Below are 486,136 nucleotides of genomic sequence, written 5' to 3'. Positions count from 1 at the left end.
ATCAGGTTCTGCTTATTAAACTATTCACTTGAAGTGATGGATTAGCACTAATATAATTACTGTGTTTGAAGGCTTTCTTGTAAATACTGAGGCATTGCCTTAAGATGATAGAAGACACCATCTCTGCGGACAAGTTGAGAGAAGGCTGCTCTACACTGTGCATTAAAGTAGTGCAAGTTGGGCAACGTACAGATTCCATGCAGGGGCCATTTATTGGTTTGAAGATGATTTTGAAATTCAAATGTAGTTACACTGGAAATTTGAGGTCCGCTTCCTAAGGAGGAAAACTCAAAAGGAAGCAAATGAATTCTCTTAATGATAATATGCAGTCCAAGTGACATTCCAAGCTTAGTCTGTCAGTGGTTTGCTTTAAAAAAGCAATGCTTCTCACAGTAACAGAAGCAGCAGCAGCAGGATTCTGTGGCCTTTTTTTTATAGAATGGGATATTTGAGGTCAAGAGACAATGAGAAACAAGAAATAGCCTGAAGAAAGGACAATACAGTTGCAACTCTCCCTCCTCCCTCTCTCCCCACTTTGAATAAATTGGTAGGAACGAGTATTTCATCACAAGGAAAATCCCAGTCAAACGACCTATTTTCATCTAATGACATGACCTATCCTCCTCCTCCCCCCACCAGAGGGTTTTTTTACCATTTTGTCACACGTACCTTAGTATGTGCTGAAAATCAGTATCTCAGTAAGATCTGCTGAGATAAGTACCTCAGTTCATGGAGACCTAACAATTAATGTTAATAGGGGCTGATAGGATTATTCATCTAATATCCATTTGTGGTTTTCCTATATGACATACGGTAGGTTGCATTAAACGGCAGCTTCTCTGCTTTTAGTACTCCCAACATCAACCACGAAGATTAGGACATGCATTTATCTGAAAAATAGATGCACAAAAATGTAATGGTAGCACCAAAAAGTGGGTGCTACCTGCAGTGACTGTATTCATTCTCTGTTTTGGTAAGAGGTGATGATGGCATCACTCTTCTCTGCCACCACTCGGGTACGTAATGGAAGGAAATAGGCAAAAGCTGTAATCTCTCCCTTCAACACAAAACCCCACAAGGAAGTCACTTATAGAAAAGGGGAAAAAACAGAGAACCAGCAGGATTGCCCAAATCTTTCTGTTGTTAAGGGCAGTTTCCATATGTAATATCTATGACAGAAGGGTCCTTCTGGAGGCGGCTGCACTAGAGAATTGGTTGTGTTTGTAACAGAAGCCATACCTTAATCTGGCTGGTTTTTTTTTTTAATTTCCTTTATGTCAGCCTCCCCACATTGTTTTCAAGATTTCCAGTGAATAGTTTATGGTGGGCAATTTCACAGTGGACCTGAGAGTTTAAATCGCTAAATCCCCACTAATCCTGTCACTACACTGTGTGACACAGTAGAAAAATGCTTAATTGCTGTAAATACTAATCTTGCAGGAGACAGAATTTCAGATTCTCTCTCAAAGCTTCTGCTATGAACACCTTAAAAAGCGACCTCTTCATGCTTCCCACATTCTGTTCCTGTCACCTTCTGCCACCCCCGCAAAGGTAACCACTGATAATATTAAGATCATTAAAAGCTCTGTTTCACTGTAGATAGCATAAAGGGGAAAGGACTAACAAGCCTGCATACCAGATACCAAAATCCATCAAGCAACTGGTTTTACCTCTCACTAGCACAGGGAAATGCTGAGATGCAACAGCAGTTTATAGTTCCACAGGTAGCTTAAAATAGCTCTGAAGTCTCACAGTATAGTCATTACGATGCTAAAAAACCTCACAAAAAAATAAAAACAGATGCAATTTCTTCACCCGATGGCACAGCACAAAATCTGCCAGGAACACTGAAGTGTATCTTCTTAATTTTCAATATTTCTTTCTACAGCCTGTCTGAAAGAGCCATCGTATTCATAGAAAACTCAAAAAAAAGAAAATGAAAAACAAGAAGGGATTTCTTACATTGAGTTCATTGCAATTACTTGTCACAGTGCAGGGTAACCATTTCAGACAAACTGTGACTAGCAAGTTGCTGATATTGCTAGAAGTGTTTTACTTCTGAGATTACTGTGACTCCAGTCATTCTAAGGAACATTAGAAAATGTGTTGTTGTCTCACAACAGGAGCACTGAAGAATCATCCCCATTAATAGGTGGGGTACTGAGACACAGGGTAATTAAGACTTAAGACCACGTAGGAAATTTGTGGTAGAGCAGGCAATTAAATCAAACCCTTCCAAAGTCCAGTTTTTTGTTATCACTTAATCAACTCTCTCTCCCAGCTACTTCAAAATATGTCACGGTACTGCCTTTTCAACCACAGCCAATTTTTTTTTAATGGGTATATCAAAACAATACTGAGCCAATTGGTTAGAAGGGATGCCACTCAGAGGCAGGAATAAAGGTTTGTGGAAAATAAAATAGAAAAGAATATAAGGACAGAACTGAAAAGCAAGTGGTCTGCCATTTAACAGCACAGTAGCCAAAAAAAGTTAAAAAAATCAGTTTTAAACTTATCTTGTCTCTGTCCTAGTGTAACCTGTTAAACCGTATTTGAATTCATGTTTGTGATGCTAAGTGCTCTGTGATGGTGTTACAGAGTGTAGACTTTTTTCATTTAGAAACCATTTGAAGTTTGCCCTTCTTGTTCATATTTGAATTAGCTTGAAATCCTGAGGTGGCACTACTTCCATTGAAAACTCCCTGCAAATATTTTATGGTTTCTGTGATGCCTTTGCTGTGGGATCCTAAAGATTTCAGTCCCTCATACTACATATTTCTGCTTTAGGAAGACCAGCATGTTTTGATTCCTAAAACATTTTTGGGAGTGCTTAGGATAGCCATTACTTTGAAATACTTTTGAAAGGAGCATGTGACATTCTGTAGTGGTTTTGACTTGCAGTCAGGGCTGCTGCTGTTCCACAAAGGGAATTATGTGGCAAAGAACATCTCCTCCAGGCTTGCACGGATGTGGACTCATCACAGGCACTGACCTGCTACCTCATCTCTGGCTGTGGGGAGTGTGTGAAAAGACAGGCAGCTCTGGAATTTCACAACTGAAACTCTAAAGGTTTTCATAGACTACTCATGGCTGTTCTATTTGGTTTTGAGAGATCTGCAGCTGCTGGTCGTCTCAGTGGTCAGAGGAGCAAAGGGAAGAGCACTTGTCTCCCTGGACAGTCTGTACTGGGAAATCTTAGTTATGAAAGGTCCCAGTACAAAAGCGAATGAAGTGCCAGACTGAGCTGTCAGTGTGGGTGGGCTGCAGAAGGCTTGTTCTGCATTGCAAAATTCAGCTAGTTCCCTGAAAATACTGCTTCATCATCCTGCTGCAGGAGGCTGTAGAGATGGTTCTTTTTAATGGGGCTGTTTTATAATACATGAGTCAGTTATTGCTAATGGGCATCTATTTTGCCTTTGTAGGTAAACCACGGGCTATTACCCAGCAGTGAATTGGCTCAGAAAAGCAATGCCCTGTTTATAGAAAAATATAAGAAACAGTGCATGCCAAATTAAAAAAAAAAAATAAAAAATCTACCATTGCTTAATTTTCCTCTTTGCCTTCAGCTAATGGAAAGGTTTCAACACTACAAAAATTGAAAGGAAAAAAGGATTGTTAAAGGCATTTTGAGGGATGCCAAGAACATTTGGATTTTCATCTTTCACATTTGCAGACAGTGACGACAGCACCCATTTCATGGTCCAAACACTTCAGTTCCTCACAAGGGCTTCAGTTCTGCTGGGAGGCAGAATCAGGTGACCCCTACTTCTTTCCACGTTGCTTTGTTTCCTCACTCTTGGCACGGTGGTAGGTATTGTGTGAAGCATAGCAGAGCTGCAAGATTGTGGCTTCACTTTTTAAATGGGATTCTCAATAGGGTCTGCTTTGTGGAACGTTGTTATTTTCCTGGTGGTTCGCAGAGCACAAGTAGTAAGGGTTAGACGGCAAAACACAAAGTGACTACAGACAGCTTGAGCCTCATTATCAGATGACAGAAGTTGCTATTATACTATGCGTTCCCATGGGGTCTGTTGATACAATTTGCTTTTATACATGGAAATAGCAACCAGCTGCCATGGATATGATGATATCAAGTCCTAAAAATATGCTACCATGGCATTTGAACTTAGTACTGCATACAAGAAAGGAAATTCATTTCTTCAATAGATTTTTATTAGGATCACCACAAAATTCATGAGAATATATCTTTAAATAAAGTCTTCAAAGTTGTGTGAAGTCAAAGGTAATGAGAACAGGGTACTCATTTATATCTCCCCCAATCTGTGTCGTCTTTGTAGAAACTGGGAGCAGACAAAATATCAGAAGAGAGGATTTATAAGCTCTGGTTCTGCTTTGCTTCTCCCTGCTACCTGACCTTGTAAAAACCACTTAAGTTCCTCATAATGAGTCCTACAAAGCTTTCAGCAATATTTTAACCATTAGCCCCTCTCCTTCTTGATGTTATTAAACTACTGCACATTTTTTTTTCTGTTTCTATAAAATCTGATTGGAAAAAACCCCACCATCACTGGTAGATATCATTATCAGAAATATTTTTCATCCTTTACCAATATAAATTTTTCATCACCTTTGATCGAAGATCTTTATTACATTCTTTCTGCAGCGCTTTTGCCCATAATGTATTCAGTCTTCACTTTTGTGCAACCTTGAGAAGCCTTATTTCATTTACGAATTTGTACAGCTCTTTGAATAGTCACTGAGAAACATCAGTATACAGGTTTTTTCTTTGTAGCTATTTTCAGATATACTGATATATTAATTTTAGGGGACCTTTTTGGTGCAACATTGCTAGTTTCTATGATGGTAGATACTGACATTTTCTCTTGCTGAAATTGACTGTACAGATTCTTAGTGATTCAAACCTTTGGCTCTTTTCTTTTCTGCGAGTCCTTTCTGCCAGCTCAGGGGAAGTAATGTGAAAATACTCTTGCTACTCTAACAGCCATTTGAAATTCTGGCAGAAAAGCCATATATATTAAGCTGTACAAGCATGAGGATTCTCAGCATCACACACGAGTGGCAAGATTCACGTTAGCTCCAGCACAAAATCATTAATTCCTGTTCCTGAAGAAGAAGCAGAGGAATTGGCTTAATGCTGTCTCTCTCTAATAAAAAGATGTCAAGTAAAACCGATGAATGGTTCCTAAATGAAAGGGGAAAAAAAAAAGTACATTCTTAGGTATAACCATTATGTGGAAGGAAAAATATCCTCAGGTTGCTCAGCCTCTAGTACATCATACACGCTTTCAGCTCCAATTCTGATGGAAACATTACCTTCTCGTTGAAGGCTGCCAGTTCAGAAGATCAGGGTGAATACAGAGAGGGTGCACTATAGGAAACATTGCACTGGCACAGCTTCCATGCATTACAAACAGCAATTGTGGGATCTGGTGATCATGCAAAACTGTAAAAACCAGTAAAGTTTTTTCATTGCAGTATCTGGCACATGACACTTCGTGAAAAGAAGAAACAAACCTATCACTCTTGCTCTGAAAGTAGTTTTGATGGGTTTATTTTTTTTTTTTTTACAGTTGATCAGTCTATGAAAGCAGAGTACTGAAGCTTAAACTCATTTTCAATGCCAGGCAATGAAATGGGACACAATCATTAACTGCCATTTGACAGAAGTGTCACTGGAAAGTTCCCCAACAGCCTAACAAATGAGTCCTACATCAGAGGCCCATCTTGGCTAAAAGATGACACTTTGCCAGACAGTTTCTTGGCAAAAAGCAAAAGGAGAGAGCTGACTGATTTATTGTTATGTGAAGCTGGATTCAAATTTGTTTTCAAGAAAGGGCAGCTCAACATTTTTACATTAATGGAGGACTTTGGTCTGGTATTAGACATGCCTTTGAAGTTTTGGATGTACTTCAGTGCTGCCTCTATTTTTTTTTTCTTCAATTTCAGTCTTTTTGCCATTAAAAAACAATCTCAGGATGAACCCAGGTGCAGAATCAGACTTTTGGCTGAAATTCAGTGATAGCAGTTCTGCAACTTCTTAGCTGTCACAGAGCAACTCGGTAAAACAGCACACACCTACTCTTCTTCATTATTTGCTTGAAGAGATGACCACAAGTTTTGGACATTACAGAACACATTAAACTCTAGGTTCATTTTATGCCAAAGAATTACCATGGCATTTAATTCAAAGTAATACAAATCACAAATTATATAAAGGAGCCTCACCTCAAAGAAGCAATGTCTAAAACCTCATTTTTTAAAAAGGACTTTATAGTTAAATACTTCAGACTTCCTTGGGTAGTTATTTTAGAGATATATATTTAGATTATTTCATTAAGGTACACGGAAGCCAGCATGCGATCCTTCAAACACCAGCTGCTTAGAGCAGCACAAGAATCAGTGTAAGTTTTCAAATCACTGCTACACACTAATGAATCAGTAAGTCAATGATAGTCTTTAATGTAACTGTAGTCGTCATTGTGGTTTCTCTTTTGCCTGTGGCCTCGTTACTGATTTTAAAATCTTGATATAGAATTTGAGAGTGCAAGGTGGAGGAGAATCAGGATCCCTATCAAGAAGGGAGATGCTGTGGACAAGGAAGTGAGAAGGATCAGAAGGACACTGCTCAAAGCCACCGTGTTCAGCCTGGAGGAGAGGTGACTTTGGGGGACCTAGTAGCAGCCTTCCAGTAACTACAAGGATGTTACTAAGAAGCTCTTCAAAGCGGTGCATGCCAGGAGGATGAGAGAACAAACTGAAGCACAGGTTCAGACTGGGTATAAAGAACTTTTTCACCCCAAGGATAGCCAAGCAGTGCAATACACCCAGGGAGACTGTGCAATCTCCATCCTCGGAGGGTCTAAAGATAGGACTAGATAAAGCCCCAAGCAATTGGGTCTGATCTCAATTGACCCTGCCTTGGGTAAAAAGTTGGATTAGAGGCCTTCCAGAATCCCTTCCTTATTAATTACCTTATGATCCTATGAATGATAAAACACATCCTATTTCATACTGGGAAAGAAATGGTAGAGGTTGAGGGAAACAGAAGGAACAAAAGGGGACTCACTGGGATGAAGACATGGATAATCCAAGACAGCAGCAGCTTTGCATAATGGCAGGGGTAGAAGACTATTCATAAGGAGGTTGCTGAGGAGAACTGAGGAATGAAAATAGTGCCTGACAGATTCAGTGAACTCAGTCTTGTAGTAGCACTGAACCAGCACAGCTGTGTCTACAAAGCCAAAGCCTAAGGCAAAGTGTCTTTTGCGCGGAAAAGTTTACTGACCAGTTCTGGAAGCCCATTCAGGTTCCTCAAGGTTACCAACGCTTCTGGTCAGGAGTCAGATCCAGACTCAGAAGTGGAACATCAGCTGCTTGTCTTCCTGAAACCAGATGTCAGTCTTTACAGGTCTGTTTACAACAGCAATTTACTTCTGCACACAAAGACAATTCTTAGGCCCAACCTCCAGGTTGCTAGATATGTTATGATTTAGTTTGGTGCTGTGAGATATCATCTCACAAGTTTCAATGAAATTATATGAAAATCTAATTTTTTCCCCTTTTTCACTATAATTCTCTCTTTTACTGACTGTGAAGAACAACTTGAAAACAACACAAAGATAGCAACACCAACCCAAAATGTATAAAACTGCTTTGTTTTCTCTTAGGATTTCACTATGTTTTTAGCACTCCAAAATTCTGCTTGGCCTCATTCTGTGGCTTTTGGAGGAACAGCCAAGGAAGGGGTGGGGAGTGAATGTTGCACAATGGAGTGTTGGCATGCTCATAGTCAAATAGAGGCTGCTGCGTTGGGCTGAGTTGGAATTGGGTTTTTAATTATTTATTTAATTGAACTAAAAAAGTAGACACTGGCTTGTGACCACTATCCAGGTCACTCACTCAGTTACTAGGAAGTTTGAAACTTACCACCTGTCAATTTGTTTTCAGAATGATGCAGTAAGGCAACATTTTATTACTTTAAACTCACCTGTCTAGAGGAACCAGGCTCTGTGATGAAGCTGTTTTCCTCTAGCTATTAAAACAAAGACAAACCAACCCACCAAGGAAAATTACATTATACCAAAAACCAGACAAAACCTCAAGCATTTTATCCTCATTTTCCCTTCTGGATTGGGTTTGACCATGCAATTCTTACTGGAGGTACTGCTCATTTACTTGAATTGCTCAGAGACTCTTCTCAGTTTTTTTTATACATTTAGAAATCACAGTACCCAAAAAAGGTTCATATATTTTCTTTGGGACAGTTTTTATTTTTTTTTCTTTTTTTTTTTTTGCTACAGTATTTAAATTACAAGCTTGGGTGATGGTTTCAAACACAATTATTTATTCCTTTTGCTAAAGGAAGTTTAAGTTAAATTTGTTACAAATAGTTATCAGTCCTCTCAGATGGTCTTGGGTTACATTACAGTACAAAGGAGGCAAACATGTTTTCTTAGGAGATACAATATGTATCCTCGGTATCAAGGAGGGTAACATTCCTTCAGGTTATTGAGTGGAATAGTACCTAGTCACACAAGAATCGGGACTTCCAATATATTCTGCTTATTTGACAGTTCAAGCTTGCACTTTATGCCCAAAACCCGTAAACAAATGTTTCCTTTTTCATTAGTCTTCTTCCTACTGTTTGTTACCAGGGCTATGCATTTTCCAAGTATGAAAGCAAAGATATCAGAAAAACATTAAAACATGGGCTGTGTCTAGATTAGAAACTTCTGCTGGCGTATCTGGGCTGTGGAGTATCTGCTTCCTTACTGATGCTGTTTCAAAAACAAGCCTGTAGTATAGTGTGGTGATGCTATAGCACAGTGCTTTTCTTGGTGTAGTCTATGATATTTGCAGTGAGAGTGCTAATTATGTCACCAGAAAGCTCTTTTTGGCAGTGTATCCTGAATCTGCATCAAAAGCCTTGTTAGTTTTGCTTTATCGTGAGAATCTCTTAAAAATAATTATGCTGAAAGAATAAACTGGGAGGTGGGGGTTTCTAGTAGAGTGCTGTGGGTGATTAAGTGCCCACAACTTCTTTGAAGGTACACCATCAGCCTGATCCAGTCATATTTTAAGAAATTGCTTTTAACTACTGTCAATGCTAAACCATTCCTTGAATTTTCCTATGATCTACAAATGGTTGTATGCTGGAGCAGTACGTTTCCCCTACTGTCAAGCAGAACAGCCATAAAGAAAGCGGCAGGGAAGGAAACAGAAGAAATAAAAACATATACACAAGGGGCTTTAAAATGCACAAAGAGAGAAAAAATTAAAAAGTATGTTTCCTCTTCCTCCTCCTTGTAACAATCTGAGCTCTTGCTCTGTATTATTTTACCTCAAAATACTCAGACAAGAGGAATAACTGTTCAAATCAACTATTTATTTTTAGCTTGGATTTACCTGACTGTAAGATCCTAACTCCTCAGGCAGAAGCAATGTCACCAGCAATCTAAGGAGAATGGAGCATATAGAAAGGCCAACTTCAGGCTTCCTGCAGACTCTTTGAACTTCAATGCAAAGCAAATTCTGTTGGTATCTGCAAGTCTGATAACTGACTACAGATCATGCAAACTATTTGCACTAACAGAATTGTCACTTGAAGCAAGAATTAGTACCATCAGCTTTTTACAAAGGAATGCCAACAGAAATTAGATCCAAATTTAACCACTTTGTTGCAACTGAGGAGTTAACTGCTCAGATAAGGAGCCAGGCAGCCTGTGTGTATGTGCTCCTTCCCCTCCCTCAGATCCTGAAAGATCTAGCAGGTGCGGTACCTCTTGGCATAGGTTTGGTACCTTGGCATAGGTCTGGAAGGCTGGCAAGACACTCCAAGTTACAACAGAACTGTAAGGTAGTTGAGTTACACAGAATGCCTGGCCACTCATTTTTCATTGGGTACATTCTGGTAAAGCGGTGCCCAACCTCTCCGATCGCCCTGCAGGCAGTTTTGCTGATATTAGTGAGTCTTTGCACTGGGAATATAGTGCAAACTGAACATACCACGATTTGGACCACTGGTTTTAAACTGAACTGCTTATTAAAAATTGCTTTGACTTTAAATAGCTTCACAGTTTTAAATAAAATAATTATTTTTAAATAGGTTTAATTAAATGAACCTAGAAGATCTTTGATCTCCACATCTGATATACTTTTGAATAAATAGTTCTATATATACCTCTTGATCTTTTTGGTGATGAAGTGCACAAAAACTTAAAAAGACTTTTTAAAGCTGAAATCAACAGTTTTCTGTTTAGGAATAAACTTAATATCCTGAAACACTCAATGCAAAGTCATAGATATCCAAAATATATTCTAACTACATAGTTCCTATAAATACATATTTTAACCAAATGCATGCTTTTTAATTACTCTGTAAATTACCAAAAAAGGAAAATTAAGATTCTCTTTAAAAGAAAAACTAAATAAATAAACAATCCCAGACTTCAAATAATAAACTGAACCAGCCAGTAACACTTTAAAATACAAAAGTGTCTTTCCTTTTCTCCTTTAGTTCAACGCAGCATTATAATACTCTGAGGACAACAAACAAAAAATATACCAAACTGCCATTCTCAAGTTTCATTCTGAAAGCAAAAGTTTTCATTAATTTGAGCATTTTTGATTTGCTATTTTAATATAAAGTTGCACATGAGGCTACCTAAGGTACAAATAAACTAAGCCTCTGCGGTGAAAACAAAAAGAAAAATCATACATGCATTTATTCTAAAAAAAATGTGATTTTAACTTTCATTTAAAAACCTGTTAAGTATAACAGTATGCTAGGAACAATCAAGCTCACTAGAGGGACAATTTACTTGCAAATGCCAGAAAGCATGATAATTTAATATTATAATTCTGAGCAATATGTTGAAGATTTCATTTCATACTCTTTACAAAATAATATTCTAAACCTGAACACATTGTATTATACAACATGAGGAAGCAGGGAATCACAGAGTGGAGTGAAGTGGATCCCTCAAAATTGCCATTTCCTGAGGTGTAAAGGAATTGTTCCACACTAACACCTTCAGCAGGGCTGGGACATTATGCTCTGTGCCAGAACAGTGCCACATTTTGACCAGAGTGTGGGCAAAAGGCCCGTGTATCTAATTCTCACCTTAACAGTCATGTAAGTGATTCTCACATAACACACAGGGAGGGCTGAGCACCAAGTGAAATACCCATTTAAAATAACTCATTGTTTTGATTTCAATTTGTATAGCTGTTAGAAGAAGAAAAGACTACAATACAGGTCTCAGAACCACAGGACAAATAGATGCAAATGTGCTTTATCTGCAGGAAGGAGTGTCCTTGGACTACCAACATGTCATGGAACTGCACTGAGCTTCCGAATCTCTTCTGTTGGATCAGTCACTCTTTACACAAGCATTCACTCATTGAGAGAGGCTGCAGCCATGCAGTTCAGTGATCCAGTGCACTCCTCTGGCATTAATCAGACATGAGCCCTAATTGCAAGAAATATTCAGAGATAAAGGCAAGGATCATTATTCTCCATTTACAGAGGAGAAACCGAGGCACAAAGTGATTACTGCAAGTCAGTGATGTAGCTAACAGAAGACCCAGTTAGCCCCACACCTGCTACCAGATGCTTTAAAATTGGCCAAAGCTGCTTTACTATCTAAGATGAATAATTTACTAAACATTTTACTTATGGTTCTGTGTTTAGTGAGACCAATGATTTCTTTTTGAACCTTCCATTTCTAAACAGACCCCACAATGCGGGGAGTAAAGTTCCAGGAAATTTAGTGAAATCTGCCAGCAGATTTATCCCACTCATGAATATTCACCGTAAGCTGTAAGACACAGGGTCAGCCTGCTAATCACCAAATGAGGGCTCCGTGAATGCCACTGCATTCATTCTCACTCCACTCAAACATGAACATGGCTCAGCAGGAGAATTAAAATGGAGAAAAATAGTATGACTTCGAAGAAAAATAATGTTTCCATAAAACACAGACTTATTGCATGATAGCTGGAGGCAACACCTTTGCACAAACAGCTGTAAATTAAAGCTGTCCATTTACTAAGCTTCCAGAGATTGCTTACACAATGTGTGGCAATGGGAGAGCTTATAGAAGACAGTTAATTCTCTTCTTTCTTCTTCACTCACTCAAGTTGTTGAAAAGCTACTTGCCCGCTCTCGGGAGAAGAGAATAACTTCTTATTCTCCCATACCACACTGCTACAGCTTAAAATGTGAACATTTTGCCACCGGATCGCTAAACCAGAATTTTCTTGATTTCTAAGTAGAGTTCTCAGTACATCATCAAATACACATCACCTGCAGGTAGCAAGTGTTAGAGAACTTGAAATAACCATTTTTTTCTAGCCTTTCCAGTAATCATTGGTGAGCTCTAAATATGCTGTCTCTGTTCATTCCAACTATGAGAAGGCTATCCAGTGCTTAATTTCTTCCATACGCTGCAATATCTGGGTATAATAGAAGTCCATGTTGTCTGCAAAATCAGTACACATAGGGGATTCCATGTCACCAAAGGTGCAGTACAATGCAGTTCCTCCAATGCTAAGGAAAACAGTTGCTATGCACAGCAGGATCAGCAAAATGCAGGAGCCACCAGCTACTTCATCTGTAAATATAAGAGCAGAAAAGCTTAAAAAGGATGATATACAAAGCAATATGAATGCATATGATAAAAACTGTGGCAGGTTTCTACAATGACTGGGTCAGGAGGTAAAAAGACTCAATAATGCTTACCATGCTTACTGTGTCAAAGTGACCATAATACATATCACAAACTTTATGTTTCTCTACCTAGTCTTTTCAGAAGCCTAAATAATCGTAACAACTTCATTTCTGCAAGCTGTGTGCCTGTCCTGGCTGATACCACTTATGGACTTACCCCACAGTGAAGCAAAATACACTTGACTATGAGAATTTTGCCTTCCTTCTGGAAATAGTTGAAATGACACATCAGCTTTGAAACCAGAACAAATTAAAACATTCTTGCTTCATTTGTACTGACACTGTCAGAGCTACCATGAACTGCTTATGTTTACCGTAACATTCCAACTGTAAGGATAGAGACAAAATATTCAGGGTAGGCTAATATGAAGGATTATTTTACATCTCAGTTATTCTGTGGTAACTTTTTGCATGATTGTTTATTTCAGAGTAAGACCAATAAAGAGGTCGCAGAGGTGCCGCTACAGCCTCACAACTTCAGTTGTTCTTGACAACTTGTATGCAAGAACATCTGTGTCTTCTGTCTGTCAGACTGAAAAGGCTCTAAGAAAATTTCTGAACTCCCTTCACTCTACATCAGTGAGAAGAAATAAGAAAAGAAGAAATAAAAGAAGAAACATCCAAGCGCTTTTTTGTGTGTCAGAAATCAGATTAAAAATAATAAAAGTAAATTTTCCTTTTGAATCACTAAATCCCTGGGGAAAAAAATCACAGAAGAAATTCTGACTGAAACTTTATTTAAAAGATATATTGTTTTAAAATAATTTCAAGAAAAAGATGGGATAAGCTCCCCTTCTGGCAGTGAATGGATTTTCTTTACAGTGTATAAGACACAATATGTTTTTAAGCACCAATGACCTCCATTAATACCATTTATTAGCTGGCACACATAGTAGATAAAGTACTATCATTAATAACCAAAAGTATTTTTCTTAACATCTCTCTAGTTTGAGTACTAGACATCTTAGACATCAAGAAAAACTTAACAAATTAATACACTGTATTTCCTATAAGGCTATTTAGACTATCAAAAAGAAAAGAACGTGTTCAGCCAAAAAAATAATGACACCTTGCAAATATATATGGGTATTTAAAGAGTTGGAAAGCTACCTGTGGACAAAGCATAACAGACTTCTTTCTTTTGCATCCCTCTTCACCTACACTGATTAGATTTAGGGAGAAAGTCTATGTCTCCCACCTCTAAGCTCTAAACAATGAAAGGACATCTATTAGGTGTCACTCACAAACCATTCAGCCAGAGAAATACATCAGTGAATTCAGTCTCAATCAAGCTTTAAGACAAAATTGTACTTATTGCATCCTTTTGTAGCCTTGCTCCCCAAATCTGGTATACAATAATCTTCAATCAATCAACTTCACTTATTACTTGAGTAAGTTTAAAAAGCAAAAAGATCAACATAATTTGCACCTCATGAGTACCACACATGAATTCACATCTTTAAATTACCTTGATCCAATGTGTCTTCCATTTCTTGAAATCTCACTCTTCTCTTTGTTTGCCTTTGTTGGACTTGAGCAATTGTTTTTCCTTCTCTGTCATCTCTCTTCTTTAATATTGACACCAGTCCTTCTGCTGGGGCAATCTATCAGGCAAGACAGTGAGTGGCAGAAGAGATGAGAGAAATCTATTTAAAAATGATCTTAATGAGGAAATGAGCTGCACAGCTAGAAAATGTTTTCTACTATTTTTCTTAAACATTGCAGCACTTGTGAAACCTCCGTTTTGAATACATCAACTCCTGAACATGCAGGACAGCCACAGTATCATTTTGCTGCCTGCTGACACTACTTGCCCTTTGCTGTCAAAGTTAAATGCACATATATTTACTGTCTGGATCATACTTTGTATTTACTGCAACAGTCCCTTTATAAGCTCAGATTATTAAATCACACGGGTGAGGCAGTGGTGAGGAAGGTTCCTGTCAAAAAACACTCTCATCACAGGGCAATAAGAAGTCAATGACACCCTGCTGCTGCCTTTGCCTTTCCAAATATATAATCCTGCAGAGAGTATCAAATGCTTATTGCGAGATTAATTTTCCAGCATTGCAATTGGTTTCCCAAGGTGGACAACAAGCTGCTGTGGGGGCACAAAATCAAACAGAGATAACACCAGGGAAAATGAAAGCTTCAATGCTCTGGACAGATTCCAGTTCCATACTGTAAAAAGGTCTCTGGACACAGCAGCAGTTCCAAAATCCTTTCCTGCATGCTGGTCACCCAAAGGGCTTGCAAAAACAGTGATACAGTTAAGTCGACAAACTTCTCTCTCCTTCGCTACCTCAGCTGGCTTAGCTGCAAGAGTATATACTAAGCCATACTAGCATGTTACTCCAGCCTGAGCAGTCTGTAATTTCCTGATCATTAGAGAAATGAGAGTAGGAGGAGCATCGGGAAAAAAATGGTTTCCTAAGCAAACAGTTCCTGGTGTGCTAAAAATAAACATAAATTAAAATATGAAGCCTATTTAGACATGTCCTTTTTTATCTTAAGATCATCTTTACCTGAAAAAGTCTTAAGTCATCATTTTACAAATCTGAGTAGCACTTTTTATAACTTATTCTGTAGATCAGCAATAACATTTGCTAGATGGAAAAACAGCCTGTATACATTTGTGCTACAGATAAGAAAATACATCACATTTGCAACTGAGTTTACAACTTACTGTTGTAGGAGATGACCCAAAATATCTATAATTTTCACAAAAACTTGAAGTGAAAAAAGCAGCTTTCCAGGTAACTCTGTGAGTGCAGACAACTGACTGCATAACTCCCCCCATACTCTAATCAAGTTAGGAGACCATGCATAAAAAATTGTTTGCATTGCAATTATAAAAGCTGTAGAAAAACAGAAAACAAATGACTTGATAACTCATGCCCCTAAACTTGCTTCATGCTACAAGCTCATATAACACATCGGCGCATAATGTAACCGGAGATTGAACACTGTGAAACGAAGAGCACAATCCAATAGGCACTGTACCAACGATGGCATTTGGCATTTACAACATTTTAACTGGCAAATGTGCCAATTACATTTGCAGGTCTCAAGTCTGGCAGTAATTTATAGCTCTCACCTGGACAAATAATGTTTCCCTGAACAACTCACAGAATTGGTCACTGTGGGTATAGGCCTTCAGTCTTAACATATTTTCCCTAAGTCACACTTGACAGGGTGAAGTTGGTCTCTGTCACATTCCCCCTTCTGATATTCACTGTCCCTTTTGACTACCTGCTCAAGAGCTTGAATGGATTATTTAATGAGACAAAGTAATGAAGTACTTATGAAATAGCGTAAGTGTAGAGGTGGTGGAAAGAAATTGGTTAAGTCAACATATGGAGGACAACTATTTAGCACAAATTTACAAGAAATAATAGCCTGCAAGTGTCTCACCACAACAGACAAGTGCACTGGGGTGAAGCTTCTACTGGTAATGTTAAATTAGCCTTGAAGAACTGCCATGAAAATTTATCACATCAGCCAGAAAATCAATACTGATGCTTCCTTGTTGTGACAAGTAAGGGGGATTGTGTAGGAGTGCATTAATTTGACTTATTTATTTGTGAGGGAGGAGATGAAACTATGCTCTTCTAAAGAGCAGATTATTTTAAGCTTCAGTGTTCTTCAGTGTTCTTTCATAAAGAGGATCAATGGCTCCACCTGCACCATCCACGCAGCAGTCCAGCTGTTACCTGACATGCGTGTCCACAAGTTGTTCAGATTGCACTGGGCAGGAATGTCACCCAGGGACAGCAGAGTGTTTGTACCAGTGCACCCTATGATTAGTATCCAGTGATTCATTATGCAAGTAGTCACTTCAAACTGCAACACTTCATTTTGACTGTTGGATCTTAGCAGTTCTTGAATGACTGCGTCACAAGTTCTGTCTTCTCCAAGCTTAAAACCAGAAGGCTATCTTTGACAGGATTATGTGGAAATGTGTGCTTCTGTGATTACAGTTACATAAAAAGCTTGCAAAGGAGTCTTGCTACAATGAGGTTCACTTACTCTTCCTGTCAGTCTGTATGGCTGTGTTTCAGGTTTTACTTCTAAGCATATAAAGAACTAATCAACACAGCACAGGTTTCTCTACTCTGAACATCATCTTTTGCTTAAAAAGGGCTTTTGATTTTGCAATAAAATTAGTGTGACTAGTGTCAAAAGTCAAATATCATACTTTTAAGAATTTCCCTTTACCTGGTATGTAACTCATATCTAGAATATTCAATCTACCTTTTTTTTTGTTCTGCAAAGGACCTGCAAAGCTATGCCTTTTAATCAGGACACAGTTTATTGTTAAAATGCAAATACAAACATATATAATTCTGCATAAAGAAATACTTACATCTTGTCTTCTACCATATTCTCAACTGTAGCTCAAAAATATGTAATGCAAGGATCCCCACATTTTATTATTTTCAGCCATAAAAATGTCATTACTATAAATTTGTCATGTAAGAATAGGGTCCATCAATCTTCCTACAAATAAAATCTCATTCAATTAAAACAATCCTAAATGCATTTTTCCGTCATACCTTTAATTTAGAAAATTTTCAAAGCAATATTCAAACTGATGGCATTAGATCCATCTCCCATTAATTAAACATCCAAGGAGAAGGACTTAGCTTACATACTTAAAGGTTTCCATCCTAGTCTTTAGGAGGCAGGAGGAATTTAAAAAGGAAGAATACATTATTTAAATTGGAAGTTAACAAGGGAACTGTGGTTAACACAGTTGACCACAAGCCAAGCTTCTAGTCGACTTGAACCACAAGAGGGAAAAATGTAGGCTTGCATCAGGCTGCACTGCAGACAGCTCTGTTACATGAAAGAGCTACAATAAAGGACCTTATTGAAATATTGAACATTTTCTTAGTTCCAAGTTAGATAATTAACAAAAGATGCTCTTGGAGCATCTATGTAAGTGAGCTTACTCAGTCAACTCTGTTGGCCTTCACAAAATCTTTTCTAATTACTGCACAGGACCTAAAAATGGCATACAGTTATGTGGTGGCCTTTTGACAAACAGTCAAAAAGGAAAGCAGCAATGACTGTTGTTTAATTGAAACTCTGTCAAATATTTTAGCCCTTCTCTTTTTACCGCTGTTAATACAAAGTGATTCTGCTTCACAGAAAAGTTTTAAACCTGTTTGGATAAAGTTTAATATCCTGGGTGCAAAATAAGAAAAATAAGCTCTAATTAAACTACCTGTCTCTTCTGTGTTTAAAATAGCATTTGCTAATAAAATATTAAAAAAATCCTTCTTACATTATGCATATTTTTGTGAAATACGATGCGTGTATATATATATTTATAAACATAATAGACAAAACTATGAAAATAAGGTCCTGTACTTCAAGCTCTTAGAGAAAACAGATTAAACTTGACTATGGGAATAATTCATAGCATACAAAAGTAACTAAAAAGCCCCAAAACAGAGGTACTGCAAACTGGGATGTAGGAAGAACATTGTATGAAGGATTTTGTTCTGAATACAGAGAAGTACTCAAGGAGGACTTGTATATTCTTCTGTAAGCTGTATTCCTTCTTCAGTTACCTAGCAAAGGCCTACAGATAAACTAAGAAGACACCTTTTTAGAAGTCTTTCCCCTCCAGAATCTGGTGGAGACTTCATTTCCAATCAAATCAGCTCTGCTGACCACTTCAAAGCTCTATGATAGCTGTATGAATCTAGTTTCTATAAAATGACAGTGATTTTCTATCATTTGCACATTGTTGTGCATGGTGTATACTACTGAAGAAACACCCACTATAAGGGACTGTATAATATGCAAAGCACTATTTTAATCTTGCAGTTATTTAAAGCTAGAGTCAAAATTTAGTGTATTTTCAGTCCTGTGGTTTGTTCTTGTAAATGGTAAACTAAAAGCAAGCAACATAAAGGATCTTAATTAGAGAACTACATGAGATGATTCTTTGCTCTCACTAGTCAAACAGAACTTTCTCACTGTAAATAGATACACAATTATTTACCCTTTCCCATTTTCAATAAATTTACACCACAGTTGAAGAAGATTAATGAAATTTTGACCTTCCATGTGATTTTTGTACCTATGTTATTTCAAAACAATCTTTAATTCTGCCTTTCATTCTAACTACTATCACGGTCAAATTGATTTATGGTGTTCCTGGTTTTGTTTTGTCTTTTTTTTTAAATTGTCACACCAGTACATTTATTGTAATCAAATTAATTTTATTTTGTGTGGTTACCAAGGCCTTTCCTAGGCCTTTCACATATACTGTATGAAAACATTACGACAAGAAAGGAAGAAATGTTACGGCTGAGTGCAAAGATCTGTGTGCTTGTCAAAACATCAGTGGCATCTTATTCTAGCACTAAAACAAACTCAGTGAAAGGAAGTTAAAAGTGCTGCTTTCTCAGGGGTGCTAAACTCTCTCAATTTCTGGTATCTTCCAGGGAAGCTGTAGGTGCTCACCACTTCTGAAAAGCAACCCCTGGGGTAATCATAGGTGGTAAGATTTACTGGAAAAACAAAATATAAGTGTATAATGAAAATACAAGCTGCTTTGCTGTCCTTAACTCACTCTGCTGCATCTAGAAATGTCAGGTATTGCAAAACAGCACCAGATGCTGCATATTACAAATTTTAATCAGTATTGAGATTAACTCCTTTTCTCTTCTCCCTGATTTAAATCCCCTGCCTCTCACACAATTCCAATCTCTTGCTAAGGACGATTCAAAAAGATTCCCATCGATGCCAGCCAACATTACGCCTTATATGGCTAGAAAAAGTACTATGGAAAGACTCAAGGTACTTTTTCCTCTCCAGAGACTCAACTCTGCCATCGAAGTACTGGCAGTCCTAGAACTGGGATAGCAAACTAGAAATAAAACTAGATTCTCTGTAAAGCAACATCATCGGTCACTGAGGCAACCCATACGAGCATAATTTTTCTGTTTGCTATCACAATTTCTGAAATGCAAATGGCACAACCATAGCCACTTCAATGTTATAGGATTAATTTAGGATTTTTCTACTTGAAAAAGAATAGTTCTCTCCTGTAGCTTAACTTGATGAACTTTCAAGTGAACTCAAAAGAAATCTAATCCTGAGGGATGATATTTAAACTACTCTTCTGTTACACGTGTATATGGAATTAGCACAGACTGTCAACAAAATGCTCTTTTTCAAAACCATCCTCATCCATAATAACATCACTAGTATTCAGTTCCCTGCTTGGCTGCTGTCCCTGAGTGACAGTAGGTTCTTGGCCTCTGTGCATTAGCTTCTGATCTAGAGAAGTACTCTTATTTTATTGTCAAAGGACGTTGTTTTGTTCAGTGCATTTAAAAACAGAGATGAACTAAGACGACACCCTTTTAAAGTCTTCCCCCTCCAGAATTTGGACTCACATAATTTCACAGTAATCTCATATTTTCATTCAAATAAAAAGCTTTTAAGGTCCCATGGTTGCAAATGCACCAAAATCCAGAAGACAAACAAAGTGAAGATGATGTCGTATGCTCTCAAAAAAAGTCCCAACGCAATTAGTTTTCTATATTTTCAAAAGAGCAATCTAACTTATGAAGCACTCATCCTTGTTGTGGCTTATCAGTAGTGCTTCAGAAACATGGGTTCAGGCTTAGAAGTTATTTCTTAGTTTTGGTTGAGCAACAAAACTGTCTAAACTTGGCAAAACTAGGTGGTCACACATTCATACGCAGAGTTTATTACATATGTAGTTCTCACCTATATGGAACAGGCACAGAAAAGCAAATTTTAATCTATGAATACAAACAAATGTCACATCATAGGCATTATGTAAATCTCTGACATGACACTGTGACTTAACAAGTCACAGTCCATCTCTTAACAATCTCTGTCAGAATAAAAAAGAAAATGGTGTTCGCACTCATATGTAAAAGTCAATCTAATTTTTAGAAACATAGAACACTGCTGGTCAAGAAGGAGGCAAACAGGTAAACTTTTTTCTGAATTGACTCAACAGTTAAAGAAGTGTAGATTTCTTTTCAAATTAAATAAGTGATAAACAAAGCAATATTTAACACATTTTGAAGTTGGCAGTATCTAAAATATTTTAATTGAGATAAACATGGAAGATTTCATAGGATTTGCAGTATTTACCTCAGCAATCTCTATCCTTCTTGCAAGTTCATCAAGAGAAGAAAAGCTGTCATCTAGTGATAAAGCTTCCAGTGAATTGCAAGATGCTCGTTCAGGTGAAATATCTGGAACAGTGTCAAAGTCCTCTTGGTTTGCTAAGTTTGCAAATGATTCTTCAGTGTCTATTATGTTACCATTTAAAAATCTGATAAATAAATCTTCTTGCTCTTCATTATTTACCTTCACCTCCTGTCCTGCTGTTCTCTGTATTTCCTTGCACACTCCTGAATGGGCAGTACTCTCCTGCTCAGATACCTTATTACACCCAGAGCATACACTTGATGCAGTTCTGTCCCATGAAGATTTTTCATTGTCATCATTGAGCTGTTTCTGCTGCTGCTCTAAATCACTGTTTCCAAGCTGGCCAGTAGCAATTTCTGAAGAACCAGCAGCACGCTTTGATCTGAGCAGATTTCTATCACCTTGCACGTCTTTATCAGCAGAAACCACATCAGTAGGCATACAATCAGCATCTGTTAAAACCAAAGCATCTACCATTGGCTTAAGAGACAGTTTCACTCCAGGCTCCCCAGTTGTGCCTTCTATTTTTTCCACATCCTTAGAGAGCCCTCTTTCTCGCAGCTGCAAACTGTTATCTTTACTGGCATCCCCAGATGATAAACAGCCTGAAGAAGGCCTGCCCACTGTCCCTGTGGACTGGGTGTGTGGCTCCAGTGTTGATTCAGCACTGCAGTGCTGCTCCTCCATGTGGTCCTTTCCTGCAGCTATCCAAAGGCTTCCTGCCCCTGTCTGTGTTTCAGTTTTATTTTCACCTGGAGAACTAGTGCTCAGCTGTTTATCTTCTTTCTTTGGTGCAATGCCAGGAAAAGTTTCAGTACCTGAGTGCAACAGGAAAAACAGTTTCAGTGTTTTTAAATGATTCAAAGCATCAGCCAAGGGAGGAAAGAGTATACTGTGATTTGATAATGTTGTAACCTAATGCTTTAAAATGCACTGCCATGAAGGGCAGCTATTTTATGTTCCAGTCAGAATAAAAGTTTTGTTAGTAGTCTGCAAAGCTGACTCCTTATTCAGCAAACTATCTGCACATATTCTTGCAGGCAAAGCATATGCTTTTGTGCCCTTCTGAAAAGAGTTACTCCCATACTTCAAGGACAATAGGTATGCAAGTATCTTTCTGAACAGCTACATTTCTTCTAAAGCATATTTTATGTGAGTGCATCTACTGGAGGCCTGGAGCTCAGACAAATGCACTTAATTACAGAAAACTCCATTTTGATGCTAATGTACCTATCACACAGGGAGATTTCTATATTTCCTTTACAGAAGCTGAAATCAAGCTAATTTAAAAAAAAAATTAAATGCAATTCTTTAAGTGGGTAACTAGATCCTTTGGTTAACACTAAATTAGATAACCAATTACAATATCTTACGTAGCGGACTACACAAAAAGAAGTTGCTCTTTGGATATGTAAGTCAGTTTACATATTTAAAACTAGATTATTTCTGCATTCACATTTATAATACAAATGAAAATTTATTTTTCTTATCTGAAATTTCAGAGAAACAAGGGGAATTCTACACAGCTTATGAATTCAACCACTATTGTCATGATCTGCTGATGAAGGGGTAGGTAGTTGGCCCAAGTTGTCAATAAAATTATTAAACATTAGCCACTATGAGAAGTTCAAAGCCAAATATTCCCTTTTAGACTTCAGAAGAGAGAAAGGGGTATTTAAAATCAGAACAGCAAAGCAAGCTAGCTGTAGCAGAAAATGCATTTTATTCCACACTTTCATAAAAACTAAGTTGAGGCTCTGTTATAGTAGGACTACCATTACAGTAAAAGTAATAACCTCAAACAATAGATTAATACCTCTAGAAAACAGCCATTTGCACATTTGGTCACAGAAAAATGTATTCATAAGACTTTTCTGCTTTAATGCAGAGATTAAATAACGCCCTTAGGAACTGCAGATGTTCTCACAAGAATAACTGCAGCTCTCTATGCCAATCTTATCCTTCCTCACCTGTTAAAATCTCACTTAAAATATGAGCAATTTCCTGAACTTGTAACATGAAACACGGTCATATTTGTTAGGTTTTAAAGAAATGCTGGCATTAATTCACTGTATTCAGGAATAATTTTATTAAATTCCAAAGCATCTTCATTTTAAAGGATAATGAAATACAAGGTAGCACAGAAAAGACAGGCTCGGAAATTGAACAAGAAAATATCTCACCATACAAAAGCACAGAAAAAAAAATCACAACATTAACAGATAGGTACAGGAAACATAACTTCTTTAAAACACTGAAAAGAAGGAATGGGTATGAGATAGGGACTTTTTGAAAATTAGACACAGATGAGTAGATAGCTCAAGAGATTTGTAACAGGATACTGAGCCCTTCAGAAATAGGTCATGAGTTCAAACACAGCCTGGATTATAAGTACCAGATTTTGTTACCATCTGTCAATTTTTCCTAGTGGATAAATTGATATTACAACAGGCATCTTTATTGCCACCTCCAACTGCAACAAAGATTAAATGGAATCAAAAATTAAATCAAATTCTTTACCATGAAAGGTGTCCCTTGAGCTCAGGGCTCTATTCCTAAGAAAGTAATAAAAGATCTTAGCGTTGTTGATCTAAATACAGACGTATTGGAAATGAGAAGTAATGATCATTTGCGCATTCCACATCAAATTTTCACCAGCTTTCAATATTTTCTTTACACCTACTTCAACACACCTGCTTCGGACAACTCATGCCCACTATATACTCAAGGCGAGTAAAGACTAGAGTTGAACGTTTAATTATAAAAGAAACTTTTCCCTACTAAGTTAAATGAAGATGAGCTCACCAACTAAGCAGTAACTTTTATCTAACTGTCAGAGATATAACGAAGCATCTACTGAAATTTTTCTAACAATGAAAGCACTTATGGTAATTTAAGAAATGTTTTTTTCCCCCCAAATAAAGTTACTTTAAAATTGATGTTTGCTTTGTTCAACCCAGAAGCCTGTAGCCACCAATTTTTTATCCTGTTATGACAGCCTACCAGAGAGAGTTCTGACCCACAGTATTTCACCAGTGGAGAATTCACACTTCTCCTCTTTTTTCCCATTTAAAAACAAATACCATATGACCTAACAGGGAAAAGAGTATAAGCAGTTTCTTGTCACCTTGGAAACACATCTATATGTACATGCTGCAAACTTATGCTAAAGTATTTATTAAATTAATTATTTCATTAGAAAAGTTTCATGAAATACATTACTTTGATAATCTTTAGTTAACATAAAGGCTATTAAGGCTTTCAGTCAGAAACTGAAGAAGTTAATGGATATAGAATGGATCAAATCTCCTCTTTTAACGTACACACATACAGCTTAAGGGCCCAGTTCTTTCTGTTGGTAGACTCAAAAAGGGTGAGAAAGGAACATGTAATAGAACAGACCACTCGCAATCCTTTGCTCAGAAGGACAGAAAACCAATTCAGTTACTCTCCCAGGAATCTTGACTAGTCATCTTCTTATAAAGCTGATTCTTGGTCACTATATCCTCAGTAGAGAGGAATCGTAAATCCTTTGGATCAATTGATTACAGAAGCTCAAACTATGCTCCCAAATGGCTGCAACTGGATGAGGGGACTGAGCGGTCCCTCAGTAAGTTTGCAGGTGATACCAAGGTAGGCAGGAGTGATGATCTGCTTGAAGGTAGGAAGGCAGTACAGAGGCATTTGGGACAGGCTGGACCAATGGGCCGAGGCCAGCCATTAAGGGTTTAACAAGGCTCAATGTTGGGTCCCGCACTTGGGCCACAACAACTCCAGGCAATGCTACAGGCTTGGGGAAGAGTGGCTGGAAAGCTATCCAGCAGAAAAGGACTGGAGAGTGTTCATCAAGAGCTGGCTGATAAATTTCTAAGAGAAGAAGAAAAAGTTTGCACATACAATTCTCATCTTTCATAATGTAAAGAAAAAAACCCAAACAACCAAAAAGCAGAACACAAGGATTCTAAATTTTCAATTAGAAGGCCTATGCATTTAGGCTAAGGCTGAACAGGTTAGTATTAGGAACTACATGGTTATAGCATACGGCTCTGCTGTGGTTCAGGCAAAAATCAAGAATGAGCTCCAAATGGCCATAGTGCTTGTAGTCCTGAGCTGGGTCACTCAGCCACAGCTTGAATAATTTTGAGTGCAGCACTGAGCGTTGTACACAAATTCAGAGTTATGGATCATCTTTGTCCATTCTCTGTAATACTTCATACTGATGCCTTCCCTACTCAAAACCTTTTAATTGCAACAAAAACATTCAGTCCCATGCTGCTGATGCATTGACTCAGTGATGGGCAGCCAAAGCTAACTGACCACAGTAGCCTTAACAGATCAGGGTGCTTCCTCAAGAATGTGCTAATCTTCTGAAAAGCATCTTTTGAAAATCATAAGCATTTCAACTTGAGTTAGGCTTGAAATATCCATATCTTTGTACTGAAAAACTATTTAGCACTGCTGGAAAAATTTCAGCAGAACTGCTTCCTATTAGATGACATAGCTTTATTAATTTACAAACATTTCACCGGTACTCAAAGATTTTGATGACCTCTTAATAAGAGTTATGTTAAGAGAAAGGCATGAAAAAAGTATCATTAACACCATTAATTACTTCCACATTAAGTTTAGTATGTCTAGATGTTGTACTACAGTATTTTAACATTGACACAAAATGTTCATTAATTCACAAGCTTCAAACGTTCAGAAATTCTGCTTTCCAGAAAGCTTTTGTTCCCACTTAGAATAAAAACAATGGAAAAATTGTAAGTACCTAGTTTTTTCCCAGCCATTTAAACTCAAAAAGCACGGGGTTCTTCTGATCTGCCTTCTGATCTGTAGAACGTTTGTGTCATGTTTTCAATGTTTTGTGTTCAGTTAGATTACAAGAACAAAGACAGAGAAAAGGCAGAATAGTGGTCATGTTAAAAAGAGATAAAGATGAGGATGATTCATATACAGAGAACTGTGACTGCACCTTCATTAATTCCTGATTCTCCTGAAAATCCTGGCTGATACGCACTTGTAGCATAGTTTAGGTTGAAAAGGACTTTCTGAGGTCACTCAGGCCAACACTCATCTTGTGAGAAATTCTAGCTCGTTTTGAGGAAAGGTACTCAGTTTAAGCCAATTCTGGCAACCTGGACGTGGCAAAAAAAGTAACTTTTTGCTTGAAGAGGGAAGAGGTAAATCACAGCCTGGCAGTCTACCAATGCTCTTTCCCTCTATGTCTTGTTTTTAACAATTAATTAATTTGCAAATGTTTCATAAGAACCCAATGATTCCAACAAATTACTCAAACAAAACAGCCACTGCCCCAAAGCAGGGGGAGGAAAATTAAGCTGACATAAAAGTGTGTACTGAAAAAAAAAAAAAAAATTAAGTATCTCTCTCTCTTCAAGACCCCCCAAAAGCTTCCTAATTTTCTGTGCAGTTATAGAAAAATGTGTATCAAAATCTGCCTATCACATGTAATTTAAAATATTTACTAATATTGTTAACTATACTGAATTGCCACAACTTGAAAATATTTGTCACCAGAATGTTTATCTTATGTTTTATTCAGACAAATTACGTATCTTATCTCTAGTTTTATATAACTTTGTAGATTTTGTAGGCTGCCGTAAATGCATGCATATTTAAAAGACATTTTTTGATGGAGGCTAGAATTACCTGAATTACAATCCTGCATATCAATACTAACTGAAATTCCATACATGTCCATTGTGCAGTTGTGGAAAAAAAAGTAAAATTTGCACAAATGGATGAATCTGTGGGAATCCAACAAATGCTGTAGCTTCAAATGCAATAGCTTCATAGTATTTATAGGAATATGTCATTACAGGATACTATTCTAAACATATACACATGTACACACACATACACACCTACCTGATTTAAAAGCAGTCGCTTCTCTTTCCTTTAAATGTTTTGATTCCATTAACTGAAGCAAAAACCAGCTTTCCCGTGTATTTTCTGCAGTTACTAGCTGTAAAATATGATAGTATTTCCTGTAATTTTTTTAATTAAACACGAACACTGTGACTTTTTGAGACAACCAAACTTCAAACAGTTTCTATACTAAACTGGAAAGATTATACCTAATACTATAAAAATATATTCGCAATCTTTACAAAGCAGTATTCAATCGAACAGCCACTTACCTTATTTTTCGATGCCTGTGGCCTGTGGCAATAAAGAAAAAAAGAATAAATTAAACAACTTAGTAGCAACACTCTTCATAGCTAATTTCACTGAAATCTTACAGGCCTTTGCTCTGCTCTAATATTAGCACTGAACTTTTCTTACATTGAAAGCATCAGCATGCTAGCATACTTTCAAGCACAGATCTGTACCATATGTGAATATTATGAGAAGACCTATTAGCCCAAACAATGCTCCACCTAATTGAGGAAGCAGTCAAAAGAAAATTTACTGCAATGTGTCACGCAATCTAAATTCCTGTAAAATTTTATGTTCAGAAGGAACTCTACCAACTTTAAATATGATGTAAGGACTCAGTACCTACTAGTATTAAAAATACTTATCACTATAACAGAGACTGAGGAACGGCGAAAAAAAAACCCCACAAAATATCTTTCCCTCTCCACAGACATTGGGACATGTTTTCTAGGTACTGTGAGATACAGCAGCTCCAGCTGATTACATTGGGATTCACAGGTGAGTCAGCACTGCTAACAGACAGCATGGACTTTACAAACTGTTTAGAGATTCATGCACAATGTCTTTTATCATGCACAATCTGTCTTGCAGCCTTTCATACCACAATGAAGACAAAATGTTGAGCATTTTGTTTAAAGCTACTAAAAAAAAAAAAGAGAAGTAGGAGAGATAAGAGGGAAAAGCACTGATGTTCACGGTATCTAATAAAAACTTTTATAACTTGCACTGACTTTTAAATTTTACCATCTAAACTTCAAGTAAAGGACATTCAAAACTATCTTTAAACAACAAACACGTCCAGATGTAGCTGTAGACCTTGAGTATCAGAAAAAGTTACATTACTTTCAGTAAGAAAAGCAAAATGCTCTTATTTTCCAAGGCCTGCATGTTATTAATTAAAAAATAAAGTATAATTTTAATTAGAAAATAAATTGAAATTAAAGCCTAGGAAAAAGTATATGAAACAATAAAAGCGAATAGGCTTTCACCTAGAGAGTCTGGAAGAGTAATCATATTAATTGCAGAGAACTGATCATACCAAATGAACACAAGCCTTAATTTTAATCAAATTTCTCAGAACCAGGAATGATGTTCCATAACTGCAATTTAGTATTTTAAAGTGTAAAAAAGTGCATGGAAAAATTAGTAGGAGAAGGCAGAGTTATTCTCAACAAGGTGACAATTGAAGTGACAACAGCAAGGTGTTACTAGTTGCAGCTTATATAAATTGCAATAGAAGTGTATCTTGATCTTCCTCTGGGCTTGCAAGGTTACGTGCAAGGAAATGTAGGCTGAGGAACTCTGCAGGCACTCAGAATGCGGCCTCTCAGTAGCACCAGGCTGTGGGTGTAAACATGCAGCATGTAAACACGCAGCCACAGCGCTAGAGCTGCCTCCTCCTCGTTTGGAAACACAGGAGTATACTTCCCTGGGGCTCCTTCCCAAACATATTCAGACAACAAATAAACAATCTCTGCCAGGGTACTGGCAGTCAGCCTGGGTATTTTCAAATTTCTGTATGGCCACCCAGAAGGAAAAAGTGTGGAAGCAAAATCATATTCTCTAGGAGCAACAGGAATATTTTGGTTTTGCTACATCCACACTAAACCAACACAAATGTATTAGAACAAGTTCTTTCTCACTCATCTGACTGAGAGCATACCAAAATATCGTGTTGGTATTTTCATGGTCTTTGAATGTGGTTTGTTCCCCTGTTGTCAATGGCTGATAATTTTTCAGTGGCAGCTAGTATGATTTTTAACATTGCCCCTTAAATTCAATGCCTAGTAGGTAGGATATTCACCCATGAAGTAAGACCTTCTCCTTCCTGATGGTTACAGTCCCATACGTATTACTGCCCAGAAAAGCAGCCTAGGCAACGTCCAAAATTTTGTGATACTGTGATACACTGATTCAGGAGGCTGCTGAATCAGGCAAAACAGGTGGAAACTAAAATCGCACAGCTTTTCAGAATACTGCCACACTAGAAAACTACAGAATCACTGCCTCATAATGTTCATGCAACCTACATGAAATCAACAGAAGATAACGAGAATGACTTAAAGCTTTAGAGAATTATCCAAAAATGTGAAAAATTTGGGAATAAAATCCTATAGGGTAGATGTGAGTGCTGAGGTCCAAGACGCTGGGCAACTGCATTTAAAAAACAATGATTAAAACAACAAGTATAGACACAATCACCACCATCAGTTCTACAGCCCCTCTCTTCCTAAATTAACACTATTCAGTTTTCACTTTTGCTGAAAATACTTACAAATTAACTCAAAACTCCATTTCTATCAAATTAATGATTAGCTTAAAAAAACCCAGGTCTAGTCTGTATACATTCTTCAAACTACATTAAAAGACTGAAAATTGATGGTAACAGAAACACTTCAGTCAGTTACATTTCAAAAACAACCACCACATTATAAGCAAAATCATTAAAGTCAAGAGGATACAACTCTAAACTGACTACTTTAAAATACCTATACTGGCAAGTAGGCAATAGCTGTGCTAACATATTAGTACTGGAAAATTAATAACACATTCTTATACTTACTGTTGATGTGAAGAGCAAACTCGAGTAAGTTTTTCCAACTCCTCACCACTCAGTTCTTTAGCTGAGTTCCTCAGTGTTGTAACTGGACTAGGAACCGCTGTTTTCCATTTTCTTTCTAAATTATATCAAAATAATTTTCACTCAAAGTATCATAAAAGCAGTATTTGCTTAACATAAAAAATATATGTGAAACTCATTAATGCAGAAATTTTGACAGCTCTTCCATGTATGCTCTACAATCTTGCTTCCGACTATCAAAAAAAACCATTGTATTTTCCCACAACACACTATTTTCATTACATCAGATTCACCAATCTTAAACAAAATAATATGCTCAACACAACTGTGGATCAATCAAAGTCTCAATTAACAGAATAAAGAAGGACAAACTATTTGCACCTGTTCTGTGCAACATATAAGGAGAGATACAAAGCAGGAACACTTTTCTTGTAGCAAGTTCAAAGAAATTCTGATATAAATGCTGCTTTTGCTATGTAACATTTTTAAGCTGGAAAAATGTATACGCTTTCCTTTAGAAACACAAATCAAACCTACTCTTTCTTCGACCATATTAGTTTAGCCTGTACTCACCCCACTGGTCCTGTATGGAAGAAAGATTTGCAAGTAGCTGCTCATGATACAGTCGTTCAAGCTGAATGAACTTCATTGCCTTCTCATCTGAATGGAAGGTTAAAGAAGAACGCACTCATATATAGACACATTATGATTTATTTATATTTGGCACCATACTTAAAGGGCAATCATAATGTACCTGAAATTTTACATAATTGAATCAGGATGAACAACGGCTAGCACTCAGGATTCTGTATGAGGAAGAAAATAATAGCATACATGAAAAGAACAATTAGGAAGTAAGATGAGAAAAGTTCTCTTCAGCAGTTACCTCTTCCCACACACTTTTAAGTCCAACAAAAGTTTTTCTAGAAAAGAAATGAGCAATATGTTATTATGCTGACAACTCTTATCAGAAAATAAATATCTTGGAAATGAAAAGCAAGTCAATTATACAAATACCAGTATGTGTCTCTCAAGAAATACAACTTTATGTCAATAATCATAACCAAATGAAAAAATGGTTCCTTTCTACTGACCAGCTGGAGAGAATATTTAAAAAAATCTCCCTAACTCAAACTTTCAAAAACTACCCTCCCTCTTTTCAGTCATTGCATATAATGCTGTGGGACAGCTCAATTTGCCTTTTGTCTTCTTTCTGAAGATTGTGCTTACATTTCTTCTATATTAAGAACTCTTTTGCCTTAGGGTTATCAATACATTCACAAAGGTATACTGATACATTTTGGAACAGTCAGGATATTTCTAGTTCCATCGAGGCCGAATTGTTTTCTCAGCTATTTAAAATTTAATTCTACAGTACAATGAGGACAGAAGTACAGTGGCTGAGGTATAGTAATACAGAAAAAATATTTTCCATTATTCATGCTAGTTGAAATACTGGAGTAATTATTCCAAAACCACAACCTGTACTTGTTATTCTTATTAGCCACATGCAACACATACGTAGCATGGCTTCTGAACAACAATATTAATGGAAAGAATATTCCTTGCCTTCAAGAAAACTGTTATTAGAAACAGAATTACAGATCAGAGAGATAGCCTTAGAGGATCACAGCAAGAAACCCTGAATTATTGTTAATATGAAGTTCTACACTGGATGAATTAAAATGCCTGTTGTGGATAATTAATACAGTGTGATATGATCAAGTAAGTTTGTTATTAACCTCAGGAAACTGATGGTTGCAAGTACAGAGGAGATATGCTTCATAAATATGTATTGTGGCGTTGAATTCCACACATCAGGTGAACACTACATTAAAATATTTCCTTCGATCAGCTTTAAATACAGTGTCCTTCAATTAAAGCAGCTTCTGTGAAAGAGAAACTGTCTTTCAATCACACTGTTGAATGACTTTTAAATTTATTGTATTTCTCCCTCCAGGGTCATAATTTACTACAGAATTTTTCCATGCCTTTAATTTGTGCTGTATATTTAGATTTTCTGACTAAAGTTTTTGAATCAGGATGACCAAGGCAGAAGTACAGTCTTCTAAGACAGTGATGGTTATTTGATTTTATACGTTACTTTCATAATATAATGACAATTATTTCTCTGGTTCTGTACTACAGGCTAGTATAATTTGGTTACAAAGATTCCTTTCCAGGTTTCTCATGTGTTATTATTTAATCATTATAATTGTATACTTGCTGTATTTCATTTGTAACAAATTACATAATAAAGAAATAATCTGTATGCATGGATTTTGTAATTTATGACACACCTTGTTGAATCACATATACCTTAGAGGGCTTACCGCTCTTGCCTTTTCTTTTTAGTCTGATCATTTTCCTCCAAAAAGCAAACAGAGGAAAACCCAGTCCACCTTTTCTGAAAATATAATTTCACTTTAAGTTTTAATATGATTATCACCTCCCACAATTTCTGATATTTACCAGACTAATTAGCAGTTCAACTATTATAACTTTTTGGCAAAACTTACTCGTATTATCTAGGAACAAATCAAAATAACCTGGATCATTGAACTAACTGTTCCCAGAAGCAATTACACATTGTTTCCTATGACAGTATCTCAAACTACCTTGATATGATTTTGACTAATTAGCATTTGCAAAAGAACATGTTGCTATTGTTTGTAGGTTACTGATCTCCCTTAGCTCAGTGTGTTTTGTATTTTTATTCTAATCTAGACACTTGTAGTACATATTCTAATCAACTGTTGTGGTAATTTTGTTCTTACTATAGCAGTTCCCTATTTGATATAACAGAATACATACGCTATCTAGATGGGACTTACTCCCAGTTACCAATACTCAGAACAAAACTTATCCTACAAAACCGGAAGTCCTTTGAAAATATTTTCTTACTTCCTTGCTTGGGTACTGATGATTGCATCGGTACAACTTTTGGAAGAGGTTTTAATACTATACTCATATTCCAGCTTTCTCATTAAGGACTTGCTAACATATTATATAATTCACTAATGGGTAAATTATGACAGCTTGCTTTTTTCTAACCCTGACCCACAACCTGTGAGTCATTGGTAAAGCATTTGTCTGTTTGACCATGACAGATTATTTTAAGATAGTGTAATGATATCTACAAATAAAAGGATACATTCCCCCTCTTGAAAATAGGTCTCGGCTATCTGCAAATATAAAAAATAAGAGAGTCTTAAGGATACAATATAATTTTTAATCATACCTTTTAACACCTTTTTTGCAGGTTCCTGTTTAATTTGGGTAAAATACGCATGTTCAGACTAAATGCATGTATTCTTTTTCTAGCAAAGACATTTAAGAAGAATATGAAAAAACAAAGAAATATGATGTCCTCTCACACAAATGAAATTGCCCAAATGCTAGTTGGGTTTTATCTTGTTACAACAAACTTCTTTAATGATAATATTAGAAAGTTTTAAAATTACCTAGAACAGAAGTACCGTGATACTGAGATGAGTTGAAGAGTTTAAATTCTGTTACTGACCATTGCATCCTTATTTTTGACCAAATAAAGATGACTGCTGAGCTCTTCGGAGCATTACAGTGCAATGTGATAAAACAAAAAAAATGGAGGTTTACTGACTAATGTAAAAAGAACAATATTTGGAAAAAAGTCATGACAAATATTGCCCGTCACAGCACCAGAGGCATACCAATGACCTTCCTGATTATATCCTATTTAAAATAATGTGAACAATAAATAATTACCATAAATATTTCAAATGCACAGAATTTGAAATATTTACAATATGAATATTTGAAATGCATGAGATAAACATAAAAGGACTCCAGTTCTTCATTGTTTTCTGCATTACTCCTAATTCACCTGCAGAAGCCAGATAATACCACTGCAGCAGCCTTCTGCCACTTCCATTCTTGAAGCTGCTCTTCTGTGTTAAAAAGATTTAAAGATCCTCTGTCTCACGTGTCAGTTCACTAAGCCTAACATCTTGGTATTTGAAGCTCTTCAACAACAGAGCAAGCCATGGAGTTTAGGCATTGAACAAATCAGAGGCTTTTCCACATTAGGTTGATGTTTCTATAACAGAACAATTAAAATCAGATTTGTAACAGGAAAGCTCTGCTGAAGACAACCACTGGAAAAACCTCCCCAAAATCATAGTTCTTCAAGACTCGTTCTCTTGGATGGATGTTGTGTTAATACAGATAGGTCAAATAAAAGAAATACCATGGAGGTGACACAAGAAATATGCAAATGTTTGCAAATGTTCCCTGTTGCATTTAGAGCTCAAAGTGCTATGGAAGTTTAATACAGAAAACAAAAATCATATCAAAGCAGCTAATGAAACTAGGAAAATCAAACATTAGACAGACCACACATAAAATACTTGAACACGTAAGTATGTCTCTAGCACTTCTAGCTTAACAAACTGTGTAAGCTGCCATTAAATGCTGCTGTAAGAGCTGCTGTCTCAGCCAACGGTGGGGAACTGTACAAGGGATCTCTATGCCTAAGCATTCAAGTTCTCTAGCTGCAACATCTTGAAAAACTTTCCCCTGGCTGGGTTATTTTTTAACACCTGTTTTTAACAAATCACGGCAAAAAGGAACAGTAAATACATGCTCATCAAGGGTCTATACACTGAGAAGCTATGTATAAACCAAGAATATGGGCATGCAAATAGAACAGAAAATTATCTTCCAGTGTATCAACTTATTGCTATATCAAGACAACATATTTTAATTACAGACTTACTGAAACCAATTGGCTATCCTCTTCTAGTGATGCTTTTACTTTAAACCGGCTATTTCAAAGCCAAAATTGCAAGCATGGAAGTGGCAGAACTTCCAGAAGAAAAGTCGAGATGGCAGTTAGAAAACCCACTTTTTCTGTTAGTTGAGTAGAGGTATCAGCTTTGTGTTTGGTCATTGTGTCCCATCCCCCTCAGTAAGCATAAAGGATTATTTCTTGGACTAAAAGAGCAAATACACCATTGTACTAGACTCCACACAACCAGCTCAGAGAAAGCAAGTATCCAAAGACAGTCAGAAAATAAGCAGGTTTCTAATCAGAATCAGAATTTCACTTTGACTTTGAGTTAGTGGTGAGAAGTAGTATAGAAAAAAACAGAGCTAATACCTGGAAAGGAAAAGGTGTAACACTGAATAGAAAAGAGACCATGGTAACCAAACATTTTTCATTTAATTCCTCCCAACTGATAAATAATCATTGAGATTTGAAATAACTAAAAATTTTTTAACTTGCTAGAAAATTGAGCAGGCTTTCCTAGAAAGCTGAGATTCAAATACTGATGGCTTTGCTTGCAAATGGAATAAAATACAGAAAATGCAAACATTAGAAGTAAAAATATTTTGTTCCAGAGAACTCAATAGTATCACTGACCTTTGCAAGCACTAACTAATTAATCTTCAGGGACAGTGTATGTTGGCAGTCTTACTATTTGCCATGCATAGTGTGGCAAGGACTACGATTGCAAAATGTGTCCAGTAACTGCAAATACACCGACACCTGAACATCCAAGTTGAGACACCTCATAACTGATACTTCAATGCCTTCTCTGGGAGGACACAAACATTCAGTCTCAAAACCTGAGGCATATCAATTTAAGCACTCATAATTTGAAGGGTTTAACAAGTGGACACAAGTGCTCAAAAAAGACAGCAACTTGATAGAGGAGTCTAGATTACAGGCTGTGTATTCCTGGCTCTCAGTCTTATTACTAATCACTAAGCCATTCTAAGCCCAGTACCTCCAAAAAAGAACTGGTAAATGACTTCTAAGGTTCTTGATTTGCACATTTTGTCTTCTATCCACAGTAGTCTCCTAAGGATTTCTGGAGCTCTGTATCTTTGTTTTATATAGAAATACTTTTAGATTCTGTGACAAGTAATAAACAAATCACATGAATCCCATTCAAGATAGGAAAAAAATTACACCCTATTTGAATTAAAAGTTAACCCTTAAACAGTTGCTAATATCCCCCATCTTTTGAATATTTGATACAGGCTTTCCACTAACAACTTTGTTAATATCCCAAAATACCTTACATAGCTTTTTATTTTACATTGAATATTGTCATATGGAATAAAAAGAGAATCTGATATAAGAGTATTTGCTAGACTTGGCATAAAAGAAAGTTACCGGCAGGCTGTATTAACAATCTGAAAAGAAGACTGAAGATGACAGGTTAATTAACTGGAAAAGGAAAAAAATCGTTAATAGACTCACTTTACCTGAAAATATGCATGCTATCGTCAAAAACTTTTATTTTTTTCCCCACATTAAGAAGTATGTTATGATCCTTGTAAATTCTCTTATCTTTCTTTCAAATGCTCCATTACAAATTGCTTGATATTTCTTAGGAAAAAAGAGTTGGGGTTTGATTACACGACTGAACCTGCAAATGCAGATTCTGTTCTCAGTTCTGTCACAGTACCTGTATGACTGTGAACAGGTTGTTACCCTTAGGGTTTGGCTTCCTCATATAAAAAGCAGCAAACAGATTTCACCTCCATCATATTCAATGACATCCCTTAATGTTTGTAAAGCGTTTTCAAGTTTTTGCTCTAACTGTTGTTTTCCAAAACAGACCTTGTACTAACACGTAAATGACTACCAATTTCAGCATAGCTAGAAGTACAAATGGTTAACCCTAATGGTTAATGCTAAATTTCAAATAAACTTAGGAATGATATGAAGTATCTTCACTCAGATATAGATTAAAATTAAAATTCTATGTCAAAGGTAAATTATCTATAATTTGCAATACTAAAGAGAAACTTCTTTCTCAAATATAATCACTGATTTATATCAAAGAGAATAAGAGTGCAGGAGTGTCATCACTCTGGAAGTTTAAAATATCACACCCATCCAATTTTTTACCTATATATGTATATACCCTACATTAGACACTATAACCAGACAAATTCTTCTATTGTACTGTTAGTCTGACACAGCTAAACTATAAATCAATACTGCATCAAGTCCTATCAACAGACTCATTTTGCATCATAATCTCCAGAAAGAAAAACATACTGACCAGTTAGTAAAAAAGATTGCTTTCCAAATGACACAGTATTTCCTGTGGTCCTGCAGATATGACAGCTGTGCTATGAAAGAGTATACACTAAGAAACCTTAAATCTTAGCATTCATGCATTAAATGCATACTTGAAAGAAGTCCCCAACTGTAAAAATAGATTTTAAACGTTATTTAGGTATCAGTTGTCTTATATCTATATCAGCGTCTTATAGACCATATTTAAGGAATGTTGAAGAGTGATTCTCCTAAATCTTCCTGCAAAACAGAATTTTACCATTTGGAAAATTAGAAAATCTGTCCTTAAGAGTTCCTCTTAACTGCAGAATATACTTCCAAGGCAGTTTATAATTTCATATATGTTAGAATGCCTTAGAGGAGACATTTGCCTTGACTACCTGTTATACATCAAAATACCCTCTCCAAATATAAATATTGGTATATGCTGAATTAATGCATTTTAAAGTAATTACGAAAGGTCCCAAATAAAAAAAAAACAATTGTGTGCAACACCCCAGAATCACAGAAAGTACCTGATGGAGACACAATGGAAGTATCTTAGAATCTATCTGCTCAACCTCTTCACGGAGCAAAGAGAAAAGGGACTGCAACGTTTGTTTTTGCTCTTTTTGGTGGAAGTTTTCATTTGCTTCAAAAGCACCTTCAGCATGCACAGAATCAGTTTCTGTAATAAGAGTATTCTCCTCCTTGATTGCAGAGGTTCCCACTGTATGAACTCCTTTAAAAAGAAGAAGTACTTAAGTTAGGATTAAAAAAATGTCAAATTGCTTTTTTAGGAAATTTCAATACAAAAGCTATGAATAAAACCCTAGTATCTTAAATAGCATCCCTACAGCTAATTAAACACCGGTCTTGTCAAAATGAGTTGTGAAAGGCCTGTCTCAGTGTCAGCTCACCAACCTGAAAAAGCACAGTAAAATACATCATGCATTTTTGTAAACTTCTAACTGGGATCTGATTCTAACTTAGGGCAACCTTCCTCTCCCTAAACTGCTCTACAGAGTTATTAATAAGAGACCAGGATGACCTAAAAGAAAAGCTGTTGTGACCAATGTTACAGTTTCAGCTAAAAAAATCAATACTTGGATGCAAGTGGACAAACTTCTACACTGAATTGTAACACAGCAGAGGTAGAAAGTAGGGTTCTTTGCAACACAGTTTTGCCCAGAAAGAGCAAAAAGAAGGTAGGCAAGGAGAATCTGAAGGTAGAAAACTACTCTCTGTGTCCAAACCCCCATATTTTATTGTTAGAAATGCAGCATTTGTAGAATACTGCTGATCATGAATATGACAGTTATCAGGAGACGTTAAATTAGATGAGGGAAGAAGTTTACAGCATGCAGTATAGTAGTGGGAGAAATCAACTACCCATCTACAGACTGGACCAGTTTCTCACAAAGATCAGGAAATAAACCAATAAATGATGGCTTCCTGTAACACACAGTCTAAGGAGTAACAAGAAAACTACAGTTTATTCCACCAGTTCAGGAACAATTTTTTTTTTAATCATAAAACATTGAATTTGATACATTTACATAGGTGAACTTTTAAAAATATAATCCTGTATTTAAAAAAAAAAATTTAGAGAAATTGGCCACTGAAATGTGTACCGCAAACTTTTATAAAACTCAGTCATGATGAGAATATTATTCTTCCTCAGCTACACCCGTTTTCCAAAAATCATTTAAGAGCAATAGAGATGGGGGCTCAGTTTCAAGTAACAATCACACTCTGACTGTTTCTACAGCTGGGGCATATTTCAGACCCCCCTTGTGTTCATTGCAACTGAAACCCTATAGTGACGATTCAGGTTTAAGATCTAGAGCTTAGGACAGACATTAGTTTGTCCACTGAAGGCTCGACTATTCTATTTTTCGTTATTTTAAACGTTTTATGAAGCAAACTATCCACATGAGGAGTACTAATAATCTCTGTGGGTGGCTGTTTTCACAGGGCTTATTGCCAGGCCAAATACAGGCGTAACAACATTGGTTTTTCAATACTAATGCATGTTTCTGCATTTCTAGTATTTATTAGGGCTTGGTGTGGGCCAAAAGCAACAAGAGACATAACTGGATGCAAGATTCAATCCAGGAAGTACTCTTAGAGATGGAATTAAGGCTGTGTTTAGAAATATAGCTTTCTGCTCAACACTTGATAATAAAACCAGAAAAAGAGGGTTCACATGTTCTGGCAAACCTTTTCTCTCAGGAAAAAACCCATCATTTCCAACTGCACTTTATTAAAGTAGTTCATATTAAAACATGAACATCAACTGAAACATTCTCAATAGCAACTATCATGAAGAGCTTTAATTTTAACATTATTGTGGTACCCCTGTCAACACAGTTTATAAACTGAATATTATTCCTACATATAGTTGAGCTGTCACTCACTTGGAATCAAATTCTGACCTCAAATTACTCCCCTGATTCTGAAGCAGGCCCTTATAGCCATTCAGGTTATTTCTACCCTGTTCCATTTTAAACACAAGACAGCATTTCTGCCTTACTAGTAACTATAACCAGTAACTTTTCTTGAGGTAGTAACATTTAGTAATGTTAGATGATAACACCTATATGATGAAATAAGATCCCTATTTATTAATTTTTTTCTCTGTGCTCTTTAGAAGGGCACACACCACCACTTTCTCCTGGAATCAACATTACGGTCCAAAGTAGACTTTTTTTTTCACTAAAAACTGGCATCATATATATTTCTGATATTTTAAGAAGCAAGGATGAAGGTTTTTTGCTTTGTAAGGCATTGATATTTAGAAATCATCTTGTTCCATAGTAGAATGGAACCAAAGCCTTTATGAAAATAAATGTGAAAAAACACAGAAAACATCAACTCTCCAATGGCCAGAGTGCTCACTGGGAACACAGCAGAGCGCCAAGTTCAAGTTTCAGCTCTGCCAGACTCACAGAGGTTTCAGGCAAAATCTACGCCCAGCTGGGTGTGCCAATGTTTCCTATAACATAGGGAGAGGCAAACTTCCTCAAAACTACCCTAAGAGTTCACAGAAGGTGCCTCATATTTGCAAAAAGTTCCAATTTTGTCAGACCTTGTGAACAAAAATGACAAATGCATTTTTCAACATCTAAGCATTTTTTTGTTCCGTCAGTATTGGAAGTATGTGAATTTAACACGCTATTGCCAACTGTCTCAGAATGAGTCAAAGGTGCACGTATGAGGCATTTGCTATCAAATAAAGCTATCATATTAAAAGAAGGGATATTAGCCTCTGGCTTTAACTGAATTTTAATTTTCACATTCATTAACATTAGCTTAAGTCACCAGTAACAGAGGCTTCTAGAGCAGAAAACACATGATAATGTCTTCTTCTAAGCATTCTTTGGTATTCAATACCAGAAAGCTGTTTCAGACTGATTCATTCAACAACTATCGAAAAAAGACCAACAAGTATTTAAAAAAATACATTTTTAAGAGAAGATATTTTAAGACAGGAGTGTTGACCATAAAGATATAACTCTAACTAGACAAGCTCAAAATCTTGTTTACTGTAGCACAGAAACCTAAATAAAATAATATTGCTTGAATTTTAATACAATTTGACCAGTTAATATTCATATACTTAATTTGCTGCAACACCAAATCCATTCCAACTTTTCCACTTTCTTCCCACACCTTCAAGATACCTCAAGAAATAACTTAAATGATTTACAGGAAAAATAGTATGTTGCAGAGTTTAACTTGGGGAAAAAACAATGATGTGTGTGTTATCATGCTCTACTATGTCACAGAACTACACAGTGTGATTTTACAATACAAAGTTAATAGTTATGCCAGAACTAATCTTCTGAAAAAAGACGAGATCATTTTCAGAGAGCAGAGATAATTTGAAGTCCACATTTACAAAAATACATTGAAGCAGATGACGCTTCATGAATCACTATCTCTACTGCACTGAAGTTAGCACAATTCATTACAAGGAATTCAAGCATGAATGATCACTGAAGCCTAAATTTGTCAATTTAAATTGACATCATTTTTTCGATCACCAGTGTCCACACAGTCTATTCAAAGCTATTATTAGTATACCAAAACAATGTGAGAGATATTTGGGATCTGGAAGCTATAGACTTGTCAATTCTCTGTAACATGTCTACTGCAGCAATGAGAAAACTAAATGGAAGTGCTTTTTCAAACGATGCACAGGTGAAATCCTGTGCTTACTACAGGACACTGAAACAGATATAAAGATTCTTAATCTTTTATCTCAGTCACCTAAGTGTGGGAGCTAGGATAATACCAGCTCCAAAGCATTGCAAGCATATAAAGAAACATAATAACCAAATACTTATAACTGCTTATGCTTTATAACCACATATTTAGAGGGTTTCAAATGCATTACAAGTGTGAATACTTGCTCTTTCTTCTAAACAAAAACATATGTCGAGAGTAGAAGATTGGTTTCTCTAGTGATCACAAATCTTTGGCTAAGCAACTCCTCAACAAATAATAATAAGTAAATATAGTTTTCAATACTCTAGGTTTACTACTTCAGTCACAAGCAAGAGAAGGAATATGAACGACGTGCTTTTTCAGTCATCTTTTCCAGAATGGCAATAATTAACAGCAACCCTAACAGGTCTGCTTAGAGGGAAAGAGAATAAGATTCATAAATCTCTTCTTTAGCTACAAGTCAAAGCTACTCCTGATTTCTCAACAGTTAAGAATTAAAATAATATCACCATAACACATGCCATGCAAGTATTTAGTTGTGATGCCAACTTGCTTGCGTGACGCTCTGCTGTCACCCATTCAGGGATTTTCTGGTTTGATTATTCTCTCCTTTATCTCTGAGTTGGTATAAAGACAAGAACGCTAGTTTGGTTCTCTCACGCAGAGGGATTCTTAGGAATTATTTAAAATAGCTGGTGTTAAAAACTGAAAGGAGGATTCTCACTATAATAAAGACACCTGCAATATCAAGAATTGTGACAGCCACTGCATTGTATGTAAAAACAGGAGAATCATCATGTGAGAATACTTAAAGTGCTAAATGTAAATTAGCCCCTAAGCAGCAGGAGATATAGTGTACGTTTATGTTTTGATCTTCTTTCTATAACAGTCAAGGTTCTTTATTAATTAGTAAGAGATTGTTCACAGAGATTCCAGAAAATACTTAAAAGTTTTGCAGGCATCCTTTGCATTTTTGCATCTTCTGCTGTGTTTTTTTACATGTCTACATTTTTCCATGGAATTTTCCATATTTCAGCTTTCCGCTTTTTGCCTTAAAATTACCATCTGCTGTGCACAGCTCGTTTTTCTTGGTGCTTCTGCACCAGGTGATTGTGTTTATCAACAAGAATACAAACTAACAGAGAGAAAATACAGACAAAGTTTAACTTTCAGTGTTTGGCTGAATGCCTCCTTTTCTTCCTCTCATTATGCTTCAGATATTTCTGTCCATACATCTGTAACACATTAAATCAACTTGTTTTTTGTTATTCCCATCATACAGATGACCGGTTCTCAGATAATTCTGCCAATCCCTTGTTTTAATTATTCTCTTCTGTTTTTAAACATTAAAAATACAGTTGAAATATAGACGGAATGACTTTCTGTATCATTTAATAACTTACACTTCCTATAAAAACAGATTTCAGAATCTTCTTATCTTTACTAGAAAATATAATTTTTCTCTTCTAGATTTTGCCTGTAAGTACAAGTATTTGCCTGTAAGACATGGAATGCAAGGTCTTCTTCCTTTCCTTTCTTTACCTATTTTATAATCCTTTAATATCATTATGAGTTTTAAGATTAGGCCATAAAAGATATGTCATTTACTGGAAAACTGTATTTTAAAACTATTTTAAGTAGCCAAATACTCTGTCTTCTCAGACTTTAGATGAAAAAAAAAATACACAGGGGGGTGTGGGGGGAAGGAACCCCAAAAGCATCCAAGCAACTTTCAAAGATACCTATGCAATGAAGCACACTGATTTTAATCGATATATTTGCAGCACTACAACACATAAGCTTTACAATTTATTGCAAGAAAATAATATAACACATGAAACTGATGCAGACAAATCCTACTCATTCAAAAAGGGAAGAACATGTAACAATCATTCACATTTTCCCTATCCAATTCATATCCAAAAAATCTAAAGGAGAAGTAATACAAAAAATTGGTAGAAACACATTTGCGAACAGCCCATTACCCAGATGCATACCCTAGGACTATCTATTAAGCTTTGAAAACTGTAAAATCTGACAGCAGCAGGCCAAGATTAAGCTCATAACAAGATTTCAAATCTTCGCACTGGATTAAGGCACCAAAATCTTGCACTCAACAACAATATTCAGATTAACTAAACCATACTGCCTGAATTCCTGCCTATTCCAATTTCAAAGTCAGCCCAATTTCTATACTGAAACTCTGTACCTCCCTCTACTCATGTTTCCTTGATATGGCCCATCTGCTACACAGCCAACGTTGGAATACAGAAGGTGAAAACATCCAGAATTGAATCTGATTTAGAACTATTAACAGTTTGCCACTCCCACTTCCCCCTCCCCTTAAAAAAAAAAATAAATCCCCAAACCCCCCAACTTCAGTGAAATTTTAAAAATAATTAGTATGACATCTAAAATACATCTTTCTTTTTATTTTACAGATTAGAACTACAGTGTTATTATTTTGAGCAAACAGAACAAAAATATTTTTCATAAAGTACCTTTAGATTTTTTACTGGAGCTTCTTTTACTTCTTGGACTTCTTTTTCCTCCTAGCTGTTTTTCAGTAATGGGCTTTTCCTCCAGCTGGGGGTCCATATGGACATTTACAGATCTCGTCTCAGCCTCACCTTCCTTACAGCTTGGGGCACAGTCTCTGCTGTCCATATTCTCATTATTATTGATGCTGTCCTGCTCACCGTCATCCTGTCGTCCCATAGCAATGCTACTGCAGGTCAGAACCTCATTCCCATCACTGTCAAGTTGATTTTCATTTTCATCAGCTGAAGAAACCAAGCGAGTTGCCAAACTTTCCACCCTATAGTCAGCAGGACGACTGTCCTTTGAGTCTACTTGTAGATCATTTGGTGGAAATTCTCTGTCATCCATTAGAGCGTTACTTGTTGAACCACTTAATCTCCCTCCAAATGTTTTTAAACCTAAAATATAAAACCAGAAGAAGCATTTGTAACAATGGATATATAACCTTGTACTTAATGCCAGTCAATAAAGAATCATGTTAGCCAAGTGATACAGTTTAAAAGTATGGGGAAATTCTTTCAAACGGTAACCCACTGCCTCATCCTAAGTCTTTAAAGCATATCTACATTCAAAAAAACTATCTATAAACTTGTATTTTTATCCAACTATAATTGGTTCCAGTTTTCTGACCAACAGCATAGCTAATCTCTACAGCAGTGCTCACAGTGTTATACAGCTGAGGAAACGAGAAAAACAGAAAGATAAACAGACACTACCTCCACCCTGCCCCTTTAAATCCACGGCTAAACCAAAAGCATTCTTGTCACATAAGGTCACAGATTTCCTGAAACAAAAATGAACTAGGGAGCAATAAAAGGAGAACAACTTTTAATTGTCACTCATGATACAACATCAAATATACAGAGATATTAACTGTGTTACAAGAATTAGATGCAAGTAGAACCTGTTTATTGACTCAGATCGTCACTTTAGTTTCAAGAAAACAGCCAACATGTCTTCAGCGTACCTAGAGGCAGATGGTTTGTTAACAAAATCCCCTAATCCTCCACCTACTCTCAGCAGGGGTCAATTTTGCCTTTTTGTGAACATGCAATTCTAATGAATACTGCAGGAAAAATAAGGGTAACTCAGCAGAGTTACACAGTACTTACACTGGACTAATGTTGTATCAGTTCCTATCCTTAGCTTTTAGAAACATGGCAATATTGCTGGTTTAACTTAGTGTATAGATAAAATCCAGCTTCACCAAGTGCATTTCATTAGATTTAGTTTACATATTTTAAACAGCAAAGCCAAAAAATTCAGCAAACAGCCTTGTATTCTAGAAGACCTTAGACAAGCCTCCTACATCAGCTTCCTCTCCTTTCCTTTAAATGAAAAGGCATTTTTGGAAACCTGTCTTCACTAGGGTAAATGTGACAGGAGCAAATAAAGATGACTGAGTCAGACTCTTCTCAGTAATATCCAGTAAAAGGATAAGAGGCTATGGACACAAACTGAATACAAGAAACTCATTTTAAACATAATGTGAAAATTAATTGATAAGTTTTGCTGCAGCTGGTTTGTATGTTTAATTATCTTGTCATATAAATCTGTCTTGTATCAAGACATAATATACAGACAATCTCCAGACATGGATAAATAACCTGACAGGATAAACACTCGCTTACAGTTGCAAGCGTTTATTGATATACTTAGTTGTCTTGTAAGATATAACTGTTTTAGGTCAGGAGACGACCTGAAGGAAGTCTCCAGACATGGTTGGATAGCCTAAAAAATAAACATTCTTTGAGGACTTTCATGGTCCTTTGTCTAAAACTAGTATATATACCTACTGCTTTTGTAAGATAGTACGACTTTTTTAGAAGGGCATCCAATTCAGTGCTGAATTGTAAAATAAAAATATTACTGCCTTTGCTTCGAGACTTTCTCCTTTTCAATATTTTACCAGTATTTAAGCTTTTCTCACAATAAAAAGAAGCTTTACTTTTAAGGGTGATAGAACACTGGGACAGGTTGCCTGGACGGAACACTAGAACAGGGCTGCCCAGAACAGGTTTTGGAGCTGCCATCTTCAGAGGTATTCAAAACCCAGCTGGTCATGGTCCTGAGCAACACACTCTAGCTGAGCTTGCTTTGGGTAGGGGGTTGGACTAGACAGTCTCCAGAGCTCCCTTCCAACCTTAACCATCCTACAGTTTTAGAACTGTGACTGGTGGGATCCTTGATTAGACACCGGCTACATCATGAAGAGAAAATTCCTCCTGTATCTGCCTTTTGTACAAGATTTTAAATAATCTTTGTTAAAATGCTCATATTAAAAATCATATTTGCTAGTTCTGAGTGGGGGAAAACCGATGTAAATCATACATCTATTTTACCAAGAACTCATTCAGACACCAAGTTCCGAAGTCAAATGTGCATGCAGCGTCAACCCAAGTAAACTCTAAAATTTTCAATTTCTTTTTCCATTTGTAGGATTAGGAAGGAATGAAAAGGAAGGATGCCAGACTGCAGAACTGAAGATGACTTCACAGAAACTATCCTGTGCTCATGCACATACCAGCTACTGCAATTACTGCTGACCATCTACGCCGACCGTTAGGGTGCACAGCCAGCAGAAACTTCACAGCTTTAAATCTTAATTGTCCACTCCTCTTCCTTCACTACTTTCAGTTGTTCTGGCGCTCAGTGACTGCCCTTTACACCTGTGCCTGAATATTTTGTTAGCATTCCTGAAGAACTTATTTTTAAAGACTTAATTCTTAACATAGATTTTGCTAAGCCAACAGTTGCCAGGAAGCATATAAAAATCATCTTTAGTAGCTTACCCCTTCTTAGCAAAAGTTTACTTCTTCACCACTGAGGTACTCCTGGATCCCTCCATCAAATACTGCATTACTGGTTTTACAGGAGCAGCAAGACCTGGGCAGCTACACTGGCCCTTAGAAAATGCTTCAGTTTGCACATGCTCTGTAAAGATTAGCACATGCCAGAGTAGGTTACAAGGACTGTGTGCCAGTATTATCAAGAAAAATGTTCTAGGAGTTCCAGGGAAGCATGCAAAGAGTGACAAGCCACGACCAGCTGGGCAACACAAAAGCAAGAGTCAGCACCAAACAGAACAACTCCATCTTCACTTCCAGCCTGAAGAAGTCATTAACCATTTCCAGCCATATCAGTCGAACAAAAAATATTGCCTATCCTGTAACATATAAGCTGCACCAGGGAAATTAAGACTGGGCATTAAGAAGCGTTTCTTTACCAAGAAAGTGGTCAAATACTGGAACACTGCCTAGAGAGCTGGTTGATGCCCCAAGCCTGTCAGTGTTTCAGGGACATTTGACCAATGTCTTTAATAACATGCTTTAAATTTTGGTCAGCCCTGAACTGGTCAGGCAGTTGAACTAGATGATCATTGTAGGTTCCTATATATATCCTATCCCAGAAGAATAATGAATTGTACACTAAAGATACAAGTTGTACTTTCCTCTGTCAACCAAATAAGAGAATTGGCTTACTTTGAGCACTACAGAGACAAAGAACACAGAGATACATAACTGGAGAATGCATCTGTTCATTAGAAGGATACCCTTTAATCGAGCATTTTTCTCTCAAAGAGAGTTAAACACGAAATGAAAAGTTAAGAGGAGGATAAAACTTAATCAGACCAGCAAGAATCAGAACTAGAAGATACTTTTTACAGACACTGCACTAGTGCTATGCTATTTCTTGATAATTGTTTTAAATCATTAAAAAAAAAAAAAATTCCAAACAGCACAATAAACTTCAAAGGTTCACATCTCACTCTTCCTGGCATATGAAATAACTACTACTGCTGCCTTCCCTAGTTCATAGATTAAATGATATATCAAACAAAAGATGTTGAAGTAAATTGCCCAAAGCCAACAAGGAATTAGATTTAACAGCAGTAATTAAAAATCAGGATGTGCTACCACCACTCTCTTGCTTCTATCAGTAGACAACATTTTATCCTTTCAACAGCTATCACAGGGAAACAGAAACGTGCATGCACTTGAACAAGGTGCTTCCTATTAGATTGCGCATATTGATGAAAAGACGCTTTTGACAAGTGACATTTTCTACAGAGGAAGCTAACATTCTGATAGAAAATATTAACTCATTTCCTTGTAACATGTGGCTAAAATGATAGTCCCCTATAACTGAGAGGCTGGAGAGCACTTGCAGCTAGCATAGATCAATCTTTCTTAGTTTGTTGTTTGAAACTCAGTATTTTTCCAAAATAAATGTAGCCCTGAAAAGCTATTCCTTTCTACAATGCTTACAAAAATCCAGAAAATGCTCGTTCAAAGGATGACCCCACCCTGATGAAACTTTTTTTTCTTCCTGTTTTTCAGTGTTGCTATCTACTATTTGTTTTGTCTTTACAAAGGCAACAGGCAGGTACCAAAGTGAAGCTGAATTCTGCAACAATGTACTCTACCTCTGTCTAAGAGCAGAAGCAGAAACATTTATTTATAAATAAAAATGGAATTAAAAACATTAGTGGTTTGAACTATAATTATCAGATCATTAACATGCAGTTACTGTATTTGCTGTTTTGCCATTGAAATTAATTGTACACACAACCGATACACCAAGAGAAAATCTTTGCTCCTTCCTAGGCACATCTTTCTTCCCTTCACTGGTTGCCCAAAATTGAAATAAAAGATCAACACCGAGTACAACCGTGCTGACCTCTTCTAAAGGGTGCCGATAAATTAAAGTGGTTCAGTTCCAGTTGCCAAACAGATTCATGCAATTGGCATATATAATCATGGTGATTATACCACAAATGAAAAATAAGATGGAAAATACTTTCCAAGTGGCTAACAGACAAAGTTGACATTGAAGAAATTAGTTATATGTTTATTTTCATTAGGACAAACAGTATGTACATCACAGAAATGATGTACACTCACTTCTATTTTAAATCAATCTCAGTCTTAAAAAGCTTGAGCTCTTCAGTGTTCTCTTTTATGTACTTCACATAACTTCATATAATTCCAACAAGTTCTTTAGGGGCTCATTTTTGTGTGTGTACAGAGCCTTTCTCCCATCTATCCTTACTAAGAAAGCATAAACTTAAATACAGTTGTTTGGATTGTATTCTGGGAAAAAAGGGAAGAACTGGGACCCTTCTGACCTGGCACAGCTGAAATTTGAAGAGAGCATTAGGAGGGCCCAAACCCTCAAACACACACACCACAACCTCAAACTCTCATATTAACACAGCTTCTGTGTCCTGGAAAGTTGGTGGTTTTTGTGAATGTTTACTGAATATATAGCATAGTATTTAATTTAATGATCTCAGAAGTATCTTACAGAACAAATCAAGAATGTAATGTCCTATCTGCTGGCAAAAGGCTAAAAAGGTTCTAACATTCAAGGAAGTTACGGCAAATATTTTTTTATTCCATTTGACTGCCTTCATATAACTCCTGTGCCAAAGACACTATTTCCCCTCTCTCATTTTCATGCTACTTAATTATGCTATCTTAATTAGAGAGACTTAAGTCTTTTAATTCTTTGGAAGTCAGTTTCCCCACTGTATCACCTTTATTGCTCTACTCATGCCTCAGATTGGTTCTTGGTGTTGCTTCTACTCAATCTTTTCATTAACTTTGATGATAAAACACAATAGATATATAAAATCTCCAGCTAGAAGTAGTCATAAGGACTCTCAAGGATTTCATTCAAAATTAATTGTAGCAGTAAGTGCTCCAAAAGGAGTAACATGAAATTCACTACAACAAACAGAAGATACCATATCTTTTAGAATAAAACATAGAACCATATAATCATAGAACAGTTTGGGTTGGAAGGGGCCTTAGAGATCACCCAGTTCCAACACCCCTGCATGGGCAGAGACACCCTCCACTAGATCAGGTTGCTCAAAGCCCCAAACAACCTGGCCTCGAACACCTCCAGGGATGGGGCATCCATGACTCGACTGGCCAACATCTGCCAGCACCTCATCACTCTCACGTAAAAAATTTCTTCATAATGTCTAATCTCATCTCTCCTCTTTCAGCTTAAACCAGTTACACCTTGTCCTATCACTGCACCCCTGAGGAAGAGCCCCTCCCCAGCTTTCCTGTAGGTCCCCTTTAAAAACTGGAAGGGTGCTATAAGGTCTCCCCAGCACCTTCTCTTCTCCAGGCTGAACAAGCACACCTCTCAGCCTTTCCTCATATGGGAGGTGCTCCAGACCTCTGACTATCTTTGTGTCTCTCCTCTGGACTTGGGTCTAACAAACTCATGTCCTTCCTGTGCTGAGGACTTCTGAATTGAATGCATTACTCCAGGTGTGGTCTCACAAGAGTAAAGTAGAGGGGCAGAATCACCTCCCTCAACCTGCTGGTCGTGCTTCTTTTGATGCAGCCCAGGATAGAGTTGGCTTTTATGGGTTGCAAAGGCACATTGATGGCTCATGTTGAGCTTTTCATCCACCAGCACTCCCAAGTCCTTCTCTTCAAGGCTACTCTCAACCCATTCTCCACCCAGCCTGTATCTGTGCTTGGGATTGTCCCAACCCAGGTGCAGGGACCTTGCACTTGGCCTTACTGAACTTCATGAGGTTTGCACAGGCCTGCCTCTCAAGACTGTCAAAGTCCCTCTGCATGGCATCCCTTCCCTCCAGTGTGTCACCCGCACCACAGAGCTTGGTGTCATTAGAAAACTTGCTGAGGGTGCACTCAATCCTACTGCCCATGTCTCTAATAAAGATGATAATCAACACTGGTCCTAATACTGACCACTGAGGAACACCATTCATTACTGGTCTCCACTTGGACATTGAGCCGTTGGCCATGACTCTGACTGTGACCATCCAGCCAATTCCTTATTCAGAGTGGTCCATCCATGAAACCAGTGTCTCTCCAATTTAGAGACAAGAATGTTGTGTAGGACTGTGTAGAAAGCTTTGCACAAGTCCAGGCAGAGGATGTCAGTTACTCTTCCCGTATCCACTGACACTGCAGTCCCATTGTAGAAGGCCACCAAGTTTGTGAGGCATGATTTGCCCTTAGTAAAGCCATGTTGGCTGTCACCAATCACCTCCTTATTTTCCATGTGCCACTGCAGAGTTTCCAGGAGGATCTGCTCCATGATTTTACTAGGCACAGAGGTGGGACTGACCATCCTGTATTTCCTTGGGTCTGTCTTTCTTTGATTTTTAAAAACAGGAGTTGTGTTTCCCCTTTCCCAGTCAGTGGGAACTTCACTGGACTGTCATGACTCCCAGATATGATGGACAGTGGGTTAGCAACTTCACCTGCCAGTTTCCTTAGGACCCGTGAATGCATCTCATCAGCTTCTATGGACTTCTGCACCTTCAGGTTCACAATGAAGTACATCTACGTGAAACAGACCCAGTCATTCTGTTCTCATGAAAAACGTTTCATAGAGATACCAAACAGAAAACTGACTGTGAGTCCAAATGCTCTTTTCTCCTGAGATATAATACAGTCAGTGTTACAGGCACAAGTGACTTGTCTACCAGGTGAATTGCAGCCATGCATTTTTGTTTTGTGCACAATATATACAAAACAAGATGTACACAAATAGCAGAACCTAGATTACAGTGAGGTAAGAGTTACAGAAAGGATGGCACAGCACTACACATGGTAATAGTTACTCAGCCTAGAAAAGGTTGCCATACAACCAACCAAACAGGCTGTCCAGAGATGCTGTGGAATCCCCATCCTTTTTAAGGAAGAAATTAAGCAAGTCTCAGGTTTAAGGACAGGTTAATAGAGATAGTACCTAGGCTAAAGGGAATTTTATTTTCTGTGCAGGAGTTTTGTCCTTTTTTTTTTTTTGGCCTTACAGAATGGACTCATTAGTAGTTTATTATTTCACAAGACAGTCCTATGTACAATCCCGTTACTGGAGAGCCTTGCTATGAGAGAATCTCATTAGCACCCTCCTGACTGCTCAGTCTGCCCTATGTTTGGCTCTGAAATTATATACTAGGGGTAAAAATAACTTTACACATGTTTTCTTCTTCTGTGTCAGATGTATGGTTTAGGAAGTCTGTCTCTTCAAACGTGTGGAGTCTGCTATCCTCCAAGCAGTATTCAGATCCAGAAGTGGTTTATCTAATTTCACTGAATTTACAAAAACATATAAGCACGAACACAAGTGGTTTGGCAATTTCTAACACTGAAGTGACACTTCTCAAGTGGCAGTAGCATTTAAGGGCATGATGATCTTAATATCTATAAACTGCATGAATAGTGAGGTTTTGAGAGGAAGTTCCACTTCCTCTCATGATTCTGCTATTTTCAACTACTAGGCCTCCTCTTATTCACAGCTTTAATAAACAGTGATAAACACATACTGCCAGGCATTATCTACTCTTACACATTTAACATTACGATAAAAATTTGTTTCAGTCAGCAGCCAAATACAAGAAGTTTGTCTGGGAACAAAAAGTATCTTTTATTAGAACATACAACAGGGTTCAGACAAAAATTTCTCACAAACAAGCTCTTTTTCAGCACTCAAAATACCCAATGATCAGCCTTCTAAGTGTCTGAAAAGTTCTGGTTTTAAAGCTTCACTACAACTAATTTCACTGAATAGTATAAGAATAAAAGAGGACCCCACCATCTGATGCGATTTCTTTTTGTTCTTGTCTACAGCAAAACACCAGAACATCTCTCAGACAGGGCAGAAAGGAAGTGGAATAGACCATGATAGATTCACAGAATCATAGAATGGTTTAGGTTAGAAGGGACCTTAAAGATCATCCTGTTCCAACCCCCCTGCCATGGGCAGGGACAACTCCCATTAGGCCAGGTTGCTCAAGGCCAATCCAACCTGGCCTTGAACATTTCCAGGGATGGTGAATCCACAACTTCCCTGGGCAACCTCTTCCAGGGTCTCACCACCCTCATTGAGAAGAATTGCTTCCTAAAATCCAGTCCAAATCTTGCCCCCTCCAATGTATAGCCATTCCCCTCATCCTATTACTGCATGCCTTTCTAAGAAGTCCCTCCCCAGCTTTCTTGTAGGCCCCCTTCAGGTACTGGAAGGTCGCTATGAGATCTCCTTGGAGCCTTCTCTTTTCCAAGCTGAACAAGCCCATCTCTCTCAGCCTGTCCTCACAGCAGATGTACTCCAGCCCTCTGATCATCTTTGTAGCCCTCCTCTTGGACCAATTCCAACAGTTCCACATCCTTCTTATACTGGAGATTTTGGAACTGGACACAGTACTCTAGATGAGGGTCTCACAAGTGAGGAGTAGACGGAGAGAATCACCTCCCTCGATGTACTGGCCATGCTTCTTCTGATGCAGCCCAGGATATGGTTGGCCTTCTGGGCTGCGAGCGCACATTGCCGGCTCATGTCAAGTTTCTCATCAATGAGCACCCCCAAGTCCTTCTCTGCAGAGCTGCTCTCAATCATGTCATCCCCCATTCTGTACTGAAACAGTGGATTGCCCTGACCCAGGTGTAGGACCTTGCACTTTGCCTTGTTGAACCTCACGAGGTTCTCACAGCCCCACTTCTCCAGCCTGTGTCCAGGTCCCTCTGGATGACATCCCATACATCCAGCATGGCAACTACACCACTCAGCTTGGTGCCATCTGCAAACTTGCTGAGAGTGCACTCGATCTCACTGTCTATATGATTGATGAAGATATTAAACAGCACTGGTCCCAGTACGGACCCCTAAGGGACACCAGTTGTCATAGATCTCTATCTGGACATTGAGCTGTTTACTACTCTCTGAATGCGACCATCTAACCAATTCCTTATCCACCAAACAGTCCACCCATCAAATCCATATCTCTCCAATTTAGAGAGAAGGATGTTGTGGGGGACTGTGTCAAAGGCTTTACAGAAGTCCAGATAGATCACATTCATTGGTTTTCCCATGTCCACTGATGTGGTTACCCCATCACAGAGAGCCATTGGGTTGGTCAGGCAGGACTCGCCCTTAGTGAAGTCATGCTGGCTGCCTCTAATATCCTCCCCATCCTCCATGTGCTTTAGCATAGCTTCTAGATGTTTAGGAAGATGGAGAACTTCTATCACTGCAGCATTTTTATAAACAACCTAGACAAACATTGGTCAAGAATAATCTACGAGTAACTGGTCCTGTCATGGGATGCATGAATCTCCTTTTAAGTCTTACAAGGAGTAGCAATTTGCCTTTCTTGATTTTTGTACTTTCCTTCTAATTGAACAACTCCCAGATTGTTGTTACACTTAAGAACACGTACACAATTACAAAGTATAACAAAGATAAAAACTTCCTACCAGACAAATATAAGTGTTTCTAGGATGGGTACTTTTTTCTTAGAGTAAAAAAAAAAAAAAGTCCTTCAAATCAGTACAAATTATTTTTAGAACTAATCAGCTCTGTTCACTCTTTCACTTTGAGCCAAATCTTTAATTTATCAGGACCTGAGAAAGCTGGTACTTCCTACCACATCATAAGAGGTAGCAAAAAAATGCAGAATGATCTAAAATCTCTCACGCTCTCAGGTTACAACTTTAAATAAATATAAAAAGGCAGAAATGACAGAACACAGTACCTTAAATCGGAGATGCAAGATGAGGCAATTATCTAAAAACTGCCCATTGGAAGAAACAAGTGTTCAAGACTTTCTAACAGTGGAATTTCATAGAAAGATTGAATTCCATACTTTATAATAATCCCATTTGAGGGATAAGCAAATTCTACAACTTTCATCAATACAAAGAAAATTAGCGTGGTCAAAATATTCAGTTAGGTTGTAAATCATACTGAGGCCAGAAAAAAATGACAAATAGAACGGAAATTCATTCCATAAAATTTATGAAGCTATTCTTGTCTGCCAGTATTACAAACCTGCAGTCCCCCTGTTATCAAACCTGCAAGTCCAGCCAGAGTGTTAATTAAGAAAAGAGCCAATTGTTAGACCTTCAATAATTGTCATCATTAGAAAATTAGAATATCTAACAGCTCTACCAAAATGTTGCATCAGTTGGTTTTAGATTTCAGAAAGGAAAGATGGTCTGGTTTCTGTATTATTCAATGTCAGGTAAAAATGACTGAGATCAAATCTTTTCTTTGCTCTGAACCTCCTCCATGAAGTTGGTAAAACTGTTACATAACCCTTAATGCATTTAACAACTACAAAATACTGCTTTATTTCACAGGAGTACAACAAAGATGAGTATATTAAAAAGACTGTGAAATAGATATTTTGGTAAAGAGGATTACACAAGGACCATGAATAGGTACAAAACAGACACTTAAATTTGGTCAAGTCTTTTGGCCTTAAATGCACAAGCGAACACATAAACCAGGAGAGGCTCATGTTAAATGCATCCTAATGCCCCCCAAATGAATCACTCCTCTAACTTGATTGAAGTTAACAAAGTTGTGACCACTTTAACCCAGAGCCGACTTTAGCCTTGAGCATCCTTTCAACTCTCCCCCTTCCAACACAAGCCTTATTAAGGTAATTCATTTCAGCTCTAGTAGTGTGAATAGATACTGGCTGTATGAGCTGTCTCTAATAATTTACACATACTTTTGATTAACAAATCTTGGAGTGCACAGTTATAATTTTTTCTTTTAGAATTTGAATGTATCTTTGTAATACCTGAGCCTGTAAAGAGAGATACAATTTGTTTTAAATCAGGTTTTTAGAAAACTCTTTCATCAAGGCCATTTTAAGTAGTCGTTTCCATTTAAAAAAAAATATCTTTCAATTAGAAAGCCCCAAACATCACAAATGTTAGTAAAACCTAACATCAGTACTCTAAGAGGGTGAAAACTGAATTGAGATAACTTAAATATAGCAAGACAGGAGATTTACAGCCTATAGAAACACTGAATGCTTACTATTTCTCCTTGTATTAATGATGTCATATTTCAGTGCTGTAACACTAGGCTTTAATAATCTTCCATGAGAAGGAGAAATCCAGATAAGAAACCAAGCAGTCATCAAACTAACATTGCATAAGGGGTAATATTCCAGCTGTCATAAAATATTCCTGTGATCAAATGTGTAAGCTTTGGACTGTGAATGTCACTTTATTTTAGAAAGACATGAATAAAGGAACATGCCAAAACACTACTGAACTACTCACAAACTTGTAAGTTTCAGGACAGATGGCTCCAAACTGTTATTTTGCTATCAGTCAACTGTAGTACTAACAACAGAACAAAAAAACATCTGAACTGTGATGTGGGTCCAGCTGAAATGTTAGTCTAAAGTGGTAAGATGATCATGCCCCCACTTTGAGGCTAAAAGCACACAAAAATCCAAGTTGTAACCATTAGGAAAGAACTTCCAAAATGTACACTATAAATTTCCATGTTATTTAAGTGACATATCCCTCGTGTGAGCCTAAAAATCCTCCTATCATACTCATATTATAAAGATAAAACAAATACCCCGATTCGTTTACTTATTTTTTTTAAAAAAACCCACTTATTTTGAATAAATCTCAATTTGCCCTGTAGTGCCATATTACTTTTCCAAACAAAATAAAACAAGAACATTAAAAGTTAACTCATAGACGGAGGAAAGCAGTGTTAAAGCTCACACATTAGTAATTCAGTCTGGACATAAAAGCAGTGTATTAGAACAACAGTAGAAAAAACTTCACACTCCTTGGCAACTCTGTTCCTAAAAAGCAAGCATGCAACACACCAAAATTTCTCTATAGAAATATTTGACATGAACATGATTTCTCCTCTACGCTTTCCTTATAAGTTAGCAACACATTTTCAGACAGAGTTTAACAGTAAGTAGATAAATAAAAAGAATAAAAAAATCTTTAGCATGACAAGCTCTTGAGCAAGATAACATTGCCAAAGTGTTCAAATACTTATGACAAGATACACATACAAACAAGGTCTGAGTAAATTTGAGAGTCAGCACAATGTGCTCACCAGAACTCATTTAAGAGGAACTCTGAGAGAAGTAGAAGATGCACCTATTAGCATTTTTTTAAATACGCACAGAAAATATTTGCAGTAAATTTAGTGCTGATGAAAGATGGCAGATTGATAGCCCTAGGGACTGAGCTGCTCTGTATACACAGAACAGTTATAGCACACAGTGAGAAAGTTTGTAACCTTGCCAAAATGCCTTATAATACACAGCTTATGCAACAGCCTTCACACTACAGAACCTTTTGCCTCTGCACTGAAAGTGTCAAAAATATTGTTGCTTAGTACTCATTAAAAGGGAAAATAAGACATGGACACTGTTATTAGCATCAGTAGGGACAGAATTGAAAGCATCAGCTTATTTAAAAATGTTTACTTCTGTGCTCAATGGCTCTTTTGTCAGCTGCGAACTTTGCTGCAGTTTATAAGTCTGCAAAATCAATCTGCATCTGGTGTGAAAATGCCTTCCTATTAGAAAGCACGTTTTAACAACACAACAATAGCAAAGGAGGAGCAGTTTAACATTTTTTTTCCAAATATGGCTGGACTCGATGATCCGGTGGGTCTCTTCCAACCTGGTTATTCTATGATTCTATGATTTTATGACCATACAGCAGGTGCTCAGAAAGGGTCTCAAAGGAGAACTAACCTGGTAACTTTCACATAATTGGCACCTGAGCACTCACTCTCCTGTGATCTCCACAATTGATCTAGCCCACTTCTAATGGACAGTAATTCCCTGTTAACCAGGTTTTCAGTGCTAGGCTGGAAGGTACACTGTGACATGGAGCAGGCAGGTTTCCAAGGAACCTTGAACTTATATTTCCCTTACTACTAATATCTTGGCCAAACAGCAAATATACACTCCCCTGCCAAACCGCTCCCTCCCTTCCTGACCCAATCCAAGTGTCCAACCATTTGACAACAGATTATACATAGAAAAGCAGTAAGTTAACATTTATAAAGCATGCTGGCTCTAAATACAAAATTGCTAACTTCATTGTAAAGACAGATTTTCACTTAGAAGGAAGATGTCTGATATAACTCACAGGCTGCAAACTTACTGGATCTAAAACTAGATTGTGGCATAGGACTAAATGCTGCCTTTTTAGTTCTTGTGACATTTCCTTTGTGCATGCATGGGCTTGGAGAGGACGGAGGACAAGGGAAAAGGACAAAAGAATGAGGGTACTCGCTGGGTGACTTTTAAAAAATAATTTTTCCTAGAGACTATTTTTCTGAGTGCATAGCACTTACAGCACTTCTGAAGAAATCACTTATCACTCCTTCTACTATTCTCCTTGGTCGCCATCCAAAGTATTACAGCAAGATTACTAAAGTATGGTGAATAAAATAAGTGAAAACAACACTTGTACAACAGGTAAGCCTTGCAATAGATGCATAATTAAAAAAACCCCAATCAATATTAAAGTGAGTTATTATTATTGATCAATTAAGATCAATCAATATTATTGGTCTTGAGATCAAATTTTACAATGAGTTAATGATAAAATGGAATACGGTGAATAAAATAGAAAGATAAAGAGTTTTTGAAACAATTATATGCTAACAAACTTAATCTGCATTCTCAGACAAATAGGAGACTCTAATTATAAGTATCACTACCAGATGAAAATTTATCAACTTGCAAATTTCCATCCACATATCCCCTGGGGTTTTTCCTTGCAAGATGGGAATTCTACTGAATCTGTGCTTAAAATGCAGTATGGGCATAAGAGTTTGAGAAACTGCGGTCCAGGAAGTATTAACACAACGTTACAAAATACCTGTCAGTATTTACTACAGGTAAGTGGTTAGTATGTAGCAAAATCACACTGAAAGACTAATGCTTCAATACTAACTTAAAAAACAAAAAAACCCAAACCACCACACTTTAAACGAAGCCAAATAAAAGTAAATGCAAAAGACATCTAGAACCATTAGGAAGAAATATATCTCTTTACTGGTCTTTTTGACCCATACAATTAATGAGCATAGGCTGGAATCCAATCAAACAGGTAATCCCTCTTGATTCCTTCTCTGACTTATTTCAAAAAACATTAGTTAATTAGGAAGAAACAATAATTTCAAAGCACCCAACAATGCACTTAAATTACAAATACATAAGATTCCATGAGGCAAGACTGTAAATTCAAGCATTTGCATGCGACAATAGCTGGATTAAACTAGAAGATATATTGGACATTAACTTAAAATTAAGTGTTCAAATGTTCTTGGGAAAAACTTTAATGTATTAAGCAACTTTCTGCACTATAATTTCTAAACAAAAAACGTACCAAACATATGAGCAATGTCAAGACATTTTGGCTTAGCAAACGTTTCTCTGAATAACTTCAATTTCTCTGAACAGCTCATTCAAAGATGACCCTAGCAGAGTACAACACAGTAATATACTAACTGTACCTAATCTTTCTGTGCCTATAGCTACCAATAAACTTTGATAAGGACAGCTGAATTAGGACATTACTAAACACTTGCTCTAAGAAAAATAAGTTCTGCTTTATGTTCTAAAAGTCCTATGTATTACTGAATTATCTGACTAATTAGTAAGAGAGGAAAAAAGCTATTAAAAACATTACGTCCAGTTTAAAAATGGATTGAGGTCTATCCCATCATCCAGCTGAACAGTCTGTCCATTTCCCTTAAGGCATATGCAAGACTACTAAAGCGCTTAGTGTAAAAGAGCAGAGTATTTAAAAATAAACTGCAGATATGAAGAACTGCTGCATTTGACAAGGCATTTGCAGTCTTTCCTAAATTCAGCCCAGACCCTCTTCATGCCACATGCAGATCCACTGGATAATAGCAAAGCCACAACTTTCCGTCCCAGGTTCTGTCTAACAGAGATACCTCAAACAAAATGACTTTGTTTAGTAAGTAGGCACGTGTGAATTTCTCACTTTACAAACAGAGAAACGAGATATAAGAAATGAAGCAATCTGCACAAAATCATACAGAAAGTCTATTTTTGAGCCGTTTGAAGATGAGTTTACACTGCGATTGCCTGATCACTTCTTCCCTTCTGCACAAACTAGGGAGGAAGCAGGGAAACACATTTGGGAGGACTCTCTCTCCCCTTCCCCAGAACTCCACCACACTGCTGCCACTTGCCATTGACAGGCTTGAGCACTATATCCCCGAAAGATGAATTTTGCAGAACTTGGATACATTCTGAAACTGGTCATAGAATCACAGAATGAGATGGAAGGGACGTTAAAAATCACCCAGTTCCAAAGCCCCTGCCATGGACAAGGACACTTTTCACATTGCAGAGATACGATAAGGACAGAAAATAGGAAGAAAGAGACTAGAAAAAGGAAGATGAGGATTTAACTGTTATTTCTCGTTAAGGCAGTAGAGAAACTCTCGAAAGACAACGTCGCTGCTATCGAATTACCGGTTTTAACTAAAACGTAATTGCAAGATGGTATCAGGCAAACAGAAACCGACAAGGACCGACGCGGGAGATGCGCCGGGGCAGGACCCCGCACCTGCTGAGGGCGCCAGGGCCACGCCAAGAACCGAGTCCCCAAGTGCCTGTTGAGCTGCCGCCGCGGAGATCAAAGCCTCCCAATAAAACAACCCGGGCAAACCTCAAGCTAAATACGTAGCTCCTGGGATTTTTTCCAAGCCCGGCAAGGCACACAGTAGTCCCGAGACGCCACGCGCTTTCTCCCCTCCCAGGTTCCCTCCTTACAGGGGCAGCCCCGGCTCCCCGGCTCAGCCCCGACCGGCACCGGCTCCGCGCTGTTTACCCCCCGCCGCGCGCGCCGCCTTCACCAACCACCGCCAGAGGGCCGGGAGCGGGCACCAGGCGCCTTCCCGCCGCCCGGCGGCCATCACCTTCTCCACAGCCTCCCCTTCCTCCCCTGCACCGACCAACTCCGACCGCGGAAGGCGGCGGCGGCGGCGGCAAACGCTTCACCGTCCCGCCTCCGCTGGCGGCAGCTCACCTCAGCCCCGCCGCGGCCCGGGCGCCATGGCGGGGAGGCGCGGCGCGCGGGCGGCGCTGCCGCAAGGCTCGCGGCGGCGCGGGGCCGGCACCATAGAGATCGCGGCGGCGGCGGCGGCGGGACGGAGAGACCTCCCGACGATAGAGAGCGGAAGCCGCGCTAGAGAGGCCCGCGGCGAGAGGCGGAAGTGACGCCGCCCGTGGCCGCGGCGGTCGCGCCTCCCGCCCGCCCGCGTGGTCGCCCCGGCGGAACGCGGCGATGCTGGCGGGGCGGGCGCCGCCCGGGTGCTGCCGCCGCCTCCGCCTCCTCCTCCCGCCGTGCTGGGCGAGGCGGGCGGCGGGGCACTGGGCGAGCCCGGGGCTGCGGGTGCCGGAGGCGGCGGAGGCGGAGCGGCTGGTGCAGGAGGGAGGGCTGCGGCGGGGCTCGCCGCTCCGCCGCTTCATCGGCTGCCCGCGCCTGGCGCGCACTGTGGAGCGCTGCCTGCGGGGCGGGGCCGGGCCCCGGCCTGTCCTGCTCGAGTGTGCGCCCGGTAAGACGCCTCAAGGGCTCCCGCTGCCCCTCCGCCCGCCTGCCCGGCGGGAGCCTCCGGGGCTGCCGGAACGCGGCGCCGCTCGGCGTGACCTTGCGGGGTCAGCGGGAGCCGCTGGCGGTCACGGGGGTCGCTCCTCCGGGGAGAGGTGATGGTGCCGAGGGAAGGGCCTGGCAGCCCTGCCTCTCCCGGGGCTGCGGGCAGGGGCGGCTCCGTTATGTGATGGGGACGCGGCCCTGGTGCCCTCCCGGGGCGGGCGTTGGCGGCCGGCACGGTGGTTTCGCGGCGCTGTGGCGGGCCTGGGGCGGCGGGACGGTTTCTGCAGAGCTTTAGGGGGAAGGAGTGAGTGCTCAGTCTGGAGACTTGAGTCTCGAGTGTTGAAACTTTGCTAGAGAGTAAGCAGAGATGTAGGTTTCTGTCCAGGTGATGTGTTTTGGCTTGGAGGCAGATCTTACCTTGTCAGCAAAAGAATGCCTAAGACTGCGGGCCATTACACAGCTAACAGCAGTGACTTAATGGGTTCTTTTAAGTTCCTTCGGAGGGTATTTTACCTGTAGAGATAACAAGTATATTTCAGCTGTTAGTAGAAAAAGTACCACACGAAGTACAAGAAAGCAGCAGAGGGACTGTTCACAAAGGCTTGTAGGACTAGGAACTGGGTGTAATGGGTATAAAGTGGAGAGAGGCAGGTTTAGGCTAGACATAAGGAAGAATCTCCTTATGATGGGAGTGGTGAGGCACTGGCACAGGTTGCCCAGGGAAGCTGTGGCTGCCCCATCCCTGGGGGTGTTCAAGACCAGGTTGGATGGGGCCTTGGGCAGCCTGGTCTAGTGGGAGGTGTCCCTGCCCATGGCAGGGGGGTTGGGACCAGATGATCGTTAAGGTCCCTTCCAACCCACGTTATTCTGTCATTCTAAGCATCCTATTGTAATGCTGTGCTCTGCGTAATTCACTGAGTGATCTCAGGCAGGCTGTGTGTAAATCTTTTTTCTCTTGTTTTGAAGTGTGTTTAAACAAACACAACTTGCGTCCTGTTGAAGATGATGTGTCCCAAGTGTTGTATTGGGAAAATAACTATTTTGTATTATTATTTTCTTCGTTCAGGTCCTGGAATCTTGACCCGAACTCTCCTCAATGCAGGCGTTAGAGTGGTAGCTGTAGAAAGTAACTCGGCTTTTCTTCCAAGTTTACAGGTACACTTTTGATTTGGTAGTACATTTCTAAAGCTTAATTAAAGAAATTAACTTACAATTGTGTAATAACTGTTGGATTGAAAAGGAATTTGTTCGCAATTTTTACTTGTAACTCTTAACAATAGTAAATATTGTTTGGTTTTACATTGCACGTTCAGCAACAGGCCATTTTATAATCAGCTGATTTGACATTTTGTGTGTACAAGAATTCAAGTTCATAGCCTTCCTATGAATAATTTCATGCATAAATTTGAGGCTAATACTAATCAGAGGCATTGTAGTTGTGTATGTTTAAGTAATATGTCTGTAGGTAGGTTTCAGAAATCTGTAAAAGTAGTCTTGGTTATTCTGACTGTCATTTAATTTGTGGCACTACGATTGACTGGTAGTATTAAGACACTTGCATGTGTTCTTTTCTGTTGACCTTGGCTTTGCATGGATTAAGAGTTGATCAGACACAGAGCTGCAGAAGTTGCACTAGTAGGATTGTTTTACAGTGTTGTAAAGTGGAAGTTTAGAACCAAAGACTCTTGCCTGACTTAAAATGTGCATAAGAGGTGTTCTCTCTACATGAGTGAAGAATTCCAGTTGTAAATAATTAAATGCAGTGGTTTGCGTAGTTGAGTTTAGCTTTTTTTTTTTTTTTTTGCAAAACATTGCAGAACACCTTACTAATTTGAGAATGAATGTGTTCTAAAGCTCCAGTTGAGCAGCATAAAAATGACAAAATACCCTGCACAATCAAGGAAGCTGGTTTTTTTATCAGTTGTAAGAAGCAGCTCTGAGATTTGACTCTTGTTGACTGGGTAACAATTTTGGATGGCGCTTGAACTTTTTTGTTTGGGTTGGGTGTTTTGCAAGAAAGATTTGCATTCAGATTTCTTCAACTGAAACTGATTTTATTCAGTCCCTAGAGAATAGCCTGGATGGACAATTAAAGGTAATTTATGGTGACTTCTTCAGACTGGATCCCTTGGTGACTGGAAAGGTGAAACCACCTGCTCTGTGTTCTGACGAGCTTTTTGAAACCATGGGTGTAGCAGCAGTTCCTTGGAGGGAAGGTATTTGTATATGATCATATGTTACAAATACATTTGATGTGTGCATAGACAGTTTGGCAAAATCTTTGCGCTCTGCTTGATGTTTTATTTAGTAAATATAGTGGATTAATGGATACTTTTTTCCTGAATTATAGCTTTATTTAGGTTCTTGATAGCTTCGAAAAAACCCTTGTAGCAGTATGGAATCTCAGCTATTTACTTGTCTTAAAGGTGTGGCCTAATTCAAACTGGACATAGCTTTGGCTAAAGCTTGTATTGTATGCGTTCAAGAACAACATGAGCTGACAGACCTTCTTTTCTTAATTGTTTGTAGTTTAGCCATTAGCATTAATGAAAGTGTCTGGTACAGATTGCAAAATTTTAAAGATACTTTTACACACTGTTGAAACAGATGTACCTGTGAAAGTTTTTGGGATCTTGCCACAGAGAAAGGAAAGGAACGCACTTTGGAGGCTTCTTTTTGCCCTGTATGAATGCAGTTCCATATACAAATATGGAAGAGTAGAACTCAACGTTTTTATAAGTGAAAAAGAGTACAAGGTATGTGTAAGAGATTTTACAGGTAGTAAAGAATAAGCAGTACTTTATAGAACACAGAAATATTTATATTGTGCGGTTGATATTTTTGCTAGTGAATTTCTTTTTCTGCTGGGATTTTTAAGTCTTGTCTATTTCCTACTTGTTAACTTTATGCAGTAATAGCACTGTCAAGAATCATTCTGTTGTCATATAACCACAAACCTTGTCATTGTGAAAGCTGGTCCTTGAGAAAGGTATGCAGCAGCAGACTAGCTGCTTTCTGTTGGAGCTTGTGAAGTCCTTAAATTCTGTAACATGCTTTTGCAACGAAATCGTAATAGTTGACGAGGACTTAATTCAAAATGCCTCATGAACAGGGTAACATACTTGGAGAGATGCGTTTGTTCTCTTGAGAAATTTTGTATGCAATACTGAAAAAACCTGAGGCAAAATATGAAGGATTTGCAAACCTTTTTATTAAGGTTCTGTACACTAAGATGCAGAACAGTTTTCTGAGTATGTGTTCCTAATTTACGCTGTCCCAGACCTCTAGAACTGTACTTATAGTTCCAGGGTACTTTTTATTTGTATGAAACTGAGGTTCACACAGAGGCACAAACCTCATTACTTGAAGCAAGCAGACTTCCATGTGTGCTTACATAACCAGGGTTGTATCTGGCACCCTGATGAAGAAAAAAAAAATAGGTATATTCTGCAAAATGACAGGCTGGACACCACTGAAATGTCCACTTTTAAATGGTATGTTTCTAGAGGCCAGATTTTTGAGCAAATGGGAAGCAGCAGTAGTCATTGTGTTTTTTTATAAAGTTTTCTGCTTTTATTGTGAACCCTGTTAAATGAGAGTTGTGCAGTTAAAAGAAATCGGAACCTTCTTTTGGGGTTGGTTTGGTTGTTTTTCTGGTTAATTATATGATGTTCTTTTAAATACATTACGAAGTTAAATCTCCCTGCTACAATTTACTACTTTCTTTGCCCTGTTTGAGAACAACCACCAGTTTTTCTTTTTTTCTTGCCCTAAGAATTGTCTCATCGCTAATATTGATCAGGATGATAACTGCGCAAGCTGCTTAATGTTCTGCAGGGTCACCTGATATTTGGCTATGCTGCTTGTGTGTCTTATTTGGAATACTATCTTATCAGTGTGAGCTGATAACTCTGCCCATGTTGTGGTTTTTATACAAAATGTGATCACTGTTTACCTTCTGTGTGAAAATTCGCTGCCTTAAAAGGGACCAGAAAGCATAACCTGGAAATTCCTACAAGTTCAGTTATCCAAATAACTGCTGTGAAGTAACACTTAGAATGCCATAATGTCATCTATTTGAGTGTTCTGACAAGATGTACATAAATAGCACAAAGTATGTATTTGAGGCCTAATGTACATTGGATTTTGAGACTTCACTATGAATTTCTTACCTCTTGTTATATATGTAAGGGTTTTACTTTGATAAAGAAGCAGTCTTAGGTTTGTAACAAAAATGCTCTTTCTTTGCTATTTTGTTAGGTATTAACAGCAAAGCCTGGGGAAGTGAGGGCTTACCAAGCGCTTAGTGTACTTTGGCAAGTAGGATGTGAAATTCAACTACTGCATATGGTGAGTTTTTTTGTACCAGCTGACATGGTCTAATGTCATGGACGTGTTTTTAGAAAACAGTTTAGTATTTTACTGTCATAAAGTAATTGGAAGCTAATTTGATGTTTAAATTAGTTGGAAAACTACTGAAAACTTCGATGTGAAAACCTGAAGCAGTCATATTTTTTGTCAAACTCTTTCACTTAAGTGGCATCACTATTAACTATCATGGCAGTATTTTCATTACAATCCACTGTACTCAAAAACATTTTTTCTTAGAAGCTGGTAGATAAGGAGATGTTTGCACAACAGATAAGTCCTTCCCATCTTGGTAGGGGTTGCATGAGACCAGAAGGCTGCTCTTCCAATTTGTCACAGTCTGGTCTTTGTTATGTCCTCTGCATTTTGCCATCATGTATGCTTTCAACTTCCTGAGCTGTGTTCAGCAGAAGTATGTTTTTCAGTATTGGTCCCTTTATGTTCTAAGTAGACCTTTTACTCCTGCTGGTGAATAACTATCTTACCTTGTCAAAGATGCTATGGTTTAGTGTTTTTAGAACTTTTCTATGTTGTCCTCCCACCTCCATATGAGCATATGGCCGTCAACTTTCACTTACTTCATACGTTTTAGATTTATCTTTGTTTGTGCTCTGTTTCTGTAGGAACCTACCTTCGTAGTTTGAGTGTTTTGCTAATCTAAAATTAAAAGTTCCCGTATCTACTGTCTTCCAAATATCTTTATACCACGAGGTACATATTAAGATAAATATTAAGGAGTTGAAGAATAAGATGATACTCAAGGAAGCTATTATATATGCATGCCCTGGTTGTGCAGTGTTTGCTATCCATCTGCTTAGCTGCTCAGGCAACAGGTTATTGAGCTGGTGGGACTTCCGTTTGGACTCAGTACAGCAGCCCTAATGGTCAGTTGTCATTTTTTACCTTTGGTTCAAATTTTGAATTTGAAACCGATAGGTAGTCCCACTGATGTGTGGTAACTTGTGTTACAAGTTACAAGATTATAATTAATTTACCAGTGCTGCACAGATACTTTTGTAGGACTGCGATTATATAACATTTTTTGTCTGGCCTTTGTATGCTTATTACTTGACTTCTAATTTTTCTCTAGTTCTAGTATATTTACATAATTTTGAAGTAAATTTTTAGAATGGGATAGACTTCTAATTTGACAAGACTAATGGTAAATATTTTTCCAAATTCTAACAAACCATTTTAATTCTGGGATATATTTGTCTTCGTTTCCTAGGAACCTTGGTCATCATTTATAACTAATTTGAAAAATGGGGCACTGGCGATACCAAAAAGCACGGTAAGATCATTGTGTGCACTTTACACCTTTTGGAGATGCAGCTAAACCACTTCTAATTAAAGGTTAAAATAACTTCATTTACACTTTTTCTTTTTTTGGCTGTGAACAGTGTATTTTTTTTTAAGTAGTGTTCTAAAACTTACGGGCAGCATGTAGATGCATCAGAAGTGGGGTGAAGAATTGCTCTTACCTTAGAAATTGAAATAAATTACTATCTTTATTCTCTATAATGGGAAAAAAATAAAGTGAATGAACACCATAAAAGGATGTGAATGGGTAAAGTCTGTTTCAAAAGACGTTACTGACAGGATCACATCTTCCTGCTTGGACAAAACAAATTGTTACCACAATTAATAGCACATCAGTATGCTGCTGGTTTTGATTAAAATGGTTATTCACATGTCCAGTGTAGATTCCTTGTGCTAGTTAATCACTGATAAGCATGAGTCAAAGCCTAAATTTGACAAATGGGAAAATACCCTATGTAAAGTTCTTTACTTTTCTCTTTTAGAGAAGTAACGATGTTCCTTTGTATAATATAAGAACATTTCTATTTAATACAACTAATATAAATCCGTGCTTAGTATTTGGTTTTACTGAAAATTGCTACAGTAATATATTAAGTGTTGTTTGAAATGTTACCGTACAGTATACGTGACTAAGTAAATATAAGTGATAGGGCGTGCCTTACACAGTTGATCATGTTGATGTAAAGCCATGTGGAAAAGCATATCAGGTGGATTACATAAGATGCATTGTGACAGCCTTAGGAGAAGTACAAATGTGAGGTCTTTAGGCCAATATTTCCATTGCTGCCAATATAGATGTACATTTATTTCAGTTAAAGTTATTGCTTCTAATTTCATAAAATCCTCAAGTTACAATATTGTCACTGTTACACTCAAATAATTCAGTTTTTATATACAAGAGGCAGGTAGATCTGATCCATCACATAGTATAGGAATACAATAGGCCATATATTCTCTTGAAAACTCATGTCAAGGTTGTATTGTCTACTTCATGTAAGAAAGTTCTGTCTTATAAAAATAAAAGTGTCAGTGTGTCTGTTTTGTTTTGTTTCCTTTCCTGTTTGAAGGGTGGAGCAAGGTAAAGTGTCCTTATTGTAGAATAAACTTTTAAAACCTCAGCTTCCAAAGAAGTAATCTCATTAAGTCTTCTAAAACTCTTGAAGAAATGTTACTGGTGCCACAGATGTAATGCTTACTCTTATCTGAAGACAGATGCTGTCTCAAAAATGACTTTTCAGTGTTTATTTTTTATTTTTCTTGCAGTGCCTGCCAAATGACCATTTATGTTTGGTACGACTAACTCCTCGGAAAAATCTTTTCACAGGAGGCTTGAAGCCCACAAATTCATCTACCTTTGTTTTCATGGTGAAACAGTGTTTTGCTAAACCCACGTCCAGACTTACAGATAGATTAAAGTAAGAAAGAAAGCACCGAATTTTTTATACTTCCTTTCTTCAGAGGAATATGGAAAAATATTAAAACATGTTCTCAAAGCATTTATGTATTTGCAGCTGAAATACAGCTTTCAAAAAAATTGAATTTATTATCTACATGTAGAATAGATGATTTCATTTTTGCAGTCCACAATAAAATGTTTTGGGTGATGTTCCTGGCCTGTATTTGCAGATGGTAAAAACTTGGTTTAACAGGAATGTTGAGAGGTATTTAGAATGTAGATGTTCTGTAAGTATCTGCACTTCCAGTGGAAGTGAGGTCATGCATTTGCAAGAAGTTTTCACTCACTTCATAATTATAAAAAGACATAATTATAAAGACGTAATTATAAAGTCACCAAGGGTTTTGCAGGTATTGAAATTAAAAGCTGAAGAGAAGTTTCGGTTTAAAACTGACATCAAGGTAACACTAATGAAAACAGCTGAAGGTTATTGAGGGCAGAGTGAGGATGTCCTCAAATGGCTTTCTGTTATCTAATTAAAAAAAAATAGGGCTTTCGGCTTATTGACGATTTATTCTTTTTGGTATTACATTGGAGCTATTCACTTTGCTGTATGATCAGTAGATTTAATGGATGGAAACCTACTTAATGGATTTCTTTTGTAAAAGCTCAGTGGTATACCTAATTGCCACTCAATCCTTTGGCCAGGAAATGCAGTTAGCCTTGAAGGCATCCAATGTGCATCTTTTGTGTATTTATGCACCCTTTTCTCGTCTGGGAAATAGTTAACGTATACACAATTATAGAAGTTCTAGTTTTCATAGCAGTGGTGAAGATGAGGAGACAGTGGATACATCTGTTTATATATAGAAGAAAATACCTGGGAGGTCTAAGTCACACTTCATTCATGTGCTATACTGAATCAGCATCTTGAAGATGACCTTAGCATTGATTTCCAGGGCATTGAAGAGTAGCCCCATTTTATGCTGTAATGCCTGCTGCTGACTTATGCAGCTGGGAGAGAGGAGAAAGGGAGGCACTCACCCTCTAATGAGGAGGCTTATGTGGTTTGGAATTGTCTATGTCTGCTAGAGGCTTTATTTGGTATTTATGTATCTTAGTAGCAGAAGCTTCTGCCTGTTTTCAGTATGGATTTAAAATAACTTGTGTTGTAGGAAGATGTTAACTTCTAGAAGCTACCTTCAGATACTGTTTCTTGGTCTTTCATTTTTCACAGAAAGAAATGGCTCTGTTATGATTTGTTTGTTTTTCAGTTCATGGAGCTTGGACAATGGTGGCAAATTACTGAGGGAGCAGGAAATTCCAGAAAGTGCTGAAACGCGTAACTTATACCCAGAAGACTACAGACGTCTTTTTGAGGCTTTACAAAACTCTAATATGTTTACTGACACTTGGTTCCATGATGAAGTCTTGGAAAGTATAAGGAACATAAACTTATAAATGTGAAGCTCCTATCTTTTGGAAGATCACCTTTGCTTCTGGAAGATTACTTTGATAAGAAATGATTTAAATAAAATCGGGAATACTGTTGGCTAGATGATTTCCTATCCAAACAGGAAAACAAACATAGCAAGTATCAAGAGCCCTTGTATACAGGATTAAAGTAATGGATTCACATTTATTTGATCACAATCCTATCTAAAATGGACAAATCGTGTCTTTTCCAGGAGCATATTAGTGACCTGCTGCTTTTGGATGAGCCACTTAATCAGAACTTTTTGTCACAGTGCTGTTTATTTGCAACATTTGAAAAATAACAGACCAAATATGTTTGTGTGGTTTGTACTTTAGTTCTCAGTGATTTGAATGCCCTTCACAGATTCCCAAAATACATAGGCTTTTACAAACACTGAATCTGTTATATTGTCTCCTGATTTGAAAACCTTGCAGTCTAAAGTCACCATAGTATTAATAAATCAATAGTGGTGGATTAATAGAAGACCGGGTAATGACAACATGGTAAAACATCAACTGAGAGGTGGTGTTTTGTTTTGGCTTTGTTTATTGTTTTTTTAACTGAAGACTGTAATATCTCTGGGGAAAAGAAGTTGTAACAATTCTTTCTTTTGAAAATAACACTGGGCAGCCTATTCTAGTTTCCAGTATAAGAACACCTGTATATGTATAGGCTTTATCGTATTTTTTATGTCTGAAAACAAAGTCACCAGAACATTCAGTGCTGCATGAACAATCTGGGGGGGAGGAAATCATCTTACTTGCAACATTTATTGATATGTATTTGTTTAATGTGTATTATATGTACAAATGTAACTTAATTCAAAACCATATGCTATTAAAACTCTTTTTTTAGCCGTAGTATGCCGTAATGCAACCTGTTCCTAGTTTCTCTTCCTGTCATAGCATGTAACTGTTATGTTGTTTGCTTGACAGTGCTGTCAGGCTGCAGTGGTTCTGTGTTCTATGCTGTCTTCTCTGGGAATAGCTGGGGCCAAAAATACACTTTTTTAGCAGAGCCACCAGTTAAAAGAAAACCTTTTTGGTAAAGGCTGGGCTATTTTCAGACTTTAGAAAACAACAGTGACAAAAACAATGCAAACACAGAATTGCATATCTTAAGCATAGTGTGAGATACAGATGAGACAAGCATTCTTCTCTGTCTTCCTCCTGCAGTTCCTGCTGCAGAAGAAGAAATGACTTAAAGCAGCCTCGGTTCACTGTGCTAGGTCGGCTGTGAAAGCTTTATAATGTTGTGATGAAACTACTGGAAAGGCTGAGGTTTAATTTGCAGTCTGTCTCAGAGCATTACTGGTGTTATGTAGGTTATGAAGATTTGAGGCTTGCTTTCTGTTTGCTTCTCTTACAACGCAGGTTACCCTAGAGTAAACTGACCATGAATGGTAAACTTGCATTAAGAAGCAATTCCACTTTTTTTTTTTTCAATCTCAGTTGATGTTAGATGTATTATCTACGATTCTGCAAGAATGCAGTGTCTCCTGGGCTAACACCCCACCCCTGCCTCAACCCCCTGAATCAAACACCTTGCTCTCGTAGCAACAAAATGTCTTATATCAGCATACAAGGAGAAGTATTCAATGCATAAAATAGAAGACCACCGCTGTCTATATAAACTTTTAACAGTGTTGCTGATAACTTTTAAAACGTGAAGTGAAAAATAAAAAAAAAAGAACATTATAATGCTGTTAGAAAATAGCATTTACTGAGCCAGTGCAGGGACTCCCTTGGGAACAGCAGGAGTCTTAGTGGAAGTAATGTGTAAGTGGGGACTCAAAACGGGGAGATTTAATGCTAACCAGAATGCTGCCGTATGTCTAAGTGTAAGCAATATATTTAACCCTGACCACAAATATGAAATGAAGAGAACAATGTCTGTGATTGCAAAAATAGTTTTGGTGTTGATGGAAGAGACGGAAAAAAAGTGAAAACAGTACATGGGAATAAATACAGGAGAGTGAAAGTGGAGTAGGTCTGTGCATTTGATTGATACTGTCTACCTCGTACTTCCTACTGTTGCAGGTTTATAACTTAGGTAGGATAATGTTTAATGCAAACTTTCACTGAAATTTTAAATTGTATATAAAGGTTTCTCATACATTTTTGTTACAATTTTTAACCAATTCTGCGCTACTTGTGTTCCTTTACTTTGCATATTTGCCTTAGACGTATCCCTCAATATGCTGATGGAAAATTGAGCCAATTTATCTTCATTTTTTTTTTTCATGTAAATGCAAAGAAAGAACTTGCAGCTATGAAAACAGGATATAATTTTAGGTTAATATTTACAGTTTAGTAACCCTCAAAAATGCTATTTGAAGAGAAAACAAACCTGTAAATTCACTCAGAATTTAAAATGCTAGACCTTCCCAGAAAAGATTTTCATACTAACTTTGAGACCAAAAGGTTCACAGGAACTACTTTTCTGCCATATTGGGATAGTGAAGTTCCCCATTTCTGAAAGCAAAATAATTTGCAAGTAGGTTAGTGTGCCAGATACAATAAGTAACAAAAAGTATTTTGAAATCAGCACTGACTTTTGAAAATATTGCACAATTCAGTTGTTTTTTACATAGTGTTACGACACTACTTGTATATAAGATACAAAGTAATAGATTTTTAAAGTGCATTAATTAGCTGCAAGCTTTTGGGCAGATTTATTTCTTCCTATGTTTTCCTGTCTTTAAGTCTGTGATCTTGAATGAGATGAAGGCTACAATGTGCATACAATATACTTAAGAGAAGGTCCACACTATAGCATATTATTTTCAGTAATTTTTCAGTTGTTGCCAGATCGTGGGGTTGTGGAATTCTCCCACCCCCAAGACTGATGTAATTCATGAGCCTCTAAAACGACCACACATGATGCATCTATCGACTAGAACTGTTAAGTATTGTTTCCACTCTTCAAATACTGTTTCTTAGAGGAGTTGCCAAGCAAATGGCTTTTGGCATGCCATATTAAAGCATCGGTGTATCACAATTTGTATATTGATTGTAACTTCAGGGGCGCCAAATCTTTTCTGATGGCCCCCATCATTTGTGCCATCCATCTGCCTGTAGAAGAAAATTACATGACTGTGATGGCAATTGCCTAAAGTTTTACTACTTTATATTAAAATCATAGCAAATACAATCAGAATCTTGGTACTTGTGACACCCAGTTAATAAGAAATTTTGCTACTTGGAATTGAGTGATCAGTCAAGCTGGATTCTATAATCAGTAGGTTGCTTTTGACCCAGAAGAAGGGTTTGGGACCTTGTACCAATAAAAACAGCAGATGATGTGATAAAGGGTTATTAAGGTGGAATGTGTATGTACTGATTACTAGGTTTGTTCAGCATAGGACATTTTAATAATTACAGCCTAGCCTTGCAGGTAATAATTATAATGTTGATAGAAATATCAACATAAAACTTGATAAACAGATAGTGTGGTGTAGCTTAAGATGTGTAAGTGTGATAGGGAGAACCTGAGGTTTCCTGAGAAATACATTGACTTAATTATTCTGGCATGCTAAACAATCTAGGGGGCTGTAGATTCAAAACTCTGGAGTAAGCTTTGCAAGCCTTTAATTAGCAAAGCTGCCCCTTTCTTCCGTAAACATTGAGTAAGTGGAAATACCAAGTGACTTTCCCAGAAAGGACAAGGAATCGGTGATGTTTATTTGCTTACATTATATCCTTGTTCAGTAGCTCTTGGGCCTTTCCTTGTGTCTGTTGTTTAATGTGTCACTGCTAACAACAGATACACTGGCTGTCCCCAGCTGATATAAAACAACACACAGCAAGCATATGAAGCCCAAGGGGACTTGGAGGTAGTTATGACACACCAAATGGAACAGACGATTACTCAGATGTAAGCAAGGCTTTAACGCTTGATGTAATTGATCCTATTGATAAGACACCAAATAGAAAAACAGCTAAGAAATTATGCTGACAAACTTCAGAAGCTTGCTTCTGCCATGTGAAGGAAATAAATGTGTTTGAGACAGGGAAGACTCATTATCCAAGTACAAAGTTTTGCTAAAGGTTGTTACAAGAAAGGTATGATTTATGTAACTGTGAGTAAAATTTACTATGGATTTGTGCTTAAAATGCTTCTGCAGTGGTTTTTTTTTTCAATTTTACATTCTAGAATAAATTTTTAACTAGCACAACCACATTAAAAGTGAAGAGACCTCATTAAGAGATTCCTATGTTTTCCTAAAATATCTGTCTGTACTTACAAGCTTTCAACTGGTTATTTGGTAGCTATTCTGTGTTGTTAGTGACACAGAATTTTTTACTAATCCAAAATCTAATGTTTTGAGCCATATTTTTCTCCCAGAAAAATTCAGTTTTGTGCCATGTTGGTTGGAATGGGTATTACAAGTTCGTAACTAAAGAGTAGAATTTGGCTTATTTCATTACTGCAATTCTTTCTGTAATTTCATGTTGTAAAACATGCTGTCTTGAGACAGGAGAGCTAAACTTCCACTTCTGTGTCTCACCTACTGGCAGTAAGGAAGTATGATTAATTCAGCAGCATCAACCACAATTATGTGATAATTCCCACAGAAGTGCCTCCATTACATACCTTGACAGCTGCTTCTGCCCAGAATGAGTCATGCATTTCAAATAGCTGTTGGGAAGTCTGTCTAGGTCACTGAATGACTTGGTCATATAAAAACCTCAAACTAATAACAGGGATTAATTCAACTAAATAGGACTAAGTGAGCACTTATTGGAATATATATCCATAATATCATTATGGATGTATCATTATACTTTTCAGAAAAATCAGACTGACATTTCCAGAAACATCTGAGTTGGGCCTTCATTTGATCATCATTGCTCAAAGACTGTGTTCAATGGACCTCCTAGGCAGACCAGTCTATAAACTGTAGATGTAGATATTCAGAACTGGCTTTCCAGGCTCCTCTTACAGATGTTGAAATATCCAAGATTGCATTAATGAAAATGTTTATTCTATATTTAAAAACATCTACACAGCTACGTTGTCCTGTCAATTGAAGTGCAACGTCAGCCAACTGTTGCTCTTGGGCCTTATTTCACTGTACAACTTATGCCAAGCTGATGAAAGCCCCTTTCTGCAGGCATTCATACTTGGGGTTTTGCTAGAGTAGCTGGGCTCTCTAAGGTTGTGATTTTATTTCTCTGTGCATGTGCATGAAAGGCAACTGTCATTCCCTTAGACGTATTTTTGTATTTTGTGAGATTGTGTTGCATTATGGGACACGTGAGTCAGAAAACTTGACTTGGAAAACTGAGAAAACAATGAAAGCTACATCTGGTTTTGTATATTAGTATTAGCTCTTCCCTTAGTGGACTTCTGCAGTTCACAGGTAGGACTTTAAGTTCTTGGGTTTTGTATATTATTTGACCATTCATAGCTAAAGTTTCTCTCCACCCAAGAGTTAAGACACTAAATTCTGTTATTACTGGGCTTGTGTTATAGGTTTTGGCCAATGCCTGCTTAGAAACTCAATAAAACAGCATAGACAGGGAGATGCAGAAGACTAAATAGGTGAAAGAGTAAAACATACAAACCAAATACAGAGGTAGTAGTTTAATGTTTTAATGACTGTTAAGGACAATTCTGGAGTATCTCACAGTATCTCTGTAATTGAACACTTTTAAAATTTGCTAGGAGGACTAAAGATAAGCATAGTAATGTGCACAACTATGTGGCACCCAGATTGCTGTCAGTTCTAATAAATTTACATCACTGCAGCACCTAAGTGAATGTCAAAATGTATTTTTTCCATGGGAATCCTGTGGCTTGATGTACCTTGGTTCTTCCCAATAGTATTTTGGATACTGTTATTTCTGACTACCCTGTTGCAGCTTGGATGAAAGCAGCTGCAGACTGAAACAATCATTACTGAGAATAAGACTGAGTATGTTTTAGAAATGTGAAGCTGTTTCGCAGAACTGTTAAGTCTGTCTCGCTGTCCTCTGACAGGACAGCTCAATACTCCCTCTGTAGGCATAAAACAGAAAAGTCTTTGCAGTTTAGCACATTTAGCCTGCATCATGCGTGTAATCTCATAAATGAATGAAAGCAATGCAAGACCCAGACGGGAAGCATTTGTTATTTTGTGGGCTTTGAGAATCACTATTCTAGAGTGGGTTTTTTAGTTAATTGTGCAAGCTTTTTGCTTTTCCCCTGCCACTTATTTGGTGCTGCTAACTGATGGCTCTGACTAACAAAATGCAGCTGGTGTACAGGATGCATTCCCAAAGATACACACTGCTGGATCTTGGGAGCTGAGCATGTCCTGGCCCAGCAATGCTTCTTTCTATCCAGATCATTATGAGATCCATCAGTATGTCCAGATGTTAGCTCATAAGTACAATGTCCCATTTTGCGATGTTTTTTGACAGAGTCATTACAGTTTCTCTTCCTTTGTGAACTAAACTGTTTAATATTTGACCAAGATAATGAAATGAAAGGTATATCGTCTTCTGCAATGAATGGATTTATATACAATGTGATCCGATTTCTCTATGCTGGTTTCAGTGTTACACCCATGATGAAAAGTCACTGAAAAACCTTTGGGCAGCAGTAAAAAAGGGGTATGATTTTTCCTGTGTGGTATATTGAAGGACGCAGCCAACTTGCTGCTTCCAATCACATCAGAGCAGGGTAACAAAGTGCAGTACATTGAATGATGTAGTTCCATAGCATTCCCTAGCACACTGAAGGATGAAGCACACTCGCAGCATTCAAGCGTGTCTGGAGGAGGTCAATGATGCTGATGAAAGGTCTGGAGAACAAGTCTTACGAGTGGCTGAGGGAACTAGGATTGTTTAGCCTGGAGAAAAGGAGGCTGAGTGGAGACCTTATCACTCTCCACAACTACCTGAAAGGAAGTTGTAGCAAGGTGTGTGTGTGTACATCTCTCTAGTAACAATGGATAGGACAAGGACAAATGACTTCAAGTTTAGCTTGGATATTAGAAAAAATTTCTTTACCAAAAGAACAGTCAAGCATTGGAACAAGCTGCCCAGGTAAGTTTCATAAAGTGTTCCTGGTCAGACTCGCATCTAACCTCAGCATATAAAAAAAATACCATACACCATCTCTGGAGGTGTTCAAAAAGCAGGTAGATGTGACACTTGGCGGCATGGTTTGATTAGCATGGTGGTGTTGGGGTGGCAGTTGGACTGGATGACCCTAGAGGTCTTTTCCAGTCTTAATGATTGGAATATCATCAGCTGCCAGGTCAGAGGGGCTCTCTGGTTTCCTGCAGCCCCTTGGAGGACACTGTCCGGGGATGGGGCTAAGGAGGGTTCCCCAACCTGGAGGAGAGGGTGCCTCCTGCTTCCCTACAGTGGAGGGCCCTGGGGAAGTTTGCTTCAGTACAAAGGGTATGCTGCCTCCATCTGTCCTTCTGACATTTTTGTTTCCATATGACATTTTCCCAGTTCCATGTCAGGGTTGAGGGTGGGTCAGTGTGGAAATGAAACAGGAATGGTGCTGGAGAGAGCTACTGTGTCAGTTTAAAGTTCATAGCACTTTGGGTTTCTCCTGTGGATGGGCTGTGGGAGGTGTGTGTCCTGGTGTTACCTGAAATTAACAAAAAAAACCTCCTGAAAAAAAAAATTGTTTAGAGACAAGACATTGCTTTTATTCTGTGCAGGGTGCTAAATGGAAGATATTCCCCAAAACTAGCACACCTACTGAAGACCCCAAAGACCTATTAATACAAAACTGATGCTCAAAATCCCACCTAGCTGATACAGTTAATTACACCTATCTAACACATATTTTTATTACATTACACAATTCTACTTTAACACAAAATTTCTTATTTCCTTTTCGTATTAAGAAAGGAAATCCTAACAGCTGCCCTGCTGTTAGACATGTATCATGCTCTGGGACAGCAGGATTTACCACTGACTGTACAGAACAGTAATCAGCAGCATATAAATGGGCTAAATGATCCCATTTTTCCAGGATGGGTTGAAATCCACTACAGGAGCACAGTATTGATGTCAATGTTGAAATCTACCACCTTCCACATTAGTTAGGATAAAAAAATTCATCAAGTAATACACTAAAACAATCAAAAATTCTCTTTGCCTGCTATCCCTTTCCCTGTTTCATAACACATTTTCATCCCCGAGATGATTCACTACTGAGTCAATGTCTTCATCAATGATCTGGATGAAGGCATTGAGTGCACCCTTAGCAAGATTGCAGACGACACTAAGCTGGGTGGAAGTGTCGATCTGCTGGAGGTAGGGAGGCTCTGCAAAGGGATCTGAACAGGCTGGACCGCTGGGCAGAGTCCAATGGCATGAGGTTTAACAAGGCCAAATGCCGGGTCCTGCACTTGGGGCACAACAACCCTGTGCAGTGCTACAGACTAGGAGAAGTCTGTCTAGAAAGCTGCCTGGAGGAGAGGGACCTGGGTATGTTGGTTGACAACCGACTGAATATGAGCCAGCAGTGTGCCCAGGTGGCCAAGAAGGCCAATGGCATCTTGGCTTGGATCAGAAACGGCGTGACCAGCAGGTCCAGGGAGGTTATTCTCCCTCTGTACTCGGCACTGGTGAGACCGCTCCTCGAATCCTGTGTTCAGTTCTGGGCCCCTCACCATAAGAAGGATGTTGAGGCTCTGGAGTGAGTCCAGAGAAGAGCAACAAAGCTGGTGAAGGGGCTGGAGAACAGGCCTTATGAGGAGCGGCTGAGAGAGCTGGGGTTGTTTAGCCTGGAGAAGAGGAGGCTGAGGGGTGACCTCATTGCTCTCTACAACTACCTGAAAGGACGTTGTAGAGAGGAGGCTGCTGGCCTCTTCTTCCAAGTGACAGGGGACAGGACAAGAGGGAATGGCCTCAAGCTCCTCCAGGGGAGGTTTAGGCTAGACGTGAGGAAAAAATTCTTTACAGAAAGGGTCATTGGGCACTGGAAAAGGCTGCCCAGGGAGGTGGTTGATTCACCTTCCCTGGAGGTGTTTAAGGCACGGGTGGATGAGGTGCTGAGGGATATGGTTTAGTGTTTGATGGGAACGGTTGGACTCGATGATCCGGTGGGTCTCTTCCAACCTGGTTGTTCTGTGATTCTGTGAGTTTGTCATTTTCTTAAGACTAAGTGTCTATATCCCTGAGCAGAGGCCAGGATGTTTGTAGGAGATATAGTTTGCACATCTGGGGAGACGTTAGGGTGTTTGTAGTTGATACACTAAGTGTCTGTGTCTCTGTAAAACACACTCTCCTTATCCCCTTGGGTAACACTGGGCAGGGGGGCTTCAGAATTTCTCACCTCACTGTTAATTGGATTTGTGATTATACATCTCTCTGCCTCATTCCCTTAAAAAATAGCAAAGCTATGAAGCCAAACACCCAACAGGCTCCCTGCTTATGATCAGCAGCATGTGCTGTCTTTAACAGAAATGCTGATCACCACTTTATTCTGTTCAGCACGCATGGGGATGGATTACTGTTTTATTAAGCATCTTTCAGTGATATAAGATAGTAGTCACTGTTACAAAAAGTGGAGTATTTTTAAGTTCAAGTAGTTTCTTCTAAGTAACTGTATTGTTTGAAAGAATGTCCCTCTGATAGCGTGGTTTTTTTCAGCGTTTTCCCAGATACTGGGAGGTATCTGGTGAGGGGGCTGGAGAACAGGGCTTATGAGGAGCAGCTGAGAGAGCTTGGGTTGTTTAGCCTGGAGAAGAGGAGGCTGAGGGGAGACCTCACTGCTCTCTACAACTACCTGAAAGGAGGTTGCGGAGAGGAGGGTGCTGGCCTCTTCTCCCAAGGGACAGGGGACAGGACAAGAGGGAATGGCTTCAAGCTCCGCCAGGGGAGATTTAGGCTGGACATTAGGAAAAAATTTTTCACAGAAAGGGTCATTGGGCACTGGCAGAGGCTGCCCAGGGAGGTGGTTGAGTCACCTTCCCTGGAGGTGTTTAAGGCACGGGTGGACGAGGTGCTAAGGGGCATGGTTTAGTGATTGATAGGAATGGTTGGACTCGATGATCCGGTGGGTCTCTTCCAACCTGGTTATTCTATGATTCTATACTGTTAATTCTTTGGAGATGATAATGTCTTGTGTGAAGACTGCTGAACAGATGTGTTTTCTTCTGTGATCCCCCCTTCCCCATCTCAGATGCAAGGTCAGGCAGAGATGGCTCCAAAGCACCAAGTCATTTGACTGCTGCGGAGTTCCTAATAACATTAAACCCAGACCTTGGAAAGTAACAGACTATGCATAAGTTTTCTGGGGTAGTTTATACATGTAGGTGGGAAAACCATTCTGTCCCAGCCCTTGTCTGGCTGGACGCGACAGATGGAGATCGCTCCTCGCGTTGCCCACCCTGACGAAGGGCGCTCGCTTTCTAGAAACCCCAGAACAAGCCTCAGATCTTTATTTGCCGGCATTTTCAGTACCACCTGCCCGGAGTTAAGATGGCGGCAGCGGCGCCAAGTCACGCGGCGCCGGGCGGGGCAACCCCGCGCTCCCTCTCGGTGTCTGCGCGCGGGCGAATGGAGCCGGCGGCGCTGGAGCGCTTCCCCAGCCCGGGGAAAGGCAGCGGCCTCCGCTCCTGCCGGCGGCTGCGGCCCGGCGAGCTGCTCTACCGCGCCCAGCCCTTCGCCTACGTCGCCACCAAGGAGCAGCTGGGCGGCGTGTGCGGGCGCTGCCTGCGCAGGTACCGGCGGGAGCGAGGGGGAGAGAGGGAAGGAGGACGCCGCGGCCGCGACTCCCGCCAGTCGCGCCAGTGAAGCTCCGCCCCTTCCGCCGGGGCGGGGCCGAGGGGGAATAGGGGGGGAAGGGGGGCGGAACAGAGGGAGGGTCGGGGGCAGGAGGCAGGGTTGGGGGCAGAATGATTGAATCACCGGGTTGGAAAAAAACTTCTAGGATCATCGAGTCCAGCCATTCCTATCTGACACTAAACCACGTTCCTGAGCACCTCGTCTCCCCGTCTTTTAAACACCTCCGTGGACGGGGACTCAACCACCTCCCTGGGCAGCCTCTGCCAGGGCCCGATGACCCTTTCAGTGAATTTTTTTTTCCTGATGTCCAGCCTGAACCTCCCCTGGTGCAGCTTGAGGCCATTCCCTCTTGTCCTGCCCCTTGACACTTGGGAGAAGAGGCCAGCACCGTCTTTATAACTTCCTTTCATTCAGGTGGTTGTAGAGAGCAGTAAGGTCTCCCTTCAGCCTCCTCTTCCCAAGGCTAAACAACCCCAGTTCCCTCACCACTCCTTCTAAGACTTGGTCTCCAGCCCCTTCAGCAGCTTCGTTGCTGATGGAGGCAACCAGAGGAGGGCAGAGAGGCACGGGGGCAGAGCTGGGGAGAGGGGGCAGGATGATAGAATGGTTTGGGTTGGAAGGGACTTTAGACTTCATCTAGTTTCAGCCCCCCGTGCTGTGGCCTGGGACAGCTCCCACTGGATCTGGTTGCTCAAAGCCCCATCCAGCCTGGCCTGCAACACCTCCAGGGATGGGGCAGACACGACTTTCCTGGGCAACCTGTTCCAGTGCCCCACCATCCTCACATAAACAATTGTCTCCTAACGCCTAATTTAAATTTCCCCTCTCTCAGGTTAAAACCATTACCCCATGTCCTGTCTCTGCACTTCCTGATAAAAAGCTCCTCCAGTCATTCCTGTATTTGTATTTTTCCCGTATTCCTGAAATTTACCATTTCATCCCAAATCAATCCACAAACATTTATGCCCTTTTCCAAGAAAGTGTTCAGCCTTTAGAGCTAGAACTGCAGTGGTCAAATCGGATTTCTTGGATTTGCTATGTGGAACACTCAAAGGATCTTAGCAAACAAGATGTCCAGGACCTCAAAAAGTCACCATGAAAAATCACTCCGATGCTGGATGGTTATACCCAAACTATATCTAACCTCCTCTTCCAGCTTTTAGGACCTGTGATACAACAAGTCCTGATGGACTCATCTCCCCATGTGATGAACACATCTCCCCCAAGTTGCTAGTTCTGTCCTTAGTCTCTCTGCCCTTAACAGCAAAAAGCTTTCCTTATTTCCATCTGATTCTTCTTTGCTTCAGTTTTAATCCTTACATTTTTAAGTAGTGGCTGGGGCAAATGGGCCATGGTGGGAATGAAGTTCTTATCTTGCCCTAGCCCTGCAAGGAAACCACCTGTATGAGCATATAGCTGTTCCCTGTATGTACAACTCTGGGCGTTTGCAGAGATGATGAGCTGTTGGGCACTGGACTTCATGGAATGGACAACGTGAGGTGGCTGAGGTTCCTGCCACCCGCGCATGCTTATCCTGTGAAAGGAGCACATGGTTTTGGGACATACCTTCAATAAATGCCCTCCGAATCTTACAAATGAAAATTGACAAACCCACCATAGCTTTTTGTGTTTGGTTAAAAAACCTCTGGCTCTTCGCTCAAAGGGTGTCTGGCTTCTATTGCAAAAGGTAGTTGAGCTAGACACATTTTATAGATCAAGACTGTGCAAACTGACTTTCTTCTTATTCATCTAATTAAAGGCAGTGGCGCTTCATTCAACAGGCTTTGTTAAATTACTTGAGTGATAGGTTTAGCCATACATAGGTAGCTTTTTTTTTTAATGTATGGAAATGGTAAAGTGCTGCTGAAGTGGTATGTGGAATCAAGCTGTTTCGTGAATCTGGTTTTAATTTAATATGCAGTGTGATCTTTGCTTTGAAGCCAGGTGTGAGAAAAAATATTGCCGCCCATTTCCAGGGCTACAGATAACAGTCGCGTTGTCTGCTCCTGTTCTTATTTTTCATTCTGATCTTTAGGTGGCAGTACAGGAACACAAATTTAAAAAAAAAAATGGAACTGGTCTTAAAATTGATTTAGCAATCTTATTACATATAAAATTAATGTTTGAGGCTTTATACTGTGAAATGTAATTGTGTACTTAGTTTTGTCTCCTGTCTTGTAGTAGTAAGTGTTGTTGGATGCAGCTCTTCGCTGTGTGAGAAGTGCTGGCTGAGCCAGAAGATGGGGAATGATGTACAGAACATTTTATTTCTGGATTTTGTGTGGCCAGCATCTTCTAACAACTAAGTGGGGAAACCCAGTGGGAAAGATTCTTCTTCTCTTATTAGCTAAAGATTTTCTGTATCGCTTCTTCCATGTTTTAATATCTCTTTAAGGTGAGGTCAGTGGCAGTACTGCTCAGTACATGTTTATGTAGCAAGATTGAAGGGGTAAAGAGAGCTCTTTTGTTTACAAACTTAGGGGATTTTGCTGCATTTTCCATTCTGCTGGACATTGATAAAGATGGTGAATAAAACTAATTGTCATTGATCCTCAGAGGCTTCCATCACTTCTATCTGTTCTGAAAATCAACTATTACACCTTTTTTTTTTCTGTTTCTCCTTCTATTCTTTACCTGGCTATCAATCTATAAAATGACCTTTCTTCCAGACCCTGGCAATTTAGCTTAATTTAACCTTTCCACCATTATGTTTTGTTCAGTGGTCCCCTTTTTTCATACGTATAGTGGCACCCTCACAGAACTCGGACAAGTTAAAAAAGGAGGCTGACCTCTCATGGGAGCCATGCTTGCTCTTTCCTTGTAGATTTTATTTACACAGGTGATTAAGAATGATCTTATTCTTGATTACAGTCTCTTTTGTCTAGCCATGATCAGAAGCCACACTTGCAGTTAGAATAGTCAATTGGGTATGACGATTAAATCTTTCTTTCCTTAAGAAAGCAAAGAGCTGCAAAATCTAGAATACTTTAGTTGCTAACATGTTTATAGAGTTCTGCTGTTAATGTTACATGAGATTATAGGTGATACCAGAATATGTCAGCAAATACTGATATTTTTGACTTCCTATGCAAAATTTTAAGTTTGCCATTAATTTGTGTTATTTCTAATATTATTTTTTGTTTAATTTTGTGGTTTATTAGAATTTGTTTTTATGTAGATGATCAGATTAGAAATTCTGTTAAAATCTGGATATAGCCAGTTACTTCTCAATTTAACAGAATAATCCTAAATCAGTACTGACTTTTAATGTATGACAATTTAACATTACAAAATTTGCTTGCACATGCTGATTTATCAGGCTGTCTGTTTTAGCTGGTGGTGTTACTCAGTTTACTCAGCTTGTTAAATTTTTACAGGGGTTATAAAGATGTTCTTTGTCTGATAAGTGAATGCAGAAGTGGCATGTTGGTGCTTGGCAGTTCTCTTCTCTGTGTATTTGACGATCTATCGTCTATTAATTGCTGCTGATTGAGTTTCCTACAAGGTCTGGCTTTCACATTTTGAATTGAAAATATACCCAGTTTGTTATAGAACGGGAATCATAATGAAGGTGAAAGTCAATTATGCCTTTGATGTTTGCTTGCTTTTTACAGAAGGTTTCTGTGATGGGTTGTATTTATAAGAATCCATTGCAAGAAAACATAAATGCTGGTTGACACTTGGGAACAAGCAAACACTTTCTGTGTCTCGGGGAAAGTAAGAAAAAGAGCGAACACTAGCCTTTTTCCAAATGCTGTACCACTTATGCCTTTAAAGGAAAGAGACACCTAATAAAAGTGAATATTTGAGAATAGGTAATGTACATCATTATATAGAGACTATGAAATAAAAGACATAAGTGTTTCTTGTTTGGTAAGATCAGAAGTTCAGACTCTGGTAGTGGAATAAGTGGAAGCATGCATGTGGTTTTGTATGACTGCAGCTTTTTTAAGCATATCAAGAAAGAGGAAAAATGTCCAGGTTAGGACTGTTGGTAAACTAACTATGGCAGCAGACGCTACTGCAGTATGGGAAATAAAACCAAGAATTTGGTAAATAGTTGAGTGATTATGATGTGCTGAACACTGGCCAGCTAGTGTATCCCCCTTGCTCTACTTCATCTGGCTTAAAAATAGCCAAACGGACACAAATTTACATTCAGGACTGTGCATTCAGTACTGTTTCTTCAGCTTAGACACACCCTTAAATTCTTTATTGTTGCTACATTATATCATATTATTAAAGATGGCTTACCATTGTTGAAGTATGGAATGTCTATGTCAATAGCATCCTGAAGGAACAAAATTACCGTTGTGTTATGACCACAATGTGGAATATTTTAAGTACATAGAATGGTTTGTTCACAGAGAGAGTGTAAGGAGGATGGTTGTGATCCTTGGGCTGGCACAGTTCTGCCTGAGGGCAGCTAGCCCTTAACCCTCCAAGTGTACCTCTTTAACCAGCGGCAATGGGGATGAGAGAAGCTGGTTATTTTGGCTCTGTAGCAATGGGAATTTCCCCATGAAGATACTGTCATTCATCAACAAACGTAAGGTGCTTCCTTAAGTGCTAAAGGGTGTGTCAGCACCCGTGTTCTGCTGCTTCTAGCTCTGCTGGGTAATGTGTGAGCTATGGAATGCAGGTTCAAGTTTAGCATATATGAAACTTGCTGTGATGCATGAAGCTATAAAATCCACACTGTCTCCTCATTTATCTCTGAAAAATACTTCTGTTGCTGGTTCATATAGAGTTAGCTATAGAACTATGGTAGCTTCTTGAAAGTGTACTGTTTTGTTGCTCTAGGTGTTCCTGGTATATAGCTGGTATATTTTTTTTCTACAGGAATTCTGAAATGTGGACAACTGCTATTTGATGATTCATTCTTTGATTTTTAACTTTCCAGGAGTTCTCATCAAATAAAGATTATTATTTATTACATTTTTGAGATATAAAGCAATACCTACATTTTATAGTTTGCTTGTATAAAAAACTTATTTTTTTACTTTTGTAGACCATTGTATTTCCATGATTGTTAATAGATTATAATAACAAGGTTTTTAAAATTCCTTAAACATATAACTCTTAGACTTACCATATAAGTGAATTAAAGTTGGTTTGCATGACTCAGTACCATGAGTTTTTTGGCAATAACATTTTTAAGATGTGAGAAGTATGGTGTGTTTTGTGTCCCTTCAGTCAATGTTCCAGACAGATTTCCAGTAGTTTTCAAGTGCATAACATCATATTAAGTGGAGGAACATAAACAAATTATATCTGATTAGTGGTAATCATAGCGTGGAAACAGTATGACTGTTATGAGCAGGTATGTTTTACTGCTTCTAGAGTAGGATAATCCTGGGAATTATATGCTACAGCTTGATGTAGCATTTCTGACTAATCAGTTAGGAGTGCAATTGCAGTGCTTTTGTCTCTTGATATATCTGCTTTTGTGTGAAGTAAGGGCAAAGGGTGTGAAACAAAACTGAATGCGAGACAATTTCAGGTTCCATGTAGATGCATGAGAATGTTTCCCAAGACCTGAGAAATTGTGCTCTGCCACCAACAGAAAAGCTTCTATCTGTAGCTGAATGACCTATCACCTCAAAAAAGTAATATTCTCCTAAGAAGATGCTCTCTCTCCCCTGTGTAATTTTACCCCAATAATGATGACTGAAGCAACCTTACAAGGAGCAGGATAGAAATGCATTTTTCTGTCCTCGTGCCAGCTGGAGCTGTAGGAGAAGTGGCTTCCAGGCTGCTGTTCTATGCTGCCAGGGAAATCTTCTGCCAGAGAAAGTGGACAGAATAGACTATTGAACTGCTTGCCTGCAGTGTTACCTTCAGAGAAGTCCCTGAGCTTTCTTGTTTAGAGGAAGAAAGCCTGTAGAAGAAATTACATACTTAGGAATTCCATCTCTCTTTCCTTCTGCTCAGTCAGGTTGAAGGTATGGGAGGAGGAACCTCTGGCACTCAAGATAGGATTCATACTAAGTTGTCCTGGTCTGCCTGTTGATTTGGTTTGCCTCCTCCTTTACAGCACCCTTTAGGGTGGTCAGGAGTTTTCTGTATTCCTGTTAGGAATATCCATTGGTGGACATTTTCCTCAACTGACTGTTTCTTCCTCTTGGAGATTTCTTTCAGTAATGTGATTCAGGTTCTGTTTGCTGTAAACCCTATCCTTTCCATTGTGCAGTGTTTTGATCTCACTCTATTTTCATACTTCTTTGCATGTTCTGGGCTTGCTTCAGGCAGGGTGTGGATCCTTGCCCATCTTTTTCTTCCCTTCTTCCACTGCCTTGCAGCCTGGAGGCTGCTGTTAATGCCTTTTGCAGCCGACCTGGTTTTACCCTTGTTAATGAGAGAAGAAATAGAAAAGGGAGAAGCATTGTTAAAAATAAGTTATCCCAGGTCAAGTGTTTATTCCTGTGTCTGTCATTTATGGAAAATGAAAATTTAAGTTTAGCCATGCTTTAAAATTCCCTAAAGGTCTTATGGTGTTGTGATTTTGTGTTTACAGTTTCCATGCTTGTACTGCTCTGTAATTTGAAAGTTATTATATGAAAATTGTTGTTTTGTCAAGCTGAGACTGACAATTTAAGTTGTGGTCATCTTGTAAGTTCTTCTGAATTTAGGCTTTAATATGTATCTGCAATCCACACCTGATATTGTATTACCTTTCTGCATAGTGCAGTCCATAATATTAATGTTTTGAAATATTAATGTGCATGAATATTCTTTGATTGTGGAAAATGATAAAGCCATGAAAATAAGTTTGTGAATCAGATTATCTTTCGCCTTTTCTTAGGGCCAATTGTAATTGCGCAAGTAAAAAATTAAAATTAGCACTACAAGGAAAAACATTGATTAAAATACGAGTAACTTCTAGCTAATGTAATACGTAATGACACAATTATTTTCAGATATGTCTTGAGAAAAGTTTTAATTTTGTGTAAGTTGCTGAAAGCTTTACACTGCATTCCGGAATTTATTCTTTAAATTCTTTAAGAATTAGTATTGTTATACTGGCCATAGATATTGGAATTCATTAATTTTTAGTGGTTGCTTCCATTGTGGCTATACTCAAAAGCCACTACATGCTTCTGGCTGTAGGGTGCATGGAATGGTGCTCTTTTCCCTTGAAGAATTCACCATTTGTCTTCAGAACCAGTTACAACAGCTGTTCTGAATTATTCAAAACTCTGCAGGTGAAGCTTATAGAATTTTTGGCGTGCCTCTCCACTTCATCTATTAATGTTTTGAAGTAGATATGGATCTGTGTGACAACCTACCTGATGTGCTGTCTAGGCACTGCTGAGAAGGCAGGTATTCTTACGGCTCCCCTGAGTCCTTGCTGTCCTTCTTGCATGCTTCTTCTGCTTTCCATTTGCCAGCTTTGCTGCTTGTCTTACCTGTGATAGACTGTAGCGAAGAGATAAACTGGTAGAAAATGTATTTTACTGAAATATAAAAATCTTTTAGTATCCTTGAATCAAATTATTGCTGGAGGGGAAAGAGGAGCTGAAGTGGCCATTGAAGAAAAAGGTCAAGGTTGGACAGTAAGGGCTGTGCCTTCTGTTTGTAGCTAGCCTTTAGTCTGCTGTAGCTAAAAATGAAACCTTAAAAAGGGCAGTTAGAGAAATATCTGAGTTCTTACAGGTGTCCCGAGGAGAAGCAGGACATTCAGGAGTGCAGGACCAACTGACGTGTTAGTGTGGAGGAGGATTTTTTATTACCTTGTAGCCTGGATCAGTCCTGGGCAATTAGGCTCGACCTTCATTCCTTTTCTCAGTTGTGTTTCTGCCATATTTTGCTTCCCCAGAAGTATTTCCTACCATTGGCTTCAGTTTAGTAGAAGAAACACTGCAGACACTTTCAGTTGTTTCTTACCACAAAGAAAACATTGGATGATGCCTTGGCTACATAGGAGTGCCTTGACTTTTCTGACTTTATATTTGTTACTGATTTTACATATTTCAGCATTTTTAACTGTGCACCTCTGTGGCTAAATGGGAGATTTTATTTAGAGGCCAAGCTAAAGTTTTGAATAATTTCCAAGGGCTGCCTGATGACCATAGGGTTGATGCCAAGTGGCACAATTGGTTGAACACCAGTGAGTAATTCCTATACTAACTCTAGCTGTAATCCCCTGATCATGTAATATTGAGCTTTCCTATTTATCATCTTAGCTACTAGCTGCCTTCAGCTCAGGGATAGTTCTGCTATTACCTTGATTGCTCGAGCTTAAGTGAAATTAAAGTCTAAATATTTTTTTTTAAACTAAACTGCCTTTTGGCCTCTGAGTATCAGAGCACTAGCTCCTGCAGTCGATAGGCAGGTAATACAGTTTTGGTTTCTCTGAGGAGGGCTTGCCTGGGCATTCATGTAGGGTTTGTGCGCTGCCTGTGTAATCGGGTTTTAGCATTCAAAGGGGAAAAGCCATTCAAAGAACAGTGTGTTGAGATGGACTTCTTAGGAGAGAGTGTTTAGGAGGAGTTGTGATGTAGAAGTGCAGAAAAAGAACAAAAGATCATAATTGAGAAAGAAGAAGGAGTAAAAACATCAAATCTAAGCCCTTTCTTACAAATCATAATGGCTCATTCATACAATTTAATTAAAATTGCTCATTCTGTTGCTAAGATTGTGTGCTAGTGAAGGATCATGGTAGAGCAGGAGGAGAGAAATTAAGACAAGGTGTTTGGTGAAGCATTCCCTGCAAAGAGGAAAGATTTGTCTCAGGAAATTCTGAGCATGGAATAATCCATGTATATTTCCTATGTAAAATCTTTGCTCATTGTCTTGTGCTTCTCAAAGGCCAGATACTTCTTATTTGTTTGTCAAGAAAAGTTTAAAAGCAGCTTATTTTTACATAAAGGTTTATACTGGTGTCCCATCTTGTTTTGTTGTTGTGCTGTTTCATGTTTTGTCTTTTAAGTGCTATTTCTCAATGATAAGACAAACCATAGAATCTCTTCTTGCTGTGGCCTGGCTGCTGTTTTTCATCACAGAAATGGAGTTTGCAGCTCCTTCTGAGATAAATAGTGTTCTGAGGAATACTTGCTATGTATGAAAGTATATCTCTCAAATTTTACTTCATTTCTATGTAACTTGTCCTTGTATAAGGAGTGAATTCAAGTACTTCTTTGCAGGTCATTTTGCTAGGAATCTTTATTGTTTATAGAATGAGAAAGGTTTGTTCCTGGCTACTACACTGCAGTTAATTTCCTCTGAAAAAAAAATGGAAATTTTTTTGATCAAACTCTGGATCCAGACGTTCTAAACATTGGGTTAGTATTGATGTCAATCTGTAGTTTGTGTAGCTCACATTGATTTCTGGGGTGTATTGCCTTTAAGTCCTCTACCTGTTGAAAATATCTTAGCCCAGATTTCTGAAGAAGCAAAACCAGACTGAAAGGTGAAAAAAGAAAAATTGAAGTGGCACAGAGAAAGTCTTCAGAGATTTAGGTTTGCAAATGTCTATCTTGTTTAGCAAATGAGACTGGCTACTCAGCTATTTACAAATTTTATCAACTTACTATATTAAAAATGTCTTATTAGTTGATATTGCTGTCCGATAGAGGAAATGGCTGTGGAAACAGTTTCTTGAAATACTGTATGAAACTCAACATGTGATGATAGATTTATCTGAAGCTTTTGCCTTAGGAAAAAGAGGCAGTGCAGTAATCCACACAAGATATATATGACTTAAGGTGTGAAACAGATACAGTAATGAAATGTATTTTATCTTTAATAAAATCTATTACTGAGTTATATATATATTTTTTTTTTTTTGTAAAGACCGCAGTTTTGTTTTTATTCCCCCAGAATAAGCACAGAATAGTATCTCTTGCTCTAAGAATATCCCTTTCTCTAGCTGAGATAGTAAATGAATTGTTCTGATGAACACTAAGAAGAATGACAGGTCAGGGATAGTAACAGCAAGAGAGTTGTAAGGGCTTTGAGTTAGCAGCCCATATACTGAAACAAGTTAATCTTGCCACTTCTAATAGATATCTAGTATTTTATTAGACATGCAGTCGCTGTGTATATTGCTCATGTGTGGGTTTTGCTGCCACTTTATAGCCTTTGCTGCTTTGGCAGTCATTTCGATTCAATTACACTAACTATTTTGTGTGGTTAGTGCTGTATGTATGTTCTGGTAAGCCAGAACTACTAAATTAGATTTTTAATGAAACTCCATACGGAGCACAGACATGCTGAGCATGGTATGCAGAACAATTAGACCCCTCTAAAGACTTTTTGGAAATTTGAGGTGGGGTTGTTTTACTGGACTCCCCTTTCTGTTGAAAAGGGTGCTGACTGGAGAATCCAGTTGCATATATATATAAAATGCAGCACAGGCTGGATTCACTTGTACTGAGTTAATGGCTCTTATAGGATTTTGGATTAAAAAAATACATTTTTGGGAGGACGTATGTGGGTGTTTTTTTGGTGCTGAAATATGTATTCAACTAACTTCTAATTGATTAGGAAGTTACTGGATTTATCAAGACTTAAGTAGTTTTATTTTATGGTGTTAGTTTTATTCAATGTTTCAGGAAACGTTTACCCTCCTGTTCCTTTTTGCTACCTATGCAGAAATTCCCTTTGCAATAAGACATGTCTCTTTACTTATATTTTTACCTGAAGAGGCTGTAAGATTTCTCACTTTTAAAGGTTGGCGGTCATTTTCCTCGCTTTCTGCTACCAGGTGAAGCCTTCATAAACAGTCTCTGAACACAACTTGATATAAGGGATCAATGATAGTGCTCACTTCCTTTTTAATTTGTCTTACTCCTGTATAAAACTGAAGATATTCTCAGCTGATGGGTATATTTTAATGCATGTATGAGGAACACAGCATATGAAGGATGACTTTGTTGTTTAGATATGTAATTGGAAGATTAGAGCCCTGTTTTTTTAGCTGGCTTTATCAATGAAATTGAAAATAGTCTTTCATTGCTCACCTATTTGAAAGAGATTTGAAGTTTATTGCATTCATTCCCATACTTTGAAGTTGTTTATAGAATGTAAAATAGTAAATATTTTATTTAAATGTTTGTATGTTGCCTTAATGACAATATTTGACCTTAGCCCACTTGGACATCTCAAAAACTGATTATAGTCAGGAGAAGGCATATCTGCTATAAATTTAGTAGTACCTCTAGGAAGAAGTCCAATGCAACAGGTTTATGTATATTTAGAATTAAAATGGCTTTTAAAAATTGCTAAAATATGTCCTAATTCTGCCAGAGCTGAAAGTTTTGCTATGTGAAACTTTATGGCTTGCGCAGTTTGCCAGGTCATAATATTATGGTGCTAGATCATACGATGGTTCCTTCCAGCTTCAAAAGCTGTGAAATTTGCCTGTCCTTGGGCAAAGAAAAAAAATATATATATATGGAAGAAAAGCAGCTTAACTGATACCATAGACAAACAGAAAATGGGCCAGTAGAATCTGAATTTCAACAGACTAAAGGAAATGTCAGTGTGAAAAATTGTTTATCTGAGATAGGCACAGGAGACATAACCTAGAAAGCTACTCTAAGCAGAAGGGATATATATTTCTGGGGAAAACTGGTCATAAAGGAAGAACATGTCCATTTTTAAAGTCTGCCATGGGTGAGATTGTGGTATAAATCACTTAGCAAATCAAAGAGAATTTAGCAGATGGAAGCTAAAGTAACGTATGTATGGTATTGAAGGGCTATGAAAGATGCTGTCAGATTTTTTACATGTAGGTGTAAAAAATCTCAGATTTTGAAATGTGAGACCTACATTCCTTATTTTCACTGGAAAGTTTCAAGGCTGAGGCCCCTCTGTGGGACTCATGGGAACATTTAAAAGAATGAAGGGGAAGTGGAAAATACAGATCTGTAATATTAATTTACTAATAGTTAATATATACCAATATAACATAATATAATTCACATTATAATACATAAAATAATGTATGACAATAATATCAGAAATAATATAAAAATAATTTATGTACAGAATTGGAGTTTCATGAAATTGAGAAGCATCAGAAGGATGGGATAAAAGCATTTTAAATTAACAAGATTTCTTAATGGAAAAGATCTGGTACTTGTATGCAAACTGTTTTGCATGGAACTGGATTTTGGCTTGGGCAATAGGTAGCTGTGTCTTTGTATTTGGCCAGGAGAGATGTGGGCTGGAAGCATCAATGCTAGAAATGTAGCTGGAAAGCCTGAGGCTGTTTGCATGGTGGCATTGGGGTGGTTATGCTGCCGAGTGCTGGAAGAGCACATAGGTATCATGGTCCATGTCTATGAATGTGGATGTTACTGGCGATTCAGAATATCCTGTTTCAAAGTTGTTTTTAGCCTCTCATCTTGTTCCTGAGTCTCAGGAATTATTAAAAGAATTATTAAAAGACACATTCTGCCTTTGAACAGGTAGCTCTCAGAAAATGTCAGTGTTTCATGTGCACAGAATACGGTGATGTTTGGCTTTCTGTTGGGGGGAGCTGGTGTAGGGTCACTTCTGCTGCAGTGTTTCTTCCCTTGTTAATCTGCTCTCAGGCAGATGAAATGATTTACAGAATTCCCAAGTGCTTCAGAAATAATTATGGAGCCAAATTCTTTGTTCTTAGAGATAGCCTTGGGAGCTGTGACTTTGGGAATATGCCTGTTCAGACCAACTGCACTGCAGACTTATTAATTTTTAATTTTCTTATCTTGTTTTTAACCTCCCCCCATGGAGTCTTATAAGCTGTGACTGTCTGTACACATACTATTTTATGACCCTTGTTGTTAGGGCTGCTTGTCAAGCACTCATTCTTGTATATTCATATAAGCTTTAATTATAAAATTAATTTCTACTAAAAAGTACTTTACTAATAGCTGTAATTATGCCTGCTTTTCTGTTTGAGAGCCTATAATAATTTAGTATCAATTTTATAAACTGCTTTTGTTGGGACATCTCAGTGTGGATCCATTTTACAGCCAGAAGATAATGGCATTTTTAAATGTCCATTTTATTCTCCAGATACAAAGTCACCTGCACTATGTTTACCTCTCTCCCATTTGCTGTAAGTTCTTTGAGGCATGAAATAGCTTGCCAGTTGTCTCTTATGCTCAGAAGTTAATGAATGGTTATCAGTTTATTGCAGATAATAACTTAGCTACAAACTGTAATGCATGCATAAGCTCATTGTGTAGAAGTTTTGCCTTAAGACAATGTTTAATTGGTGGTTGTAGGCCTAGTAATATCATCCCAGGCTATGCTTTCCCCCAGGTCTCTGCTACAGAAACCTCCTCCTTACCTTCTATCCTGTTCCATTTCGTGAGCGGATGAGGTTAGAATCTTCTCTCAGATTTGAAATGCTTCAAATTTTGCCACAACCATCTAGTAGCTTTTAGTAGAGCAGATGTTTTGGCCTTATCTAGCAATGAGTTCTTGGTATTAGTTTCGACTGGTAGAAGTAAGTGACCTCTAGTTTTTCCCAGACTTGTACGTGTGGAGTAAAATGTGTCCTTGACGTGTCTATGTCTTGTTCACTGCTACTGGGGTTGCAAATTCACAATCGGGAACAACAAAATCTCTGTGAACCCAATCCTGTGATTATCTCCTATCACAATTTTCTAGCAAAGAGAGAAAAAGGTTTTAAGGTATCCTAGAATTAGTAATTTCCAAAAGTGCATTTTGTTGTTGATGCGTTTTGGTTTTATGCATATGTATACTTCTTCTGCAATAAGAAAAGCTAGATTAATTGGAAGAACAGTATGTTCTCTTAAACTTGCCTTGTGGCTGAAATAAACAGAAAAATTATGTTTTAACAGCTTCTAAACAATTTTGTTCTTAGATTTGAGAAGTTATTTCCCAACCAACTTTAGATTCAATTAATTTAAAAAAATATTTTTTCCTTCTTCTTGGTTTTTATTTTAGAGTCACTAAGGATATATTTAACAATTAAATAAGTTGTACACTTGGGGAAAAAAGTTTTATTATAGTACTGTGTACTGTAAGGTGATATAGTAGAGCTAGGCCATCAAGTCACCTTGTTACTTAATGACATTTACCACAAAGCTTTGTACATTAGTATCTTCAGTATCAGGCTTTGGGAGGAATCCTTTATATAAAAATTCTATTTAAAAAATGCTGTAGCAGTTACTGGTAAAAAAAATTACAACATTTAGACTCTTCTTGCATCACTTTAGGCTTTTCAGTGGCATTACATAACTGTGTTAACAAAGCCTTATCAACAGAAAGTTGACTCTCATGTTATGTCTCCAGTAAACATAAACATAGTATGTTGATGTGATATTAAGTCCTACAGCACTGTTCACGAGAAGTGATGTTTTACACAGTTTAATTACACAGTTTAATTCCAGAGCCGATTTCAGCAGTAGACTAACTTTCAAGCAGAGCTTGGCCATGACCATCTTCATGCTTCCATTTCAAGATTGACTTTTTTTAGATTGTTTTCCAACACTTAAATATGAGGAGATCTTTGTTGTTGTTGTTTTTTTAAGCCAGGGAAATAGTCAACAAAAATGTCACATGACTAAAATAAGAAAAATAAAACACATGGGAAAAATATTTTTATAACTGGAAATGAAGCTGAAATGTTAATAATATTAATAATAATAATAGCCTTAATAAAAAGTGTCATAGCTTGTAGAAGTAAGAAAATGCATAGTTGGTGGGTTTTGATTTTTTGGCTTTTTGTTTTGTCAGTATGTCTGAAGAAAGCCTGAGTTATAATAACTTTGGTTTGTTTCTAGAATTAGCCTAACACAAGAATTATCCAGGAAAAAAATTACTTTCCTATGTCAGACAAAACCATTATTCTGTTTGGTTTCTTTTTTTCCTAAGCAATGATTTTTAGTGGCATTTGTCTTGCTTTTCCCCTACACTTGCTTTAAACACTCAACAGTGAAGAAGTTAATGGATCTGAAAAGGTGTATTAGTGTGCTCAGCTTTTTGAATTGCATGCTCTGTTTCACTGAAAAGATACTCACAGAAAAGATCAGTGCCAAATACAGAAACAGCATTTAGGTAGAGTGTAATAATTTGTTGTAAACATGCACAACGAGTGAGAATCTGTCAAAGACGGGAATGACAAATTGACCAAATCGCTCTTCTGTGTAGTTCTCAATTCTTTGCTGATCTCGCACAGAAGCATCCAGGTTTAATTTTGCTTAACTGGTGATTTAGAAGTGTTCATGAGTCTAATCTGTGGGAGTTAGTGATACGGAAGTCACCCTCTTCCCTTCGTGTGGGGAAGACTGAATATTTTCATATGGTACTTACATTTGTAGTTTTGCACTATTTGAGTGTTTCTAATCACATCAGAAATGCAGATTCCAAATGGACTGTGTTTGGGAAGAGAAAAGCATTCCACAAGTATCAGTACATTGTTACTGCATATTGGATACGTTTGCTACATTTGCGTAGAGTAAAGTGACCTGACCTATTAGCAGACAGATCCTTAGGCGCTCTAAGGGTTTAAGGAAAAGCTGTTACAGTTATGGCAGCTCTTGATTTAAAGCCTAATGTTTTCCTAACTGAAGTATATTCATCTTTTATCTCAATTACAGTTTCTTTAGATAAGAAGTGAGCTTATTTATTTCAATAATTTTGTGAGGTTTTTTTTTCCTTGGTTGCACTGTCGATGGATTTGTTACTCAGGGCTGTAGGACCTAGGACTTGGACAACTCCATCTTCCTTGAAGAATGCCGATTTTCTTTGTGTGTGTATAGATAGATAAATAAATTAAAAAAACCCAACAAAATAACAAATTAAGTCTGTCTACCCACTTGCAAAATGACCAGCAGCAGGAAAAGGAAGTGAAAACTACCAAATTAAATTAACTAGGGCTTGAAGATACTTCAGTTTTGTTTTTTTAGGCAGCTGGAGTGCAGTTGTGTATCTCTTTGCAAGAGAATAGGAGCTGGTGCTCTGCAATAGTAATTTTGATTGATGCCTTCCACATATACCTCAGCTAATCTGAAATTTGAATTTATACTCTGTTTTGAGATGTTTTTGCAGTTGCAAATCGATTTTTCAGTGAGTGTTAAGTTTGTAGCTGTTTTTTCCCTTGTGATTAGTAGGTCTGAGCTTAGGAAGCATGTAAGTGTATGCACTCCTGTTGAAGTGAATAGACATTGGACATAAGGATTGTAGGGTTGAGGTGTTTCACTTGTTTTGGTGACCTAATCAGTATCTGAACTCAAGTTTCAGGAAATGAATGCTTACTCTTGCTGTTTAATTTCCATAAGGTGCTGTGGTGAATTAGAAGATTAAACTTAAAGAGTATGTGAGAACTCAAGAATCTGTTACAGCACTGGTGGAACATGCATATCACATGGCTAATACAAGCAAACTAAGTCCTTTAGATATCCATATATTTCGATATTGCATTTTGATTTAACCTTTTTAACTTTTTGCTTTTCTGTCCTTAATTTTCCTTCTGTTATTTGCAGAAGAGCTGAAACAATAAACCTGCAGCATTTTTCAGGACTGTAGGATTATTAAACAATTTATTTGCTACAGTTATTTCTGGTTAAAATGTGGACTCAAGATTAGGAGTTTGATGCTTAGAAAATCAAGGTTTAATTTTAAAGCCTGATTTTTGTACAGTGTATATACAAGGCAGCTCTACTTTGGTTTTCTTCCTGCTCTTGTGAACTATTCTATATAATGTTTTTTGATACAAGATGTTGATCACTATTGGTACCTAGAAATACTAGACTGTTTCTCTGAATATTTGTATATTAAATAGCCAGATGCTGAGATTTTTTCCAGTAATGGAAGAGATTATGTATTTATATCTTCAGATGTGTTCCCTCACCTTTTTTTTTCCTTGAAGATTTTGTTGTTTTCTTTGTTACTGTTGATACAGTTGTATTTAAATCTCCTTGTGCCTTCCTCATGACTGATCCCATCGTATGTCAGTGGATGGCTGAGGTTTTTCTGGAGGTTATCTCTGGAGTGTTACTCAAAAATCCCAAGTGAACTGGAGAAGGAAAGGAACAGAAATTTCAAAACAGACAGATGAGGAGGGAGTCTGATCATACTGATTGTGTAAGATGGGGTTGGTTCCTTGTCTTCAGACACTCACTAGCTTTAATCTGTAGGTTCTCCCAAGATGTAAACATGTCCTCGGTGCTTGTGGTTATCTTTCTGGCAGATGAGAAAATTTATTCAACATTGAAATGCAAAATTACCTTCAAATGGCAGATCTGTTTTATTGGGAATTGTCTAGCAGAATATGGGCAACTGTGGCTAGGAGATGCTCAATTTTTGATGTCTTAAATCAGGAACCAGTCTCTTATTTATAGTGCTGAGGTTTTTAAAACTACTTCTGTAGACACCAGCTATAATCTAAAACTCTGTACGTGTCTAAGAAGTAATTATTTGCTTGATCTGGCTATTGATGCTTGATGCATTTGATGATTACTCTGCCAGCCAAGAAATGAAATTGCTAATGAGAAACAAAATTACTATGAAGAACTGAAAACATGAAGGTTGAGTCAGGCTCCGAAAAAGCTGTGCAGATTTTGCTTTAAAAATCCCCATCAATTTTGAATGAGTGATTTGGCCTGTAAAATTTACATATGATGCTATATGGAATAATAAATGTACCTGTGACCTGAAAAAAAAGTTAAGTATGGATTTTATTAAGAAAATATTAGGCAGTATTGCAGTCTTCTACATTCAGTTGTAATAGGCTGGGCACAAAATCCATATAGATCAGCGGCAGTTGCTATGAATAACTATGTATGTTTTATGTGATATGTCTCTATGTGATCTCTTCTGCAATCACAGAATTTTCTGTGAAAAGGTTTTGGTGGCTCAAAATTTATTTAAAGCATACAGAGTATAGTGGAGCAGTTATCTGATCATGTGACACACACTTGAAGTAGGAAAGATTTATTTGGTTAAAAAAAGACTTTTCTAGCTGTTTTTTTTTTCTGCTGTCTTAACTTCTGCCAGAGTCAATTCAGTATCATTTCTAGTTAAAAGATGTTCTTTTTTCATGGGTTTCATGCATACCAGATGGAAAAAAAAGGTTAGTATGCCATAGAGAATGACAGAGCTTTTAGTTTAGTAATTCACAACTATATTTAATCCTGCAGTGTCATTTTCCTTAGACTAGTTTGCGTCATAAAGCAAGACATGACTTGACATCATGTATTCTTCAGCTATTCCATGGTAACAAGAAACAAATCCTATTCTGCCGAAAAAACACATGACATAAACCCAGGAACAATTCTGGTGAGAGACATGTATAGCTAACTAGTAAGTTATAAGAGGGGAAAGCATTGTTCAGCTGTGATTAGTTGCATTCTGTAAGTGTAGGAGAAATTAAGTTAAAACACTGCAAAAGCAGTCTTGCTTATTGACAAAATGAAATAAGTTTTTAAAAGGGGATGGGCCTGGCCTCTTAAGGGCATGATTTTTCTGGGGCAGAGGTCTGCAGAATGGGTGAGCTCAAAAACTGAAAGCTAAGAGCACCACGCAGTGGGTGCTGCTGTCACTGTTTGCCTCTGCAGAGGGCAGGTGAACTTCTGATTACTGAGAGAATGAACTGATTTCAGTAAGCAACAGGATGCTACTTGTGTGGGGCTGTCAGAATGTCCCCTCTAACATCCTTCCTTGTAGCATCCCAGATCATACCGGAAGGATGGGATGTCATCCAGAGGGACCTGGACAGACTGGAGAAGTGGGCCTGTGAGAACCTTGTGAGGTTTAACAAGGCTAGGTGCAAGGTCCTACTCCTGGGTCGCGGTAATCCGTGGTTTTGGTACAGGATTGGGGGGGTGATGTGATTGAGAGCAGCCCTGTGGAGAAGGACTTGGGGGCGCTGATTGATGAGGAGCTCAACATGAGCCAGCAATGTGCACTCGCAGCCCACGAGGCCAACCATATCCTGGGCTGCATCATAAGAATCGTGGCCAGCAGGTCAAGGGAGGTGATTCTGCCCCTCTGTTCCTCTCTTGTGAGACCTCATCTGGAGTACTGTGTCCAGTCCTGGAATCCTCAACATAAGAAGGATATGGAACTGTTGGAACAGGTCCAGAGGAGGGCTATGAAGATGATCAGAGGGCTGGAGGACCTCTGCTATGAGGAGAGGCTGAGAGAGTTGAGGCTGTTCAGCCTGGAGAAGGCTCTGGGGAGACTTTGTAGCGACCTTCCAGTACCTGCGGGGAGCCTACAAGAGAGCGGTGGAGGGACTTTTTACAAGGGCATGTAGTGATAGGATGAGGGGGAATGGCTATAAACTGGAGGGGGGAAGATTTAGATTGAACATTAGGAAGAAATTCTTCACAATGAAGGTGGTGATGGGCCACTGGCACAGGTTGCCTGGGGAGGCTGTGGATGCCCCTTCCCTGGAGGTGTTCAAGGCCAGGTTGGATGGGACCTTGAACTGCCTGACCTAGTGGAAGCTGTCCCTGCCCATGTCAGAGGAGTTGGAACTGAATGATCTTTAAGGTCCCTTCCAATTCAAACCATTCTATGATTCAATGAGTCTATGATCGTATTCTGTTTAAAACAAAACAAAACTAAAACTATAAGAAAATGGCAGAATACATATCTGATTTCTTGCTCTACTATGCATCCTTCTGTTTCCTGTGTCCTTTAAAAGCGTGCCTTAAAGATGCACAAACCTCCTCTTCACACCTCACTAATATCTTAATCAGAAGCTGCAGGACTGCAGCATACAATTCAGCCACGTGCCATTCCACTGTGCTGTTATTTAAGGATTAGGTGACAGGGAAAAGGCTGATCCTGCCGCTTGTCTTTCAGAACATCAGTGTGAACATTGCATCTGATTTGGCTCACTGCACTGATTTCCAGTTGTCTGTGATTGCATCCAGAAATGTTTGGGAACCAAGGCAGTTGATGAAGTGAAGGTGGTACCAACCCATTCCCTCAGCAGCCTGGCTGCAGTGTCCTGAATATAACAGGAAGTTTCAGCTGGCCTTCAATAATAACATTGTGAAAAAATACATTGCAGTAGGTGAATGGAGAAGTGACACAAAGGAAATGGTTGCAGGGAGGCCTAAGGAGACCTTTTTGTTGATTGGGCTGTAACTAACTAGAGCTAAAGAACCAAGATATGCATTATGGCTGGGGCTTTGCAGCCCAGCAGCAGCTGGTGGCCCAAAGGCAGGGTAAGATTGATGTCTTTGTTCTCCTCATTCTACGGCCTGTTCCCATCAGGCATAGTGTGGTTAAAAGCCCAAAGCTTTCCCCTTTCATCCAGAAACTCTGTGTGCAGCTAATACTAAGCAAGAAATGGAGCAAACCCTGCTTTGTTTCTTCAAAATTATGGTATAAACCTTGGAGTTTACTTCAGATAGGTGTTTGACCTGGGCTTCATGATATGCAAGTTGTCCTGGGTCTGTCTGTTAATTTGTGTTTATTTTACAACCTCTTTGCTGTATCTGATGTTGCATGGATCTTTTTCTCCCTGAAGAGTCAGTTATGAATTTTTATGGTGTTTTTTAATATGAATTTTTGTGGTAGTTCGTATGTGTCTTATTTTAAACCTAGCAGGATTATTATCCAAGATAATGCTGTGCTTGCTTTCTTCTATAGAACAGTCCAAATTAGTGAGAATATATGCAAATTTATTCAAAGACTATGGGGAGCCCTCCCAGACATGTTTATAGCTGCAAGCCATCTGTATTCATAGTTCATCACGTGCAGGGTTTTACTGGTCTGAACTATGGGCACTGTCCCACTAAAGGAGACAATTTTGATTTCTTCAAAACCACATAAGGAGGGAGCTATTTTCTACCTGTGTTCCTGTTATGAATAAGTGGGCTTCCTCATGAGAAACTAGCAGGGTATTGTTTTGGTAATGGCTCAGCGGTGGGGCTATGCTGTTTACTGGGTGCCTGCAGTACAGCATTTAACAGGGATCTTGGGTTCTTCTGCAGGGTGCAGAATGGTGACAAATAACTGACTGACAATTGCTCTTTCCAATTGTTTTTATGTGGCAAACCAACAAAAAATAAATACTAGGTTTCAAACTTTGTTAGCTTATGAATTTGATTTAGGTATTTATGTTATCTGCTTCTGAGCATAAGCGATAACTTTTAAATGCATGCGAGTATAGATGTGTATTTTCCCGTTTGCTCATTATTCAAGACGTATTGGAAACTGAAGATAAGAATAACTGGTAGAAGTAAACTTAAGACCTACTAATATTACATTACTGCTGAAGGTATGGATCTTGAACTCAAAAACTGGATTGGTTTGGTTCCGGGAGGGGCAAAAGGCAATGGGTGAAGTAGTTTTGGTAGAATTAGGCTTGAATTTCAAATAGTGTAGACTGACCAAAGTAGCGTACTATGCTAAGAAAAAATTTCTTTTAAAGTCACAATCAATTTTTTGATGCTGTTAGTAGATACGCTTCTAATTGTTAACCTGTGGGATTTACGTTACTTTAGGTACCAAGCTGTTTGTCAAATATTCATACAAGGTTCACCCTCTGTGATATTAGCACATGGTGCAAATCAACTGTGTTGAATGTCTGTAGCCCTGATATCACTGAGTGATGGCTGCTGAGATTTGGAGTCCCATGAGTATTTTTTGGGTTAGAAAGGGTGGCTTCAGTTTGCAAGAGCAAACTTTGCCATCCAAAGATTAGAATTTTTTTTTACTATGGAACTGCTATGTAAAATATAGTGGCATGTTAAAAAGCAGACTTGAGACTGACTGTGGTTTCTGATGAAAAACCAGCTGTTATTACAAATGTAGAATTTTTCAAGGGTGTACTCATAACAGTAGAAAAAAATACAATTCTGTTTCAAGTTAAGCACATTAATCCTGGGTAGAATATTTAGTTCTGGGTAAGAAATTTATTCAGATCAAGTATTCCTGTAATTTCTTTCATTAAGAAAACTGTCTTTGTGAGAACATAATGATTGACTTTTCTAATTGATATGAAATATGTAGAGTTCTTCCACTGAAGCAGGATTTTCTCCTTAAAAGGCAGGTTTAAACTTTTAATCACTCTAGCATATTTAAAATACAGTAGTGATTTTAAGTAAGAATTTTTGACAGACTCTTTCTAGGCATCCCACAACCACTACCTTCGTTGTGTAAGCTTTTCCTAGTAAATGGATAAGAGTCTAAGATTCATAGGCAGTCTAAAATATTTCTATATTCTATTAAAGATTGTAATGATGGTCATATGTAGACATCGGGTAGTTTTTTCTGCCATATGGTCTTAGCTTATTTTGGGGAGATGTATTTTATTTTTATTTCAATTAAAGTAGAAAGTTTTGCATATATATTAAATATTTTGTGTGCCACAGGCTTGGTAGCAGTGTATTTTATAAATGCAATTAATAGGCCCGCATAAATATTTTCTGTGAGGCAGATTTAATATAAAAATCCAAGTTGATTTTTCTTTTTGTTTATTTTCCGTGTATGGCAGATGGCTGTTGTGGGTACTTAAGAATAGTCTACCCATGATACTTAAAGCAATTTGAAGACTTCCAAATATGCAAGTTTTTTCTTGCTTTCCTGTTCTAATTTTATTCTCAATTGATCTCAGTAACTGTACCTTACATAGATTAAAATTCATGCCAGTGTAGGGGCTTTCATAAAACCTCTCTTACTTTAGGGCCCTTTTACTTTTATTTATGTTTTGAAACATACTTTTTTGTCTAGGTATTTTTTTTCCTAAGAATATTGCTTTCATTTTGGAACACAAATGTCTGCCTTATTGATTCAGTTTACAGAAGGAAATACAATGATAGTATGTGAAAGCATATTCTGCCACGTTCAGGGTGTGCTCAGCCCCTCTGTGGCCTGAGGAACTGTTAAGGATGCACAATTTGAAACTGCTGAAGCATTAGGTGGAGAAATTTGCCTGGAGGCATGCGTGTGCTTTACTTTGAGTGGGGTGGCACAGTGGTCAACAGTCTAATTGACCATATGTGCTGCAGTTTTGCTGGATGGATGGAGCATGTGGCTTGGATCGGTGAGATATGAGTGCTTGTATAGACTGCTTGTTGTGAGAGAGAGGAACGGAAGAGAAGTTTGTTGTCCAAGAAAGTCTTTCAAGGAGAGCAGTAACTAGCTGATCTGGCCAGATCTTCCAAGATCTTTCTTTGAAGTTAAGCACTTGTGCATCACTGAGATAAGGTTAAATGTCAAAATCTTTGGATAGTTGTGCTTACGTTCACGTAGGTACTGCAAATTTTGACTACAAATCTGTACAATTTCTTGTTAAAGAACAACTTGCCTTGAGTATGTGGCTTTCTGACAGCTGGTGTATGTTTAGCTGAATCTGACTTTTGCTGTCTTTAATCCAAGCTTAAGATCTATTTGAATTAGAGAGGCAGGTTTTGGATTCATAGAGCTACAATGAAGTAAGCCTGGTTGTGGGATGCATCTTGACTTTTAGTGTTTGGGATGATGGCATTGAAAACAATTATGTGGTTAATGAACTGTGGGGTTTTTTCTATAATCCTGGGGAGATCGATTGCTCTCTGGATAAAATTATGAGGTAGCTAACACATTTACTTGAAGGATTTATCCATTTAAAACAAACTGGCAGAAGTGATCTTCTGTAAGGATTGTGGAGCCAGCCTATACAAGGCTCTGCTTTCAATGTTCTCTTATATTTGCAAGTTTTCTTGTGGGTTCAGCATTGCTGTGATTGGGATTCTTTGGAGCATTCCCTTCAGGTTCTACATCTTCTCTTTGAAATCTGAATAACTTTGCATGGCTTCAAATAGTTTCCAAAGTGCATTTAAACTGGGAAACATTAAATGTTTTTGATGTAGTCTGCTTATCTCTTGGACTTTCTATTATATTGCCCTTCTAGAGTCTTTGTTGTAACCTCCTGAGCTTTTAGTATGGTAATAGCTTATTTCCCATCACTCTTATTTCCATGAAAACATCGATAGCTGATATGTTTCTTGCTTTCATCATCCTATGTATCACGAGTATGGTATTTGGCTAATTTAATTTATCTTCTGAAAGTGTGTGCTGCCTATCATTTGATAATTATTTCCAGCAGATTTTATTCAAACTTCCATAATTATGAAAGTAGTTTCTATATATAAAGCTATTTGGATCCTTCTTGGTAGGAGGATCTAAACTGTAGAAATTCAAGAGTAATAGGATAATAAAGGAAAAAAATACATAAAGTTCAATTAGTGCCTTTGTTGTACGAGTGTTCTGAGGTGTCTTATGTTATGTAGTTTTTAGGTTATTGGTCAGTTTTAATGTCTTAAAATTATGAACTGAGCGGAATAGTTAGTTGAACAGTGCCAAACATTTATAGTTGAGGAATGTCAATGCCTTAAATAAAATGAAGGAAGAATTATGGGCTCCCCAGTCTCTGAGAAAGGGTTAACCCAGATCTTTAAACTCGCTAATAAACAGCATATGCTTTCTAAATATATATTTATCAGCTTTGCTTCTGTTTGGAACTTTAAAATGCTGTAAAGCTAATGCTTCTCGCTCTAGGTAAACTTCAGAACATTTGGATGATCACACGTGCACACTATATTTCTTGTTTATGATGGGATATTTTTTTGTGGGTCTTGGTACTTCTCAAAAGACCAGTATTTAGAAAAAAGCTCTTTTTCCTTTCCCCTTCCCCCTTCCTCTTGTTCCTGAAACATGTCCAGTTTTAATTTAGAGATTTAAAACTTCCTTTCTAATTTGTGGCATCAAAAGGGATGCAGTAGACTTTTTTTTTTTAAGCAGACATCTCTTAACCTTATCTATTTTATATTCTGTTGAGTTAGACAAAAATGAAATGCGTATACATAAATCAGGCTCTCTGTTCTTGGTTATTGTGGGTAGTGATGCAGGGACCAATTCTAATAGAAGTTGCAGGAAAGAAGTCAATTGAGTTTCGACAGAGGTCATGTAAGATCCATAAACTCCCACGGGGCAGTTATCAAAGGTGTGACTATGTGCAGTGGAGCATAACAGAGCTAATGCCTTTTACTTACTGTTTCTTGATTGAACAATTAATTTGACAGTGGTCACCATGCACTCTTCCCCTATTAGATAGGTTTGATAGTACAAACAACCTTACAAGACATTTATAAGCTTAAAGATGATTTTAAGTTCACAAGTAATTCTTCCCCAGAAAACAGGCATTGATTATCAGAAACTTTACTTTGCTTTTTAGAGTATACTTCATAGTTAATGTGTTTGTTCTTAATATTATCACTGTTTTTTTTTATAAAACCCCAAAAGTTATGTGTTTGCCACATGCCAGTTTAAATCTTTGCTTTAATTGGTTGGCTGGGTTGCTGCCACGTGGCACCTAGAAAAAGGATGAAAAACCTCTGAGAAGAAAAAGAACATGTGTATTCATGTCTGTGTATGTGTGTTTCTCATCAAAAATTACTGTATTACCCTATGACTGACCCATCTTTGTTAAAGAGCAAAAAAAAAAAAATAAATTAGATCATCATCAACAGATCAACAGGCACTGTATTAAGTAGTCCTTCATTGAATTTTGAAAGGGTTAAAAAATAATTGCAAATATGTGTATTTGCCTCAGCTATTTGTACCTGCAATTAATATTTACAAATGATAATCCTTTCATGACCACAACATTACTGTAGTGACAAGCCTTATAGCAAAAAGGAAATATAACATATGGCTTTTATTCTGTACAGTATAACTCATGCTGAACCCATTAACTCTAAATACACAAGTGTGATGATAATATGTTACCTCACTCAGTCTTTGTGTTTTGAACCAAGTTTATCTTGTCTGTTTAGATAATTAAACACGCAGGTGATCTAGAAATTGTGTATGGTTTTCAATGGAAATTTTAGCAGATTGTCTTTTAAATTGTTTTTATAGCTTTAAAATATATAAGGTATTTCTCGCCAAAAATGATTGGATGATAAGTATTTGAGAGATTCTGGTACACGTATATGTTAAAATATTGAATATTGACAAATATTCAGTGACACAAAATAATGTCAGTTGATTCCGCATCTGGGTATACGTTCAATAATAATTTTCTCTTCTTTTTGGAGTGGGAATGCAATTACCCTGAGACAGTTTTTGTATAGCAGCTGAGTACTTAATTAAGTTGCATTCAAAGCTCAGTTTAGTTGCAAACCATTCCTATCCTCTACGAGACAGTCATGTTATCAACATTTTTTTTTTTTCTGACAGAAAGCTGGGCTTTATCACCTGCAGTTGTTGATGACTCATTAGGTTTTGTGAAATCCAAATCTGCCTGTACATTTGAAGGAAACTGTACAGGAAAGAAAAAAAAAATCAGAGATGGTCAAGTGAACCCAAATTCTGCAGAATAAAAATAGCCTGTTGGGAGAAAGTGTTTCATAGTTAAAGCAGCTGAAGCCTCCCTCTCCCACCTGGGAGCAGCGCTTCTGAATCCTGCCCCTGAGGAGGACCTTGCTGGCAAACACGGAATCTGTGTGAGTGCATAGACAGACAGACAGATGGGAAGGTTGTTAGAATTATGGGCACATTAAAAAGCCAGTCACCCTTTCATAGCTGCGCTGGTGGAGTTCATTGCTTCTGCCTGAGATCAGTTTCTGCTTGTTCTTTGAGTGGACACAGCAAGGCTGGTGGTGTTTTACCGCAACAGGATGGTGTTGCTCTCCTCCCTTTCTCTTTCCTTTAGCGTGCCTGTCCCCTTGGTTATAGAGATACCTGTAACTTTGAGCTGTGACCTCTGTGCAAGGGACCGCCCCTTCGCGTCCGTCTCTTTTACATTGACTTGCTGTGGGACTTCTCTGAGCCTGCCCGGTTCATGCTACCTTCCTTTTTGATACCCAAGGCTACTTAATTGTTTTTCCCAGACATGGTAACAAACACAGCATTAAAATGAACAGTGTAGGAAGCAGTAAAGTCACATTTGTATCTACCAGGGGTGTTTGAAGAGACTTTTTATTTCTCCCTTCTTTTCATTTTTTTTTCCCCAATTTTAAGGTAAGAGTGGCAGAGCATCTGAAAAATGAAATGACAAAGTATAGTGTAACAATGCCTGAAACCCATGGCATAAGCTCTCTTGGTTTTCTTTGAAACAAGTTTGTCTAGCTTAAAGAGGCTTAAAAATCTGATCCTGGCCTTGGGTTAAGGTTTGTGGCTCTTGAAGCTCAAAGAGGGATGAGATCCAGGCTTCCAGATCTGAGGGCACAGGACAAGGGTTTATTGCTATTGGTAACCCCCAAGAGTTGCCACCTTTCAAGTGTGGTGACAGGGAACACAGAGCAGTGGAAGAGACTGAACCCGTAGAGCTCTGTCTCTCCGAGGCAAAGCCAATGCCTCTGGGTGTGCTGGTGCTGGAGCATGCCTGGCAAGTCAGTGTCGCTGTGGTGGCCAAGCTGCTGACAAAGTACATCAGCCTGGGCTGTAGTGCTGGTTGTTGAGCTATGCTTTTCCCTTACTTGGGCAAATCCAGTTAAAGCACGTGCCAGTATTCCTGCTTCCCTGCAATGTTCAGCAAATGGGATTAGACACTTTTGACTTTCAGTAGGACTACTTGTGTCATAAATTGCCCAGCCGCTGTAATGTGGGATAGGCATTTGGCATTTGCAGTCAATATTACAGCTTAGTGGGCATACAGTGGGGACAGTTTCAAAATGAGAAGAAGCAATTGTAATGTTTTATGCTTTGTACCATTCCTCCTTTGCAGTGATTATACTCATGAAAATGAACTTTTCCAACTTGAGTGTAACAATAAATATTAAAGCATCAACAATTTTTCCCCCTATTCGTCACTAATTAAATTATTTAATTCTCTGAAAGAGGTTCATTGTGGATGGATTTTTGGTTTTGGACATTCCTGAGTATATGAAGCTGTGAGGGGTAAAATGAACCTTTTAAAAAAAGCAGAGAAGCAAGTCAGGAAAGAGTATTCAAAAATGTGAGTGCAGTCTTAAGACTGAATTCTGCCACCCTAAATACTATTTCGCATCTACACAATATACCATGGAACACCTGGTGTTTTCCAGAAGAACTGTATTTTAAAACCTTTTTTTACAATCATTATTTTAATATTTCTTCCAGCAAAACTGTATCAAGTTTTTCTCTGCTGCTTACAGCACCTGGTGTATTTTAACAGCTTTTATGATTTTTGAGACTAAGCAAGAAGATGCTTTAAAAACCAAAGTATTGAATACTTGCATGGACAAGGTTGGTACTATGGTTTGCTATAATGTTCTTCTGTGTTGTTGCAGTTTTATGTGATTGGGGATGTTTTTGGCTCCTGGGTTATGGTAAATGATATGCAAACGGAATAATGTGGAAACAGCAGTGATATGTGTTATAGCTCTCTGTTCCTGTGATATTAAACAATTTAAAGACAATTTAAAATTTATGGCTATTGGTCATCTGGCTGCTAGACCAAGGTTATCTTTGACAACTCTTTCATTCAACCCAGTATGCATAAGCAGTAAAGGCCCAGTTCACTCTTCTGTCCAACTAGAGAGAGCACAGAGAAGTTTTACTGCATATTAATTCTTGCTCTCAGCAAATGGTTGAACACAGACCCAGAATCTATGATAATGATGTCATCTGATTTCATTTGCATTACACTTTTATTATTCATTTTTTTGTAAACCATTTAGCAAGGAGTGTGGGCTAACATTGATTACTCCATAATTAGTGCTCACAGGCAGTATGGCTGGAGCCATGTTGGAGTGGAAAATTTATCAGCTGTTAAAAGCCACATGACTTGCTTGGAGAACTGAAGTGCAAGCTCTAAAGGGTGTTAAATTGCTGTGTTTATCATCTACCTAAATGCTACTGTCAGTTCTCCAACTGCTTTATGTGCAACTGTTCCTCAAAGTGAGGCAGGAGTTTCATGCATTTTATTCATAACAGATTGAACATGAGGCAATTATCAGTAAGCCATTTGATGGTGAAGCTTATTCCCCAAGTCAGGGAACTAGAAACAGGTATTCTGTAACAGATTGGGAAAGGGCTTTTTAAAATGACCACATCATCAGTGCAGCTGTACAGTGGAGCATCTGTGCAACCTTCAGGCAGTCATTTATATACATTAGTGAGAGCATCAGTCTTTGTGTGACTCCTGCGGGGCATGCAAACACAGCTCAGCTGTTGTTTTGCTGAAAGATTTTCTTGCCAAATTTTATCAAAATACATCATGAGATAACATACAAATGAGGTGAGATAAAATGCTTGAAAAGGCTCTCTGTGACTCTACTTTGCTACCGTGACTTCGTGGCCTGTTAAGCTTTAAATCTTCACAGGAAAGTTACATTTATCTTCCTTTAAAGTGATCCCCTTTGTAGCACTGCCTCTTGTGTAATGCCAGTGCCATGGGCAGGGCTTGGTGATGCTGTTGGTGTTAGAACTCATTGAAGCCTCTGGCAGCAGTGATTACAAGAGAAGTTTGTGTGGCTCGCGTGGAAATGGGAGAGGCGGCATGGCCTTGGCAAGGAGGGTGCATGTGTCCACATGTGCTGCTGTGTGCAGTTCTGGTATTTGCACACTGAACAGTGATGGAAAGGCAGAGGCTGCAGGTGCCACTGCTCTGAGGCTGGCCAAATCTCCTTACTTTGTGGATGCTGGTCTGCTGCCAGGGTGGACAACTAACTGCTGTGGATCTTCCCCTTAATCACTGTCCTTGGGGTCTTTTGAGTTTGGCTTTTCAAAATTTGCATGGTTTTCCTATCTGCTTTGCTTCATTCCTTGCAGTATGCCAAGCATTTTTACCTTATTTCTTATTCTTTTCTCTGTTTTACTGCTGTCCAAATAAATAAAAGTTAAACTCCTGAGGTTAATGTGACTTCAGAATCAACACCTATGCCACAGTGCTTAAAAAATTTTCAAGCATTCATGATCCATCCAGTGCCTCGACGATGTTTGTGGAAAATAAGCAGTTGCACAGAACTCAAAACAATGAAATCAGTGAAATTAATTTATACCTGTTTGTGTAGAGGTTCATTTTGCTCAGTCGGTAGAAAACTTGGCTTCTAGAAGATTGGAATCTACAAGTGATTAACTGCAGGAGAGAAAATAAAGAATTCAGAATGAGGAGGGTAGGAGGATTTGGGCAGAAAGCTGTCTTGCGTAGTTGCAAATATAGTATCAGAATAATATATATTAATGTGAGAGTATAGGTTTTGGGATTGCATCTTGTATTTGAGCCGACACTGACATCTGAGCCTCTATAGCTGAGGATATACTTGTCCTCTGCTTGTTATTGTAAACAGATCCTGTCTTAGCATTATGTACTGTAGTGAGGATTTGTATAATTTGTCTTCATATCTTGGACATGAAGAAAGAAGTGATTCATGCAAGTTTTCCAACAGCTCAGTGATCACTGGAAGGTATTGTGCGTGTAGTGAAATACAGAAGTCAATCATGGATATTCTGGATGTATTAACCTGTATAACCTTTCCTTTCCTTTTGGTATGATGGATAGACAAATCTCTGCCACAAACTCACAAGGACATCATATATGGATGTTCTATCCTCTTTCAGATGGACTTGCTGCATTGCTTCAACAGATGAAAAGCTACTTTATTTTATAACATTATTTGTGTAGTTATTTAATGCTAGGTAATGGATCTGTTGTTAATGCTTATTAAATTTTGTACCCAGCGGGTTGTTGCAAGCATTTTGGGCTTGTGTTCTAAATGTAGTAAGCTTTCTGGCTATATAACAAAAAACTACATAATCTCTGCTATATATAGATACTGAATTATTTTTTAGTAAATGTTTATTGAACCTTTTTTTGATGAGGCCTATGTATGCTGTTAATTACCACTTTTTTCAATCTATTCCTCCTTAACAATATGATTATGTGGATATATAAAGGGCTCTGTTTTTTTCTTCTGCTGCTTCCTTTGATGTTGTGTTTTTTTGTTGTGTGTATTTTGTTTCTGTTTTTTTAGCAAAAGCTGTCTTTCTTTTATTGTGTGAAAGGAGGTAATAAAAATGTATGGTGCATACTTGACACTGTGTTCCTTTATTTAGTCTTCAGACAGTTTGAAAGAGCTAGATTTTCAGGAGATGTATGTGACCTGTGCTTATGGATGCTAAATAATGACCTCTTCCAGTAGCTCTCACAGGTGTGGTCTGCTTTGTTTCTCTATGCTCACCCTTGATTCTCTGTACTCACTGCTGGATCCCAGTGATGGCAATTTGAGTGTTGGTGTCTCCTGGATGTTACTGAAAGGAACTGGTAACCCAACTCATGCTGGTAGCTGCTATAACAGTACAAATAAATGGTTTGCACTCATTACAGAGGGATGGATATATAGATGTATAGCAAACCAAGCAGAGTTGATTGTGGGATTTTCAGAGGTGCTTACATTCAAACAGAACATCTGGTTGTGTTACACCTGATCAGCCTGTGAAGTCAGCCCCGCTTTGGGCCGGAGGTAGGACAAGGTTACTTCTGGAGATTTTGCACAACTGGTTTTGTGGTTCTGTGATCTCCTATGTTGAGTTGCAGTGCAAGCATCTTCCCACAGCTGCATGCTGCTTTCTTCTGGGAGTTATGAGGAGTCCTGAAAACAGAACCTGGTGTTCATTTGAATTGAAAATCTTCAGAAAGCTCCACTTCTTAGGCTGGTCTAATCTATACCTGCTTTTTCTCTTTTTCTTTGTTTTCCCAGTCCCTGAATCACACATACTCATTAGTATTTATTGACAACCCCGTAAGTAAGTCTTTAACTTGGAGGATGGACTGCTTTCTGGTTGTCAGTGTGTAGGTGCCTTATTTATGCCTATTGATCCCTAAAACAGCTTTCCATCATAGCTGAAGTTTTTGTAGAAGACTTTTTTTTCTAAATTAAGGGTTTGGGTTGTTTTTGTTACAAAATGTAGATCTGAATTTCTATGCTGTAGAATGACTGACTGAAGGGTTACCACAGCTGCCTGAAGCTTTAGATTTGCTGGGTTGACCACTGAATTCAGTTGGGTCATAGCACAAGGGGCTGTAGGTCATAAATGTCTCCCCAGCTAACATCATCAGCCAGTGGTTTTTTTGCAGTGCATTGGTGCACAATTGAGCTACTCCGGTCTGAGCTGAAAACTACAGATGGTTTTGGTGTTGATGCTAATATACTTTTTCAGTGGTCAAAGGAGAACAATCCTTGCTGGAAAAAACTGGCTCAGTTGTGTTATTTGTTTTTTTGCTATTGCCTTCATGCTACACTAGTGTAGTTGGTGAAAACGTTCTCAAAAACTTCAGTGGTACAAGAGAAATCCATCACTGAGCAATGTGATGATACTCTACTATGTAAGTGTTGTCTTCTGGAGTCAGAATTCAGCATTGGAGAAAATGATAATTCTCATTCTCAGAAATCTGTGGTTTTCCTCCTTTACATAGTTGCCTGTAATCCAGTATTTTTAGCCGCAGCTGACCCCTCATCCAACAAACATGTTTTCCACTAGAAAATGTTAATGTGTAAATGTTTGAAATGTATACATCCTAAGAATGTTTTCATAAACAGAATTTTTGTTGTCTTGGAAAATGTGGGTGAATGGTTTTAACGCTAAATCAAATAAGCATTTGGGAACTTAATTAGTTTCTTTAAGTCATAGCTACAGGGATTGTGATATTTCTTAATATTTGTTCAGAATGAGCAGATGCAAGAGTAGAAGAGATCCAAGAATGAGTAACTCCTCTCTAAAAACACACGAATCCACTAAAAAAATGGACTTCAGCTTTTTGGTTTATGTCTTTACAAGAATTCCTGTTAAATATTATAAGTGTTATAGGATGGTAGGATGATTTATCCTGCCAAATTGTCTGTATGCAATTAGTTTAGGGTACACTTATTATGTTATTTTAATACTTCACAAATTAAATTATATACTGCATTTAGGATTGATATTTTTGTTGCCAGCATTCTGAAAGACTTGCACTTTCTCTTATTTAATTTTTTTTTTAAATCTAATTCTCTTTTCAAAGTCCGTGTCCTTGTGAAAATAAAAACACCTTCTAAGGCCATGTGAAAGCATTAATAAACTGGTAATCTGTTATCTGTTTTTATCCTTAGCTAAGGCTCTGATTTTGAGAGTTATTAAATTCCTAATTATTTTACAGAGTCCAAGTCTTAGTGATTCTTTTTTCCCACATGTATTTTTTCTAATTTGTGATGGTACTAGTAAGTATATAATGTTTTCACTCTGAAAGAGAGTTGTAGTATATTCTTTTAGTACCCTAAAACAACTGTCTTGGCACTGCCTAGCTTACATACCCTATGAAAATACCAAACAGATTAACTTACTTTGTTTTGGGATTATGAGCTTTTATATATATATATATATATATATTTAGTTTTAGCAGATGTCTGTGTATTTATTTATTTTGGCAATATCGTTAATTGTCCAGAAGACTTTTATCCTTAAATCCCTTAGTTTTTCTGTCAGACCGAGAATATCTGTTTGTAATTGTGTCCGTAACATTGCCAACTCAAATTAGTCTTGGAAGCTCAGTCCATATTTTAGCTTAAAACGTTCAAAGACATATTCAGAGTTCATGAGTTTTACAAGAATAATTAATACCAAACATGCAGTAGTGTGGATTTCCACCCAAGGATTTTAATACTCCTTACTCTTGAAGTTTCCTGGTCAGGTAGGTTAAAGAATTTCTGCTTGCTCTTATTAGACGATACACTGCTGGTGTCCAACTAACCCATAGTTTAGGATGAGGAATGCAGGAAAATAATTTTAAAAGATTGTGTGTGTGTGTGTGTATAGGATTCATCCATCAGTCCTTGGTCTGTCATGTTGGAGGGGTTGGGTTTTTTCTCCCCCTCCCCACACTTGAACTTGTAGTTCCTTTGGTATTTTTGTTTGTTTGTTTTTTAAAATGAATGCAGTGGTTAGAGCCTTGGTTTTCTATCTCTGGCAGAGGGTCTGATCTTCAGCAGTTTAAAGACCTAATATCACACTGGGAAATTTTATCAGACTGGATGAAAAAGTAATGTTATAGGAAGTGCAAATATGGTCCTGAATCAGCAAATTATTCTGTTTCAGTGTCTTCTGTATACTCTCCCAATTTAAAGTGGCTTAGTTTGGAAACATCTGGCATATCTATATCTATCTCTGTATATCATAAACACAAGCTTTGTGGGTTTTATGGAAGTTTCTCTCTTTTGTGAATAATTTCTTCAAAATACTGGTGTTATTAATGTGAAATTTACCAAATTTTGGTTAACTGTCATGTAACCAGCGTCTAGCTAGCCTGACTTTGGTAACACTGGTGCACAGCACAGGGAATGCCGCTACTCATCCCCCCTCAGGTCAGGTTATTTTAGAATAAATGAAACACCTGTGTAATAGCAGATTATAAATCCAGTCTGCTTTCAAGAAGGAAACAAGGCTTATTTCTAAGTAAGAACACGGCTTAACTGAGATACATAATTTTTCTAATTGGTAGCCCTAAACAAACATGATGTTCTTTAAACATAACCTGTTATGTTTAAACATACCAAGCTGCCATACCAATAGAAAATGCACTACATGTCATTTTGAAAAATGTAATTTACTTCTAACTTAAATAAATAACCCAAAATGATATGGATTGTATAGAGGTTTGGTTTCAGATTTGAAATCAGTATTGTTCCTTGGCTGATGGGAGTTTTGTTCCATGGTTTGAAGCCACCAGCTGTCAAAAGATATCGTCTTCTCCAAAGCTGACTTTTGCCATGATAATAGGTAGCTGTGTTGTGGTGAATTAAAGAAATTCTTCACCTTTTTGTTATTATTTTTGGCCTTCCTGTGTTGGAATTTTTAAATTATTTTTATTTCATGCTAGCAGAAGTGATTTCCAAAAGCAGCACTTATAAATTCAGAAGAGTTTTGTTTTCTTCAGACAAATATTTTGGTAGTAGAACTTACTTTTGTAGATGACAGAGCTATCTATATTCCTTTACCTGCCTTCACTGAGAAGCAGCAAATCTCTTTTTCAGATGATGTATTTGGGTTTTGAAGAGTCCACCAAAAGGAGATGTGGAGTCTTTTCAAGTTCAGTTCTTCTGTTAAGCTTAAATTGCAGGTGTGATTTGGGTTCTTTTAGCTGTCTTAATGAACTATGTGAAATTAATTTACTAGCTGAGAAGAATGCCAATTTAGATAAACAGGGGAGCCAGCCTCTTGATTAAAACAAAAGAAAACAAAAATCCCCCAAAACAAAACTAAACCTCCTACAAACAATGCAACCTTGCATTTTCTGCTCACATCTTAGGAAAATGCCTGTTTCAGCGAGTATTTCCTGCATAGCCTAAGCAACCAGAATGACAGAGATCAGTCAGGTCTTTGCTTTGTGCTCTGCAAGATACTTGTTCTTGCAGCTGGCCTGCAGAGGAGTACTTTCTCTGCACCTCTCATTTACAACTAATGCGTGAAGACGCTTTAAGAAGAAATACTCAAATCAGCTTTAACTTAAGTACCTATTGCAGTTATATAACAATAATGGGAATACAACAAGAGCTACTTAAATTGTTGGCACACTGGAACATTTTTGAGTGGAAGTTCATCTGGAAACCAGCATTCAAGCAGTAAAATAAGCGAAATATATATAGGGTTTCTCTAGGTCATTCTGACACTGTAGCAGTCTTTCTAATATGCATGAGCCACTTGTGTGTGTGCCAGCAGAGCTGTTGAAGGGAGCAGCTTTCTAAGCTGGTGAGGGACCTCTTCTGAATTTCATTGTGTTACTGCAGGGGTGGTGGTTAATATTCAGAAAAAGGTAAGGAATTAGAGTGTGATGTTTCCATGAGACATAGGATGAATTAGAAAAATATGAGATGAAAGATTCAGAATAAGAGAACCAAGAGAGGTTGCATATATCGACAAAATTTATACGTGTATATGCACACACTTGAAAAAAAAATATTTTGCAACCTTAATGAAAGTGAAGCTTTTACAAAACAGTGTGATTGTGGTGGATCATTCTTTCCCACATACTTCTGTTCATTGATTTGGGGCAAGGCTAACTTCAGAAATTAGCAGAGGCCAAATGCCGGGTCCTGCACTTGGGGCATGACAACCCTGTGCAGCTACAGACTAGGAGAAGTCTGGCTGGAAAGCTGCCTGGAGGACAAAGACCTGGGGCTGCTGAACACGAGCTAGCAGTGTGCCCAGGCAGCCAAGAAGGCCAATGGCATCTTGACTTTTATCAAAAACGATGTGACCAGCAGGTCCAGGGAGGTTATTCTGCCCTTGTACTCTGCAGTGGTGAGACCGCTCCTTGAATCCTCTGTTCAGTTCTGGACCCCTCACCACAAGAAGGTTGTTGAGGCTCTCGAGCGAGTCCAGAGAAGAGCAACGAAGCTGGTGAAGGGACTGGAGAACAAGTCTTATGAGAAGCAACTGAGGTAACTGGGGTTGTTTAGCTTTGAGAAGAGGAGGCTTGAGGGGAGATCTACAACTACCTGAAAGGAGGTTGTAGAGAGGAGGGTGCTGGCCTCTTCTCCCAATTGACAGGGAACAGGACAAGAGGGGAGGTTCCCCGCCAGGGCAGGTTCAGGCTGGATATCAGGAAAAAAATTTTCACGGAAAGGGTCATCAGGCCCTGGCAGAGGCTGCTCAGGGAGGTGGTTGAGTCACCATCCTTGGAGGTATTTAGAAGATGGGTAGCCGAGGTGCTCATAGACATGGTTTAGTGATTTATAGGAATGGTTGGACTTGATGATCCAAGAGTTCTTTTCCAACTTGGTGATTCTATGATTCTATGATTTCATTCATGATCCATCACTGATACTTAAAGGCCCAAGTTTCTTAGCTATGGAAAAAATGAGATTTAACTGAAGACTTGTAGTGATGTAGAAGTAGTATTTTCTGGAACATAAAAAACAATTTAACAGTATAATTGTGCAAAATCTGTACCAATCCATATAAATATGTGATTCTCCATAGTAGTTCAAACCCCCTTGCAGTGTCTATGCCTCTTTGAAGCTTTTTCAATACCAGAGGCAATTTTTGGAATGGAAGTTTGTGCACTGATATGTTGGGATTGAGACAAGTCAGCAGGAAGGTAGATGACAATTTCTCATCTTATGACAGATATTATGGCTTGTCAGCTCCTCCTTTCAACATTTGCTGTAGAACATTGTTGTAAGAAAGAAAATGAGAATGAGTAGCTAAGCATGAGGAAGCATGTTATATACTGAAATTTCCAATTTGATTCTATTAATGAAAATAATAGTTTCAGACTTTTAAAAAGCACTTGGTTATTTCTCATGTTATTGTAACATTACTATGTTGTATAGTATGCTGAGCTAGAAATGGAGAGGGCTTCATTTAAAAATACATCACTTATAAAAAATTGAGATTTAAAAAAATTAGTTATTTGAGTTCTGAAAGCTACCCACATTTTATGTCCATTTTTACATCTCCAACACAATTTATTCAAAATTGTTTTGCAAGTGTTTTCTGTGCTTACTCTCTAAAATAAGGAATAGTTTCTGGGAGACACTAAATTATTCAGACGCTGCCTCAGTTGGAATAAGTATCTTTTATGACAGTACTGGCTACAGTTAGAAATAGAGCAGTACTTATAACAGAACTAGTTAATGAGAGGGGGCTGCCATTTGCGGGCATGCCTAAGCATGTGCCAATCTTCAAGCATGTTGGTTAGTGCTACTGAAATTCCCAGAGTTAGATGCCTTCCTGGTCAAACTGTTACTTCTTCAGTAGGAAAGCTTGTTCTGAAGCTGATGATGACATTTCATTCTAAAATACACTTCTGAATTGGGCCAATTTCTTTTAAAAGACCTTTCTGTTGGAAATGGACACATTTGGAAACCATGAAGGGTTTATAGGTTTTGCTTACTTACTAATTCATATGTCAAATAGGTGGAAAGTGGTCTGCGACAAATTAACTTAAGTGCTCTCAGCTCTTAATTAGAATTTAGTTTTTTTTTCCTGAAAATATATAGGTATCACTATAGTTATAGAGCTATTTCTTCTGACTGTTTTGGGTTTTTTTGCTTGTCCACTAAATGGAAAAGCGAAACTCAGATGACTAATCTTTGGAACTGAAGAAACATCTATTTCGCTTTTAGCCATTGGATGTCACCAGAGTACACAGAGTAAGTATTGGATGTGGAACTGATTAATGGTTTTCCTTGGAGTGGCAAGTTTCCAGTCCTGCAGAAGCTTTCTCAGATCAGTAGTCATAGCATTTTGGCGAGCTCCATAATAGCTGAGACTCTCTTAGAGTATTGAGCAAGAAACAAGTTTGGGACCTCATCCTGCTTCTGTAGAAGCATTGGCGCCAAATGAAGTGGGGACAGAAGCAAGCAAGACATGAGTAAATATCACCATACAGTTCAGCCTTGATATTTTTGTGTTTGTTGCAGTGGAATATTTAGCAGAAACCTTGAAAGCAACTTGTGTATTAACTGCACACAGTTACTGCAGTGTTTATTAGCTCCTGTACCCTCACTTTCTTTCCACTGTTTGGGTGGTATTCTGCTAGCCCTGCGGCAGCGGGGACCTCTGCTCTGTTAGATGGCCAAATGCTTGCTGCTTTCTTTTGGCAGCACTGTGCACTACCCGTGCTTTCCCACAGGCACTCTACCTGCAATGGCTGAGGCTGACTTTGGGGATGTTTGCAGGGTTAACTGAAATGTGGAAGATCATCATCTTCTAGAATAAGATGGAGGCTCTGATGAGTCTTTAAGCTCTATGAGTCTATGAGATGTAAAAAGGTTAGTGACTACAGTTTTTTATAGTAAGATTTTTTTAGTCAGTCTGGCATTATAAATGACCTTTAGGGCAGTTTTAAGGTTTAACTTTTACTTTTAGCTATTTTATATATAGTCCTGCTTGAAGCTCTTGCTTTCCATCACTAGTGGTACAACACAACTGCAGTGAACGTAACAATTTGACTTTAACTGCCTTATAGATGTCAGCAGTAAATATTTGAAAAAAAATATTCTGCATTTTCTGAATAATTTCTATATAGCATTGCTGTCCCAGTGCTAATATGAAATACCTTCATTTTTCTTGGTGAACATCTCCATAATTAAACTTTAGAGTGGGACCCATGAAATTCGTCTTGCAGTGACATGTAAAGGAGGAAAGCAGAAAGGAAAGTATCCCTTCTGTATTGACAGTCAGAATCTGTTGAGAGAGAAGTGACATAACCAAGTTTATTTAAGCACTTGATAGGAGGAAACTTTGTAAAATGTTCTTATATGAAGTTGCTTGAATGTGATCACCCTGCGGAGAAATGAAGACTGTTATAAGGAGTGTAAAATGAAAAATTATCATTCAGTAAGGCTATTTGGCACTATGCGTAATAAATGTAAATCCACTCCTTTCAGGTGTTTCCAAGCCACGTTTTCATTCATTCTTGGACAGAAATTATTGGGAGATATAAACTTTTTGGAGCTGATGGGGAACAAAGTGACAGTGCTCTCACCAAAAAGCCAAGGCCTTTGTAATCTAGAAAAGGGGAAGGAGATTCCCAAACAGGAAAGTTGTTGTAACACAAGTAAAATTAGGGGAAAAAATACAAACAGTGGCAGGAAAACTAAAATACCTGCAAGGCTGGAGATAACAAAATGACATAAAATGATAAAAAATTGCAGATTTGAAGAAAAATATATTTTTAAAAATGTTGGAAGATGTGTGTCAATGGTCATTTAAAAGACTCTCTATGCAGCTGGACTGAGTTAGGCCTTGTTAGGCAGCTACCTGTAAATTCATTACAGGTGTTTGTATACAGATTTGCTAAGGGTGATCTTTCTTCAGGTTTCTCCAATGTCTTGCAATTATGTAGGATAGTTTGGGAGAGTAAACAGAGGTTCTGATGGGAATAGTCTGCATTTCTGAGGTGGAGTTCAGAGTTGGTATCAGAAATGCATTTGTATGAGAGAAACATATATGCATTTAAAGTGTACCCCAAGAGGAACAAGTACAGCAGAAAGCCATCCTGCTCTGGAGGGCTGGCTGGAGTTGAGAAATAGTTACTGGTATCCAGAACGTTTTCACATTTTTCTGATGCAAAAGTCTTCAGCAGGATTTTGTGAGTATACAGTTCTGGAAGAGGATGCTTTGGATATCTTGCAAGACTTCATGATATCAGATTACACACGAGATAAGGGGAAACAAGCTGTTTCTCTAGGCTCTGTGCCAGCATATGCATGAACTTGTTTCTCTGTGTCCTAAGCCCTCTCTGCTACCTGATAGAAATATTTCTTTTTTTCCAGCATTTCCTTCATTTTTTCTAGCTTTGTGGGCTCTTCAGCTTCTAAGTAAGCACAACTGACTATCCTATTCCAGTCACCTGCATTTGTATGTTAACTTGGGTGTGATCTGGACGTAAGGGCTAAGCAGGTGAAAATAAGGGATTAATTTGATGTACCTTCTTACCTGATTCTAAATCTACAAGACAAAATGCACCATGATTTATTTTGAGCCCAGCTGTATTGCAGCGTTCTTCCTAACTCGTTGCCTGAAATATTTTATTTTTTATTCAGTACTTTCCAAATGTGTTCCATAGGGAATGAAAGGCCTGTCGGGCGTAACTTTTTGTATTTGGAAACAGAAAAACAAGTACGTAAACATTGCAGGACCTCTAAAAAATAGTTATCCTAAAAAAAATAAATGCAGTCAAGAAGGGAAAGGAACTAAGAAAGAAAACAGCTGATGAGGATATTTCTCTTTGTGAGGGTCAGAAGGATTTATGTTTCACTGAAAATCAGAGATCTGTGTGATCCAGGAGGTAATACTAGCAGGGTGTAAATATTTACAGCAGTATATTTTTGAGTAACAACTTTCTTTTTGTGGAATGTTGACTCATGGATCAGAAAAAAAAGATACTTGGAGAAAGGGCAGATTAATGACCAATGCATTTATCAGTTTTATAGGGAAAGGTGAAAGATGGGATATTTTGTTATACTTGGCTTCATTGGATTGTAACCACATGTTCCAGAAATAAGGTTTTACAAATATTGCATGTTGCTTTTAAATTTTTTTTACATGTTTCTAAGTTATAGATGTGTCCTTTTCATATTGTGAAATATAATCCTAGTATGTTTCTGTATTTAGCTTTCTTCTTTGATTACAATCCCAAGGTAGAATGACTGTACTATGTGACTGAAATTAATCTGTTTAAGCCTGAAATTGCTGGAGGCACGTTGGTGTGCCAGCTGCAGGAAAGCATTGGAGATGGCCTTGGTTTGAAGGGAATTGTGTCAAAGTAGCTTTGCAGGGCAAGTAGATGTAGGAGACAATTTGTAGTAGTTAACTTGCGCTCTCTGAGCCAAATATTGTTTATTTTCTGCTTCAGTGCTTTTAGTAGGGGATAGGCGTGAGTTTTGCTGGGAGGATAATTGCAGTATTTTCATTCAACTATTGATTTCTGTTGTGATGACGTTTGTTTTAATGTTAATAAAATGTGCGTATGAATGTGTTTATGTATAGTTATATACTAAGTGTGTGTGAATACATACATACATAAATGTTAATGATATTTTACTCTGAAGCTAATCTGAAGCTAATCTCTGAAGCTAACCAAAAAGTACTGTTTTGGAAGATGCTAAGTGCTTCCGCTGAACAGCATTTTCAGTTAAAAGGCCTTGTACTATAGAAATAGCTTCTGAAGTCTTTTCTGTTTTCATTAGAGAGATTTTCTTGTACTTCCTTGCATAGATTAGGATTAGAGGGAAATATTGAATGAAGGAACAGAATTCAAAGATATGATTAAATTTTTTCCCTGCTTCAGGGCCAAATTTTTAGGTATTTCTTCTTATAAATTCCTTCACTAATTTGCTTAAAAAGCACTGCATGTGAAGCTTTTTATCAATTACCAGCTAGTGAAGAGGTGAATAATTCTGTTCTTGGTCATATCAGTATAAATACGGAGGTTTTTTCCAGAAAATTAACATAGGGCTTTTTTTCAATTTAATCAAAGGAGAATTATCTCTCTTGTGGCTCTAGATAACTTTTCGGTCTCAGTGTTGAATGTTTTTAAAAATCCAATCTTTTTAAAAATAGTACAGAGTAGTTTTGAAAGAGGAGCCTTTTCTTATCAGAATTTAACAATGCTGCTATGACTGCATGAGCACAAAGACTAGCTTCTGCATAGGGGTAAATGAAAATCTACCCTCTGGATGTCTTTTTATTGGTTTTCCAGCCTTAATTTTAGCTCCTGCAATCCCCAAAAGAAGAAAAAGCTAAAAATCCAACATATAATGTCAGAAAATATGATTTCGGAGTGAATAAATAACTGTAGACCACAACAAGGTTTACTTAGAAAATGTTTTTTTCCCAATTTTAGACCAGGTGTTCTTCAGAAGAAAAATCAAGATGCAGAAAAATGCTATGGGAGATAATACCTAACATACAAACTTACACAAAAAATACCATCCAGAACCTCCTGTCAGCTGAAGTCATATGACCCAGCATGTTCATTACTTATTTGGTTTATATTTAAAATCAAATAAAGATAATACATATGTAATAAACAATATTTGAGAACCGATGCCCTTTCTAAGCAGAAGGATCCTCTATCTCTCCATCTATTTGAATTTTTTAATTCTGGTTTTTTTTCCTTATAGAATGTATCCAGAAATGTTTCAGGGTGTTAAATATATGACTGGGTGCAAAAAAAGTACAGCAAACAGCAGCAAATGTGGGCATTTGGGGTGGCACATGAGTCTTCAGAAACCAAGACTTAAGTTACGGAAGTCATCCTGAATAATCTGTATTTTTGTTTGCGTTAGTAGGTGGTGTGTGTGGAAGTGCAAAAGCCTTAACTAAACTTTCAACACAGGACAGGTGCTTTGGTTATTCATGGAGTCATAGAATCACTAGGTTGGAAAAGATCTTTGAGATCATCAAGTCCAGCTGTGCCTGTCCACTACTAAACCATATCCCTAAACACTTCAATAACCTGTAATACTTCAATAACCTGTAACTACTTTCATGAATGGGGATTCAACCACCTCCCTGGGCAATCTGTTCATGTTTTCTCCTTTTTCTTTTTTTCTAGGACATTGCAGTACCAGTTCTATAGTATGTTCAGGTATAAAGTAGATGATTCTTATATTTGGAAATAAAATAGGTATGTTTTTCTTGTAGAAAAGGTCTTAGTTCTTGCTTCAATAATTGATGGTTAGCTCTAGTTACTATCTTTTTACTCCAAATATTTGTTATTCTTGCTGCCTCTTAGAAAATTACTTCTCCCTAGTTCTGTTGTTAGGTTAAAAAAGATTAATTCATATACTTACCCAACACAACAAAGTGTGCTAGCGGAGACTATGGCAGATTTTTACGTGACTTTTAGGGGCATAGATTGCAAAGAATTCTTACCTGTTGTACTCTTGTTTGCTCAGACCCAACAGGTTATATGGGACCTGAGAGCAGTGTACAGAATAACCTTAGGGAAGAAAAACCTTGCAGCCCTATTTTAGAGTCCAGGGAGCACGTGGAGGATGGCTTCTACCCTCACCCCAGCTGATCCACAATTGCAGAGCAGGTCCAGGGCACTGCCATGGTGGAAGAGAGGAAGCCCCGAGCCTGCTGAGAATGGCCCGAGTCAGCACTAGGGCACTGAAGGGCTGAGAACCCCTGCCGTAGGCATGGCTCTCTGGCTGTGGAAGGTTGTTGCTTGCCAAGGGCTTGGATTTGGGATGTTGCAGAGGCATACACCTGGGGGTTATTGCCACCTGCTTCCCAGCATCTTTTGTCCTTGTCCCCAGAGCCATGCTGTGTTTTTTGGTATGAGAGATGCCCCTCCACCAGCAGTGCTGGGTACCCATGTGGGTTAGCAGTAGGGTAACAGCTGTGGACCAGCTGTGCCACTACATTGAGTTATTCTTCTGCTGGAAGAGAGGAGAAAAGAAAGTAGTAGTTGCACTTAAGGTAACCTCTCTACTCTCGGATCCACTGAATTTAAAATGGCTGCTTGTTATTTGCATCTTTATTTTTGTTATTGGAAGACAGGAGTATATTAGTGAAATGATGAATGACATATTTGCTTATCAAGGGTATTGATTGCTTTCATTTTGTGACAGGTCTGAAATGCACACACTTGAGAAAATCCAAGTAGACTTTATCCACTTGACATGTTTGACTGGATCGCAAAGGTCTAAGAATTTGTTCAGGGAATTAGTTCAACATGACATGCCTCTGAAAGAGCCTCTGTTTTGTTACATGCTTTATAGGGCTGGATTATTAACTGAAAAACAGTATCAACAACAAAAATGCAGTAGGGGATTTGTGTGTGATTGCCCTTTCGTCTTGCAAGCTGTGGCAGAAGCAGAAGTGTGAATAAACTGCATAGGAAGAAGTATTGAGCTCAGTCTGGTAATCAAATGTGCTGTTATGTCAGACACTTATCTTGTGAGTAGGGCTGAAAGTCAAGTATCTGCAATCAGCACAGAAGTGTAGATGCATTTTCATTATAAATTAAGTAGAGTAGTCTAATTGTATTTGGTTGGATTTTGTTGTGGTTTTTAAAATTATATTAGGTTGTTTCCTGGCAAACAGAAGTATTTTGTGATGTTTTTAGAAGGGCAAATTTTGTATGTTGTGAGAGTGCAGGTGTGGCTCTGATAGGAGTTGACAGTCCAGGCAAACCCTTGTCAACTTCTTCAATCTGTCATTCAGACTTGGCATGTTCTTCTTAGGATTTTAGCCATGTGTTTTCAGGCTGTCTCCTGTGCTGCCACTCATACTTGGGAGTAGCTTTCCATAGACCTGTCTGCCTCACTGCTCATCATCAGCTCCTCCTTACAGTGCTCTGGTCTTCTTGTACCTTTAGTAAAAAGGCAATTGAAAAAAGCTAGAAGGAAAAAAAGTTATTTTGCTGGTCAGGGTGTGTATGCCACTTCCAGTTGTACTACTTTACTAATTTTTCTGTTGTCTTGTAGATTTTCATTTGGCTTTTGTCCATATCAATCCTTTGTGATTTCCCCTACACAGCTATATATTCATGTTTATTTTTTTGCCTTCTCAGTACACATTGGTAGTTCTTATTCTGTGAGTAGTGTTGCTTGCTCTTCCGTAAGGGTTTGTGGTTGTTTGGAAAATCTCACTGAAACTGTATAGGAAAACTAATAATTTATTTTAAATTGTAATATCTTTTTTTTTTCTTTTTTATTGCGGCAGAAACTTTTTCAAGTATTACTCAGTGCATTAGATCAAATTCTCTACATTTTCTCATCTATTAAATTAGCCATGTTAGGTGAGATGCAGTAGATACTATCTCTGGATGATGTTTACAGGTAATAAAAAATACATGTGAGTATTTGACAGTGACTTGAGAATTGTTTCAATAAAGCCTGTAACATTAATATAATATTCAGAGGGACTGGAAAAAAACTAGGCACATTGTAGCAGTTTTAAAGATGTTCTTAAATACATGGGTCCTGTGCATATGAATACATAAACCTTGTTCTTGAGTTCTTTATATTCAGATTAAGTGGTTTAGATCATGCTGTTTTATGTTTAAAATGTCATGTAGCAAGATTCCTAGGTGCTTTAAATCTAAAGGAATTTTTTTAGTCCAAGAGAGAGAGAACTGGAAGAAAAAGCAATGATTTCTTCTGTAGCTTTACCAATCAGCTCTGCAACAGGCATTCTACATCTGCTTGTCATTCAAAGAAACCCCAGAAGATGAATGGATAGGTCATTCATTATCCAGTGCCAGCAGGGAGTCACCTTATTCAAATAATCTGACTGGTAGTGTCAGTTTGGCAAAAACCCAAGTTTTGAGTGATGGTCCTCAGATTTTTTTGTATGTTTGTATTTGTTACTGCAGCATCATTAACCCTTGGGGACAAAGGATACAAAGGAAATGAAACTTATGTGGGTGCTAAAGGAGTTTGCTGCTTTGTCTCAACTGGTCCACTAATTGTTTTACAAAAGAAAGAATGAATAAGTGTTGGTGAATTGACACCAATTATTCCAGTAAATCCTGGCATGTCTTGGAAAAATACAAAGAGGTATATACCAAGGCAAGCTATGCTTGCAGTATATTAAGGTTGCCTGAACTAGCATGCTGAGGAAAGAATTAAATCTTTAGGAGACTTCTCTGATAGTTACAGGCATGCATTCTTCTAAATTGTGGCTCCAGAAAGTTATATTTCCTCTGCTTTAGGAATCTGCTTTATTTGTTGCTGCTGAAACTTTGTTACTATGGAACTAAAGCTACAAATGCTTTGTTATCCAAGTCCTAAGTTGTTACTGTGTTTTGAAGACTAGCATTTAGGAAAAAACCCTCTAAATCTACTTTCAAAATTGTTTTGCTCAGTCATTCTGCAGTAGGGTGAATTCTTAGTCATTAGGATAATACTATGTAATAATGAAGAGATGACAGAGACTGCTAGCATGGATATAGAATACTGAATGCAAAGGACATATCTAGAAAAAGAGAGTCTGCAAGCTCTCTCATGACCTCTCTGTGATCCTGTTTGGCAATGTATGAAAGGCTTATAAAGAGCAACAAGGGCACACTGCAGAGTGATGGTCTCGAGGGCTGTCACTGTGCATGTGGGCAGCTGAACAGCAAATCAATGTTCTAGGTGCCTGTCTTTTTTTCTTTTTTTTCTTTTTTTTCTTTTTTTTTTCTTTTTTTGTTTTAGGTCAGTAGGCAGATATTTAGTGGTAATGGTGCCTGTGAGGTTGTGAATGGTTCACTGACAGATTTGAAAGCTAATAAAGCAATAGCTAAACAAATTGTGGCTCTTGTAGTGTCTTCTTTCAGTAATTTGAAATGTCTAGCTTCAGGAAAGTTTTTATCTATCCTGTTAATTGTGAAATGTCTAGAAAGAAGGTGTGGATTTCTTATAAATGATTCTTTTGTGTCCGTGATACTGCATGCTGCTTAGTATTAAAAGATGTGCCAGAACTTGTCTTGCTGGAGAAGAATTTGTACGCATAGTTTCTGAGCATGTTTTGAGCAACAAAGCTGGTGAAAGGGCTGGAGAACAGGCCTTATGAGGAGCGGCTGAGAGAGCTGGGGTTGTTTAGCCTGGAGAAGAGGAGGCTGAGGGGTGACCTCATTGCTCTCTACAACTACCTGAAAGGACGTTGTAGAGAGGAGGGTGCTGGCCTCTTCTCCCAAGTGACAGGGGACAGGACAAGAGGGAATGGCCTCAAGCTCCGACAGGGGAGGTTTAGGCTAGACGTTAGGAAAAAATTCTTTACAGAAAGGGTCATTGGGCACTGGCAGAGGCTGCCCAGGGAGGTGGTTGAGTCACCTTCCCTGGAGGTGTTTAAGGCACGGGTGGACGAGGTGCTGAGGGATATGGTTTAGTGTTTGGTAGGAACGGTTGGACTCGGTGATCCGGTGGGTCTCTTCCAACCTGGTTATTCTGTGATTCTGTCATTTATACTTGGACTGCTTCTGATATCCAAATCAATAAGCAGATGCAAGCAGCATTTCTGTTTCTTTTTTGTTGTCTACAGTAATTATTCCACTGAAGTGTGTGTCTTCCCCAAATTACTCTGACATGAGCTTCTAATCTAGAATGAAAAATACGTGCTCCTCTATCATAGGCTTGTTATAGTTATGCTATTGTTCAACCCTGAAAATTAATCAGGTCTCCCTGGCTGGCAAATGAAGATTTCACACTTGCTTCTAACTCTAAGTCATCTGCAGACATTGCACCTTAAAATTTAAAATCAAAAACCTATTGTGCATGTACAAAATCTTACATTGTGTTTATAGGAATCTGACAGCTGCTAGTTTGGGGTTTTTTTCAGTGTCCAGGGTTGGTTTTGCAGGCAGGAAGATAAAGAAGGCACTAGCAAAGTACGTGCTTATACCTGAAATATTTCTAATTTATTTTTCTGCTGATAGTAGGAATGCCTACAAAATATTGTGCAACAAAATAGTGATTTTTATGCAATGGAAATGGAAAATTCTTACTTGATTGTATATATACACAATCCTCCTCTTAATCTTTGACCAGCACAGCTATTTAAACTCCCGAAATGCTTACGAGATCCCTAAGATAATGCATAAGCTGCTATTTTCGAACTGTAATACTGTGATATATTAGCAAAATGCCTTTTCAGTTTGTGGGACTTGAGGATAAAGAGAGATTGTTTTGTACTAGAGCATGTTGCATGGTATTTCTGGTGTTCTGCCTCTACTCTGGTGTCATGGCTGAAATCAGTGGGCAAAATTCATCCTCCATAAGCTCTAGATTGAGATTTGTGAGGATGTTGGTTCTGGTTTTTCAGATGTGGCCTTTGGAGAATTTTCTATGGTTTTGAAGTCACCCATAGTAATTAAAATGGGGGAACAACTGAGTTGTGTAAGTAAAAGAAAAGGTCATGTTATGAGGCAGTTGAGCTGGGATTCCTGAGCGTGCAGCCTCTAGATTACTGATAACAGTGGAGGAGTTTTCTTTAGGCATCAGCAGAGACAGAGGATTACGTCTTGGTTTAGTTGCAGTTGGGCACACGAGTGTGAAGAGCACACCTAGTAGCAATGTACAGACACTGGGAATCTTGTAGAGAAAGGTCCTTCATCTGATCGTTTGAACTTGCCCTTTCAATTCAAAATGTTGCGTTAGATGCTTGGTTATCTGCCACATAAATTGGAAGGGTGAATTAATCTATGTAATAACATGCGAGGCAGCTAAATGTAAAACACTGTAGCAACACAAAGACTTCATTACTAAAATTACCTCTGGAGGCGGGGAGCGGTATGACTGACACCTCCTTCCTTGCTTTGCAGAAGGGTGGAGAAGGAGGTACTGAGGAGTAGCTCGTGGTGACAGTTCCTTGGCTGTTACTGAGCTGTGTGCAGCTCACAAAGTAACTGTGGTGCCCAGTAAGGTGCTGTGCTTGGTTAAGGTCAGAGGGATATCTGTGAGTAACACTGAGGGGAATTAATACAAATAATGCAGTCCATGCAGTACAAGTAACTGTACCTGTAATGAAACTCTCCTGCCTACAGTTTTAAGAACAGCAAAACCATATGTACTGTTTTCCCAGCCTTTTGAGCGTCCATTGAAGCATGTGAGTAACTTTGCATGTTAAGGGGTCAAAGTGAAAACCACCCAATGTTACCAGAATAATGCAACATGTTCAGTGTTTCCTACAGACAAATAAGAGGGAGAATCACGTTCTGTCTTATTTCTAGTCATCTGAAGTAAGCCTCTTTACTTTACCTGATGTATTTAAGGTATAAAATTTGCTCTATTGTGTGCTTTCCCATTGAACATTTCCATAGTGTCTAAAAATTTACAGAACTTCAGTGATGTTTTCTTAACTCATATAATTGTAAACTAAGACAACATCAGGAAATGATATTAGAGTCAGGAGGTGCTTTTAACCTGAGACTGTGATGCACAGCTCTAGTAGTTATCCTTCTGGTTTTCCCTAGATTTGTTTCCCCCTGCCCCCCAATTAATTTTTATTTTGGTCTCAATGTCCACCAGTCAGAAGTGTTTTCTAATGACCAAAAATTCTGCTGACATGACAGCCTCAGACTCTGTTAAAAAATTATAGCTGGATGGCACAACTGCAGGTTCACAACAAGGTCTTGCTTAACACAGATAATGATGCTTGCTCAAGACAAGACGTATAATAAATGGATTAACTAGCTGTATTGCATAATTATGTCATAATTATGACATTATCTACAAAATCAAACTCCTCAGGGTTATAGTAATATGGTAAAAAAAACCCAAAACAACTATTTGCTATCTTTACTGTTGATCCAATGTGGCCCTAGAGGTGCTGAGTCACCTGAGTAAAGGATGGTGAATATACTTTTGAATGTAACCATGCACCATTTCTTCTTGTGTAACAGTGCGCTTAAGACTCTTCTTGGTTTTCAGATATTCTTCTTGCCTTGGAATATCTGAAAATTGCTTCTTATGTAGGAAGGATAAATACAAAGCTCTAGTTGCATTTATAACTGATTTTTTATTTTTTTAAAATTTTTTTTCTAAACAGGAATGAAAATCTGCACAGATGCTCTCAGTGCAAGGTTGCCAAATACTGTGGTAAATCCTGTCAGGTAAGATGAAAACAGCAATAAAGGGTTGAAGAAAACTGGCACTTGAATACTTTATTTACAGGGTCTCCATGCATTTTGCATATTTTCATTCCCCCGCATTCAATTTCTTGTGTGTAAATATGCTTCCTTGTATTATTTGAGTATTTTTATAGTTACAAATATAAGTTGTGTCTATTGCACTGATTAGAAGCTGAAACATGTGGTGTTTGGCCATGCTTGGTTAAAGAGGGAGGAAGAATTTTTCAGTTTTTTTCGGTGTAGTCAATTTTGCAGCAAACCAATTTGTATTTCAAGACTAATTTTAATCACAGCAAAGTATATTATCCATTTTTTTGAAGAGGAAATAAGAGTCAAGCATACGCAGAGAAGGGAAGGCCTTGAGCAAAACTCCATCTCTCAGCATATCAAGAAGATTCAGTCAGGCTCTTCACAGTGGTGCATGACAGGAGGACAAGGGACAGCAGACTGAAGCTGAAAGAAAGGAAGTTCACATAGGTTCTAAGGAAAAGTTGTTTCACCTTGAGGACAGCCACGAGACGGAACGGGCTGGACAGAGTTTTGGTGTCATCTACATGTTTGGAGGATTTCAAGACCCCACTGGATAAACTTCTGAGCTGGCCTCAGAGCTGACCCTGCTCTACAACTAGAGATCTCTGTAGATCCCTTCCAACCTGAATTATCTTGTGATTTTATTCCTAAGAAACAGTTCTTAAGTGTGTTCAAACCTAAGATTTTAGTGTTTATATTTGGCTTGTATGGTCACTTAAGAATGTGTGCAGAAGTTGGCAGGATGTGGTACCCAGTGGACATGCAAGGGTAAATAACTGTGTAAAGTCGAACACAGCAGAGAACCAGTGGACTAGTACTCATACTGTATTACATGGATATGAATTTAACTTTTAAATTTAAATCATAGAATCATGGAATCACAGAAGGGTTTTGGTTGGAAGGTCATCTTGATCCAAGTCCTCTGTCATGGGCAGGGACACCTCCCACTAGACCAGGCTGCTCAAGGCCTCATCAAACCTGGCCTTGAACAGTTCCAGGAAGGGGGCATCCACAACTTCCCTGTGCAGCCCATGCCAGTGTCTTATCACCCTCATCGTGAAGAATTTCTTCCTAATGTCTAACCTAAATCTTTCCCCCATCAATTTAAAGCCATTCTTAAAGACCTTGATATTCAAACATGCTAACTATAAATAATTCTGTTTTAATATAACCTGCAGTCTTCTTGACATGCCAGGAACCCCTCCTTCTCGGGATTAAAACATATGGACAGGGAAAGGAGGAAGATATGTCACTTTAATTCATTGTATGGCAAATGTGTGCAATGTACATTAGGTGCTTACTGTAGCATCAGTAATAATGCCACAGGTAGATAAATTGTGGGAGACTATGAGGAAAATAGGACTGAATACGACTTGTATAACTGGAGTGCAGCTATGGTGGGGTATAAACTCTTCAGGCAGGACAGGAAGGGTAGGAGAGGTGGCGGAGTAGCCCTCTGTGTTAGTGCTTTGATGCCCTTGAGCTCAATCATGGTGATGATGGGATCGAGTGTCTGTGGGTTAAAATCAGAGGAGCCCACAAGAAGGCAGATATCGTGATGGGCGTCTGTTATCGAATACCCAGCCAAGAAGAAGCAGCTGATGAGCTCTTCTATAAACATCTGGGAGTAGTCTAAAGATCACTACCTCTTGTCCTTGTGCGAGACTTCAGTCTTCTGAATGTCTGCTGGAAGTACAATACAGCAGAAAGGAAGCAGTCTAGGAGGGTCCTGGAGTGTGTGGAAGACAACTTCTTCACACAGCTGGTGAGTGAACTGACAAGGGAAGGCACCCTCCTGGACCTGCTGTTTGTCAACAGAGAAGGCCTTGTGGGGGGTGTGACTCTTGGAGGATGCCTAGGACAAAGCAATCATGAGACGGTAGGTTTTACAGTTCTAGGTGAGGTGAAGAGTGGGATTAGCAGAACAGTCATGTTAAACTTCCAGAGGGCAGACTTTGGACTGTTCAGAAGGCAAAGTCCCGTGGGAGACAGGCCTTAAGGGCACGGGAGGCCATGAGGGCTGGGAGCTCTTCAAAAAGGAAAACCTAGCAGCTCAGGAGCAAGCCCTCCCCATGTTCCGGAAAACGAGCCGTCGGGGGAAAAAACCAGCTTGGTTGAGTATGGAGATCTTGAAAGACATCAAAAAGAAAAGCAATGTCTATGAGCTTTGGAAGAAGGGAGAGGTGTCTTGGGTGGACTACAGGGAGGAAGTGAGATCATGCAGAATAAAAATCAGGAGGGCTAAGGCCCAACTAGAAATCAGATTGGCAAAGTCTGTGAAAGATAACAAAAATCTTTCTATAAATACATTAACAATAAAAGGAGGACTAGGGAGAACATTCAGTCCCTGTTGGTTGCAAATGGAACAGCTGTGACAGGGGATGAGGACAAGGCTGAGGTACTTAATGCCTTCTTTGCCTCAGTCTTTAATTGTAAAGAAAGTTGTTCCCTGTGTGTACACACCCAGGAGCTAGAGGAGCAGAACAAGGCTCCCATGATCCATGAAGAGGCGGTTAGAGACTTGCTTGCCTAGCTAGACACCCACAAGTCTATGAGGCCGGATGGGATCCACCCAAGTGTATTGAGGGAGCTGGCGGATATGCTTGCGAAACCCCTTTCCATCATCTTCCAGTGGTCCTGGCTGACTGGGGAAGTTCCACCAAACTGGAGGCTGGCTGATGTGCCCATCTACAAGAAGAGTTGGAGGATCCAGGGAACTACAGACCTGTCAGTCTGACCTCAGTGCCAGGGAAGGTCATGGAACAGGTGATCTTGAGTGTTATCATACAGCACATGCAAGAGAACCGGGTGATCAGGCCCAGTCAACATGGGTTCACAAAAGGCAGGTCTTGCCAAACTAACCTGATCGCCTTCTATGACAAAGTGACTCGGCTGCTGGATGAGGGAAAGGCTGTGGATGTGGTCTTCCTGGACTTCAGTAAAGCCTTTGACACAATTTCTCACAGCATTCTGCTTGAGAAACTGTCAGCCTCTGGGCTGGACAGGCGCACACTCTCCTGGGTGGAAAACTGGTTGGATGGCCGGGCCCAGAGAGTGGTGGTAAATGGTGTGAAATCCAGCTGGAGGCCAGTTACAAGTGGTGTCCCCAGGGCTCAGCATGGGGTCCAGCCCTGTTCAATGTCTTTATCAATGACCTGGATGAAGGCATCGAGTGCACCCTTAGCAAGTTTGCGGATGATACTAAGCTGGGTGGAAGTGTTGATCTGCTGGAGGGTCGGGAGGCTCTGCAAAGGGATCTGAACAGGCTGGACCACTGGGCTGAGATTGATGGCATGAAGTTTAACAAGGGGGTGTTGGTTGACAACGACTGAACATGAGCCAGCAGTGTGCCCAGGTGGCCAAGAAGGCCAATGGCATCTTGACTTGTATCAAAAACAGTGTCACCAGCAGGTCCAGGGAGGTTATTCTGCCCTTGTACTCTGCACTGGTGAGACCACACCTCAAATACGGTGTTCAGTTCTGGGTCCCTCACCACAAGAAGGATGTTGAGGCTCTGGAGCGAGTCCAGAGAAGAGCAACGAAGCTGGTGAGGGGCTTGGAGAACAAGTCTTAGGAGGAGTGGCTGAGGTAACTGGGGTTGTTTAGCCTGGAGAAGTGGAGGCTGAGGGGAGACCTCATTGCTCTCTACAACTACCTGAAAGGAGGTTGTAGAGAGGAGGGAGCTAGCCTCTTCTCCCAGGTGACAGGGGACAGAACAAGAGGGAATGGCCTCAAGCTCCACCAGGGGAGGTTCAGGCTAGATATCAGGAAAAGATTTTCATGGAAGGGGTCATCAGGCCCTGGCACAGGCTCCCCAGGGAGGTGGTTGAGTCGCCTTCCCTGGAGGTGTTTAAGGGGCGGGTGGATGAGGTGCTGAGGGGTATGGTTTAGAGCTTGATAGGAATGGTTGGACTCGATGATCTGATGGGTCTTTTCCAGCCTAGTGATTCTGTGAAGAACATAAAAGACCAGAGTATTTGCAAGTTAAGTTTAAAACAAATATCTATCGGGAAGAGTCATCAGTAAAGCTTCTGTTGGTGAGTCTCTATTGTGAAACGAGACTATGATGGCTAATCTGCAAGGTTTAATGCTATGTTCCAGCTTAGATGTAGCAGAAATGAAGGTATTAAATGGGACTTCCTCCTTGGGGAAGACAATTATGTGAACGTACTTCAAGGATTCACACTGGAGCGCTTGAAGCCATTCTGGGTTTCTTTGCTTTCTGCTTCCAGGTCTAGGGTTCATGTGCTTAAAGCCATCCACAGTGGTAGGTATTGGTTTCAGTGAGATGGGCTACTGCTGCTAAAAGTAGCACTTAAAATGCTGGGTGTTTACTGTCACATAATATCTTGAACTGTTAATAGATTAATATTGAAATAATATTATATCATATCCTTGGATAGAAGGTAGCAATTGAGAATCACTGAAAAAAATGCTGTTTTCTAATCAAAACTGTTGGAATGGGTCCAGGTGAGGGCTACCAAGATGGTCAGATGGCTGGAGCACCTCTGCTATGAGGACAGGCTGAGAGAGTTGAGGCTGTTCTGCCTGGAGAAGAGAAGGGTCTGAGGAGACCTTATATCAACCTTCGAGTACCTGAAGGGGGCTAGAAGAAATCTGGGAAGGGACTGTTTACAATGGTGTGAGTGATAGGATGAGGGGAATGACTTTGAATTGCAGAAGGGAAGATTTAGATTGGACATTATGAAGAAATTCGTCACAATGATGATGGTGAGGTACTGGCACGGGTTGCCTGGGGTAGCTGAACACTTCCCCTTCATGGAAGTGTTCAAGGCCAGACTGGATGGGGCCTTGAGCAGCTTGGTCTGGTGGCAGGTGTCCCTGCCCACGTCAGGGGTGTTGGAACTCAATGATTTTTACGGTCCTTTCCAACCCAACCCAAACTCCTTTTTTTGCCCTCTCCCCAACCAGCTGGGAGGAAGTGAATGGCAATCCCCTTTCCAGCAGTCCTTCTGCTGAGATGTTAGACTAATTCCTTTTGCATCATTTTGGCTGACATGTAGTTTTGCTAAGAGCACATGTTTAGAACCATTCTCATGTGGGAATGCGTTTCAGAGAAACTTGGCATATGATGCTATGCGGTACCGTGTGTTTTATCTCATTAGGACTTTATTACTTGGGTAAGTTATTAATCATTTTGATGTCACCTCTAGCATGTTTAAAATTCTGTGCAACATTTCTGTAGAGAAAAAAAATTGACAGATAAAGGCTTACTTCAAAGAACAATTTTAGTTTAAGTGGGATAAAAATGCGAATATGATTATATTACACAGAATGATGTCTTGACATTTACAAGCTTGACCTTGCTTCTTCTAGACAAGAATAATTCTATTCAGCTCTAGATACTTAACTTTTATTTGTCAGACAGCATGTGGCACTAACTGTATTTGGATTAATGTTTTCTTGGTGTCATTTTTTCCCCTTGTAGAATTATGGGTAAAGGAAATGAAATCACAAATCTCCCATGTATCTGAAAGAAATAAGAAGTCCAGTTTGTTTATTATGTGTAAGCCAAAGTAGGGAATAAAAACCTGAATGAAATAGAATAGATGCTACTGGTGCTGAAACCTAGTTGCCTGAGACAATTCCTCCACTTAAATGCATTTTAAGAAAAAATTGTGTGGTAGCCTTGTAGTCGTTATAAGTAGCATGTCAGCATCTACACATGCACTTGTACATATTACTGCCATTCCGTTTTTTTTTATTGCTGAACATGTAATTTCTTTTCATTAGACATTTTATAATTTTCTGTGTGGCAGTTACCTAAGAGAAGCTGATTTTCTGATATATTTTTTTTTCTCACTGCATATCTGTGAGAAAATGTCACCTTCTGAAGCCCTTGGTTACTGTGTTCTTGTCTAGCAATTTTGTTGTGCTGTTTTCTCTTTTTTTTTTTAAAGTATTTGAAACAGTTGAGTGGCTTCAAACATATACTACGAATATGTAAATAGGTATAACATGGCTTCACTAAGGGCAGATCGTGCCTGATGAACTTGGTGACCTTCTATAATGGGACTAGAGTGTTGGAGGATAAGGGAAGAGTAACTGACATAATCTTCCTGGACTTGTGCAAAGCATTCAACGCTATCCCACATGATGTTTTTGTCTCTAAATTGGAGAGGCATGAATTTGATAGATGGACCACTCAGTGGATAAGGAATTGGCTGGGTGATAACACTCAGAGACTTGTGGCCAATGGCACAATGTCCAAGTGGAGACCAGTGATGAATGGTGTTCCTTAGGGGTTGATATTTGGACCAGTCCTTAACACCTCTGTTGGAGACATGAACAATGAGATTGAGCGCACCCTCAGCAATTATGCAGATGACATCAAGCTATGTGGCATAGTCAACACACTGGAGGGAAGGGATGCCATCCAGAGGGGCCTTGATGGTCTTGAGAGGCAAGCCTGTGCAAATCTCATGAAGTTCAACAAGGCCAAGAGCAAGATTCTGGTTTGAGGCAATCCCAAGCACAGATACAGACTGAGTGGAGAATGGATTGAGAGTAGCCTTAAAGAGAAGGACTTGGGGGTGCTGGTGGATGAAAAGGTCAACATGAGCCATCAATGTGTCCTTGCAGCCCAGAAAGCCAACTGTATCCTGGGCTGCATCAAAAGAAGCGTGACCAGCAGGTTGAGGGAGGTGATTCTGCCCCTCTACTCTGCTCTCATGATCTCGCCTGGAGTAATGTGTTCAGTTATGGAGTCCTCAGTACAGGAAAGGCATGGAAATTTTAGAGCAAGTCCAGAGGAGGGTCATAAAGATGATGAGAGGGCTTAAGCACCTTCCATATGAGGAAAGGCTGGCAGATTTGGGCTTGTTTAGCCTAGAGAAGAGAAGGCTCTGGGGAGACCTTATATTTCCATGGGACTTCAGTGTATGAGGTCCACTCTGTTAGGCAATGGAACACCCAGAACCACACTCAAAGTGTGTGTGTTTATCTGCCATGTCACTCTGATTCTGCTACTTTCAATCATAATTGCAGTCAACCAACTGCCAAAAAGCACCTGGAGTTTAATTTTAGATATTTTTTTAAATAGGTATTTAAAGCATAATTGTGATACTCTTGCATCCTGAATCTGCACTGATGTAGCTCCAATGTCAATAGTATTAGTTACACAATTAATTACATTAGAGGAAGGGATGGTGTAATGGCACTGGTTTGAGTGGATAACCGAGCCTGTCCCTTTCCACAACACTCACGTTATAGCTGCAGTCTTAGAATATGCTGGGAAAGCCTATGTGCTGCTGTTTCTTTGACAGTCAGCATCCGAGGTTACCTGTGTTGAAGGCAGCCAGGGTCAGTGGACATCAGTACCCAAGGAGGGTCCACTTTCTGGTCTTTTGGAGCTGACTTTCAGCTCTGCAGCTGTTGCTTCCAGCCTGACTCAAAGGCTGGAATGCTGCTGTGGTTCTGGATCCCCAGGTCCTGCCCAGGGCAAGGCTGAGTGTATTTGTTTGTGTGCATATATAAGTAACTATATACCTAAATATGTTTTAATATATAATAAATATGTTTTAATATACCTAAATATGTTAAATATATACCTAAATATATATGTTTGTATATATATAAAAAATAGCATATGTGTTATGTAAAACAACATGCAGTTTTTTTCTTTCTCTTCCTTTTAAAAAAATCCTAATAGAAAGAAGATTGGCTGGACCACAAGCAGGAATGCAGATGTCTTAAGAACATCAAGCCGAATTTTCCTCCAGACTCTGTCAGACTTGCCGGCAGGATTGTTTTTAAACTCGTAAGTAACATTATTTTAGATTTATTCAGTGTAGCAGATTCAGATAACACTTTTTTACTCTACATTTTTAATGTAATTAAGAGCTAGAAAGCTGAAGTGACTGGGACTGCTGAACAAAATTGGTTTTGCATTACAAGTTTACTTATTAATATGCAGAAATGCTGAAAGGATCAAGAGATACTTAAATGGACATAATTAAGCTCAAGGGACCTATTTATCGACTTTCTGTTCCTGGGACTATGTGGTAGCAGTCTAAACTTATTTCTACCTAGAAGGATAGCATAGAGGGCCATGTGTTTTTCTTCGATACTACCAAAGTTATTGGTGCTTTTCCATTAACTTCACTGGGAACCTCATTCAGGTGAATCTCCAGTGATGAGGCACTGGCACAGGTTGCCCAGGGAAGCTGTGGCTGCCCTATCACTGGAAGTGTTCAAGGCCAGGTTGGATGGGGCCTTGGGCAACCTGGGCTGGTGGGAGGTGTCCCTGTCCATGTCAGGGAGGTTGGAACTGGATGAGATCCCTTTCAACTCAAACCATTCTATGATTCAGCCTTATGTGGATGACTGGTGAGGACAGAATCACTGTTACCTAGCCCTTCCTTTAGAGGATGCAATGCCATGATTTCACTGTTGGGTTCTCTTAATATCAATTTTTTTCTAAATTCTCTTGTAAGTCCTGGGTGTTTGACATTCCCACGATTTGATTAATTTATATGGATTAAATTTTCTGTTATGTTAAGCAGCTTATGACTGCGTGGGATTGTAAATCAAAAAGGATTTGCCCATTTTTTTGCTACCTTGCCATGATGCTGTTTGTCTTGGATGAAAACGTGCATTTGTAGTGGTCTAATATGATTTAATACCTTAACTTATACATTGTTGAGAAGAATGTGTGCATGACTTTTTAAGGGACGAATAAGTACCTAGCTGTAGTGTACATTAACTATAGTCACATGAAATTGGACACTGCTGACCTCATAAATTTCTTTCAATTATAGTGTGAAGGGCCAAAGTAAATTACTAAGGATATGCTGCCCAAGTGAAAAAGAACATATTACTAGGAAGTGTTACAACACCAAGAAAAATTACATTTTTTTTTATGGTAGTTTACAGAAAGTATGGACTGACCAGATTTATATTGATGCTCTAAGCTTTACCTGATTGTCTTACAGGCATATCACATTGAATAATCAATCTTGCAGAGTGTTTTCAAGATAGTGTGCTATGTAAGTGTTAATTATTTATTTTTCTCCACAGCTTAGACAATCAGCATGCCTTTCTGAGAGACTTTACTCTTTTTCTGATCTTCAGTCAAGTAAGTAATTGCCAACCATAGTGCAAGAGATGCTTCCAAGTTTAATTTTACAGAATGGCCATCTGATTGTCATGCAGTTTGCCTTCTGAAGGTCTGTTCTGTAGAATAATAGAATCAAAGGCAAACTTGCTAAAACGTCTTGGGGAAGAATAGCTTTTTCAAAGATCAAGGAAAAATGCATGTATATCTTGTTCAAGCAAAACTTCCACCTGATTTTTTGGCTTGGATACGTTTTCTCATTTTACAATGTACGTCTTGCCTGTTCAGTTTTTAATTACCTGATGTCTGCCTTGTTACAGTATCAATATTTTTACATACCTATACAAAAATACATATATTTTTACATCAAGGTTTTACTTTTTTTAATATTTATGTGCTATTCCATAAACCTTTGAAATAACTTCCAGAAAAGGAAGGATAAAATTTACGAAGGATATGTGAATATCGTTCTTCGACATGACTTTTCAGTGGAGAAAAGAAGATAAAATTCTGCAGATACTATTCTTGTGGTTTCACAAGTTTCAACTGCTTGAGTAGGAAAAGATGCTCATTATAAACTCTCAGAAGAGCTAATATTGAAATAGAAAACATTTTTTTTCCAGATTTTGTGGTAGCTGAAGGCTTAAAAACTTATAAAGGAAGGAATACATCCTTAGTTCATTCTTACATCCTGCTTAAATGATAGAATGAACTTAAAATGAAGACAAGTATGGACTTCCATGCTTCATGGCACTGCTGGAATCCCTGGAAAAAAAATTCTTTATGGTGCTGTATTATACCAAGGGTTGCACAGTGGCATAGGAGGAACTGGAGGAAAGGGAAGAGCTTCCCTCTAAAAATTAAGTACTCTTTGCTTGTACAGGAACATTTTCTACTGTAGGCAAAAGGTTTCGTATAGCTCATAGTTCCACACAAACTAGAGTTTCTCACGACCCTTCAGGAGATGATCTCAGCTTCTCTTAACTTGACTGGAGACAAGGGGAATGGTGTGTTAAGTTTTCTGGAGAGCAGCTTGGTACTGAACAGGTGCAAGCTGCAATGGACAAATGGTACAAAACCCTATAAAATGGCTGGAAGCTTCTACTAAAATTCTCATTCTGATGGAAATGCTGATATGGCCTGTGATACAAGTGGGATGGATGTCCTCTCATTGATATAGAAACAACTATTCTGTAGCAGTTTAGCTTAGGAGGAGGCAAATGAGAGCTACATGTCTAGTGTTTCTTCTGTATTTATTCTTAAGATCTTTAATAACAATTCCTATGTAATCTTCTTAACTCCAAAGCACAAGGTGTTCAGGACTCCTAGGCATTAATTGAAGTTGATCCTTTACAGAATACAGTACAAGTGGCTTATTACACTTACGTAATCTACGTAAAGGTTTTGGCTACCTCTTTCCTTTTGCTGTTTTCACAACTTCCTTACTAGAGTGAACAGATGATCTTGTGGCTTTGCAGTTAGAATGGGCCAAAAAAGTGTTTTGGGATGGTGTGACAACTTATAGTAGCTGCGATGCTTTTTGCTGCCTCTGTATCCTCAAAAAGCTACTGTTTATTTGATAATATATTTCCCATTTACTGCACGGTTTATAGATGGTGTTGAAAGATTTACTTTTCTTCAGTATTTGGTAGAATCCATAGGAAAGTAAAAAATACCTTTTCGTTAGAAATGCAGGTATACAGGGGAAAAGATAATTTCACTGAAGGGAGTTACATGAACTAGAAATACAGGTTGTCATCTTCTGAAGCAAACAAACTTCCCAGGAAGAATCTGTTTAATAGATGATAGTGTGTTATGTGACCCACCCCACCATCCCCCCTGCCCTAGATATCCAAAATATTTGAAAATTGTTATTGTCATTATGGTGTCTTAGTTTCCTTTACATGGCTACTTTTCAATGTTACTTTGAGTGATTTTCAGTGTGGGTGGCTTATATAAACTGAAAAAAAGCATATGAAGTTTTAAAAACTTATTGAAAATTACCTGATAAATGCGTAATGCGTATATTCAAAAAACACCAATCAAACCTGGAATCATGTAACCTTTTATAAAGTTCTGTTCCCAGCTCTGTAGTTCCCTCAGATTCATTGTGTATCCTGAAAATCAAGTTAAGTAGGAGGAATACCTGTGTGCATTGTTACTTTTGCTAGTTCTCATTTATTATAAGACAATTTCTTACTTACACGGTTCTACAGGCTCTCTGTCTGTTACAATCATTCACAAATCAACTTTGCTTTCACTTACTAAGATTCAGTTTGCAGAAAACAGTTTGGGTGCTGTACTGTAGGCAGACTTTTTCCTACTTTGCTTGTGTCAGTACTGGAACTGCAAAATTAAATCCCCATGCCTTATTTAGAAAACTTCTCACAGGCTTTTGGTAGCATTTTCTCTCCATACCAGGGTTCTTAAACAATTGAAAAAAGTTTCTTAAAGACACAAGATGAAAGCATTCACAAATTTCTTTCACTTTGCTTTTGCCCTTGGGTTCTTGATATACTATGAAAACCAGGTCTGGATCCATTAAAGATCCCATGCGACTTTTTGCTGGGATCATTAGCTCTGATATCCTGGACAGATTCCAACTTGGATAATTTCATTCTGCTCCCATCTCTGTCAGTTCTTTCTGAAGTTCCAACTGGATTTCATATTACTGTTCACATCTGTCCTACACCGCAGCGTCCATTTATGCTGTGCTGTTTGTGTGATTCCTCCTCTTCATTCTAGAGGTGTTTTTTTCTGCTAACACTGAAGCAAATCATGGCTTCCTGTCTTTGTCTTAATGTATTTTGCAATGTACTTCAGGTAGTTTAAGATGAATGACATACTGTATTGAAAACTTACGTATGAAGGAAAAAGCATCTTTAACTTCAAAGGAGTATTTTGTAAGGAGCGCAAGTCTGTGTTTATGATTTAATTTTTTTTTTAAACTTGAGTTTTCTAGTAATTTAAGTTTGTGTTTCTTGAAAACATTGTCCTCATAGATGTGATACTTTTATACCAGACTTCTATATGCTGTGAAGACACCATGTCTAGATTTCCTATATGTACATTCATTCAGGCTTGCAAAATTACTCTCAAATATCCACACTGTTGAGATGTCCATGAGATGTCCTGCAGGTGCCTATAAAAAGGCAAGTACTTTGGTTAAATAAGCTTTGTGCCAGGTATGGAGGAGAAAATCTTAGCATTCTTAGTAATAACAGATTTGAACTTTCCGAGGAACTGAATTGGTCTGGGAGAGCATGTCTCTCCTACCGTTGTAGGGACAGAACACCCTTTAAGATTCTTCTGGAGTAGTAGCTTGCTCAGCACATTGTGGAATCACCTTAAGCATGGCTTGTAGATAGCATTTCAGCAGCAACAACTGACCGTTGGAATGGGAGCAGATCTTGGAAAGTATTACTTTATGCTGAAATGGAAACAATGGAACCTCTCTGTGTAGTATGAAGTGGGATACGTTGGCCATAGTACAGTGTATTGATAGGGTCATATCATTGAGCTAAGCAGGGTGGCTTTCAGTGGCTCCAGAGAAAGTCTAAACAGAACCAAAGTGTTTGTGAATAAGGAAACCTATACCAGAATAGAAGCAAATTGTAGCTGGTTCCCCTGGAAGATTTCTGGTTAATAGCTGTCCATGGATATTGGCCATTTTAGTAAGCCAGTGTTTATTGCTCTGCCAGAACTGGTTTTTAGGAGATTACAAAGCAGCTCACTTATGTAGTGTGCGTGAAATGGAAACTCTGTGATAGCCAATTTACAACCTACCAAACAGTCAGTATCTTCAAGCAAGAGGGATGCTGGGTGGGATGGAGCACAAAAGCCCAAGTATTGTACACACTACGCAGCTGTTTAACCAAGTCCAGTGACATCTGCTTTAATTGCACCCTCTTTTTAAGAGAGTGACTAGGAGTTAGCTTTGAAGAGGAACACATCTTGAGTTACTCTTCCTGGAGGCCAACAAACTTGGATCTAAAGTATGGGCAAGAACCTTTCTTGGTAAAAGGTTATTTCCATTCCCACTAAGGGTAGTTGTTTAAAATAAAATAACAGTTCACCATTATGCAGAAATGAAACTGATTCATAGTGCATGATAATCCTCTTCACCTTTTGTTATGGGCTGATGGTTAAATCTGTTTACCTTCACATTCTTGATCTAGGCCTTATTAATTTTGTGCTAACTAGCAGGAAAAAGAAAATGTGAAGCAGGTAATCAGGCGCTGAACTTGTCATGGCAGCTGAATTTCACTTTCCATGTTATCAGTGACCTGGTGCATGCATGATCACTTCATTAGAAAATAAGGCACTATGCCTCTACTTTGGGATTCCTATCCATAAAGCAGGAATAATGGTGCTTTAGTATTGAATAGTGCTATTTGCTTAATATTCTTCCATGTTCATTCTATTTACCAGCAGCGCTGAATGAAATGATCTTTGTCGCAAATAATTTCCCTTTTGATCTACCAGTTGCAAGGAGGAAGGTACTGCTGCATAAACTTCCAAGCACATTTTTAATGTTACAAACCCAGAAACCTAATTTTCATTTTTAATGTCTTACATCTGCTTACATATCTGCTTTATCTGTTGGCTTTTGATCTTTAACTCACCATTGTATTCAAGTGATTTGGCAGTAGCAACCTGATAAACTGTTCTGTGTGTTGATAGGTAGCTGTCATAAAAAAAAGACAAATTTCCCCTTACTGTCAAAACTGCCCTCTGTCAAGATTAATTCTAGGATAGTAAATGTCTAGACTGGATGGCTACCATTGGACATTTTCAAAATGTTGGTGAAAGGTTCTGTTTACAACTTGATATACTTTTTTTTTCTCCCTTCTCCTTAAGATATTGAACTGTTAAGTGAAGAAATGAAAGATGGCCTGAGGCACCTCGCAAAGGCATTGCAACTGTATTTGAAAACAGAGATCCAGGATGCGTCTCACTTGCCACCTGCAATTGACTTTTTTCAGATCTTCACAAAAGTAAGAGTTAAAATATGATTGCTTGGCAACTCGTAAGTTATCCTTTCGTGGTGTTCTTGATTTGGTTTTGAATGAGAGTTTGATACATACATCCAGAATGTGATATCTGATGAAGTGAAATCAAACTATTTTTTCTATTTAGTCACTATTTAAGCAGAAGTATGGCTTTTATGTAATTGTAACACTTCAAAATTTAAGGAGTATCTTGACGGTATTTTTTATATCTTTATTTTAAATATTCATGTTAAGTCTGTTGGGGGAGGAAGTGGAAAGTTGTGCTATAAACCAAACAAGTTCAAAAACTATTGAGTCAGAGAACCTAAGTAATTTTTACACAGTGATAAACAGCATATAACATCACCCTTCAGCCTAGGATTTTTCTGCATATATCTTACATTTGCAGATATATTCCCATTCCATTGTTTCATTTAGTACTATGTGCTAATAGGTGTTCCTGACAGTACTGTATCTCACAAACTGCTTTCTCAGGGGACATGTAGATCACCTATTCTTTAAGCTTACTTGTAAAATACCTGAAATTACTTTCCCCAACATGTAATATGTTTGTCATGTTACTAACTAAATATTGTATGCTTTTGCTACATATATTTTATTGCTTTCAATTCAGAAAGCTTAATTTGAACAGTGCTAGTAGAAGTACTTCATATGGAAAATATTCATAGTTTTAACGTAATTTAATTTTTTTGGTTTATTGGTAATTGACTGATAAATTCTAATGTAGGTTATTTTACCTCAGGCATATTTTAGTTGTTTTTATAAGGATATTGCTATATAGTAAGTCAAACTCTTAGATGTTTTTCTTCTGATATAAACAGAAGAGAAACCTCTTTCAAAGAAATTAAATGAAAATGCACTTTGTGATTTTTTTTTTCTTTTTTTTTTAAATCTGTTTGCACAACTGTGGTATCTCTTTTGCTATGGATAGGCGGAGTAGGAGTAATAAAATCAACTCTGTATTTTTTTCTGGATTTTTTTCATTGGTGATTAGACCATTGTGATGTAAAGTTACAATTTTCCCTGACAAACCGCACAGGCTGAAATACATCCAATCAAAAGGGCTGATAAACGAAAACCTTATGCACTACCTAGCCTTTGCTCAAACTTTTTCTGTCTTGCATTGGCACACTGGCTTGGCCTGAACTTTGTCAGATACATGTCACATGAAATATGTATTCAGTGTTATCTGGTTTAGAGAATTTGTACAGCTGAAGATAAGGCTAAGTAGCAGAAAATGATCACTGCCTGACTGGTTTGAACTCAGTCGCAGCTTGTAAGAAATTCTTTACAGACGTTGTTGCCCTCTGTATAATAAGCTTAAGATGGACGCTGGCTGTGATGGCTTTTCAGGAGCAGTCTGATAGTTGCCCAATATATTGGAGAACTAGTGAAGAAAATACAGAAGCTTTTATAATTCTTACGTAAGCATGTGCACAAGCATCTGCACATATGTGTACCTCATCTTCCTTCCCATGTATTTTACCAGGGTAACGCAAGTGGGTGTCAAGGGCAGAATGGAAATCAAGACTTCCCAGCCCCATATTCGGATAACTGGAGAACTAGGAATGCTCCTGTTAATGACAATATTTGTCCCACTATAGCTTTGCTGTCACAAAGATACTTTTAATTCAGTGTATTCCTTACATTGACTGTGAATTTGCCCCTAGCCTATTAAATGTATTGCAAAGTACTGAGTTTTTAAGCTGCTGTTTCCTTTCCCCCTTCCTTTCTTCTGGAAATTCAAACAATTAAACCAGGTTTCATTTCCTTCTTTTGCTCATTTTGCTGAGTCTCTGTGATAGTCTGCCTAGGAAAAATGGAGAGCAAATGACATGGACCTATGATGGGCAGAGGTACTTCATATCATTGATAACAGAAAGAATTGACAGAAGGGACAGAATAATCTGACTGAATGGGTGAGTTGGTTGGGAGAAAGGAGCTGCTTTACATATGAGTAAAATTAGTGTCTCATTTGGAGTTCTATCAAGCACGGTGCTTTTTTGGAAAGCTTTATCGTCACTCTCTCATTTTCCATGTGGCAGTTTATAGCCTTCCCAATGTGGTTGTCAGATGAGTGTGTTATTAAATATGGCATTATATTAAAACATGGTTTTAATATAACTTCATCCCTAGTGAGGTAGCAGCAGTCGTATTCTCCCACTCACATAGGATTTTTTTGGAAGATAAGCTGAATGTCAATGCAAAAAATAGTCGTTTTTTCTCCTTAAGCTGAATGGGGATGCTTATTCCCAGCAGGTAAAATTTAAGCCTTTGGAACTGTAGAGGCTCTGATAAAAGACTTATGCTGTCTCTTTTCTGTAGTGTAACTCTTATAAAGACCAGCTGTGGTTACTTTTCTGTGTGGTCATAGAATAAAAAAATACTACAGATACATGACTTCAAGATGTAATCTTGTTTTCCCAATCTCATCTAACATTCCTTTCAAGTTCAGTAGGTGCTTATTCTAACATTGAACTTTTTTGGATCAGTCCTTTCATTGCATGCCACAAAAAGATCCAGTCAAAGGTCATTTTTTTTATTCTGTTTGATGCTGGATCCTCAGGAAGGAAAATAAGCAGAGAGCCAGACAAAAGAGAAAAATGGTCCTGCAGAGAGATGACTAAATTCCAGATAGTTTTTGGAAAATCTCCAAACTGATTTAGGTCAAAAGAGCTTCTTGGAAACTCTTTTAAACAGTCCTCCTTCTTTACTGGCCACTGGTCTTATCTTTGTGAAAACTGATTGTAGTTTTATTTACTTGCTTGTGATCCTCAGTGGGAAGAGAGTCCACTTGAGTACAAAAGTGTGGAAACTTGCCATCAAAAAATCTAAGAAAGCTTTGCAATTTCTTTCCATGGGAACAGAATTTCACTCCACTGTATTTTTAGTTCGTGTAAGACCTGTGGAAAATACCAGCTGTACTTGATTGGGATAATGTACCTTCTTTTTTGACAGTGTTACGCTGTCCTTATTAGACAATTTGCTTTTGTATCAACTGTTTTTTGTGCTGGAGTTGGATTTTTTTCATTCTTGCTATCTGATCGCTCTTTGGAAGCTTCAGTTTATTTAACATGCCATTTATCAAGGTTGTGACTGTTTTTAAATTCTGATCCTTCAGTATTAAACAGAATTATCTGCAGTTAATTACATGATAAGGCTTTAACTCCACTGAGACATTTTCGGATGTCAAGATAAATTTTTGACACCATGGTTTTATGGTTTAATGATGTTTCTGTAACCTTGAGATAAAATCAGTCCTTGCCTTTTATTCTTTAGCTTTTACTTACATGTGTGAGGAGGTGTCCTGGAGTCCTGTGAGACATTTAATGGATGTGGGATAAAGAATTAAAATTTTCTGTATACATTTATAGTTCTTTTCATAATAGTAGACAGAACTATGTAAACTACTGAAGACATCGAATGAGATCTGTGCCTACCATGTTGACTGTAAAGCTGAGAGTGACTCCACTGACTGGCATCAGGCCTAGGATGACACTTTTTTTTAGACCGTTACAGAATCTCTAGGTTGGAAAAGACCTTTGCGACCACCAAGCCAAACTGAACCTGTCCACTACTATATCATATCCCTAAGCACTTAATCTACCTGTCTTTTAAATACCTCCAGGGATGGTGACGCAACCACCTACCTGGGCAGCCTCTGCCAGTGCCTAGTGACCCTTTTGGTGAAGAGGTGTTTCCTAATGTCCAATCTGAACCTCCCCTGGTGCAGCCTGAGGCCAAATATAGACTGGCTGTCTTAAACAGAATTGCAACTACTCATACTATGTCAGAATTGATTTTTTTGAGCTTTCAGAAATTGTCTGAAAATTTGTTTTCTAATTAATAAGAAAAAGAGATACTGATGTTAGATAAAATAGGAGATCTTTAAAATGGCTACCAATGTCAGATCTTCACATTTATAAAAATAGTTAGATATTTGCAACCTCTGTCATTAAATAACAATAATGTAAAATCCAGTGATAGTTAATGAACTGCAACTTTACAGGATTCTAGAGCAGTTTAGTAAACTAAAACAGGGGAAAGAGTTACTAAAGGATATTTTGATGAAACAGTTGATAACAAACTTCTAGGAAAAGGGTGCTGGACTGAAGATTCTTGGGAACTCTGTACAGCAGAGATGATACTTTACTCCTGAAATAGCAATCTCTCTATTTTTTCTGTTGTATAAAATTTCACTTTCCTGACAGTATCTTAACTGCACATGGAGTGACAGGTATTTGAGAGAGAATTTTTAGCTTTCTGAAAGTTTTAATCTTTCCCATAGTTTGAGTCTTGCTACTTTGTTCTAATTATCAGATTCATAGAATCATAGAATAACCAGGTTGGAAAAGACCCACCGGATCATCGAGTCCAACCATTCCTATCAAACACTAAACCATGCCCCTCAGCACCTCGTCCACCTGTCCCTTAAACACCTCCAGGGAAGGTGACTCAACCACCTCCCTGGGGAGCCTGTGCCAGTGCCCAATGTCCCTTTCTGTGAAAATCTTTTCCTGATATCCAGCCTGAACCTTCCCTGGTGGAGCTTGAGGCCATTTCCTCTTGTCCTGTCCCCTGTCACTTGGGAGAAGAGGCCAGCTCCCTCCTCTCCACAACCTCCTTTCAGGTAGTTGTAGAGAGCAATGAGGTCAACCCCTCAGCCTCCTCTTCTCCAGGCTAAACAACCCCAGCTCTCTCAGCCATTCCTCATAAGGCCTGTTCTCCAGCCCCTTCACCAGCTTGGTTGCTCTTCTCTGGACTCGCTCCAGAGCCTCAACATCCTTCTTGTGGTGAGGGGCCCAGAACTGAACACAGTATTCGAGCAGCGGTCTCACCAGTGCCGAGTACAGAGGGAGAATAACCTCCCTGGACCTGCTGGTCACACCGTTTCTGATCCAAGCCAAGATGCCATTGGCCTTCTTGGCCACCTGGGCACACTGCTGGCTCATATTCAGTTGGCTGTCAACCAACACCCCCAGGTCCCTCTCCTCCAGGCAGCTTTCTAGCCAGACTTCTAGTCTGTAGCACTGCATAGGGTTGTTGTGCCCCAAGTGCAGGATCCGGCATTTGGCCTTGTTAAACCTCATGCCATTGGACTCAGCCCAGCGGTCCAGCCTGTTCAGATCCCTGAATCTACTTTGAATGTTGATGTGCTGCTTTCATTCAGTATACTGGAGGGGTCACACACCTGTATATGTGTGAGCTGAATATGTCCCATTATGCAGGCAGTGTGCTCCCCACCACCATGTTCTCAGGTGCTGTTGGACTCTTTCCTTTTCGGTTTAGTTTAGGATTGACACAGCTCTGTATACCCGCAGATGGCTTTATATAGGAAGACTGTCTGTTTAGGCTGTCGGTATAATTGATTTTAAGAAGTAAGGAGGCTACTATAAAGTGCAGAGGTACATCCCTCAAGAAACAAATGTACCCTGGTCTCTTTAAAGTCCTTTGTTTATTCCTTCTATCAAAGTTTAAATATATTTTACTTGCTCTTCTAAGTTTTCAGTACTTTACTTTTTTTTCCACTCAATATTTTGGAAGAGTTTCTTTTCAACGTAAAAAGGTATTTGTACAAATTTTAAAAAGTCTTGTAAAAGGGGCTTTGGTATATTTCTGTATAGGCAGAAGAGGACTAGTGGTTGAGCCATGTCACTTGGCCTTTGTAGAGTCTGAACACTAAATTATTGTAATCTATTTCGGTATCTTTTTAAGTGCAAGTTGAAAGAAATTGTCATACTTAACGATATGATTGGAAAAAGTATGTTTGATCTTCGCATTTCGCCCTCGAGATCTTAGGCATCAGTTAACATAGGTTTTCTGGGCAGGCCTTTGAAGACAAGATACGTTTGCCTTGGCAAGATATGCTTTAGCAGCACTTTCAATAGATTACTTATGATTCACTTGTTGACTCAGTAATCCATGTTAACAGGGAAATGAAAGTGATTTGTATCAAGAAAGTCAAAAGAAATATTAGGATAAGTTTAAGAGTTAAGAGCAAAAGTTGTTAAAAACAAACAGGTGAATGTTGCTTTCTGATGCCAGGTTTGCTGATCTAGTTAACTCTGATGGACTTATTCAGTATCTGTAGGATTAGGAGGCCATGAAGTTCTTTCTCTGGGGATAAAAAAAGCAAGCTGACTTTTGTTTAATTCAAACCTAATGTACATTGCTACCCTGTCTCATGGAAACTTGTGTTTTTATGGTAAACTGAAGACCAAGCCAGGCCCAAAAATTTATTTTTAGTCATGGGCCAGGAAACTATTTTGCAAAATCTTTTTCATTCCAATAGTTCTTCTTATAATTTTCAAAGTGTAGTAATTTCTTGAAATCATTATACGTAAAACAGTGGTTAAACCTAGGTGCTCAACTTACAATTATATTTGTCAGTTTTGACTATTTAATTTATTTTTTTCAGAGTTGGAGGGGTGTGTTCCTGCTCATCAAACTACATCAGAACCTTTTTCTCTGGCTATTGCAATCTTTAAATCTATTATGTGAGATTTGTGATTATCTTTTTATCTAAGTGCTATTGATTTAGTATTTCTGTTGTTCAGGTTTTATTTGGTGGGAATATGGACATGGTGTAGCCTCTCTCCTTTTCTCTCTGGGTGTAGTTTTAAGCCATTATGGCTATTAAGAACTGACTTGTGATCTTCAGGGATATCATGCTCAGTTACTGCCTAAATAATTCCAGGATAATTTTTTCCAGTGTATTCCACAGGACCATAACAAAACTTATTCTGGTAGACCTTCATATTTGTTATGTCTTATCTAAGGTCAGCCTCTGCTTTATAGTATGTAAAACCCAAAAGAAAAGCTAAATGTATTAGGAGAAAATGAAGTACTGGTTCTTGCAGCATAAGCAAAAAGCCAAGATCTATGTGAGTATTGGTTTTATCTTTTGTGTACTTTAATATCAGCATTTTCAACTCACTTTTTATGATGATCCAGTAACTGAGACATTAGATGGATTCAGGTGCCTGCACATACTTCCTGCAAGAATGGCTCCGTGTGGTTTGTTAAACAGCCTTGCAGAAGCCTCGATTAGCCAGTATCAGCTAACAGGCAGATATGTTTGAACCCTGGAGTTGAGTACAGCACCAAGAAAAGTCCATGATGCACACTAAGTTTTGGAATAACTTTCATTCTGCATCTCAGCCCTTTTGAGGAAGGGTGATATTTCATAAGTACAGGGAGGGGGTAAAATAGTCAGGTGATTGTTTTGTAGCAAGGAAAGGTAGGGAGGTCTTGGGGCTATGTAACAATTAATTTACTTGGTCTGGGATTACAGGGTTGTCTGCCTAGTATCCGTTGTTGTCCTTTCAGTGCTGCTGCTTTTGAAGGAGTAGGACTAAGTAGAAAAGCTCAAGTTGACCTTGTTTTTAATTTGTCTCTGCCTATGATTTTGGCATGTTTACTGAATGGCAATAATGCTTTTCATTTGCATAGTGCAAATGAAAAAAAACAAAATTGCAGAAGATTTGGCAATGATTATAGTATTATGGTGTAGCAGGCTAATATTATTTCTAAGGAAGAAAATTAAGGCGAATAAAGAACAGTCATACAGCTGTATTTTCATAAGAAGTCTATAGGGCAATTGGAACTAAATCAGATCTCTGCTACTGCACAGTGTAGAAGTCAGGCTCTGCTGCTTGTTTGCATAATGTAGTTATGAGTAAGTGTAAAGACAATTGCAATAGGAACAGTTGTGAATAAGAACCAATGTCGTAGGTTGTATCTTTTTAAGTTTGTAGAAGTAGTTCTATACTGCTGCTAAGATTCTCACTGTTTGGTTAACTAGGTGTTCTTTCTTAAAGTCAAGATTGCAGATGAAGTGGCAACCACTGTGCATCAACTTTGGAAGCAATGATACAAGTAGAAATTAAAAAAAAAATAGTAAAAACTTCAATAAAATGGAAAGACATGTAGCAGCAGTACTTTAGAATCAGGGTGATGAACAGTCCGAGGAGAATCCCCTCTCTATACTTTACCAAATTGCATCTTGTAAAGTTGCATCTTTACAAGAAGTTATTTTTGTTTAAAGTGATTTTTCAGGTTTAGTTATTTCCCCATTGAATTATAATTTGGTGAGATAATTTTCCATATCAATTATCTTAATTTTTAGTCACAATAGTTACCTTCAAGAATGATAGGATATTGCTCCAGACCATGAAACAAGGCATTAACCATCCTATCTGATTTTAAATTAGAGCAATGTGGTTACAATTAAAATATAATCTTCTGCTAACTAAGCTTGGTGCGGTGAAACTAAGACTGTAAGGCTACAATACTTAAAACTAATCTTATGGTATAATTTAGGTTCCCTCGTTTATTTGTTGTGTGCACCATCTGTTTTACAAACCACCTGTAGTAACAAGCACCAGGTGTAAAATGTGGGGTAGAAGAGCTCCAAAACAAGGAATAGTTGGGTGAAATTTGTAATAATTTGGTTGTGTCATGCTAAGGTGATAATAATAAGACAGGAAAGAGTCTGAAGAAATATATGGCAGAGTACTGTAAGCTATTCTGCAACTCTCATTGTTTAAAAAAAATTTTTTTGTTCCCCTTCCTCTGGTTTAGGTCTAGAGCGGTGACAGTGCTGTGCAGAACTGAAAAGGATCCAGGTGGCCAGGGGCTTAATTAGCATTACTTTGCCTAATGCTGCTCAGAGCATATCCTCAAACCGCAATGCTTAAAAAGCTAATGGTCTCTGACATGTGATATACATCAGTCTCTTTTCTGGCAGCCTTATGGAAGTGAGCTGGAAATACTAATGATAAAAAGCTTTAGTGGTTATGGCAATTGGAGTACATGCACAAAAATATGTGGGGTGAGGCACCTTCTATGTTTAGGAAAAGCCAGCATGAAACAAGGTCATGGAGACATTTAGTAAAGATCTGAGTGGTAAATGAAAAACACATCCTCTATCAGCAGTTTTAAAAGCCTCTAATTGAGGAGGATAAGCCTGATAACTGCTTGTAATGCTGTTGGCAGCAAACTGTTCATCCTTGTCTTTAGGATGACCTCCATGGGGTTGCTTTAAGCATTTTTGCATGTTTTTTTTTGCCAGTGAGCAGATCTAGAACTCTGTGTGGCAGGATTATTAATCAGATCTGAGACTTGTTTAACATGTTTAATAGACAAAAAGGCTAAAAATTGTTCTCCTTCCACAGTGGAGTTGAAGTAGGTTGATAATCTATTGAAAAATACCATAGTCTTTAAATATAGGATGGGGAACCATGTATTTGTGCTGTTACTGTTGACTTGCTGTTATCTCAGCTGTTTCAGAGCCTTTCTGAAAATAAGGATAACTTTGTCTGCCTAGGGTATCCTATAGAGCTAAATAGCTGTTCCAGTCTAATATCAGCGCAAGCTGAGACAACTTCTGTCACATGTAGGTATTTCAGTGGGTGTCAATGAAATGATACCTATATACATGAGATTTAGTCCTCACAAGCGTGTTCTCTCTGTATTCACCAGTACAGGAGTATATATATTTTTATTTTGTTAACATAGTAGTTGTGTTGTTAAATATTTTTTGTTGTGCCCTTTTTCATTAAAACTACCACTAAGTTTGTTGTGGAAATAAGATGGAGAAAGAAACAATATAGTGGGTCGGGATCGCAGTCTAATTGCTTCACCATCCTATATTTTAATATGGGTTAGCAGCAGTCACAAAGTTGTAGCACTGATATACTGTGAGATGGCTTGAGATCACTTAGCTCATACCATGGCAACATGAATCTGATCAAGTCTAATTTAGACCATTTTGTGGTACAGCCGTGTAACTACTCTGTAATAGCTGCTGGCAGCAGATGCTAAGGAGCAAGGTGCAAGAACTCTGTGATCAACAGGTGTGATTATTTGTTGTAGCTTTCTTGTTTGCTTTTCCCTAACACACCTGCTCTGGAAGTTACATGCTGTCCTCAGATAGTTAGATGTTGATTGAATGACAGAGTCAGATCCAGGAATATTTATTTCCTGTAGGAGCTCATCTAATTTACATTATTTTTTTTCTCTCCATACTCATACTTTCCCCTTGATTGTGTAAATATTGATTACATTTCTTATACCTGTAACTATCAATTGATTGCATTTCTTCTTAAAGATCCTTTGAAACTTCCTGTGCTGGCTGTAGGCTTTTTGAAATTTTAAATGTATGCACTCAGCTGTGTCCCTGATGTCATAGCTGCCGCAGATGATGGATTTAACATACCTCCCTTCTGAATTTTAAGTAATCATGGACTGTTACTAAGGCTTTTATAATCACTTTTGGAAATCTGGGGGTATTTTTCTAGTTTAAAATAGAAAACCTGCTGGATTGAAGCTCCCTTCCATCTCTCATTCCACAAGAACATCTTTCAATCTGTCTATGAAACTTGTGATGTGCCTGTACTCACAAGCATAAAATTAATCTTGTTTCATCTTCCATTACCATCAAGACCAAGGTTTCACTCGGCTTTTAAAGGAAACTGGATTAGACACCCACTCGCTGATGGATATTTCTGTGTATCACAAGAAGGCAGAGGTGTCTACACTCGTTATGTAAATAGGCAGGATGTGGTCAAGTGTTGCTGCTAGTGTAGGTGGAAATAGTGAAGCGTCATCCTACTGGTTTGTCAGTGTTCATTCATTGTTCTGGGTAAAATACTTTAACCTGTTTGGGCTGCTAGCGTGGGAAGATAGTAAAGAAAGGAGGGGGTTGCACAAATTGTTTGCTGTGTGTAACATCAGTTTCCTTTGCTATGCAGAAATTGTGTAGACTAAGTCATGCTGACATGTTTCTTATTCTGTAGTAGTGTCAGTCTTACTGCATAAGCTTGTACTCAAATTAGAAATTCTATATTTAAAACAGCAACTTGCACTGTATAAATTTGTGCTATCTAGTCTTTTGAAAAGTCATTTTTGCTTTTAAACTTTATAGAGTACAAGGTAAAGTTCTGTAAACGGGCTGATAGTGAGAAACACTTGTAACAGCATAGAATTGCTTACTTTGCTTTTACACTTCCAACTTTAATTTTTTTTTTTTATTTGTTTGGGTTTTTTTAACTTGAGACAGTATCCATCATCCTGGTCATACTTTAAATGGCATGAATCCAAAGGGAGCATCTCTCTAAGTGAGAGATTTCACTTCCCTAGATATTATAATTATTTATAGCTATTATTATTATGGTTCCATAGCATTTTTTTCATTAAAACAACTTTTTAGACATCTCAGAAAATCAGCTAGTAATTTACAATGGAAGTTCCAGATCATTTGCCTGAAAAGCCACAATTTTGAAAACAAGCTTTAGTGGTTACTTTATTAACAATGATAATAAGAACTAAGATTTGTACCATTACCTGGATGATGTAATTAGGCTGATTCCATAGGAACAACTCTTGACTCTTGGCAGAAATGACCAAGATAAGAATTCAGCTTGTTGCCATAATATCTTTGTACCTGTCAGTTAAAATGGAAAGAAGTGTATTTAGCCATATCCTGTGGAAAGATTGTACTTAGGATGAATTAGTAGCGGCTGTTGAGAATTACAGCACTAATTGTACCATCATCTTTGGCATGCATGAACCACAAGGTGTAAAAACAGAAGAAATTTTGGGTAATTATATTAACTGTAATTTTGAAGTGTTTCTTTCCTGGTTAACAGTAAGTTTGCACAGTTCTCTGAAAGACTTCTTGACTTGATGAAGACATTAGTGGCTATGCTTCATATGTTTAATTTATTTAACTGTGCTAGTAACATCTTGTCATGACATGAAATTAGAGAATATAAGAACCTGGAAAAAAAAGTACTCTGTCATTGCAGGGTCTTGGGCAACAGTAATGATTCTTATGTGCAATACTTAGGTCTTCTTGGAAGCAGCTGGATTTAGGTAGATTTGCTGATGTCTCACAATCGCCTCTGCTGCTGCAGGTGGTATCATCAGGTAATGAATCATATTGCATGTTCTTGTGTCAGAAAGACTAAAGTAAATTTGTATGATACGAGATCAGAGAGATAATGTATTTCTGTAATCACACAAATATAAAATCTGACAGATAGAGATGCGTCTAGTAGCTTGTGTGTTCTGGAAGAAGCTGTGATCCATTGATGCATCTCTACTGGGAAAGTGAATCAAAAGAGCTGAGGGTCCAGAGCTGTGAACAGTATGTTTTCAGCAAGGGATCTTTGACCATGAAGCTGCCTGCTGTTTGAGAGAAGAATAAGCATATACACATCTGCTTTCCAAGCATGTTTATGCCAGGTATTTTGCTTTTAAAGTCTTTAACTACTAATCAAGGAATTGCACTACATACAACAAAATAGGTATAAATTATGCTGGCAAATCTACCCATAGAAAAAGCTCCAACCAATCCAGTTTAGTAGATCTACAGTTTTATGATTTCTAGCAACTCTTTTTACTAGTGTCTAAGTGTTGAAGATTCATAGGAAATTAAATTTGCAAATTCTGTTTTTCTTATCATACCATTTCTAGATAAGAGAGATGAGGGAAATGTGGGATCTCGTGAGAAGGGCACAGAAAGAGAAAACCAGGCCCAGTTATTGGGGGAGAAGATGATGTTTTCCATTGAACTTTGAGACTTTTGAGCACCATTGTTTGCTGCCTGAGCATCTCTTAATTGTTTGGGGTGAGAATACAGATATTTGTAGAAACTTAGGTGAATGTACCTAAGTGTGAGAAATGGAGTGTAAAGTGGGTAGAACTAAACTTTTTATTTGCACTTAGCCAATATTTACTGCACCATATTGTTACCCAGTAGATCACATCCTCAGTTTACCCAAACCACATATTCTTACTGTAACAGAAATTGCTTGTGGGTTTAAAGTGACAAACTCACAGGGATTTTTATAGACTAAGGACTGAGATCTTTATTATTCTGTTTCTGTGGTGAAAGAGAGACAGAAGATGATATATTTTCATTTATTTCAAGGTTTCTATTTCCTTAGTTTCTTGTAAATAAAAAACCGAAGGAAGCAAAAAACTTCTGTAACAAAAGGAATTATTTAAACAAGTCAGTACAGAGAAAACCTTGTCTTCTGTTTTAAAAGCTAGTATGGCAGAGAATATTTCCTCCCCTCAGTAACAAATTACCACAGCACTGTACCTCATTACAGTTGAGTGCTTTCATAATGCTTGGAAGACCTTTCATGCTACTGTCTTTATTTGAGTTTGACAATGTTATTGTTACTTTTCTTTATAACAAAGACATGGAGGTCAGAAGCTGTATGTTACTCACACTGAAGTTAAAGTTTTAACTAAATAGCTTCTCAGGAAAGAATGGGAATGTTACTCTTTTTCAGCAGTTCTTTACTTATTTCTTTAAATAAGTGTATGGAAGTCCTAAAATTTCTAAAGCTTCCATTCAGCAGAAAGTCAGTTTCTGTTCACTGTACTTCTAGAGCCACGTAGACTAAGGAGGAAAAGAAAATAAATTAATTTCTGTGTTTAAATTTATACTGTCTTTTGAGGTCATTGTCTTGTAGTCTGCATTTGAAATGCATGGTCATGGTAGTACTGATTTTTTTTTATAATAGATAGTTCAGAATTGACAGTAGATTACCATGGGAAACAGGTTAGACACAGCATTAAATCTCTCTTATGAAACTGAGGTAATGATAGAGTTACAGCTAATTTCAAGGTAAATTGCAGACTGCAGAATTAAATAATTTTTTATTCCTGTAGCTGGTCTGAGGTATCCTAGTATTCACTGTCCATTTGAAATTACCCAGAAAACATTTTGGGTTACTTTCTTTTGGGTCACGTTTGCTATAGCAGAAGTAGCTGGGACACTTTCTTTCCTAAGGTGTTCTCTAGGATTTAAAGATTTCTTTTCTTGTACTGGTAAGAGGACCCATGGTGGACATTGATGAAGAGTAGAAGTATTTTATATGTATGTGTGTGTGTCCTTGTGTCCAGCTTTTTTGACGTGATGTTATGTACACTTGGGAGCAGAGCATGGAGATAGTGATATCTTACGGTGGAGAATTGCAAACTAACATTTCTGTAGGGATTACAGTCCTAGAAATAATGAGTGGCCTTGGTCTAGACTTTGTTTTTAAAGTTAAATTAACATTTTAATACTAATATTTTTCCTAGTAAACAATTTCTTTGTAATTCTTCAGACAAGACTAGCTGCTATTTACTTGCATAACTTGATGAAGACCTTGTCTACAATGTTTTATTTGGAATGAAGTCAAATATTCACTTCCAGTAAATGAAAAGAGTTAAGAATCTCTCAAATGTTTAAGTAACTTCTTTTGCAGTTATTATGACAGCAAATCATGGAGTTGTCCAAATGTGTTCCACGCATTTTGTGGTGATGTATTACACGCTTTTGGCTTTTAGTTCTTAAACTACAAAGGGGAAAACCTTCCCTGTCAGATTTGTTTTTCTCTGTTTTGGTGAAAAATGCTCCAATATATTATGTTTTCAAAAGTAGGGTGTGAAGAGTAGTAGATGCTAAAAATGTGGTCACAAATCACAAAAAATTTAAAAGAGCAGGGAGAACAAAAAGACTTAATATGCCAGTTTGTACTTGCTATGCGATTTGGCCAAGTATTTCAGGTTTTGAGTTATGACAATGTTGCACTGTGCTGATCACATGCCTACTAATGTTTTTTTCATGCCCTGCTTGATTATAGAGTGATAATTGATGCCTGAAAGTGGAAAATACTGAATTAGCCTTACTGCTTAGTGGTACTGTTCCTTTAGGCAAGTGCAGAACAGAGCGCTGGAAGACATTTGGTGTCATCCCAGGTATCTCGGAAAATTTATGGAATAACAATTCCAGCTATTTTCTACCTTATACTACCACATTAAAAACTGATTTGTAGTAAGTGAGGAAGTAAAAGGTTTGCAATTTATAGTCACGTAAAGTGATCTTTTGAACTTCTATAAAGAAATATTGAAGATATTTCATCATAAAAAAAAAATCTAACCAAATGTTAATATTGTAACTATTGAAAGCACAGTCCTTACAGTTATAGGTTTACAGCTTGTCTAAACCATGACATTTCTGCCTAGATGAACTTGGCCAAACACAAATACTAAGGTTCGATATTTTTTTTCATTATATTTAATTTAAATGTTTAAGAAAATCCAAGGGTAAAATCAAATAATTTGTAAAATTGCATTTATTAACTTTTCTAGAAAAGATAATTTACTTTTGGAAACTTTTACCATAGTAGAAACGATTTCCTCCCTACTCCCTAGAAAATCTGAAAATTATACATATGTCACCATGAAAAAGATAAAACCCCCACAAACATAAACACAAAAATAAAAAAAAGCCTCTCCCCTAATAATGTTATATTTCTTATTAAATATTGCCTGATTAAATACTTTCAGCTTGATTCCTTTAACCTTCTGTGTATACTGTCTATGAAAGAAAGCGATATGTATTTAACCACAGAACAGGTCTTTATCAAATACTTTATCTGATATTTTTGTCATAAATCAAAAGGCAAGACAGTCTTCTAGTACTGCTGTGTGCTATCATTCAACATCACTTAGAAATATTTAAATTATTTTTTTTAATGTATGATTCAGTGTAAATGCATTTTATGAGAAGGCATGTAGGAAAAATGTTATATAGTTAAGCAGCAGTATGTGATTTCTGTAAACCAAACAGAATTAGAATGATATAATAGTTTGAATTTTACACTACCTAATGGTTTGAGTCCTCAGCAACATAAGTTTTATTATTTTATTTCCAATTATTTATCTTCCCATCATCTCATTCATTTTCTTGTTGTTGCTTCAGAAAATATGTTGTTCCCAAACTTGGATATTCTGAAGCATGCAGTGTAGCCTGTCATAGTGAGATTTGTAGGAGAAAAATAGACTATTGAATCAACCCTCAGTAGGCAATAGTATGCCTATGTTCACCCAGCTATTAACATTCTTTCTATTAAAAAAATCAACAACAGAAAAGGTAATCATTGAGCTACTTGAATTAGCTTTATTTCCTGTTATAGATAAAGAGTATACTTTGACATTTATAGTCTATTACAATCTATATGTGCTGTATGGATTTGTGTGTCCCAGCAAATGCAATCAATGATTTTGATATGCAGAGACGGTGAATTATACTTTGCACTCACAATCTTATTTCTGAATCTCAAACAACGAAGTGGAACTGTGTTGAAAAGCAGATTTTTCAATTATATTTCTAATGCATTCACTGTAACAGAAGAATCTCAAGAGTTTTCAGGTGAAGGCAGATATTATAAAAAGTGCCAGTCAGCTACCAAATGAATATTATTTTTGGATACTGATCTAATGTTGTTTAATTATATCAGAGTGGAATTGACAGTTTTCAATTATCTTGTTATAGGACTAAAACAACTTTTGCTCACAAGGGATTAATTATCAGTGAATGTTTCCAGATGAGCCTGTACTCACATCACCATTGCAGTGTCACTTCAAAACTTTTAAGTCTGATTTTTTTCATAGGTGACTGTAAAATCATGAAACACTTGAAAGATTGATGAAGACTGTCGTGGAAGAGCAACTTAATCTTTATTCTGTTGTTAGTCTTGGCTCGTAAGGACCCCCCCACATACTGGATTATTGCCTTGTGTTAGGTTGGTGCTTTGGCAAGCACCTGGCCTGGCTCTTGAAGTTGCGTGGCTGGCCCTAAATTAGCTGTGTGGTATCTTTGTATCTGAATTCTTACCACAATATGAATTTTTGAGTAATAGTTTTAGTATGGCCAGACTGAAGAGAAAGAAAGTGTGATTTGGTGAATTTTATGTACTGGACCCCAGGTACCTAAGCCAGAAATGGAAATGAGCAGAAGTGTGGTGGTCCTTAATGTTGAACCGATCTAGCTGTGAAATGTTGCTATAAGGAAAACTAATTCTCCTAATGGTGGTGATGGTGGGTGTTGCTATTGTCAGCCAAGACTGGGCTGGAGGACTGAGCTGGGTGTTCACCTCTTCTGGTGGTAAAACTTATCTGTTGGGGCAATCTATGCCTGAAAGCATGACTTCATGACTGTGTAAGCCAAGCTGAAGTGAGGATACCTGTGCTTTCCCTTTATTGCCATCCTTCATCTTATAGTTGCATCTACTTCGCCCTAGCATTGGCACCTAACTGGCCAAAAAGAGAAGGATGGTTCTGGGTCTGAACCTGCTAACACAAATCCAGAGAAAGAAAGCCTCATTTATCTGAGATGGAAAAGCAGGTCATAGAATTTAGTAGCCTGTGAAAGTAATAAATGAAAAAGTAAGCATGAAGCTGGCATCATAATGATAAGTTCAGGAATGGTTGTATCTTGATGGTCAAAATTACTGTTGCAGGTTTTTTTTTTTTAGTGTGTTTGTTTTTCTGGTGTTTTCTGCTATAGTTAATTTGTGGGTGACCTTTCAGTAAGTTAACTGATCTCATATGTTTTCTTTGTGCTCATATACTAGGGCTTTCTTTGTGGTTTTAAAATTATTCATTAGCAATCCTACAGTATGAAAAAAGTAATTTCAAGATCTGATTATAAATGTCTCTTGATAAAAGTCCCACTGACCATACTGATGTTTCTGAGTGAGGTGTAGCAACCCAGATACTGAGAATTCATTCTTGTTAAATTGGATTCTATGAAATTGTGTGAAACAAAACATCTAATCAGTAATTGTGAAGTGGCGGGGAAAAAAAATGATACTTGCTATAGAGGAACTAGAATTTGAGGTGGTTTTTGACTGGAGAAAGCCAAGGGAGTTTTTGAAAGTAAGGTAAAAAATGTTAAGCTTTTTGGGGTTGTAATGAGGGCAATATTTATGAAGCTAAGTAAGGTGGGACTGGTGAAGTAAAAGGCTGGTTTAGCAGGACTTCTATCCTGAACTTGCTTTAAAGAGAATGTGAACTGCAGATACTTCCACTTACAAAGAGAAATTAAATCTAGATTTAGTCCTATTAAAATTAGTGGTAAATATTCTTTAGAAAGAAAGATACTTACATGTTCTTCTCATGAAATGGCAACAATTGTGGTTAAATTTCTGTTCCCTGTCCTCCCTCTTTGACAGTACCTCAAAATTGTAAGGAAACAAAGGAGTCTTGTTAAGCAGTCATGTGTGGGAGTGATTGTAAACAGTAATACATGTAGAGACCCTATAGTTTAATTTGTATGTTTGCCTATGGCCTTTGTTGCTAGAGTGCCATCATACGCCTGCTATAATAATCAGTGCTGGCAAAAATTCGTAGTGATTGTTTAGTCTGATTTATTTTTTTTTAAAAAATTTAGTATTATGTAGACAAAAGAAAATGGAAATGCTATCTTTGCCTTCCTTCTTGTGTAGAGTAGTTTGTCAGCTGAATACTTCTGACCTTTGTCAAGACATACTTGTGTTTGATTACTTACTGAAGATGTAGTGCCGGTGTGTACAAGTTTGCTAAACATGCTGAGTGGGCAGTTTCCTTACCTTCCATGAAGTGTATGCTTCTTAACAAATTGTTTTGCTTAGAATTAAACTCGTGCAGTTTCTCTCAGCGAGGAACTTTTACCAAGTCATTAATGATTCATGTGAATTTACATGCTGTACTTTTGCTGAAGAATGATTTTATGGTTTAATATAATTTGCTTATGAATATATACAATAAAGCAGTGTTTTTAAAGGTGCTGGATCTTAAAAGAAATGGGAGGATTATAAATTTTGTGTGTGTCCTACCTGCAGATGATGCAATTACTCTGTGTAGGTCTACATAGGGAAGCAAACTAGAGAGCATGAAGTGAAATATTCGTTGACCTTGATCTCCATACTGCTTACATGAACAATATTTGCGATGGGACACAAGAAAGGCTTTCTCAACAGATACAGTTCAGCAAAACATATCTGTAATGTTTTTCTTGAGCATTTCTCATTATGACAGTCATAAGGTCTTTATATTGCTGCATCAGCTAGTTTCCTCATTCTTTTTATTTCCTGTGATGTGATTTTATTTTTCTAAAAGGGAAAGAAGATGCATAACTAAAATGTTATGGTTTACCTGATTAATATTTTTAATGTAACAAATTTAAATAAGACTTGACAATTTGAGTTATGATGTATGGCACAGAGAAAGGAAAAATGCTTTAAGGGGACGTTACTGCTGAAAGACATTCAGAAAGCTCTGTAAATCAATGCTGAGAGTGACAGACTCATATATCAACCATGACTGTACCAGCTTGAATGTAATGAGAACTTCAGTAATTTGGCTGTGCTGTGGCTGAATGCTGCTTCTGGGTGAAATTTCATGAGCATGTTAAAAGTGAGACCAGGCTTCTTCAGCTGCTTCTGTCTTAGCAGAGAGAGGTAATTTGAAAAACAGGTAATACTAGAACTAAAACTTGGGTGAACAGCGAGCTAGCTGTATGAATTTATGAGAATAAGTCTCTGCATTACACTTCAGCCACTTGTTTCCTTCTTTTTTTTGTAGTGTTTATGAGCTGGTATTTCCTTATCAGATAGATTTGAGGAAAAATCTGTGAACGAAGAGGTTAAGAAAATTTTTCACAGGGAAATTATGAGAGAATGATAAGGTTTGTATTGAAGGTTATTGGAATAGTTCACTGTGTGGGAGATGTTAAAAAAGAAGAAAGAAAAACGACCCCTTAATATGTTTACTTTTTCTGGCGCTGCTGTCTTTATGCCTTCCTTATGTTTAGAAGTGACTTGTTTGCTTACTCTTCTTGTAGCTATAATGTGAAACTTTATTATAGCCTGAGATACTGCAAAATAAAAAAGGTCTATTCTTTTGATTCCAAAGCAAAAAAACCCTCAGATTTGGGCTGGAAATTCTTCTTTTTGACAACAGTCAAACCGTCCCTTTGCTTTAAGAGATTCCCCCAGTAGTACATGAACAGTGCATTCTGATAAGGTTAGAATGACTTCCAAGAAATTATTTTTGTTGGACCAAAGTAGATCAGAATCAAATGACTTTTGCATGGCAATGACAGTCCAGCACTCTGGAAGCCTTACGGAAGAGGAGGCTTGACTATTTTTAATATACAGTGTTTAACTTTTTGTTTCATAGCTTTTATATTGCTTTTCAAATTATGCCATTGTTTTCAGAAATCAGAGGATTGTCCAGAGATAAACTGTATTTTTGTAAATTGGCAGGAAGTGCCATTGGGATGGGAAATCACTAGTATCAATAATAGGAGGTGTGATTGATTGGGTTTTTGGTTTTTTTTTCCCTATACTGAAAGACGCTTTTTCTGGTTGCCGAGCTATATCTTGTGCTCTGTGGGTTTCAGTTACTGCTATCAGATATACGAATGGCTCCAAGAAATCACACAGGACTTTTTTTCCTGGGCTAAAAAGTAGTATGTTTCTTTCCATCCCTCAATATATGTATTAATTTAAAATTTTACTGGAGTAATCCATGTCTGTCCTTTCCTCTGAATACTACTGCAGTCTGAGATTAATTCATTGGGCAAAACGGGGAGCTAACCTTTGTCTCTCTAGTTTAGAAATGGTAAAATTTCTGAATTTTCAGAAACTGAAATAAAAAAAATTCAATCCAGTTTAAAAAAAGTTTACATTTTTCTGTAAAGCATATCTTTAAAATTATTTTTGAAAATTTACCTCAGCATTCTAAAATAATATTTTCAACTGTTTGTCCTGTATTTGTTGTTTTCCCCATAATGACATTGATTTTAAAATATGCAATGATAAAAAAATGGTTTCATTACAGCATGACCAGATGGCACTTCAGCAGTGAAATGACCTTTGTATTGAAAAATAAATTTTTATATGAGAACTTTTTGACTTCCTCTTAGCTTTGAAAATGGGTCTAATAAGAGGATCTGTAAGAGTTTGCAGTGACTGCTGGTCCATGAAAATATCTGACTTTAGGCAGTGATCCTGAACTGAAAACATGTAGCAGGGTGAAATTGTATTTCCCGAAGTCTCATTTTCCTTTTTACCTACCTGTGTGATACTTATGGTAGTTACAGGCAAGATCTAGTGTGAACAATTCCAGTGTGAGGAGGATAAGTAGGGGAGTCCTTGGACATTGAGCTCAAGAATGACTCAAGTCCCAGTGCTTCTAGGACCCATCACAGTCATATTTCTAACTCATAAGTTTTTCCAGTAAAAGAATTGCAGAATAGTTAGTGTCACCCTCCTGGAAGGCACCTGATTGAATGTTTGCTCCTGCAGAGTAGAAAAATCAATTAGGAGGAGGGAGGAGATGTTTGGCCTTTTGATGCTCAGTCAAGTTGATTTTTAATAATGCAGGTGGCATCTGCATGCTGGAGTGATAGACAGAAAAAACACAAATGGGATTTTGCTCTGTTTCAGTCAAACTGCAAAGGTAATTAATGGCATAAGGAGCAAATGCCACTCCATTTGGCAACTGTTCAGCACATCAGATTAAAAGATGAGTCTGTTGGTAGAACAAGAATAGCCATTGCAGAGGCTTGGGTGAAGAAGGTTTCTAGAAGTCCTAAATCAGAGTTTAGGATGAGGAATATTGAATGTGTGGCCAAAAAACCTTCTTTCCAGGAAGAAGTACTTTATGTCTCATCTTAAAATTAATTTAAAAATGAAGAAATCTTAGGTACAACAAATTAAGTTTATCTTTTGCTTTTCAGAATGAATCATCTTAATGTCATTAGTTTGCCATACATTATTCCTTTGTCTGTAGAGCATCATTTTGTGACAACTCTCTATTCCATTTATACAATCTGTTAGATGATCTTAACATGGACATGAATTTGTCAGCACCAGAGACAGTACCTGCAGTTACCTGAACGGTGGAGCTAATCTGGAGAGGGTTGGATTTCATGTGTTTATCAGTCCAGTTGTTTGAAGTGCTAGGCCCTAGATGAGACCAAGGCCAAGGCTGACTTATAAGATGAACCCTGACCCAATTAGCCAGTGCATTGGGATATCATAAGCCAGTAATACTTTAAGGACTAAATATATTTTTTTGCAAACACTTTAGGGACTAACACAATAGGGCTCAATCCCTCGCATGTTAGAGATGTTTTTACTGATAGTGTCTAGCTTTTGTAACACCCTGCTGACAGAATTTCCAGGAGAAGAATTTTAGGAAACCCAATCAACCTCATCTTGGGCTCTGGCCAAGCCCCAAGCTGGCTGGGTTGGAGGGTGTACCACCAGATATTTCTGCACAAATTAAAACTGCAAGTCATCCTGACTTGCCAATTGGTAATGAATATAAGCCAGACCCCAGGGTTGGTGGTCTTTGGATACTTCACCTGTCAGAGGATGCTCTGGGCAGGATTTTTCCCACCGGGAAAAGTGTCTCCAAATTCTTGCCATACCTCAAAGCCCGCTGGTGAATGTGAATCTGGATGATGGTAATGTATTGATTAAGGCAAGCGGTGATGTGTTTTCTTTCTTAATTGTTATTTTCTTTATTGTGTAGTAATTTTTAGATATATTGCCTTGTAGTGTTATCTTTCTTAAGAGTATTATTCCGAATGTCATTACCTTATAGTTTTGCTTGCCTTATGCACGTTATCCCATACTTTTTATTGCTCATTTCCTGTGTTGTGCAATCATATTTTTTTGAGTATTAACAGTAAAATAAGTTTAGCCCTTTATTCTGGTGTCTAAATTTAACTGGCATCCTCAATCAGCGTAAGCATGAAGTATTAGGACCCTTTTGTGGCAAAACGTTCTTCTACGAAGAGACTTCATTAATAATAACTTGCTTGACCTTAGTGCTGCTCTGACATTCCTGTTACAAACTGAAATTGTCTGGATAAGTTAAAAACTGCTGAGAGATTCCATCCATCCATCCCCCTGTCTTGTACCAGCCTTATTTTTAACCATTAGGCGCTCAAACTTGAGAACTAAATTTGAAGGTCTTATTGCTTGCCTCTTCACTGCTGTCCATGGAAGGAAGTGCACCATCCAACTCTCGATCATCCCTCATGGAAATCTGCATTAATGCTGCTGGTGGTGCTGGACCCACAGATTTCCCATAGATCTGGGTGCCCTTCCAGGATGGATACTACTTCCAACCTTCCTGTTTAGCCACCTATGATAATGCTAAGTGTACCAAGCCACAACTAAATGTGAATCAAGCTCTGTTAAGAAAATGTGGTGTGTGTGGGAGAAAGTTGACCTGTTCCTATTTGTTTTTTTTAAGAAACACTGCTAGGTTCTGAAAGATTGCTACTTGTCAGGAATCTGTCTTCTGTTTCATGAGCGTGCAGTTGTTTGATTTCCTGTCCCTCATGTTTTGTGACAGGCTTATAAGAGAATAATGCTGCTATGACTGCTCAGAAAGAAAAAGGGAAGGGGATGTTATCTAGAATTGTATTGCAAACATGCTTTTGTGTAAGGACCATGTTATGTTGTTTACAGCTTTTATCTTCCACCAGGTACTTTCTGTTTTAATCAGACCATTAAATGTTTTAATCAGACCACTAATTCAGTTTAATCTTTCCAGTGGAGAAGATTAATGAAGATTAATTTGTGGGTTGGGGTGTGTGTGCTTGTGTATTTGTTTTTTATTTTGTTGGGGTATTTATTTGTTTTACTTGCTCTGCATGCAGTACTGCATACTACTGCAGTTTGTCTCTTTGTATCCACTGGATAACTGCTATTTTTTAATTCCCTCCCCCAGTAGATATCTATGTAGGCTTGCTGATATCTTCTAGGAATAATTAGCCTCTCAAAAAGTTTGTGTGTGCATATTTCGATACATACATAAAATACATATTCAAATGTTTCCATCTGTTTGTGTATGTTTTAAATTAGATCTGTAGGGTGTTTAGTATTCAGATACAATAGTTGGTTTTGGACATGTAAAAATTAATTACAAGGCAGATTGTATGTGTCTTTAAAAACAGAGTACAAAACAAAAACCTACTGTGTTTCTTTTCTTTTCCTACAATAACCATTGCAATAAAAATTCAAATTCATAGAATATTTTTGACACAATCAACTGTTCCTGCAGTTATAATTCATAAATAAGGACAGCAATTAAATTCCAAACAGCCTCTTGGCAGATGCAACAAAAGGGAAAATGGTCTAGTTCTCTAATGGGGAGTCTGTTGTCCTCTGAGACAATCCTGAGAAAAGATAACGTGCATATGGGACTGATATGGAGGTCACGTAGGGAGGAATCTTTTAATTTAATTAAAAGCATAATTAATCCTAGAGAGATTTTGTAACCCTCTACAGTTGGAATTTATGAGACTGCACAGTTTGCAAGCCAAAAAGTAAATGAAATTTTGACATTTAAACATGGGAAAATATCACGTTTTTGCCAAGAAACTTATCTGATAGAGAAAAAAATTAGTAAAATATTAAATGTCAATTTGCTGGCAAATATAAAGTAGGCAATGCAAACCTTCGCCTTTTACAATGAAATGTTAATTATAAAGTAAGGTTTTTTTTCACACTGACTTGTTCTGATAATCTCTGCCTCAAGGATTTTCTGTAGTAGAGTGTGATGTGCTACAATATTTGTAAATGGCAGTATGTTCCAATGTTCATAAAAACTAAGGCATTAAATACACGTATTCTAAAAGCTTAGGCATTAAGTGTACATTTTAAAACAAAATGATATTTCAAGAATGGAACAAAGTAATGTTTGCTTTATTATTCTTCCTTGCTTTTACTGAAAGCGAGTTGAACAATATAAAGTAGTTAGCTGTTTTAACAGAAACGATTACTGTGATGAAGTGAGAATTTTTTTGCTTGATGAATCTTCATTTTATCAACTATTAATGAGCCTTGCCTGCTGAGAAAAGAGACAAGCTTTGTTGTTTCACATGGTTCAACACCTCAGCTACTTCCTGCTACTGTTTCAGCATTTCTTGTAATTTGTTTGATAGCACAGGGTCATCCTTTATGAAGCTGCTATTGATCACCTCTGTCTTGCTAGAATGACATCAATTTAGGTATCTATCATAAAGTTACTGGACCAGCAGTCTGTGACACTGATGGCTTATTTCAATATATAGACATCCTGAGATGTAATGAACTTCTCGAATTTCTCAGATGCAGGAAAACTGAAATCGTGATTAGCAAAGTTGGGGTTGTGCTCATTTGTTTTGTAGTCTGCAACATTTTAGGGATGGCATTTACTTAATTTACTCTGCTGTAATGAAGGATAAAAAGTTATTTTTTCGAATTCTGATGTGGCACTCTGGTTGCTCAGAAAAGCATCAGTTATCTTGAAACTAGCAATAGACATTGATGGCTATCAAGAGTGGTTTGAACAAGTTATCAAAACTATATGAAAGGCCAGATTCCTGAGTGATTTCTGGCTCAGCATCTTTTAACTTGTTAGGGTGATTCTGTAGTAATGTCAGCTCTTGTCAGGTCTTGAGGATTAAGCATGAATTCCCAGCTCTGAGAGAGTGAATGTCTGTACTAAATGAAAGTTTCTTGGGGACCATGAACTGGTAGAACTGGATAGTGCCTTCTCTTCCCCCATGTTGTGATATGTGCCTTTCCAACTCAAACGAATTATTCTAAGCTTCTCAGGACAAGAAAAAATATCATGTTTCTCTTCAACATCACCCCTTTTCAGGATTTTCTGGCTGATGGTTCTTTTTTTGCATTTATATCTTTTTATTCTGTGCCCAAGCATAATTTGATATTGAAAATCTCGGACACATTCTGTGGATTGTATTAGCTTAAACTTTTGTGGGTTCCTCGCGTGCTTTTTACAGCATACAACCATCTACAAGAAATGAAGCTATATTATGGTAAAGCCAAGTAGTTAATTGTTCTTGGGTTTTGTGCAGTGTCAAAAGCTATCCAACCTCTGCAAGGCTGCAAACCCTGGATAGTTAAAGTAGACTATAGTAGCTATTTAGCCTAATGATTTCCTTCCAAGTACCAAAAGATAGGAAGCTAAAAATAAGGGCTGTGTATGTTTGTGCATTCACTGGTGTGCCAGCTGTGTGTGAATCAACAAGTGGGAATGCTTTTATGCTCCCAAGCTTTGGGGAATGGAGCACACTTCCATGTGTATCCTTCATTTCTGACCCATTTGTTTAGATACATTTGAAACCGTCAGGGCTGCTGATGCCAGTGCTGCTTCCATGTCCTCTGTCACCGTAGGTTCAGTTAGCATTTGCTCCTGTATGCCCTGTTGTGATATTCCAGCTCCTCAAGCGTAGAAAAGAGAAAGCAGTCAGGAGCTCTGCTTCTAAGGAAAGTAGGAGCATGGCCTCCTTTGCCAGCTGCCGGTTTCCCAGCTTTCGTCTGGTAAAACAAATGCAGATTATTTATATCAATAATTTCTTAGCATCCAAAGGAGTCCACAGTGGCATAAAACTAGATGGTTCTTGTGTATTTTGCAAACCCCCAAATATAAAATATTATAGTGTAAGCTCAAAAGTGAACTAATTTAAATTTGGTAAAAAAATACAGCAATAAGTTGGGTTTTTATTTAACTTGCATTTTGCTTTTCAGGTTTGTGGTTTGTTTTTTTTTTTTTTTTTTTAGGAATCTGCTCACAGTGATTTTTAGCTGACCTTCCTCAGTCCTTCTTCCAATCTTTTCTCTTTTCCCTTCCCAGCCCATATCTTGGGGCTTGAAAATGAGTGGTGTGCCACAAGGCTTGTGTCACGTGAAGGTTTGGAAGAAAATAAGGGAAAGCTACTTTGTTATAAGTGGAAACTGGAATTTTGCACAACAAAACTATTTCAGTATGAAGGAAGATCTCAGATGTCACCTTTGTTGTGGCACTGCAGCCTGGATTTGTCTTTGAACAGTCTGTATGAGGAGCAGTAGTATTTGTAGTACACTTTGTATTTAGCTGCAATAAATTTTTTTGAGGGTCAAGCAGCGAAGAAAGAGGAGATCACACTGAAGTGGAGTGCCAGCAAAAGTGAGGAGTTTGAGCAAATATTTAAGGGGGTTGTTTCTTGGGAAAAAAAAGAGGCCATTTGAAATATAGGTGGCTGCTGCAGGGGAAACATAAACTTGTAAGTGGGCCAAGGAGAGGAAAGAAAAAGCAGAGCATGGGGTGCAAGAAATGGGTTACAAGAAGAGGTGATATATAGGTTACAGGTTATGGCTGAGGGTAATACACAAAAAGTCAGAAAACAAGAAGAGATACTAGTTGAAGTGACCAGACTGGGAAGGTGGTAAGACCAAAGGAGAAATATGATGTAGCTCTAGCAATAGTGGTGGTAAAAATAGGAGAGGTGCTCCTTGCTGATTTCACATGGAAGTGGTAGGATTGTTTAATAGGCTTCTGTGTCAAGCCATCTTTTTGCAAACCTCTTGCTTGATTTACATGCTGTATAGTGTCTATTCTGTAAACGTGGTTTGAGTTATAAAATCTCAAGTGCCTTGATGCATTTAGAAATGACATTACAGATCTTGAAAAAAATATGTTTGAAAGCTGGGAAAAGCTTAAAGCTAAAAAGAACATCTTCGAGTGCAAAAATGAACTTGCTTGTAAAATTTGTGAGGAGAGCAGTTTTTAAAATGTCTGTGCTTCCTTTGAGCCTTGTCTTTGTTCTGACTTTATGAATTCAGATCCCTCATGTCCTTTCCTCCTCCCCCTCTTTGGCACGTCTCTCAATTGTTTCACAATTTATCTTTGCTGCCTAGGGAATCCAACTGTCTGAGGCTGGTGGCTCCATCCTGCCTTAGTGTCAAGGTCAAAATCTTTTAATTTTGCAGGTAGGATGGATATCATGACCCCAAGGTCTGCTGCTGTATATTTAAATCCTGTCAGTGTTCTCAGAATGATGACAATGTCTCGGGTTTGTGCCTGTCAGCTGCTTTATTGAGATCTTTGGAGATCTTTTGTCTGATCTCTGTTAGCAAAAATATAACAGTATTTTCTTGTTAATACTAAAAGCCTGTGGCATTAAAAACTTTCAGATAAGTGAAAAGAGCTTAATAGCATTCTTATTACAGTTGTTATACTGAAGAGTATATTTACAGAATGTAAACCCAACAGGTTTGGCAATGTAATAGAGCTTAGTTTGCTTTTTACAGTTTCTGCATCATATCTTTAACCAGCATTGGAAACATTAGTTATTGTAAGGATGTCTTGTATATCTTTCCATTCTTGGAAAAGTAATTGCAAAAGGGGAGAATTCTGAATACCTTTTGTGTGTATGGGTTTTGGCCTTTTAACAAGAGACTGAGTTTTCCTTTGGTCTGTTTTTACCAGTACAGAGCCTAAGTACCTAGTCTTTGTGGTTGGATTTGCTCATCTCTAAGCAATGAGGCGTAGTAGGAGTATAAACTGAAAAGCATGATATTTTGAGCATTTTTAGTGTTGCTTAAATGTTAATAATGACCATGACCAATATGAATTCATTGAAAGAAATGCAATAACTCTCCTACATTAATTTGAGCAACATACTGATATGTTCTCAGAAACTACAAGGCAAGTAAATTAAGGAAGGTCACATGAAAAGCTAGTTACTCCAAAAGTGGCAAATACATCTTCAGTCACACATAGGAGCTGAGAGAGCAATGCATATCTGGAGCAAAACCAGAAGACAGATCAGCTCTAACAAGTTGATACTGAAAATTTTTATGCTGGCATTTTTTTCGAGGTCTTATAAATTTGGTTTCTGGTGAAATATTTTTAGACACCTCTGAGAGATATTATCATTACTTTAAGGTGTAGAAGTGTTACAGAAAACCAACCAAAAAAAGAAAGGATTTTTCTCTTTTATGTGCAAAAGAAGTTCTATTGACCTCAAAAACGTTTGCGGTATTATTGCCTAAAGTTTTCAGTTCTCCTCCCACTCCCCCAGTCATTTCATTCTTTTTCTGCAAAAGAATGTCTGAACCAGACAGTCTGCTTTTGGAAACTACCGGCCAAAACAGATGACTGATATGGAAGAATTATGAGCCTCTGAGAACAGTTCATAACTTCGGTAGCCTCAGATCTGTAATTGCTGCAAACTCATTCCTTTATCCATTACCAAATCTATTCTTTTCCTATTAAGTAAAAGAAAAGCAAACCTATAGGTTTCTTAAAATTGTTTTGAGAGTCTTCTTGTTGATATGCTGTTTGAACTACAAGCAAGCAGTTATTTATCCATTACATGCAGTTTAAAAATCTACATTAGCCATTTATACGTGCCAGTTGACTGAATATTTTTGGAAGGTTGTCCTCAAATTTGCATATATTAATGTCTCTTTTGTATTCTTTCTGCTGATAGTCTTCTGAATAACAAATTGACACACTTGTAAAAGCTAAACAAACCTCCATGGGCAGTAACTGTGAATTCACAGATCAGCCTTTTGCATTAGAAAGAGAACAAAAGGAACCTCACTAAAACCTGATCCCCTTATTGGCTTTGGTCTCTTTAGGAATCAGTCTTTGGTACTGGAAGAAGTTGTGACAGTGTCATGCCAGATCAACATGGAAACTATAGTTCTGAGAAAGCTGAAAAAGACTTTAAAACAGTATCTGCAGGCATCCGTAAAAACCCCAAATCCTGCTGCTTTATTCAGCTGGGTAGTTGTGTTGAGTTTTAAAGTGTATAGGTAAGATGAATTATTTCTGATAAAAAATGCTTTTGTGTCTGCTCAGTTTGGAATAAGATAATTTGCTCATGCTGTATGTGCAAATTGTGGTTGTACTCGGTGGTCTAGACATATGGGCGTTTGTGTTGACTAAGCTATCTTATCCAATCTTATCAACTCTGTCAGCAAAAAGTTTACATATTTTTAATGTGGAAACATTCCATGTTTCTCAACATTCATCCACTTTTCTTGCCATCTGTAAAGAAGGTTGCTGCATTTTTTGAAGAATCATTATTCATCTTAATTTAGGAGATTTAGGAAACTGAGCTGAAGTTGATACGTAAATAAGTAGCAAGATCTGGATCGTAACAAGAACCAGATGCAGTGGGCCTCTTGCACTCTTAAATGGCCTCCAAACATGTGGTCTAGTGCTTCTGACTGAACTCAATTCACAAATTAGGCTTCAAAACATTGAATTTCAGTTACCAATTCTGTATGATAACTGTATTTTATATGGCTAAAAAGTAGGGAAAAAGAGACATAGTTTATTAAGAAACTTCATTCAAGCTATAAAGTTTGCAATAGACCTATTGCAAATGTGTATTGAAGACTGCTCTACTTGCTTAGGGCACAAGGATGTTAGGAAGCACTGGGAGTATAGTTTTACTACTTAGTTTTTTTTCTGAGAAATATCTGACCCAGTTTTCAAATGCTTCTAATTAAATGTGTCTTTTTTAGAAATGTTTCAAAATTATTTGACCAGGTACTTGTCAGATTTGATCTGTGTGCCTTTTGATCTGTGTGCGTTTTTTTTTTTTTTAAATAACATTAGTTGACTCAGGTTTGGTCGATACTTTGAGTGGAAATTAGACTTTCTGAAAGGATGACTTTGAGTACTTTGGTACAGTGCTTTGGAGGCAACTTTTAATGTACTCCTGTAAAAGCTCTCAACTGGCCAAATAGAAGACTTCGTGACCAGCACCATCAGCATGGAAGCGAACCTGAGCTGTTCCCTGAGTAGGGTTGATTAGTTGAGACCAGTGCCAAGGCAATTCTGGCGTCCAAGTTGGAGTGCAGGCAACCTATGCTTGCATTTGCTTTCAAAACGTGGTGTATCTTTTCGAGGAGTAAGGTTTATCTATTTCAGAAAGATACTTAAGCTGTAATGCAACTGAATGAATAGGCAAAAGGACTTGCTTTCTCAACTAAGTAGCTGAAATAATGTTTCATGTCATAAGCAGATTTATTCTGTTTCTATAATTTAGAAGTTCAGCACCCTATTTTATGAGCCTGTGCTCTTACGAATGTGTTTAGTCTTTAACTTTTTTAAATTAGTCTCTGATTGTAAGAAGGTGCAAGTTGATAAAGCAGAGACAAAGGATATTAAATTTCTGTTTTTACCATGAAATGTTTTAAAATGTTCTTAGTATCTTTACAAGAAGAATGTTCCTGTTTCATTTGTTATTTATTATTGAATTCTTCAGTATTTTACTCATATTGTTCAGATGAAGAAACTGAGGCATAAATGTATTTGCCGAGTATATTGAGAAATCAATAATGCAAGCTAGAATTCTGCTGACCCATGTTTTACTTGTTGCGTGACTCTAATTCTTTACTTGTTCAAGATTTTAGCATGGAGTTAAGTTTTTTGTTTGTTTGTTTTATATAGGGTTTTTTGTACTATGCATTCCCTCTGCTTTGGCTTTTTCCTCCTGCTACAGCAGTTTACTTTAGAGTGTTCTTAACGCATTTCTTTGTAGCACATATATATAGTTCCACTTGAATGCTTGGAAATATAAAATATTTACCTTGTAGAAATGGGGTTGACACAGGGCTGGAAGAAATTTACAGTTCGTAAGTGACAGCAGTAATCTTATATTATACAATTTAAGGAGGTTCATAGGTTTTGTTACTATCTTCTATTTCTTTGGATTGTGGTACTGCAAAAAAAAACCAACCCAGCATATGCGTGAAATGCATTTATTTCTTTATATAATCTCTGGAAGAATTTTTTAAGACAAGCCGGTCTAGTGAAGGGGCAGTTCACAGGTAGTGTCACTTCATCAAAACAGGATGTAACTCTGAGCTTCTCTGACCTTTTCAATACTTCTGCACACTTTGCAAACTGATAACAAGTTTGTTTTTTGTTTTTTTGTTTTTTTGTTTTTTTGTGCTGAATGACTTCAGCATTTGCCCAGGAAAAATGGAATCTTGCAGGGCATTCTGAATTTCTGAAGCATGTGTTCATTCTAATTGTATATGAGACTGGATATAAGTATGTCCAGTGGTACTGATTTCAAAATATGGAGTAGAAAATGCATCTTTTGAATGAGTCAGCATGTATAATTTAACATTGGCTGGCTCATAACCTCAGTGAATAACACTGAGTTAATCTATTAAGTATTGAACTGTGGATGTAAAACTGAACACTGTATCTTTAAAATAAACGAATGCTTGAAATCATGCTTTCCCAAAGAAGTATGATACAATAAATCAATAAACTATCTCTCTTTTTCTGTTAAATAATTTTTGATCTGCAGAAGTAAATTTCAGTCTTCAAGAACCAGCAAATAATTGTTATCAATTGGAGAAGATATTTTTTTCCCCCTTGAAGTAGTTACATTTGAATCTTTTTTTGATTTCTGTACTGTAGGAAGAAAGGGAATGGATGTACATAATCTGTACCAATTGTGGGGGGATAAATGGCCGCGAGTACAGGCAACATCTCAATCCCATACTTGAAGTAATGTTTTCTTACTTTTTAAGATGTTTCTCTTCTGATTAAAAACCATGGATTGTTTTTCCTGTGTATGCAGTGCACAGCCTTGATAGCATTTGTATCCATCTTAAAATTAAAAAAAAAAAAATGTGTTTTAAGGTAAGATTGAACATATGACAGTGCTTCCTCAACTTTATATGACCTTTCTCCTATTGAACAGTTTTATTTGCATGAGATGCTGAAGCTTGGGCCAGACCTACAAATTCAACTTTCCCTTTGAGTTAAAATTTCTGAGAAAATTTTGTGATAGGATGTGGGCATATTTTATTACTCCACTCATATAATGATGCTGTATTCTCTGGGAAAAGCTAACCTAACCTTGGAAGATAAAACCTCCAAGGAAAAACATCAGTTTCAACACTTATTGTTAAAGTTATACTACCCCCCAAAAGTTGAGTGTCTCAGCCCTCAAATAATGCAACTTCAAAAATGTGTGAGTATAATAGTATTTTTAATTTTTTTTAAAAGTGACATTGTTTTGTTATGAAGAATTTATCTGGTTTTAAGGCTGGGGGAAAAATGTTCTCTCTTATGCAAACATTTGCTGAGTATCCACAGAATTGCTGAATATCCATGTAGTCTTACATGTCTGCCTTCATTTTTCCTCCCTATGCTCTGATTGCTCCTTTCTGGGTAATGTCAGAAACTAATTTTGTGAGTTCCCTGGGTTACAAAGATTTGTACAAGAAGGAAGATTAGTACACTTCTGGGTACCATTAAAAAATTTGTTTCCATGATTTTTACAAATTCGGATGTTTCCAACAACTACAAATCAAGCCAGCAGGGGTCAGTTTAGTACCAATTGAAATTGAAACTGTACACTTGAGCCTGAACAAATGTGAAGCTTGTATAACCAGACTACAGACGCTGCGTATGTAACTTGGTAGACAGCCACTGAAGCCATCTCTGCTATTCCTTCTGGAGTTTGGATTTGAATCCTTTTCTTAAAAAATAAATGAAAAAAATTACCTTTTCTGGAGTTTCGCTTATTTCCCATAATAATTTCAGTATTTTGCCCTTGAGGACTATGTGAAAGGAGCATATGACACTTTGCAAAAAAAGTGCATATTCATTTCATAAAGTAGAGGAACGGTAAGATGGGAAAAACCCTAATTTCTGTGATGACTGACATTTAAACTGAAAAATTTGAACCTGATGTAGGTACATGAAAGTTTTCAAGTCAAGTTCTTCAAAGGTAGAATTACTGAATGAACTACATACCAACTAGAGTTTGGTATCCCACCCAACTTCCTTCTTCCCATGAAGAAATCCGCCTTGACTTTGTTAGGACTACTGATGTGCTTTTGAGTTTCTAGTGTTTACTCTAGGTCATGAGTGGCCATAGTCATTCATTAAGGTAAGCATGCCTATCATAAAAAATCAGAAAGAAAGAGGAGGATGAACTCAGGAAAAACAATAAATAGATGTCTGATGGATAAGGAGGGTCCCTGTTAACTTTATATTTTTCATGCAGTTGCTTTTCCTGCAGGTATCTAGCTTTGTCTCCTGTTTGCAATCCTTGTCACTTTAATACATGCTCCACGTATGTAATAGCTGGCTCAATGCGTCCATTTTTAGATTCTTGCGTTCCCAGGGAAAGTAAATGACAGCATATATCTTTTACTAAGTTTTAACTTTCTTGTTAGTTCAGTAGTGACATCTGTAGAGATTCTTGGTTTGTTTGATCTCCCTTTCACAAGAAGGATGTAGATGACTTTCCCCTGTGTATCTGAAAAATCTTGAGTGGATATCAAGAGTCACATGGAACATTTAAATCAGCAGAGTTGCTAAACTTAACTTGTTCTACGTGAATTGATACTGTTAACTAATATTAACATTAAGAATACTAAAATGATGATATTTACAGAAATATTTTGTAAAGGAGTAATCACTTTTTATTATTTTTCTGTTTTGTTTTTCTGGTTTGTTTTTTCTGTTCCGATTCCTAGTCACCATAGTTCAAATTAGGTCCACTACTAGTTTAGATAATATCATTGATGCAATGCAATGATGTAACTGAGGCCAGGGTTGCAATGACTGTGTTTTAGTGAAAATATAGGAAGAAATATAGTAGTGATATCATTGAAAAAAAGCGTGTTTTCCTTAAAATTTGTTGCCTAGTCAAGACTGAAATAACATCATATGTTTTAAGGTTAAAAGATTAGGATAACATCATGCTACTGGAAAGCTTTACTGCAGCAGCAAATATAACAGCTTTGAATTTGTTTTGATATATTTTCTTCTTAAAATTCTCCTTTTCTTTGGAAGCTGTATCCTCCTCCTGCTTTTCTCTGAACTTCTGTTTCCACTCTATCACACTCTGCAGATTAAGCAGCTGAAGAGGATATGACTTTATGCATTACTAAAACATACCTGATTAGGTTATACATAAATTTAGGGTGAAGACCCAACTTCTGTTTGCTATCGTTTCTCAGAGATATTGTGATGATTTTTACCTTGTCTAGTATTAAAACCCAGTGCAAGAATCTGCAGACTTTGCGACAATAGGTACAAATCTCGGATACCTCTATCCCTGCATATATATTGAATATGTACATGTATTTATATACATCCCTGCATATATATTAAAAGATATAATAAGACTTAGGGATTTGGCCATGTTTCTCTAGAATGGTAATGAGTTACAATACAGTTTTATTCAGAGCTTCCTTTTAAATACTTTGAAGGGAAGTGTTTAGTGTTCCTGAAAATGATTTTGCCTGAAGTTTTGTTTGATACAAAATGAAATAAATTAATTTTGACCATTTTGAGATAAACTGCATGGCTTTTTAAAAACTACATCATCAATTCTACACCTCTTTACTGACTTACCATTATAAAGTTAGCTTTGGCAAGCTTATGAAAAATTGCTGGTTGAAGAATTGCTAATGCTTGCAGTATGTTACAAGTGTTGAGTCCCATTTTCCTTCCTGAATTTAGAGAGAAGGTGTGTTGATAAATCTTAGTTCAAAAAGCAGCTGGGAGCTGCTGCCTCTCTCACTTGTCCCTATTGAGCTGCTGTGATTCAAAGCCCTTTACATCCTTCTTGTAATTTCATGTGTTTATGTGTCTGCATTGGCACCGGTGTTTTTTTTCCTGGAAAAACAATAGAAGAATGCTTTTCTTGCCAACCTAGTTGCCCTGGGATGGATCTACAAGCCTTGGACACAGGTCCTAAATCATTATCCTTTCTAGTCAGTATTCCCTTTGAACAAAAAATTAGAGCTGTCTTCAACTCTCCCCCAGTATTTTAGCACTTCCTTCCTCTATTATGCTCTTGCACTGTATTGAGCATACCGGGATCCAGACTTTCATGGTCTGTCCTCACATGCTGCATCTGTGTCTTTGCTCAAGTCTTAGCAATAGAGTTGCTTGCTTGAAACTGTGGCTCTCCGTTTTATCTTCCCCAAAGGACAAAACCTTTCTTTTCTTGATGGCTAGTCTCTCTTTGAATGGGTTTTTAGATTTTAGCTCCTGAGCTGAGATCTTTGTGAGTGTCTTGAACTTGTGAATATGGCTTTTATTTCTGTAATTCCAAAAGCAAGACTTCTGGAGAAATATCTCTTCTTCTCACAGACCCAGAGTAGGCCAAGGTATGATAGTGTTATGTGCTTGGGTGCTAGAAGAAGGCTGATATATTTTCTTCAGAGGGGAAGCGGTAATGAGTGCCAAAACTGTTCCTGTTCCAATTCCTGCTATTATCTTCAGTGTCTCATCGAGTGGTACATAACCTAACATGTCCCAAGCAGATCTCTGTTGCAGAGTTTGTTGCTTTGCAGAACCTATGTCGAGCATAAAGTGTGGGGCCTGCAATACGTGGGAAATTTTTCAAGAGGAAAATACATTGCAAAATTGGCAAAACATTCAATGATATGGAAGTAATTTGCTATAATCAGCAGGTTTTTCTGATGCAATCACTTGATAATTGCATACTTAGAGGCTAATAATGCATGGTAACAAAGAACAGGAAACCACTACGTCTGTAAGTGGAAATGCTGCTTTAAAACATATATAAGCCCCCAGTGCATAAAATGCCCCATAGGATAGGAGGTGGTATGTGGGAACTCATTTTCTACTTGTTTTGAAATCGGCTCTAATAAGGTAGGTGGCCTGAGAAACAATTTGTAAAGGACTCTGAAGGTCAAAAAATTCTCAGGACTTCAGCATTTTGGTGCAAACCTTGAGAAGGAAACATTTCTATATGAAAGTACCTAAGATAATGATAGTGTTCCCAGATTTATACTGCTGGATAAAAGGAGTGTTGCACAAGACAACAGAAGATAATACTGTGCACATTAAAACCACAAAAGTCCCATGTTCCCAACAACCAGTACAGACCCTTACACTTGCATCTGAAGAATGGCTTATTTCAAGTGCCTGATTCCAATGGCTTCCAGTGACAGGGACAGGACCTGATCTGTGCTTGTGTAAATTAGAGAACCTACACAGCAGCAGTAACAATGTGTGACTTTTGTGGCTATTCAAACCTCATTTCTCAGTCTTCATCGGGTCTATTTGGGCCAATAGCCAGAGAATTCATCTTAACTGGGAGCCAGAAAGCAAGCAAGCAATAATCTGTAGTGGGCAAGAAGATTCTTAGTACTTGGAGAATGCTTGTCTTGGTTTTTATGCTGAACACATGCAATGTGAGCTCCCCTTAGAAAAACAAGAAAGGTGTATGATACTGAAAATATGAAATAAAATGGGCTGTAAGGAGAACTAGCAGACCAGAATGCTGAAGATATTTGCCATTGCATTGATCAATATTGCCAAATGGTCCTCCTTGGAGTGCGATAGTACACCTGAGAAATGACTCCCCATGTGGTGGGAGAGCAATGGTGCTGGATATTAGCATTCAATTATGTCTGTAGCTCTTGACATCAAGTAGACTTCAAAGACACCTACTCAAGGAGAGGATAACAGAAAGAGAATACAGAGACACATTGGGTAGGAGAGTGCCTAGAAGCAATGAAGTTGGTTGCTGGCAAACGGCAGGTTTTGGGTAGGGTTTTCAGCAGTTGTTCTCTCTCTAACTGACAGGTTTTGTTAAAAAAGAATCTTGACTTTTGAATTCTTCTTATCTAGAACACAGTAACATATACTGATCTTCAACATTGAGAAGTCATCTTGGTTAACTGTATTGGCGCTTGACACAGCTTCCAGTGAGCAGTTTATTCTTCTTGTCAGAGAAGGTATGGTCTCTGGAGTAGCCATGATTTAAGTGAGGTTCTTGGTTTTTTAGCTGTGTTCTCAGTTGGAGAATCTCATATTTTTATTACGGCCAAGCCACAGGTGTGCAAAAATTATTACTCAGGAAGATTGTATAATGGCTGGTTAACCTTAGCATGCATTTTGGACGCTATGTTTGAGACATTTAAATCAAATGGTTTAAGCAGCTATATGTTTTGGCCTCTGCTGTGCAGAATAAGATCTATCTGTGTCATCTGTACTACACTCCTTTATTATGACTTCTGATGCTCTTTAGCAATCTTAGTAAAATACGTGAAAGGCAAATTATTAGACTTGTTTTTCCTCTCAGCTTTAAGATGAGGGCTGAACTAATGATTTAAAATTAGCCTTTTAAAAATTAAATAAGTTACTATTCAGTCTTCCTTCATGCCAGCCCACATCCTTCAGAAGTGTGATTTGAAGTGAGATAGAAGTGATAGTATCCAAAACTAACTTGTGTAGCAGCTACAACAGAGATGCTGACAGGCTCTACAACCTTTAGGGTAAATTCCTTTTTAATAAGAAAAAGCAGTTATAGAAATCTGTACTTTGAATTGCTTTTGTCCTCTGAAAAGTAGATTTTTTTTTTCCTATAAACTGTTAAGAAGAAAGACTTCATATTAAGGAAGTTGCATGGTTTTGTTTTCTCATTTTGCTCTTAATGTTGTTAAACAGTTAATGTGATTCTAAGGCAAGAACAAACAGTTCTCAGTTTTTCTGTGAATATAAAAGATGTGTTGTGTGATGGTGAGAAAGTTGCTGGCTTTATTGAAAAAGATGAAATATCTGGTACATGAAGGAATATTCTGAATTGCATTAGAGAAGGTCTTCAGAAAAAAATCAATCGAACATTGCTTTGTTACTAGAAGTAATTTGGATGATCTTGTGTTTTTCAGCATTTGCCCATATTTCCCATCAAACTAAACAAAGCAAAGCCATATCTGTCTTAGGGCAGTGTCACTAAGCTGATTATATAAATCAGTTATTTCCAGTATTGGATTAAATTCATAGGAGAAACTCACTGGTTTTCCAAGCTATACAAACAAATAAGTAAAGAGAGAAGTGAAAGAAACTGACAGTGAATGTAAACCTAATCTAGCATTGTCTACACAGCAACCTTTGCAGACCAGAGAATATCAAAGATTGCTAGAAAGAAAAGCCCTGTATGCTGGTTAATAAGAGAACACACTAAAGCATTATTGATCCAGTAATCTGAAGGCTTTTTAGTTTATTCTTATCTGTCTCTGCTTTATGCCTGTTCATAGGTTTTCCAGGTGTAAACACTAGAAAATTTTGAGATTTTTTTCCTTTTGAATTCTTTCAGGGCAGAAATGAGTTATTAGATGAAGATGGTCGTTATTGTTCTGAGAAATACGAAAGTGCCAACTTCTCCCCATCTAGTTGTTTTATTAGAAAAAGAAAAGCACAGAAATTGTTCAATTTAGCTAAAACTTGTTTAGTTAACCTAGGGAAAAATGTTACTTCAACACATTTAGATTTTTTTATGGTTGATGGTTTGTTTATGGTTGATATGAGTGAAATCATTATGAACTACGTTGTACTGCTTTTATTCGGACCAAATTATTTTTCTTCAGCTTAACAAATAATTTAAAAACTAATTTCAAACTGGTGCATTTGGCTAATGATGATGTACAGTAGCCTGTGTTCAACTCTTCTATTGCAGTTTAATGGGAGGTATGTCAAATGAAACTATCTTCATTTTCTGATAATGTTTTTGAAGTTGAAATATCAAATTGAATTTTATCTTGAAAGGAAAAGAAAACCAACTAACACAAAGCTCAGACTTCACTGAGCCATTTCAAGCTGTGAGAGCATAAGGATTCAGAAAAATGAGCAAAGTACATGTTAACTGCTCCGTGGTAGCTGTCCATAAACATACTCTCTGACACTTCAAGGTAAAGCACTGTTAATGAGCTCCTAGTTCTAGGCTGTATAGTGAAGGTGTGCAGACTGGTTTCTCCAGTATGAACTGATGGCCTTTCAGCTTCATCTGTGATCACTTATCTTTGTTATCCTATCTCTAATTAGCAGTTTTAAAAGTATTTGTGCTTTGAAAGTGTGAAACAGATAAAATACCTAGCTGTTCTGAAATTTGTGAAGGCAGTCTGAAGATACATTTCCTGCTACTCCTGCTGAAGGTAAGAAATTGGATTTTTGGTACGTCTTCCTTCCCTTTCTACCTCTGAGCCGTTGGAGATCCTGCAGGGAGCATGGAAATAGATGTCTATTTGAATAATATCAAAAGCCAATTAATTTAGATCTGGTGGCCATCTACAGCAGTCATCAAATTCCAGAAGTAATCAAATCTACCTACGTTGTTAGAAGAATCAACGTGCTAGTTTTGGCTGAGATAGAGTTAATTTTCTTCATAGTGAATGGATGGGACTGTGTTTTGGATTGGTGCTGAAAACTGTTGATAACAGAGGGATGTTCCAGTTACTGCTGAGCAGTGCTTACACAGGGTCAAGGTCTTTTCTGCTTCTCACCCCACCCCATCAGCGAGTGGGCTGGGGATGCCAAGATGTCAGGAGAGGACACACCTGGACAGCTGACCCCAGCTGACCAAAGGGATATTCCACACAATGTGACGTCACGCTCAGCAGTAAAAGCTAGAGTGAGAAGAAGGAAGGGGGACAGGTTTGAAATTTGTTTTCCCAAGCAAGCATTATACTTGATGGAGCCCTGTTTTCCTGGAGATGACTGAATACCTGCCTGTGGTGGGAAGCGGTGAATTAATTCCTTGTTTTGCTATGCTTTCATGCATAGCTTTTCCTTTACCAATTAAACTGTCTTTTTCTCAACACGCAAATTTTCTCACTTTTACGCTTCTGATTTTCTACCCCATCCCACTGGGGAGAAGTGGCTGTGTGGGGCTGGAGTTCCTTGCTGGGGTTAAACCATGATAGTGGATGAGGTTTTAATAGATATTTGGACTTATTTTCGCTAGCAATTGATTTAAGGAAAAATAACATCCCTCCTATTAATGAATCTTAAGTCCTATGGATATTACTGACAAATGCCTGAATACCTTGAAATCTCTTATGTTCTTTTCATTTACTTTTTAGTGGAAGTGAGGTTTAATCACGTAATTTGGGGAGAGTGTTTTTTTCATCCATATTGAATTTTCTCTCTTTTGAGTGTTCCCTTCAATTGAGAAATCATTTGTTCTTACATTATGAGAAGCTCATTACTGGTTTCTAGACCATTCACAATGTCATGTACTTTTAGGTTTTCCTTCCAAAGGTAACACATTTTTTTTTCCATGAATTTGACAAAGGCCAGTGGCATCTTGACTTGTATCAAAAACGGTGTGACCAGCAGGTCCAGGGAGGTTATTCTCCCTCTGTACTCGGCACTGGTGAGACCGCTCCTTGAATACTGTGTTCAGTTCTGGGCCCCTCACCACAAGAAAGATGTTGAGGCTCTGGAGCATGTACAGAGAAGAGCGACGAAGCTGGTGAAGGGGCTGGGGTTGTTTAACCTGGAGAAGAGGAGGCTGAGGGATGACCTTATTGCTCTCTACAGCTACCTGAAAGGAGGTTGCGGAGAGGACGGTGCTGGCCTCTTCTCCCAAGGGACAGGACAAGGGGGAATGGCCTCAAGCTCTGCTAGGGAAGGTTCAGGCTTGACATCAGGAAAAAATTTTTCACAGAAAGGGTCATCAGGCCCTGGCGGAGGCTTCCCAGAGAGGCGTTTGAGTCCTCTTACCTGGAGGTCTTTAAAAGACAGGTGGATGAGGTGCTAAGGGACATGGTTTAGTGGCAGATAGGCATGGTTGGACTCAAGGATCTAAGAAGGCTTTTCCGACTTAGTGATTCTATGATTCTAAGTTATTTTCATTACTCTTCACTTTCATCCACTAATTCAGTTATATCCTTCAAATTATAGTGCACATACTCTGCCATAATATTCTTTACACATCATTGTTGTTTTTTAACCAGAACTGCTTACAAGCAGAGATTTATTTTTTCCTCTGCCATTGCACTCTCTCCCTCTCTCCCTCTCTCTCTCTCCCCTTCTCCCGCTCTCTCTCTCTCCGTGATGCCAGTTTTCTCAAGTTGATAATTTGGATGGTCATTTTTGTAACCTTATTTTGCATTGACCAACGTGAAGTATATTTAGCTGTTGCTTTATAAGGTCATTTAGTGTGCTCTGAAGTGTGTCATTGTATTCTCTGCTCCTGCACACTGTAATAACACTCTCATCTGCAACTATTACTACCATTTTTACTTTATCCATTTCCACTTTCTCTCCTGTTCTAGATCATTGATAAGTGTGTTAACAATGGGAGATCTAAAGTGTATGTCATCTGAGCTGAAAAGGTACTGCTTTGTCTCTTCCTAAACCTAGTGTTTCTTTCATGTTAGCATAGTAATACCTGTCGTAAGTAAAAATTTAAAAAAAGACAATTCACTGTGCACTAAATCTACTGGCTTGTTTCATTGGTGAAATGTATGAGAGGGCTAAAAAAATATGAAAGAGGATAAAGCTGCCAGCTTTTTCTTTCCTGCTTCCAAAGCATTATTTAGGTAACTGAAATAGAAAATTTTAGCCTAGGTTATAATTCTCTATGTGTAATTACTTTATTACATAATAATTTTTTATAGCTTAGAAAACAGGAGCATGAGAATTGCTTTAAACAATGTCAGTTAATGAATTTGGAGTTGAGGAATTGCTCTCTTTCCCATGCTTAATTTCCTACACCAATTAAACACCACCTACTTTTTGACATTTCATGGTCTCTGAAGCAATTAACGGTTATATCCCAAACTACAGTTGTGAATTTAGATGAAGAATATGCTGCAGGGACAGAACATTTGTGAAGCAGCCGTTAAGATTCTGCTTTGCTGTTGATATTACCAATAGCTAAAAAAAAAAAGAAAAAAGAAGAAAAAGATCTTTCAGCACAGGTTGGAAAGTGGGATGTTTTTCTGAATTTTCTGAGTGGAGTCAGTGGCTGGTGTATTGTTTTATTTGAGTGTTTCGTCTCCTTTTCCTACCATTTGGTGTACCTAAAAAATATTGTTTCCAAATCATAGATCAGCTTGCATTCAAGGACAAAGCAGATAAGCACAAATGCACAAGTATGTTTGTACTGATTCAAAGCACGTCTATATGCTATATGTGTGCATTGCTCTGTTAACTTTCTAGATTGAAGGCAGGTGTCCACATCCAATAACTTTCCTTTTAAGTGACAGCTGCAAAAAATATTGCTGCTGCTTGTATCATTAATTGGGTTATTTTATAGATTTAATTTCTGCTGCAGAGAAGAAAACTGGTATAAAACCTGTGAAGAGGAGAAGGGATCACTTATTTATATTTCCTAAGGTCAACTCGTATGTTACTAACTCTTTTTTTTTAATCTATTCACTTCAGCATTGTTAATCTTTCCTGATACATTTTTCTGGTTTTCATTGCTTCCAAGATTGTTTTATACACACTTATTAAAACTGGCAGATTTATGATCTTCCTCAGTTTAGAGAATGTCTGTCTTTGAAGATCATATAGCTTTGATGGGAGAAAATAGAAAGTCTATTTCTGTAAGTAGCTTTATTTGCCGTATCAAGATCCAATGATGGATTACTAACAGAATGTGATTTAAAACATTTATTGTATTAGCGCTACTGCTTTAGTCCGTACATTTTGGAATCAGTTATAAATTGAAATGTTAGTGCTATGATATGCAGAAGGTGAAAATGTTATCAATTTGCTCCAAAGATCACAATGATATTTAATATTAACAAAATAAATGATTTAATACCACCTGTGTCAAATCAATCTAATATGTTGAAATTATATTGGTTATGAATTTTGCTTATTTTTAATGTGTAGTTATCAAATAATTGCTTTTTCACGTGGCTGCATTAAGTTGGTGAGTCGCTTAAGACCCTTTTTCTAATGATCTTCAGGTACAGAAATTCTCCAGCTCCAGTTGTATTCACTGATATGATTTCTACTGGACTCTTTACCAATGATGTTAAAAGAACTTTATTATAAACTTTGTCCCACTGCTTTCCCTGTTGCCTGATGTTACAGTCCTGATTTTTTGCTGCCATCCTGGCAACTACACTGAATCACACTGTGGTATGGAATGACAGCCACCTTCTAGAGGATGATGCAAATGCATGGCTTCCCCTAATATCACCATACCCTGTGTAGTTCTTATAAGTTATTATGTAAATCTTGCACGAATGTTATGAGGGTACAAAATGACTTAAGCATTTTTCATGTCTAGTCTTTACGTGAGACTTAAGTCTTTGAAATGTTATGTCAGTATAAGTGATAATTTGGATATGTGATCTGAAAGATGTCTTAATAGGAGGTTATACTTGGATTGCAAATTTCAATTATCAGGAGAATGACAGCCATTGTCCAGAGTAGCACAGAAAGAAACTTGGTTAGAAACAAAAGACTAAGAGCTTGGTCATACATGCTAGACACAGTGCATGCCGCAAGATATCAAAAATAGCTTTTTGACTCTCTTGTCTGCTTTTGTCACTTTGCCAATTGCTTGCACATAGGTAGATATTGTTGTAAGGTACCTACTTTCTGTGGCAATGAAGGAGACGCAGATCTCACAGTTTTCTAAGTATATTCTTTTAATCAGCACCACATATAGAAGTCGAATTAAGAAAACACACTGGCTTCTCTCTTTCAAGCAGATTGATGCAGCTCTTCATTCCCCAAACTAAGAAGATGAGCAGGCTGTTTTGCTTTGTCTATTTCACATCCACACTCTCATGACTGTCTTCAGTCATGTCTCCAGTCCATTTATTCCCAGGCGGGTTTTCCCAGCCTTTCTCACACACTCAAGATTCATAATCCTATGTGTCCTGTTTGGATCACCTGGTCTTTTAATCATGTTTATTCTGATATGCTTGGTACCAGCTTCATGCTTTATCTTAGTCCAAATTAATCTTCCATATACTTGGCGTCACTCCTGCACTTTCTTCACACATTATGACAAGATCTAGAAAATGAAGGTGAATAGGAATGGAGTTTCTCCTTATTTGTATTTTGTAGCCTTTCTTTTACATTTTTTACTTTGTGATTGTGCACCAGTTCTGCAATGGAAGTGCTATCTATGTAAAGCTATTTATAATGGCAGGGCTGGCATATTTATCGAATGTCCTGTCATTTACAGCTACTTTCAGTTTTTCTGAACAGGATTTGTTGTCCAATTATTTGACTGAAATTGCTTACTTCACTCTGAATCATGAAAATGAGATGAGGAGATTTGCTTCCATTGGGTGAATCAATCCTCCAACATTTCAAGTTGCCAAGATGTGTCTCTCTTAATGTATATAAAGAGATGAGCACAGTTTTCTGAACTTGTTCATGGGAATTACCCTTTGTGGTTATGGATTGTGAGGCCTGTCTACAAGCGTCAGCAAAGGGGGTAGTTAATGCCAGTAGGGATAGCAGTTGTATTACAAAGAAAACTGAGAACAGCAGCTTACTGATCTATGGAACATGTCAGAGGATAGTGCAGGGATTTACTCTTCTTCCTTAGGGTTCACCGCTGTGTTTTACACAGGGATTTCCCCTTGCCCTTTTGGAAACCCCTGGTGAGATGAGGGTGTACAAGTGAGGACAAGTAAGCTGATGAGTTTTCTCTTTCTCTTCCCTAAAGAAGGTTGTCAGCAGGGTGGGAATTCACTGGGGTGAGGATGGGGCAACTGGAACACAAGAATGGCTGTGCTAGGTCAAGCTAAAATCCATCTAGCCCATAGGGGTGGGAAAGTAATACTTCAAGACAAATACAAAATTATCTTCCCTTTGATGTAACTTTCCAAGGTGCAGTATGCCGTTGAATCTGGATTGTTTTGTTCAATATACCAAAAATTACTTTCCCTTCCCACCTTCATTTAGATGCTTTTTGTTTCTGTCTTCGTTTTCTACAGCATCCTACAACAATGCAGTCTGTCGTGTAGTTATACTTTATATGAAAGCTAATTTATTTGGAACATTCTGCATGATATTCCTGTTCTGCCTCATATTTTATGTGTGTGAAAAAATGAGTATTTGTTATCTCTCTTTTATGAGTAGTTTTGCCTCATATCTAGGATGTATTTTTCCAAGTTTTTTTTTTATCAAGTTTCTCTTGATATAGACGTAACTTCATAACTTCCATCCGTGGTGTTTCTCTCCTCTGTAACACTTCCAGTTCTGCTACGCTCCTTTTCAAATAGGGTGACCACAGATACACGCTGTGCTAGAGAGCTGGATCATTTATGGAGTCAGATGTTGTCATGTTGTCCTTTTCCTGTTTTGTTCTCTGTTCCATTCCTGATAGCCCCAACCATTTAATTTGCTATTTTCACTGCTAGTGGCTTTCAATTCATACTGTCAAAGAACTTGAAGTAAAGACACAAAAATCTCTTTTCTGGTTAGTGTCAGGATTTGGACTCCAAAGCCTTGTCACAGTTATTTTTTATAAATGTGTTAATCTGGGTTTATCAATATTGAATTTCTTCTGCTAGTTCATTTTTCAGTCACACATTATAGAAATTCCACAGGTTTTTCATGGTCAGTTTGGGGCTTTATTTTCCTGAAAAATGTTGTATTGTCAGCAGACATTACCCGCTCACTTCTTTTTGCGCAGATACAGATCTGACACAGATACCTGTGACTCCACAGACCCTTTCCCCACTATGGACACTGATCATTTCTATAGTAATTCATAATTTGTGAGAAAGATTTTCTTCCTGCTTGATGAAGTCTCAGTTTCTGGGACGGAGAGATTTTGGTGAAGAATTCCATAAAAACTTTTCTTGGAAATCCCAGTAGGCTGTCCGTAAATTAGATAATTTCTTTGAAGATGTTTTCAGGTGAAATGAGGTCTTGTTTCTTCCCAAGAGAGTTATATGACTCATTATATTAATATCTATGACTAGTAATTCTGTTCTCATTTTTTTGTTATTTCTACCATTTTGCATAGTGCAGAAGTTGAACATGGAGATGTTAATTTCATGGGTGCCCTCTAAAACTGTTTTTAAAAACAGATTTCATGCTTTTCACCATTCATTTCATTTGTCAGTTTTCTGTTGTTAAAACAAAAATTGAATTTGTTGCTTTGCAGTTGCTATTTTGCAGGCATATGAGATTTCAGTAAGCAGAAGTGACTTGCTGGGTGTTTCCTGAGCAGCATCGGTTCCCATGAGGAACACCTTGGCCAGAGATCACTCTTCTTTCAGGATACCGTGGTGGCTGTAGCTCAGTGAGACAATGGTTTTGCCAACATAAAGCTTTCTGCTCCTCTGTCTGTAGCTGCTGTACCGGGGCAGACTTTGTCATGCTGCTTATATCAACTGTGCTATAAATTGAAGTGTTCCAGTTCAAACTTCCTCCTCTAAATTATTTTTAGCCTTAGTCTGTTTCTTCTCTGGTTAATAATGATTAACATCCTGTGCTGTATGACCGAAGATTACAGCTGGGAACAGGAGAAAAAGGTAGAGAGTCCATAAAATGCTATTACCGTCAAAGTCCTTGTATTGTCAAGTGACAGTCTGCATGAGCTGTGATCACCAGGAGTGCTTGGTTCAAAAAGTAGCTGGTTTATGATAGAAATAGTGATAAACAATGCTTTTTACACATAACCAAAATACACTACTAAAACCAACAGTGACTAATAAATGACAGCTACCAATAAATTATATAGTGTACTACTTCTTATTTGTTTCCTTGTAACAATAGCCTGAATATTCAGTGTCAGGGTTATAAAAAGTTATGTGTCTCTAAGAAAGTCATAAAATACTCTGTTGAGCTCAAGTGTCTGGCAAACCACAGAAAATCTTGTTGCTATCAGATCTCTAGGTCAGATTCTAAGGTGGTTGTGGGTGGGGTGATTTAGTGTCAAGAAAACCTTCTTGATGGATTTTGCTCATTCAAGAGTTGACCACTAAGTTGGCTTAGGATCAATATTGCTTACTTTCAGATTCCCTGGGTGGTGATAGATTTCCCATAGCTACAGTGTAGTATTTATGCAGAGCTTGATGCTGTAAAGCTAGTTGTTATTATACTGTAAGGGGCCTGAAGTTCAGGCTACGTAACAACAACCTGCACAACATGCAGCCTGCTATAAAACGCAGAGTTTTTAGGAGAGTTACCAAATGTGATTGACAACTAAATGTAAACGCTCCCTGGATACATCATCTCCCCCTACAGTGGTAATTGATTAGACTTACAAGAGAAGAGCTGTTACAAGAAACCACAGTAGCTGACTTAAAAGTCATCAGGTTTTGTGGTGAGCAGCACGCTCCCAAAAACATGTGGTCTGTTCTGCCTGCAGAGGTAGGTGTTGCTTTGGTATGTCTGCAGTGGTTGTAGTAATTCTTAATCACCATGAAAAAGTTTCTAAGTGTACATTGGGTTTTAAACTGCATGTGTGTTTTCTTATGCATGGAACCCTTTCTGGCTTTTGCTACTTATTCAGAGTAGAAAATTGGTTGAAAGAACACAGATTTGGGGTTTAGCTTCAAGTCTGGTTACAGTTTGGCTTTGAAATGAAGGGAAGTATTTGCTTTTAGGTATGAAACAAGCACTTAGAATGAGGCATGATGTGTCACGTCACCATCTCTTTTCATTTATTTATTTATTAATTATGTCACTGTACTGTGTAGCTCTTGGGGAAGGAGGTCCCACCAAGAATGGCTTTGGGAACCATAACTGCTGCTGAGATCTTCAGAGCACTGTATGGTTGGGTGGCATGGGAAGCCATGGCAGGGGGCTCACAGGTGCCTTGGAGGGAAATTGCACCTGCTATCAGGAGGTAGGATCTGGGAAAGGATGTGATTTAGAGAGAAGCAATGGCTTCATCCAAGTTTTGAATGCAGTTGCTTTTCCTTAGTGGGGTGCTTGCTTCTGATTTGCTGTGCTCACTACATTCAAGAGCTCTTGTGCGTGGTAATTCCTCTGCTTTCAGGTGCATATTCAGAATAGAAAATAGGTAGGGGAGACATGGGAAAGTGGGGGGAAGGGTCACATTTGGCTTCAGAAAGTACTAAGAAGACATAAAAACTGCCTTAAATCTGATAAGAAATTCTGCCTATTGAGAAGCTTAGGCTCCCAGCACTCCAGCTCAGTGGGGTTCTTGCTCTGCAAGAGAAGCACAAATCCATTGATCACCTAGTCAATGGTATTGTGACTCTGCATAAAATACAAGTAGTTAAGTTAGAAACAGTATTTCCTTTCCTTCTTTCATGTCAATACCCAACTTTGAGGGCACTTGTACCATAGCATCATGATCTTATATTGCACACCTAGAAGTTTGGGCTTAGACTACAGGGTTTGGAGGAGATGAGCTGTTCTCACAAAACCCCTAGTTTCTCTAGAACAAGCACCAGAACAGTGGGTGAGAGTGAGATGATCAAAAGGAGAGTTTTCATGCTTTCTACCAGACTGCACTCATTAATCCCTTGTCCTGGTATGTTGTTGAGAGTCCTATTTATTTTTTGCTGTGTTGTAGCAAGGTCTCAATCGTTGACTATTTCTTCAAGGCTGGTGATAACATGGCATTGGTAATGTGTAAGGATGGCAGTTAAAATATTTGTCATCTACTCCTGCTTGGTAGCATTTGTGATTACTGAGATTTGATTGCTACTTCAGTATCTATACCAGTAGACTCCAACTATGCTATGTAGATAATTTTATTTTTATTTTTTACTCCCTTTTATTGATTTTTTTTGAGGGGAAGGCTTTTTCCTTCTAGACTGCTGTGCAATTACTAGAGGTCCAGGGGTTGTTGTTCAGAAAAAAAAAAAAAGTCTTTTATGCCAAAGTCTTTTGGTTTTGTAGTTGAAGACTTGGCTTAAAAAATATTCTGCTTGTATAATAGAATAAATCTCATTTATTCACTAACAACTAATGTCATGCAGAAGAGCTTTGAAAGTTTTTGTGGTGCTGTGTTGTTGGTAAGGCTGGTGGTTTTCTTGGGGTTTTATATTGGTTTCATTTGGTATTTTGGTTTTTTGGGGTTTTTTTTTGGTTTTTTTTGAGACCAGTGGAAGAGAAACATGAGAATTAGTTGAACTGTTTCCTAGATAAATTAGAAAAGCAAAAATAGCATGGTAGGATAACTTATGCCCAGCTCAGTGCTGAAAGCAGGGTCTGCTCTGAGGTCAGACCAGGTTGCTCAGGAATTAACCCCGTTGTTGCCCTTAGGAAAGTGAGAATAGGCAGCCTTGCTGGGCAACCTTTTTCTGCAATCTGCAATCCTAAGTGAGGCTGCCATTGCAAATGCTTTAGCAATACTTTTATTTTCTTTTTTATTATACACTGCTGATTAAATTTAGTTAGTGTTATGCTGCACCAACTGCTGTGCATTTGTGAGGTCCCATATGCTCTAATAAAGCACTTTTGACACCCTTCTTAATTATGGGTGGGCAACACAAGTCAGAAGTAAGGAAAGCTTAAAATTATTAATGACGTCAAAAGACATTTATCAGCCTTTATGAGCCGTGCATTGCATTTCTAGCCCTTACTGTAATTGTGGCAAAAAGATACTACTTTGTATAGTTGTATTGTGAGCCTGAATTCCTCTTTTTTACAAAGTTAAATTGAAATGAGGTGTGAAGATTGATCCTCTGTAGAGCAGCTAAACAAGGAAGTTTACTGATGGTTTCAAATAAACACGAGTGCTAAATAATACAGCTAAATTAAATTTTTAATATTATTTACTTACAGATGGATCAAAAAAAATGGAACCTGTGTACTTCTTTGCCTGTATGAAGCACCTAGGATTTCTTAATTTGTAAATTTAAAAGAATGTGCTTTATTTTTTTTGATTGTTTATTTAAAGAAAACAAATTTTTTTAAGTCCTTAAGAAAAAATTACTTCATAATGTCATTGGAGCTAAGGGTAAAAACCAAGAACAAAAAAAAGGTACTAGGCACTAGTTCTGTAAATGAGAATTATGACTGGAAATCAGGAATTTTGGAGTCAGTTACAGAAATTATTAAATTAGAAAAACTAGGTTGGGATAAAGAGTTGTAATATCTTCAGTTTAATTTCCAGTGGATTTTATGCAATAAAGAAATGAGTATGGTATAGGGTATAGTAAATTTTAGTGTTTGTTGAAGGTATGTTAGATTACAATGATATTTTAATGATGCTGTATTTTTTTCTATTCCATTTTTCTCCTTAGAGGCTCACTTCCAGGCAGAATTAGGTCTGTGTTTCTTAAATTGCATTTGTATATTTAAAATATAATAATTTATGGAGAAGTCTGAATTACCAGCAGTTACAATTCCCTGGGCTTTTAATAATTATTACCCCTTATATTTATTATTACCACTAATATTTCATTTATAAGTTTTGCTTTTACATGTAGCGTTGTTTATTATTGGAATGCACATGGTGACACCAAGTTGGAAACTTTAAAGCATGCTGCTTTATGGTCTATTTAGTGAGTAGGGGTTATTCCAGAAGTATATTTCTCAAAATGGCAGAAATCATGTGTTGTGTTGCATTGCCCTAGTATGGTGTTATCCTCTTGGCCCCATCAGAGGTAGGATGGATCTGCCTAGCAACATTAAGAACATTCACTCTTTGCACACGTGTGTGCTGTCTGCCACGTGTGAGATGCCCGAGTAAAAAATTGCAGCCTGCCCTGGGTTCCCCTTGCCTAATTTATACTTGGTCAGTCCTACAGACTCCATTTTCCTCATTCAAACATTGAGTACCTTCATTCCTACTTAACTGTCAGAATCTTGAAATGGAAAGATTGATTGATATTTTCCATATTAACCTAATATAGCTTTCTATGAGAAAAAGCAGAGCAGAAGATACAAAAAAAAAAAAAAAAAGAGATTTATTCCAAGTCAGTTACAGAGGATTACTTTTCTACAACTCTGAACATAAATATTCTCAGTATCAAGGTTTTACGGTGCTATGTGTGTATTTTCTTTTTATTTAAGAGTGACAACTTTCCGCACATCACATATGCATTGTGCCCAAGGTGATGGAGCACAAACATCAACTGCTGCTGCTTGCTGGTGCCGTAGTGTGTTTGCCACATTGCCACCCCTGCCAGTTCTTCAGCTTGTAGAATTCAGCTCCTGGATGGTTTCTCTAGTTTTTCTAATTGGCTTGTCGCTTGTGGAGGTACTAGGTCTGTGCTTACTGAAACCTGTATTTCCTGGCTTCCAGCTGCCGGCTGGAGCTCTGTGGAACCAGGGAGCTGCTGCAGGGTTTTAGAAAACGTGGGACAGAAAGATTTCCTCTGCTGGCTTCAGGAAGGAAGTTGCTGCATCTGCTTCTCCTTGCATTTTTAATGCTACCAGGCATACTGCAAACGTTTGTGAGTCTTATCCAAGCCTGCTGTTATTAACACATCTATCATTAAGAATCAAAGTAAAGGGAGGAAAACTACCTGTGTGATGCTTTGGTATATTTTGTGAGTTGATAGTTTTAAATAACGCTGGTAGTAGTTTGGCACCAACACACAAAACAAAGAGGTTTTGATGTCTGTTTTATTTAAATGAGGAAAATTGTAAACCTTGCTACCTGTGACCATCATAAGCTGATTGTTTCCTCACTGCTGCAGTGCTTTTCAATCTCCTTCTTTGCCCTTGTCTCTCTGCATCTTTGTCTCTTATCTTTTGTGCTCTCCCATTTCCCTTTTAACATGTAAACACAATATTAAAATATTGAATGCTATGTATTCTTTCCCTTCTCATTCTCTGTTTGCAAGCCTTAGTAATTTTTTGATCCCCTAATTCTGTCCTTGAGTTCTTATTAATCTATTTTCTGCTTGTGCAGTTCTTTTTCTTTCCTCTTTTGCGTCATTCATGTCATGTCAAAGCTTGTTCCATACTGCTGACTGTCCTTGTTATCCCAGCCTTTCCTTCCCTCCCTACTCTCATCGTACACAACTGCACTGTGCTTGTGTTCTCAGCAGGCCACTCCTGCGCTGAGCTGCATTGGTGCTGTGCTCCTTCAGCCATGTGGCTGCACCCTTAGGTGGTGGGCGAGAGGGGCAAAGCCCCCAGCAGTGGCTGTCTTGTGAATTTGGACAAATTTAGCATGTGATAACTTACTCATGGGATGTGTCAAGTGTGCAAGAGAAAAAGATAGCCGTCTGCCCCTTGTCTTAAGTGAGCAGGTGGTGCAGGAGTTTGAGTATAGCAACACTGAGAGGAGGATGTACTTACCATAGAATCACTGAGGTTGGAAAAGACCTGTAAGCTCATCCAGTCCAACTGTCAGCCCAACACCGCTGTGCCTACTTAACCAAAGTGCCATGTCTACATGGTTTTTGAGCACTTCCAGGGTTGGAGATTCCACCACTTCCCTGGGCAGCCTGTTCTAATGATTCAACACTCTTTCAGTAAAGAATTTTTTTCTATTGCTTGATCTAAACATCCCCCGAATAGTTTAGAGTACTTACTGGAGTAACAAAACCATTTTGGGTTGGAGGAGGTCAGGTTTTTTTGTTTGTGTGTTTTGTTTTTTTGTCTGTTTTGTGTTGTTTCAAGCACTTAATAACTGGGAGTTGGTTTGACAAAACAAAAAGTGAATTTAGGATTAATCTCTGACTATGCAAATGCTTGTCTCTTGGTAATGGGAAGACTAAACCATTAACTTATGCATACATACAAGCTTTGTATTTTTATTTCATTTCTCAAGTTTTCTTAGAGCCATCACAATCAAATTGTAAATGAGAATGAAGAGTAAGTAATTGTCATGTGCTCAAGTGGCCAAATGCTTTTTCTGTGACAGAATCAAAATGAAAAACAAATGGCTGGGAACTTTTTTTTTTCCTGACAAGGAAGAATTTTGAAAATATATTTGATTCCTGATTTTATAGTGTCTTGGACACAAAATACTTCCAGGCTGCTATGTATTGTGAGACAGGTGAGAACTGAATGTTAAACTGCCTGAATTCATATTAATAAACGGAGACATTGATAAAGCAAGGAGGATTAATGTTAATTTTGTTCTTCTCTGTGTAACCAGGACCTAGTACTTACAGGCATAGGTATAAATTATTTAAGAGTTGTGCTCCCTATTTGGCCTTCTCTTGAAGGGGGTTTCAAACTCAAGTAGTCTGAAGCAAAGTGGCAGAAGAATGCAGTTAACAGCAGTCATTTGAAAAGTGATAGATTACAAACAATGATTAGTTATGAGGGAAGAGTTAAGGGGATTAAAATTATTTAGCCTTTGGTGACAGACACAGGTTGCTCTTAGGACAGCAGCTCTGCTGCTCCATAGGACAGAGGCAGACCATGGAAGACCTTGGACCTGGGTCTGTCTCAGGAAGGCACAGACTCTTGTGCGGCTCTTCTTGAAAGCCACTTACAGCAGGCAGCAACCTGCTCCGTTGTCCCCTTTCGCTCCCATAGATCCCCTGAGGGAAGTCTGCCCTAGCTGCTGTGCTGTCCTGAGCCTCTTTGATGCTCATGGTAAAATATGTGGTAAATAGAATTTTAAAGTCAAGCTGCTTATTAGATCTTAAGTAGTTTTATTATTTTTACAAAGTAAGAGAGCAAATCTGAATTATTTACAAATACTTTCATGGAATTTAGACAAAGAGCATTTTTGTGAGGCTTGCTAGCTAGGCACCTCTTTTTTTTTTTTTTTCCTTCCCTCCCCTCCTATTCTGTAAGTGCACCTTGAAATGCCATTACCTGCTCTAGATGAGAACAAGGTAATTTGTAATGTGGAACAGTTAATTTTTCATTGTGGTTTCACTGGGGCATAATGCAAAACAATCCAGTAGAGCTATGTTGGTAGTGTAATAACCTGCATTCAGAGCAGGTACCGTGCCAGTTGCCGTATCCTGTCACCTTTAGCCAATAATGAAGCTATTTACGGAATTGCTGTAGGCTTTTGAATATATTTGAGTTAATCTACTTTTTGCAAAGTAAAGAAGCCTATGGAAGAGGAAACAATTGAGTTTGGACCATTATAAAAAATAAATAAAATGCAAATTATAGTTAGCTGATGTCTTCCCCAAATCTAGGAGCCTTAATTATGTTCAGGAGTGAATTGGGTGAACCAGATGTAACGATAAATATTTTCAGAGCCAGATTCAGCAATATTCTGAGTTCTTTTTCTTTCCTTAATTGTAGTACATGTGAAAGAGCTGGGAAATGCCAGCTCTTTTAGACTGACAGCATCCTGTGATGTATTTGCTTTGAGAAGAATCCATCTTAGAACAACTTTCAGTAGGACAGTGAGTATTTCAGAAGTGTCAGTGCACAGTTGCAGAATTAAGCTGCCCGATTAATTTTGTTCTGTTGGCTGAAAGCTGAGCTTCCAGACTCAATAAAGCTTAACAATTTTGGGTTTTTTTTAAAAATAAATATGTATTTAAAATGAAGTCCTAAACTGCTTTGTGTTTCATCTATTGCATTTTGTGTCTCTTACAGGTCACCTAAGTAAGAGATCCAGCCAGAGTGCTGATATGGTAATTCTGCTGACAGTCCCTCAGAGGGACTTTTTTAAATGTTTCTCTTGTTTTACCCAGCCTCTAATTTGCTGAAATGTGAGGTCTTCCAGACCACTGTTCCATTGTCAAATTAAGCTGAAATTGGCCAGAAAATGTGGGAATTACTCAGAGGATGTCTGATAGGCTCTGTGACTGTATAAGCCTGCTTTTGCATACCCTGTGACTAAAAATCTACCCCAAGCCCCAAGAGAAAGAACTCCTTAATTTTGCTACAAAGGTGGTATTCAAACATCCCTGTGTGTTTCATCTGCATGTCTGCATTCAGCAATCAAAGTATGAGTGTGCATAGCAGTATCTGTATCGTTAATACGCAGGCAGTGGATTTTTTTCTCGGCAGAGCACATTTTGCTGTCTTATATTCAGTTCCTAGAGCATCCCTGAAAGGCAACTTAAATTTTAAATCTTGAATTGCTTCATAATTCCTTCCTTGTGAGACAGTCAGAAAACCCATTCTGCAAAGCCAGATTCTATCTCCTTTCTGTAGATAACAGGAAAACATAATTTTTACCATGTAATCACAATCCTCTTACAAGGCTGCCTGAATTAGCAATTCTGATAATCTCAAGTAGTATGCTTCCTCAGCCACTGTATTTACAATATGATTTAGTTGTTAAAGGGTTGCCTACCTGAGACAAAACCAACTCATCTGTCCTCATAGAGAAAAGGATTACAGGCCCTGAAATCTCCTTTTAATATCAATTCTGTTATTGTGTGGAACTGATTACTATTTTCCTGGCTTCAGTCAAGGCTGAATTAATTTCTGATATCATTTGGTATGAGAAAGAAACTGAAAGCTCTAAAAAATAATAGTAATAAACATAAATTCTCATAATAAGTTGCACTTAAAAATTTACATTAAAGTCATGTAAGTAAGCATAAATCGAGTGAGAATCTGTCTCATTAATATTAATCTGGACTCTAATGAGAACACTAAACTACTATGTAATGCTAAAAGGGCACAGGTGTGACATAGTCTCAGAGAAGGTGGAAGCCCGAAATCCCACAAGCTATTAAATTATAAATTGCACTAACTAATTATTAGGCAATTTCTTGCCTGATTATTGAAAGGGCTGAGGTTTAATGTTTATCTGTGAAAAAAAATGCCTACAGTAGACAATTTATCATACATGGAATGACATATCACTGAATTTCCCTGTAACAGAAAAATATGATGGAGAGGAATCTGTGACCTGACTGCTTTATTGATGTACTAATTCATACCCTAGGCATAATAGTTCCATGGAAAGTCATTTTTTCTTCTTTTTTCTTCAATGGATTCATGATCTCTTGGGCTGCTTTGTTTGTGTCACAGTGATGCTGGGATGGCAATGTCAAAACTGCACTGCTCCGAGTTGCAAGCCGTTAAAATAAAATGCATCAGTTGCAAGAGCTTTGGTAGAGGACACCCGTGCCAAGGAAATTACAGGAGAATATAGATGATTACATTTGGAAAAAAAAGGCTGTATTTGCAGTTTGCAAACAGTAAATTGTCTTTAGCTAAAATTTTCTTTTCCAAGTGGCTTTTTTTGGTATTTCTGTTTTCCTGTCACCATGTGTCAAGGTGTTAAGAAAATTAAAGCTTTTAAGCTTAGGTGTGTTCACCACTGCTCATGCATCCATGGGTTGGTCTGTGATTGACACTCAGTAAATAGCGTTATTTAGTCTCAGAAAGGAAAACTCAGTTCATAGTTTCCCAGCTGTGCTCAGATTTGAAGGTACAAAAGAGAAAAAAGAATGTTCAGTTGCTTTCTTGAGCAATGTCAGTGGCAGCAGCCTGGGTGCACGCAGGGAGCGTATTTAATCTGCTTGTGCTCCTAGATTTTGCAGTGATGGATTCTGTATAAATAAATAATAACTCAAGTGATTTAGTAAGGTGCCATAGGAAGGTGATCACAATTTGTCTTTACTAGGAGTCTTGTGGAAGAAACACCCGCGAACTGTATATTAATACCTTGTCCACTGGCCCCTGAAATGAAATAAAAATTAAAATTCAAGAAGGGGAAAAAAAACTTTTTAGGTGTAAATGTCCTTTCATAATTCTGCCTGCTAGTGTTGCTGTTGTGTTAATTGATAGTTCTCTGGTGGTAGAATGGAACCGAGGTGGGAATATGCTGTGTATGTTAAACTCACAAGTAAAATATGATTCTGTTGTCTTAAACAGAGAATTGTTTACGTGGTGAATTGTACAGATGGCTTGTAAAGGAAAATTACTCTTCCTTCCTGAAAAAACACTTGATAAATCACAGGCTTCTGTTTATGCTTGCTTCTCTCTTAATATCCAGAAAATCCAAAAGTTATGCAAATTTGGAGTACTCCAATCACACTAAACACCTGGAAAAACATAAGTACTCTTAACAGACTAACTTAATACGCACTTTTTTTTTTATTCCTAACATTTGTTAAAAAAAATCTGAAGTCCTAGGCAATGTTTTTTAATTGGAGACGAGAAGTTTGACCTTTTTGAGTGGTTCAATAAACGCAACATATTAATCTATTGCTTATTACTTTTTATCAGTAATAGGCAATGGTAACAAAAACGTCAGTCCATAGCTTTTTTTGCTACTTAAGACTGGGCTCAATTTTGATTTACAAGTGGTAAACTGATTGACTTCCAGGTGGGACAAAGATCCAGATCCTAGCTCCTGATTGTTAGTGTTCACTAGTAATTCTGTGAATCTCCTTGGAGCCTGGAGGTGTTGTCATGTTGCTGTTGGGGACATAGTATACGACTGGTACCCACATTAAAACTTCCTGCTGTGATTCTCTATAGGAATGCAGTGTGTTTGAGTGCTTGTCCTGAAAAATTTGAGGTAGCTCCGCCCTTTTGCAGTGCCTCGCTCCAGGGCAGTCAAACTTTTAAACATGCATTTGAAACATAGCACTTACGACACTGTTTGGCTTCTGCCCTGCAGTCCTCGAGTGTTTCAAGGAAAAAGTGATCCTCGCTTGGCCCCCTGTGCTGGTGTTCAGTGATACCGTGACGCTGCCCTACTTCCATGAAAAGAATTGTAAAATAGGGTCTCAAAATTGTTTTTCTGAGTTGTGGAGAGCAACTGAAGTATAGTGGATCATTAGTTCATTGGGATTGCTTTTTTATATATACTGTATTTCTGTAACCTCAAAGAGAATCTGTTATTAGCGTATCAGCTATGGCTACCTCCTCTGTCCTTATTTTGCCATAGCTGTTTGACTGATTTTAGCCAGAGTTTTTAGGAAGACAACACTTTTTTAAATCTCTCCATGCTTCCACTGCCTCCTCCAGGGTTGTTTTAAACCTGTCACTGAGTTCCAAATTACTTTGGCAGGAGGATGGAGGTCTTGCATCTCTCGTATTTGCATGAGCTTCTCAATATAGTGATAGCTTGGTTGGGAAGTGCCCAGCAAAGGAAAAGGCTGTGGTGCAGACTGCATATAATGCCAGAGGTGCCAGTGAATCCATGTGAGCAAAGGTCTTGGAACAAGGCTTTGTGCTGTCAGCAGACCAAGGAGTGCCTTGGGCTTTCCAGCGTCTGAGAGGTGGGACAAACTTCACGAATGTCCTTGTACAGGACAGCCAGTCTGCATAGGAACAATAGGTTCATTCACTTGGGTCTTCCTCATGAAATAAAGATCTGCTGCAGTAAACCCAATGGTTTATATGCTGCAGATCTTTATTTCATGATGCAGTGAATCTTTATTGATGAGGTGATAATCTTTATTTCATGATCTGAAACCACTAGTGATTTAACTGGTTGTCTTGTTCGGAAATGGGAGTAAACTGTAGCAGGTCTAGACATGATAAATTGTACAGTGTCTTGTTCCCAGCCTCACTAATCCCAGCTTGGCCCTTGCTTAGAGGGGCTGTGTGGCCTTGGTGACTCCTGTGAAAACAGGAAATGTAGGCATGTCCTACACCTTGCATTCTTCTCCTTTCATAGCCACTGAAGTTCAAGAAAGTTTTGGTATTAAAGATGCTCTAATATGAAACCAGCACCAAAGCTGATTATTACACATTGAAATTTATTTATTTTTCTTCAGTAAATATTTCATCTTAATAGCTTTGTAAACAGCTAGCTGTTCACATTTAGAGGGAAAAAATGAAGCCAGAATCCTCAAGAGAACAATATTGGATCATTTGTTGTGGAAAAAGCTTTAATGCTTGTTAATTGTGTGTTTTGGAGTCTTCTGTTATTAGCATAGCTGGTTAAGGATGAGTCTTTCCTTTTCTAAGCATTGTGGGAAAAATATCATATGATTTTACTTCCTTTTCTTATAAATAAAAAAACCAACCAACCACCCCCCCCCACTTTTCCTAAGAATGAAGTAGTGCCGCATCAAAAGACAGTGGATAATGAGGGAGTGTTGGAGGGAATGTTAAAATTTGAAAATAATAATCCAAAGAATGTTGTGCCCCTACTTATCCTAGAGTACAGTGGACTAGAGAGTGTATGAACAGTGAGGCAAAATGTTAATAAAATGTCAATAGTTTACATCTCATGTTGCAGTACAAGATGCTGTGCATGCGTGCCTGTGATGCAGTGAGCTGTGCGGTTTCATGCAGGGTTATTAGTTCAGGGCCCAGGAGCCGAACAGCTGGTTGGTGAGGACTATGTCTGAGCAGGGAGGCCATGGTGCTGCTCATGTAGAGATCCCTACTACTTGTTTTAGTGTGAATGATGGAAGCAAAAGGTGGAGAGAACAAGTTTGCCGATGATACAGAATGGGGGTGAGTAGCTGACATAGTAGTTAGTTGTGTTGCCATTCAGAAGGACCTTGACAGGCTGGAGAAATGGGCTAACAGGAACTGCATAAAGTTCTATGAAGGCAAATGCACTGCCTGGGCCTTGGGGATGAACAACCTCAAGCACCAATATATGCTGGGGACTGATTGGCTGGAAAGCAGTCGTGCAGAAATTGACTGTGAGATCTTGGTGGACAACAACCTGGCCATGAACCACCAATGCACCCTCATGGCAAAGGTGGCCAAATCCTAGGATTCACAAGGAACAGTGTTGCCAACAAGTTAAGGGAGCTAATCCTTCTTCCCTGTGCAGCACTGATGAGGCCATATCTGCAGTACTTTTTCCCAGTCTGGGCTTCCCTGACAATGAAGGATATGGACTTACTGGAGTGGGTCCAGTGTAGGGTTGCAAAGATAATTAAAGGACTTGAGCATCAGTTAGAGGAGGAGAGGCTGATAGAGCTAGTATTGTTGAACCTGGAAGAGAGAAGTTTCATGGGGGATCTTATCAATGTGTATCAATACCTGATGAGAAGGAATGAAAAAGACAGAGCCATATTCTTCTCAACCGTTCTCCCAGTACAAGAAACAATGGGCATAAAAAAAGCCCATAGAATTATCTCTGAACACAAGAAAACTTTTTCACTGTGGGTCTTGGGCAACCTGCTGTAGGAAACCCAGTCTGAGTGCAGGGAGGTGGACCAGAAGATCTCTAGCGGTCTTTTCCAAGCTCAAGGTTTCTGTGAATTATATTGAAGTTCACTATACGTGGAAGACATTGAAGCATCCATATAGTGTGGTATAGGTAATTACTTAGGAGGCAAGCAGCTGGCTTTCAGCAGTTTTTCAGGCTTTCTGAGACTTTGGGGCTTGAATCAAGTTAGGCTTTGAGAAAGGATACTTGCTACAAACTATGAAACTGTTCTGCATGTGACACACATCACTGAATTCATACCAAATCCTCCCAATGGCATATTGCAGGTTCTATACAATTTTGTCTGGGCTGATGGGGTTTCTGACGAATGAGAGGCTCAGGCTCAGGTTTTCCACCTGCTGTGCAGGTTGGTCTGAGCTTCATCTTCTAGATGTCAGACAGCTGAAAATAAAGGTCATGCACTGTAAATGGTCAGAGAACACAACTCCTTTGTGGTTTTTTTTTGTACCCATATCTACTGAGTCCCCAGTTGAGCCTTAGGGAAGCTAAGGCTGAGACCTGGATCAACTCAAATCGTCCATCTTAAAGACCCTTATAAGTAGTAGTTTCAGAGTAGTAGTTCTGTACACATAAACTTGTTTGTCTTTTTTCCAAGTTATTCGGTGGTGTTGTGATACTGTACTGGTTTGGGCTGGGCTTGGATTATACCGCAACAGATACATGCTTTACTTGCTCAAATCTGCTATTTATCAGGAATAAAAAAAAGACCCTGAAATAAACTACCACCAGAACAACATTGTGTATTAGAAGCTTATATCAACATGAATTTTTGTCCTGTTTTGGTTTTTAGTCATCTTAATGTTATCTTCTGCAGTTGTTCTAATAAAAACACAGTACCTCCTGTCCAGACTTAAAAAAAACTTCCTCCCAGTGAAAGATCTGGTGCAGAACGCTCTTTCTATAGATTTATATCACTGCACATTCTTCTAAATAAATATTTACCTTGCGATGAGTTTCATTTTGAGAGCCGCTAAGCACATATTGTTTTGCAGGCTATATGCAGCATTTGGTAATGGAGAGAAATATAATTTCTAAGTGCTAAAATGCATACCAGTATATACAAACCAATAACCAGCACAGTATGATTTGAAGAAATGACTTCCCCCTATACAGTGCATGTTCTTTAAAGAGAGCAACCACTGCTTTCTTGCTCATTGTAATTCACACTGCGTTCAGCACTACTGGAAAACTAATGAAAATGCTGGGAGTACAAGGCTTTATTTTACTGTTGAGAATTCTCAGTGGTTACAATATTATGTTGTGCCTAATTCTCCTGGTATCACATTTTTTAACAGTGATTTTTGTTTTCAGCCCAGTGATCCATTTCATGCATTAACCCCCTAACCACTGAATGTACCGTGTTGCACAAAGGAACTTTCAAAGCAAAATGGTTTTACTAGATTAATTGTAAATAGGAAAAATCTTCTTGATCAGGTAGAAATCTTATATATGTAGGCTCACTGGCACGGAAATCTGGGAAGCAGAGGCTTTTAAGTCCACCTGCAAAAAGACCAAAGTACAGAGATAGGAGGAGGTGGTGCTGGATTTATTTTTTCATCCAAGACTGCATGATACAAAATGATGCAACTGCTGCCATAGTAAAATTATATTGAATTGACTAACAGCCAGTGAATACCACTGTGCAAATTCCACATCTTCTCTCCCTCCCCGAACCAAACCAGGAGGGTAAACCTTTCTCAATTGGTTTTCTTTTCTCTCCTATTAATAGAGAATTATAGGAAATTATTTTAGAACTCTCTTTAAAAGACAACATAATTGCCAACAGTGAAAAGTCAGTGAATATTTTGGGGATTTGAAGTATATGGTGTTTCAGATGTATTTTTTTTCTAAAAATTGTCATTCATGAAGCACCTTCAGTTGTCAGATGTGTGATAAAAGAATTATCTCCTCAGTGAACTGGGGGAGTATTAAAATGTGGAAGAGATTGCCACTAGAATATTATAAATGATAACTTTACACATCTGTTTAAGTTTTGGAGGAATTTACTTTCATCCTTGCATGCTTTGTTACTCTGGAGTAATTTATAATGCATCTGAAGAACTGCCTTATCTCCCTCACTACTGCACCCAACATATGCATACTTGCAGGGACTCAGAGAACAGGAAACATCACATGTCCCTGTCTCTGCTCCTCTGTGTCTGATTTTAGGGAGATATCTAGGAGGGTGTGGCAATGCAATAAAAGAAAAAAAAAAGCTTTTGGTTGTATTAATATTTGCCTTTGCATGATTAGGAGTTCTGTTAAAGGTATGCAGTGGAAGCAGTATCTGACACATTATTACACTATTAAAAAATGCCATTATCCAAAAGATGCCATTATGCCAATCCCCAAAAACTGAATTCTTGTGACCAGAGCAGCCAGATACAAAGTGCAGAGGCCCATCCATGTTATGATCTCTTTCAAACATTGCTCTTCTCCTGCACTGGAGATGAGGGCTGACAGCCTTATTACTGGGCCTGTCAGATGTTCTTAATTTTCTTTTGTTGCAGCACTTGAAAACTCTGACTAACATGTTAGGGGCTGGATGCTGCAGGTTGAGCCTAAGCATCCATTGCCACTTGAGATGGTCTTGAGTATCCCACCTGGCCTTAAGTTGATGGTTTCTGTCAGGTCCTGTGTCTGCCAGCCTCTGAGCTTGTTTTAGATGCACAAAGCATCTCATGTGGCTCTCAATTTAGTCAACTAATCTTGCTCCAGGCAACTAATACCCTCACTAATGTGATTTGCTCTTTCAACTCTTCCAGAGAGGGAGGTGTACTTTGAGGGGCTTTATATTATTTGAAGGGTCTTCATGTGTTTATTTTGTGCTGTGGCTTTAGGGGAGAAGTCAAATTGGATAAGTGTTTCTTGCCCATTAAAGGCAGGGATGCTGATATTGCTCATAAATTTGTTAAGGAACCATTTCCCTCATAGCTGTATTGCACAGACAGGCTTCTCCCGTAGTGCTGAAGGCTTGGCTGTGTCAGGAGGGTTGACTATGGCCTTCATTTCAGAGAGCAGGTGATAACTTACGTGCCTAAAACCTGTGCTCTTAATTGTCCCAAATGTCCAGATTGAAAGTAGGTGACTAATTAACTTTAAAAAAATGAGTACTTCAGCAAACCCCTTCTTAACTTAATAGCAGTCTAAGAAATCACAGTTACTCTCTGTTTTGGCAGTGAAGTTACGCAGGTATTAAAACCATCTGCTTTTTGACAGAACTAAGTATCTTAAGCTAGCAGCAACAAGTGAAAATCCCTGCCTGCAATTGGCCCCAAGACCTTGAATTTGATTTGATGCTTTAAAGAGAGCAGACTTTAAAACCAGATTTCATGTGTTAGATGCTAAAAGACGAAAAACAAGAAATCAGAATATTAATTGAAGTGGGCCTAAGAGAAGCAAAACAGCGGAAGATACTTGTGGTCCTTCCTGTTCTTCAGAGAGTGCAGTGAGATGGAGCACTAGTCAGCTTGTTACACAGTGATAGCAAAGCCCTAGAAAGCAAACTGCTGCTCCTCGAGGTACATATGAAAGTGTAGATTTGAAAAGTTAACAGATAGACAGAGGTCCTCAAATGTAACCTCAGTGGACCTTGTTATGATCTCTGATCACACTGGCAAACTGAGAAACAAAACTTCAGGGAATTTAGAAAGAAATGAGAATGGGCCAGAGGTTGCCTTGGTGTTTAAGGAGGCTGTATCTGAGTGAAGGGGAAAGTGGAAACTGAGGTGACCTTAAAGAGGAGGATGGTGTGGCTGTGGTGGTGGGTCTAGATTCCTCCACAGCACCATGTAGGAATGGATAGGAATAAGGAACAACTCCATTCATCAACAGTAAAGAAGGCAGCTTGTTCTTGCAGCCTGAGTTTATACCTAACAAAGAAGTTTTTTGTTGCTGAATTACACAGATAAGGTTTCTGCTGTGAAGGTATTTGAATATGCTTAAAAAGATGAATGACCTAACTATGTTTCCATTTCAGTTCGATTTATTGGAAACAAATGTCCGATAACTTTTCCTTTCTTATTTGTTTTCTTTTCCTCTTTGTTAGAAAAACCAAAGCTCTGGTAACTTTGATGTCTCATTTCTCCAGGAGCCTGTGTTCTTCTGCACTCTCTGAAAGCATCAGCATGCTGCAGTGTTTAGCTGCTTTTGACAAGGAGTGCCAGTTCTCCACATGTCCTCCCCCCCCATATAAAAATAAGACTTTGGTAGTCAGGACTGTCCCTGGGGAGGTCTTATCCAGGTAAAGTGCTCATTATCTGCCATATACATTGAATAAATCTTGAAGACTTCGTGTAATGTTTAAATGTGAGCAGTAATATACACATAGGATATACCGTTAGTTTTCCAGGCACTCCAGATGACTGCCTATAATTAATCTTTTTTGTACGGTATAGCAGTCTCATGAGTGTATACATTTCATGTTTCATCTTTACTAACCTTGATTTTCAATTTTATGCATTCTTTTTCCCCTACCACTTGTTTTCCAGCTAGGGAAAGCTTATTTTTAGAGAGCAGGTACAATTCTTTTAAAATAAGTAGATTTTTCTAAATGTAGTATTTTTGTCCCTTTTAAAAATAATTGTATGCTTCAGCATCGCAGCAGATTTTTCTTCTGCAAAACATAGAACAGATTTTGACATGAGCGGTAAGGGGTAGTGCAGTCCCATTTCTTCATCCTGCTTCCTTATAATCCACTAAGCAGCTTTATTATTTGCAGCATTGCCCTGATACATTTATACCAGTGAGTTAGGTATTACAAAACCAGTGATTGAAGAAACATCTGTTAGCTAAATCATACTGACTCATCACTATTGATTAGCAAGTGCTTAGCATGATGTCTATTGACTGCTTTTGTGGACTGGCATTTTTAAGGGATTACTTTATTTTATGGCATCTTCTGGCTATAACCTGTAAGACAAAGCCCCCTGTATTTAAAATAAGGCCATCCATTATTTTTCATTGTCTTTTCTATTATAGCCATTACCTTAGATCATTTAGATGTAGTAGAAACAGTACTTATAGGAGATGATATTGCATTAAAAGGAAACCTTTCCAGTATCTACCCCATGAGGAAAGACTGTTGTTGTTCTAAGGAGATAAAAACGAGAAATGAGACATGCCCCCAAACAAACCATATGTATTACAGAAACAATATCTTATCTAATACTTATTTAAGGCAAAATTTGCACCCTTAACTTCCCCAAGACAAATGTGATCTGAGTAGCATCATTAACTTCAGTGTATTGTTGGGCTGATACTGGATTAGAGCTATATGCAAAATTTTAGCCTTCATGTGAGTAAGTGGTGATGGCAGCATCATATATATGATCAAAGAGCTGTGTTTATCTTCATGGTTCAGATCATATTTTAAAGATCATGGAGTGTCTCTCTATAAAGAGTCAATTCCCACCACCCCCCAAGCATTTTCTTGGCACTTTTTTCCTAGTACTTCACTAAATTTTACCAAGAGGAATTGCATGGTGTTGTCTTCTTCACCGTTAGATCTTACTGGATTCAGTCCTCATGCTCTTTCCTGTGGTTACAGATGAGAACTGTATTTTGGGTGATAAAAAGTAGAGGAGATGCAGAAGGTTCCTTCATCAGAAAAGAACAGCAGAAACAAATCTCTTGAAGATTACCCCCATCTGTAGCTGTTGCAGAGAAAGGTGACCTTGCTAAACACTGTGCATAGGTCAGAGGTTTCTCCCTGCCTAAGAATTGTTAATGAGAATCCATTTTCCCCTCTAGAGATAGCCAAAGCAGGACTGGCCATTAAATGAACATAGCTGTAAACGTAGACAGGCATTTAAAGCCTTCTGCTATAGAAATTAGAATTGCTGCTTATGGAATCACATTTCCATAGAATATTTTTCTTATTAAAAGCGCAAGGAGCCTAAAAGTCACTCTTACATACAGTATTTAGAAAGAAGTGTTATGTTCTTAAAAAGGAAAAGAAATGCTATTTCTTTCAAATGTGCGCTTTAGCTTTGCAGTGTCTTTGTGTATTCTCTGTTTCATTCATTGCAGGAGAATGTAATTTGTAGCAACTTTCTCTTCTAATGAGATTTAAAAAAAAAAAAAGAAAAAGAAAAGAAATGAAAGAATCAGGGCTCTTTTTTAAAAATCCAATCTGGAGGAGGAGTAAGAATTGGTAGGAACTTCAGACAATAATAGTAAAAAGTGAGACATCTGTGTCAGTGATCTGTCTGCACTTATGTGAAACTTAGCTAATGACAATGTAGTTCCTGATCATTGAATGAAGGGTTCAATTAGAAAAGACAACTTTTGCCAGGTAACATGGAAGATGAAACTGGTTTTGTCTTCTTTATAAAATGATGTTGTATCATTAACTCGCAACTTGTATGTTATAGATAAACCCACATATGTTATACAGGAAAAATCTTGCTAAAGCTTACCAGGAGCTCCCTCAAAACCTCTCCATGTGGAGAAATGCTACAATAGTAGCTTTCTCAGACCAAAGAGCTTAGAAATAAGTATATGTTATCTGTTTCTAAGACCATTGGCTATCAGTACAGCAGTAGATTCTGCAATTTTGTCTTTGATTTTGAAAATGTTGGGATTTAGCAGAAAAGTTTATCATTCAGATCTTGGCTATTCAGGGAGATAAAATAGGGGACAGGAAAATGTTGTTAGGCCAGCAGGTTTTCCCCTTATTATTCAGTTTTCATTGCCCTGTGATTCTTCCAGAAACGTCAAGCAGCTTGCCAATGTAATACTGGCATTTATCTGAACAAATTGAGATATTTTTCTTATTATTTTGCTTTTTATGTGAATTTTTATTTTTTTCTCTCTGTCATTTTTTTTCCTTTTTTTTCTTCAGTACATGTAAGCATATCAACTCCTGGAATATATTTTTGGGATTATGAAATGAAGTCTTAGAAGATCTCTCAGGTTTGAAAAAACACTGAAATGTTCAATAGACCACAGATGCTTATAAAAAATCGGCTTTAAAATACGATAGCACCTGTTTATCCCAAACTTGATTCTTATTTTTACCTCTCCAGCATTCTTCAAAAGGACTTTCAAGGTTGAGTGGCATTATACATTTAAAGTATACAGTGAAATATTTTTGCTGTTGTGCTGGAGAAGCCCAAGAAGTGAGGACTTAAGTCATTTCCACATTTGCCTGTGTCTGTGTACATTGATGCGGAGAATAATTCTTTTATGTAGGCCTGTGTCTTTAGAGAGAACAGTTGCTGTTGAGCTGGTGCCATTTTTTTTTTTTTTCTATAGGGATTGACAAGTGTATGTCAGATGGGATAAGCTGTTGGTGTAGTCATGGAGGTTTCTGCTCTGGTTAATGACAGAAGCTGAAGCAGCATAATGAGAGGAGAAGGAGAAGGCACTTTGCAGTGATTTCATGTTTGCAAAACTGAAATATTTCTAAAGCCCACTGCAAATTTGAGATAAAATAATGTGTAAGATTTAACTTAAAAAAACCCCAAGCTTTTACTTCAACACCAAATTAATTTTGAATTTTTTAAAAAATTTTTAGATTATTGGTGTCATGAAAGTAGTAGCAGTTCATGAGGTGCTTGATGCCATCATACAGTTTAAATATTCAATTAGAATACTCAAGTGATTATGGCATCTTGTCATTCTAGACTATAAGTGGAAGTCTACTATCAGTGATGGTACAAATGAATATAGGGAATGCTTATGAGTGAGCAAAGTAAAATATGTTTTACAACAGACGTTGATGTGAAACACAATATTTTAATTTAAGAAAAAACACTTTGAATGTAATTTTAAATTAGTCAACAGTATTTAACAAAAGCACAGTGCCTTTAAAGCCATACTTAAGTAGAAAATGATTTTAATAGAAATTTTTTGGTCAGCTGTAGGAGCAGTTTTCTTTTGCAGGAAAGCTGTCATATCAATTTATATATATATTTTATATATATAGTGAGTCTTTCTGACAGAATTGTGGAAAACAAGAAGATACAGTAGTTTAACATAAGAAAAGCAATGCTAATATTTAATAACATGTATTATGCTATTAATATGATTTCTTCCTTACAGCATAGGAAAATAAGAGGGAGGTCACCAAAGAGAAAAGAGAACAAACAAATGAACAACAACAAGAAAAAACAGTTAGCCCTCCTTTCTCCCTCCTCCTCAGGCATCCTATGACTGAAATCCTTTCTCTTGTTAGGAAACTAATTATGCGGAGGTTGCTAACCCAGTTCTCTTTCAAGTACTAAAATAATGGATAATCTTTCTCAGCACAGGTAGCAATTAGCAGTCGCCTAGTTGTAAGGCCAGCAATATCCTGTTGGCAATCTGCTCAGGGAGCCCTTCTGCATTGGTTTGAATAGGAGCGGTAGAAATGGAGTTTCCATTAATTCCCGATGAAATTTTTTTAGTTCTTTGTCATACACACCTAATTTCCCCTGTAGTACACTGCTTTTTCTCATGCCACCTATCTCTATGCTGCCTACTGTTCATTTAGCTATCTGTTGTTTAAACTAATTCACAGAGCTCTTGGTTCAGTGAGATGTGTAGTCCTCACTCCCTTTGTGGGCTGACTGACACCACCATTAATACCTCCAACTCAAGTCTAGAAACTATGTTTGGATGAAGTATCCATGAGTGAGAGGAACAATTTGTCCTTTGTCTGTGAAGTGTTGAATGTGCTTGTGATGCATCATGTGATGGTAGATAGATAAGCTGCTTTGATAAATCAGTATTAGCATGTAGCTAAATCACCACAGTCTAGAAGGCTGTTTGTCCTGTTGGCATTGGCTGGGATAGAGTTGATTTTCTTTCTGGTAGCTGGTGTGGTTCTATGTTCTAGATTTGTGTTGAAAATAGTGTTGGTAACACACTGATGTTTTCAGTTGCTGCTAAGCAGTCGCAGACTTTTTGGCTTCTTATGCTGGTCTGCCAGCAAGAAGGTGGGGTTGCATGGGAATCTGGCAGGGGGCACAGCTGGAACAGCTGACCCAAACTGGCAAAAGGGATATTTCCTACTGTGCAATGTCATGCTCAGTATATAAATTGGGGGAGTTTTCTGGGAGCCAGGGTTTACTGCTAGGGCCAGGCTGGGCTTTGGTCATTGGATGGTGAGCAGTTGTTTCTCATTCTTAATGTTGTTGGAAAGTCAGAGGTTAATTAACACCTCTCCTATTGGAAATAAGGAATCTCTGCAGCAGCTACTGAACCTATCCTGAATTATTGCATGCTCCAAACTCAGAAATATGTGGTTTATGAAGTCAGTGATTCTGCATCAACAGCTATTTTCATTAGATTGTTGAAATGAAATTTTGAAACTTAGCACTGGAGTGTATTGTTCTGGTTGGCCTTGTTAATCACAAATGATTAACTGACATGTTCCAGTGTGCCCTTCACTTTCTCATTCCTTTCTTCTTTACTCATGGACCATAATTTGTTAGTAGGACACTCATGCCAAGAGGGTTCTTAACAAGTTGCCAGGGCGTGTCATGTGTTCATGTATGAACACACAATTTCACCTGCCTGAAATCAATGTCAGAATTTCCTCAAAATTTTGTAGAAGATATTCTGGAAACAATGACCTGCTTGATAATGAAGTTGAAAATTAGATTACGTCTTACAGTCTTTTTTTTTTTTTCCCTAAATGACAGAATAAACTTTTCAATGAATGAAAATTAAGGTTTTCATAGGATTTTTTTCTTTGTTCTGAACAGCCCATTTTGAACACTCATGTATTGCTGAGAAGTTTGCAACTGAATTTGGGATTTGTAGGGAAGCATGTAACAGAGACAGAGTGTAGATAAGGCCATGCATTCTCTAAGTTTGTAAAGAAGTGGAGAATAGTAAAGAGAACCATATGGGGAAAACATAAACATAAAATGATTTTAAAATCAGGATAATTATTTATTTCAAATATTCAAAGAGTAGCAGGAGTTGTTCTGTTGAGAAGTATTTTCAGTTTGCCTGAACTCCTTTTGCCTTTTATTCTACTGGTCTGTATTTCATGGAGAAGATACTTGGTGGTATTGACTTCTAGAGCATGTGTGAAAGTCCTGGTAACATGTACAGTCCCCCAGAAATTTGTGGCTCAGCGCCGAGCCTTTTCTGAATCACATGCTCCAGGTTTCACTGTTCAGCATCTTTCTGTTTGGAGAAGGAATACGAAATGGGGAAGAAAGACTGCCCTGTGCTTAAGAAAGTCAATGTCATTGAAGAAGTGCTTGCAACAGTTTCTAAATTTTCTTTTCAGGCAAGAATGGCTCATGTATTAAATTATTAACTTCTTTAATAATTTATGGATTTGGAACCAAATGTTTGTGTCTCTCTGTAAATGATTCTTCAGGAAATCAAAGACTTCCTCCCTAAGGACCTCGAAGCATGGACTATTTTATGGCAGCGCTTTCTTTTGAAAGCCTGATTTATATTGGTGTCTTGATTTATCCCTATTATCTCTGTTGTGTTTCATCCTGTGCAAACCAATAAGTCATAATTCTTGATGTACATTTTTATAAGGCCACTGATGGTTTGCTTAAGAATTTTGGAAAATTAATAAAAAACTTTGTGAGACTTTTAGAAGGAGAGAGGAGAAGACAACAGGTGATTTTATGAGTGCCAGGCTTGGCTGGGTGCCTTTTGACTTCATATACTTAGGTAAGATCTTGTATGTGTATTGTTGCATTTGTCCATGGTGGATGTGGTATTTTTTGATCTTGGTTCTGCCTCAGGCTATTTTGTAAGCGGCACAATGATTTACCCTTGCAGCAGCAGTAACAGTGGCAGGATGCAGAATCAATGTGTGCTGCTAACAGGAGGCAGCCACAGTGCATGGATGGTTTTCCGGTAGCTTATGTGAAATGATCCATATTTCTTGTCTCAGTTTCAGTGTATGGGTAACAGACAGCTAACAGTGGAATTATTAGTCACTGGCCCTTGCACTGTCAACCTAGTGGACATGGAAAGCGAGCCACTTCCCAGTTCTCTAGGTGACATGTCTTTTTTCAAGAGTACCTGTTATATTTTATTTATTTTTATAGACAATAGATTATTCTTTAAGTTGGTTTGATTCTCTATAGTTATTCTTTGGGGATTTGAAATGTACAATTTTGCATGTTCGTGTATACAGGAGGATATAGTGATTGAAGGCTTTTTTAATAGTGTGAAAAATGTTCATTTTTACCCTACCATCTACAAAAACTGGTATAGTTTACATGCAGTGTTGTGTTCTGATTTTGGTGTTCTCTGTGGCTGTTTGAGCTATGGGGATCAGTTTTATTCCACTGCAATTGTTGGCAAGTATTCAAGCCTTAAAATAACTGCCCATCTGTGTAACTTTTAGTGAAAAATTAACTATTCAGAAAGAGTATTTGTGACATAATGTAAAGTCTGATTTGACAACAAGTAAGATAACAGAGGAAAGTGAGCGATGAAATAATACACAGTCTATCAAGTAAGGGTGTTCATGTATCTCTGAATTCATGATTCATGGATATAGCAAATTCAAGAATCGAGAGCCCAAAAAATCCAGGCAGAATTTAAGGAAAATTCTGAACATCTAAGGAAGATGTAATCAAATGCTTCCTAGCAGAAAGAGCTGTATAGGGAGGAATGCAAAATCTGATGGGATGGGGAAGTAGTTTTTGAGAGAAATACTTTTCTTCTGCAGCTGTACATCTGAATGTTACCTGTGTTTTCTCTACTCCATTTAGGGAAAACTGAAAAAAATAACTTGCCTCTGGTGGGGTGGTCAGTGCTGTGGGTAGCATCCACCTGCACTTGAAGTGGGTAGGCTAAACAGGAATTTCTATTTTACAGAAACTAAAACTGTTTTACTATTAATGCTTCCCTCCCATCCCTACCCCTATATTATAACAGAGTGTTTCTTCAAGGGCTGAGGTTAAGACCATCAGTGGAGAAATTGGCATGGTTAAAGATAGAGCAGCAGGGTGAAATTCTTCATAATAAGGGTAGTGAGGCACTGGCACAGGTTGCCCAGGAAAGTTGTGGATGCCCAATCCCTGGAAGTGTCCAAGGCCAGGCTGGATGGGGCCTTGAGCAGCCTGGTATAGTGGGGGTTGGAATGCCCATGGTAGGGGGTTAGGAATTAGATCATTTTTAAGGTCCCTTCCAACCCAAACTATGATTCTACAGTCCTAGGGTGAGGCGTGACTGGCTGCACATCCTTGACTATCTGCCTGCCACTCTCACCCCACCACCGCTGGCCGAACCCAGGGTGTGGGTTCTCTGTATTTGCTTCACACTGTGGTGACTTAGCCCAAACACATCACCGCAGTTGTGCTCAATCCTGGCTGACTTTGCGCAGAAGTGAATGACAAAGTGCTTGTATGAACTGTGTTTTGGCAAGGCTCTTTCCAACTGCTCTGCCTGCAACTTTGTTCGTACTAAATCTGTGCACATGCAGTTTTCTTGACCCATAAGACTTGGGTAGCTTTTGGAGGGAAAAGCCAGATAAAATGAGAAAGAGATGAGGAGAGAGACAGACCTCTCCCTGTTTCAGAGTAGCTAATAACCACTTGGGGCTTGAAGTGCTGGGGTAAAGCCATGTTGCTGTCTGAGATTTCTGTATAGTCACAGCCTGAATGCTCACCAATCTCGCCTCTATGTCTTGATGGGAAATTCACTAGAAGCATTAGCGATATACTTTTTGTCTGTTCAGCAAATAACACAGGATAATTTGGGAAGGTATCTTAGGAAAGGCATCTTCTAGTCTGTTAAATTGCCTCTCCAATTAACTTTCCTGTAGTATTAGCATTTTGGATTCAGACCTGTTCTTCATGGGCGAACCATTGCTAATCAAATCTGAAACTCATGAGGAAAAACAAAAATCCCAAATAACTCCATTTACTAACTGAAAAGAAGCTTTATCTGTTTATTGATTCATATATTTGCATATTTTTTACTAAACACCAAATCTCTGAATTTCAAATGGCTTTTAATATTTTTCTTCATTAGACTTTTAAAGACGGCTAACCTACTGCATTAAGTAAACAGAGCAAAATGTTGAAAACAGTAAATAATGGAGAAATGCATGAATGCATCACCAGATGAGTCACCAGAGCTCTGGTAAGGTGGAAAGACAGAGAAAAAGCACAGCTCCTCTTCAAAACACCATTGCATTCCAGGTGATTTGATCAGTGTGTCAATTCCAATGACAGCTTAAATAGCTCAACTGTCTGCAGGATTTTGCAAGAGCAGCAGATAGTGAATATCTATATAATATATTAATTTAAATATTGCTACCTTATTTTCTCATTTTCATGTCCAGGAAGATACATTGTGGGCAACAGAGATTACAGTGGAACAGTAATTATTGGTACTGTTTCACTTTTGTTAAGAATGTAGATTCTTAATTTTTTTTTCTTATCCTTTACCATGTAGTGCATACTAAACCATCTGAGGTGTTGCCCAAGTTTGACTGTATAAGCCAAGCAAACTTGTAAGCATCAATCATTCTGTCATTAACCAGTAATGATGTCTGACTGAGAAACTTAGACATGTCCTGTGTGGCTAGAAGGGGTAGGCATCCTCACAGTAATTATAACCATGAGAGGCTTAACCTGATATCAAATTTGCTTGCATTCACTTAGCAGATTTACTTTGGGAGTGTATGGCTGCATTGCTTCATTTCTTATCTCTTGTGAACAAGAGTGATGCTTCTCAGAAATTCTGGTTTGTTTCACCATCTATGCAAATTACAAAAATGGGTTATTTAAGAGGTCTACAGTAGCGAAGGTGTCACTGCAACACTGTTAATTGTGTTAATTGGATCAGTTATTTGAGATATGTCAAACATAGCAGTAAACAATGCCATTTTTAAACTTCTTAAATGTGCAAAAATAATCACGTTTTAATGAAATGAGCCACATTCCAGTTTACCAGATGATGACCTAATTAGAGCTGTAGTGTCCCACCACTGAATAGTACCACACTTCCTTCCTTTTATACAAACAAAATCAATAGATCAGTGAAAAGCCTTCATTTTAGAACAAAGGGATGATAATGTAAGCCCTTGGATGTTGGATTATATAATGCCAGTGACAAGTCCTAAAGCCCTCTTGTAACACTACGGTATGCTCCAAGCGATGTAACCTGCTAATTTAGCTATAAAACTAGGTATTTTTTCTGATATGTTTATCTTGAGTCCATGTAAGGCGAGGAAACAAATGTTCCACTTCATCTTTAAAATAAGCATATTTCTGTCTCATAAGCTTCAGATGGAGACTTCTGTGGTGATCCCTCTGAGGAGAAATTTCTGTTCAGAAAGGTTAATGGAGTGCCCCACTCACCCATATTTCACATATCCGGCTTGTGCCAGGTTTTTCATTTGACTGGGGGTAAACGTGAACTGCCTCTGGCCTTTCACTCTACTGCCTTCCAGAAATGTTGCAGGTAGTGCTGCCGGAGTCAGATGCTTGGGCGCAGTGTGATTTCATTGTAGGGTGCTGCCCCAGGGTAGCTGTGTGCCCAGCCCTCTGCTGGTGGGACTTCCCTGTGCCCCAGGAGGCTGCAACACCATTTCTCCCTTGGCTTCCTCTGGAATACTGCTGGAACCAGGCCTCTCCTCCACCTTCCGTGTCCAATTTCTATGTGTCCTCAGCCTGGGGTGCTGCAGTTGCCTCTGTGCACTTCTGAGCCTCTGCAGAGGAGTGCAGCTGGCAATCGTGTGGATTCCCAAACACCTCTCTGGTGCAGTTAAAAGATAAACACAAGGTGGTATAGAATGGCTAAGGGTAAAAAAGAAAACATTTCTAAGCACTGTGCCATTCCTCTAACTTGACAGTGTCATGGGACATCATCTGTGCCCAGGAAGGCAGATTACCTTCCTCCATCTAAGTGCTGAGGAGTACCTTGGATAGGGAGGCGCCTGCCTTGCTGCTGCATTCCAGTCACTGCTGTTGCTCAGTGTAACCTAGAGGTGCTGGTCACAGGTGCCAGACTGGTGAGTGGGCTACCGAGTGACAAACTTCTGTAATGCCCCATTTTTCTCCAAATGAGTCAGTGCAAGCTGTGAGTATATGCTGCAGGGACAGATGGTTGCCCAAACTTCCTCCTCACACCTCAGCTGCTGACACACTAAGTGGTCATGGGCAGCAAGTACTGCGGTGAAAGCAAAGTGAGTCTGCCTGCATCTCATGTCTCTGCACCATGAGAGGCGGCTGCTTGGGGCTGGCAGTCAGTGACAAAATCCAGCAGGTCCAGGGTCAGCTCCTGATCCCGTGCTGGGGTCACCGAGTTGCTCTGTCCTTACAGCAAAGATGCAGTTATCTTTTTAGGCTTTTTGCAGCTCTCCTGTAGGGCACAGGTTTTGTCCCCTTCGTGGCTGGTGTATTTACAAGTGTGGAATAACCTGTGACATAATATTTTGCTAATATTGATTAAATCTTGAATTACCTACGTGTAAACATAAAACATTGTCCCTCAGAAAGAACCAGGAAAAAACATTACAGGTTATAGTTTGGTTATTAAAGATATCAGGAACAGGGAAAATGAATTTTGCATTAAAGAAAAATACTTGTAAAGAGCTCAATATAAATATAATAATGACATAATAAAAACTAAAAATCCTGTAGAAGTACCTTAGTAGCATAATGTACTACATGTACCTGTAATTATTCCATGATGGCAAAATAAAATAATACTGTATGGAAAAGAGATGGGAGACTCCTCAGGAAGTAGGAACAGAGACTGTAGAAGTATTCAGATGACTTTTCAGAGGAAATTGCAAGAGAAACTGTTGAGAGAGAGTAAACTCATTTTGTGGAATTATAATCCAATACACCATCTGGGAATGTGCACAGTTCCAGCTGAGCAAGAAGTCTTAGTGGTTTAGCGTGATAAATACTAACTCATTGCAAAATTCCATTTTCCTGATGCTGTTAATTTATTTCTTCTGTTGAGGGAAAAAAATAGATATAAATGTATGTAGCTTTTCTGAAATAGAGAGTATCACGGGGAGAGAATAAATGAAAATATTTTCAGTACCTTAAATTGCTGAAAATTCACCGTTTGCCAGGAACACTAATTAGTGTCTTAACTACATTATGCTACATGCACTACATTAGTTTATATGTTGGACACAAAATGCGTATTTTCATTTATGTATTTTAAGTGAAGTCGATGAAATTTGCTCGGCTGTGGGATGCCTATAAAATGTCCATTGCAAAATCTGCTATTTTCAATATGTTTATAATCCAGCATCTATAAGAGTGGCTGGATCAAGTCTTTAAAAATAAATACATTAAGTTTAAATCAACATAAAGGGAGAAATAAGATGTTTTGCAGATCCTGGCTTTTGGATGCATTTCAATCCCAATTTAGCTGCCTTTGTCAAGGCAATTAGTTTTTTGTCATGTGTTAACAAAATCGGAAAACCTCTGACTTGTTGGATAAAAACCCACAAATGTATGTTAATGTGCATGAATCTATAGAGTATAGAATTTATTTTTCATTAGTACACTGGGTACATAAGGTCAAATCATATTGTCTGTAATAAGGCAAAACCAACCATATCCTGGGCTGCTTCAAAAGGACAGTGGTCAGCAGGTTGAGGGAGGTGATTCTGCTCCTCTACTGTGCTCTTGTGAGACCCCACATGGAGTACTGTGTTGAGTTATGGAATCCTCAATATAAGAAGGATGTGGAACTGTTGGAACAGGTCCAGAGGAGGGCTACAAAGATGATCAGGGGGCTGGAGCACATCTGCTATGAGGACAGGCTGAGAGAGTTGGGGTTGTTCAGCCTGGAGAAGAGGAGGCTCCGAGGAGATCTTATAGTGACCTTCCAGTACCTGAAGGTGGCTACAAGAAAGCTGGAGAGGGACTTTTTACAAGTAGTAATAGGATGAGGGGTAATGGCTATAAATTGGAGGGGGAAGATTTAGACTAGACATTAGGAAGAAATTCTTCACAATGAAGGTGGTAAGGCACTGGCACAGGTTGCAGAGAAGTGGTGGCTGCCCCATCCCTGGAGGTGTTCAAGGCCAGGTTGGATGGGGGCTTGAGCAGCCTGATGTGGTGGGAGGTGTCACTGCCCATGGCAGAGGGGTTGGAACTAGATCTTTAGGGTCCCTTCCAACTGAAACCATGCTATGATTTGATGATTGAAAAACACTGATTGACAATTACAGGCTATTTGCTCTTGGACACTCTAAAGACTTTGTTGTTGATCTATATAACAACATCTCTTTAAATTGGTGTATTACATTAGAAAATGATTTTTGGAAGGAATAGCTGCTGGCTTGTTCCCCTGTGCATACCTGAAGACATTTCAAAGTTTTGTGTGTGCCTTGGTGTGTTGCTGCTGAGATATACGGGGATGGGACACTCCTCCTGCCCTCCCCTGCCTCCCCAGCGCTGTGAGCACCTATGCAGCACGGCGTGGTTATGGGGTGCCATCACATTCATCTTCTCTGTAAAAGAAAGTCCCAGGTGCACCCAAATCCCTTTTAGCGGATGCTTTTACTCATCAATGTTATTTAAGCAAAACACTGAACAGAATGGGTCCCCTCTTGGTTCTGCTTGTTTTTCCTGTTCCTGTGCCCATTGGGGACTGCTCCTCACCCATTTCCTCCACATTTGTCACACCCTGCTGAGCAGTCCCTGGGGCTCTGAGCTGTAGGGCCCTTCCTGGCTGAGAAATACTAGATGACTGCCTGATCCTTGGCTTCTGAGCTCATGAAGGAACAGGCATCCCCCCTCACTGCCATTGTTGTTTGGGGAAGCAGAGGAGTGACATGAGGGTGCTAAATGTGGCCCATATCATGCAGGAGATCATATGGAATACAGAACAAGATGCAAAATGGCAAGCTGTCTGTCATAAATTTGTCAAGAGTGTAAGTGTGACAAGTTAGGATTGCAAAAAAAAGTTTTTACTGAGCAGCTCTGAAGCACACTGAGTTGAGTGTGAGTGAATACCTTTTTTATCTCCTTGACCAAATTGTCAGTTGGTATCAACATGCAGTTGATTTATAGGGGCTGAACTGAGTTAAGCTGTGGTAGAATCAGGATACAGGATGTATAGACAAGGTGGGTATGAAAAAGTACTTGAGATTTTGAAAGAACCAAACAGACAATTAGATTTGAATGTCTGAGTTACGGAGTTCCTGTTTTGTTTGATCTTGGCTTTCCTACTGATGCAACAGGTCCTACTTATTTTTAAAGTTGGTTTGGGTGGAAAACTGTAGCTAATTTTGATTCTTTTTGTCCTTAAGAACAAAACATTAGTAAACATATAGAAAAACAAAATTATACATATTCTCTTTTTAATCTTTGTTTCACTCTTTGGAAGTTTGAAAGTGGTCAAATGACGTTAGTGATAAATCTGGCTCATCATTCTTTTTTTTTCATATTTCCTCCTGAACTGCTTAAGAGCCTTGATTGTGGACAAAATTGCAAAGTGCTAGATGAAGTATAGATGAAAAAATAAAATAGTGTAAAAATAAAAAAGTAATAAAAAAAATCTGTTCCTTGCAGTCAAGTAGTTCAGTCCTATGTTTCACTCACATCAAACAAGCTCTTAGGATACTATTATTGTTAGTAACAGTTTCTTAATTGCCTACTAGTATTTGGAGTTGTATAAATGCCAGGAGAGCTGCAGGTGAGAAAGAATAAATAATATGCTATCAGAAAATGTTTAATTACAGTACAAAATTGAGATAGCAAGCCTTTTTCTTCTGTATGCAGGGAGGAGTGGAAGTGGTAGCAGCAGTGATAATTCATGATAGGTCAAGTCATATATGAAGAAAAAGCTTTGATTTGTAAACATTGCCAAGCCCAGGGGGAAGTAATTACTGATGAGAAACGACTTTCTTTCATGTCAATCTCATCAAGAATTGTTTTTTTATTTTTATATAAGGGTTGCTCATTTTTCCTGTTTTCCCCAGGAAGCAACAAAAGGGGCATGCAATATAATGCAGATTGAAGAGGAAATTCAGCTGTCAACATCATGTACAAATTAGGAGTCATTAAACAGACTTAAGTCTCCAAATGTGTTTCTTGCAAATGGAAGGGCTAGATTTTGTTTCTGAGTGCAAGTCTGAGTCAGTACAGCTACTAAGTGTTACTAGACTGGTAAAAGCCTTTGGAAGCCATGTTGCCGCCAAGGCATCCTCCAAGGTAGGACTTTGTCCCATTTTCTCTTGCTCTGCACACGTATAGTAGTTTGCCCTTCGTGTATACCGGTCTCACATTCTGATCTCTCTCTGACCATAATCAGCTGTGGTGGCTGACTATTTTGGAGAAGCAAAACCCAGCATCTATTTGTTCTTACCGATCTGCTCACAGGGTGAGGTCTCAATGCCTGAACTCTAAGTTGCAGTCCTGACTCAGGGGTGGAGACAGAGTCTGGTAGAGCTGGCTACAAAGACAAGTAAATACTTGCTGACTTTTTTGGGCATGTAGAGTTCTATTTCAGCTGGTTTGCGTGCCATGGAAGCATTTCTTCTAGTCCTTTACATTAGTTCAAAGAAAAAAATGCATCTTTCCAAGACATTGGTGCTACGCTGTGTTTTTACTAGAATTAATTTATTAGTTTTATCTCAGTTGAATGCTTTCCACCAGTTCTGACTTTCATGCTTATGCATATGTGTTTGTAAAAGAACTACAGAATTAAGACAAATGTAGCTGCTGTGGGGCTGTTCTGTGCAAAATTTTATTGATCATTTTGAAAAACACGCTAGAAAGCATTAGCTCCAATTCATTCTCATTTACAGGAGGGACCTGCTTCAATTTTAAGATCTTTTACATAAAAGTGTGACTCTGATAAGCAAAATTAGGAGGACCTCATTACTAGGAATGTGAAGAAATAGCCAAACCATTTAGTGTGCAACCACTTGTTTAAAACCACTTTATTACCTTGCTAGTTAAAAAAACATATTTTTTTTTAAAAAAAAAAATCCATGGTAAATCACTGACCAGTACTTGAGAGGAGGTGGATAGGAACTTTGGTAAAGAGTGGAATTTATGGGCATGTGGCTCATAATTCATGGGAATTTATAGGCTGCATGGAAGAAGAGCCAACACAGTAAGGAAAGTTGAGTTTCAGAAATGAATGGAAATCCCTGATGGTCTCAGCAAGTATTTGGACAAGGGAAGTCTCTCATTAAAGACTCTCAGAGAGATTAAATTCCCATAACACAAGAGAATAATCCATTGGCTGAAAGATAAAAAGCAAAGGAGAACTAGTTAGTGTTGTTGAAGGAGAGAGGATGTTAGTGAAGTCCAATGTGTGTGCATGCAGCACAACATATTCATAAATGAGGAAAAAGCTCACATACTGTGGTGAAAGAGCTCGCATACTGTGGTGATTAATGGTGGATTAAATTCAGTGTAGAGAAATCTTAAATTATGCACAAGGGAAGGGAAAAAATAAAAACCTCTAAATGAGAAGTTAAAATTGTTGAAAAAAAAGTGGAAATCGGATCAGGGAAAATCAGTGCCAGTTTGTAGGTCAGTGATGCTCATACATTTGGACTCTTTTTCTCTCTCCATCCATAAAGGTGTAGTAGATCTGAATTAGGTACCTACAAAAAGGACTGAAACTATGGAACAGTTTTCGTTGTAGAGAATCACCAGCTAAGGACTTCAGGCTGGAAATGTTAACTGTGAAGAAATGTATCTTCAAGATGGATTTTGTCAGCAATTACCGCAGATGCTTTCCCCAGACTGAAAATACTCCCTAAACAAACAAGCAAACAAGCCCACAGCTCTAAAGAATTTAGATTTGATTTCAAAGTAAATTTTCAAGAGAGTTGTGCAATTACTACACAAGCTTACATCAGACTTCTAGACTTCTGTGATCTTTAGTTCTTAATTATGGCCATATCTACTAGCTGTTGTTCTCATAGAATATGCCCCAGTTGTTCTGCTGAGGGAGCTGCACAGTTATAGTGCATATTTTAAGAGGATGAAAACTGGCATAAGCACAGTCAGTGCTAAAACAAAGTCACTGCGTGGCTCAAAACTCCAGTAGTTTCAGGAACAATCAAAAGTTCATCTTGCATCCTACAGTTTTGCTGGTTTTGTCGGAATTTCTGACCTTGGGCAATATGTTCTTTACGTTAAAGTTCACCCTTTAAGCTGAGAGAAGCACAGCAGAAAAATCCATGAGCTGCTTTTGCTAGAGTTGCATTTAATCTTAGACTGTATGAAGCACAGAGCACTGAGATGTGGAGAGTAGGGGAGATGTGGAGGGTCCTGCTAAGCAAAGCAGTTTGACTTCCTCCCCTTTTGATAGTTATGGGCAAAAAGTAATCTCCCATAATGGACCAGGCAGAGTCAGGAAACAACCAAATGTGTAAGCTTGTGTTTAAATCCAAGTATATTCTTCTATCTGTTGCTTCTTCATGCTTAGTTTTGTTCTTCCATCACCCTTTGTTTAGTATCCTGCTCTGCTAGCTGCTGTCTGATGAAATGCCCTGGTCTAGCTGATGGAAAAGCCATTTTCCCTTTAAGAATTAATATTTGTAAGGCTGGGGTGTGTGTTAAGTTTTGGATGGAGGAACTTATGTAAATACACATGGCAGTGTGTGTGGTGTGGAAGATGGGAGAGCTAAGGGCAAATACATCACATGGAAGAAACACTTTTCTGGGGGCTGGCTGTAGACCAATACATTTTCAGGCTTAAATACAGACTTGGTAAAAGTATGTGTGTACATAGTGGAAGAAAGGAATTTTATAAGCACATCTGGATTTTACCAACCTGTTTGATCCTTCCTCTACAACAGGTAATTGTTTTTGTGATGAGGAGAGTATGGCAAGTTTAATGTTCACTGATAAGTTTCAGCATGTTTGATTAGGGATCTTCAGTAAAAGCCCTTTAAATCAAAATTCTGTGACAGTTTCAATACAGTTAGAAGTGGAACTTGCTAAAACCTAATGAATATATTCTACCAGCTCTTTACTCCATGTTTGATTGATTTGTTCCCTCGTTTATGTAGCCTGTTCCGTATCTCAGATACTAATTTCTTTTTTGTGTGTTGACATGCACTCTGCAGCACATCATCTCGTATTCAGTTATTAGACGTGATAAATTAACATTGTAATGTCAGGCATACTGAAAATCATTGCTGTTAATATGCAAACAAATAACAGACCTGTAACCTCTCTTAAGGAAAAGCATCTTAGTAACTACACAAATCGAAACCTTCACAATTTGGTATTACCTTGTGATATTTGCATTCAGAATGATAATTCAGGCTAATGGCTTCAGGTTCCCACGGGGCAGCTGAAATAGATTCTGAAAAGGAGAAGAAAAGGGTATGGTAAATAAATGCAATGAGCTGTCAAAGAATATTTCTACATCAAACAAGTCTCTGAACCTTTTTGTGCTTCATAACCTGACCTTTTCTGGCTGCTCCATTTTTTTGACTGAAGCAGATCACGAAATGAAAAAGCATTACCTATGAAATAATAGTAATGTAGCATTTATATGGCCACTAAAATATAAGGTGTTAGAATATTGTAGAGGGATTTCTATTAATTTACAGTGGATCGGTGAGGGTAAAACACCCTTTGATTGCAGTTGCTAGGCAACCCTTCTCCAAGCAGATGTAGGTATCATTCCTGTTTGTTTAACACCAGCCGTACTGGAGTCTGTCAACAAAATATGCTACAGCAGCAGCAGGGAACAGCAAAGAAGAATAGTTTTAGCATTGCAGTGCTAAAGTATTTTCTCTTGCATCCTTCAGGCATGAATAATACAAATGAAGTAGCATGGAGAAAGCTTGACATATTAGAGAAAATAACCTTGTGTTAGCTGTATGCATGTTTTCACCTGTTGATGATAAAGTGCTTTGTGTAGAAAAATACCATTATTCCTATTCTGCAGATGTGGAAATGGGGCACAAAAAGGTTAGAATTTCCTATGAAAAGCTGCTGGAGTTGCTTGTTAGGCAGTGACAGGGCTGAAAGCAGAGCCCAGGTCTTTTCAGTCCCATGCTCAGTGGAGTATGTACCATTTGTAAGACATATTGGTCCTCTGGGTGTTACAGTCCAACGAGCTATGCAGGATGATTTTGTGGCATTTCTTTTACAGGAAGCATCATTCCCATTCACAGGACTGTATCATTGCTTAGAAAGCAAATAACCATAGTGTATAGAGAAATGATCTATGCCTCTGTATAAACAGTGGTTTAACATATGTTTTTGTCATTTGTACTTCCAGAATGTTATTACTTATGTTATTTGCTTTTGCAATTAAAAATTAAGTACATTTCATTGCAGACAAAGACTGAGAGAGCAGTTTGTTCAGATAATTCCATTGAAAATTCATGTCCTTTGTATTAAAGTGTGGTGATTTCCTTCCAGAAGACCTCAGACTTAGAAGGCCAAATGTATGAAAAAGTACTTGTTTCAGAAGGTTTTTGCCATTGAGAGTGATGAATACAGCACATTTTTTGCTACTTTGTGGTGTAGCATATGGTTTGATGGCTTCTGGCTTGAGGAATTAAAAGCACCAAAGAAACAGAAGATGAAAGGGGTTAATCTTCCTACCCAATTTTTAGATTAAAAATAATTATATATGTGATTTAGAGAACACAACGCCAGAAATAGGGAAACATTGCACCCATTTTAAAAAGGGGTAGAAAGAAGGACCCTTGGAACTACCAACACATCAGCCTCACCTCGGTGCCAGGGAAGATCATGGAACAGAACCTCTTGGAAGCTATGCTAAGGCACTTGGAGGACAGAGAGGTGATTTGAGACAGCCAGCATGGCTTCATCAAGGACAAGTCCTGCCTGACCAGCCTAGAGGCCTTCTATGGTGTAGTGACTACCTCAGTGGACAAGGGAAGAGCTATGGATATTATCTATCTAGAGTTCTGTAAGTCCTTTGATATGGTCCTCCATGACATCCTTTTCTCTCTGTAATAAATTGGAGAGATACGAATTTGGTGGGTGAACTGTTGAGTGAATGAGGAATTGGTTGGATGTTTGCATCCAGAGGGTAGTAATCAATAGCTTGATGTCCAGATGGAGACTAGTGTCCCTCAGGGGTCCGTATTAGGACCAGCACTGTTTAATATCTTCATCAGAGACACAGACCGCAGGACTGAGTGTATCTTTAATGTCTTCATTGTCATAGACAGTGGGACTTTGTACACCCTCAGCAAGTTTGCAGATGACACCAAGCTAAGTGATGTAGTTGAGACACCTGCAGGGTGGGATGTCATCCAGAGGGACCTGCACAAGCTCGAGAATTGGGCCTGTGTGAACCTCATGAGGTTCAACAAGGCAAAGTGCAAAGTTCTGCACCTGTGTTGGGACAACTGCCAGTATGAATACAGGCTAGGGGATGGAAGGATTTGAGAGCAGCTCTGCAGAGAAGGACTTGGGGGTACTGGTGGATGAAAACCTGGACATGAGCCAACAATGTGTGGTCACAGCCTAGAAGGCTGACTGTATCCTGGGTTGCACCAAAAGAAACGTGTCCAGCCGGTTGAGGAAGATGATTCTGCCCCTCTACTCTGCTCTGGTAAGACCTCACCTGGAGTACAGAGTCCAGCTCTGGAGCTTTCAACTCAGGAAAGACATGAACCTGTTGAAGCGGTCCAGAGTAGGGCCACCAAAATGATCAGAATGGTAGAAAAAGGCTGAAAGAAGGCTCTAGATATGCCTTATTGTGGTCTTTCATTACATAAAGGGGGCCTATAAGAATGATGGAGGCAGACTTTGTAGCAGGGCCTGTTGCAGTAGGACAAGGGGTAATGGTTTTAAAATAAAAGAAGGTCAGTTAGACTAGATATAAAGACATGACAATGAAGGTGGTGAGACACTAGAACAGGTGACCTAGAGATGTGGTAGATGTCCCATCTTTGGGAACATTCAGGGTCAAGCTGTATGGGGCTCTGAGCAATCTAACCTACCTGAAGGTGTCCCTGCTTATTGCAGGGGGGTTGGAACTAAATTACCTTTAAAGGTCCTTTCCAACCTGAACCATTCTATGATTAAATAAATGTAGTTGGTGCTGAGTAATAAGATCTGTGATATTCATCAATTTGTCCTTTTTTTGTTTCACAGTTGTAAGCAGGGCTTTTTTAAAAAATCTGTGGATAGAGGAGAGAGAATCTGCCTTTTCCTCTGGGGAGAGAGTTGGGAGACAGGAAGTTCCCCTCTGCTGTTCTTCCTGAAGATTAAAAGGAATAATGATCTCTTCAGAAGAAATTAATCTGGAGCTGCTGGTTTGGGTTAACAGTCTGCACCACAGCATGCATGCAGCTGTGGCTGCTGGCAGGAAAGCTGAGGTGTCCCAGGAGTGACATTTCCAGGGCATCCTTAGCTGCTCTGAGAAGTGTGTATTTCTGCAGCTGGAGAGGGATCAGGAGGAGTGAGAGCTGAGGGCAAAAGTCCCCAAACAGTCATAGATATTCTGGTTTTGTTTTCCTAATTAATCAGTGTATGGCAAACTTTCTTCCCAACTTTGCAAATAATTCCATAATTCTATGTAATACAGCTGGGGGTCTACTGGGTGATTGATGTTCTCAGTCAGATGTAGGCAAGGTTTATAGTTAGAGCCCTCAGGCTGTGGACAACCCTATAAATAGGTCTGAGCTCCTGCTTTGGTGAAAGTAGTGGGAAGTTTTAAGACTAAAGAACAGCAGAAAGAGAAAACACACGTGCCAAGATTTATTATACAAAATTACTGGCTTAGGGTTTCACGATCTTTATTCTGATGGTAGCAGTTGCAGGTTTGGGTTTTTTAGGTTAGTAATAATGCAAGTTATAAACAAAACAGCTTTGCCTGCAAATTCAGATATTTCAAAGTGGAACTTTCATCTGGTAATAGGTATTTTAAAAGCTTATTCAACTCCAGATGAATAGATTGGACCTCTTAAGTAAGTTTACACAATAATACCAGCTATATACTCAGAGGAGAAATGCACGTGCTAAAAAGGGATGAGGTTTCAGTACAGCTGCAGCTTTGCAACTAGAAAATGCAGCTTTCTAAGGACTCACATAAGGGCCAATGCATGCTGATTATTAACTTGCACATCAAGTCATTATTTTGCTTTCATCAGAACTAGCAATGCAAATGTTTTACAAACATAAATATTAAAGTATTTGTTCAGTTGGCCTTGCAATGTATTTTTGTTAAGAACAATCTTGACCTCATTGTTTATCTCTTAAAAGAGTTCTTTTAGTTTCTGTTGTGTAGCATATTATCTGCCTTTTCTTTGTTCCCAGTTAAGCACATGAGGTGGGATTTAAATGTAGTGCTACTCAGCAATAAGAATTAGTTAACATTCTTTATAAAGAAATTGACTTACATTACTTTTATATGTTTTATAGTTATTTCTTTTTCCACCCAGGATGAACTGCTTCTGAGGTAGGACGGAGAAATTACTGCGTATTTAAAAAAATAAAATTAAAAATACGCATTTATATTTATGAACTATGTTTTCTTTAAATTTGCATTGAATATATTTCAGTCATGAAGCTTAAGAGAATAACTTTGTTACACCTGAGAGAACATTTCAGAACTTATTTTAGTCATCCCATCTATTAAAACCTCATGAAATGCACAGGCATAGGGCTCTCAAGAAAAGCAGCTCCTCTGAAGCATGCTTTAGTGTAGTGTTGGTATGATATAAAAGAAAAGCTCGCACTTCAATTGCTTGGTATGAGTGGCAATAACTTCCTTTTTGTTTTCACAGTGCAGTGCAATACTTGGTCTCAAGGTGTATAGTCACCTTTCCTTCGTACTTGTACTGTACATTAATAATAATGAGAATTACACATGTGGGTTACAGTCAGGATATTTTGAAAAGATATTACTACTTCAAGTGTGTTGAAAGGTACAGATTACTTCAACCATGAGAAAAGAAAGGAATTATGGTGAAACTGGCTGTTTTCGATACCTTATTTCAATTGGGAATCTGATAATTAATATTACAAAGACAAAAGCTAATCTTTCCCAGTCCATAGAAGTCATTACCATTTGAAAGCTGTTGGAGGGCTTGCATGACATATATTAGAGGCCTCAGTTCATTTTCTAGTGCAGTTTCTAGTTTAAAACACCTCAAGTGTCACAAAAATAATGGTGTTACAGCTCTTCTTGGGTTTGGAGCAGAAGATCTACTTGATTATGGGTATGGAGAGTTAAGCTGCATAATTTTACTATAGCAGGTGTGTTTCTAGTCTAGTAAGCAACATACATCATATTCTGAGGTTTGAAGAAGTGAAAAAGTGCTGAGGCAGAAATGGGTAAGCATCGAGTTCAAAACAAAGCATAGGGAGAGGGAACCATGGTTTATCCATAATAATAGGAGGAGATGGTACTTAAGTTTTGGACATCAATTTCTGTGCTAATGTGCTGTTTCAAGTGACAGGATTGGGTGCATCCATTTCTATTCCTGAAATGCTGCTGCTCATTTTTTGCTTCACTGAATGAACATTATTCAAATCATACCTTTTATCACTGTTAGGTTTATTTCATTACACTTATTTTTAATGCAAAATTTCTAACTTGTCTGTGATATTTTATATTAAAATATTCTGTAGTCATCTCCAGATTGCTTTTATTTAGTTCCATAACTACTCCTTGCCGTGGCCTTCATGCATTTTGTTTAAACTTCAGAAATACTGGCCACATCCTTGCCCATAGGTTCAATCTCATTGGGTAATGAGGCAGACTTACAGTTGCCTCCAACTACAAGTAAATTAAGTATCCCAGATCTGATAAGGCACAGGAATAATGCATCCAGCTAGAGCTGGGTGTCAGTCCATAGCAGCTTCAACCAACCTTTTGTTGCCTCAGGTCCTGAAGCCTAAATACTGTTTTCTGCAAAGTGCCCTAAGACAAAGGACATGGACAACATTGTTTTTGAGGTCTGTGCATCTCCCAAATGCTATACTAAATGCCTTGTCTCCTCTGTTTTCCTGGGTCCTGAATTTCTGACTGTAAAGCACCTCCTATATAACTTCCTTGTGGTTTACTTTTCTCTGATTCTGAAGCATAGTCCTCTTTTGTTGTATCTTCTCTTTTTAGTTTCTATGTATGAAAATATTCTAGGCAGATGCTGCAGTATACCTGCTCCCCTCCCCAGCCCCCTCTCTATTCAAGGCAAAAATGACTTTCTAGTCATGTGTTTCAACTTGCTATTTATTTTCAGGACAAGCCAATTTGTGTACCTGCCCTTGCTGTTCAATGGGGATTCCTTCTTCTGGAGCTGTAACTCATTTTCTTTACATTGTGCTGCAATTCATGCGATTGTGCAGCCCAGTCTGCTCCCCATACAACTACCAGCACAACTATGAAGAGGCAAAAAGAAATAGCAGTAGGCAACTCTCTTCTGAGAGGTACAGAGTCACCTGAGGCACTCTCTAGAGAGGTGTGCTGTGTGCTAGGGGCTCATATCAGGGATGTCACTAAGAGACAGTCCACTGACTATTATCTACTGTTGTTGTTTCGCATGGGCATCAGTGATACAGCCAGAAACAGGAGTATCGAAAAGGATTATAGAGCCCTGGGAGAGGCAGTAATAGACTCTGCAGCACAGGTATTTTTTTCATCAATGGTCTTGTCAGAGGGAAGGGGTTTGAAAGGGCAAGTTGAATCTGGCGAATCAACAGATAACTGCAGGACTGGTGCTGCTGACAGGAGTTTGGCTACTTAGATTATGGGACTCGCCTTGAGACACTTGATCTGCTGGGTGGTTATGGGATCCATCTGTTAGTGAGGAGGAAGAGCGTCTTCAGTCATAGGCCTGCCAAGCTGGTTAAAACTAAAGTTGCAAGGGAAGGGGAACTTAAACCCATCCCACCCCTACAAGTTTGACGCCAGGGCTAGGAATAGATGCCCGTAGCCTGGAGAAGGATCACAGGTCAGCAACAAAGCACCTTAAGAGCAGCACTCTGGCCAGTAAGGGAGCTTCTTTGGGGGCCCAATTTAAATGCCGCTATGCAAATGCATGTAGCATGGGAAATAAAAGGAGTTATTAAAGATGTGCATGCATCTGCAGGACTATGATCCTATTGGCATTAAATAAATGTGTTGCAATGGCTTCTGTGAGTGGAATATTGGGATGGAGGGATACAGGTTCTTTAGGAAGGACAGGCGGGGATGATGACAATGGGGTGTCAGGTTAAAATGAAGGGCAGGGACAGGTAACATTATAGCGAGGCTCAGCTACAGACCACAAGACCAGGAAGACCAAGCGGATGAGGCTCTCTGTAGAGAAATAGGCGCAGCCTCATGTTCACAGTCCTTGGTCCTCATGGGGGACTTCAACCACCCTGATACCTGATGGAGGGACAACACAGCAGCTCATAAGCAATCCAAGAAAACCAGACAGTAATACATGAATTCTATACACATCCTACTGGCTACTGAAAACAGAGGAGGACAGGAACACATTCATGCAGGACAAGGGTGAAAAAGCAGTCTGAGATACAGGCAAAAGATGAGTGTTTGATTATTTGACTATAACGTGCACAATCTTGTGGTTGACACCATTCAAAAGCTAGAAGGGAAACAATTTGAAAGGAACAGAATTTAAAAAATCTGTTTTAGGAAAAAATTCTCTTAGTTGGGCTAAGGCCTGGTCAGATAATCTTCCTTGCAGTGACATGCCTGGATGAGAGAGGATGCCATTCCCATGCTAAGCAGGTGCTGTTACTGGAGAAGACATGAAAATTATAAGAGCAGCTAGAGAAAATTAGATCTGAACCTGGACCTGCTGCTGACAGAGTGTATTTGCTGGCCACAGCCAAAGGGTGAAAGCTGAGTATTTTATGTTGAAGCTTGATGTTACAATGATCTTTCATCAGACTGTTGTATGCTCTGGTCTTGCTGTGAACTGCTCTTAGACTCCACCTGAAAGTGCAGAAGTCCAGAGAGCTGGAAACTGAAGCTTGCTTTTATGATTTTGGGAGAGAAAAAGTGTTATGTTGTGTTTAGGAATTTAAGTAGAAATACAGGTGAGGTGACATAGTAGATGCAGATAGTCTCGGTGTTAGCACTGTATATCTGTATGTTAGCTCCTGAAAGTATAACTTTGAATTTTAAAAAAAAATATTACATGGTATACTGGACTGCATCCAAAATTTACTACCAAAGTGTTTAACCCTGTGAGGTGACCAGAATCGTGTGATGAACTTTATGCTAAAACTAATTTTAATTTCTCTGTAGACTGGCATAAAACTCAGTATCTTGTTTCTGTAGCCTTTAGTTTACAAACCAGTCAACATCACTGGCAGAGGAGCAATGACATTCTCCATATGGAGCAATCTAGAACATGCAGTGGTTATTCAAGGTTACAAAACAGGCAGCTAATCATATTGCCAACCTTTCTTTCTCATTTTCTAGTGACAAGGTTTTAGAAAGCCCATGGACTCCTGTAGTACAGGTGGTTTGGTCAGGGCTGATAATGGCTGATGCTTTTTCTGACTCTTGGTTTTTTTAGCATCAGAGACTAAATATATTTTGTCGAGAAAAGACCTGTTAACTTTGTGCTTTGCTTACGTGTTAAAAACGTATTAAATACAAAACAATCTTGATTTGCTGCCTGCTATATATTGTTTGTCAGAGGGAATAACAAATATACTCATCTAAGGAATGTTAAAGTAAGGATTTGATGCAGCTAGGACAAATTGCATTTGTGTATTTCAGAGGACAAAAATCCAGTAAAAAAATCTGAGTATTGATTTTTCCTAATCTGTTTTGTGTTTGTATCAACAGACAATGCACACACATTCAATATCTGTATCAAAAAAGCTTATTTTCCTTATAAACTTTCTTACATATTTATACATATATTAACAGAATGTATAAAGATCTCACTTCTCTCACTTCAAAATATTTTGCGTTAAATCATCATTTAATTTTACATAGAAAACCATGAAATGCTCCCTTAAGATCATTATAATTTTTTTTAGCATCATCAGACTCTAAAATCACATCTTTGGTTTTGCTTAGTCTATTAATTCAGTAATATTATTTTGGCTTAAAGACTGGATCTCAACTTCTGCTTTTATTTATGTTTCATTTGCTTTCTTCATACTGAGTCTGGAGTGGTATATCCCTCTGCAAATGATCTGGGTTTGCTAATGCAGAGGTTTATAGACATCTTACTTTCTCTCAACTAAATAAGAGAAATAAATATAAAATTGCTGTTTTACCTGCACTTCGAAGTATTTAAAAGATACCTGTGAAGCAGCTAAACAGAAAGCATCTGTTTAGGTCATCAGTTAATATATTTTTGTATTTCTGTATTTCTGTAATATATAGACTTGCTATAACCCAAACTGTAGTCATGAATAGCCCTGGCTTTTGGGGAAACTAATTTAAAAAAACTTTAGTTTGATTTTTTATTATGATGGACTCTATCAGCTGTAGTCAGGTTGTACTTGGTGGCTGATGGGGACAATTTAGGCTTTAAACAATTTTAAAACCACTTGTGTTTGATCTGTAGCTTAACAAAAACTGGTGGGAGGTCTGCAAGATTAAGCCAGTGTATTGAGAACAGTAAATCAGCAGGTCTTTGCAGAGGTAGATGGGTAGTGGGTTGGCGTGGGGAAAGCTAAAGAGAAAGACTCCAGGAACCGCTCTTCCTGAAACCCTCCAGATAAAGATCCCAAGCTGAGGACAAGCTTCAAGTTTGAGGAAGTTTGGGTTTGCCTTTAAATTTTGCAGCACAAGTTTATCTTTAATATTTTATGACACCTCCTTATTGTACAAAAACAGATGAGAAGAAGGGAGATACTTGCAGCTGGATATGATTAACATACATTTATGGCACTAATTTAACACTATGCAAATCAAATTCTTCCCCAGTTAGCTTACTGAGCACTGGATGTGAGGTATCTCTCAGCAGAGTGTGAGTCCTCTTTCTGTAATTGTTTCAGGCTTTTCACTTACAGAAATTAAATTTACTCTGTCCTGTCACACTTTTTACTATGTTTCCTTTAATCTTGTAGTTGCTTGGAAGGAAAGCTTCTGAATGAGAAATGCAAACCCAACTGCTAATTGTTTGAAGAAGATTCTGTGAACAGTTCAGATTTATTGCCTCCCCCCAAAAGGCTTGGTGACTTTGATTTTGGGCCAGGCTTTCAAGAGTTCTTTTGTTTACAATGAGCCAAAGGTAGTGGGGGTAATTTTGATCCCTTATGGGTTCAAATAAAGAAAAAACTTTGAAGTTTGGTTGAGGATAAAACTAGTGCAACTCTGATGAGCCTCGAACTCCTGTCGTTTCTGTAAGTGGTGTGTGATGAGCATATGCTCACGCTGGTGGACTTGTGGCCCGAGTGGCTGTGACCAGGGCCAGAGCCACCTCCCGCGTATCACTGCATCTCCCTTGCCACCTAAGTGCTATTTCTTTTTTGGCATGTAACTATGTACACACTGACTTACCAAATGTCTAAAAGGAGCTGAAGCAGCTGCTGAAGCACTGCTGACATTTTTCCGTTCATTCTATTTGAGATGGACAAATCATTGCAGTGATTTCAGTGAAGTGGCTTGTTATGAATTACCACCTTCAGGGCTACCATTATAGACCTGTTCACAACCTGAGCAGCACAATGGGCAAATCACGGGTTTCTCTGATGGATTGCACCACTCCACACTCACAGAAAGGCTCAGGGGCTAACAGATAGCAGTGCTTTGCAGGAGGGAACAAAAACACTTTGCAGTTGTTAACACAAAACAAAATAACAATCTCTTCAGTTTAATAGCCAAAAGTCCAGGAAAAAATGACCCCACACTGAACCCAGAAATGATTTGTGTGCTGTTGGGATGCCAGGGGAATGCAGGGGGGGTGGACATTGTCTTTCTGCCAAGACCTTGACTGTGGGAGTCGCTCCATCTTCCTGGCATTTGCTGATCAGAAATGAAGACCTGCAGGTGATTGTGTAAGATCTGTGTGGTTATGCCACAGGGCTTTCTTGGCTAAAGGTGTGTTTGTTGGGAGTGTTTTTACTTCAGTTCATGTAGTTGAGCTTGTTTGCTACTGCTGTTGTGTACAAGCTGTACCCTGATGTAGGCTATCCATGGTTTTCTTGGCTGTGAGGGTGGGTTTTTACACTTAAATGACAACATGGTGATAGCGGTATGCTTCTTAGTGTGATCAACTTGTGGAGGGAGGAAAGACCCTACAGTCAGAAGGAGAACTGGCTTGAAATCTTTGCTTTTAAGTATAACCTTCATGGTTAAATGTAGCCATAATAAACGATGCAAGTATCTTCACCTGTGGTGGGATTTTTAGTGCTGTAACAGTAAACATGGGCAACATCACTGCTCAAAAGCAGTTTTGAGGGGTTTTTTTTGCTATACACCAGCTTAAGCAACTTTTGGACACCTGTGAAAATGCTTTTTAGGAGCTACCCATGCAATTTAAACGTTAGCATGACACTGTATTTATGCTCATCCTGCTTTCAAGAGGGTATTAGATGTATGTCAGCTGCTACTATTGCTTTTAAGGGTCCACGTGTTTGCCTAATGGAAAGATTTTCATGTTTTCAACCAGTTTTCATTAGTTCAGACCAGTTTCCCTGACCGGAATTAATTACTCCTATGCTTTCTATGTTAATGAAATTAATTCAGTATATTGTCAAAGGTTGCATTTTTGCTTGTGTGTGTGTGAGACAAATACCTGTGAAGTCAGTTGGACTTTGCAAGTCGTGTAAGCAAGTATGACATGACTAGGAGGCAGCAATTGTGGACACAGCCCTCTGTTTAGTGAAGCAGTCTGGGGCCCAGGGACGTGAAAGTCAGTGTAAAAATGTAAAATATAATTTCTCAAGCAGGATCATCACCAAAAGACTCTTCTTGTTCTTGTATGCAGGAACATGTTCTGCTCTCTTAAATTAGGAAGTAATATAGGTAGCTTAATGATGGCTTATAGGCTCATTGAGGGAGAGCCTGAGATAAGGGGGGTGGTATAAGGACTTCTTGTTGGTTCTTGTGAAAAAAGTGCAAACCCGGGAATAAGAGACTTCTTGAAGTATGGGGGAAATGTTGCATGGTAAAGGTTGTGTGGCTTCGCAACGTTTTTTCCTATATTTACTGAGATCACATTGCTAAATCTGGCCTTGTGGTGCAGTGTGTGCTCACTGCAAAGGGCCTCCTGACCTAACTCGAAAATCTCAAATATTCTCTAAGAACATTGTTTTTGTGAGAATTTCTGAAACCATGAAACTAGAGTCTGCGCAGCTAGCTGTCAGTCTAAAATGCAAGTAGATCAACTTCAACCCATGCAGAGAAGCAAGAGTGAGCTGTGAATGCTGATATCAACCTGAAGTATTAAAAAGTCATAAGGCTTGCTTAAGAAATGTAGGTTGAAATAACTTTCCCTCGAATTTGGGTTTAATTTTGGTTTTAGCTTTGGCTTATTTTGTAATTTTTTACTGTTCTTCTCATCCATTAATGCTTATTGGCCTGAGAACTGTGCTCCTGGCCTTTCTTCTTTATCCAGTGAGGGATGCTTACATGTGGCAAAGCCTGTATCTTATCAATCTTTATTCAAGGGCTATGGTTCTTTGTCTGGCTTTAAGGGTGGTATGAAGGAAGGTGAGATGGGTATCCCTATTCTACTACCAGTCCATCACCCATAGTTCAACTGAGGAAGAGCACTTGTGATAACTTATTGGTAGCTCCAGCTTATATAATTATCTGTAGCCAATTTCTGGTCAGAATTATACCAAGATTTGGCTGTAGACCCAGAAAGAATAATAATGCTGTGGAGGCAGCATCCCTACAGCCTGCATTATTTTGCTATCATTATTTACTAAATCATGTGTTGGTGAGGTAAAATGCGTGGAATGCTTCTTACGTTTACAGCATGTTAGTCTAATTCTCTAGCTCTCCTGAGAGGACTCAGGAGGGAAAAAAGAGAGTAAAATGACATGAATCCTGCTTTCAATGCTATCTAAATTCCACCAAGGTCAGCAGGCCAGAACAGCTGGTACTACTGTACCTTGACTAGCATGATTAAATGTTCTGCTTACTGTTTCATGTGCCATCTGTTTAGTTGTTCAGTGATACAATGGCCAAGATGAAAAGCAAAGACGTTTCCACCGCCATTGTGTACAACAGACCACAGGAAATCAAGAGCACTTCCTAACTGCCTTCTTTGAGTTAGATACCATCCTTATTCTGATAAAATATTGTCCTGGATGGTTACTGACAGCCTTTTGGAAGATTGCATGCCCAAGGTTTTAGGTGATGAACTTTCAGCAGACAGTACACAAACACGTTGTGTATTTAGGACTGGTGTGCACTAGAGCCACGTTTTCAGAATTCCTTGGCTTTCCCACAAATGCTACACCAAGGCCAAATTTCCAGAAAGCTGAGTATCAGCAAGAACTCATATTTTTAAAAACCTGGTTTCTTGGAATGAATTGTTTTGCTGCCTAAAATGAAAGGAAGGAAGAATTTCCTTCTTGACAGTGTCTGCAAGGTATGGGAAAAGTCTGGCTAGGGTGGATAGTGACAGATAACTGCCTTGATCTTTGATGGCTCATTTAAAGTGGGAGCACTCAGACAGAGCCTAAAACTTTTCAGGAGTGATGACCTTCTAGCATGAGCTCTAATACTGACAGTGAAGGGATCTAGCATGTATAAAAAACTGTGAAAACCCTATGTTTTTAAGGCTGTGGGAGGCAGTATGTATTCTTTGTATTGTTTAGACAAATCCAGAGATTGCCTTTCTAGAAATCTATTCAGCAAAAATCACTCCTCCTTTGAAAAACTGGAGATTTTATGCAAAACACTGTGTTAGGAGAAAGGTGTCATTCAGATGTCTACTAAAGTGTCAGCAAATGCTAAAGTTTATGTGTCGGATCTTAGTTCTACCGTCTACTGCTTAAAAGCAGTGCTTTTAAGAGGACCTGCACCCAGGAATGAAGGATTTGGCAGTCACAACTGTGACATTATCTCAACTTTGTCTGAGTTAAGTCAAAGCCAGTTGGCGTTTGACAGTGGGTTATTTGTTCTACTCTTCCAGTTCAGACAGCTACAACACAGAGTCATCAGAGGTCATCAGCACTAATGAAGGCATCTCCCATCCCTTCACAAACCTTCCCAGAAGCTTTCTGCATATGCTGAGCTAAAGGATTGTAGCAGAAGGTCCTGGAACCATGAATAAAACATTGTTTTAGCGGAAGGAAGAACAGCTCAGGAGTTAGGAGGAAGCACCCTCTGCACTTCCAGATCCTTACCCTTGCCCAGGTGTCTGCATATGACTGCTCTTTAAGACCAGTTCTGTAAGTTATCAGATTGACTTAGGACAGCTGTTCTGCACTTTCTGGTAAGATTGTGCTAATAATGTGCTATTGTGAGAGGGACACTGAGCAGTTTGAGGGCTCCATGGACATTTGTGCCACTTCCATCCTCCCTACTGCTTGCAGGCCCTGGAGCAGAGCAGTGTCATGGCTGAAAGGGTTACCTGGTCTCCAGGTGTATAGAGATGGCTACAGTGCATTCATAGGCTTTGGTAATAGACAGAGGCTTTTATCCTCCAGATTTCTCCACTTTATTACAGATTATTATAAATAGTATAAAAAGTCATCACTAGCAACTAATCTACTACAAAGATCACTGCTGGAAAGTATAGCTAAGATGAATAAAGTGCTAAGATTGATAAAGCAAATATATATCTCAAACTAATGCAGATTACTATCAGCAATCAGTGATATAGCATCAATCAGGAATATAGCAATAATCAATGTTATAGTACCAACGAATTAGTTATATACTATTACAGGTTGCTACAAATGACTTCATCTTAGTCAAGTGAGGTTATCAACAATGTCACAGCAGATATATTTATGATTAATTACATGATTACATGATACCAGTGTCAAGTGAATTAGACAGATTTTGGAAGGGGCCAAACCATCCCAGAGGGGAAGGCAAACCAAACTGACCCCAAAAGCAAGCCCACAGTGGTACTAATAAAGTCACAGAATCTCACTTCAAAATGACCTTTGTCACAGTGTCTGCAGTCAGTAAGTCAGATGTCCCCAGTAAGAGTCCCAGAGCTTGTAGAAAGCTTGGGCAAAATTCAACCTGTTTAGGAAAAAGAGAAATATGAGATGTTCTTGGAGACAACTTCTTTCTCCCTTTGCTAGACTATTTTTCATCTTTTCAGAGAAGTAGCCATTGCAGTTCCTTGGTGTTATGCTTATTGATGTTATCTGAGGATGTCTCCAGTTTCTAGATACCCAGCTGTACACCAAGGAGGCCAGGTGAACTTTTCAAGGATGTTTTCAGGGCTCACAGCTCCCAGGCTGGTAGGCATTTTATCTGTTAGTATTTTTCAGCAGATATTTTCTTTTGTTCAGTAATTTTTCCCTTTTAACCAGCCTGCCTTTATGGCTGCTCACATCAGGCAGGCAAAACAGCATCTCTCCATCCATCTGTCACCCTCCACAGCTCCCCTGACACCCCAAATGCAGTGGGCATGGAGTGGCAGTAACTTTTTATCCTACACAATCTCAAGGCATGCTACCCTGTATTCTAATCATGTTAAGAACTCCCTGTGGGAGACTGCTCTGTATCGAGAAACCTTTAATTAGCCATTGATTCACTTTTCCCACACACAGACTTGTGTTTGCTCAGCCTTTGCACTGGGGGATTTCCACAGAAGGGAAAGCAGCTGAGCTTTTATTTCACACAAGTTGTTCTGCAGCATCTTGCGTGATTTAAGACAATAAAAGTTAATATTTCTCGAATTGGTGAGAATATCTGCTGGCTGATAATGGCAATTTCATTAAATCTGCAAACAGATACTTTGTTTAAAGTGCTTTTTTGTTTGTTTGGATTGGTCATGGGTAACTTCTTAGTGACTTCTAGTAAAGTTAAGTGCGTGGTGGAGGTTCTATGGAAATACCAATTTGCTCATAAAAATGACAAACTTTGATAATTGATGTCAGTAATTTATTTTTCTGGTTTATGCCAAGATTAGCACTAGTAGACAGAGAGTTAAAGTTCATAATTTACAAGTGCCAGAGGCACTGGTGGGCTATGATGAGAAGCCTTTTAATGCTTCTGGTAGGTTTGATATTAAGCAAAGCCACTGGAAGTGCCACATGAATATTCATTTTAATGACATATATTGGTAGGCAAGGAATTGCAACTTGCATGATATAGATGTCTCTTAAAAATTAAATGAACATATGGTGAATGATAGACATTTTAAAAAAGCTCCAAATAGTTTTGTTACAGTTAGCTGATAGTGATGGAATTAAATAATAATAAAGATAAAAAGAAAACCTTTCCTTATAAGTGCAGACTGAAATGATAATTACGTTGGTATCACATGTATAGGATAAATCAGAAGGGTCTGCCCATACCATCTGAAATTGCTGACAGCTGTTAAAGTCAGTCTTGTACCATGCGCAAAAGCATTAATCATGTTGCTGACTACATCTGCTCTTGGGAAAGGGGACACATCTTGCCTTTGAGGACAGTTACCTGGCTAGGAAAGGCTTGTTCCCAATTGTTATGCAGATCCATGTGTCATACCATTACCACAGACTGCAAGCTCGTGATAAGAAGTAATTGACTAGCAATTCCTTATTTGCATTATATTTTTGATTCCCAGAAATCAATGAGTATCCTGAAAGTCATGACATTGTAGAGGTCAGTGTGCATGTATACAAACCGGCAAGCCGCAGAATTTGATTAGCTGAAATAGTAACAAGGTTTTCGTACTTTTTTTTTACATTTAATGTTCAACACAGCGAGATGAGGTAGTTCTGACTGGGAAGTGTTTGCCTACAGTCTTTTTTTCTGTCTCATAAAACCAGAGGGCATCAGTAAAGCTTGTACTGCTGACATCAGATGGTGATCCTGGAGTTTCTGGTGAAGTGTCATGATGCTGAAGAAGCAAATTTAATTATTTCTGACATTGTTTCTGTACTGGCTAAAGATTACAAGATTTTCAGGGTAAGCCTAGGAAAAGAAAGTATTCCACTGACAAAGATGCTCTGCTACCAAAAGCATGTATGCCAAAAGCCTGAGGAATAGATTTTTGTTCCTCCAGAACAGAAACCCTTGTTTCATACTAAGTAGAATTTTTAAGATGGCAATTAATCTAGATTTTCAGGCTCTGCGATGCAGTGTGCAGTATTCTGTATGAATAATGAATGCTTTGAAAAAAAACAACCATTCTGTAGCAAACTTAAAATCTAGGAGTGTCAATTAAACATAATGGTTGTACATGTATCATCATAAATGGTCTTCATACCCCAAAACCAGTTTCTCCACGCAGCTCGTTTTCATTAACAAGTTGCTGAGAAAAAGGTCAGTGCTTATTGTTCACACGGTGTCTCTAAATTGTCCATTAAAGCACATGTAAACGTGCCATGTTTTCCAAGATGAAAGGCTGTTTGTTTATCACTATTGAGTGAAATAGGATAGTGATGAGAGGCAATGGTGAGAAAGAAAGAGAACTGACAGAGGACAAAGGGAAACAATATAAAGAAAATCGAAGTAAGATTTTTGTAACCCTTCATGGGTGGTATCATGCTGCTTGTTTATCAAAATGGAGCAGGATTTTACGAAAGGAAAGGAAAAGAAGCTTCCAGAAGAATTTGATTTTAAAAAGCCCAACAAAACAACCCAAACCTATTTGATATGGAGCAATACTTAACATTTAGCAATATGCATTAAAAGGGGAGGGAAGCATGAAATGCTTACAGCCTTCAAACAAATGCCTAATGTGCAGGCTAGGACAAATCTTCTTGCATCTTAGGGATTTTCATTTATTACATTAAAATCACTAGAAGTTATACATTTACTTACTACTTAAGATTTTCTTTAGGGAATGAAAGATTTCCATATTAGTACAGTTGAAATTTCCTCAGAAGTTTTATAATTCTACTTACTAATTAGGAAAATCTTTTTAATCCTGTGGACTGAAAGGAGACCAGAATGTTTTTCATCTAATCAGCTAGCTGTTATGCAACTTGCATGTTAACAGAAATAAGTAGCCTTTATTTTTCTCTAGTCATTCATGGATTTGATGCACAAATATGAGTGTTCTCACCTAGTGCTATGTAAGCGTATATGAACGTAGCAAAGGATGTTATATGTTTTTTGATTTCTACATGTCCATCAAGTATGGCCATCTATTTAATAGAGCTACCAATTTTCCTCATCCCAGGTAACACTGTGTCGATTCTGGTGGTAGTTTTTTTAAAAAATGGAATACTGATTTTTCATTTCGGTGTTTCTTAAAAATTAATTTTGAACAAGCATGATTTCCCCATTTTGAACAATAAAAAAATAAAGTCTGAAAATTCATTTGATAGAAGGCATTCTTACACTGCTAATAATACTTTATAAAATGATGTGCTAAGGGCATTAGTAAGGAAATGTAAACTGATATTTGTATCTGCCAATATCATGGCAGCTAAAGTAATTGTTTATTTCATAGTTTCTACTGTGCTGAGACAGTGGCATGCATTATTTTTGTTCATTGCAGAATGGAAAGCCTGCTCCAAAGACAGAAATTCTTTAGAAGTTGCTACATGTGTTAGAGAAAATGTTGTGGTACTGAACCTTTGCAGAGCTGAGGCTGTTGGTGCCACATGGCTGAGCTCTCCTGGGGGGATGCCACCTAGTTCCAGCATGGAAACAGAGCTCCTGTATCTGCATGCCATTTAGCTGAAGAGCTTCATCATTAAGAAAAGGTCTTCAGAGCCTTCTGGTTGCTTTCAAGGCACGCTGAAAATCCTTTAGTCTGTGTTGTTACCTGGACTTAGGGAGGAAGAAAAGGAGGACACTATCTTTGTGCTGCTTCCTTGCACTGTGCTTTTTCCGAGACTCTGCTGCCCAGTACTGTCCCGTGGTACTTCAGAGGTTCTGCTCACTGGTGAAGATGGTCAGCAGTGTGTTTTTTGGTATAAGAAAGGAGAGTAAATGTTTCGGTGTTAGCTTTTCAAATATTATTGATTTGTGTTGGTCTCCTTTTGAAAAAGCTTCATTTGGGGAAATTTGGAGGAGGAATTGCAACTGCTCATATGGGCAGTGTTCTTCCTCCTCCAAGCGCTCACCACTCAGTGGGCTGAGTGTTTCAAAGGGAGCATCCAGCAGCAGAGGTAAGAAGACACCTTGGCTGCCTCACAAAGCCACATGGGAGAAGCATTAACCTGACCTTTGATATTTCCTTCTTGGCTTTCTTGGTTTGTTTCTCTGTTTTTCCTGGTGTGCTTCTAGGAAGAATTGCCATAGTACTTTGCATTGTCTTCATAATAGAAACCAAGCAACCCTCTCCCTCTTCAGTAATATTGGGGTACCTCATATAGAGCAGTTAAATAAAACAAAGGTTTTGCCTCAACCTCTGGGGTGCTAAGGATCCGTTCTGCTGGGTGACTTCTCTAAGAGACAGAGTTGCTCAAACATTTTGAGGGAACAAAGCAACACACTTCTAGAGCAACAACATGGTAAATTACATTGTGTGTGTGGATCCTGTATTTGCCTCTTGCCCACTGGAGATTTCACATGGGTTTTAGAGTGCTCCCTCAGAAGCCAATGTGACTGGTCCAAATGTTTTAAATAGGTGATGGTCTTTTTCAGAAGATATTTTTCATTCTGTGTAATTTTTTGTTACGTATTTCGATAACAAGGTTTTAGAAACAAAAAGATTTGATTCTTCAAGCTCTTACTCTTTTATTCAATCCTGTTAATTTAAAGGGATTTTTCCCCTATTCCAGCTATATTAAAGATAAAATTGAAGAGATGTTTTTGACTACTGTTCATAAATGTACTGCAATCTACAGTGTTTCTTACTGAATAGAATTTGAATTCAAAATGTCCTAGAAGATTAGTATTGGAGTCATGTAATAACTTATCTCAAATATCCTTTTCTTTAATATGGGAGCAGGTTTCAAATTTTGTAATACTTAAAACTTCTGCCTTGTAAATAATGTATATGTGCTATGCCCCTATTCAGTATTCAGTCTATTGTTTTGTACTATCTTTCTTATTTATACAGTCTTCCTGCTGTAAAATGAAGATGATTTTGGACATATTCCCCCAGGACAGTAAAACTGTTAGTAAAATTCAATCGTCTCCTCTACAAAAGTTTGAATATAATTTGAATGCATTAGAATTAATCTTAGAAGATAGCATTTTCTGCAGAAAGATGCCAATTGGCATTTTGCAACAAGTTAAGGTATTTTGTCTGTCCTAGTAGTTTGCTATTATCTTTCAACAGTCATGAAGAAAACTTTAAAAAGGGCTTTCAAAAGTAATTTTGCACTGTACTAGAATATTGGTGTAACTGAAGTTTTTCTTGTTGCAAATATGATTCTTGATTTCATTTTGCAAGTAAGTGTACTGTCTTCAGTGCTACAGCATGCAGTGAGAAATTAATTCCTGGGGACTGCAAGGAGGCAGCTTCAATTTATGCTGGTTTCCAACATACTATGGGGTCTGAAAACCCAACGTATTACCTTTGCCAGCTTCTCTGTTTTCAAAGGGATGAACTGAAGGGTACTGTACATCCCATGGCTGTGTATTGTAGTCTATAGGCAGTTTTCTCGAAACTGTAAAATGTTTGAAGATATCCTCCCCTGAGGCTCAGGCTGGCATACTGTGTATGTCCAAGTAGATTGTGTGCAACCTTTTCAAAGACAGGCAACACAAAATTGTGAGTAAAAATTACCTATCTGCATGAAGATTGATATAGTAGGCATCTAACTTCGCGCTGTAAAAATGGCAATAAGGATAGAAGCTGATTTATACAGAAAAAATAAAAATAAAAGAGAGAGAAAACAGAATGCATCCCTTTTCATTGGACTCTACTGCCCCAGATGCAGGAATACAATATAGTAAAAGCATAGAAGTAGAGCAACATGACAGAAACAAGGCTGTGTATAACAGTATTTTCCTGAATAAAATAACAATAATGCCAGGTTCTTGTAGTCCATTATTCACAATTCAGATGACAGCTTTCTAAATATTTTTAGTTTACAGCATGCAAATAAACCGTAGAGTAAAATAATTATGTCAGGCCATATGCTATCAAAGTATTACACTGTGTAAGAGTCCTTAAAGATCCTGTATCACTTAATCATACAAAATGTATGCATAGTACCAAGGAGATACATATTGCAACAGTAAATTATCCAGATAGTTGAATTTATCTACTCAGGGATACTTAACTGTCATCTTTCAAGCTGTATCAAACAGTTACAGCTATGGCAGTATGATATATCTCTTATTAGAGGTGGATTTTGACCAAGTTTCCACCAGTTACAATTTATTATGTAAAAGAGTGACTACTTTTAAACTCAGCTAATTAATTACTGGCTTAATATTTGGTAATCTTGTTACTTTATGGCAGGGTCTGAATCCAAGTTATTTATGATGGTAGTTCAGGCACTGTAAGTGATTAGTTTCCATGAGCTCTGAGCTATTCATCTTTGTGGATCAGCACACACATACATGTAAGAAGAAGAAAGGAAAGCAAAGCCATGACAGAGAAATAGCTTCACAAAGAAGTCCACCTCTCACCTGAAGCAACAGCAGCAGCAGTTGCATCGGACACACACAAAAAAATCGACATCTTGTTTTTTAGAATCATAGAATCACTAGGTTGGAAATGACCCACTGGATCATCAAGTCCAACCATTCCTATCAAACACTAAACCATGCCCCTCAGCACCTCATCCATCCGTCTTTTAAACACCTCCAGGGAATGTGACTCAACCACCTCCCTGGGCAGCCTGTTCCAGTGCCCAATGATGCTTTCTGTGAAAATTTTTTTCCTAATGTCCAGCCTGAACCTCCCCTGGCAGAGCTTGAGGCCATTCCCTCTTGTCCTGTCCCCTGTCACTTGGGAGAAGAGGCCAGCACCCTCCTCTCCACAACCTCCTTTCAAGTAGTTGTAGAGCGCAATAAGGTCTCTCCTCAGCCTCCTCTTCTCCAGGCTAAGCAACCCCAACTCTCTCAGCCACTCCTCGTAAGACTTGTTCTCCAGCCCCTTCACCAGCTTTGTCACTCTTCTCCGGACTCGCTCCCTGGACCTGCTGGTCACGCCGTTTCTGATCCAAGCCAAGATGCCATTGGCCTTCTTGGCCACCTGGGCACACTGCTGGCTCATGTTCAGTTGGCTGTCAACAAACACCCCCAGGTCCTTCTCCTCCAGGCATATTTTTTTTACAGATAATCTCCTGGTTTACAACCACAGTTACTTTCAGTAGGAGTATGCATGTGCATGCACACCTTCCTATATATACAGCTAAACCCCTAAACAGGTTGACAATCTACACATATGGTGGCATGACCTGATTGTGCCTTAATTCAATGAAATGAGCATGTAAAGACTGACTTCTTTACTCTCATTTGTGTCTTAAACATTGTCTGAATGTGGGACTATGTGCACCTGAGGGGATTTTTTGTGGCTCCTGGCTAACAATGAGAGGCAGAGGCGTAGGAGCGGGCACTGCTCCCCTCACCTTCCAATGGGGTGGCTGCCACAGAGGTTGGAGGAAGCCTGAACAATTGTGGTGTCTGGAGTGGGCCTGACAGAGTGTAATCAGAATTAAGTGATGGCAGAGTCTAGCCCATCATTTATACAGTATTGTTATGAGTAATGTAAGGTGGAGACTAAAGCCTGTCCTTCAGGGGAGTGTTGAGTTTCACGTGAAAGATGAAGGGGATGTGGGAAAAGGCAGCTGGAGGGCTGTAAGCGGGCATGCAGGCGGCCTCTAGCTGGCATGAGAGGGTGATCTGGTGTGCGCTGCTCCTTAGTTTTGTCACAAGCAATGTCTTCTTCAAATAAGTTTTCAAAGATTAGAAATTGGATCTATGTTTCTAACCTTTGAACCTCTCCTTTCTTTTTCATCACCTTCATTTAAAGGGAAGTCATAATTAAGCTAAAATAAAGCTACTGCTGGTTTTATCTTCTGCCATGTCTCAGGCGTTAAATCATCACTTTTATGAAAGAAACCCAGATACAGAAAATGTTTGTTTTCTCTTGACCTCCTGTTTACTGAAGACTATCAATGAACATATTTCATGAGTATTGTAAATTGCAGTCTGTGTCCAACCATACTTGATTGGGAGATTTCCCTGAGTTGCATGAATATTTAATAGATTTTGATTGACATAATGGAAAATTTGAGGGAAATTGTACATATAGATTGAAAGCTAGAATTTTGTAAAAAATGTAAATGCATTATAAAGATATAAAATCTAATAATGTCTACAAAAATCTATTAAAATGTTATGTTGTAGTTAGTGTTAATTAGTGTCAGATTCAAACAATCAGTAATTCTGGGGTTTTTTTGTCTTACTGAAGCTGACTTTGGGTAGACTGAATTACTCTTGGGACGTGAGGGTCTGTCAAAGGAGAGTGCTGGGTGACATTTCTATATTAAATGCCTCAGCTGTACTCCAGAATTCAAGTGAAGACAAATCTGTCCTCTGTCTCATCTTTCAGAACCATATCCTGGGCTACTGTGGCCAGCAAGTCAAGGGAGGTGATTGTCCCCTCTACTCCACTCTTGTGAGACCTCACCTGGAGTGCTGTATTCAATTCTGGAGTCCTCAGCCCAGGAAGGGCACAGATCTGTTACAAAGAGTCCAGAAGAGGGCCCTGAAAATGATCAGAGGACCGGAGCACCCCTGCTGTGAGGATATGTTGAGATAGTTGGGCTTGTTTATGCTAGAGAAGATTCTACTGAGATCTTACAGCAGCCTTCCAGCACTCAAATGGGGCCTAGAGGAGAGCTGATGAGAGGCTCATTATCATAGAGTGTAGTGATAGGATGAGGGGTAATAGTTTTAAGGTGAAAGAGGGTAGATTTAGATTAGATATTAGGAAGAAATTTTTTACTGTGGGGGTGGTGAGGCACTGGAACAGGTTGCCTAGAGAAGTCATGGGTGCCCCGTCCCTGGAGGTATTCAAGGCTAGGTTAGATGAGGCTTTGAGCAACCTGATCTAGAGAGAGGTGTCCCTGCCCATGGCACGGGGATTGGAACTGGATGATCTTTAAGATCCCTTCCAACCCAAACCGTTCTATGATTCTATGATTTCCTTTTGATCTTGTTGCAAGTCTTGCTGCAAGTAAATGCGTTAAAATACAGTGAGAAAGGAAGAATGAAACTGATTTTTATGCACAGACTGTAGTCACATATCATAGATCGAGGTTATAAAAGCCTGCAATTTAGCAGTGAGCATATGCTGCTGACTGTCATGGCTCTTGTAGGTGCTGTTTCTGTTAGGGAAACTATCAACCTTGGTCCTTCGATCTAAAAGATGTCTTCTGCATGTCACTGTGCTCCCACATTATACAGTGCCCCTTCCTTAGATTAAGCACACAATCCTCACTTAGATACTTAGATTTCTTAAATAAAACACAAGATCAGGAGTGATGGGATCTGTATTTACATAATATAGTTGTTATAGTAAATACAAGATGAATGTAGCCAAAGAGACAGCTTTGTCTGGTCTTAGCAGCTAAGTACTCCTCAGCCCTACTCTTGTTCAGCTGCCGAGCAAATGGCACGGAGTGCTGTAATTTCTAGAGGGCCCATGCCATGTACACTTGCTGCCACTTCACTCCCCCAGTGCTGGGGAATGGAAATGAAAAAGATTTCCATTTGGGCCAGGCTCAGTCTGGTCTTTGCACCCGAACTAGTTTGTACCAGACACAGACCATTCCTGGCATGTAACCTGTTCCTTCTATCTACCTCCAGGTATCCATTCCCAAGACTAAAGATTAGAATAGAAAATATACTGATTTCTTATTCCTACCCTGTAAAAGAAGTAAGGCTTAGCATACCAGTGTTTAGTGGTGCTTAACAGGACACAACTGTCTGAAGGTACTGCATGCATCTTTAACATCAGCACAGTTTACTGTTACAGATAAAACCGAAGTCTGAAAATAAAATCCCATGTTATTTTGAAACATTAACAAAGCTCTTTTCTTTCCTCTTTTTAAATAAAGCATAAAATAAAATAGAAAGAAATTCCAAACCAGAATGCCCTATTGCTATTGGAGAATTCATAGCAAGAGCTCTGTGCACCTGATGAGTTAATAGAACATGGGGTTTTGAATGATTCTATTTGAAAGTTTCAAGGTGTAGATATAGATGCCTTAAATCAAAGAAGCTAAAGACAGAGCAGACTTTACATTATTTAAACTTCTGCATGTAAAATGATGCTATTGTTGCTTGTAAATATGCTAAAAGCCTCCTGTAGTGTCTTGTAAATATGCTAAGCACCCCCTGTAGTTAGTTCCCCCACTATCATTATAAATGAGAGCAAAGAAAATGGTTTTGTTTTTTTTTTTACATTATAGATTCTTTTCCCAGGTTTTGTTTTGTTTGGCATTAGCAGGTCTGTTCCTTGATTGACAGGTTTCAGAGTTTGCTGTAATTGTGAGCCATGTGCACAGTCACTGTGCTTTAGAGTCAGCGGGGAATGGTACTGCACGCTATTTTTTCAAAGAAGGGTCATTACAGTGCTAACAACTAATAAATCCTGAAAGCTTTTCTCTTTCCTCCCTGCTTCTGTCCTCTCTTGGTATCTTTCAAATTACTGTAAAGGCACAGTTACCTCTGCATTAAAACATCACAGTCTGATCTGCTGTAGTTGTAAGTGTCTTACAACTCCCATTATAGACCTGAATTTCTAAGTATTATACAAAGAAGTGGTGTAGGTCTACCTGACAGACTGTCTATCAAACACTGTTCTCTGCTAGTTTCCTAATATTCATTCCAGGAGCAAAACAGTGTAGGATTCCAGGAAATCTGAGTTTAAAATAGTTAAAAAGACACTGACATTCAAATGCTGTGCTGGTGAAAAGATACCAGAGCGCTCCACAGCCAGACAAAGCATCAATCATAGGCAAAAGTCATGTAAAGCATTTGCATGGTCTGGAGTCCCAGCGGTGCTGTGAGGGGCTGCCTGCAGGATGGGGTGCCTTTGTGCAGGGGCTGCCGTATGGTATGTTGAGCCTTCTGCCTGCTGCTTGGCTGTGCCTGCATCCACTCTGCCTTGTGGTCTGGCCAAGAAAGTCCTCTCCTGGGTACAGCCTTGGGGACGTGGGCAGGCTTTTCTGAGGATACTCTGATTTTACGTAGACTCTTTTGGTTGAGAGTCAGGACAAATATCACGAGTTCTGATGCAGCTCCTCAGTTTGCGAAGCGAGGTCGTGATCCAGCAACACAGAACAAAGACCTCATTCTGGTCTCTTTCCCAGAAGGAAGCGTTTCGTAAAGGCTCAGGCCCACAGTGATGGAGCTGGTTTTGTTCTTCATATTTCAGCAGCATCTGGGAAGGGGCAGCCTAAGAAGTCTTTAGGGGCAGTTTGGGGATCAGGAAGAAGATATGTATCCATTCTTCAAGTCTGATTTTCCCTTTAGTTGCAGAGGCCAGCTGTAAGTTACGTGTTTAAAATACTTATTCAGAAATCATTTATGATGTACTAAAACTGGAATATCCGTATTGAGTAATGTACTGTGATCAGTAGAGTTTATCTGAAATGATGCCAGCTTGATGAAAGACATTGGTTATTGTTCTGTGTTTAGTCTTTGATCTAAATTTTCTTCTACAAAGAACTGCAGAGGTTGTTGACATGTCATTTCTGATATTATCTTGACTGCCATCTCTGTGTTGAAACTGTTGAGGATTTATTGTTTATACCAAAAATCTATTATTTTTTTCTCTTGTTTGACAAATGTAAGGTTCTATGTCTCTGGGCAGGCTACACTACTACAGTCCTACTGTCCTGTATGTTCTGCTAAAATGGGATCATATTTCTCTTATTACATTCTTTAATTTGTATAGCATAATTTGCATGCATGTTTTAGGACCATCTTTCTGCTAGTTATTGTTTGAGGTGCTGTTTTTCTGCTTTCAGCACAAGCCAATATAATTGCCTTTAGGTACTTTGAGATGAAGAATGATTTGCATACCAGACAAAAAGAAGGTTTTTATAGAATCATAGAATGGTTTGGTTTGGAAGGAACCATCCAGTTCCAACCCCCCTGCCATGGGCAGGGACACCTCCCACCAGACCAGGGTGCTCAAGCCCCCATCCAACCTGTCCTTGAACACCTCCAGGGATGGGGCAGCCACAACTTCCCTGGGCAACCTGTTCCAGTGCCTCACCGCCTTCCTTGCAAATAATTTCTTCCTAATGTCTAATCTAAATCTTCTCCTCTCCAATTTATAGCTATTTCCCCTCATCCTATCACTCCATGACCTTGTAAAAAGTCCCTCCCCAGCTTTCCTGTAGCCCTGTTTGAATACTGGAAGGCCACTGTAAAGTCTCCTTGGAGCCTTCTCTACTCTAGGCTCAACAACCCCGACTCTCTCAGCCTGTCCTCATAGCAGAAGGGCAGCAGCTCTCTGATTATCTTTGTAGCCCTCCTCTGGGCCTGTTCCAACAGTTCCATATCCTTCTTATGTTGGGGATTCCAGAACTGGACACAGTGCTCCAAGTGGAGTCTCACAAGAGTGGAGTAGAGGGGAGAATAACCTCCCTGAACCTGCTGGCCACGCTTCTTTTGATGCAGCCCAGGATATGGTATTGAGTATAAATAACTTCTAAGTGTGTCCTGTTGTTCTCATATTTGTTATGTGGCTGAGAGAGATTGGTAACTAGTTTGAGAATAACTCTTTGTAGAAAATAGATTGCAAAAAGTGTAACCTGTGCCTAAAGAGTTTTAAAAAGCACAGTTCTATATTGTGCAAGGTACAAAAAACTGTGAAATATGTGGTAAAACATAAATGCAGAGTGATTTTTAAATACCAAAGGTTCTGTCACATACTCAAAACCATATGTTCTAATAAAGACCATTTATTTAACCATTTATTTAAATATAAATACAATTCTGAATAGACTATAAATATACAGAAATATATTTTAAGGGTTTAAGAGACTTGAAGTATTATGTCTTTCAGCATCTTTTTTGTGTGTCAGTTGGGACTTTATTTTTGTATATGGTATTGTGTATCATCAGTTTTCTAGAAAGCCATGCTATAATGAGGTGTCAGCAGAAATGAGCTAGATTTATTACACTTCTGTAACTAAATAATAATAATTTGTTGAAGTACTTTATTTCACCATGGGTTAAGCTGGTTATTGTCTAAAGCTGTCTATGCATACTTCTTCCTGCTTCTATTTAATGTTTCTATTAAATATTCCATATAGTGCAGTGTGTTGGGTGAGTTTTATAAGGTCAGATACTGTTTTCACTGTGGACCCTTAAATTTAGCACTAGACAAATGTCAGTGTTGCAAAACTGAAGTTTTGGGTAGTTCATTTGGTTTGTATTTTTGTTACAAATTTAATTCAGTTTGCCTTCTGAACTCAGTCTGGTGTTCATGAGAAGTCCCAACTAACTTTATTGGATTTCTTTCATTTATTAATACAGAAACCAAGAAGAAGGTAAAATTTGGAGAAATTATGATTTTTTTTTTTAAGCTGAAGAATGGCTGCTTTTTGGGTTTTCTTCAGGACTAGTTAGGGCAAGTCCTTTGACTCCCCAAACTTTATTCAAGTATCACTTTACTAATTTCCCAACAGATTCCTCTACAGCTCTTGTTGTTTTCATGTTCCACTGGAAGTCTTGAATAATAAAAACATATGAGGTCTGACACAAAACCCCCAAGACTATGCCTGTAACTCTTTTTATTTGACAAATTAAGAAAATTAACTACAATCACCTTCAAAATAGTTCCCCTCTGAGTTGACACACAGCTGCATATGGTGCTGCCAGGGTCCACAGCAATTCCACAGATAATTTTCTGAAAGGCTGTTGAGTATCTCTGTCATTTTTGCTTTCACATCTTCTACTGACAAACAGTGGGTTCCTTTGAGCACTGACTTGTTCTTTGGAAAGAGGGAACCAGGTCTGGTGAATAGGGTGGGTACTCAAGCACAGTGATGTTACTAGCTAGAAACTGCTTCACAGAGAAAGTGTTGTGGGCTAGTGTGTTGTCTTGATGTTAACTCGCTGTTCTCTCTTGCACACTGACAGTCTTGGTCTTTTTGAGTCAGACCTCTTTTTCAAATTAGTCTTGCTTCCCAAAAGAGGTGGAATGTTGCAATTGAACACTACTAATCTGCTAAAGTAATGTTAGGTTTAGAATCCAAGCTTTTTGAAATCTGAGAAATTTCAGTTTATGTGCTTTTCCATACGTGAGTATGAATACTGATTCTTAGTACGTGCTTAAGCAATATTTCTTGGAAAAACAAAGATGAAGTATAAGAAAATGAACAAAGGATGTTCCTTCCTTATAGTGGATAATTTCTGTTTGCCTTATTGTGGCTTTCAAGATTATCACTGGTACTTCCTGAAAACTTTGTAATTGCATGACTGTCTAAAAGACGTGAATTGTAAGATAAAAATTAGAAAGACTTCAGATTTTCTTGGGCTGTCCAGTGTCTACAGACAGTTTTCGGTATCCTCAAAGACTAACTTTGCTACTGTTTACAATGTTTGTTAAGCTTCAGTGAATCTCCTTCCTTCCTTCCTTCCTTCCTTCCTTCCTTCCTTCCTTCCTTCCTTCCTTCCTTCCTTCCTTCCTTCCTTCCTTCCTTCCTTCCTTCCTTCCTTCCTTCCTTCCTTCCTTCCTTCCTTCCATCCATCCAATACCGTCCATTACTGTTCTGAAGTACATCAACATGCTAATTTTTACTAATAGTTTTTCCTGGTGTTTTGGCATAGATCAGTTCAACTTACAGTGCTGGTGAAAAGCAATTTAAAACAATTTGTCAGCCCTACCTGGAGAGTACTGGCAGCCATTCTGCCATTTCTTTCCTCCAGTTATTAAATGAAAAATTTCAACCATGTTCATTTTCTAGCTTCGGAAAGCTTATAACTTCTGTGACCCTGCGATATTGCTGTGTATACCTTGGGGGATAAGGAGCCAGGAGAGTTTTTTGGCAATGATTTTCTTTTTTCCACTTCCATTCTTCTCTCTTTCCTTCCTTGCAAGGATCATACCAGTGTTTATAACCTTCATGAGTCCTATGAGGACAAAGTGTCTTGTTCACCTCAGCCTTAATTATTAAAAGTTGCTTTTGAAAGTTCCCTGTCTTCCCTGGGAGGATGCAGCCGTTTCCTGCTGCATTTGCTTGTTTGGGGTCAGTCCTGCCCAAATAAACAGCAACCAGGAGTCAGGGCTTCTTTGGCTTTGGGAGGTTTGTCTGTGCTTGCCGAGCCTGATCTTGCTGATATTGCTGCATTTGGAAGACACCCTCTTCGGGGTAGTCTCACTGCTCAGGAACTTTCCCCACTGGGCCTTGAGGACATCACTTGTTCTCCTCTGCCCAGGGAACTTGGCAGCAGGCTTTGAGATCTGAGGGGGATGATGAGTATAGAGCTTAGCATCTCATGGCCCCTCTGGTATCTGAAGATACTTGCTGTAGTAGAAAGAGAAATATTACTCAAAGAGAAGTATTGCTACTGATTATTTATATTAAATAGTTCCCGAAGTGTAGCATCTGCATACAAGAATAGCTCACTGAAATATTTTCATATAATTATATTATATGGTATGTATTTCCAAACCCCAAAAAAGATAGTGAACAAGTTGAACAGCTCCTTTTGCCTTCCTTCTCCCCCCTACAATTTTCTGTTTAAAGTCTTTTAATAAATCTTTTCTAAACGATACTTCTCAGTTAATTCAGAATAATTAAAACCATTTTTTTTTTTGGTCTTAACTGCTGGATATCAGTTCTGGCCTGCTGATATGATGACAGAAAATGTGATATAAAGATTTAAATTGACAACGTGTGCTGAATCACTATGCCTGCTAGCTGGCAGAGATAACCTGTCCTGGCAATATTCCTGCTGGTTTGCCAGGTCCCTCAGGAGTCCTGAAGAAACCTTGGTAGCTCTGCCTGCCAAGCTTTTTCTGTGCATATCAATGTATAAACTGGCAAGGTACTGAAGTCTGACTCTTTTCTTTTTTTTTTTGTCTCCTCTCACAGATCTCTTAGCCTCTTTTTTTAGATTTCTTTACTTCATATGTCTCAACATCCACATAGGAAAAAAACGGGTAGATAATTTCTTCTTCACAACTTATATTTGATTTTCCAGTCTGTGGTAGTATGCTGAGGCCCTGAACCTTTTAAAAATTTTTACATGCACTGCTTCAGGTCTTGCTTGCTTTGAGACTTTGGAGCCCGGGATTTAACATTTCTCCATCATTTCTCTGTGGTTTCTCCCTCCCCTGAGAGATCCACCCTAAGAAGATTTAGATGTGAAATGGATCATTTCCTTACCTTCCGTTTATTCACGCTGGCTACCTTCTTGTGCAGTGTTTCTATTGATGAAACAGATGCTTCTTTTAACTGAGATATTCATAGGTGTGCATGTGGTTGCAGAATTCACGTGAGTCAGCCTTCCCCTTACCATTTGGGCAAAGCTGCTGTTGTCCCACGGTCCCTGAACAGGCCAAGCACAGGCAGAGCCTGGAGATGGGAGTGGTCATGGATGTGCACCCTGGGCTGTAGGCAGAGCTTGCATGACAGGCAAATATGTCAAAGTTCTCTTGAGAAATAGGATCACTTGTAATAGTACTTTCTCAGAAGGTGAAAACTTCTATAGGAGTTGTTCGTATCCCACAAAAAATCAATGGAGACTAATTAAAAGGTAGGTGTTGTGCTGCATGCTTTTCATTTTGTAAGCAAAGCTAGTACGGGCAGACTATTAGAATGAGTAATTGTGTCTTGCTTGAAGCCTTCTTTTATTTCTTTGGTTTTGTAAATATCTTGTCAATTTTTCTAGGCAAGCCCATCTTTAAATTTCTGTCTCATCTGCCAAATGAAAATATTGCTCCTAGTCCCCAGAGCTCTGAACTGGTATGATGTCTTAGTAACCCCGTTCTTGTTTACAAAGTGATAGGCAGAACCTGTAGTGTCTGGCTATTATGGTAAAATTTTGGAATCTATTCCTGCTAGTAGATTTACAGGAGCAGGTTACACTGCTGTGTTATAATCGAGCATAGAGACTGGGGCTGTAAGAATTTTGCTGAGCTAACATCCTAGAAAAATCAGCCCAGATTTTTGGGTGATGGATTCAAGCATGCTTTTATTAAAATCAATTGTTTTTCCCTATTACATCAGCAGCAATAAATTCTTTAATATCACTGTAAGATAATTAATAATGTGGGATTATGATCTCTCTGCGACAAAGTAGAAAAAGAAAGGATCCAGAGGTAGAAAATGAAAATTTGATGATAACATTAAAGATAAAACAATAAATGGATGAAGGAATGATTAGATTTTAAGAGTTATCATAGAAATGTGATAAAAGTGTATAAAAAACTGGTAATGCAGGATGAGAAAATGCAGCAGATACGCTGCAACAAATAGTTCTGGAAATCAAAAGAAAATGTTAACAAAACAATCTATAAAAGTCAGAGGTGCTATGTTACAGAACACAATTTTCTCATTATATGCACTGGAGTTTATTTAAGTTCGAATAAACTGAGTATGTGTTTATTTCTAAACCTGTATTATAGAACATATACCCTTGTGCTCTTTGCACATCAAACTTTGTATAAACACATTGTGATATCAGCAAGATTCAGTGGGAGGATGGAGGACAAATACTGTCAGCGCCCATAAAAATAGCAAAAAGGAGGTGCCTTTATAGCATATAATAAAGAAAATTTTGAGTTAAGGAATAAATTCTGTCCTTTGGACTTTGTAGGTTTTGGACCTTTGTACCATGCATCTGATTCTGGCCTGCAAGTCAGGAGAGTTCTGTGTGTGTGAAGGAGATTTGATGGCTTTTGATGGGCTGGGCTCATGCCAGGCCTCCATGCATTGCCTGATCATTTGTTGTGAAATGCATTAAAGCATTCTCTTTTTTAACTTGGTGGAAATATTTTGTTTGCAAAACACGTAGCTGCGTATTCGCTTACACTTCCCAAGCATGTGAATGCATGGGGTGAGATGGATGACAGTAATTTTCACAGCTTAAGTTGCCACTTTATCATGAGGAAGCAAATAGGATCCATACAATGTATGTGTTATTGCAGAGTATGTTCCTCATGTAGCAGTCAGCTGCAGTTAAAGCCCATCAAATCTCCTTTATGACTCCTTATATCTCAAGACTCTATTTGTGTCAGATTTAGGGTGTGTAATTCACTAGTGGCTGCATTCAAAGCAGCATACTCTAGACAGGAGACCAGCTGCTGGCTGCTGCCGTGCTAGGATGGAAATTCAAGCAGAGAACATCTGCTTAAGCAGGAAAAACTTGAATTCCTGGTGGTAAAGGAGATGTCTGATTCAAGAAAGATTTTTTTCTTTAATAATTCTTAGTAAGTATTACGGCAATTTGCTGTTCATTACCGTTACGAGGTCAGACTAAATACTTTGTTTCAGTGTGATTCATACTAGGAAAAAACCCATGTTTAGACATAAAAGGGTAAGCAAAATATATACACTGATCAAAGAATATAGTTCTTTATCAGCTGAAGGACCTATTGCATCCTAATATCCTTTATGCCCTATTTCTTGTAATAAAAAAAATAGGGACACTACTGCAATGTTTTGAATGCACCAAAAATTATTAAATGTTGCCTGAAATACTAATATGAAATTTCAATGCTGAAAACATTTAGAAGCAGCTACCATTTCCATGCTTTGAGAAAGCAGGGATATTAATTCTTGGGAAAATACATTACCGCATCTGTAGATTCTCTGAGTTTTGGAAGTCTGTTTTTCATTTCATGGCCTGTGTTGTTCATGTGAGGGTTCTGCTAGGAAGATCTGTCTTTTAAAGAAATGATCATTTTGATAATGAGCTTTCTTAGGTCTCTATAGTTCTGCTTTGGTTCTTGTACTCCGTGCTTCTGTGCCACAGTTTGAATGATGAAGCTGTTGAATGCCCAGGTAAGTGTAGGCTGTTTGGTGTGTCATGCATCACCTCTGGGCATGATGGTTTGAGTGCCATGCAGCTGCCTTCCTGGAACCTGTGCCCAAAGTTCTGTAAGAAATTAGATGGCATTATTGTATGACACAATATGCTGATACATTTGAAAAGAGGCTTTTATAACAATGGGATTTTTGGAAATGAAAGCTGTCACCTGCGTTTCAGGTCTGCCATGGCCAAAAAGTAGCCTCGTATGATACAAAGCCAGCAATGATGGGCTTTTTTTTGAGGGTTTAGTTACCTGAATTTCTGCTACAAAGGGATTTTACAGCTGTCATACGTCTTAACGAGGATAATCTACAGACAATTCATCTTTGTAATCTAATTTGGTAAACCATTTACTGAGCATTTTTTTTTAATCTATTTTATCCTTAGATGCATAGTATGTACCTAGTCCCAGTTTACAATTAATTTTTTTTACCAATACAGAAATTAAACCTGTGCTTTTGAAAGCCATGCTAGCCACTGGTTTCGGTGAAAAAATGGTATAGTCCCGCTTTCGTTCTGTAGTGCCTGAGAAGAGCAGCCTCAGTTTTGCAATCAAGGTACCAGCATGGTCCCAGAATTGCAGTTTGGGAAACATTGCTTGTGTGGCACTGTAACATGGTCTACTCACTACTTTGGACTGTTGTTGACCTATATAGTTATGTAGGAATGTGTAACAATAGCATTTGTTGGAGGCAGAGTTGCAGCTTACATTATTTTCTCCTTAGCATAGGTCTTCTCTTCTGCTACCAATGGAGAACAATTTAAGTGGTTAATAGAAAATTCAGTCTCTTTTCTGTAAGCTTGTGATATACGACTGTCATTTGCTCACATTATCACATCAGTTTTTAGAATATTGTCATTAATTTTCAAAGTATCAGAAAAAGCCAATAAGCTACCTTAATTCCTCTCCCTCCCCCTCCACACACTCATACACCATGAAGCTTTGCAGCTGCACGGCACTGGCATTGTGTGGTTTTGGGCTGCGTGTGCAGTGCAGACAGGTCAGGAATGTGAGACAGAGCACTGGCACCAGTTTCTGAGAAATTGTGAAATAGCTAGTGATTTTTAGCTGAAAAGAAAGCAGAGGCGAGGTGTTGTGATAGTCTCTGTTTGAAAGAGGAATGGTCAGGAAATGCAAGGGGAGGAAAATGAAAGGGGTCGGAGAAGGGTGAGGGGAACCTTTGGGTATACTTAGACTATCAAACTACAGACAGCTTTGTGAAAAACAAGCTATGAACTACTCTAGCAAGCAGTAATAAAACAGAGAGAAAAGATGTAGTAAAGCGTTTCTGCTTTCAAAGAAACTGTCATTGCCCACCTGAAATTGAGTTTAATTTTGGTTTGAATATTGAAGAAAATAATTCATTATGTGGCAACAGGGCTTTTCAGATGCCTCTGGCAGTTTACATTATAAATCACACCTTAATCAGTCATTATTCATTCAGATAAACTTGTAGGCATGGAACTCCTGTAATGACATCACACGTTTTCTGGAAGGACATACTCCTACTATAGAAAAAGATGGCATCAAGCTAATTTTGAATGGTTCTGATTTGGCATTTCAGTGCAAGTTGTGAGGTAGCTCTGAATGGCAGGTAGGTAAAGGTGTCTGCCAAAACGCCTGGGTCAAAGTGTGGGATAGCTTTCAAGCTATTCTGCGCTGGAGAAGTTATAGCTTCTACTGTTGAAATTGTAATTCTTTCAGAAAACAAGCTGTATCTGGGAACTTGTTCCCACATCCAAATGAAGAAAATGTGGATTTAGAGTTCAGGTTGGACTCCTCTCTAATTACTGTTCTTATAATATGGAAACAACTAAGGTGGGTGCTCTTGGAGATTGTCACGATCTGAGAGTAGAGATGAATCATTAAATTTATGGGAGCTTTCAGTGCTGCCTTTCATGTATGTATATTCTTGGCAGGTGAAAAAGTGCTACCCTCTTAAATTAGTGTATTCTTAACAGGCAATGTTTAATCATAAGATAGGCAACTGCAGTATATTTCATTGTCAGTCTTTGTATTTAATTGCTTTTTCACTTTTTTTTTTAAAAGGGCTATGACAGCAAGTTTAATTTGAACTAAGTTTATTTTTTTTAATGCACACTGTTGAATGTACTGAAAATCTGTGGGTAATTAAGGAATTTTTAATTTTATAGAGTATGAACAGTGCTACAGATCAATTAATTTTGACACACCTACAATTTGTAATTTTTAGGAATAATTAAAACCAGCAGATAGCCCTCTGCCTTTTTTAGGTTATCTTTTAAGCTAATATTTGAAATGCCTCAGAACAAAAGTTTTCTGTAACAATTTTTTGAAATGCTGTTGCTTTAAAGGCCAGCCAGAATTTCAATGCGGAGTCTTGATATCCATGCTTGACAGAGAGGTGACTTACCCGGAACAAAATTGGGCATGTAAATGGGGTTGCTTGTAACTGCTAAAATCCTGCTCAACTTAAAGCACATCACTCAACAACACACATAGCAAGCTCAGCCAGATGTGTGTCCCACAGGAGAAGGTGGTGGTGGCTATTTTATGTGGACATCACTGTGCCATGTCCATCCCATGCTGCCAGGACATAACACGCAAAAATATTGCAGTATGTGGCCTCAGCCAGCACAGTTAAAAGTCTATGGTTACAAAAAGTGGCAGAAAAGCTGCAGTCATGGGTTAGGAGAGCTGGTTCAGGTTTGCTGATGGAAGTAAAAAGCTTTGGTACGCTCCTCAGTCAGCATATCTGACTGTGTACAGGCAGGAAGCAGATTTGCTGCAAGATTTGTTTTAACATTTTATTCCATTTAATTTTAATTTTTTTTTCAGTTGGCATTTGCTCTAGTACTATCTAAGGGGTTCTTTAGGAAAGCTGGGGAGGGGCTTTTTATCAAGGAGTGCAGTTTTAAGCTGAAAGAAGGGAGATTTAGATTACGCATTAGGATGAAATTCTTTACTGTGAGGGTGGAGAGGCATCAGAACAGGTTGCCCAGAGAAGTTGTGGATGCCCTATCCCTGGAGGTGTTCAAGGCCAGGCTGGATGGGGCTTTGAGCAACCTGATCCAGTGGGAGGTGTCCCTGCCCATGGCATGGAGGTGGGAAGTGGATGGTCTTTAAGATCTCTTCCAACCCAAACCATTCTATGATTATATAATTAAATAAAGTTTACAGCATTGTTTTTAGCATACATGGAGTGTACGTAACCCAGGCAGAACCTCCCTACCCTCCAACAGGGTACAGAAGTCTAGATAGATCACATCCATCAGTTCACCCATGTCCACTGCTGCAATCACCCCATCATAGAAAGCCACTAAGTTGGTCATACAGGATTTGCCCCTGGTGAAGCCGTGCTGGCTGCCATTAATCACCTCCATGTCCTCCATGTGATTTACCATAGCTTCTAGGAGGATCTGTTCCATGATCTTCCCAGGCACAGAGGTGAGGCTGACAGGTCAGTAGTTCCCAGGGTTGTCTGTTCTACCCTTTTTAAAAATGAGCACAATGTTACCCTTCTGCTTTGTCACTCATAGAAATAATTGCAAATTATAATAGCTTTCTTAACTTGTTTCCTTTTCAGGAAAATGGCAAAAATCTGTGATTTTTTTGATTGCTTAAGCATAATGTTACTGCAACTGCTGTTTCTCCACAACCTTTTGGGAAGCAAGCAAATTAGATCCTCGTCTGTCATCAAAAGTGCAGACTCAGACATACAACGGCTGAGAATTCCTGCACTGGGGCAGTCTTGCTCTGTTCTGTCTGGTCTTTGAAACAAATCCAGAATGTTTCCTGGAGGCTTTCTGGGAATTTGTCAAAAAATTCCAGTGGCAAGATTGCTCCCAGTACAGCTTCCAGCCAGGTCAGTTTAAGGTGAAGCTGTGTAATGGCCCAATCCTCTTGGGTTTTGAAGCAAGAAATATGTTGAATGCTGGGGAGTTAGGCAGCTAATAAACATTAAGCGGTTTAGATAGAAATGAGTACAGAAGATTTTGAGACTCTGTTCTGCACCTTGACTATTTTGCCGTGTTAGGAATTAACGAGTCTATTGCCATTCTTCAGTGAGCCCCAGGCTAGTAACTCTGTGAACTTAAATACCTTCAAGGTCTTTTTTTTTCTTTTCATCTTAAATCAGGCCAATTTTGTAAATGTCAAGCAGTCTGGGACTAAGGAACGAACTCATTTTGTGTAGTTTTTTTATCTCGTGGTAACTATGATTATATCTTTCCAGACTGTGATCAGTGAGAGAATTTGAAAAACAGTTCTCTCTTCAATTTGGGCAAGATAATACCACAGCAGCATTTAGTAATCCTATAAGATTTCTATGTCCGGAATGGTGTTAGGACCCATAAAATTTAAAGGTGCACAGTGTAGTGAAAACAATGCAAAAGCTCAAAATTCAACAGGTTACTTCAGTTGCATCTTGGAAGTGAGAGATGCAGCTGGCTTTTTTCACATGCTATGCAGGAGTGCTGTGATGCAGGATTTTTTTGGGGCATCCTGTACACACTGCCTGCAATTGCCTTTGTGTGGTTCATATGCAGTATTTGGCTGAAACCGTAAAGCCACTTGTAAAGTACCACAGGGGCATTATGTTCTGAAAAAAAGTACGACTAGGTAACAACTACAGCAGCTAAAACATTCCCTATGGTAGAGGGAATGCAATTTAAACATTGGTTGTAATTCATGTTACTGAATCCCAAAACCAACAATCCTTCTTAGACTCCGGTATATAGCTTCGATGAAGAAGTGGAAGAAATTTATTCCAGAGAAATTTTGTGAGGCACACTGAGTGGTCTAGTCTTCTGGTTAGAAGAAATGCTCCCTGCCCCATGATCTCCAAAAATGACCATCAACATAGGGAGGATTTCAAGAATTACGTTGGAAATGGGCTGGCTAAAACGATGGTCAAGGAAAGATTAAATTTACTATTACTACCTTTAGCAAAGGAATTAATGTCCATAGTCTAAAGCTGATGGTGTGATACCTGCAATACCTATAAAAGCAAACTGAGGTGGACTTCCACACTAATTCTGCCACCCTGACTTGCAGCTGGTACTTTCAGGATCCATAAACATTCATTCTGCAGCATCCCCAAGGTGGGGACAGAGCAGTGTCCCATACAATTTATGTCCCTATCTCACCCTAATCTTACAGCCGAAGAGAAGGAGTCAGTAAAATGACATAAGTGGAACCCAACCAAAACCAGCTATCAAACCATGTCAACTAACATTTTAACATTAGAGCAGTTATTAGGTAACAAAGCCATGATCTAGTTTTGAGATTCCACCTCCTGTTCAAAGCATTTTCTCAAATGTGTGTTGATATCTTTGTCATGTCACTGCCGTGCACTCTCACTCTTATACCAAGTCCAAGTTTGGGGATTTTAGGCTGATGCCTGACATTGCTGACGAGCTTTACAGTCAGTAAGTGATTCTTCACTACCTTCAGAGCATGTGATACCTGCTGACATTCTCTAAGCAATAAGCGAAACAGATATTTATTACAGATGCTTTAGAAGGCATTTTCATAATGTTCTATTTTATGTTTCCTTTTACTCTCTCTATTAAATCAAAGTTTTAAGCTGTTTTCTTTTCAGACAGATGACAAGTGAATCAGTAAGTAAAGGTACAGATGCAGACAATTTGACAGCCCATGAAAACAACAATCCAGGTACCAATGGCAAATCTGATTTGTAATTCTGACTAATATGTTGCAAAAAAGTTAAAGTTCCTAGGAACAGTTGCATAGTCTCAGAAGTTTCCTATTGAAAAATAACCTTTGCCTGTGTTACAAGTGAGTGTCAGCAGCTGCTGTTGGAAACATGGCCAAATACAAGGACTGGAATATGAATATGGTTTTCACTTTGAGTTCTCCCTTCATTATCCATCAGCACTGCAGTTCTTGTGGCTCTCTCCCCCTGCTTTCTGAATGACTCCTCTCCCTTTAATGGCTGCATAATACCTGCTCCTGCTTTGATAAGAACATTTTGGTGAAGGCCTGCTTGAAATGTTTGTGGCTTTGCCACTAATACATGCAATGGTTATTAAATCCATGAAGCTCTAGTACGGGCTTTCTGCCCTGTTCCTACTCAATATTTCTGTGCACATATTCAGGCAGTGCTGAAGACCCTCTATAAATGGCTGTCCAGGGAGGTAGTTGAGTCACCTTCCCGGGAGGTATTTGAAAGACGGGTGGATGAGGTGCTGAGAGGTTTAGTGATTGATAGGAATGGTTGGACTCGATGATCCTATGGGTCTTTTCCAGCCTAGTGATTCTGTGTGATTCTGTGTGTGAATTTCTCTGCAGTTCCTGTGAAAAGTCTTGGTGGTTTGGCTTGGTAGTGGTAAGGTGGGTGCTGCTGGTGTGCTCGAGTTCTCCCTTGGTGGCATGGTGCTGCCAGGGCTCCCCTTGAGCTTACTGCTGGGGTGCAGAACTTATCTTTTCATTAAATTGTTTTAATCTCCTCAACTGTTGCCAAATAGACTGACTAATCAATATGCCTATAGTAATTTCTCAATCTCTTTACTGTGTGTTAACACAGAAAAAGCTAATTAGGAGTTCAGCAGAGTGTAAGATTAATTGAAATTGTTCCCTCAAAAGTCCATTATTTCAAAATTTTTACTATTTCAAAGTCCTGTGCAGTTTTTAGTGTCCTAGAGAAGTTATTATTTAAAAGTCATGTCTAGAATCAGGTAACAGCTCAAGGACCTGCCATAAATTCTCTTAATATAATCAGGAGGATGGGATTAGGCAGCTTTCCCAGCTGCAGGCTGGTAATGCTTGCACTGAAAGGACAGATGATCCCAAACCAGATGATATTCTGAAATCCAGAGGTAAAGAAAGAACTTCTTAAAGATGTTTTCATTCTGAGTTCTTTAAATTTTTTTTTTACGCTTCACAATTCAGTTTCATCTTTTTTTTCTTTTTCAATTTTTTAAAATTTTGTCTTTTCCCCCCTTTCTTTCTGTCAAAACCTGTTGCTTCTTCAGAGTCTCTTATAGTTTGCCATGGTGGCTGTGGCTTAATGCCAGCTGGGTACAGAACCTGTCTTGATGGGAGACAAGACTGGGGACTGTTCCAAATAGCTGGCAACTACAAATATCTTCAAAACAGAAACAGGCAACCTTGCTGCCAGCTGTCTCTGTCTGACAGAATGCCATCTTGTGTTATATGTATAGGAGAGAAGGAATAAAAAAAATAGTTATTTCATTTGTTTGTTTGTTTAAGCCAACTAATGTAAAGAATTAGAGTTTTGACAGCTTATATAACATCTAAGTGGGATACACACTATGGCTCCTGTTTCACTTTTCAAGAGATTCAAGTTCTGTCACTCACTTTGTAGTGATCTTTACAAAAACAAGGTTGTTATTTATGTTTTGAGAGCAAAATAATCTATGTGTATATGCTCCATAATATAGAAGTTTTTCACATAATTACAAAGAAAATTTACTCATTGGAAGGCAAGGAGGAGTATAAGATAAATATAAATATATAAATAATATATAAATATAAACAAACACTAATAAATAATACACTAATGCATTTATTACTGTATGATGGCAGTATTAAGACAAATATTTTCTAAGTGCTGGAAGAAACAGGGAATCTAGTGGCACTTAAATAGATTTTTTTATAAACTGAAACCCAAGTTTCTTTATACTTAAGCTATTTTTAAAAAACAGTTAAAAAATTTCAAATAGTCTGCGCAGAGTGGAAGATGCTGTCTCATCATCCAGTTGTCTATTTCCTACTATACTGAAATCTAATTAAAGGGGCATCTCCTGTCATCTGGGAGAAGTGAGTCTATCCTATTGCCTAAGCTGTTTGTATTGACAGAAAATATCTTTACTTCTGCTTTTGTCTCTCTTGTTTGTTTTGCTTTGTTTTACCTGCAAGGATTATTTACAGGAAAGTGCAGGAAGGTTCATACATTTACAATAGCAGCCAAGAGATATATAAAGGCAAGTATATAGCCACATAATGTAATATGGAAATTCTCAGGAGATTCGAGGTAATAATAAGGAAAATCTATGGGCAGAAATCTTCAGTGCTGTTTAATGTACAAGGCAGATGCGGTTCTGAAGCAGTAGCCTCACTTCGTATGTGTGTATAAAGATGTTAAAGAAATAAGATGATAAGCATGAGCAGATGAGAAAAGCTTCAGTTGCTGTAGGATTGTCTCATGAAGAGACCACAATTTCCAATGATTATGTGTCTGTCAGTGCCAGTACCACAACCAGGATGTTTTAGAATGTTTTGAACGCTAAACTCCAAGGACCTCTGAGGTTTTTTACTACCTTTACTCTGGTCTTGGACTTGGTCCAGAGTTTGGATTAAGGTCTGTTTCTTGAACTGGCCAGCCCAAACACTTCTGAAGTCTGAAATGCAGAACCAACATGGAATTAGGAGTGTTTAACTTCAGCCATTCTCTGATTGTCACTGCAAGTGACTCTCAAAGTACTGGAAGAATTGTTTTTCCCTGTAGATACAAGTAGAGAATAGACCACGTAAGGCAGTACTATCTGTCTCAAAGCAGTAAGGTGAAGCTACTTTCTGTTTAAAAATCTCTTTCACCTTTAAGTATTACAGTTCTGCTTACCCAGAAACTTGCCATTATTGCTTGAACTACCAGAATAATAATCCTCTGAGGTGCTGGTGTCTGACAGGCCAGGAGAGCAATGAAAACTCCAATAAGTGTGGTATGAAAGGTCTCAGGTAGAGCTGCCTTGTGACTTAGCAGCAGTGTGAGCAGCACTGATTTTTATTGCTCCACAGAGCCCTGCTGAGGTGAATAAGGGGCATGAGTGTCCAAGAGGACAGTGATATTTGCCAGAGTGGCTTGCATATTCTGTGCCCTCTATGAAATCTTCATCAGAAGATTTAACTTTCAAGGTTAGTTTGAGGTCTGTAATTTAAATGTAATCCTGTGAAATAATAATACTGAAAGGAAGGGTGTGGTGGTTGGAGGTATGCTGAGCTGCAGAGAGCCACCCTGCACAGTGGCACTGATGCACACACAGGCCCAAGAGGCAGCTGTCTTCCCTGGTACTGGGCGGATCAAAGCTGTATCCTGGTGGTTGTTTCCCTGCCTTGCTTGCTTGACAATCTTCAAATGATGCTATGAGAGCAAGTGCCATTTCTCCTAGACTTCTTTGCTGTTGTCTGAGCAGGTGATGTATGGTAGAGCAGGATGTCTTCTCTGGTGAAATGCAGCCTGTTGTTAATGAAAGTCCAGATCTGACTCTTACTCCTCAGCCAAGGCCTTCCTGTCAGTCCTGTGAAGCACACCAGAAGTGGGCTTCAGAAATATGGAGTCTATTGTTTGATGTCTGAATTTGCATTTGGTTATTGACTTCGGGATTCACTATGAATGTAGAGAAGGCCATTTTCTGACATTTTAAGGAGAGGAAAAACAACTGAGTAAAGCTGAAGATCCTTGTTGTTTACGCTGCAGGAAGGTGAACTAAAAACTGTGTGTTTCCTCTTGGTGCTAAAAGTGGTGAATGATTCCTTCTCAGAAGCAGAGCCACTCCCCTCCCAGCACAGCCTGCTCAGTGCAGTAGTGGATCCACATGTTTTGGTTTGGTTTATTTTAAAAGCCCACTTTATTTTACACTAGGTGTGAATAAGATGTAAAGGGATAATCTCTCTCAACACCCCTTTCATCTCAAAAAGTAGCATCATTTAGGATGACATTCTCCACCTAGGAATCCTTCTTATGCAGAATTGCTTATGGAATTTGGATTTTCCAATTCATCCAAGCATTATACACACTTTGTCAGTTTTCACTGAGCTCTTTTTGCTATTGGTATAAACATGCAATTCCCATGCATGAGGTAAGAAACAGCTTTAAGTGTGTCTTAATTTTATTATGTGAAATAATTTAACCTGTCCTTTTATCAGAGGGAGCTGCTTTAGTTAAGCTAAATCCGAAAAGTGTGTGTCTTCCATTCTGCTTAGGAGGCACAAGATTTTGAAAATACTTTACATTGCTTGCAAGATAAGAGACAGCTAACAGCCTATGGTTCTTGCTGAAAGAGGTGTTTATAAGAGCAAGTGAGGCCTGGATACCTCCACCCCCACCACAGCCTTAAATATGCCAGCAGTGCTGGTGTGGAAGGACCTGTCCTTGTTGCTCTTGTGAAGGAGAAGATGATGCCTTTTACCCATTCTACTACAATCTTTAAAATACGCAGTTGGCAATTCCTATTCTAGTCGATTTTTTGGACCAGGCAAATTGCCGAGGTTTGTAAATTATCTGCTTTATATTTGTGCTGTTCTCAATGGACTGAAATTTGCTTTGGGGAAAAGCTAAGGACCAAGTAATAACATTTTCTTTTTTAAAGCACTGCCAGAAACTTAATTTCAGAGAGCTTTTTATTATTAAATTTCCCAGCCTTCCTTTCAAGCACTTTATTAGGAACACGGCTCATTTATCTGGGAGGGGGAGGAAAGCATTGAAGAAGAGGGAGATGAAGGTGAAAAGCAAGCTCATTAATTCATATTGTGACCTAACTGTAGTATTCGTGTTGGCAACAATTTCGGTTTTCTAATGTGAAGTCATTCTGAAAGACACTTTTAACACAAAAACCTTAAAGACATGGGGATATTTTTTCCCTTAAACTTCCTTTGGAGCTCATTTATATTGCAATTTTTAAGGCTTTTGGAATTTTTAAGAGGTTCTCCTAAAGCAAGTGAAAAAAACCTTTGCTGGTTTATCAGAGGGAACAGGAGCAATCAAACCTTTGCTTGTTTTAATTACAAACTAGATGCAGCTTTGAGCGCTAGGCTTGAGTCTGATGCTGTTAGAAAAGTGAAGGAAAGTCTAGATAACAGATAGAGTGTCAGGATGAATTGATCCTGCTTGTGGTTTGGATTCTGCAAGTGTCTTTTTGTTCATTTACATTCAAGGCTTAGCAGATAGCATCTAATGTTTAAGAAGGGACCAGTTATTTTTCAGCCTACAGAATAAAGCTGTCCTGGTAAGGTGCAACAGAAGAGGTCAGCGGCTGCTATAACAACTTATATAATAAATGCATAAATTTTCTTGATGGAAGACAGAAGTGCTGTGAGCCCACATAAAGTCAACTTAGGTGTGGGGACTATCCAAAGTCTAGCTTTGTCTGTGACACCTGAGGGAGCTGACTGGAAACTGGATTTTCCATTCCCCAGGAGAGCTGGACATTTTGAAATTTTCTGTCTTTCTGGTCTGAGGCAGTCTGGCAAAATTAGCATCCTATGATATTCTGGTTTAGGAGCATAGAAACAATCAAATTTAGTATTGTCCAAAGAAATGAGAACACTCTTGCTTTTTCTATTTAAATGTTTACCAAACCTGATCTGATTAAATTAAAATTTTGAACAGCAAACAGCTCTCTCAAAATGCTGTTGCTATTTGATTATTGAGGAAGTAAGGGCATGTTCCTCCATAGGAAGACCTTCATTTTCTGCCCATTTTATTTAACTGATTTTCTGCTTATTCTACTAACTGTCCAAGCTGGAGCTCTGAGCTGTTGTCTGTCCTGTTCCAGAAGCTATTTATGTAAGTGTATTTCCACTTCCCTTAGCATCATTGATGAAATGTTTCTGACTTCCTGAAATCACTTTCAGGCACGGACAGAGCTCTGAGGAGCTGTGTATGATTATGATGCTTTCAGAACTTGAGATCAGGAATGTTCTTCTCTTCTCACTTTTCTTCACTTGCTTTAACTCCTCAAAAAACTTGCTGCTGCCTTATTTATACAATTTGTCAAGCCTCCTTTTCTTGTCACTGATTTTATCTTTCTCAAGGCTGAGTTTTTTAACAGCCTGATTTGTATTTTACATGCTTTTCCTCTTTGACTGCGAACGATTATCCTTCAGCAGTTATCATGGTGCAAGGCTAAGGACAGGCTTGCTCTTCAACAAGTGACCTTATTTAATGGGAAGGGATGTTTCTGCAATAGCTTCTAGGTGGAGGGAGCAGTACAAGTGATTTATTTCTTGCAGGTGGCACGTTGCATTATTTGTAGGCTGGAAAATTATAACAGACAGCACAGATTTGAAGGAATATACTATACTGTTCTAGAAATTACAAAAATAATAAGTCAGCTGAGAGAAGGCAGCTGGAGCAAGGCAGAAGGAGCATATCCTACTTCTCTGTGTTGCAGAGAGCTTGTATGAGGCCCAGCAGGAGACTAGCCGTCAGGTGTACCTTCAGGTGTTTGAGGTATGCACCATTACAATGTTAATGTGAAAAGCAAAAAACCTAATGGCACTTTTGCAAGAAATGGAGAGCAAAAAACTTGCCAGTGCTATTCAGAAATGCAAAAAAAAAAAACCACCCCAAAAAACCCACCAACCCCTAAACAAATTTGGTGGATGTTTGGTTGCTGCAGAGAAGCACAGAGAGAAGTGCTGGATAGCAATCTGGTGGTAGTATGTAGCATATAGGTAGTAGTTTTCCTACTTTAAATCCAGTCCTGTTTCATCAAGTTTACTCCCTTCACCTCTATTTGGATTTTTCAAACCCCAATAACTCTGATGGGGAGGCATTTCCAGAACTTTCCTGCTGGTATGCCTGCTCTTTTTTCTTTGAAAATTTATGCCTGTGTGTCTTATAGCTTAAAGCCCCCTTTGGACTGCTTAGTTTGCCAGGCGTATGACCAGACAGGAATACTATCCTTCCTGTCCTGGTCTTGCTAGGGTAAAAGATGAGGTTGTTTAGTCCTGTTGCATCAAAATGTTATCTTGATAAATTTAAAGGCTGTTTTGGGACGTGTTCTGGTTGGAAGGACTCTTTCTGGAGCATGGTTACCATTGTACATAGTATTTCAGAGGAGGAGCTCTCATAAGAGCCTTTACCATGGGAATGAATTTTCTTTTGCTCTTCTGAGGATACATCACCTGATAGGTCTACTCTTTCCATAGCTAATGTGCAGACATCCCATATTCTACAAATATACTTCTCCCTATGTAGCTCCTCCAGCTGCCAACCTCGTAGTTTATAGCAGAAACTCTTGTTATTAGTTCCAAAGCTTCTGACCTTTCACACTGCTATTAAATTTCATCCTGTTTCCATTACCCCTCCAGATAATCTAGCTCTTGCTGTGTGAAGCCCCAATCCTTCTTCTACTGACAAGGCCTCCAGCCATTTAGGTCTCAGGAAATTTATTTGTTTGCTTTTATGTTTTTGTGCCGATGTCATTAGTACTAGTATTAAGTGAGATTGGTCCCAGCACCAGTCTTCAAGGGGTTTCGTTATTAACCTGCCTGAGGTTTAATGGTTTCCCTCCTGCTGTGGGCGATTATACTTCTTTGAAAGGCTGTAGCTGAGAAGCAGAGAGGAAGCCTTCCATGGCCCACGTGCTGCCCTTGCAGTGGATGCCTTTGAGGCGCAGGGTAGGCTGCCCTTTCCCCAAGCACCACTGAGGAAGCCTGTTGAGGAGAGGCTGGTGGAGCAGAGCTGACAAGTGCACACAATGAGCACTGCCTTTTGCAACCAGAGCACTGCCAGCAGGGGCAGAGAGACACAACCAACGTTTTTGGTATGGCAGACAGAGATATATGGAAGACCAACAAGAAAGTCTTTGTAGATTTTGCTTTGATGCAGGAAATGAGCAGGTATTGCTCAGCCAAGAGCCTATCTGGAGATAAGGACCTGCCCTGTAAGGGCTGGAGACTGAAGGAGAAAGTTATTTGCAGTCCTCCTTGCTTTCACTCTTTAATCCAGCAGAGGTGAGGATGTGTATTTCTACTGTTTATATTGTTTACTACTCTACCTGGCATACAAATAAAACTGACTTTTGGAGATGTTGAAATGCTTGCTCTAGGTATCAGATCTTGGCATTTCCTCCTAAAACCTTGTGTTGATTTGAGATCAACTACAGTTAGAAAAGAATTAAAAAATTAAAAGAAAAACTAGAAAGATGAGAAGTAGTCTCCCTTTCACCAGGCAGTACAATGTAAGTCCTTGTATGAAATCTGACTAAAGGTATTTTGACAATGCAGCACCTACACAGATAGCCTTTCAGTGCCAAGTGCTAGTTTGTTGGCCTGAGTTTGTTAATTTATTGATGATACCACTCATTTTGTCTTTTGGAAGAAATGAATTGCTCAGGATAACAATATCCACTGATGACTTCAATTTCCGATTTAGTTTCAATGATCAGAAATTATGTAGAGAGACAATATGCTAAACACCACCTTTCTTGGGAAATAATTGTTATGATTAAAGTGTATTTTCTTTTGTCACAACAGTCATGAACATGTAAAAGTTGAGACAACATACCGATGCCTGTGCTGATACTTAACTACTTTGCACATTCACAGCCCTGTACAAGCATTAATGAACCAATGTAAACAGTCATTTTCATAATGTGGCTTAATAGAATAAGGCATTGTGAACCTTGCCTTGCCTCTGTGTGCTCAAGGGATTGTAATTTGTACCCTTTTGCATGTGTAATGAAGATTATACCCATCATCTACCTTCTCCCACTCAACCTTTTCCTCGTGCAGTTCCCACGAAAGAGGGGAGCAGCTTTGATTTCAGACAGGGCTCCAAAGATCTTAGGCCATAAATTGCCTGGCTCTACTCTAACTTTCTAGATGGTGCCAGTTTGCTCCAGGCTTCCTCTGTGCTGTATCGTTGCACATCTTCCCCTTTTTTTGTATTTAGGGGTATCAGTTTCCCCACATCCAGCACTACCATTGGCAAGGATAAAAGCCCACCTGCACCTCAAGAGTACATGGCTGCTACATTGCCTTACACACTTAGCAGAAAAACACCGCCTGTCTTATTCTTATTTTAATATTAAAATGCTAATTATCCTTTTGCTTCAAGTTAGAAGTAAGTACATCTATTTTGGCAGCATGATTTCAAATAGCTGTATTTCAGATATTAAGAAGTGTGCACTCTCAGGACTTGCAAGAGTCAGCAAGTAAAATTAGCAGACAAGTCAACTAAAGTACTGAAGGGCTAAAGTGAGTTTAGGATTACAGCAGAAAGCATGATATGAGGGCCAGGTCTCCCAGCTGTTGAAAGTGTACTTGCAGAGAGCTGAGAGGAGAAGATACCAGCAGATGTTTTGTCTCCTACTAGCCACTGCTAATTGGGATTTCCACAGCACCAATTATAAGCTGAAGTAATCTGTATGATACCCACCTGCACACAGGGAATGGCCTTTGTAGCCAAATTTGCCACAGCCTGTTAAACCAGAGGATTTATTGACTCCATAGCAAGACCAGGCTTCTTTGCCTTTAGGGATGGTTAGCTTCTTGGCCTGAAAAGTTAAGGTGGAAGCTCTGTGTGTATGTGTTAATTTTATTATGCTGTTGGTGGACAACAGACTTCCACAATGGCTAAAATGTGATAAATTGAGCAGAAATAACTCAAGCCTCTATCCTGCAGTTTTTTGTTGGGAGACATGCACTTGACAGGTGATAGAGTTAAGCACTTGCAGCTTAAAGGTGTAGAACCTTAATGCTCCTGAAGAGCAAACAGGAGTTGAATAATTTACGTAATTCAGTGCAGATGTCTGGCTTTCATCGTTCATCATTGCTCAGCAAGCACCCATGTTCGTACATTGCATCATAAACATTGCAAAATGAATATGTCATTTTATATTCCGTATGACTGATTCACAGCACACAATGACATGCACAATGGCCATACTGTATTCCTTGTTAAATATATATTGGAGAATGACTGTTAAAGCCAGTTATTCCTGTATATGAGAGATTTCTTTATTTAATAGCCCTCGTGCCAGCAGGGTATTGTGCTCTTTTAGACTGGACTTGGGCCAGTATGATGTCTAGGAAGACCTTCCCTGTAATGCTACTTAAATTAAATGACTGGCTGGACTGTAGGTCTGTAATCTATTTTATCTTCCAGCTGTGAAAGCATAAACTCTAAGGAGTCTCATTCATGCTGATAGCTATGATGATGATCTCAAGAGCTGAATATAGGGCTGTACTAGAATTCCATATGTTAGAGTTGCAAAGCCTGTAGAAAAACCTGAATTATTCTTGTCTTGCTTGGGAAGAAAGTTGAAATACTCCAGACCTACATCGATGAATAACTACCTCTAAAACACACCTTAAGAAGTTGACTAAAAGCCTAAAGCAAATAAAAAACACAGCTTTGGTGTCACTGTTGGGAAAGACAAGGGTAAAATGAAATCACCATGCTGCTTCAAATCTTGCAAAATAAGTGCAAAGAGTAGGTTATGTATAATGATAACAATAGGTTCAGCCAGAAAAAACTGGCTGATTAAGTCACTAGATTAAAAAACACTAAAATAATTTAGGTTGAAAGGAACCTCCTGGAGGTCATCTAGTACAAAGCAGGTCTAATTAGATCAGGCTGCTCAGGTTACATACAGTCAAGTTTGAATATCTCCAAGGAGGTAGATCTACAACTGCTCTCGGCAACCCATTTCAGTATTTGACCACCAAAATATATTTTTATATCTAATTTCCCACCTTCCAACTTGTGACCTTTGCATCTTTTCCTGCTGCTGTGTAACTCCAGCTTCTCTCTATCCTCCAGTCAGGTAGGTCAGAAAAAGAAACAAGATCAACCTGAATTGCAGTGGCTGGCGACAGATAACAGGAACTGTTTGTGGAATGGGAGTCGTTAGCTCTAGTGATTTCCACGATTATAAAAATGATTGACCAGTATGAATTTCTGTGTTCTGTTTGGCCATAACACGAACCACCAACTCCAAACACTAGTGAGATACTGCCAAAAAAAAGGCAAATGCATTCTTGAAATTTATCAGCTCAGGAATTTCCAGGAATGTTTTTGAAATGTAGCTCAAGTCCTGTTAGAGATAGATGAAATAAAAAATGGAGCAGGTATAAAGCAGGGCTATGAAAATGATTGATTATGGAGAATAGGGAGGAGTAAGAAAGATTGATTTGTTCAGACAAGTTCAATGAAGACTGTAAGTTCAGTAAGTTCATTAGCACTAAGAGATAAAAATGGGAAGGGATAGGTGAAGACTTAATTAGAAGAAGATTTTAAACATGAAAACAGTGAGGCCTTGGAGCAGCCTCTGAAAAAGCAGTTGTAAAACCTTTGACATGGAGGTCTGCAGGTGTAGACTTTTGCTGAATATACCACTTGTTTTTTTCAGAGTAGACTTTGTGTTCAGGAGGAATTTGCCTGGCATTTCAGTACATATGGTAGCATTTTCATTGTTCTTGTCATGCCCCATCCTGAGCACATGGATGAGCAGCGTGTGTGCAGTTTGCTTGGCAAATCCCAGGTGCTCCCCGGTGCCTGCACCTTGCATGCATGTGGTAAGACTTGACACATCATGGAAAGGTCAGGTTTACTCTGTGTGTGTGTGTGCGCAAACCCTCAGTACTGTGAAGCTACAGTTGACCAGGGGCTTTGCTGATGTGCCAGCCAGCTGGGCATGAACTTTGCATGTCGAAGATAAAAATATGGTAGCACATAGGAAGAAACATTTGTGAAAGAGATTGAATGATATGTACTCAATGTGTACCCTGGGTTCCTGTGCTTTCAAAGCCAGATCTTTCTTATCCTTGAGTAGTCACAGTATTTTTCCTCAACTAAACAAAAATAGCCATTATCTTAGAATGTTGACTGATTTTTTTTTTCAGCTGTATGTTTATTTAGCATAATTATATGCCCTTACAAGCAATTTAAGCTGAATCACAAAACTTAAATTTGAGCTTGTGCTTGTTAATCCAGTTAAGAGTTTTGGTTTTGGCAGCCTGGTTCTGAAGCAAACTAAATTAAAGTAAATTCCATCTGAAATCCAGTTCTAGAATTTGAGATTCTGAAGTTATGATTTGAAGTTCTCAATTGTTACAGCATTTCTGTATTTCATAATAATTTTATAACTGTTACGTATTTTGTCACTGTAAATGGGATCAAGCAGTGTGAGTGCGTTAATGAAACAGAAAGATATTCAAGTGTAAAATAACAGGTTAGTGTAAGCTGTGTTGGGAGTAACAATAAGAGGGTTTAAGCAGAATGTAGAAATACCAATAATAAAAAACAAATGGCAATGAGTGATATGGGAGTTTAAATTAAGGAAAATTGTGAAAATATTAACGGATATTTAAGAGGGTTTTTTTTGAACAAGGAAATATTAAGGAGGTTATCAATAGAATAGTTTCTTTTCCAGTATTTAAAAATCAAAAGTAGATGATAGGAAATAACAGCAGTGGTGAGGAATGGAAGGAACAATGGTTTGGAAAGGCATATGCTGCTTAAAAAGGAACTGAAACTGCCAGTTCAAAAAGGTAATGTTTGACAGATAATCAACTGATGTTTGCATCAAGGTCAGTCACTGGCTGCTGTGTCTCTAGTTTTTAGATAAAGAAATCTTTGAACTGGATTGATCCGTAGAAGTATTTACACTGAATTAATGGAACTGCATACTGGGATGTATGAGCTCCCATTGTTTTGATTTAGATAAGGTTTCACCTAGCAAAGCTCAGCATTATTGTATTTTGTGTCATTGGAAGTTTATATTTACATGCAAAGCTAAAAATAATGGCATATCCGCTGCATTTCAAATGTCACCTTTCAGCACAAGGAGAGACTTACAACCCTGCTGGCCACTGAGCTTCTGCAAGTATGTGTTGGGATTAATTACTTCATCCAAAGCATAGGCTGGATACATCCATACAAATTTGCTGGCTTCTAGAACAAAACGTTCATCATTTTCATGTAATGTAGTTGTGCATATGATCCCAGCTATTATTGCAGCTGTTTCTAAGCAGTTTTTGTGCTAGTAACATGAAGAAGTGTTTGATGTTTGGAGAAAGGATTGTTTTCAAAAATGAAATCTTGAGCTTTTGCATGGCCATGCTGGGAAAAGCTGAAAGCAAGGTGATCAACTGTGCTGCAGCTTTCATGTACCTGCTTTCATCTCGACACTGATGACTTTCAACATGAAGGAGGAGAACTTGTTCATAGGAAAGAGATGCAGATTTTCTAAAGCTAATCAACTGAGTTTGTATCTTTAGAAATAATTGTTGCAACACTCATGAGAATTTACCCATATTAAGTCAGACCTGTAGCAGAAATCATGGTATTACTTAAAGATCTATTGGAGGAATTCCCCTATCCAGGCTGCCTTCTGAGCTTGAACTCAAACTCTGCAGTCTTTGGTCCAGCAAAACTTAGTTCATTATCTGTTTGAGTAAGAATTCTAGGGTTTTGCCCCATAACATTAAGAAATGTAAGATTTTCAGAAAAGAACTGAAGTGAATTGTTACGGGAAATGTTCAGGTGTAAAGGGAGTACACTGAGATCTGAATTTAATTTACAAATGATTTTTTATTTTCAATACTATTGATCAGAAAAGGCTTGATACAGGTCTTTTTACCCATTACCAGTACATGGATAACTGGTGCTATTTGCAGTTTATGGATGGAGAGAATGATGTGGTTGTTAGTCTTTGATAATAAATAAATTTCTACTCCTACTGAAACACTAGCTTAATAGATGCAAGCTATATGCATTGGTGTTTATTTTTTGGGGACCACTTAAATCCCCTTTTTTTTTTTTAATTATTATTTGTGGAAAATTACGTTTAAGAGAGAGTAACAGAACTGGATTAATTATTTTTGAGTGCAATGAAATATGCTGGAAAAATTGCCCTATTTGAGCACTAAAAACTTGATCCAAACGTGTTTCAAAATTGGTGAAAGTTTGATTTCAGTATGCTTTTGATTAGGCCACAATGTGTAACATGTTTGATGTTAAATGCATCTTAAATATCTTTGAAAGCTGGAACACTGTGTTTAGGAAGTGAACAAAAGTAAACTTTTTAGGCAGTAAATTTTATTAGTGTGTATTACAGTATTATTTAACATATAGGGGAGGTTTCTGTGAAACAGAAATATGATATCTTATCAGAGAAATAACATATACACATCACAAAAATATATACTTAAATAGAATTTAACCATATTTATATTTTTTGTCTAAAGGAATACATCCTTCTAACTGGGCACAGGTGGGAAAAACCAGCTCATGGGATCTCTTCTGGACTCAAAGGAGGACATTAGTTTTAATAAGAGATTTCTTTTTTTTTATATGCTTAAATATTGGAGATTTCTGTTGGGATTACAGTAGAATACAGTAGGAATTTTGAAGCAGAGTTACAGGGATGCTCCTTACCCTTTATAAGAAGAGCTTTTCTGCAGGTATATATTATTGTGCAGACAGAAACATCTCATTTCCTTTTATCTCAGGGGAAGTTGACATTGTTAATGTTATTAACATGTGTATATAGAGACCTGGAAGCTGTAGACTCTCCTTTGTGAGTTTAGAAATCTGTAGCAGAGTGGCCTTGCCATGTTCATTCAAAATGTAGGGAAACACTCCTGTTTCTTGCAGGTGACGAATTATAGCCTGTTGACTGAAAGCACATTCTTGCATCTTGCAGCTTCATTCAGCTATGTCAGATGTTTCTATGACAAGCTAGCCATTGAATGGATTTATGGCTTCAAAGAGTAAATCAAGAAGAACACCTACAGTCTGTGTTGTTTTCCTTCTTCTAAACCTGGTAAAAATGTAACTTTTGCTGGTTTCCTGAGGTTGGCAAAGGCTTTGCTACAGCTCTCTATAAATCATTGAGAGTATTATATTTCTGATTCCTGGAGGGAAATGTGCATTGTAGGATTCAAGCCAGTCATTTAAGTGATCCTCAGGGCATGGCATCAGATTGCACTGTTGTTCCCTTATTATTGTCATTGTATGAACACTGTTGCATAAAGGGAATTCTTGGATGAAGAAATTCTTGAAGGCAAATCATTATTGTCATTGTATGAACACTGTTGCATAAAAGGAATTCTTGGATGAAGAAATTCTTGAAGGCAAATCCTGCTTGAAGGAGCACATTTTTCCAGGAGGGAAAAACAGGAAGACAGGATATGAGGTGCTGTGAAAATGCAGGTCTGAGGAGGTTGTGAAGCCAAATCAAGTCTACTTGATTGCTTGTGCTGAGGAGCAGATGCAGAACTGCCAGTCAGTTTTCTGTTGGAGAAGATGCAAAAGATTTTTAAGAGTTTTGGTTCTTCCTTAAAGGGGTGAACTTTGGAGCAGAATTATTTACAAATAGTATGTAAGTAGTGGCCCTGTGCAAACACCAAATTACAGTGATTTCCAGAGTTCACTTTAATTGGAGAAGCCTTTCCTAACAGCTTTTCTTTCCCTCCAACGGGTTTGCAAGTTCAAACTTTTTGTTTCCCAAAGACTCAGCAGTGCTCATCAATCCCATGTGACAAGGACTGCAGACACCTGTGTGTCTGTGCCACCCGGAGCCTTCATTGTCACTTGCTGGCACTTTTCTGGGCTTCCCCAGGGGTGGACACCTGTGTCATGTTGTTCCCCTGCAGCCATGGCTCTACGAGACCTTGGGAAGCTGTTTGGCCGGGTTTGATGCTGAAGGCAGAGTTTGTCCCAGAGCAGCGAAGCTGAGCTCCTCAGGGCACATTTCTGTTTCTCATGGTAAAATGTGTTTCTGAATACTAATTACCATTTACAACTATTTTAATGTCTGAGGGATTTAGCTTGAGGGGAGCAAAAAGAATGATGATAATAGTTTCAAAAAAGAACAAAGGCCACATTTTTTAGCAAAACATTTGGTTTGCTTTACATTAAGCATGCCCTCAAATTCCATATTTATTTTTAACATGTTTCTCCTACAGCTTCTCTTCCTTCACAGTCCTACAGCTTCTCTTCCTCCACATTGATTTCCCCTCACTGAATAACATCCACACAGCTTTCTTTGTCTCAGAGCTGTCAATCTTAAAGATTAAATTGGTATCATCCTTTTCCCAGCCCCACCTGTCCCTACATTCCTTCAAGTTCTTGTCAGTGCAATCAAAGTATAATGCTTAGTATCCAAACATTTTAAAACGTATACTGGTTTTGTTTGATTGTACCCAGTCTGTCACAGTGGTCAAAATTGGTTTTGGCATCCATGGAGATAATTACAGTGTGCCATAATGTTGTGAATAGTGTATTGCATTAATCTCTTTACATCACCAGGGCAATTTTAGATATGAAAACTGTTGGGCTTACAGTCACATATCTAAAGTTTGTTGTTCTTCTATACCTTTTCTCATGAATCATTAACAAACTTGGCTTAAAAGAACATACCTATGAGCCTTTTCTGGTTTTATTTAGACTACATGAGACCCGTTTCAAATTTTAAGCTGAGATGAAATGCATTTAACAAGAATCCTGGCATAATCAATGTCAAAATAATCAGGGGGAATGTCTTGCCATTTTTAAGGCTGCACTGCTGATTCTGTCTTCATCCACACAATATTTATTTATTTATTTCACTTCCCAAAATATACCTCTTATTTTTGACATTTTTTTTTGTTGAAATTTACTTTCAAGATTTAAAATAGAGTAAAAATGACACCATTGCCATGGGGGATTGTAACAGATGATATTTCTAAACCATGTTCTGTTCCACTTGCCAGTCTTATCTATTATGTAAACTGCCAGTACCTCAACATGAAGGCAGGGTGGGTTTACGAATTTAGGATTTGGACATTGTGTCTATGTTGTTAAAATGTGAGTTTAGAACATTTGTGGACTGTGTATATATATATATTCAAAATTTTGTGGTACCTTCATATGCATTTTATGATTTAAAGGGTTTACAACACAGTATTTGTTATAACAGTGCCAAAGACGCTGCAGGCCAAAGTGTTCATACAGATTTTTGTGAGCTTTGAGTTTAGATGAACAACATGTTAACTCCATTAACCCCAATATTTTGTGTTTCTAATTACCAGAATAATAGTATCTGCTGTAAAAAATGTGGTGTCTGGCTGTAGTACATCTTTAGAACTGTCCAATTAAAAGATCGCACAAGTGAAACATGGGTAGTCACTTTACTTAGTCCTTGTTTGATATTTCTATTTCAAAGAACACTAAAACCAAGTATTTACGTATTTTTATGAAAATGCATTCCCGATAGTGGAAGTTGGACTAGATGACACCCAGAGACTCCTTCCAACCACCATTTCTATCCCTGTTTGATAACAACAGAACTGTTAATGACTTAGAGCCTTGCAAATTTGTCACCTTTGATAGAAACAAAGATAGTAACAGATGCTACTTCTGTAGTTTTCAGAAGGATAAAAGTTTTAAAAGAAAACTGGGGCCAAGATGTGGAAATGTGGGATGCAGTAATGAGAGTAACCCAACTTTCAGTAAGCTTGTACATCACCTTAATGGAGTTTGCTATAAGTTGTGAAATTCTGTATAGTGTAAGCAGTGCTGGTTTATGATTCATGTGAAGTTAGTTCAGAAGATGAACATGCTAGAGACTGTACCTGGTAAGGTGCCTGTATTCCATGTTACAGGGGCTCATCTTAGATGAAACAGGAGCAATTCTGAGAGTTAGAACAAAGAGGTCTTTGCACGAGTCCTTTGTCTCAGCAGTCTCACCATTACCTTGGGGACAATGATATTCAAGTCATAACCCATTTTTGTGGAGACTAAGCTTCCCATAGATCATCACAGTATTTGACCTGGTGTTTGTAATTTATATTTCTTTTTTACTAAATCTGTGGTTCACTCTGTTCTTCCATCTAGCTCTGGTATTTAAAATAGGATTGATTAACCACCAAGCTACCTAAATTACATTTACTCTCCTATGCAGTTTTTTTGTGCTGCTAAGTAACTCTCTGCTTGTGTTATTTTGCAGGTAAGTAGCACTAGCACCTGTTAGTCAACAATTTACAGTAAGTATATTCTGTACTTAGTAACAAACTAAGTTAAGTTAAACTCATGTTTTGTTCTTGAAAGGGAAAACAGTAACTAGGAAGTTAGTGATACAGTAAAATTTGTTTCAGTTGCTAGTCTGTGCCTCGAATCCTTGCAGATGTTATAGGTTTACAAAGTTTTTTCCTCTTAAAGTATTATTAATCTTTTGTAAGAAGAAATAAATATTAATACTCAAGGCAGTATTTCAAGGAAGTTGTGTAACCAGTGTTTACTTTAAACAAGATAAACAAATGAGGCCTTTTTTCTCTCAGCTCCTTTAAGATGCAATAATCTTGAAAGTAACTAAATGAAAATCTCACATGCAAATACAGTACATAAACCTTAGTGTTGCTTTAACTTTTTTGCTACGGGAAATTTCTTACCCTTCTGCTTATTCTTTCTTTGACTTGATGAAAATGTTATTATTGCTTAGTTCTCATCTATCTAGTTTAATTAATAGATGTCAATGTGCTTCCTTAAAGATGCCAGTGTAATCATCCTTACTGTTCAGATGGGAAAAGAGCATGGTGAAGAGACCATACTCACAGAATATGGTGGAGATATGTCCTGAGTCACCAGCAGGGCTCTACAGGGCTCAGCTTCCTCTGTGGGAGCACAGGTGTTTGAACATAAATCCAGTTTTTATAACATACATCATTAGTTTAAAGTCTTAATATAGTACTTACCAAGCAAATTTTAAAATCTGATTATCCATTTTTAGCTTTTTTTACTTCCTAGTCTCTCCAGAGGCAGCTAATGTACTGTGAAAGGTGTTACAGCTTTTTACTGCAGTGTTTGAAATTTAATAAGTGTATATGGTATGTTTTTTATTATGGTAAGACTGATAGACTCTCAGGACTTGACACAGATGCTGTTTGAACATTTGATCCTTTTAGAAAGTTGCTGTGTTTCTCCTCCTCGTAGTTTTAACTTTGTAGACGATTTACTGTTATTGCTATTTTGCTAGACTGCATATAATTTTTTTTTTTTACATTTTCTCCTTTCTTCTCTTTATAGGTTCTGTATTTTGTCCTAGAGCATTTTTATTCTGAATTCATATTGTTCTCTTTAACTGATCACGCAACTCAATCATCCTTAGTCATGGAGGATTTTCTTTCATCCTTACCATACCTTCACAACACCTGTAAGTTTATGATCTAGTCTATGTTTGTTTTAAAGTCTAGTCCTTCAAATGTGTTGGTTATCCCAGTGCCTTAATTAGCTGGTTTTCTTTGAGTATGTTTTCTCATTTTCCGTGGCATCTTCTCCAGAGGTTTCTGTTATTTGTGCTGCCTGCTTTCTGTCATTTTTTATAAAGTGTTTTGCCAGAGGATTATTACTCTATGTCAACTATAGTTTTCTTCCCAAAGATTGCCCTAATGCATATTTGTGCAAAAGTGAGGTAGATGCAAAGTTGTATTTAAGCACAGGCTGACAGAGAGATAAAGATGTGTCTGCTAAGTTTGTCTAAAATCAAATCTGGACAAGGAGTTGCATATTCTTTGCAGACATCAACTCTGAATTCCTTCTGCCCTTTGAAACATGATTATCACCTTGCATCCTCATTTTATCTGCTGTGTGCTAAGCTGGTTACATTGCTGTGTTTCCATAATTTAATTTTTTGACAGCAGCTTACAGGGCTAGTATGGCCAAATAAGGATGAATAGGTTGCTTTTCATTTGTTTATTTTTTTTTCTCTGTTCAGGGGTGGAGTAGTGGGTCTTAGACTTAGAGCTTTTCCTGGCAGAGACTTAGCTCATGGTCAGTCTGGAGGGAAGCATTTCAAGAAGTGATACCCTAGCTCTAGTTCCTCATGTTAGGCATGGAGCAAGGAAAATCTGGATGGGCTTACCACCACTTACCGTGGCTATACCAGTTCAAAACACCTGTGGTCTTTTTGACTGAAAAGGTTACCTCTGACCAGCAGAGGTAAAAAAGCCTAACCCTGGTGCTAGTTTACTCAGATATATGGGGGGGTTTGTATACTTTTTACATGATATACTTTCAGTGTGTTTTCCTAACAATGAATATACTTGATAGCGTATTTTTCCACCTTCCAGCAGAATCAAAGTGTATCATATATGCAGGTCATACTGCCAAACAAAATCTTTGCATATTATAGTCTCAGAAATTTTTGGCATGTGGTTCTGCATTTTGTTTCTGAGGCAATGTTTTCAGAAAGGTTATAGAAATATGGAGACTTAATGGTTCAATTCAAATTCTGTTCCATGAATATGCTGGAAATAGTAGCATGGGAGACTTTTTTTTCAGTGTAATAAACAGACAAAAATATAGAACAAAATAGTATTCTTATTATCCTTATTATAAAATTACTCTTATTATCTTATTATTATAATATTATTCTTATTATCCCTATTAAAAATATCTATTGTGCCTCTATAATTATGATGAGTTTTATGCTTAAGGGATGGACTGAAATGTATCACAAGTATATGTATGAAAAGTATGATGCACCTCTTCAAAACACTATTGCTTATTCTTGAAGTGCCAAATACATTTTGTGCAATTTTCCCAACAGACTGTTCATAAGATAAAATTGATGTTTTAAAATTTTCTTGTATGTTAGAAGTTTCTATGTCTTGAACTATGTTTATTGTTACTGCTGCAAATGATCTTAGCCAAGGCGGTGCTTACATGCATGAATATTCTTAGAAAAGTGACTAGTGAGTATACCTCTGTAGTTTATGAAAATATTTCTAGAGGTAACTTTTTTTTTACTTTTACCTGTGAGATTCTGTGAAGAAGTTGAAAATAATCTAATTCTTCAAAGAAATGAGTGAAGATTTATCCTCTCTAGAAGTGTTTTTTACCTGCTCTTCTAGATGAAACTATTAATTAAACACAGCCTTAACAAAAGGAGCAGCCTCTATTGTTGACTGTGGTTTGGGATGGGCACTGCTGTGCACCTTCCCCAGACAGGCTTCCTGACACTGACAGTGTGGAAAAGAAAAGTCTGTCCTCAATCCCAATGGCAGCAGGAAGGAGCCTTTTGCTCTAACGTTGTATTCACTATTTATCTTTGCTGTTTTTCTTGGGTACTTCTTTTGCTGCTGTGCTCTTTATTCTGAAACAATATAAATTCTTGTCAGAAATTTGAGTTTACATTTTCCCAGGAGTATCATTAGCTTTATAACAAGATGTATAAAATATGGAACATCAATGGAAATAATGGTCTTGTTTCCTTTGTCTCAGTAGGTGCATAGTACCTCCCTTTTTACAGGCAGTCAAGATTAGATGCCCTGTTTGCTTTAGATAACAGAGATTTACTCTCATATAGCACCAAAAACCAAAAGCAGGTTGAGTCAATAGAAATAATTACACTGGATCTAGTGCATCCCATTTCATGTCTTATCTAAGTAAAGCAGCTAGATTATGTATTTATTAAAATAATAAAATACCCATTCATTTCTGTGTGACTCCATTTTAACATGCAACTGTCACATTCACTATTTTATAACTCTTTCATTCCTATAGTTCCATCAGTGAAGGAAAGAATAAAAACAGTGGCTGCCTGAGAGATGTATGTGACTTTCTGTTCTCAATGAGTTGCCTTAATACGTTTATGTCTTGTGGTACTTCTGAAAAGTTTTTCCTAGCTGCCTTGTTGGAATATGTAAGCTGAAAATTCAGGTGCTATCTTGGAAGTGTGAAAAGTGTGCTCTCACTTTCACTAGGTTTTCTAAAAAGCTTGGGAAAAGGGATGAGAGCAAAAGGGATATTTTATATAGCAAGAGGACAACACAGTAATTTTTTCCACCCCAAAAATTTTTACTTTCATATCAGAGGATAACCATTTGGGAGTTTACTCTTGTAGAACATTGAAGGGATTAATTTAAGATTTTTTTTAGTTGAGTAGTTGTTGAAATGTAACAAGTAACTGACATTAGTTTGTTTGTTTCGTACTGTTTGCTTTAGCGTCTTTTGAAACAACCCCCATCTCAATTTGCTTAAATGTTTAAAGTTGTTTCAGGGAGATGTGTGGATTGGTTTCCTGAGAATGGATGGATCTTGATCTGATATTGTTTCTAGTTCCCAGTTGCCAGGTTGGAGGAGTGTACAGCATTTATAGAACAGCACAAGCAGCTATTTCTCTACGCTGTTTTGTCAGTGTGCTTCAAGAGGAAGATCTGATGGACCACATGTGGGCTATGAGATGATATCCCTCTTTTTGTGACTTTCATCCTTCCTGTCTACGGGCCATTTTGACAATGCTGCAAATTAATGCTAACTTCAGTGGTGACTTTGAGATGGGTACTTATCTAGAGGCTGGCTCAATACTGTCGATGAGCAGTCAGGTCCTGCTGAATCATGGTGGTGATCAAAAATGGCCAAATTCATACTAATAGCTTATAGAGGAATTGATGTTCCCTACTATATTTTTTTTGAAGGTTTTATTTTTTCTTGGTGCTTCATAATGCTTTCAAAATATCATTTTGCTAACTTGACTTTGAAGCTTAAATGTCAAGTTACAAACTAGAAACAACTTATGTGATATCTGTGCCCCACTTAGAGCAAGGGGGTTGGCTGGGCCCTGGTGCTGCTGCTACTCACATCCTCTCATATGCATCTGGAGTGTCCTGTCACGTGTGCAAGAGCAGGACCTTGTCCTTCAGCCTGCAGCACAGGCTGATTTTGAGTAGGGATGCTGGTATCCCTGGTATTTTGGCCGTGCCTGAGATCCCATGCCCTGCACACTGGGCCTGTGAGTAACTATTATGTGCAATTTGGTATACTTATTGATAGTGAAAACCACAGGATCTCAGGAAGAAGGGATAAGACAGTTGCAGTGGAGGTGCAAATAATAATTTAGTTCATTGTGGAAGTAAACAATTCAGCATATATATGCCTAAAGTTAGTAGTGGGTGTTAGTAACTGTCTTTTGTAGCTACAATAAAAATACAAATCCTATTCCAGTGATGGGCTTCAATGTGGTTATTACTGAGACATGATCATTTGTCAAAACTTAATGGACAACAGAAAAATGGGCTGTCTCAACAAGTACATCTAAATTCATGTTTTAATTCAGATCAGGAGTGCTCTTCTGAAGTAAGTTTCCCAGTCAGTCTCCTTCAGTTGTTTTTTAGTTGAGCAGCAGTCCTTAAATGCATGAATTTGATGCCTTTTTTTGATCATAATAAACTGGAGGATGCATTCTTAGAGTCCTGAATGCATTCAGGTGGAAGTGAACTTCAGATCTGGGCACCCAAGCAAAGCAAGCCTGCAGTTTAAGTTAACAGAAAAATCTGAAATATCTAAGTAGGGGTGATAGTTCCTCAGCACTAAATATTGCTCTAGGGACCTGTTCCTGAATGACTGTAATACCTGCTAGCATATACCTAGTCAGTGCAACCATGTGCCTTTTGGGTGCTTAAAACATCTCTATTTTGGACAAAGATACTGTGTCCATTTTTAGAATTTATAGTATCACAGTTCCTGCTTAAAATCTTATGCTTTTTATAGTGCTTAGCACTGGTGAAATTCCACAGAACTGTGTATCATTTTGCAGGTTGAGATGGCAAGTTATGAGAAGATATCCCTTTTTTTGTGACTTTCACACTTACTTAGTAAGTGAGAAGTGGCAAAGCTGAGAATAACGAAATGGGTGCTTTTGCCCAGTTGTTAAGTGCATTCATACTTATTTAGCATTTCCTCCTTTGAAAAATTCTGTTCTTGATTGTGTCTAAAAAGTGAGTCACGATCCAATCCTTGCTTTAATGTTAGAGATGCATGAAACACTTCCTTCAGTTGCAGAGTGAGTGCTGTGTATGGATTACACTGGAGAGCCCTTTACTGACTTGCTGTGCTTTTCCCATGTACCTTAAAGAATGAGTCCAAAGGAAAAACTACTCTTTTGGGTCAATGGCTTACAAATAAATCTTTGCCACTTTTTTTCTCACAGATAGTCATTGATCTGCAGAAGAATCAATGGCTAGTTCTGTTGGGTCATTGTTGCTGTGTCTTAGTTGTCTGAATACTTTGGAGAGTGAGATAAGGCTGCTGTGGGTTTTGACACTATCCTGTTCCAGCTTCAGCACCTTTCCACTAGCTAAGCATGTCCAAGTAGCAACATAACGATTCAGCTCATGAAATTTCTGAATGAAGTTCAGCGTTAGTGGAAGATGTCATGAAGTTGCTAGTGCGACAAATATAAGCTAATGTGGCAGCGTTAGGGAGGCTGCTGGTGAGTGAGAAAGAAAAAAACAAGGATAAAAAAGCAGAGTAGATGAGTGCACTATGAAAAAATGTTCATAGTTTATATCAAAGCTATGTGCAGTCATGCAAAGTTGGTTTGTAATCTAACTCTTTACTTTGAACTGTTTATATGAGCTACTGTGATGTCCAGATTTTGTTGAGTGGCAATATTGTCAGTAAATTGTCCTTCATAATTTTGTAAGCATTATAAGCTCATTTTATGTTCTTTGATAGTGCTTTTTATGTAATTTATTTTAAATGGTTTGTGTCAGTTCAATAAAAACTGGTTCTGATTTAAAAAAAAGCATTTTCACAGGTGCTTTACTACATTTGTATTCAAGAGGCATATGCTCCTTTTGAATCCATTGGATCTAATCATACGCATACATCATACAGATGTGCAGTTAGTTTCAGAAGCAGATGTTTCCACCCACATAATGATGGATTTCTGTAAAATGAAGTAGAGACTTCTCTATCTGAGAAATACATTGTCACTCTCAAATTCTTTGGTCTTGTAGCTCTCTTCTGTCTTCCCTAAGCTTTAAATTTTTTTCCAAAATGTGCAAATGACTTCCAGGTGGGGGGGAAGTGAAGAAACAGCTCCAGAAAGCCTTTGTAACTTTACATCGGGAACATGATCCAAGGATTTCCTTCTGTCAGAGCTGCTGGAAACTAGATAGCATGTGTGTTGCTTGCCAGGGAAGCCTCAGGCTCTAGTTCACCATGCTCCTGGTAGACTGCAGACAGACTGTATTCTTGGCTTGATGGTAGGATGTACATTAGTTACCAGATCCACTTTCAGTCCTTCAGACTGGTTATTCATTGAACTTCAGAGGGAGGTCAGAGTGTGTTAGGATGGATGTGTGGAGATAGGGAAGACAGCTTTATAGGATCTCCTGGTAGACCCACCAGCCCCCCTTTTTTGCGGTCTGGGTGTCCGTTTTCTTGGTCTTGTTTCTGAGCTGCATTCTCCCTCATGTCCAGTAGATGGTAATGATGTTTTAAAAATAATGCTTTATCCCTATTTTGATCGGAGGAAATACTGGATCTGCAATTGTGATGTGCCAGGTTCCCAAGGATTATATAACACTGATTAATTCTTAGTTATTTTGGTTGTTTGTTTTGTTGTTGTTTGTTTTAAATTTTCTTTACATTTCATATAATTTAACAAGATGCTGTGATAGCAAGGACTTGTTCTGTATTGCTCACTCATAATACTTTGGCTTAGATTTCATTAAATACTTTAACAGATGTCACTGATTCTGCATTATCTGTAGAATCTTTATGAAATACTGTGATAAACACAGACAGGCTACATGATTTAATAGCCCCTTCCAGACCTGAAGTTTTATGAATCTACCTTCTATGGTATGTTGAAAAGATAACTTGGACTTCCTGCATTACAAAGGAAGAAAGGGAGTTTTTTGAACTAAAACTTTCAAATGCATTCCTCCTGCCTCCACAACCTTAGGGTCAATTATTTGGTAACTGGAATATGCATTTTAATTTTGTTTAATAAATTGGTTGGGACAAATGCTATCTGTTTATGTGGCACATCTACTACTTTACTGAGAACATAAAGAAGCTGCTATTGGGAATGGTTTCTAAAATCTAGTTTAAATGTTTGTATCCAAAAATACCTGAATTTTGGAAATGCTAGGGTTTTCTAGTTACTAAACTATGTGAAAGCTGGACTACATTTGGCAAGCCTTGTCTATAAAACATAGTTTCCATTCTTTAGACAGGCTAACCAGTAAAAACATAAAATAGAAATAGGCCTAGTAAATAGATAAACAATTAGCATTTAATATCGTGAGAGCAATTTTTAAAGATGAAAGTATTGTTCCCTGGCATTTCTGTCCATCTATTTGTTTATGCTTTTCTATACATTCTATCAGCATAATGCCTAAGCAGGTAATTTACAAGGAAATCAGCATTATAAGTTTGCTGGATTCTGATACATGATTTAGTGATTATGCAAAAGATGTTTACCAAGACATCTGTATGTATGTACTGTTATAAAGATAAGTATTTTTGACTCCACTGACTGGATTTTTTTCAGAGCTGTTGAAGTTGGTTATTGTAATGCAGCTCTTTTAAAGCTATTCTGAAAGAAGGTCCAGTCACCATTAATTCCTGTGTAAATTAAGCATAATCACTCAGAGAAGAGACCCGTTATTTACTGAGTTTAAAGCTCATTATACAATTTTGTAGGGGGAAAATTACCATGCCTGTAAATTAGCTGCATTTCCTAAGGAAATGAGATGGCAATTTTTTTTTTTTTTTTACCTCCTTTGATAGGAATAAGAATTATTGAAAATCATGCTATTTCTATTGGCAGTTTTCCCAGTTCTAGAAAAATTATAACTGTGAACACGTTTTGGTTCAGATTCATCTCAACATATAACAAAAGCATCTTTTGTCATGGTGTTTCTCCAACTCCTCTCTTCCACCTCTTTTATTAAAGCCTAAAGCCAGCTCCACCAGCTTTACTCATGGCTTATGATGACGAAATTCTCTTGGGGCATGTGGCTTTCTCCAGCAATAAAGCATCATTACACTACTAATTCTTGAGGACACACTATTTCATGTGTGAATCATGTTTGGAGGGATGAAAGAGTAGAACTCACCATGTTAATTTTTCACAAAAATGAGGCTTGCATTTTCTCATCAGGCTCACAAAGGCAAGTGTATTTACTGTAGGTGTCTGTGATTGTCTCGTTTTATCTGGACATACTGTTGTAGATGGCATTTTAAGTGCTTTGGCTGCCGCTGCCAGCAACAGGAGGGCTAAAAGACAAAGAAATTGGTCTTGAGCAGGCTATTCTGTTTCCAACCAGCAGCACCCTCATGTGCACATTAACGAGACAAGCTGGTGTATATAGCTCTGCAATGCTTACACAACTATCTGATAAGCCAGGTATCATGACTGAGCTTCAGCAGCTAAAAGCAGACATACATGGACCTGCTGTAAAATTGAAAATAATTTTAAGAATGCTGAAATAATTGCCTTTTCCTGAAATTGGTTACATGTTATAATATGGATATTGATGATATGTACTTGCGGGCATGAAAGATTTCACTGTGGCATGTATACTGGGACAAGAGGCCGATTCCTTGGCATACCCGTGATATTAGCAGCAAGCACACAGCAAACGGCCAGTGTTGTCATGCTTGCTAGCTTGTTGAGACATTGGAATCTTTACTAAGACCTGTGAGTTAATAAGAAAAGAATGCATTAGATGGAAAACATGATGATAAGGAGCACATCTGTGGTAAATAGTGGTTTGCACTCTATTGTTCTAACTGCGGGTTTCTCACAGGTGGAAGTTCACTGGGGTAGCTGCTGACTGGATACAGAAACACTATATAAGGTTTGCATCCTCTCAATAAAGGTGATCTCTCTTGTTGCCTCATTGACGGGGTTTGTGCCTTAATCGCTACATGTACTCGTGCAGTGTGGTGGTTGTTCTCTCATTTGAGAAAGGTGTCAATACATTTAGGGGCATGTGGATTGGTGTCCTCAAAGTTTCCTCTTTTTTTCTGTTCCTGCTCTGGTCAGTTTTCATCTGTATATAATAAAGGTTTGCAAATGGTTTGGTTTTGGAAAATAGCATTAAGACAGATCATAAAGGAGTATTCAGAAAGTCAACACAGTGTGCGGGTGCCTTTCTTCATTCCTTTACACAAAAACTATGTTCATTCTGTGGTAATGGCAAGATGCAATGTTCCTTGAAGTCTTTTGCAGTGTATTTAAATTAGTGAAAGATGAAATGATGAAATGGGGTTTTGTTTTGGTTTGGTTTTTTTGTTATATTTGGTCAATATGAAACTTCAGTGTGAATGAAACTGCTTCAACAGTTATGAGCTGGTATGAGATTGTGCTGCTGGCCTTTGGTTTTGGGTCAGGCTGCTGCAGAAGGTCAATAATACTGATTTCAAACTTGGTCATGGTCCAGCATAGAAAAACAAAGCTGTTTCTCAAATACCAATTCCACTGATTTCTGTGTAGAGTCCCACTTAAAACGTAGGGCTGTCTGTACTTGTCAAGTCAGGGTGAAAAATTGTATTTCTATTTTGGATTGTATCAGAATGTAGCTTCCTCAGGTTAGTGTCTCTAGGTCTGAATTTTCAGTGCTTCTGTGTATGTGCACTACACTGATTTTCAGTGCTCAGCACTTCTTGAAGGAGTTGTATTTCTACTTAGCATTTTCGGCATCTGAATATGGACCCTTGAAGTATCCACAGTACTAAAATTAATTCTCTTTGGAAATGTGGTGAAAATAAAATGATATTAATTTCATAAGGAAGCCATTTCTGAAAAAAATAAGATTGAAATATTAATGTTTTAAGGCTGGATTTCATACTTGATGTATTTTAGCTTTTATTTTTATTTTATTTTATTTTTTATAAGTTAAAAAAGAAATAAGGTTTGTTGTTGCATAGAATAACAATTGACATTAACAAAGCTACAGGATGGAGGGAAGGAAAAAGAAAAAGAAACGAGTTTGAGGTGAAGGGCGAATTACTCCATCTCTACTCTGATAATTATAGAGAAAAAATTAATAGTTGCCATGAAGTATTTTAAATATGAGACTCTTATTAAGTTCTTTGAGGGTGTAATTAATCACTTGCAGCAACGTATGTTCTTTGTGTAGCGGTGCACAGGACTAGTGTTTCATTAAAAAACAGTTCAACAGTAATGGGTCACTCAAGCTGTCATTTTCTCTGGAAAAGTCTGGGAAGCTGAATGGGTACTGCTTCAACTCGTCTGCTGTGCCAGCTCGCTGAGTTGGGTAGGAGGGAGTCATGCAAGCTGAGCGCCCAAGGGCTGCATTTCTGACACACACACCTCACCTCCTGTCTGGGTGCAAACACTGTTGTGAGCCCTGGGAGTGTAGGGTGGTGTGCTTGCAAGCATGCAGTATGGTGGCAGATGGACTGGGTGCCAGCAGGCCTCTTGGCAAGGCTCCTTCATGCTCCTGCTAGGATCCTACCCTTCCCTTTCGGCAGCACGAGATGACGGTGTCCCTGACCGGTGCCATTGCTGCTGGACCATCTGCCCACGGCCAGCATGGCATGCTATGTGCACACTGACACCACTGTCATCTTCATGTGTCAGTGCATGATCTATTTGTGGTTTTCATGTGTTAGTGGATATGCTGGTGGTCCTGTGATCACAGGGATGTGGGAGTGCCACCAGCAGAGCTGTTTGGGGAGGTTTACTTTTTCTTATTGTGTAGCTGGATGCAAAATTAGATGAAGTCCTTATGCCAGAACACTATTAGGCCACCAAATTTACATGCTGCTAGTGTTGGCTGTGCCACAATATTATTGTGGTCTTGCCTTTTACAGACTTCTGTAAAGTATAAAATAAAAACTGAAACTATAAAATAAAGTATAAAATAGGACTGCAGGTCACAGTCGAATTCCTACCAAAATGATATCCCACTGTTATGTAAAAATATTTCACTAGTAATATAAAAAATTGCAAGTAATATATTGCCCTAATTAGAGACTCTTTTGCTGTAGCAACTTTTTTTTTAGCAACAACTGTGCTGCCCTAGTAGCATACCTGGTTTGCACTGATGGTGAAGTGAAGTACAAATAAACAAGGTATTGGAGATGCTCTGATTGTCATTCAGTTTTATTAATCTCTCAAGGAATGAGATAAGCTCAGGGGGCCAAAATTCACCTGATATGTTTCATGTTATTGCCAAAGGATAGGGTGAAATATGAGCAAGTGTAAGAAGGTGCCCTTGGTGCCCATCAGGATTTGGGAACTGAGAAACATTTCAGCAATGCACTGTTCTCAAGGCTCAGGCACTGTCGGTTTCTGGAGTGAGTCCTCACAGAAGGTTGGGGACTGCTTCACAAGTTCATCATTCTGTCCTCAAGGCATGCAAAGTGGCCTCTTACGAAGTATGCAGTAAATAGAAGATGTTTTCCCATGCAGCTGAAGGAACCTGAAGCCCTACCCCACCCCATCTTATACTTGTGACTTACCTTCCTTTGAAAGTACATCTCACTGGGGTTACAAGAAAATACGTTAGATCCTGGACTCATGCTTGGATTAATTGAAGAACAACATATATTGTGTAGTCACAGCCTATTATTTTATATTTTACTTTGATTCTCAAATCTTCTGCATTTAGCTTATTGTTGAGGTACAAGCATGGGAGGCAGAGTGGTTTTGGTAGGGAGGGAACCTGTCAGTAGATGATCAAGGATTTTTTTTTTTTTTAAATCTTAAATATGATTTAATGCTCTGTGAAAAGAATTAAGAATCCCATTTTACACTGAAGCATGCTGTTAATGTGCATATAAAAACCTCAGCAGTTTTATTGACAGTTATAAATTCACAGCTGCTGTTAGTGAATTTTTTTGAAAGACTGCTTCTCTTTCCCTAGTTCTTTGCAGACAATTGTCATAGTTTGCTATTAGCTAGGGCAGAACCTTATTTAGCAGAAATGCATAGGACTTCAATTTCCCTGTATACACCAGAAAAAAAGAAAATCAATGTCAAGCCCAGACTTACTCTGCTGATGCCAGAGATGGCTATCTGTAGAATACAGAAAGAAAACCAGGCTCAGATTTATTTTTTTTTCTTACACTTTGGATGTTAAAAATGACAGAAAGAGGCTACTGCTGGTGAGACTTGTTATGACTATTATCTTCTGCTCAAATATGGGATTAATCCTGGAGACTGTCACTGGGTGTATCAAATACGTTAAGGACTTAGAATTAATTTTTCTGTGAGTTAATTGGTGGAAGGATGTGTATTAAGACCAGTTTCACATTTGCATTATGTATCCATTGTGTATGTGTGCAGATAATTGCCATGTACCCAGGGATATATGTGTGTATATATATATATAAATATGCATATGCATGTATAACTATGTCTGCCTATGAGGAGCGGCTGAGAGAGCTGGGGTTGTTTAGCCTGGAGAAGAGGAGGCTGAGGGGAGACCTCATTGCTCTCTACAACTACCTGAAAGGAGGTTGAGAGAGGAGGGTGCTGGCCTCTTCTCCCAAGTGATGGGGGACAGGACAAGAGGGAATGGCCTCAAGCTCCGCCAGGGGAGGTTTAGGCTGGACATTAGGAAAAAATTCTTCACAGAAAGGGTCATTGGGCACTGGAACAGGCTGCCCAGAGAGGTGTTTGAGTCGCCGTCCCTGGAGGTGTTTAAAAGACATGTGGATGAGGTGCTAAGGGGCATGGTTTAGTGTTTGATAGGAATGGTTGGACTTGATGATCCAGTGGGTCTCTTCCAACCTGGTTATTCTATGATTCTATGATTCTATTTATGTATAAGAATGTGGGTCTAAATGACTCTTTGATGAAATCATGGATGAAAACGCATAGTTCTTGTGATATTTAAACAATATCTGATCATAAAGAATGTAAAGGGGTGGAGATAATCTTTATTTTCAAACAAGAAGTCTGAAAAAAACCCAACACCCAGAGCTCAGGCCCATTAAATCTTCACAGGTCTCTATGTGGTTTGCCATGAACATAACTACAGCTATGGCAGCAGTGACTTGAAGCTGGTAAGAGTGCTATCTGGCCACAGAAACCCAGTGAAAGACAACTGAGATATCAATTAAAGGTTTGTGTGATGCTATCAATTTTTGATTTAAGTGCAGCTTCTGTTAAATTGGCTGTCACTGAGAGGTATCGTTATAAATGATGTTCTTCAGGCTGGCTAAAAAACAAGGAACAGATTTTATGAATATTTAAAAAACTTGAAAGCTGTTGTTTCATTTAATTAAAAATAGACTTGATTTCTTTTTATATAACGCCTCCCATGATGTTTTTTACAGAAATGTCTTTGAAATAGTGTCTCAGATATGCATGTTGGCCAAAATTAAACTTCTTAATAAAAAAATTATGCCTGTTTGTGAATGAGAATCTTTAGTAAAACATTAAGAAAAAATATGGAACTTTTGAGAAAATGGAATGGTATGATTGTTGTAATTCTGCTTTTGAAAACAGAAAGCCTTCTTTAATTAATTCATTTTTCTAAGCCCAACAAGGTTTCTATCTGGCCTGAGGAAAATGGCTTTGACTCATGTTTCGGTTACAGTATGGAGATATTCTTCATGGGTCTACATCAAGAGGAAGCTGGAGCTTCCCAATTATTTCTACCAAATCTTGTCATTTAACACAATAATGTCACAGACTTTTGTAACGTTATTTCCAGTATTTGATACTGTGTTTGTGGGATCATAGTCTCCAAGTCTCATATACTAACTTTTCTGAATAATTTTGTTTATAATTGTTTCTTTTTATTTCTGAAGCATTACCTGCAGCTGCCAGTAGACTGTAAAGGAACTGAATTCAATAATTAATTACAGGGGAATTTTGAGGTATTTCTTGCACGAACCCATTCTGTGGTTAAAAAAAGTTCTTGGGTTTTCAGAGATGTGATTTCAGCATACTTGAGCAGTAAATTTTTCTGAATTTCCAAGTACTCATAAATGTGTGTTACTTGGCTTGGGAACCCAGTTCTGATCTATTGCTCAGGAGATGCTGGTTCTGGGCTGTCCTGATGATCTTGTCAGCTGATCTTGATTCATTCATCTAATCTCTCTGAAGTTCCCCAACATCTGTGTAAAATGCGTGTGTGGCGTTGTTTGCTCCCTATGGAAAATTATCCCCTCAAGATGCTGTATTTTGCTGTAGTACTTCAGATTTTAAGATAAGCCTGAGATATTATATAGTTCAGATAACACCAGTGTGAGATTTTTTAAAACTTTTTCTCATTTTAACTTCCTCCAATACTCATGTTTTGATATACTCAAAGATTTGATTTTTGAAGAAAATAATTTTTAAACATTTTTTAGGAAAGTTATTTTCTTTTTTATTATTTGTTTATTTAGATTTTTCAAAAAGTTCTTTTATCTAAGAACTATGTTAGAGGTACTAAGACATTTTCTCATTCTTTCAAAAATATAGTGACTGCATGAAATGAACTCAGTGATAAGACAGACTATTACTTCATTATTAAAGAGACAGGATATGTGTAATAGAGAAAAGAAATACAAAGACCTGTTTCACAAGCTATAAAAGGTATTTTTCTGTACCTAATAATCTGTGGTCCTTTTCCAAAGATGACTGCTAAATTCTAAGTGAACTACACTTAATTTAAATATAGTGATTTAAATGTAAATAGCAAACATTTCTTCCTATTTTAATAATGATATAATTGGAGGAGTTGCTTCTTTTTTGGTGAACTAATTAGATCTAAATCTCTTTCTGTTGTCTTTAATGAGGTTTATCTGGGCAGATAGCACACTTAGTTCAGTTCTTTAGCTTCCAAACTGTAATTGAGTTTATGTATTGTAGCCATTTATGGTAATGCTTGGGCTTGCTTGTTTGCATGAGTCTCAACGTTACCCTGTAACCTTTCAAATTGATTTTTATTCCTGTGGTGACTGTAAGATAGTGGAGGATACTGTCATGGTAACATGTAGAGCAGTTCTATAGTACTGTACATGAGAATGAAATGTATCATGTTCTTCACAAGCCACTGTTCAGCATCTGTTTTCATTCTCTGTTTCTGAGCTGACAGTTTGGTGTGGCATTTATAGGATTCATTTCTCGCCTATCTACCTTTTTGGTAGAAACGACTCCATCCTTGCAGGGTGAGTTATGAGCACATTTGCATCAGATAGGAGATGAATCATGCTTTGGTCCAATCTATGGATTAGAGGAAGATCGTAACAAACCTACCTTCTGTAGTTTTTTGAGGTGGAAAGAAAGAAATGGATACTTTGGAAAACTAATGCCTTAATGTGTTTCTGCCCCCTGCCTGGGCCACAGGGGCTCTCCAGGTGCTATGAAGGTGAGCCGCACTTCCCCCCCCCACACCCCAATTTTCCTCTGCTCTGCCCTGGCAAAATTTTGCCCCAGAGTATTCAAGTTTCTCTTCATGAGAGGGTCCCCATTGGCACAAGTACTGAGGAGCTGGCACTTTCTCTGCAGCTGAACACAGCCTTGGAGCCCTAGAAAATAACAGGTGCCTTTATCAATATTTTAAAGTAGAGTGATCCATGCCGAACACCTGATGCCCCTGAAGCCTCATATTTTGACATGCTCAGTTACTTATCTAGGCCTATTTTTATTAATACTGTAAATGAATAATTTTTAAAAGACAGTCATAAAATGGGATTATTGCAGTAAGGCTAAATGATTTCAAAGGACAGTCTTCCAAGGAGCTGAAGAGTGAAAAACTTTTTCCCCCTCTTTTGTTTTTCCTTCATTCACATTCTTGTCTATATTTAATGTTCCCAAACCTTTTAAACCAAGTGAATCAGCAGTTTATGTTTTTTAATTATTTTTTTTCAGGCACTCTGATTTTTTAACAGAGGGAGTAGATTTGGGCTGAACTTTTAAAATCAGTATTAGAACTGGGTCAACTTTTATTGCAAGGTATTTTAAAATCATAGAATCATAGAATCACCAGGTTGGAAAAGACCCATCGGATCATTGAGTCCAACCATTCCTATCAAAAACTAAACCATACCCCTCAACACCTTGTCTACCCGTCCCTTAAACGCCTCCAGGGAAGGTGACTCAACCACATCCCTGGGCAGCCTGTTCCAGTGCCCAATGACGCTTTCTGTGAAAAATTTTTTCCTAATGTCCAGCCTGAACCTCCCCTAGTGGAGCTTGAGGCCATTTCCTCTTGTCCTGTCCCCTGTCACTTGGGAGAAGAGGCCAGTACCCTCCTCTCCACAACTTCCTTTTAAGTAGTTGTAGAGAGCAATGAGGTCTCCCCTCAGCCTCCTCTTCTCCAGGCTAAACAACCCCAGCTCCCTCAGCTGTTCCTTATAAGGCCTGTTCTCCAGCCCCCTTCACCCGCTTCGTTTCTCTTCTCTGGACTCGCTCCAGAGCCTCAACATCCTTCAAATGATACACCTTGAATCTTTCTGCTACCAAAAGAATGTTTCCTTTCATTGCTCTTTGTTGTCTCCAAACAGGAAGGCTAACTCTGAGTGATATTTCAAGTATTTATAGACAAATGTTAAACCATTTTTAATAGTTTTCCATTAATAACTTTAGCTGGACAGATGTGATTTAAGTTAAACATTATGCTTAAATTCTACCCCCTAAAAGAGATTTTATGGTGTTCTTTGCATGTGAAGTCAGATGTTTATTGTGATCTCAAGGCAGGACTGGTTTTGTGCCTACTGATGTTAGTTTGTACTAACAGTACTAAAAGTACTAAGAGTTCAAAATAGCAAAGAAGTATTTAAAGTGTCTAAAGGATAAATATTTGTGTGTTGCATAAGACACATGCCTGTAATATGCTGCAGAGAGATTTTCTTTGCTGCTGTAAGTTACTTGTTCCTTTCACTAATTAAGGATCAGAACAAAGCATCTGCATCAAAGCTTATTATTCAAACTTCAGCTTACTGATGGCAACATACTTGCTGAATTTGCAAGCAAGCACCTTTTCACAGTTAGAGCAGGATGAAACGTGTCTGCCTGTTGGAAAGAATCTAGGACATCCTCAGCCTTTCAGCTTTCCTCTTCGGTGTGTTTTGTTGTTGTTGTTGCTGTTTTGGTTTTCCTCATTTCCTGTGCTGCAATGATTTCTAAATAAGAGCTGGTTGACTTCTTCATTTATTATTTCCCACTTGAAAGTTAAGGTGTTTGCCAATCCTCTGAACAGATATAAACTTTTTTTCCTGGACAATTTCAATTAGGATCTCCTTGCTTTGCCTAATTGTAGTACATGACAGCAAGTTTGCTGGTCACATTGAAGGAAGAATCCTGATAGACTGTGTTGTGCATGATGTCTGAGGTAGCAAAGACTGCATCTTTAAACAATATCTTATTTGCAAACCGTACCAGGTTTTTAACCAGAAGCAGGCTAATGAGGCAATGGTGTCTCCTGCTTCTGGAGAAACACATGAGGAGACGGGCAGGGAGGAAAGAGCAAGGCTGGGGAGTATCCAGCCTCGGGACTGGGCAGCAAGCACTCTTGGTGCTGGGCAGCAGGCCACCAGCAGTCAGATGCTAATTGCCAGCAGCTCAGCAGTGCTAGTGTGACACCTCATTCCCCAGCCTCCTCTCAGCTCAGTGAGAGTTTTACTTAAGTCATTATGTGTTAAGGTTACTCAGTGATGGGCTTTCTGCTGCTTTTCCCCAAGCTCTTCACTTTCATCTTTACAAAACGCATCTCAGAATAGGCTGTAACTAGCACATATGCTCTGGTTTAGAGATGAAAGCTGCCATTTGTGTCTCTGTTTAATACTGACACACATCATTACCTGGTTAGAGATTTAAGGAAGAAGCTACCTTTTAAGGAAGAAACTTTGTCAGTGATGAGACCATTTTAATTTAATTGAACAAAGTGGTATTTAGTGTCTTATATTTCCCAGATGATATGCCCTCTTTTTTGTATGTAACAGTTTTGTGCAAATTCACCAATGCATTCTGAACAAATACAGAGATTGCAAAAGAATTATGACTTTATTTTAAGGGCTGATACTACCCAGCAGTGTATTTTCAGTGCTCTTGCAAATTTCATTTGGCTGTGTTTAATATCCAGTTTGTGGTACCAGTGAATGTATAACATAATTCTTCTAGAAAATCAATATTTTTGTGCAGTGATAGAAACAACACTTAATTAAGCAAGCAAGGAAAGAATTAATATTGTGGCATAGGTCTGGTAAATGATTTCCAGATTGGTCAGGTGCACCCATGATCATGTTTAATGACAGCTTTTGCTCAAAAAAGTACTGAAATGTTGGGTTCTGTGGATACATGTATTTCATTGAAATATCTAGTGGAAATAAAGAAAAAAAGATCAATGTTTACAATATCTGATCACTAAAATAGTAGATTAAGAATGAATTGTAAAAATGCTGGTTTTTGAAGGCCCACCAGAGGTCACCTAGTCCAAACTTCTGCTTAGAAGTAGGCTGCTGCAACACAGCACTAGATTAGGCATTGCTTTGTCTGGATGACCCTTTCTAAGGACAGAAACTCTCAGTCTGTTTGTAAACTTATTCCAGAGCTGCTATAGAAAATATTTTTCCAACTATCCAGCCTGCACCTCTGAAGCTGCAATGTGTGGTTGCTGTCCTTGTTGTGTTGTCTAATGCTACTAGGAGGGGTTTGGTGGTGGTGTCCTAATAATTGCCCCTCAAATAGTTGTAAGCAGTTATTAAATCACCTCTCTTCTGAAAATAACCTCCTTCAAAAGTTTGGTCTCTTCTACATCAAGGTTAACATGCCCAGCTCCCTCAGCCTCTCTGCATAGGGTGTGTGCGTTAGGTACCTTACCTTGGTGGCCCATCACATTTTCTCTGCATCCCTCCAGAACCCAGGGTCTCCTGAGACTACTTCACCACTTGCTTCCCTTGGTCTGCTGCCACGGTCCTCCTAACGCAGTTCAGTTTGCGATTTGTTTTTTTCATGGTGAGGGCTTACTTCTACAGCCTAGCGTCTACATCTCGGGTGTTTTCTTAAGAGCTGCTGCCATGTAACATATTTCCCAGCCCTTATCAATGTGTGGAGTTATTCCTCTCCAGTTGCAGAATTCTGCACTTTTCCCAGTTGAAAATCACAACATTTCTGTTGGTCAGTCCTCGAATTTATTGAAGGCCTTCTGGACTGAGGCTCTGGCATTCAATATATCAGCTAGCTCGGTGCCACCTGAAAGTTTGCTGCATCTATTAACCTGTTATCTGAGTGGAGGTCATTCTATAAAAGCCTACTGATAAAGTCCATCCTGTTATTTTTATTTTGATAGTCTCCAAAGATTCTCAACAATGCTTTTAGCAGGAAAAACTTCCATTATATGTAACATTATACTCCTACTTTCTAAAGAGATTCAATTAATAGTAAAGCAGAATTTGGTATTTTATTTCTTATGCAGAGATGATGTAGATATATTTAGGTTAGTGTGAAATTTTATAATACTTTTTTTCCAAGCATATTTTCTGTTGTCTTCATTTCACTGGCTAGTATGAAAACTTTACTGTCTCTAGTTTTAGATATCATTTATTGTGGTTTTGAATAAGATATGCTTGTTTTGTGACAAAGCAATGCGATGTATGTTCAGAAAATATTTTCAGGTTATACTCTAAGTCTCTTCTATGACAGAAATGTCAGAATCACATTTGGCCTTCTAAAATCTTTATCAGACTACTTAAATAGTTTCCACATATTTGTGTAAGTTTATATTACTTCAGGTACTATTTGACAATTTTAGTCTTAATAAGGGACACTAGCTGAATTTCTGTACCATGTTAGAACTACTGTATAGTAGGATTTTGTAGAAAGGCCAAGGAATGCATCTTTGATTTTTACTTTTTTTTTTTGAAATATTTTTTATCTGACATGCTTGCCCCAAGCCACACATATTTGCAAATTTTTATTTAAGTCAGGGAAGGAAACTCTGTCAAAACATAAAAAGCTGCTTTAATCTAATGTATTTGTTGTTATGGTGTGTTTTTTGTTGTTTAACTCCCATTATTTGAACCCATTAACTAAATGACCAAGTGGTTCCAGCTCTCAGTTTATGAGCTGGATGATGGATGCTGCATTATTATAGCCATTATTCTGAAATAAATTGTTATTTTTTACATCTAGATTTTCTTATGTGTTGAACATGCATGCTACTAAGAATACAAGTCTAAGTAAGGTATGAATCAAAGACTCTCCAAGAAATATAGCATACCATGTAAGCAATTGTTTGCTGCCAATATAACGAGGCATAATAATAAAGACTGGGTGTGAGGTTCTACAGTAATGTTAAAGAAAATGAAGAAAATTAAGACCCAGTTTACCTCCTAGAACTAAAAAATTCATGACTGGTCCTACAAGAAATTAGATTATAATTTATATCTACCTGATATAAATACTCAGTGTGGTTGCTGTCCAGTGATTTATGCATTTTGTTTGTGTGTTTTGTTAAAGAAAAACCTAACATGAGAATTTTGTTGTGGTGGAAGACTGCAAGTTGAACCAGATGGCACTAATTATCCTTGAGAGAGTCTGGTTTCATTGCACACAGCAAAGCTATAAAAACCTAAACCAGGCAAAGAACATACTGTGTCTTTCCTGGCTACTGAAATCAACAGAAATGACCATTATTGTGTTAGCTTAGATTGGACATTTTTGTTTTTTTTTCTGGAAATGTAACCTTCCACCCTTGCTTTAGAGAAGGATGTAGGAAAAAAACCCAGCATTTAATTTAGATGTTTTCTTGCAGTGATCCCTTTGCCTACAACTCCTTAGAGCTACACAAGGTCATTGAGAAAATAACAGCAAGTGGGCCCTGATATTAACAAATTTTTGACAGCAAAGCTTCAAATGAAGAGAAGAGGAGAGAGCAGGAAGAACCGTAACAACAGGAAACTGTTTGCTCTGTTAACCTTGTATGAGCAACAGATAGATGGCTGGAGCTCATCCTTCCTTCACCTGAAAGCCTTTTCACTCACAGCTGCTGCCTTAAGTGCTAAGGAGAAAATACAAGTGGATTCTCTTTGGTTGCGAGGGCAGCTAAAGGATACTCCTGACCATGAAGACAGCATGCTGGCTACTGGCTGCTTGCTGGCAGTCCATAATGGGCTGTTTTCATACTCGCAGCCTTGTGAACTGCTGGCTGTGTCACAGCATTTTCTTTCTATTTTAAAATGCTGAAAGGACTTACTTTGTGGATTTGATGGTTAGACTGATAGTCTTAAATTGAATACATGTATATTTACATTATGTTAATATAATGTATGAGTTTGGTAACTTCTGTTTTGTGCATTTCTAATTCAACACACACAAACTGCGTTCAGCTACAAGTTTATTGGTTCCCTACAAACAAAAACTACAAAACAAATTAACTTCTTTTGCATTTTCATCTCATGTTCCAAATATTTTCAAACGCAAGCCACTCAAGATAAGTCTCTGGAAATAGTTGTTTATAGCAGAAGCCACATTTTTAAGTAAAAAGCAGATCTGTTCTGTGTTACAGACTGTCCCCTAACGATCAGTGACTAGTTTAGCTTTGTACCAGCACAAGTGGGGCAAATCATTAGCCTTTAAAAATATTCAGCTTGATACCTCATGGAAAATACTGAGATACCTTAGAGTGAAATATTTCTTTTGGATAAATACCTACATCCCCATCACAAGGCCAAATCCTACCTTCCAATTTTTCAATCCCACTGAAACCAAAACACTATTGACAACATTGTTTCTAGACATAGCAGAAAGAAGCTTCCCTTTAAAGTGCCCTTTCATAGCAACCCGTAGCATAAGTGAATGTAATTTTATTCCCATTTATGTCTGTATAGCCTCACAGGCAACACCAGAAAAATGTGTACCATTGTGCTGGTGGGGAGGGAGAGGTTTATTTTTCATTGGGCAGTTCTGGGTTTTCTCCCCAAAATGAAAAAATCTTCCTTTATTCTCAAAAAATCTCTTATCAGGTGATGCCAATGTTGTTCTCCAATATGTATGGAGAAGAACATAATTTTAATAACATACTATATAAATGGCGTATTTTTAACCTCTTTAAGTAAAACCTTCAGCTTGGACGTTGTGGATTACTCCTTTCTGTTGTCTCTGGTTATGGAAAAAAGCTGAAGATGTAGTGCTGAGCAGGAGCAGACATTCGCCATGTTGTAGAAACATATACACATTTACCTGACATTTGTACAGAGGAATTAGCCAAATCTTTGCAATGAACTTGTGTGTCCAGGGGCAGTTTCACTCTCCATGGGTCGGTGGGGTGACTGGCAGCAGATGACTTCATCCTTCAAAATGATGGTCAGGACTAAGTCACCCATTTCACTTTGAGAGTGACTCTTTCTCTCAGGGTAACATCTGTCTTACTGGCTTATATCTGTAGGTATCATACAGTTCTTATCATGATGGAGAAGCACCTGCTTCTGCACTGACTGCTTCTTTAGGGCATGAAAAGTGCTTAAAGTTGAAATGCTACAACCACCAGCGGAAAATTTGTCTGCTGGTGGTTGATCGATGGCAATAGCCCTCGGGCCATCTTGAGCTGATGGAAACAGGTCCTCCTGAAATTAAAAAGAAGTACTGCTGCCCTTCTTTTTTCCATCCATACAAGTTAGACCTCATTAATATTTTTATTGATGTGTTGCTGTGCATTTACCTTGGCAGTCCAAGCATGATGGGGCTGTAACCCAACTTCGGGTGTTAGCTGTAAGACCTCAAGAGGACATACCTGATCATCTGAGATTTCTAGATTTGCTAGAAAAGCTCTTTCTGGGTAAATGTGTCTGTCTTGAGGATTACAGAGCAAGTGTCACTGGGTTCCACTGTAGATTCTGCCAGCAGCCCAGCAGTAGGACACTGCAGTGATCCTTGTCTCAGCTGCAGGGAGCCTTGTCACAGCTGCAGTAAAAAATTCTTGTCACAACCAGTACTGCTGTCACAATGCTGCAAAATAACCACAGCAGCCACAGTCTCTGCCAGCTCCATCTGGGCCAAGACTGCACATGGACAGAAAGCACAACCTCTGCATCCTGCTGGTGACCCAGCAGGAGTGTGTGGTCTAAAGTCATCAATGCAGTCTCAAAGAGGGTGTGCTCATCAGAAAACATTAGAGCTGACCAGTTATCACTTGCTACATCACTGCATTGGTTTGAATATAACACTGGGAACTGAGACCCAGATCAGAACCTGGGCAGGGGAGAAAAAGCTTTGAGAGGGCAGCTCGGCTTCCCTGAGCACTGAGGGGTCTGACCTCTGAGGAGGGTTTAAAGACCTTAAGATGCAGAGCTTGTTTCAGTGATTACTTAGGGAACATAATAGCAGCATCGTGGATTTGAAGCATGGGAAAAAATTGCCCTGCTCTTCTGCTGATGCATGTATAGACTAATTTTAAATCTGAAGACTGCCTTAGTCTACCTGCGGTGTTACCAGAGCACCTCTGTGCTTCTTCATAATACTTCCATACCTTCTTGTACTTCATACCTCCTTGTGGCTCTGGCAAGGTAAAGGAATATTAAGGGACAGCTATTAAACTTTCAAATGTTATGCAGGTTCAGTTTTCGATTCAGATTCCAGATCTTCAGAAACTGAAGAAAATAAAATAAGTTAAAACACGTTTATGAATGCACAGGCCCAACACTGCTTGAGCTTTATAATTTGCATTTTCCTCCTGGCACAGGACTGATTATAAAGACTATTAAAAGGCACTTCAGGTATATTAAAATCTTATGACTTCATGTCATGCATCACCATTCCTAGATAAAGCTGTAAAAGGTATTACTAAGTACAAAAGGGGTCCATTTCTATTTCCATTGGTAGTCATTTGCTTTACAGACAGGTGCCCTCCTATAAGACAAGTTTTATTAAACTCAAAATTAAATGTCCTTAATATGTGCCTGCACTGGATAGTTATAGAGATTTCACAGCTAAGTGTGTTTGTCTGGTGGTGTCCTGCTTTTATCTGAGCTTCCCTTAGTATAGTGATGCAGTGCTGCAAATTGGAATAGCAAAAATGTCTTGTGAGTATTAGCAGCTGTTGCGCAGCAGCCGCAGTAGCCACAGATTTCACTGCTTGTAAATGAACAATAAAAAGCAATCTTCATGATAAATGTGGCTCAAGTTGTTTCCTTATTTAACTGGAAAAGACCTTTCTGTTTGATCTAAGGTGGTATTTCTATGTATCTTTACCAAGAGAGATTCAAAGTACTTTCATTTCCCTATTGGAAATTACAGTCATATGGCTTTTTAAAAAATTATATATAGAATTCTAGCAAAGTTTATATGTGTATTTCTGTTATATTATAGGAAAGTGAATCCAGTTTTTTCCTCTGTGTATACTGAAGTCTTATTTATAAGGGAACCTCCTTTTTTTTCCCTAAATGAGGACTAATTCTGCCAGTACTGCTGGTGTATGTTCAAGCTACTCTGAATTAATCCTGTCTTCCCTGGCAACAGCTTCCCTTTTCTTTCCTTATCTTTCTGAGCTGTTTTGAAAGTTTCGACTCAGGTGCTATGAGTAGAATAGACATAATGATTGCATCAGTTGATTACAGGCATCTAATATATTTGGTGGACATCTGTTATGGCTCAGTAATGGAAATAGTTCAAGGAAATACTTCAAGGAAATACTTCACGAGTCTGCAAAATTTTTACAGTTGACCAAGAAGCTAGAAAGCTGGCATTTTTCTTAGAGGCACATAGGCAAGTTTCCCATGTCCTTATTGCACTGTGAAGGGTCCCTGGTGGAAAGGTGGCTTGTCTTCTGGTTTAAATTTACCCACGCATTTGGTGTGATTTACACAACTTTCATGGTATGGTTGGCCTTGGATTCTCTATGGGCGATTACATTGTCCCAGGCTCAAACTGAGAATCTCTTTGGTCAGGCTGCATTTGTCTGTCTTTGCCAGTGACTTGAGCTAGTGACTGCTGCTATGTATAATACTCAAGAATAATATAGTACTTAGGTAAAGTAATTGGATCTATGTGTCAGTGTAGGAAGTTCAGTGGCTTCAAACTTCTTCACAGCTGTACTAGGATTTTTTTTTTAACTCTTGTTTGCTTTTTTTTTTTTGCCTGTGGAGCTATATTAATTACCAAATTAAATTTCTTTAAAAATTGTTTTTAAATTTTATGATGATACTTTATTTTCTGGCATCTATTTGGCTCTTGCCAGAACCATTTCCAAATAATAATAACATAATTTAGTGGAGGAAATCAGCTCAGCTAGACTATGAAAGCTTTATTAAAAGGGCTGTTGTCTGCATGCAGTGAATATTTAATCATTGCCTTTATTTTCTGCTGTACTTTTCTATTCAGTGTATTTTATTTGTTTTAAGACTATTTTAAAAAATGACAAAGATATGCTCTTTTCTTCTTCCTCTTTAGTTTTCCTAGGATACTCTCATTTGAATTTGCCACTAAAAACTCCCTTTTACCGCTTTCAAGATGGTTTTAGAGTCCGTCAGAAGCTCAGAATTTATATCACATTCGGCAGTTCTAGATCTAGAAAAATATCGGCTTCAACCTTGTTGCTGTTAAATACAATAGACATTTTGCCATTGACTTTAATAGTGCTAGGATTTTTTTTTGGTAGGTTGATAAGTTCATAATAATGCAGGATTTTTACTGAAAATTATGTATTCAGGGATTTTCATTAGTACCTACTTGTGATTATTCAAAACAGACTTTTTTTTAGCCATAGTTAACATGGATTACTCAAAATGACTTGATTTAAGAATTTAGAAATTTTGAATTCTGTTAGACATGACGTAGTGTTAAAAATGTATTTTTGATAACTGTCACCTCCTACAAATAGTTGCTATAGTGTATATACTACATTAGTAGAAAATGGATACTTCAGGATTTTTCTGTTAATTATTTTAAGAGCTGTCTTTTCTCTTGTTTCATCGAAGGAAAGGACGATAGTCCCCAGGGTCATCTTTTCTACCCTTTTTAAAAATGAGGACAATGTTACCCTTCTTGAGTTGCCATCAACTTCAGTCGGGTGGGGCTCACAGAGTAATTCCGTATTTGTTAGAAGAATTTGTGTATAAACTCAGGCTGTTTGCTGTTCCTGATGAGTATGCAGTACAACTGAGAGGCTGGGAGTGTGAAGTTGACTGTAATCCTCCAGCCTTACCCTGTCTAAGGTCATGTTTTATATTGGCTCAGTGAGAGCCAAGAGATTAATAGAGATTCCAGATTTAATGCATTTTTCCTGTTCAGCTGCTCATTCTGCTGTTCTGAGAGTTGCTGTCAGAGCTCTTGAGACAACAAAGCTTTACTCATTCAGCAGAGATTGTGCTTCTGTACTGAGACATCTTTTACCTCAGAGCAGTAGCATAAGGTTACCTGGCTTCACTGGTTTGTCAAGTCCGAGACTTGTACAATGCATACTAGGTGGCTACTAAAAATAATAATTAAAAAAATGGAGTATGTTGAGAGTGAAACGGGTTTTAAAGATGCTGAGCTAAATTGTACATAACATGTGCAAACGCATAGCTACCTTCACAGTGTAAAATTTGTAACCTCAAAATGAAGCCAAGATTTGCTAGGAAACCAGGAGACTGATTATTGCTTTGCTTCTATTATAAGCATTTAGGCTTATATCTCTGGGTCACTGGTGGCTTTGGCAAGTTCTTAGTATAGTGGAACTGAATCAATAATTGCTTATTTGTCCCTTATAATTAAATCAAATCCGGATAGCTTTTTTTTTTTTTCATTTCAATGCCTCGGTCTTTTTTTTTTTTAATTTGACACTTAACAGAATTAGAATTAATTCGGCTGTGAAAAGGTGCCAGTATTAGCCGCTCCTGATGGTACTGAAAAAAAAAGTTGCCTATATTACTTGTAACTCTTAATGGGGTCTAATAGGAGGATTCTTTATCCATGTTGAAGTTAAAATGTTATGGAAATGCACTCTAAAATTTATACACTCAGGAACCTTCATGAAAATGTCATTCACATGGAGTCTGTACTGTGTTAAGCCTTGCAACAAAAGCAGTTCCACTGAACATTTTTCTGTCTAGTTCCTCTGTTACCCTAATGCAAGCTGAACTGTGTGTTTTGTTTTGTGCAGGCATGTACTATATATGCCAGAGTGTGTTGTGCTGCTATAGATGTGAAGATCATTGAATTTATACATACATTTGACAGAATCAGAGAATTATAGAGTACTTCAGGATAGAAGGTGACCTCTGGATCAGAGGTCATCTGGTCCTACCCCCTCTCAAAGCAGGGCCAGGGAGATTGGTTTTACCCAGGGACTTGCTCAGGTGAGATATCTTCAATGATTATGATTCCACATTTGTGTTGATTATGATTTGGAAATATCATTTAGCTTTGTTTATTCAAACCCATTAATGTGCTGAGGCATAGTCAGATTTCCTTTAATAGCATTGTTGCAGAATGATTTAATGATTCCAACACCCTTGTCTAAAAAACCAAAAAAGGTAAATGTTCCAGGATGATCCTTCAATGAGTTACATGAAACTGTGTAATTATACAGCTTGTAATATACTCCTTTCCCTGTTGCATCCTGAGGGGGTAGACTGTGAGCAACCAAGTGACACATGGGCTGAAAGGAAGAAATACTTTCCCTTCAGCTTTATCCTGGTTGAGAGGAGGAAGAAAATACTTCAGTAACTTCTGGTATGGTATCTTGGTTCTTGTTAACTTCCACTGCGGTCTGATGGAAGCAGATAAATTTCTATGACACAGCTGCCATTAAACCCTTACTCTCAAAAAAGTTTTCTCCAAGACTTTTTTGTTATGAAGAAACCCAGGAAGAGAGGAGTTGGGACATCCTTTCTCAGACTCTGAAGTGAACACGTGTGTGCAGCCTTGAGTATGTAAAATCCCAGAGAATTGGGATGGTAACTCTACAGTCCAATTAATTTAATTTCATCTGTTCAAGATAGGTTCAACACTGTGAATATTCCAGTTCATTACTTCGCTACATGGAAAGTAACATTCTCATCTGTTTGACTACAGCCTGAACTTTGCGAGCTGGACAGTAATCTTGTCACATGTGAGCTTTTCTTGTTTCTTTTTTAATGGACCTTAGTGTGATATTTTCCCTGACCCTTTGAGACAGCACATAATACTTAACTCTCCTTGTTGCTGGTGTGTAGGTGGGGAGTCAGGACTTTAAGCTACCTTCACATTCAAGGGATTAATGAAGCACAGCACTGCTTACTATTTTTCTGGCATAAAGTAAGGGCTTAAAATAAGCAGAAATCATAACTGAACTTGTATTAGGTTTCTACATGCATTTTTCATCACCTGAAAAAACTGTCTTCACAAACTAACTTTTTAATGAGAAAGCTTCTAGTGTTGCTAGTAGCAATGAGTGTCTAACTACCTATAGCACTTCTTGTTAGTTCATTAAAAGGCTAGCCTTCTTAATTACATTTGCATGTCTTTCCGTAATTTGTACAGACCTCAATAATTAAATAGGTGATAATCTGTCAGCAGAATTGCTTGATCTTTAAATATGCAATTCCTCTGGCAGTATTTACAGTTATATAATAGCATGTTGCCTTTCTTACTTGCTTTTTAACTAAATATTAGATGCTGTTGCTTGTATTATCTTTACATATATTCTGTTGTGGAATAGATGAAGACACTTTGGAGCAGATATAGGCAATCTGTCCTCTTGCTCCTTGATCATTCCAAAGACAGATCTCATTTCAGGTTTAGTTATTTGTACATGTCAGTGTTTTTATGTAACTAAAAAGTAATTTTAAAATCTGAAATTAATGTTGGTTTTTTTGCTGTTTGATGGCCAATTCTCTTTGTTATGGCCAAAAGATGGTGAATAAAATATATGTTATGTACCTGCTGTGTTATTTCTAGAGGTGCAGAGGTAAAGCTGGAGAATTGGTGCACACCCACTGAAGGTCAAAGCACAGATTGAGTTGCAGGACTGGATGTGCTCAGGGCTTAGATTGCTGCTATAACTACATTTACCTATTTTCTCATTTATTTGTTCTTTTCTTCAGACAGATAGATAAGCCATCGTAATATATTTTTTTTCATCTTTTTTTATCTGGTCTTCAATTTTAGTGTAATTTTATGTCTTCTTTAATACTCCTGTGAGTTAAATGCTTTATGTCTATATTTCATATGGAAATGCCTCCAAAGACATTAATTTAAATATATTTTCAGTGCCTTGCTCTCTGAATAATTTAAAGCAAAACTATCTGTCACTAGATGAAATTTGTGCACACTTCTCAATGCAGTGACTCACTTTCTGATCATCTAAAAAGCCTTCAGACTCCCACACATGAGTTACGCAGTCATCAGTGCACAATTTCTAGCAGCATCCCCAGGTCTACATGTGCTGCCTGCACTTGGCTCATCAGCTATTCTACTTGCCTTTCCTCAGAGCAACAGAGGAAGATTTTCTTTCTAGATTGTTTGGACTACATATTAAGACTGTACTTGGAAAGCAAGGTCACAGCTTTACATCTGCATCATTATCTTCTGGGAAATTTTAAACCCATGTGATTTTAGCACTATATTGTGCATTCTGTCCTTAGAACATGGTATCTAAAGTGGACCAGGGAGAAGGGAAAAGGGCTGCCAAGTTATGAGTTAATGTTTGTCCCTGCTGGTCCATGTCTTTGACACAGAGTCACTTGAAGGTAGTGCAAAAGGTGCAGGATGCCACTTTTCTGAGGTCAGAACGCAATCTGAAAGAGTGATTTCTGAACCCCTGCCTGGACAAAGTGATTTCATCTGGGAATTGTCTCTGCGTGGTTTGGCAACTGTTTGCAACATCCTCTTTAAATTATTTCAGTTTGTGCACATGTTGCGAATAAAAATAAACTAGAAGAGTATCTTCTTTTCCAGAAAAACTTGTCCAGTTCCTCCAAATCACTCTTCTTTTGCAAAAGGGAAGCCATATGTTGTAAATAACAAACAGTAATGATGAAACAGCTAAGAAAACTTAGCTAAGAACTGTATATTGAACAAATATAATTATTAAGGTCTGAGAGTTTTCATAGCATGCAAAATCACGTACTTTATAATTTCAACTATTCAAATTTTTAATCACACTTCATTAAAAGTTGATTTATTCTTATGAAGAATTATCTGCTGTTTGCTACATATATCAGGCTATTTTGTTAGCTTGAGAATTACACTGTTTCATGTTAGGTTCTTATGCAGTGCTACTGTTAAAAGAATAGTCTCCACTCTTAAAAAAGCATAAGCATTATTGGCTGTTAATTGTACTTAGCAAAGGTCTTCTGAATCTCTCTGTCAGACTTTATGATTTTTTAGGCTTGCACTCTTTTTTGCTCTCACATATATTGAAGTGACAATAAAATTGATATAGTTATGCATTTATCTGGTCAGGAGTTCCTTTCTTCTAGCATCCTTGGAGCTTACCAGCATCACTAGTAGAAGAGCAGAAAGAAACCCAGCCCTTTTTTTTTTTTGTATATCATATTGATAAATGAATAGCTGAACCTGCCAGCCAGCTAATATTACATGGTATACAGACTGTTATGTTAGGTGTAAAGAGCTGGTTTGGCAGGATTTTGGAGTATAATCCAGTGACTTGTCAGCAGATGATACACAAAATACATAGCTTCCCTCAGTATTTTCCCCCATATTCACATGGAAGTGACAATAGAGTTCCTGCTCTTCAGTTCAGGTCTTTTATAACTTTACCTACCTTCTTGCTATCAAAATATGGGCATGAGGAATTTGGATTGGATGCCTGTGTGATGAGAGAGTGAAAAGGACTGCTTCTCAAAAATGACGCAAAGATGATATGCAGTGGAGCATAGCCCTTGTTAAAGGGTTGGGTTAAAGCTGGAAACAAGCTCAAAACCACTGGCTTTTAAAAACATGTTTTGCTGCTTGCATGAAGGTTTTTTTAACCTTGTGACTTGTCATTGTGCTTCAGATATAATTCATATCAAGATTTTAGGGATTATTGTTACCTAGGCTACCCTGGCCCACATCAGTGCCATGCCTGCAATACAGACAGTCTTTGTATGAGATGCCTAGAGTCACTCAAAGTTATCCTTCTAGAAATGGCACTAATATTAAATTGATAATATTAAAGGTAAAAAAAAAAATCTATATTTTGTAACATTTTTCCCCTATGACTACCAAGAGGAAGAAACTCGTATTTCAGCTTCCTTAATGCTGGAAGCATTGGCTAAGGTGCATTTAGCTACTTGACTGTGTCATGATAGATAAAGATTAGAACTGTACAAATTAAATGCTAGGCACATGATTAATGTTTTTACCAGGAATCAGTAAGGCAAGTTATCCTAACTAGAAGGAACTGCAAAAAGTTGATGTTTCTACATCAAATTGACTAAAATAAGACTGGATTTTGAAACTTGCCCTGCATTCAGTTTTTTATTGTTCTTTTGTCCTTGTTTGATGAGACTTTCTTTATTTTACCAGGGATTGGCTCAGTAACATTGGTGCAGTATTCCCCATGGAAGCTCTGGCACTGGTGTCCATAGTTCAGTGACATTGTGTGTCCCGTGTGGTCAGTCCCACCAAGTATGTTATTGTACCAGTTGCTCTAAGTTTATAAAGATTATTTTTCCTTCCTAAAATTAATCCAAGGCATTTCAAATACTTGGTCTCAAGGGCCCAGTTGTTTCATGTGGGAGCTTTTCAAAGCAAAAATGGTAGTAATGTGTCCAAATTCTGTTTTCCTTCTGTGGGAATAGGACAGTGAAAGGACTTTGTGCCTTTGGAAATGTACCTTTAGTTTCACAATTTATTTTGATTTTGATTGCTTAAATATTGCCCAAGAAATATTTGACAGTTATAGTCCTTGATTGGATTATGAATAAGATGAGCTAAAAAGCAACGTTATTTTATGTTTCTTTGTGTCATTTAATAGCTCTGATGTGATTTTATTTTTTTTTAAAATATATTTACAAATGCTTCCTGGAGTTTCATGACATCATCACATCTGTAGATTTAGTGGTCTGATGCAAATTATGATCTAATTCTGCTAAAATGTTTAGACAGCCAAGGCATTAACAACATTTTGTATTCTCTCCATCTGTTATATGCCTGAATACAATCCAGTATTTTATTTATGTTATGGACTTTGTTTTGAATTATATTATTTTGCTCTTTGCATGAAGGTATTTTGAAGCTTTCTTCTGGTGTGTCACTATTGGGAACATCTGGTCCTCCTTTCATTAAGCACCTGATACTTCTGGGAAACTTTTTTTTCATTTAAAAGAGCAGTATTCCTGTTATTTGACACAATTTTAGTGTCATGTCATTTGTAGTCAATTGCCCATACAAATAAATAGAAATGAAAGTTACTGGGATGAATTCATCCTTGTTGAAACTTCATTGACCTATATACAGGTATCTTATAGTATATTATAGATGAATATTGCCCTCCATTTTTCTTCATGCCTACATGTAACAAATAATTTCTTTACATCCTAGATATTTACTTCCATGTGTTTCTTCTGTGAGGTCTAATAGGTACAACTTGAAGTTCCTTGGATTCCGTTTTACAAGTAGTTCCTTAAAACTTTTGTAGAAATAATCCCTAAAGATTATCGTTCGACAGTTGTTTTCAGAACACTAAACAGATAAAAGCTGTAAGCAAACCCTTCTACCATGCAAACATTTAATGAACTAGGTAGAGTTCTTCTGTTTCAGCACAGAGATTGCTTTAGATTGCTCCCAGTACCGGTGTGATGTGTTGCAGAGAAGTTGTGCTTCATCTGCTCAGTATGTTAACAGAAATGGTGAGGATCGGGGATTTCATGGATTAGTATAGGGGCAGAAAGGATTATTTTGCTCTTGAGTATTAAAGAAGTCATCCACTGATTCTGTTGAAAACATTTAGTTTGAAAACTGACATGGAGATACTGTCCTCAAACATAAACAGATGACTTCAGAATGAATGTAGTAAATGCAATTCTGCTTCAACTCACTATAATCTTCAATGAGATATTTTATTAAGACTTAATAGCTTTGGGGACTACATTGCTTTCTACTTAGTTCTTTCAAGTAAGTGTTACTCTGTGCAGCAAGGTGCCTGCAATATAAAGAAGGTGGCATGTGTACCAAGGGATGCTTTTGAGGGCTTAAAACTATTCAGAATTTATTAATTTTCTGGATTTGGGTTTGCATGGTTCCATGAATAGGCACAAGGCCTGGAGAGTGGGATTAGGAAGGTTTCCAGGGGCTCTGAACTCATGTCAAGCAAAACTTTCATGCCAAGCAGCTAAGTCAACTGAATAGGGAAAAGCCTTGAAAGCGCTTTATCAGTGCATAATGTTTGTAAATTTTATTCAATTAATTTACAGCTGCAGGGTTCATGAGGCTGAAATGAAAGTTTTGGAAAGTTTTGATAAGGAAGCAGCCAAAAACAAACAAACAAGTTTGATTAGCTCTGGATGGCTTTAAACAATTTGGCAAGGGAACAAAATTTCAAGCATTTCAGAAGATGCATCTAATCTGTTTTAGGAGTTACTGTAATTGATTGGACAGGTAGCAGAATGCCTGTTAGCACCACACATGATGGGCCTATAGGTGTGCCTGCCATTGCTTTTCCTTCTGTCAACAAGTGCATTAAAGAAAAATAGTGCCTCAAAGAAAATTCACGTCCCAAAGAAAAGCCCCTGGAAGCTGGTACTATAAGAAATACTTAACAAATAGACAATTTGATTAAAAGTACTGTTATTTCTATTACAAGATGAAATGGGGTTTACTTCAGACAATAAACAATAGTGAAAAAGAGGATGTGCCAGAGGACAGTCAGGGTGCTAGAATACCAGCTTTACACATAATATCAGTGCCTCTGTTGCAGACTTGAAGATGACTAACTCTTGAATGGAAGCTAGCCATGCCACTGCTTACTTACATACTTCTTTCCCTTGGGAGAATCAACTTCCTTAGGAGCTCTTTGGATATATCTTGGGAAGAGCAGAGTTGAGGCTGCTGAACTGCTTCTCTGCTTCTTGTGGATGAGTTAGGACAAGTGGTTTTGCCCACTGGTATCTTAATTTTGTTCCTCATGTGTGGCCAGAGTAGAGAGGACTTTTGGAACCAAGCTTAAGCTGAACCCTCCCTCCTGTTTGCAACATGAGTCACTGAGTTAGCAGTTTCTATTCCTTTTAGTCATGCATATTCATTATCTCATGTTTGCATTAGTGAAAAGAACAGTATTTTTGTTGTTTTCTTACATACATTATTATATTTTTAGACCTGAGTTCCCATTTCTCAGTGTTGTTTCTTAAAATAAGGTTAACAAAGCTATCCAGATAGGTTTTTTTTGCTTCCAGTCATTATGGATTTTATATTTTATTGGGAACTTTCTTCCATTGCATCTACAATGAGAAAGGAAATTCCATTAAAATTGAATTTTCACATGGGAACCTCTCCATTTTTTTCTGAAATATTTTGATTTACTTTGGGAAAGTCTAAACAAAATACTTCCATTTCAATCAGGTCACTTTAAAAGCAAACATCTCAGTTTGTTAACAGCATCTCTTAAGGGGGTGAGTGGTATAGGTTTGATGTGTCCCAGTCACATCACAGTTGTGGCAGATGCTGATCTGTCTAGAAAGGGGAGCTTTAACTCAGAAGTTCAGCATACATCTGGGCAAATGTAAACTGCTTCTTCTGGGAACAGAGCAGAGTTTTGAGGGAAGAAATGCAGCAGTATCCTTGTTTGTGTCTCTGCTGTGTCTGTCATTGAAGTCCTGTGATTTTGATAGAGACTTTAGGACAACAGGAAGTTGCTGAAGGTGGTGGTGGTGGTACCTCCTTTTCCACAGGGGATATGGCCTGGAGAAACTGCTGTCCCACCATCAGTCCGATTGCCAGGAATTCATGGGGCTAGGAGACCTTTACACCCAAGTAATCCTATTCAAATGCCAGTGAATTGCTTTCAGAACTTTGATTAGTTTCTGAAATCAGAGTAACTGTATCATATTAGGATCTTTTCTAAGCTGTTGTTCTGGAAGTACTTAAAGGCTTTGTAAGTGTAAATAGTGCTATGCGCTATTGTTATTTGACTTTGAACTCATTGTTCATGGTTGGATGCTAAATAAATTTTGCTATCTTATTTCCATCAGTATTTGAAAAGAAGCAAGTCTTCCTTTATTAAGTAATGTTTCCATCAGAATTCCTGCTGACATTTTTAGGACTGGAGAAAAAATGTTAAAAAACAGCTTTCAGAGATACTTCCTTCTGATCTTAGAAAGATACTGGGATTGAATGCCCAGACTTTCTGGTGAGGTTTGCATGCCTTCCAGTCTGTCATTTACACTGAGATGGCTGGTGACAGGTATCTGGGTTTTTAATGGGAGGTTGTCTTGAAGGACATTTTTTTGAGGTTATCCTGAGTATTTCTCGTATCTTGTACTCAAGTTCATGATTGTGAAATATAGTGTACAGACGATCATCCATTTGTACTCAACAGTGTAATTTATTTAGATTTCAGCTTTCATGAGTAGTTCTTAAAATTTAAAAAGCACCAAAAGAAACTTTGTTGCCAGAAGAATGCTTCTTATGCATTGTTTGTTTGTTTGCTTTTGTTTTAACATACAATAACAATAATTTCCTGAGAAGGAATTACGTATGTAGTTTATGATCTTCACCATAGGTGGGGGTTTGGCTACATTTTTAGACACATACTCTCAACTTTATAGAAATTTGCAATGTTTTTTTTCATTCCAGTCTGCCTCTGCAGTACAGAAAAGATAGAAGATCATTATCTTAATGGTTTGGCATGCCCATTTTTGGTTTTATGTACTATTTTGAGATCAATTTATAGCTGAAACACTGGAATATTCCAGACATTAAACTGAAAATATTATGAGATGAAAAATTTTCTTGGTTACACAACATACCTGCTTTCTGACAGCAGTTGTAATTTGTTTGTGTGTGATCTATGCACTTAATCCATTTTTAAGTCTGTTGCATTATTCTTTGTATCACGAAATGCCCATATACCATTAGTTTCTAGTTCTGGAGAAGAAAACTATAAACTGTTTCTGTGAAGTCTAATCTAGAGACTTGGAAGGCATTCCTGGACTATTAATTTCATTATATTTGTCTATAGTGTTCTGTGCTGCTTAAAAAATAGAAGCTGAGTTGGAGTGGGTGGGTGGAATTACTGTTCTTCACAATTTATCTTGAAATATTTGTTCTAGTTAACTTTATTTCAATTGGAAGAGACTGATCATATTGCTCAGGGCTCCTAAGTTCTGATAGGCAGCTCCTCTCAGTTTGAGGGGCATCAGTACTTTTAGACATACTTTTCTTTGAAATTTTAAAGTCTAAGAGGTGTAGCTATGTTCAAACAGGTACAATATTTGTACAGTTCCCTGTACAAAGTTTGTACAGGGAACAATTTGTGCAGTTCCCTGTAGCCTCTGCACTGCTCTTAGGACTGCTTTTTACCTGGCTCTGACCCTCAAACCACCCAGATACCTGGGGGATGTCAAAGAGCCACCATTCATTTCAGCCACCGTTCGTGTTCCTGGTACATTGCTTGTCAGTACTGGCCAATGCTACTTTCACTGACAGCCGTGCTTGAAGGTGCTAGTGACCATCAGAGGTGTGGTCTGAAAATGATTTATTTATAAGAAGATAAAGATAACATCTTCATTAAGGCATAAGGACAGCAAGAGCATTATTTGATGGAGACTGACTTTCAAAACACACTTGCTCATTGAGGAGATTCTAAACCAGACTTCCCATATAAGAAGTGTCCATCTTAGGAGAAAACATGAACATAACAAAATATTCAGCCAGGCTGATGTTGTTTCAACAAACTGTTTTATTAGTTAATAATGGCAGTTAATAGCCTAAACGCAGTAAAACTGTGCTGGGCCAAAAGCAATATTTAAGAAAATTATTCTTTCCAGGGATGACTGACATGAGGTATGATACTTGTACATGTTTGAATTACAGCTAGGATTTCACCCTATTTTGTAGCTTCTTTTTAAATCATATTGATTTTTTAATGAAATTTCAGGAAGGTACTGTGTTTTGCAGCCATCCTTTTAATTTTCTTTGTTTTTGTGATCTCCTGATATACACTTACAAAAAATAGCCTTCTACAGATGGTAGATAATATGAGGAATATAAAATTGCCTGAAAACTTTCTTCTAGAGAAATTTAACTCTGTGTTGAAGGAAGTCAGAATGAAAACAAGGTAAGTCATGGTCAGGGGTGTATTTATGAATACAGAGATCTTCCTGCTGTGGGGGCACTTGACAAGAATGAGAAAAGGCATGTGAAGAACCAGACTTACGTCAAGATTGTTTATATCTCTGTGACTACTTCTCTCCTCTACCTGTGCAGATATCTCTGAATTTTCAATCTTTATTCTTCTCTGTGATTTTATGTAGCTTATGGATTGCTTATGGAAATTTACTGCCTCATTATAGTGCAAATGTTTTAGTTTCTGTTTTCTATGGGACAAGTTTCCACTACGGAATTATTTTCTTACCTCTGTGCAGTATTGTCCTGCCTCAGGTGGGAACTAAGATAAAAGATATATTATATACACTTTTCATGTCTGCCTGTGATCTTTTTCTGTTACATTTCAGAGAAACTCAGCATCTTCGAGTAGTAGTTTAATCTTGTAGTAGTTTATCTTCGAAAGAGGAAAGCAAAGATTAACACAAGCTTTATTTTTAACATTATTCTGTAAGTGATCTATATTGGCTGGCATCTCTCTCAACATTACTAGTTGCATCCTAACTGGAATAAAATCTTTTCCAAAATGCATCTTGTCTCCCTGCTATGGAATCACTTACACTACTTCTGTAGAAATATTAGTGAAAAGCTTGTCTCTGAAAAGGCAGCTTGGAGTAATGGTCATGTTTGTAGTGCAATAGTGACAAGATGCTGTAGAATTTACCTGCGTTCAGTCTATCAGAAAGGACTTTGAGTTCACTGCAGGAGACAGGAAAGTGTACAGTCTTTGGTGGATCTTCCTGTTGCTAGCGATCTGTGAAATATATTGATTAAAATGATGAATTGGACCCCTTTCCATTTAATGTGATTAAAGAAAAAAAATCTACTAAGACCTGAGAATGAAGCACATAGCTCTTCACAAAGCAGTGTGTGCATGTGATAGCTCATCAGACATCGGGCTGTACCAAAAGCATGTCTGCAATGTGCTGTTTGCAATATATTCCTTGGAGGGATCATGTATGATGTGCAGGACGTGCTGTACTTTGTGCTATTGCTTTAGATAACTGGATCACACATAAAAGGAATGGTAATGGGCATGCCAGAAAGAAAGCTAGATTGGCATTCAAGAGGTTAATTAGAATAGAAAAGAGCAATTAAAGGGACATGAGGAAGGCTTCATAAAACTGTAATTGAGTGCTCTTCATTAAATTATCTCATTAAACAAGGCAGAGGATTTTCTGTTGCTGAAATTCTGAACCTCCCATTAAGATTGTCTAATCAGTTTTTGAAAGAAGAGTTATTACAATACTATAATTTTTGAAACCTTTTGTTGTTCTCAAGATACTGCTAGATATGTTTTGTGTGAATGTGTTTTTCTTGGCCTCAAAATGGGGAAATAGAAGGGATAGCCTTGCTTGGGTATTTAAAGTCCCTAGTCTATTATTTTTATTTGTCCAACCTGTGAGACAAATGAAGACTTAGCTCTCAATTTTAGTAATTGCATCGTTGCATTATGTATATTGTGTGGTAACGTGGCTACATCTGCAGAATACAAATCAATACCTCAACAGCAAGTAACAGATGGATGACTTCTGCAAGAGAACTTTGTTGTCCATTTATTAATTGCAGTTAGTAGTTTACGTTAGCAGAGCCATACCATAACTACTGGTGCCAAAATAAACATTGGTTTGAATAGTAGTCCAATGAGAACAAGTTCTTGCTGGTTTACTTGATAAATGCAGTCATGTCAGCTGCTAAACTGACTCTTTGGTTGAACTTAAAGTGCAGGGACTCAGAGAGGGAAAGGAAAGAAAAGTAATTAACATTCTGTTTGTGTTGGTATAAAATACCTTAAATATTGTGAAGGAGTAAATTATTTTAATAACAACAGAGAAGGCATGTGAAAGAAAAAAATAATTTTAAAAGAGACATAATGAAATGCTGCTGATTTGAAACCAACCGAACAAGAAGTAATAGCTCTGTCCAATGCAGTGCCATTTGTATTCTTGCTGTTAATTATTGTGTCAGTGATTTCTGTTGTTATTATTTTCTGTCCCTGGATGAAAGACCCACAGAATTGCAGGAGCACATGTTGAGAGAGGATAGCAAAACTCAGTGTGCACAAAATATTGCTGGCATAGAAAGAAAGCAAGATGAACGCAGAAGGAAAATCTTTATATCTCTCTACTTCCCGTACCATGGCCTTGGGTACTGAGTACTGTAGCGGTAAATGCCCACACAGTGATTAGATTATGAATGAGTTTTGAAGTTCTTGGTGTCCTTCCAAAATCTTTTAGAGTAATTTACATGTATGAGTCTGTGACACACATCTCATGGATACATTTACGCTCTTCTTTTGTCTCACTGTTTTGCGCCACGACCCCAGCTCTCTGACTGACTGCTGTCAGTTGTCTGCTGGCCTCTTTATGGCGCAAAACCAACTTGTTCCCTGTTAGAGGAAGCCTTGGCTGCTGAACACAGATATATTGACATAGTTTCCACACATCCACTGGGATTTGTTTTCTACAAAGCAGTGTAAATGTAACCAACCTGGAACAGCATGGATGCAAGCCAATATATGCCATTTGCTGCCAATTTTAGTTCTGTATTGTAAAAGCAGTCTAGAGGCATGCACAGTATATTCTGTAAAACAGCATTGCTCTGGTTAGTCATAATAATAAAAGTCCATTTTTCTTAAATGACCCTTCAGTGGAGCGCTAATTAACTCAAAGGATTTGGGAACCCACATTGTGTAGCTTGTGTTTTCTAATACCAACATATGTAATGTATTGGAAAAAAACATGGGTGAACCATGGGAAAAGAGAGAGAGATAGTACATTTTAAAAGTGATAGGGAAGGTGGTAGTTTTTAGTCTCAAACAAACTCCTAGGCATAAACAAGGAAGGAACCAGTAAGAAATGCAGGTTTTCCTCTCCTGTCAGTAGGAGATCTCGAGAGTACCTTACCTGTGTTTGCTTTTACTTTTTGCTCCTAAAGCAGACACCATTACCTCTGTTCTGGCAGCTGCACTGGCTGTATTTGTATCCTCACAGTTCTGGGAATATGGGAAATTATAGGGGGAAAGAAGTGACCCAGAAGTATAGCAAATGTTTTCTTTCCTCTTTTGGCATTTGTACTCATTATCTATTTTATTTAAGTAATTACTGAAGAAACTATGGGTTTACAGACTTGCCCAGACCAGCCACATATACTAGAAAGCAGCTGTGGCAAAATGAAACAAAAGGCATAACACATCAATTCTTACCCCTTCCTGTGGACTTGCCTATATTTTTAGAGTTGAATCTTGTAGTTCCTGTAAGAAATAGGAAGATCCCAAAGAACTGGTGCCTTGCTTTGATTCCCTTCCTAGTAGGGGGAACACAGGACATCTATCCACCTACCATGTTGGATGCTGTGCTATAGAGATAAAGAGACTGACAGCCTGTCTTTTGGCAGGGGGGGTGTGGTGGGAGGGGGAATGGGGACACACCATCAGCTTTTTCTACAGTTATATCAGGAAGCTCAAAGAAAATGCAGTGATTTGTAACATTTAGCAGATGAGGAAGATACCCAGAATCCAGCATGATATATAGGTCACATCTGTGAGGGGCAAAAACCAAAGCCCAGACTCATTTGTTTGCATTATGACTACTTTATATTGTGAACTGTGCTCGTAGCTGGCTGAATTTGATTTAGAAATGTGATTGACATTGCATGTACTCCTTGGTCCTTTGTCTTCTGCTGAAGAGGAAAGAAACAGCCACTCTATCCTTAAACAGAGAACTTGAACAGGGGAACCAGAGACATGCAGCACATTAAAATTGAATAATTGTAATAAATAAAACTTGGTACTATTCTTTTTTTCTGAATGCCCTTGCCAGACACTCTTTCCTGTTAATTTTCCAGCTAATTAGCATTTTGTGATAATCATTTCATTTCAGAGTGATAACAAAGCCTAATTTCTTCTTTTAATTACTTTCCATCAGTTTTTCCATCTTTCAATGGGCTATACATTCTATATATTACTTAACAGAAAAAAAACTTTCTAGATGAAGTGGCAAAAAAAAAGTAGCTTGACTTCTTTTGATAATTTTCATAGGTTTTTTTCAGAGAATGAGGCTGGATTGTGACACATTTCATCTTAAGTGTAAATGCTAATTTAAATTGATTGTAAATTCTAGCAAAGTCATAAAGGCAGTATGCAACTCAGAGAGGTATTTCCAAATTAATTTCTGGAATCTTTCTAGATGCAATCAAAATGCAGATGAGGAATTTTTATTTAATCACTAGCCAGAGAAACAGTTTTAAAACAATGACATCATATGACCTATTAGTGATATCCAATGGAAATAATTAAGGATACAGTATAAGGTAGCTACGCAATGAATTCTCAGAAATACATGAACGTCAAAAAGCTGATGAGTTGGCAACTTGGATAAACACACTGTATAAACACAACTGGACTGTGGAGTGCAGACAACGGCTTCTTTAATTGTAGGTCCTAGTTTAGTGGGACTCATACCTTATCTGTTCTTTTGCTTTCTGATAGACGCAAATGTACCATTTTGTGAATATCCGTATTTTGCAAAGATCTGTCTCACTTCTTTGCTGGTGGAAAATGAGGAGTTGGGTACATCTGAGTAATGGAGGAAAGCTGCCAAAATGATTTTTGTTAGTGTGTTCGTTACAAACATAAGGGATGATCCCATTGAAGTGTTACCAGGATAGTTACTGAAGTCTATTTATTCTGGGCTGTGTAGATGTGGAAGTTTGTCAGCAGCACTCAGAGGAGGGGAACCAGCTCTTGTGCTTTCTTCTCTCTGTATTTGAAAAATTGTCATCTGACTCCATAACTATGGTGATGACGATTTCTGTGAAGGGGGAAGAACCCAGTCTATTGTTTGCACTTGCTTAGGTTTGTAAGCAAGCTCCCTCTTGAGAGACGAAACTACCTCAGACAGCACAAAAGTGCAGGTATGGATGTGTTCACCCTGTCCTTGCCTCCCATTAGAGCAAGTGCACAGGGTGCATCACCCATAAACATAACTTACGTGTGTGCTAAGGAGAGGACAGGCCATTCATTCATGGCCTGCCACTTTGAACACTATCACCGAGAGCTCAGAGACATACCCTCTGCTGGGTTAAAACTGGCTGGGTGTCTGGGTGCAAAGAGTGGTACTAAGTGGAGTTAAATCCAGTTGAATGACGGTCATGTCATTCACCAGGTCTCAGTGCTGGGTCCAGTTCTGTTCAATATCTTTATCAATGACCTGACACTAAGCTGGGAGGAAGTGTTGTCCTGCTTGCGGGTAGGGAGGCTCTACAGAGGGATTGAACAGGTTGGATTGATGGGCAGAGACCAACAGGATGAGGTTCAACAAGGCCAAGTACTAAGTCCTACACTTGAGAAATAACAACCCTGTGCTGTGCTACAGTCTTGGGGAAGAATGGCTGGAAAGCTGCCTGGTGGAGAAGGACCTAGGGGTGTTGGTCAACAGCAAGCTGAACATGAGCCAGCAGTGTGCCCAGGTGGCCAAGAAGGCCAAGGGCGTCTTGGCCTGTATCAGAAATGGCGTGGCCAGCAGGATCAGGGAAGTGATTCTGCCCTTGTACTTGGCACTGGTGAGGCCACAGCATGAATACTGTGTTCAGTTTTGGGCCCCTCGTTACAAGAAAGACATTGAGGTCCTGGAGCGAGTCCAGAGGAGAGTGACGAAACTGGTGAAGGAGCTGGAAAACCAGTCTTATGAGGAGCAGCTGAGGTTGCTGGGGTTGTTTAGCCTGGAGAAAAGGAGGCTAAAGGGAGACTACAACTATCTGAAAAGAGGTAGTAGTGAGGTCTCTTCTTCCAAGGAATAGGTGATAGGACAAGAGGGAATGTCCTCAAGTTGTGCTGGGGGAATTTCAGATAAGACATTAGGAAAAATTTCTTCACTGAAAAGGTTATTGGGCACTTGTAGAGGCTGCCCCAGGAGGTAGTTGAGTCACCATCCCTAGAGGTGTTTAAAAGATGTGTAGAGGGAGTGCTTAAGGATATGAATTAGCAGTGGATTAGTATGGCTGGACTCAATGAACTCAAAGGTCTTTTCCAACAAAGCGATTCTGTGACTCTATGATTCACTGTTGCGGTACCCATTCAGACTGGTGAAAGCTCTTCTCTTGATTTCAAATGGATCTGAACCAGAACCTTAGAACAGAGGATGCTTGGTTTTTTTTACAGGTACATTCAGTATTGCTGCCATCTGCTTCTAATTTTCTATAACACAGTGAAAGATGTATGTAACCAGAATGTCTATCTGTGTACATTGCAGGTGCTGAAGTTAAATAAGTAACAGCACAGCGTTCAAACCTGCCAAAAAGTGAAAAGCAGAATCCATCAGTAGGAGCTGATTTTGCCTTCCTGATTGATGTGAGAATGGAGTAAAGGTGGCCGCCACCAACCTTTATGTACTTGTGGTACAGCTGTTGTATTAGAGGAAGGCAAGCTATTCCTAACTTTCTCTGAAGCTGGCTCTGAGAAAGAGATTGTGATTTCAACAGCAAGGGTGCACTGCCTTGATAAGTGCCAGAAGCGTCCCTGAAAGAGCTGCCTTGAGCCCTGCTGAGTCCCTGTGGCTGATGGAATTCATGATATGTGCTCTGGGGGAAGGTGGGAAACCCTAGGCAAGGGGATGGTGCTTCCCACAGGAAGCAAACTTGAGTTGAGTGGTGGATTTAGATTGTTTTGCTATTAGTTGTCTAATTCAGTCAAGACTAGTTGAAGTGTAGAAGAAGCAAGTTAGACTTCAGCATTATTTATCCTTCTTAGGACTATTAAAGATATTGAATATTGATAAAGGGTACATAATGAAATTTTCAGGCAGTAAATTCAAAGCAAAACAAAGAAGCCAATTGTCTGTGTGATATTTTGTTAAACAGTGGAATTTGTTGCCACAGGACATTGTGGATATTAAATGGCTACACATAATCTTGAGAGTATTCTTTCTAGAATTATTAAATGCATGAAAGCTTGTTTGGTTTAGTAGAAGGTCTGGCTGTGAATGTTTTGAGAACAGGAGAGAATTTGGAGTGTAGCTTGTCCTCTTCAGTGCTCATTCCCTAGGCTTTCTCTGAGATGCATTCCTAGAGGCTTTATTTTTGTGTTTTTGTTCAATGCGTTGCCTGCTGGATTGGTCACAAAACTTCATTCATAGTTTTTTGCTTGTAGTGTTGTGTATCCATGTATCCAATGGTTTCTAGGCCTGAGCAGATGGCTGGGTTTTATTTGTTTGTTTTTCAGTAGGGTAATTTCAGAAACTAATTTCCAGATAAACTGTTGCAGAAACTAGAGAGTTTCAGAAATACGCTATCAACAAATTCTCTAGAGGAGATAAGTATTATTAGAACATGAAAGCACTGTCTTTTTTTCAGGTGTCAATTGGAAGAGGAAAGCTGGGACAGAGAGGGCTCAAGGGCTGTCAACACTCCTTTCCTTCCACAAACGCTCTTGTGCAATTCTTGGTTTTACACCTGCCACAATCTTAATACCACTCTCTAGTAATGATTGTCACTCCAGTCACTTCATTTATTTGAATAATTTGCTTATTAATAATACATTTGGATTATAACAAGTGAGTAATTCTCGTAAAAAAAAACCCCCAACCTCACATTGTAAAAATAAATGTAAATCTATCCTAGGAAAAAATCTCTTAAAATGAATTAGTCTTCATTATATGTTTAGGCTGATGAGTTAAATTGACATTCAGACTGATTAATTTTGTATTTTCTTCTGACACAGTGAAGGTAAAATGAATTACACCATAGATTAAAATGTTCTACCTTCAGAGGTAGAGCCAAGATCTTCAATGATATCCTTTATAATACTGGACAACAAAACACAACAATAATTACTGTGTCAGGCCCACAGCTGTGAGTATGAATTACAACACATCTTTGAAAAGATAACTGTCTTTGATTTAAAGGCATCAGGCAACAGTAAAGCCTCTGCATTTCAGTGTGGTGTAGTAGCAATTAAACTTCTAGCCTGAATTTGGTTAGCTTTAGCTTCCACTGAAGTGAATTGTTATGAATTTGTCCAAGGAAAAAAGGAAAGACTCTCTTCCACACTGAGACTATGCACTAATTGCCTCCTTGTCACACCTTAAATAAACTAAATAGTATGTTTGAAGTAGATGCTTCCAACATGAGTGGTCAGATTAAGATCATTGAGGTTTGCTGCAGAGAAAAGATACACACCAGTAAGGTGTGTAAGGGAGTGCTTGCCTTACAGTGATTTTGCTACACATTCCCATGGATAAAGAATGCCCTCAAAGTTGCAAGTGTGAATTAATGGTGCCCAAGACTTGTAGAGAAAAAAGGAGCATCCCAAAGCAATGATTTTCCTGTCAATTTTCTGATGCAGAACTACCAGCAGCTGTTTTCAGCAAAATAGGGGATGGTCACACTGTGGGACTCAGTATTTTGCTACTATGGAACTGTGAAACTGGAAGACATGAAGATTTTCTCCCTGGATGTTGACCAAAGTTGAGACTGCTCTCTGTTGTCATCCTGTGTGATCTGCACATTTTTCAGTTTCCTGGCTGGTCTAATTCCTTTTGCAGTGCTCATTCAGACCTAATCAACTGCACTCTTAGTCTGTGTGGTGACAATGCAGCTGAGCAGAAAATGTACCAACATAACTTCTGCCATCCATACGCTTAGTCCCTCAGAAAAAAACTGAGCAAGTTGTCTCAGGATTCCTCCATGTCTCACTATGCTATGCAATTTTGTCTTATGCAGGGTGAATCCTATTTCTTTGCCACTGTGTATCTCTAGCATGAGGTGGACTATGCACCCTCTGCAGTGCCAGTTGGTTTTAGGGAGGACAGGCAGTTGTCCCTTTTCCTTGCAGGACCTTTTAAGTGGATGGGTTAGTGTACCAGTGCTTTTGGGCTGCATCACATTCCTGCTGCTAGATGCACAGAAGGGAAGAAGTGGCTCTTCAGTCTTAGTTCATCCAGGTAGACTGTCACTGCAAACCTCTTCAGAAGCACCGACTTGAACTTTCATCTATATTTTCATCCAATAAAGTTCACTGAGTGGTATTCTGATTTTCCTTTGCAATGGATAGGATAATGCATGTAGCATGGAAGCTGGGGCATGTCTGCTGAAATCGGATGTCTACTGATAATACTGCAGTGATAATAAAGTCTGTAACTTAAGCAGATTGTGTTCTGCTTGATCTGCACTTGCTCAGAGCAGCTGTAAGTTTGTGAAAAATCTTTGTTTATTGTATTTCCAAGTGATATATTTAATTTATATATACTCAGTGGAGTCTTGATTTGTATAAATGTTTATGCCACAGGCGGTATTAAGTATCTTGCAAGCAGATGTATCTGTGCTCTTCATGGTGTTAATTTCTCCATGTAACCCACTCAAGACTGGGTCTCAGCAAAGGGAATGCTGAAAATGCACAGTGCTTCAACAGCGTTTGAGCTGTTTATCTTCGGATTCCTTTTTCTGTGTCTGGTTTGTGTGGCACACTGAAAGAAATGGATCAAAGCCACAGATTCTGTGATTTCATTACCTTTGTGTTCCACAATTTCTGTTTGTGCCTGTTCTTAGTAGAATAGCACTGGGACCAAAACAGAGATTTGAAAAATCTTTGAAGTTTGGAACATATGGGAGGAAGAACAGTCTTGACAGTAGACTTTGCTTGAAAGCTAAACTGGTAATTTAATATACAGACTGCATTATGGGAACCATTCATGTTTAAAAGCATTGACAAAACATCAGTTCTTAAAAAAAAATACCCTCTGTCTTAGATTTGCACAAATTCTTGTGTTGGCAGTGAATGAGCATGGAGTCTCTTTTCAAGACCATGGTGTTTTCCAAGACTAATTAAATTGTTATGTTTATCTGTGTGGAGAAGAAAGGGGTAAAGGATCTTTGCAGAATCAGTTCTTTGTAATAAAGAAAAGGATCTTTAATATCCAGATTAATGCAAATCAACACATATTGCTGATGGGCCTGTTTTTCTCAGAGGAAGAAAACAAGAGGTAGTGTTGAAAGCTCTGAGGGACCCATTCCCATCAAAATGTCCAGCAAGATTTTAATAGAACTATTTTTAGCCTAGAATTGTCTTGTGGTGTTCCTCAGTGCTTTGCATTCTGTCTAGTTATTAGCAGCAACTTTCATATAAAAAAGCTGGGTAATGCTGCCAGGCCAGAATCTAAACTTTGGGTTACATCCTTCTGAACATGTTTAAATTACATGCAAGAAGATGGCTTCCAGTTCAGGTACATAATGTCATGTCTATCTGAGCTAAAAATTGTTAATTTTACTTAGTTCTCACAAAGCAAAGAAGAGTACACAATGTGAAAAGGAATCCTGCAGGGAGTTTGAGGTGCCTTTAATGCTCCTTGAAATTGGGAATGAGCATTAAAGATCATGTTTTCGGCTGAGTCTGGATTTTCTTGGAAGATCAGATCCTTAAATTTATGGTAGAATTGCTATTCCCAAATTTTTGAACTTTTTACTTTGGTTTCTCTGCAAAACAAGTTAAATACAATACATAAACCAGTATATAATTTTATCTGTAAGTATTGAAGCATCTATTTGTAGTTTAAAAGTGCAGAATTCCTGAACACAGGTAATTTTTGTGTGTTTCTTCTGAATAATTTTCCCGTTTAAGTATAGTGTAAATTGTAAAAAATCCATAAATTTAATCTTTGGTCTGATGCAAAATGTGTGATGCAGTTGATTTATCCAGACAATTTCACTGACTCTGAATAGCCTACATTCGTTCTTAAAGCTCAGAGAAAACGTGACTGAAAATGAAGAATGAGTTAAAAGGATTTGAAAATAATCCTTCACTAGTTAGTACTAAGTCCTGTGTTTGATTCAGGGGAAAAATTGATATGCAAATCTGTCTGAGTCATTGTAGTGAGACTTCAGTATGTCCAGGAAAACCCTGAAGTGTTTGATTGATGGGCAGTATTGGCTGGAATATAATTCTCCATGCCTGCTGCTTTTAAATTTAGGAAAACCCAATCATTTGGGGTTTGAAAAGTTTAAAGCTGAAAATAGATGCAATATGGTAAGTGTGATCCTTATTCTGATCCTTTTTCAGATTACATTAAAGTTAACTTTAATACCAGAACTTTGGTTGGTGATATGTTTTGAAAGGAGCTGGTATGTTTTCCTATTTCGGTGTTTCTGAACATAGTTGTATGATATATTGCTGTACAGAAATTAGATGTTATATACTTTCAAATAAGGAAACTAAATTTTAGGTATTCTTCCTAATTGTTGAGAATTCCCTCTCCGTGTGCCATAGAAAAATCTAGTTCAGTTTATTATTATCTCTGTGAAAATAAATATTCGTAAAATCAGATTGTGATTCACTTTGGATTTAGAATGCTCCCAGACCTCAACCACTTTCCACCTATATGATATTATCATGTCTAGAGCAGGCATTTCACCTCTCTTGATGGCACTGGATCACGTTAGTGGATATAGAAGCAATGCAGGGATGGTCATAAAGAATCCAAAATGCTCATGACAGTATCTGTGCCTTTAACCAGAGACTTCATCAAAGCAGAGGACACCTCTCTTGTGCCTTTGTGGAAAAAGCAGAGTCCAATCCCAATGCCTGTGTGGTAATGTTGCCATTGTCTCTTTGTGGAAAGTCAGTCAGGTGCAGTCAGTGCTTTCATCCTATTTTGAAGAGCTAAGTGGAATTGAAATCATCTTCTATTTCCTGTACCTTGTGTTCTGCCTTCACAAAGCAAATGAAGATTCCATCCTTACTCCTTGTTTTACTTGAGTGAGTCCTTGGTTCTCTCTTCAGGTCCTGAATGAAGAGACATGTTCTGTCATGAGACATTTCTTGTGTCAGGTCAGTCAGCTGCCAAAGATTCTCAGTGCCATCTCCCAGACTGTATCAGACCCCCAGCTCCTTTATTCTTTTCCACTCGTATCTCATATTCCACCTACATAAGAAGGGAAATACTTCTTACCTACCTGGGGTTGCTGTGAAACTTAGTGCTTCGCAAGACTGTGGTGCCCTCAGATAGCACAACAACATAGACGAATAAAGTAATGAAGAATCTTTTATTACATGAATGTTGGTGTCCATTCCTTGTGATTCCCTGCATGTGTTTTAGGTTTTTTCCATGTACACGTCTTGCCTGTCTTCTTGATTGTCAAAGTTACCAGCTGCTTCTTACAAGCCTGCTTCTAAAGAGTGCAGGCTTGTAAGAAGCAGCTGGTAACTTTGCCAATTGTTACCAGGGTTCTGCCTCTTCCCACACAGTGTAGACACCCAGGATGGTGCTAAGATCAACATCACAGCATCAACTTCCTTTCTCGGCTCTTTGGAAATTTATGAAATGCAGGAATTCACCTTACAGTTGTAAATAAATGCACACTGACACTGTTGTTATGTCATCAAGTGTGTTTCTGAGCTCAGCTGGATGTGTGAATGTGTGTCAATGCACACATGAAAGTATTAATTTTTGATGTGTATGCACACATTAATGTCCAGAAGTGCGGACCTATGTTTATATCCCATAGAGTTCTGTGCTTGTCACCTGCACAGCAAAAAAATGTTCATGTGAAGATTTTTTCCCACATGCTCATGCTTTAGTTTACTTTGTAAATTCTGTGTTTGTATCTGAGATTTTTGTTATGATTTTATTTTGATCTCCTGGGCCATCCCACGGCAGTGAGATTTTATGTCTCGAAAATGGCATTCCTATTCTTGATTCTCAGTTTTAGGTAGAACTGGCTAAATTTGTACATTTTGGAGGCTGGGAGATTATTTAAAGATTTTCCACATCCTGTGGAATCTTAGTTAAAGCAGCAGTTCTGTCCTCTGACAGACTAGCCTGAATGAAGGAAAATAGAGTTGAGAGGATAAACTCAAAGGAGCTCTTCATGAATGCTGACCTTGGGATGATTCTCCATCAGTTCCATCTAAACTCAGTGGAGAAGAAGGCATTTCTCCTCCAGAGAGGGACTCAAAACGGTTAAATCAGGCTTCAGTCATGAATGTTTTTCTCTCCATTGAAAAAGAAAGAAATCTTTCCTGAATCACTAAGTTTCTGACATGAGATCTTCAATTTGTATTTCTTTTTCTCATTAAAATAGATGTGCATATAATTTTCATTTACTGAATGAAAATGGAAAGATGATAAAAGCAAATTGAAGGAGATGTTTTTGGTAGGAAAACTATCTAACCCTTACGGCTGGAAAACCTTTAGGTGATGGCTGTCCAGTATCTGAATACACCGACTTTGTTTGGCCTTGAGGATTACAATAGAGTTTGTAGGAGACCAGAGCTGGAGCATGGGTAGCTAAGGGAAAGTTAAATACAAAGAGTTAAACTTGTGCAGTGTTATGATTGCAAATAAAAAAACAAATTGGAAAATCCAATACAAACTCACCCATTATATACATATTACACATCAATTGCATCACTGAGTAATGCTGGCAATTTTTATATCTATGTGTTATATAACTAAAGAAAAGACTTTTTTCTTATAATTTGAGTGGATAGTTCCATGCAGAAGAAATATTTATATCCATATTTTCTTTTTGTGAAGATTTATCTGTTACACAAAACATTGTCTGAAAAAGGGAATGCATCTGACTCAAAATAATCTGTTTCATATCAATTTAAAAAAAAATGAAGTTGTGTTCTCTTGCTTGATATGGTGTTATGACATTCTTTCTGGTGGAGAGCAACTTTCATAATGCAATGTGGAATACCTTTCTGAGGGTGTTATGCAAACCACATGGCTAGTAAGTTCTCTAGAGGCCCTCTGATATAGGAAATGTGCAGTCTTGCTGGGAAGTCCAGCTCTTTCAGAAAAACGGGAATGCCATTTTCTCAGACCATCACTGCTGTAAAGCTGAGGCACTGCAATGGGAAAGAGCAGGTTGATTCTTGTGTAGTATGCTAGGTATTAGTTAATGGAAAGATTGTGTCAGTTCTTGTAAATTTAATATAATATGTAAACTAGCAAACATGAGAGCTTGTGAATTAAAGACAGGTTGAAAGAGCACTGCCAGTCTTCCCCAAGAGTGCTTTTGTGCCAGGTTGTCTTCTGCAACAGGTAAAACTGTGTCTGCCTTGTGAGCATCATATTTCTTTCTTATCCTCAAAGTGGCAGGAAAACAGGGAGCATTAAAACTGACTCGAGACAAAATATTTCAGTTTGGTTAAAGAAATATTAACTGTTATCACTTTGGGAGTTTCAGTTACTTGGTTTTAATTAGAAGTGCTCACACTAAACACTTGTCGCTTGTCATTTAAAAGTGCTTTGGAGATTGTATGATACCAAAGTATCAGCAATATTTTTAATCAAAAAGAGGGAAATGTCTCTCTTGCTCGTTCTCTGTGTGTCTATTTATGTATAGAAGGATGCTTGCAATTCAGTGGCCATAGGACTTGATCAGGCGGGTGCAGAGCACTCTGAGCACACTTCAGCTGAGGCCTGAACTATGTGATTGAGTTTTTGCTGAGATTATAGGAAGAGCATTGACACTGCAGAATAAAGAATGTTGTTGTTGTTAAATGTCTAGGATTATTATTTAAAGCTAAATTTTTCTGTAATACGATAGCCAGTACGTACTGTTGGGAATGGTACAGGGGACTATGTGTTGTTTACAGCCTTTATGCAAGACCCCATGAAGATCACGTGAATCTGGTCCACTGGCTCTGATAAAGAATGAGAACAATGGAATTTAACCTCTGACATGCCTCTGTTCTTACATTAAACATCTATATTCTTCCAGTTCCTCAATATTCACATGACTGAATACCCTTTTTAAGCAATGATTTCATATATTTTGATTAAAAACTAGAAGGACAGGAAATGAGATGCAAGACACAGAGCTCAGTTCTCACTTTGAAATGAATGTTTCTTGTTTAAGAAAGGACTGCTTTCTCATTTAAAATATTATTGCGAGACAAGTGATTCAGAAGGGCTAACCATATGTGCAGATTTAGTTAAGCAAGCGCAGTTCTATCCCTTCTTCCCTCAAAAAACTTATTGATGCTGATGAAGACATTGGAAAAAAATAAAGCAGAAATGTCTTTCTTTAAAATGTTTTTGGTATTACTTCAAGCCACAACATTCATTTCTCATAGTAGTACCTAAAATCATGGCAAGTAATCAAGCAAATATTTAGAGATATTAAAATTATTTTCTGTGTACATTTAATGTTAATTAATTGAAAGAAAAACTAAACTAAGAGATTAACAGTATTTAGGCTTTGCAACAGTGATGTGTTGGATAGTAGCATTCAAAGTAGTGGATATTCGTGGATGGAAATGGTGAAACTCAGAAAATATTTTAAGCTTTAATTTTTACAGTAGCATCTAAAAGCCTTGAATTTGGAGTAGTGCCGCCCTGTTCTAGGACTGCCTGAACACATTATGGGGGATGGTCTCTGCCTGGAATATATAATGGAAACAGGCAAGACAAATAATGAAGAGAAAAAAAAAAAGAAAAAAGAGAGAGAGAGGTGCAGGAAGGAAGGTGAAGAAACTTGCTGAAGGTAATACAAGAGCAGAAGTAATGCTGGGAAATGAATCCAGGTTTTCTAGCTGTGATTCAATGCTCAGTCCATTACCAGCTAGCTATTCGTTCTGGGTGTTCAGTGTTTATTACAGGAATTTTGATGTTGGCTCAAGCTAAAATGAAGAACATGGGGTCTAATTTTAAAAGAGCTTTAAAGTAATTTGATGGCTTCACTGTGGGCAACTCAAAACTTAAGACAAGCACAGCAGTTCAGCTGAGGTACTAACCTTTCAGTTTAGCCCATGAAAATTTGATCAAATATGTATTACCTCAATATGTATTAGGATCTGACAGAAACAGTTGCATATAAAAAGCATCATTACAGTCAGTGGAACAAATTTTTGTTAAATTTCCTCAAATTCTACAACTTCATGAGTGTTTGAAGCCAATAGATACTGTTTGTGTCTTTTTGGTGAGTATATGTAAGTTCTCACTGATCAGACCATTGAATTTTTTTCAATCATGTCCAGTGCATCATAAAAGGAACAAATGCATTTATTCCATTTTTTTACTGTGTGAATAATATCTGCAAAGTTTCTAGCTTTCGTGTTTGTCACTTTGGTTTGACATAATTAAATGAATTACTTTAAAGAATTTACTTTGCCTATGCCCTACTTCCAATAGTTCTCATTCAAAACCAGGTCTGCTTTTCTTACCAATTAGCACGCAGTACATTGAGATACACAGATTCTTCAGAATCAGAATGTTATTGCAAATATGTTAATTTAATTTTTTCTACTACTGAAAACAATTTTTACTTTAGTAATGTAACTTGTAGTTTAAAAATAAAATTATTCTGGTTTTATAGTGTAATTGACAAAATAAAAAGTTGAAATGAAAATATCAGTATTACTAAAAATTAATCTATGAAAAATAATGTTTAGATCTCCAATCTGTCTTAATACCTTAAGAAAGAAAAAATGAGAAGATTGTAAAAGAAATACTTCAGAATATTTTATATGTTTAGAATAACTCCGTTTTCACATACAAATGCTTGCAGCGATGATTTCAGAATTTGTTTGCAGTGAATAACAGCTTGAAAATTCAAATGCATGTTGCACTTCCTGGAATATTTACAGATAGATATATATTTGCACTTAGGATATATGAATAAAGCTTAAAATTTTAACTACTTATTTACTCCAAATTCTCAATTTTAACAGAGAAATATTTTTAGTCTTTAATGGATTTTTTCCAATAAGATTAATGTAAAAGAGGCCAAAATGTCAATCCTTAGGTTCTTTTCCTTAGAATCTGGTACTTCTCGTATTTGATTTTCTTAATATTGGCTAAAATAAATCCTGAAATCTGTGTTTCTTAGGCATTTAGGTAGTTGTACTTATTACCAGAGGTCACTGAAGACCCAGCACTGTGGCCTTTATTGTTACTGTTAGAAGTCAGATTACAGGGTGGCCACTGACAATCGTGAAATTCACAAGTTGTTTCTATCAGTTCTGTGAAACACGTGGAAGAAAAGGCTGAAAAATTAATCATGACCTGAATGATGATCTATGCCCACTTTGCCAAACCAAGATATACACTCTGTACCACAGAATGTCTTGTTGCAGCCAGTGTGAGCCTCTCTGAGATGCAAAGTGACTTGTACATTGAAAAGGTTTCCCACAGGACACACCAGGAAGGAACCGAGTTATAGACAGTGGAGGACTTGCATGAAGTGGGTCTGGCTTCTGAACTGTGCACTGAAAAGGTAGCAAGTCTCATTTGCTATTCTGCTGTTCTCCATCGTTTAGCCAAAGCCTATTCCTGTGTGCTCATAAGTCTTTATTGAGTTTGGGTGACAAAGCTAAGCATAGGTAGGGTTCCAGCACACACCTGTAATACCAATATAAAATATAAATATAAATAATCTTTTTTTAATAACTGGTTTTAAAATTATCTTGTATTACTTCTTGATATTACAAATATTTGAAATATTTATCTTAACAGATCTTTGCAATGTATGGCTTACTATGAAAAAAAAATAAATCACCTGCTTTTTTAATTATCTTTTGAAATAGTGACCTACAGCTCTGTCTGACCTTATTTTCCTGAACCTAAATAACAGAACTCTTAAAAAAAATCCCAAAACTATTGTGCTGGTATTATTCATGCAGTATTTCAGAATCAGCTTACAAAATTACTAATGTCTCTGTAATATTATAATTGCTAGCATGCTGCTCTTGAAAATGCAGCATAAAATTACATGCTAAGTGCTAGTTTAAATTTTTTTTTGTTATTTCTGAATATATGAGCCTATAGTTGAAAGATGTTATGGTTAATCACTGAATTTAATCCGTTGAAGGAATGAAAACTAGAAGGGTATCAGCATTATTTTGTTCACTAATGCCAGATGACAAGTGCTTGAGTGTTCCTGCACAGAAACAGGCAACCAGATAGTTTTCAGATTTTCCTTTTCTAAAAAAAATGAGTGGACAGTGAATAAAGTCTTTGAAGTAGCTCCTTGTTTTGCTTATCAAAACATTCAGCAGAATGAAAGCATAGTACTGGAAAATCTTTAGTTTTTTAAATTCTAGATCAGATGCATTGCTAGAGGAATTTATTTATTTAAACAAATAAATCCAGCTGCTATGTTTTCTGGCAAGCAAAGTTGTGTAGGGCCTTCTCTTTCAGTGTTTTTTCCTCATAAAGTCTGGGTATGGAACTACCCTGCTGGTTCCTCCCTTGCTCCTCCTCTCTCCTTCCACTTCCCAAAATAATGCAATAGCATGCACTACTAAAGTTAGATAAAGGCTTCTAAATCCTAAACTTTAGTACCTGAATAGAAGGCCTTATAATGGATCAAGTGCCGAACTGTCTTCAGGTACCTGGTACTGTACTTACCCAAGCTTACTTAAGATGTTGTTCATATTTATTTGAAATACTTGTCTAATCTCCCTGAATCTGGAATTCCATGCTTTTCTTTGGCAACTTAGGGTTTGGAAGAAATCTTTTGTTTCCAGGATGTTGTGCTATTTTTAATAATGCTTATTCTTTCACCTAGGATCTTGGGTTTGTTTCTCATACTATTGTGATATTTTGACATATCATTAATTGTTCTTTAAAATAGATCATTTTGATAAATCTTCTCTCAGCTTCAACTGGGAAAGAGACCATGCTGGATATATGGAATTAGAAGGATATAGAGGAATTAGAAGTTTTGGAACTGAGCTCTTCCTTGGGTTCTTCAAAGAGCTAGACAGTCTTGAACATCATCTAGACAAATGGATAGGTACTCCATATGACAAATGGATATGGATGAAATATGTAATCAATGCTCTTCGAGTGGTGTTTCATGGCATATCTTCCCCCGTTTTTTTTCTTTCTGAAAACTCATATTACTCGCGGTACATTGTCTGAGATTGCAGAATTGCAGTCACATATTCACACTGAAGTCACAGAGATCTACTTTCATGTCAGTTGGAAGTTACTCATGCTAATTCTGTGTGAGTAACTTTCTGATGAAGAAAGCACTGGCAGAGGTTTTCTGGTGTCTTTCATCTGTAATTCTAGCTTTGATCCCCTTCTGTCTTGCAGACAGACTGTAAATACTATAAAACCATCTTGCGTAACATTTTTGGCAGCTGGAAGTCTGTGGCTTACAAAGAGGTAATAAAAAGTAAGAAACAAGGTAATATTATGATTACCAAGTGTTCAGAAGTTTTAGTTTTCCTTCCAGTAATTGAATCACTGATCCAGCTGGTTTGTGTCTGTGTTCGTGTTCACATCTTGGACATATGCATTCAAGCGTTGCTGTTCAGATTTTTTTTTTACCTCGGTAGTACCTGTAGCACATAATCTGGACTCTCCATCCTATGTGGTTCACGTGGTAGTAAAAGTATTGGAGCTCATTCTTGCTTCATTTATTGTTTATGTTACACTTTCTGTTCCACACAACCTTTCAGAGGACCGCTAACCTTTGAGTGTCTACTACATATGTCAGGCATACCTCTATTCTCCTGAAAAAAAAAACCCTACCACAGTGAATTTCTTACCGTGTAAAGGAACATTCTCATATCACAGACTGGGATTCCCCACTTCCCTGAAGGCCAGTAAGCAAGACATGTTTTTTTCATTGCACAGTGTCCAAGTAGTTGGCTAGTCATATTATTGCCATATGTGTCATTCTCAGTGTTTGAGGAGCAATGCTGCATTTGGCAGGGGCTGTGTTTTGGGTTTTGTTCCTGTCGTGGCTTTGTGAATCCCCATGGTCCCCCTGGCTGTAGTCATGATGCCCTGGCTGGAGATGTTCAGAGAACGACTACATTTAGTTACAGGAGAGGTGTGGGATACTTACTTGTATCTCTTCTACTTTAAAATGTACCATTAGCGTGTACATTTGGAACCCCTGTTGAAAACTTTGATCTCATTTCTGAGTTCTCCGGCTGAGAGGAAGAATAGCTCTCTGTCCCTTGTCTTACCCTGTGAAGGGAGGGCGTCTTGCAACATGCCCTCTGCATCTACTGCTAGGATAGGAATTCTCCAGGTACAAGCACTACCTATACCTTGCAAGTGAAGTACATATGGCATCATATTTCAAAAGAACAGTTAAAGGTTAGCAGCATGTTTTGTTTTTTTTTTTTTATCTTGGCACTTGTCTTTACTTATGCACACACACACATTAGAAATTGCCTGGCATAGCACACATTTGCATAAAATATCTTCCTTTGGGACTACTATTGCAGTATACACTCTGTAGAATTTCTGCCTGAGAGTGGGCTGTTTGCAACCTTTGCTAAAACTAATGTTTTAGGGAAGGTATGTGCAGGACATTTGGCTTTCCATCAGTCAATATACTTTGGCCCTTTTTTGGAACATTTTTCATATATAGCCCAGTTCCTAAAATCCCAGTTGTTTCCTATTTACTCTGCTGTACAAATTTGTTATGTGCATATGGGTTTTTTTTTTATTCAGATGGAATAATAAGGGCTTGTTTAAAACACTTTTTTTTTTTTCAATTTTCTTGCTAATGGAAATTATCTCATCTCATTTATGGGCTTTTATGGCCAGGAGCGATGTCACCTTCATTTAGTATATTGGAGGCTCATTCCTTGTTCAGATGCCTTGAAGGCCTCAGCACAGGAAAAAAAGTGGTTCCTAATCTTTAGCAGAACTCAGAAGTCTTGCTGAGAAGTTGAAACAGGATTAGAAATCTCAGTATCTGATTCTTTGAGGACAGCTGCTTCAAAGCAACTATGCAAAGCTGGGAAAAAGAGAGTCAATGAGCAATCTTGAACCCTTTGAAATATTTACCGTTCAGTGAGTTGGGAAAGGAAGGGGGAAAAGGATGAGGCCTTCACTCCCCTGAAAGTTGATAACATGCTCTTGTTTTATTAATAGGAAAAAAATTATATTACTGCTTTGACAATTCTTTTGTTTGACAAAAGCTGGAGACATTGTTCTAAATATTGAACTTTTTATGTATGCACATGCATACGTATGTGAAAGAGGTAGAAACAGACTGTAAGGCTTTCATTTGCTCCTAAATATTGTCAGGTTTTATTCAGGAATACTTCCATTCCCTGTAAAACACAGTCAATACATAGATCAGTAGTCATCATATATTGAGCATGAAGCATTAAGAACCAGCCTTTTGCAAGCTTTGCCCTATTGCTCAATGTCCTAATGGAAGTTCATCCAAATTTCAAACTGGTTGTGGAGATTGGGCTTTTGTTTTGTCTCTCTGCATCAAATATAGATCATAGAATCATAGGATAGTTTGGGTTGGATAAGACCTTTAAAGGTCATCTAGTCCAACCTCCCTGTAGTGAGCAGGGGCATCTTCAACTAGATTAGGTTGCTCAGAGGCCCATCCAACCTGACCTTGTTTTTTTCCAGGGATGGGGCATCTACCACCTCTTCAGGCAATGTATTCCCCTATTGCACTACACTCATTGGAAAAATTTGTTCCTTATATCTGGTCTAAATCTCTTGCCTTCCTTTCCTGATTTATTACACCCGGGGATCAAGAGCTCCTGCACACTATAGAAAGTATCCTTAAAAATCTGCCAGCTTTGTTCTGCTCCGTTGTCCCTGTGGGCAGTTTCCCAGGGGGTCCTATTGACTAACTCCTTGAATAGCTGGAAGTTTGCTTTCCTAAAATGCAGGGTCCTGACTTTACTCTCTGCCTGACCAATATCTTTCAGGACTGCAACCACCACCAGTACATGATCACTGCAGCCCAGGCTGCCTCCAGGCTTGATGTCACCAGTTAGCTCACCTGTGTTGGTGAACATTAGGTCCAGTATTGCACCCCCTCTGGTAGGGCTGTCTATTACCTGGCTTAAGAAGTTATCCTCATTGCAGTCCAGGAATCTCCTGCCTACAGCTCGAAGTACTTCATTTTCAGCAGATGTAAGGGTAGTTGAAGTCTCTCAGCACAATGAGAACCTGGAGTGCAATGCCTCCTGTAGCTGGAGTAGAAAGGCTGCATCAATAGGCTCCCCCTCATCAAGTGGCAGGTAGCAGACACCAACCAAGAGGTTCCCTTTGTTGCCTTGGTCTCTGATTTTTACCCATAAGCTTTCAACCTGCTCATGGCTGTTCTTCAGAGACAGATCTTCACACTCTATCCATTTCTTGATGTAGGCGGCAACGCCTCTGCCCCTCCTTCCTTGTGCTCTAGATTCCCTTACGAACAGTTCCAAGGCCCTGGAGACTCTTTTGTTCAGCCTTGGACTGCGTGTTGCAGCTTCATCACTGCTCCCATGGAAGAGCAGTAATGGGTAATAGTCTGAAGGCTGTACCAGACTAGGAAGTCTCCTATTGATGGTCTTAAACTTGGCCCCAGGGAGGCAGCAGACTTCTCTAGGAGGGTGGTCTGTCTGGCGTACTGGACCATATGTTCCCCTCAGCAGGGAGTCGCCTAAAATTATAACTCATCTTTTCTTCCTCCTGGAATTGGTCATGATCCAGGTGGTAGTCTTTTTCTGACCCTGGCAACACGACTGATGTAAATTGACTTTCATCCATATCATCTGTTGATCTGCACGCCCTAATGAAAATTCAAACTTCAGAAAATAGTCTCCCTGTCACAAAGTATGCATCTGCTCCTGTGCCTGAATTTATTTATGCAGCCACGTTTTGCAGAGAACCATGCAGTTAGACTCCAATTTCTTCTCTTCTGGTATCAATCTTTTGGTTTTCCTTTTTTTTTTTTAACCTCAACTTCAGGGTTTTGTTGGTAAACTTGAATATTTTTCATTATATATTTCCTTACGCTTCTGATAACATCTTATATGTTCACCTGATATATTTCTCATTTTGCTATTAGAGCAAGATATAATTACATTAAAATAGGTGGGCTTCAGTCTCTCTAGGTGACCATTTCCATCAAGATACCTTTCCAAAGGACTCAGCCTAACACACCTTAGATGTCTAGGGACTCAGCCAGTGTTAATCATGCAGTGCTGTGTTTATATGAACTCCTAAATGCAAGGAAAACTGTTCAACCCCAGAGGGAAAGAAATTTTTTAAGGTAAGGTTTTCCAAACATAAACCAAACATAATTTTGCAGTTTTTATTTTGGGACTTCATGTAATTGCTGTATGGAATCAGTAAAACTCAGTGTGGAGGAACAGCTTTTGCCAGCTCAGCTTCAGATGAGGATGCCAGTAACCAGGCATGCCCTTCCTGTGGGCATGGTATTGGGTTCTTAGTTGCATTTAGTGTAAAGGTAATCAGAGCCTGCTAATAGGTTTAGGAAAAATAATTACAGAAAAGGGAACCCAGTCTAGAGTCAAAAGTTCATTGCTTTTGAGAGGATTGTAAAAATATTTCAGGGAAGGCCTTTAATTCTTGCATGGATTGCTATTTATCTATGATCATGCACATGCTAAACAGTCATATTAAATAAATTACTCTCCTGTTGTGTTTTATAATAAAGCAAAGCCTTCCAGCTATGTAAACAACACTTTATTTTTCCAGCATTATGGAATAAAACAGGGAGAGGTGGCCTTATGGGTTGACAATTTGAGGTTCACAACTGAACAGTAATTTCCAAAGCTAAGTATAACTGGGATGATAAATTATGGCTTTTGCTAAGTTCAGTCATGCAAATTGAGGCAACTTTTGAACAACAGATACACATTAACTTTCATATTTGGTAAGCCTTATGTATTTCCCTCATGTTGGATGGAGCTGCCAATGTTTTAAAAAAGCAATTTATTTTGGCATCTTTGTAGTCACTGATGCATTAGTAACCCTGCCACCTTTGAAATTAAATGGGGTTTTGTCTGCCGTTTAAGCACTCTGAAGTGTCTCCTATTTTTAAATCTCATATAAGTATTAGATATGTCTTCAGCTCTCCCACAAATGGGTTTTGTTTAGTGATTGCTGTTGTCTCTAAATGAGTCTTGGCATTTTTAGTTTGTGGTGAAGCAATTATTTTTCCTAATTGAATTTGCAGAGGAATGACTTGGGACAGAGATCAAACAACATCACATAGTCATGAGCACTTAAGGGTTGAGAAGGTCGTCCAAAATATGGGATAGCAGCCTTTGTATTTCAGCTTATAAATACCTGAATATATTAATAGGTTTAATGTCTGTGATCCAAAGGCTTCATTGCTTCCTCAATGTAGAAGTGAAATGTTCACTTTACGTGTGTAAAGCTTGCAACAGAAGTGTCCTAAGTGATGTTTGTCAAAGTACATTGTCTATGGTAGACTGCTTGTTATCATTAACGGCTGAAGTACTAGACTGGTGAGTGCAAACATTAGAAAAATAGATATGCTGTCAGATCCTTCTGATTACCTAGCTTTTTCACCACAAAATCAGTGCAATGGAAAGAAAGATGGCTTTGAGCCTGTGGGTCTCAGGTGCTTGCTACAACAGTAGATATTCATGCACGCTAGGAATATCGAAATGTCCTAGTCTTTTCCATTTGAGTCCCTCACTGACTACAGCTTAAAACAGTGTCTTACTGTAACTCCTTTGATGTAGATCATCACCAGACATAGAATTAAATACATTTCAGGATAAATCAACCATTTAAATCCTTCAAACAATGTGCAGAAACATACTGATTTCCACTGAATTGTATTGATAGAAAAAACTACAGGGAGAAGGGAGCTTGCTGATTGCACAGAAATGGAGCAGTGAGATAGCAAAGCTTTGGGAGGAGATGAAGTTAACAAGGGAGGGCTCAGCTACATTTTAGACAGTGCTTGCTCACTAAGCTGAGATAGAATTGTTCAATGCACATCTGTGGCCAGTAAAGGAAACCAAACTAGGTTGTCTTGAGACTGGCAAAATAAGTAATATTTGAAAATAACATACGGATAACATTAGTAACTTGATATTGGACAAGGTGAACTATGTGGTTAATCTAGTATGGAAAATCCCATTGATAATGTTGGCATATAGCCCACAAAATTGGCTGCCCAGGGAATAAGGGAAGCACAACTGTTTACTTTAGTGTGTACAAGAACCGCAAGACATCAAAAAATCCAATTACTGAAAGGTAGTACAGAACTAGATAGCAGGTATTCGCTAAAATAGCATGTGCTTGACAAAGGACTTCCCTGATTTCCCTGTACAGTGGCTGGATTTGTACTGTGGTGTATGCCTCACTGAATTTCCTAAAGCTGCAAAGCAATCTGATCGGCTCTGTTGGGGAGTTTCTAAGTGTTACAGATTGTAGAGTACTGATTCTCAGAAGTTGCCAGAAAAGAACATGAAAAAGAAACCCACAGAATCTCTTTAAAATATGCCAAATAAATCAAGCAAGGACAAAACTCAGGTGTCAGAATTTGCATATATTTTTGTGAACAGGCAAAAATGAATTTTTTCTGTAAGCAATATGATGCTTTACCATCACTTGGCACCATTATTGCTGCACTAACATTCCATAAACAAACTCTCTTTCTCAATGTATTTCTGTTAATTTGACAGCCTCCAGCAACATAAAGATCCCTCTTGGGATGTTAGCATGTCCTGGGCTGAAGTGAATAGAGTGTGTAATCATGGTTTATAACTCATTTTAAAATACTTTTCTTCTTCATAAGATTAAAAAACGCCCTGTGCATGGTTTGAGCTCTCCACTACCTAGGTGATGGGGAAAGGAGTAAAAACAAATGGAAACTGGTCAGCATCCTTGCAGCATCCTGTGGCACAATGTCTCATCCTGAGAAGATGGTTTTAAGTTGACTGTAGTGCTGCAGTAAACCTCCATGTACAGTCAGGTGAAGAGTGCCTAGACTTGTGGCACGGTGTATCTGCTGCCTACCTGGGGGTGTTGGTGAACGCCCAGATTCTTTGGGGGTGAGTGTATGTGTTTAACAACTGCTTTGAAAATGTCGGTTCTTTGAAAATACCAGGGCTAAAGAAGTAGACAAGTCACTGTACTCTTAAGTAAGGCATTACAGTCAGTATTTTTTTTGTCTTCCATCTGATAATCGTGGTCTTGCTCTTCCATGCAATGTCCACGCTCCCATGAAAATGAAATTTGAATGTGCACAGAAATACTTCTGTGCATTTGTATTTTTTCTAGCGTACATTTCATCTAGACATCATGGAGCAGAAAATGAGAGGCTTACACTACCCCAGTTCTCAGAGGAGATCATTAAGATTCCCCACTGTTGTCTAATCATGTGCTGTCCTATTGATGTGTAGTCAATTGATAAGGTAATTTTGTTTTGTGCAATAGATCTTGCTTGAGTACAGCAGTGTGTTGGTTTTAGTTACGACAAACTGGTATGGAATTTAAGCTCTTAAACAAACAATAGATCTTTCCTTGCTTCACAAAGTATAAGCACAAATTATGGAGGGAGCAAGCAATGGAAAAAGGAACATTTAAAAGATATGTATTTGCAGATGGTTTTTTGTATGGAAGATGTTTATCAGATACATGCAAAATCAGCTGAGTTTTTAATTTTTATAATGCTGGAGGGAGTTTATAAATCACACTGCTGGTTCATTAGAGGGGCTGCCTTGCAGCTGGAGTGTGTCACAACACACTGGACTTGTGAGAGCTGAAATTCTTGCTGTGAGTGGGAGATCTGCAAGGCCTGACCACCACCAGATAGAGCTCATAAGTGGTGTGGAAGGAGGGAAGAAGTTGTCTTCAGGCTCCTTACTGTCTATACTTTATGCTCTGAGCTGCAGCCATTAACCCATTGGGGGTGAAAGGAATAAGACTGCAGGTGAAGCCATGCTGGTTACCTAAGACTTTTTTTGTCTTAGTAATACTGTGGAGGTTTTCTTGCAGACTGAGGGAGCACAGGAAGCTGCGGTCTTAATTTCCAGGTATACTTTCAGAAAAGAATCTCTTAGCACCAAGGCAGTTACCATGAGCCCCACAGTGCCTCATTGGCACGGGCCATGCACTCTGTCCTAGACAGCCAGTGGTGTCATCTGTTGGGGTACATGCCAGGGTCCCTGGCCAGGTTTGTCTTTTGCTTTCTCGCCACTTCCATGGGGTATGCTGATCTGTTTTGAAGCTAATGGTGCTATTATGCTGAATTCAATTAAACCAGGAACCTTCATGAGGATGTGGGAACGTCTCTGCAGTGCTGCAGGGCAATATTGATTAATCCCAGTGTGAATCTAAGAGTTGCAGCACTGGAAAGGTTACTTAACGTAATTTTGTGACAGCACATATGTCTCACAAACCGCTGTTTTGAAGGTCAGCCATTTATACATAGTGTTCTTGCCAGTTTTCCTGTCTGCCTGCAGCTCACAGCCAGGCTGGACGTGGATGTTTCCTCACAGTAATTTTTGAGATTGTGTTTGAGGTGAAGTCATGAAGTATGGCAGATTATCAGTGATAGCTTCTGGGGTTGTTAAAGCTGAGATGTTAGCTACAATAGGAAAAAAGTGAGAAGACGATGCGTTCAGTTGCCTGCTTGATAATGATGTGGCAGTTTCTGTTTGTGGACATATATCTCCAGTAAGTCAGAGTGTTGAGAACCACTAATAGGAAGGTTATAAAGTCTGCAAAGTTCTTCCAGCTTCTGTCTCATACAGCTGCACCACAGTATGAAATGATGACATTTGCTTTTATCAGGTTTTGCTTCCTCTTATTGTAATGTACTTTGTATACTAATGTATTCTATTATAAAACTCCATTTTCAGTGACCCATAAATTTTCTTTTAATGTGCAGAAGCTTTCTCAGACAAGGCAAGCACAAGTTTGGTTGTTTTTTTTTTTTAATTCTTTCATCAAAAGCAGGGAAAAGGAGTGTATGATGATGGATTTTATATACAAAGGTGCATCAGAAAATTATCAGAAACAAGACTAAAATAAGAACTGTGTGACACATAAATTCTTTGTTTTATCGATTTTCCTATTTTTTTCTTACATAATGTTTTTCCCTCGCCTTTTTTTTTAAAGATTGTGAAATCATAAGATGTACGTTAGCACAGTCTGACTTTTACTGCCAAGGCAAAATCATCATGACATCCAAATGCACGATTTTTTCAGTTATTGATCAGAAAGCAGTGTTTTAATAAAGACTGGGAGGTCCAGTAAGATTTAGAGGGTTTAGGTTTTGGTTTTGGTTTGTTTGGGTTTTTTTTTGTGGTTTTTTTTGTTGGTTTTTTTTTTTTTTTGTAAGTGTAATGACTGAATAAACAGGTGTCAAGAAAAGTTTGTTAGAAACCAAAACCAAATTCTCAATTTGTACATTAAACTCCACTTCAGAATTCCTCAGTGAGGTTATTTTTAACACTATGGGGTTAAAATGTATTGAATATTACTGTAACAACACTAATTGTTATGCATGGAGGTAAAGCAGAGGGAGAGGAACAACATGAGATTTGTAAATATTATTTGATATTTTCATTCCTTGATAGAGCTCCTGAGGGGATATGGCATTACCATATCACTTTGTGTTAGAACACGTAGGCATATGTGCCAAATACGAATGGTTCTACATAGTTCATTTTGGCACTTTCAAGACATCCCCTAAGTCTCTGTTCCATTCAGAACTCTCTTATAGCTTGCAGATAGCTTTGCTAATACTTGGTGAGTCATTATCTGGTTTCTGAATTTAAGTAAACATAAATGTCAATTTAATGTGAATGAGGCTCCTCCCACTGAGAGAACTTTGAAGTCTGCAAATTTTACACATTGTACATGTTTTATCTTCACAATAGAGCTTTGCATGTTATAAGGATGAAGTATACAGCCTATTATGACCTCTTAACAAGTAGCAAGACCAACCTGTTAACAGGGATGGATGTGTATTTGAGGTAGCCTGCATGCTAATTACCGCTACCTCCATTTGTGAATTCCAGCTTGTTCATCAAAAATGAAACAACAAAATCAACAACAGACTGTCATTTAACATTTTCATATTAACATCTTCACCGTTACAGATATGGGTTTTCTAAGTCCTATTTTACATGTTTAGTTGCAAACAAGAGTTTGTTTTCAGTATAAGAACAGCTGGTAACAGCAGATTGGGAATGCAGGAAAGCATAGATCAATTGTCCAGACCTATCAGTTGCACACCAGAGGGATATAAGAATGAAAATGTCACTGTTTGGAGGGTGGGAGGGAGGATGGGTGTGGGTGGTCATTGTGAGTTTGAAGCCTCTCTCTGCCTTACTTCTGGTGACAAAACGTTCCTGACATCAGCGTTAGGAAAGACGCTTGTATTATGTCACCTGTGAAGTGCTCAGAGATTTCCTTATGTGGAGAACCTTTTGATATATCATCAGCTGAAATTCTCACCAGATTCATAGGAGAACTGCAGTGTTGTTGATACTAACTCACCAATACTCAGCATTTCATAACATGGACAAGAAAATGGAAATCTCAGTGGTATACTCATGCTACAGGAAAGTAAGTGAAGCATGCCAAGCCCACCTCACTCCAAAGGTAAAAGTTTTAAGGTCAGTTTTTATACACCACAGTGCAGGAGCTTGAGTTTTCACCTAGTAAGTGGCCATCTGTTGACAGGAAAAATACTAATGAAAGTATGAAGTGTTGGGCTTCGCATAATGTTATGACAGATACTCATATCTGTAATTTAAGATCTTACTATACTGGGAAATAAAATAAAACGGAAAAAAACCAGGAATATCTCCAGCCTTTTCAAACTAACTGTTGCATAGTCTAGATCAATTGTGTATGTAGCATTATGTATTTAAAAATAATTTAAAACCAGCAATTCTTTTAATTTCCCTGCTAAACATTACAGTCAAGCTTTGTTCCTTCTGTAAGTAAAATTACAAGTATATAAACTCATGACAGAATGTGTGTCCTGTTGCATCTATATATTCAGTAGAAGCACAGGGATCACCTAGGGTAGGGATCACCAATCCATTCCATGCATATCATTGAATATTCCTTGTAGACGATAGCTGTTTGACTGACATTATTGACTTGAGTGTTAATTCCATTAGAAACCTTATACCTTGCATCAGTTTATCTACATGATATCATTGACATGATATAAAAGATTCTCCTGAATTTTACCAACTGATGGATCCATTCAGCTGCTAAAGGAAAAAACTCCTAGCAGTTAATTATACACAGCTAGCTATAATAGTAAAAGTGAGGGCAGTGTCTCAGTGCCGTTTCCCTTTCATAGTCTTTAATACCAACAGTAATTCTAAAATAATGTAGGATATCTGCTGGTCAAAATAAACCATCCTTGTGATTATCCTTTCAGATAATATACTTAGTAGAGTAAGTTTTTAAAGTTATTGAAAAAGCTGATGTGGTTGAACAGCTGTTTCAAAGAAAGAGCTGATTTCTTTCAGTGGACAGAAGGCAGGAAAAAATTTCAGACGTCTCTAGTTACCTCCTTGAGGAGGACAGTGCTTTTGATTCCTACACATCAGAAAGAGACTAAATCATGTCTAAGATTTATAAAAGGAAGCCCTGAGTACATATGTCAGTAGATTGGATTCGATTCAATACCCCAGAAAAGTATTGGTCAAAGGTCTGCTGCTCTCCAAAGACCAGAACAATTTAATTAGAGGTGAATCTGCCCTTTCCCCAGATTGAGGTGGGTGCTGAGGTCACAATTGCTTGTATATAAACAGTCCAGGAGGAGCAAGGAAGAGGGGCAGTCACGGATGACTTGCCTCAGGTCAGAGCATGATGAAACTTTATCACATTGAGTCTGCTTCTTCTTGAAATGTCAGTCAAAAGACCTGCCCCTTCCAGGAGACTCTTTAATGAGTCACAACAGCCATAAGCACAACAGGCTTCTCTAGGGGTCATGCTCGGGCTGGAAAGGTGCCTTGAAATACAACTGTGCATAAATGACCTAATGTAGTAAATTTGTGCTTATAATGCAAATCTGAAAATTAAAGCAGGATGAAAACACAAATTTGTGTAAAGACTTGGTTGTATCAGTATGTTGCCAGTTTCTCTGTTACATCCTAAAATATTTGTGCCAGCAAAATTTCTTCTGATGTCAGTAGGGATTCCTGCACATGCAAGGACTCCAAGATATGGTTCTACTAATTTCTATACCTTTTGAGGTGCATCACTGCTTCATTCTCTGGGGATTTGTACTGATGGTAGCTCTCCATAAGCCAGGTGAAGTATGTACCATTAAGAATTTATGTTGATTGTAAAATTTCTTGACTGAAATGGAGTATTTCCTGTGAATTATTAGTGTAAGTCTTCCCAAGTCTCTTGTCTTACATCACATTTCCTAAATTCATGGCAAAAAAGCTGTACTTCTTAGGCATCTATTTCAAAGGTCAGCATGGAGTTCTGTCTCAGGTCAAATATAAGAAAGATAAATAATAATTGCAAGAAAGCACTGCTTTCCACTGTCTTTTCCATCTATCTACTACTTATTTTTGCTTCATTTACAGTATAAAATTTCAGGGCATGAAGCCAAAGTAGACCTTTGCATCAACTAGTCTCACTTTTATACAGCAATTCTTTAATTATCACTTATCTTCTCCTTTATTATGCTCCTTATTTTATGAGGATTGCTTTCAATAAGACAGCTAAACTCAATATGAATGTACTGGGAGATGAAAAACGTGCCCGTTAATTTGTTCACAGCTTCTGATCTTAACTGTTAAAAATGCATATCATGTAAGAATCTGAATGCGCCTCATTTTGGCTTCTGGCTGCCTGTTCTTGCTGCCTATCAAGAGTGTGAAGCCATACAAGAACTTTGGCTACAGAACAGAAAAACTGAAAACAAGATTTGAATGCTAATTGTGCTTTAGTATTTTTAAGATATCTCACTATAGGTCTTATTAGTCTTTAATGTTGTTGCCTTTCTGTGCTGTTATGACATGAACAGAGAGAATGAAATCATAATTTCCCTTCTGCTGGGGGCAAGTATAGTTTATTTTTATTATTATTATTGGAGTCTCTTAACAGGAATTAAGACTCATTGCTTTAAGGACACATGCATTTAATAACAGGATTTGATGTGTTCTGATCTCAGTGCCCATATGTAGTCTCCTACAGATCAGAAGCAGCGCACAGCTGCAGATGTTTGTGCACATGAAGTGCCTTACAGGGCCACTGCCTAACAGCATACATTTTACATGCTTGCCTTCTGATATGGATCTAAAGCTGCCAACAACAGCGTGGGAGCAGCAAAAATGAAAAGGAAGGGAAGGAATGTTTCCAAAAAAAGTCTGCCTCTCTTGCATAGACAGTGACAATAAGCATTCCAGCTTTGAGGGCTTTCAGTTGGCATTGTATGCAAAAATATTTCAAAGTGGGGAGAAAAAGACAACTATAAAGATGGGGACGAAAGGATTGCGGCACCACTGGTCTTCATTCAGATTTGCAGCCAAGACTGAGGAGGGAAGTGATGACAACTGCAGAGTTATATGTGTGTAAGAGCAAAGTTTCCCACATGTGTTCTCATACATATTGCAGTTTGCGGTGTTTATCATAGAATCATAGAATCATTAGGTGGGAAAAGACCTTAGAGATCACTGACTCCAACCTTAACTTTTTCTACTAAATCATGTCCCCAAGCACCTCATCTATCTGCCTTTTAAACACCTCCAGGCATGATGACTCCACCACCTCCCTGGCTAACCTGTTCTGGTGCTTGATAACCCTTTCTGTGAAGAAATTTTTCCTAATGTCCAATCTAAACTGAACCTCATGCAGCTTGATGCCATTCCCTCTTGTCCTATCAGCTGTCACTTGGGAGAAGAGAACAACACCCACCTCTCTGCAACCTTCTTTTAGGTAGTTGTAGACAGTGATATGGTCTCCCTTCAGCCTCCTCTTCTCCAGGCTAAACAACCCCAGTTCCCTCAGCCACTTCTCTTTGTTCTCCAGCCCCTTCACCAGTTTTGTTGCTCTTCTCTGGACATGCTCCAGGACCTCAATGTCTTTCTTATAGTGAGGGGCCCAAAACTGAACATAGTATTTGAGGTGTGGTCTCACCAGTGCTTTGTACAGGGCAGAATCCAACCTGTACAGATCCCTCTGCAGAGCCTCCCTACCCCTCAGCTGATGAACACTTCCTCCCAGCTTAGTGTTGTCTGCAAAAGTACTAAGGGTACATTCAATCCCTTCATCCAGGTCACTGATAGGATATTGAACAGGACTGGACCCAGCAGTGAGCCCTGGGAATATCACTTGTGATGGGCATCCAGTGGGGTTTAACTCCATTCGTCACAACTCTTTGGGCCCGGACATCCAGCTGATTTTTTACCCAGCAGAGTGTGCTCCTGTCCAAGCTAGTGGTAGCCACTTTCTCAAGTAGGATACTGTGAGAAATGGTGTCCAAGGCTTTACTGAAGTCCAGGTAGACTACGTCCACAGTCTTTCCCTCAAGTAAGTCACCTTGTCATAGAAGGCGATCAGGATAATTTGGCACACCTGCCTTTCATAAACGCATGCTGACTGGGCCTGATCAACCAGTTGTCTTGTGCTTGCTGTGAGATGGCAGTCAAGACGACCTACTCCATGACCTGGCACCGAGGTCAGACTAACAGGCCTTTAGTTCCCTGGATCCTCCCTCTGGCCCTTCATGTAAATGGGTGTAACATCTGCCAGCCTCCAGTCCAATGGAACTTCCCCAGTCAGCCAGGACTGCTGGTAGATGATGGAAAGGCATTTGGCAAGCACCTCCAACAGCTCCCTTAATACCCTCGGGTGGGTCCCATCCAGCCCCAAAGACTTATGAGTATAATGTAACTTACCTAGGAGGTCTCTAAACATTTTCTCTTGGGTTAAGTTCTGCCTGATTTGGGATCCAAAGCATGTCCAGCAGCTCCTTTGGAATGAGAGAGACTGGAACTGTGTCAATCATTTTTCCTTTAGTTTCATTTGAGTCACAGATCACCAATCTATTTAGACAATCTCTCATGTGTTGACCAGACTCTGAACTTCACATTTATTATTAATGCTATAGGTGCTGTGATTCATTACATATTATATAGGATGCCTTGTTTTGAAGTTATACTGTGCTTTGTTGTTTTTTGTAACAAAAGAAGGTAGTGGCCTCTTGCTAAAGAACTCAGTAAGTAACTCAGGGAGACTCCTAAATGGCAGATGTCTGTCTTCAAAATAAGACTTCCATGCTCCCTTATGTCCTGGTGATTAGGTCACATGAACTACACACTGTAGAAATCTGACAATAGATAGGTACTTGGGAGGAGTCATTCATGGTTTAAGATTTTTTTTTAAGAAAGCATAAGATTTTTAATGTAAACCATAGAGGTTTTTTTTTTTCCTGATCATTCAAAAGTAACACATTTAAGTAGTCCTAATGCTTCTCCTAATTATACTAACTACTGATTTTGGATTTATGTGGTTCATTCCAATATAGACTGTTCACGTTAAGATGCTGTTGGCATCAAAATAGTCCTATCTTAAGACTACTGTATGTGATATAATTTAATTAAGCAATAATCCCTTTCAAAATTGGTCATTAGCATTAGGTACCAATGTACTAAGTTTGCTTCAAAAGGTTAATGCTGTGACTATGGTAAGCAATAACTAATTTCATGGGGATTTATTGCTATTAAAAAAGTGTAATAAATTTCTAATAGCAATACTTAGTTTTTGTAAAAGGCTGTAGGTTGGTTGACTGCACTCAGATTACTTTAAAATGGATATTTTTCTGGCAGATGAATAGTTCTCTGCTAGTCAATTCAGTTTTGAGTTCTCAGATTTAGCACTTCAATTATGCATTCTTCATTTGTTTTATTAATTGTTTGATTATATTTGACTATGCTGAACTATACATGCATGCATAATATATGGCATATTATTCATGAAATTTTCCATTGTGACAGGGTCTGGTTACTCATCAGTAATACAGTATCTGTCACATAATAAATAGAGTAAAACAACTTTTTGTAAGCTTGTTCTAAGTTCTTAAACATAATTATCTGAATTGTTGAAAGGAAATAAGTGTTGAAATTATTCTGATGCACGATGCAGTAATTTGAGGAAATAATTTCTTATGCATCAGGTATAACTCTCCTAAGTACATTTATGACAGGAACAAATGAGATAAATGGAGATATTCTGTACTTAATAGCAACATTGAATCTGGCTGAGATTGTCATGCCAACCCTCGCTCTTACTAATTAGCAGTTCATTCTTTCTGGGACATATCTGCTGCTGTAAATTTCTGCAGCTCTGTTAACTTCAGCAGAATTGAATTCTACACAGGCACAGAATTTAGTTGTGAAGGATTTATTGCTGCTGGAGCTGAAGTTGTTGCTGGATAGGTCCTGCAATGTTAGGAAACACATGACTGATAAAATCCATGAGATGAAATATGCTGGAAAGCCTAGTTCATGTCACCTCGTCAAGTGAGATAACCTCAGCTCCCTCTCAGTGCCTTCAGGTGCAAATATTCTACCATGAAAATTAAAAGGAAACCTAATGTCTTGATTTGAATCAAACACAACAAAAACATTTCAGTTCATTGAATTGCAGAGTCTCATTTCAGGTGAATTTGAGGTCTGTGTGGCTAGTCTATCCTGCCCTTCCTTGGACCTTGTAGGAGATGTTTGTGTGTGGGTATTCCCTCATCCTTAACTCCTGCTGTGCTGCCTGCTCCCTGGTTCTCCTGGTGCACAGAGCTATTTCTGAATTTGTCAAGACAGTGAGAGTCTGACCACAGACTTTGTAGGTGATAGAAGGTGATGTGACAGTCATTGAAACTCCTATCAGGATCTAATGCTTGAGGATGGCAATTTTTATACTGAATTTGAGTTATTCTGCTTGAAAAGCAATATTAAATAGGGACACAGAGAAATATATTCCATTGCTGTCATTAAATGTTTTGAGACTTTAATTTAAAAATAGATTCATATAATCACTAGGTTGGAAAAGATCTCTTGGATCATCGAGTCCAACCATTCCTTTCTGCCACTAAACCATGTCCCTGAACACCTGTCTTTTAAACACCTTCAGGGATGGCGACTCAACCACCCTAGGCAGCCTGTTCCAAAGCCTGATGACCCTCTGTGTGAAAAATTTTTTCCTGATACTCAGTCTGAACCTGCCCTGGTGGAGCATGAGGCCATTCCCCCTTGTCCTGTGCCCTGTCACTTGGGAGAAGAGGCCAGCTCCCTCCTCTCCACAACCTCCTGTCAGGTAGTTGTAGAGAGCAATAAAGTCTCCCCTCAGCCTCCTCTTCTCTAGGCTAAACAAACCCAGTTCCCTCAGCCACTCTTCATAAGACTTGTTCTCCAGCCCCTTCACCTTTTGTTAGAATTAAAAGTACCAGAAAAAAGTCCATTGAAATTTTCAAATAAAAAAATTCAGAGCATTTAATTCTGTAGAGCAGTTTGGTGCTTCATGGAAAAACATATTTTTCTTAGGGTACATGATGATATATTGGTCTTGTTTTTACATTCTAAAATATTTTTCATTGATTTTCCACATGGGATAGGGCTTCTGTATGCACAGAAGTAAAAATAGTGTTTACAGATAAATGTTGTCACTTACGGAATTTTGTAAAATGCATACCAGGCTTCTTTGAACTTGCAGAGTAGCTTAAAACTTTTTTTTTTTGATTTCCAAATATTTTGTTAAATCCTCCTTCTAATTGCTTTTTTCACCTCTAAAGCCTGTATTAATATTTCTACTTTAGAACTTTTACCAACTGTTTAAATTCAATAAAATTTTGAGATGGTTTGGCCTTTAAATAGATAGCAGAAATTAATAGACAAGGATGATGTAAAATGAAATCACAGTAACCACTAGTACAGTAATCAATTACACTTTGTTTCTGGTTGATTGGCTTTCTCCTCCAGTGAAGTCAGTAACTTCATAGGGGAAAACGAGATGCAATCAAAGAACTTCAACCAGCCTGCCAAGGACATTTCTCCAAATTCACAGTTTTTCTAAGGCTCACATGCTCTGAAGAGTTACTCCAGCTTCTTTAAAATGGAGAAAACACAATATAACAGTTATTTCCCAGAATTCTGGAAGATAGCTAGAAAATTCTATCTGTTCCTTTCCTTGCAAATCTTAAGTTTTTATCGAGAGAGGAATACACTACTGCAAATAGTTCATTTGCAGAGTAGATTCTACAACAGAGAAAGACTTGAGCAGGAAATCATTATCTTCCATTTCTGGATTCTTGTGTTTAAGTCTGGCGACTTGAAAAACTAAATAGCAACCATTGCGGCTGAGATTCATGTGCATTTATTAATACTGGAAGTTAGTTTTTAAAAACTTCAACCATATTATGGTGTCTTCAAATGCTACCAATGTATACTATTACTTTTGTAATGTTCTCTTCTGGTCATAAGAATTAGATCCTGCTTTCATTTATTACAAAAGCAAAATACTGACTGTATAGTTAATTTCCTAGCATGTAAAAATGCAGTTGAGTTGCGGCATCTAGTTTTGCCTACCTGGTGCAATACAAAAATATACAAAAATTGTTATATGCAAAGGGAATTTTGGGATACTCTGAGAGAGTGAATTTAGTGGCTTTTTATAATCTTCTTTATTACATGGTCCATTACAGAATTACACATAATAATAATACATTGGGTTTTTTTTAGGCAGAAGGTTAAACTTGCATAGCAGTGAAACACAATCCAGTAGAAAAATTTCTGCATGCAAATTCATTGCAAACATAAATAGGAATATCTCCATTGATTCTGCTGGCATTGTGCATTTCAGGAGAAAGAGTGGTCTAAAGAGTCAGTAGCGCACACAGCGCAAATAAATATCTGCTTCCCTTTCAGTTTCATTATGTTAGATATATGGTTCAGCTTGTATCTGTGTTTTGCTTTTCACGCTTCAGAGGGTATTGTATCAGTTCCACTGATACATAAGTACCAGTTCATCCAGTATCCTGACTTTTCTAGCTCAGGTATGTATGTGGTCATGAAGGGTTTTATTTTAAAGAGCACATTGTTGCATTAGTCATGAAGGCATGCAACAGTACTGTGTCTATTTTTTTAGTAAGAAGTAGGCATGAATGAAATGCACTGTTAGTGCTGCTTCACAATAGCAATTTTTATTCGTAGAGAGCATGAGAGGAGATCTGTCTTTCTGTAATATCTGAATAATAATCCTGAAATGTACCAAATGCCCAGTAGAAATGTGGTTCCTGGACCTGTTCTCTTATACTGAATGCTAAACATATTCTTCTGGAATGGAAGAATAATATCAACATTCAAAGCATATTTGTGTTAGGGCTGTTAAAAGATCTACTTTCCATTCACTACCATCATTTTTGCTCTCACATTCCTCATCTGTTTACCTGTAGACTTACTTTTGTGCCCTCTTTCATCATGCAAATATGCTGGCTAGCAGAAAACCAACAAGAACATTACTGCATTGATTTTCTTTCATGCCTGCAAGCCATGAAATTTCCATGATTGATATAAATCAATATTTGTGGTAGAGCAAAAGGTGATCTACATAACTGCTGGTGAAAGAGAGAACACTGATGCTTTCATTCAACACTCCGATATTTGTAAATACTGCTTTTTAGAGCATTCCCACTGCACCAGGCCTCATACTGCAAAGCCTGAACTTTTTATTGTGATATTAGCAGAATTTCCTCGGCTTTGACTCTCTTGAAGGATTTTAGTACAAATAAATTTTTAAAAGAGCCAGAACCTGAGCTAGATCCCTGGTTTTCTTACTGATCATTAGAGGAGAAACGTGATAGGAGTAGACTAGACTATACTATAATATAATAAACTATTTCAGTTATAAGTGCCCTACGATAATCACCTAGTCCAACTGCCTGACTATTTAGGGCTGACCAAAAGTTAAGTCATGCTGTTAAAGGTATTGTCCAAATACCTCTTAAATGCTGGCAGGCTTGGGACATTGACCACCTCTCTAGAAAGCTTGTTCCAGTGTTTGACCACCCTCTCAGTAAAGAAGGTGAAGGCCATTAAATTGTTCCTTGATGACTGAGAGTGGTATACATAGTGATGATGCTGGGCTTTTGGCAAGATAACAAATTGCTTTCTTAGCTATCCTCAAGCTTATCTGGTCTCCTCTGTAATAACAGGAGGCCTCATACACTGATAACTGCTTTTTGTTTTCCTCATGTGCAATTTTTTTCAGTCTTTTTAAACCAACCCTCTATAAAGAGATTGAAAAACAACTGTGAGCTTTGAAATTGTAACTAGTAAGTTAATCTTTTAAAGGTATGTGTCATATATTACATGTATACAAGGAAACACAGTATTAAGAAGGTTATGCAAGTGGTAGGAAGAATGAATTTCAGGTAAATTCTTTGTAGATATTATGGACGTGATTCATAGTTCAAATTTCAGCTAAAAGCCTGCTAGAATTCTTATTCTTCCTGTGGTCATTTTTCAGGAAAAAAAAAATAGAAGCTGTTGCTGTGAGCTTCTTTAAGATCACTTTAAGGCTTGAAAGGTTGTATACAGATTTTGAAAACTTAGTTATTGGTTTTCAGAATGGAAGAACTCCAGTGTGGTTCTTTCTCACTTTTTTTTTTTTTTTTGGCTGCTTGTACAAATTCTGCATAGAGAACTGATCTGCTACACACTTGTCATAATGTACCTTAGAAACCAGCTTTGCAATACTTCACTTTTCTCCCTGTTACTATCTGGCTTTCTGTCAACAAATCCAACTTTTAAAAGCTCCACATTTTAAGCATATAAGTAGCTCAGTGAAAACAGGTAACTGAGTAACTGAGCTTACTGGAAGTAAATAGGGGGGTTGTATCTCTAAAGTTTTATTTTACTTTAAGGAAAACTATATTACAGCTAAGCTAGCTACACTTCTAGGTATACATATGGGTTTTGTATGTCTAAAGAACATGGCATACCAAATGATCCTATCTGACTGTCACAACCTGTCTTTGGACCTTGCTGAATATGAGAAATGTCAGTCATGACAATGATAATCTTTGGCAGTGTGTTGTCCATGAAAAATGAACAGTTGTAATCAAACGTCAGTACTGTAACACTTTGTATAGAACCCACATTTCAGTGTTTAGATATGTATTTTAAAAAGTAAAGAAATTAAAAAGGGGGAAATTGTCACATCCAGCCTGTCTCGAGCATGAACTGAGATAGGAAAGAAATAAATGTTTGTATCTTCATTCATTTCATGGACTTTTCCCTTTTCATTCATTCTTGCACTCTTAGCAAGTTTGCGGACGACACTAAGCTGGGTGGAAGTGTCGATCCACTGGAGGGTAGGGAGGCTCTGCAAAGGGATCTGAACAGTCTGGACCGCTGGGCTGAGTCCAATGGCATGAGGTTTAACAAGGCCAAATGCCGCGTCCTGCACTTGGGGCACAACAACCCTGTGCAGTGCTACAGACTAGGAGAAGTCTGTCTAGAAAGCTGCCTGGAGGAGAAGGACCTGGGGGTGTTGGTTGACAGCCGACTGAACATGAGCCAGCAGTGTGCCCAGGTGGCCAAGAAGGCCAATGGCATCTTGGCTTGTATCAGAAACGGCGTGACCAGCAGGTCCAGGGAGGTTATCCTCCCTCTGTGCTCGGCACTGGTGAGACCGCACCTCGAATCCTGTGTTCAGTTCTGGGCCCCTCACCATAAGAAGGATGTTGAGGCTCTGGAGCGAGTCCAGAGAAGAGCAACAAAGCTGGTGAGGGGGCTGGAGAACAGGCCTTATGAGGAGCGGCTGAGAGAGCTGGGGTTGTTTAGCCTGGAGAAGAGGAGGCTGAGGGGAGACCTCATTGCTCTCTACAACTACCTGAAAGGAGGTTGTAGAGAGGAGGGTGCTGGCCTCTTCTCCCAAGTGACAGGGGACAGGACAGGAGGGAATGGCCTCAAGCTCCGCCAGGGGAGATTTAGGCTGGACATTAGGAAAAAATTCTTCACAGAAAGGGTCATTGGGCACTGGCAGAGGCTGCCCAGGGAGGTGGTTGAGTCACCTTCCCTGGAGGAGTTTAAGGCACAGGTGGACGAGGTGCTAAGGGGCATGGTTTAGTGTTTGATAGGAATGGTTGGACTCAATGATCCGGTGGGTCTCTTCCAACCTGGTTATTCTATGATTCTATGATTCTACGTTTTATGCAGAGGTTTCTATAAAAGAAAAAGTTTGGTTCTTTGTTTCTTGGTGTTAGGAATGGATGCTTGATGCTAGTAGGATACTTTAATAGTAAAGTCAGACTGCTTGTGTTTTTCAGATTGAATTAAGACTGAGAGATGTAGAAAGTGAATCCTTGCAAGCTAATACTGCATCAAATGGTGTGAATTGTGATATATGCAAATTATGTTACTCTAGGGAGTGATTTCTTTTTAATGCTTTTCACCAGTAGCTCTCATTCTTGCTTAATTTGTGAGAGAGTTGTAATGCTTGGTGCAGCGACAATGTTGCTTGTGCAGGATTGTCCCAGAAGCAAGTGATTTGCCTGAGACAGATACAAATCACTGGTGATCTGATGCATAAATGAAGTTTGCATAAGTCCCAGCAGTTCGCATTGGGAGTTTGGCCACAAAATCATCTGCAGTTTCATTGCTCTTGTTCTGTACTTGTCTTTTGATACACTAGTATTAATCCCCACCAAATGCTTGTTGGTTCAGTACTTTTTGAATGACTGTCTTGTCTTCTTTTTTTTTTTTGAATAACAGCAAGGACAGGTGGCTGCATAGTTTCCAATCAAGAAAGAGTGCTAGTGAATTACATGGAACTTCTGACTTGCATTTAGTAGCACCACAACATGTTATAACAGTGTGCCAAACCCAGCATTTCTTATAAATCACATTTCAAGGGGCAAAACTATCCACCTGTCATAGCTAAGGCCTCTGCAATAGTCAGCGTTTGAAGATAACACGATCTGTTTCATCTTGTAAAGCACCTTTTTATGATAGATTTTTCTTTTTTTTAATATACTAAATAACATAATTTAATATTTTCTTCCTGCTGCCCAACCAAGACAGAACTGTGCACTTTGCTTCATTTCTGGAAAAACTCCGTTGTTCTTTTGCAAGAAGAAAATCCATTTTAGGGATGGTGTTTAAATAATCATTGGCAACATACTCGAAGTATTGACATTGTTTCATCACAACTCTGTGCACCTGCATGTCCATGCAGTATCTAATCTTATTTAGGAATAAATTGATTGCATATAAGTCTGTTAAATACTGACTGGTTTTATGTGCTTATTTTTGTGGCCCTACAGATGACCTGGAGCCTAGACATGCCATTGACAGAAACACTATAAAGTCTTATGATTTATATCCTAACAAATGGTGGTAAAATTTGTACATATAACATAAGAGTACTAGTTTTTCTCTAGATAGTGATATGTGTCCAGCAACATTAAATCAAATGGGTTACATGAATTTCTGATATAAAACAAGGAGTGTTTATTTCAGAATTTATCCTCAGGACTTTGGGTAAGTAATTATTCATAATTTTAGCTTTCAGAGGATCATAACAAAAATTTGCTTCTGACCTGATTAGCAGATCTCAATACAGAAAAGTTTTTCTTTTTGAAGAGGTCAAGTCATCAGAGAGTTATTTCTGTCTTACAAGTGAAATGAGCAGGAAGGAAGCGTCAGCGCTCAGAGGAAATGCTCAGCCATCTTAGCACTTTCTAAAATTTCTGTTACATATCTTTATAAGAGATCTGTGAGATACTGTTTGACTTCATGGAAACACGAAAGGCTAAATCCCCAGCTGGTATAAATCAGACTTGTTTTCGTGAATCAGTAGAGCTATGCATTTGCTTTGCACCAGCAGACAGGCTGGGTGAAAGTGCACATTAGAAAAAGGAAGCTTGTATGCATGAGGGTGTTACTTGCTATGTGTATTAGTGGTAATTATCAGTAATATAATCTGAATGGCTCCAGGGGTTACATTAATTAATTTTAAAAAGAGATTTAATTTAAAATAAATTTGAAAATAAAAAGAGGATTAAAATAAAGTAAGGCCAGAGTTGTGCACAGCTGCCACTGGAAGCGCAAACCTGGTATTTTATTTTATACATGACTTATTCTGTAATATAATTGAAACTTTGGTTTGTGTTAGTTTGGGGCTTAATTTACTTAATTGAGGGTAAATTGTACTTATTTTTTTGACTGAATCATACTGCTGCTTTATGTGATCAAAAATCCTCTCTGGTTATATTGTCTAGTTTCAGTCATATTGACTACTATTATTTCTGCTGTGCATTAATCCAGTACTTGGATACTCTTGCATTTGCAAATATGGCTTACAGAAAGTATTAAAGCCAAAAGAAGGTGAAAAGGAGCTGTTGTCACTTTCAGTTGTTTTCCAATGTGCTCTTCAGGATTACTCTCATTTCAGTCTTCTTCATTTTCCCCAAGAACATGTGGGGTGTTTTGAGGGTTCATTCAGGAAATATTTTGTGCAGGCAAAACAAGGTCACACCTGCCTTCTTTCCAGCATCTCATTCCTCAGACCACTCCCAAGAAACATCTCTTTGGCAGCAGACTCAATTAATTGTCTCAACAAAGCGTGTTATCCAGCAAAGAAAGATATCATTAACTGTACGAAAGCCAGTTACGCTTAGCAAACAGCATTTCCTGTAGTTCTCATCATTGCCCTACCTTTTGGACTGATGCACATGATGATTAACTAGAGAGTTGATGTGAGGTGGAGTTCACGACAAAAAAAGAGGATGGCATAGATGTAATAATAAGGAACAGGACATAAAAATAAAAAATGTGTGAGTGCATACATCATGAATTAATAGCAGTAAATCTATGCAATGAACTCCATGTGTTCAAAGATGATGAAAAATACTTTAAATATTTTTCTTTTTCCCTATGGAGTTATGCTTTTCTTATGTGAAACCTTGATCTACAGTTCTATGGCGGGAAGAAGGACTTGCAATGTTAAAACAACCCCTTTCACTTTAAATTTAAAACAGGATGACAGAAATATAAATATTGTATTAACCAGTATTGATTTCTCTTTTCTTTTGTAAGGAGAGGAGCAAAAGTAATGAGAAATCCTGAGTTTACTTTCAAAGCCAAGCACTTCACTCTTATTCTGAAAGTTTAGTCTTTCATATGAAAGAAATGCCTGATGACATTATTGAGTATGTATGTCAATGACAAATCTTTCACTGAATTAAATAGAGCCACAATTTCACCTCAAGATGTCAAAACTGTTCTTTATGTATGTGCTTATTTGCTTTACATTTTAACTTAAATGAAATCTTAAGAACTGCATGGTATGCTGCAAATTTTCTAGATCACACTGAGGAGCAGATTAGCGTTAACAGTCTGGCATGTACCCTAAAAGGAAGATACTAAGCTGGTTAGCCCTTTCCTGGAATATTTTGGATCACTTATTTGATCTTCTCTAAAATTCATTTCCTCCCTTAGAATTCAGTTACTTCTACTTCTGCATCATTTCTCAGTCAAGCATTATGGATAATGCTTGTATTTGTAAAAATGCCACGTAAGTTACAAGTGGGACTGAACTCAGCCTGATGGCTGTTGTTTGTAGCATTCTTAGCAGAGGGCTGCATTGGTGGAAAGTAAAAGCAATGTAGTTCCCTCATACCCAGACTAGCAAAGAGAAATCATATTATGTCATTTGGGAACTAGTATGGAAGCAAAAGAATGTTTTTATGTGGTGACTAGGTCTGCACAAGCGTTTAGATAGAGCTGACTGCTACAATGTATGCTAGGCAGGTACGTCTTTTCAGGAAAGAGAAACAGCTTTTTACCAGATCACTTTTATATTCTGCCTGGGAGTGCTGCCTTAAGAGAATCCTATATGCCCCTTCCTGTCATCTGAGGCTGTTGAGTAAGGATCCTTGACCCACCCTTAGCTGATTCCTATGCATTGCACCTGTAAACTTGCCAAAGTGGACTCACGCAGCGTGACTGTTGTAGCATATAGCTGTACAAACCCACTTGCACACAGGCAGCAGGCTAGTATCACAACTCAGCTGCTTTGTCTGTTATTGAGATTGAATTAAATAAGCATGGCTTGCTGAAACCTGTCTGAGTTGCAATCTACTTGCTCTATAGATATACTGTGAAAGAACCTGAAGTGAGCTATATTAGGTAACTATTACAAAAACTGTGCCTCCTTGCTTGCTTAGAGCATTCTTGGGAAACATTTAAATCAAAATCTTGGTCCAGAAGCACCACAGTTGTCACATATCCAGAGGAAATACCGAAGGTCACTAAAGGGTGTCCGTAGTGTTGCAACAATGATGCATTCTGTTATTGAAATCGGGATTCTGGTCAAGTTTTCTGTTTTAGGCACAAATTTTGCAACTCACTGTTAGATGGTAAAAATACAGTCATTATAATTGCTAAGCTGGGTATGTATTTAGAGGTTGGTAACTTCTAGTGAAGGCACTGTGATAAAATAATGAGCAAATTCTATGAATTCAGGATTGTGGGGATTACATTATTGCTGTAAATGCAGAAATAGCTATTGTCAAAGATAAGGAAGATTCTCTGAAGGTATATTCTATCTAATCAAAACATTTCCCACATGAAAAAGTAACAAAAGCAATAAAAGGATAAAAGCAACATTAAGCTGTACAAAGACGTAGTATGCAGACAAAGAACCACTTCAAAAGGAAGGTTTCCAGTCATGAAAGACAATTATGGCTGTTTGGTCCCCTCTGAGTTCATTAACAAACACTTGGGAGCAATGATTAGGACCTGTATCTTTGTTTTTCCACTGGTATAATAGAAATAATTAATGGCAAAAATGTGGAAAGATTGTCTAAGAACTTGGTATTAGTTTATGGGACCTATTCTTAGCTTTAAGTTAATTAGTGCAACTCTAAAAACCTCGTTTGATCCTCAACAGTTGAAAATTTTCTCTTTTATGTCATTTGGAGTCCATTTAACAATACAGATATCATAAGGGAATAGCGGAAATACTATTTAATTTGTTTACTCCCTTTTCTAAAGACTGTCTTTTAAGACCTTCACTAATGTAGATTTTTGTCACTCTAAGATGCCAAAAGCATTATTTAGCTGTATTTTTCCTGTCTGTTATTCTGTTTAGGATTCACAGTTTGGACAAAATAAGAAAAAACTCTGATTTAGATTTTTAAAATAAAACAAACACCCAAACTCCTTAAGATTCTTCAGTTTTAAAACACACTTGCTTTGGTCTGTTCCTTCTATTATCAATATGTCTTTTCCCATGGTTCATAAATTTCCAGTAAATGTCGGAGAAATATTCCAAAACCACAGATAACATTTAAGACCATGTTAAATTAAAGCAGCCTGTAACAATTATTAATTATTTTAAGTGCTTCCTCTTTAGGCTTCATTTCCACTATTGGCAGACTGGGTTTGAGAAAGGCCAGTGATCTGAATACCAAGAAATGCTTGCAACTTAAAACCAGAGAAATATTAGCAGAATTATTTCAGATGAAACTGCAAGCAGTGTCAGTGTGTTTTGCTTCATGGATTTCTCTGTGGCTTCCCACATGGTATCTGATTTAAAGACTTGACTTGAATTCTCCTAAGTCAGCAGATTCACCAAGGACTTTCTGGGACTTTGGACTATGCCACCAAACTCTAGGCATGTTCTCACACCTACGGATATTGCTATAGGTAGAGGCCATCTTCCTTGAACCTGTTGCTTGTGGAAGGCATGTGGATTTTTGCCAAAGCCTTCTATACCCACATGTGTCCCTGTCATTTCCTGTGGTGTCATTTACTGCTTGAGGAAAGGACACACTTCACAACCTCACAGCCATAAATCAGGTGTTGTAAATAAGAATATACTTGCAATTAGGGCAAGTCAGTTGGTTCTTTCCTCAGGAAAGATGGATTCCCTATCTGTAAGGTTATGTGGAATTTACTCATATTGCTCGGAAAAGTCAAAGAAAATAATGAGTCAGGCTTGGGTTAGGTATTAAATTGCAGAATGAGAAAAAATGTTACACAAAGGAGAAAAAGAAAACATGGTCATGATATACCTGTGATTTGGTTCTGTGTCTTTTTTGTAACAACTCATTCGGGTACCAGAGCTGAGAACACCGCCCTTCCGCACACACTGCCCCAAAGTGTCACACCTTAGCACCTTGCCTGAAGAAGGGCTTGCATAGGCAAAAACTTGTCTTTTTTCCCCCCTCCACACTGTATCAGTTGTTCTTATGAAAGGCATTGGCTTTACTTACAGGCTTTGCATTGCTTAAATACTTAACACAACAGAAATATAGCCATGCCACTCCTCAGCCTCTGAACTTGTCCTCTTCCTTATGACTGTGTCTTAGTTTAGGCTTGAATGACTTTGGCTGTCCTTGGATATTGTATCTATGGAGTGAGCTGCTGAGAAACCGCCCTTCCCTTGGAGCAACTTCTGCTCTGAGCTCCCCTCCCTCACTTTCTCTTTTGTTCCTTTTGCCATCCTTCTTTTCAACTTCCTTCCTAGATCTTTTTCAATAGGAGGGCTGCCTGGGGACCTGCACTAAATAGAGATGCAACATATCAGCGTTTCCCTCCGCTGCTAGCTGTGGCTGGGCCCTGGGATATAATATGCAAATCTAGCAAGGGGTGCACTCCCTCCTTCCTTCCTGTTTGGGGCCAGAATTTTCCCTGCTCCTTGTCTGGCTGCTTTTAACTAACATTTCACTTGTATTCTTCAATTAGCACATTCCTTCTAGCTTGACTGGCTTTTTCCTGTTTACAGCATCTCCACAATTGCTACTCAACTCTATAAATCATACACTTCATGAGAAGTACTCATTGTAAATATGCGTGTTAATAGATTCATCAATTCTAGTTCACTGGGACCTTTGAGTATAAATTCTGTATTACATATTAATAATGCAAATAGTAGCTTAGTACTGAATGTGACTTCTTAAATGGACTTCATTTTTACTGTCTTTGGAGATGTTGTCATAATTGTGTGAGCAGTTCCAAGAAAGAGAGTAATGCCCAAATATATCTGGTGAAAAGTCATACAAATTAACTGTATAGAACACGAAACTAATCATTTTCTAAAGAGGAGTGAGTGGCAGAGTGGGAGGACACTGCTTCTTAAAGGCAGAGTTTGGCTTATGTTACTTCTCATGAGGAAGAGGGTGGGGGAAGATATGATGTAACCCATTAAAATAGTAATCGTAACAAATAATAGTATAATGGAGAGATGGAAGGAAGGAATAAGAATGGGGCAATGCTTTCCCCTCAAGGGCCATGTGTCTCCTTGCCCAGGCCAAATGTGCAGAGTGACAGTTCTTTGTGATAAAGGACCCGAAGAAACGTTAGTTAGTGTGCTGCTCCAGTAAGTTCTCTTTTAACAAATTTCAGTATCAAGCAATGGATGTGTGAAATACCTTGTGTGGTGAATTTTAAAATACTTTTGAATGGAAGATTATTTACAAATGTAGATAGGTTTATACTTCTTAAATGATATACCAAAATATGGAGAGGTCCTAATAAAGTCTCAAAACTCTTGTGTGTGAGCCAGCAAATCAGAAAACTAAGCTATGTATCTCAGAATGGTGGAATCCTTTTCAAATTAAATTTGGACTGTGATTACATGATGACAAAAACATTACCTACATAAAATGTCCAGAAATATATTCAATATATGAGGTGCCTTTTCACTCTGTAGTAGTATCATAGAAATTATAACAAACAGATAAAAAAGCTGTGCCTGTGTCCTGAGCAAGGGCAGAATTTTGCTCATGTTACTTCTGTAACTCAGTGTGAGTGGTATATATATCTCAGTATCAGTGGGAGAATATGAGACAGTCATTGCAGTTTTGAGCTGTGATTACCATACAGTGCTATGAGAGATACTGGATTTACGAGCTGTGTTGTAGCCATGAATTTCAAAGGGAAGAATTGGGGTGTGTAGGCTGAGGTAGCCTTTTGTTAGACCATCTGATGTAATTGGAAAAAAGCTTATCTGTTTTTTCCTCTAATATCAATCACTCTTATGAAAGATAGTACTTTTTCCTATAAACTTTTGCTGTTATATTTATCTTTCTAAGTGTAGAGGACATACATTTTTATGTCAAATGTGCAGTTTTTAATATTGATTACTTGAGACATTGTATGTGACAAAGGTTAAGGAAATAAAGAAAGGAGCTTTGATGAATGTACAGCAGAGTTTAAACCAGGCAGATTTTCAAGGCTGTTTATTTTAAAGCACAGATCTCTGATGTGCAGAAACTGCAGTGAAGTGGCTAGAAATGTACAATACAGTGGCATGAAGAATGATTTAACCCTTAAAATATGCTGTGCCAAACTTGCTTTCCATAACTCTTCTGCTTTCTGTGGAATTACAGGATTGATTTTTGTCAATATATTCCTTTGCTATAATTACTTTTCTAAAAGCTAACATTTATTTATTTATTTATTTAAGTATGTGTGTATGCAAAAGTCGGTTTCAAGCAAGTAAAATTGCAGCAAGTATTCAGGGCCTCTTTTGAGAGAACTTTCTCATACCATTGTTCCCACAAGCTAGTGAAAGTTTCTTTAAACACTTAAAATTTGATGTTTATACTTTTTCTTTTTTTGCCTCTTCCTCTTGAGTGGAACTATAATCGAGTTAAAACAGCCTTTCACTGATGAGTACTTCATTTACAGTAAGCATAACTGTTGTAATTTTATCTGTCACTCAAGATGCTGCTACCTTTTAAAGCTACATTTAAGAAAACCTGCTGTTTTCTTTTCTAGACTAATTGGAAATCACAGCTGGTTAAGCAGCATTACAGAAGGTCATTGTTCTTACAAACAAACAATAGAAGATAGAATTATCAAAAATAGTTGAAGAAACACCTCTGGATGTCTTTTTCTTTCATGTAGAAGTACATTTTTACAATCCAGTGTTTAAGAAATTGTCATCTGTCTGTCAACCATATGAGACAGTATATCCTAAGTCAGTGAATTCTGGTTAATAGTTCAGCTGTGTTTGAAAGACTGATATTTAGCTTGTTTGGGTTTATATCAGACGAACAGATTTTACATTCCAAGAGTACATAACTTGACTCTGTGCATATTTGCTGCAGAAGACAGGGTGTGACATTAGGACAAGTTGTAGAAAACAAGAACAAAGGGTCTGAGTTTTTTGTTGTTGTTGCATCACATTCTTATGAAATGGTATTTTAATTCTCACAGGACAGGGAGAAAACAAAGGAAACTGGGATACAGAGCTGTAGAGTTGGATTAGATTATTTCAATTAAATGCAGAGCTGTGGGTCATGGAGAGGATAAGTGATTTGCCCAAAGCCACAGAGGAAGTACGTTTCAAGTCAAATTTGAAAACTGGTGCCCAAATTCTCAGTTACTCTTCCTTTACTGCAAGAATTAGTGAACACTAGGTCTTTTCTCTTGCTGTCTTTATCACTCTCTTTCTGTATTTGCTACCTTTTCGTTTTATTTTCTTATATGACACTGCAAAAAAAAGAAAGTTTCAGGAAGGCAGTAGCTGTTATATATTTACTGATGTACCAGAGTTTCTGGAAGCCCTGTTTGTGTGTTATTGTGCACCACTAGAATAATGATTTATGACTGAGTGTATAGCCAAAGGCCTGTCCTAATTTGCACTGTTAAAATTTTAACTAATACAATAATATCCCTGCAGGTCATTTGCAACCTGCGTAATCTGTTTGCTGAAGCAATGTCATGTAAATTAGAATTGCAAGTAGATGATTGTAAATGATTAAGTTAGCATGCCTTAAGAAGTTGCCACCCTTAAGCCAAGATGCAGTAACTGATTGTTGCATGCTTCTATTTCATGACAGGTAAACTCTGGCTAATTTAATGCTAATTTCAGTCACTACGCAATCTGACCATACCTTAGAATCTATTCTTTTAAATACATACCTATTTTTTTTTTCTGAATGAAGTCTGAGGTTGCTTACAAGCTATTTAAACCTCAGATTTATCTGACACTGATAATACAAGGTCACACACTTGACTTTTAGATGTTTAAGAAAATTAATTTTGTTCAGGGATATGTTTGTGGCAGTGGAGGCTGCTGCTGGTTTTAGATTCTGTTTTTAGTACAGGCGCATAGCAGCACACCAGCCAGCCATGTTGCTGTGATGTGGGCATTGAACACTCTGTCCTTTGTGTGATCAGTGTCATCTCTGTACCCTCTCTATTGCCCTTGAATTTCTGTTTTTGCTGAAGTAAACAGTGTTTGATATTGAGATCTTTATATTCAATAACTAACATGATAAAATAAATGGAGAAGCAACCAAAGGATTGGCATTTTCTTGGGAAGTCTCAAAAGTGTTGTTTTTCCCTACTAAGTGGCTCTGTATACATATAATTTTTGACGTTTTGGAAGGAAGCACAAGGCATGAACCAGAAAGTTCATTTAAGATTCCTTTATCCAATGTGAGACACACAGACTGACACAAGCATTGTGGTTTTTTGGAGATCTGTGGCATACTGCATAGCCACAGAGTTCTCCTCAGAAGAAAACAGATTTTCATAATGGGACTGCAAACAGACACATGCTGGTTGGAGAAGCCTTAGGGACAAGATGGGCTTCAAGAATACAGAGTGCAGGCTGATAGCTGGGAAGTGCTCAGACTCTACAATGGGTACTGCCAAAGCAGGGATCCAGCTAGACAGTTTAGAAACTTAGGCAGATGTTGTATCTGGCTTATTTTCAGAAAATAATCATGCACATTCTTTTGAATATTTAAAATTATGCTGAAAACTGTATCATTCATCTGGCACCTTGGTTTAAAAAACCCAGAGATGCTGATAGAGCCTGAGAACAGAGACATTGTATCTTTGTGAGAGATTCACAGACACTTGATTTCATTCATCCACCCACACAGTCTGAGATAAGCATAAGAAAATTGTTCTTCAAGACAGAAAGTTAACTGGTTTGAAAAGCTGTCTTGGAGGTCAAGGGCTTCTGTGGTAAATCTTCTACATTTTTATTTGGTGAGTTTGATGATGTTTCTTAGAGTCTATGTAAGAGGTGGTTGGGTTTATGTTTTAATGTTCTTAGAGCAGAGAATTCACATTTTGACAAATGCACTCCTGCACATTTAAAAAGGATGCTATCAAGAATCTGCTGTCATTACCAATTAATGTTCTTATTGCCATTTTCTTTCTTGTGATAATGTTTAATTCATTCTTACCTAACAGAGATTCCTGTCAAAAAGAAGTGGGAGTGAATCTCAGACAAAAATTGTTCAGCAAATGAGTTGGGCACGGATAGAATATTGAATGTTACAAAGAAAGCAATGTAATATGTTACATATCCCTAACATATTACATTTTAGTCACTATCTGATGGATCCTTCAATGTTACAAAGTGTAACAGTACTGTGTGAAATCTGCTTGAACTGTGATGTTGAACATGGTTAAGGAACTAGGACTCAGAAACTGGATGACCCTAATCGTTACAAGTATGTCTATATTAGTGCAGGAGTCTTCTACTCATTAGTGCAACTGAAAAATCAAATTATTCTAAGAGTATAATATGCAATCTTTTTAGCAATAATACTAGAAACATTTATTTTAATTTTGTTATGATGACTTTATTCATGATGTTGAATGTGCTTTGTAGAGATGTAGCTGTTAGAACTCAAGTGCCTGACTCACATCAATTTAGAATGAAGCTTCATTCTAAAAACTTTCCTATAAATAGGAAATTCCTGGAAAAGAAATTCAGAAAACTCCCCAAATTTCATGCAGGTTATTGCTTGTGTTAAATGTGCTGTCCAGTATCACAGATACAGTTCTATGAGACTGGCATTACTGTAAAATACTTGGATTCTGCAACATGGCATTTTCCAGCAAACTATCGGTTAGGTGTAGTTTACAGGTTGTCCTTGAAATGTTTAATGCCAAACCCATTTTCTCCTTCTCATGGAGGATATTCTCCTCTAACTAAAACATGTGGTCAGGTCTGGTGTGCCATCTAACTCAAACGACTGCACATTTGTTAAAATTTATTAAAACTTGCTTGTTAATGAAGTTTGTTGTCTGCTAAGGTAAATGCTTTTGCACTCTTTAATTCATGGCATCTACAGACTTGTTTTCCACTGTCTTGCATGAAAACTGAAGGAGAGTTCCTGAAAGCAGCATGTATCATTTAAGTATATGTGGTTTTCTTTTACTTGGTGTTGTTATTGAGGCTTAAGGACCATACCTGGAAAGGAAAACTCTTCTTTCCAATGAGAATGATTTGTATGAAGCACACTACGACATTACTATAAAACAATTACCTTATTTTCCTGCAAAAGCCTTGTACTTTCAGCATTATTCACAAAGAGCTAAATAGCATGCTTTGACAGCAGTATCCATACCTGTAAAAACATCTATGAAGGTTCCAGAGTACCAGAAATTTATTTAAATTATTTTTGAGGTGTGATTTGAAATTGAACCATTCAGTGTATCAGCTGAAACAAAAATAGACCATTTATTTTTGTTATGGTTTTAAAAAATTACATATGGATTTAAATTAAGAATCTCTAGTTGGGGCCTACTGTGAAAACAACCCCTGGAATTAAGTTATCATTCATCCCAACCTGCTCTTCCTAAACACAGATTTTATTGTGCATTTTTACTGACTCTGAGAAAAACAGCTCATATTATTTGTCTACTGAAAACTAATAGCAGTGAATGTTTTCCTACGTACACTATTTTCCCACATACGTTGTTTTCCTGCATACATTTATGTCTTCCATGTATTTGTTTTCTCACTTTCCAGACTAAATAATACTTTTTTTTCCTATAATTTATTATAGATGACTTGTAAAGGAGCCTGAAACTACGCAAACATTCAATATACCGAGAAAAGCATAAAATTGGAAAATACACAGTTGATGAGAATTTTTTTTCTTCTGCCACAGCAAAAGTTTGACTGTTGAGGGCTATTTCCTCATGGAATAAGAGGCAGGGGGAAGACAGCCTTTTAGATCTTGTCGTTTTTTCTTCTTTCAGTTTAAGAGAAAAAAAAAAAATCTTCAAGAATCATTGTGGTTTTCTTTCTTTCTGCTTTGGAGACATCAATTTATGCACTAGTTTTCTATTAAACCTTCTTTCTGCAGTATGTTGTTGAGAGTATTCCTCTGTCACAGAGGGTGGGAAGGAGAAACTGGAAGTATTTGCAGTCAGGCTGCCATAATTATGTTTCTGTTTTGATTGTCTTAAGTACTGTAATCTTTTCATAGCAGTATTTTGCCATGAACTGATTCACTGAAGAAAGCAAGTGGTGTAAACTGGCACTGTGTGGGTGCAACCCACCACCACTGCCACATCCCCGCCTCACCTGGCAGAGCCCAGGTGGATCATTCCCCAGAGCGGTCAGCCCTTCACCATCAGAGCTGAAGGTGCTGAAAGTTAAAGTGACCTATGCCGAGGAAGGCTGCAGATGCGGGATGGTGCACACCCTACAGCATGTGGATGACATGGGCTGTTTAGCCTCTCTGTGCTGGCTCAGTTGCTTTTGCCCCTGATTCTTCAGGGTTTTCCCTTCCTGATTCATGGTTGAGCTTCTAAAAGTGCTCTCATGCTTAATAGCTTTTCGCTATAAAGATTTCTTTCTCTCCTCTTTGTGCTGCTCAGTTTTTTGTTTTCTAGATGATGAATTTGCTCTGTAATGGCAGTGAACATGCATGCAGTAATCTGCATAAATAGAGAAAGGCAAGTGCAGACTGAAAACATGACAGAGAAGTGTGTTGGAGATACTAACCAATTTCACAGCATCACACAGCCAAGACAGAAGACATGAAATAATATGTGGCCCCTTAACTGGCATAACATGACCAATGATGTGCCTGCAGTTGTACTGCAGCACAGCACTGTCAACATGTACCACAGGGAAGTGTAAAGCCAGGAATGCCATTTCAATTGCAGATTTTATGCTTCTATTATTTTCCGAAGAACATCAAGCTTTTTTTTCTTTGTAACTGTGAATCATTTAGATACAGTTAGAGACTATGAAGAAAATTTCTTTGTATACCAAACTACAGCTGATGTGCTCCATGGCCTTGATGTTGTATTCAGCCTCTTTATGATTCAGATCTGCATTTTCATTCTTCACAAGGCTGTTAGAATGCTTAACTAATTACTGTCTATACGTTGCCTGATGTCCTTGAGCAAATAGAAACATAACAACACAGATATACAGGCAAATAATAGTATTTCAGGCCTGCTGAACTCCAATTTAAACACATAGCCATGAAACTGAATTGCCAAAATAAGAAGCACGAAAGCTCTGTGAGAATCTGCAATGAGACAAGGATCTCCAAAAATATTACCTTTTTTTTTCCTGCCAGCAGATGAGATGCTCTATTATGTTACTTCTTGAGTTTGAAGCATTATTATTTTTTATCATAGCTCTTTACAGAAAGCATTTAAGGAGTTGTTGTTCTAATAGTAAGATGATAATGGAAGAAGAAAAGAAAAAATTCTCCCCAAAATCATAATTCACAGAATGATTTGAGTGACAATTTCTGTGTGGGTTAAAAATAAATAATTAATATTTCCCAAGATGTATTGTTCCATTAATTACTACTATTCTAGGACAGGACTTCCAGCCTGTCTTTTGGATTGTGATTTACATTTAGTATCTATGCTGCAATGCCATCACAATAATAAGCTACAGTATCATCAATTTTTAAGTCAGTGAGTATGTCTGCAGACTCAGTGACTGTCACAATTTTAGTATCTGAGTGTGACTTTTTAGTACCTGGTTCACGGTTGGTTCATTGAGTTCAGAAAAATTAAAGAACATGTCTTCCTTTAGACAAACACATGAAGTGGCATGAGAATATGCTCATAGTCATGCACACAGATTTGGCAGAGAGAAGTCTGAGTGAATATCAGTGAGCTTTATTTTGTCATCTTCTCTTTGCATGTCTTGAAGCAGATTTGTCAGATTTGTATAAATCAGGCTTTTTAATAATGGCTTTTATGTAGAAGTCAACTGCTACTGACAAAAACGTCCTGCTTCTGTTTTCCCAAGTGCCAGTGCTAATGCAGCTGCCTTAAAGCATGGTTTGCTTTTCTGCCCTTTGCTGTTGTTGCCCAATCCCATGGAAGTATTGTGGTACAAACAGATCAGCCTTTAGGGATCGAGACTGAGTGTGCTGCACTTGATTTCTCACTTTACCATGTTTCCTCTCGCAAAAGACTAGTGCATTCTATTCATTAAATATTGTCAAGTATTACTCACTGACATGTTTCCCATAAGAAACACGTAAAAAAGCCGCCTCATTTAGTTGTTACTGTCATAATCCCATCTCATGCACAGGTCCTGGGGCTGTTGCTGGCTGTTCTGCTTTGGGAATCCTCCCAATGGCCAGATTCTGCATAAAAATCATGTCTATTCAATAAAGAGTATCTTTTAAGTTAAAAATCACCTTATTTTATGGTAATCATATTACAGGATTTTCAGACACGCTAAGACACAACTACTTGTAACCAGAATAACACTACTCAAGCAAATGGATGAACCGTTCATGGAGCATGGGCTGTGGAGTGGTTTACTTACTGGGTAAGAAATGGCAGCAGTAGCCTGTGTGCCACACTTTTAAGGCTGGTGAGAGAGCTCAGCTGGAAACAATACATCCTGTGCACTTGCTTAAGCACAGCCTCTTTCTCAAAAAAGAGCAAAGAGGAAAGATTTATTTCTCCATCTTCAAATTTCTGACTAGCTTGTACAAAATTAAATTACAATCTTAAACAAACCTTTTATTCATAAAACAGCAGAAGAGAACCATTATTCATTCAAGATATCAGTACTCATCAATTCAATCTTTCGTATGAGAGCTGAAAGTGCAGTCTCCATGTGTAGGTGGCAACTGGGTGAGAAAGTCTCTTTGGATGGACTACAATATTTTTTCAGCCCTCTTTGCAAGGCAAGATGTATAATTTATTGTAGTCCTAGCTTTCCTGCAGTTAAAGGCTTCTTTAGTTAATAAGAGGCAGGTCTTGTGAATTGGTGAACGTGACTTGCAGTTAGGGACCTTGAGATCCACAAGTGAATGAAGCTTCAGATTCTTGGGGCTGAATTCAACCCTGCATTCATGTGCAGAGGCAAAAACTGCTGCTGCACTGGCACCTTTGAGAGCAAGCTATCAGATGCTTAATGGGCAAGTACCGTGTCAGAGCTGGACTGCTGCTTAAAACTGCTGAGTTAATTATGATGTGTGATAATTTCAAATACAAAACTCTGTCTTTTCCTATATTCTACTGGGGCCTGTGTATTGACACCTTTGAACAAAAGGTGATGGAAATAAGTGACTTGGACTAGTATTTTTTAGGTTCTCTCCTCCACAATCCTTCCTCAACAAAACTGTTAATAAATTCTCATTACCAAGTTATCTATTTGAACTGGGTTTTTTAATGCATTATCATGTCTAGTTACTTATCTTTCGTAACTTGTCAAGTTACTTGTCTCTTACTTAATTCAGTCCTTTTAAAGTTTTTGTGACATTTCCTTCTCCTGCTTACCTTTTTCTTCATAATCATGAGTATGTAACTGGAGGGCTGGCTATGTAGTTTCAAGGAACAGATTTAGAAGTCTATATTTTGTTCTAAGGGTTATTGTTCATAGTTTTGGGGTTTTTATATCTTATGCAAATGGAAATGATTGATTTAAATGACCCATCATGTCCTAATAAGTCAATAGACTATTCCATGTAGTGCTATCACAGTGAGGATAAAATGTCAAAAAAGTAATAATAAGAAGTTGGAGAGAAGTGGGTGCTTCATCCATGACTAGGAAGATCCTCATGAATGAAAAGGGGCACCTGTTTCAGCTTCACTGAGGAGACAATATCACTGAATATTTATAAGAAAACACTTGGACTCAGACTTGAAAGACTGGTCACAAAGGCTAGATCATGAATGAAACTTTCAAACTATTTTACATTTTCAGTAGTATGAACTCAAAAAAATATTGAGGTGATTGCTATTTGAAAGTTTGATATTTTAAATTCTTGATTGATGACGTAAGGTTTACAATTTTATATTTCACACAGCTGATTTATATTTGAGATGGATGGCCAAGAGTAGCACAGCAGGTAAAACACTAAGAATACATTTTAAATGTAACTTAAACAAGAATTAAGGTAATAAATTACTATTTTCTGTCATAACAAGTAGGACAGAATTATTTTCACATTTGTTGGTGAAAAATTATTAGTTTACTTTTGCTGTCATCAGAAGGCCTAACAGTCAATGAAGCCTTACATAGTGCCATTGTGTAATTTTTATTTTAAATCCATATTGTATCATGAGTGGATACTTGGAGGAAACACCTTAGTTTTAGGAAATAGTTTTTAGTTTTACCCCATTCTATTCATGAAAATGTAACAATTTAAAGGTAAAATTCTCATAAGCAGCCAAGTCCTTGATGAAAGGAAAACGTGCTCCTAAATAATAAGTGCTTAAATAGTCGTAGTCAGTATATTGAACTTTAAAGGATTTAATTAATAAAGGATGAAGATGTGTTGACATGTAGGTTTTTGGTATTATACTGGGATTAAAGCAATATGAAGATAAGGAGGAGAGTCAGTGTCAAAATGCAAACTGTGAGGAGAAACATAACGGTAAATTTAAATAAACTTGTGCCTTGCGGTTCATATTTCTGATCCAATTTTGCACTTTCTTTGGTTCTGTGATGTTTTTAAGACAGTTTTGGGTTATAAACATAGAGTTTTCATATGTAATGGAGGTTAGGAATTTTCTAGGATCCACTGGTATTTCAGTGACCAAGAAATTCAGTATGTTCTTTCCTGTTACCCTTAGTTTTGTCAGGTGTAACATAACTGCAGGCACTCATCATTGCTTGCTGAATTCGCTTTGTCTACCTGGTTTACTTGTCTTGAGGATACGTAAAGAACTGGTTTGCGAAAAAAACAAAAAAGAAAGGTCAAAGTAAAGGATACAAAAACTGTACATAAAGCTTTGCTGAAAGTGAATCCACATATCAAAAAAAGTAGTGTGAAGCATTAGGAGAGTGTTGTGAATCAAAGGGGTGTTCCGAAAATCTATAGTTAGTTTTGTAAAGCCAGCACAGCCATCTCAGTCATCTTTCTTACTTAAAATACAAAACACACGACCACTGTAATTTTCTCAGACTTTGAAATGTAGAGATTGTGTCTGTTCTTAAAATTTCTAAAATCATTGATCTGGGTTATGAAAACAATTGAATTAGCTTAAAAATTGTAAGATAAAGACCATGAAAAAAAAGCATATTGGTATGCATCAGCTTCCTAGGGCATGCTACTGGTATTTATTTTTCTGACCTGCATATATGATGATACATTTCCTATAAAGAAATTTTTATTCTTGTTGGGAGGCGAAAGTATTACTTTTACAAGAAAGTCATTTTGTAAATGGCAGTGCATCATTTTAATGCTGGGATAACACAGGCATTTCTGATAAAAGCAAAGTTTCAGTGCCTTTCAAGCTATCTAAAGCTGGGGTGGGGGGACAGTGAAACAAAGTTGCATGTTATTTTTTAAAATGTTTGCTCAGCTTTCAAGTCTGACCAGTCAGGGTATTTAATGATATCATCTCATTCTATTGTCTGGATTTTTATTTTTTTTAACTGATGTTGTCTTATTTTAGTATTTGATGTGAACTTTTGGGTTGAAGAGCTTAGGTTAAGAATGAATCAACCTGAAGTTTGCAGATGTTTAATGACAAGGATTAGTTTTGTCTGAAATCTACAGAATTTTAACTACAAGGAGTTAGATCACCCAGTTTCAGTGCTTACAGAAATCATAATTCCAGTTCATCTTGTGTACTTTCTTCCTACTGAATTGTTTTGTGTAAATCATTTGATGTCACCGAAGTCACTGCTGATGTACATTAATATAAGTTTAAATTTTGTGCTCATATTTGTCTTACAAACTTTAAGACATGTGGAGTCTAAACAAGGAAAAAATGAACAAGGATCATTTTGCATCAAGCTTATTTGTATAAAAGTATATCCTTTATAAATTAATACTTTAAAATCATGTTTCTGAGAAATTGTCAGATTCTGTTCCTGACTGTTAGATTTAGTTCATCTTGTAGATGTGGAGAAAGTCCTGTTCATCACAGAAATGCTCTTAGGAGGTTTCTTTGCTTGTGATTTGTGGAAGGGCAAAGGTGAAGGAGTGAGGAGAAAATTCTTTTGCTAACACAAGTATTTCCTGTAGACGGCAATTACACACAGGTCTGTGAACTTTAGTTAGCTACCCACAAGCATTTGAACTGTGAGCTCACTGTAGTGTTTGTATAACCTTCCTTTATTTCTGTATTTCCAAGATATCTGGTACAGACTTTTCAAAATGAAATGCTTTATATTTTTTTTTCTCTTCACAAGTGAAAGATCAAACAATGCAATTATTTGACCATTTTTCTCACCAATTTACAGTCTGTATACTGTAAGAGAGTTTGTTAAATAGGAGTTTGGCTGTCTCCTGACTTTTTCTGCAAGCTATGATTCTAGCCATGCTATTAAAAGCTACTCTATATGTAGCTCTTTTACAGTTATTTTGACAATTCGTTGTTTGATGTCACATTGGCTTGGAGTTCTCTGTTTGAGCTTAGTTTATATGTTTATTTTGGAGTAAACTATATTTTCTTTACTTTGTGGCTCCTACTCAAATGAAAGTGTAGGTTAATGTTGCCTTCAAGTATTCCGGGGAGGGGGTGTTTCTAATTAGTGATAGCATATAGTAACAATACAGAAAATCTGTATAATGGCTACCTCTAGTCTGGTACAATAAAGAAAAATGCTGTTTCAAAGGAAGATCCATTCTATTTAGTTGCAGGTAGAACAGTATACTGGGAGTTATTATCTGTTCTGTTGAAATAATAGCACTTCTGCTCTGGAATCCCGATGGATGGGATGGTGACCTTCCCCCTACTTGTTTCTGGGATGCAGACATTGTGGGTGCTGTCCCGTATAACCACATGTAATATGTCCATCGTTTCTCCTCTTGCAGAAACAAAATAGATATTTTCTACTGATACTTTCAAAAGTCAGAAAGGAATCCAAACAAAATGTGAAAAGGAAGTTTCTCTTCCTCTGTACCAACTATCCAGGCATTTCTGAATGCAGTAGGTTGTGGCATCCAGACCCCCTTCAAGCAAAATCTCCCACCCTGGCCTGCTGATGGGAAATGCAGCTCTGAGATGCTCTGGTTTAGTGCCTGGGTGTCAAATGTACCCTGCAGATCTGAAGAAGTAGGGTAGGATTTTATTTTTATTTTCCTGACTTAACTCCCTGCGACTTCCCAATATGGTCAAATATAGCACACAATGCTGGCAAATTGTCTTTGGTATTGTTAGATGTCATTGACAGACTGTGGTTAATCATCGAATAGGATTGTCCAAGAATGTCAGATTGGTGTGAGAATGAGAAAATAAGTGGCATTAGCATGAAAGCTATAACTAGAAGTGTCTCTGTAGTATGTTGAGACTAAACATGTCCACTGTTATGGAATTCTGAAAATTAAATTATTTCGGCTGTTTCCTGATCAGAGCAATAGTTAAAATAGCCAAAGAAATAAAAATGTAGGAAAAAAAAGAAAAAGCTGTCTGGAAACTCTTGGAGAGCTGATTTTTTCAGAGATACTAAGAATGCACACATCCTGTGGAAATCCAAGAACTCCTTGAATACCGGTTACTTGAGTTATACAGGCTTTAAAATCACTGTTTTAGCTTTAATTTGTTCTGCTCGTTACAACGCATCTTTATTACAAACATAACACTTGTTCTATTTTGTCCTGAGAAGGAAATGGAGTGATTTACATTTTCTGCCTTATCGAGTCATGCTATTTTCTGATATGGTCATATTCACCCTTCTGTGCCAGCACACATGCTCACAGTGCATTTTCCCCTTTCAGTTAGAAAGGGATCTAGAACTGTGGTCTGGATTTAACTATCTCCTCAGTGCTGTTAATAGGCAGTTACCCTTATTTTCCCCGAAGACCTGTCATTAAGGCAATCATCTGAATATTTCAGTGGTTTAGGATTAAATACATAGTAGGCTTTTTGTTTCACAGTTTTACTGTGTCCTGTTAAACTTCTAATTGCCACCTGGATTTAATATATTTGATAAATATCAGCTGGAACTCCACAGCTTTTCACCTGCCACCGGCAGCTCTAGCCTGTCTCCTGCAGAACGCCAATGTCATGGTAGCAACAGTCATCGAACACTGTTCGTACTCTCTCTGTGGAAGGAAGGAGTAAGTGTGAGTTCAAAGGTATGTTGCAGGGATATACTAATCAAGTGCTAAGAAACTTTTAAAGGAAAATATTTTTTTTACAAAATTCTACATTGGCTTTTTGTGAACAGCTCATATAGTTTTCAAAGTACAATTTTGCATGTAATTTAAATAACATGCTCTCAGCAAGTGTTTGATCTGCCAGCTATCTGGAAGAACATCGTGCGTGTTTCCTGTTGCCTTACTGATTTCCAAAGACCTTTAACAGGGAGAAGCGGGTTTAGACCAGTGATGGTGATGGATTTACAAAAGGGTATGTCTGGCCCAATGATTTTTAGAAGTAGTAATACCACCCAGATTAAATGATAGCAATAAGTTAAAAAATAAATGATATTGAAATAACTTAAACCCTTTTGCAGATTAATATTTTGCTTTATAGTTTGATAAAAAGAACCATGCTTATTGCTTTTTATAAAACTATATGTCAAAAGAAAAAGTAGTAGTTTATAGGGAAAGGGCATAAGAAAAGTTGAAGGAACTGGCAGTGATACCAGTATCTTTTTGAGCCTCAATGTGCAAACATTACAAGAGCCTGAGATTTTCTCTGATTAATACAAGTCAAAGTAGGTTGTAGATAACCTTGTTTTGTGGTGATCATGGACACATGCAGGTTTGCAGTGTTGGTTGCTGGCATGAGTGGTTCCTGTGTATTTTTCACACCATGCTAATTAAAAAAAGGCTTTAGGTTCAGTTCTGTAACTCCCCTCTACTCTGTTTTTGCTTGCAACTCGAGTAGCAAAGTGAGACTAGAGCTGGTTTGAAAACCAGATGCTACTTATAAAAATATTAGAAAAAGTGAGGTGTTTTCCTCAAAAAAATACTTCCCACATTTCAAAAGTAATCCAGATGAATGTTTTTGTTGCCCTTTTCAGAAGAATTTTCAAAATCAAACCTCTTATTTATATTTAAACATCTAAGATTTAAAAATACTCATTTTATGCCATCAGACTTCAGAAGATAACTTTCCTTCTTTTTCCTACTCTTTTTGAAATTTCCTCTTCTTCAAACGTCCTCAGCTTTTGTGCTTTCAGAAATTTTCTGGTGGAAACAATTTTAAAGAAGTGGCATGAAAACAAAGTTTTTTTTTCCCCAGGTTTTATCTTCCCCTTGTTTGGTTTTTTTTTTTCCCCCAGTAGAAAAGGTATTGTTGGACATTAGTTAAAGAGTGAAAAAAGAGAAAAGCAAAGAAGCAAAAATTCACTAAGCCCAATCTACCAAAGCCAAAGACATACAGTTAGTGAACTTCAAGAGGTAAACATACATGAAAGTCTAGCTCAACAAGAACTTCCAGAAGGAATAACAATTATATTTGTAACTGTAAATCTGTCTGTCTATCTATCTATCTACCTCTGCATAACTTGGGGTGCTTTGCATTTGCGTATGGTAGAAGGAAGTCAAATGGGTAATGGAAGGAGATGACAAGTAGTAATTTATTCTACCTGTATTATTAGCTGAAGTCATACAAGATTTATTCATTAATGTTTTGACTTTGCTTATGTAATTTTCATGCCAACAACCATAGCTGAATTTCAGCCTAATTTTTCATATTAAGTCCAACACATATTTTTTGAATACACCATTACAAAGCAGATAAACAGCTATCTGTAATGAAATGTGTGACAAATACAAAGTCAGTTAAGCATTCCTGGAAGCCCATGACATATGATTTCATTGAATAAGCAAGCAGTTTATTTTTTATAGGCAGGAATTCAGTGGCTGTTGAAGTCAAGTGAATAATTCTATCCTATTTCATAGGAGTGGAGTTACCAGTAGGAAAATAAGGATGAAGGGAAGGATGTCATGCCTCTATTCCTCTCCAATTAATAATGTCAAATGCTGTGAGCATGCTGTTATATGATCCATTAGTGGCTTCTCAGTTCTCTTTCTCCAGTTCTGCTCCAGAAATAGATGCAATTCAGTTCTCTTCCAAAAAGCAGGAATAATAATAATATTTGCAGTACTGGGTAAAAAAAAATGAGTTTTTCCAAAGTGAACATGAGACCTGTTGTCAGAGGAGAAATTTGTGGAAAAGTTAGGACAAGTTGCACAAATTTTTTCATGGGAGTTCTACAAAACTTCAAGATATTTCATTTTACCAAGATTCTTGCATGGTTCAGGCTGTAGCTTTTCAAGTCTCAGGCTAGTAACTACATCTTGCACACATTTTTTTAAAAAAAAAACCAGTTCCCATAGCAAACATAACATTTGTCCTAGTAATGATGTCTTTGAAATTCTTAGTAATCAAATAAATTTAGCTGCATAGCTAAATATTTTTGTTTGAAAGATCGGAGAAGTATGTGTGGGGTTAAGAAGAGAGGAGGTAGTTTGCCATGACCTATTTTCATTCCATTCCAATCAAAATTGCACCACTTAGCTAGGCACTAAAAAGGGATGCCTGAAGCACACTTGCATTAAATCATCTGTTAATGTCAGGCCAAATTTATCTGATCTACTAGCTTGTAGGTGGTGACAACTCTGTGAAGAAAACCTGTGTTCTGCACACTCATCAGAAACTTTCATGTGCTAGGATAGCAAAAAAAGGCCTGAAATATTGACAATTGGTATGAAAAAGATCTCCAAAGATGCAAGATAAAGAACTAGGGAAACAGTTGGAAATACACATCTTTGCTATAGCTAGATGTGAACTGGTGGTAGTCTTCAATTCATTGATGAAAAACATTGATATTTTGGCACAAGAGCTTAGTAGGATGAACTGTTCTTAAAGTAAAATGAAATAATTGCAAATTCAGTCATGGTGTGAAAGAAATATAACTTCTCCAGATCTCATGGTAATACAGCAAAATCTGGATCCTGAGCAAGTATCACAAATGGTTAATTACTTGTACTCTCCTGAGTCTGCAAATCTAAATAAGATAAAGTTTTCCCAAATCCATTCTAATATGTTTTAATTTCTGTCTGGAACAAACACCAAAGAATATATTTTTCCCTCAGTGTATTTTGATCCTTCTGATGTCTCCTTCATCTAGTTTTGGTTCTGTGACTCCTATGGAAGCTAGTAGGTTCTGAAAACAATGTAATGAAGAATAGGATTTGAAGTTGCTGATTTACTAAAGCGTGCAACTGTGTATATATAAGCCACAAAGGTCTAATTTGCAAATGTCACTTGTAACAAGACTCCTTTCAAGCACTGAATTATTGTAGCAGACACCTTACCACTTTGTCCCATTTCCTTTCAACCTCTCCAATACTGTGTCCAGTGGACGGAGGTGAGATTTCAGAGAGAGAGCCTCTGCCTGTGTGGGGAGCCTGAGTGTTGCGGGCTGTGGCCATGAGCAGCTGAGTGAAATACACTCAGAAAAAGTCTTTAAGAAATTTGAAATCTGTTGGTCATCTGTGCCTGGCATCTGTTCATCCTCAAGTGGCAAAGAGCTGTTGGTGCAGAGCAAAAGTGGGATGTAACGGTTCTAGAAGGTCTCTAGGGTATGTCCTTGCCATCTGAATGAGTGTACCCCTTGCATTGCCTTTACTGCCCAACCCTTCCTCCTGGCTAATGTTTGAGTCTCTTGAGAAGCCTGTTATCCTGACTACTGATTACAGCATCTTTTAGTAAATATTTGCTAGTGATCAAGAATACCCAGTCAGCTTTGGTGTGAATAGGAAAGTTAATAATCCATGAAGGGTATTTTAATATCTTTAAGCTATGGCTTTCTTCCTGGTATTGGGTTAGAATACAGCAGCTGTACACCATTTATAGACGTGCCTGGAGTCATTATATGTCAAATCTGAAAATTATATTGACCCTATTAGTGCAATATGCCCTCTGGTAGCCCTTCTTGTAAGGGTTTCTTACATGTGTTGTAAGAGCTGCCTCGCTGTGTTGCAGAATGTATGGGAACATGATGGAGACAAAATGATTGATTATTTGTCCTGGTATTTGTAATTTGATCTGTGCAGCAAGTGTTAGCCAGTTATGATTTGTTTTCTTTCCCTTACTGCCTAGTTGCCATTTTTCATTGTCTTAGTATATGAAATTCCAAATCTGGAATGTCCTGCTATCAAGTCTGTGTCTACTTTATTTAAACCATATGCAAATCCATAGTATAAAGCAGTACGAATGAGGTCTGACCTGAAAACAAACTCAACTCAGTATGTTGCAAACTGAAACCTTCATACCCTGTCAAATGCAAACACCAAAGTAAATCTTCATAGCTGTCCATGAGACTGGGTTTGGCACAGGCAGAGATTACTTGGACAGTAGCTGCAGATGTCTTGAGAAGAGAGACTTTCTTGTGAGGCAAATTTACAGTGGTTTCATGTGTCACTCAGACAGGAAATAGAATTTAACAGATTGCAGTAATTTTTTTTGCTGAAAAATTATACCCGAGAATAATGGTCCATCAGTAAAGCTGGTTTACTTGCTGTGTATTTACCAGTCTGGGGAAGATTATGTCTTCTACTTGCGTTACCTCACTGAGTACAGTATACCTCTCTGAAGCATGCACAGCTTCTTAAAAGAACAGAACTTTTTATATAATTCAATCAGTTTATATAATAGTGTTTGTTGTTTGAAATAGCAGTTCCTTTAAAATAAACTTACAGGATTGATTGCCATGGAGCCAACTCAAACACAGAGAATTGATTCTTTAAATTGTTAGTGAACTGTTTCACCAATCAGGCTATGATGATAAACCCTGAGAACTCTAGATTACTCCGAAGTAAGTTTTGCATTGTGGAGATTTGAAAAGTCTGTGACTCTCCCTGAGAATTTTCCCTTGGTTCTCATGCTGGGAGATGTGTTGTTTCAGAAATATTAGAAAAGGCAAGGAATTCAACTTTCCTGCTTTGTAGTTCTGAAACATGTGGGCATTTTTCCTTATCTGTGAGTATAACAAACTCTGTCAGTACTTTGTTTGGTCTCCATATGTGGATATGCAGTTTTAGTGCTGGGTAGAGAAAAATTTTTAGAGGCATTGGAAAGGACAAGCTGAACAACAGCACAAATTAAATAACTGAGATAAATGATTCTGCAGAAGTTAAGATGACGAGGACCATGCCTTCGTAAGGAAGAACATATTTTTTTAAAGTGCCAGATTGCTGAGAATAGTTTATTCTTTTTATTTTAAAATCTTTGGTGATGCAATCAGAATCCTGGGAAGCTAGGAAAATGGATTTTTGTTCAGGTGCTCTATAAAAGAAGTGCCTTCTTCCTTTTGTTTCTTGGGAGTTGTGGTCTACAGCATCAGCTCTTCTAGAGGACTTCTGGATTGAAAGCTCAGAACTTCTTTTAGTAGGACTGATGTTTTTATATGAGGTTTAAAAGTTTACTTACAGAGAAGTGTACAATAGATTGGGTAGATTTTTAGACACTTTGTAAGAAATCTAGGAGAAAACAACCAGACAACACCATCTCAGTTGACAGATTATGCTGATTTTGTATTTGATACCTGTTACTGTCCATGAAGGATTGTCATTATATCTGAATGTCTCACACTGTAAATGATGCAATCTTCCTACCACTACCGTCTTAATTCCTCTCTCCCCACTTGCTGAGGATGAAGAGCAGCCATAACAAAGATTAAACTGTTGTACACTTTGTGTACTTCATTGGTTTTTTTCATACCAGATTTTAGAAGGAGTGAAAGATTTTCTCCTAGGAGGTTAATCAAACCTCAGAACACCTGAAACTTCTTATGTCTCTGATAGGATTGTGAGCAAAATCACATAGCTCAAAATTCACAGGACCAGGTAGACTTCTGCCTATATTTACATAAGTAACTTTTTAGATCTGGCCCTGTATACTTCGGATTCCCAGTCTCATATATGAGACTGCAAATAATTAGAAACTAGATGTGTTTCACAACCTCACTGGGATGTTGAGATGTAACTGCTTACTCTGAAAATATCTAAAACAGAGACGATGAAAAATTCCTAATGGCAAACTACTCTTCAAAGATGCTCTTGATGTCTGAATGTCAGAGCATCCATTCATCTTGTGTTTTTCTTTGTGTATGTCCTGGTATAAAAAGCTAATACATGCTTATGAAAAGTAAAAAGTATAACTACTATGACTTCTGTGTGTAAAACTTTTCACATAATAGAATACACACCTTTAATATAAAGTGATGAAACAATCTCTAACTCTGCAGTGATCAGCATTCAATATTATTAATATAAACAGTTTTTTTGTAATCATAGGAGATTTACAAAGAAGAGGGATTTGTTTAGTTCTAAATGATGGTTGACCTGTGCTACCTCATAATCCATTACAGAAAGCTAAGGTCCACATAAGCTGCCTTGCTTTTTCTCTTTTACCTGGAAGGTGTTATTTTTACAATAAATATCAAAATCAAGTCAATATTTTTAGAACCAGAATAATTGCCACTTTAAATGGACTAATCTTTGCTCAGAAGTTGTCTGACACTATATCTAGTGCCAGCAGGAAAGAAATAATTAAGATGTATGCTTTTGGTAATTGATCAGGAACATTTGACTAGGTTACATAAATAATAAACTAATCAAAATGTTGTCTAGCCATTTAAAAAACCACATGCCCTACTGCATGTACATTTATTTAAATTAACATTGCTGTCAGAATTTATGAGAAATTTTGAAAGAGGATTTCATTTTCACCTTATGGTTAATGCTCTCATAAATAATAATTTGTCAATTTCTAGGATTAGATATACTATTAAATTGCTCATTGTACCTCTTTAAAACAGAGGTGTGCATTTACTGTTCTAGGCAATTGCTCTATGGATAAAACTGCAACTTTCAAATCTCATTTTCCTCTCTGCCAAAACCTACTCTAACTAATTTCTGTTCTAACAGGAAATAATGATATTACTAATCTAATGTTATACAAAAGAGACCTAGGACTTTTCTTCTTTATATAGTATCATGCAATGTTTTTTTATGTAAAATGTTTCATTAGTATGTAATTGATAACTGATTGATATCTGGTTGTCACAGTCAAGGCTGCTATTTCCTTCAAAACTATCCAATATATATACTTTGTGGGCCACTGATACTCATTAAAATGTGCTGTGGAAGCCTGGCATCGGTGGAGTCCCTGCATGAAAGCAGCCACCCTTTTCATTAGCAGTCACTGTCATCTGCTGTGCTGTCTCTGGGCTAAGCTTCTCAGGCTTTGTGTAGAGTAGCTTCTTTCCCCACCTCTGGATAGGAAAGTAGGGCCTCTGCATGTGTTTAACCCCACATTTTTGCAGGATACTAATATTTCTGCTTTTAATTGACTGCAGTTTTACAGGAGAGTGTGTCCCAGATGTGATTGCTCTGTAAAGAAAGAGCACCAGTGTTGGGCTTGACTGTTTCCCATCCAATTACCAGCTGCCCCTTCATTTTATTTTGAAGGTTTTTTTTTCACTTGAGTGTGGTGTTTCCAAATGATTCTGGTAATCCTGGATTTTTTCCCTTGTTTTCACAGGTGACCTGTAACTGTTTCACCATCAGTAATGGAGAGATGCAGGATGTTGGTGTTGGCCTGTATCCCAGGTAATGTGGACACTGTTTCTTTTACAGGAAAAATCTATATTAGGGGTTATTTTTTTTCTCCTTTCTTCCTAGATAGCCGTAAGGGCCATCAAAGCAGCAGATAACATGTCCAAATGAGAAGCTAGGAAATTAAAAAAAAAATAAAGAGGAATAAAAAATATGATGGAGTTGAAAGCATTCTTAGTAGTCCTGGTTATGGAAGTAAAACAGTTTAAATAGGATATGCCTCTATGTTTTGTTTTTATGGAGATGTTAAGGGTTTTTTCTAAGGATAAATGCTGACAACAAAAATGTTTGACTGGAGCTAGTACAAAAAGACTTGTACAGTGTTGTTTTAGAACAGAGATATTTGGCAACCCAGAGCCTTGTGAACTGGAAATTAAAAGAAAGAGATTGAACACATTTATCAGTAAATTACCATAACTAAGAAACCAGTAAGGTGAAAAGATAAGCCCCTTGAGAGATTGATGTTAATATTTGAATTGTCTCTATTAGGTAAGAAGTGCATACCAGGGAAGGTTGTGCCTTCATAGATTTAGTTACCTGTACTTATTAATGCGGAAAATTAATATGACTAGTTTAAAATTATATTTTACTATGTCAATTTTTTGTTAATGCACAACAGAGATATGTTGTCAATACCTCAGTAAGCCAGTCACTGTTGTTTCTTTCTCTACTGGTATCACATGTATAAGATTTGTCTAAGGACACTTAATATCTTGAGGTCTGCTTTATGGTAAAGATAAGGGAAAAACAGTTACGGAGGACATAGGAATTAGTGTTACGAGAAGTACAAGACTGTTATTTGATTTCATAGTGGAACGGAAACAAATCCTCTTACATAATTGGGGAAAATGGAACGTGATTTTGGAGCATCCATTATTAGTGGAATATTTTCTTTTGGTTGAAAATAGCCCCTGGCTGGGAAGAAAGTGGCTGGCTGTTTTGTGATAATGCAATGCCAAGTAATGCAAGAGACTTTTTCCCAAGTCAGTTCAGAGCAATTTGAGTTTTGCTGTAGCAAATCACTCTGGACTGGGAAAATTTTGAGCTTAAGTTTGTGGTTCCCAAATTCTAGGCAAATGCCCTGCAAGATGAATTCATATACTTCCAGATGAAATTGTCGTCAAAACCACTAGTGTTTCCATGAGATGAAATTTGATTAAAAGTGCTTTGTTTAGTCTGATTAAGAGATTGTCTGTTGTTGCATGGCTTGATAGATTCAGCATCCCAATATATTTTAAAATGGATAAAATCCTGCACTCCTTCTCTGCATCACCTTGGCAGCAGCTTTGGTAGAACGCCCAGTGATCTCACAGGAGGTGAAATGAGATTCTCTTCCAGTGCACTCTCTTCATATGTTTGTGTGGAGATTAACCACAGATATTTTCTGAGGCCAGAAGGGATATCAAAAGAGGCTCCTGTTGTTAGCTCCTTTAAGAGTCAAAAACTGAATAAACATGGTTTGGTGAAGGTCTCTGATCCATAACAATATCCTCTGTTTTGCCAACAACAGCTGGGATTTTGAGCTGCTGAATCAAGTAGACAAGGAAAGCAACTAAAGGCAGCCAGGAGCTAGATAAACCAAAAATTATTCTTCCAGCCTGATGATGCCAGAATTGTTCTTTCAATGGGTCATTTCCACAGGGCAAGAGCTATCAGCCTCATGTCTGCTATGGGAGTGATGCTTGCCTGGCCAAGCTGTTTCTCAGCTAATGAAACATGAGACTCAAAAGTATATAGTTGATGCTGTTGATGTTCCGATCTATCTTCTTCAAAAAAGAGGGAGGGGCATGCCTGTATCTGGAGATCCACCAACATATGTATCTCTTGGTGATGGCTGCAGTTCCCCAATGAGCTGTGCTGTATGACCCATCACACTGGACAAGAACAGAGGCTGAACCGAAATATATGTAAAGCAGAGGGAATGGCTGCATCTCTTTTTTTAGCTTTATACTCCAAATACTTTGGTTTGGTGACATAATATACTCCGTTTTCTACCTCCTATGAAATAAAGATTGATTGCTGACATTTTTGTTCTCCAGTTCTTCTGATGGTCAGGTTAACTGATAAGATTAGTACCCTGAAACTGAACAGAAGCAGCAGAAATAAAACAGTCCCAAGTTACTAACTTTTTTCTCTGAAATGTCCAGATTGCCTTCTTCTCCACTTGTCTGTTTTGCCTTCTCCCCTGAGTCAGATTTCTCAAGGAGTCACTGGAAGGCCACTGCCTCCCTCCTGCCCTGAGTGCACAGAAGGCAGAAACACGTGAAGAGATCCAGGCATGGCTCCTATTAGCAGTGAATATAAATCTATTAAGCATTAATTTTCCTCCACTGACCAAGAGCAGCTGATTTACCAGGGATTTTATTGGTTTCATAACTTAATTGCTTGATACTTCAGATGTAATCCTGTTAGCTACTTTTAAATTATTAAAAGGGAATAGCAGTGGAGGCTCCTCTGTAAAGTTCTTTCTCTCTCTTTCTCCCCCTCTCCCACCCCTCCCAGTATGTCTTTGCTGAACCACAGCTGTGACCCAAACTGTGTAATCGTTTTTGAGGGATGCCAGCTTTTACTTCGCTCCATTCGAGAGATCCAGATCGGCGAAGAGGTAATTAACTTGTCCTCCCTTCCATCACAGACACCTGCAACAATGACATCTCCCTAAATAAATTCCAGACTGCAGGGCCACCAACTTAATATTTTGATGATATATTGATGCCACTTTCTAGCACATAGCTATCAGGGGGAAAATGATAAATAGAATCATCTCTTCACACTGCCTGGGCCCCATAATCATTACTTCTCATAAATCACTAGCAGTCTTGATAAATTCTCGTTCCTCCTTTCCTCCTCTAGGCACTTCATTTTGTTTACATTTGAACGTCTTTACCCTGATGGAAACATAATATTTTCTGGTGGAATGCAGCGTTCACTAAGTCACTGCAACAATAAGCATTTGTCAGTCTGCAACCACACTGTTGCAGTAAACCTTTCATTGACAGTGAAAGTAGCAAGGGAAGGTTTTCTTCTCCATTCCACACAAAAATCTTCAAAATATTCTCTTCAAGATGGTACTTTAGATCAAATCAGAAATATCAGCTTTGTTTGTTTTCACAATAGCATTTGTATTACTTTGGAAACAATAATGTGTGGCTAGGTAAGCATTTCAAAGCAGGTGTCTTCTGTAGCAATACAGTATAGGATTTGCTTAGTTAGGCATGCAAAGACATATGCATACATGTAACTTTACCTGCACCAATGACCTGTGCAGTCCTAGCTGTCTGCTGTTTCAAAACCATGACCTAATGTAAGTACAGCTCATGCCTGTGCTTCAAACTCTGGGAAGATTAAGGGCATACATATTCTAATTTAGAAGAAGTATCTCTTGTCCTCCCTATGAAATATGTTATTTTTTAATTCATCTTTTCTCTAAAGGAGTAGGCCACCACATTAATAAATGGTAGAATATTTTTTTCGGCAAAATATTGTGGAAAACCAGTAGAAATGCTTTTGCATACTTAGCTTTTTGCCAAGAGACGTATTTTATGATGCAGTATGTGTTTATGGAGCTATTCAGTGTAGACATCTTTCAGTCTGGCATTCTTGTTCAAGCCAAATTATAGACACTTTTCTTTCATTCTATCCATACACCATAACTTCCCTCTTGGCTTCCCAAACCACCAAGGTGGGTTATTTTTTTAAAATGCAATAGATTTTCATGTCTTCCCAGGGTACATTTGGTTAATTATTAGAATTCTAAATTCGGAATCCATCTTATTTTTAAATATGTAAATATATTTTTCTAGGTAAATTTCATAAAGCAATTCTTTTTAACAAGCAGCTCTTACAGGGTGGGAGAGACACTCAGGTGGCGCTGGGTGGTTCTGGATTGAGAAGTGAAGTACAATTCCCTTGCAGGCATGACCACCATGTGAACAGTGCTACAGTTGTGAAGCTACGACCCAAATTTTAGACTTAGTCTAGGTTAAAATCAGTGGTAAAATAGGTATGGTTTAAGTTACAAGTAATTTATAAGGCAATGAGTAAATAAATATGGGTTATAAAGTACAACAACCAGGACCAGTTTGTTTGCACTGACTTTGGCAGTTGTATGAATATAGGCTTTAAAACGACTGCACCTGATATGGGCATACTGTATTTTTGAAAAAACTTTGCCTCCAGTGAGGTAGTAAAGGCAAGTCAGAATTTTCCGAAGACCTCCAGTGCTCATGTCTTTGTTGCAACTGTTGCTTCTGGTTTTGGTACTGGAAGGAAAAGTGTCCTAAAGGAAACATGTAAGACTTTATATATATACACATATATATGCTGTGTTAAAGCAGGTGCCCTCTTGACTCACCTGGAAATAAAATCTCAGTCTAAGGTACATGCTTCTTTGAATAAGGATATGTCTAAGGAATAAAATAGGCGTAATTGAGAAAATAAAGATGCAAAATAAATATTAGTTTAGATCTTTTATGGGAAGAGGAAAGAGAATAAAATTATTATGAGGGCATGTATAATTCAGCAGTTTAATATTTTCAACACCCAATTACTTTTCCTCTTGCACCACTGCTACCACTTTTCATTTTGTGTTCTGCATGGTAGCCTTGGTACAGCTTCTTTCCATGCTGCCTTACTGCTTGCCTGCAGCAGGGTGAGCTCAGTTTTCTTAATACATGAAACTACATTAGCTGTTATGAGCTGAGTTTTTACTGAGGTTATGATCTAAGCTAAAGGGGAGAAAATACATGTTAGTAAGGAATCTAATTGGTGCTCTGAGGTGGTAAGATGAATGTTGTTTTGAGGAAACTGAAATAATTACAAGCAGCATAAAACTTTACTGATTGTGTTCAAACGTGAACTAGATACAGACAAAATCAGACAATATGAGGTGCCCTGTGTAGTAATTAACAAAGAGTAAATAGGCACTAAAATTGAGATGAGAAGCTAAGTAGCAAGTCAAGCTCAGATAAGCTGAAGAGAACTATGGCTTTACTGTCCATACAGGAGCAAAATCTATAAGGCTTCTGGACCTTTGTCAGGGAAGTATCAAGCATTGCAATACGATGTGTTCACTTGGCCAGTGAGAAGGAAAAATACTTTTGCACATCTGTAGTGCTTTCTATTGGGGAACACTACAACAGTTTACTCGCCTTATTGAGTTGCTGGCTATTGTAGTCGTCTCACAATTGTATAAAGAAGGAAGCACCAGTAGACCTGATCTTGGTTTTAAACCACAAGAGATATTGTTACATTGGATGTAGGTGCTGCAGTGTGATGCAGGTTTATTCAAGTATAACATTTATGCCCCAACCACACTTTAGAATGCTCTTACTGTACACAGTCATTATATTAATCAAGTCAGTGATAAAAAGCATACAAAATTACTAGAAACTCCAAAACTTTTATGTCTTCATGGAATTTGTTTCAGTCCACTTTCAGTCTCATGTCTAGTCAGATTCTGTTGGATTTTCCTGTTTTCGACAGGAAGACATGTGGCATTTATTTATTTTTAATTGAGTTGTGGTTTGGGCTTTGAAATCTGTTCAAATCTTAAGGCCAAAACATAACTTGGGCAGTAGAAAGTTAGGACTTCTGAGACAGAAATTGTTTGCCTGAATACTTATAGAATGAAAGTGCTAAATTGGATGGTGCTGTGTATTTGGAAAACTAATCACCTCTAAAATTATATGCAAAAATTCTAGCCATCTGGGCCTTTTTTGTGGCAAAGACAGTGTTGCCAGTCCTGAAGCACTAAGAAATCATGAGCCATGAATGTTAGTTTTTTGTAGGCATTGAAAGAAGGGTCTCATGTATAATTGCATGTTTTCCCACGTTGAGACTTTGTTTTCTTAAAGTGTATTGCAGGAATCATAATAAAATACTGAGAGCTGGCAAGATGGAGAAATATCTGGTTCTTAAATTTTGCTTCAGAAACTAAAAGTTCAGAATTCTCTTTAGGTATATTATTTGGGTTTTACACTAATGTGGTTCTGGGGAATTGCATACTCTTTGACAGCAGGAAGTTAACATTTTAAACAAAACCACATTATGTTCCTTTTGGCTTTTGGCTGTTAATGTTTCAGTTGATGTTCAAAATAGCATCTTTCATTTCAATTATTTTATAACATATTTATCAGTTTAAATGACACTTATAATCCTTATTAAATGTAGAATTTTTAAAGTGAACATTTGACTTTGATAGAAAATTCCTTCAAGCTAGGTAGCCTTTCTTTTTCTTCTTTCTTATCCTTGCTTTTACTGTATTATTATAGTTCATATAAGGTAGTATGGGTCTATACTAGTGCCCCAAATTCTAGTGGTTGACCAGCTGGTGAAGATCACTACTGAATTTAAGTTTCTTTTGTCCTGCAGCTGGCATAAAGGGAATGGAACAGATAGGGAGCAGAGGAAAGGACAAAAGAAGTGAAAGGAAGACAAGGCTTGCAAGCAACTGATTATTAGCTGCATGCATAGGTTGGGGGTTGAAGTGTCTAGAAAGGATCTCCTAACACACTGTAGACTCTACTCTGTACCAGTTTTTTTGAGCATAATTGAATCTAATAGCAGGAAGAAAGGATTTATAGATTTGTGTGGGGATTTTATTCTGTATGTTTCTACTTAAAAGACTACAGGACTTTCTGAAACTTGCTTCCAGCAGCTCAAAACTATTGTAGTACTGTTTTGCTCCTCAATATAATGTCAGTTGTAGGGCTGACTACCACAGGTTTTGTAACTTTAGGTGATATTACTTGTACAATGTACAAAGATTTCTTTTTCTTGCACTTTCTTCTTTGCAAAAATGAAATTCAAGTTTTGCAAGTAAGAGTAAGATATGGGGAAAGATTATAAGAAAGTAAAAATTATTCACCTAGTGATAACCAGTGTTCCTTTAGTGATAAGCTAATTTACTTTCTCAAAAAGACAAGTAGCCTGCTCTGAAAAGGTCTTCATAATCTCCCTACCCTTAAGAAACCACTTTAAACATCATGAAGATGTATTCTATAATTTTCAATTGACTTTTTGTTAGTTACTGTGTCTACCTGGTGTTTTGCAGGCAGACAAGAGCTCATTTTGCCTCAGAAGTTGTATAGCTCGAATCAATTAGTTCTACTTAAAGACAGGATATATCAACTGAAGCCCAAGTCTCCAGAATTGGTGCATGGATTCTTATCGGCTTCAGGGTTCAGTTAGAGCAAATTTGTATCTTCCTGCAGAAAGTCACTTTAACAGACTACGCTTTTAGAGAGCAACTAGTTTTTAAAATTAATACTAAATATAAGTGATAATTTCAGATGACCAGCAATGAAATCCATCATCATGATTGATTTCAACCAAGATGTGCAATATTTCTGTTATTATAATTCTATAAGAAGTTTTATATCTGTGAATATTTGTCACATTACATATTTAAAACCAAATTTTTCCTTGAGTTAGAAGTCGTTTTGATAATTTGCCAAACAGAAAGGGTACAGACTGTTCACCACTTACATAACACTGTCTCAGGAGCAGATTTTTGTACACAACCCTCCCTGAGACACATGACAGCAAAAGCAAGAGACTCACTTCTTTTCGCTGCTATTTGCATTAAAATAACTGATTTTAAATTTCTACAGAATGCTCTGTTTAGAAATTTTGCAGCCTATAGCTTGCCATAAAAAAACATAAATTAAGTCCACAGCAGCATGACGATACTGGAAAATTGTGTCCACTTCATTTGGCAGATGAGGAACATGAGAAACTAGCCACCGTACCCATGGTTAAAGAATTTCTGTGTCAAAGCGAGAAGCAAGGTTCAAATATTGATGCATTTCTAATGAGAAAGTCTTGAGAGTCAATAAGTCTCATGGCTGTTAAATAATTCCTTGCCTTCATAAATGTTATTTAATATATATTCTGCAGTTCAGGGGAAAAGATTTACTGCATTCTTTATAAGCGAAGCAATAAAGAGGCAAGCTTTGGTCAGCTGAAATAATGGTTTAATTAATATCATACATCCCACATGCAAATACCATTAAGACAGTCTTTGATAAATGGGCATATTTCCTAAAAATGTACAAGTTAAATGAGCCTTGCATCTAATGAAGAGATCCAAAATTAAAACAAGTGTAGGAGACAGGCTTGAATACAGAATTTTTATGTTTAAACGATTAAATTATTGGTATAGACTTAGTCGCTGTTAGGTTAGTCATGTTTCTAAATATTCTAATTACATTTTCCCACTCAATCTGCCAGCTACAAACATTTTTTTCACTTATGGATTTCTGCTGGCAGGACTGGGAATTGAGACTTGGGCCTCTGACAGCCCTAAGTTGTTAAAACTGATGTTGCAGGTTTCTGGAATGTGTGAAGCCCATAGGCTGAAGATAGATAAAGCATGTTCAATGTTGGTTACAGGTCTGTTTTGTAGTGTTAGAACAGAACCCTTCCTAATGATGGGTTCAACATTAACGCTAGGGTTTAAACCATTGTCTTAAGTATTTTGGCAAAGAATAGGCATATCTCACATGAATATTTTTCCTGGAAGATTCTTCCTTGCACTGTCTTCGCTGTCCTTGCACTTGATTAAATCCTTTTTAGTACTGAATGCTACCTGAACCTAAAGCCCAGTAGGACATGGATCAGAAGCAGTGATGTTTACGCAGAGGTTAAGAGACAGAGAAAAAGCCAGCGTGTGGAATGATTTTGACAGAAAATGCCTCCAAGTTGGCAGAAGACAGGAAGATCAGAGGCTTGTGGCATGAGAGAGAATTGGGCTTGGGATGGCTGAAGTACGGGGTTAGGACTGCAGCTTGACTGGGAACTGCTTTGTGGGTAGGAGGACAGATCTTACTAAACCAAGGAAGATACAGAGTAGGACCACCTGGGAGAAGAAATGAGAATAAAGTTTGTAGGGTCACTAAAGAAGATTGAGAACATAGAGTAAGCCTATAAGGGCTGTTAACTTGAGTGAGTCAGAGTGCTGGTGACCAAATATACGGAAAAGGTATAAGATGAGTCATGCAGGGGAGGCAGAAGGGCAGATCTGGGACTGGGAGGATGACCATATCAGCCCATTGTACTAAGAATGGCTATTTAAGGAGCTAGAACTGAGGAAACCAGGTTTAGATAAGTATGGAGAATAAGACTGGAATATGAAATTCATGTCCCAGGGCAGAGAAGAGAGAATAAGAAGAGGGGCAGATTGAAGAGAATGGAGCGGAAGAGACCACACTTGGGAGGGAAAAGCATAAATGAAATAGGCAAAATAATTTCCATCCATTCACACAGAAAGCTCAGAGGGAAACCTACAGCTTCTGTGTAAACGCTTAGTACAGACTGTTAGCTAGCTGGGTATCAGCAGTGGTGAAACTGACCCCCTCTCAGCTCAGACACCCACAAGCTGGGACAGAACAACTTTATATAGAATGCAAAACCTAACAAAGTTCTCACACTTTACAAGTTTTGATTATCTGTGGAACTTTAATTTGTCTCTTTCATTAATTATGCTATTAATCTTTAATTATGAGACTTTTTTTTTGCAGGCGTTCTGTTTGTGATCATTTTAAATGTTTGACATTGTCATCTAAGTAATCTTCTTTTAATGCAACTCTTCTTCAATGTAATCCAATTACACTGTAATAATAAGTGAAAAAATGCAGGCATTGTTTTCGTTGCTTGTTAATTGCTTCTTTAATTAGTATGCTCACTAATTTGCAAAATGCAAGTTCTGACAATGGATTTCACAGTCATTATTACAAATTGGTCAGGTTTTCCTGTAATTTCTTTGAGTGTACTCTCATAATTTAACTGAGAACCATGTGAAAAGTCTCCCAATTAGTTGAAGTGTCTCAGCTCAGGATGAAATAATGTAACCTGAATTTTTTAGCCTTTTAGAAAGGCTCTGACCTTTCTTGAGTGTTTCAAAGTGGTCATATAGTGCAATCTCTGAATAGCATGCTAGTCTGAGCTGGGCTATTATTTTGTTATATTCTTGCTCTCATCCTTAGTTTGTGCCTATGCCCTTTAAACATTTAATGAACTCTACAAGTGGTTAGCCCTGCAAAAATTCCTTCTGGAAAAGTGAACAAACTACAGAATCCACTCTGTACAGCATGTAGAGGTAAAAATGGCACAAGTGTTAGCATTTTTTTTATCATGTTAATCAATTTTCTTGTCAGTGGTTTCAACAACTTTGACTGCAATGCTTTTGTGCTTCTTTGGATACAAAGGAAACATCACAAAATACTGAAGATGGGTATGACATAAGACAGCTTTTCTCAGGCTCAAACTTATATTTGCAAGAAAGCAGGGGCTTCCCTAAGACAATTATTTTTTTAACTGGTTTGATGTTGTGTAATACCAGTGCTAAATACACACTTAAGCTTTGGAGCAAGACAGAAAATGAGATTTTATGCACATGGAATTCAAGTACTGAGTTTCTTGTGTCTCTCTCTGCACTCTTATTTCTCTCTCTCTTTTCTTTTCCTTCCAAATTGGGATGAAAAGTTGAAATAGTGATAATTTTGGGGAGATTAATAATTTTAAACAGTATTGATCTGGAAATGTGAAAAAGCTTTCATGCATGGTCATTATTTTGTGCTTTTTTTTCACCCTTTGTAAAAGTTGTCAGTTTCTTCTAGGAAACTATCCATTAAGATAAAATTTATTTTATGCTGGAAAAATATTGTATGAAAATGTTATCTTAGCTATACGTACACTGAATATACATTTTTAAAAAAATATACCAAACCTTGGTTTTGTATGTATTGCACATAGCTCACCATCAGCTATATTGAATCACTGATGCCCACCAGTGAACGCCAAAAGCAACTGATGCGCCAGTACTGCTTTGAATGTGATTGTCTCCTCTGCCAGAATCAAGATAAGGTAGGTTGAGTGAAGAAATTCATTGCCAATGAAACAGAATCTTCCAAGGACTGTCGGCAACTTCCCTTATCTTTTGCTACTAATTGAATGACCAGAATAGGAAAGAAAATTACCTCTTCCCTCAATGCTGTTTATGTTGCTATGAAAGAAAACTGTGAAGGGAAAAAAAAAAGTAGGAGATGTTGACAACATGGTAAGAATTTCTCTCTAAAACAGGCTTTATTTATAAAGCTAGGGAACACTTTCAGTTCCAACGTGTGTTTCACTGTTTTGAGATTCAAGGAACTTTGAACGTGAGACTTTACATGACTTTAAATTGAAAGGAAAGATTTTTTTGTTTTCTGTTGAACAGCATGTTCTTGGAACTTTATCTGAAACCACTTGTCTGACACTATAGGAAGGCTGGGCCTATTCTCATAATAATGTTAAATGAATTACGACAAATGCCTGCATGAAAAAGTTTCAAGAACTACCGGACGTATTCAACAGTTCTTAGAGAGAGTGGTGAACTTCTTTGGATGACTGACTGTATTTTTCATGCTCTCTTTCACTAGTTCTTGGGAGTAGTAGATCAGTAGTTGTACTAGATGAAATTTTGTTCAGCATGAACTTTTAGTAGGTTTCAGCCTTGGCTGATTTAATTATATTCTAGTTGTTTAATATTTCTGGCCATGCCTGATCAGAGTAATTTTGTTTCAAAATTGTGATGAGAGATCAAATGAAATGTGCAAAATGAGGCTAGGAGTTTATGAGCATAGTCTCTCTAGTTGTATGTATACTTGTTCTTAATTTCACAAGTGCCTGTTTTGGGAGAGTTTTGTGCTGTAGCTAAATGTGTTTTCAGTTGACTAGAAATGATAAGAAAGCTATTGATGAAAATATGATTCTAAGGAGCATGACATAATTAATTCAATAAATAAAATACATTTTTTGCTGTACAGCAAAAGGGAAAATAAAAACAAAACCAAAGTTTAAACTCTGTGTTGTGTAGGACAGTTCTGTTTGTGTGTGGTTTTGTTGAAGCCAAAGTACACCCATTTAATATATAATATATAATATATAATATATAATATATAATATATAATATATAATATATAATATATAATATATAATATATAATATATAATATATAATATATAATATATAATATATCCTTTGATTCTTCAGTAAGCAGTACTAAAAGAAGAAAATGGAAAAGTTTCAGGCTTATGACATAATACTGAATTACTTCCTACTTATGCATGATAGTTGTTGGAATTCTGTGCCTGATAAAGGTTTTTGCAATGCTACTCATAAAAGGAAGACCTCTTTTTTGTCTGTCTTTTAACAATGCTCACTGAAGTACCATGAAATCTTAGATTAGTTGTGGGGAATGGCATCCCCACAGATGCAATGATGATTAATTAAAATAAGCAGGCTAAAGAGTCTTTAAGGATTGCTTAACAGTTTGCTTAACAGTTTGCGAAAGGGTAGACAAGTGGTGTAGAGACCATTCAGTATGTGAAATGTTTTAAAAAAACAAGATCCACAGGCTGGAGTACACTTCACTGTAAGTTTCATCATGCAACTTCCAGCAAGTATTGTAGTGAACATATATGTGTGTGTATTGATGAAAACAATAGTCTTATACATAGGTTAAAAATAATTTTTTTTTCTTTGACATTTTTAACTGTGCTTTGAGTTCATCTTCTGTAGATCTTTTTTTGCCAATTGGCAAAATTCTCTGTGGGGATTACATTGCAAAATGTTTGGAAGGCATTTTGTGACTGTATTCTGAAATTCTGTAGTTGCCTAATTGTTACCATGTAAAGAAGTCTTTTAAGGGCTAGTAAATTCATGATAACTTTGTCTACTGATGTCTGTGACATTTTAATCCTCAGTTTCAGCCTGGGATGATTAGATATAATCAGCAGCAGTCCTCATCATACTGCATTTCATTTCTCTGTGACAGAGATTTATAAATACGGTTGTTTATATGACCAACTTGGAAACATAGATTTCTTTTTTTTCTCCCACTGATCTCAGTCACTGTTGGTAGGCTGGGAGGCATGTAATGCTGCAGCTACAGTGGGAAATAATATTTTCAGAAATTCTAATTTTTTTAAATTACAGAAAGGCTGGGTTTAGATGCTTAAAAGTTGTCAGTTGACAAAAATATTTGATAATATCTCTTTTGAAATACACTGCTACTGAGAAAAATTTCCAAGATACCTTGGAAAATTTTTAAAAGGCAACATCTTTTTCAACAGAAAAGGCAATGGCTACAACTTTGTGCCATCAAGAGTGGCAGACTCAACATTGTGATTTCATAAATATAATCAGCTATCAGTAAGTTCACATAGTACAATATTGCTCTACAAATATGATGGCTTAATCATCAGCAATACATCTCATAAATCTTTGTTGTAGCTAAAAATGCAAAATCCAGTTTGGCTGAGAAATGCTTCAGTTAAGTTCTTGGGAGTTGGGAATATTTTCAGTTGCAGTCATATAATCTAAAAACCTAGAATCTCTCTTTTAATGAACACTTGGAGAGATTGTAGCTTCTTGTTACTCCCAAGTTCCAGTCTTGTTGAGTGTGCCTGCCAGCTGCTGAGCACATGCTAGAGACCACTGAAAACAGAGGAATCACTCCTGAGATACATACCTCACTCTACAATAAAACTCTAAGACAAGTAATTTCTATTCTAGCTTTTATTCTACATATTTTTAAATGTTTTAAAAGTGATCCTCAGAATCTTGTGGGAAGTATACATTAAAGTTTATATGAAGGACATATAAACCTTATATGTATTAGTACTTAGTTACGTGTATGCTTATTTATTCATATTTATAAAAATGCTTTGCAAGTTTCTTATTAATGAAATTCATGTCTTGTGCTGTGTTTTCTGAAGCTTGTTCATTTATTCTTATGCACTTAAGTGAAGAAGGAAGATCGTATCACATTTCTGTTCTCGTCAGTTACTGACATCATAAGTGACCTTGGGTAATTAATTTTATTCTAAAGAAACCTTTTTGCTTTCTAAGACCTTGCCCTTATTTTTCATAATTAGGAGAAGCTACCATTTCAATTGGAACTTGACAGATTTTTTACTGGAAAATCTGTGAAATGCAGCATGAAGATGGCAATCCGTACTTCTGTTGAATATTCTGAAATCCAAACGATTATAAAGATAGATGCTGCTTTTTCTGAGGTCTTTTAGTGTTAAGAGCCAGGCTTTGTTTCAATGAGTATAATTCCTTGAAATGGAATGTTTTGAGGTTTAGTTGTGCGCTTTAGGCACTTCCCATTGCTGCGTGGTGTTATCTTTGTGCTTTAAAAAAATGAGGCAGGGGTGTCATATTTAACTTCAGAGACATCTACATGTACAAATAACAGACTTAGACTACAAAATGCCACTAATGCCAGTTTTTAGCCTCTCTCCATACATGAAGAAAAGGCGAGCAGCTCATTCATACTGTCTTGCAGTAGAAATCTATGAAAACCGGAATGCACAGAAGAGATTAAAGGAATTCCTTCAAGTAAGTAGCACACTTATGCTGCTCCATGAAGCATGCGTAAGCGCAAAATCAAGAATCACATGATGATGTTCTGTGCTAGCTGACATGGCTAGCAGAATGCAGTTGCAACTACGAGCACGTAGATTTCAGCACATTAACATCCAGATTGTCAGTAAAAGCTGTTTATGCGCATCATTTCAGGCATTTGTCTCTGTCTGCTGCTGTAGTCAAATATATCTTGCAGCCAGTGTCACTGCTCTTTAACTGTTATTCGTGCTAAAATTGATTAAACCGAGATAGCGGTTACTTCATAATACAATTGCACAGTTTAGCTATGCATACAAACAAGAGTAGTGCGTAAAAGTGCTCTTTTGTCACACTAGGTTACATGATTCTGCGTGTGCTTTTTCTAGTATTGCAGGTCTCTGATAAACTATGACTTAAGAGGCAACTTATCTATGAAGAAATAGTCTTAATTTTTCATTTACCATAGTAGTTAATGTCACAGATGTATAAAGCAGCAAAATTCACTCTAACACCACCAATGACTCTAAAATTCACAGTCACTTGGTCTTTTTAGCTAGATATGACAACTTCATACAGCATAAAAATCTTCTCTAACTGCTGCTTAAGTATGCACAGTTCACTTGCACAATTATGTAGAACTTATACAGTAGTATGGCAGAGGCTGGATTTCAAGTATACTGCAAGAGACTGCAGCCGAACTGCAGGGAATCTGTCCAAACCAAAGTTGAAAAAATATCATTGGCTAAAAGAAAGGGAAGAGAGTTGTCTTTTTTAAAGTCATTCACAGAATATTTGTTGTCTCTCATTACTTTAAGTTATTGCTGCTCTAACATCTTCACAGAATCATGGAATAGTTAGAGTTGGAAGGGACCTTAAAGATCATCTAGTTCCAACCCCCCTGCCATGGGCAGGGACATCTCACTGGATCTGGTTGCACAAGGCCCCATCCAACCTGGCCTTAAACACCTCCAGGTGATCTACAGCTTCCCTTGGCAATGTGTTCCAGTGTCTCACCACTCTCATGGTGAAGAAATTCTTCCTAAAGTCTAGTCTAAATCTGCCCTTCTCCAGTTTCTACCTGTTTGCCCTTGTCCTATCACCACAAGTGTTTATGAATAGTCCCTCTCCAGCTTTCTTGTAGGCTTGTTTCAGCTACTGGAAGGTCACTATTAGGATCTTCTTGGAGCCTTCTCTTCTCCAAGCTGAACAAGCCTAACTCTCTCAGCCTATCCTCATATGGAAGGTGCTGTAGCCCTCTTTGTAGCTGTCCTCTGGACCCGTTCCAACAGCTCCATATTCCTCTTATGTTGAGGATTCCAGAACTGGACACAGTACTACAGATGAGGTCTCACAAGAGAGGAGTAGAGGGGCAGAATCACTTCCATTGACCTGCTGGCCATTTTTCTTTTGCTGCAGCCCAGGATACAGTTGGCCTTCTGGTCTGCAAGCGCACAGTGCTGGCTCATGCCGAGCGTCTCATCAACCAGCACCCCCAAGTCCTTCTCTGCAGAGCTGATCTCAATAATGTCAATCCCCATCATGCACTGAAAACGGAGATTACCCCTTCCCAGATGTAGGACCTTGTACTTGGCCTTGTAAAACCTCATGAGGTTCTCACAGCCCCATTTCTCCAGTCTGTCCAGGTCCCTGTAGATGACATCCCATCCTTCCAGTGTGGCAGCTACACCACTTAGCTTGGTGTCATCTGCAAACTTGCTGAGGGTGAGCTCAATCTCGCTGTCTGTATCATTGATGAAGATGCTAAACAGCACCAGCCCCAGTGCAGACCCTTGAGGGACACCACTAGTCACAGATTTCCATCTGGACATTGAGCCATTGACCACTACTCTTTGAATACAACCATCCACTCAGTTTCTTATCCACTATGCCATCCACCCATCAAATCCGTATCTCTCCAATTTAGAGAGAAGGATGTTGTAGGGGACCGCGTCAAAGGCTTCACAGAAGTCTAGATAGATCACATCCATTGGTTTACCTGTGTCCCCTGTTGCAGTTACCCCATCATAGAAAGCCACTAAGTTGGTCATACAGGATTTGCCCCTGATGAAGCCATGCTGGCTGCCATTAATCACCTCCATGTCCTCCATGTGCTTTAGAATAGCGTGTAGGAGGGTCTATTCCATGATGAACATGTTTTCAGTTAATTTTACCTCTGACAGCTTTATACATTATTTCCTCCATTTTAAGATCAATGTCCACTGTAATTTGGAAATGTGTGTCTTCCGAAAAGCTGAACTTTTGGCAGTGTATTACCATTCCAGCACATAAAACCCCCTTACATTAATTACAATTAAGGATGGGATTACATTGATGACAAACATTTTAAATGTAGAACAGTTTTTTCCACAGTCATGAGCCAGAGTATTGTTCATGGTCTATGTTTTCAGCCAAGGATTTCAAGGAGATTTGTGCTTATGGAATCACTTTGTTATGAGTCCTCTTTCTCCTTTGGAACCAGGATTTAATATTTTAGTCTAGCTTGGTTTTTGGAAGGCTTTTATTTATTACAAGGTCAAAAGCAATGGGCTTGAATCTGAATAATTTTTATATTTGGCCAGTATTTTATAGTTGCCAAAGCTAATAATAACATAATGCCAGTAAGTACGTTATTCCTTTAATCAGTTTATTGCTTTGCTTAGTACTTAGTTATATTGTATCCTGAGTTTTGATAGGGAACATCACAAGTCCAGTTTCCAACTCAAGGTCTCTCAAAATTAGGTCACCTGAAGAGCACCCAAGCCATCTAAATCTACTTAAAAGTGTCACCTGTGATTCTTTAGCTGGTGTTAAATTTCCGTACATCCACCAGCTCTTTTCTACAAAAACTTTGAATAAGTTCCTGAATATACTAGAAGTTTTCACATTATTTTCCTATCCTAAAAATAACACAACAGTAATTTAGGAATTTCATCAACTGTAAATGGTCCTTTAAGTAAGTTGATCAGATTAGTTGCTACAGCATATGTCTGTGATTGATTTGCCTCACTGAGGTTTCTGAGAGATGCTTCAGTATGGCTAAGGATAGAATTCACACAGCATGTTTACCTTTGATGCTCATGTTTGATGTCAGCAGCCCCATGGAAGAACACGTGTTTAAATCACAGAGGCATTGCTACATGAAGAATATTGATTGTTGTTTTGAATTAACATGTAAAGACTTCAAGTAAGATCACTGTACTGCGTTTAGTAAAAAAATATCACACCTCCCTCAGGGAGCATATATTTAGGATACAGGAAATAGAAATTTATACATTTAGAAGTGCCTTTTAAAATTACTGAATTGTCAAGTTCCAGAAGTTTGTGTCCCATTTTCCCCAGTATTTATTTATTTCCAGACATTTACAATCTCACTAAGTTTTCCAAGTACAACATGAAAGATGAGATCTCCAAATTAATTGGAAAGATGAAGCCTGGAAAGGAACAATTAAATAGGATTGTTGAAAACAAATCTGTTCATAGAGCTAACTGAACAGAAAACCCTTTGATCAATGCAAAGAATAAAGTAGGAGCATCTGTATCTCGAGTCATGATTCTAATGTATTTGATAGGTACTAAGGCACTAGGGGTGTGTTAAAAGATAAAAGATCAGATCTTGTTGCAACAAAGTGCTGGTTTAATACATTACCTGTGAAAAGATAGTGTTTGCGATTGTTTATTTTAGAAATCATCTTTTCACTCCTCATCTTCTTTGTATTATTTTACCACTACAACTGCCTTAGAAGGAAACTGCGTGAGGAAGTCAAGCTGGAGCTCAGTCATATTTCACCCACCTGCATTTTCAGCCCAGCATTAGTATATTTAGTGCCTAAAAAAGCCCATGGCAGTAATTAGCAGCCAACTGGGACACAATACTGATTCTTTCCGTTGGTGGTTGGCTGATTAACAGTTCCTTCCTTCTGGCAAGGCATTTGGTAAAGACATAAACCCTGGACTGATTCCTGAAATCCAACAGTCAATCTAACACTCTTCTGTTCCTTTTCAGAGGATCTTACCCTCTTGGGATGTATTTATATATTTCCAAATAGCCAAGACAGAGGGCTTTTCTTTTTTTTTTTTTTAACTAGTGCCAAAAATGACTCTCTAAAAAATAAAGGCAACCAATGACTTCTAATTTCTGGGCTCTTTTGTCCGTTAACAAAGGTATCATCTGTTCAGCTTCTTAGCATTTCTTACATAACTTCTGAGGCTTCTTCCATCTTTCAACATTGTAATTTGTTTCCATCAAGAGGCAGTCCAACAGACAGTGTCAAACAGTGACAAATAGACTGTGATAATTTTTTCATGACACATACCTCCCCCAGTTTCTGCTGGGCTGTCTCAGCGTGCTCTGGTCATGATTTGACAGTAGTCAGCTGGAGCTCACTTGGGTTGTTAAAGGTCAAGGTAAAGATATTGCTGTTATAAACAGAGGCAAGTTCAGAGTTGTGTGCAGACTCCTTTCTTGTTCAGGGGATCCTTAATAGGCAAATGTGTATCAATTTACTACAACAATTTCATATTTGGGGATGGTGTAGGAGTGGGAGTGTGGCAATGTACTGGAAGTCTGGCTTTCTGCTCATCTGAGGAGAGCAGACTCTCATTCCTTTCGTACCCAGCCATCTATAAGAAATTTAAATCATATGGCAGATGTATTAAGCAGAAATGCTTTTTTTCAAGGGAAGGGAGTCTGCTCACATTGCTGTTTCAGGTCGTGGCAGCTACATTTAAGTGCCCAGCTAGCAGCGTTCCCCTTTTCCAGATGTCCAGCTTCCTTGGGATTGTATTAGAACTACATATTACTGTTAGGTTTTCATTTTTCAGATGGTGTCATTCCTATAGCAGTCATTATTTGGTCTTTGCTGAATGATAAACAGAAATAAGAAACTTTCACTCTGGTTTAGCACTCCAAAATGAGCACGTAGAAGATGGAATATTCTAAGAGCAATAGCAGTAATTTAAAATGTTAAAGACTAGATCTGGAAAATAAACTTCCAGACGTCTTTTCCAGCAGTGCTTTTGGGGATACTAGTTCACAATTTTTTCTAAATATACATTGAAGCCAGTACCTCTGCATTCTCTTTCACTGAGATTGCTGTAAAGTCTTGTTTGTTTCAGCCTATCAAAGTGGTTTCTAATATCATTAGTACCTAAGGGAATATCTTGATTTTTGATGCTTTTGTTTCATCTGTTTATCAATCCCTTTCCTCTACTCTACTCTACCCTACCCTACCCTACTCTATTCTACTCTACAGGATGCTTGGTCTTTTTAAATCCCATGAATTAAGTAATTTACTTGAAATATTATAGATTTTAATTCAGAAACTGTTTCGGGTTCTGCCTCTCGATGCAACTTTAAATAGCAGAGTTTTCTTGACTGATTGAAATTCAATTTTCTGGGTTCAAAAATCTCTTCTGTTGAAGGTCTTCCACTTTGGACACAATAATATCTGTATCAGAGCAAGAAAGACATTTTATCCTAGGTGTCAGAACAATTCCTATGGAGTACGGGGACTCCATGGTTCTATCACTGCTTCAGGCAATGGATGATGTTCAGGTGAGTCCAGGATACAGGCAGTCACCATATTTTTTTTCTAGATTCATGCTCCAAATCAAGTAGAAATAGGAGCTTGGATCGTTTTCTTCTCAAATGTATATTGTTGCTAATGGGCTATGAATTTTAAAGAAAAAGAACCAATTGGAAATATATTTTTCTCATCAGTTCTGTGAATGTAACCTAAATCACTGTCTGATGAGGAAGGAAATCCTAGCAGCTCAGGAGAAAGCCATCCCCATGTTCCGGAAAAAAAGCTGGCAGGGGTAAAAAACAGCTTGGTTGAACAGAGAGATCCTGAGTGATATCAAGAAGAAGAGAAACATTTATGGGCTCTGGAAGAGGGGACAGGCCTCTTGGGTGGACTACAGGAGGGAAGTGAGATTGTGTAGAGAAAAAAATCAAAAGGGCTAAGGCTCAACTAGAAATCAGATTGGCAAAGTCTGTGAAAGATAACAAAAAATCTTTCTATAAATATATAAATAATAAAAGGAGGAGTAGGGAGACCATACAGTCCCTATTGGATGCAGAAGGAACAACAGTGACAGGGGATGAGGAAAAGGCTGAGGTACTTAATGCCTTTTTTGCCTCAGTCTCTAATTGTAAAGAAAGTTGTTCCATCTGTGTACAAACCCAGGAGCTAGAGGAGCAAAATGAGGCTCCCATGATCCAAGAGGAGGTGGTCAGAGCCTTGCTTGCCCAACTAGACACCTACAAGTCTATGGGGCCAGATGGGGTTCATCCAAGGGTATTGAAGGAGCTGGTGGATATGCTGGCCAAACCCCTTTCCATCCTCTTCCAACAGTCCTGGAAGACTGGGGAAGTTCCACTGGACTGGAGGCTGGCTGATGTTGTGCCCATCTACAAGAAGTGTCACAGGGAGGACCCAGGGAACTACAGGCCAGTCAGTCTCACCTCAGTGCCAGGGAAAGTCATGGAACAGGTGATCTTGAGTGCTATCATGAAGCACATGAGCAAGAGAACTGGGCGATCAGGCCCAGTCAACACGGGTTCACAAAAGGCAGGTCTTGCCAAACTAACCTGATCGCCTTCTGTGATAAAGTGACTCGGCTGCTGGATGAGGGAAAGGCTGTGGATGTGGTCTCCCTGGACTTCAGTAAAGCCTTTGACACAGTTTCTCACAGCATTCTGCTTCGGAAACTGTCAGCCTCTGGCCTGGACAGGCGCACACTCTCCTGGGTGGAAAACTGGTTGGATGGCCGGGCCCAGAGAGTGGTGCTAAATGGCGTTAAATCCAGCTGGAGGCCAGTGACAAGTGGGGTTCCCCAGGGCTCAGTGCTGGGTCCAGCCCTGTTCAATGTCTTTATCAATGACCTGGATGAAGGCATCGAGTGCACCCTTAGCGAGTTTGCAGACGACACTAAGCTGGGTGGAAGTGTGGATCTGCTGGAGGGTAGGGAGGCTCTGCAAAGGGATCTGAACAGGCTGGACTGCTGGGTAGAGTCCAATGGCATGAGGTTTAACAAGGCCAAATGCCGGGTCCTGCACTTGGGGCACAACAACCCTGTGCAGTGCTACAGACTAGGAGAAGTCTGTCTAGAAAGCTGCCTGGAGGAGAGGGACCTGGGTGTGTTGGTTGACAACCGACTGAACATGAGCCAGCAGTGTGCCCAGGTGGCCAAGAAGGCCAATAGCATCTTGGCTTGTATCAGAAACGGCGTGACCAGCAGGTCCAGGGAGGTTATTCTCCCTTTGTACTCGGCACTGGTGAGACCGCTCATCGAGTACTGTGTTCATTTCTGGGCCCCTCACCACAAGAAGGATGTTGAGGCTCTGGAGAGAGTCCAGAGAAGAGCAACAAAGCTGGTGAAGGGGCTGGAGAACAGGCCTTATGAGGAGCAGCTGAGAGAGCTGGGGTTGTTTAGCCTGGAGAAGAGGAGGCTGAGGGGAGACCTCATTGCTCTCTATAACTACCTGAAAGGAGGTTGTGGAGAGGAGGGTGCTGGCCTCTTCTCCCAAGTGACAGGGGACAGGACAAGAGGGAATGGCCTCAAGCTCCGCCAGGGGAGATTTAGGCTGGACATTAGGAAAAAATTTTTCACAGAAAGGGTTATTGGGCACTGGCACATGCTGCCCAGGGAGGTGGAATGGTTGGACTCGATGATCCGGTGGGTCTCTTCCAACCTGGTTATTCTATGATTCTATGAAATTTACCATTTACCTTTAAAGGCTCAAAGCAAGACACCATCAATATACGGGCTGATTATATAACTTCAATCTACGCACGCGTGCTTTATATTTTACTCCCTCTTTCACTGCTTTCTCACTAGCTCTCTGGAGTGAGTATACTTTTCACTCTCTACTGTCTAAAAGCCTGCAAAAGAGTGCAGCTGTGATACTGGTACTGCCAGAGTTATAAAGAGTAGAAATAGTAAAGTCTACAAACATTCTGAGTTACACCAACACAGAGGAAGACGACAAAATAGGAAAGTGCTCTTTATGGGGAAATTCCTGAGTAACTTCAAATAGCACATAATTTTACTGACTCACTGAAATTTTTTGCAATAGGCCATATTCAAGTAGTTTCAGCAAAAGCTTATGTCATCTCCAAATTCATTCCCTGTTGAAGATGGTGCCCAAAACTAGTCCAGAGGAATTTTTTTTTCATTCTGGAAAACAAATTTGCAATTGTGGTTCCTACGATGCTCCTTCATATCAGTGCATCCAATGTCTTTCTCTTCAGATTCTGAATATACTTTCTTCATACTCCAAATTCCTGGTTCCTAATAGCATCGTGATTGTATACTGTATAGTTTCTTTATGATGTTGGGCAGTGTCACCTTTACATTTTATTTTCCTTGGTTGAAAAGTTGTGCTAATAAATCTCACTTTTGTCACAGTACATTTTTCCTGAGATCACTTACTGTTAATTCAAGGCCTGGAAATTACTAGGGTGAAGTACTGCATATACAGTAGGTTAAGTGCTTGGTAAAACAAAAACTTAGTTTCATTGCTATGACTATTGTCCTAGTTTTCTGATAATTCCAGTCAGAGGAGACAAACAATGAGTGGTTTTGTAAAGCAGCCTTATGCACAATGGGACCTGAAGTAAGATCATTATTTTACTTTACATGGGTCAAGAATCACATAAAAAGAATTTAATCTAGTAGTGTAGATAATCTGCCTCATTGTTAAATCTATGAACTAAACAATCTCCTTAGACTGTCTGCTTGCTAGGAGGGAGTGTATTCTGTGATCCATTTCACTGCAATTACTTTTTGTGGTGAAGTGGACATGTATCTGCAGTGGATAAAAGTAGATCTAAAAGGGAAAAACAATATTGTATGCATATATGTATGTATATAGGTGCATGTATGGAACAGAAGGGACAATTTTAAAGATGTTATACCTTTTTAGCGAGCAGTAAATTACACATGAAAAACATTTTGGTGGTGCTTGTCTTTCACTGCTATATGTTTTGTGATCTTTAGAAAGTGGTGATTCATATCTCCCTCCATAAAGTAGATATAGAAATGCTCACTACGCAAGTAACTTTAAAAAGATGAATTATTCTTTAGAATATCTCACTATGAAACTTTCTGTAAAGACTTAACATTGTTATTATGTTCCCTGCCACATTGTGGAGGTGCATGTTTTACTCTTCATATTTAAATGAAAACAGACAGCTTTTCTGTCAGCTGCCTCTGAAGTTTCAGATGCTCTTTGAAAGCAAAATGCTATTTTTAATTTCATTTTTCAAAAATTGCTTGCTTGATTTAGGACCCTGTGGCAAGGTCATCAGGTGTCATGACTTCATTCCAATTTTTTTGGCAGTGTAAGTCTTTGAAGTTTAGGGCTTTGGCTGAATTCATGGGATGCACCATAGATTAAGAAATACAAAATCAAGCTTTTCAGTGCCTAAATCAATTCCGGTCCTTAACTAATATCCTCTGAAGTCTGTGTATTAAAGCAGGAATGAGCTTATCTGAATAGCTAGAAAGCCTATAATTTTTGAGACTGTGAAACTGCAGATGGAATGCTTTGGATTGAAAAATTGCTATGGCAAGCAATGTGCCATATCAATTGCTTGCCAGTAATTTGATTAATATCACAACTATGCAGTAACCAAAGCTGTAATTATAAATTTTGTATTTGTGAGCTTTGTTTTTAGGCATGAAGAGGAACTTTCTGTTGAGTAAAAGGCAGCAGGCTTAAAAAGGCTGTGTTTATTCCAACCATGGGAGTTACAGCCAGGGACTGTGTAATTAGCTGACCCCATACAGAATGTCCTGCTATTTTCCACAAGATTGCTCAGTGCGTTGTGTGAAAGTCATTGATTACACTGCAAAGAGAACTTCTTGAAATTACTAAAACACTATACAACAGTTTTTAGAGGTCTTTGCATACCGCTCCTTTGATTATATGAAACTAATATTTGATTTGATTATATGAAACTAAATTTGTAGACAAAATTCTAGAGGAGGAAATTCCAAACACAGTGCTCTCGTGAGGCCTGCAGTTGTAGAAAATAAATTAAACTTTTTTTGATTAATGACTTTAAAAAACGTGTAGACCAGTCTGGTCCATGTGGATTTCAGCATTGACACTGAATGTTCAAGAAACATGCTAGCGAGTTGGGCAGTCAGTTTTTATCAGCGGTCTAGGAATTGCCGCTTTCACTTTTGAGATCTGGCAGATATTTAAAGGTATAGATTGATCAACTGTGTATGATGTGTATGTGTTTAAGGGACGTGTGGATGAGGCGCTGAGGGCATGGTTTAGTATGTGATAGGAATGGTTGGACTTGATGATCCGGTGGGTCTTTTCCAACCTGGTGATTCTATGATTTTAACTATGTTGCATGTGCTTTTATAAACCCTAAACTCCCTATATTTCATATCCATTCATTCAGAAAAGATATATTACATTAAATATTATTTTACATTGCAGTATACATTAAAGAGCATAATTGCTAGAGATACCATTTTATCATGGTATGTCATGCTTTAAGTTATTAAATCATTTTAATATTAGTGTTCAAAATAAATATCTAACTTCAAGTCAGTATATCTTCAGTTAGAACCAATAATTTAATTGGCACAAATACTTCAAATCACTGAAGCATATACTGGACTTTGAAATACAAGTAACAACACCTCTACTTAGTGAAGCATTCAGCCATACACATAAATATTAACTTTAATAGGATTTATGCATGCATTTAAAGTTAAGTACACATTTCAATGCACTGATGAATGTGGATTGGATTATGCATTGCGAATACCTAAATATTGTGAGGATTGCAGATCTATGAATCTCTTTTGAGCCACTAAAAGCCCTCAGTGGCACTCTGGGTCTCCACAGAGTGTAGAAAGAAGGAATAAAGCAGATTTGCCTTATAGCTGTTAGTTTGATTGGAAGATAGACCTAGAGATTGCCTTAACAAATGTGCAGTGTCTAAGACAGACTGATATACTAGCCTCACAATTGCAAGGGATTAAGCTGAACAGTATCCTTCCTCAGGTAACCAAATTACCCACAGGGTTTTTTTGGACTGATGCTGGAAATTCTAATGAAATTACAAACGTGCCAAGAATTTTTGGGTGGTCTGGCATAAGGCCCTATTTCTCTGGTGCTGAGCTGTAAATACCTTCCTTTGGTTTTCCTCCCTTCCTCCCATCCTATGACTTTTATGAGTTGATAGGTACTGAACCTCTATTTATTGCATTTCCCATGGTCCAATCAATTTTTATTTCAGTTTGTAATATATGCAGTTTGGATGGGAATTTTGCAGTCAGCTCTAAGCTCCTGAAATTAGGAGGTTTATAAAGGCAGCACTTTCACAAACACAAAACTCCATCCTGTTGCTCATGGAATAGACTACAATTTCCATCATCCTGATTTGAAGTAGGCATCAGGGTATTGGACCTCCAAAATGCCAGTCATCCCAAGGGGCCTGAAGTGTGTGTGGCAGTAAGATTTTGTGAAACAGTATGGAGAAAGGGCAATGAAGAGAACTGGGATAGCCCTTTTGTAATTATGACTTTTTTCACCAAAACGAGTAGTAGTATTTAGGGGACCTAGTTTAAAAATGAATATGGAAAATGTTTTGGTCAGCAATGAGAATGACCAGTACCTGACTGAAATGACTGCAGAATATCTTCAGTACATATGCCTTTCACTTAAAGAGTCTCCGAGTCCAAGCAAGGCGCTATGGTGACGTTTAGTTTCTTAGCCCAGTGTATTGCTTATATTTTGACAAATCTCTTTACATATTATTTTGCTTTCTTGCTAAGTATCCTAGCATCCTTGTGTATCTCTTTTTGAGAGAGGAATTTCTGCCTATATTGTTATTTGCTTCGGATTTTATCACGAAGAGTAAATGTAAAACAGAAAAGCTTTACTAATAACACTTAATCTGTGACTATTATTGGCCTTTAAAAAATTCAGTTGGGCTGAAATGTTCAAGACTAATAGAATCTTTGAATTTTTTTTCTTCTTACTACAGGAATTTATACGTATATACTCTAAAAATATATACAATCTAAAGATCAATCTGACAACATAGTTAAACATTAAATCACTGTAATCATCAGTTAATAGATAATGCTTACCAAACAGTTTCAGAATGTGTTCATAATAACCCTGTTTCTACAGTATCCAGCGTTTCCATGAATGAATTGGAATCAATTGCAAAATCGTTGCCAATAAAATTCATGGTGACAAAGACTAAGAGAATAATAAACATTTAGGAGGGCAGGTAAATAATACAGAATAACTGGAATTGCTTGGTAAATTAGGCCTTTTGAAATAAAATGCACCACTGCAAATGTAGAACATGTGATCCAAATCTGAAATGGGGATCTACAGCTATGATTTATTTCACCAAACCTCAGACACCTACAGTGTAACTGTTGGCATCTGAGCTAGTTACTCTAGACTTCTTTTATGGATAAAATGGAGAAAAATGGTTACACTTTGACATATTCATCTGACATATTTTAGAAGCCTGCTTTGGAATAATACAAATTGCATCCTGGGAATACCTCTTTCTCTGTCAACTCGAAGGGTAGCCCAAATATCTACGTTTGGTCAGATGAATCTCAGCATGGGTATCTGAACTGAAATGGAAAATATTGTGTTCTCCTATGGCAAAGAAAGTATCACTCAAACCACAACAGAAGGCTAACGTAATCCTTGGATCTACAGGCAGGGAAGTCAGTAGGAAGAAGGATATGAATTTTCTTCAATATAGAACAGTTATGAGATTGCCTCTTAAAGCAGAATATACAGATGCAGACATCTTTGAAAAGGGTGTCTAAAAATGTGTGCATGTAAAAGAATCACAGAAATTAATAGGGGAGGTGGGACCATGTGGATAAGAGTTGAGTATTAGTCTTACAAATACAGTTTGTATTTTTCCTGCACAGAGTTGTGAGCTAGTCACAGAATGGGATGTTACTGGGATAGAATTCTCTTGGTCCTATTTTATTTTATTAAATTAAACTGACTTCTTAAAATGGACTTCCTGATCTAAATTTTCTCTTTATTGCAAGTGTCTCTTTGTAAAAAATTTTGCATGGTTGTTTTTGAGGCCCCTTTTCAAATTTCCAAGCAAATATTGTAATCTAACTAAGCTGGATAATGTTAAGGGAAGGTTATTCATAGTACCATGTGAAGATGCTTGTGTTTTTGCACTAACTGTACACGGGGTCTGGTAAAACTTTCATGTTGATTTCAATGCCTAAGTAGAGTACTTACACATGAATGGTGTGAGCAACTGTTAAATTTTCCAATACTTATACAATTTAGAGTTTTACTAGCCCGTGCAATTCTATGCACTTCCAGATAGCAGGATTGATAATCCATGATGAGCTGATATTGATTCTGTGAAGTAATGTGGCCTGCCTAATACTGAGCAATGCACTTCATAACTGTGTTATGTCATACAACAGCAATATATCTTACTTTTCTTACAGAATTAAAAAATAAAAAGTACAAATTCATTTTTTTTCAGAAGTTGGATTAACTTGCTTCCAATAGCATCACAGGGAACTTAACATTATTTTTGCCTGCAGACAAAGTAGCTTTGGAATTGCCATATGTCCCACCCGCCCTCTTCAGAGCTGTCTTTTCTTCTGACAGCTCAGCTTCTGGTGAGGACAACATTGTATGGTTAAAGGGTTGTTGAACTCATATTTATGGAGTTGGCATTATTTATCATGGTGCCAAGCAGGGGAGCTTTCAAAACTTCAGAAATCACATTTAAACCTTGAATCATGGCGGGGCTCTGTGTACTACTGGTTTCACATACTAGTAGTTGTTAATGAAGTACTTTCACAAGAGTGAAGGTGAGTGAAATCCTTCGCTGAAACTGTAGACTTCTATAAACAACAGCCCTCATAATAAGAGATGAAGTCTCTTTGATTCTGAGTTTAAACTTCATCCAGTATGCAAATATAAATCCAGCTCAGGTTCTAGTGTGAAGTTGCTCTGTTACTACAGTTTGCTGCACAATAGCCTGTGCTTCCCAGTGAATATACATTTTTCTTCAGCTATACAGACCTTTATCACTGCTTCCCTTCACACAAGTGTGGCTTCAAAGTTGAGCACAGATTATATATGGAAATTAGAAAAACTGAAAAATGCTTTATTAGAGATGACCTCAGATATTTTGGGAAGCCACTCAAGTTTGTTTTCTATTGCTGTGCCTGTAGCTGTATGCACCTGTGATTGCCCAGCACACCCTTTCACCCTGTTTACTCTAGAGCACTCACTTCACAGGTTCAGCTTAGCTGCAGTATAGCAACTTCATATCACATTTTCTCAGCAACGTTTTTCTTCGTTTTACTTCATAAGCTTCAGATGATCTGCAATATCTTCTATTCTTAATGCTTTTCTTTTGCCACCAAGTATAAAACAATGAGTTACTGAGTTTGCTAGAAGCATACGTTCAGTAGTTGCTGCACTTTTAAATACAATCTGAAATAGAAATTTGTTGTTTATGCTTTTGGAGCATAATTTATCGGAGATCTGTATAATTTCATCTAAGAGCATGGCAGTAACAGCTATGGAAGATACTCCTATATGGAGTCATGCCCAGATTTAAATGTGTCTGAGCTCTTCTGTCCCCTTCTTCAAACAAAACCTAAGAAAACTTCAGAATTATTGTCAGATGCACATCTGTAGTTGCTCTTAGATTTTTAGAAATTAAGCAAATCATAAACCCTGATCAGCCATTTATATGAAATGATCAGATGTTTGAGACAGCTGTAGCTTTCAAGGTGTTAAAACAGTGCAGAAAACTTTTTTTTAAAGGTACTTTTAAAGCTTCTACAAAAGGAGAACAAGAACAGAGTTACATGCTGCTGTCTCACAGGATTATCATTACATAGGCATACATTTTGTGTCCAGAAGGACATTTTTTATTCCATTTGTGTATTTAGGTTATACCTTGGTTTTCTCTTCTCTTAGTGCAGCTTGGCACTCAAGTACACCCTACAAAGCTTTGCTCATTTCTGCATATGTGGATACTTAACACTGGAAACAGGCACATAATGAAGCTGGCTTTGGACCTACTTCTTGTAGGAGGAAGGCTGAGAAGGAGAAAAAGCGATGTAGGGATCACTTACTCTTTGGAGTTTCCTGTCCCCACTTCTCCCTTCTGTGGTGGGAGGTGGGCAGTGCTTCACTGTTACTATCCGTGGTAAATCTCTGTCTTGTTTCTCTACCTCCATCTGTGAGAAGGAGAAAGATGTGCACAGAGAGGACAGAAAATCCACATCCTATTTCTATTCTGTAGCCTAAGTATGAAAGGAGGACTAGCCCTTAATTGACCTTTACAATGTTCAGGAGATTGTTGGAGGTGTAGTGCATTACAGATGAACAATGTTGGAACTGTGAGAATGCATTTGGGCACAGGGGGCCCTGTTGGCATATACTGGTTTTGTTGAGAAGGATATCTTACCTCAGAGGATATAGTGTCCATGTGGGAATATTTTAACCTTCAGGCTTTTAAATCTTACATTACTAACATTATGTGTAAAAACAGAAATGTTTGAAATAGATGGGTAGAGAACACTCAAAAGAAGTAAATGAGCAGAAGAGGAGTCAGGAAAAGAGGAGTGGTGTAAAGCAACAGGAAGAAAAGAGTAATGTGTATGTGCACTTTGAGGATTATACGCCTTTCCAAGGAACGTTTAGTTAAGGATGGGATGTGTTCAGGACACTAGAGTAGCAGAAGAAACAGAGAGAGAACTAAATCATACAAGCAACACAGGAGTGAAGAAATAGGAGGGATTAGAACAGGTGAACATTTTCAAGTACTTGTTTCTGTGGTGGCTGATGTCTATAATTATTTCACGAGATGGTGCTTTTATAATAAATCTTCCTATCTCCTAAACTCAGAACTGTAGAACATTTTACATTTGGTCACTATGCAAACAGATTATAATCCCCATCAGATAGCTTCTGGTTTTCTAATTTCCCTCTCTTTTGTTATAGCTTTGTTGTAAGTGGTGATAGCTTCATTTTTACAAGTGTCACTAATGGAACTTCAGCTGTGGAAAACTGTAATATTTAAAGCAAATATTGATATTTAGTGGAGTACGGTGCACCACAGACTATTTTTATGAGAGTTTAAAGGATTTGCTGCAAAGAGCTGATCATTTGAATTCTCAGGCTCCTGAAATGTATATTACAATGAGTATTTATAAATTTAAAAGACTGGAGAATAATCTGATGTAAAATCTAATGTTGCTCTGTTCTATAAGCTGTAGATATCATGACCTTCAAGCAAATATTTTAAAAAATAAACTTGTTCTTGAATACCTTATACAGTGAAATTATTGTGGCATTTAGGGGAAGAAAAAGCATTCTTCATGGCAGGAAAGTTTTGCTTTACAGAATATTTTGCATTTGCTCATTTTGAAGAGCCAAATAGATTTCAAAGTGAGAATTTTGTCTGGTTGAATTATCTAGGTGGACCTTCACATTTTATATGCCCTAACTTAGTTCAAGAAAATGGGAAGGCACACAGTATCTTTCTTTTGATAAGTGTTTGGTGTGAAAAGTTTAGCTTGTAGATTTTTTTACTAGAAGAACCAAATATATGTGGAAATCATTCCATCTAAAGGATCAGAAGCACAAGTCTAAACAGTCAGGGACATATAGTCCAATGGATAGGTAGTTCATAGAGATTTCTGGAAAGCTTCAGTGTTAAAATGACAAATCCCCAGGTATGTTTTATCAAACAAGCTGTTGCAGCACCTTCCATGGTATTAGAAAAATGGAGAGGTGGAATTGAAATGTTGCTGTTGCATCTTAACTCATCTTTTAATGAAAAAGTTTTGCCTGCACATGCTTGAAGCAAGTAGAAAACAGGTGGTGAATACATTTAATTGCTCAAAATAAGTCACAGGATCAATTATGTCTTTTCTTGTGCCCTGGATTGTGGGTTTCACTAGCACAACCAGTGGTGCTTCTGCCTCCAATGGATTGCACCTGTGTTCTTGCCCTGGAAAAACGTGTGTTGCAGCTGTGTTTTCTGCTCTCTCCTTGAGCCTTCAATACTTCTGCTCTCAGTCTCCTCCAGCATGCTTCCATGTGCAAAAGCATACTAGTTTCAGCCATCATAAGGTTGTTATGCATTTTTGTGACTAGATTATCTAGTCTAATTTTTAGAACAAGACACAAACATTTTGTTAATCCAAGGAACAAATTTATATGTTTAGTCTCAATGTTAGATATCAGGAAAATCAGGCACAAGTTGCTAACCCTTCTTTTTCAAAATCCACTTCCTTTGCTTCAGCTAGAGTTCTCCTTTTCTGCAGATGAAATCGCCTCTCTTTTTTTATTGCTGGCAGCTCTGCACACTTGGAGGTTTGACTGGGAACAAATTCTGAAAAGAGATGCTTTGAATGGGTACTACTTTGTGGAAAGCTAAATCTCCAATAGTTGTTACTGCCATGCTCTTAGATTAAATTAAACAGTTCTATGTAGCTATTAATCACTTCAATTACTTCCATAATTCCAACTTCAAGGCAGCTTTGTTATTTTAGCTGGCTTAGTCATATCCCATGGCCATGACATTCAAGGCATTGTCCAAGGGAGAGAAACAACTTACAGGGAAAATCTTGTTGGGGCTGGAGGGCAAAAATGTTTGTTCCAGTGACAAGACCTCCTGGTTGGTTTGCATCCCCTGCTTGGTTGCCTGTTTGAGAACAGTCTCCATGCCTTGAACTAGAGTATTTAGGAAAGGACAGAACTTCTTTGGTGTATGGAAACCTGATGAAGAGCGGTAGAGGTGTAAAAGGCCCAGCTAGCCAGGTCTTTGCTTGTTCTTATGTAAACTAATCCCCCATATGCCTCATCTTGAGAACACAGAAAACATCTCATTGAAATCTGTGACTGAAATCTTTCTCATAACTGGGCATTGTGTCCAGCTCCCTCTATCCTAAAGTCTCTTACAAAAAGAGATAAAGGCCATGAATCCAGAGAGAGCTGAGAGATTATTGGTCCCACAGACATGCCCTATTCTCTACCTGAATATAAAGCCAGTGATGACTTAACCCTATGCACTAGTGTAAAGGTTAGAGGAAACCCTAATCTTGCACTGCTTTCTGTTGTTAATAAAATGGTAGAATACAATGGAAAGCAACTCAAAAGACTGCACAAGAAAGAGAAAGATTAATCTGTGTAAACAAAGACTTTAACCTGATTCATCCAGTAGTCCCCCTGTGTGTAAAGTGATCCCTAATGCTGCATCAATCATTGAGATGTAACAATTGCATAGTTGGGGTTTATTTTCAATTGTAGACCTGTCGCAACTCCCATGTTTCTGAGGTTTTAGTTGTAAGGCTCATAGCATATTACAGAAATACTGAGAATTATACTTGGGCCAGTGGGAAAAAATAGCTTAAAACAATTTCTTTTTCAGGTAGCTCCTTAAACCTAAAATTTCAGGGATATAATTATTAGTATCTCACAGACCAGATTTATCTTTTAGACCCATCAGTTTGCAGCACTTGATTTTAGAGACAGATTATTACATGCTAACAGGCTGAGTTCAGAAAACTATGTTGTCCCATAAAAACTGGTAGAGGTTACATTGAAGCTAAGAGATTCAGTGTAAATCGATTGCAAATTTATAAGAAGGCTGGATATGTACATTAACTTTGTTGATAAAATTCTACAGTATGATCTTGCATGTCCTAACATTCACCTTATGCCTTCTGGTGGCAAATTCATCTGTGCACATAATTATTTCCAGGTGATCTTTTTGATCAGAGAACTGATTGTAGGGAAAATACATGTGCAAATGCACTGGGGTCAAGCTGCCATCTTTGTAAGGCCCTAAAGAATGGTGGGGCAGCTGAGACCAATCTTAATTTAACCTTGATTTAATTATCCCAGGAATACACAGAGGTCTGCTGTTTCACGAAGCAGATGGAAAAACAAAACTGCAAATCAAATGTGAAAGTGAGTGCTGATTCTCACTATAAATATTTTCTGTTCTGAATTTATGGTAAACGAGGAGCAGTGGAATAGGAAAATTATGTAGTTCTAGACAGATACAGATTACAGACATTTTAAAAGACATACCCCCATGATGCCCAGTACATCTGTTGGTTACAAAGTGCTTATTTAGATTTTCACATACCTTCTCTTTTCATCTCCAGGCCTCCATCCTGGCTGAAGGCTATTTTTTCTAGAACTGTATTTAAAATATTCTTGAAATAATTTGCACTTACAAAACTCTTTTGCAAGTAGCAGGGCCTTTTATAAGGATAAAGAAATGAACTGCGGTGTCTTAAAGGCTGGCTGTTAAAATGCGTTTAAGTGCTTATGGCAATGGATATTGAATATCTAGATGGTTTTGAACATCACTCAAGATACTTAAGTGTGTTGGTAGATGCTTTAATAAATTTGTTCCAAGTGGTTTGCCTGAGGTGCAGTTACTCACTGCTAGAGAGTTGAAAACGGAAACTTTCTCTTACTGCTGAAGCAGTTAATCGGTTTTGTCTTCTTTTTAGCAAAGGAATAGGAAAACATAACTGTTTATAGAATCTGATGGAATAGGGAAGAAATAGCAATGAGTTATAGTAGAAAATGGAAGTTCAGCTTTTTCTTCTCCTGCGAGCTCATGCTTTTAACTGTTGTGAGTGAAGTTAGTCTCCCACTGTTTGTAAAGTCTCTGTAATCACCACATGGTTAATCACAGTTATTTGCTAAATCCTTTCTACAGTGTACTTGAGGATCTGTGAATTATTAGATAGAAGGTCTTTCAGAGAATATGAGCTGCTCAATGTATTTTGATAGTAAAAATCACATGCTATTATTTCTCTTTTCTGGTTCTTGTTGCAAACCTAATATGTGCTTTGAGTAATTAATGTTTCTAAGTTTGCATTCATTTATTTGCAAACACAGGGTGAGTATAAATGCCAGGTGAAATGATTTTTTGTGTTTTTACAAAAAAATAGAGTTATAATCCCCGCAAATAGCTTTTGTCGTGTGGTCTTTTTACCCTGTTTTTCATCATCACAAGTTATTCTCAGTTTACTGTTTGTCTCATCAAATGTTTTTGTTTCCATTAACCAGGATGCTGAGAAACTGGCCGGTGAAGAGCATGCTTGGAAAGAAGTCAAAGATGTTGTAAATGAAGTGAGATATCCAAAATCAAAAGAAGGTATCCTTTCAGGGACAGGCTACAGTCTGTCATTCAGTTGTAAAAACAATCCAGAGAGCTTCTTAGTACATAATTCATCTTTTGAGATATAGTTCCTAGAGTTTTACATTTTTACATTGTTTTAAAATTGCATTTTTAATTCCTTTGATGATTAAACCGTGCAATAGTCGTAATTGTATTGATAGTCGTAGAGTCTCTGGTTACTTGGATTGCAACTGCTTTGTGACAGGGATAGTAGGTACCTATGGTATGAAGGAGTATTTTCACTCAGATTTAGTCTTCCGCCATCACATCCTACCATTTCATGTAAATCCACTTCTAAATGAAATAGAGCTTCATCTGAAACATTAAATTCTTTGTCCCATTACTCCCATTGTGAACATTTCCAGGTTCTCATTCTTTACACAGAAATGACAATTAGAGGGACATAATCACAGTCATGTTCATTTCAAACTTTATAGAATTACTACAATAAATTATAATAATAATTTATAATTAAGCAAATTGAATGAGATGATCATGCACTAATGAACAGAACTAGAACCTGATGGCCATCATGTAGATATTTAATGCACTTAAAAAGACTAGGGAACAGCAACAGCCAATAAAAGATGAGCAGAAGAGAGGTGGCGGTTTTCACTAGAAGACTGTGACTATATTGTTTCCTCTCATCCTAATCTATTCAGTGGAATTTCACTGACTGTAAATTTGGTCTGTTCTAATGACTTTCCATTTTCAGAAGCATGGGATTTCTCTGAAGCTAGAGAGAATTAAATCTTCCAATACTCCTTTTCAAACCAACCAAGTTTGTTTTATTCTAATCTGGAGAGATTAGGGAAAAACTCATCTCGTCTAACTTTATTTTTTGTATAGTTTGTAGTCTGTCTTAAGTTCCTCTGTAGGCACTGGATTGGGACAGACAATACTCAAATAGATCTTCAGGCATTCAGTTATACTTTAAAGTTTTAACCTGGAACTTAAATTATAGATATGCAATATGTAGTTGCAATCACTTTATACTGAAAGTATTGATCCAGAATACCGATCCTATTTGAAATTCCTATATTCAACTGCAGGAAAAATTGCGTCTACTGGATTTTGCTATGATCATGATATTTTCAAATTAATCAAGTACATTATAGTAAAAGGTATCAGGACTGGGTGAAAAAAAATATGCCTTTGTCTGTTCAGCTTCTGTTCTCAAACATGGGCTGTTGTGTCATCTTTCCTTCCATCTTACCAAAATAACCATTGCTAATTGGCATGCAGTGGCAAATGCAGTATATGATAGAGGGGGTTTGATGTCTGTCCATTGCCAAGAACGAATAGAAAACCTTCCTTGCTGACTGAGGCACATAATCATTATTTCCTACAAACGTAATTTTTTTAGCAAATTAAACTAATAGTCCCTCTGGCTGAGAAAGTTACAGACTTCCAAAACCTGAGCTACTAAATATAACTGATACAATGTTGTAATGCTAGATCCATAAAGAACTTGAAACAATATGTGTAACTGAACTGTCTCAGACATGAGTTTAAGCATGCAAACTGAGATGCTGAAGCCCAGTGCAAGGGGTTTATTGCAGAGAAAAGGATTCTTCTGCCTCTCAGGCCACACAACAGTAGCAGAGCTGCTCGAGGGCTGCTCCTCTATCTTGGGCAGATACGGAACAGTCAGCTTCTCTTTTGTCCTGTGGCAGCTGATAGCAGGTTTTCTAGTTTGCAATTTATGTACCTGAAAATTTCATCCCAACAAGTTTTGCAGTATAGCACCGCTGGTATTAGATGCCAGTCAGTGAACAAAGCACTATAATAAGAAGTAAAGCAGACAAAAACTATGCACCAACCAAAATGGTAATCTTTCAACAATGTCTGTACTTTGTACTTCCTGCAAAAATTGTATCAAGTGGAAATGGTATCCCTCATTCTTCTGCTTGTCTGTCCTTAATCAGTTGTAAAGAATACATGGATGTTTGCCAGTGATAGAAAGGTTAAGGTGCAATTTTATAATAACACATTCCTTCCCTTATATGGTCCTTTCAGTCCGAGGGCATGAGAGCAATTCACAAATAATTAGTCTAGCCTTGTAACAACCATGCTATAAATTCTGGCCTAGCCATATAGTGGTCACGTTCTTAAATTTAAGTATGTAAATATTCCCATGTTCAGGAAAGACTGATTACTTCATCACAGGGTTATCATTATACACTTAAATCTGTTGCTGGATTGGCGTGAATAGTATTTTCAGTAATGTCATGAAGGTGACTGCTGAAATTCCTTGAGTTGATTGTATGGACAGGAATGTGATACAAGCAATGTTATTGCTTCTTTTACTCTATTTTTTTTTTAATTTGATTTGTTCTTACTGGTGTGTATACGATCTTTTTGGTGTTTAGACTGCTTGCTTTCTGGGACTCCATAATTCCCAGATGACAGTACTCATGGGAGTAGTGGTGTTCAGCTTAGGTGTGGTCAGAGAGAGAAGAATCTAGTCCACTGAGAGCTCAAACCATTGTAGAATGTAATGAAAATAAGTGATTCGTGGCAGGGAATATCCAACTAAAGTGAATGCAAGCCCCAGCTTACTTTTCCTCTATTCCAAACACATTAAAAAAAAAAAATTATTCTGGTAGCATGTGAGGTAAAACTCTTCTTTACTGCCAAGATCTTTAATCCTGAACTACAGACAGATGTCAGAACTGTGGTGCTTTTCTTTCTCATGCATGAAACATGCAGCTGTACATGGAAAAGAAAACAATGCTCTTTACAATTGTTTCAAGGAGAAAGAAAGTTAATTGCAAGAAAAGGTTCTAATTTCATGACAATTATAAACCAAATCTTGGGCAGCTTAAAAGCCCTGGTGGACAAGGTGCTGAGGGACATGGTTTAGTGATTGATAGGAATGGTTTGACTCAATGATCTGGTGGGTCTTTTCCAACCTGGTGATTCTATGATTCTATGATTTTTTTAAACCACATTTCCACAGGTTCTTGCCCTTGAGTGTAAGATTTGTATGAGTATCTTAAGGAAATAATAATGTTTCAGAAGCCACATAAAATTTATTTGAGTTTTGTTATGTATTAAAATATCCTTTCATTCTGACATCTTTCTTTTACCCTTTAATGGTGAAATACTGATTTCTTTAGAAATTGTTTTGCTAAGTGTGTGTATAAGCAGAGCATAGTTACCTAAACCACCACTTCTGAGTTCAAATATGTTTTCAAGAACTGAAGCAGAGTCTGGAATGTTGGCAGCTGTTTTATCTTGACGCCCTGTAGCTCTTACTCCTTGAAAACAATGTTTAGAACTTGTATTTTTGTTTGATTAAAGATATTTCTTTAACTAAGGTGAATAACAGAGTGGCAGCAGGTTCTGGCAAGGTGCCAGAATCTCTTGAGCAGCAATATGGATATTCTTCCAGACTCAAATATCTATCAGCTGAAAATGCTTGACTGTGCCATGGATGCCTGTATTAATCTTGAATCCTGGGAAGAAGCTTTATATTATGGCATCAGGACTCTGGGACCATACAGGTAAGAGATGTAATTGGTCCAACTGTTTCCAAAGATGGAGGAGAGGGGGATGTCTCATTAAAAGCAAAGACTGTCTTGTCTAGATGCTTCTTACTAGTTTTATTTCTTGCTATGCTTTCCAGGTTAATGAATGAGGCAGAATTTCCATCCTGCTTCCACAGTCAGGCTGAGAGCAAATAAAATTATATCAAGAACTAAAATAATAACTGATTATTAGCTTCTCACTCTTTTCTGTGTTCAGATGCTGCCCTGACATCAGTCAGGCGCTGACTTTCTAGTTCAGACTCCATTGTCAGGAGGGTATGAGTGTTTTATCCTAACATAGATAAAGCTTGAGGGACAGGTAGCTGGCTGAAATAATGTATTATATATTCTCTGTATACTCTAAACATGGATTTTACAGAAAGAATAATAATAAAAAAATCTTACAAAATCCAATTTCAACTGGAATTTCAGAAGCACCTGATCCTTATTTTGGGAAGGGGCTGATATGGTGAAGAACTCTCTTGGCCAGTACTTGCTCCTATGCTATATGCTGTGAGAGTTTCTGAGTCTGATTGCTTTTTATTGATAAGGAAGGAAGCTCGAGGAGATCGTACTTGATATGGTAGGTCTTGAAATTGATTGGAGACTGGAGCAGTAATGCAGCTCTCATCATTTAGTGGGGAAGGGGCACTTTTTGTCTGCTTTGGTCTGTGTTATGAAAGCCCTAAGAATCAGATTTTTGGTTTCTGGATACTGTTTGTAACTAAATGCAAACCTGAACAGAATGTCCAGATATAATGTCATTCATGCATGGATGTTAATTCTTGGTAAGGGGTTTTTTTTTAGAGCATCCATTTCTTCTCTGTTGGTTCTTTTACAAAGAAGGCCAATGGCATCTTGGCTTGTATCAGAAACGGCATGACCAGCAGGTCCAGGGAGGTTATTCTCCCTCTGTACTCGGCACTGGTGAGACCGCTCCTCGAATCCTGTGTTCAGTTCTGGGCCCCTCACCACAAGAAGGATGTTGAGGCTCTGGAACGAGTCCAGAGAAGAGCAACAAAGCTGGTGAAGGGGGCTGGAGAATAGGCCTTACGAGGAGCGGCTGTGAGAGCTGGGGTTATTTAGCCTGGAAAGAGGAGGCTGAGGGGAGACCTCATTGCTCTCTGTAACTACCTGAAAGGAGGTTGTAGGGAGGAGGGTGCTGGCCTCTTCTCCCAAGTGACGGGGGACAGGACAAGAGGGAATGGCCCCAAGCTCCGCCAGGGGGGGTTCAAGCTTGACATCAGGAAAAAATTCTTCACAGAAAGGGTCATTGGGCAGTGGCACATGCTGCCCAGGGAGGTGGTTGAGTCACCTTCCCTTGAGGTGTTTAAAAGACGGATGGATGAGGGGATGAGGGGCATGGTTTAGTGTTTGATAGGAATGGTTGGACTCGATGATCCTGTGGGTCTTTTCCAAGCTAGTGATTCTGTGATATAATGTTCCAGTACAGTGTGATGTTGAGCAGTGTGAGGAGCATGCTAGTGCTGAACAACGTGTGCTGCTGTGAATGCGAACATCTCAGAGTTTACATTTTTCCCTAAACAAACCAGGATGCCATCAGCATTCAGTATTTCGGCTGAGGAAATTTCATCTGGCAGCCTGTTTCTGAACAAAACTCTAGACTTTATTGAGAAATAACACGGCATTTCAGAGCTTTCACTATAAAGTAATTAGCAAGAAATCTGCTGTGATGCACCAGAACTGTAGAGAAGCTCGGTGTTTATAATGACTGTTACTTATAAAAAAGTGCCTACAAATTTTCACATTTTTTCAGGGTGATATTTTCATGGATGCATGTCCTGCTTAACCTTTCGAACAGGGCTTATGTAGCACTGCGGCACTACATGCTTCCTGCCAGCCTTCTTCCATGTGGCATACTCCAGAAGAACAGAGTAGTCTGCCTGTTCAAATGTTCACTTACTAAATAAAAAAAACCCACCGCATTTGTTTGTTTTTCTTTTATTTTAGAAAGTGTTAACTCAGTTCTTCACAACTGGAAACTGAGGATTTTTTTCCCAGATGTTTCCAAGAGCAGAGATTACAGTAAGCCTAAATGCAGTTTTACCAGATAATTTAATAAACCTTTCTCTGTTTTGCTTACTGAAGTGTACTGTAGTCTAAGCTGTTTAATGCAAGAGGTTGGAGATAAAAGGAAGGAAAGTGTTCGACTGTGCATTCAATTAGTATATCTTAAGGAATGCTATTTACATGAGCTACTTGATTCTTTTTGCACTTTGAAGAGCTTGTCCTTGCTCTCTCCTCATCCAAAAGCATTATTTAAGAGAGATTTCTGATATTGTTTTTTTCTTTATACCTTCAAGTCATCACAAGCTTTGACACACCTGAAACAGAATCCTCAGTTCCTCATTACAACAAATTGTGCCCTAAGCAGCAGGAGAGCAAATCCTAGGGAATCTTTTAGGATGCATTGAATTTCTCCTGTTGAATCAATCTACTGCTTGGCTGCTCCTGCAATTCCATTATAGCTATCTATTTTCCTTTCCTCGTCTCTGGAAAAGGTACTTATATAGCTCTCCACAGGAAATCACCTGAGAAGTCAGGCAGTCCCTATAAATAGTGAGTCACTGTTACAACACTAAAACTCTGCAGATTTGGTCAAAACCAATTTTCATTTCAGGTAGTGTGTTTATTGTTCATTTTCCATTTCTTTAGCAGCAGGATTAATTTTCAGTGCTGTGTGACGCATTGTATTGTAATAGATGTTTTCATTGTGATGGTTACCGACATTTTAGAATCATCCACTTCATGTAACTGGCAGAGACAGATGGTTAAATTACATAAAACTGGTTTGTTATACTGAGTGCCAACCTCTCCATTTTAGGTGGTGACAATAACCTATAAGGAACATTGATTCAGACCTCTCAAATATTTTTAGAACTCCCAAAAGGAGGAGAGAGATGGTGACTGTCCAGATGAAAAGCTGCCTTCTCCCTTTGGGCTGAACCATAGCTGCCCATTGTTTGTTCAAACCTACAATGCACACTTTCACCGAATAGCCTAAGCCAAATGTATCTACACAGCTTTTCTTGTAAATGTCACAGTAACAGTCTGTCTATCCAAGAGCCTTATCAAAAATTGAGACATTTGCCTAAGTGAAAGCTGCCCCACATCGTAGTCAGCACTCAGCAGCTTGTGAAAATAAACTTCCTCTCAAAAAAAGCCTCATGAACATTAACCACAGAATAACAGAATACGAGCAAGAGGTGCTACATGGGTTTGTCATATCTCAGTTAGCACATTCACACTCTGGTCTGACTGCTGCTCATGAAGGCTCGGATTCAGAGATACTGAGTAAGGCAGGCTTCCTTTAGGTTACCTCTGAGGAAGGACCCTGATGTTTAGCCCTTAAATTGCAGGGAAGGCACATATATTTGGGGGTTGGGTTTGAGGTTTTTTCCCCCTTGTCTCAAATATTCAGCGCTTACACTACACACAAAAAGTCGAAGTATGCATCTGTTGTAAAACTCTGCTAGATGTCCTCAGCTATTGCAATAAAAGTGGTAGTAGGAAAAGAAGCAGGTAAGTGACACCAGGGGCTTACTGGATTTAAGAAGTAGAACGGACCGGGTAAAGATGTGTTAGACCTCTGGGTTCCTGCGGCATCAAGTCTAGTGAGATCCTGATGCATAGAAGACAAACATGTCCACCTGTTTCTGTTCTGCACTTCTCATAATCTCCTGCTGAATGTAAAGCTAATGTATAAGTCCCACTGATGGGCTGTTTTAATTAACAATCCTCCATTCCAATGCCATGGCATTAGGAATTACTGGAGGGCTCCAAAGTTAATGAGAGGAAATTCCATCTTTTCATTCTGTACAGAATTGTTGTGCAGAAGTGCTGTTCTGTCTATTCCCCCAGCAGCCTTGCACATGCTTCCCCCTTCATCCTCTCTCCTCTGAGTCAGCACGGATGCAGGGCTAGTGCTGACGTGGCTGTTCTTCTGAAGTGGGAGGGAGCTAGGTAGGTGTGAGCATCTCATCTTTATGTTAGATGTGCATCATTTTGCTGGTCTTCTTACTCCTCCTATTCTTTCTAGTGACATTTTGCAGTGCCCCATTACTTCACCTTTCCTCTGCAAGTGAGGTCTTTTAGGGAACAGGGGGAACAATCACGGTCAACACAATTTCAGATTGTTTTGCAAATGGATGGGTTTAAGAACAGTGGCTGGGATGTGCTTGTTGAGTATTTTCTGAGAACTTTGTTGAATTTTCATTGTGTGAACAAAATGTAAGCCAGGAATGTTTTTATTTAGAATTCTAATGCAATAGATATAAGGGACTGTAGTTTCTAAGTATGTGAACTTCAGTCAAAAGACAGATTAAAAATTGATGGTTTCTAGAGTATCTTTTCCATGAGTGATGATCTTGTAAAAAAACCCCTCAAAAACAGCTCTAGACACTAATGTTCTTGGAAGAAACTCTGAACCTATGTGCTCTTCTTCAAAAAGACTCTGAATAAAGAGTCTGATTTTATTTTGTCTGATTTCTCCCCTCCTCCCCCGCTTTAAAATGTGTTTTTCAAAAAAAATCCTGCTCTTACAGGTATGTGTTTTGTAATAAACACATGATAAATGCAATGACTGGGGGAAAAAAATTCTGTAAATTCAATGACTGGAAAAAAAGAATTTTTCGTCTTTAGCTATGGTAAAGTATTTATGATTCTTATACTGAGTTCAGCAGACTCCTGAGTACTTTCTAGTTCTGGGGCACTTGACTTGAGTTTACATTTACATTGAAAGTTACTTAGAAAACAAGCAAACAAACGAAAAATAGTGAACTGCAGTGATAAATAGGACCACTGGGGGATGCTAGTGCTTAAGGGTTAAACTTTGGATTCGGCGCCAGTTGGCACTCTGGTTATGGGAGGTCTCCTGGGAACTTCTGCGAAGCTAGCAGATTTCTGAACCTCCAGATAGTAGTAATTCAATAACCAAAGTTCAGTGTCTTAATCATAAAACATCAGTAGTAAACATAAATCTTACCTCTGAGATCACCTGAGAGGGTGACAAAAATGTGAAGGTGGAGAAAGAAATGAAAAGAAAAAAATGAAGCGAAGAAGAGAAATAATAAAATCTACCTTGCTTAGTTTTCTGGGGTTATAGAAAATGGCCACAGGCACTTATCTCTAACGTTTAGAGTAAAATGTGTGCGAAAAAGAGGAAAAAATCTTACCAAAGAACTGTAAGGGATTAAAAAACACAGCTCCTGGAAAAATCTAAATAGCTGAGGTATCGTTTCTTTCTGTTATCTAAACAAAAAGATGTGAACTAAGATTTAGGAATTCATTTTAGGTTCATGAATGGTTCAGCTAGAGATGGTAGCATAGTAGTCACAAGTAACCATGAGAGGTTTGTGAAAGGAAAAATGAGGTACATTTGCTAAAAAGAGTGGGTTGTGTCTGTGCAAATGTGCAAGGCTGGAGGCATCAAAGCTCATTGGAACTTCAGGGTGCTGTTACTATAAACTAAGTATAAATCAGCCAGCCTTAGTGCACCTGCAATACAAGGAAATCAACAGAGGAGCTTGACAGTGACAAACTGCTACAGCAGATAGAAACAGAGGACAGCACCAAGACCACCTCACCATTTTCCTTTCCTCCCAGGTTGTCAACAGCAGATCACTCGTCACTGCTTGTGTTCAGTGAGTTATATGAATTAGCTGACGTTGTTAGTGTAAATCACTGGAGGCCAGGCCATCTTTACAAACAAAACAAGCTCAGCTCATGAAGCAGTCAGAAATCTTCATGAGAGACTGTCTTTGTTGTAAATTATATTTGTAGTCTAATAAAAAACATCCTACATTTGAATATGGCTCTCCTTCATTCAGTATATACCAAATTTCTTTGGTAGGATAAGACTTTCTTAAATAGCTTCATCGTTGCAAGATTTTTCTGATGGTGTGCATCCAGTAGGTCTATATTTTTATACTGGTGCTTATTAGCTTCAGTTTTAACTTCTAGTTTTGAGGTTTAACTTCTAGTTTTGAGGTTTAATTTCTAGTTTCACCTTTCACTTATCCCAAGAGCTGTTTGTATCTGAATTTTATAGGTGGTGATCCCCTAGTGACGTCAGTGAAATGAATCACCCAAGTTTCCCAGTTTTATTTTTCTCTGACACAGCTACAAGTGTTGATTTCTCCATCTCTCATATAAAATTTCCAAAGTGTTTTAAGACACTTCTTGAAAGAGCTGTGTTCTCTGTCAATAATGACTTCTTCCATAGAGATCTTTTATTGCCTTTTAGGATTTCTTTCAGATTAAGATGTTAGACCATAAAGAGGTTTAGGCTTTCCCTAGAATAAGGATTTCAGACCTAGTCTATCTGCCTAACAGAACAGAAAGATTCAGTTTGGTTTTGCTGCTCTTAAGCAGTAATAATTGGAGTCTTTGGTTTTGTACATAAATATTGCAGTTTACAAACTAAGGACTTATACAGCCCTTACCTGAGCTCTTTTCATTAGTCTGCTTCCTGTAACTCACCAGTCAAAGGGCATGAGTAAGGTAGAAGTGAATATTAAACATGTGCTAAACAAATACAAACCTCAGATATACTAACCTATAAATATATTTAACAAAGACCTGTGTGCTGTGAGAAAAATGCAGCATAATTATTCAGCTGGAACAATTTTGAGAATGATTTTTGAAAATTCACAGCATCTGTGTGAATTTTGCTAAGAAGAAAAGAGGGGAGTTGATGGCATAGAGATTCTAAACAAAGGTTTGGTTAGAACCTGAGGTAAAATAATGTTGGGAAGTGATATAGAGGGAACAATTAACGGTTAAAAATAGATATGTATGAAGCATATATGGAATTTTGGATTCCTTTGACAGTAACTGAGCATGGCTTTGAAAAAGCTGTTTTAGAGGCAGAAGTCATGGTGAAAAGGGAGACAAGGGGGAGGAGAATCATTAAAAAAGAAAGATAAACTTACAATACTATGTCTGATGAAAGAGATAAAAAAGAGAGAGGGCATGCTGAAAATAGTAGCAGAGAGATTATAAGGAACAATGCATTCTCTAGGGGCAGAATTAGGAAGAGTCTGATTTGAGTCAGAAAATATCTATTTCTTTGTTTGAATAAATTGTCAATTTGAATTCAGGAAGCTGAGAGTGGAGACTTGGCAGTACTTCTAAGGCAGAAATCAATTAAGAGTTTCTGTTGGTAGAGGTGTGAAGAGTGGTGAAAAGGAAAGTTGTTGTATTTAAGCAAGAAAACAGTCTAAGCAACCTTGGAGATAAGACTGAAAGGGATCAAAAAGTTACTGAAAAGGAAAAAGCATTGTGAGGGAGGAAAGAGGAGAGGAGCAGCAGAAAAGGGGAGGAAAGAAATATAAGAACATTGGCTGTTTAAAGGGTGAATCAATGAAACTGACCAGGGAGGGTGAGTGATGGAGTAGTGCTTTGTAGAGGGGTGTGCAGAATGAGGAAACTGAAGGAAGTACTGTAAAACAAGAACCATGCCAATGAATGACCAATTTCCTAGTGAGATAGTCCATCCAGCAGGAAACCAGTAATGAAGGTCAGAGAAGTTCTGCAGCAAAACAGATGACGCTGAGTAAAGCTGAAATTTCCCAGACTGATGTTAACAGGAAAGGAAGAGAAAAAAACTGAACATACAGGTGAGGGGAAAAAGAAAATTACTGCAGTGAGCAAAACCTAGAGACTACACAGTTACTCATGCAATGGTAGGCTACAAGATTACTGGCTCTTGAATTTACCAGTTATTGAGTAAAAGGGCTAATACATAACAGAAGATCTTATTAGAAATACATTACTCAGATATCCCTAAAAACTAGAAATAGCCTTCTTTTTAGGTCCTGTTTTACTGAGTGTGTGCATAGAGCTACCTCAGTTAACAGATTTGTGTATACTCCTGTCCACCATATCAAATCCCTGTGAACTATATTTCTCTTGACCTGTTCAAAGTCTGCTAATCTGTTTTACCTAACCTCATAAAACCAGAATACTCAGTCCTTCTATACAGGAAACATTTGAAGGTATCAGAACTAGTTCTAAATTACCTAATCCTGTTATAGGAGATGACATAGCCACATTACGGTAGTACCATGCCTCATATAATTAGCAATAGAATTGTGCCATAATCAAAAACTACTCAAGGAAATGTTGAGAATATTGACTGCTACATGAACATTAGTCACATTACCTCATAACTACAGCAGTTCCTGGCCTTCAGAAATTTAGTCAATGGCTAATCTTCTCCTAACTCCTTGTCAACATCTAAACGTTGTATTATGCACGTTAGAGTGAAAGGGTTCATAGTGTGATGTGACCTTACGTTCACCTGCAAAACCCTCCTCCATATATTCCCTCGGCTGCCACCAAAAGTGCTTCTTTCTTCCTGCCCACCCTTCTAGAAAATCTGTCTACTCTAGGCCAGAACCCCAAATGCTGTCTGCTAGCATCTAACTATGAGATGTCTGCCAAGCCTCAGAAAATCTAATTCCATAGTTAAACAGGTGATTCAATGCTTCTACTCTCCCACTCCTTTACCTCTCCCAGATGCCTTCTCTTCCCTTGAGTTTACTGGAACTTCTTCTCATGTTCAGTTTGTCATTTCACCATTAGGAAAGACACAGAAGCCTGAATCACCTTTAGTAATGTAATTTTGAAGCTGAAAGTAAGAAAGAAGAAATAAAAAGCTAATTACTATGGGTAAAGAGCTGAACAAAGATGGTAAACTGATTATGAAAGATAGGCTATAGTAGCGCTAAGGAAAAAGGCTCTCAGAAACAGAAGGTAGGCTCTCAAAGGGTCATGAAAGCTGACAAAAGTGAGTGCAAGATAAGTATATGAGAGAGACAAAAATCACCTTCAGAAAATGATGCAAGTCTGCTAATGAATAATTTAGAAATATCTATTTTACAAGGAAAATGCAGGCATCTTTGTGGAAAACTGAGGAATGCAATGCACACATGACCAGTAAAGGGAGAAAGGGAAGAGTTATGATTACAAAAAGCCCAGAAATATCAAAATTAGGTGGGAAAACCTTTCAGTTAACTTCTCCCCATCATCACAAAAGATAAGAAAGAGAGAAAGCAAATAGAATGTTTTTTGCCACAGTTGCAAACACTTTCCTAAGAAGAAAATCATTTTCCTGTAGCTGTGTAGTGTGCTCTTGGAAGATATGATTGATGGGCTGCCAGAAGTCAAGATAAAGTTCTCGAATCAAAGCGTGTTCATTACATCCACATCATGAATACATTTCCATATTAATTCAGGTGTGTTGAGTGATGCACACCAAGGATTTAACATACTTTTAAGGCTGGCCAACTTTTCAGAACTCTCTTGAAAACTGGCAAAAATAACAGCCAACAAGCAGAAGCATCTTAAACCAGGTCTTTTTACTCAAGTCATTGTTGACGAAATAGAATAAAAGAAAGACAAAAGAATATCTTTTCATGCAATAGTGTGCTTGGCAGTTTTTGAAAAACAGAATTAGATCCCGCATTGCTACAAAACAAAAGCCTTAGTAGATACAGCCATAAAAAGGAAAAACATTTAGGAGATTAATTTTCTTGTCATGGAGGGAATTTGCAAGATTTACCACAGCATTTTATGGAGAACTTTGTTTTACACAGTGGCACAAAATACATGTTTTAAAATTATTTCTGTAATTATGACTGGAGATCTTGCTTGGTAAGAATCGGAAATTACTGCATGTTGTACTGTTTGAGGTGTTCTGAAATAATGACATTGTGTCCTACAAAACATAGTGTAACTTCTCAAATCTCACAAAAAATCACACAAAATTACTAAGGACCAGGGTAATATCCTACTAATTAGTTCCCTCCTCTCATTAAAATAATTACAGATGAGTTATCTTAGATATGTCTCAGTACTACACCAGTGTAAGGACTTTTATTTTTCAAGAGATTTCAAAATGTGCAACCAAATTGGGTAATATTACCTCTACAAATTCAACATCTCAGAATTTTGAGATGAAAAGCAGGTTTGCATGCTTGCAGTAAGATAACATCCTGAATGCATACTCAAGCTTTATCTGTTGGTACCCATCTGGATTCAGTTCATCTGTGTATTGTCTCGCTGGCATGTTTGCAGGGCAGGTGAGCTCTGCTGGATGCTGGATTTTTATCAAAAAATGGTATCAAATTATGCAAGGTTGCTTGCATAGTAGAGAGAAAGGAAGAGAGGGAGGGGAAAAAATGGTCTTTTTACACATAACAGCATCACCATTAAGCTGTGACACAAATACAAGTATATTGACTTTCACTGAAATTGTTAATTTTATTGAGTACTCTATGCTTTCAACCCCCTGCCTTTCTCTGAGAGTGGTGTTGTCCCAAGGAAGTACTCCTGTCTTCTGATACCTTGAGGAGAACAAGGAACTATAGTAGTTATGTACCACTGATGTGTTAAACTGTGTCCATTGATGAACAATCAACTCCACATGTTGCACTTGGACAAGATTTTTCTCCTCCTATTTGCAGTGGTGAGGGCTGTCACTGCACCTGATCTTTGTGTTTGAAAGGCACCAGGGAAAGAGCATGTAATGCATCTAGTGACGCTAGTAGAAACCCACAGCACATTGTACTCAGACTCTGCTAAGTTAAGCAAGGGAAGAGTGACAACGTGTTCTCTGATGAATGAACATCACAGCTCTATAGAAATACACACAGTGTTGGCTTTTGTATCCTGATTTCACTGAAGGTATCAGCAACATACAATTCAGTTGCCAGAGGCCTACACTGTTGATGAGAACGGTGTGGTATATCTTGCTAGGGGGGACAGACTACTTAGAGTCAAGCACTAAGTTTCCTTCCATAAAATTTATTTCAAAGGTCAGAATGGGACAAATATTTACCAGGTTGAGTGAAGGAAGAAATTTACTTACTATTTCTCTGATATCCACCCTAAAATGCTATCTCTTGGTTTTTTTGTGTGTGTCCTTTATTTACATGGTGAGGTTCTTGGCAGCTCTGAACTGATCAAACTTGTTTTATGTCAGATAAAGATGTAAAGGGTTCTCCACGAAACCCTAACTTTTTCCCATCCACAAATGCAGATATCCATGGTGTATATACACATTTTGCACATACTCATTCTGGTTTCTTTTGCTGTTACTGCTTCCTAGCTAGGTAAATTCACAATTAACTGGATTGCTGATATCTTGAGCAAATTGCATTGTATTTATTTCAGTTTTATTGCTGTTGTTTTTTTATATCTGCCTATTATTCCCTGTCTTTGCAATAATTTTGTCAAAATGTATTTGTAACAGTTTCAAGCAAATATATGCATGCTTAAGCCATTCAAGTTGCATCGCAGTAAACAGTACTATCCTTTGGCCATTTCTGCACACTCCTCACGTGATTCATCCCTAATCCTCAGGGCTACCTTTTGGCAAATTTCTGCTTGCTTTTGTTTAAATGATGTTGATAAAAGCGATTTGATTTCTAAAATCTTTGGCAGTGCTAGTGATTGCAATGACTTATGTAGAGATACCTTAGCCTGTTCCTGAAACAAAGTTAGTGTGTTATATTCAATACAATAACAGTACCCCAACATGTGATTAAGTGCTTAGTGAGTTCCATTTCCTTATAAGAACATGTGTAAGAACCCAAGAATGCATGCCACAAGTGAACTAAGCATTAATCTGTCAGCAGCTTAAGTGTGTTTGGGATAGTGCAATGGAAATATGCGGTATAGTGACACAGTGTTTGTTCTCTGAGAAGCACTTAAAAGCAGATGGAACCTGTAAAATAGGCTGGTTCATGAAAATGTGCAGCTTCTATCAGGTTTGTTGGATGCTTCTTTGTTTTAACCTAAATAAACACAGACCACATATGCTTGAAGTTTCACTAAGGTATCAGTAGCTGCAGGTGGAAAACCCAACATTAATAGGTGTACACAAACACATCAGGAATCGAATTCTACTTAGAAGGCATGCTTCTCTGCTAAAATAATGAGATGGGTAAAATGTACAATATCGTTGTAGGTATATCCTAAGGAATTGAAAAGAAAATGATTCTACAGCAATATAAAGCACAAGATGCTGGAATATCATTGCAATTCAATGGAAAATTAAGTCCATAGCAGATGTCTCTTAAAATTCTAGTATAGATCAATACCATCTATAAAAATGAGGTCAGATTATATGGAAATGGTACACAAATCTGTAACATTTAATAGAAAAATGTTAAATGTGGGACAGATCTCGTGAAGCATACTGTCAAACTCTGCAGACAATGGATACAGTTGCAAGTTGAATTCCACTAGTGTATGTAGGTAAGGGAGACATTCCTTTGTGTCCTTAATGGTGACTTTCTGAGCTTCCACCACTTGCTAATTTGAAGAAACAATAAACCCCATATCAAGATCTGGAAGACCTTATATTTGTGCAAAGCTTCACTACAGTCGCTATCACTACTTCATGGATTTTGAGTTGTGCTCCGTTGTGGTGGTGAAAATTTAGTTTGTGCGTTCCAAAATTTGCACCAAGTTTAACCTTGCAATGTAATTTGCATTAACATTTATCCAATTGTTTTATACTGAACCAGATCAGCCTAATAATTGAATGAAAAGAATGGCTAGATTTTCAGAAGCTTGGAGTTTTTATCATTTTTTTTCTTGAAAGCAATCAAATCAATGTGTCTTCCAAAATAAAAAAAAAAAAGAGGATGTGGAGTTCTAATGCCTTGCTTTCTGTGTAATGCAGAATTTCTTTGCCTATGCCAGAGATCTTGATTCAACTGATTTCGAGAAATTTGCCTGGGATGAGCAGAGTAAGAAATAATATTAAAAATGTGACCCTGGGAGTATAATTCTACTCTTATGAATTGTGTGCTGCAGTCTCCAATTAACTTCAAAACTACATTTTATATGTTCTTCAGGATATAGTATATGATATTCTATTGAGCTAGTATGCATGTGTTGTTGGTAGGAGGACGCATCCTTAGCATGCTTTTGAAAGGCTCAATAAAGGTCATACCTCCTCAAAACCTAACTGAATCTTGACTATGCAAAGTATGGCAAAACCTGTATGGCTGCAACCTCCCCCAACCAGCGAGACCAAACCCCTCAATTTTTCCCAGCAATAGTTTATTATGTGTATTATTTCTGCCAGCGCACAGGAAAGCAGAATGGCAAGGGTCATGGACATGCTGAAAGAATTCCATACATTGTCTCAGTAAGTGCTTGATCTTGCAGCAACTGCTAAAAAATTAAAGACATTTTGGTGTCAATGAGGCATCTGTGATTTTATTGTCTGTGCCTTTGCTTGTTAGTGCTACCTAGCAACTTGCATAAAAACAGAGATGTTGGGTGTAATAAGTTCCTACAAGTTTGTAGGAAATAAGAGGCTAAAGAAAGAAGCTTAAGCTCATGTTCAGATGTATTAATAGACACTAAAATGTCCATGTAGCAAAAAGCAGCTTTTTAAGGTCCCGATGGCAGGGAAAAGGTTTCATACCTATCTTACCCTGGTAGCATAAAACAACCATGAGGCATGGGAGCTGTGTATATCTTGGTGCTCCCACAACTAGTTGAACTTTGTCATGCTGCTGTTCCCCTCAGTGGCACAGCTATGGGCAGAAGCTAAGCCCTTTCTTACCCTCATTGGGGAGAGGGAGAAGGTATAAAGAAAGTGAAAGAGAGCCATAAATAGCAGCCAATATGTTTGGTTATTCTGAGGCCCATATTTCTCTTAGAAAATGTCATTAGAGCTCAACATCTGCATTTTACAGGCATAGTACTCTTTGATATTACAATGAATGTTGTAGATTAACAGAATTTGCATAGCATCAATGGAAACATTTGCTTTCCTGTCTGCTTTTCATGCTACAAAATTCTTGATTTGTTTTAATGATTTCATTTTGCTTTTAATGTATGGAGAAAAAAATTATCACAGTAAAAATGGAGCAAGAATTTTAAAAACAAGGAAAATCTTGAATCTTCTTGGCAGCTTCAATGTTACTTGAACATAATGTAGTAAAAAAAAGTAATTGCAAGCACAGCAGTTCTTACTACACTGCCTGGATAGAGATGAGAGGGTTTGTAAAGTCTGCATTCTTTTATATATCAAAGTAAACATAACCTTTGGTTAATGTGTTTGGAAAAAATTCAAAGCCATCAGGTGGAATACTTGGCATTACTGTAGTTATTGGCAAAACTCTTTTGGCTTCACAGGGCTAGAGTCTCATCTGTTGTTCTGGTTGTAGATCAGTCAGCTGTAGGTGGCTTGTGGATGAGTTATATGGAAATATCCTCAGTATCTTCAGAGCTGTCAACTCTTCCATACTGGTTAGGAAATTACATGCTCTTCTGACATCTCCCCCATACTCCCCAACCCCCGTGCAGTGGCTGTTGCTTGTCTGTATCTCTATGGCTGTGGCGTTTGACAATAAGTCAACAACATCCAGTGCATGAATCATGGTGTAGATCCTGTAGCATGTTTCTCTTCCTTGGTGCTTTATGGGTTAGAACACTTTCATAAATTCAAGACCTGATTCTCTTTCAGCTCTATGATTTTTAAATTAGCAAACATCTCTGGAAGTAAGAGAACTGCACTTATGACTTTTGTTCACTATACGAGTTTTTGTGACGATATGTCGACAGATGTTTCTAATTCCCTGTGAGTTCAGTGAAGCATTGTCTGCTCTTTAATTTTAGTGTAGCCACATTTTGAGATTTTACTTTATACTCAGTAGATGAAGATACTTGCTTTTCACAGTCTGATGGAGATTACAAATTATTTTATTGTGTAACCCAGACAAAGCAGGCATTTAGAAATCAAAGAAGATTTTGTGAGGCATCAGTAGAATGCTCTTCATTGTATTATACACCCTTTTCTGCTAAGCAAAAAGGTATTGGATAATGCAAAGTATAACTATTGTTAATTTTTTTTTTATCAGTCTTTAACTTAACATCAGTGAAGAAAACTACTGTGTGAGAGTTCAGGAAAATTAAAACGGAACTTAAAGTTAATAATTTTGAAACTGTCCAACTACGTTGCTTTCCTCATCTTGAAGAGCACACTGTGCAATATGGGAGTTTGTCATAAATCATAGGGCTTATTGAACGGCAGTCCTTAATACGCTTAACAATTCTCAGAAACTTTTTTTTATATGGAGATCATGTGGGGGCCAAAACCATCATGAAACTGTGTAACCAGTTTTGTGAAGACTGACATTTGCATGGCTGTTGCCCTCTTGTTTACTCTTTCACACCTTTTGGGTTTCAGTGACTTCAGGACAGTGACTTTTGATTTCAAAACACTTAAAAAAAAAAAAAAAAAGACGAGAGATTTGTGGATTGGAGGGACCAGTGGTAGTTACACTAGCTAACATGAAGTGATGGGAAAATAAAGTTGGTGTGTAGTGTAAGTTAAATAGTTAATGAGAATAAATCCAGTCTCTGCCTTGGTAATGGAAGTGTTGGGGATAGCTCATCACAGTCTCAAGGAGCAAGCCCTGATTTCTGTACTGCCTTGATTTTAATACCTGCCACCAACATTCCTTCTCTGGTGTCAAAAAAAATCTCCATTTTGAATACACTCTACCTTCTATGTTGCTGTATGTTGCCCTATTTTATCCATGACACCAACCAATGCGTGTCCTTTGACCAGGTTATCACTGACCTTTTACTTTCTGCTGATACAAATAAAGTGATATTTATGTAAGATATATCCAGACTTCTGTGTCTAATAAGACTACATTATTTCAGAAAAAAAAATCATTAAACAAACATACTCTATAGAATGTTGTCTGGTTTATTCTCCTCCAGATGACAGCTTGCTAACAACAGTCACTTGGGAATCTGTTTTTCTTCTTTACATTTAAATGTTAGCCTTTTGTAAGCCACAGATTTCCCTGAAGTGCTATCCATAAATGTACAAGCATACGGAAGAGCTGGCTGCAGGCATTTGCAATGAGCATATTGGAAGCTTGCGGTCTGTGGACCCTCAAATCAAAGGATTTCAGAGCCTAGCTCAGTATGTTCCTTGTAGCCTTTCACTGCTTGCTAACGCACAAGTCCATCACGATAGCTGTGAGCAACACCAGGAAAACTGGCTGGTAAGAAGCTCTAGGCAGTGACATGACAGCTCTAAAGGAAAAATACTACCATGCTAAAACTTCACAAGTGACTTATTCACTAGTCTCCAGAACTAAGGGACTTATTTTTCCATTAGATTTTTGTCTCTGATTGACTGACTTCTTATGCTCATTGACTAAATGTTAGCTACGCTGCGGTGTTCATGTGCTACCTATTACACATCAGAGAATTAAGTAGAGATTCAGCATAACAGGTTTTATAGTGCACAAACCAGAGTATACCATGAGAGGAGAATTTATAACATTTTTCCTGCATGCATTCCATCATATCTGTCTCTACCCTGTGTTCTATACCTTGAGGAATGTAGGATTGGTATATTCCTCTTCTGTTGTCTTGTTTTATTAGAGTACTAGAGCATCTTTGAGATTTCTGCTTCAGTGCCAATTCAGCTAAAATTGGTCAACGGATTCAGAAGTTACTAGAGAAGAATTGGCAGACAGGTGATGGCTCCATAAATCTTGTTATCAGGCTAAAAAAGGGATTCTTTTCCCAAGCTGTCACAGAAGAAGATAAAGCCAGCAGGTCAGGGAATGATAGGCTAAAAATAAGATAGAGCATGACCAGGACATCAGTCCTTTCCAGCCTTAGACTTTCTGACTACTGGTGGGCATGACTGACATATTGCCAGTTCCCACATAATCTAGATATTATCCAGAACTGTGAAAAGGAGGAGTTTTAATGAGGGATTTGCTGAAAGCTAGTGAAGTAGTTTTATGCATGCTTATGGGAAGCTTCTTTCAGGTGTGAAGGGCAGCTTGAGAGAAATTGCAGCAGGGAAAAACTCCATTAAAATGCAGGCAAGTATGCTCCCCTTCATAGCAAAGAACAGAATATTTTGTGCTGCTTCTAGCACACTTCTGAAATGAAGAGAGAAGCAATATGTATGTTTCCAGATGCTGTTTAGATAGTCAAATACCTCAAATGTCTGCAAAAATTATTCTTTTGTGACAAGAAATCGATGCTATCTGTAGAAAATTGTGTTTGTTGGGTTTTTTTACCCATATGGTCTAGTGTACAGATCTATTTTGCCTTTCTTCTGGGTTCCCAGTGTTTTACACTTTCTGAGTGATTCCTGACTTCCCTGAGCTACCTAAAATACTCCATCTAAGCAATATATCCTGAAACAAAGACAAGAATGTAATAATGTAATGTGTTTGTGCTGGATCCATCAGTACCACCAACAGCAGTGTTTAAAGTCAAAATCCAGCTGTTCAAAATTCCTTAGTTAATGTGTGGGTGAGGTCGGGGCACTAAACAAGCCCGCCTTCTTGAGGCTGCAAAACCTGAGAGAGTTGTGTTGGGTCACCAGTTGCACCCACTACCATACAAAATCATTGACTAGTTGTTAGCCTATCTGCCAAAGAAGAGAGAACTGGCAACCTACCAAGCTGCTCATGAGCCTGTGGAAAAGAGCTGACATTGGCCACTGTCTAATCAGTAAAGAAGTTGAGGAGATGTAGAAACTGTTCCAGGAAGGAGCGTGGTGCATTTTCATTCTGGGGTTAAAGATCTGTGAATGTTTGTTGTTAGAGGCAATATGGATCTTGTAGGTTCCCTTGGTTCAGGTTCTTTTTCTCTTTGTCTCAGTAGCTAACTTCAGGGAGTGTTTTGGATTTTTCCTTCCACTCCCAAATTCTTACACTCCTTACTGCCTCTTTGACTCCGACCTGTTAATAATCATTTCTTTCACTCCCCTCTCTGTTCCTTGGTGAGGAACAAGTTGGGGGGTGTGTGTGTGTGTATTTCTGTAATTTCTTCTCCTTTATCCCCTATTACCTCAGGAACTGGGGAGTACAAATGTCTGTAATCAGTTGTGGCCTCTCCTTTTAATACAGGAGACAGAAACCCAATCCTCCTTCCAGTAGCTCCTGTGGAAAAAGAATGAAGAACTTACAATTTGACTTCTCTTTTCTCCAAAGAATAGGTTGTTCCTCTTCACAAACTGTCATTTCTCCAACCAGGGTAGCAGAGGATCTTTTCCATCTCCCAAGAAGAGTGAGAGGATGCACCTCTCCTGCTTGGGCAATGCAGGAATGGGTAAAATAATCAGCTCACTAGAGCTAGACTGGTCCATTCCAAATGGACAGATGAGCACCTCAGCAACTGGTTACAGGGAACTAAAACTACAAGGACATCATCCAAATGACATTAACATCTGTGGGCTTTGGGTGTGGTTGTCAGAAGGTAGACTTTCACTAGAACCAAGCATTTCCCACCCAAAACATCTGCAGTCTGTCAAAAGCTAGAAGACTAGTTTCAAGAAAGACATTTTTTGAAGAGTAGCTTTGCCTTTGTAACCATTGTCTAGCATTGCTTTCCCCAAGTTCATCTGCTGTCTTCACAAGAATTAAAAAAAAAAGAAATCAAAAAAGATAGAGTAACTGACTGTAGAAAGGGATTTAATTTACTGCAGCTTCTTAGTCTGCTAAATAAAATTTTTACCTATACTGAGGTCCTTATAGATGATATATGATTTCCCCCATTACTTGTATTTACATAAACCATCGCTTTCCATGGAACTATGCTCCCTGGTTACCATTTACATTACTGTGCAAAATTAACATGTGGATGATGCAACAAATGCTCCCACAATGTTGCTGTTGTGCTGCAGAAACTATGTGTACATGTGCTTCAGTGGATGGTGGAGGGTTAAATGCATTCCTTTGCAGTATGTGCTTTCTTATGACTGTTCAGAGTTTTTTATAAAGCTATTTTCTTTTCACCCCTTTCATCTATTTGTTGTATATGCCTACATGACCTCCTGAAAATACAAACACACTCTCTTATTTGCAGAGCCCATTATCAGCCTTGTCTTTAGCCTCATGATAAAGGTCAAGTAGATTAGTTAGGGAGGCTCTTGCCTTTCTAAATCCACGTTGGTTATCTCCTTTTAGATAATTACTATCCATGTACTTCTCTGATGTGCCCCAGGGTATAGTTTCCATTCCTTGAATACCGTGATGTTATATTCATCTACTTTTGACACATTTTGTTGGGTTTCAGATCTGGTAACTGATTTAATACCAGTGCTTTTGTGATTAGTTATCCTGGTCAGGGGAAACAGAGCAAGCACTCAGGAAGAATACTGTTCTCCAATGCATGTTCTCTACGAATCACCAGAATCAAAGTTTCTGACTTTTCACGTAACAGTTCTTCAGCTATCCATGCTCGAATCTCTTCCTTCAATGCTGCGTTAGCTATGCAAATTCATGCAGTTTATGGAAAACCTGTGAGAATAAAGGAGCACAACAGTAAGAAAGCGATGACTAGTATTAACCTCCCTGTAACCTCTGGTCAGAATTTAAAATGCCACTGAAGCATCAAGGCTTTCGAGGTTCTTATTTTTAAAAAATCAGATTCTAATATCAAGAAGTCCACATTTCATATCTGCCAAAAAAAAAAAAAAAGAAAAAAAGAAAAAAAAGATATCATAGCAGATTTATTTTATTTTGTTCTCTGGACCCCTGTCTTCGTGACAATAATTGCAGGAGGACCTTGAGGAGTGTAAGTAAACATATAGAAACATTCAAGATGCATTTCCAAATTATTTGCATCCAGTGAATGTTCCTTATTTATCAAGTTGTTTAACGAGCTTTAATAGATTACTTGCCCATAGTTAAGCATGTGCTTTCCCCCTCATTTTAATTGTTACTCTTACCACAACAGGACATTTTAAATGCTACAAAGGATACTATGGCACAAGGAAGATGCAGAAAACAGGGTGTTCCTTTCAAGACCTTTACTCGCCTCTGTAAAATTTGCTGATGAAAATGCCTGGTTCTGCCTCATGGACACTTGTCAGTATAATATTGATTCCTGATATGATAACAAAGTGGTAGCATTTTGATATTTCGGTTTTTACTATACTGTATCTTTAGACGCCAAATGTTTTCATCTGTGATGTATCTTTTCAGCAAAGCAGCAGTGAGGATTTATCACAGTAAGCAGCACTGGCTAATCAAATAATTCCTGTCAGGCACTGTGTCACTATTTCACTATTTAACTCTTCCATTAAAAAATAGAAATAGGAATAACAATAATATCAACATTATCATCATTAACATAATAAATAGTCCATGTTACTGTGCCAGATACAGATTTACCAAAGACAGAATTTCCTCATTTTCCCAGAGTGATATTTACATTTATAACTAATGTTCGTTTTTTGATGATCCATGTGAGCTGTGGTCAAGCAAATCTATTATGGTAAGGAGCACTAAGATTCACACGCACATTTTCCTTCCATGCTCTTTCTATAGCCAAATAATTTCTCCTTATCACATGCTTCCTGTTCTTATTATTCCCCAGTGGTATGTGTTGAATACAATAGCATGTATTAAATTAAATCATTCAGCCATACTTTTATACTTAGGAAGCTCTCCTGTGCCTGAGGTCAGCATGAACAAAAGATATTAAGGCTAAAATGAAGACATACTCTTTTGCCTGTTACCCTGTAACTCTAAACAGAAACGCATTTTTAATGTAAGTTTGTTTTCAGTTATGAGAAGATTTAGACACTAGAGAGGCTTCTTCAGCATATTGTCATTTTGTATGCTGTTCAGATGCAACTGTATGTGGGGCGTGATATAAAAGCCAGGCTAGACTGCACTGTATCCAGCCTAACATTTTTCATTGGCTATACGCTTGTTTGATAAAATCCTTCAAAACGCTGGTATGCTTTTATTCATAAGGCGTTCTCTATATATCCAATATTCTGTGCTATTCCTGAATGATTACAACATCTCTGTAGAAGGAAATGTGGTACATATTGCAATATACAAAATATTTTTCAAATGCTAAAGCTCTGACCTTATAGAACAAAGAAGCAACCTTGACTCAGCCATCAAAGAGGCTTTTATCGGTTTAATGTAGCAGAACTCAACCAAGGGTACAAATTTTTGTATTGCCGTGCCACTGACGTGAATGCTACAGCTGTGTTTGTGTATCCATAGTCATTAGGCTGGTATTCCTCCTGGATTATGACTGATCCAGAAGAATTTTGAATTTTTTACCTTTTTTTTTTTTTTTTCTTGGTAGAAGCAGACAGAAACATAGTCAAGTTATCCATTATTTCTTTCCACAGTTTTCTGGAAGTGGCAGAAGCTATTGAAAAATGAAGGCATACATATCTCATACTATTCAAATGACTGGTAATTAAAGTGAAATTAAATTTCTCGTGGTGCAGATTGTGTCTTTTCCAAAGAAATTAGAAACTGTGGCCCTTTGAGAACTATGCTTTTAGTCTGTAGACATTTACTGCTACAGCTTTTATCAAATGTGATCATTGGTGAAGTCTTCACATCCAGCATACTTACATGAGAAAGTTTGCAGTTAGGTGAATTCTCTTTTTGGAAGTCTGTTGTTCCTATAGAAATGCACTTGTCCTGAAGCTTCCCATATGTGTCAAGTATTAGGAAACATAAGCAAAATCAATGATTCTGTATCCTTATTTCAATCTGGAGAATCAAAGTGTGGCACAAATTGCCCCACAGTTACAAGTATGCATCAAAATGACAGAAAACTGAACTCATAAGGTATACTTGAGTTCTTAATGATGAGGAATATTCAGCAGAGTGAGCTGGTTATTCTGAATTTTCTTCTAAAGGACCCCTTGACTCTGCACTGCCTATGCTGGGAACCTGGGAAGATTAAGTTTCCCATGCAGGAATCGAAAGTTAGACACCTGTGAGCTCATGGTGTTAATATATTGTTGGGATGAATCCTGCTCTCACTGTTGTGTAAGAATTTTCTCAAATCACATTAAAGTGTAGTAGCAGAACTGATTATTTGTTAACTATTTAGAACAAATTGTACATATTTCTGGAAGGGATTTAAATATGTGCATAATGCCCACAGAAGTCAACTAAGCATATGGTTAAACACTTACTTGAAATGCTTTCCTGAATAGAGATGGAGTTAGTTCTCAAATGCTTAGAAGGTACAGTGCAATGTACAGTACAAAGACATGAAATGACCTCAGAGCACAGAGTGCAAGATAGATGGACAGAATATAATGTTAAAAAAAAAAAAATATGCAGTGGCAGGGGTGATTAGAGGATTTCCAGGGTGGGAAAAGGCTCAAATTCTGCTTTCTTCAGGCACTGAAGAATATGTAGTTCCCTAAGAGGTATTTAAGTGAGGCAATGGTGATATTTTGCCCATTTGACAGGTGAGGAAACAGAAGGACATACAAGGAAAAATGCCCAGAAATGAAATTGAAAATGTTTTCTCAAATCTGGTATCATTAATAGATCAGATAAGATCTCATAGGAGAAAGTCCAGTAGAATGCAAAGCCTGAATTCTGTGATGCTTTCAGTGCAAATTTCCCACCTGAATTATCTGTGGCTTTTCTCCAGGAAATATAAGGAAAATTACTCCAGTAGATTTTCCTTTATTTCATAATTTATTGTGAATCCAAGTAACTGAATTCTTGTCAAAATGTTTCATATCTCAAATACAAAAAACTAAAAATGTTTTCTGTTGAATTCTGGGGATAAGTAGAGGTTCCATATTCAGGATTCTGCCTTCCTTAGAAATGGTGACTAATGCAGAAATGTAAAGGAATGGAGAAACCTGTAATTACTAAGAATCCATTAATCCCAAATAACTGCTTATCAGGGATCAAAGCCCAGCCCCTTATATAATGCAGTTTAATCATGCATTTGAAGTCTTACATTTATGTGAACAAAACAGGTAATCGAAGGCTTGTGTAACTTAGGAGCTTAGTGCAGTTTTTGTCCTGCCTCACATTTCCTGACATAGAAATTAATTTTATTGAGTACCACTAACACCTCTTCCTTTATAGTGAGCAAGAGAGAGAAACAGTCTTTTCCTTCAGAGATTGCCATCCATCTTCCTCTCTAGGCCATCTTAAATGAGAAAATTTAGTACTGTGGTTGCAGTTGCTTGTACCTGCTTTGTGCATGTAACCACTTTGTTTTACTATGAGAAAGGGAAGACTGACAAATGCAACTGAGGTGACAATGTCTGAGAATTTTGATTTGATTTGCTAACAACCTCCTTAATGTTCAGATTTCAGCTCTCTTAACAGGTATATTCATAGGGGATGAAATTCACATGCAGAGAGACAGCCCCAGGCTTATGCACCACATAAATCCTGTCTAAGCCTTTAAAATGGGCTTTAAGTGGGCCTAATTGATGTACAGGACCTGTACAGGCCCTTGTATACATGGGAGAATTGCTGCAGTTTTTAGGCTTGCAATAATTAACTATTGTACTTTGCTTTAAAAATCTTTTATTCTTTTTGATCTGCTTCCATTTTTCCTAGTGAACTGCTTCCTTGGTGCCTTCTGTTCAAACATGAGCAGAATGGAATATTTGAGATCACTATATATATATTAGATACAAGCATAAATTAAATGTATATTGGAAAGGTCAGCATTCAATAAAAATTCAAATCAGATATTTGGATCTGATGAGACACTGTGTGATCTTTGCAGGATGCACATGGGGATTATGCAGAAAATCCACTAAATGTGATTATGGGAAAGCACACATTTTGTAAAGGACAAAATTTATCCTAGCTTTTAACAATTCTTAAGACATAGGTGGTGACTAGAATTACTATGGCAACTGATTATGTACTTGTTGGTAGTTTAGTATTGGCTAGTGCATTAAACACAATATGCTGTTTCTGATTTGTTTGTAGTTTCTATTTATTCTCCTATCAGCTTTGGATCAAAATGTAGCACCGTCTTATTAACCTAATAACACAAAATATATTCTTGTATCTAGTTTGCGTCTTGTCACATTTTGCCTAGTATCTGAAAGGGCAAATCTGACTTTTTTTCCACGTTAGCCACTTTACTAGCTTCCTGTTCAGTTACAGCAATTTGTACAGAAAACATCAAATTTTATTCTGAAGAGAGGATAGATACACAATCATTTTCATAGGTTTGTATTTATACGTACATTTTGGTCCAATATTCTGAAGAAACATGGGCTTTTGTTTTTTTAAGAATACCATTTTTGCTTGTCTGAGGCTTCTGCCTAAAGGATGAATAATCCAAATAGGTTTTAAAATGCTTTAATTAATCTTTTCAAATACCTGTATTTTTCTCAATTTAGTGCAGGATGGCCCCACTTACTCTGGATATGAATCAAGCTAAATATGAAATATCTCTACATTAGTTTTCAATGACAGTGTTTACAACATGACTATAGTGATTACTTTAAATTGACACCATCAACAAATTCAGATTATCCTTGAAAGTCTATAGGTAGACAAGCTGTCTAACTCTGGTATTATGCAGAAGAATTTTGTCTACCAAAGAACTACAGTTATTTCCAAACTCCTCCTAAAAAACAGTGTGCTTGCCCACATATTATAAATGCTGAAGTTTTCTAATTGTAATCTGAAAAGTGTTTCATATTGCACACATTATTTTTAATCAGGTCAACTTGGGGTTCATTGGGATGGTCACACGTACGCTGGCAACTGTAGAACTCACGTTTAAGCCAATGCTCTTTCTTTAGAGTATTTGTAAATTGTCTTTAATCTGTTTTGAGTTGTTGACATATCTGTAAGGCAGAGAGATTTGTTGGAATTCATGGTGTTTTAAATGAAGTGTAAAAATCAAATGTGATACGGTAATACACATACAGTGATGTAATCAATCAATACCACTGACAATGGGGGTATGTGATGGAAATGGTTCAGTATGGTATACAAAGGTTATGTCTCAGGTTTGATACCCTACTCTGTACATGAAGCTTGTGATTCAATTAGCAAGTCTGATAAGTAATGAGGTTAACAATGCTGTCAGGAGCCCTTTGCAGGCAGAGACGCAGGAAAGATGCTCAGTGAAGGAGCGCTGGACGTGTGCAAGCCATGTTAAAAGCTAAAGGAGACTTAGTGGTGGAGGGTTCAGAAGAGGCTTGGCTGTTCCCAAAATAAAGACAAGGTTGTCAAAAAGAAGAGAAAAAAAAGAAGAGGGGAGTATATGTGCTCTGGGTTGGAGACAAAACAAGGCATTCCTGCACTCTGCAACCCAGTAACCTCTCCACTTATTGCTTCTCTGTTGAGGGGAAGATAGCCTTTTTCTGAGGTTGTTTTCTGATATAAGTATTTCTCCCCATGATATTGCCTTAAAATGTTATATCTTGTGTTTTGTATAATACTGTATGATATACTGTATGAAATGACTTGGTCTATTTTCTACCATGTTGGAATCAAAAAAATTGTAGTATGGTTATATTTAATCTGTCTAGGCTCATATTTTTAAATACTAAGGCAATCTGCATATCTGCATGCATTCATTTTAAATCTACTTATGTCATGGTAGAAATACTGTTACTACACAGTAGTGTTCATGCTGTTTGTGTACTCCCATGCACAGTGAAATTTCCCTCTTGTCTCATCCCTATTCATAAACAAATGTCATGGAGAAGTTAATATTCTGCAGTTTTAAAGAATCGAGTTTATCATGCTTCAAACCAACAATGAAAAAAGATACAAATTTTGCAAAACTTACTTGCCTGGTTAGCATTATTTATACTTTATAGCAACATATAAAAATCATCATTTATATGGGTAAACTATCCAGGCCCTCTCCTGTGTTGTAACTAAGTAACTCTGAATTCAGAGGTGGGTTTCATTCTTACCTGTATTCTGGAATTTTAAAAGACTGATAGCATCTAGAAGTGCTTAACTTTGTGTTTCCTTATCATGTTATTATTATCCTTAAAATAAATTTATTCAAAAAAAAAAAAAGCAACAGTAATCCAAGTTACGGCTGAGGGAGCTGGGGTTGTTTAGCCTGGAGAAGAGGAGGCTGAGGAGAGACCTCATTGCTCTCTACAACTACCTGAAAGGAGGTTGTGGAGAGGAGGGGGCTGGCCTCTTCTCCCAAGTGACAGGGGACAGGACAAGGAGGAATGGCTTCAAGCTCCACCAGGGGAGGTTCAGGCTGGACATTAGGAAAAAAATTTTCACAGAAAGGGTCATTGGGCACTGGAACAGGCTGCCCAGGGAGGTGGTTGAGTCACCTTCCCTGGAGGTGTTTAAGGGACGGGTGGGCGATGTGCTGAGGGGTATGGTTTAGTGTTTGATAGGGATAGTTGGACTCGATGATCCAGTGGGTCTTTTCCAACCTGGTGATTCTAAGTTCTTTGTGTTGGTGAAGGATGTTATATCTTAAAGCCATGGCCTAAATAACAAAGCAGTGCTCATTCAGCCTTAGGATGGGATCTGGAACATGCCTGGGAGAGGTAAAATGCACACATGGCAAAGCTGCTTAGAAAAGTCAAAGGAGGAGCTCAGCCAGCAACGTGGCCACCTTGTTGCCTATCCATAGCAAATCTGGATGAGAGCAGATCTGATGATTCAAGGCTAAAGACAGCTGTTGATGTTAGCACCAACCAAGTAAGGGCTAGAACTAAGCCATATACCTTCTTATATAGAGGTACAACTCTCATCAGCTGTTCATCCGGTAAGGGAAATGTAAAGAACTGCCATAAATATCAAGAACTGTGATAAGATGTCATAGTTTTTGCCCAAAAAATTCTGCAGAAAGCCAGTAAGGAATTAGCAGAGCTGTTTCTAACAACTGGTCTTTCACGTGAGTCAAAGTTGCTGGTCCTTTGACAGTCTTATGAGAAATGGGAGGAAGTGGTCCAAGAACATTACTTGGTGTACCACCATGAGCAGAGAAAGAAAGAAGCTGTATCTCCAAGGAAGAACATGAAGCTTTTTTTATTACAAAAGCTTACAGTGCCATAGTATGCATCTGTAAGGTGACTCCAGGAAAGATCTCGATTTTTCTGGGAGAGAAGCTGTCATCTAGTAGAGGCCTTTTCCTGTGCTCTGTTGAGATACATCTGGTCCAGCATGATATACAAAAATCTTCAGAGTGGATGCCATAAAAGCCAAGAGATTTCTAAGCCATATATCGTAGAAATCACAAACTGACTATCAAATGGTGAGGTCTCATTGTGCTACTTTCAAAAAGTAGATGGAGCTGTGTCATTTTGTCTTGCTTGAGGCAAGTAAGCACCATTTTAAATTTTGATGCTTGCCTCATGCCATGTGTTCATATTTAATAGCAAAGAGTCAGCATGTGGTTTTCCTTGCCTCACAAAGGAGTATTGACAGATTTCTTCTCATGGTTGCCTCCTGTACCAATTTAGAAAGATGCCCTCTAGGCTGCAGAGATTAATGGACATATCATAGATCAATAGGTAGTTTCCTGAAGGCTTTATTCACAGTATACCATTGCATGTCTTAACATATAATTTTCAGTGTGTAGAGGGAGTTACCTTGAAACAGATGTTAGTGGTCTAATAGTTGCTTCAAAGATGTGTTTCTTGCATGTAGCCCTTCCAAATGAGCAATCAGCCTCCACAGGACCTGCCTCTCTGGTTATGTATAGGTAGACAGGACCCAAGAGTGGAAAAAATATTAAATGATAACTGAAAACATGATGGGAGAAGGTTAGACGGGAAAAAACAACTTGGTGGGATAGAGAAAAATGAAAGAAGAAAATATAAGGGTAAGGACAGAGAAACTAGGAAAGAAAGAGGACACAAATATCTGATGGAGAAAAGGGAAATTTCAAAATAATGACTTGTGAGATAGACAGGAGGTTCTGCCTCAGACACAGCTGGTACTTGTAATAGGAAACCAATAGTAAGTATTATGCCCAAGGGGTTTAGCCAACAAAGGGGTATAACCTGGGAAACAGGATAATATAGTAGTCCAGGACCCATAGATTGGTTACCCTGGCAGCTCTAGTGCACTTGCACAACAGCTTGCTGGAGCTCTTGCCAATGTTCTGGCTATTATTTCTGAGAGAGAACTGTGAATCCTGTCTCACTGTGTAGAAATTCTCTGCTGGGAACTGTGGGCCAAGTGTTACAGAGTCTTTCTTTAGCTCAGTGGGACACAGCTAACATTTGATAGAAAAAACAGTACTTGATTTGCTCATTTCCCCTCCTGCACTCATCCATAAATCAATGTGCTAATTGCCTCCACACAATTGGCTGAGAGGGAAATGTGGTTGCTCACTGTTTTGTAATTTTAGACTGCTACAGCCATTTATTCATGTGCTTTAGGCATGATAGTGCAGTTGTAGGTCTTCCATTGTGCCTGTTGCCTTCAGTGAACAGGGTGCAAGGTAAACGTTTATCAGACTGTTTCAAAGGATTCTTGTCAGAAGTGTGCTACACTTATGGGATTTCTGCCTGCCATCTCTAGAGAAAGGAGGTTGGACATGAAATGCCTGTGCCTCCTCTGGTGCCTGAGCAAGAAAGGGCTGGACAAATCAGGTCCCTTTCAAGTAAGTCCCCAGGATTTCCTGTGCAGCTTCCAGAGTATTTTTTTTTTGTTACTATTGGTTGGTTTTTTTCTTTTCTTTTTTCTTCTGGTAGGTCCATGGCCATATTCTTCAGTGTCATGTTCAGCCACGACACTTGTGGTCTGGCCTGGAGGAGTAGCTGCTGTTCTATGGCTTTTCTTACAAAGGCTGGAGTTACCATAAATAGAGACAACATTATCCTTCCAGCAGACCTATTGTGTATTTTTATTTAGAAGTCAGTAAGTGAGAGAAAAGCCAACTAATTCTTTGGGCTCCTGTGTTTTGTGCCCTGTATTTTTAGTCTAGAAGCTCTTTGTTTCTGTTTTTACTCAACAGATTTATTCAGTTGGTTCCTGAATGCATTGCACTTTATCTTAAATGTTCATCCCTTATTTTGCCTGTAGAAATATATGCTTGTCATGTCAACACACAAACCTCTAATGACCTAATCTAAAAACGCAATCAAAAAACCTCATACTGAGGAAATGCAATGCAAAACGTCTGTTGGAGAGTATCTTTTACCATACTGTCTCATAGATCTCTAAGCAAGCTCCCAGTGGCTGGAGCATATAACTATAGTTAGGTATAGTTTTGCAAAACTTCAGAATCTTCTAAAACAACAACACCTGATTACAAAATGCTAAACTGAGATCACAGATGATCTTGAGCCAAAGTCTGGGCATAAAACTTTGCTGTCCCAGAGAATGCTGTAGGAAGAAAGCAACATTTGAACAAAAAGTACAACAGAAATCTTTTAATCCAAAGTACTATGCCTTCTGAGTGATGTTCTGGAAATTTGGAGTTGATTCTCTGATGCTGACAATAACATTGGTTTATAGCTCTTAGAAGCATGGTGTTCCATGAGCTAGCAAAGGGTGATATAACTATGTCAGTCTATGCATCAAGCATTAAAATCAGTGGCATTGCACTGGTTTACATCAGTGGAAAGTGTCTTGAGATGTTCTGCTATTTGCAACATACATGTTGGATTTAGCCATTGGAGACAGTAGCTCACAGGCTAAACTAGCTACTGATATGAGATACTATGTAAAGCATGAACTATTGAGAATTGCTTTATGTTCTATCAACTTAATTATTTATTTCATGGCTCTATTTCCTCCTCAAGAAATCTTCACTTAAAATTTTTTTTACCCCCTGCCTATTCTGCCAAGGTAGAAACGTACTCATTAATCAAAGAACACAGCAAATGTGACATTGCATGAAAAATGCTTGCTTGGTGAACATGCTACTGTCAACTACAGAGACTTCAAGCATGTCTTAGTCTTTTGAAGTGTTGCACACTGTTTCCCATGCCTCAAAGAAGCATAGTGATGTTACCTAAAAAAAACTCTCCTTCATATTCAGCCAGCATTTCAGGCAGCACTTTAGAGCCTGGGAGACATTATTGCTCATGATTGCTGTTCATAAAGTTCATAGCGGGTCATCTTTTTTCTGTAAAGAATGTTATTTTCCCCCTCCCCTTTCTTCCAAATTATTTTATTTCTTAGGACACTCTGGAGTAATTAACATGCCTTTTGGGTCATGCAAGAAATTTTCTAGCCAGCTTAGTGACTGGATGGAGGTTAAGCGTGCTCCAGTTCAGACAGATGGTCTTGTTTAGCTGACATATTTAACTGTGTAGCTTAGCAAGGATTTGTAATTCTCTGAGAACTTGTGCTAATATTTTGAACTTCTACAAAATCTTCCTATTGAACTGTCAAAGCTCTTCACAAACATGATTGAATTTAGCCTCATATCAGCTCCACTGAGTACGTCACTATTCCCATCTTAAAAGTGGAAAAACTGAGATACAAGGAGTAAGGCCAGATATCTAAATGAGGTATCTGACATCAGGAAATGGAATTCCTGTTCAGACATGCTGGTAGCAACTTATGCATAAGAATCTCATTAAATTTTCTAAGTGCTACTTCAGCTGATGTTGCTATTGTTATTGATTGTAACCATCCAAGAAGCAAGGAAAACTGAAATGGCAGCTGGTAAAGCACAGGCCTGACAAATATTGAAAGGTGGCAAATAACGCTGTGGGTGAAGATAAAAAAAGCTTGTCAGAGATATGAGTCTTGAAGGCAGCTGAGTAGTCAAAAATGAGAGGATAAGCCAACTAGATATTGCTAAGTCATTGAGATTAACATCACTGCTATCTAAGCAAATCAGAAGCCTGTACACATTTAACTGCATCAAATGTCTGATGTTGGGATGACAGTGAGCCAGCATCTTTCTATTTTGAAGATGGTGGGGAGAAAGGAGAGATCTTCGGCCTTCCATCTTCTTCCATGTAATGGAGTATTACTGAGTTACTGTCATTCTGATTGGTCATTTGCACAAAAATTATAAGGTCAGAAAGAGGCAGATTTGGGGAGAAAGAAAAAAAAAGAGAGAGAGATTCCTATGAGTCCTTTCACAGCCTTCTGCCTGTTCTAAGCTGGAAGCTTATCGTTTGGAAACAGCAGACAGAGATGAAGATTTGGTGATCGCAGGATGACTGTAACAAGCCAAATGCTGTAGTCATGGAATAAGAAAATATGAACCTGGACTTGCTTATCAATTTTCTTTTTGATTAAGAATCAATTGCATGTTGAGGTATTGGGTTAACAGTTCAACTGGTATCTGTGTGAGACAGAACATCTTTTATTTGTTCTGAACCTGCCAGTTGTTGGTTTTGTCTGATATCTTCTGGATATTATGAAAGACAGTGATCATTCATTTGCCTTTTCCATGCAGCCTGTGATTTCATAGATCTGATGTCAGATTCTCTTGCAATCATTTCTTTTGACGGCTTGTCTAGTTTATTTATTTACTGCTTCATTGTACTGCCTCTAACTGTCCTCGTCACCCTTGTCTATACCTTTCCACTGAACAGTTTTGAGATGACAGGATCAGAATCACATATATCTTGGATGTAGGAGTGTGATGTATTTTTACTGCACTTCTCTAGTTTCCTTTTCAAAAAATATCCTAATATTTGGGTTGACCATATTTTTCTGACCATAATTTTCACAGAGCTAATGTTTCCTCAGAAATATCCATTATAACTCCAAGATCTATTTCCCAAATCATACAGGTTATTTCAGAAACCATCGCTGCTTGTATAAACGCCTACTAAACCACTGATCTATAAGTATAAAGAGAATAATGAAAAAAACCACAAGAACTCTCTAGTCCTCAGAAGTGGAAAGTGACAGAAATCTAGCCAAAGAATATGCTGCTTTGGTTCTTCCTTGACCCAGAGAAAAATACTGTGAGAAAAATGACTACGTCTGTCCAGATTTCAGCCATCCTATATGAAATCATTATTTGCAACCATCTCTCTAAAGAGAAAGAGTTGTTACACTGCATCTGACAGTTTCTCTGGAAAATTACCTGGAGATGTGATAGAAAAGGAAACAAGGGAGTTTGATATTATTGCTTAAACCAGTGATCTAATTCACACCTTATCAGTCCCTTGTATTACAACAGACTTCTGAGGTGATCCAAGATACAAGTGAGTGAAGACATTTTGCACAGATGATGTCAATACTACAGCTGCATCCTTCCTTGTGCTGTTTGTGCTTGCACAGAGACACTCACCCAGCCTCTCTGAAGTTTACTGACACTAGTAGCAATTAGATGCGTGTGGCTCTGATACTGGGATGACTCATATCATAGCAGAGGTGACAGGGAATCAATTAGAGGAAGGTTATCTGCAACTCACAGAAGGGATCCAGCAGTCCTTTAACTTTCCTGCCACACTCTGGTTCTGTGGCTGAAGAAGAGAGGTCATGTGAACATGCAGATCTATCATCTGCTCTAAGAAAACCGAAGCCTAAACTTGCAATGCTTTCATCTGCAGCCAGTCTTGCAGTTGTATTCTCAGCTGTACAAGATACTGAAGGTGGGACATTTTACTTAACACTAACAGCTAGTCATAGACATTTACTTCTGTTCCCGTACATGTTCTCTTTAACTAGCCTTCCCACTCTTCCTTTGCTGTCTTTCTTATGCTCCTTGTGTTTTCTGGCGTTCTTCCAATGTACTCTATAGGGCTTTTAAAATCTTTTTATAAATCCTTTGAATTAAACTTTTGACCTTAATCTCTGACTCATCTGGTTATGCAAGGACTGACATGGCATATTCCTTTCTGCGGCCACAGTCCATCCTACCATCTTTAGCTTTCAAGATGGTGAACTCATGACAAAAATACACCAAATCTACAAGATGTTTTGAAGATCAGCCAGGACACAGAGACAATCCATATAAAATCTTTTCCTACTTCCATCTCAGACTGAGCATTCTTTCCTTACTTAACATCTCTTAATACCAGAAGGAGACAGAACATTTGGACAGTTCAATGGACAGTGTCAGTCTTTTAAGTGATCAAGAGCCAAGATGAAAATTGCAGTTTATACCACTTTGTCATTTTATTATCATTCAAATCTTTGCAGACCCAACATCTGGAACAATATCTATTTCAATGTGACATAAATTATCTCCATAAGGAATACAGCAGAGTGATCAGCAGCCAGACAGAAATTATTTCTAAGATGGATAACTAACGTTTCTTAGAATTCAGTCGATTAAGAAGTGTGATTGCTTATTTGATCACATCACTTAAATTACCAAAACAAATAGTAACGGAACAGTATGAGATGCATATATGATGAAAAATCTTTTGAGCCATCGTTTCAGAGATGTATATCTGGAGGCAGCTATTTCATTGAAATAACAGAACATTTCTTTAGTGAGGACAGAATAAAGAAAAAAAGCCCAGAAAACTAAATTGGCCATCTGGCACAAAAGTTTCTAAACTAAATTTACTGCTTTACTTTGCATTTCCAAATACAGCAAACCTTCTAAGCCTATAAGACTACATTTAGTTTCATTCGGATTGGCAGAGCCAGACTGATAGCAAGATGGCATAGACATAAGAACCAGGCTCCGCATGAACCAAAAAACATCCTAAAGTCACAATGAGATCTGGTTTCAACTCTTGGCTTTCCCAGAGATTTTCTGCGGTAACATCGGACAAACCACTTAATTTGCCTGGGCCTCTGTATTTATCTGTTTGACTGCAAAACAAAGGCTGTCATGACATGCTTTTTAGTGCTTAGTATGATGAGGCTCATACATGACTTGTGGTTTTTGGTGAAAATTGCAATATCAGGGATACTGAGAGTTTTGCTAGTAAAATAATACAGGTAGAGAGGACACGTAAATTAGTCAGCAAAGATATATGGCCAGGATATATTATAGGAGTATGGAGACTTCCAGCTGAACTCTGATCAAATGTGTTAGATCTGCACATCTTTACTGATATCAGACCCCAACTGTCTCAGAAAATTATGCCAACTTTCTTCTGTTATTTGGTTAAATCAGAGAAAGAGTAAAACATTTCAGGGCAGCTTGAGTATATGAGGTCTGCCACAGGTAAAGGATTTAGTCTGATACTCCAGAGATTGTATGGCTGCTACAGGAAGTTTAAGGGGAGTTGTAAGGTACTGAACTGATTTAAACTTATCTGGTCACCCATGATAAACAGGAAATTGTTAAGGAAAAAAATAAGAAAGGAGGGGAAAAAGAGAGAAAGAGAAGCTAGAAAGAATAACAGATTAACACCATTATTATTCCAAGAAAGAAAAACCACATTATTAACATGAAAGCCAGGGCAGTATTCTTTTGGAAGCCTTTCAGAGGGAACCCTGAAGATTATGTACAGGTTAATATAGATAAATTGCCCATGGAAATTATGCAGTTCCAGCTATACTCCTAACAGGCAAACCAGACTCATTTAGTATTGATAACACATTCCCACATCCTCCAAAAATAATTCAGCAACCTAGTTCTGTAACCTTTTTCCATCCCAGGCAAAACTCTTGCATAGGCCTAGTGCTTATTAAAAAATACTAATATTGAGCAAATTGTATAAAATGTATAAAGCTGCTTAAGATTATTTTCTATAAATAGAGCATTTCTAAGTGTGATTTCAGCTTCAAATTGCTGGTTTGGGAATTGCTAGGTGAAATTCTGTGTACAGACTGAACAGTTGAAGCACCGTCTGTTTGGCATTAATATCTGTAGGCTTCTAAATGACCACAGTTAGTTTACCTGTCTTATGCTCCTGAGGCATATGATTTTGTAACTAGTCATAACATATCTGGTTCCTCTCTGGAAATGTTGATAGATGCCAAATGTTTCATACCTTTTAGCACAAGTAATAATTTGTCCTTAAATTTGTCCTAAAAATGTTTCTCACATTTCCCACCCATTGATCATCCCAGCTAAGGAGGGGAAATAATACCACGTGAATTAGGTGACCAGTCTCTCGTCACTGAGTATTGAAAAAGCAAATAACTAGACAACATAAAAATAATTCCCAGGCTGCGGTTCAGTGAACAGCTTTAATGAATGTACTCTAATACTGAGCAGTTCAGAAATGAAGAATAAGTCAGAGAAAGAAAAGAAGGTTGAACTTACTGGGCGCTGTATTTGTGGTGAACATTTCCACCAGCTGTAATGAGTACGTTTCTGCCACAAGGCCGATACTGTTCCCTTTGCATTCTGCTCACCACCTTTCCTGGTGCTCGGGTGCTTCTTCTTAATTCTTTCTCTGTTGCTGCAGTTCCTATAACTGCTTTGTGTCTTTTATGCTCTCGTATTTGCTTGCACTAAAAGGAACTGCAAACCAATTTACAGCTATGTGTAGCATCACCTTTTACATGTCACCATATTAGAGATTCTTGTATCATTTCCATTGTAAACCTTTATCTCAGATTTTCTAAATCCTGCCTGCTTCTGATTTCATCAGGCTGAAGACAACAGCGTAACTATTAACCCCAGACTGATTTACAGGGAATGGTAGGCATCTATTTATTTTAAAATATGAGACATTATAGAAGGCAGTGATTTTGCATAGTCTCTTGTTTAGTACTAAGCTTTAATTCACAGGAGAACACAAAAGCTCTTATTATTTACCTCGTAATTGGTTGAATTAATGTAACTACTGTATTAAGAAATTGAAGGAACTGGCTAAAATTTGTCAAAGATTGTCATTTTTATATTGTCCTTTACATGAGAATACAAGGGATTGCTTGAATATATCCAGAGCTGATACACAGAACAAAGAGAAATATTTTTATCTTGATAGAGGATACGATCAGTGACTGCTTTGGGGGTTAATCAAGGCAAACCTTGTGGCTGAATTACAAATAGGAGCTATTGATCTCATGGTATATGGGAAACAACTATTGCTTTACACAAAATGACTGTTTCGTTGCACCCTGTTTGGATGACAGTAACAGTGGGATATCACAGAGGCCTTTCCTAGGACTTGTCCTGTTTAACATCCTTATCAATGACCTGGAAGAGGCAACAGAAGACACCTCTGTGAGGTTTGCAGTTGACACCAAACTGAGGGGGACCAGTTGATAGGCAGGAGGGCAGGCTGGGCAGTCAAGCTACTGCAGGCTACACCCAAAAGTAGATACTGTTGGTCAGAGATTGGAAAAAAATGGTGTGCTGTCTTATGTAAGAAGAGGATGTGATACAAAATATACAGGTCTTTTCAGCTTCCTTCAGTTCTCTTGTTTACGGAGCAGCCTTACTTGTTAGTTGTTGTATTCTGTTTAATCTCTTTTTTCAAGTGGGCTACTGGGCATTGGCCAATGCCAGGGGCCAGGAAACTTCACTCCACAGAACCATCTTTATTGCAGTATGTTACTGTTCCCCTTCCTGTCCCTCAGGCCTTGGTAAATCTCATAAAATCCTTTTCAGATTGAAATCCTACTCTTCCCAAGCTGTAATATGTTTTACAGCTTGTATTTCTTTATAGTTGTCTTAGTCTCATGTTGACAGTCTTTAGGTATCAGTTCCTTGGCTAGTAAATTTCTTCCTTATTCTTAAATTTATCCACTTTGTTTTGTTCAGAGCAATGTGTAGGGATAATAAATTGGCTCACAAGTACCTGACACAGTGTCTTAATTCTTTCTACCATGCCAGATTTTCATAATACTGAATCCTAGGGATATCTGGAAGCAGCAAGCAGCATTTTTCCCACTTGCATATCTCCCAGAAGAGCTGCAAGCTGCCTAGTTTTCTCTAGAAAACTCACTCAGAGAATATACTTCCACAAAAGGTGTTCCAATAGTTCAGTACATTTATTCTGGAATCTGAGAATAAACAGTTGTTTCAAATGTAAATTTCAAGGCTTGCAAAATGTAACTATGTACACAAGGAAGATAAGAGCATAAATCAGCTCAATAAAACAGCTTTGTAAATATTTATAAGCTCTTTGTTTCACACATACTTCTGTGTCCTCCTCTTAGTTTTTCACTTGCTTTAGTTTATGGCTGCTAGTCTGGGCCAAGTACATGACACTGCAAAATTGCCACCTGTTTTCTCTGGTATTGCACATGCCACAGGCCTTAAATCTTTATTGACTGCAGGTGACTATATGATATATAGAAAGAAACCTGTTTGCCTGGAGGGGCAGGTTCTGAATTGGCTCTGCAAAGGGATCTGAACAGGCTGGACCACTGGGTAGAGTCCAATGGCATGAGGCTTAACAAGGCCAAATGCCGGGTCCTGCACTTGGGGCACAACAACCCTGTGCAGTGCTACAGACTAGGAGAAGTCTGTCTAGAAAGCTGCCTGGAGGAGAGGGACCTGGGGGTGTTGGTTGACAGCCAACTGAACATGAGCCAGCAGTGTGCCCAGGTGGCCAAGAAGGCCAATGGCATCTTGGCTTGGATCAGAAACGGCGTGACCAGCAGGTCCAGGGAAGTTATTCTCCCTCTGTACTTGGCACTGGTGAGACCTCTCCTCGAGTACTGTTTTCAGTTCTGGGCCCCTCACCACAAGAAGGATGTTGAGGCTCTGGAACGAGTCCAGAGAAGAGCAACAAAGCTGGTGAAGGGGCTGGAGAACAGGTCTTAAGAGGAGCAGCTGAGAGAGCTGGGGTTGTTTAGCCTGGAGAAGAGGAGGCTGAGGGGTGACCTCATTGCTCTCTACAACTACCTGAAAGGAGGTTGTAGAGAGGAGGGTGCTGGGCTCTTCTCCCAAGTGATTGGGGACAGGACAAGAGGGAATGGCTTCAAGCTCCGCCAGGGGAGGTTTAGGCTGGACATTAGGAAAAAATTCTTCACAGAAAGGGTCATTGGACACTGGAACAGGCTGCCCAGGGAGGTGGTTGATTCACCTTCCCTGGAGGTGTTTAAGGCATGGGTGGGCGAGGTGCTAAGGGGAATGGTTTAGTGTTTGATAGGAATGGTTGGACTCGATGATCCGGTGGGTCTCTTCCAACCTGGTGATTCTATGATTCTATGAATTCTGTTGTATCCGTCTGAAGTTTAGCAGCTGCAATGCTGCTGAACTAAAGCATAGGCTGGGTTCGTCCGCATGAGCTGCCATTCCTGCGGTGGCTGCAGGTGAAGCAGGACTCAGATTCCCTATTTGTGTTGGTGTTTTGGATGGGGCTGGTTATTCGGGAAGGAGAGAAATTGGAGATGGTTTAAAGGGTGAAAGGTAAAGTTGTGGAATGAAGAACATGTGAAAAAGCCATGAAGGAGCAGTGGGAAAAGAACCAGAGCTGTCAGGATACAGCAGAGACAGTCTAGAGGGGGTTGCGAAGATGAGTTATCATTTCATGAAAAAGTCCTTGCCTACCTGACTGCTTCTGGTACTGTGATCCTTGCCGCAGGCATCCTAGCATTTTGGTGGTCCAGAGGACAGGGAATGACGTTTTTACTCTTTCATTTGCAGCAGTAACTGGTGAAGGTAGAAGTATGCAATTATATAGGCATCATTGTTTTGCAATTTTTGCAAAGCTGTTCATGTGCTCACCACTCCCATTTGTGCCATGTTAGCACCGCAAAGTTCCTGAGTGGTCAGTTTGGACCAAGATAGGTGCTCTAATTATTCTTCTCTCATGTGCTGGCTCAGTAGCTTTTTTGAACTGCAGCCCACAAGGGGTCTGAACAGGTAGTGCTCATGGCAATTTAGGGTGGATTATTCTCGTTGAGCAGTTGGTTTCTGCTATTTCATGAGAAGCTTTGGCAGATCAAGAGCTGTCACTCCTGAGATCCTGCCAGGCATGCTTCTCATCTGTTTCTGTATATCTTCAATGAAACTGCATGGAATCAGCAGCAAAGGGGATTTTGGGTGTGAAAACATTTTCTGTGATGTTTAGACATCTTCATTTGAGAATTGTAAGGACAGCCAGATACATTGTCATTTAAACAATCATCTGTATTTAATCTTGCTCGCATTTTCATTGGTGAAAAATAACACAGAGAGAGATAAATCTTTAATTTGCATGCTGAATTATCAGAAGATTCCTATACATCGCACAAACCCACATTGTTTAACATCTTAACATATACTTAAGTGTCTTTCTGACTGCAGTAGTAGCATTCATTAGTAATGCCTCTGAAGCCTGATGATCATAGTTTTGACATAAACACAAAAAAAATAATCTTCAAAGAGTAGATTTTTGGAAGCTTGTAGGTTTCTCTTCCCAAAGTTGTGAAAAATTTTGTGGTTTTTTAGACACTATTCAAGCACACCATTTGAGGAAATAAAATGCTGTTTGTTCAAATAGCATGTTTGTCATTGGTGAGTCATGCTTAAGGCTTTTATTCTTTCATTTGTGTAATTAATCAAAAGAGATCTAAGATCTTTCGCAGGTGATTTTACTTCCAGGTCTGTCCATTTACCTTGTGTTTCCTGCTCTCCAGTTCAGGCAAGTCACATCCATAGCTTTCTGCAGCCACCAGGTTGCTCTTCTGAGATGCTGCGCTCTCCACATCCAGGACACAGGGCTGGGATGGGAACCAGGCATTGTGAACCAAAGACCTGTGAGCTTTGGAAATGCAGAGTGGTCACCATGAAATCGTGGACATGTCAAGAGTATGTTAGGAGGAATTAATGACAACATTGCTCTCCATCTACTTCCAAAGAGAAAAGAGAGCACAGCTCTGATTTCATTAAGTGAGATTGATGGAAAACCTATGCTTCTGTAAAATTAGCTGAGTAAGAACAGGAGTCTATCCTCACACTAGCAGATGCACAAGCCAAGTCTGAGATGTTTCCTTGTATGTGCAGCATCAGTTCTTTCTGCAACAGAGGGTAGCAAGCAAACCTTCAGAAATGGTGACCTCAATATTACATACCTTCTTTCCCTGCAATTCCTCTCCTTCATCCTGGAGGATCCAGGACAGGGCTCCCTCCTGAAGCTTCCTCTTAAAATCATACCTCTCCAGGGATCTGGGATTGTGAAGGACCTCTGTTTGCAACACTAATACAGTAAATGCTATTGTTTTATCCAACAGTAGCAAATTAAATAATCCCACTCCCGTCACTTTCTAACAGGATAATGTTAAAGGCATTCCTCTGAGACGTACAGTAATGATTTGCTAATTCCCCTCAGTATTTCATGCTTCTCAATAGTGCAGCTAATTTTCTCTGAGTACCTTATTAACATTCACAATTACTTTGCAGTCCCACCCTAATAGCTCTCCGCAGAGGCAGTGACTGTGAAGGTGAGAGCTGACAGTGACACATTTTCCTCCTTTTTCTCTGCAGACTGTATTATCCTGGTTTTCATCCACTAAGGGCTGTCCAGCTAATGCGAGTGGGCAAACTGCAGTACAGTCAAGATATGTTTTCTCAAGCGCTGGAGACCTTGAAACAGGTCAGTGAACTGTTTCTTTTCTGTCCCCCTCCCTTACTTCCCCCGAACCTGTTGTGTGTCCTCTCCTTATGCTCTGGCTGTCCCTCATGCCTTTGGATACTCCTCACTGCTTTTTCCATCAGTGCTGTTTTGCCAAGCTGCAGCTGAGAGTGGTGATGGGTCACTATTGCTCAGCATTCAAGGCACTGACTTCCTCCAGTATCAATCACTGCTAATTACAGTTTGATAGCTCTGAGGTACCTGGATAAAAAACTACTATTCGATCCAAAGAGATAAAAATATCTCAGTGCCTCATATTCTCCCTCTTACAATAACGAAAGCAATCTGGGAGGACTGAAAGTACGAGAACAGGAGCTGAGCTGCAGTTTCTACACTCCCCTGTCAGGGATCTGCTGTTTCAGATTGGAGAACTTCACCTTTAATGCTTTTATTTTATTGTAAACTCTACTCAAATCAACAGACATCTTCTCAATCCCTCCTGTTTCTGTATCATTCATGATCTTTTGTCTTCTTTGATCTGATTTTGCAGCTGGCGGTTTACTAGTTACCTCTCAGCTTTAAACCATCCCACTGAGCTAACTTGTATATTAATTTCCTCCTACCCTGAGCTCTTATTTGTCCTGCCAGTATATTGCTGTTAGTATCATCCCAAATATACTGAAGAATCCCCTTCCATGTGCACCATATCCTTAGGATGTGGGCTGTCACTTGCTTCCCATCTCAAGCCCTCAACTGGTGATAGGAACACGTGCTGTCTCCACTTCCCCTTAGAGAGCTCTTATATTAATTTCCTTGTTTTATTGATTGTCCTGACGTGAACATGGCCTGAAGACAATATACACTCTGTGCTGTCCCCCCATCTCATCTCTCAGCCCAACCACCTCCTGTGCCTTATGTAGCTTCCTCATTACCTTTGCTGGGAACTGCAGAAAGGCACCTGGCCCAGCTACATGCCTGGTGCTGCTGAGCCCCCAGGCTGGCACCAGTGTTGGAAAGACATGCAGAAGTTGGCTGTTCTGCCCCCTTTGTCCATACTATATGAAGAGCTACTCTTGTGGCAAAGAGTTAGGGCAGCCGCTTGGGATAGAATGGGGTGGGTGTCAGCACTGCTGACTGGGAGAGGAGTGGTTTTTACACCTGCCTGGATACCCTATAAAGTTAATATCAGTCATGACTCTCTGGATAACTTAGTATTTTGTACTTACTTTTTTCAGCCCCCGTATCTATTTGGTTTTAATATGTGATTAATTGTGCAAGCTGAATAACTAATAATTTCCATGTGTTGAGATAACTAATTATTATTTAAGGCGGTACCTATCTTATTAATTCTTGGTAACTTAAATCTTCACTTGATATTTTCAACTTAAATTATGGACAATTCTGATCATTAATAAAAAAGGATGTAAGAGTAATCAATTATATTTTTCCATGTATTATTCAGTAGTAAGTCATATGTCTGATGTGTGCCAAGTAATCTGCTCTGCTATTTCCCCCATAATATTAATAATTTCCAAACATTCAGGCTTCTCATTTTAGCAGGTGGAGTGAGACCCCAGTCAGAGGAGCCTCCATTTCCAAGGATACTGTTGTAATATATCAACAGACATTCTTCTAATTGCATTTCTAACATGTTACTTCATTAAATTAAACTGGAGTAAATTCCCTTGGTGACATTCAAATGTCGCTCATCAGTGAAGGTGGAAGTTGTGGTGGGGTTTTGTATGTTTTTAGTGAAGAAGTTGCCTGTCTCAAGCCAGATTGATACTGTAACATGCTTTGAATACTGAGCAGTGCCTAACACAGAAACCTTTCTCCTCTCTTCCTGTAAAGGGAGAATAAGGTGCTGCTTACTGTTTTATGCCATACCTCAGTGCATCTCCACAAGGACAGAGTAAGTGCTTTACAGCTGAGATGCAGAACCATTTACAGACTAATCCTGTTGCCGTTTTACCTGTTCCCTGTAACCTCCCTATTTTCACTCACACATGTAAGACAGGGAGAAAGTGAACTTCCATTCTGGGAGCACAGCTGAGAGGGGGGAAAAGCTTCTTTTAATCCTGTTTCTCCCTGCAGCTTGTAAGCGCAGGACACAATGCTTCTTTGGATGAGATCTAAAGCTTATTCCCTCCATTACTGTCTACACTGGAACAAATTAGAACAAGATATAATTCCCAGTTTGTTGTGAGTAAAGGATGTGATTCCTAATATAACTCAGATAATGTCCTAGAGTTATATGAGAACACAGTTTGGCCCTTTGTGATTAGATGTGTCAACAGAGCATGCCACATTCTCAGAGCAGAAACTCGATTACCTTCTCTGCTTCATTACTCTTCTTAATACACTCTGACACTGAATAGCACCCTGTTGGAGCCCTCGTCAGACTAATTTCAGTGTGGCTTTAAGGAGAAGGATGTGGAAGGTGCAGAGGAATTGAGTTCTAAGTGAAATTCACCTCTCTCCTATATATTCTGTTTAATCAGGCATGGCCTCAGAACCGCTGGGGATTGACAGTGTCTCTGCATCAGACACGCAGCCTGGGAAAACCAGTAGATCTTCACACACAGCTCTGCAGCCCAGCCTTTACTGCTGCCCTCTGTGCCACCCAAAACTGAATCACAGCTACCTTGCTCTTAGCACCCTTTGAGTTTAGCCCTCTGCCTTGCAACCCCAAGGAAGGCTTAAATAATGTGGTTGGCTTTGTGTCACCCATTAAAATGAAATCACCCCCTGAAAGCATATTAGGCCATCCAGAATCTAATTTGCCAGGTTTGTAAAAAAAGAAATATTACAGAGAGGCAATACCCCACTTTTGGAATAAAACCTGAAGGTGGCCAGCCCTTGGTTTATTGTACAACCAACATATTGTTTTAAAATTTGTATACATACATATATGAAAAATGCAATGGTGGGAGGATGAGAGGAATTAAAGATCACGAAAACCTTTGTCAGCAAAAGACCAGAGCTGGAGCCCAGTGTCACAACCTAATTTAAAGAGCGTAGAATGAGAGTAAAAAGTGGCAATAACAAAATTTATGATGAGCTGTCTTGTGAAGAAAAAAGGCTCTCAGCTGGGAAGTAGCACTCCTGCAGGAGCCCAAGATGGACCTGCATCTCTGGTGCTCATGGAAGCCCCTACCAAGTGTATAGATTTGTCCTGAGGTACACTCATTTGCATAAATATTTGTTAGGTGTCATTTGTTACCTTCACAGCAGTATAAGCTCCTCTGTTTGGTTGTCCTTAACCTGAGTGGAGTTGGGCTTGGTTTGGGAGAACAGGCAGGATGCAGAGGGGAAGGCTTGGATCCAAGAAGATTACTTCATTTCTGAGTGTCATCTCCTGGAAGCAAGCTGCTGACTGCTGCGATGGGTTGTCTCAGCTGCCACTCCATCCTCTGGGCTGTGGTGGTTGCAGCATCTGCCTGTGCCCACTCACTTTCCTGAGCAGGACAGTGGTGTTCAGCCACTGAGTGATGGCTGGTGGGAACAGGAGCAGGCAGGCAGGAGGCTGAATACTTGTATGACACTGACCAGCCAGTTTCCACTGCAGACCCTGCACCCAGCTGGCACAGTCACAGGAGCACATTTGTCCTCCCATGGTCTGATAGGGATAGTGTTGTGTCTCATGAAGGCTTCAAGAAGTACAATATCATTTCCCTTCTTACTGTAATCCCTGGTGTGGAGGCAAAAAGCACAGGAATTGGGGTAAAACCCCTCCCAGGTTTCACAACCACACTGAAGAGATCCCCTTTCTCCAGGTGTCAAATGTCAAATATTTTACGAGCTGTGGTGGATTGTAATTATGGTATTTTTTTTTCCCTATGCCTGCTTTAACAAGCATCCACATTAATCAAGAGAGATGGAAACCCACAGATTCTCCCTCTGAAATGCTGCCCTTTGCTTCATGCTATTTTGGCACATGGCAATTTGCTTTCTGCTTTCCCTGTGATGCCCAGTTCAGCATCTGCACACAGCTCCTTGCAGCTGCAGTGATGGGCTTCCCATCGCCATGCAAATCAGGTGCAAATGACTGCACTGCATTTCATTTGCATTCACAGAGCAACAGTCGTACTGCTGATCTAATGGGTTCTGTATTCTTTAGGGAGACAGTATGTAGTGGATGACATTGTGGCCTGTTGCTGTCTTGTGATTACTATAGTTTTTCATAATTAGATTTGTTCTTTTAGCTGAGAAGAAGACCACACAGACCACAAGACTCTGCCTATCCTCGACTCTGCTGGTTAGCTGTTCAATTTAAGAGAGCAGGGGAGTGTTCAGAGAGCCCACATGTTCCTGTTATACCAAGTAAAACAAATCCTTGCTTTGGAGGTGAAATTATCCCCAGTTTTGCACTGACCTTTGCAAAATCAGCTACATAGCTTTATGCCAGTTTAGTCTGGGGATTACAGAAGTCATTGCTATTCTAACTTCACTGCAGCTGGTTCTGACTTGTACTGCAGTGTATGAGACAGTACACTGCATGAGAAGGATTTTCTCCCTGAGGAAACAAAAGGGTAAAGACTGGGTGCATTTATGTGCTGTACGGAGGAAAGAAAGGAAATGGAAAAGAAATGTCCTAGGTGAGAGAGAAGTTAGTAATGCTGGCATTATCTCACAGTTAGGTTTGATATAAAGAATTTTTACCTTTTAACAGAGACATATCCATGTAGACATCTCTGTCTGCATCAAGTCCATCACTACCTGCCTGACCTCTGTTCTGTAGGTGAGTTGAAGATCAAGGTCAGCTGCCCCAGGACTGTGACTCAGATATATCCAAATGCATATCTCTCAGCACAGGTCATTCACAAGAAATCCACCAGCTTTCTTGGCTAGGGCTTGCAAACACTGCGCACCAAGTGTGTCTGGATTTATGGCCAATTCACCTGGTCACTTTGCTCCAGGGTGATCCTGTCTCTTCCTAGTTAGCTTGGGTGCAGGTGCGGGTTTCTGCATTCCAACACACACAGGGTCCCACCTGCAGCTATCCTGCTCTGCACTGTTCTAGGATCCCTGTACCATGCAACAGTTTATCTTTCTCCATTCCACTGTATCTGCTAGGGAAGCACTGGCTCTCATCCTTGTTTTTTGCACTGCTTTTTTAATCATTTATTTAAAGAAAAAAAAAATCTCATGTACAGCTTTATACCTTACACTGCATTTTGTTGAAACACTTTTATGATCTGTTCTTTACAACATATTCCCCATATGTTAAATTAGGAGAAGCAGAACACTCAGAACGATTTAGGCAATCTTTTCAGGGAATGTAATTGTGACTGATTGGCAAACATTTTGGAACTACATGAATAGGTTTGTACTTCTGCTAAAATAAAAATTTGCGAAAATTGAGGATTTTTTAATTCTATTTCACATTTCTTAGGCATTTCTAATAGTGATGAAAGTATTGCCATTGCTGTGTTTAACTGAGTACTTTATTGTTTAGTAGTAGGGCATTGTGGTAGCTCAGAACATATTTGACTTTTTTGAGATCTCCTTGTACATTCTGATTTGGTTTGACTGCTATTTCAACTTCTTTTTGCAATCTTTTGCTGCCTCCTTCTTCTTTTAAGAATTAGCTAATTTAAAGCAAAAATAAACTGTACTAAAATTTCCATGCGTTTGCCAGTCTCTAGAATTTGGAAGAAAGCTTTCATTCATTCCACCAAAGAACATATTTATTTTTATTTTTATCATTCCAAATTAAACGAGGCCCCTTTCTCAACATTTATTTCCATAAAAAGACACTTTTTCTGCAATTCAGTGCTGGTTTAGCTGAATTTTGTCAGCTGAATGGAGCAGGAACCCATTGAACCCAATGTCTTTTCTCCTACTAGTGCATCTATAGCTTCCTTGTTCTTTCTTCAGAAGTGCTGAATCCATTTCCATTTTGCACTTCTCTCCTTGCAGGAGGAATTTAATAGAAGGAAGAAGCAGAAATGCCATATGAATAGTGATGGTCTAAGCACAAGCTGAGCAAAGAGCAATTCAGACATGTCTGTGGCAGGAAATCAGCAATACTACAGGCGCTATCAGCAAGTGTAAATTGGCCTAGCAATATGGGATGACCAACAGAAACAGCAAATAATGCCTGGGAAAAGCAGAAAAGACCCATTCCCCTGTGTCTTTTTAGAGGGAAATTATTAATGTACTAATTTGTTTGATGCTATGCATAGTTTCTCCTTATACAGTTAAGGCACTTTATTCCATCGGTTAAGCATTAATCCATTTCTATTTACAGGACTTTGAGGATACTAAGATCATGAACATAACAGTCAACTTTTAAATAATGTATCAAAACCTTGGATGCTGTAACTGACCAATCTTAAAATGGCCCTCCTGCCTCAGTGCAAAAGTATCTTCCGCTACTATTCCAAACATCCATCTGGGCAACATATTTGTGGGCTTTAATGCCTATGAATAGAGTGTCAGTGCCTCAGGACAAGTCATTATGCACCTTGGTATTCTTCACTCCTTCTTCTGCTGTGCCATGCATTCAAGTCTCAAGGCGCCAACCACTTGAGGGCCAGTACTTTCAGCCTGCCCCACTGCAGTGAGCAGCCGCTTTGCATGGGGTGCACAATGATTAACATCATTTTCTGTTCTCTCCTCAAGGCCTATGATATTATGAAGGTGACCCATGGGGAAGACCACAGCTTGATGCAAGCCTTGATGGAGATAAAGGAACAATGTGAGGCTGTCATGAGAATACAGTGAAGAAAACCTCCAGCCTGGAAAATAAAATGTTCAAGGAGGAAGGAAATCAAATGTTTTTTATCGCGTTGGGAAGTCTCTCACTGATTTTGGTGTCTTTTCATTAGGTCCTACTTGTTGTACAAAAATGTTCAGTATTTATTAGTTTTGCTGTATGATCCAGATTGAGCTGATGTTTGGAGGAATATCTGCGATTTTTAGAGGATTCTCTTTTTCCTACCAAACGATCTAATTGACAATGTCTAATTAATAATTTACAACAACTATTTTAATTGATAATAACTATTTGGAAATGTATAGAGTCTTCATCAGTTACAAAGTGATATAATTGCATTGATATCAGCAGTTGGTTTTTTATATCAGTTTATGCCAGCAATTAAGGATATCATATCAGACGTGATAAGTACAGAGAATATTTTTTTCCCTTTACTTTGCCCCTAGGTGTGGTTTCTAAAAGCCTGATCCAGTGCTCTTTGACATCAAATAAGAGTTTCCCAATGTTCTAAATGAGATTTTCCTCCCTCCCAATATATCTGCAGCACTCTGGCTCTTTTCTTCTTGCATTTCGTATATTATAATATTGAATATTAAAATGGATTGAACAAAAAATTTAATCAAAATTGTATCTATGTGAAAATTGCTTACTCTGCTTTCTCCCCAGTTTGACTGTTTCAAGAGTTTCTTGCTTCATAATAACTTTAAAAAAAGAGAGATATTTGGACCTGTGAACTCAGTGATGTGATTTCTAGACTTTTCTGAGCCTGTGTAGTTTGAATTTCACTTACCCAAACAGTGAAGCTCTGAGACCTACAGATGCCTGCTTAGCAAGGAGGTCTCTCTCCTGAGGGAGAGAGAAGGATGTCTTGGAAAGGACAGGCACCGTATTTCCCCACACTCATCAGCAAGAGAGTTGTTCTTGCCAGAGCTGCCGACTTCCATTTTTACACAGAAACAAATGTTAACAGAAGCCAAATACCTATGAGGAACATTGAAACCTAAATAATTTAAGGCCTCTGAAAGTATCACTTCAGGTGTATCACTCCTCTCTAACAATTTATTGCTGTTACTCCAGCCATGACTGTTAGTTCATTAATCCATCGTTGTTGTAAAGTCAAGCTTTTTTTCACACCAGTAACTTGACACCATTAATTAATATGAGATGAGAACACATTTAAAAAGAAAATGAACACTCTGGGCGTAATTTACAGCCACAGCACATGAATGCCAGCACTGAGGAAGATATCTCCTTTCAAGGCGTTTGAATTTGTTCCAGCGTATGGAGCATTCACTTGCCCGGCAGTAATATGCAAGCAATAACCTATGAAATGCAGTGCATTCTTGGAGTATGTAGCATGGCTTTATGCCAGAGGCCAAGTCGTATCAGCCACCCAAGAAGTGCAATAATCCTCACAGAAATTCACTGGTTGGTTGGGTTTTCTTGCTCTTATGAAAAGGAAATTATCTGGGGGAAAAGGTCAGACCTTTGCATTTATTGGGGTTTCTGACAAAGTAATGGCATCACTGATAGACAATCAGAAAATATGAGGGTTACTCAGTCTTCAAGAGCTATTTTTCTGGTTTTAAAGGGGCACACGCATATTAAAAATAACGTGCTTTTGTGTGAAGATGGTGTTCATGTTACCTAATATTAAGATTTGCAGATGGAAAGGACTTCAGAACGTAAGGTAAGACAATGCATTAGTTTATGTAGCATATGCTGGGAGGTGCCTGCCAACTCTTGCATATGCAGACACATGAGTATATGAAGTGCAGCAGGGCTTCTGGTACAAGGACACCACAACTCTCCAAGTGCAAAAGTAGGAAAGGATGGCCTCTACGGAAGAGTCATGAAGTCAGATGAGGTAGGCCACATTACATCAAGCTGAAGGATCTACCTACACTGGTATTTTCTCTGCAGCAGTGGGCTACAGCGGATGCTTAGGCAAAATGTACAAGAAAACAGTTTGACAACTCTCTTGGGAAATGGAGCAGAGGCACGCTATGTTGGCTGCAGAGCATTGCAAAGGCCAAGTGTGCTGCCAGGTGCATAGGTAGGGCTGTAGGAAACTGATTCACAGCTCACCGAGCAATGGAAGAAATCAAATTGGCTCCAGGCTGGTTTGTGGCTCATGTTTCCAGATGAGTGTCCTGAGCACTGCCACATTGCCTGCCCTGCCTGGCCTTCTTCTCTGGACTGGTCTGCAGAGATTTCTTAGCACAGGGGCATAATTAATGCTTTGTATTCATTACTGTTGGTGAAAAACTTGCATTTCTTTCAGCTTGGTCAAGGAAAGAGTCAAGTTTTCTGGCTGGTTCCGATCATTTACTGAGCGATTTCCCTTGGAGGTTCACAGGTACTAACACCACCAGCAGGGTTGCTGGTACTGCAGGGGAGGTTTTTGCAGGTAGATTTTTCTCTCCCAGTGTTCCCACTCCAGCCTATTTTCTGTGAAGAAGGCTGGCTGGTGACTGCAGAGAGATTTAAATGCATCATTTGAAAGTGTGGTAAAAGCAAGTGTGTCGATGAGGAAGGAACATTAGAGAAGCACTCATTTCAACTCAAGTAATCTTACATTTTCAGCTCAGACTGAGAGTAGTTGGAGTTGCCTTTGCATAGACATCATGTTTTGGCGTTCAAGAATAATATCTGTCAAATTTTTCAAGTGGTATCAGCTTGCTAAGATAAAGATGCTAAAGTCACTGAGAGGCAGACTATATCGTTATCTGTAATGCTGACAGACTTGCTGCTTGCTTCCAGCAGGTCAGAGGCTTTTCCATTACCTTTTGGAAAGTAATGGTATTTGGGGTTCTTCATAAAGTTTAGAAATACATTTTCAGTTACTTTTGATTTGTAACTGTCCCTTAAATTAGTCCAGGAGTAATAATGTTATTTGCACTTAGAGGAAACATTGGATTGTAGGCTTGTGTTTGGAAGAAAAGCAATGCCAACACTCAGGAAGAAAACATGGGGATTTATACAGTTTTGCTAAGAACAATTGATACCGGTTGAACAAAACATCTGTCTTTGAAAGAAAAAAAAAGTAGTTCCTAAACTATGCTGTTTCTTTAAGCATCGTGTAATTCTCTCTTTCCACACCCTGAAGGTGTGCTGACCTGATGCTAGAAGTAAAAACTCTCTGGGCCCTTAGCAAACAGAACCTTCGGTGCATAGCAGAGGTAGCAGAAAGTAAAGACACTCATGAGAAAATGCAGTGAAGCAATTTTTTAAAACTGTGACCTTGAGTCTCCCTCTATGTGGAGCTGTGCGTGGGTATCTGCCAGCAAAACTCCCCCACTACTCAACCTTTTCTCTATTTCACTCTATAAATGTGTTCTCTGATAGCTAGTTTTTTTAAGCTAGCTTATTTTAGACTTCTTATTTTTTAACACAGCATAGTTATGAAATACAGAGGCTATTTCCCTGCACAGCATATTCCAAATAGTCATTGGCCACTGCAAGTGTCTTAATGAGCAGAGTTATGTTTTTCACAGGGGTTGTGCCAATTACGAGGATTTTTTCTCACTGATTGAGAATTAAATCTCCCATAAGACAAGGAGGAGAAGGAAAGTCTTACAGTTATGGATGCAGAGTTCTGGCTTGGCTTATTCACTGCACCAGAAACTGTGTCCGACCTTGGGCAAATCAGCCAGGGTCAGACTGATGTTCATAGTTGGGCTTTGTCATTGTGGGATGCGTAGGATGGAACGGCATCATCATATATTCTTGTAAGTGCAGGCACTGCCTGAGAGTTCCTCCAAAACTGAGTTGCCACACGCCGACAACAGAGCTGTGAGCTGCCCCTGCCTAAGTTATGCCTCCTCCACATACAAAAAGCTCTGGTCTCCACCCACAGCACTTCAGCAAATTCTGAAGCACAGTAAAAAAAATCCCAAGCAAATGCTTTTGGGATTCTCAGACCAAAGCCACCTTAAATCTCCTTTTTCTTTTTCCTTCTTTTTAAATGGCTACTTTCTCTTTCATGTCAATATACATTTTCCTATAAAAGTCTTTTTCTTCTCCATTTCTGATTTTACGAAGTTAATCAGCCTGAAAATGCAGTTGAGATGGCTGTTTTGTAAAATATTCCCTACAAGAATGTCTAAGTGTGTATTTTTGCTGCCCTAAGCATAAAGAGTGCATCTTACCCGACTGCAGTCTACTCTTCTTGCCATTCAGCACAGTGGTTTCTGTTTATCCCCACAGTAGTGATGTGTAAGCCATGCCTATATGACCCCCATTAGTATTTCATGGAGAAAGTTCAACATTTTTATTTGCTTGGCACTTGAGATCAACATGGACAAATCAATTCTATTTCCATCATTCTTAAGAGTTTTTTGTATGTTTTAATAAGGACCTTAGAGATTCCCTTCCCCCTCTCAAAAAAAAAAAAAAAGAATAACTCAGGCTTACTAATTAGGCTTCGTACAGTCACCGCGCACACTGAGGAACCTAACAAGTTCTTTATAGTTCCCAGGAGACCAATTAACCTTCTTTTAAATATATCTCTATATAGCTACAGAGACAGGCACACACAGAAAGGCAGACACACAAGCTTTTTCAGTAGTCTCAGATGCTCCTACTCCTTGTTAACCAAATTCTGATGGGGCCTACAGCAAGCAAACAGGGCTGAAGCATCCTGTCTGAATCCTTTTTGACTCCCAACGTGCCTTCATGAGGACAGAGTACAATCTTTGTTTGCGAGTGACCCCACAACTGGAGGAAGGGGATACTCATGCAGCCTCTTCTAAAGTTTCCCTCCATCACCTTGGCTCGAATAGGCAGTGCTGGCTTTTCTCCTTACCTGGAGCAGAGGCGCCTGCTTTCCCAGCTCTGTTTCAGCTAAGGGCTGGTCTAGTGGGGCTGAGGAGACTGGAGGGAAGAGCAGTGTTTTCTTCCTCCGCCCCTCCAATTCAGCAGCTCTGATTTGAAGTCCCCAGAGGCTCTGAGTAGGAAGATGGCAATTTTACACACTTCTTGGAGGAAAACTGCACTTTAAATCACAGGTGATAGCTCTTGAAAATTCCACTTGACTTTCAGAGCAGGAGCCAGGAGACAGTAATAGAGAAGGATGTCTGATGAGAAAATTACCAGAGCTCCACTCCTCCCCTCCCCCAGGCCCTGTGCTCTGCTCTGTGCTGTACTTGCCTGTTTACTTTTAATGAAGCTCCTTTTAATGGAGCCTTTTATAGTGTTGCCTTCCTATTGCAGTAGATGCCAGGTGTGGTGCTGTTCATTCCATGATAAAACAGGTAGAGGAGAGGTCTCACCTGTTCCTCCTTGTGCTGTCCCTTGCTGAGCTGGGGGCACCCAAGTGATGTCTCACAAAGTCACGGAGCTGCCATCCGTCCCGCTGCCAGGAGTTTGCTGTAGGAGCTCACAGTGAAGGATGGAAAGGGTGTTGTGGTCTTTGGAAGGAGTCAAAGGCATCACACCACTGCAGGCAGGAATTGGCCTCCATACAGTGGAGGGACAGCCAGTGATCTGGGAACTGGAGTAGCAGAGAGGATGGGGGCTGCAGGAAAGGGAGCACCTGGGCAATTCCATTCTCCCACTTGAATGCAAGGATCCTTGTTGTGCTTCAGTCTCCTTTTCAAAGTCACATCAAATTCTGGGATAAAGTCTTCAGTGAGGTACTGGCAATGCCTGGTTTCCTATTGTCTTTAAAGTCATAAATGTACTCTATCCATGTTGTACCCTATACAGGACTGTATACCCTGAACAGGTCTATGAACAAAATGTCATTATTGGGAAATGATGTCCCCATCATGCTAACAGGAATGCTGGATAAGGGCAATTCTCTGTCATGAGCTGGGAATGTTAATTTCTGAACATCTGTGGCCAAGTGCACCAATAAAAAACTACAGTTTAAAAGGTCAATGTAATAAGGGTATATGAAGAAACATTTTTTCACCCTTACCAAATGTTTTCTGTGGGGACAGTTATGTAATTTGTGATAAACAGACAAAAATCTGATTTAGTATTTTCTGCAAAGACCAGAGGCAGCCCGCCAGGCAGCAGACAAGGATGCTGCCTTGCTTCATCGCTGGCAGATGGGAAGATAGATAAAAAGTGTTTACATGGGCATTGTCCAAGTTAATTTCATCAGGCCCCCAAAGCTGTTCATGCAATCCATGCAATGTGACTGTGATACACCCAGGCCACAAAGCTGTTTGTTTTACCATTCAAATCTGAAGTCTTGGCAAAATGCATCCTTCCATGGTGGTGGAGAAAATCCTCAAGCGACCGACATCTTCCCTGCTGTGGAACAGCCCTTTTAAACCTACTTCTAAGATCTCAGTAAGATCTGCTTCTAAGTCACAAGAAATGAGGGTTGATGGGAACAAGGAGCTTGTCCTGTACGTGAGCTGGAAAAAGACCAGTTTGCCAACAAGCCCCTGGTTAATGTTTACAGAATTTCAGAAACAACGTAGGTTCAGAGCTCAGCTGACTTATAGACTTACTCAAATCTAGCCCACAACCCAGACACGCTTTAGCCTGGACCTCTTTCCTTTTGGCCATGCCCTATCAGGAAGTTATAGAATCACAGAATATCAGGTTTGAAGAGACCTCAAGGATCATCTGCTCCAATTTTTCTTAGCAAAAGCTTGATCAGACAAGGTGGCCCAGCACCCTATCCAGGTGAATCTTAAATGTGTCCAGTGTTGGGGAAACCACCACTTCCATGGGGAGATTATTCCAATGACTTTTGCTCTAACGCATATTGTGGGAGAAAGGTCACTTGGGGCCCTTCTTGAGACCCTCTACCTCATGCTGCTCTGAACGTTTCAACAGCTGCAGGGTGCCTCCTGCTTCCCTGCTCTGCACTGCAAGAAAACCAGTGCCTTGTCCACTGCCTGCTCTGTGTCCTGCTCTGACAGTGATGAGCCTCTCATCAGGGGCCATTGCCCTTGAAGTTCTTGAGGTTTTACCCTTGTAAAAAGAGGTCAAGTATCTAGCTTTTGTTGGGGGGAGGAGAGGAAGGAAACAGAGAGCAAGAACCTCTATTAAAAAAATCCAAAACAGTAATTTCTGAAGCTGCATGGAAATGTTTAGCTTGCCTCTTCACTCTTGGCAAGTGTTGGAGAATGACAAAGCAGGACAAGTCTTCAACTACAATGTTGCCTTTGGACCACAGTTGCTTTTCTGTGCCAGCTGATCCAGGGCAGGTCTGGCACCGTCTGCCTTCACCCAAAGCCCTGCAAGAGTGTCACACTGAGTCAAGCTCAGCTCTCAGTGCTGTTTTGTGGAACAGAGCTTTACAACCTGGGAACACCCATGGAGGGAGCGGTTGCAAAAGGCAGCTGAGGAAAGTGACCTTGTTGTCATTAGGTTTGAATTTCCTCTACCATCTGCAACTCCCAGGAAAAAGCTTAAGCAGGATACCAGATGCAAATGGTGGAAATCCTGAAGAGCCTCAAGCCTGCAGGTGATCCCAGGCAGTGAAGCCCAGACTTGGCACGAGTGCCCTTGTGCCAGCCTTCACTCAGCCCTGGCATACACTTTAGGCTTTGTGTGACTTTTCTTGTAACAAAACCTCCCTGCATGAAGCATCCAGAAGTAAGTAGACCAACTTCTGGCCAGCCAGTGCAGTCAGCAAAGCTTCTAGACTGAGGTCAGATGTAGGATTTCTTACAGAAATGGGTTTCACAGAATCACAGAATAACCAGGTTGGAAGAGACCCACCAGATCATCGAGTCCAACCGTTCCCATCAAACACTAAACCATATCCCTCAGCACCTCATCCACCCGTGCCTTAAACACTTCCAGGGAAGGTGACTCAACCACCTCCCTGGGCAGCCTCTGCCAGTGCCCAATGACCCTTTCTGTAAAGAATTTTTTCCTAACGTCTAGCCTAAACCTCCCCTGGCGGAGCTTGAGGCCATTCCCTCTTGTCCTGTCCCCTGTCACTTGGGAGAAGAGGCCAGCACCCTCCTCTCTACAACCTCCTTTCAGGTAGTTGTAGAGAGCAATGAGGTCACCCCTCAGCCTCCTCTTCTCCAGGCTAAACAACCCCAGCTCTCTCAGCCGTTCCTCATAAGGCCTGTTCTCCAGCCCTTTCACCAGCTTTGTTGCTCTTCTCTGGACTCGCTCCAGAGCCTCAACATCCTTCTTATGGTGAGGGGCCCAGAACTGAACACAGTATTCAAGGAGCGGTCTCACCAGTGCCGAGTACAGAGGGAGGATAACCTCCCTGGACCTGCTGGTCACGCCGTTTCTGATCCAAGCCAAGATGCCATTGGCCTTCTTGGCCACCTGGGCACACTGCTGGCTCATGTTCAGTCGGCTGTCAACCAACATACCCAGGTCCCTCTCCTCCAGGCAGCTTTCTAGACAGACTTCTCCTAGTCTGTAGCACTGCACAGGGTTGTTGTGCCCCAAGTGCAGGACCCGGCATTTGGCCTTGTTAAATCTCATGCTATTGGACTCTGCCCATTGGTCCAGCCTGTTCAGATCCCTTTGCAGAGCCTCCCTACCCTCCAGCAGACCAACACTTCCACCCAGCTTAGTGTCGTCCGCAAACTTGCTAAGGGTGCTTTCCCATCTGAAACACTTCGGTTATTTCAGATTTAATTCTAAGTAACCTCAGGATGTTCTTTGGAAAAAAAAAAAAAGACCTACTCTGCCTTGCCTGGGGAAGAATTTCTAGGGTCACAGAGGGAATTTAAAGTTCAAAGGTTTACAGTCCCAGCAAGATAAGGCAGTATAACAGCCTCTGCGCTTTATGGTGCTAGCTTATGAAGAGGTCAAAATGGCTTAGCATAGGGGTCAATTTTACATAGAGTTCCTATTTGAGGAAGGGAAAAAAACATCCCGAATCTTCACAGCCAGCTTTGACTTAACTATTAGACTACAGGGGGTTGGGTTGATTCGGGGTTCCGTAGCCCAAGCCCCACTGAGTTTTCTGCTTCCAGTGTGAAAAAAATTACTCCCAACAGTGTCTCTATCACAGGCCTCCAGTGGGGCGATGCCACTGCATGTCCTGTGCCTTTGTAGGTGCCAGTGAAGCACCATCTTGTCCATCCTTTCTATAACTCGCCTAGTGTTTATCCGGTCTTAAATTGTGACAGCTCACCTCCATGGACCTGAACTGGTTCTGCCACCTCCTTGTGTCCCCTCGTTCCTGCCTTTCGGCAGTTTAATGTTGCCTTGTTCCCAGTCGCAAAGAACTGGCCTCAGTTACAGACTGGAGAACAAGTCTGAAACCACAGTGCAGTGGGAAATATCGTAGGACTGTGCACAGGCAGCATCACTGTCCAACTGTCTGTGTGATGTACAGTGGGGAAAACAACCAGTTCCAAAGTACCTTCATAAGAAATTGAGTTGCTTTCCAATGATCTGCTAGCGAGGCTACATACGTTGACTTTTATGTCTCAACTGAATTGCCACAGAGAGCTGGGAAATCTGCCTCTTGGACCAATATATGTTGTAAACATATGGAAAAATTCAGAAATCAAACTCTTATCGAGACAGAAACACAAGACAGGAGTTGTTCAGAGAGGCAATAAATAAATAGTTCATAGAATGAGTCA

The 486,136-nt window shown here is 38.3% G+C and overlaps 3 protein-coding genes across 3 annotated transcripts; 2 read left to right on the top strand and 1 right to left on the bottom strand.

Annotated features, from left to right (window-relative positions):
• Window positions 1-9,915: 9,915 nt before the first annotated feature.
• CNST (consortin, connexin sorting protein) lies at window positions 9,916-60,503 on the bottom strand. The gene is made up of 11 exons (XM_069852424.1): window positions 60,375-60,503; window positions 43,476-43,913; window positions 37,278-37,483; window positions 32,839-32,869; window positions 30,258-30,344; window positions 29,667-29,781; window positions 27,085-27,106; window positions 26,813-26,909; window positions 20,864-21,741; window positions 14,181-14,316; window positions 9,916-12,596 (listed from the first exon to the last, which is right to left on the bottom strand). The coding sequence occupies exons 2-11, from the start codon at window positions 43,861-43,863 to the stop codon at window positions 12,391-12,393; spliced, it is 2,166 nt and encodes a 721-aa protein (XP_069708525.1). The 5' UTR covers window positions 43,864-43,913; window positions 60,375-60,503; the 3' UTR covers window positions 9,916-12,390.
• Window positions 60,504-60,619: 116 nt separating this feature from the next.
• On the top strand, window positions 60,620-70,362 carry TFB2M (transcription factor B2, mitochondrial). Its single transcript, XM_069852423.1, has 8 exons — window positions 60,620-60,903; window positions 62,008-62,096; window positions 63,004-63,157; window positions 63,549-63,697; window positions 65,202-65,291; window positions 66,538-66,600; window positions 67,893-68,044; window positions 69,300-70,362. Exons 1-8 carry the CDS (start codon window positions 60,633-60,635, stop codon window positions 69,484-69,486), a joined length of 1,155 nt encoding a protein of 384 aa, XP_069708524.1. The 5' UTR covers window positions 60,620-60,632; the 3' UTR covers window positions 69,487-70,362.
• A 9,631-nt stretch (window positions 70,363-79,993) lies between these two features.
• On the top strand, window positions 79,994-477,254 carry SMYD3 (SET and MYND domain containing 3). The gene is made up of 12 exons (XM_069852421.1): window positions 79,994-80,183; window positions 130,108-130,171; window positions 137,892-137,999; window positions 139,259-139,316; window positions 144,156-144,292; window positions 391,570-391,637; window positions 394,146-394,248; window positions 402,399-402,509; window positions 426,148-426,235; window positions 429,594-429,768; window positions 469,792-469,900; window positions 476,507-477,254. The coding sequence occupies exons 1-12, from the start codon at window positions 80,020-80,022 to the stop codon at window positions 476,606-476,608; spliced, it is 1,287 nt and encodes a 428-aa protein (XP_069708522.1). The 5' UTR covers window positions 79,994-80,019; the 3' UTR covers window positions 476,609-477,254.
• Window positions 477,255-486,136: the final 8,882 nt, after the last annotated feature.

This window comes from Phaenicophaeus curvirostris, chromosome 2 (genome assembly GCF_032191515.1).
Source record: "Phaenicophaeus curvirostris isolate KB17595 chromosome 2, BPBGC_Pcur_1.0, whole genome shotgun sequence".
NCBI classification, from domain to species: Eukaryota; Metazoa; Chordata; class Aves; order Cuculiformes; family Cuculidae; genus Phaenicophaeus; species Phaenicophaeus curvirostris.
The sequence above is the reverse complement of the archived record's forward strand: the minus strand, read 5'-3'. Positions and strand labels throughout refer to the sequence as shown.

Excerpts from the sequence above, each read along its gene's own strand:
- CNST (XM_069852424.1), bottom strand. The coding sequence starts at position 43,863 with ATGGATGACAGAGAATTTCCACCAAATGATCTACAAGTAGACTCAAAG. Across the intron at positions 27,107-29,666 it reads GTTTGCTCTTCACATCAACA|GCCACAGGCATCGAAAAATA; the intron begins GTAAGTATAAGA and ends TTATTGCCACAG. Across the intron at positions 12,597-14,180 it reads GGAAGACACATTGGATCAAG|ATGAAGTAGCTGGTGGCTCC; the intron begins GTAATTTAAAGA and ends TTATATTTACAG.
- TFB2M (XM_069852423.1), top strand. The coding sequence starts at position 60,633 with ATGCTGGCGGGGCGGGCGCCGCCCGGGTGCTGCCGCCGCCTCCGCCTC. Across the intron at positions 62,097-63,003 it reads CTTTTCTTCCAAGTTTACAG|TCCCTAGAGAATAGCCTGGA; the intron begins GTACACTTTTGA and ends GATTTTATTCAG. Across the intron at positions 65,292-66,537 it reads AAATTCAACTACTGCATATG|GAACCTTGGTCATCATTTAT; the intron begins GTGAGTTTTTTT and ends TTCGTTTCCTAG.
- SMYD3 (XM_069852421.1), top strand. The coding sequence starts at position 80,020 with ATGGAGCCGGCGGCGCTGGAGCGCTTCCCCAGCCCGGGGAAAGGCAGC. Across the intron at positions 138,000-139,258 it reads GCAGGATTGTTTTTAAACTC|CTTAGACAATCAGCATGCCT; the intron begins GTAAGTAACATT and ends TTTTCTCCACAG. Across the intron at positions 144,293-391,569 it reads TTTTTCAGATCTTCACAAAA|GTGACCTGTAACTGTTTCAC; the intron begins GTAAGAGTTAAA and ends TTGTTTTCACAG.